Source organism: Hetaerina americana, unplaced genomic scaffold, assembly GCF_022747635.1.
Source record: "Hetaerina americana unplaced genomic scaffold, ioHetAmer1.1.p SCAF_35, whole genome shotgun sequence".
NCBI lineage: Eukaryota > Metazoa > Arthropoda > Insecta > Odonata > Calopterygidae > Hetaerina > Hetaerina americana.
In genome coordinates, this window is record NW_027286930.1 from 2,269,909 (window position 1) to 2,846,624 (window position 576,716).

Below are 576,716 nucleotides of genomic sequence, written 5' to 3' on the forward strand. Positions count from 1 at the left end.
TATCCATTTTTGAAACATTTTTCCCGCATGAATTTTATCATGTTATTCAATATTTTTGCATTGTGAGGTCATTATCTTTTTTTGATTGTATGATCAAACAAATATCTGTAGAGATGTAGATGTAATGATTGTTCATTTATGGCTGGTGAGCTAACACCCTTCACTGCACACCCTTTTGGCAACTAGCAGGGTATTACATAGATGTATATTGTGCTCTGATAAGACCGATACTTTACTGTCAATATTCTATACTTCAGCTTGAAATAGATGAAAATAATTTTTACAAGTGTGTGCTGGTAGAAAGGGACTAAAATATGACAACAAAGTAATGCTGTAAAGCCATAGTTGTAAAATATATTTTATTAATGAAATACTTTTCTGGAAGGCAGTAAATTAGGAATTGCAAAGAAGAAGCACAGGGGCTTTTTCTTGCCATAAGTCCAAAAGTCAAGGAAGAATCAGTCAGCAATGATTGCAATGTAATACAAAAGAAGGATTTCATCATAAAAACATAGGTACAAAATTTTACCTTTCCTGGGCAAAAGGGCAACACAGTTTGAAGGCAAAAACAGTTGCACTTGACAGTTTATCATGTTATAAGCTGTTCTTCAGCAGCATGGCTGACCAACACACAACAAATTTTATTTGAATAGTGATGGCAAATATTATAATTCATCAAGTTTGATTTCATTATCACATAAACTCACACACACACAATCTCTCCTTTCTCACACAAACAACAAATCAATACACAAATGCACACATTTCTTGGCCTTTTGCATATATAAAAACTGTTGAAACATGCAATCGCTCAATGCATAGTTTTTACATAACAAACATTTGTAGCAAACTATTACTTCTATCAATCAAATATGTCTTAGAAGAACTTTACAAAAAAAGGCAGGAGATCAATACAAAATATTTCTTCACTCTTTTTCAACATCTGTCCTTGTTGACTTATCCACATGGTTGTACATTTGTTCTAATCCATTTTACAAAGTACTCTCGTGGAAGATAAAACATATCACAGTTAAGCCAATTCACATGGCTGTCTCCAATGGTTGGCTTTTACTTCTGCTAGATAATGGGAAGTGTTCATGGCCATATTCACTTGGAGTTGGAATGTAATCAAAATTTGTTTCAAGGAGAGCTTCACTCTTCGACCTGGACGGATGTGATGCAGCCTCATTATAGAGATCGCCTGGCACAAACTGACTCACCGGGCGCGGCTGGTCAAGGTCAGTCTCCAGGAGAGCACCTGCATGCCCTCCATCATTCTGCGGTGGCATTCCATAAAAGTAATCTATGTGGGAGTTCATTGGAAGGGTACCAGCAGTTGAACCATATGGCACATTGCCCTCATCTTCATATTGCAATTCCCTGTCTTCATCATCATCCACGGTGGGATCATCATGTTTCATATCCAAAGTAGAATCAGACATAAGACTATAATCCAAGGGTAAAGTGGAAGAGTTGAAGTTGCTGCCAGGTGACTCATTACCAACTGCCACTAACGGAGGAGGGGGTGGAGGTGGTGGGGGTGGGGGAGCCATTACTGGTCTCCTGATGTGATCAGGGTCAAGAGGTACTAGGGTACTTCCGGCAGATGGTATCTGCGGAAGCTCGCGGGATGCAAATGTAGAGTTGTCCCGGAATCCCTCATTTCTGTAGGCGAGGTCGAATGAAGGCCCAATTGATGTTGTTGTGGATGGTGTTGGTGGTACTCCAGATACTGGCCGATCAAATTGGGAGTAACCATAAGGTAGGGCATTTGGATTATGTGCTTCATAGATATCATACGACTGATTGTCTTCAATGGAAGAGTTGAACTGCGATTTGTCCATGGAGTCTATGCTTCCATTCATTTTCTTGTACTCACTCATTTTAGTTGGAGTTGGGCTCGGTCTTGACACCTTAAATGGAAAAATTCTAGTGAAAATGTATTCTTGATGATTTAGCAAAACTCTCTTGAAAATTAAATGTTATCAAAATAGCTTATAACCAACTTTCATTTATAAGAACATGTCTTCGGAACCTTGTCTGCGACTAATTTTATTATTCCAAAATCATAAGTATAAAGCTTTATGTATTCTGGCTGAATCAACACTATGCCAATGATTAAATAGCCAATCTGACATAACATTCAATAATGTATATAAATTTGTCACAGGTATTTATTTGAATTAATATCTGACATTAAATATGCGTAGTAAGCAACAGTAATTCAGCCTTAAAAGTTTAATATGAATTAAAATCTCTGGAGTACTACTAAATAGTCTTCTCTAGTCAGCTTACCAGACATCTCTACTCACAGGAGAATTTATTCTGCTTACTTCATTAGGGAAGTATTATTCACAACAGAACTGCTCATATGTTGCAAGTGTACACTTTATACAGGATTCTTTTGAAATCATCTGAATGAAAAGTATTGAGAATGGCAGCAAAGGGTTATGATATTCAACTTACTGTTGGTTGTTTCCGGCGATAACCTAATTCATTAAATCCCCCATGTGAAGAAGCCAAGGAACGCATTGATGCACGAATGGAGTTTCTTCGCTCAAGCCGCTCAACATGCCTATGGCGTGATTTTGTGTACCAGAATCCTGCCACCAATGCCACCAAGATGATTGATGCAAATACAGCACCAATTACACCAATAGTGACCACATCTCCTGTCCAGCTCAACGGGTCAATGAAAACCTTTGGATCTGAAAAATTATAAAAAAAGACGGGTTAAATAAGTGATTTCCATTTGTTAAAACAGTATTTATTACCAAACACATTAATAGCATTTAATGCTAAAGAATAAGAATAAAATAATTATTGCTACCATTACATGAACAGAGAGAGAGTACAGAATGTTTGATAAAACTTCCTAAATACAATGAAAGCTTGAATATATATTTTTGAGAGGACCGGTGAAAAAATATATTAAAATCAAGATTTATGTAAAATTTTAGTTAAGATTTAAAAATGTTAAAAGGGTATTTTGAAATTAAAAAAATATATTTTCATAAGAATATAATAAAATATAAGCAAATAATATTTTTGCAAACAAAAGTAATAAATTGAAATAGAAAACCCTTCCCCTGAAACTATAGATGTATAAATCATCCATCAATCAAGTGACATCCAGGGTTATTACTTGATAATTTCCATGCAAGGAGGGCAAGATTTTTTATGAAATCTTACAGCATATTTATCTTGGCATAACTTCTCTTTATGACATTGAAATTTAAAAATGAACTATTTTCCTGTTAACATTAAATGATTCTTACTTTTTATGGTAATTTACAAGCAATAGTTCACTGTTAATATTAGAGGTACAAATGTTGGTACAAAATCTTACACTGTCTCATTGATATGATTTTGGGAGGTTGTGCACTAAAAGTTTTAATAAAAAATACATAGTATATTTTTGTGTAGGCTTTGGGAGGAAGGCTAGCAACCAAATGATCCCCTCCCTTCCAATTCTACAACTGAACAAAGAACAGATGGTTTTATGGGAATATATCCAAATGATACCTGTAGTTTTTGGTCATATGACACTGCATATTCATGTACTTCTATCAATTAGCATGTTTTTGATAGTTTAAAATATTATAATATCCTTAGTATAGAACTAAAAAATGAATTCACTCAATGATAGATTGGATTTTCTCACTACCTTGACTGTTTAAAATCCCTATGAGTTTTATTGCAAATTCATTTTCATTCCAATATTAGGTATGCTAAGTATCATATATTTCGGCAAATGTACTGACTTACTTGGCTTATCTTAATCGACACTTACCTTGTTCACATATGAATGGATATAAACGTTCACATTGATCCTCCATAACATTTTGGTAGCCAAACACAGTGCATCTATTGATCATGTCTATATTTTGCACCCACACTTTATCATAATAACTGAAGCGTTCCTGCTGTTCTCTTAAGAAGTGATAAACTGCTACATAATTGCTCATCACATAGGGCATTGAAGCATTATCAGACTAAAATATACGAAAATAAGAACCATAATTAGTATAACATTAACTGTAAACACATAAGGTATAGTAATACAAATGCATACGTACATAGTAAATGAATTTTAAATGTTATTTCAAAATCTGTGAAAGTTAATGAGCTATTTCTGAGATGAAATCACAATTCATGTTCGAAAATATTAATCATACTAATAATGGTTATGCAGTAAACCACTTGATTGAAACAAAGTCTCTGCAGATGCAAAAGCAAATATCACTACACCAGAGGCTACCAAGCATTTGCAATTGAATAATGGAATTTAGGGGAATATTAAAAAGAGCAGATTACACAGACATGGACACTGGTAATGGTTGTAGAATAAAAATATTTATTCACTATGGATTTTTAAAGTATTTGTTTACTTTTGATTGATTCTGCCTTTAATAGTACAATTTCAGTTTCCTCCCCTATATATGAAGAAGAACTATGAGCACAACCTAAAGAATGAAAAACTAAGAAAGTTATAAAAATTGATAAGATTTTGAAAGAGATACCCTAGAAGTATAATTGGGTAGTAGGAGTAATAATTAAAAGTAAACTGAAAAGAGTTTAATTTATGGATAAAAATTTAGTGAGAGAAAAGCACTATAAATCCTGCTCATCTATTTGGCTAGAAAAAAAAATTAAAAAGGATTGATTTATGTTAATTTCCGTTATATTTTATGTTTTTATGACCCCCAGAGAAGTCATGACACAGTATGATAACCACAGTACTATATTGCATTTTATGCTCACATGTAAACTTGTAGTACGTATGTTATGTTTCTGGCATGCTATTAAAGGTATCCACAATATCTGTGTGAATATTTAACACCTTTTAAAACTAATCGTAAATGACTTAAGCAGCATTTTTTTCCTCACCCGACAAAATTCTCTTGCTTCAGTAAAATTCATCGGGACTCCAACATAAATATAACAGGTATCTCCGACAGGATTCCAGCCAGGTGGACATTTTCCACCAAGTAGTGTGAGATTGTTCATGTGGAATGGCTCATAGTCAACCTCTAAAAGGTGTGCTTCATCTCTCCTGTCTTTTATTCTTCCTCCCACAGTTATACTTCCATTGTAACCCCACCAATTATGTTTTGCATCAATGGCTGATTTCCAAACATCGTGACTGCTGCAGAGTAGAGAATTAAATAATTCAGTAAAATGAAATTAAAATATTTCACACATTCTCATCTGAAAATATTTGGCAAGCAACTTTTTAAGATGATTTTACATGGTGTGAATTGCTAATTAAGAGTATTGTTTGTTCAATAAAACATATTGCTGGGTACAAAAGTATATTTTTATTGTTTCAAATAGCTTTTTTAAGTTGGTAAGTAAGATAAAAATGCAACAATTTTAGGGCATGAAAATCATTTGCCTTGACTGGGATTCGAACCCATATCCCTCGATATCCGATCGCAGTATGATGACCATTGAAATGCATCATATTTAAGTCAGTAACATCACTTTTAAATGAAATAATGACAAAAAATTGAGTTCATTTTACCATTCTTATATTTTTATATGAAGAAATAGCTAACAACATATCATAATCACAACTATATATTGCAATAGGTGCCTATGCTATTTTCTAAAGCTTTATGGTTCATGCTACTATAAATGTCTTTCTGGTAGGAACAGGTCAGAGTGATGGCATATGGCAATAAATATGTAGTGCATGTACCCCCCAAAACATACCAGTGAAAAGCCATCTATATCATTTACTATAGGAAAATTTGAATATTAAAAAGATCGTTCAAATGCTAAGCACAAAAATCTGGCTCATGAAGACAGCAACTTCCCTAAAGCTACAGCCAAACAAACTATGGTTTGTGGACTGTGCAGTGGGATACAAAGTCATTGCATGTTAATGATATAATTATACTAGATTCTCTTATCTCACCCCTGTGTAAGTGGATGGTTAGTCAAATAAGCATGAGACCAAATAATCAGAAAGCATATTAAGAACATCATATTAGCCCTCTAAATTGACTGACAAACTATTACATGTTTGGTAATGAGTTAACCATATAATGTTATGAAAATGTTTGCTATTAAAATATACTTGTATGATAAATTACTACGATCACATTAGATTCTATTTCATTTTGGCACCCAAAATACTGTGACCATCATGAATTCATTTTTTTTAACAATGGAGCAGCAAAACAGCTCATGGATTTAGCAAAACATGCAATTTTTTTAATGCTAGTTTAGTTTTTGAGCTGAAATGGAGCACCTCGTCTTCACATTTCCCATCAATATATTACAGCTGAAAGCAGAATTGGGTGGGAGCTGCATCAATTCAAGCCATCCATCAATTATGAGTAACGATGAAAACCTCTAATCTTCTTTTCTAAAAAAAAAGTGTGCCACTTGGAGTGAATAATCAATCAATACTCGGTAAATAATGGGTATGCAGAATTTACAGGATTCCCCCTTTGGAGAAACCAGGAAATAATAAATCATTTTACAGATAAAGATTAGTTGGGCAATGGGGAGGGAAGGGACAAAAGAGCCATACATACCCTCTCTCCCCCTCCCAAATCACTTTCCATGATATGATATTCCCTTTATTTGGTTCCAATGAATTATTTGAAGAACCACAAACTCGAAAGCCGAATAAATTTGATTTAAAAACAATGTTACAGTTACAGTCTGTGATTTTAGCCTTCTCTTCACCCCCCCACCACAACAATGTCAACCCTATATATGCCTCTCGATGTGATGGCTTACTCTATTTTAAATATTGAGCATAAAATTGGGGATGGCACAATGTTGTAGAAAGTAACTATAGTGTTAGGTAAACATGTACTTGCTGATCTAAAAATGCAAGAAAGGACATAAAGAATAAAGCTGGCATTTTCCTATGGAAATCCACTAGACACATTCAAAACAATAATGTTGAAACAATGATAATACACACAGTAATCAGCATTAACTTATGCAAAACAAACAGAGCACCTAAAACAGGAAACCTAATAAGCACACTGGACAGTTGCACAATACAGAGCGACAAAAGCATGCAGACACAGAACACTCATTTAGATTCAAACTGTCTTACCTATTAATACCCGCTCTGTTGTGGTTGATGTGAAAAATAAAATATATATGTACTTTAATGAGTATGCAATTCATATGAATGTTTACTAAAAATTAGAATTATTTTTTCAAGATTTTAGTTACATAAAAAAAATGTTTCTTCGACATTCAACTTTATACTGAAAGTAGTTGCATAATAAACCAAATGAATTATACTCACAGTGATCTATTAACAGTTACTATTTCATAATCATTATCTGGATTCACAAGCACATTGTCAACATAATGCTGACCAGCAGTCCCTGCCACTATTGTTCCTCTTTCATCTCTATCAACTGCATAATTCCTAAGTAATAAAAAAAATATAAATTAAGGTTTCCCATGAAGACAATATTGCACTATAGTAAGAAAAACACCAAATATTAAATAATAAAAAAGGCTAAAGCCTTACTTGATAATGAAAATGATAAATGTTACATAAAATACAAAGGAAATAAATAATAAATTTAAGTAACAGTGAAATTTAACATAAGAATAATTCTTTAACATTTCTTAAAATTCGAAATCTTCATCATTTCCTCCTGTACAACTGCAGGATTAAGAGGCAGTGAACACAAAAACACGTTTAAGAGTCCACAAATTATTAGATTATATTTGAGATATCTATGAGGTCTTGGGAAGAAAATTTTGCTGTGAAGATGGTTTCTGGTTCCTAAATTGTCTCACCAAAAGCCTTCATGAACCGGCAAAATTAAAGAGACATTATAGCCAACCTCAATTCCATCAATAAGTCAAATCATCTAATCCCCCTCCCCCTGAATCAATGCAGAATTTCAGAGTATCTTAATGATATCAATATGTGTTGGAATTCAGAGGTAGGGGGGCAACTACTCCACCTAAGTCCCCTCCCCTCATGCCTACTACACCAATGCTCTGTATCAACCAACCAAGTGTCAACAATTGGTTGGTTTGTGGTTTAGAAGTTATTTCAATAAATGCATAATTTAGTCAATGTGATATAGTATGTTAATGTAGTTGAAATTTATTAAATTTAGATTACTTCACATTAAGAAGCTGAAAAAATCTTTCATTAATTGATAATTTGAATAGTTATCTTTTCACACTTAAGGAGTTGCATATACATGTTAAGTGATCCATTTAAACTATTTCAATCATAAAATATTTAAGAAATAATCAGGTGAAAATCCTGTAACACTTCATGAAGTTAGTATTTTGATCACAGTGAATGAAAATATTTTCATGCTGTAATATTAAAATAATATAATGGCTCTTCACTTACCAATAGAATCCATTGTGAGATGTAGTTTGATAAATTGGAAGACGTACTTTCTCAAAACCAGACACTTCCAAAATGTGCCTTCCAATGTTATTGTGTACATAATTATACGTGAAGTTGGAAACAACCTTTGGAAAGAATAAAATCTGGTTTAGATGCTATTTGATATTATTTTTAATGAAGTATTATTTCTCTTAGCAAAATTATCTACCTGTTTCAAAATTATAACGTTGTCATAGGGGACATAATTTTTGGCAAAATAGTTTCTGAATAAAGTGACTTCTTGATATGGACTGCTACGTCTTCCTTCGATGAGTACTGCTGGCCTATATTTATTTAATCTGAAGAGATTATTGCTTATGTAGCCCTTCAAAGCAGTTGCTGACCCTCTGGAATCTGCTCTGATGCTTAACCCTCCTTGGTTATTTTGTACAAGATTGTTCTGTAAATGAATTCATTAAATAAAAATGTAAGTTATAAGAAATAGCTCTTGGTAATATTTTGCATTGACAAAATTATCTGAAGTTACAAACAATCTGAAATTTCAGATTTGGTCTGATCTGCTGTACCAGATATGCAAGATCAGGCATGTTTAAGTTAGACAATTCATTTATCAATTATGGTTTAGATCAAACATGACAGAGATCAAAGCTGATCAAATTCAAATCAGACATATCAATTTTGACTGAACTTAGGTCAGCGCAAGTGACTTTGGTTGGGTCAAACCTGAGCTAATTCAAATCAAAACTGATAGGTCTGATATCAAATATATCTATAAAGGCATATACATATTTGGTACTTCAGATGCCTTGATATCAGTGATGAAGTTGAGTAGATATGCATTACATAATGTGATAAAATACAGAATGTATTATAATTTTGAAATAAGTTCCTGAAAATGTATACTGGCAATTAAAACCATCTTTACTGACTCATATATAGGAACATATATCTTCAACTACACATTTTTACAGTTCTCAAAACGATCTCATTGTGAAAAAATATGGTTCAAATGAAAAAATGCATCAATAGTCCCAATTTAAGAAGGCCAATTTAGGGCTGCAAAGAATGAGGTGGTTCCTTTCCTTCACCAAATTACTATACAGCAATTACCCATGAGGAGATTGCTACAAAACCATGATAATTCTTTAATTTCATTGGATAATCAATAGAAATTCAAAATAACCAACCAACTTAAAATGGAAAAGAACCCCTTCACTCCATTTGTACATACATTCAGCTACCTACTCAAGGAAAATTATTGGGGACTGTTAAATACTCTGAGGCAATTGATTGGCTGACCAAACAATTGATTGTAGAATATAAAAAACAAACTTGTGCTACATGAAAAGATCCTAATGGGGTGATATAAAAAATCACGACTGACTAAGCCAATATTTGTAAGATAGGAACTGATAGGATAATACAATGGCTGCATCAGCTACATGAGAAATAATGCCATAGCCTTACATTTAGCACGACCCAAAGTGATTGGTTTAAAATTAGGATCATTAACTCAATCCTGGGTTAAAAGTAGTGGTTAAATAAATGATAACTGAAAAATCAGTTTTGTGTGAATTTTTCCTAGTAATGTAATTGGGCACATTCATTTTTTTGAACTCAAAATGAAATGATACATCTATCCTTTTATTGTTTTAGCTAAAGGCTTGTTATACAACAGATCTTCTCAATTATAGCCATTTCATCATACAAAATATAACCCCTAGGGATCTTATGGGCACCAAACTTTTTCATATGCATTTCAATATGGATGGTGTTTGTCTCTCTATACTCTCTGAGTAATTTTGAAAAAAATCATTTGCTCCATCCTAGATGAATTATGAAAATCTTCTCCATAATGAAATAATTAGAATATGACATATATAATGAATCACTGCTCAAGTCTATGTGATATCTCACCAAGTACCAATTTGAAAATGAGCGATAACTTCTGAATTATCAATGAAAAGTTATTGCTTGGGGCATTGGATCTTGGCGATGAAGAGAGTGGTTAATCTAGCCACATCTTACATACCTTGAAGAAAATGCTTTGAGTGTTTTGAATGTCCATAGAGATTGCTCCTGAGCAGGAAGAAAAATTACCATAAAGCTTTAGGCAATTTTTTGAAAATCTGTTCCATTCCATAGTGATCATTGGATTGATCTCTCCTGCACTGGCATAACTCACAGCTCCCATCTGGTTGTTCTCAAATACAGAATATGACACGTTGTGCTGGACATCACGGTCTTAAAAAAAATAAAGTGGTATTCAGTAATACTTAAATTATAAGGAGAGCACACAAGTATGTACCACCATTTTGTATGCCTACAATGTGAAAACAAAAATTGCTCCAGTTTTGATCACAAAATAAAGAAAAATTATAAAAGAACATCTGATTTAACTTACTGAAACCAATGGCAGAGATTGGAAGGGTTACTACTTCTGCTATGAAACCATGACGACTGCTTGCTCCATTTGCAAAAAGTTTAATGCTCAGGCTTGGACCAGATGTTTGAAAAAATCTTTTTTCATTTTTACTTCCAACATTAATCTTACTCAGCAGCTTTGTTGTAATGTTATAAATATCTCCATCATAAAGGCTGATTGTGTCTGGTCTTCCAGGTGCATGGGTGGAATTGAACAAATTGAACTGAAGAAGCCTATAAGATTTTCATTTGAAAAAAAAAAATTCAGTACATATTTATCACATTCATGTCAGGACTCATTCCTTAAAATAATTATGTACGAAAGTTATTATTAAAAAAAACTGACCTGAATCCAAAAGGCTTTACTCTGAGAACACTATTAAATATTTTGACACAATTTACTGGATTGTTGACATATTTATAATACACAAGGACCCTCTCTTCTATTATCACCTCCTTGGTAGGATCACACATATCAATCATACTGAATAGATTGTATGGGTACTGAGCTTCTTTGATAGGTGTAAAAGAGCTCTCATCAGATTCTCTCCCCTCTCCAGTTAGTGATATGGCTGACAAACCAATGCCTAGAACATCCTCAACTCTGAAACCAAGAAGTATACAGATTAAATATCACTTTCATACTGTAATTTGGTTTTTATTGAAGCAGAGGCATTAAACCAAAAACAAAATTGATATTGCAAGCCTTTCAGCCTTGAACACTTTCAGCCACTTAACTTTGTACTGCTTTTATCCCAAAAGACTATCCACTGATGCACTAAATGACAAGCTTTCAATGATTTCAATGTCCTAACCATTGTTCACTAACTCAGTAGCCGTAATTTACCATTCCATAAACTAAACACAGTTCTTTTATTTGTTCCACTCATTTTATTTTCTCTAAAAAATATGTTAGGAGAAGAAAGAAGATATTTGATTAGGTTTTAAGTTTGTCCTAAAAAATGTAATCCAAATCAGATTATCAATGTAATTCTTTCAAAATTGATAGTCTTTAAAAATAAACAGGAACAATTTATTTCAATGTGAAAATGAAACGATGCAGTAGTTCAGGGGGTGGAGTGTTGGCTTACTGACTGAAAGACTTGGGTTAGATTCCCAAGCATGTCTTTGGACACCCTCTGCTTCACCCAAGCTGATTGGGTCCCATTGGGTTCACCCAATTTTTTGGGTCCCATATCTTCCTAGGAAACTAAGTGGCACAGGGAAAGTATATGTTCTCCCTACCCTGATGTATGAATTTACATGCCGTTGAACTTAATACTTGGACCCACACCTATTGAATCAACCTTCGGGTTGATAACTGTGGTTTTTTGGCAGATAAATTCACAAGGATGGATGTGCAAAAGGAACTTCTATATCTGATAACTGTTCATGGCTTGCAAAAGGTAAAGCTCTTAAATTATTTTTTCAACTGAACAGACATTAGTTATAATCTTACCTATTGAAAAGCATCTTCATGGCATCAGTTGGAGAGATTACATTGAATCCATCAGAAGCACATTTAGAAATGTTTACATTAGATATAACAGGAGATTTGCCAATACTCTGTACAGCAGGAGTCTTTTCATTGTGAAGTATTCCAGCTCCAATGATCCTTACAAACTGGAGGACTGACTCATCCTTCTTTATTGTTTGATGAGTCACAACATCATGGACACGGTGCTCATATAGGTTCTGCTCAAAGTCTGGATTTGCAAACCTATATTAGAGAAGAAAATTGGATTCACAATGATTTGGTTTTGACAGAAATATAAAATTCATTGTCAAAAGCATCAGGCCTTACCTTATTCCACCCCAGTAATCTTGATCTTCTGGAAGATTCCTTTCTCCACAATGTATGAAAACAAACTTACTATTCCAAAGGCACCGGTGGATATGCCCATAAAGCTGACCATTCAGTCTAATGGGACACTCTTCCAATTTCCCTTCATTTCCTACCATTAAAGGTAATGAAGATTAGTTTATGCTATTTCTAGAAGAAGACTATATGTAATTGTATAATTTGGATCACTGGGTTGAACAGGTTATCACATTTATGCTACAACATAGACATTTTATGTACTGCCCTTTTCATTAACTCTTGTCTTTAAAAAAATAGAATAAAAATCAAACTATGTAAATGAGGCTTTCCAAAAATATCAATCACCATTTTAAATAAGCAAGGAAGTATCTTGTCAAGAATTTAATATAATTTTAATACCCACTAAAATATTTAACATATTTTGTGACTTACCTGAGCACTGTAAAGGCTCGGGCCATGACCAGATTCTAGACAGTGAATTTGGATGAAATTCAACTCTCTCTCCATGGTAAAAATGAGCATTGAGACCATCGAAGCCCAGTTCACGGCAAACAACTTCAGCATTTCTCTCAGTGAAACGGGAATCACACAAGGGAACCCATTGTCTTGTCGTCTGATTATAATACTCTAGGAATCCTTCTTTCACTGATGCATCTCTGGTGCAATTCTCCTGATTGGTGCAGAGTCTGACTGATGCACTCTCCCCTCTGTAAAATTGAGGGTTTGTCATTGATTTCTGCAGGATGGACTGTTGCTTCAAAGGCCTCATTTCGATCTCATTGTCCCTCATCCCTTGAGCCCGGAGTGTTCCCAGGACCAGAATGCCCACACCAGGAGCGAACTCCATGTGTACTCCAGGTGCAATGGTCAGGGTCTGCATTGGCATCACAGTTATGTCACGCCTTACAATATATGGAGTATCACGAGCGTAGAGAGTCAATGAACTTGGGAGGCTACCACCAAGTTCTCCGTTCTCATCCATATCTGGGCTTGGGGCTTCCCATGGGAGGGAGGTAGAGCCATCTATCTCTGGCTCCACAAGGTAGGGTCGGAATGCAGCAGCCGCATATCCATTCCAATCGTCAAAGTCAAAGATCTTCTCTCGTATCAGTTCAACATCTGCCGTTCCCCACCAATTTTCTGCCATGTTCAAGGCATCATGTATTCTAGACGTCTTCACACCACAGAGTAATTCATAATCCATGGAATTATTTCCCAAGATATTTCTGTTCACCCGAACACGTTGTATGCCATGGAAGCCAACTGCAAATGATGGCGTCATCCTTTCTTGATTTCTTCTTGGCACGCTCATGTCTTTGTACTGATTTCCCTGGACCTCATTTCGGAAGAATACTGCATTTACATGCCCCAAAATTTCTGACTGACTGTCAGCGTTGAACTCCACCATGAATTTTCCAAAGTTATTCTCAATTTTGTTGTAATTTATCTTCATTTTCTTTTCCATCCCCCGCACAGAAATTAAGCCCACCTTACACTTATTTCCATTGAATGTGTTTCTTGTCATATTTAGTTCAGCAAAGTGACCATCAACAATAAATCCAAAATTTTTGTTGTTCCTGAATGTATTATTTGATAGATAAAATGAATGAGTGTAGTTTTCATTATATTGCCAAACATAGGGTAAGCTGATGTCAAATCCTCCATCATTGTTCCTTTCAATTGTGTTATCTTGTAATATCCAGTGAAATAAATTATTGGAGCTTCTCATGTCCCTGAAGGTGTAAATAATTACATTATTATCATACTTTAAATACTGAATAATAACCCAACAAAGGAGTACATGCAATTCAAATAGTCCATGAATGTGTCTTACCTGCTAAAGTGGTAAATTCCCTTGCCATTGTCAGTAATCAAACTACTATTTATCATGAAAGTTATTTCTGAGAGATTGGAATAATGAATGTCCCAAAATGGAGAATAAACATATACTGCATGCTCTTTGTTATGAGATATATCACAATTGACTATGTTTATGGATTCATTGGCCTTCCTCAGGTATATATCACCTATTTCATTAATGTACCTAAAGAATAAATATTTAGCATAAATACGACTGCACATGTGTCGAAACAATAAACATTTTTGGATGAAGATTTCTCTTTTTCTGAATTAATATTTAAAAAAACATTATAAACATATATCTACCTGTTGTAATAAAATGCTTCAAACCCATGTTTGTTTCCTTTTATGCGTGAATCTTTAACAGTCAATATTGGTATTGGTCCAGGTTTGTAGTGATATCGATGTTGAACAGATGGTGGGACTGAAGAGCAAGAATAATTATTCATTTAAAGTTTAAGGAATTATATAGGTAAATGGCAACTGCCAATATATGTCCCATCTTTTGTATAAGTCTTTATTTACCTGGCATTGAGGTGATTGCAAACACTGTGCCACCAACTGATTCAAATCCACTTCTATATTCCATTATAATTCCAAACGAGCTACTCACAGTGGGGAAAATCACAAGATCTCTTTTAACATTCCATACTTCTGACTTTGAATTTAGAGAATGAGTGTCATATATAATTATCTCTTCAGTGCTACGGTTGTGTATTGGGTTGAGTAGCTGAACTCCGATGGCAAAACCAGGTTTACACTACAATGCACAAGAAAGCACCAAGCTCATTAGTTTCTGTATACAGTAAAAAGCCATAATATGACAGCCCATACAAATAACATTGCATATAATTAGCACAGCAAGAACAACATTTATCATCTTACGGGTGAAATGAGAAAAATTAATAAGTTCCTCATTTCTTTCCCAACATTCAGTATGTATTGACTCCATTAATGTTTAAACTCATTAGATAATTTTTATTTTTTTCTTTACTCTGCGAATGATCACTCAAGAAATGAAGCCCGGGATAATTCTGTCATCAGAGTGGCAAAGATTCCAAGATGGTGGCAAAGCACATTAAGTGTACACACATTGCAGGTGAAACCACATTGGTTCCAATTTTACATGACATATACTGATCCAATTACCAGATCTACACTGATGATTTCAGAATCCCGAGACAGCAATTTGAATTTCATTGCTAACTCCAAGTTTCATTTCATTTAATATCATATGTTTATCTGGAGAACAATTCTAATTTGCTTTCTTTTACAAATTGAAAAAAAAACTAAAAATTACATAAACTTGTTTGCCAACTCTTCCAACAGTTTAGATTTGGCTGAAAGAATACCTGATGTGAAGTACATATTTTTATCAAACATGGCAACATAATATTAGAATTCTTACTGGCTCTCAACAACAATTGTGACTGGTCTGATCAGTCACGATTATTTTCATGATGTTTTTATGGAAGCCCACTCGAACTCATTTCTTCGACTCAAATGATCTGCTTCTTCCTTCAAACACATGATCACTTACAAGAGCAATCAAGGGATAAAATAAAAATTCACCTGCAATTAAGTTCCCATTCACTCGTAAATGAGTTAACCCCTGAACTCACTTTGAGGATTATGATCCTTTTACCATGAGTTGCATAATATGAAGGGTTAAGGCCAGCAATAAGTGAAAAGGGGTGGAAAGAGAGGCTGTAAACAACTTCCAACATTAAGGTTGTAATATATAAGACGGTCAATGAGGACCAATAGATTATGAGGTGAACAGAAAATTATATGCTGTTTTGTGCAAAATAAATCTTAAATTAAAAAAATGCAGGGCAATTAACTCCACAGCAATTGAAACTTATTTAAAATACAAAAAAGGGGGAAAATGCACTTGTAAGGGACATTTTGAATGTCCATTAAATGTAAATTGGATGCCCTTTGGTGTTGCTTCGTTTAGGCAATAAATAATTAGATAAATAGGCTACCATTAAGATATCTAGGAGGAGAAAAATTCATATAGGAAGCCATCTTAATGCAATAGACACTAGAAAAAATCCTGGATTCAAAGTTCTCAGAATGAGGAATTTTACATTTTTTAACCATTTTAATTGCAGCTGGAAAATCCATTACTCCTTACTTTTTTGAAAAAGAAGATTTTGACTGTTAAATAGAAGAGGGATTCAAGAACAAAGTCCCACTAATAATATAAATCTATATTAAGGGTAAAGTTGTCCTTTCATCTTCACTTAAAGGCTTACTGTAATTTTGAGGATTTTATCATGTTAAAATAAACCAGACACCTCATTTTTAATGCACTTACCCTGATATGATACATCATTTTAATCTCATCTTGTGTACGAACTCTCTGAGTGATGATGTATTTTGTTTGTTGATCTTCTAGCTCAATTGTAGTTTCAGATTTTGGTATATAAATTGGTGAATAAGGACGATATTGCCAATTTCCTATATCCTTGGATGGTTCAAACCAACCAGCTAACTCTCTTTGTTGCAACAGGGACAAAAATGGGTTATGACTAATTCCTCCTTTTCCATTATCCTCAATTCTTGAGCCTGTAAAGGAAAATTATCAGTGCTTGGTTAATCAAATATAGGTCCCTAATTGCCTTCCAGTTTCAGTACGCTACCCACATGAATACTCACCAGAAATCTGCATTCCTAGTTGTTTTAAACTTATCCCACTACCTCTGTTCCCCTTGAATTCACTGTCAATTACAGTGTTGATTGCTTCTTTAGAGTATATGTCTGAATATACTATTCCCAATCCATCATGTACATTATCCACAACACGTATGTTGTTCAGAGAATGGCGGGAAAAGTCAATTTGCAAAGCTGTTAAAGAAAAAAAAGATGCATAGTAAATTACATTATGGCATGCGTAAAGTATATTCTAATGATAAACTATTTATACACTAGAATAATTGCTTTTGTTAGATTTATCCAATATCAGTGTCAAACAAGTCTTCCCTACCTAATCATAAATTCTGAAAAAATTAATTACCTAACAAAATTTCCTTACATTCATCAACAAAACTAATTAGCAATACTAATGTGTGTCTTGGAGTACAGTCAAAGAAAATATTAACCTGTTCATGATATTAAACAAATAAATCTTTTACTAGTCAACTGCACATACAAACCCATACGATCTGCTTCACTTAATCATATAAAACTATGACATATGATCCCTTGACAATTAGGTTACCTGTTCCTTGACTCAGTATGAATAGATTCACCATTTAAATTTGGCCTTTGTTGACAGTGAACGTTTTCACTGTAAATGGCCTTTCAATTTAACAGCTCTTTCCATGCCCACCATTGATGCTCCTATTCATTTGGTACATAAAATTAAACCTACCTACTTTATAAATTTTGCATGTGTAGCATGGAAGTTATTTGGTGTATATATATTATTAATTTATTTCACATTGATCCAAAACCAGCACTTTGGCCTTTGCATCCGACTTTTAACAATGGTATAACAATAGAAACAATTACAAATAGCCAAGCCCTAGATGGATCCACTTGGGTGGGAATTGAACCCACGACTTCAGAGTTGGCAGGCAAGGGCGTTACCCCACCATCACTGGGGCCGGCAAAGCTCTGAAGCTCACTTCAAAGCTCCATTGTGGTGAAAAATAAATTTGTATATCACTGCATTGACTTACCAGGCTTGAAATAATTTGTAGAATAATCAAGTAGTCCAGCTTTTTCTATTGTTAAGTACTGCAAATCAGAGCGTTCAGCCAATACACTTATCCTAACTCCAGCCCATGTCGGTGAATGGCAACGTAGGCCAACATCATGTTCGTGGGAACAAGAGTTCTCAAATTCTCCTTTCATTTCTGCATTGCATTTTGTAATGTCCATATCTTCTTCTGTGCAGGCAACATTACTGAAATTATTAGGCAATAGGTTACACTAATGATAGTAGGAAAAACAAAAGGGAAACATTCAATCAATATGCAATATTTCATAATTCTGGTAAGCTGATTCAATGACTTAATGATATGTAGGATACCTAGGTGCCTGTTAATGAGTAGGTACACACAACCAAATTTCAACATGGAAGTCCCAGTTGCAATAGTTACTTATTTGAGATATAAATTTCATTTCCTAGAGATAACAGTTAGGTAGGCACGTGAACACATTGCTTAGAAAATGACATTCTCTGCACTTTTCAAATCAAGTTATTCACAACTCTATGGTGCTATAATAATGTATACATAGATTTTGCATAAATTAAAATAATTATCAAAGTATGGAGTGCATATGCATTGGTAAACTATAAACAAACATGTATGAAATTAATCAAATAAAAATTAGAGTTTTTTATTTTAGTTCAAATTTGTTTGCACAATATTATTTCTTGCTGGATTTAAACAACTTAAATAGCAATTTAGGATTTAGGTGAAGCACAAACAAGAAATTAACAATAAGATTATTGTGCAAGACCTGTGTATTGAATTTAAAAGAAACTCATTATACCTTAGAATTATATCTTCAGTAGTTCCAGCTTCTGGTATCTCTGAAGGCTCTAAAAGCCAGTCATCAGGATTGAGAGCAAGCCCTAATTGATGGCAAACCAATGCTGCATTTTTAATGGTCCAACCATAGTTGCACACTGTTCCCCACTGCTGTCCATTTCGCACCTGTCAAAATATGCCCAACAGAATTACTCCTCTTTTCCAAATTAGTACTCCTTTCAGTATGTATGTCACTAGATGCCAAGTCTGACCATATACCATCCAACAATGCATATGAGAACAAAAACACAGAATCCATGGAGGAAATGGCCACATTTTTACAAAGTGTCAAGCTCTGACTATCAAAGAAAAATAGAGAGAGAGAGACTCAAATGGCCAAAAATATATGAGAGTACTAAAATTTTATCACCTTGAAATTGTATAAAATTGCACCACATAAATGTGGGGTTGGTATTTGGATGTATGGAAGTACAAACATTAATAATCTCAAACATGGTATTCAAATTATCACTAGCGTGGGGTGAAAACAAAGTTTTCTGGCCATTTTTTAGATTGATGGAATACAATTATTCATGGCACTTAAGTATTTTTCCAGGTCAGACCTTACCCAAAGAACAAATACAATCACGACATAAAAAAATATTGACATATAAATTATTATTTCCCAGAACTGCTCTAAAACATTCACTCTTCCCTCATGAAATGACAATCTTTCATTATTGTTCATTTATTGTAATCTATTTACAAAAAATACTTACTTGAAGCCTCCCTTCTTCACTTGTCCTCCCGCCAAGCAGTCGAACAGGGGGATCAGCTGTGTCATTGGAGGGCTCTCTCACGTCAAGGGTGAGAAGAATGTCATTGGGGCTGCGACCTCGGGCTTCTAGTTTCCCAGCTACCATCATTCCAGTTGATGGTGCAAAGTTCAGGGTTACTCCTGGACGAATCGTCAACCGTCCACCTGGCCTGATGTTAATGTCCTTTTCCACCAGATACTCACCAGCAGGGAGTGTCTCAATGCCATCCACTTCCCCTCCCACCTTACGCAACCCTTGGGTATAAAATCTCGGGACATACATTTGCTGGGATATAATTGTTTCAGAAGCTGGATTAGATCCATGAAGGAGATAGGGAATGTATTTTATCCTCGCGAGGTCATAGCGATTGGGACGGTGAAAGAGCCTGGAAAATATTTTTCCCTCATTGTCTGACCCAAGCCAATTAAATGTGACATTAAGGACCTGAGACTGGTCACGAAGGTGGGAACCAACTTCATATTCTGATGAGGGATTCTCTATGATGTTTCTGAACACTTCCACATTCGATGAACTGATCACGACTGGTGCTGCCACCTTGCTTCTTGGAAGAAGACCACCATTTGTGCTCTTGAAAGGCTCACGTATTCTGTTATCACGGACAAAGTTCCTAGTAAAGAGCAACTTTTGATCTTCAGCGTAAGGCGAAAGTCCCAAACTGACAGCAAACACTCCTTCATTTTCCATGAATTCATTGTCATTTACCGTTAAATGAGCAGGCAGCACTTCTAAGGTTTCTTCCTCTGGTGGGTTTCTGATTAGTAGGCCTCCATATGAGTGTTGAGTGAAACGGTTATGCTCAATGAATCCTTCCAAGTTCACAGCAGGTGTGAGCTTCACCCCCAACCTCTTGTTTGCCGTGAAAGTATTATGACCGATCTGAAGTATTGTGGGCTTAACTTTCTCTTTCCTACATGCCCATATCTCAATGGCCGTGTCACTGCTATCATTAAAACAACTACTACTGATGTTGATTTTCGTAAAGAGTGGAAAATGCCGGACATTGTGTTTCATTGGTTTGGCATCAATACAGTAGTTTCCAACTAACACGCCAACACCATGGTTTTTGAACACTTCAGTGAGATAAACAACAGTCTCTTGGACGTTTGGCAAATGATCTGACGTTTCATTAAGCCATACAGATATTCCCCTTCCTTTGTTGGAAGAAAGAAAAGAACGAGATATGTTCTGAGACCCTCCAGCATATGTAATATTTATCCCATCAGCCTTGTTAAATGCTATTCTGGACTCTGTCACATTAACATCTGCTGCTCCACCCAAAACGTGAATTCCAGCCACATGTGCATTGTTGGAGACTGAACTAAGGTGAACATGAAGCTGAGATCTCAAATTTTCTGCAGCGATGCCACGTCCATTGTTGTCAGCAATGACTGAAGAAGTGACATTTAAGTCATATGATTTGCCTGAGGAAAAAAGAAGTATGTGAACTTCCTCAATGAATATAGACTTAAAAAACTAAATTTAAAAAAATGGAATTGCCATAAAAAGACTTACTGTAGCTTGATGTGAGCTTCATGAAGGCAACCAAACGAGATTTAGGCTGTGCACTGAAAGATATGAAGATACGATTGCGAGTTGTTGAAATACTCTGAGGCCATGTCCCATTTTTCACTGATACAGAAGCAATAAGTCGATCGCCAGGATTTGAGCCATCAAAAACTTTGATGAGGCCCACATTTCCCTCACCACTCTCTGCTTCAAGTTGAAGAAAATGAAGGGTCAAAATTTGCCCTTCTCGAGCCATGAAATACTAAAATGAAAAAAAAAGTTTTGTCAGACTTTGAAGCTGGCCATGATAGTAATAAAAAACTAAGTAATAAGGAGGAGCAGTAATTTCAAAATAAGTTAACTGTACAGTTAATCTAATAATCTTACCTTGACACAGTTCTTTTCAAAGGGTGCATTTTCATTTTGCTCGACAAAAATGGATATGGGAAATGTTTGACTGTTAGTAGTAGGGAACGTGCAAAAATCATAAACATCCATGCTGTCAATTTTTCTGTCAGGTATTTCATCATGGTGCACATATTTCACACCATCAGCACCATTTTCGGACACAAAGCTGTTTTCAATAAGTGTCAGCCCAGTAGAGCTGTTGACATAGACTCCATATCCTACGAATATTAAGGAAAGGTTTTTTTTATTAATACAGAAATTAATTTAATAAATAATGCAGAAGAAAAATGAGTATTACCAAATACTAAATAAAGATTAACTATTAAATGTGATTATCTAGTTCATAGTGGTGTCCATGATATGGTAGCCTAATGAGAACCCATTTGGCTAATGATTGGAAGTTCTTGGGTTCCAATTCCAGGTGACACCTTGGAACAAAATATCTACAATGCAAACCTGGTGATTTTCTGGTCACCAGAGCATTGCAGGAAACTAAATGGTATCACAAGAAAAGGAGCATACAGTTCTCTCTATATTTTAATTTTACTTTTGGGAGGCTTGATTTGGTTGAGGTGTGATCTGTCTTCACCAATTAAAAGTTATCTCTAGGGTGATTACTGCGTTGTTGATGATGATAATGATAAGAGCGTAAAAATTTGCATAGCAAACATCTTCGCAGGTATGCTCCACATTACAGACTACTCCAGCTCTTTTATCAACTTTGAACTAAAACTATAGCATCACAAAAACAGTTTCAGGCTTAAATAGATGGAATTATTCCATCCTGGGGTTCAGAGGATAGGCAGAGGAATAGTGATGTTTATTGTCCTCTGGTACTCACTACAGCTATGATGTTGAGCCAGGCCAATAAATCATGCAATGAAAAATTTTATCCAGACCATAAGGGGTTTTAAAGAATTGTATGATATTGAACGGGTTGCTTTAAAATCCACAACCCTTATGACTTTAAATAAGTGATTGTATATGAGTGTCTAAACTCCATGATAAATATTGACTCGCAAAATACTGGACGCTCATATTATAAAACTTGTGATGAAATTAAACATGAAATCAGAGCCTGAAAATTCCTATCAATGATAGCAAAGGTAATGCTAATCGATTTACCTCCTTTCATTTTGGGGAAACAATAAAATGAAAGGAGTATAGTAGTGGCTTAGAGCTTATCGTTTGATGCAAATGCAGGCCAATGATATTTTTAGTAATATATTCCCTATTGTGTTTTACCTACCTTGATTGTTCCTGACTGTGCAATTATGTAAATGAACTGGCCCCTCGGGTCTGGTAATATTCAGCCCATTGTAAGCAGAGCATTGAACTGACATTCCGACCATTCTAGGAGGTATTCCAACCACTTCGATGGCAGATGTCACTTTATACAGCACACCTTTCTCTTCTTGCACTGTCATTCCAAATGGTCCCAGAGACCCATCTGATGGACCTTTCAAGCCCCAGCCATTAAGAGAGCCATCCCACATTGAAGACTCAAACTTTCCTGAACCTGCAAACTTTATGTCAACATTCTCCAAGACTGACTTAGATTTGAACACATATAGGGTGTTTTCCTGGACTAGCGGTTTGCTGAAGAGGGGCTTGTCAAAGTGTATACCCCGCCAATGGTGTTGCGCGGCAACTGAGTCTTGGGAGTGGAATGGATGACAAGCAATGCCAAGGTCAGGATGGTAATCTGCAAATGAAGCCATTATAAATCAACATTTTAGACAATATACTGCAAGTATTCGACTAAGGGAAGATATTCCAACTACCTACTAGTATTTTCCATGATTTTTGGCCACATCAGCATCTTAAAACCATAAAAACAAGATATCAAAACAGCATTCATTTTTGTGCAAGAAAGATTAGAAAAAATCAAAGCTTTACTGAGGGCCATGGATAGAGGTTTGAAGATCTCTTCTAATTATGTTTATTTGTCAATTTTTTCAGATCAATTTGTCAAGAAAATACGATAAAATAGGGGTATTCCATGATAAAAAGTTTCCCACTATGCTTTGATCTTCTGACTGTAATGTTGGCAAGTTTAATGGAAAGGTCCATTGTTGTTGGGAAAACCTGAGGATATCATTTGGGAGCAAAATTGTGGAGGAGTGTATCCCAAACACATTTCACATGTTAATATGCAAAAAAATAGGTATTGTGTGAATCTAAAAAAAATGAGTTTATTATTCTGAGTGTCCCTGGCCAATTGTCTGGTATGGCATAGTGTCCGATCGGCTCATGTGTACTCACCACAAGTACCAGAACCCATCTGCCGGCTTCCCCAGTTACACTCGGTGACAGACTTCTCAGTTCCTTTGCAGCTGGGCTCCTGGTAAAGGAGGCGTGGCCTGGAGACTCCCATTTCTTGGTCCAGCCATGACCACCAGAAGCCACCGCTGCCAAAGCCCATTTCGCGACATGCTACGTCAATGTCCACCCTTGTCCAACTGTAAAACATGCAAATACAGGTGGACTTTAGTTTTGAATAGATTTTAACTTAAGGATCCTTACCTGCACTAATCAGCTTAATGACAAAATGCTATGCAATTTGTAACACAGGCAGCCTACTGTAAGTGCAGTATGAGTTGTTTGCAGAAATGTGAGTGAAACCATAATCTCATTTAATGAAACATAACATTATCCCTTAACTCATGTCTCACATTTAGAGATTCCATTTTTTTTTCTTTGGGGGAAATGTGAGATTTCAAAATTATCAACATTTTCGCATAGCCTTCAGCAAGCAAATGTTTACTTTTTTGTCTTTTGTATGAAATTAAAAATTAATGATTTCAGGTTTTGCTTCTTGGAAGCTATATATAACCATAATAAAAAAAAATCAGCATATTTTTCCAAAGAATTGTTTTTCATTTATTTTTGTGGACAAGTACATTGTTTCTTCTGTTATAACGGAGCCAAAATGATAATATTTTAAATTATGAAAATAGTTACTACATTTAACATAAAAATCTATTTGATATACAACTTCACTGGCTTCATACCACCTTTTAAAAATTTCATATCACTCAAGTAATAAAATTCTACTAACTAATAAATTTCCCAACAGCCTTTCGAAAGACAAACCAAATTGCTTGCTCAGCCAGACAGCACCCAGTGGCAATATAGGGTGGATTCCATCTTCATCAATAATTAAAACCTGTGATCCTCTAAAATCAGATTACATATGATCCAGTCCTTCACAACGGATTTGCATAAAAAATGATCTTCCATGATAAAATTGCAAAATAAATTTTTCTGTAATATTTTTAAAACTTACATTCCAAGGAACTGTGGATCAGGTTTGTCCGTTCCATTGGAAATACTTCATGCTTTTTTATATTGTTGTCCCATCCCGTGGTCTCTGAGCGTTCCTTATTCCTTTGCATTCACAAGTATGGGAAACTTCTCATGTTTTAAAAGATAATGGCAAGAAAGCCCTACCATCTAGTATAAAAGATTCAGAAATGAAAACTGAAAATGGTATCTAGAGCCTGATACCTGAAAGACAGGGTATTAGAATTTAATTCGGCACATATGTATTGATTTTGCAAGCATGTGTCATAGTTTCCCTTTTCATTTCTCCTACCTCTCCATTCATAAATGCTCAGCTGAAATAGATGCAATGAAAATCCATCTACCTCATGCTTAATAATTACTAATACTTTTCTCGGTTGTTATGATAATGGAAAAAATAAGGAAGAGAACTGATATTACATTCTTAAGGTAATTTCAAGAATCTTATTTGAAGCACATATATATATTAGAAATTTCCACAGGCGAATTCCGATAGTCTAAGATTTTTTCAATCGACTCACCCATTTTTTTCTGGCCACAGCTGGTGCCATTCATGTTCAATCTGATTCCTAGTGGACCACCTGATATTTTAAAAGTCGAGTGTTCATAAATCAGGCAAAAACAGTGGTCCATAATGGAGGTAAGACAATGACAACAATCGGATAACGCATGACCATTTGAGCACGATATCCCACTGGCCAATAACTCACAATATCCACAAGGAGTAACAAGGGTCCTCATACTATCCGCGTTACACTACAGCCGTAGGGGGTGACGGAAAGGATGAGAAGGGGAGGAGAGGGGAATTAATTGTACGGCATTCATTCAGCGGCCCTCGGGACAAAGGGTTCCTCTATCCCTGCCCGAGAACAAGACGAAACAAAAACACCAGCGACTCAAGAATTCAGATTAGTGTCACATTCAGGGGATAAAAATTTCTACACATATTTGGATCAAATCACTAATTTTTAGGTGCACTCAGGTCATCTCTGAGTAGCTGAAATATTTCTTCGCATCATGAGCTATCGATAGCTTAGGCAAATTTGGTGGCTTTATTGTCTGAAATTAGGATAAATTAGAGGAGTAAACCGCCATTTTGATCAAAAAAAATTAAACTTACCAATTTTATCAAGCGCTTAAAAGAGTATCCATGGGCGAATTTCAATTTTTTTTGCTGGTTCATCTTTTGAGATAATTGACCTTCGCAAAACATTCTTTTTGACAATTTCCAAGTTTGTGGTATTAGATTACCAGGAAATATAATTTAACTTTATTTCCCATATATCCGGAAACAAAGCTATATTCCTTGTATATAAATTTACCATTCTGTAATTTTAACGGGTCTTAAAAAAATCAGTTTAAGTCCTCATTCTGATAGCAGCATTTATGGCCTTCTATCGCAATTTATCAAAGGTATAAATTTAATTTAATTCGAGTAACTGAAACAAGGGAATTCTGTTTCAAGAATATGTAAACTAGAACTGCATAACTTACGTAGCGTTTACAGAGCAATCGTTCTCCTAAACCACAGCATACCCCTCGTATTTTGGCTTATCGCAATCACGAGCATTCAGCAACAATTCAAGAATTAAATAAAAGGAAACAAACGGGGCAGGGTATAGTAAACAGGTAGTAAGACCATCTATGGCAAATTATAAAAACAATTAACAGGGTGGTCAAGCAACCATTTAATTTCAAATTTTATTATTCCATATGGGAATTACTCAGATTTTTAGGAATTAACCGAGCTATGTACTTCGCCAGCGACATAATGAAACCACGACACCCAAAGATAAAAAGCCAAGGCCCACACTGTCATCGAGGGAATGAGAAAAAACGGACAGCTCCTACTTTGCAAATTTTGAGGCAAAACCAATTCAATTACTGAATAAATGAGCTCAATGAATGAAAATTTAGTTGACATTTCTTCTATCTGGGCGTCATTAGAGGTCCGTGTGCTCTTGAGTTACCGACAATCCACTTCTTCCGGTAGGGTACCCAATGGCTGCATTACCAGTATTTATTGAACAACTTCAGAGGCGACTCGAACCCTCAGACATTGATGCTTAAGTCCAATGCCTAGGATGCCAGCAAAATACACATCAGGCAAATACAGCCGTCAAACCATTAGCAAGAGTAACTCACATGCAGTACTTAATCGACCTACAAATAGTAGGTCGATTAAGTACTGCATGCAGTGCTTCTCAGAGCGGTGAACCGTGGCCCAGAGTGGAATCGGGCAGGAAAACGTTAGTCAGCGGATAGTATCCGAGTCGGGCTTGGGGTAGAAGGGGAGGGAAATATTGCCATCCATTATCGACTCAAAATCAACTCTAAATCTTTTGAAAAGCTGAATGACAAAAATATCAACATTTTTAGTTAATCATCTTCCGACTGGTCACAATCAGAATAATTTTTATACTAATTACTTGTACTCTTTTCCATACTATCAATAAATCATCATCGCCCGAGGGTTGCTTTGACTTAATTATGAACACATAGGAATTCCTTCAAAAAGGAGAGAAAAAACCGTTTCTTCACTGATCTCTAACTTTCAAACGGTTTTTCCTCTCACTTTCCGGATCGATAGAAACTTTTAAGTGGTTAACAGCGAAGATAAGTGCAATGTCAAACATCGGTTGGTTTCTCCCTCATATGGTGCCAAAACTAACCTCTTTCATACGACAAAATCACTGACTTCACAGATTTTCCTCGAGTAAAGGAGTGTTATTCAATTAAAACATTTTCTTAATTTAATGAATCAGTTTATACTAAAAAAATAATTCGCTACGGAAAATTAAAACTCCAGCAAATTAAACATAATCATAATTCACCAATAAAGAATTAAATTTATAATTAAGAAGAAATAAATTGTTGCAATTACTACATCGTGGCTCAGTGAGGCCTATACAATGCTGGTCAAGGTTAGTTAGTTCAAAAGATTTCCTGGAAAAAAATGCCCCTTTATTTTGCCAAGCTACCTATTTACAACTCGCGAAGCCGCAAAATAGTCATCCAACCGCAAGGGAGATATGAGTTGCTCCGTTTTAAACAAAGGTTTTTGTCCTACACTCACTACTTCGTACCTACTCTACGGGGAGAAAATAGATATTAACTTGATGGCTACGAAAATGAGACAGTAAAAATATACCTGTAAAGTAGATGATGAGGTATCTCGATCCCTACTTGAGGTGCTTTGTGGAGGGCACTTTGAGTGAGTACGCCGTCCGTCGGATGGGACGTTAAACTGCGGACCCCTTGGCGCCTTTCGTAAAGAGTAGGCTAATGCCGACGCCGGGTTTCTCTCCACCCTTCATCCTTTCCTGTCCATCTCCTATGGCGCAAATGACCTTAGCTGTCGGTCGCCTCCCCTCAAAACTACTACTACCAAGTAGATGATACCTATAATGAATACAGGGTAAACGACGAATGCACTTGAAAGCGAGAGATGTTAAAATCGGTTTCCAGTTTCTACCCCAACACGTTACTTTGTGCCTAGTGCTTATTATTGTCAGTTTTCACTTATACAGTCAAGAAAAACTCCAATAATCAATGGAGTTACACCTCTAACTCATAAGGAGAAACTTACGGATGAGTCAGTCACTCATCAAATTTTCTACTCGAGTTCAATCAGCAGAAATTTGGTCATCGAAAGAAGATGCCAATTTAATGAGTCACGACAGTAATAAATATCAAGAATCCATTTCCCAACAACCTTCCGCGCTGACGCCCAATGCTGACGTCCACGGCCGTTTAAATGACGAAAGCGATAGCAAAATGTGGCGACGCGACACCCAAAAACAATGACGTCACTCTTATCATTTACCTCCCACTACTTCTCCCGAGGCTTCCGTACTCCTCCGTGAGAGGGCCTCCCGGGTACGGGAGGGCCAGGTTGAGGCCAGGAAGGTTGAGTTTGTGGGAGAGTTTCTCTCGCCGCCCTGCTTTTCTTTTTATGGTGCAGTGGCTGAAGGAAAGGTGAAATAGATGAAGGAGAGGTGAGGTGACATGCGTATCTTTCGCGAACTTGAAAATAACCATCGAGAATAAATCTGAGCAGAAATATTTCAAAGATAAGATGCGCGAACATTTCACGAGCAATATGGTACGCTGTGCCGTCTTCAGCCCGTTTTGGGTGCATCGCCCGTATTTTCGCACCTACACGCCAGCTCCTTGTTTGGCACCTGTCTTTAGGTGTGAAAAAACCCATGGGAAATTCTTGCTCCGTAAAATGTGCTTTTTGAAATGGAATTAAGAGACAATGAACTAGAATCCATGAAAAATCGATTTGTGATCCAGACGGAGACAAAGAGCTTTGCATTTGCGGTGACCTTCAAATAGACTGCCACATACAGCAAAGCATAATTGACTAGCTCTTGTCATGGAAACATGTATCGATTCCGTATATAAGTTTCAGTAGGGTTTTCAAGTTTACGTTAGTTATTTATATCCATATGATTATTTCGAGCATGAAAAACTCCTCCAATCTTACATGATCAGTGCATAATATCCTGACCCACTAATGCCGATGTAATTGGCAATCGAGAGAAATAGGAGAGAGAGGAAAACTAAGCAAGAAATGAAGAAAGAGACGTCCAATTATACCATCCTATAATTAGTGTCCCACTCCTTACGGAGGGCAACTGGACGAACTTGCGACTATTCTTCACATCCCATCAACCTAAGGACAGGAGTATATCTACAAAGTCTTAATACTACCGCGAATATCGCATGATTTTGGGATTGGAAAGTTAGAAGCATAATAAGTGAATAGGCACTGAATGCTATTAAGCCTACAGTCCTCCATTCTTCTCCTTCAGAGTTAATCCCCTCAACCCATGATAGTTATTCTCTTTTTTGTTCTCCTTAATTTGTTCTATGTACTTGTGTCTTGGTATTCCCCGCGGGATGTTCACTTCAATTTTACCTTACTATATTATAACTACTCCACTGTGCCTCAAGGTGAGCCCAAACCGTCTAGTTCTTTGCCGTTTCCATATTATCCTTTCTTTTTCTGTCTGTCACTTTGTCTGTCCATTTAATTTTCAGTATTCCCTTCCAACATCATACTTCAAAGGCTTCTATTATTCGCTGGTTCACTTTTTAAATGTTCCATGTCTTTGATCGCTTCATACGAAGGTTTTTGACAAGCTACTTCCCTGTTTGCAACCTCAGGTTCTTTGAGAATATTAAATGAATCTTCTTCATGAAGGGCATCTTAGCGTGATGCCGGTCGACTTATACCATCCCAAGGTATACTGCTGCCCAGGTAGATACGAGTAGATGAAAGACTCCATTGGCTCTACTTTCATTCCTCGAATTACGGCACCTTCATCCAGCTTCTCTCTTTCTCCAGAATGTTTCTAATTTTCTTCTTGTAGATGCTCACATTATATTCCCTAATTACTTGGTCCATAGCATTCAATATTGCTTGCATGTCCTATCGAATTTTTGTAACAACTGCGATGTCATCTGCGAACCGGAACATGTTAATTTCTTCGCCATTCACCTTGATTTCTTTGTTGACCAATTATTTTGCTTCTTTTATTGCCTCATTATACGTTGATATACGAAGGATGAGAGGTCGCATCCCTGTTTAAATCGTTTGTTTATTTGAGCGTCTATTTTTCCCTTCAGTTTCTCATTTGCGTGCTTATTACCAGATTCTTGTAGAGGCAATGGATTATTCTTCTGTCGTTAGAAGCCAGTGCTTCTTTGTTCTATGTTGAACATTTTGCTCCATTCGACGTTGTCTAAAGCCTTCTACAAGTTCACGAATACAATGGATTGTTAACACATCATTTTTTCGGGCAGTGCCAAGAAGGCCCATTGACCCTCTTTTTCCTCGGTTTTTCCATATTCTGAATTATTTTTCATGAGATTTTGATCTTTACTTCAATCCTTCGGCAAATTATCCGAGCAAGAATTTTTGATGCATGAGACATCAGGCTAAATGTTCTGTGTTCTTCGCATTTATCTGTTCATGGTTTCTTCAGTATTGAAATCATCACACTCTTCTTTAAGTCTTCTGGTATTTCTCCACTGCCGTTGCTACCTCTGATTATTTCAAAGAGGGTATCGTCTTGGCCCCGAGTGCCTCGATTATTTCCTCTCTTATTATGCCAACTCTTGAGCCTTGTCGTTCTCGATGTCTTTCACTGCTCTGTCTAATGCGCCTCTCAGCATTTCCGGACCCCAATCGTCTTCTTATATTAAGATTAAGGTCAAATATGTCTTACTATTTCGAAAAAAGTTTCTTTTTCCAGCAGGAACAAAATTCGATTCTATCGCTTCAAAATAACTCTCTTTATTTTTTTACGAATTGTAGGACCACTGTCGCAATCTTTTACACGTAAGATGAAGGGATAAAACGATACCTCCCTGAGAGTCCATGGTTGTGGATTCGTTTTGTCCACTTGTGAGATGACCCTATCTACGTTCGCAGAGATTAGCACATAAACCTTGATACTCAATGTATTATCGCCCTAAGTACTTCCCTGACTGATAAACTCTCCGATATTATATCGAATAAATAATCTGACTTCTTCTTAAACCAGCAGATATGCATGGTTTCTTAGTTAAGAAACCAAACATATTACCACCATCAGCTGATTCATCTTCGCTTTTTCGAAAAAATAACTCAGGAAAAATCAACTACAGAGACCTGCACATAGAAAAAATAACAAATGAGTCCGAAAAATCGACTTCTTCCACTCTCATTTTTTAGCTATATCTCTCATTAAATCTAAAAAAAACCGCCTATCGATCTCTCCAAAATCAGATTTGTAAACACCCTCACCAAACTCTTAATGATATTATAATGATAAACACACACAAGACAAACCGCAAATCAGGGGAATAAATTGAACTGCAGCCACTGAAATGTTTACGGTGTACGTGTGGGGAATAAAGCGGCAGAAGTTTCAAGAGACGAGCTATGAGACGAGAGATGGATGGAAGGAATATCTGTCTCAAATACGCAGATCCAATTCTCTCTTTGCAAAACATTAACAGGATTACAATTAACATTGTGAGATTCGCGGGCCAATACCTGGATTGAGTCTTTCCTCATCATCCTCGGTTCGGCTACTCCTGCCTAAACAACGACTGCCCCCTAAAATCACCTCTCGTCCACTTTCCTAGCATTTTCAATGCTCTGCCATGACAAAGTGAATAATTGAGCTCCTGCCTCTTTATCGATCATTGCCTCCCAGGCTTAATGTAAAAAGTACTCCCCCTCCTCCTTCCCATAACGCTACACAATAACTTTCCCCGTACGATCATTAGTTTAAATGAAGGAAAGACAATTCCTGTATTTTATAAATAAACCCCAATCAAATGTGTCAATGTACCTGATAGTGCCGTACAACAAACAACGATCGGTATACCTTGATTTCCGACCTTTAATTCAATATCGGCGGTAGCCTCCAGAATACGATTGCACGAAAATGCGTAGCTAGAAGAACAAAGCGCTGGTTTTTAAATTATATTGAGGTAATCTCCAAACGAAACAATTTCAGTTTTTTACTGTAGATTGCTGATAAACTTGGCAGGACATACTTAAGTCAGCTATCCCAGGAAAACAGGCTCTTCAACTAGTTCGATAAACTTGCGAATTACTGGAATTATTTGGAAGCATTATCTGGAGAAACTTGAGCTCAATTATTTTCCAGAATACACATAAAGATTCAAGTCAAAGTACGCAGCCACTGTGGGTCCAGTATGTACTGTACTGCGGTTCTTTAAGTTCAGAAAAAAAAGTTATACTACCACCCTGTCTATCGGGTAGGAAGTTCGGAAAACCAATAAGCGCAGACCCTTCGCTTTGAAAGGAAGATGGCTTCTTTCCCTATGTACCAGTTCCCACGAGCTCTCTTAACTCATCACGTTTCTCGTGGTTGTTTGCGTGACATAGCCCAGAGTTTGGTGTCGTTTTAGAAATTCATGGGAGAAAGAAAAGTCAACACTGTTCTTTGGATGAAAGGGAGTGTGAAATTGAAAGGCGGCCAGGGACAGGGAGAGGCACAGGATATTATAGCTGGGTGCCACCGTCGCAGAAGGGCGAGAGATTACGGCGTCAGCACCATTCATCGTTGGCGAACCAAATATAGAACCATTTTCCAGCGCACGTTGGCGAAAATTAAAACCCATTGGGTCTGGTTCACGTTTCAAGTAATCAATAGCCAGGCGATTGCCACACGCTAATTAAGAATGAAATTTCAGGAATATTAATGATTAGATTTTGTGTGAAATAGAGTTTGGAAGGCCATAAAAAGTACTTCCTTCTCCGATGAGGATTTTTAAAGAATAACAAACATTTATCTCAAGTTATTTGACATACTGCACCCCATAGGCAATGATACAAATCATTGAAAACTACTAATCGTGCATTTTTTGCGAGTCAAATCGATACTTTGCGTATGCTCATTATGCAATTGCAAATGCTTATTCAATGGAGGTTGAAAATCATTAATATGAATCGCCAAGAAAAGTATGAGGATTAAAGCTCCATTATTTATTATAAGAAGGAGATAACATTAGAAAAGAGATTTCTATTTTTCTCTCAAAAAGATATTACAGTATTTCAACGGTTGTAAATATAAAAGAGGAAGAGAAACGAATTAAGAGTACGTTACTAACAGATCTCCCACGATCCAATTATTCTCCGTTCAATTTCGATGGCCTTGCCATGATATACTTTTTAAAGTTTTTTGTAATATCGCCGTTCAACAATCTTTGAAAAGGCGAATAACATTAATTCGGCTGATTTGGCAAATAGAATATTTTTCAGCATCGCAGAATGATATACATTGCGTATTGCATTCATTGTTGGAATTCAGCGTATAAACGAAATGAACGTCCATCCATATTTATGGTATCAGATCAGGGAGATTCCTTCAAAATTTTCCATGTGATATCCCGATGATGGGTGCTCTAGAGGATTCACCCACAACACAAATTAGAAGGGTAATTTTGACTTGGGAGACCCCTTTGAAATCTCCTAGAGATGGAGATGACTACAAAATACGGGGCCGTGACTGGCTGAAAACAAACCCAGGAAACTTGGAAGAAAATGGAGAAGAGGATACAGTCATTCTGAAACAACAAGGAATGTACATCGCCAAACAGCATCAATCATTTCACAATTAATAGAAACCTAAAAAATGAATACAAAGCAATTATTTGACAGCGAAAGTCATTTTTTACTCTAATACCGATTTAAAAATGTTGTGTCAGTTATCCTCCATGTACCTTTGTAAATTCGGTGAAATCACGTACAGCGTTTCTAAAGGAAAGGAATACAAAATAAATTCATTCTTCGATCGAATTGCTAAGGTTCATTTCCAATAGAATTTAAAATACTCCTAAATTTACTAAAAAGTCTCTGTCATGTATATTAAATTTCAATGATCTGAGAACTGATCGATTTCCGTAAATTTAATGGAAATAAAAACTTTAAAAGACCTTAACTAAATAGCATGCAGTAGCAAGACAGAACAAAATGCAACGAAAAATAAGTTCCTTCAAGTCTTCAATTAACAGTAACTCGCTATCCTAGAATCCAAGAGAGTGGAATAAAATATAATTGACATACATTGTTGACATATTCGTATTGAGTAATTTGACACGGTAAAGATTCTCACGCTCATTTATTCTCCTTTACCGTGTCTCTGCTCGCCACATGTGGAATTAAGGGTTTGTGGAGTACAGGGCCGAGGTGACAGATGTTCTGTTAAGTGCTCTGGCTGAGAAACCAGATAGATGGCTAGCAAAGTATAGGCATAACTACTATGCATGTAAACGGGTCGATCACATTTCCTTAAACTTTTACGCTGAGAATGGAAGGAGGGTTGGAATGCAGGTGACAGTGGGAAAAGCGGAGGGAAAGGCATTGAGGCTGATGAAAGAATCATTTGCAGACGGAAGGAAACGCGAAAAAATGAATCATTCGAAGGCCGGCGCTGCTGTTTTCCAGATGCTCAAGGCTTCAATAGAACTAAAGTCACCACAAATGAGCTTTTTCAAAGCATTAAAAGCGGCGCCTTTGGTAGATATGCAAAACAAGAGTTGTCATGGCCACAGATGAACTATTTAGATTCTACTCTGATAATTACGGCATCAGCTTATTAACAAATAATTAAAATATAGATCATACGTATATTTCGGGTTTATGCGATTCTTATGCTAGAATTACATTTTCTGCACACTAAACCCACAGATAATAACAACAATAAAACGTCTTTTTGGGGAAAGATTGAGACTGGATAGGTTCTTCTTCTTCCTAATCCCTAACCCTTTACAGATGGGTCGAATAATGGAGTCCCACGATTTCCTTCTGTCACATCTAAGAACAAAGTTAATTTTATTTCCGATAGTTGAATTAAATAAAGAAAATTAAAAAGAGGACTCGGCGAGCTAGAAAATATTTTTAATGATGTTTGATGTGGCTAACGTTTGATCCGTTTGTGGCTAACGTTAGATCCTAATCTTGAAGAGCATAATGATAATTTCACCAGTTGAATGGGCTCAATGTCAAGTAATACGAAAGGGATGGAACGAAGCGTCTGTTGAAGTCCGAAATATAAGAGTTCTGGTTAGGGTTGAGTGACCCTTGGAGTGAGCAAAAGGATGTCCATAGATGTGTTGAATGTGGCTAACGCATCATCACGAGGATCAATGCGAGGAACGGGTTGTAGCAGCTCTTCAAACTATCCTGTCCCATTGCCAATTTCTTCGTTCCCTCATACCTCCTTGCACCGTTAATTTCCATTATTTACTTCTCATAGTTAATCTGTCCCTCCATATTTCCTTCAATAACGGCATTCGGCAAACTATCATGCCTCAGGATGTGCCCGATTAAATTACCTCCATTTCTTTGTAAGTGTTTCGGTTTCACTCATTCATCTTCGGCCCATTGGTTTCTTTCTTTCCCCGCTCTTCGAAGTATTTCTTCATTTGTTACTATTTCAATCCGTTTTATTTTCATCATTCTTCTTTATCACCACATATCTATCGCCTACAATTTTCTTTCCTATCCTGCTCCTATAAGCCAAGGTCTCACATCCGTTGAAAATTAGCCTCTGTAGATAAGTTTTAACGAATCCAAATTACTGCGGGAATGCCGTCACGGTAACTTCAACATAATCATCCGCTAATGCGCATTAAAAGACATCAATTTAAAAGTGCAAACATCATCAACCTTGACCGGGATTCGAACCCGAATTACTCGACATCCGGCCGAGAAATTCACAGTGTAATACGACGCCTCGGTAGCTTAATTACTCGGTCGGATATTAAGGGATCGAGTCCCGGTCAAAGTGAATAATTTTTTTACACTTATAAATCGATGCATTTTTAATGAACCGTACGTGGTTGACGCATGAACATATTTAATGAGATAAAGAAATCGGGGATCTGCCATAGACGGATTTTTTAGATGAAACTACAGTTTCCCAGGAGAGAAATACAAAATAACTTCACTCGCAGATCGAATTCTCACTTCTGAGGTTATATTACACAATGTAAACTAACTGTTCCGAGAACAAACAGAACAATGATGCCCGAAGCGGGTTTCGATACCGCGACCCTTTAATTGCGAGGATTGGCGTGTTACCACCAAGACACCAGGAAGCCTATAATATGGAATTTACTTCCTTATTCAAGTAAAAATGTACACTCTGGGTATCATCCATCTATCAAAGTTTACTTAAAGTCATCAGATCATTTACTTCATGAGATCAGCTGAGCAAACTAAAAGAATGTTCGTTTAACAAAGCTAAAAGCTCCTTCCGCTAGTCATACAGATTACAGCTATCCACACGAAGAGCGTGAGTGCTTGAGAAGTTTCTTTTGTTTTCCCATCAAACACAATTCGAAAAAAATCGAACTCACTTCCTGCTGTTGGTGCACACCGACCGCCACTCATCATTGTGCAAAATCTGCACTCGTCCGACCAAAGGCGTCGGTCCATCGACCAAACGAATCGTTGATCCGGCGGCTGTAGACGGCTTCTGGGGTTCGTCATCGCTCGTCAACACGACCCGCTCTTCCGGTTTACCCTGCAGAAGAAAAAGCGAAAAAAAATTATTTTCGGAGAAACAACCCAGTACAAATTGAATAGCTTATGATTACTTCCGATAAACATTGTAAGTTTAGATTAAAAATACATATTTCCAACGCGTAGATGACAAGAGTTTCAATTTTAACTGAAACCCTATGCGTTCTTTTCTTTTGTCTACAATATTCCTTTGTATAAAGTTATTCCATTTAATGCTGTTACATTATCACGGCTTACATGTAACATGAAAATTGAATATTTAATAAATTGAGTAGCTTCAGGCGTGATGTGGTGGAAGTCGAACATAATGAATAACTGATTGAAGCACTTTTCCACTTGATTATCAAGTGGAAAAGTGCTTCAATCAGTTATTCATTGAATATTTAATTCTAAATGTGAAAACATCACATGCATGTATATTCTTAATGAAAGTGAAATATGCTTAAAATATGGTTAGTAATTTATAAATAATGGAGCACACTGCACTCCTTTGTTACGACTAGTGCCGGAAGTACACTATGAAGCCCAGTTAATATGAAAAATACCATTTTCACACAATGAACACTTTTAATCACCGAATATGGCTGTTGTTTGAATATGGTAGTTGTTTATGGGTCCTATAGCACTACTGGAAGTTTTTAAAGCCTTATTGTCAGCTGTGACAGCGATTGTGAACGATCACATCGTAACTATTCACAACAGCAAACGCAGATATGGCATGTCAACGCCAATATACATCACTGAAGTAAAACCCACGACCTCAAGGTTAGCAGGTGATGTAGGATCATTCAAAACTGACTTTCTATTTCCCTGATTTGACTAGATGGTCCATATTTTCGGGGTTGTAAAGGGAATAGTTTATGTAATTAACAGGAATCTTAACTTTGTATTTAACTACTTTTGAAATATTGACACCAAGGGAGAAATATGCTAACTACTAAAACAGGAGGCTAACCTATTCCTTAAAGGAAAAAAGAAGGCTGGAGTCGTTTCAATTCATTCTCAGAGAATGATTCATCGCACTTCTGGGGTTTTGCCTTAGCAATTTTTTCTTGATTTTTGAGGAAAATATTGCAAAACTTTTTTGACAAATTTATCCCATTGCATTGTCCAGAATAAGTATTTCGAATGGTAATGGATGTTTTTCGCGGCGGTATCACTTTTCTGAGTCTCAAAAAAAGTGAAAGGGGTCTCTTGTCAACGTTGCAAACTCTTCCTTAAGTCAAAATTTAACCGAAATTAACAAATCCAATTAGTACTTGGAACTTTCACAGTCAAGGTTTGAACAGGTATACAAACATTCTACTCAAAAAGTCGGCGAAAGTTGGATGTCTATACTTTTGGAGTCAGGTTTCCAGGCCATTATCGTGCTTCCGAATGATTAGAATGACGGAGAGAGCAAATGCTTAAAAAGACTGGTTTGTTTTTTCATTGAAAAATCTCCATTCCGAGGTCTCAATTGATTGGCAATACCGCTTGGGTTTGCTTTAGGTAATGAAAAATATGAAATATTGTAAGCCAGAATCAAGTGATTTTTTGGGTAACATTTGATAATAAGAGACAATTTTGAGTACAGGATGCTTTGTTTAACGGAATGAATCTAATCAAATGACACGAGTCGACACATGTAAATTATTTCTAAGGATCATTACTTCCTCTCTACCGACATGGAGAAAGCAGTCTCTCCAAAGTCTCAAAAAAACATATTTAGGATGAGTAACCAATATGAAATAAATCGTTTTAGCTTAACACCAAGTTTATTTCATACGTGGTGGCGATGCAAAAACCCAGAACACGGTATCACGATTTGTTGAATACAATGACCATGTTCAGGAACTGGAACACCTGGATGTCGAAATTCAATTACCCAGATACACAAATGCAATCACCCGGATATAGCGATGAAGTGATGCGTTGGCAGCATTAATAGTCTACGTTGTGAAGGACGTAAATGGCAGCGTATTTTTAATTGTGCAAAATTAGGTAATTACAAAATATATTTCACACCATGATTATACAACAAGGACAATTTTTCACTTTCAATGCCAATGCAGTTCTCTGGCATGTGGCCGTACCAAATATTGTGAGATCTGTCGTTGGGGTATTGTCGCCAATTTCATCAATGACACGTACCGCGGAAATAAAACTGTTCGCTACGTTGAATGTTTTGCACTACATTCAGTGAGAACCCATATGCTAGCTTTGACGCTTTCATTATCATATTGTCATTTTCACCAACGCAAAAGACAATGCAACAAAAATTATATAAACAAATGCCCCATGTCTACGTGGATACGCAGCGCACAGAACTGGTTCAACATTAATGATCAGGGTTTACAATCGAAGAAGTTAACATTCTCAGAAAATCCTCATAAAAGGAATAGTATTATTCAGCAATTCCAACCAGATCATGAACACCTTAAATATTATGGATTATGTATGAGAAAATTCGGAAGGAGGCGATGAAAAAAAGGACGATATCAAATATAACAACAACATTAAATAGAAAACCCTAACAAAATCAAATTCAAACATTCTAATACACCAAAAACAGCATTACTTTTACGTTGATTTCATTGCCTGTCTAGTTTTACTGGTTTCCCGGTTTCAATAGTAACGAAGCCTAAGCATTTCCTCGATTTTGCAAATGCATTCATCACTTATAGTGTCCTTAATTCGAACCTTCTCGTTTCTTACTGTGGTTTTGATGTTCCACGGCGCTTGTGAAAATAGTCACATTTACCGTTTCGTTCATAAAACGAAAATAGCCTTGTCATGTTAACACAAGGGTGTAATTGCTGTTCCCTTATCTGATTTTACTGCATCATTAGCAAATATCAAAAGTCATTTACATTCTGAGTCGTACATGAGTGCAATGTCGTGACCTCAAAGAACTTGTTATTATAATCGCTCGTTAAGTTAACAAAAATATTCTAAAATTCACTAGGTCTTCCGTAGCTATAGACATTCAGTACTTATTGAGGATTAGCAACAGTGTGGGAGACAAATCTTACAGATTTTGTCTTTGGATTCACGAATCATTTTGATATTTTTGATTGCCGTTCTAAAATTCTATCATTAATCTTCAATAAGGTGATAGATCATTTTTTTTCTCTTAGTATTTAGTTATTTTTACCCCAGCGCAAACTCAAGATAACACTTTCACAAGCAAATTTTTGAACAGTTGTGGAAATTATGCTTTACATCGGTAAAACGAAAAAAAAATAATTGAGGCCTTATCTGAAATATTATTTGATTTTTCGTGTCCACTGCCACCGCTCTACGCCATTGAAATTCCCAACACAAAATGGTACTCTATATAGATATATTATGCGTGCCGAAAGCCAAAACGGCATAATATTTAACGTGTTCTTCCAAAGCATCCCCAAATGAAAAATAGGACGTAGCTCTTAAGAGGGCGTATTCGCTAGATGATGCATTACTAATAAATAAAAACAGGACATTCAGTTAGAGCGATAACTTTAAAGAGTACGGATTTGGTCATAGCAATAGATCAACGGAATGTGACTTTACTTCTAGACACTATACGAGAAGTAGCTATTAATACTACAACCAGTTAGAGAATCAATTCCTGAATATCCACCATACAACGGAGAGGATTTGTAATTATGCAGAGAATAGTTCATTAAATGGCGGATATAAGGAAATAAGAGACAGAATGGGTGCGGGGCGTCTAATTGCACAGCAGCAAGTGAATAAGATTAATAGACATCGCTCTTATCCGGCGCAAAAAGAATATTACGCTATGAGATCGCCTTATAGAATGACGTGGCCCGATGCAGCGGTTAACCAAAGGAAGCGGTTGACGACCTCAGATAAGGTAGATGAAGTCTCATGACTAAGTTCAACAACTTCCCTAGCCACACCTTACCATACCTATTATTATTCGGAGAAAATTATGACAATTTACTTGGTAAATAACTGCATATCGTTTTCACGCTTTGTTTTCACACCAGTTACGCACTCTTGCGCAATTTAAACTTTAACAAGGCGATTTTTAACTGATCCATTTTCCCCAACCTACAGGTTGTATATACAACCTGTATATGTATACATATCTCTCCTGCCAATATATACGAGTATGCGGACCTAAGGTGCTCAGTATCTAAATATAATGCTTATATCCGAGACACCACAAACTCTTTATTTTCAAGGCTTACCCCATTTTTTCGTCATCAACTTTTCCCAAAAATTTAATGTTTACGTCACTGAGTCAGTTTTTCTAACTTCTTAAAGTACAGTTGAAGAAAACTTAAAACAGCGCGAGCTGAGGACAGGCGCGTGCGAAAAGTTTAAGTATCTGTCAAGTCTACGAATGTAGGACGCAGGGCTTTGAGACGCCATTTGGGATGATGTGCGGGAGTTGCGCTTGATCCTCTGTGCTGCTATAACGAAGGAAGGAAACGGAACGCTCCCGACTAGAGCTGCGGAGCATTCATTGTTTTCATGCCAAGTCGCACGCCACACCACATCACGATGCAGTCCCGCATATATTATTTTTTTAAAAATTAATCCATACCCTCCGGCTGAAGAAAAAAAACAACTTCCCACGTCCCTTTAACTCGCTTTCTCGTGATATAGGTTGAGGCGGTACACTCGTAATTGCTAGCCCACTTTTTGAGTGCAGTTTGGAATGTTCTTGACGCTGATTTTACGCCCTTGGTTTAGCAGGCCATTCATCGAAACATTAGCCGAAAATGAAAAATTGGAGTGATTTTCATCATGAAAAGAATTTGGGACTGGTGACGGATGATTTCAGTTCCTAAATAACAGGTTGCCGTTCAAAAACGATACAACAGGTAAACCAATGATTCAAACCAGAGTAACAACTTCAGCCCTCTGTCCCCCATCTTAAAAATGTTTTTAAGACATAAAGTTTGAAATTATTGATGTGCACTATGAGATATTATGTGTTATTCTACCGTTTAAGTTAGGTTTTGGATGGATACAAGACTGAACACCGCTACATTTCTAAGCCTTGTCTAACAAGACACAATGTGACACCTCACAATATATTAAATTGCACTTCAATTTCGCATATTTTCCATCTCCCTTCCTTCCGTAAAACAATCCCATCACTTTCCTGGCTTGACCTCGCTAGCCTAACGTTCGTCTTGTCCTTCTATTACAGTCCTCAGCATTCTATCGCCATTCAAAATGTTCCGCATCCAACTTTCCTACCTCCTTTGGATTTCTCGCAACAATCATCTCTCCTCCCTCACCATGCTGGTATTTCTTCGCTTGTTTTCCTTTCAGTCCTTTTTATCTTTCCCATGCTTTTCCACGCCCATATTTCAAAGCCTTCAATATACGCCCGTCGTCTTGCTCCAATGACCATGTTTCCGCGTTTTAAAAAACTCGCTCCATATGAAAATTGTCATGCCTCCTATTTACACCCTCACTTCAGGTCCCAATCATCAACTCTATTCTCCTTGCGAAAGTTTCTTCGACTAACGCAATTCCTCTGTTGTCCCCACTACTTTGACCATCTTGGTCCAAACCGTTTCAAAAATGGGTAAACTTTTCTACCTGCCCCAGTTTTTTACCTCCGTTTTTAACGATTAACTTAACCTCCCATTTTTTCGGAAAAGTGCTAAACTTTGTTTTGCTTACAAAATCAACTAATATATACATTTAAATTTATAAATTCAATTTTCTTCACCAAAACCTATCACGTCACTTGCATCGATGACTAACAGTAAATTTGATAGACAAAACTGTTACCACGCGTTAGAAATAAATATTACCGAGTAAGTTTCAGTCATGATATACAAAAACTAATAGGCAATTGTTCAATTAATTCAATTTTTACTCTTCCAATACAATATTTCTTCCCTTTCTCATTACCAAACAGAACTACTACCATTTTTAGAAAATTTATTCCCAATTCCATTTTTTGTTACCCTCTTCGTAAAGCTATCCAGGGTTCCTAGTGAACCTGTTCGGCACTCAGCAGTACATGCTACCTGAAATAGGCTTCAATACATATTAGATCATCAGTGCATACAAGAATAGTTCAATGAAAATTTCCAATCAAGCCATCTATCTCATACATGTATTCATCTCCCGCACGTATCCACATGGGCATGGAGCATTCATGGTTATATTACGCATTCTTTTTCCACACAATGTTTTGTTTCAAACGTCACACAAGGTCCCGATCATTTTTACACGTGCCTTACTATCTTCATGGACCGCTTTTACAGCATTTCATGAGTACATATACATTACATATTCTCACAATCTCCCTTAAATTTCCTCAATTTGCCTTATGGTATTCCTTCTTTTCCAGAAGGCATAATTTGAATTGTAATTACATATTTTATTGCTCACTATTGAAATATTCGCAAAAAACTTACATGCATATGCATGAATGCCAGCTCCTTTCTCCCAACTTAATGAACTGTACTCAACAGTGATATTGGTCAAATCTTTTGTGATCTACGCAGCCAATGGTCATACTTAGTGCACTCTTGACGCAGCGATAGTTGCTTTGGTAAAATGGGTCACGGGTATGAATCACGCACATCTTAGGCTTTACGACAGACGTTACTCCACAACATCTTACTTTCTCAATAATTAGAGAGCAAACTTTGCCTCGTGGAGCTCTTAATCATTAGCCTCTTTAAAAAGAATGTCTGTGCATGAATCGATGCAGTTGGTGAGTTTAATAATGGTCAAGCGAGGTTATACGACTAGAACGAATGTTATCACATCTTATCTTTCCGTCTAAATTTGGCACATCCTTCCATTGAAATCTTAACAGTGTCTTAAGATCCGTTATCTTCGTTCGGGGAGCGAAACCGTAAAGTGTGAAAGAGAGTCTAAAATCGGACAGGGAGTTAAAAATCCAACCGGATGTAAGAGGTGGCATTTAAAGACAAACAAAGGTTAAATTAGGATTGGAATCAAAATCTCTGTTGAGAAGTGGCCCTTCATCGATTCAGTCCAACAAAATATATTTATCTTTCGACTGTCAGCTAAAAATGGAATCTATATTTCCGATTTCAAAATGCACCATTCTCGCCTAGATTATCAATGAATAGGTGTGAGAACATAAGTGGTATCTACATTGATAGGCCCTTATATTGTTCTCCGAAACAATTCCAGGATTGCACTCCTCTTTCACTTCAATAAATGAGTATAAACGTTTCGTGCTATCTCATAAGTGGTCGGGAGCGAAGGTTGAAGTACTTATTTAAACGACCGATCTTTAACGAGCCAAATATTCTCAAAACTCCTGAAAGTTCCGTCAAATCTTTAAAAATGGATGGGGCGGACAGAGACATCCTACATGCTTATTCTTAAGACAAGCAGTGCGTCACTAATAATTACATAATACATAATACACAACTTCATATTACTAATAGTTTCATTTTTTATTCAAAATGATCACGACATTTCTTCCTGAAGATTTTGAGATTTTAATTACACCAGTTCAACTAAATCGCCACTTTTAGGCTTTCAGCACTTAAGTGCACGTGTGCGTTCAGGTTCATTTCCTGAGGCGGAACGCACACGTAGATGAGGATTATGCGTCATGAACACTTTTCTTGGTTATTCGATTGTTCCCGGCTCAACTTTGTGGAAATTCATGTTAATTAAATGAAGAATACAATGTACTTTTTTTGGTTGTATACTTTTTAAGGTAAGTTTTGCATGGACAAACACTTTACGCTATTACAGTTCTTATCCTCGTCTGACAAAGACCCTGACCTTCTACACTACAAAAAAAACCCTTACGATAGATGAAGATAGATATGAGACTTTAACTGGCTGCTGATGGGAATCAGATGATCATTTATCCAGTGAAGTCGTATATAAGGCTGCGAGACGATCGAATTCCAGGTTTCAGTATGATTTAAACTGAGCATCTCCCGAAGCATGAATGTATCGGCATAGCGATTTATTTGGACATTTGATATTAAATAAGAGCTGACCGGAATTTTGATGACATTCTTGCGATCATTCTGTGCTTAATGTCACTAGGACAACAGCGATGTGGGAGATGTATGGCATCGATAGAGACAATATTACTATCCACCCAACTCAGACGTTCTCATCATAATTATTTTTATTTCAAGTTCAAGAGATGGAATACTCCATCATTCAAATTAAAATCGCACGCCACCGCAGGGTCGAGTCGACTCGGTAATTCCAAATCGACTTCGAAACTCCGGATGAACGTCACAGTCGATACACCCCAATACCGCATATGGTTCCCATGCTTCCATTATGTTAGTAAGAGGAGTCGGAAGTGAAGAATATGCACAGTTTTTCGTGCAGGGCCCGAATCACCCTTCGCGTTTATCGCTTCGATTCCCCCGTGCTGGGCAAACGGGAGTAGGTGGGGTGAAATGGGAAGCGGGCTCGAAAAGGTACTACTTTTATAACAAAGCGGAGTGGCGGGGTTTGTTGTCGGGTGTGGGCGTTGGCCATCGACCCCTTGGGATCCGCCCCCTCCCTCACTCCAAATTCACCCCCTCTTTTGACGGCAGGCCGTCACGGGGGAGGGGGGGCGGAAGTCTAGGAAACCCAAGTTCATGGTCGAAAAACCGCGCTGTTCGAAACGGAAGGTCTCCACGGCTACGAAGCGCGTCGGATGTTTGACGCCCCCTTTTTCCCTTCCACTTCCACACCTACGCTTAGCACCAACTCCCCACCCACACCACAGCCCCTCGGGTACCGCAGAACTCAGCCACGGCTAAGAAAAAATCTCACGACGGCCTTAATCGAGTTCGGAATGGGAAGGACCGACCGTGGCGAACCTTTCCATCTGTACGTGCCGCTCAGACTGAAGCGGCTGGTCGGCGGAAAGCGGCGACGTTTTCGATAAAAATGAAACGAGAAGGCGTTCGTTCTCCTAGAAAGGCAAATCACGTCCCCATGAGTGAGTGAAACTTCTGAAAGTTTTATCATTTACCAGCGAGTCCAAAAATACCATGTCAACGACCGCAATACTCGAAGTTGTAATATCGTGTAACCATTATTATGACGGCATAATTTTTCTTCGCAAATGTTAGAACTCTCAATAAAATTTTAAGATTTTACGGTTCGTGGAACTGTGAGCCGATGAATTTGTCATCATTTGTTTCTTAGCTAAGTCAATTGTGGTGTTAGAAGAATACATAAAAAAGGACACTAGTACGTTATTTCTTAATAATTTTGACGGAATTTAGCTTCGTACACCATTCGATCAACACTTTTTTGGTACAAGAATCAGCTTCGCAGACAGACAGTCGAGGAAAGTGGAAATGTTAAGTATCCGTGATGTTATCCAATCGGTATGGGTAAGCGCTTTTATCCGATCAGTATAGTCAATCGGGAAAGCCCATATCGGAACCTGTTACTTAGGAAAATAAAAATGGCACACAGCTTGAATTAGCTTAGAAAGTAATCAGATTTACCGCCACAAACAAGGAAATACATTCATATCTAAAAGTGCAGTCATACCCTTGGTATTGAGCAAGCGCCCAGGACAAGTACCTCAGTGGCTCGCAACCCATTAGTTCTCATATTGCACCACTGACACAGATGAAGAGTACCACTGAAGGAAAAATATGGTAATAGCTTTTCATTCAAACAGACCGCTAAGCCAAGAGGGTACAGTTATGTGGCCCTGGTCCTGTGCGAAGGAATGTTGAAATGAGCAGTGATTTCGCCTCCACTACATAATTGTGAAACATTCATTCGTCAGTTCTATTGAAATTCGTAGTAATACATAGAATATGCACCACATTTACTGAAGGCTACTTGGCATTGTACACAAAATAAATTCATTTGATCGTCCGCGGTTCAACGCTCTGGTATCACTCTTAGCGTAATATTGGGATGAATACTGGAGTTGAGTGTATGATATGGTTATTTAAGTCAAGGGAAGCTCCTGACTATAATCGTAAGGAAAATATTTAAAATTGAAGATGATTTTACCTTCTTAAGAACTGAAGAACTTGAATGATCGCATTTTTTGTATGAAAGGTTACGACATCAAGTTTAACCACGCATTACCTAACTTTTTGCGGAGAATGCATTCGCATAAACAGCCTCGGAAAATGCTTTAAATTATGATCATCCAGCGGCATTATTGCTTAACACTTCTCGGTTAATGAAAATCTTTCTGAATAGGCAATGTGTAAAAAGATATTACAAGATGGGAAAGTTGATCATAAAAAGATATTATTTGGAAGTAACCCCTATTCGCTTGATGAAGAATAATCAAATTAAGAAATGTCAGAATATCGCTTTGCTTGAAGAGTTTCATACATTAAAAACGTGGCTAATTCATGGCGCATACTATTTGAATCACATAAAAACTCAGTTTTTAATGAGATTAATGAGAAAAACTAATTATTCCCTCAGCCAATCTTACTCTTTTTCTCCTTTACCAAAAATGATTGCGTAGGTAGTGAGTGCAATGTGGCCTCAAGAGAACTTGAAATCCTACATTATGAATCTCCGCAGACTAGGCTGATTACATCGCTCACTTAGGAGCGAAACGCTGCATTCCGCCAAAAGGGGCCATGGCGTTGCTAACATTATGAATCAACTGTTACTGTTCCATTTTTAGTCTAAAGAGTGAACTTCTTTCATTTAGATTTCGGGTACAAATACTTGGTTGAGCATGGTTCCAGTTGATGACTACTATACTCTAAAATATTCTCGCTTAATTTTCATTCGAACGGGTCTTTTAAATGTCCGCGAACTCTCAGTGTAAACCGCTATGAGGACTTTCCGCTGGCACGAGGTCATAAACAAAAGCAGGTCTGGGGTGGCAGCGATATCTCGTGTCTTTATCTCACGCCCCTCTCAAACCACTCGCTGTTTGCGGCGGCCGAGTAAAAGAAATACACGGCTCGTGCGCAGAGAAACAGGCGAACGAAGGAATAAAATGAATAAAAAAGATAAGGCGATGACTCTACCCTGCGGTGGATTACCTACTATTATAGGTGCTTCGATTTAGCTTTACTTGATGCTTAAAGAAAAAAGTTATGGATAATTCAATTGTGTGCGTATCCAGTGCGCTCTCACAATAAATTTATCTAACGTAAGGCTTCAAACAGATGGCAATCTCTCACTAAATCGCTTTTCACTTTTTTGTATTTTCCTGGGTACTTTTTTCACTCACAAAAAGAATGTAAAACGAGCGATTAATCACTGAATGAAAGAGGATTTGTTAGCGTACAATCGCGAATAATTTAAGAGAAAAATGATTATTTCTCTTAAAATATTACACGATTATTGCAGACAACAATTCAGAGAAGGCAAAAGTAAGAGAACAAAAGAATTAAAACATTAAAACACATGTATTAAACCATATTGTGAAATAAAATATTTATTATAGAGCGAAGTGGATAGACTCCTCACTCATAAGTGATATGGACCCAGCTTTCCATTTCCTTATCTCCTCACACTGGTTCTCTAACGTTTCTCTTTCAATTACATATAATCTAGTGCACTCTATATTCCTCAAATATGACACCTAAATAGTATTTATGCTTGCCCTACGTGCACTAATCCACTATACGTATATCCGCTACCTTTATTAAAACGTTCTGAATTCCATAATTATCGGATTTCCCAAATGTACGCTAGCAACGTGTGTCATTATTAAATCATATGCTCGTATTGAGTGATCTCAGAGTATTCAGAAAACAATCTAACATGTATTTCCATGAACTGTATAGGATACAGCACCCTTATTATCCCCTGGAATTTTCAAGAATGGCTTTGTTATGATGTCGGCAGGGGGCAATGCTGCGGTCATACAATAGCGTTTTATCGATCTGTTCTTGTTCCGTGCATCAATGAGGTACTTCCACGATACTCCTTTTTCTACCGCAGCCTTTGGGAGCAGGAAAAACTAATCTCAACATGAACATTTATTCCAGTGGATAACTCTTTCCTGAAGCAAAACACAAATATATATATATATATATATATATATATATATATATATATATATATATATATATATATATATATATACATACACATACGACTTCTATTTCTTCCGATGAAGACGGAGCTGAATTCCGTCGAAATGATCAAGAAATAACGTGTGTATATATATATATATATATATATATATATCCATATCATCAACAAAAGAACGACAGAAAAAGTAAAAGACAAAAATTGAAAATAAAATGGTAATAGTGCAAAGTTAAATAATTACTTTTGGATGGATCGCGAATATAAGAAAAATAGAGAGTATAATGGGAGGATTTAAAAAAACGTTTCTCCGCGAACATTAAGTGACAATAATAGTGCTCATCTGAGTCAGACAGCGGACGATTCATTAGTTAGCAGAAATATATGCAAGTAGTTTCGGTCCTACCTATATGCATCTTTTTGGATTACATAACTTCCGTACTACTTCCTTTTGCATGTGAATAGCTGTACCAATTCCCTAGGCGGGCCTCTTCCATGACGATTAACCGCGATCGCTTTTGACGAATAGGCAACCCTAAGTTGTTTACGCAACAGCTATAAATAGCACCACTAAGCTAGTGAAGCATTAAGTTATTCCGTTTTTCATAGATAAATTACAAATATTCGGAATACTCACACTAAATTGAACCTTAATTCTATACTTTCGCTAGCAAAAGTACGTAATTTTCTTTTTATATTAATTTAAATTTGTTTTGTTCACGAGAATTTATTATACTGCTTCTAACTTTTACCCAAGGATCGTAAATCTATTTAGTAATTCGAAGCCCAAACATCCCCAAGAATAATAAGTCTACGGTAAAAATATTTTTATCCCTTGAATACCTAAAAAAATCGCTTTATAAGCTAAAAAGCTTATAAAGCGACTTAGTTGATTGGCGACAGCGAATGACTAACGAGGTTCCGAGTAGAAATCAAAACCACTGTTTTATCCGTCCATATTATGACCAAGAAACTATTTTTCCTCACAATCAAAATATGTTCCTACGATGCTTATAGCCTGCCTTATGCAATAGTGCAATTTTTGTATTGCAAATTGTGCATCACTATGTTTCGTTCTTGATGAAACCATTCGTAATTATTGCTGCATTTCTATTTGAAAATGTCAATAGATTGGAAAGGGCGTCAGATTGTTAAATTTAAAAATAAAAAGTGCACAAGTTATAGCATGATTAACTGTTTTGAGTAATCATTGGCATACTTTTAAGACGGAGAGAATATCTTCAAAATGCAATATAAATTGAAATTTTGGTGAAATACAGTAAGTATACCGATTGATAAAACAGCAATGAATTATTATTATTAAATGAAGATGAATGGCTTTATAGCTAGAAACGGAAAATTACACCTACTGGTCTGGGTCGAAGTATTTTTTTTGCCTAATATTCTCTAGAATTCCGGGGGGTTAAAGACTAAGCTTATATTTTAAGAATTCTACATCACTGAAATAAAAAAGACAAGGAACAATACAACTAGTCAATTAAAAAAATATAATTTCATGACAAGTTTTTTTGAAAAGTGTACCAGAAGTAAAGTATGCCAACGCATTACTACAAAAAAACTTTCTCGGTTAAAAACGACGAAAAATCGATTACGCGTTATATTGAGCGCATAAGAACAAAGAACGAAAAAGTGAGAGAGAGAGACGGAGGGTGAAATTCCCACTGACCTCCCTAAGAAATGATCAATATAATCTCCAACCCATTCCGTGGCAGGCACCTGATACAAGGTATTATCAAAATAGACACACATTAAATGGCACTCGTAATTTTGTTTTAAAAAAATATTTCGGTGGCCTCATGTGTATGTGTGTATATGTATATGTATATATATATGTATATATATATATATATATATATATATATATATATATATATATATATCATGCATATAATGTATGCATGAGTATGTACATACACCTACATTTGGTAGGCATTAAAAACAATACATAAGAGAAAAACATTGAGTCATTTATTTCACAAAAATTCAACGTGTGCATCATAGAAAGCAACAGCAATAATATAAATTATTAACCATTATTGGCAATGAATATGAATTACATTCAGGCAATATTTTTCATTTTGGAGCACAGTATTACAGTTACTACTTGTCCCACTTCTCCAGTGGGTGAACAACGAGGGACAGGTTCGCTTTTATCTGAATACATCAAACTAGCAAGCAGCACACTTTCAGAAGACACCTTTGTCGACTCGTCTTCCCTCAGTCGACCGTTTTAATTGTAGTCCCCTGTGCATCCTCCCCCATCTTCTACTGGTTCCTCAATACTTTTCACAACGGAATTCCGCTAACTAATGGAGATCGTGGGAGAAGACGGGGAGTCCTTCGCACATAACCCCGGCATTCAGCAGAAAACATCATCGCTCGTACGCAAACGCATTGACCAAGAGAGGGGGGGAAAAGGGGACGAAGAAAACGGGAAACCTCCCAACGCCCACGACTCTTGAACGGAAGGACGGACGCAAAAATAAAATGGAAACGACGATAGCGGACAGTGAAGATCGACTTCTTCGAGGTCTCTCGGGGAGCTGCCGGAGGAGGAGAAGGGAGATGAGGAAAAAGAGGAGTGGAGCGACGAAACCGGTTTCGAAGGGAGAGAAAGGAACGCTTATCCGCGAAGGACTCGCTCCTCCGCTCCCTGCAAACGCCGCGGCGAATATAGTATATATTTATACGCAGGAGTTGTATCCGGAGGAAGTCGGGAGGATTGTGCCGCTCCTCTTAATGATGGGAAGGGAGAGAGAATTTTCCCTTTCCAAATTCGATGCGCGTTTACTATCCGATGGAAGTTAAACCGGCTCCGTGACCATTTATATTTTAGAGTTATCCTCTCTCCAAGGTACTGTCGCGCTCCCCTCCTAATTGAATAAAGATATCTTTCACTGCCATCGGCTTATTTTTACTCCGTCTTCCATTATGTCCAGAATCTGAGAAAATGATAAAAAATAAGCAGGTTCATATCCAAATTGTTGTAACGATACGGACTGTAGGAAGACAATCAAACGAGGATGACCCATTATGCCTTTTCGGCAAATTGGCGTTTCAGCTCAGTTCTTTTCCTCAGAAAATTTGCTCCGACGTGCCGCTTAAAGATTTTAGTCTTTAGCCCATGGGAATTATAGATATGGTATAGAGGCTGGTATAGTTCTTAAATAGTTCACTGCCCATGCAACAAGAAAAAGTGATTTGAATTATCCGATTTTAGAGGCTATCGAGTTCAATTAACTTCTCTTAAATACATGTGAATCCCGAGGTACAGGTATATAATTGCAAGTAAATAAGCTGCCTGTAAATAAGCTCCTAATACATGGCATGGTAGTCAGTTCAAAACGATTACGAATATGGATGATGATATTTCAATTGGATTGACTATTATTTGATAGGTAATGATTAGTTCTAAACTTAAATCTATTACGTTTACTCCACTTTATCATTAGATCCATAATATACGTAAACACCTGGGCAAAAAAAATTCGCAATAGGCCAGCAAGAAATTTTTAAAACGGAAATCCATCAATATTCAAAAACTACCGCCACCAAAGAGTAAGTCCTCAATGATGTTAGAGCATTTACAGGCATCGTAAAAATAGTCATAAGCGTAATATAGGGGTGTCCGAATTATAAAATCAGTATTCGAAGCAAATTATTAGAGTTTTAACAGATTTTTCTCGGTAGAAGTATCGGATAAACAATCTAAAATAGATCGTAGGTTGACTTGTGTCTTTCATGTACAGTATATAGTCTGTAGCTCACTGAACATGATTGAGAAATATTATTGTGAACCGATTATCTTGTGGTTTTCCTCAATAGAAAATATATCCTTAAACAATCTAATCCTGAGTGTATTAACTAGATTTATTTGCATTGCAAAAGCGCATTTGATTTGCATGCCCAATCGTCCAATGAAACATCCTCTTTTTAAATTTTATTCTTTCTCTTTGTTCAAATACTTATCATTTCAAGAATTACAACATAATGCAAAACAATAAATATGCGCTAATCAGATAATGGCGCATGCTGCTGATTGCCCCCTCTCAAAACGTATTTCCCTAAAAAAAGACTGACTTTGATTCACTTTATCATAAGGCATTAACAATCACCATTTGTATTCGACCCCTGAATCGTTTAGTCACCAACTGACTAAGAGATCCTAATGGAAACCAATCACACTCTTCTGAATAGCGTATATGCTGCTGAGAATGTATCTTCATTGAATTCCTGAAAATGACTCACCGAAGTAACAAGAAACTCAGTTGATTTTGACTTATTAGTTTCCTCCTCTATCGCTTATCGACGATTTTTCCCTTCATTCTCACCAACAAATTTGACTCTCGTTCAAGCCATTGTTTCATTTTGAGGCACAGCGTTACAGTTACTGCTTGGTCAACTTCTCCAGTGGGCGAAACACGAGAGACTGGCATGTTATCATCTTAATTCATTTAAATGGCAAGCACACTTTCGAAAGATACCTTTGCACCACCACCCCATCTTCTTCTGGTGTCTCGATAATTTTCACAACAGAATGGAACGTCCTAACTTAACTGAGACCTCGCTTTGCGATTATTACTTTTTGAAATTTACATAAATTCTTTTTAATCCTGCCCCTCTATCTCCGGCCTTCTTTTTCTTGTTCCTTATTTTTTTCTTGCACTGCTATTTCTTCGTTTCCAAGCGTACAAAAATCTTAGGCAACTGTAGTGCCAATCACGTCAATGACAAACATCGCGTTTCCAACAACTCCTCCCAGCACAGACAATGAGATCAAGGGGCCTAATTTTTCGAACGAATTCTACACCACGCTACTAGCTCCACGTTCTTTTATCGCTCTTCTAAGAGTTAATGACTTTCTTCTGTCACGCCTTGTTTTCACGGATTCTCCCCTAGCGTCCGTTCGCTCCAGTCCGGCGTTTTCGCTTCGGCGGAGATTCACGGGTCAGCCGTCGCCTAACGTTTTTTTTCGGGAGAGATATGCTCTTTTTATTCTTTCATCTCGCGATGAAGTGTACGTATGGAGGCGACGCTTAAGACAACCGTGCGCACGAGTGGAACGCTTCCAGGCGTTCCGGGCCGCGGGCCCACAGGGGACGCGAAGCGGCGCCAACCGCCGTCGTCTTCCGAGAAGCGGTGTCGAGATCTGCCGATTCCCTGCCCCAACTCGAGTCACTGAAGATACGGTGCATGGCTAGACCATACAACTGTCACAAGAGAAACATTTTTACCTTATCCTTACTTCCGGTAAGTAAACAAGCAAAGTAATAACCAAGGTGGCAGACTCCTTCAAAAGTATACATTCTGATGTACAGGTAGGTATAATTATATATTTCATGTATTGTGCCAGTATATTTTGAAACCTGCAATTTTTTCCTGACGTGTGCGCCAAGTGCTGAATTCAGACCGTCGGTTAAGTGTGCACATGATCGCACATCGTATTGGGATTGATAAGATGACAGTGTACACAATTATCACTGAAAATTTACCGATGCGAATGATCTGCGTTAAACTTACCCCGAAGGTCTTGACGGACAGCAAAGAGCAGAGCCGAGTGTCTGCTCACGAAGACCTGCAACGGCATCGCGAGGATTCGACAACCCCCTTGGAACCAGTACACTATTTCCTATTCCTAAAAGGGAAATCCTCCCTCAAGGACACTACCATGGGACCCTAAATGTCGTCAAAGAAGCTTGCATGCGCACCCTTAAGGACCTTCCGGAATTCGCCTACCAGGAAGCCTTCGAGTCGAGGAAAAGCCGCTGGCAAAAGTTTGTCGACACTTAAGGGACGTAATTTAAAGAATATTGAGGCATTATAGCAATATCCGAAATAAATATATTTCCCCGATACTTTGCATACAAACCAAGCATAATAATATTCTTATTCACTCCTACTGCCTTGAACTCATGTCTTTGAATCCTCGACACTTGTGTATTTCATTGAAATTTATTGCTTTGTGGTGCTGTTTTCGTAATAATCTTTTGAAGTCGTTCTTTCATATTGTTTAAACTGTTTATCCCATTTGATTGGCCATGTGCCATCGTTGAACTAAATAAATTAATAATAAAAATAACAAATAATCGTGGACGCTTTATTACCAGATCAAACAATTAAACAGTAGCTCCGAGATATCATCATGGCATTAATTATTTTCAAGTCTGTGCTTGGTTTAATTGAATTTTGAAGACACTATCCGATAAAATAAATTACAAACAAGCTCATTTGAATGCATGAGGTGATAAAAGTAATGCGAGGGTACACTCGCTAGGGTGGAGGCGATGGACACTAAGGCGGATCAGCTACAAGAGGGTAAGGGTTTAGAATTTAGCTTAATGTTATTCATAAACAAATGGCGTGTATTACACTTGAAGGGAAGTTTTTCTCTCTCGGACGGGACGCGGAGTAAGAACCAACGACAGTTGTAAACAGTAAGCTAATCGCAAGAAGTATCTTCTCATTCTTTTTTATTAGCCCGCCTAGCAATGGATTCTGCCAACTACACTGTCCTCGCACGAGATTATAAAGACAGAAAGATCAATTTTCCTTTTTCTAGTGGCAGTTCAAACACTCTCATTTAATACATCTACTGATTTCTACAAATTTATTCATTACTAAGTACTAATAAATCCATACCAGAGTTGTCACCATTCTAATTTGCCGCAGGGTAACACCTTTTATTTGATCGGAAAACCGGCAAGAAAGTAAATCCCCAAGCGTTTGTCGAATGATCGAGGAAGACAAGCATCATCAATATGATTAGCATTCGCAACGCCCACCTTGGTAGGTTTGGGCGCTTGAACTTGATGACCGCGAACTGCGTGAGAGAAAAATGGATACAAACGTGAATTTTTACACAGAGGCAGATGCGAACACACCTTGGGTGCGAAATCCTTCTCGCTCGTGCGTGAATGGGGCATGGATGGAAATGAAGCTTCTAGGACGGGAGGGGTTAGATCAGAGAGGAACCGAGGGAGAAATACAGACACAATCTTTAATTCACCAAAGGTACCGCAAATCAAAAGCGGAAACTGCAAAAGGGGGAAGATTGGTAGAGGTAGGAGGTTTTACATCCGCAATCACGAAGTGTGTGTGGGACACTGTGGAGAAGCCTAAGTGTCCTTATAAATCTTGGTTTACCATAAATGTACTAAACTATCGATGTATTCCGAAATTAATTCATCATCCAATAAAGCGGAATCTGCCATGGAAATCACTTCATTCGTACAGGCCTGTATGTATTAGCACCGCTTCCCTTCACTGATCCTTACAAAGTTGAGAAACGGCGTTTTCATTCGAAGTAGGTCAAATCACGGGTGCGACAGCAGGAGGTTTTTGGCAGCGAACAGCGAGCCGGGGCAAGGGCTAGGCCAAAGAAAGAATTTTGCTCAACGCTGCACGGAGACGCAGAGAGATAAAAGCAGCAGCAAAGATGACAACGTTTGTCGAGAAATATTTCTGCTTATTATGATAAAAACTCAGCCAATATATAACTATGAATTGATTTCATATTTTTAAAATGTTATGGCTGCTCAATGTTTCCAAGCGGCAGCATGTATTTGCCTAATATTCCCATGTCTCAACTTTTTACCAGAACACATGATCTAAATGATTTAATGGATTTGATGATGGGCTTCGAAGTCCATACCTTGCATGTTCTTACAAACATAAATTTAATGAATGATACATTCAATATTTAACTGCCTTTAAGTTTTTCCGTGAAATCCGGCAGTTTCACAAATCCATGAATATTAAATGGAATAAAATTTAAGCATTTTAAAGTCTGACAAAAATTTGATATAAAATCATAATTTTTATCTGAAATTAATATGACAACCTTTTTGTACTTAATCGACCAGCGTTCGAGGCAGTAAGAGATTCATTAAAAATCACATCTACACCAAAACACGGAAGGGCTGCATGAAAGCCCACGATATCAAGTTCTCTCTTTTGTTTCGAAAGGCAAGAGCTGAAAGATCCCGTAACGCACGCAAGCACGCTAAGAGCGGAATTCTTCCATCCAGTGAACATCTTCCTCGAGATGAGATCAAGAAATCAATCCCCCTGGAAAACCATAACCACACGCAAGAGCCTAGAACTATAGAAGTAGGCGTACAATCCAGTTGCATGTTAGAAACATATGATTTCCGCATACGTACCATTTCGTCAACGTAATAGTATGTATGTTAGTGTCATGACTGATCTCGGATATAAATAGGTTCAACAAGACTTAAAATCTATAACGGCACGAGAAACAAAAAATATTTATCGAGGGAACTTCACTTGTTATAACTAATTTATGTTAGCACTGCAGCCATGCTTTCCTTAGCTGTAGCTTATGCTTAATTTAAGTCTTGACTAGTCTCATAAGCTTAAAGCCTAGCTGATGTGGTGCATGAATACAGATTTCATTTTCTCCCGAGAAGTATGGTGGATAGAAGTTGCTCGAATTATAGAAAAGTTTTCACCGACACCAAACGCGTCAGGAAATATTCATAGCTGACTCTCGACAAACATGCATGGAATTTCTGAACCAAAAAAGGCCTCATTTACTTATATAACCACACAACTTCCGTTTATGCTACTAAAGAAAACTGAAGAAACTTACATGAAAGGACCAAAATGCAAAGAGAACCAAAAGTACAAAGCTAATATATAAGCTAATATATAAGCGTTTTTTCGATAAAGACGTGTGTAAAGGTCGCACCTGTTACGATATCCCATGCAATTCATATTACATGCTATAAACGGTGTAAGGAAGATTTACACAAACTATTTCTCCCCTTAAACCTGCTGCTTGTCTCCAGAACACATGGGAATAGACAGAACTATACAAATGTCCAGGACAAGAAGGCATTAGATGACCGAGGAAGTAAAAAAAAAATAATTTGAAAATCACATGATAAACAACATTAAAAAGAAAACAACTCAAATATTTCTCAAAATCCGAGTTTAGTGACAATGCCATCACTGTTTTGGCCAAAAGACTCAATTTTTCCGTCGCTGCAAGATATCGTCCAGCCGATGGAATGATAAGCGATCGACTTTTCGAACTCGACCTCAAAGGAATTTCCGATGACGATAGACATGAAATCGCCCAAGAACATCGTTTATATCATCAACCACGCCCCAATAAGTTAAGTAAGAACAAAGAAATTACATGTCTTCCAGGATAAAGCAATCGCAACAGTAATTATGCCGTAAGATAGGTACGAAGAAAAATTAGCTAGTCTATTAGAAGACCCTTCATATTGAATAATTCATAAATATCCTAAAAGCACATTAAAAGGCCTGAAGGGAAAGCTTATGAGGAAAAAGGGGTACCATTTTGCCTTTGCTGAGCATACCTTTCCTGGAGGGGACACCGCTATTAAAATTAATGAAAGATTCTATCACCAGAAAGCCTCAACTTCCCTAGATGATCACGGAATCCATTGAGATTTACGTACGACTAAATAACTCCATGGAGAAAAGAAACCATTACTTTGTTTGGAATCTTCAAACTTTTTTAAAACTAACGGTCATTAGACTTGACTGCGATAATGGTCAGGCATATCGTACACATGCATACGTGAATGTCACCTTCCATTCCTTGCCCGATAAATGAGCCCGTCAGAATGTTTGCGATTGTATGCTAATAAAGCTACACAGAATTCAGCGAAACATTTGCTATGTACCATTCATGGAACTATGTGAACAATTAAAAGCACAATGTAATCCATGTGAGAGAAGACATCCTACGGAGAAGAGGAGAAGGAAGGCTTGAGAAATTCATTCGCATATTAAGGAAAACTTACTTGCGGTTCAAATACGTCATCTCACGCAGTAATAAAACATGAGTTTGGTAAAATTTGACTGTCAACAGCAATAGAAAAACAAATCTTAATTAGATTTAAAACTTCCTCCCTATCCATATTTTTTTCCCTTCATCACATGACTTTCCCACGTCTCCGTCTTTGAGTTTAGGCGTATGTTAGCATTGATGTTCTCAGTTCTTCATTCCGGAATGATTATACCAAAGGCTTAAGAGATAATATAATAACAGATGTTTTAAAGATAAAGAAACCATGAGAATTTTCCTAATTTTACTATGGCCTATAAACTAAATCCACCAAATTATTTGCGACCTCATAATTCTTTCCATTCGAGAAAATCATGATCATAGTAAGAAGATAAATAGGTTAAGGTTCGTGACATGACCGGATAGAACGAATTATTTTCTCATGGTTTTGACTATTGTCTAACATTTATTATAGCTAAACGAAGCCTTCCAGCTCCTCCGTCTACCTGTATTTGACAATATGTCTTGCGGCAAGCGCATGCCGTAATTTAAGCCACATTTTAGTACCAATTCGTACATATATTTCTTTGTCTGGCACGAAATATTACTTGCCAAGTATATATGTAGCCTTCCTCTGAATCTGATCCTCTGATCTCCGACACAAGCTTAAAAACAAGTTCAAGCAATCCCGAAGACAATAAATAGTTATAATAGTCCACCACCTTGGCTCCGTATATATTTTTTGCCAAATTTCTCGAAGAAGCTCCTATTTCCCAGCACTCTCTCGTGATTTGTAGCCTTGCTTTATCACCCCGAATCACGGTCGGTTCTCCCTCGCTCCCACACGCTCAACGAGCTATTCTGTTTCTTCAGCCAGGCGTGCCAACCCACCAAACATTTTCTTCAAAAAATATCCCTGCATAACACACGAAGCGAAGGGGAGTGGGAGAGGACCCACCTCTTTTGACCTCCTCGCCCTCTCTGATTCTTTCCTCGCCCACGACCCAACCCGCCTGACTCCGCACATAGTTTCCACGCACACACTGAAACGAAGTGACAGGAAGAGGATGGAGGGAGGAAGGGCTTAATGGAAGAATAAAAAGAAGTGGGAGTAGGTGCACGGGAAGGGATGGAATGGTTTGGGAAGCATTCAATGTGCGGGGGATCACGTGGTAGGAGGAAGGGAAAAGAATGACCACGTGAAATGCAAGAAGAGGCGAGAGAGGTAGGATACTATCCACCCGCTCCCAAACGTCCGGCGACGGTGGTTCGGTGTGAGCGAAGCCCCCAGGTGCTTCGGAGACTTGAACGCTTGCATTGGTTCCTGGAGGGGGCGGCTGAGAGAGGAATGAAGGGGGATGAGAGAGGGGAGCAAAGACCCCGTTGCTCGCCCTTCACGGAGTAACCTTCCCCTACCCCTCCCTCCCCCTCCCTCCCCCTTTCCTTCCCCTCCGTCTACTACTCCTCCCGCGACAGGCTGACTCTTCTTCTACCTGAAACGTCGCGTTCACTCCACTACGCAGTCCACTCACTCCCCCGACCGCTTCCTCACCTCCCTCCCTTTCCTTTTCACCTTTCCACAACCAGAGCATCGCACTTGAAAGTCCTCAGATCGACATTTTTCGTTTCGTTCCGAGTCCGTCCGATTTCCAGACATGAGACTCGGGCTTTAGGAAAAAAATAACTCACTCCTAAGGTATGATGTGAAAAAAAAGGTCCACCTGCACTCTAAGTTTCGGAAATGACGCGGCTGTGACGACTATGAAGTAGGGAAACAGATATGAAAGTTCCTGCATTAGGTGGGCGAATTAAATAGTGCACATTAGGATGGGGTATGATGATGGAGAGTGCGTGACTTTGTATGGAGCGTTGTTTTGTAAGGTGTGATGCTCGGTCATGCGTGATGGTACTGGCTTTGTATCTGCTACGGTTACCTTAATACTCAGTAGCTTAATTTTTATCTTTTTATTGATTAAGAATCTGTTCTTAATTAGATGTTTATATGATTGAGATGTGTTTCGATGTTTCCTATAAGCGCATATTTTTTACCTGATTGGGTCATCTTTTGTGATAGATTACTCGCAAATTTAAGATGCTCACATTATTGTTTCAGGGAAAGTTTGATTGTAATACTAGGGATTTGTATGCCATCTGACACTGTCAATCTGAGCATGTGTATTTTAATAATACTAATGTAATATTGTGAGCTATACTTCGAGCTTCCTGTTCTTATTGATGATGATCACGAATTTTAAAGAGAATGTAGTATTTTCCTCACGACATCACTTATTTAAATTGAAAAGCCTTTTCCACTTCCTAAAAGTCAAACCGAATGCCGAATGTGTATACCGAGAATGCTCTAATTGTGCCTCTTGGTATATTGGGTTACGTACTAAAGGGATCGACAAACTAAGTTTTCTTTGAGCAAATTGTATTTATCTATGAGCGATTTAAAATATAAAGAATAATTGTTTGAATTACCTTCGGTAAGTTTCCAGCAACAATCAGAAAGTAAGACGGTTTAAATAATTTTGGAAAAGTCGAGTCTACGTCGAGGGGATAACGTCATTTAAAAAGTAGGCGATAATATTCTCATGGCATCAAGCCGAGTTTGAACTAAGTAATAAATTCGAATATGCTAAATAACGAAGCTCATGTAAAACAACGGATATTCCATGAAATAATTACTGTCGCGAAATATAAGGGTTGTATTTTTATTACGCCAGGTTCATCGTCTCGCTGTCGGAAAATTTCCTAATTATTGATACAATAATTACTATTAACTATGCGGCAAATCATGAAGTAAAATTACTGATTTCCTATGCATTGCATTTTAACAGGCGTACGCTATTTCAAATTTTCAATTGAATTAAATACTCCGCCCAACTATTTAAAAAATATTAGCATGGAATTAAAAAAACATATTAAAGGGGAATGATTGGCAATCGGGGAAGAATTATGTAACATCTGGAAGGAATAGGGCTCAGAAATGAAATATGAAGAGCTGAAGATCGAAATTGTGTACGGTTAAACATTTAATTCTGCGCCGAAGTGTTTCAGGAGTCTGCAGAGAGGCATATTAGTTCTTAATCTCTCTCTCGAGAGTTGGTCTCGAATCGTTAAGGCTACTTACAACATTTATTGATGACCACCAAATTCGCCTTGGCACCTTGGACTAAGTTATTTTATTTTGTTAATTGAAACGGACAATCCTAATCTCTAGTTTAGTATTTTACTAAGACATTTACTTGTATTGTAATTTCCATTTAATACAATGTCTTATCTGAAGAGTTCGAAGTTTATTTATTTAAATAAGACGTGCATAAATAATTTTTGGGATTATACTGCCATCAGAATGGGAACGAGTTCGGATAAGTTATTAACACAATAATTGAGATTCATGAGTATTTAGATAAGTAGAAATTCGAGCGAACCTCTCTTCATAAACTCCACAACCGTAATATACGAGTGAATATACCCCACGAATAATTGAATATTTTGCAATAAATAGTCACCAAGTAACACTCTGCAAGGTATTTGATCCCTAATTTTCTATTACAGCATAGGCTAATCTGTGCTTCAACTTTCTAGAATCTTTAGGGAGTGGTTAGATTTAATCGTTTACCTAATGTTCTGGTGTAATGCTGGGACCTTTGAATTTAAGGTATCTTCGTTTTTTCATAACGGCTTCATTATTTGAACAACCGTCCCTAAGGCAGTTCTGTAAATTATAATGGAGTACGCTGAAGGCTGAATTTGCCGAAAAAAGACTCAAAACTATCGAATTCATTCGATTGCCCACTTGTTACGATTAAATAAACTTGACGATGAAGAAAAGGAAACCTTCGTCACCGATTTTATTTCTATGAAAATAGTTCTCGAGTCGTTTTCCCTCCTAGAGACTATTCTTCAACACTCTTTTATAAATTCATTGTTTCACTGATTAAATCACGCTTCATCTACAGGCATGAGCTTTCACCATCCTAACCGTACGATCAAGCTTCCGGTAGGGTACTAACTATTATTTTTCTGATGCCATTATTCATTTAAACTTAACGATGGCAGTCATATTGAACGCAAGTGATTTACTGTCCTTGAATGGGAAAATCATTTATCTCCGTGGCGTTCGCTAACACTCCAAAACTGAAGGACCAATTTTCCAATTCTAATCATCCATATGGGTGGGTCAGGAACTTTTGATAGCGGCGGGCTGAATTTCGCTTCATGGACCGATCGCAAGAGAGTTTATTTAGATTATTTCCTTTCTATAGAATATATAATAACAGGAATTAGTTAAAATGTAACTAGCGGGTCCGATTTGAGGGCGAACGTCGGCCACAAAGTTAATATTATGATTCTCGTTACTTAGCGATACTCATCGTCTCGTTTAGTTTCATTATTTCTAGGCAAAAGGTACATAGCTTGGACTCTATAACCATTTTCATAGAATTAAATTTTCACTCGTATAATCTTAATCACCGTTATCTTGTTTTAAGACGCATAATTATTTTGCATATATGCACTCGTAAATAAAAATCAAGGTTTAATCTTAAAGAAAACAGGCGTATTCAACAAAACAGCTTAATATGGTGTGAAGAGTAGAGTAATTAGAAAATAGATTAGAGATAAAATTAAACTGAATCACAAATTATAAATTGGAGAAATATTATACGCTCTATTTTGAATTCAAGTAGCGCTGAAACTATCACACACCTCTCCAGGAACTAAAAGAAGGTCTCGAGGATTAGTAACGGGTCACGTTGAAGCAGGCAAATAACAACACATACAGATATATATTTTTCACATATTTCTATCCTTTTCTCTACGTTTTCTAGTCTTGAGTCACAATTCTAGGGCAAGTCGAGTGATCGTTGGTTTTCCAATCTCTTCCCATGCGATAATATTGGATCATGACTTCTCCAAGGAGCTCCCAGTTTCACCTCCCGACGCAGCACCCCGCCCTCGATCTTTCTCCGCTTCGCCCGAGGCTAGAGATCCCCGCATCTCACTGAACAAAGAGATTCCTAGTTCGTGAACTATTCATTAGTTTCCTAACTTTACGGTTTATACTCCCTTCCCATTTCCTCCCTGCATTCTCACGATTTCGTCTTTCCCTAGGCAGTCACGGGAATACGTCCCACTTGCATTACCATGCAGGTAAGATTACCGTAAATTAAATGGTTATTTCCCGAAGATGGTCGGAAGGGATAGGTCTTGACAATACGATCGACATTCGTGATTCTGCCTTCGTGACTTCTACGATAATCATCTCCCGGTCAAAAAATAACTGCTTTCATACGATCGCTTGGCTGCAACGTTAGCAAAAGTCAACGGGCGTCGAATGTATGAGGAGATAAATGGAGACAATCAGCCTGATTTACCGATTAAAATATCCTCGAAACACACCGCATGATATGTGTCTGTTTAATGCTTGGCTGATATAGGCTGGTCTCGAATCGACATCTGGTGAAAAATATACTCCTGCCAAATGCAAATCAAAGTTATCTATGTTTCATTAATTCAAGATGATAAAGATGTTATTTTTTATTTGCCAGAAGTATCTTTATCGGAAGGTTGGGTGCACGCTATATCCCGAAAAAAACTCATTTTATTATTTTAAAATATGCAGTCCCCAACTCGGAAGTTTGGTTTGAAAAAAATGAGGGGGCTAAGCTCTAATGCATGTGAAATTCACACATCAAGGTGTGGAGACCATTTTTCTGTTTTCCCAGAAAGATCTTACATCCGAAAAAAGGCAGATTGGGAAGAATCAGGCGTCAAATAATTATCCAGATTTAAACCAGGGTCATCCGGTCAGTAGTCGAATGCTTCATCCACAATGTCCGTCATTCGACAACATCAAATCATTGGAAATCTACCCATTTTCGACGGTTTATGGCAACTACGTTTTCCGAATTACGCATCGCGTGGACTCCCGCCTGTTTACCATATAGTTTTTCTTCAGTTCTTCACGCATTCTACCAGGTTCAATGCTACTCGAAAAGTCTTTTCTATTCCTACATTTGCTCCTTTACCGAACCGTCTCCGTTCTACTTCTGCCAACTTTAACACCCCCATATCTCTTAATATTTCCTACATCCAAATTTATCGAATTCACCTGGCAACGTTATCTTTTCTCCTACAATTTCCAAAACGTCGCAGACTATCTTTCTCTCTGTCCAACTTATTTATTCAATTTACCACATATCAAGAACACACCGTGCTATGCTAATCCCCTCAAAGACCAATTTTCCGAGCCACGCAAAGCGACACTCCATGTTAAAATCTTGTAATCATTTAATTATGTCTTTACTAACTGCACACTTCATCAAACCTCCTTCCAAACGTTTCATTGGACAAAGAATCTCTCTTCTCCGAATGTCTTTACTAGTACGCCCATTGACCCCCAACATACTGGCCAAATACGTTACCCGCTCCATTTAATTCCCTCCTACCATAATACTTAACTTCGCTTTCGTCGTTCTTGAAAATCAAATTACATTGTTTTTCTTGCGGCTAATCTTCATACCATGCTTAGAGCGTTGGTTGAGTAAAGCACTCAAGAATAACTGCAATCCCTAGGATGTCTGTAAAACTATTTATTGAACATCTGCAGTCACTTAATCACCTCGTCGGCCACTTTTTTTAGGATACTAACAAGAACTAAATGTTGAACCGTTGCAATTCTCCTGGCTCATGCCTCGCTTTTTATCCGTGAATTTCTACCGTGGCGCCGGAAGATTGTGATAAGGCAGCACCCTACTTTTCAGATTTGGCCACTATGAAGTTTTTCTTGTCCCAAAAAGATCATTGATTTCAGGCTATAAAGGAGATAGAAGAATAACCACTATTCCAAGTAGATCTCCGTGCCATCCAGCAAAAGGCTTGCCAATGATGGAATGTACGTTGGCAGATGCTTATCAACAGCAGAAGGGAGTACTTAGAGGGGAAGAGTCAGGCTAAACTGCAAGTAAAACGACAAGTTAATACTGATAACTACTAATTCTTTCTGTTACTTTGAGCAAACCTCGTCTAAATAAATCTCTTCTTGCCATTTGTTCCTTTAAACTCTGCAGGAATGTGTTCTAGTCGTTCGACTTTACACGTTCATATTTTCAATAGCAATTTTTCTATCTAAGTATCTAGTACTCCTTCCTCATTAAGGTTGCATTCCCATTCTATTTATAATGAGGTAGGCCTAATTTATTTACCATAAAGTTTTCCTACATATTTCTTCCACATGCTTGAATTTCTCCCGACGTAATATAATAATGTTTAGTATTAATAGTTTCTGTCTTATCTCGCAGAGCATCGGCGTTTCTTCCTTTTTACGTCCATTAATTCTCCGACATCCAACTTAAGCATCCTCCTACTCCTACCTTGTGAACTTTAAGTTGCATGTCATCAAACAAATTATGGTTTGATTCCGGATCCGCCCCTGGAAAATTTTGCGCGTTGATGGCATTGTTCCTATATCTACAAGCATGTCTACCTACGATACGTAACTGCCGGACTCTACCATCATTTTCCATGTGTACCGTACACCTATGGCGGCGTTTGAAACGGGTGTTAATAATTTCATTTATTTATGAGTATGATTTTTGGCAGTTGATATTTCTACCGTGTCCCATTCTCAAACCAATTGTTTCTTTATAATTCTTACTATTACTTTTATGCTATTTTTCTGCTTTGTCATTTTCAGATTTTGAGCCCTTACATCAATGCTATTCCTTATTCGGAATATTTTTGTCCGATTAAGGTAAGTAGACTACGACAAGCAGTAATTTCCATTTTAGCATCACTCAAGATAAAAGTCGATACATATCAGACCGAAAACTAATATTCTTGGAAAAATGACCATTGCGAAATTAAAAACCATTTTGAATGAATGCTTTCTGCCTCCGGATCTCCTTGTATTATTTATCTTTTAAAAATGCATATATTCAACAATTTTATATTCTTTCGTCTTTTATTTTCAACATTATATAAATAAAAAAAAATTCTTACAACAATAGTTAGTATGAATAGCTAATCGGATATCGCTGTTCGCTTGTATTTTTTTGAAAGCTCATTGAGGCAAGCTGCGCTTCCATTCCTCCCAGGGTGGCAAACTATGAACTTCTATCTGTCCTTCGGCGGTCTCTCATAAGGGTAACGAAACGCGGGACTTAATAAGCCATCGGAAGAGGAGGTTGCACAACTCTCGCATTTGCATTCATTTCACTCCGCTTAGCGTCACCCACTTTCCCCGGGAAGGGATTCCCCGAGATCATCGTATCCTTGAGACAAAGAGACGTCACCTAAACTCCAGTCGCGCCGGTGAAGCCATGATCAGCTGTTAAGACTCGCAAAGGACTAAGGAGGCGTGCATCGGATATGAGTTGGGTTGACTCATCATGTAACTCGGTCATATCAAGGGCTGCTCTTATCACCAATGCTTGAAACAAAAAATCTGCCAAAAGCCAATATTTATTCCCTATCAAGCCGCTCGCGGTGCTAATCTTATCAATGCGCACTTGCCCCTGCTTCTGCAACACCAGGCGAAATAATCACTAATTCAATACGAGAAAATTGAATGGGAGGAAATTTAGGAGCTAAAAATGAGGCACAAGGGGCGCAAATAGTACTTACGCTTATAGTATTCACACTTACACAGCTAATATTTATTTTAAGTCCCATATTAGATTTGTTGAATGAATGTTTTTTTTTCATTTTACCACCAATTTTATCATTTTAAATCCTAATTAAGCACTATTGAAAACTTACCTTCTACGTTTAGCTAACTGAATTTCTAAATGAAAGAATACAAATTTTCCACAGAGAAAAAAGAGAACGTTAGGTTAGCGTCGAAAGCGCTGAAAGCCAATTTCATTTTAACACCTTTAAAATAGCGTTAAATCAGCCACAATTTTAGTTTCTCGAGAAATGGTGGTCCTTCTTGCCCGCTGTAAAAACCGGCTGGTCCGTGGCGGAGACTTCTTGGGTTCGTTGTTATACGACGTTCGGGCCCGTTTGAACAGTCGCACCCACGAGCGCACATTTTTCACATCCATTGCCCCATCACTGCATGTCAAACTCAATTGACGATGAATGTCAATGTGTGCGTGACACCGCGCAAGTGGAGAAAGCGGATGATTACACGCTGTTCTTGTTGAGCACTAAACGACGCCATTTTGAGAATTTAAAACGCTTTAGTGGCAGCTATACGAAACCTGTACATTGTACGGTGCAGCCATTTATGTCTTGAATTCATGAAGAGTGTCAGTGCATTTTAATCTAAACTGCATATTTCTAGAGGGAAGTCGCGATCGGAAGGAGGATTAGGAGAAGAATTTAGCGCCGGCATTTCCCAATAAAAAAGCTCTCGCCTAATAAGCGCCGATGAAACGCGCGAAATATTAATTATTATCATAAGGGATTGAAAACGGACCAGAAGCAAGTTGAGGACAGCTCCTGAAAAATATTACAATACGCTGTGACAATGTTAAGCACATCTGAACAGAACTGAGGCTTTCAGCGCACACAAATTCCATCTCCAACTATTTAATTCTTACCGTTCGAGTCCGTTCAAATTTGTCGATGTTATTGGAAACAGTTTTTTTGCTCGCGCATAATCATGGCACAAAATTGTGTCAAGGATGTCTCATGTTCTCCCGAACATCAGAAATCGAGTTATTTCTTTAACCAGAAAATTGGACGGAGCATGGTGTCCACATTTCTAAATCCGAGGATGACCTATTTCCCTCTGCAATGCTAAGGCCTTGCTTCAAGGCAACCAAAACGTTCGACAACAGAAAATATCAGTAGGTATAATTATGAAATGGACCCGAATCATTCTATCACATTTTATCGCTATAATAGCCCGCCAAAATCAAAAAGAATGAACAAAAATTTGAAAATTTGTAAAATATCCAAAGCTTATTCACACTAGAAATTCTCTAACGGCATTTTTAAACAGTTAAGCTTGTGATAACCTGCGTAATTTCTCCCCCATAGATTTCTTTATTCCTTGCCGTATGACTATTGATTTAGTGATTTTCAAAGCGATAATTTAGAAGGATGTGGATTTTGGTTGGTGATGTAACTATGTAGTCTTACGTTTTCACGCCGATTATCCGTGTGGGGTGTGAATTGTCCGCACAACTGATCATTATTCATTTACATTAGCTACCATCCAAAAGCGATGGCTAAACTGCCAAAGTGAACATTTTGAACTACGTGCATCATGAATCTTTACCGCAGAATAAGAGCCCATCAGTACAAAAATAAGCGCTTCATTGAATCTTGCCATCCCCGGAGCTATTTCTCCAAGTACATACTTCCTAAAAGAGTTCAATGCGCTGAGATGATTATTGCTCATCAACTATTGACCGAACAACATTCGATATCATGACTGGCTACATAAATATGGACGCAAATGTTTTTAACCAGGACTTCAGGATTTCAAACCAAATGAAGTTAACTATTTTTTTCGACAAAAAGCGTTGAAAATCGGCTTCTGGGATTTGGAATAATAGAATGAACTATAATTTATTTCAAACAGGTTAGATTTTTTCACATAGCTGCGCTAAGTACAATCTTCACGTTCGAAGAGCGAGGAACTGGTAACTTCTCCATGTTTGCAGGTCTCAGCGTGTGACATAAAATCTTTCCTCTTGCTCCGTCCACAAAGGCACACATGCCATTAACGGTCTCCCCCTCCGTGTCTTATCTTAATTTTGACGGAGCCTACACGTTGCGCAAGTTATTCGGAAAAAAATGATCACCATCCGTCCGTTGAATCACTTCTTCGAGCAAACATCAAACCACCACCATGACGGAAAAGTAAGCAACACATAAAATACCATCGCTATCATTGGTGTGTTACATAAATTTTCTTTCGCAATCCAGTTAAAACGGATGAGCTTATCTCACATCGTCTCTATAGAGCGAGCATCGTGAAACTGAGGGATTGAAATAACCAGGGAATCCAGTAAGGAATATATATAGTACTTACTACGAGCGGAATTACAGGTGCCACGCTCAAATAGTCTTGCACAACGCTCAAACTCCTCTAACTTCTGATTCCTGTTTAATGGCTTATTTTGTAGCAGTAAGGTCATAGGTTACCGGAGGCATGCTTTCTACTTCTGGAGAGTAATGAAGATTTCATCGGAACAATACTAGGGTGCATATTCATCCAAAATTGTCCCAAGGAATAATATCGAGGAACCGTCCAGAATTATATCCACGAAAATATCACTTACGTTTCAAAATTAGTCCCATACTGTGTAAACACATGAAGTCACGGTGATCGGAAAGAAGAAAGTGTGACGGATTACGCTTTCAACTTCCTATCTCTTATGTCAATCTTGGTTTTTCACTTAGGGTCAAGTTTCGTCAGAATGATGAAATTTTCGGTACATTTAAGGACGGTAATAACCGAAAAATATAATTAATTTATTCAAGGCAATCTCATTTCTCATCCTTGCATCATCATTTTACCCCGATTCAAGAGATCTCGGTCGAATTTAATTCCTCTACCCTACCTCACAGTCCAAAAATATATAAAATCATTAAGTCTAAGGGATTTTGCATATTCTTTACGCACAGCGCACGGGTAACATGCTAGATTTATTAAAAATTTTCCCGATCGAAATCTGAAACCTTGGAACAAAATTATGAGCAATTAACGAAAGCGACCATCATTTACCAATGAATCGGAGCACGAGTGTGTTCACGAGTGGGTAAAAGTAAATTACGCCTGAAAAAGATTACATTATGAATTGGGTTGCGAGTGGCTTCCTAGGATGAAATCTACCGACGCTGTTTTCACTTAATTAATGGCGTCAGGACTATATTTCATTTCACAAAAATAAACTTGAGTTTCGCCTCTCTAATTCCTGGAAATGGAAAAATATTGATGTAAAATTAAAACGGACATCAGTACTTAAAATTAGTAACTAATCCAAACTTTGATGATACTAATCCTAAGACGGCCAAGTTTAAAACAATACACGATCAACAGCACTCTACTTCGATAAAATGGATGTGGTGAGCGAGATATTTCGTTAAGTCCGGATGCATGGTGGTATGTGTGTACGAGACAAACGTGGAAATGCAACAACGGAAGAACATTTTGGAGACGGCGATTGGGTTTTTAAGGAAATGAAAACCCAAGTGGACACTAAGCGCAACTTAGAAAGTGTCACTGCCTTCGTCGACCAGGTAAACTCAGCTTCAGAGACGTGTTTCCTGGACACATTACCTTCGGTGACTCATCCCAGAGGCATCGTGGGCTCGCTAGCCCCCCCTCCCCCCTATCTCTCTCTCTACCTTGTCATCCTCTCTCACTTAAAGGAGGTGGGTGAGGGTGGGGAAAGGGGAAATGGGCGCTTGCATTAGTGCGACCTGAAGGCGGTGGTGTGGGATGAGTAAGGGTTGTTTATCTTTCCTGGTGTTTTGAGAGACTCCGAGCAGTGGGAGCGGAAAGTGAAGGAAGGCGGCAAGCTGCCTTCTACGCGGCGACGATTCTCGAACAATGTTCCCGGGGTCATTTACGGGACAATAGCTGGTAAAAGCCCACCCTGGTAGGTGCGGTCTCGTCTGAGCGTGAATACGAGCAAATTCCTGTCCTTACTACCGTAACAGGGATCATAATTTCTTAGTGCCCAAGAAATGGGGCGGGCAACAACAACAAAAGTTATCACTGCAGCTAACAGAGATAGCTAGATTTACATGGAATCACATATGCAATGGAAATGTTTTTGACGGGGACACAAAGATTACTTGCGGGAAGCCTGTGATTTCCCCGCCATAAAAAATAAAAAGGCGAAATCAAATCAAACTTGCAACTTAGACAAACGACAAGTTAAATCAAACTTCCCTGGAATTCGTACTGTCCATCACTATGACACGCAAAAGAATCGCCCACTCAATAAAACGCAAGACTGAATACGTATAGGACTAAGGAGAAAACAAAGAGAATTAAGTTATGAAACGGAAAATAAATATTTCCACTGATTACCAAATGACGAAAGTGCCTGGAGATCAATTAATATATAGTGGTATTCATGATGAAATATTGAAGAGCACCCAAAATTTTGCGACGACAGTAATTCGTTCTAAATCCTTAAAAATTTACGCAGGGTAGTTTTCCGTAAGTTTTGTGTCAGTCTTACGCATTTCGTAATATAACTATATTAGGATTTTTTTTGAAAGTTCCAGTAAATGTGCACAGTTAACGTTATTGCCCATTTAAGGAGATGTTCCAATATCTGAGCATCCTCCGCTGAGTCCCATGTCCCGAGTCGAACCTCCGATCTCCTAAGAGTTACCGGTAAAATCCTCCACTCATCTTCCTCTCCACTGTCACCCTCCCCCTCGCTTTCGATACCCTACCGCCTGGCTCCACTTTGCCATTACTTTGGCGTAAATACATTCAAAACGGTATGAAAGCCTGTGCCAAGGGGAAACCGCTTCCTTCTTTAAACGCTCCCACCCTTCGATGCCGATGGGTTACGCGCCTGCGCTAATCTAACACTAATATGACGCAGGAATGAAGTGATTTTTATTTTCCCGATGAATCCAGCAGTAAAATTAAAAATATTGGGGCCCACGAAGAAAACACTTTTATCAACAGAAAATTTAACATTTTCAAACACGCAGACGATTAAAGAAAATTACAATGGCAACATTTCTTAACTTTTAACAAAAGTGTTAGAGCTTGAAAGTGTCATCAGTCAGCAGAATTTCGTTTAGCATCGAAGTGTGATACTGAATCAAAATTATCCGAGGGCTTTAAGGGAAAATTGGAAAGGAAAGGTAGATGCTTCATTAACAATCATGGATAGTATCTCAGGTCTACAGTTCATCTACATCTATAACCTCTGAGCCACCAAAAAGGTGTGTGGCAAGGGGTGCAGCACCAGGAGGAAAGGGTAAGGGATGAGGGGGTTGGGGTTTTTTCAAATGGGTGGGGAAAGGTGGGGGAACTTACAAAAAAACATAGTCCAATGCATGCATGTAATACAACTAAAGGTGCTCGACTGTAGCTTATGAATAACGATTCATTACCGTTACTTAAAAACATGTTTCCAAAAAAACATTACGACCAATGCGACCAGCGGTGATTCAAAGCCACAGGGTAATGTGAAAAAGGTGTAGACAGACAAAATGCCTAAGTCAACGCATGATCTTCACCATTGAAATGCAGGAATATTGATACATTAAGTAAGATTAAAATACAGATTTACGTTGGAACTTTATCAAATTATGCGTACTTATTATTTGCTTGCCATCAGGAATTAGAGAAAACGCTTGATCCTCATCTTTGCGGACCATAAATACTCTAAAAGTAAGGTGAAGTGTAAGGAGATTTCTTTCGTTCTGGACTTAATGGATTTAGTCAGAGTATAGAATGATCCAATCATAAGAATTCCATAATAAATTGTATTCAGAGAACCCACTTAGCGGTACAGATACCATAATCGCAGCAGTAAAACGCCTGCTCCACTAAAATAATTGTTGGCCAACTAGAGGTGAACCCAAATACGAGTTATGAAATGATCCTTTAAACTGACTATTTGAAAGAGGAGTCTTTCACACGTAATGCCACCTCGTTCTCGCAGATTAGAGATCGTTCATCAACACACTACGCTTTCAATAATTTCACCGCTCACCTATTTAAATAATCCGTTGTTCTTTGTTCCAATTTCAACAGCTATCCAACAAAACTTCGTAAAACGGTCATAATGACAATGTGCTTCAACTTCTGTTGACAAATTCAGCGTTATAAATAAATGCAATAATTGGAGATCCTCTTCAGTTGCGTTAACGTCCATTCCAAAATAAGAAGGAGACGTGCTTCACCAGAAAAAATATCCCGAGAATACTTTAAAACTCGATTTAGCATTAGCTTTGTAAATGCAGTTACATACTATATGTTACACATGCAATACAACAGCCACAGGAATAAAACATGACGCGATGGGTATATCTTTATTTTATGTTAATGATATCTGGCGGGATAGGTATTGTTCCTGTAATTCTAATTTACTGGAGTATTTACGAGCTGGATGGGAAAAAGGAAAAATTGGTCAGTAGTGTTTAAGTTAACAGACAATATTTTTCGGAAAGTTGACACTCGGCTTTGATTAGAACAGACCCGCAAACGATAAGCAATGCACTTTCGTCGAGCAGGGAGAACACGCTGCCGGGATATGCCAGCCAGCCATCAGGGGATTGGCAGCGGAATTAATTTCCCGGGCTCCTCTCGAGCGCTGGCGTGTGCTGAGGGGTCGTTATTATCGAGGGCATAAGTCGCGAGGAAGGGGCACAGGGGGCACGTCCACTTAACCCTAGTGGGTCAGGAGCTCGCGCAATGAAGGAGAGATGCTGGGAGAGGGGTAGGAGCTCAGCACAGGAGAGGAATTGGATTAATAGGGAAGGGCGAGGAAAAGAAGGGGGATAGACGAGCAGTGGGACCGAAAAACGGCATCTCGCCGCTGCGGGAGAGATAAGGGGGTTGGTAGGGGGCAGAGGGAAAACTTTGAACCAGCCTTTCCTGACTAGAGTTTCACGGCAGATGTCATGAAGGATGTTACATCCACTCTACGCACCCCGAAGCCCAGCAACGTCAAGGGACGCGATCTGGCGAAGAGTGGAATCCATATATTTTTGGCAATTGGATAGGTAATGATTCTTTTGGGAGGGAACGGAAGTCCTAGGATATTAAATGCCCTGCGGAAAAATTAGTTTCAAAAAATAATTAAAACGGGCGGTACAGAGATAGCATTCACTATTACGTAACAATTAAAAGACCATACAATGAGGGATCGCCTCATTATAACAGAAGACCAATAATTTTAAAGCCTCTTAACCTCCTATCTAGTTCAACAAGCAGCTTTTGTTCGATAAAAGTTTTAATTTTGTTAGATAAAAGCATTAATTAAAATCCATTCCAGTAAACTACCGCACAAATGACGGTAAAAAATTATGACGATAAATTCTATTTTTCCCTTGATACATTTTAAAAAGGAGGCCTTCGCAAGTCTCATTATCTCAGCATCCCAGTAAACATCGATGTGTGATCTATGTTAAATTATCCATCCATGGCAGCAAATTGTGAGACAAGAATTTGAAATATATGCATAATGATTTCTGAAAAAATATTATTAAAGTTTTTCGGGGCAGACTATGGCAGATAGTTCATTCTAAGCATTTATGATTGCATGATTAGCTGCCGTGGTGTCGATTTGACATCCAGATACAAAATAAAGACAATTATTGCATGAAGTCGGCAAAATGATGAGAAAACTTCTGGAATCTTGACATCATTATTATTCACACCTTCAATGATACATTTTATCTACAATGTGAAGAAGAGGAAATTAATCCAGTAATGCCATACACTCAAAACCTCAAGGTCAATGGCTGCAATAGCAGAAGCATGAGAGGGAACTTCGATGAGTTCGTTCGCTAACAGTTGCGATCACTCTACCCACTAGACTACCTAACGGCCTGCATCGAGGGGACCGCGAAAAAATTGGCATCTTTCGGTCACTTAGGAGAACGACGAATACGATCGTCCCAACGAGGATTGGAGAAAGGTGTAAACGATCGTTATGTTAACATTCATTGCCTGACCAGGAACTCCGGTCTCTCAGAGACACGTAAAACTAGCGCAGTCCAAACGAATGTCGGCCATTGAATCCCAAAATAACGAACGTTCCCACTTAACGTCACATCCGTGAATGCCTACATACTTCTGGAAATTATAGTACGACAGATTTGCATTCTCCAATTAAGTTAATCGTCAAAGGTATTAGGCACCGACAAAAATGAGAAAAAACAAGCAGCCATCGAGACGGATTTTCTTGCCATGACAGCTTAGGAGCGCTTGGAAGGAAGTGTGATATGGAGCAATTAATGACGAGCAGAGTATCGTAGCGGAGGTCCTATTTGTTAGCCCATCGTCTGCCGTTCAACCCTCTTCGACCCCACCCAATTTGACTCCACGTTTCCGGAATTCAACGCATTGGCAGCCGCACATAATAGGCTAGCGGAGAGGGCGTGCCTTCGACCGGCGGATGCAGAAATTATTCGTCGAAAACTCCATGAAGGTCTCCCGAAAAACTCCCGCTACAACCGAACCCACTATTTCCGCCCCTCCGAGCGACACCAGCGGCGCGCAACGTCAACATAATTTTACCTGCCCCGTGTTAGAGGAGGATTGCGTGTTCAGACCCACTTTCCTCTCCAGTGACACAAGTCACATCTTCCGTTTTAAAGTCGGCGCATCGCTGGCCGCCTCCCGTGACAAAAGTGTGACGCGCTCGGGTAAACTGGGTCGTCACGCCTAAGTAGTCATTTTCATTGGCGACATTTTCAGAAGGGGGCGCTGGTTGACGTTAATCCTCGAACTAATTATATAAATATGCTTAGATATCAGTAATTATGATACCATCAGTTTAATGAAGGCCTTTTTCCTCACAAATAAAACATACCTGCAGTACAAAACATAGATTACACGAAGTTCTAGTTCATAGTCAAAAACGAGATTTTACAAATTTTCAGTCGTGCTATCATGTTTTTTTCTCGGTCCGTATATATCATGGATTTATGTCCCAGTTCGTCCAATTGGACTTTTCAGATGATACATACTACCTACATACGAGGGTGGTCTGAAGAGTTTCCGACCTCATAAAATTTCAGAAAAAAATTCAGAAAAAGACCACCCTCGTATATTTAGACCACCCTCCCTTGAGTGTTGATGATAGGTACGTCGAGGAAGAATTTTTGGAAAATACCAGTGAAAACTTTTCACTATTGAGGTCGGGTTTGTACGACGCGGAAAAATAGTTAATGAAACAAGATGGGAAGTATGGAAAAAGCAAAATGGATAAAAGGAAAACAAACAAAGAAGTACTAGGCATGGTGAAGAAGGAGAGCGGGTTGTTGGAAGATAACAAAGGAAGCAGGAAAAATTCATGCAGCGCATTTCGATTGGCGGTGGGAATTAGGAGAGTGTAACGGAGGGGAGAACGTTAGACGAGCGAGGTAAGGGAAGGAAAAGGATAAGCATGTTGGATGGAATGAAGGGAGGTAGAATACATGGGGAATGGAAGAAGGGTTTATTGTAGTGAGGGGCGTCCGGTTGAGGTTGAGGCTAAGAATTTTAGAGGTATCAACTTTGTGTCCATCAAAAGCCTAACTTAATCGGCAGACTGCCAAATAATTGAAGTGATTAATTCAGGCAACTTCATACAGAATTAATTACCGAATTCACGAAGGAGAAAGATCTCAATCGTAAATTAACATTATTAAGGAGTTGCGGACAGAGGTGAACTAGTTTTCACAAATGAATTTCGCAAATTGCTCGTGCAATTTCCGTGCTTTTCTTATTATTTTGTTATTCACCGCGGCATAACAATTCATAAAACTATTTCCTATGGTACATAACCATTTATTACCGATAAATATCACATTCCTGCACATTTTAATCATGCGTGTTCATAAATTGTGCAATGCATTTCATCTTAACAAATAAATAAGGCTTGAAAACTTAATGATTGAAAGTTGACTCAATTATTCGTCACTGACACTAAATTCAGAAATAGGACCATTAATCAATTTATTTTAAGAATATGCGACTCGTATTTGTATAATACAACCACACTTGCACAGCGCGTTTTCTAAACGTTTATATGGACTCTCGAAGAAAGTACGAAATTGGGTGTAGTTGTAAATGAAATTGAGTAACTGCGGAAAGCATTAAAAAACAGAAATAGGCATTACAACACCCGCAACCGCTGGAGTTGAGTTTTCAAAATTAAATTATATTTGAAATTTCATGATATAATATTTATATTTTCCTACATTTTTATGAAATTGGAATTTAATTCAAACTAAAATGTCTCTGTTTCTAAGATTCCTATGTGCCCACTAATGTATGCAAATATTTCAAATGCATGCAGTAATTTCAATATTTACTGAAATGTTCATAATGCAAACCGCAATCTTGTAAAATATGTATCGTGGCCAGCAGATTGGAAAAGGTGGGCATCACTGATATTACACGTAAAGGAAAATAGTTGAATTTTCTTACAGCAATCCGCTATCTCTCTCTACTACAATGAATCTTACCAGAACAAATAACACAAGGATTTAAGGGTAAAATATTTAATTCATAAGTTTGACATTTCCATTATCAGTGTCAGGAATGTACTCTTACTCTTAAGAAAAGATGAATTTACTCAAGGGCAAAATTTGAACATTTATAACGTTTTGTACGGTAGTTACGGAGTAGAAGCACACAGTTGAATACCGTTCAAACCAACACAATGCGGCAAACACAAGTCAAGAATCGGCGATCCAAGCATCAAAGAATCACATTAAATTAGAGGATACCACCGCGCAGATTTGAATCAGTTAAGGAGGAAGAAACGGAATAATCACAGCGGTAACAGACCCTGAGAAATGTCTGCGCGCGCCAAGAGAACATCGCTAGGAACCATAATCGCCTTCCCACTCATTAATCAGTATTCGCAACACGGATATTAAAAAAACTCCTAGGGAGCGTTCATAGAAAACTCATAAAACAATGGGATCAAAATTCGTCTTGGAATATCGATGGAGAACCCCTCCACGATCGCAATCGAACAGAAGCAAAGGTGACTGGCGGACACCCGTCGTTTTGCACTCCTTCCACGTTCCATGAATGAAGTCTTCACTCATGGCCAGAGAGTGATTCACCAGGATGACTGGAAAAATAATGACCCGGGGGCATGAGGGACGGGAGAATACGTTGGTTGACAACGGAAGCACTGATCGAGACTGCCTCACGCCCTTAACGTTGGAACGCGCGCAAACTAAAGCAAAGAATAAAAAAATTGGATTGACACTGTGCGTCCTTCAGGCTTACAAAAAATTGAAACGCCAAAAGGCATCATGGAAGAAGGATATGAAACATCTGTGCCAAGTCGCGGGTCCTTTAGCTTCGGATGTGGAGACTATCGAGGCGTAATACAGAACAGCGGCGTCAATGACTATATTCGCAGCTACAAAGGAGAAAAATAGTAAATGCATGCTTTCGACCAGAAGACGCTCGTTGAAACACGGGCGAAACTGTTGTCAGAAAAACAACTTACGCGGTGACATCCCGAGAATGGAGAGTCTTTCAGTAAATGCATGCTCTTCGCTCGTGATCCCCTAAAGGATTCAACCGAAAACTAACAGAGGGACGTAGCAACTCAAACGGAAAAATACATTCAATGGTTATTTACTTTACCATACAGGTATGCCGAGTTGCAATGTTACCATTCGGATGCAGCTTAGAAAATAGACAATAAGATATTACCAAAAAGTAGTTTCTTAATAAAAATAAGTACACCCACTTTCGAGCAATAACTACGACCATAAAATATTTCCATTATCCCCAAAATAGTAACCTTGAATATGTATGTATACATATCGCGTATTTTGAAAAAAATAGCGAAAAAGTCCTCCATGCTAATACAGTTAAGGAAATAATTTTCAATTGCAATATCAAATGAAAATTGGCCACGATATATAATAGAAAAATGTGGAATTTCTCCAGTATATGTTAATGAGATCCTTAAGATTAAAAGTACACATATTTTGAAAATTCATTCCGCTAAACTATTAAATTCGAAGATGAGCGTAATGCTTTCAGAGAGGAGAATAAATGCGAGATTTCACCAACGGTATGACCCCAATAGCAACGACCGCAGAAAAAGCCGAAATAAAATGGTCCATTCATGGTAAACCCCGGCGTTGGAGATCCTTACACACCACGTCCATCAATCTCGGCGCGCTATCGGAAGTGCTAATCTGACCGCTGAACTCAAGCGAAGAGGACGGGATGGTAAGTAAGTATTTTAAATGGCGCAGCTTAAGTCTTGCATGCACTCTTAACACGAAATATTGAGAATGTATCAATGAAAAGAGCAATTTCCGTGTTGTAAATTTAATGCTTAGTAATGTCCCTTTTTAAGCTGAAATTATACGCACGTTATGTGATTCATCTCGGCGGTAAAAATAATTCCGTCATAGAAAGAAGTTGATTATTAACATTAAGGAATTATTTGTTCATAATTTCGGATGAAACACGATTTGAAATTAAAGCGACACTATGCTGTGTTTCATTAAAGCATGAAACGAAAGGAAATTTTGACTCAATGGCAACTGTACTGGCAAATAACATAGCCCAAGATTCAGGACACAAAATAACACCATTCGCGCTTTTCAAGTTAATCCATCTAACAGTCAAATTTCCATTCAGTCTTGTTGACTTGAGGACACCTTATATGACTGAATCTATTCTGTAATACACATGTTAAAGAAGAGGAGAGGTAACGGCTACCAAAAATGTCCGGATCAGGAGTAAAAAAATTAGACCTTAACAAAATTAGACAAGAATACCATCGGTCAAAGCATACATGAAATTATGGGGACGGTTACAGCTTTAGGTGCAGCCCCAACGTTTTAAGTAATAGCTTTCATCTTCATGATTAGCAGCCAGACATTTTTTATTCAGATGTGCTTATGACATTAAACATGTGCGATTTTAAACTCAAGGGTACTACCATATGAAAAACCCAGCGCTTCATAGCACACGCTTTGATGGTCTAGGATGAATTACATCACTCCCCCGTTTATGTTATAGAGCGTTTCGGGGGTATCCGATAAGCATTTCGGGGTGAGGGGCCCCCCAAAAATCTTTCTTAGACTGTGATCCCGTTATGAGAGAACCGCGCTATAACCGATGACTATAAATTTTACAGTAAAAAATTGATTTTCTAGAAATCTGAGAACCATTTTAACGCGTTAATCACGCTACACGCACGCTATAATTTTCCCCTCTTTGAGGAATCCTCGTGTACAAAAGTGTGCAATAATATTTTTCAGGGAATTTTTTATGGCGAGAGCTCGAGGACTATCCGCATACGTGTTACAAACGACGGCGTTATAACCGGGGAGCGGTTTCGAAGCAGGCATCGCCTCTGACAACGAGGCGAAAACTGAGGAGAGGACGTGGGCCCGGAAGGAAAGAGCGAAGGCAATGAACCGTCCCCACGGAGGCGCAGTGGTGCGTAACGGTGTGACGAGGAAGATGAGCATTCGGCAAGGAAATCATTCACCGCTTTAGATTGTGATGCTTATTAATGGAGAGGGAATTTCCGTGACTTTCAATTTTAAACGGCTCCTAATTACTTTTTCATCGGGAGCTTTCTTCCTTTAATGTTCCGCGATTCCCAAAGATAAGAAATGAAAAAGGAGCCTTTGGTAGTCTGTATTGAATTATTATTGTATTAAAAAATGTTGAAATTAGATTTGACGTAGCGGATTCATATTATGGAAACGGCCGAGGAAATTAGAAAAAAAACAATGCATGGGGCCTGCCGGAGGCTACTGAAGGCAAGTCAAAATGGTCTAGAGAATTGAACATCTGATTACAAACTGAATGATTCGATATAAAATCCGAGTCTGGGTAAGCAGAGTAGTTTCGTGACTGGACCAATTACGATAATTAAGATTTCACTTCACAGTAACGACAAAATTCCGTTTTAAATAAAAAATAAACTAAATAAATAAAAAAATGAACTAAACTCGTAAATAAATATTTAAAAATACGAATACAAAAGTTACGCATCTATTTCACTCAGGGGAGAATAGACTGATAAGAGCATTGCAAAATGTATAAATAATGAAAAGGAATATTGATCTAATTAGCTCTAGGCTAAAACACTAAAAAATGGAGAATTAAAGCCTTCCAGGATACTCCATAAGCTCCAACCTCAACTTCTGCGGTGACATTTAACACATAAACCAATAAAAAACTTCGAAATTAAAAATAAATACATTCCTATCATAAAATATAATCCCAAGATTTATCAACATTTTCACTCGTACAATTCGTGGAAGTGAAACTTTCATCTGATCTACAAAAATGGATGCTGATTTACTAAGACCGTTCCCCGTAAAGCTGTGATTTCTCCACAGAAAATCAAAGAAACTTCACCAGTCCCTGAGAAAAGCAACTGATCCTTAAGAGCGAGCAGCGTGGGGAAACTAAAAAGGCCCTCTGAGAGATATGAAATCAGAAAGTGGATACGGAAACAATTAGTCTAGAGAAAAAATAAACCGGCATTCGAAAGCTTCCCAAACACCTTCTCCCTATAGTACTAACGAACAGAAGATGCCCCGGAAAACAAACGTTGACTCTGCATTCGTTTTCCATTTCCTCTCTCCTTTATTTAGACGCCTTACGTTAAATTAAGTGCTTTAACGCATTGCCTGGATTCTGAATACTTGACGATCTAATTAAGACCTTAAATGCCACGGCGATCACCAAGTGATTTTGGAATTAGTGAGAGATTTTACTTCGAAGTGTCCTCACGGAACGATATCTATAACCAGGGTATCCTTTCTTCACCTCAGGCTGCGAATTCTTATTATTAAAATATTCATTACGTACCCTTGATCATCAAAATATAAGTACTGTGATCTTTGGTAAAAAATAAATGGATCTCAGACGATTCTACTTGTTTTCGATGGGATAACGTCCTCACTTGTCCATAGGCTGCTGTTTCAATTATATATGGGTTTAATACCACCTAGAGCTTGGGTATTTCTGTTTGTCGTTATTCTCATGTTAAAAATACCAAATTCAAAGAGCCAAAAGTAGGTTGTTTTCGGACTAGTGACATATAATTAAAATAGCTAAAAAAATGGTTGATCAGTAATGCCCCAAATTAATTAATTCGATCAACATTTCAAAGGTATTAACTTGATTTAAGAACAGCGGATAGCTATTAATTTTCGCTTGTGGGTTTCACTCAATAGTCAAGTCAGAACACAATGGGAAATGACGTATTGAGTTTGACGAGATCGAAACTAAAGCATCGAGAGATTATCCCAAAATTACTCCACCAGATAATATATATTTTCTTAATGGTAATTATACCTGGAAGCCCGTCCTGAAATTTCGGAAGCTCTAAAAAGCGCTGAGCCTTCAAAATGCGGTAGAGTACAAAACAGAATTCCGTGAAGCGAATGGAGAACATTACATTGCCCCCATTCATATGTTTGTCTGGACTGGTCATCTGTTTGTCTGCTGAGATACCTGCTCCACGGTCACGATAGAAACTGTATCTTATCGCACTCAAGTTCCAAAGAGTATCGGATCGATAAGATAACCACAAACATAAAATACTCTTTCCAAGAATATCTATAAATCGATGATACGAAAGTCATATTCTCCAGACATACGGCGGAATGGAAGATGTGTCCTCTTCGAAATATTCTTTCGATGCTACCCGAAACCAAAATTCAACTATATTTCTCAGAAAAAAACATGCTAAAATGTTCTAAGAGAATGCGCGGATTTTTTATCGAATACATTTGGAGATGAATATGGTACCGAAAATGAAAAAAAATTTCTCGCGTTAAAACCTAAACAAACCTAAGATTTGCACAAAGGTAAATTCCCTGTAATTTTCCACTTTTTCATTGCGATGAAATTTGATAAGCTAAGGAAATATATTAGTTATTAACCATTTGGATATACTGCCGAAAAAAACAAGAAATTATAAACGGAAGAATAGTTACTCTGTCTCTCCTATGATATTATTTCACATAATTACCAGCCGTCTTACTATCCCCTCGGTTTTATTTTTTAAATCATGATTATTATCTACAATTTATTTCGTTCTAATTTGCATAAATCGTGAGACGAGATCATTCCGATGTCACATCTCAATTTATAATTTCCCATTAGTTATTTCCAAAGCAATAATGCGATAACCAATATAGGATAATAAAATTTTAAGTGATATTTTTCATGCTCTTGTTACTTAAAACTTAATCAATTATAAAGTTTTTGTTTGTTGACAGAAAAATGTTTTGCTTCTAAGTGCTTTCATCACCAAAGTGATTCCATTAGCTGCCCAGCAAAACAATAGAAAACACTGCACTTAAGGAGTTAAAATTAGAAGGTATCCCTAAAAAAATCAGAAAAAAACTATCGTAACACAGAAACATGGGAACTGAAAGCGAAAGCATTTCAAGCGCTCTTTCACAACTCTTCCGGTGCCCTAAGAATCGTACCCGACAATTCTTTTCACAATTTAACGCAATTACGTCGAGCAAGATATTCCAGTGGTTTTAGACCTCTCAGGTAGGAAAATGCATGAGTACTGACTCAATTAAAACTAAGGGGATACGTCAGTTTATTAGTAGTATTCCCTAAAACCCAGATTGTTCGGGGGTATTACTAGATATATTGTAAAGTTTTATGGTTGAAATTTCTGAAAAGAAAGCACAAGAAAACTACATAATACTACCGAAACACTACAAACATGCTTAAAAACGTTTCTAATTGAGCTGTGAAGGGTAGAGGATCTATCACATAAACAAGGACTTAACAGGAAATTCATCGAGGAAAAAGTTTTATCTAATGTTATTTATAAGGGCACAAAGGTCGGAACGAAACAAGAAAAGTGTCACGCTTCCGTACATAAACTTGATGATAAAGAAATTTAAGAAATATAAAGCAATTTTTAATGCATTTTCAATAAAAAAATAACCTTTGCGTCGATTAAGGTGGTTTAACACTTCAGTTAGTAATTCAACCTATAAATTACTGAATAGGAAATTCCGAGAGCTTGAAGCACTAATATATATATATATATATATATATATATATATATATATATATATATATATATATGTGTGTGTGTGTGTGTGTGTGTGTGCGTGCGTGCGTGTGTGTATATATATATATATATATATATATATATATATATATATATATATATACACACACATATATATATGTTTATGGTTTATATATATATAAACCATAAACACAGTAATCAACCCAAAGGTCGGTTTAGTAGGACTAAGCCCTATACGGCGTGTGAAAATTCACACATCAGGGTAGGGGGGCCAGTTCCTTTCCCTGTGCCGGTTATGGTTTCTCAGGAAGACCTGGTACCCGAAAAATCACATAGCTTGGGTGGAGCTGCAGGTGCCCAGGGTGACTTGCCCGGGAATCGAACTCCGGTCAGTAGTCCAACGCTCTACCCACTGGACTACCGCGGACCCACACACACACACACACACACACATATATATATATATATATATATATATATATGGACCCACACACACACACACACACACACACACATATATATATATGCCAGATAGGTCGAAGGTTAGGAGCCAGACGAAAGGTAGTCCACGCAGCGTCTGTACCTCAGTGAGGCGGCTGCAATAATATATATATGTATATATATATATATATATATATATATATATAAAATATATATATATATATATATATATATAATATATATATATAAGAGTAATACTCTGTTCAATAAATAGGTGAACTGAGGCCATAAAACTTTATTTTGCAAAATTTAGTCTATATCAATGTTGTCCCCTTCACAGTACTCTCCATTCGTTGCTATGCACTTATTCTATCTTCTTTTCCATTATTTAAAGCAGCCTGGAAAAAATTCAATCACCATCTTTGAATATCCTCATTCGCCAGATCTCGCCCCATGCGACTTTAGCTGTTCCCAAAATGCAAAAATGTGATGAGGGCACATCACTGGGAAGATGTGGACAAAATAAAGCAAGAAATAACGAGAAAACTAAAAAGCCTAAGTGCCGAGGACTTCCATGGATGCTTTAAACTGTGAAAAAAAGATGGAATAAGTGCATAGCAACGAATGGAGAGTACTTTGAAGGGGTCAAAGTCGATGTAGACCACATTTTGCAAAATAAAGTTTTTATGATTTCAGTTCGCGTATTTACTGGACATACCTCGTATAGCGAAAGATGATACTTTATGGCATAATGTAATATATAAGGTATTATATAATTAGTATTATGTAATATATAATATAATGTATTATGACATCGAAATTCTTTCGGTAGATCTTCTATTTTTTGCAAGTGGCAAAATTCGTTTGATTCCTCGAGAACTACCGTTCTTTACGCAACGTTGCCATTTATTATCTCTCTCTCTTTTGTTTCGTGCTAATTAACCCATGGGACAATTCCCGCGAATGGATAAACAAGCCCAACATTTTTTTAAGCATAAACTCGAATCGATTTCGTCAGTTTCGTTCTTAACTCGAAAACCACCATGTTTCCCCGTGCAATCACCATCATTCCCTCCTCTTTCCGGCTCCCTTCTATCGAAGATAGCGATCTGCATCGTCCATGGGGATAGCACGGGGGAGGGAGGGGAGTGACGAAGCGGCGGCGTCCACTCGCCCTCTCGTCATGGATATCACATCTTCACCGGATTTTCGTTTCCATCCTCTCGATTGCTCAATCCCCGCCTTTGTCGAACATCCCGCGGACGCAACGTCGCTCGCTTCCCGCTTCCTATGACCGCAATGCACGGAAGGCACCCACGCTACACAAAAATTACTCTTTGACTGACAGCCCAAGGATTACGACGTTGGTCATTGGCAATACGGGCAGTCCGCTAGGATGGAGGGCACTAAACTCCTTTGATGGGCGGGGCGGCGGGAGTAGGGGAGTCAAAGAAAACGCCCATTAAAGTTTAATCGGCTATTGGATGAACTGCGGAATGCGTGGCCAAAGCAGTGCCGTGGCACGCCCTCGTTCCGAGTCTAACTCGGACAGTGTGGTCAGTACTTTCCAGGCGCACGAGCGGAGAATTGTGGACGAAGGTCAAACGACCAGCTAAGGTAGGTCTCGGGAGGTGACGTAGTCGGCACGCGGTCACTGATTGCAGCGAATCATGAATGATATCAGCGGTGGAAACTGTGCCGATTCGGGGGGACTGGGTGGCACATCGCTTTTATCGCGAAACGGTGGCAGTCATACATGTCATATATGTCATATCAGTCGTGGCATTCATCGGTGATTGTACTTTTACTTACCCCACTGCATTATTAGTCAAGGGACGCATGTCTCCGTACTTCTCTTAAGAACTGTCCATTTAAATCTGACGAGCGAGCATATTTCACAATCGTGAGTGGTAAATAGTATTTGGACCACCACGCATCGACGGCCATGGGAGGAGACGCGATAAAGATTTCATGCGGAAAAATCAAAATTTAGAAGAAATAATAGCCGTGTACTAGATTATATTCAAGCCCCCGACCTTTCGTTGGTTTCCCAACATACTAAGCAAGCCTAGCACACTCAATCTCGAAATACATGATGCTGCCATTACCGTTCCTGCTAGCGCACTATTTAGGCTTCAGAGATCAACACAGGAGAGTCAATTGAGCCTTTAGCTTTGATGATTCCAGTACTTGATACAGTGATTCTTGAGCCGTCATTGACGTTCTTCAGAATGAGACTTCGGATAGATTCGAAGAAGTATCAAGGGTAATGAATGGAAAAGGATGAGCAGTGATTGTGCACGCACTTCAACGGCTGGCACCATTCAGAAAATGGTACGAGCCACAAAAGAATGACAGGTTCTTCGAAACCCCAATTATCGGAGATAGTCTTCGGGGGACCTTGTACATACCTAAATATTTACGTTTTCCAGAAAATGTCACGTATAATCTCTAGGTCCTGATGAATGTATCCAAGGCATTAAAAATGAAATGATTTTTGGCAGTTCAAATGAGCGTTAATGTTTTAACATTTATAATTCCGTTGACTTCAACTTTTACACAATTGCAACTATATCAAGATAGAATTCCTGCTGCCAAAATCTTAGGCTATTTTACGATCGGGCAAGAGCGGGTGAAATTGACATTTACCGTGAGAGTTTCCTAATTACCAATATTTTACCTCAATAGAGAGTTATTATTTAATTTAAATTGGAGGAATATCGATTTTTTTAATTGGGGGAAGAATGCAAAGTAAAAGCTCCGAGAAGAATGTACGTAAATAATTTAGAGCAGGAGTGCGACAAAAGATGCGAGGTATCTTACCAACTATGATAGTGGGCCCAAGTTTGGATTTTGAGCAATTGAACAATAAAAGGAACGCACTGGGGAACATGAAAAGTTTGTCGGCCCCTACTACTTAAGGGATATTTAAAGGTTAAGTGCATCGTTCCTAAGTTGAAAAACAGGGCCGTTGAAAAAAGATTGGAAGCGATGGAAATGCGGGGCTACAGAATAATGATGCAAATAAAATAGCTAGATGATCTACCAAATGAATGAGTACCTAATTCGAAGAATGAGTGAAGAGAGAGAGAGAGAGACAGGCGAAATGACGATAAAATCACGAAATTATACGTAAATTATGAAAAAGAAATTACGAGATAAAGAAAACTAATGGGACACATCCAGAGGTAAGTTCCAGTAGGCTGAGGCTTGGTTTACTGAATACCATTATTGAAGGAAACATGGAGAGGAACAATCGTGTAGGAAGGGTAAGGATGAACTACCAGGTATTGGAAAATGTCGGTGCAGTGAGGGAATGAAGGGATTGTCAGGGAAGAGAAAAGACCTAAAGCAAACCAATCTCCGGTTGGATAACCGCTGGTGATGAAGATCGTTCCTAAAACCGGACTGGGAGCAAATACCGGCAATACAATTCCTTACAGTACGAATGCTTATTGCACCAGTTCTAACGTGCATTGACTCAGCCGCGAGGGCGGATACTGAAATCTCGTACATTTTCTGACCCGAGCCGTTTGAAAGTAAGTTCTCCGGGAAGGAGTAACTCTCGGCGATAAAGACCTGCGGCACCCATTGGGAATACTGGCACGAGCCCTTCGCTTTCGAGGCAGAGAATATCAACAGATAAATACATCTTGCACCTGATGAGGACAAACGGGAGACAAAAATCTGACTGTGCGAAGACGCCGGGCACGCGTCGCCACAATACGCACGGGAGGTGTGGAGAGATGCTCCACGCTCGGGGAGTAGTGGGGGACGTGACTCAAAACAGCTGCTTGTCCCCAGTCTTGAACGAGACCGCAATTCTAAGAAACATGGGCGATTCCCGCACCCTTCTTTTCATTCCTCGGCCTCTCTTACTTTCGAATTCTCCCATATCATCACGTGCTTCCGGTGATCAGCCCATCCTCATGTATCTCCCTCTACAAATGTTGCGTGACTAAAGAAAACGAGGCGCCGCACAGTGGTTCGAAAGCCCAGGAAAGCTGGCCATTATATGAAAAAATGTTCCAATCTTAATAAAGTTTGGTACCCTCAGGTTTTGCGGGCCGTAGATTACGAATATGAATTCCGATTCGCCAAAAGTAGTGTAGTAACACGGCGGCTGCCGGAACGCCGGCAGCCGCCGTGTTACGCGTCACGGGAATTCGGATTGCAAGAATGGAGAGATTATTCAGACGTCAAAACGTGATTTGCAATCAATGAGAGTATAGAGCGCGCGCACACAATTATTCTTTTGTGACCTGCTCAATAGAGCCTCAAAAGGCTCACGCAGCAAAACCTAGGACGCAATAATAGCATTTCATGTCCATTCAATTCTCATTTCGTGGGCATTCCGATTTTTTCTATTGTCTTTGAGATGTTGAGTGCAAATTTATCGGAAAATTACAAAAAAAGAAAGGTAATTATTCTACGTACACGAAAATACCTATTCAACATGTATTCTCACGTAAACATCACAACGTACGCGCAGTTCCCAATCGGGGTAGGCATTTTTTCGAAAAGTACATATGCCATGTACTTATTTTCTTTCTTTTAGTCTTTTCTTTACTTTTTTCTGCCCTTTTACTTATCTATTACATGTGGCACAGTTTTTGCATTTTTTGTCGACTCACATGCATACGTTGCCTTGCTGCAATACTAGCAGCACTCAAGGAAAAAGTATTCATACACAAATTCGTTAAGAAATGTTTACGTAATTTCTGACCCATCCTGCAATACTTGAGATGCACAGAGAATCCTGGGAAAAATGCTACACTTTACAATACAAGTATGAGTTAAGTAAACCTAAATACGGACTCAAGAGATGAAAATTTGATTTTTTAAGAAACGACTATAAGACGGCTTAAATAATATTCGAATACCATTCCAAGTCGGGAGAATCGTTCGCGGATTGCGCTATAGATATTCACTACCCCTTGCGAATTTAATTATGAGTCTGTGGTCAAATCGCTCAGATTTCTCAGGGAATGAAATCTTTCTATCCAAACCCGAGGATTGCCATTAATTTCTGACTCTGAAATAATCTCTGAATTCATTTCCTACTAAACACACTGGCGTAAATATAAAAAAAGTTAATGCGTCTTCATTTTATCAATAATATAGCATCAGAACTCTTCACTAAAGAGCGTGATTTTCGTCCATTGTTTTTCACCAGTTTCCGAAAGCTGAAAATTTGCTAAAAGGGTTATTTCTCGAAATGCCTCACTGTGATTAGTAGACGGTAGCCTTCAAAATGATATCCTGTGCGTCGCATAGCAGTGCAATCTCTACCCTGAATATAAGAACCAAGTTAATTACTTTGTGAAATGATAATCGCTGATTCGTTATTTGCAGCCCTCTATGGCAGAATGGTGAACGCTTGAAGGATTGCTACGATAAGGATCCTTAGCGTTCGAATAAATTCCCTTCGTACCGGTTTCTTCAGCACGTGGATTTCGCAGGATTTACAGGGGGAGATTCTGGCGCGCGTTCATGAGATTCCAGTGGATCGAGTGAAGAAATCGCTCTCGAGGCACCACGGACGGATCACGATGCGCTAAGTAAGCGGTTCGAGGAGTGTCCCATGTCACAATAGTTGCGCAAGATAAAATGTCCCTTTTTAAGTGAGGCAAATGCCCATCGTGATCATTTTCACCAGTCCCGTGGTATACCTCCTGGAGACAATTTCTTAAGCAATACGTTGAGTAGTTGTAAGTTTCATGGAAGGCGACCGACAGCTAAGGTCATTGGCGCCATTAGGGATGGATGGGAAAGAAAGGGTTGGAGAGAAACCCGAAGTCGGCATTAGCCTAATCTTGTCGAAAGGCGCCAAAGGGTCCGCAGTTTAACGTTCCATCCGACGGACGTCGTACTCACTCACTAAGTGCCCTCCACAAAGCACCTCAAGTAAGAATCGGGATACCGCTGAAAAATATTTGTTGTATCCAGGAGTAATACGTTAAGATCGAAGAGAAAAAATATAACAGTTCCCTAGCATAAAAACATGCTGACTGGGTAAAAATTCGTATCGCTCCAGTACTCTTTTCTCTTATTTTCTATTTTAAATGTTCTTATCAACTTCAACACCCAGCATTAATTCCAAATTTACATTTTTTTATAATATTCAGCCGTAAATTGAATTCAAATATTTAATGGAGTTACCGATTAATTCATAAAAGTGAATCTTATTCAATATGAAAAATTATTTAACTTAAAGTTTTCCCCGTACTTCAAAATTTCATATTTTTTACTAATACACCTCCAAACATCAAATTAATTGAATACGATTATAAAATTACTTGATGCGAATAAAAATGCCTCATTTATTTTCTGACATATTCCATAGAGCGAAAATTATATCAAAAATAAAAGTAATGAATATGCCTTGGAGCATCACCCATGCATGAGATATTGTGAGACTAAATCATTGTTAATGAGGGGTGTTTACCAAACGACAAGTCAACGGCGAAGAACAGAAAAACCCGCCGAGTATAAAACTCAACGACCGGACACTACCGTTACTGTGATGCTATTAGCACCAAGTAAGTATGTACTCGTATTTTCAGCGCCAGCGCTCAACCGAAACACTAGCTGATTTGAGTTCATTCAACTTCTCTACCTCTTGAAGGGGCTGAACGGAAGCGTTGGAGATAGTTTATCATGCAGCACTAGATTCAAAATCTAGAGTTTTAATGCAATATTATAGCTGGTAAGATGACGAAAAGTAAGGTAAGATATTCGCAAAGGGAGGCGCATTGAAACAGAAAAATTGTATCTGTGACCTTCTGTGAACGTGACGTTCCCATACTCCATCCCTGGCCCAAAATGTCAAGCCGTTTATTCCGCCTTTCACAATCGAAGTACATATTCGTAAGATGAATTGGATGAGGAACCATATAAACATACTTAAACTCGGGGATATTACAGTAAGCTGTAACAAAAACCTCTGTGGGAGATGTAGACGGAAGCACTAAATGACTATGAGCGTTGCAGCTAATGAGAGTCACACCGGCATTCATAATTCCAAGATGAATGCCAGGTTTTTCCCATAAATCAAACGTCCCAGCTTTAGAAGATCCGTAAGCACCATATGTCGTTGGGGGACCCATCTGACACTTTTTTGCAATTTAGTTCATAGCAGGCGAAAACGTTACGCACTGCGTTTACAGAATCACTGATAACAAAAAATTGTGCCATCGTATAAGAAACCATTTCAGGGTTTAATATGTGGCAATACAAATTTCACGTAAAAAGCATCCTGTAATTTCTCTGAGAATTAATTTTATGCGAAGAGTTTCGACACGATACATCATTATCCGCTTATTGCAACGTTAAGCTTCGAATGTACAAAATGAAACCTGTAGAAGATTACAACAATCTCTACCGTCAATAAAACTGCCGTAGGAATATTGCAAATGGCGCTAACGCCAGAGTCAACGTGTTGTTTAACGACACTATGGCCTATGGTTACAATAAACTGGTAATAGAGGTTTCATCATTGTTTGATTCAAATAATGAACAAATAGTAACACGTTTCCCCTACATAGATATTTATTTGAACCACAACCGGTTTCGATGTATTACATCATCCTCGGGTGAAAACTGCCAAAGAAAACTGCAGATTTCACCTGGATATGATGCACTGCATCGAAACCGGTCGTGGTTTAAATGAAATATCTCGTAGAGAAGTGCTACGATATATGCATTGTTATGTTCAAATTCCACGACATCACGCCTGAAATTACCCAATTTGTTCAATTAAAACCATCCTAAAACGCAAACAATGCCCACTATTGTTTAAACAGAGTTCCAGAGAAAATTACTCGCAACACGTGAAAAGCATCGTCTTTAAAAAAATGACAAGTGCTGAGAATATTTCCGCCATCGACTGATTTTGTGTTGGAAGGTGAATAAAGATCTTATCCACGTACCGATAATGATATGAAAGTATTATTACCATCACGTCATTTCCCTTTCGGAAAGGCCAAGTTCAGCCTTCCTTGCTTTCTTCATGAATGCACGAAGCTCGGCGTGACACTTCACGTTCTAAGAGAGCGTGGGATAGCGAAAAGTCACGCAAAAACGTACTATCCCGTACGTGCTCGTCGATGCCGCAGGATACACACACCCCAAAAGGAATAAGACAAGAAACTACGATGTGCTTCAGATAGCGCCGAACTACAGCTGTAGCTTGCCTGCCCATCCATCATTATTTCCCTCTTGAATTTTTCCTACTAGGTCAGACCTAGCGCTAGAGGAGGGCGCTTTCAATGTGATGAAATTGCAAGATTCTCGTGCAGTTCCCGCGCGGAGAAACGGTCGCGAAAATGAAAACGAAGAGTTGGAATACGGCGTCTGCTAAACGTAGAGGTCGCAGGTCGTGGGAAACTGAAAATGAAGATTCCTGATCTGGTCGCAATTGAGCACAAAAGCTAAAGAATGGGGAAATTTCAGGATAAGAGGCAGGATCTTGCCAGGAGAAAACTTTTACTTAACCTAACGACTTCCAGGTCCCACTTTAATTCACTTGGGACTTATTTTACAAGGATTAACAATGGAAAATGTAACAGGAGCCCGTTTCCTGCACCTAACATTCAGTTTACAAATTCTTACACCTCTGCTCGTGGGTAGTCTGTTGATGGTAACTACGGTACAGCGCTGTTATTTGCCTAGAAGCAGGCAAAATGGAAAGTTCATATTCATGAATGTTTTTAGAGGGCACGTTAATCAGATGGTAGCTTCGAAAAATGGATCCCAGACATTAAAAGAAACACGATTTCGGCACTTCCATTTACTGGAAGCAAGACGAAGCTGTAGGAAAAAATAGGATCGATCGAAGGCAGTAAGACAAGAAACGAAGGGCTGCGAGCAACTGAAGATACATTAATAACAATGAAAATCTAAAAAAAAAATCATCAACCACTGCGGATAAATTGTATCTAATAGAGAAATAGGAAAATACGAAAATATGAGAATCAACGAAGGGGACAGGGAAAGAAAATTATACGAAAAACTATAAGCTGCGAAGCAAGAAAAGTAATGGAATATGCAGTTAACAAAAACTTCAACAGAAATTCTTAGGCCTGTTTCCCAATAGGAGGCATAAATCAATGTAATGGACGAATTTCAATAAATGGCATTTGGATACGGGGTAAATGTATAAATTTTATTGGAACTGTAACCGATAAATTCCAAGCGAATAGACCGCCTTATAAAAAAAACAGGATTTCACATACTGCGAGAATTTGAAAAAGCGTAATCCTTCATCATTCCGACTCACTACCCGAACCCGGTATGCTATAAGGCATTCTCATCGATCTGTGGAGGTACAAATGGCTGTACTCAGCCCGTGAAAGGTGCTAATATATCCCAAGGGTCGAGCAAAGATGACGCTACAACGGCCAGAGTAATTTCTGAACAATACCGGTGAGCCTCACCTACTTCTAAATGCGATGTGTGTCAAACACCAAAGGTGGGAAGGGAGAGCCTGACCAATTTTGAGGTGAGAGGGAACGTCACTTCCGAGTAACTTCATCATGACGCAGCCGCTGGCTCGTTAAGATTGCTCAATAAATAGCGGTGAGTCATGAGGCGCCAAGGCGACTCCCTTGGACCGTTCCGGGTAAGTTGAGCGCTCATTCATCAAGGGCTTATACTCTCTCCCATGTAACAGCATCATAATGTTTCCAGGAAAAATATATGTTTTAAAAATTATTTACGCCAGAAATATATTTTTCTAAATTTACATTCAAATTTTAATATAACGTTCGCATCCGCAGTTGAAACCTGAATGCCTTCAGCTTCTCTAATCATTATACCTTGGCATGCTCAAGGAAGGATTATTATCGAAATTTCATTTCTTGGCGAATAAGACTAAGAAGAATATAAATCTGAATAGAATCATAGGAATAAAAATTTGAAACGTTTTCAAAACATTCAACGTATTTAATAGCAACTTGTTGAAGTCCACTCCTTTGAGAAACGCCGCAGTCGTGATTCACTACGATAAATGGTTTGAATCGCAGTTTTGAGAAATTTCGAATGGCCCGTTCGAAATAACATTTGATGGCTCATTGACGCAACAGTAGACTGATTATTTCGTTAATGGCTATTGGTGCATCGTTCATCTCAACTATGACAAGTCGTGCCGATAACGTAGTCCCCATGTCAGAAAAAAGATAAGGTTTCGGTCATTAGAGCCACTACAGAAAGCTGGGTGGGTGTGTTGGGGATGGGATGGACACGAGTTAGGGGACCAGAGGAAAATCAAGGCATCCATAGCGTAAGGACCCATCCAACGGACTGAGTACTTCTCGTAAGGTGTTCCCCATACGGTACCCAACCATGAATCGCAATTCCGATGAAACAATAGACATTAGGTGGGATTTCCGTCCGGATATTTGCCGCCATTCCGCAAGGTAACGTGACCGTCCCCACCCTAAATCATTTTAACAATACTGAACAGAGACAAGGAAAGAACTTGCTTACTTAAGATAACTGACTTACGCACGCTTGCTGATGCTTCCAATTTTGATGTTTGGTGCATGGCTTCAGTCGGCGACGCCTTATAATATTTTGGTTAACAAAGCGTAAATGAATTGTTCCTTTACGTACAGAGCAGGGTAGTGGTTTAAACATTTTTCTTAATGAAGCGTAACTGATTACTTTTCAATATTAATGCTCAATAATTGAAAATAATCGAGAATCTTCGACTACGGACCTCGAACAAAAGCATTTCAAATTCGATTCTCCAGGTTATTGGCACGCCGCAAAATGTTACTACCTCTGACGGGCTGAGAGGAAAGCGAATAGTATCGGGAAAACAATTGGAACTCTCATTTTTAGCACTCGCTGGCTGTTCCTCGAGATTCAGAACAGACACTTACTTTCTATTTCGATTTTTCCAGGCCACCGATGTCCCTTTCGTGCTCATTGAAGATGAACATCCTATAAAGATGATCGACTCGCTACACCTGGGAAGAAAGTGCATCCATCAAAACAGTAAGAGGCAGGGAAACAGGGACCCCCTTTCTTAAAAACGGAAATTTTGGCCATTGCATAACACAGGAAAAGTTATTCAGTGAAATATGTCCGAAACTTTTCTATCGTGGAATTACGAACATTATTCATCACTGAATAATTTTCCAAGAAAGCTTTAGAAAAATCATAACAAAAAATTATCTAACGAAAGGAAAACAAGCTCAGATTGTCATAGCACTTAACTAACCATATCGGAAGTAATTTTGCACGAAGATAACGTCCATGAAAATGGTATACATGCATATACTCGAGAATGTACTGGGATATGTGTAGAAACATAATGATCAGCTCCTCTATATCCCCTCCATAATTTCACTTTTTTGCAATATTTACGTTGGGTTAGGGACTACCTGTAGGAAATGTCCACAAGTTCAGCCGAGTCAGTTCATCTTACGAATGATGATTTTACTTTGATCTATTCCAAGTTATAATTAAAATAATAGTATTTATTGATTTAAATATCGCATTAACCCTTGATTCTAAAAGATGGAATGATGGCAATGGATGAACGAAAAGTATACGAAAATAAATGGGCAGATGTGAACAATGATAGCATTATGTTCATTATAAACTATATAATTCACATATATCATAAATCCACATTTATAGAGAAACAAATTTGATGAAGAATTTTCAATTTCCTATGCCAAAAGATGTTACCTATTCGTGGACGAAATTGTGCTAAAGGTGGGCAATGAAGTGGACGAAAATTTTATTCAATTGAATACCTTGTCTAATAAGTGAAGCTATATGGTAATGCTTCCCAGAGTTAGAAATTTTCGTACCACAAGACGCGAGAAAAAAACATTGGTGTAGTTTTGTGATTAATATTTGTAATACCAAGTTCTTGGTACTTGACTAAATTCATCATTTAACTCGGTATTTCCTTAAGGGTTGTAAGCACAATTTTTGAACATTTATTATCATTTATCATATACCTTACACACCACTGCCGGGCGAATGCAGCTAACTTCATGGCGACTTGTATAATTTGAAATAAACTACATATACACAGCAGAGTTTGCCGCTCTTTCAACACCAATACCATAGGATGTCCATTCAATATCTCTTTTGGATCCATTATGGATTAACAAAATGTAAGTCACATTTTCCTGTCGTGGTTTAAGAATATTAGTGTGAATCGATGCTTAATTTATAATCTCCAATCCATCCCGAAGTTAAAGTGGATGCCCGATTCGTACGAGGGTCAACTTCAGTAATCCGTCGCGATTAACGTGGTGGAGGCTCACATATTTGGAATTACTTCACCAAGCTTCGCGGGAGCATCGGAATCTCCTTTTAGTCGCGATGGGTGTGTCCCCTAGGGAATGGTGAGCATTCGCCCGCATACATAAACAAGCTCCCTCTACAACGCTCCCACGGCAAACGCCCCTCCCCCCCTTCGCCACACCACAGCACCCCGCCCACAATTGCCTCACCCCTCCCCTCCTCAATTCCACTTGTTTGAATTTTAAGAGTCGGTTCGTTGAAAATTTTAAATTCCCATCGGCCGTTGGCGAATAGTCGTCCGGTCGGAATTCCTCCTCCCACTCCTTAAACGCCTGCGTGAACAAACCACTGGGGATCCCAACGTCCCCACGCCCTCGGCCCCTCCCCTTATGATAGGCGATCTACAACCCAACTGAGGAGGGTGCGTAAGAGAAAAAGTAAGAAAGGGTTGGTGGATTCCCCGGGAGGAAGGGTGGTTGAATTCGGACTGGGGAGTGAGGACGGAAGGGAGTAAACGGGGGCAACACCTGTTATCCGACTGACCTTCAGATTTTCAAATTTAAACTCCTATCCATCTTTTGTCCGTTGGGCGCGCTCGAGAAAAAGAAATGTGAGGAACTCGGATGTTTAAAACCTCGAGGGTAAGGGAGGTTTTAAAGGATTTTAAAACAGATAGCACGAGTTTACGCGACATTTAAATACGGCACTGAAAATTCTATCCTCAATAATTTGAGTTTAGAGTGAAGCCCTCGGATACCCACTAATACTAATATGGCATATCCTTGCAAAAAGCGGTAAAGTTCGCACATTTTCATTTTCCCCGACGGCAGCTGAAAAACTTTTGTTGATATGCAGATTAATATAGTTATCCAAATACCTTCGCCAACATAATCATCGCCGAGTTTTTTGCACAATTTTAAGCGATCATAGAATTTATGTATATATTAGTGGAGGGTCGGAGGCAACTCACACATCGTCGTCACTTATCTAATCCCGAGTTATTCTCTAAAGCAGTGAGAAAAAAATTACCCATTTATTCGGCCAAAATTCAGGTCTGACCTTACTTCACACGGCTAAATGAAAAACAAAACATCCCGCCAGCTCTCATCAGGTAAGAGTGCAATGCGAGATCGCACACCCTATTAAGTTAAATTATCAAAGAACTGTTGGAAAGGTGCGCACCATTAGCAAGGCAGTCAGGTAGCTGAGTGATGGAATGCATTAGGGCGTCTCGTATACCGTGTTACATTGCCTATACGATGAAGCATAATAACTCACTGGACGGGTCGATGGCTACCAACATTGCAGATACCTACCTGGATCAGAAGAACGCCTCTAACCGTGAGGCCAACGCCGCGTTGGAAACGAACAGTGACACCAGCGTCTATCCTCAGCTCTCCGGGCTTTTCCACCACGATATCTCCTCGCACCAGATATGGACTTCCATCTTTAGTCAGCCTCTGAGTACTGCTGATAGGACCTCCAGGAAGCACTGTACCGACCACGGAGGGAGCTGCAGACCAAGAGGGTTCTACAGTGGTGGGAGATCCAATAACACCAGGGTAAGAATCCACAGCAAAAGCAGAGGAGACCACTGTCAGAAGATATAGAAATGACACCCAGAGCGTCCTATAGGTTGACTGTCTCCTAAGCGACCTGAAGTCGCAAGTCCTGAAGTTGCTGGCAGGAAACGCTAGGAGAGCTTCCATGCCTCCGACTCCCTTGGACAATACACACAAAACAAATGAACCTAATAAGAGAGTTAATGTGGAAAAATACACCTTCAAAATCAATATGAAAGGGAGCGCTTCATTTAAACAAAAGTATCCTCGTTCACTTCATTTTTGCCACAGGAAATAATTTTCTCCCACAAAATCCTTCCTGGGAACGCTTAAGACGCAGACGAAAGTAATCCAATAGAAATGGTCTTGGACGAGCCTACAGGCGCTAGATCCATCTTTGAAAAATTGAGGATAAATCCTTCCTTCGGATAGTCAGCACTACTTCTACTACTACTACAGGAGATATCAACGCTTGGAAACCTCTCCTCCGGATCATTGAGTATCCTTTCAAACAACGCCGAATATATCCGATGGGTGGTAAAACGCACGTAGTCGCCCGAGAGAACCCCTCGGCGACCGAAAGAGTGTAGGAACAACTTCACTCCCAATGTCGCTCCTGTTGGCGTCCCTCGAGGGCTAACGATACTGACCGCAGCTTTGACTTCAGCGCAACTGACGCGAGACTTCTCCACGGCCCACTCTCTCATTTACCTCATCCCTTCCTGGTGCCTTCCCCTCCACTCCACTCGCTCCGCTCGGAGCTTTCTCCCCGAGCTCGGAACCTGGCTGGGGCGCTATCTGCCGGCGAATTTCTACATCCGATACACCTCACCGCTCGCGACGGTTTCTAAAGGTTTTAGGTCACGTGATCGGAGCGCTAAGTGGAAAGAGGGAGGCAGGTCACCCAGGTATGAACAACCGTGCCACCCCGCCGCCCCCGCCCCTCTCACAAACAGCGACGCCCCAGCGGTAATGCGGGGTGAAAGGTGATTGGTAGAGACCGTCGCCCTTGGTTACGCCTGACTCTGTAAACAGCAGCAGTGCAAAAGCAAGAGGCTATGCTATTTCTTGAAAGCCGTATTTCACAGAAGACATAATGCCTGGCCGTCTAAAATGAATGATAAATAAGAGAGCAAACGAATATACAAAATGGAAACTGAAGAAAAGTCATAATGCATATTGCCCTTCAAAATATTTTGGGCGAGGCAATATATATAGTCGAACGTCCTTCGTAAAAACGCTCCATTGTTCCCAGTTGGATTCCACGCAGGGATTCCTCGAAAGTTAATCAGATTTTCCAACAGCAAAATCAAAGTCAAACACCAGGAATTCTTTTCAACGTCAGCTTTATGCACTAGAAAATTCCCTGCAGATGATTTTTATCCATAGGTAAAATTAGAATTTGCCTGACTGGAATTGAGGAAATATGGAAATGTAACTAGGAAACTATTTAAAAAAACAATATTAAAAATTATCCATCCCCGTAAGGACGGTCTACAAGGGTAGAAGTAATCGAGATTACAATCATGAATATGGAAGCCATTTCATGAATCCAATCATGGAGTGTCAAGTACTTCTCTTTTTCTATTCGAAGAAGTTCTTCACCCTCAATGAAGCCAATATTCGTAATAGGCCGGCCGCCCTGCAGAGGGTCTAGTTTTACATGACCAAAACGCCCAACGCCCTTCACCTTAGTACCTATGTTTTGACATTTATTTAGGATACATTGCTGTTAGGCGATAAGCCTGGTGGCATTGACATGATATAACAAGAGCTATAAACTATGCAGTAGTCAGTCTTAAAACATATCATAGTGTCATTTAGTCATATAGTAGACTTACAAAAAAAATAAAAAATAAGAAAAAACAATATATTGTGATACAGCCATACACCTTCTGCCGTATTGCATTGAACAACCCCATCATATATACCTTTTACATTCACACCTAAATGATTTAATGCTTTAGGGTAAGGGCTTAAAGAGTTCATCAGGCAGCTGGTCCACTCTTTGATTCCCATATTTAGGAACGAAAACTTGGCGGTGTTTGTCTTTTGGGGCATGTATTTGATTTTAAGCGGGTGATCATTCCTGCCGAGATAACATGGCTTAAGACATCAGACAATTAATTCATTTTCACAATAAGTACAAATTATTATCATTCTTAAACGTTGCACTTAAATAATGAATTAATTCAATTTCGAGATTAAGTTTCAAACTACCCACTGAATAAAATAAAGAAAAACAAACTTGAAAAGATGTGATTAGGCACAGTTCATTCGTAACAAAATAATAGACATAATAGCCATTCGGGGACGGCATCATTCCAAAATACTCATTATCGTACATATGATAAATAACTAGTTTCAGCAAGATCGGCAAAGCCCTATTATCTAGGGAGGAAAGGCCATAGTTTTAAGATAGAGCCGCGAAGGCATTTCTCAAATACAGGAAAACATTCCTTTTTTAATCACGGGATTAAAGATTGGAATGCTCTTCCAAAAGTATTCCAGAGCCCTTCCCAAGAAGCTTTGGAACGTTCATGACTCGGCTAAGAAAAAATTGATGCATTATTTTTTATGAAAGTATGCGGTTATGTCTCGATATATATATATATATATATATATATATATATATATATATATATATATATATATATATATATATATATATATACCGGGATCCCAGTCCAGGAAATATTTTTGCATTCGTGATCTGCTGAATTTCGCCTTCCCCACCTCTCCTGTGTTCGTCCTTCATTTTTATATGGAAATTCACTTAATCTATTGCATGTAATAATGTATCAATAGGTCCTTTAAATTAATAATAATACATGGCATTATAAACGCAATGAAAATAATAATTCATAAAAGATAGACTGTACAAACCCTTATTAACTTATTAAGCGGGAAGAGAAATCCCCATCCTGAATCCACATTACAGCCAGTTCAAATTCTTGCAATGAATACAATTGCAAATAACAAGCGGTAAGAATTTCACAAAACTGATCCAGAGGTGAGGAAACGTTTACTGCAAAAATTGATGCACCCTGATGAATATGATTTGAATTGAATGCTATGATGCTCAGAACATTATATACATCTCACTTCTTTAGGGTATTAGCTAGCTAGCTTTCAGCGCTTTTCACTTGTATATTCCGCGATTGAATATCACCATAGAAATGGAAATGACTTTAGCTGCCACCTTCCGGAGAAAAAAGAAAACGTTTTGAATCCACGAAGATCGCGGTGTAAACAAATATCTTTGTGCCCATGTAGTAGCAATCCTTACCAGTGCTAGCACTAATCCAATGTTTTATAGTTAATCTTGCATGAAACTGATAAATAATATGGTTACAATCGATGTAGAAAGTTCCAAATACATAAACACGGTGGGTTCCGACGTTATAAAATAATTTATCTTTACTTAAAAATTGTGAGTGCAACAAATGGTCTTACTTTATAGCCGGCTCAAAATATCTATTTGCAGGCCTTCAAATTCGCTGATCTTAAAAATAAAGGTTATCTTAATTCAAATGAATACAAGAGTGCAGTTATTGCCCTTTTTGGCAAGAAACCATTTAAGGTACGTAGTGTAATCCTATAATTACCAATTGTATGGAGAATTGGTGCAGACTGCCCATCCATTTTACTTGCAAAGATCTAAATTTTGGCTTGTTTCGCTATCATAAAAATAGTCTGATATGAAGTGAAAAATTGTCCCGCAAAATAACCGAAATTTCATCTTGGTCAATAAATGCCTTGCAGGAAAATCATATTCCCGTAGTAATATTCAATCCCCTAGGTTAATAGTCAGCAATAAGTTGTAGTTTTGTCATTAATATCTAATTATGCAATAGGTAAAATAGCAGATATAATCTCTTAATTCATGTCAAAATTTGTAACAAAAATTGCCTGTACTTTTAAAGCAAGGGGAATGATCCTTGTTAAACCAAGTTTCTTTCTTGGTATTGATTTACCTGGAACTTTAACTAGTTAAGGGAATAGGACATGTTTAATCTCCTCAGGATGTTTTTAGTGTCCCTGGCAGTATTTCAAAGTATTTATGGACTCATGCTTTTGCACCATTTCATTTAGATTTGGTTTTAATTATCAATTAAAATTAGGTATTAATGAATGTTTTTTGATAGCATTAGCCATATGAAGCTATCAACAGCGCTTCCACTAACACCCAGCAACTCTTGATGGACAGCTTATAGATAGCACAATTGTACTGGTCACAATTGTAATGTCTTAGGTCACATTACATCCATATATTTTTCAGAGGGGCTTCTTTCTTCTGGAAAATATCACTAAATTGACTACATAGTTATGGTACAATAGAATTTTACAGGTAGGTAAAAGCATCCTATTTCACAATAATGTAGCCAATAGAGGGGATCACAAAACTAGTGACCATAATTCCAAAAACTCTCAGAGGTAATAATTGAAAAATAAAAGATTTGGTTTTCTTGAAAAAATACCCTATAATTTAGAGTGAAATTTCATTTAGGTATGTAGATGGAAATATTTTCCAATGACATTTATTCCACGATCCTAGGGCAAATACTTGGTCATATTTTATAAATTTTAGTGACTGAAATCAGACTATACATTAGCATTTGTCACCCACTTAATATTGCGGTCTGTTATGAGTGGAAACTGCATATGTTAATTGTTTCTTAAACTTTTGCCAAATGGCCAAAAAACTAAAAAACAATTGAACTACAGAGGATTATTGCCCCTACTCAAAGATACCTGGACCATTTGCATCCCCCTGAACAAAGTTAAAAACTGATATTTGAATTGACGGGATGACCTCCCAGATCAGTAATATCACATTACCAGGACTATAGCAGTCAGCAGGACTCAAGACAGAGAGGCATTCTATGTGACATCCTTCATACTTCTAAACCATTATTTAGTATAGGAAAAATATGAGTGCTTAATGTGAAATGAGCTATGAGTACTTAAATAATTGAAAAAATTAATTTTAATTTGAACTCTTATGACATATAATGGTATCATATCTGCATAATACTTAGTGCATATGATGTCATCACAAACTAATATTATTTACATTAGGTCAGTCGTCCTTCAATGACTATACAGCCCAAATCTTATTTCAATACCCATATGCATTCAGTACATATTTCAAGGAGTTTTGAATAATGGTTGTCGCACATACAAGTAACACAGCTAAGAAATTGTAAACCTTAAGTAGGAGAACCATTACTATTATTACTTTAATTAGCATTGAGACCATAGAGTTTCCTTGGTTAGTATAGATTTTTAGGACAAGTATGACTAAAACAGCTAACTATAAACATTTTGATGCAAAAGAAATGAATTAGTGAAAAAAATAATAAATATATTTATCGTTTTAAGGGAGAAAAAGATGCAATATTTGGGTGTGATAGGAGCAGAAAGTTAACAATGAAGGAGTTTACAGATTTAATGCAAAATAAAATGAAACAGAGTGAGAGAGAGCAGCACATTCACGAAGCATTTCTCCTAATTGACAGTGACAGTAAGTTCCCATCAGCAACCTTACAGCTTTCAAGATGGAATAATTTTTTGTATCTACTGAAGTAGAAAACCTCAAGCATACATATGAAAAGTAGTTTTGTGAAATCACCTAAAATATATGACATTGTTAAGAATTTAGAGTTTACAGGCAATGAATTTTTTGCCCTTGTTGGACTGAGCAACTTAATACTCTATTTTGCAAGGTAAAGGCTTTTTGGTGTTGGAAGACTTGAGAAAAGCCCAGAAGAATGCATTTCCTCATCTTAACACCCGAGTTATTGAGAAGGCTTTTGCTGTAGGAGGTATAAATGAAGATGGAAGAATAAGTTACAGAGAGTTTCATAATATGATGTCATATGGTTTAAAAAATTTCATTTAACTTTTACCAATATAGTAAAAATTAATTAACTAGGTGTTATCAAGTTGAATTTTCTATGATTATGCTATATGACAGTAGGAAAAAGAGAAAGTTTGTTAAACAGTTGAGGCTGCAATGCCAATTATACCTCCAAAACTAACAATTAAATCTTGAGAAAAGTACTATTTTCATCTGTTCATTTCTAAAGCATTATGCATTGAGAAAATCGATTATTGAAAATGTTTTAATGTATCCTCTCATAATACATTTAAAAAAAATAGACTACTTCATATATTTGTACAATGAATTGAGGATATTTTGTAATCTTCTCATGATTAATCTTGGGTTCCTTTCAAAATGTGAAATTTTGGCCTCTTTAAGTAATCTTAACACTGTCATAGTTAAAGCTATAAGCAGCTCACTCCAAGTGTATATGCAGTCAAAAATCTAATTTGTAAAACTGAAAAGCCATAAAGGATTTTCCTGGATGGAATCATAAATCACAATTTTCCAGGTTTGTATGATATACCAAATCTTTTTACAATAATTATTCACAGAAATTCTTGGTGGGCAATGTTGTAAAAGAATGAACTTTTATTTTGTAGAAGTTCATCTGGCGTGTCAAATTCCAAGACTTGTCCATTGCCCATCACCAAAACCCTAGAAGGAAAGAAATGGCTTTAAAAATTGACCAAGGTAAATTTGTCAACTAAATAGAGACAAAATTCCAATGGAAAAATTTCCTAATGAAAACATTATGCATTAAGATTTAAGTGATATTCACACTGAATAATTTCAACCAATCATTCAGAATGAAGACCACTTAAACAACGTACAAGTATGCATATATTTTATGACAAGTCCTCATTTAGAAGCCTGATTAAGAGAATCCATAAGTCTTAAAATGAGTGCAATAGGGACATCCAGGCATGGCACATGAACTAAGAAGACTAATTTGCAATGAATTGACATTGGCACACTAACTAGGAAAACTAAATGTCACTCTCTGTTTAAATTTGTCTTTTTTCATGAGGTAACTGAAAGGCCAAAAAGTAACAGGAGATATCTGGCCATAAATTAACCACAACATTGCACAATTATCATCTTTCATTCTATTTCCAAATTTCAAATCTATTTCTGCCTCTTTCAGTTTTACTACAAATCATATAAAAATACCTTATGTTAAAATTTACAAAATTGATGCCCTAGCCCTCATTATGACTTACCGAATATGAGAGTGGCAGGCACTGATTAAAAACCTGCAAATCAGTACACACTAATACATTCTATGGGCAATAGAGCCTAGCTCTCCAACCCCATCATTTACAGTCTCATCACATGGTTTTCTTACAGACAATGTGGTTAGGTTTCACTGGCTGACGGCTCTGGCAAGCAGGATTGTGTTTGCATGGTGCTAAGGACAAATTCTAGTGAGCCAAAGTCAAATAAGGGAGAAGGGGCAGGAAGAAGGCATACTTGCTAACTTTTGAACAAATCATTATGTATTCAAAGAACTGTGGGAGATGGCAAACAGTGACATTAACGGAGTCATCTGCTAATGTACATTAAAAAGCATAAGTTTCAAAGCATAAAAATCATTCGCCGACCAAGGGGAATGATTATCTACATTATGAAATTTATGTATTTTAAATCACTGCATCTTTTCCTTTTTGAAAAGGCTAAGGTAGCCTAATTACAGATGCTATTGGGACAAAAATATTTTAACAAGAGATGATTTTCTCTAGGAGAATGTTTAGAAGATATAATTAGATGAGTATAATATATGCTATGGGAACGTAAAAGCCTCTCCTCTTTTATACTTTTAGTACAATACATGATGTTAATAGATATCTAGGAGCAAATCAACCCACCTATCGGAGTCCAACACAGTTGATACTCTGTGGGCAATAGTCAAAACAGTGCTTTGGCAGAAAGCTGAACGGATTGTACGTTGAATATGGCGATCTGTCTCCTGGTCAACATTAGCTGTAGCCTCATCAATGCACAGAATCTAAACATGTGGTCAAGTGGGAAGAAAAGACAGCTTAGTGTGCACCCAAACAAAAAAATTTGTAACACAAGCTATTTCATGCACAAAAATATAATTAGCACTTCCTCCGCAAACAATGTTTGTTTTGCATGGAAAAGAATTATCACTGATTGAATCAAATTCAAAACAAATTGAATGATTATTCAATTTGTTTTGAAGAGCCAAATAAACCTAAACCTACCAGAGATAAAAATTTTGATTTTTCAATCAAAGTATTTCCCATTGACATTTAGATTATTTTATTTCAGACTTTAAAAAATTATGCATAGTCTTTCATCTAATAATAATTAATCTTCAACCTTCACGGTGATGAAATTTCAAGCATTATTTGCAGTCATATGATAATAACCGTAGTGTATTTAATGGAGAGAGACCGACTGACTCGGAATGTAGAATTTAACTGGGGTTAAAGAAGGATAAAAAATATGTAATCAGGATGAATGGACAATGAAATTAAATCAATTAGCATGAAATCATCAAGCCTTTCTTGGAGTTAAATGTGAATTATAAATATCCTAACTAACAAGAAAGTTGATGCATTTTTCTTGAAGATGCATTGATTGCCTGGCTATGAACTATATGTGAAAATAATCCCAAATTAATATCCATACTAAAAAGAAAGACTCATACTTTTCCACAGATTTTATCATGCGGTACAAAGCGTTTCACCGACTTGCGGCATCATCAGGTACAAATTTGCAAAACAGACAGAGCAAGAATATATACCCTCAGGACAGAGTGGGGGCAGGGAGGGTTGGAAGAATTTGAGAGGGGTGGGGGCTTGCAGGTGCGTTGATGGATTGTTTTGACCATTTCCAGGCTAGTTTCTCGGAGAGGAGTGGGGAGGGGTATGGGAATAATTGCTCATTACAAAGTGTCGTGTTGGGGTTTACCAAGTGCCTTCTAATCTCTAATTGCTCGAGAGCGTCCATTTTTAATCCTTTTGGGAGTGTGTGTAATATCTCTGGGACAAAGTCACTGCTGTGGTTGAATTCTAGTAAATGCTTGGCGAAGAGAGAGTTGTTATTCTGATTAGTGTGACACCTAGCGTGTTCTTTGACTCGTAACTTGATATTCCTGCCGGTCTGACCGACATAAACGCTGTTGCAATCCTCGCATTTCAGTTTATAAATGCCTGATTTGAGAAGGCTATCCTGGGTGTCTTTTCCATTGGCTAGAAGTTTGAAGAGGGTTATGGGTGGGTAGAAGGCTGCTTTGAGTGAGGTGGGTAGGCAGTTGGAAATCCTATATGAAAGATCTCTCAGAAATGGGATCGAGCACCACTTAAAATCTTTTGATACTGCGGGCTGTGATACGAAAATGCTTTTTATGGCCATTACTTTTTGTTTTTTCCGTAGTAATGTGTCAACTAGTTTGGGGTTGAAACCATTGATGGTCGAGGAAGTTGATGGTGCCGTTGATGTCTTTTTCCATGGAAAAAGACGTCAACGGCACCTTTCTTTTTCCATCATCGGCCCTTTTTCTTTTTCCATCAACGCACCTGCGAGCCCCACCCCTCTCAAATCCTTCCAACCCTCCCCGCCCCACTCTGTCCTGAGGGTATATATTCTTGCTCTGTCTGTTTTGCAAATTTGTACCTGATGATGCTGCAAGTCTGTGAAATGCGTTGTACCGTATAATAAAATCTGTGGAAAAGTATGAGTCTTTCTTTTTAGTATGGATATTAAATACTTCCACGAAGTGAAGCCTGAAACAATAGAATATATCCAAATTAATTTGTTAGATAAAAATATTTCCTTAAAACTTAATATTTTCCTTCCAAATAGGTAGCATCACACCCAGTGAAAATTCTGTTCTGGTACCTATCATTTCATGATATAATACATCCCAAGAAATGCACCCACGAGATATATTAACTGACAAGTCCTCGTACTTGAAAGCCAATACCTTTGCATTGTGGAGAAGAGCTCGTGCCAAGCAGAAGAGCTGGCACTGCCCAGCAGAGAAAGTTGCTTCGCTTGAATTCACTTGTGCTGTGAGACCTCCCATCCTACGCACTACAGCCCCTAAATGGCACTTTTGAAGGGCTGCCCACAGCTCAGCATCTGTATAAGTGCTGCCCCCTGGGTCTAAATTTTCCCTCACCGTTCCCGAGAAAAGAAATGGGTCTTGAGGGATGATAGCAATTCTTGACCTGCAGGGAAAATAAGGCACTATTAAATGATCTATAATAAAGGAATGATATATATTAAAGGAACTATAAAATCGTGAACCCTCTTAGTGCTGTGTCCTGGGAGCAGTACTAGCAATAAGTGCAGAACAACTCAATCAAATGTATCATCTGAAGGCAAAAAATTTTTTAAAGTCATAAGATATTCATAAGCAGTTTTTTTATTGTATATCAACTGAATAAGGTAATCTTTATGAATGAATTTTACATTGTCTTACAGAATAACTGTAATTGTTTTTGTCCACTGATCATGAACTTATGTTTATGCTTACATTTGAGCCAATATATCGACCCAGACAACTAAAAGGGTTAACACATACTGTAAAGTAATGAGAATGAGAGGGAATATGTTCTCTTCAGAACAAATAATATGATCAAACATGAAATTGTTTAGTAGCAAATATTTTCTTTGATTATTTATCTTATGTTTATTCAGATAAAATTTAGTAACTGAAAAAAACAGCTTAAGTGAGTATGTGGTAACCCAAAGTTACTGAGAATCAATCCTGGGTCCTTGTCAGTGGAAGAATCTTCTAACCATTAGGCTACCCCGTTATACTACGACAGCAATGATATTTTTATCATGTATTTCATGGGTGAGATACAAATGAATCAATTCAGAGGTAGTGGTGTTTTGAGGTGTGCAAGGTGTAGAATATGTCAACACCTGGAAGTTCATGCATCATTTTCATATGATCTAATGTTATAATCTACAATTTATGATGGACAAAAAAAGCAAGATTGTCAAAGTCATTAAAAATTTATAACCCTCAAATTCAACAAGTGCAACATACCATATTTGACAGCATATAAGATGCACTAAGGGTACACAAGAAAAAAGTTTTAACAACCTACATGGAAGCATGACACCCCACCAACTTAATTTTTGGGTAATTTTTTAAAAAAAACATAATTCCACTTCTTAAGAAGAGCACAAACTGTTTCGCAATGATCAGTTGTGAAAAAATATGACCAAGCTCTCACTCTCACCTCTTCCAACATTGCAGAAACAAGCAACACAATATTAACATCACATAATAGCTATGAGTTTAATTATAACAATCCCAACTAAAAAATTCTTCAATTGAATAGTAAAAATAATATATATAATGTTCTAAATATGACAAAGACAAAATAGGTAGTACTGACAATCTGGGATAAAAATAATATTCAGTATTGAACATTAACCCATAGAGTTTGAACCCTAAATATAATATGCAGGTAATTTTTTAAATTATAACTATGGAAATAAAGTTCTGTCTTATATATTTCAAATATGATACTTCAAAATTTAAGAGGGAGACTGAGATTTCTATTAATTTATAAACACATCACGCATAGAACTCCTACCTGAGATCAGATAGTTTGATGAATGCAATATTTACAGTATCTACAAAAATATCACCCTCAGAAAGCTCTGTGAGTCGAAAAAGTGCAGTAAATAGACTACTTTTTCCAGCTCCAGTGCGACCAACTATACCAATTTTCTCAGCTGGTCTAGTTTGGAATGACACACCTTTGAGTGAAGGAGGTATATTCTCCCTGGAAGAGAAATAATAAAAAAATTAAAAATGTTATTAATCAACTTGCCCATGTTTTCCAAACAGACAACATCGTCAATATATGTACAATATGTCATAGCAATATGACAACTATGAACTGAGATTACCAATTCTCAATAACTCCTCCATGAATATTTAGGAATGGATATTGATGCTGCATCAATAAAACTACTCTAAATTTTCTAACATATCTCAATACTTATCCAAATATTAATTACCATGAAACACCATCTAAAACACCAGCAAGTTTAATTTTAGTATCAAATTTCAAGAACTACTTTGCTCATATGTAGATATGAGGGTAATCCCAGAAGTAACTGACCCAACAAAGAATACACAAAAATTTTGGAAAAAAATGTATTTATTTTTCAACATAATCTCCTTTCAGCTCTATACACTTTTCGAATATTTAGGAATGGATATTGATGCTGCATCAATAAAACTACTCTAAATTTTCTAACATATCTCAATACTTATCCAAATATTAATTACCATGAAACACCATCTAAAACACCAGCAAGTTTAATTTTAGTATCAAATTTCGAGAACTACTTTGCTCACATGTAGATATGAGGGTAATCCCAGAAGTAACTGACCCAACAAAGAATACACAAAAATTTTGGAAAAAAAATGTATTTATTTTTCAACATAATCTCCTTTCAGCTCTATACACTTTTCCCAGTGATGTTCAATTTGTTTGATACCCTTTTTATAACAAGAACTGTCTTGCTCCTGAAAATAGCAATTAACTACCCCAACTAACATCACTTCTTCACAGTCGGAAAATCTTCGACCACCGAGCCATATTTTCAATTTTACGAACAGAAAATAATCCAAGGGGCTAAATCTAGCTAATACCGCGCATGAGGTAGCAATTCAAACTTTTAACTCATGAATTTTGGCCTTAACAATAACGGATTTATGAGCTGGTGCATTGTCTTGATGAAACAACACTTTCTCCTTAGCCAAATGCAGCCGCTTTCGCTTGATTTCTTCGCTCAAAGGTTGCAATAAGTTTGCATAATACTCCCCGTTGATAGTTTTTCCTTTTTCGAGATAGTCAATGAAAATTATCCCAGGCACATCCCAAAAAACCGACGCCATGACCTTGCCTGTAGATGAACCGGTCTTCTCCTTTGGAACCAGTCCTCCCTTTTGAATCCATTGTTTTGATTGTTATTTTGTCTCGGGTGTGAAGTAATAGATCCATGTTTCATCTATGGTTTTGAAACGGCACAAAAATTCTGCTTTATTGCGATGAAATTTTGCTAAACACTCCATAGAAACATCTTCACAACACTAGTTTTGCTTGAGGGTGAGCAAACGCAGCACCCATCTTGCACACAGCTTTCTCATGTCCAAATTTTCAGTTAATATGTGATGTACGGCACTTTTTGAAATGCCTACATTGTCTGCTGACTCACGCACTTTAAGTCCACGAGCATCCAGTATCACTTGTAGATTTTCTTCACTGTTTTTGGAGTTTTCACCTCATTTGGTCTACCAAAGCGATGCTCGTCTTGACAGCTCATACGGCCTCGTTTTAACTCTGCTACCCAATATTTTACTGTTGTAAACAAAGGAGCAGGCTCACCCAGAGTAGAATCCAGTTCAGCTTTTATATTGGTTGAGCTGAGGCCTTTCAAATATAAGTATTGTATCACATGATGATAACTAATTTTCTCCATTTTCTCAAATTCACTAAAAAGGTTGACTATTGATGGCTGCCAAACAAATACTAAACAATGTAGCATCTTCAAACTTGAAACATACGCTGTATAGATTGTATACTTACTAATTCAGTGATATTTTTCAAACAACTACTGCCATCTCTAGGTCAGGCCGTGTACTTCTGGGGCTTCCCATGTATAAAGGAAGGAATGCTAAAATTTTATAATCTAATACAAACATATGATTCTACTTCAATGGTAAAACTGACAGGAAGGAAAATAAACAAGGAAGTGCTTGATATGACATGGAAGGAGAGAGGATTGCTGGAAGAAATCCAAAGGAAGCAGAAAAAATGGATACAAAAGATTATATTTGATGATGGGATGTTGAAAAACGTGATAGAGAGGAGAATGTTAGGCAAACGAGACAGGGAGGAATAGGACAGGGATGTTGGACGGTATGAAGGGAGGAAGGAAATATACAGAGCTGAAGAGGGGCATATTGTAATGGTGGATGCCAGGTAATGTTTTGTTAAGAGAGATAAGAGAATTGTTGCTGTACTTCTATATAGTCTTTGTCCAACCTAAACCTACCCTACAGAGTAGAATGTGAACCCTTAGATGATTAAGGTTCCGCTATATCAGCTTCCTAATTTGCCTTAAAAAGCTCGAGGTACCGATATATCGCCTCTAATTTTAATCTAGTTAAAAAATTGTTATTTAACGAGAATTAAGCATTCACCTGTGTTGAACTGAAAATGATATGTTTGTTTGTTTATTCTTTCAAAATGGGAGTGCATTTTATATATTATTTATTTCACATTAACAAGACTGATTGTAAGTATCTTTTTCCATCTGTCAGACACAGCTAATCAGCCATGAATTGTCATCCAAAATTTTACTTCTCTTTATGTCTGTAGGTTTCACTATCTCTTTCATTCTCTTCCTTTGTTTTGTATAAACTGCTTGCTGTCACTTCTACCATAATATTATCTTTCATAGTCTGATACTTGATGTGAGACAGAAGGCTAGCCGAAATTTTCCTTTCTTTTTTTTGCAAAAAAACAGAAAAATTGAACCAAAACAAAAAATAGGAAAACCTTTAGCAATATTTACCTAACAAGAAACATCATCGCTGGGGGGTTAAATTCTGGATTATGTGCAATTGTGTCAAGTTATTGCCTTGCGTTCCTCATGTACAGAGGAGCCAAGTGCAAAACAGACAAAGCTGAAATACGAGAGCATGGATTGGGATATACTGTGGTAATGAAACTTTTGCAAAGTGAGAATTATATTCAAAGGAGTTATCATGAATTTGTTGACAATTTCTTTGCATGTATTCTACTTGTTCGAAAACTTAACTCTCTTGGAACCAATATAACTGGTACTATGAGACAAAATAGGAAATTTCTTTTAGAAAATTTCAGAAAGAAATTTTTAGTAGGGCAGACATTATACTGTCCGTCGGGACCTGTTATTGCCTGTGGTTTGCAGGAGAAACAATCTCAAAAATGGTCTGTTCCTCTTCTCTTAAATGGAGCAACCACAATAGATGAGGAAATAAAGTGTAATATATGTGGGAATGGTAAAATTATGCAGAAATGAGAATTAATTTGCCATTATAATAAATTTATTGGGGGGATTGACACTTCTGATATGAGGTTATATACTTATATGGATGAAAAAAGAGCGTAAAATACTGAAAGATATAATATACCCTAATCATTACACATATCGCATTATCAGTAATTATCAATTATCCTCAGGTAACTTCCACTCTGAATCCTCAACGTTATGTTCTGTAATCATCAATAAAGTTTATTTATTCATTTATTTTACCTGTACTTGAGCACAACATTATTGAAGATGATGGCTCCTTGAAAGGGCCACACATATGGACAGGCAATGCACTGCCCATCTTTTGTTTCCTCAGGCTGCACAGTGTCAATGTATTGGTATAATCTTTCCACTGCCACCATTTCTCGTTCCGTTTCAACAAAGGCATTAACAACACCACCAAGCAGACCACTTACAGAGAGTGCATAAGAAATGGCCAATCCAACAAGGCCTATGGGAAAAAATACACAGGTTATTAGTTTCTGAAATCACATTCAAATAGGTTAACGGTAAATTTGATAATAATGAAGCAGCAGAAAGTAAATTAAATCTTGCTCCATGCAATGTAATGAAATTGTGTATTAATACACAGCACAACTTCACTTAACGAGCACCTTGCATTTTGAGTAATTTGCTTAATAAGTGACTAAAAGAGGGAGATTCCTGGAATGATTGCATGTTGGCTGCTTCAGTTTGTGTTTAACAATTGCTCTGCTAGCATCTTAGTGTTGTCACTGATCACTAATTTTTCCAAACTTGTGTTCAGACATATTATTTGTGATTTTTTTGAGCAAAGTTTGATAATACTTTGGGCATATCCCTGAAGAATAGCCACACGAAGACAGGCATAAATAAATAAAAAAAAACCAGAAAATGTAAAGTGAAACCATTGAAAAGTAGAGAACGAGGTGTGAGAGTGGCTGATTTAGAATGCACATATAATTGGTCAACATCAACGATTCCCACTATCCTCAAGAAAAAGGACAACATTAAGGAGATAAGTAGATGCTTCAAAGGGAATGACAAGAATTCAGTTACATATTCTCAATGATCTTGAAATATTACTTTTCAAATGGATAAACCACACACAATTGAATGGTGATACAATAAACGAGTACATCCTCTGTGAGAAGGCAAAAGTAATTTTCATTGTCCTCAGTAAGAAAATGTCAGGATCTCAATGACTTCAAGGAAAAAGAAGTATTTCAGGGAACCCACTGGGCGTTCGAGAAATTTTAGAAAAATACTGGCATCCACAGCATTGTGAGGCATGGTGAAACAGTGAACTCTAATTCAAAAGCAGCATAGAACTTCATTGCTGATTTCCAGAAGCTCTTAGATTCTGAGGGTTACCTGCTGCTACTGGTTTTTAATTGTGTCAAGAAGAGTTTTTTCTGTAAAAAGATGCTGGAGTGAACCTACATAACAGCAGAGAAGAATACAATACCCTTGAAAGAATATCCTTTCCTGCTTCCTTCAAATATCTCCTAAAAACCCTCTCTCCTCCCTCACCATGCCTAGTACTTCTTTGTTTGTTTTACTTTCTATCCATTTCACCTTTACCACACCCATTTATCAAAAGGCTCCATTCTATGCCAATCATTTTGTTACAATAACTGTTTCCACGCTGTACAAAACCAACCTCAACATCCAAGTTTTCATTGGTCTTTTCAAAACATTTTCACTCAACATACTGGTCATCAACACTGAAGTAATGGAATATCTATAAAATACAAAGTAACTCCATTCCCTTTTGAGCCATGGGACTTAGACAAATCCATAAGACGAACTGAGATATAAATCCATAATATTTACAGCAGAAACTCAACATATTGAGATGTTGAAATAGTGTAATGTCTGATTTTTTGACATCCCTGTCAACAATTTCCTCCTCCTAGCAAAAGCTTCTTTGCCAAATACAATTTTTCTTATGATGTCCTAACTACCATACTTTGACCAACTTGGTATCAATTTTTGCCTTCCTATTTTTATATTTAACTAACTTTCCTCTTTCTCAAAAGCCTGATTACCTTCATATTGTTTACATTAATTTTCATCTCATATCTATCACACTGATTTTTTAATGCACTCAGTAATGGTTGCAACCCTGTGGCTGAATGGCAAACCAGAGCTTGATCATTGGCAAATTTTCTGTATTCCCCACCAACTTTCATTCTATCTTCAGTTATTTCCATTCCTTTTTTGACAATTCACCCTGTATACACAGAACAGCATGGGTGATAATGGACACCCCTGTCTTATTCCTCTCCCAAAACTGCCCATTTGAACTCTCCATCAGCTAGATGTCCTTGCACAGTCTGAGACATGTACTGGTTGTGGATGAATTGCCGATCTCTTCAATATACTCCTATCTATTCTGATATTTTCATTAATTCTAACCGATTTACTACATCAAACATCTTCTCAAAATGAAATTAACAAATACATTGTTTATACTCAGTGCTCCTTGGTGGTTCTGTTGGTGACCTTATTACTGCTTTGGCATCACCCACACTTCTCCCCCTTCCAGAACCCAAACTTTTAATCTCTCAAAGTAATCATTTGCCTTCCTCTCCATTCTCTTATTGATGATTCTAATTATCACCATAGCTGTGTGTGAAATCAAACTTATTGTTCTATAGCTGTTACATGTTTACAGTACTTTTTCATTTTTTGGGATGGAAAATAATCTAAAGAAATCCTCCAATATGGTTCCTCCCAAAAATGCTATGAATTAGTCAATAAAAATTTTTCCTTCCACTTTTTCTAAAACTCTTAAGCAGCATGATGCCATATTATACTATGATGAAGATATATAATCATAAAAATACTGAAATTAACCTTTTTTGGAGATTATGCATGCATCAACATTCGAAAAAATTTGTCAGTATTACTTGCTTCATATTGGTTATTGGGAGTATCTAGGGTACAGAGATATCAGGGAATTGAGTATTCCATCTTTTGCATTTAATCAAATGAGCATAGGGAATAACATTTCACACAATATTTTTTGGAGTACCATAGACAATGACCATTTTTCTCATGACATCTCCAATGTAACAAGAAGTGACGAGTTTTATGAAAGAGGGCACAGCATTTCAATTCACCCACCTGGATTTGCAACACTAAACTGATGTTGAATGACTGCTATCAACCCAACACCACTGATAATCACCACACCAATAAACTGAATACGCAAGCTTAACCATTGTCCTGCAGCTTGGCTGGCCAGCTGTGCTTTCTGATTGGCTTCAAGATACTCTTCATTTTCAAGTTTAAATCTATAAAAACAAAATATAGCAACAGCTAATTTGACAGGCAGCTAGCAACAATTACCACATTTTATTGCATTCATCCTCTCTTGTAGATAATATAACACAGCCAAACAACCATTGTGATCTACCTGATTATTGGCGATTTTTTTCCTACATTTAATTCATAATTAATTTGAGCCTATCAATCGTCTAATGATTAAAATACTCAATATACTATGATAATATACATTTTATAAATGCATGTATGCTTGTTCTTCCAAATAAATAGCCTCTGCATTTTCACCAGATGCAAAAAAAAAATTTAATGCAAAATTCTGAAAAGCATCATTTTCAAAAAGAATATTTTGTTCCAATAGTTTCATTGAGTAATGAAATATTCCAAGTAATCAAGCACAGTGAATGATGAGAAAATAATGAAATACCTGGACACTGCTCGATAAGCTCGTATTGTTTGTAGCCCTTGCAAAGTTTCATTGAAATGGCTGTATAGTGGTGAAAGAGTTACACTAGAGAGTCGTTTCAATTCTCTTGAGGTCTTCCTGTAGTGATTTTGAAGCCAGTAATATAATGGGATGAGAGGAAGCAAAATCAGTATCAGCCACGGAATCCCATAAACAGTGACTAACACTGCACCTATTTCAAAACAAGGGACAAATTACATTGAAAAATCTTCTCTCATTCACATGATTTCATAATTGCTACATATTTAATGTGACATTATAATTCTATTTTTCAGAAATCTAACACATAATTCATATATTTCAACATAGAATTAATGTATATATTCTACTGTTTCAGCCTTCACTTCATATCATAGAAATATTTATTATCTATACTAAAAAGCCTTAGTACTTTTCCACAGATTTAGACGTGGAAAAAAATATAATTTGTTGAAAAGTACAGTCTTTTTAGTATGGAGAGAATTAATGGATTTGAAAAACAGAATATATGAACCTTGTGATCATATAATAAATTACCAAAAGAAATCATTTGTTATCACATACACCACAAAATCTTGCCTGTTGACCTATATATGTTTCACAAAAAACCAGTGCAAATTTAGGTCACACTTTCTTGATGAGTTTTTTTACAATCATCACAATATAATTTAAAACTAGGTATTCATCATTATGAGCAAGTAATAACTTATGCAACATACTCCAAAACTGAGGAATTATCAAAACTGGCAATGCTCATAATTAAACAGATTGCACCGCGACTGAATAACTTCATCAGATAAAATCGAAAGCACACAAAAACAATATCAAAATCAAACATTTAAGCATATTTATTTGCTTGTTATTACCAACTTCTCTTTTTCTCAACTCATAAAGACATACATATAACAGAATTGCATTTGCTGACTGAACAATCTTACTAATTTAATAAATATAAAGGTATATCTTAAGAATCCTACTGAAGTTTTCTAATATTGTTATGTCAATCCCATTAGCATTTCACCTCATTCTAAAATCCTTCTGTCACATAGGACTGGGTCACTTGGTCAACTAAATGTGGTTTATACCACTTTCAACTTCATTTTTAGCAGAAGGAATGTCTTTTGCCAATTTTGAGCTGTTTAATACCAGGTTAGATAATGAATGATCACATTGAGATTAAGTACCTATATTATCTATGAACTTATGATATGACGTAACTGTTCAGTTAATATTTTCTGTAGGTCAACATAGATATTATGAATCTACACTTTAAGTGAAGCATAGCATAAATTTGGTTCATGGCTTCAGGAGCCATTACTAACTTTGGGGGTAGAAATACCCTGTTTACAGAGCTATCAAGAAAAAGTGACCTGCATATATCATGAAGTACCTCTGCAAAGTGATATCTGCAGAATTTATAAATGGTGAACTGCATGAGCACTACACTGAGATATTAAAAACTCTATTATGATGCATAGTGTTTAATAATCTTCATAAATGCATTCAGTGTGTTTCAATTAAAACTGTGAAATACAAAAATGTTTGCCTGTTATATACTCACTAAAATGAAAAAGGCCCATAGTGGGTAAACACAATAACCCAAAAACAATTGGAAAAACACATGAAAATTAAAACAATGGGCACAGAATTAAATTATACTACCTAAGTTCAACCCAAAAGCTTTATATTTAAATAAGGTAACATATTTTATCCATTAAAATTATAATGCTATAAAATGATGCAATGCTTGATAATAAAATGATTACTATCAAACTGTAGCGTATTAATTCAAGGTTAACCAATAGTTTAGTCTACCAAATTTGCATTTGAATACATGGATAATATCATATAGTAAATATACAAAATATTGACTTATAAATTTGTTATGAACAAGAACAACGATTGAATAATTAATATCCCAGATAAAATACTGACATATATGTAGAAAGCAAATGGTAACTATGGCCATATGAATATTATTGGAAGAATCAACCCCAGCCTTACTTTTACGAATGGGCAAAGGATATGGTGAGGGAAATTAGAGAGAGGGGAAAAAATAAATTCAAATAAAATAAAAATAAAATAAAATGAGAGGGGGGGTTAGAACAGAAAATGATTAAACCAAAATAAGAAAGCAAAAAACACTCTGGCTAAGGTGTACTAGAGAGCACTAACCCTTACCCTTATTAAGCACTCACCAGAAAGGGCTTGTGAGCGTTTTTTCATATCATATTTGGGTTTAATCATTTTCTGTTCTAAGCCCCCTATATCATTTTATTTGAATTATTTATTTTTTTCCCTCTCTAATTTCCCTCACCATATCCTTTGCCCATTTGTAAGAGTACCACTGGGGTTGATTCTTCCCATAACTGAAATATATGTACATGGATTTGATCAAAAGGACCTATTTATGACATAGTTTTTAGAGATTCAAAGAATAAGAACTAAGACTATAAATACTGACTTTAAAGTGCATATAAAATTTGCATGGGGGCACAGTAAATCTTTTTTCCACACTTTACACTTTCATATTTTGATGACACTGACAGCATACAACTAACAAATCATTAAGTTATTCACAACTGAAGTAAAGCTGAGTGGTTAAGTGGAGCACAAAAAAAAATCTTGCTCCTTCATTACAGTGCCAATTGCTCCCAGCGCTAGAACATACCTAAAGCATAACATTTAAAGATGCAGCACACACAAACAAATTCACAAGCACTTAGCAATTGTCTCTACTTACCAACAACACTGAAAAGCTGGGCAAACAGGATGTTCATGATGAAGGGAAGAGAGTCATCAATTGTATATGTGTCTGAAGAGAAGCGGTTGAGGATTCGGCCCAGAGGAGATAGGTCAAAAAATACAACCTTGGCCTGAAATGTAATGATTTTCAATTACTTAGCAAGTTAACATTTGTACACTAGAATCCACTTTCTATTTTACCATTCATATAATGAAAATGAAATTTTTCTCATAAAAAATTGACAGAATCAAGAAACTATTATTTAACCAGTACTATGCACATGAAGTTTAAATAAACGAGTGCATATTTCATAATTTATTGAGGAGAGTGAAGCACTTTCCACTATAGCATCGAAATTAAGCAAACTAATCTCAACAATACTTATCTCTTATTACTTGAAAATAAAATGATAAGAATTTGAGTAAACGCCATAGCCACTATTACTGGATATTTTTTACAGATAAATATTTTCTATTAATCAGGGAATATGCAGAACACTGTATATGACCAATTATTTTTAAATAGACTACTTTCCAAGGTAAAAATATAAAAATTTTTTTAGGACCTAGGATGGAGTTTATGTATTAATACGAGGGTCATCCGGAAAGTAGTACCCGTTCGTGCCGCATGAAGTGCTGACGACGCGAGTAGCCGCTGGACGAGGTCAGATAGCTTCAGTGGCTTGTCTGCCTTCTCTGAGCCAAGTTGCGTGACGCTAGCATTGCCTGTGTTGTTTCTGTGATTGTTTACAATGTTTAAAAAAATTGAGAACGCCGCCAGTTGTGAAGTGAGGGCAGTGATTAAATTCCTCAATGCAAGAAACGTTCGCCCATGTGATATTCATCGCCAATTAAAGGAGGTGTATGGAGACAATGTAATGGACGAGTCGTCTGTTCGGCGGTGGTGTCGCAACTTCAACATGGGGAGGGGGAACACACACGACGATGAGCGTTCGGAGAGACCGTCTGTCATTACAGACCAACTGGTGAGCTCAGTTGACGAATTCGTGAGGAACGATCGGCGCGTCACAATTGATGACATCTGTGAGCATTTTCCCAATGTTTCTCGAACAATTGTTCATGAAATTGTTAAACACCATCTGCATTATGCAAAAATTTGTGCAAGATGGGTCCCTCGCGTATCTCAATGAGCTGGCGGCGAAGGACTATGCAGCAGGAATGCAGAAACTTGTCACACGTTATGACAAATGCCTTAATTTGCTTGGAGATTATGTTGAGAAGTAGTTTAAAGTATCCTCTTTCAAATAAAATTTTTTATGTTTGTTAATATTTACTTTTGTGTCTTTATTTCACGAACGGGTACTACTTTCCGGATGACCCTCGTATGTACATTTTTGAATTTGTTTTGGAGATAATAGGTTTGGATCATAATCATCTCTCCAGAGAACAACTTCAGAATAAAATGTCTCAAATATTGCAGAATCCAATGGTAACTTAGTAACAGGAATATCTGAGAAGAATTATACATATATATAAAATAGGCATAACTGTAATCACATTTTGTTGGCAATGTATCGCTCACCTTAATAACAGTATCCAAAAGGAGAGAATGCATATTCTTAGCAGCACAGATCCCACCGTACGCAAACAAAAATGCACGAAGAAGGGTAAAAACACTGTTGAGAAAAACAATGCTCCCATAAACTGACAAATAGAACTCAGTCTCATCACTATAATACTCTGAAGAATTTGAAGGGCTACTGAACATCACACTATTTCCATGATAACCATTTATTCCATCAAATTCCGAAGCATTTAAATTGGACGAATTAGATGATGCTAAATGTGTTACCCAATACGACAACCACCAATCAGCAGTGTTACGAGTAACTTGCATAAGGAGCATTGACAGAATGATGGACACAGCAAGAATTTGCCCTACAGCAAACCAATAGTTTGCATATATGCTGAGCTTAACGGATCCTGTCTCTTTTTCCTCTCCTTGGCTCAAAATACTGCTCGTTATTGAGAGATCATCTCCATCTCTTCCAATTCTGCTGATTTTTCTTTTGACCGGCAGGTATTCGTCATCTAGAGATTCCATTTGAGCAGTTATTTCATCAATGTCTGACAGGATATCACCAGGTTTACCTACACAGTTGATATCGATAAAATATAAGTTCATTAAAATATTATTCCAGGAAAATGATAGGTTTATAAGGTTCATTACATATGCATTTTCCCTTTCTCTTAAAGTTTTAAAATTTATTTTATACGTATTGCACTTCATAAAATTACAGATGACAAGCGACCAACCATGGTGATGAATCAAGTGATTTATGATACATATTTGTCCATTATTTGCCTATTTGTACTAGTATTTAATTACTATTATACCAAAGACTCTTAAATATTAATTAGCTTAACTTTACAAATGGATTAATAAAATTAAACTCTAATATTGAGTTGAACACAATGGTCTGCCATATCAAGAATATAAATTGGATGGCCAAAAGTGTGTATAATTACATATTATTCAGTCACATAAAAGTCTCGAGTTGCAGGCCACGTGGAGATAACTTCTAGTAAACGTAAGTCAGTTACTTGCAGTGGATTAAACAGCAATATTATACAAAAAGTATTTCTTAGTATTTGATTAACTTTCAAAGTAAATATCACCATTTTATACAAATGAACAATATTTTATGATAAAATTAACAAAATGATCATGTATGAAGCTTATTCACATGAAATATCAATAATTAAAACATGAAAAATGCTAAGAGAGCAGAGTGGAGTCCCAAATCATAATCCAGTGGGTATACACTAATACAATTGGCAGATAAAATTAGACTAATCCAAATCCTTCAATGTACATTCCAGAAGGTAGAGAAAAAGGGAATAAGAGGCTTAACAAAGGAAAAGAGTCATGGAGGTAGCGACAATGCCAACACAGCATACTTTCTACAAAAAACACTTAGAATGTGTGCTACATTATTTATTGTGACATTGAAATGAATAAGATGGAACTTTTATAAAATTGTTTAAATCATATAAACTGCAGAGAACATTACTTTACGCTAAGTTGCTTTCCTTACCTTCTTAAGAAGCCCATGACACACATAAAACATTATCTGGAGATTATTTCTTTCTATGCTGTGTTTTCCCTAAAATTTGGATATTCTTTTGGATATGTACTGATATTTATATGAGACAGGATAAATTGATATTTTGCTGCCTTTCGGAAAGCACTCAATTAATTCAGTATGATAAAAAATAGCAATTGATTTGTGTACATCCTCCTGTATTCTTTTCAACATGAATGCAATACAAATGGCCCATTCAATTCGATGAGATTTTTATAAACAATATTTGTATAAATTTATAGAATACTCTTTAAGTACATATCTTCATATCCATTACACAATCTCACTAATACATAGAGAGAGATTTAATGGATTCATGACATATATCATTATGGAAATGTATGCTCCAAATATGTTTCATTGAGGCCTGAATTTTCCTCGATTCAATTAAGAGTTAATTAAGGAGTGAACATTAAGTTGATTATATAGGTTAATTTTGGTGAAAATTCATGAGGCACTCAAAATGAATAAAAATTGAGTTTCCACAGAAAGAACAGTATTTATTCCACCAGTTTTGTTCCACTGTTGGCAGCATCAGGTAATGTAAAAAAACTATCTTTGTTATGCAGTCACTCTTGAACAGAAGTGAAGGAAAAAGGAAAGTAAGAGAGTTTTAAGGGGTTGTTTTGTACACTACCTGATGATGCTACAGTGTATGGAAAATGGTCAAATCAATGCTGTCCTTCCCATGAAAATGCATGTTTTAAGAAGAGGGCACACTTCAGAGACTTTGTACGGTACCTTTGTTCAACAGATGTCGATCAGAGTGAAAATGAATGATTCCACGCTATATTGTGTTTTAGTAGTTCTCACGAACCGATAACTCTTGTGCCTATTTTATTGATTTCAACAGGATACTCCAAAGAAATTCTTAGTATGAAGCGAATCATCATCATAAAAAGGTAACTTTTTGAAAATGCATACAAGGTTCACTTTGGCATAATATGATGCATGAGAGAAAATACGCATGGATTTCATATCATGTTTTTAGAACCTAGAAGATTGCAGGTAATAAATAGGATGCAAGTGAATTATGTGAAAATATGAAAATACAATCATTCAACTTACTTGGATTTTGACTTACACCAAAGTTTGGATGAATTAATTATGGGAAATTTACTGTGTTGAAGGGAAATGTAATCTCACCTACACGGGCAAACAAAGAATCTTAAATTTTTGGCATGTGGGTGACTGATATAGTAATAAATATAATCTCACACATTGAGCAAATGTTCAAAAATTAAAATTTTCAATCAGGCAAACAACTTACCTTGTGCTATAATTTGTCCATTTTCTAAAACATATACTTTGTCAGCAGTCAAAAAATACTGAACTTGATGGGTGCAAAGAATCTTTGTTTTGTCACGTAGGAGGCCATTGATGCATTTTTGAAAAATATTGTGAGCTACATGGATATCCACTGATGACAGAACATCATCTAGTAGATAAATGGATTTATCCTGAAAATTAAACCAATAACCAATTAAAGATTTAAAATATTTACCCAATTCATAAAACCCAACAAACAATGTGCCTTCTTAAAATTGACGGAATCAACAAATTTACTGGTAATTTAGTTACGACTGCGTAGGTACTTGACAATTTAAATTAGATCAAGGTAATTATGGAGAACCAAATTAGCCTAACATAGAATACATGAAGCTCATTTGTATCATATGTAACGACAACTCAACATAATGATCCCTAGAGAATTTAATATTTTTGCCATACCAAGCTTTCTTTCATAATCAGTATGATGAGGAGACTTGGGACTTATGAGGGGGTATTGTAAACTTTCAATTATTACCAAAAAATAATCAGGATAGACACTTAATTGTTCTTTTCTTTTCTTAAGACTTCTTTACATAGTCATCATCCAGAGTTATACATTTCTCCAAACACTGCTTGACCTTTCAACGTCCTAAGTAAGAAGCTGTAATTTACAAAATTATGTACATAAGGATCAATTAATATGCACAATCAATTTTATCAAGATGTCTCGTTTATTTCCTACCAATAAGAACTTATAAACAATATCTGCCTTATAGAAAATCTTAAATCTGGCAGCATATGAACGTACTTCCAAAAAAAAAAGAAATTTAAAGCAATGCTAATAATTCACAATGGAAACTGCAATTTGAGATTTTGAATAGTATATATCAAAGGTGAATGTGACGATCTCTCAACTAAATGACCTACACAATCTATGTCATAGTTAGTAAAATACTGAGAAATTTGAGTTTATGCATTATTCCAGGTTATATAACATACTATGTTATCATCACTATTGAAAGCAGAATACATGCTGTAATTCAAGACAAGGGTACAGGTATGACTGATTTCTTTACTGGCAATTTTTAAAGTAAGTTCCATTAATGATGTACACCTACCAAAAAGTCCTGAAATGTATGAATTTTGGATACATAGTGACCCCTGTTGAGTTGCATGCTCATTTACACTCAAGATACACTTTTGATCACTTACAAATGAAACAAAAGAAATCAATGCTGGATGATTATTACACCAAGTGTTTTGCATGACAAGAGGAGTCCTAAGAGAAGATACCTTGAGAACACAAACCTGAGTGGGAGGAATGTGCACATTCAAACTGTTCTTTCTTTTTCATTTGATTTTAGATTTTAGTGGACTGATGCAACCTTATTGCAGGAGTAGAATACCCTTAAACTCCCAAGTTGGGGTGAGACTCAGGAGTTACTGTGGTTCACAGACCCGGATGGAAGAAGGTTAATTGGCAAGTCAATGCTTCCTTCATTTAATTATAACTCTTCAAAAATATTTTCATTAAATTCTGCCTTCTTCATCACTTCGTACCAATGAGGAGTAAAATCTTTATCCTTCACTTTGGCAAGCATGAAGTTAAACTTATCCCTTGAGCTAACAAAACCAAAAGATTAATACAAGATAAGGAGTGTGTACAATGTTGATCATCACTTTCGGCCAACTGATTTCATTTTGTTAATTTTATTCTTTATGCACCAACATCCAAATTTACCCAAGCCTAATAGTTGGCATCTACATATATGCTTTGTGTGTAAATATTGCAAATTACAGTTTTCATCAAAACCTGTATATATAGGACCATAAGCATCTAAAATGACGTAAATCTGATGTTGTACACCTCACGAATTTAATAGAAAGCTATTATTATATTGATTACCTGGTACACAGCCCTTGCCAGAGCAATTCTGGCCTTTTGACCACCGCTTAAGGTTTCTCCACCCTCTCCAATCAACGTCATATCTCCTTTGGGAAGCAACTTTAGATCTTCAACAAGAGAGCATGCTTCAACCACAGCCCTTTTAAGATAAAAGTCACTAATTAAAGCAAACAAGGAAGTTATTCTAGTGGTAATGATTTTTTTTAAACAAATTAGGACTGAATCCTGAATAGGAATCATTAGAAAAAATATCAAGAAAATTACCTAAACTAATCTTCAGACCAGGAAGGGTAAGCAGGCCATCAACCTTAGTTTCTTTAAAAATAACACGCTTCAAATGCAATAAAATAATATAAAAACCATGATACTAAAAGAAAATAAAAAATATGCCTAGCCATCACATAAAATATGCATACCCACATTTCTTACAATAATTAAGATTGGTTTATGAACTAAAGATAGTCTAATCTCTAATGACCTTAATTTATTGCTTATTCATACTATATTATTTACTAATAGTCAAGTCACAAAAAAGGTAACTTTTTTGGATCAATAATTAGATGTGTCATGTGGTGCCTGTGCCATAGGCTTTCAGAGGCCTCAGAAGACACAGTCACTAATTCTATCATGACCCTTCAACTCCCAGGGCACAAAAAAGTCAAGATCACTAACCTCCCCTAACTTACGCTTTTTTTCATTAATAACATCATACATCGATAAATATTTTCCAAATCATGTTTACTGCTATATTGAAAATTATTTTACACACAGCTAAAATTTTAAATGGAAAAGAGATTCCAAATGATTTTTAACGCTGTATTCAAAAATATTTTATTAATTGCTCAAGGTTTACTTATAACTGTGAAGTCACCAACAAATCATAAAATTTTAGCTATTTGTCTTCATCCATACTTATTAGCATCTATATTTATGCAATTATGACATTATACTCATTCATGAAAATTTCATACATAAGAAATATACATTATACACATGATACTTACTTGTATTTGACCAGATCATATGTTTTGCCGAAGAGGATGTTATCCTTAATAGAGCCTCTTTGAAGCCATGGCTTCTGGCAAACATAGCCAAAACCTGTGAATAGGCCACAGGGATATTAAATATGTCAATAGTTCCATATTTTAAGATTTCTACTTTTATACATTCATTTTAGAAACTCATATTTGAGTATGACATCATTTACACAAAATATGGTGATTATGTGCATGATTCCCTGCTTCAATCTATTATACAAAGATGCCTCTGTTTGTCAGATTTTCATATAATACTAATAGTATATATACTAAATAATAATAATAATTGCATTAGTGAAAAGAGGGCAGAAGCTAATTGGTTTAAACATCTAGAGAAATACACGTATGAATTGAAAGGAAAGACTTTACAATTGAACAGTCTATTGTACTTGTAAATATGAAAAGGAACTCAGTTTAAGGGTAAATTAAAATAAGTTAGATGGGCTGTCAAAGGCCATCAAAAAATTTAGTTTATCCTAAAATTTATGGATAAAAATGTATCCATAGGGGCAAACAATAAGACAATTGGTGATGACAATTCTTTTTATGAAATAAGGGAATTTAGTTTTATTGGATGGAGAAATTAGTACACTGATTTTATAATGGACCCTCAATAAAGAATAATCATACATTTTATTTGAACAATTTATTATGTAAAAATTAGATTTTACATTGTATCGTTAGCTAACACATAAAAGTATATGTGGTATAAGTTTCATTGATATGACTACAATACTGTATCAGCAGCAGCCATGGCAAGTTGATACATGTTTAATTTGCATATGACTGCATCCAATAATGAAAATACTTTCCGCAAAGGTGTTTCCTTTCACTGGGGAACAGGACAAGGAGCATAGGGCTAAGCCAGGAATCTAAGGACAAGGAACACACTTCAGATTGATTTTCATGAGATAATCATGATTTTGCAGTCAAATGGTTAATCAGCACATAATGATATGACAGCATTCTTTGAGCTTTGAAAAATAATAAGACCATAGCTTTCGCTGCAGAAGCCACCACTTTGGCTATTTTTGGTGTTGTAATGATGGAAATTTGTACATTGAGCTTAGCTGTTTGCTCTCATGACCAAAATAGTGTAACCAAGTTTCATCTACAGTGATAAATTTTGAAAGAAACTCCCCATCTTCTTGTAACATCCTTCAGCAGAGAAAAAGTCTGAACAAGACGGCCCTACTGTTTAGGTATCAGTAGTCTCAGAACCCACCATGCACAAATACAATGTGTAATTTTTCTGTTACCAACATGTGGATGGCCCTTAATGAAATTTCCACTGCATCCAATGGTGAATTAAGCATTATTTCATGAACATCCCTCATAATAGAAGTTTATGTTTACTTCCTCCAGAGCAGTGATTAGAGCCCTGAGTCCACCTTCTTTGAGCTTGATTGTTTCCCATCTTAAAATATTTGAAACCATATTCCACCTATTCTCTATGGAAGAACATCCTCTCCATACAACTTAAGGGGCATTAAACAGGTCTTGACTGACTATTTGTTAATACCGGGTGAATCAACATTACCTGATGTAAATCACCAGAAAATGCTTTAAAAATAATCCGGTAACGTTGACTCACGCTGTAGAAAGCAAAATTTCAATGCAACATATGGCTTGACCTTGGTTGCCTCCATCATTGCTGTACACGAACTGATTATATTTCAATTAGCAATGACTGGCACTGATTTAATGCCGGAATCAAATCAATGCAACTTGTACCATGTATGCATTACACATTAAGATAAAAATGTAACATAAAATTAAATTTTTAATAAGTTAATTTCATGTTTTGAAGACACAGCTGCTTAATGCACACAAACTCGAGAATGGGCTCATAACAAACATACAAAATTGGAAGAGCCTAGAATTCAACTTAGATTAACTAATTTTTACCTACCTAGGTCAAAATATTGAGGTCTACATGTACAATCACGACATACCTAGTTTTGATTTTTACTTATTTTCAACTATACACACCTGAGTCCACTTCAGAGATTGAAATTTTACCACCTTCTTTATCCAACTCTGCTAAAAGGGCTACCAATAAGGTAGATTTTCCGCTACCAACTTGTCCTGTAACACCGATGAACTGCCCCTTAAAAAGAAATCAATCAATATTTTGTTATTTAACTTTTTTTTAATGAAAATAATATTTTTTTTTATCTAAAAAATAAAAATAACAAAAAATAACAACTTAAAGTAGCATTACACAAAATGAAAATATACATTACTACCAAATACCCTCCCTGTATTTGTATGAAAACAAGTCAACTCCAAATAAGGGGTTATTTCTTGCATATCCTTTTCAGTTGTATGTACCAATTAAAAGTTAAAAACCAAGACCACTGATAGTATCCATGATTCAGATGTGGTAAAACTCCCTGCTCACATACGGCTAGGTTCCAACTCATTTTACTGTGGCAATGGTCTAACTCAAGGGAGGTGTGTATTGTCAAAATTTTTCTTAAATGATCAAACTACAATTAGTCACATCAAGACAAGCATGAATTAATGGTTACCATGATTATATGGAGACTATAATTAAGTATTTAAATAAATAATCTGAATATTTCACAGCACACCAGGCCTATTGAACTGGTACCTAACCTTGATTTTTCACACACAGTAGTGATACTAGGGGGGCAATACTGTGCACAGTAGAAGGAAACATCTTAATGTGCATTCTTTGATTTTTTCACTGCCTAGTTCAGAACATATATGATCGCACCTCACTCGGCAACCAGCAGGCAGAGACTGGCTCACATGAAGGCAGACAAAAAAGCAAGCATGCACATAAAGCAGTCTCCTTTCATTGTCCGCAATGGTGCCACCCTTGCATCACTACTGTGCACGAGAAAACTTAGGGTTGGATACATTTTTGGTGGGCCATTTTTTTATAATATGTGAGTGAAAACTTATAGTGGTTTGATTTGAGTCAGCTTAGTCTACTACATAAATTAAATTCTCTTAAAAAACTCTAGAAATTATGGCAGGCCACTTCTCCCTCAACAGTCCTCCACATGGGCAGTTTTTACTTTGGAATGCCTGTGCAAAAGCAGCTGCTACAAACATAATGAAGTAGACCATTTGGTTCATGATTGGTGAAGGAACTTAAAACTCTGAAATAGGCAATCAGCTAATATCTTCGAAAGATTGGTTGCTGCACCTCATAAACCCTCGTGAAGCTTTCATCCAGTTTAATAGAGAATAAAAACAACTTTCAAATTTCATTTGATTGACAGAAAAATGAACACCATATCACTGATTCGTGCATTCTCGCATTCATTTAAAAAGACAATACATATATTGAAGTCATCAAAAGATATGGGTGGAGCTCACGTAATTTGTTCTAAACCCAATGGCATGTGAAATTCACACATCAGGGTTTGGTGACTATATTCTTTCCCTGTACCACTGGCAGTATTCTAGAAAGATCTGATAACCAAAAAATCACCCTGCTTGAGTAGAGCAGTGTGTGCTCAGGGGTGTCAGCCATGATCAAACCTGGGTCTTCCATTCAGTAGCCCAGCACTCTACCCAGGGGATAACCTTGGCCCTATATTACAAAACAATACCAAAATGCTACTTCTATAGATTATAATAACCAATGTATTTTATGGTCTTCCAGACACTGCCATCCATATTGCTCCAAATTTCTAGGGAAATTAATGACTAGCAATCATATCAGTTTTTAATTTTCCCTTGGTCAAGAGTTGTGGTAGAAAGAGAAATAAAAAATATGTAAATCCTGAATTCAATTTAATAAAAGATGTAGTGCCATTTAATGTTGCAGCAACTAGTCTAAAGCAATTCACCATTATACTGAAGCAAACATACAGCACCAGGCATTAAGTTTTACAACCTGCCTCACTTGTAGGCCAAAGGTTGATGGGTAGAAATTATGAATCGAGGTTTTTGCATCAATTAGTAAATATGGACATAAAGGATAAATATAGTAATTTCTTCCACTTACCTTGTGGACCTTCAAAGATAATGGACCCAATTTATAGCTCTCTTCAGTAAGATCACTTGTGTCAGGGCTCTCATCACTAGCAATGGGTTCACTCCCCCATTTAAATACAGCATTTTCTAGAACTATGTCCAATACTGTTTGATTAGGAGGTATCTTGGAGTAATAGTTGGCCAATACAAGGTCAGGGAGCTTCAATGTAAACAATCAAGGCAATGATATAACATACACATGGCATCAGATATAAATACATTTTATTCCATGATTTCCAATTGTATTTTAAATTATCTTCACCTTGAGAAGTTTTCCAACTCTTTCAATTGACACCCATGCCTCAATCAGGCCATTTAGCACCCATGGAAAAGCATTCAAGGGTGAAATGAGCATATTGAGCAAAGCCAGTGTTGTAAAAACCTTAAAAAGTAATGTGGAAAATGTTAAGATTTAGCATTTGACTAAGCATATGTATAGAATAACAAAATACATCGACTAAACTGTTTCCACTGAAGTGAAAGTACATTTACGTACTTCCCTTTAAATTAATCATTCACTCTGATGATAAATTATCATTACTCTGTAAGACTTACCGTGGCAGCAGTCAGCTTGTTTCCCATTAGTGAATATGTGGTAAATGTTAAAATGGAGATGAATACTGGAGTAGTGGCCCAAAAATAGACACACAAAGCATCCAGGTATTTTCTTCCTTTCAGGTACTTCAATTCCAACTGTCGAATTTCTGGTAAAATATAAATATGCTGAATTTATATGCTTCCATAGCTGAGAATAAGATTAAAAACTTTAACCTATAACTTTATTGAAATAAAAGTTTGCACTGCAAACTAATATTGAAATTGTATTAAGTACTAGCAAATGCAAGGACAGGGCCTTCCATATAAATTATGAATTGGAGAGAAACAATAATTAACTATTATGATTTCCACTATAGTATTTTTGTAAATACTATAGTGGAAATCAGAATTGTTAATTATCATTTCTCTCCAATAGGGAAAGTTTCCACAAAGTTAGACCTGAAACTGTATGGTTCATTGAGATCAAAATGCCAGAAAAGAGCAAATAGGGAGGAGGGAGTTCAAAATCATTTGCAATCAGCATGACTGTGATTTTCCTATCATCTGGATTGAATTATATTTTTCTACCTTATTTAGACATGTTGGTGATGTTTATTCATGACAAAATAAAATTGAAAACACAATCTCGAAATATAAATTTTCACACCCCAGAGCAAGAAAGATTCTAGCAGGCTGTAAAGCATCATCATATCCTAAAACTCAAACATGGAAAAATGATTGTGGCTAATGATAATGTTATCTTTTGTGCCAGGAATACAGGATGGTGTAACAGAGTTAATTTTGCTAAATAATGTACAATACCGAACACTAAATAAAAACCTATGAGAACTCGCCATGTGAAGCTCAAATTTCAGTGGAATTTTCTTAATCAGAGAAGTTACTTAACAGAGGGACAGTTATTTCCAGAAAAATTTTACGAGTGATTTTCTTTAAATTCTTAAAAGCAATGGATGCATGCATTTTGCCCAATGAAATTTAACCTGATTCAAGTGATCCAAGAAAACTTACTCATTTCCTTCATTTCCTCCATCCTGTTCTGTCCTTTCCACTTCTTTCACCTATGCCACATAAATCATCACCAAATATGTCAGATCTTCTGTCCCTGAAATTTCAAATGTTCTTTGCCTACAGAGACTATTCAACTAAATTCATCCATCTCTTTCTAGCTCTACCCCATCCTCCTCTCAAACCATTCACTCTTCTCTAATATACCTGCTTCGTTATTTGGTTCTAATCCATTCTACAAACAGCCAGACCATATGAGTGTAATGAGAGTAAATAACCTGTCTCCATGACCAAATGAGTGTAACACACTTCTTTCAGAGCTGTGTGCATCAGTGGATCAATCCAACCCACTTTCTTTTAAGACTCAATCATTCCTCCCCTTACCTTCTCTTTTCTTGTTGCAAACGCTTCTCAAGAACCCCATACCCTCTGCATTTATTCAAAATTTATTTCGATTCAGGCATATTCAAGTTTCAATTTCATGCAATAATATAGGGAGGAGTACACTTTTAACACTAACATATATGTTCCCATAGATATTAATTTCTCGATATATTCCACACGATAACAACAACCTTTCTCCCAACATTCGCACACCACTTACTCTTGTAACCCACCCTACCACCTTGCTTGAACATTCTGCCAGGATATACAAAATTATTCCCTGGTTCAAGTATTTGGCCAGTTAGCCTCACCATGCAATATCTCATATCCTTGTCACACATGACTACTTATATTTTATATGCATATTTTCACTACTGCAAATTTTAGATGTATTTCCCCTCGACTTCATTCCCTGTTGCCTCACTAAAGCTATCCAGAGTTCCTAATTATTGGGTTCCCAGCCAGAAATATTGTTGGCATTCAGGAAAATGGGATCCTTACACCTGCGTTATTACTCTCTAACTCCACAATTATACTCTAAAATATACATTATCACCACTCTTGGTGATACTCTCTCTCCACTTCTTAGATACATTCACTCATTTGTCCTTTTCTTCAAGAACAGGTTCTTTTCTCCTTCAATATAATTCAGCATTATTTTCTGCTGTTATATTCATATTCCTCCAAGACATCTTCCACAGCATTTTTTCTCATTGTACACATCATCTACCTTATCTTCTACCCTACCTTGCCTTTAGCCATTATATTCCTTTCAATCATTCATATTCTATTAATCACTCCTATCCCACATCACTTTCAGGGCATTAACAATTATTCCTCTCAAACTAAAATGTTATATATGCTTCTGCTTTCAATAAACTTTCCCTATCATCCTGATTTGTGAAATTTAATTTATCCTTTAATACACATTCTTACATTTTTTTACTTTGATCTGAATTGTTTTTGTGGTCTAACCTTCCTTGCTATCCACTTCCTTCCCCAGACCTACTTCTGTAATCACCACACAGTTTTACATTCAGGTTTCCCTCAGAACCTCACTAGTGTTTTGAGCCTCTCATCATACACAACAATATCCAAAATATGCCAAAGGGAATTTCCCTTTTATCATGCATACAATAAATACATTTCTACCTAAATCATCATTCAATACAATTCCTTTTTCTATTCATGTAGTTATTGAGTTTTCACCTTTATTATTCACTATATGGCCACTAACGGCCCTGACTTTTTCAGTGGCATCCCTTTTAATGCCAACCAAACCATTCATGTCTCCTAAAACAATAAAAAAGAAAAAATAACTAAAGCAATACTCAACTGTTAATTTTATCAATGAACTGGTTCTCCCACTGGTGAAACTTTAAAACTCTTATTCCACGTAAAACTTCTGTTACTGTTTTTACACGCTGATCTTTATGCTCCATTAATTTTGTACTCAGAAAGCCTACATAAATGAAAAGAAAAGGTTTTTAGTTTATTTAAGCAAGAGCATTACCATATCTGCCAAAGTAAAAGCTGACCAGCATTTATTTAATGGAAATAGAGTAGTAGAATTGGTTTATGAAACATACTGCCATCCACCACTGTTGAAAAAATCAATAAAATTTTTTTCCCCAGATTCATGTTTGAGTCAAAGATGAATTTCATTGCGTGCAAGTTGTTACCGTTCTTATTTTATGATATTTTATACAGCTAATATTGAAGCAGATATGATAAGTATTTCTGAGTGAAACACAAGAAAAACATATTATTTATAAAACCACATCACAACACAGGGAGTTAGTCATTGTTTGGCATAACTCACTTCCAAATGATGAATTTAAATGAAAAGCAAAACTTATGGCAACATTCTTTTTTGATTTATATGCATATAAATAGAAGACTTACAACTCTTTATGATCCCATGCATGTCCATTGAACAGTTTAATGAGAGATTTCAAGTAAACCTATAGGATATTCACCACCTGGCCTGAGCGCTGTGTAAATACAGAAACCCGTTGACACATTACATAATTTAAAGCTAACAGCAGTTCCTGACCAAAAGCATAGGATTGTATTTTTTGGTACAGATATATCAAAATACAATGAAGCCATTAATTTACATTTATGGAGGGAGAAGTGAAACCATACATTAAGTTGAGTTTGAGTGAGAAAGCATTTTATAAGGGCGATTTCATGCTTTAAAAATGAAATATCTCAGATATTGTAACCAAATTAATACAAAGAACAACTCTACGCTTACACAATCAAATGCACAAATAAAAAAGGCCTAAATGTGAAAAATTTAGAGTTTGACTTCCCATATAAGGTTTCGTGTACATTAAATATAAGTATTCCTATAATCATGATAGTGCTTGCAAAATTTCTGGTTGCTACTTAATTTTCAAGTTTTTATTTTAGTTCATCCTTTATAAGCAAAATTAATCAATACTAAAATGAAATAAAACGAAGATAGCTAAGGTTAGTCAACTTTTATTACAAGAAAAAAATATTATAAGATAAAAATTATTTTAAGTGATTTAGCATAATCACTCTGCCTGGATAAACGAAGCATCACTTAGTGCAGTTAAGATTAGAACACCAGCAGGAAACTAATATTATGATTTTTAAAATTAATAAAAAATACCCCATACATAGTAATTTATCAGCAAAAAAATTATAATCAATCACTTTACACATTTGAAACATAAAAACTTAGTTGCAAACAAAATGTAGGAAAAATAAGATATAACCCAGGTCATCAACTCCAAGGCATGGTTAGATTTAACATGAATTTGTGGTTTCAGAAATGTAAATTTCAGGTTTTGTTCACATTGATTTATGTGGAGAGCTGTCTGGACGATAAAAAATTTACATACATAGATTTGAGCATTACATTAATTAGTGGACAATATAGTCATGGTTTCACTACATCTACAATGAAAGTTGAAGCTATTTTCTGGTCCTTTGAACATATAAGGATTGTATTATGTATTGTTCTATGGTGAATAAATCTATCTATTTTTTTCTAACTTTTCCTCAAGACATTGAATACCATTAAGTGCACACACATTACAAAGTTAGGTATCTTTACCTGAAGTAAGGGTATTTCTGCAATTCATTTTCTAAAAAAACTCTGTCCCTACAAATTGAACTTCTGCTAGATCAGTAGTCATCATGAAATATTATGAGATGCATGATATACAAATGAATGCAACATTTTAATCTTGAACTGAGAGACTTGTGATGAATTTTGGTTAACCCTTTGAGTACACAATGCCATTATTAGTTAACTAAATTATGGGCTTCAAGGATACTTGGGGAGTAATAGCCAGGCCTGTACAATTTACAAATGGAATTTACTGCTCTGGTATAAGCATTTTAATCTCTCCATAACATTCTTGTTCCTCAGTAAATGGATTCAGCAAATTAAGGAGAAGGCAGGTTCATTAAATTATGGAAGTTTGTTCCCTAAAGGCAGAATTGGTATCCTCTTGAGTTGGGGAAGAGGAGAATATTAATATGGTCCAGGGATGATATGAGAGTTGAGGTGCATAAGAGACTTTATACACAACACCTGAAACTTAAGTGATGATAAAATAATAATGGAAAATGTTGAACCATACCATTAGGACATTAAAATCAGTTGTATATTTCTTTTTCGTGAGGGGTCTATCAATGAAACCCATGCCACAATGTAATGTTAAGGGAAACGATTTATCATGTGAAGTTTTTATAATAATAATAATAATAATAATACTTTATTCATTTTAAAAATGGTACAACCATATTAAATGTCGTCAATATAAGTATTATTTAACATATAAACATACTTTCTTAAATGTGATGAAAATTGTCACAAAAGAATTCATCCAATGAGTATAGTGGGTGAGCAAGTAACCAGGTATATACCCTATTCTTGAAACTCTGGATACCATCTGATTTCAACTGAGTAGGCAGATAGTTATACAGTCGTATGTTCATATTGTGAAATGTGTTGTAAGTTGATGACAATCTACAATAAGTAGTATTTAGATTCAATTTACCTCTTGTGGAATAGTTATGGAGGTTGGATCTTAATTGGTAAGTTTCTAGATTAACTTTCACATGAATCAGAGCCTTAAAGATATACAAACAAAATACAATCATGATTCTATACCTAATAAAAAAAGGTTTGCAGGAATCACGTGGTGGTATATTAGCAAGAGAGCGAATAGCTCTCTTTTGCAGTAGCAAAATTTGTTTAACATGAGGGGAATGACCCCATAACTCAACACCATAATTCAAATGACATTGAAAGAAGGCATGGTAAAGTGTTAAACGATACTCATTTGAAATGATAAAGTTGAGCTTTCTTAACATATAAACAGCTTTACTAAGTTTATTACAGGTCTGACTGATGTGAGTCTCCCAATTAAGTTTTGTATCAATATAAATTCCTAGTATTTTAGCAGTTTCAATATCAGTTATTTTTGATTTAAGACTGCACACAATATGCTGAGTTTTGTTAGTATTTAATTGTAAATGATTAACATCAAACCATTCCTTAGCCTGTTTTTGGGTAGCGCTAGATCGTAACTTTGCATCTTCTAGATGTTGACACTTTTGCACAAAAGTAGTGTCATCAGCATATAAAACAGATCTAGGTTTCATATTACAGGGCAAATCATTAATCATGATAATGAAAAGTACTGGGCCAAGCACAGAGCCCTGCGGTACACCACATTTTACTTTAAGAGCTGCAGACCGACAGCCATCAAGTTCAACCAATTGGTGGCGATCATCCAAATATGACTTCATTAGTTTCAGTGCAACTCCCTTAATACCATAATATTCTAGCTTTGTTAGTAATATTGAATGATTAACACAGTCGAAGGCCTTACTAAGATCACATAGTGTCACTGAGACTGATTCCTTTTCTTCAAATGCATTAATGACATAATTAACTATGGACTCTACTGCCAAAATTGTAGATTTCCCAGATCGAAAGCCATACTGGGATTTGGAAAAGAGATTATTTAACTCAAAAAAAATTACGTATTTGATCTTTCATAATAGCTTCAAAAATTTTACCAAAAACGGGGACTATGGAAATGGGGCGGTAGTTAGCTAAATCATCTTTATCACCTTTCTTATAGACAGGTACTGTTTTGGAATATTTTAGAGCTGTTGGAAAATCTCCTGTCTCAAAACATAAATTGACTAACATTGCTAATGGTTCCGCAATGAGCACAATAATGTCCTTTATTAGGGAGTTAGAAAGACCATAAATATCCTTACTGTTGGATTTTTTAAATTTTTTAACAGTCGATATAATATCAAGTGGAGTAACAAAATTCCATTAAAAATTTAAATTATTTGGAGGAAGATTTTGCAGCATATTACCAATATTGGCAGCATCAACTTTTCGAGAGAACAAATTGTCTTCAACAGCTTTTAAGAAAAAATTATTTACAGCATCTGGGGTGAAAGGAAGATTTTCTTTTCCATTACCATGACCAACTTCTTGATTGATTACACTCCATACTGCCTTTTGTTTATTTTTTGCATTCAATATAAAATCCTTGTAAGCATTATTTTTTGCACACCTAACTAAATTATAATAATCTCTTTTGTATTTCAAGTAAGCCTATTTGTCATGCCGGCTTCCACTGGTTTTGTAAGAGTGGTAGTAACTAAGTAAATCATTTCTAAGAGCTAATAACTCCCCAGTATACCAGAGATTTTTTTTATTTTTAGTGGGGATAGAGTTTAGAATTTTTTTAGGAAAGCATTGCTCAAAAATGCCTAGGAAATTACCTAAAAAACTTGAAAAACATGTTTGTTCTACAGAGTCTGTGCAAAAACCATGCCAATCGATACAAGATAGAAGCAGTTGGAAACTCTCTAAACCTTCTATTGTTATGGGCCTCACGATTATGGTTTTACCTCTATTTGGATATATCTTTTGAGTTATTTGAGTATTAAAAGTGAAGCTTATACCTTGATGGTCAGATAGGAGATAGTCAATAACACTTATACTGTACAGTTCAGGACCATAATTGGTAATTACGTTATCTAGGCAGGCAGAAAGTCGAGTAGGCTGTTTGTTTGCCCAGTATAAATTATAAGAAAGCAAAAGATTTTCAAGAACCTGACAATCACTAGTTTTTAGTGTATGTCAATGTTGAGATCTCCACAAATTATGATATTGGCTTTCAGAGTCAAGAATAGGGATAGTACTAGTTCCAGTTGATTGCAGAAGTGTTCAAAAACACCATTAGGGGAGCGATACACAGAAGCAATGATCAAATTCATGTCCTTCAATATGATCGCAGATATTTCAAAGTGCAATTCCAGACAGAATTTGTCCAAGTCAATTACCTTGAAGGGCATACCTTTCAAGACATAAATACAGGTACCACCGTTTTTTGCTACAGATCGGCAGTAGAATGATGCCAAGCCAAAATCACTAATGTTATACACATCAAATTCATTTTTTGTAATCCAGTGCTCATTGAGACATAGCATATTGTAGCCACCATGTTTGACTATTGCCTCTATCTCCGTTATCTTATTACGTAGACATCTCACATTTTGGCAAAATAAATTAATGCTATCTAGTCAAAAGGACTTAGGTTTTGATATTCCCGTTTGGAGGCGGGTAACACGTTTCTCTAAGGAACACTTTTCCGTAGTGTTATCGGTGTGGCCCCTTGTTGCTGAGGTGGATGCCGGCGCATCACTAGTTTTCAACTCGGAGTTCGGATTTACCACCGCTGCTGACCCTTCAGGAATATTCTCTGTCTCTTCATGAGTAGGGGTCAGTTTCTGCGGTTTTGGGGGGTAAAATTTCCCAACTTTCACTTCTACTGGCCAAATATCTTCTTTAAGAAGTTGATCCTTAAGGCTAATTGGCGCACAGAATTTAAAAGAACTATAAACTTCACCAACTCTCAAACTTTCACATTTGAAGTCATTCCCAGGAAATATTCCGGACAGATGCTTCACAATGTCATCAGGCGTTGCATTGGACTGGACACGACCAACGTAGAAGAGTGTCTTGCGAGGAACTCCCACAAAATTGCACGTAACAGCAGGCTGCTTACAACTCCCAAAAACCGTATTTCGTTTGCGTTTGTTTCTCTTGTAATTCACCATTTGAAAACCTTCCTCGTCAGTAACGATGGATTTGAAACTCATGGTGTTAAATTTTGCGTTTACATTTTTGGGGCACAAATCGGAGTTGTCACTATTGAGGCCTAATTGTTCGTTGACTTCAGGTTTCAATTCCGTAGACAATGTTACAGCTTCCTTTGCAATTGGCTGCAAGGTAGTACTTTCCGTGGATCCGGTAGATTGGAGAGCTTGTAACTCCATTTTCAAATTTTCAATGTTGGCCGCCATATTGTAAATATTGGGCTTATTTACATGGCATAAAAAACACTTCCAGTAAATGTCATGGCAGTCCGAGAGAGCTTTTAATGTTATATCACTTAAGCCGGAGCATTTATGGTGATATACACATGAGCAAATATCGCAACTAACGACCATATCACGTACTTCGAGTCGTGTTTTACAAGAGCCACATCGTTGTACGGCCAAAGTTGACGCCATCTTGAAACACGATATACCAAGATTTGCAATGCAATGTAGCACTGTTTAACTCTGTACATGCCATTACCAATTCATGGAAAATAAAGAATTGAGGCAATATTTACTGCAATAGAGAGCCATTTATATGCATTAGGGATTCAAGAAAAGAAATGAGCACATGCCTTGTCTCAATGACAACAATCAACCCCCAGGAATCAAATACTTCATAATGGCAAACTAGAAAGCTTGAGACATTCCCTGTTAGTTATTTGATTTGCTATGCAGAAGACTTACCTATTTTTGATGCTATAACCTTATTAATTGGAATCAAAACAATTGAAAAAGCCAAGCCAGCAAGAAATGCTAACCCCACTTGATTGTACAGAAGATAAAGGGTCACAGCAATCTGAAAAAAATGGAATAATATTAGCAAAACATAGATAAAATGAAAAAACTTAATGAGCCTCATTTAGCACAAATATTAACAAAACTGAGAGATCATCTCTCAGTTTTGCCTTTCTGCGATCAATTACTATGACCACTTCCAAAGAAGGAACATCAGAGGAGAGGCCTAGTTCATATATTCTTTCTTTTTAATAAAATATGCAAGCTGCAGAAACCAATTCGCACCTAGTTATCACTAAGAATTAAAAATAGCAAACATGTTTAACTTTTAAAATTCTAAGGTGGTAAACCATTAAAAATGAACAACTTCTATCTTCTTTCTATATTTTCTGGTTTCACTTTAAAGATATCTACGAAACAGACAGATAAATCCTGATTGTATACAATGGTGGATGGTGTTACATTGTGGGATCCCTGATGATGCATAGGAAAGAAAATCTGCTATTCCACACAATTATAAATTTATTATGACTGATTATGATACATGGCCAGATGATCATACACCATATCAAAAAACCAGTCTTAAATAGATAAAATTAAAAATAAATAAATTTATAATTGTGAGAAATAGCAGGGTGTTTTTCTTTCCAACACATCACATCCTTCTTGTACTCTATGCTCCTCTCTATTTAAAATCTCATTGCTGCTATTACTTTTCGCAAGCCTGCAACCAAACTGCATTATTGTCTTAATCTGGAAGTATTCCAAATAAATGCAATAAACTTCACTCGACCCAGTCAATTTACAATGCCTAAGGTGACATGATTCCTGCTATGCCATGTCTTTGAAGAGGAAGAAGAGCATTAACAAGACTTGGGAATGTTCATAATTGATAATTACCTATAACCCAATTTTATTTTCTGGGCTAATTAAAATAAGACATTATGTGCAGCTGACTTTTTGAGGTGCCACATTTTACCTCTATCTAATGAACGTAATATCTTGCAAAGAGGCCTCATTCATCTCAAGGCAGGGCTATATCACCACTTTGGTCATGAGGCAATGTTATCAGGACATCAAACATTAGTTAGAAGTGAAATGGACAGAGAATGAATGTCATAGATTCCAAGAACTCTAACTTCTACATTGCTTACTTAAATACAAATTATTCCTCAAAGCATATAGTAAAAAAATTAAATAAATTGGAGGGCTTGTTTGCTTAACAACCTCAACATCCTAATTGAATTAATTTCTGGGTTCTTCCACTGAAAACATTTTCAGATACTTTGGTTCTTCTTTTTCAATCTTCCACCTCTGAAAATACTAAAAGTAAGTACTTATTTCAAATTTTGACTAGCAGTTTTCCAGTTTATCTTTGGACTGTGCGAAAAAGCACTTTGAAATAGGTTTGCACTTGGTAAGAAATCTTGGCAATAGATTAAACAAATATCAGCAAGCTTCTATTCTAGTTCCTTTCCTCCTCACCATCTCTTCTTTGACTGGAGGTCTGATAGTGTGTATTGTGCATAGGGGTTGGCATCACACTTTCCAGCAATAGAAATGTTTTAGGACCTCTTGCAAGAGTGAGATTTGAGTGTACTGAAATGTGCCATGGGTATGATCACCAATGCAAAAAATGACTCTCAAAACTACTTTGTGCAAAGGCTAAAAATTGTCCTATTTAGCTCAAATGTTGATAAATCATTTCTTTTGACCTAGCACCATCTCAAAATATTTCTCTCAAATTGCTCTATATCATTTTGAAACAAAACAATGGTTTAGGGGACGACCTTGGGTACTAGGGATGGCCCTTTAGCTCCTAACAATGCTTTTATTGGTGATGTAATTGTTCCTGTTAGGATCACCTGTGTCTAATGCAGTGGTATCCAAATTAAAGGGTGACCACAGCATTAGCACATGTACCCTGTGGTTTAACTCTTGAACCGACTTCAAAAAAATACAAACACTATATACAGGACACTAGAGGGAAACTATCTTTATGACTGAACTATCCGATAACAAAAAAATGAGATTTTCTTTGCTATAGTGCTATGGAGCACTTAGGTTGATTCTGAGGGTTCACAATGGCAATTAGGTACTACTGTATTCCTGCATTGCCTGTATTCCTTCCTGCATTCCTGCTCCATTTCTCAAAAAAATATTTGAACAGCCAAAAAGACTAATTTCTTTCCACTATATCTAAAAATCCTCCCATAACCTTAAACCTTGACAGGAAGGATGGGCTTTTGTATTCCGATGGCCCCTAGAGCTGTACTGGCGGGAGTAATAATTATTGCTCCTGGTAGGGTCACCTATGCCAGATAGGCCGAAGGTTAGGAGCAAGACGAAAGGTATTCCACGCAGCATCTGTTCCTCAGTGAGGCGGCTGCAATGGCGTCTGACCCCAGTGGGGTGGCCATTGTGGGATAGTGTCATGTTAAAAACACTATTGAGGAAGGCAACGGGAAACCACCTCAATTATTAATTCCATGTTTTTCATGATGGCAAGTAGAGAGAAAATGAGTCCTGGCAACTACAGGACTTTGCCCAATCAGCCATATGTCGTGCCTGGCAGCAGGAGAAGTAAAGCTTGCCTGGTCAATATCTCATGAAAGCCTAGGAAAGCAATTTTAACAGCAGCAGCACAGAAGATGCAGATGAAGAAGACCGAATGAGTGAGAATAGGAACTAGGAATGTTAGTATAATGTTGAGGAAAGGTAATTTAGAGAGCATAAAGCGAGAGATTGAAAGAGACTACAACATAGGGCAAGCAATGGATTGAATATTACTAATAGCAGTAAAACCAGAACCGATGAATTTGGTCATTGTTCAGGTATACATGCCACCAAGCAACCATAAGGACAAAGAAGTCGATAGGGTATACAATCAACTATAGAACATAATCATGTATGTTCCTGCAGTGAAACATTTGATAGTGATGGGGGATTGAAATGTGATGGCAGATGAAGGAAGAGATGGTGATGAGGTGAGGGAATATGGTTTAGGTGCGAGGAATGACTGCAGGGATAAAGCAAATGAATTCTGCAGAAGGTAGGGGTTACTCATCACCAACACATGGTTTAAACAGCACAAGAGGCATCGGTATACATGGAAAATGCCCGGTGACTCAGAAAGGTATCAGTTAGATTATATTCTGGTCAGGCACAGATTTAGGAAGAGCAAGGTCATGACATATAGCATCTGATTCAAAAAGATAAGGCAGGGGTGTTGGGTTAGGATATGAAATTTAGAAGCATTACCTGGAATGACAAGGAAGGAATATCAGTAGGCTGTAGACAAAATCATGAGTGAATTAGTAGAACTGAGTACTATTGAGAAAAAATGAAAATATATCAAAAAAGGGATATCAAAACTGCATAAGAAACTGTAAATAGGAAAAGAACAAGGAAACTATGGATCATTGATGAGATGGTTAGAAAGATATATTAGAGAAGGAAATGGAAGAATGTGAACACAGAGTCATGCAGAAGGAAGTGGAAAGAGTCAAATAATAAATCGAGACTAGCCACAAATATAGCAAAAGACGTGTGGTGGGAGATGCGGTGCAAGGATATGGAAAGTTTGCAGAGGAAAGATGAAATCGATACACTATAGTAGAAGTTTAAAACACGATCAGAAAGTAAGAAGGGAATATCTGAGTTAACTGTTAGAGATAAGTTGGGTAAGATAATAAGGAATATAAAGAAGAGCTGTATGGCAAAGAACTTAAACCAACAAGCTTCAATAAAGAAAGAGAACGTGACATAGAGGAGGATATCTTAGGTCCAGGCATACTCTACGATGGGATAAAAAGAGCATTTAGGAGATGAGATCAAATAAGGCTGTGGGGTTAGACACCATTCCAGAAGAACTACTTATAGATATTCAATTGTTTCTGGCTCAACCTTGTGGAAATTCATGTTAATGAAATTAAGAATACAAAGTAACTTTCCACTGTTCTTTATTAGCGTACGACCGGTTTCAACGATCAAGCGTCATCATCAGGTACAAAATAAATCAGTCGCAGTACCACTTATATACCAATCATGAGCTCGAAACCGGTCGTACGCTAATAAAGAACAGTGGAAAGTTACTTTGTATTCTTAATTTCATTAACTACTTATAGGTTTGGGAAAATATGGGAGGATGAGTCTATATGGACGGATTCGTAGCATCTATGAGGAAGGAATCTGGCTATAAAACTTTGTACAATCAGTGTCAGTTCCTATTCCAAAAACGGTAAAGGCTACATCATGTGTGGACTACAGAACAAATATTTTTTATATCCCATGCAGCTAAAGTTGTTCTCAGGATCATCAAAAAAAGGATGGGGAGCAGGGATCAAATGATTACTTAGGGGATGAGCAGTTTGGGTTTAGAATGGGGATAGGCATGTGTGATGCCATTGCATTAATTCAGAGGAATACAGAATACAATCAGGACATATTTGCCTGTTTCGTAGATTTCAAAAAGGCGTTTGATTGAGTGAATTGGGAAAAACTATTGAGTATATTGCAGAAAATAGGAATAGATTGGAGAAACAGGAGGCAAACCCGCAACCTGAATATGTCTTAGACTGCTCAGCTGTGAGTGGGGGACTGAGTCCAGATGAGCAGTGCAAGGAAGAAGAGGTGTAACACATGGTTGTCTGTTATCATTGGTGCTGTTCAACTTATATGGGCAGGAAATGATTAAAGAGGCATGGGAAGAACTGGAGATAGGAATGAAAGTTGGCGGGGATTCATAAAATCTGTTAGGTTTGCTAATGAACAAATTCTAGTGTGTCATTCAGCCTAGGGGTTGCACACATTGTTGAGTGAATTGAAATTCAGTACAACAGGTATAAGATGAGAATCAATATAAATAAAACAAAGGTTTTACGGTTTTTGAGAATGAGAAAGGCTAAGCTTAGCATTAAAATAAGAGGACAAAATAGTAGGGATGTAAGGAGAGGAGTTGCACTAGAGAAAGAGGCTTTCACAAGGAGGAGAGAGTAACTTTGAAGGACTTTGAGTAAGGATATTAAGAAAAGGCTTATCAAAACTTTGATATGGAGCGTAGTTATGTACCGCGTGGAAACATAGTCACTGAACCAGGAGGATAGATGTAGACTGGAGGCTTTTGAAATGTGGGGGAGTAGAAAAATATTGAAAGTGAAAGGGGCATAAAGAAAAACAAATGAGAAAGTGCTAGGTATGGGGGGGAGGAGAAGGAATTGCTGGGAGAAATCATGAGGCAGGAAAAATGGTTGAAAAGCATATTGATCCACAGTGGGATGCTGAAGACTGTCATAGAGGGCATAGAGGAATGTTATGATGAGATGAAGGGAGGAAGGTATACAGAGATGCAGAGGAGTTTGCTGTAGAGTAGGATGTTGGGATATGTTTTGCAAGGAGAAACAAAATATTTATTAGGTAGTTCTGTTGATACAAACCTACCTGAACTAGTAGATTACCTATTTATAATATTTGTAAATGATACTTATGAAATGCTGAAGCATGTCAACTACTTACTTTTTGCTCGGCATTTTATGATTAATAAAGAAATTAAATCTACTGATGACTGAAAAACATGGTATGGTCTCCATATTATAATACTCATAATTAATTTCTACAAAAAGTTGAGATAAGTTTTTGCACATTGCTTATTTTAACAAGAGAAATTCAGCTATTTATTTCTGCTATGATTACTGAAGGTAGGTAAACTTAAAAAAATTGGGATTTTGATGCAAGATTGTTGAATTTATATATATGTATAAAATTGTTAATAGCAAGTGTTTATTCTCCTTAAACTTTACTTAGTATCTTATTGAAAGCTCCCAACCACTTCACAACTTCCCGCAATACTTTTATTATCCAGTCATTCAATTCAAATTGCACAAGGAACTTTTCAATTAACATAATTCTGAGATAAGGTAGTATTGGCTTTCAATATACATAATTCTATTGATATCTTTGAGACTAAGTTCACATAGATATGCATGATACCACAATAGCAATCCTCAAAGCAATTAGAGCTGTACTACAATTATAATTTTTGAATGTGATAAAATTATTCATTTACCAGTAGTATTCATTATAAGGGGAGGCAACTGACAGTTAAGGCAACCTCACCATCCCAAACCCTGTCTTAATTGCTTTGACTGGGCTGAGTATTTATTTACCATTACATTTAACTAAATTGGTTTGATATATTTTATTGTTTTTTCTTACAAAGATACCCATTTGTAATGAGCCAAGTTCAGTTTACTATAATGCAAATGGGTCTTGGGCCAGTCACATAAATTATTATTATAGTAACTACTAACTCTGTACAAATTAGAAAAAATTAGCTACAAGCAATGAAAACAAGATACCATTATTATGTAAATAATAACTAACAAGATTCCTCCAAACATTCTCGAAAATTACTGAATTCAACAAGCATAATATAGTGCAAGTCTGATACAGTGCTAAAAGGAGTTTGTCCAGGTGGCCACATAAGCCAGTCTTTTGGTAATTTATCCACTTGCTATTAAAAGAGCAGAGGATGAATCATCTCCTTGAATCATGAATGCTAAGTTGCATTAATTTGATATTATTAAATACCAGCCTATTGCGTACCAGTACCAGTTATTGATATATTGATTAATTAATGATAGTCTTACAACAAATTGTGAACGAACCTCAAATGGAATGCTCCAAAATGCATGAAAGCTGGGGCAGGAGTTCACAATTCTGTCTGTATCAGTGCTCATGAAGTTCACAATTTCACCAACACTGAAAAAATTCATAAAATAATTTGTTCAAAAGTTCCCATTAAAAATATAAGATGCAATATAAATTGAAGCATATGTACATTACACACATTACCTAAACTTTGAAACAGTTGTGTGATTCAATAGCAGAGTTTTCCTATATATTGTAGATATTACTGCAGCTCTTATTTTTAAGCTGACTTCAGCCATAAAGTAATTGAAATGCGCATTGCACAATGCAGCTAAAAGACAAAATTTCAAACATTACTTTTGTCAAAAACATTTTTCCAAACTAGACAGTAGTTTCACTTCATTTCTCACCAATCAAAGTCACAGCCAGAAGTCCAAATGCATACAGGTACCCATTATATATTGGCTCTGCCTTACTTTCAATGAAGTTAACAAGAAGATTTAACAACAAAGGTCCAAAAAAGTTAGCACAGTTAGCAATAAATTTTAATATTCCAATTCCATAAAATTGATAGCCAAAGCATGTATGCAATGCTTTAATTAAGGAAACATTATTTGAGGGGCGGTAGGTGACATTAGGTGGTTCAGTTGTGCCCAATGAATCAGATGTATTATCTTGAATATCAACTTGCTGTCCCAGCAAGGCTTGGTTAAGTTCATAACTAACAACAGCAGATGACATGCTTAGAGGTAAATCAAATAAATCATCTGCACAATTTAATTTATCTTCAAAACCTTTGCGCATCAGAGGATTGACCCAATGAAATGTTAGCTTTGAGAAAAAAGAGCTTTGTTCTTTTGCAACGCCTAAATAACTTGGATCACGCTCATCACTTAATCTACTAAATAAGCTACCAATTCCTGGTGACAACAGTGGTTGGCGATCTGAAAAATATTGTGGAATATTCTGGCCAAGTTCTTCATACCGACTAGAACCCATTTGTTCACTAGGTATTAGAGTAAAAGCATATGATATAAGCAGAGTAACAGATGATATTGAAAATGCTAGGTTTATAGTATACAATAAGCTGTGTCGGTAGTCTAACATTGCATGACTTCTAAGGTTTACACATATCACAGCAAAATTTACCATCCAAACTAATATTGCAACGGAAGGGCCTCTAGGGCTCGCACTTAGCCGAGTTTTTAATGCAAGAACGTATATGAAGTGAATAAGCCAACTAAAACACTGCATGCCATATATCACATAATCAATGAAGGCTAAATTTCCTGGGGTCATTGAAAGAGAAACACTGACATTCAGGATAGGAATAAATGCTAACAGTAAAACTGCAATTGATCTTCCAGTAATAATCAAAAGTTGTTGTGAACTACGGGATACCCATATTCTTTGATTGCCGCTGTAAAATGCTGACACGCAAGCCAGCAAAGCAAGTGATGGAAACTGGAGGCAGACCTTTTGAAAACATAACCCCAAATCTTTTTTATTCGAATCCCAAACAGTAAACTCTGACGTTCCGCAGAGTTCTTTCCATGCCATTCCATTTTCTTCGAATGTCGGTGATTCCATCTGAGTACAGTGTCAGTCAACTTACTTCCTGTGCGTGAGAGGACATTTCACTCAATTGAATATTCGGCATATATTTAAAAGATACATTTAAATTAATCAAAAATTGGACCTTAAATAAATGTAACTACCTCCGATGACAAACCAGCTGACAAGTAGAATTAACATATTTTGATGACACATGTACTATTACCCATTGCGTCAACACTACTTAGTTTGCACATGGAAATTCATGCGAAGGGCATTTTAAAGAAATAGAACTGATTGACAAAAGTGTCATCAAAATGTAATCGCAAACTTTTGTACCTGGCACAACAGAAATAAACATCACACGCCGCAATTTTTTTATGAAAAGAAATAAACTAAGGTGAGCGCAAGAGTGCGCTGCTGGCCCGAGTATTCATTTGAAAGCGCTTTCGTGGTTGACAATTTATTAACCAGTATAAAAATTCATCGAAACCGCCGAAAATGGTTGTCTTAAGACAGTCAAAATTGGGTGATGAGTATTTTGTTACTTTAAAGTAAAAAATTAATAAGTTTATGCGTCCTCAGTGTAGTTTTAGCCCTTTTAGTATTAAGTTATTTGTGTATTTAAATGGTGCATAAAGTTAGAAATACTATTTAATATTTGAACTAAATATAAATTGTTACTCTATTCAAACCTAATTTTAATAGGACGGATGACCTAGTGCTTTCAGCGCGAATATTCTGGGTGCGGGTCTTTGGGGTTTCCTCCTGGTCAAATCGGTCTAACCAGAAGGAAAACACGAGGGAGTCTCAAAACCATGAGGATCAGGGAACCTGCTGTGGTCAATGGACCAGTTGAGCATTCAAAATTTGGCTGTGGAATATAAAATAAAATATCGATAAATTTGCTCCAGCGAAGTTGTAAAAAAAGACAAACATACTTGCAAGAGCAATACTGCCTGAAAATAAAATAGTTATAAATGGGTTAAGTAATACACTATCGTTTAGGGCATAGTTTAAAACAAATCAATGCATACTTTTTAGTTATTTAAAACTTTCTTAGAGAATCAATACATTTCCTGTCATAGGTAGATCATACATAGCCTAATATCAAGTGGATTTAATACCATAGTCATGTGTTGCTGAGGGTAAGGCGTTGGCATGTACTTGGAGAAGTTCTCGTATGATGTGCATGTACATGAGGATTTAGTGCGCTATTTGGGCGATAAGGCCATATTTTAATTTAAAGAAATACGTTACTGGAGTTAGCTGAACTGTATATTTAACGGTAAAAATTAGTCAACTGATGGGCTTCCTCAGCAGATGTAATGATATTCAAACTAAACATAATTTTCTTTGCAATAATGCTAAGACATCAAATATGTCCTTTCTGCACCAACCCCAAATATTTTTCACGTTGAATTGTTGGCTATCAATCAGTGCTGAATACTTTTGGCTAATTTTTTCAGAGCAATATGCCACAGTTGATGTTGTGCTGCAATAGTAAGCAGAATATTATCTTAATAAACATTGTCAGTTCTTCATAAGCTTGTTCAGGATTTTTACATGTATTTATAGAATTAGTGTCATCAGCATACAGGATACAATCTGCAGGTTTGTTACTTGGTAAGTCATTGATCATCAGCAGAAATAACAGAGGACCAAATATAAACCACCAATATTGCTGTAATAGCTACCCATATTGGCAGTGTGCTGCAAAATGTTCCTCCAAATAATTTAAATCTTGAAAGGAATTTTATTGCTCCATTTAACATTATATTGGCCGTAAAAAATTTTTTAAATTCAACAGTAAAGATATCTATTGTCTCTTTCCTTTGTCTAGAACATTATTATATTCATTGCGGAACCATTGGCTATGTTACTCAATTGATGTTTTGAGACGAGATTCTTCAATAGCTCTAAAATGTTGCAAAACAATACCTGTCTTTAAAAAAGGTGATAAAGATGATTTAACTAATTACTGCCCCATTGCCATAGTCGCTGTTTTTGGTAAATTTTTTTAGGCTAAAATGAAAGACCAAATATGTGATATTTTTCTGGCAAATAATTTGTTTTCCAAATATGGAACCCACCAACCCACAGTATGGCTGTTGATCTGAGAGATCTACCTGATGACTGTAGAGTCCAGAGTTAATATGTCATTGATGCATTTGAAAAGAATGAATTAGTCCCTGTAACACTATTTATTCATAGTTAGGCTTTCAACTCTGTTAGCCATTCAATATTACTCTCAAAGTTAAATTATTATGGTGTTAAGGGAGTTGCACTGAAACTAATTCAGTCATATTTGGATGGTTGTCACCAATTGGTTGAACTTGATGGCTGTTGATCTGCAGCTCTTAAAGTAAAATGTGGTGTACCACAGAGCTCTGTGCTTGGCCCAGTATTTTCATCATCATGATTAATGATTTGCCCTGTAATATGAAATCTAATTCAGTTTGATATGCCAATGATACCAATTCTGTATAAAAATGTCTACATCTAGTGAAGGCAAAAGGCATCTGCAAAGGTATGATCTAGTGCTGCTGAAAGACAGGTTAAGGAAATATTTGATGTTAATCATTGACATTTAAATACTAAACAAAACCAGTACATTGTATGTAGTCTTGAATCAAAGATAACTGAAATAGAAACTGCTAAAATGCTAAGAATTTAGATTGATACAAAACCCCACACCAGACAGAACTGTAATAAACTGAGTAAAGCTTTTTATGTGTTAAGAAAGCTCAACTTTCTTATTTCAAATGAGTATTGTTCAACACTTTACCATCCCTTCTTTCAATGTTATTTGAGTTATGGTGTTGAGTCATGGTGTCCCCACATGTTCAACAAATCTTGCTTCTACAAAAGAGAGTTATTTGCTCTCTTGCTAATATACCACCACAGGATTCCTGTAAGCCCTTTTTTGTTAAGTATGGAATCATGACTGTATTTAGTTTATGTATCTTTTAGGTTCTGCTTCATGTAAAAATTAATCACAAAACTTATCAATTCAGATCTCACATCCATAACTACACCACAAGGGGTAAAGCGAATCTAAATACTATTTCTTGTAGACTGTCCTTAACTTACAACTCATTGCATAAGGTGAGCATTCGACTGTACAACTGTCTATCTGCCTACTCAGTTGAAATCGGGCTGTATCCTGAATTCCAAGAATAAGGAATATTAAATGAAGAACACAATTTATATATATAATGGAACATGATAATAAAAAACACAATGTGTATATTTGTATATATATATGGGTCGCGATAGTCCAGGGGTTAGAGCGTTGGACTTTGGACCGGAGGGTCCTGGGTTCAATTCCCGGGCAAGGCACTCTGGGCACCTGCAGCTCCACCCCAGCTTAAGTGATTTTTTGGGAACCAGATCTTCCTGGGAAACCATAACCAGCACAGGGAAAGGAACTGGCCCCCCTACCCTGATGTGTGAATTTCACATGCCGTAAGGGCTTAGTACTGGGTGAACTCTATGATCACCTGCTAAACCGACCTTCAGGTTGATTACTGTGTTTATGGTATATATAACCAGGTATATATATATATATATATATATATATATATATATATATATATATATATATATATATATATATATATATATATATATATATATATATATATATATATATATATATATAAGAACCCAATGTAAATATACATTTTGTTCTTCATTTCATGAACATGAACTTTCACAAAGTTGACCCAGGAACAATTGAATAGGGTGTATATACCTGGTTACCCACTAACTCATTACCTAACCCACTTTACTCATTGGATGAATTCTTTTGTGACAATCTTAATTACATTTAAGATCTTATTTTTATATATAAAGTAATATTTATGTTGACAACTTTAAGATGGTTGCACCATTTATCAAAATGAATAAAGTATTGTTATTATTACTGTATATGTACTGTGTACAACATTATTTTTTTAGTATCCTTAAATGATTCAAGAAAATTTTCTCTGTGCTCAATGTTTAATAATTGACTTTGAAACTGCCTTCTTTCATCATTTTTTGAGTTTCAAAGTGTTTTAAGGTTTTTATGGGCATGGGCATGACAAAATTTTCCATGCTTCTATGAATTCCTCCTGAATCCTAAGTTTATTTTTAAGAATTTTAGTGAAAAAGTGTCACCAGCAGAGCAGAGAAATTTTCATAAAAATATTAATTATAATGAAACACTTGCATATGAATTATCCACCTATTAGGAACAGGATATGCCCTGAAATCTAATAGTTAATTTTATGACCTTTTTAGAAATTTATCACTTCTTAGTAAAGTATAATAGTAAGGGTGGGCTGTTTTCCCAGATGGACCTGTGACATGTTTTTCAAAATGACACTTATATCAACTAATTGATATGGGGATGTGTCAGATATTTTGGCCATCTAATTGGCACTGATTAGAAAACCCCCTGTACCCTTCCAGCCCAGTTAAACCCTATGACCCCACTCCCCAGCACAACCCCTGCTACGGTTTACCAATATTTGCCTGACTAAATGTCTAAGAAACAGATGTTGGGTGAAATACCTTGTGTCTGGTTCCTATCCCTTAATATGTATAGCATAGGTGGTGCAAGCAAGAGCAATCATTCCTGCAGTGATACTACTCTAGGTATTCTCCAAATCCACAATTCTCCACTCAACCACATCAAGTTTCCATCCATGAGAAGGAGAACATCTGATATTCAATCACACCAATAAATTACTTTGGTGATTATTTGGATATCTGTTTGGTGTGGTGCATGTAAGTATATACAGGGTACAGCAGTTAAATCTGGACCAATGAAACTTTTGTTTAAAAGCAAATTTATTTAAAAAATACAGATGAAAATCCTTTTACATACAAGTAGTGGTATCTGACAAGAGTAACATTACTCAATGTAACCCCATTCATCTGCAACGACCGCCTCCAATTTTGTCCAGAATCGATCGCTTGCACTCTTTAAAACATCGTTGTCCATATTTACGAATGCTGCTACGATAGGGGTGTGTAGATATGTGACATTAAGATGCCTCATCTTATTATTAACTCTTTTGACTGTACTGCAAACATACTAGTTGAGGGGGTTCAAGTCCGGGCTATTCGGGGGCCAGAACATGTCAATGTTATCTGAGCGCCAGTTTTGGACTAAATGACTTTCATGAGCTGGTGCACCGTCCTGTTGAAAGACAAATTGTCTCCCCGGGGACATAGTTTCATTACATTCTTCAAAATTTGCAAATCATAAAATTCCTCTGAAATCAGTACCCGAGCGTTTCCTCATATGAGGTTTCCTCGCCAGATTAGCAAAACCTTCTCCAGACTTCTCCGAAGCATTGTACTTAGCCGCAATATTGTAAATAGTTAATCTGGGGTACCCGAAGAATCGCACTACATATTTCACTGAGTGAATGCCCAGCATGAACACTTTCGATAATAGTGGCTCTTTGTACATCGGCACTTGTACATAACATCTTGGCCATTTTGAGGTTATGACTGTTTACTAGGTGCCTATAGCTTTCAATAACGCCAATCGCAACCTCCAGTGGAACTATGATATGTCGGTAAATCCAAATTGAAATTTGTCCGGCAATAACCACCACATCCTGTTTTAAATCTTTAACATTTTTGGAGACAATCAATTATTTCTTGCTTAGAAAAAAGGCATCATGGAGGATGATTTAAATCTTTATTGCAATGAAAAAATTGAACTTATTAAAGAAGAGTTTAGGAGTTTGGAGAAGAAAGACAGGAAGCATTTAAGTATTCTTTGAACTATGTGATTGTAACAAATTGAATATCATTATCGGTTTTAATGGCATTACTTCTGTTTACCTTAATTCACTTGATTTGGATAGTTTCAGCATGACCCTAAAGGATGCGCTAGGTGCATTTATTGATGAAATTTAATTATGAACTCAGAGGTTTTGATGCCATGGCCAAAGTGGTGCTGCTTGTAAGGTCTCACTTAGCAATCCCTGGTGTAACGCCAGGGTTTTCAGGTTCCTTACATATTGATTCATCTTTGTAGGAAACCAGCCTTGCCAGAAAAGAACACTTTTACCATGATAAATTAAGGTGAGAGGGACTTGTAAGCCCTGGAGGAACCTTCATGTCTTGACAGAGACTTTCACAGAAATCTCCAGTGCATTTTCTTTTCCTTAATTATTTGAGAAAGGTGGAGTTGCCTGATATCATGTATTCAATTGTATTGGGACAATAGATGATTGCCGAATCATTGATTTCATGGCTGTAATGATGTTTTACATTTACTACTCATAAAGATTTTAATTCTTTTTTTCAGTCAAGTAAATGTGGGCGATTCCATTTGATAAAAGTATCATAAATGTACATATCCCTGTTGATGAATCAAATTAGGTGCATGCGACTACTGCTTCAACCTGGCATATGTATTTTGGCCAGAAAGCTGGCCTTTCAATGCTGTGTATGTTCCTACCTGTGCATTTATTACACTATCAATTTTTTTTCCATGAACATGCAACTTAATTCCTATCTCTGTACAGTCTTTATTGGTTATGGCTTTGCCACTCTATTTCCTGGAATTAAATAGCAACATGAGCTTTTTATACACATATTTCTACACCACAATGCCCACCTTTCTCAAGTATTATTATTTGGTCCTCATTGCTTTCAGCTCAAACATGATTTTATCTTAAAGTCTCCTGAAATATTAAAATTTCTATAGATCATACATTGGATATACTCTAGAATACATCTTTTACCAAGAACAATACATCAATTTCAACACCCAATGAGATAATTCGCAAAAATAGTGATTTACTAACCAGTATATGAAGGCAATCCAAACCAATTTTTTCTTTACTTCCTAACTTCTCTCATGCTATAGTAACTATATTTTGTACCATATCATAACAGTAATTTTATTGTGTATGTATTATATTACTATACTGCACTAGTGTCCCTTGGTCACATGAATATAAAAGGGATAGTATAAAATTGGAGGGACTCCAATAGTAAACAAAAACCAGTTTTCAACCTGAAGGTCGTTTTGATAGGCATGGGTAGAGCTCACCAGGTACTGAACCCAGCAACATGTGAAATGTACACATCAGGGAAGGGGGGGCTAGATTCTTTCTTGTGTCAGCTATGGTTTCCCAGGGGGATATGGTATTTGAAAAATCACACAACTTGGGTAAATCTGAAGGTACCCAGAGGCATCTCTGGGAATCGAACATGGGTTCTCAAGCCAATAGTCCAAAGTCTTCCGGCTGGACTACCACATCCTCTGGCGAAGTAAATGTTTTGCAAAGACCAATTGTCATGACTTTAAAAATATCTTTAAGTTTATAACATTCAGATTAAACATTTTCTGCTAGTCTGGACAATATTAAAGAACTTCGTTACAATCGGGGTATTACGTTGAAGTAGAAATTCACTGCTTTTACCCCAATCGTTGCTCATATCCTTCAAGTTAATTGCCATTTTATCAATAGTCACATGGATATTACAATGCACATTAAAACGATATATAAGGATGGTTCTACAAAATTTATAAGAGAGTATTTTGACTCTTCAGCATAAGTGCTCTAAAGTGGAGAGGCTAATACAGAATATGAATAAAAAAGCAACAGAAAACAACCTAAGTGTTGGTTTTATATGGGCTAAAGACTACCTATTGTTAATCCCAATAACATGCGAAATGCACACATCAGGGTAGGGAACAGTGCCTTTCCCTGTGCCTCCTATGGTTCCCCAATATGATCTGGCTTCCTGAAAAATCACACAGATTGGGGCAAGCTGAGGGTGCCCAGATGCGTTACACAGAATCAATCCCGGGCCTTCCCGTCAGTCGCCAAACGTTTTACCCACTGGGCTACTAGAGACGTAGATATGCATGTAAAATCAAATACATTAACATTTCTTCTAATTACAATTCTGTGATGGCTGTTCCCCAAAGGTAATATTTAAATTATTTGTGTCAGTTAGGCTCAATTCTAAAACACGTGACGAGGTTTTTATATCATCGAAAAGTGACCATTAGCAGACAACAATAACCGAATGCGAATAAAGCTTTCCCCGAACGAAGTAAGTAATACCAACGCTAGTTTTGCATGCCGCAGCAGCGTAAGGAAGTACCTCTCGCGGTCGAAGTCACAACTAGTTCACTCGTCCACACATTTCGTGCGTCCTAAGGTTCGCGCTAGTCGTGCAAAGCAGGTCGGATTCGGCCTCCTCTCTTAGTTGTTCATAATAAGTTCGTTGTGTGATGTGTCTAATAGTTATCCACAAGTTATTACTCATTTTAGTGATTCTTAGAGGTGAAGGGAAGTCGTTAGCGTTTCTGTAAGTTCTCTTCTTTCGACCCTTTCCAAATAAAGTTTTCAGGAGGGAGGAAGTAGCCTCCTCGCCTTCCCTTCTTTGAAATGGCGAAAGGAAACTGACAGCGAAGTTCGGTATCCCCCGGTGTTCGCAGTGTAAGAACTGGTTAAATTTGTATGAGTTATGTATAATGCATATTGGTTTTGGATGTCGTCGCTGACTGCACGAGAAGGGTGTGAGGTGTGACACCGCTGAGATATTCCATCCTCTGTCGCTCTCCCCCACTCCCCCCTGATTTCCCGTCGAGTTCCTCAGTCGGGATCTTTCACCGTCCGGAGGAAAGAAGATGGTTACCCCACTGCGTCTAGTTTTTCCACTTGTGCTAATGACGGTCGCTAAGTTCGTCTCAGGTTTTGAATCCTTGCAATTTCCGGAGTCTCTTGAAGAGTTGAAGGAATCTAGCCTGATTGAATCATGCCAGGAATTCTGTTATTTGGACGTAAGTACAGTTTAATATTGTAAATATCCTCGTTCAAGTTCATAAATAATCGAACTTTCCGCGCAGGTGTTTATGGGAGTAATTACTTCGTAGACTGCCGTGAGAGTGTCCCACCGGTGGGAATCATGAAAAAAGTTCATGTCAAAAGCATATGGCAACATGACATCTAAAATCTACCGGATGGAAATCTGATTGCACTTGATAGACGCCTCCAGCTAAATCTTATATGTGTAATTTGAAGGGTGCCAGAACTTTCTTGGAAACCATAGGCGAACAGGATAAGGAACTGGCCCCCCTATCTCGATGTTTGAATTTCAAATGCTATGTACAAGGTGAACTCTAACTCACCTATAAAACGTACTTATGGGTCGGGAACTCTTCGTTTGTTCCTCCCAGTTTCAGTTGATGGTAAAATGCTTTCGACTCACGCCTACCTGATTTCTACTGACGCAGCAAAATACTTAATTTATGTGAGTGCCGCGGCAACTGCCTTAAATTTGTGACAAACATGTATAGTAGAATCTGAACAGATCAAAATATCGCTTTCATCCGACGGGTAGCGAGGTTGAAATTTTCACCAATGCCGAGCATACCCTTCCAACATCTGAAGTTTACGACCCTGGTACCGTTCAGTGCCGGATGACTTTGCCGTAGACTCCCCGTAATATAGGTCGTTGAAAAGGTGACACACAGCTTGACACTTGAACAATGTTAATTTAGAAAGGTTTGTCCAACCTTAGTTTTCTTGCATACTTTTGTGACTTATCTCCATATCACTTCACGTGACCTAACTACTTCAAACGCTGTGAAGTGGAACATGTATTTATTCAGGATGTGTCCACCGCCATCGTTTTGATCTTCACTCAAGGAACATTAATCGTATCCCAGTATTATTAATATTATCCCAGTAGCCTTACCTTGAGTATACTGAAAAGACTTTCTCCATCTGAAATTCATCATTTTTTTGTTTCGGTAATAATCGTAAACTATGTTGACAAACCAAAATTGCACCTACACCAATAAAATGTATAAGATTGGTGGTTTCCCCAACCTTGAGACCTACCTCCGTGATATCTCTATGATACCACCACCATTACCATGAAATTTGCGATTGAGATTTATCGAATAACCGGATATGGGCCCAATAATTTGTTCCTTCGACGTATTTGTTAAGGGCTTCATGCAGAATCGGTTGATACAAGAGTACCACGATGAGCGTACGTTAGAGTCAACGTCTCATGTCCCATTCGAGCCCCGGGATGGATTTTTGAGTTGTTATACAAGAGTTAACTGACGCGGACGTCACTTCGATGTGGCAAAACCTAAAATCAAACCGCAAGTAGATTCAAAGCATTACTATTAGATCTATTACTGTGCCACGCGCAGCCACGTTTCTACCGAAAATTGCATATTATTGCATATTTTTAAAATCACCGTTTTTGCCACATAATCGCTAAAGTAATTAACCCAGAGGTTATTGTGATTGGCCGAGGTAGGGCTGACCTCGTATCAACTTTCCGATGTGTGGAATTAACATCTACTCTGTAGTACATCGGTTCCTTTCCCCTCGCCATCTGCAGCCCTAGAAAATGTTATGTGCCGAGAAATGACCACAGTTTGGGGGAAGAAAATCTATTTCTAGGGGCCGGAATTGAACCGGGACTCTCCGATTCGTAGCTGAACGCTCTACCTACGCTTTTACTCTCCCATCGCATTTAGAATAAAAGTAGAATTTCCTGGCCTTATATTCCAATACTCATGCCTAGAACATAAAATGGTTCAAAATGGTATGTAGTGAAAATATTTGCACTTTCCATGGTTAATTAAATCTCACATTAATTCAATTTCTTCATAATGTGCCTTCGTAACTGAATTCTCATGTTCGTCTTGCTTCTTGTCGTGCCAGTTTACTTCAGATCGGTCAGCGCCCCTCTCCCATTGTTTACGCTTCCTTGATACCTCGCTTTCTTTTATTCCAATGCCGCTACTATGATTTCGGCATACGGAATCGATGAATAAGCAGCAGCTGGAGGAAAGCTATAACCATGCTGCGCGCCTATTCTTTTTGTCGTAGACATATCCTTCTCTCTCGAGACCTTTGCATTATTGTTGACATCGAGTCCAACACACAGCCAATATTTTTCCTTCATGTTATTGTGTTTAGAGATAATTTTTCATCTGCTTTTAGTAATTTAGAATAGCTCTAATCAACCTATTACTTTGTTGAGATTTCGCTAGAGAATTTTTTTATATTACATTAATTGTCGCTTGTCCTATCAAAAAACGTACAAGATGCCTTTGGGTTTTCAATAATATTTAAATTTTACAAACGAGTTTCCCCTGGGTTAATGAATCCGTCATAAATCATGTCTATGCATTTTTGTATACACACGGCTTCATTATTTACCAATATGGCTGTTTGTCATGAATAGAAATTCATTCGAGTTTTGGTCTTATTGCAGATCTATCACAGTCGAATCTTCATGGAAATACATGGAAGTCCGTCAGGTTTTTAACAATTAAGTCATCATGAGAGTTGTTTGCTTACATCCAAAACCAAATATATCATCTTAATATCCCGAGATGGAATTAAGTGATGTTGCAAACATCGGGGACGCATCTCAGGCAGAGAGAGAATGACGATACGAATAATACAACAGAAGTCGTCATTCTAGAAAAAACCATTCCGTAACAAATCGATAAGTCCACTATAAAGACAATAAAAATACAATAATTAAAATTTCTTTCATGGCCTAAACCTATTTCCAAAAGCACTTTCCTATACTGATTCCGTACTTTATTTACTTTGCAATTGGAAAATAGTATATGTCTGGTTTTACCAGGTATCATGTTCACAGTATTAAGTGAACTCCAAACCTTTTCCATCAATAAACGAATTTTCTTCAAATTTAACCAAACATAATTATTTCAATTTTAATTAATATAATGTCGATTGCTTGATTGGTAACTGAAGCTTTCCCTCCACTTTTCGAAATTATCACCCTTTAGTGGAATTTATGTGGGATGGGTTTATGGTATGGGGGAACGATGCATTCATAATTTTAACAATACTATAAGAAATTAAGTATGAGGAATTGGGTTCATCTCCACTGCACCAATTTTTATGAGCGTGTGACGCTTTCCGCTTATACGCTGATGCGGATTCTCAGACGTGCTGACTAAGATCCTGTCATCCTCATCATGGCTCGTGACTATAGACCACGATACAGACACGACTTTCCCACTGCGTGACGTAATTCATCGACGTCGACGGAATAATACCCCGACCAGGTTACTGAGGTAGGATCAAGAGTCAAGTATTTTCCGCCGTATATTTCGCAGGGGCATCCCAAGGCAGGCGATGCGGAGGATAATAATGTCTGTCTGTGAGATGCTTGTTTGAAATGATAAATAGACACAGGGAACAGTTCTGGGGCGGAATGTTTAAGGCTGAAACCATTTACCTTGCTTTGTACATGCGCGTGCGGGAGACTGCCTAAGTGCATTCACTAAAAGAACACTTGTTTATCAAGTAGGCTGTTAAAATTTCACTATTTTTTGATTAATTGATCATATTAATTTATGGGGAAGCATTTGAAAACTGGGCGAATAAGAAGGAAACTTTGACTTGACGCACCCCAAGCTCTAACGGCGTTTTCCTGGCCTGAATGAGCACTGCTTTCAATTTCCTTTAACACTGCGGCTTTTAACAAGTTTGCACATCTCCAGTTTTACCTGTCTTATATTCTGTGAACTATTCTAAGTTGCAAATGTATTAATTAATATCTACAAAGGCGACGGCGGTGACTTTTATTTTACGTCCTTTTCGAGTTTTATGCAGGGAAAGACTCCCGAACTCAGTGCCAAATTTATCAGCTCTATATAACATGCATTCTAGCCATTCCCCTTTGGGGACCAAATCGTAGACAGCAGTCATCGTGGAACTTCAGAGCTGATTAAGCCTTATGAAAGGCGTGTGAAATTCACACATCGGGTAATGGGGAAATTTTATTTCCCTGTGCCACTTGCGGTTTTCTTTGAATATCCGGCATCCCAAAAATTACGCATCATGGGTGAAATCGAGGATGCTCAGAGGTATCACCCACAATCGAACCCTGGTTCTCTGGTCGGTAGTCTAGTGGTGTGCCTAATGGACTACCACCTCCCTCTTTCGGGTTATTATTATTGTCTGTAGTCTACCGGCTCATGGTAGGTTTTTCATGAACAACGGCACCACCCACTGTAGCACTCCCAAGCCCTAGTTAATATAACACAAAATATCCTTTAACCCCATGCTTGATGCTACAGTAACTTATTCTTTAGCTCTGCATAATTTTCATCCCCCTTAATTTAATCCAAAATGCCTATTCTTTTACTTCCTCTACCTCGCTTTCCATGATTCTTCCCTCCACCGTCCGTCACTGTCTTCAACATCCCATTGCCTTTCAATGTCTACTCATGGCGTAGAGAGGGGAAAGATATTTCCTGATTCTAGATTTAACCAGGAAACTTATCCCCTTTTGCTAATTTCTTCCCCATTCCTCCATCTTCAATTGCTTCTCTGGCCTGTTGTATTCATAATTTGTTTTATTCGTGCTCTCGAATTTGCGAGACTTCCATTTATTGTCTTTGTTCCTGAGACTTATGTTATTTTCACCGTCCAGTATATTTGACTCACTTTCATTCTGTAGACCACTATTATACAGATACTCAAAATTCACCACATACTCGTACACTGTGATCGCATAGAATCCAAATTCATGCAAAACAGCATCACCATCATTTGTTCTTTATTTCATTCATTCCTTGTGCCATTTTTACCAAATTCCAAAATAGCTATTTTCCTTCGATATCGTGATGATTTTTTTCTGTTTTTCCATTCTGCATTTGGTATTCATTTTGGCTCGTTCTAAATATACGCCATCATCCGAACTTCCTCGCCCCTAACTGTTGTCGTCCATTTTATACCTTCCTCTTTCCTGCAGTCACAGGATATTTTATCATTTCACCAGGCATAACATTTCACTTAGTCGACCACACCTTTACCAAATATGTTTTCAGGATATTTAACTATCATTCCTTGCAAATTCTCCTAAGAATCACTCGAACCTCCGTTGCCGATACATAACCCCAAATCTTTTGGTACGAATTCAACTTAGCTTCAATAGTGCTATTTACATTGTTGTCATGCAACTTTTCAACTTTTATCCCCCACTTGCGTTTGCACTCTAATTTTCCATGCCATCCACGTTCTCCTCGGATATCCTCTTCCAACTATCAATTAGTGGTCTTTTTAGCAATCAGAACCTCTCATTGCCCTTCTTTAATACTGTCAGTCTCTCATGATATGCAGAGACTTGAATAATGATCCTAATACCACCCATCATCATGGATACAAGTGAAATATGTATGGTTAAACCGGTCAATGGAGATCAGTAATCATTTCCAATGATTCCAATCAGGTTTTATCCAATAACATGTACTCGGCGGTCACCAAACGGCCCAACCACTTTTGCGAAGGCATTCATCCCATCACCAACCTAACAACTTAAGTTTCCTAATACTATCATTCTTTCATCAGGGCCACACTTTTTCACAACTTCTTTCAAATTCCCCCATAACACATGCTTCGCGATTTCATTCACCAGTGCGTGACAAGTAAATCATAACCCTTCCAATACTAAGTCACAAGTACCCAGAGAAATCAATGGGACACTAACTGGTGTTTCCTTACACCTATTTCAGCTTCTCGTTCAGAATGGAACATCCGCCCTAACACTGCCGAGTACACTCTCCTCACCTTCTAATCACAATGCCATACCATTTCCATCAATGCCAACATCACGCCCTGGCGCTTAGTTTCGCGTGCTCACTGGACATCCATTCTTCTCTCATTGATTTCATTCACCATCTCTCCTTCCTACCCAACCATACCTGTGACACTCGAAGTGCGAATACAGGTTGGCTACATTCAATCAGCCAGCAACATCGGAGAATTTCTCTATTGTTTCAAAAATGGAAAAGGCGGGGAAAAGAGACGATTTTTAAGCCGGGGGTTAGATGCGTAAATCGGGAATATGATGTGGAAATCGGGATTGCCAACAATGTTCCTTTTTAATTGTTGATATTAGTTCGATTTTGCTATGCGTGCAGGAACTGTCTAAAACCGAATCTAAAGTCTGTCCGAATTCAGTGATATCAGTCACACGCGTAGCCATGACGAATGGCCCACAAAAATATTCGTAATAAGATCCACAACTCTCAGAGAAAGAAAAATCCGGGAATGGGAATCCATTCAATGAGTGGCCACCATGAAGTGAAACAATGCTTTGCTCTTCTCACGATGGGCTAATCGACACTAATTTTGTCGTCCGAGGCATGATTTTTGGATTTTTTAGAAATGAAAGTAGAGTTATACAAGATTATTATACAAGCCTTACAATTCCCGTGCAACGTGAAGCATTCACAGCTCCTGGCTACGTATTTACTGGTCTCTTTTGGTTCAGTTTTCCAGCCACGAGCGAAACTAAAGAATGCATGCTTTCATTATTATAGACAAGTTATTGGTGCCCTTCTATGATCTATTCAGATAGCCTGAGCCCCATCGAGAGAAGTTATATATTGGTGAGCCCTGAGTTTCATATAAAGTATTATGTAACTTTTTGGAATAAACGGGAATACTACAGATGAGATTGATTGTAAATAAAATACTACCATCAGCATCGTGAGGAGGTATTCGATATCATTTGGATGTTCAATTTATATTTATTTTTATATTTTCATTTATACAAATATTTCTATTTTCACTCATATATATAAACATATATTTTTTAAATTTATATATATTTATGTTTTCATATATATATATATATATATATATATATATATATATATATAATATTTTTTTGAAAGTCTCACGGGCGTGAATAATAATTTAGTAGTAGTGAACACAGACAAAAACACAAAAAAAGAAAAGAAACCCACTAGGTTTCCTATTTTCGGTGGTCACAGCCACCTTCCTCAAGGAAGAGAAGGATAGAACTGTCCCTCTCTTCCTTGAGGAAGGTGCCTGTGACCACAAAAAATTCGAAACCTGGTGAGTTTCTTTACTTTTTTTGTGTTTCTGTGTTTTTGTCTGTGTCAACTAGTGCTAATTTTTATAAATTATGTATATAATATATTATACTATATCTATATAATCTATTTTATATATATATAGATATTTTTTTCATTCATATTTATATTTCAAGCATATGCATTAACCTAGTTTTAATCATGGTTCTTGTGGTTCATAGAGGAATTGTTTTCCTGAATTTGGAGTAGGTATTGGCTAGTTTTCCATCGTTGTTACGATTCTATCTCAATTGTCTATTCATGTTGTATTTATTTAGGAAATGTTTTTCATGCGGTTGCACGAAAAGACTTTCTCGATCACTTTTACGTTTTACGACACACCCGCCCCCTCTTCCTTGAGACAAGGCAACCCGTCCATTCCGACTGGTCAACCGCTGCATCTCCGCCCAGGTCGTAAATAACAACTTTTCCTCCCCACTCGAGGCAGACCCATCGCAAGGCAGAAGACGAAGGAATGGAACAGAGAAAAGCACGTGTGCGTCTGAGATCGCGGCCGAGGCACGCTTCTGTTTGAGCCTGGGTCTTAAGCCTCCGCTTACATTTTCCTTCCTGGAAGCCACGAGTCAATTTTTTAAACTGTGGACGGTGAGGTTGTATCGTTTCATCGAGATTATATATTATAGTAGTTCTTTTTTTATAACTTTCAACTGTTCACTCAATCCTCCAATACACTAGCCTCTGTATAGTATACCCCATAAATTCCTAGACTTGATTTAATATATTTTGTGCCTGTATTATTCGCAGTTTGATTCTTGAAGTTTCTTCCATCAATTTGTTTCAGAATTACCTTCGTTACTCTAGCCGATAAGCTTGTCAAGCCTTCTTTCACCGTTGTTTGAAGCTCATTACTTCTTATTCACATCCCAAAATCATTTGCAACTCCATCCGTCATTTCATCCCTCTGCGGTGAAATAGCACTTGCTTATTTCATATGTATTGAAACTAAGTGAAACAAGTTTTTTTCTGCAAGCGGATTTACAGTAAAAAGGTTTCTTTTCATTAGAACCAAAATGCTATACGTATCCTATTACTACTACTTTAAAACTACATTGATCCAAGTACACCTTATCTTTTTCAGTTTAACCGCCCAAGAGTTTTCAGGAACCTTAGTGCAGTTAGAAAAAAAATATGTTTTGCTGCTCTAATGTACTTTTGTTGCTAAAAAGACGGAAAGAAGTTATTGAAGGATACGATAGTGATATCGATACTGTTGATCCAGCGATTGTTTGTGATTATGACGAATTTCCATTGGTATGAAGTTTGAAATAAGGAGTCAAGTGAAGGCACGAGGGCCTACGTCGTTTCAGCCTCAAAGCAATATCTCAACTTATACGTAAAAGCAAAATGGGTTGTCTGCCCCGCAGGAATGATTTTGGTGATCAAATAATTATCCTACAAGAATATTTTAATGTAATCGTTGACTTCTTTGAATTCTCTGGCAACCTCTATGCGAAGTAATTATTTTTAGATAAGTTGATTATAGTTAAATTTTCAGTTCCAATTCTCATTATAGCTTTTTTTTTCTTAGCGTCCATATTAAAAGCACGATTATTTATATTCAGCGAAGAAGAACCGCAATTGGCTTAATAGTTGTGAAATTATAGACTGAAAACGTCACGTCAACCGTTCCGTTACCCAAAAAGGTAAACGTTTTTCCATCATCGGGGTGTTAGAATTACGTTACAATTACTTAATAGTGGATATTTTATTCCCAAGTTTGAACGAGACAAGCTTAAAGATGATGTGCTTGTCATTGGAGTTAGCTGGATCCTCTCAAAGATATAAATACTGAAATTCGAGTCTACATAATTTTGAAAAGTACAGAAAACATCGATAGCTTTCTTTCTTGGGTCCTCTTCTACCATTATTCTTTCTCCTCCGGCAGCTTCCCGGAGCGAGGACGCATGTGCGTAAAACGCGATATTTTTTCCAATTCCCGTTCCCACTTTCGTACCCCAAAGGACGCACGCTTTCTGCAAAAATTTGACGAGCGCTCTCGTAAAATAAATGAGCGACTCCTTTGCGAGTTAAGGTCGTGTTTTAAGACGGGCCCCATCAAGCAAATGGAGTGGGGGAGAGTTTGGGACAGAAGCCCCTGGGGGTTCTCTCCTTCCCTCGTCCCTGCAAACACTGACCACAACAACCTTGCTCCCAATCGCCCATCGCCCCCCGACCACTCTATCCGCGGAGCACCTTAGTCTTCTCCCGTCATGCACTTATACGCTCGTCTACGAGAAGCTGAGGTGAACGAAAATATCATTCAGTAGAGTGGCTCAAGGGGGGCGGCGCTTTTGGTCCACCTAATGGGTGGACCTAAGCCTAGGTAATGGCAATATAAGCGAAATCGAGTACTCCGATAAGCAACTGGCCGCCCTCTCCCTGCTACGTTATGTTGGTGATAACTGAAATTTTTTTAATACTCTTCCCGAGCCGAGTAAAATTGCGGGGACGTAAGCTTTTGGTATTTCATTAAGTGAAAATAAGAATAACGCTGAACCTGATTTTCGTTTGAAATTCTATGCACACGAAAATTGTACATACATGATATTGTATGGTCTCAATATTTTCGGTTTTGTGTGTAAAGGAAGCCATTCGACATTGGTGAAACTCCGATGGAAACGGTGTTGTGGGTAATGCGCGGCTTCGAACAAAATATTTACCTGATCGATGTCCATCAAGAGACCTCAACCAACCTTCATTAAGATGGACCCTCTCCTCGGACTTGGAGGCATACACCGCAAATCGTAAGTCGCCCGAAGCAATTCTTGAATGATATTCGAAAATGGAATCGGTTATTATTCTGTTAAAACGCTTGTAATCACCGTCGGAAAATGGCATCGGTTACGACCGATGCCATTTCTAGCGCCACAGAAGCTTGCAAGAAGAGCGAACTTAATACCTAATGCATGACGTGCCAAGTTGATGGGAAGTTGACAAAAGAAAAAACATTTTCTTTCAATCAATGCCATTGGTTGATATTGGTTCCAAGCAATTGAAAAACGGTAAGTGCGGATTATTAACGTTCACCGCATGAAAATACGTAGAGCTATATGCGAGGTCGGTAAAAAAGTATCGCAAATTTCACATATTCGCGGGTTACGTATATCTGATTTTCGATTTTTTTGTGGCGTTATGTTGGTACTTATAGTATGTCTCTCACTTATGCCGAAAAGTTCGGCCATTTTGAATATTCAGTTAGTTGTTGACAGCTGTTTTGCTTGGACGTGTTTTGGATTATCTTCGATTTTTGCCTGTTCCATCAAAGAATCAGTATCAAATTTTTTGTGAAAAACGAAATTAAGTGCGCGGACACATTCCGAATGTTGACTGTGGCACATGGAGAAGCTACTTTGGTCCGAAGCATCGTTTATCGGTGGTAGAAAATGTTCTCCGAGGGCCGAGAAGATATGAACGATGAAGAGCGTGCCGGACGCCCAAGCACGTCAACAACAGACGAAAACATTGATGAGACGAAGGAAATAGAATTGGCCGATCATCGAATCACCATTAGAGAAGTAAAAATATCGATTAGCTCGTGCCATTCGATTTTTACCAATGATTTGGGCATGATACGTCGCCGCGAAATTTTTACCAAACAGCTCAATTTTGACCAACGGCAGCAACGCATTAACATTGATAATGAGATGTTGGACTCTTTCCGCGATGAGCCAAATTTGCTCCAGAGGGTCATAACTGGTGACGAATCATGAGTTTATGATTATAACGTGGAAACTAAAGCTCAATCATCCCAATGGAAGCTACAGCACAAACCAAGACCGAAAAAAGCGCGCCAAGTTCGGTCGAATGTAAACGTTTTGCTTAGAGTTTTTTTTCGTTTACAGGGGCGTGGTGCGTCATGAGTTCTTGACACAGGATAAAACGGTAAATAAGGAACATTACCTGCAAGTAATGCGTGGAAGAACAAAAATTGGCTTTTGCATCATGACAACACCCGTGCTCACACATCGTTACTGTGCGCGAATTTTTGACCAAAAACAACACTCTAGTGATGCCGCAGCCACCGTATTCCCCAGATCTGGCTCCCAGTGACTTTTTTTGTTCCGGATATTGAAGAGGCTCATGAAACGAGGACGCTACGCTACGATTGGCGAGATAAGGACTGCATCGAAGGAGGAGCTGAACAAGATCAAAGAAATGATTCTTTGAAGTGCCTTGAGGAATGGATAAAACGTTGGCACAAGTGAATAATATCGAATTTGGATTACTTTGAAGGAGACAAAATAGATATTCATGAACAAATAAATAATTTTTGAAAAAAAACACCAAGGTCGCGATACTTTTTACACAGGCCTCGTACATGGGTCCACTGCTCTAGTCCTCATATTTATCTCGTACTTTATGATTAGCACTTCTATATCGTAGATAGCTTGTGGTAGGTAATGCAGTCAGGTATAAAATTATGAGACAAGAAGACTGCATTTACTATTTTGTAAAATGTTATTATTTTCCGTTTATATCCATTTATATTCATTGTAATGTGCTTGGGTAAAACAGTGGAGAAATACTTTGTTGCACACCTCGAACGGGTTTTATTGATCTCGTAGCCTTCTCTTTTGAATTACTACTGCTCATTTTTTTACAACCTCATCTATTCCCTAGATTCTCGAACCATTTTTAAGTTTAAAGTATGCGTTGTTGACGAGAGAGATAACGATCACAGAGCAATGCGTTTCTGATGCTATTTCAGCGATGTCATCATGCCACAGTCTCGGCAGCCCGACACTCAGATGGCATCGGCGATTTCCATAGAATAGCTGCTTACGGCATTTCTCGTAGCTGGTGTTATAATGGCTTTCTTAAACAATTAGTTACGGACGTCATCGTTTGGGAATAACACCCTCGGGCCCGGGAATCTCAACTCGTCGCACAGGGGGTTGGTCTTTACGTTACCGAGACGTCTCATTATTAGACTCATACGAGGGAGGTTCGGAAAGGAAGGGCCGTTTTCTTATATCCAAAAATTGGCGGGTCAAAACAAAGTTTTACGCGTAAGTATGCAGCCCCATCAATTGATTGTTTCTGAATTCACTGAATTTTTTGTGAAGATTCAGTACTCGATTGCCTTTCGGTAAATGAAGAAAATAATGTCCGCAAAAGTCGTACTCCCGCCAGTTGCGAAGTGGTTAGATTTTTGGTACATATTTTGGTTAGATTTTTACGTATAGAAGGATCATCAGCTGCCAAAATTGATTGGCTGTTGTGCTTAGTAGCCTATATTAATAGATGAAGGAAAGGTTAGACAATAGTGTCTAGACTACAAAAACGGCCGCACAAATGTGCATGATGAGGAGCGTAGTTGCAGGCTCAGTATCCAGACTGAAGAAATCGTGCAGCAAGTGGACCAAGAACTGCAATGTGATCGGCGATTAATGATCAGTGCTCTGGCTGATAAATTTCCTCTTGTTGGATGCACCACTGTGAACACGATTGCTACGGAAAAGCTCTCATATCACAAATAATGTGCTAATGGCGTAATGGCGGGTATCGATAATTGATGATTAGCTCAAAGAGCAAAAAATGTTGAGTGGACGAGGGTTTTTGGAATGCTATCTCCGGTTCCAACCTTATTCCTAGCGAATATATCCTCTTTTTGCATTTTAAAAAGTAGCTTGGTGGGCAACACTTTGAAGACGACGAGGAACTCAAGGCCGCCATTGTCAACTTTTTCAATTCTCAGGTGGCTAACTTTTAAGTTGAGAGACTAAAGAAGCTGGTGCAGCGTTGCGAAAAGTGCTTAGAAGTGACCGGCGTTGATGTAGAAAGGTGAAGCAAATTTGTGGGAAGCTAAAACAACCATTCAAAAACTGCGAAGTGGCCCGATCTACACTCAGCACCCCTGATTGCCTTCCTTCACTGTAACTATCTCTTCTCCTACTCAATTTTATCAATTATGCTCCAAAAGTGGAATGTGTATTTATGTTTATGAACCTTGTATTAGAGAAAAATAATTACGCCTTTCACAATACATGAAAGACAGGGAGTTAAAAATATTCCTGTCATTTGAATCAGAACAGTGCGTGTCAAATTAGTGGTGAGGAGAATATCACCAGGAGGAGAGGGATCTTGCATACAAAGAAATATACTTACTGTTCTAAAAATTGTCTAATACGTGTCCTGATCCAGAAGAAAACGAATACTCTTATACGAGGGCATTAGATATTAGGATAGGTTAGTAGCCGTAGTTACGCAAAAAAAAACTTACCAATGCAATAATACCAACTGGTGCTACTTTCTAGTTGAAGTGAGTTTGCGAATAATACAGCAGAAGTGTGGGTGTTATTAGGGAGAAAGGATAGCTTACTGCAATGGATATTATTATTATTATTAGGTAATCTACCGGTTAAGGTAGGTTTTTGGATGGACGTAATTACGAATTAAATAATTTGTGGCCCCTAGCAAAACAAACATCCTACTCTACATCAGGTCCCGCTTCAGCTCTGAGTACTTTCTTCCTCCCTTCATCCCGTCCAACATCCCTATCCTGTTCCTTCCCTTTCCACGTTTGCCTAACATTCTCCCCTCAATTACAGTCTTCAACATCCCGCTGCCGGTCAATACCCCCTTCAGCCACTTTTCCTGTCTCCATTGTATTGCTCCCAACAAACCCCTCTCTTCGCCCACCATACCAAGTACTTCTTCGTTTGTTTTCTTCTCGGTCCATTTCACCTTCTCCATTCTTCTCCACAACCACATTTCAAAAGCCTCCAGTCTCCGTCTGTCCTCCTGCTTCAATGACCACGTTTCCGCGCCGTACATAGCTACGCTCCAAATGAAAGTTTTTACTAGTCTTTTCTTAACATCCTTACTCAACGTCCCCGTCATCAACTCCCTCCTCCTTGTGAAAGCCTCTTTGCCTAGCGCAATTCTTCTCCTTACGTCCTTACTACTTTGACCGTGGTGGTCCAAAACACTACCGAGATACGTAAACTGTTCTACCTGCTCTAGTTTTGCCCTCCTATTTTAATGTTTAGCTTAGCCTTTTTCTTTCTAGAGAATCGCATAACCTTTGTTTTATTAATATTGATTCTCATCCCATACCTGTCGCACTGAATTTACAATTCACTCAGCAATGCTTGCAGCCCCTTGGCTGACTGACAAACTAAAGCTTGGTCATCAGCAAACCTAACTGATTTTACGGATTCCCCGCACACCTTCATTCCTACCTCTAATTCTTCCCATGCCTCTTTGATCATTTCCTCTGCATTCAGGTTGAACAGCAACGGTGATAATGGGCAACCCTGCCTTACACCTCTTCCTAACACTGCCCATCCGGACCCCCCGTTCCCCACCCTCACCTGAGCAGTCTGAGACATGTACAGGTTGCGGATTAGCCTCCTTTCTCTCCAATCTATTCCTATTTTCTGCAATAAACTCATTAGTTTTTCCCAGTTCACTCTATCAAACCCATTTTTGGAATCTACAAAACAGGCAAATACCTCCTGGTTGTGTTCTATATTCCTCTCGATTAATAATCTCAGTACTGCAATGGCATCTCGCGTACCTCTTCCCTTCCTAAATCCAAACTGATCCTCCCCTAAGTAATCATTTGCCCTACTCTCTATCCTTTTGTTTATGATGCTGAGAACAACTTTAGTTCCTTATGATATCACACTTATCGTCCTGTAGTCCTCCCATGATGTAGCCTTTACCTTTTTCGGGATAGGAACTAAAACTGATCTCACAAAGTCTTCCGGCCAAATTCCTTCCTCATAAATACTACGGATCAGCCCATATAGCCTCTTCCTCCCACATTTTCCTAAGCATTTTAAAAGTTCCGCGGGAATGTTATCCACCCCCACGGCCTTATTTAGTTTCATCTCCCTTTATGCCCTTTCTTTCTCATTGTCTAGTATGCCTGGACCTAAGATGTCTTCCTCTACGTCATTTTCTTTTTCAATGTCTCACTTTGTTGGTCTAAGCTCCTTACTATACAGTTCTTCTATATACTCCTTCCATCTCTCTTGGATCTTTCCTGCGTCAACTATTACCTTACCCGCCTTATCTCTAACTGTTAGCATAGCTCTTCCTTTCTTACTTCCCGATAACGATTTAACTTTGCTGTACAGCGCACCGATTTCACCCTTCCTCTGCAGACTCTCCATATCCTCGCAATGCGTCTTCCACCAGGCTTCTTTTGCTTTATTTGTAGCCCGCCTCAATTTATTGTTTAATTCTTTGTACTTCATTTTCCTAACTCTGTATTTACATTCTTCCATTTTCGCCGCTCATCCATCTTTGTAATCATCTCATCTCTAACAAATTTGGTCTTCTTCTCCTACGTCTTCTGTCCTGCTGCTGCTGGTTCTCTCCCTGCAAGGGTTTCGTGGGATGACGACCGCGGAAGCCTTGCCTCCCCCGCTGCCGGGCACGACACACAGCCGATTGGGCCGAGCCCCGTGGTTCCCAGGACTCAAAATCTCTGTATTGTCCATCATATTTTTCTTGGGAATGATAATTGAGGTGGTTTCCCATGGCCTTCCTCAATGGTGTTTTTAACGTGACACCATCACTTACTGGCCGCCCCACTGGGGTCAGACGCCATTGCAGCCGCCTCACTGAGGAACAGACGCTGCGTGGACTACCTTTCGTCTGGCTCCTAACCTTCGACCTATCTGGCATGGGTGACCCTACCAGGAGCAATTATTATTACTCCCGCCAGCACAGCTCTAGGGGTCATCGGAACGCACAAGCCCTTCCACCACGTCAATGTTGTAGTCCTGGGAGGGTGCAATGGATAACTATATGAAAATCGTACAGGAAAAGAAAAATGCAACGGAAATCCCAACAAACTAATAGGAATATTGCTATAGTAAATAATATGAATAGAATGTTTTCTCTTTTTTAAAAAACATTTTCTTCATATAATATACTCTTTCCTTCTTATTGTTCTTTGGAAAAATGAAATCTTAAACCTACCCGTTTTCTATCTCTTTCATCTTGAATTACTCGTCTTATATTCCTTAATAAAATGGAGAATTATAAATCTTCTAAGCGTCTTCAGAACAATGATTTATCAAATATATTTAAAATATTTATTCCAAAAATTAATCTACGTTTTTTGACGTTTCAACTATAAATACTATATACCAACATTATCGTCATACTGATCTGTTTGTCGCAACTTCTTTTGGCCATTTCGTCTGACCTAAGCTGCACAAGATCTGTTTTTATTTTATTAAGCCTGCCTCGAGTGATACCTAATATTAGCTGTGATTCAAGTGAGGTCTAAAAAATGAGAGGTGTAGCCCTATTTTATCTCGTCGTAATGGCTAAATTCCCTCTCGATAAAACTTTACGTGAGTAGCGTCATACAATTCCTGGAGAAGTTTCCTTTCACATATTCAGCATTGGTCCCGAAAGAGCCGATGTTGTGAAACAAAATTTGGGTACTCATCCAAGACGCCTTCAGATCGGCACAATCGACGAAGGGGACACTCACTTGATTTGCGCTCCGTTAGAATTTGATCTATTAATGACTTTTGAAATCGTGTTGGAAATAACGCACTAAATACGAGATGCGTTCAGGAATTTCACCCGGACCTGGGGATATGTAGGGGATAAGTGTTTCCTTCCGACACACTATTCCTCGATTCGCAATTTTAATTCATTGATCCGCTCCTGATATTAACTAGGTACTAATTAAGTAGGTGCCGGTAGTTTTCATCTGAGATCGATTGTTTTCGCTCGGCTGGAATCAACTCACAGACCAGTTGCATTCTTCTTTCACGTTATATCCTGAAAATACATTAAATATCATGAATCATGTAATTTGGATATCTCTGTCTCAATCCTTTGCATGTTACAGTTGTAATATCCATATTACCAATTTGGACCCGCTTGAAATTAGTGATTTTATATCCATTTTTAGTACCCTGCCAACCATCGCTAGGGTATGTAGTAGGGGCTGAATACAGTCTAGACTAATTTTCAAACGAATATTTTTACCCCTTCCGAGGTCGGACGTCATTCTAATGCCTTATCATTCACGGAAAACATGGCATTTTAAATCGACATATTCTACACTTAATCTCTCTAATTATATTGGCATGATGTCGTCTATCGTAGAACAATGGGGGTAATAATACATTTTCAACATCATTGCTAAAGAGGTATCCTTCCAATTAATGCAAGTGTTTTAATCTGTAATGCAACCTTCGCTCCGAGAGTTATACCCAGCTTAGGCTCTCTAATAATTTTGATACGATACTAGGTTTATTATAACTAAGTTCTACAAATGGATAATGGACATTCTTGTCTTACTCCTACTAAACAGGCAACTACATCCTTTACCTTTTTCGGAGTAGGAACTAACACTGATCACAGAAAGTCTTCTGGCCAGATTACTTCCTCAGAGATACTACGAATCAGTCCATATAACCTTTTCCTCCCACATTTTCCTAAACATATCAGTAGTTCTGCAGGAATATTATTCACCCCACTGCCTTATTTAGTTTCATCTCCCTTGAAGCCCTTTCTATCTCATCGTCGAGTATGTCTGGACCAGAGCTATCTTCATGTACGCCATGTTCCTTTTCTATGTCTAACCTTGTTGCCCTAAGTTCTTTACCCTACGGTACTTCTATATATTCCTTCCATTTTCTTGGATCTTTCTTGTGTCAACTATTATCCAACCCGCCTTATCTCTAACTGTTAGCATAGATCTTCCATTCTTACTTCCCAATAGTGGTTTAACCTTGCTGTAGAGCTCACCAATTTCACCCTTCTGCAAACTTTCCATATCGTCGCACTGCGTCTTCCACCATAATTCATTTACTTTATTCGTTATCCGTCTCCATTTATTATTCAATTCTTTGTACTTCATTTTGCCGAACTCTGTGTTTACATTCTTCCATTTTCTTCCCTCATCTATCGTTCTCATCATCTCATCCTTGATCCATGGCTTTCTTGTCCTTTACCCTTTAAAGGTTCCTATAGTTTCTTTTGCGGCTTTCGATATCCCTTTCTTGATACATTCCCATTTTTTTCGATATTACTCACCTCTTTACCTTCCTTCATGATTTTCTCTACAGCCCGTTAGTACTCCTTCCTTGTCAATCTATTCAATGCTTCTACATTCCATTTCCGAGCCCGCCGCCCCTGCCTCATCTTTTTGAACGGACGCTACAATTCATAACAACTAAATTGTGATCATAGTCCGCATCCGCTCCCGGGAAGCTGTGCGAATTTATCACACTGTTCCTGAACCTGTGTCAAACCAGGATATAATCTAGCTGATACCTTTCTGAGTCACCTGGAATTTTCCATGTATACCTGCGTCTTTTGTGGTGTCTAAACCATGTGTTGGTAATGACTAACCCCTGTCTCCTTCAGAACTCGATTGCTTTCTCTCCACGGTCATTCCTCGTGCCTAAAACGTAGTCCCCAACCTCATCACCATCTCTTCCTTCGCCTACCGTCGCATGCCAATCTCCTATCACTACCAAATGTTTCCCTGCAGGAACACACGCGATTATGTCCTCTAACTGATCGTACATCCTATCGACCTCTTCTTCCTTATGGTTGGTCGGTGGCATGTATACCTGAATAATAACTAAGTTCGTCGGTTCTGCTTTTATCTCTACTAGTAGTATTCTATCTGTTACCTGCTCTATGTTGACTACGCTTCTTCCTACCTCTTCATTTCAACCCCTCGTTGGCTCTCGTCCCCACCGCTGTATATTATTCTATACTTATCACTCCAGTAATCCCCGCTATCTTTCCATCTAACCTTGCATAGACCTAAAATATCTATATTTCCCCTTTCCATCTCTCGCTTAACATTCCCCAATTTCCCTGTCCTCATCATTGTCCTAACATTCCACGTTCCTATTCTAACTAATGTGGTCTTCTTCTCCTGCGTCTTCTGTCCTGCTGCTGCTGGTTTTCACTTGCAAGGGTTTCGTGGGATAACGACCGCGGAAGCTTGCCTCCCCCGCTGCCGGGCACGACACACGGCCGATTGGGCCGGGTGCCGGAGTTGCCAGGAGTCAAAATCTCTATTTTGTCCATCATTATGCTCTTGGGAATGATAATTGAGGTGGTTTCCCATGGCCTTCCTCAATGGTGTTTTTAACGTGACACCATCACTCACTGGCCTCCCCACTGGGGTCAGTGGCCTTTGCAGCGGCCTCACCGAGGAACAGATGCTGCGTAGACTACCTTTCGTCTGACTCCTAACCTTCGACCTATCTGGAATGAGTGGCCCTACCAAGAGCAATTATCATTACTCTCGTCAGCACAGCTCTAGGGGTCATCGGAACGCACAAGCCCTTCCACCACGTCAAGGTCGTAGTCCATGGGAGGGGATATGTATATACCTATATACCGGTTGAGGTAGGTTTTGGTTGGACATAGCTACCAAATAAATTATATGTATGTATATATATATATATATATATATATATATATATATATATATATATATATATATATTTCGAACAAATATTCATTCTCATGGAAACAGAAATAATGAAAAGGGATGGTATTGCATGTAAAGGACTAACACAGGAGAGGTGGAGAAGGTGGAATCGCGAAGATCACAAGCGCAACATTATTTCCTGGACTTCACTTGTACACTGGATCATTTCACTTGCCGGGTGGATGCTGAAAGCAAATAAAGTGGAGATATCTGGTGTCAAGGAAATATCTTCGCCCTTGTGATCTGCTCGATTCCGCCAACCTCACCTCTTCTGTTTTTGTCCTTTATTCTGTTCCTATCTCTTTTCCTTGTATCTATTTCAATATGACTTTGAATATATATATATATATATATATATATATATATATATATATATATATATATATATATATATGTATATATATATATTTATTTATTTATATATTTATATTTGCGGGATTTTGTGTTTGAATGTGTATTAGGCCAATGTGGCTCGTCTCTTCTTCTGGCTATGCGTGCCACGAAATGCACTGTTCTTATCCTTTATGATGTTGTATGATTCCTTTACTACTATCCTTCCCTTTGTGTGTCTTTTCTATTCCTCCTTTGGTGGGTGAAACAGCTCCGTAACGCCATCTCTTGGCCAAAAAATCGGGGCACTCGATTGCTCAAAGGATCGCATATCTCAGATTTTTTAACGTTTCCTGGATAGCTCCAGTGGTTAGAGCATCCGCCCGGTAAGTAGTAAGATCCGGAGTTCAAGACCCAGTCTAGGAAATATTTTTACACTTGTGATATTCCTGATTCCGCCTACCCCGCCTCTACTGTGTTCGTCCTTTATATGTGTTCCTATCCCTTTTCCTTATATCTATTTCCATATGAGTGATTATTTGTTCGCAGTTTGGCGAGGTTTCGTGTTTGAATATACGAAAATACAAAAACATAACTAATATACTATATGTAATCGTTACGAAGGTCGGTTTAGTAGGTGATGGTGGAGTTCACCCAGGAACAAGCCTGGAGGCGTGTGAAATTAACACATTATTTTCCAGCAAGATCAGGTTCACGAAAAATCACACTACTTGGATGCAGCTGAGTGTTTCCAGAGCTTGCGAGGAATCGAACTCGGGCCCTCCGTAGTCAGTATTTCAACGCTCTGCTCCTGAACTAACGCGACCCCCACATACGTACGTACAAATTTAAAAATATATACCCTCACACCATGTTCAAAAAGCGCAAGAAATGGAATTAGGGTATTTTTTGTCAAATTCTTATCATGTGTACTGTTGAGTTAGCTTTACACTGAACGACAGAAGTACTTAGCAACGTCCTCTATGAGATCATGTTCAAAGGAATTACTTTTTCTTTCTCCGTCAGTTTATTTGCCTGAATAAGTAATAAATATCGTAGCTTTAATCGTAAATCAGTAACTCCAGATAGAGCACGATGGATTTATTGAAGAAGCTTTTTCATTAAGCTTCTGTCATGTTCCCTTCTTAATTGCTTTGAGGCCTGCCTGTCCTTTTATCAGCATAGGAAAGATAAATATCGGCAGCTGAAATGCGTTCGTCTGTGCCTCAGCGCTTTTTAATCTCGCATTTACATTGGCGCCCGCGATTTGTCGGTCCTTGATTTCATTTAGAACGGGGCTTCATCCCACTGGACGTGTCTCCCCTCTTCACTCCCTCCGAATATCTCGATGTTACTCCTGTGACGGATACCCCCTTCCCTTCGGGATCTCTACGACCGCCAAGGGGGCTACTGATCTGCCTCCTCCCTCCTGTGATGGAAACAGTGTGCCTCTTGCACGAATTTCGTGTCTGGGTCTTCCCTTTATCAAGCGCTGACCCATTTCATGATAAATCGAGAGCCCCGACCTCTTCTTCATGGTGGTCTTTCGCAACTGGCGTCTCTCACATTCGCCATCTTCCTTTCCCTTCTTCTAGTTCTGTGTGTTGTTTGAATTGGGGCATCACAGCACCTACGATGCTTACTGAATGTCCCACAAATATCTTTGGATCGACATAGTAACGGATTTGCACGGTACCCTGTTTATATGTAATAACTAAGCAAATTTGATGGCATTTTACTGCGCAATGTAAATATCAAAATAAAAATAACGTTAGGTAAATAGGTTTTAACAAACAGACGGAATTAGATAATCGGCACATTAAGTAATTATTATATATCTTAAGAAAAGACTGGTTTAACTTTCATCTGAAGCGGAGCTTTGCTCCTCTATTGATCGGATATTTGGTCGTTAAAGCAAGAGGACAACTGTAGACTGGAGGCTTTTGAAATGTGGGTGTGGAGAAGAATGGGGAAGATATAGTGGACAGTAATGAATCTTAGCCACGATATTTCAGGCACGATATTGAAAGAGTGGCTTTAGGGAGAAATTAGACGAAAGCAGGACCAGTAGATGCAGTAGACAGTGAATGACAACACGGTTTTAGATGGGAGAATGCTGGGAGAGCGAGGTAGAGGTAGTAAAAGAATAGGGATATTGGATGGAATTATGGGAAGAATACAAGGTTTGTCCCAAAAGTAGTAGGACTGAGTCAACTAAAAAATATGTATTACCAGAATTGATACATTCCCTCAAAATTCTCCGAAGTAGCACTTTTACGCATCCACATACCGCTGCCACTGGGATTTCCACACTTCGTACGCCTTCTGGAAGGCGGCGCCCGGAATGCTTAGCTCCCTCGTCATGGCCTGTTTTAACTCTTCCACCGAGCCGTGGGGACGTCCTTTCAGCACGAATTTGAGGCGGTGGAAGAGGAAGAAGTCTCGTGGGGCACTGTCTAAAAAATTTGGATTCTCACTCTCATGGTCGAGATGCTCTTGGCAGATCCACGTGCGGGTTTCCTTTAGTTAGTCCGAGAGCACTCGCGACACCAACTTCGCACACGCCTTTCTCATGCCCATGTTTTCGGCCACAAGTCGATACACATAATTTTTAGGGATGCCAGGTTCATCAAAAACTATGCGAATGCTTACTTTGCGATCCCTGTCCAACATCTTCGCCCTTGCAAGGAGTTCCTCATTTTTTGAGGTCGAAAGGGGTTATGAACATTCGGTATCTTCTCTACCCTCCCGAAACAACTTGTACCACTCAAAAACACCCCATCTACCCATGGTATTATCACTATAAGCTGCCTTGAGCATGTCATGAGTCTCTGTCTCGGTTTTGCCCAGCTTCAGGCAAAATTTGATGGCGCAGTGCCATTACAATAAATGGTTCACGACGAAAATCAAAGAGGTCACGTTGTAGAGGTTTCGCAAACGAACGATCAGCACTCCGTTAAGGCTGGGAACCCACTGCCACTGGACTCCAGTCTTTCCTGAGATTCCCGTCCGTCGTACTCAGCCAGAGAAACCGCCGCCCATTCGTCCGTCAATCCGGGAAAAAAATAAGTTTTATTTCTTTTGGGATAGCCTATGTAAAGTATGCAGGGCTTAAGAATGAGTTATTGTAATACGTAGTATGAGGTATACGAATATTTTGTCTGGCGTAAATGACAGCTTATGAGGACAGTATTGTGCACTGTCAGGGTCCGTTAAAAGCTACCCTAACCCAGTAGACTACTGCTAATAGATACTGTGTGACGATCGAAACTCTTCTCCCTCAAATCGGCGTGAATGATCGCAGTGCCTGGTATCGGCGATTCCGGTATTAAGGACATAGCTTGATGTAATTCCTTTCCTCATCGTCGGTGTTTTTTTTAACTCAGAGGCTATATTAATTTGCTGGCTGTGATTATTTTGTTATTTTAATCGAATATTTAATTTCCTCAATGGCGATAATTCCTGTCGTATTACTCTTTTCTTGATATATTAAGTTCATTTTTCTGTTCGAATCGTTTTCCGATATACGTACATGTACATGCACATATACATACGTCCTGTGTGTATATATATATATATATATATATATATATATATATATGTATATATATATATGTGTATATATATATGTATATATATGTATATATATGTATATATATATATATATATATATATATATATATATATATATATATATATATATATATATATCTTGTACTTCTTCCATGTTTTTTACTCATCGTGAGTATTAAAAGTAACATTTCTATATTTAAATACTGAGCTGTTTTTTCCTTTTAGTAGTTTTTTATTTTACGTCGTATTTCTTCAATTTCTTCACATCCCATTGCAAATCATTCTTCTTTTTTTACGGTCCGTATTTTTTTCTCATTGTTTATTTCAATTTGTTGCTCTTGCCTTGATTTTTACGTTCATATTTACACTTGAAATCCTCTTTAAATAGTCAAGGAACGGCATAACGACCATTGAAGTCTTTACTTTGAGAGCTTGAATAGCCTTTACTCCTCTTTATCATCTTCATTTAAGAGGGGAAAGCTGATTTCTTATTGATCGAGAGCTTTCGCAACGATCGTATTACTATATATTCTTTTCTAGATTCGAAACGAAACGTTGAGTTATGTAAAATGCTAGTAGTAGCAGTAGCTCAAGGGGAGGCGACCGACAGCTAAGGTCATTTGCGGTTGGGAAAGGAAGGGTGGAGAGAAACCCGGCATCGGCATTAGCCTACTCTAGTCGAAAGGCGCCAAGGGGCCCGAGTTTAACGTTTCATCCGACGGACGTCGTACTTACTGAAAGTACTCTCTGCAAAGCACCTCATGTAGGGATCGGGACTCCACTGAAAAAATCTGCCATCTCTAGGATTCAAACTCGGGTCATCTGAGCGAGAAGCCACTACCTTAGTCATCGCACCATCTCGATCTCCAAGTTGATTGCTATTGGCGAACAAAAGCGTTGATCATCGTCCTAAATTACTTTAGATGAAGCTCTTACCATCATCACGTATCCTGGTTTGTGTAGCTAGAGAATATTAATTTTCTCACTGACCCAATCCTCGGCTATTTTTTATGCAAATGATTCCTCACCGTCGCTAATAATTTTCTCAGGAATGTGAAAAGTTTCGTCTGGCAGCGGAAAACTATAAATATGATTCAAATTTTCTATTTATACCGCGGACATCGCACGACGGTGTGTTACACCTTCAGTAGTAAAGGCTTCGACGTAAAATTTCACAAGAGGGCCACAGCAAGGCTTAATGGCATCTTAATTTTGTTTCATCTCCAATGGGCATTCTTTCCAAACCATCGCTGAAAGCCAAAGTCTTTACCTTTAAATTTGGAGTTCCAGTTTTCTGCAGCCATCAGAAGTATCAAAATATCATTGACTTGAGGAATCCAAAAGTAGTCTTTTGGATATATTTGACCAGACTGTTTTTCAATAAATCTTTAAGTTACATTTGAGCTCCAATAGACTAACAATCTTTGAAGTACTCACGTTCATCTTGCATTAATTTTATTCACTCTTTCTTCTCTCTTTTCATGCACACTCCTAACATCCATGTACCTATAGAACGTGTAAAATGGCCATGTCCGTCTCTTGTTGGACTGATCTTATATATCCCACGGTGACCGTCACAGATTTGGTTATCTGGGAAATAATTAATATTTTTTTATTATATATATATATATATATATATATATATATATATATATATATATATATATATATAATATAAATATAATAATATATTAAAATTTTCTTGTTGTTAGTAATAAAATATAACCCATTCAAGGTTACCGGCCTTTGCGCTTCCCTTTCAAAAATATAATTCACTGCTGACGGTCAGCGCTTTCTAATTATGTTTTGGCACATTTTCTCCAGCATGCAAAAAATGATAACTAAGCTTAGTAATACTCCAGGCCCACTTTCAGTATTCTTAGCAAGGCAGTATCCTTCTGAAGGGATTGCCTTGATATTCAACTTACCTTTGCCGTTGGCCAACCACGAGATGCTATACGCAGTTTATTAGCTTACAATGACGCAGTCATGTTTTTCATCCTATTCCTCGTCTTTCCCCTCTTCACAATTATTGGCTATCGACAACCTGTCAACCTATAATTTTCTTTTCTTTCAATAACTGTTCGAGCAGAACAGAGAGGACATTATGCGGAGTATTTTTCATAACTCATTCGCACTCTATTCATCGTGAGACCTTCTTTTTGGTGCATGCAAAGATTTGAAAATGATCGTCTCTTTGACCTCTTTTCCATCGACTGCGGACACACATGCATCCTTTTGCGACGGACTTGCTGGTCCTGTGTTCCTAATTGTGTGATACCTTAAGATCTTAATGTATCACACAATGAGTCTATGGTCATCCCTATTTCCTGCAGCTCCTGCTTCTAATCACTTGTGTGCATCATTTTCCCGAAATTTCTTCGATAGCTTGAGTCCCAAAGCAACCGCGAAGAGAGCCTTCCTCATACCTGTATGGGAAAAATAGTAATTCGGAAAACAAAATAAGCGGCTCGCATACTTCGAGTACTCTCCCGAGTAGCATAATAAGCTGTCCCATTTGGTTGGGATAGAGGTCGGGGGAGAGTGGGGATTCGTGGAGTATGGGGGGGGGGGGGGGGCGCGGCCAGCAGTAGAGGGCGAGCAACCCTTGCTCGAGAACTTGCCCATTATACTTTCACGCGGGAACTGAATGAATTGGAAACGCCGACGGGGCCTTGAGACTTGGGGGACAGCTTGCCGACATGTCGCCATCGCGATGGCCATGTGACGAAAGGGCGCTGACAGCCTGCTGTCCAGGCATTGAGTGATCCACTCGCAAACAATGTACCTTGCAAATGAGTGGCGAAAATGGATGCGCGCAAAGTGATTTCCAGCCACTAGTTGAGATGAAAGACGAGAGTCAACATGAGTGCATCTGGTTTAATTTATTTTCCTAAAACTATTACGTCATGTCTCACCTGCGTAGACCCTTTGAGGTCTGGTAAAAAAAAACAAACACATTAATAAAGGTTCAGGGAGGACACCGGAAAGCAAGTATGTAATGACATCCCCTCAGGAGGATATGGAGGGTTGAGGCGGATGTCAACATTAATTCATTACTCGCGGCGTTGAACAATCAGAAATTTTATCAATCAAATCTCCGCTGTAATTGTTATTCGACTCCCGTTAATCTGCGAGATTTATCCAAAATATTTGCAAAGAAATAGAACTTACATTGGCTTTCTCTGTTTGGCCAGTGGATGTCACGGCCATCGGCTAACTCGAAGGACTCGGATTGACGTTTCGATTAAAGGGGAGAACGATTTGATAAGATATAATGCTTTCATTCCATTGCAATGGATGCAATAATCACAGCTGTTAGAGAACTGGTAACCCAATTATTCTACTATCAATAAGCCAGTTTGATCAATGAAATTACCCTAATATCGAAATCAAAATTACCATAAGAAATTTGCGTTTATTTATGTACCCTGCATGCCACTGCTAGGGTGTGTGGCAGGGGGTGAGCACACACCAGAATAATTTTTACCCGAACATGACCCTACCGCGGTAGGATAATGTTATAATCACCTATCGCTCGTGGAAAAAATATCATCTGACATCTACCTTTTATTCACTTAATCTCTCTCCTTTTATTAACATGATCTCTCCTGCTGTAGTGCGATGGGGGTAATAATACATTTTCAACATAACTGATAAGGAGACTCCCTTCCAATTTATGCAAGAGCTTCAATCTGTAATTTAACCTTCGCTTCGTGGGTGATTCCCAGCCTATCTGCTCTAAATTTGGATGCGCTACTAAGTTTGTCATAACGACGTTTTACAAATCTAGCTCCTCTACGCTGCACGCGATCCAAATCGGCAATTAATTCAACTTCGTGAGGATCCCATATACTTGCAGTATATTCTAAATGAGGCCTAAAAAACGATAGATAACATTTCTCTTTGACTTTTTCATCACATTTATCTAGTACTCTTCTATTAAATCCTAATTTTTATTAGCTTGTCCACATATTTTCCGTATGCGTTTCACTCAGGAGAGATCCTGAGTGAGGGCAACACCTAGGTATTTAATTAAGTCTGCACATTCTATTTCGGTGTTCCCACTGCAGTTGGCGTTCGGGAGGGAAATAGTCCTTTTCCAAAAATTTATGACAACCCACTTTTTAAAGTCTAATTCTAATTTCCAAATGTCGCACCAGCTTTGTATAGCATTAAGGTCATCTGATAAAGCTGCTGTGTCCTTAGGATTACGGATATCACGGTAAACCACTGCATCGTCGGCAAATAAATGTATCTAACTAGTGACTACGGAGTCATTGTCGTTAACGTAATGTAGGAATAAAAGAGGTCCGATAACACTTCCCTGGGGAACACCTGGAGTAACTTCTATTCTATTTGACCTAACTCCATCTATTACTACTCTTTGTATCCGACCATTCAACAAGCCTTTATTCCAACCCTGGATATTTTTATCTACGCCATATGCTTCTGGCTTTGCGAGTAGTTTACTATAAGATACTTTGTCGAAGGCTTTCTTGAAATATAGGAATGTCGCGTGCACTGGAGCATTACTCACTCCTGAAGAAAGAATATCATGAACAAAAAGGGCAAGTTATATCTCGCTGGATCTACCTTTTCAGAAACCGTGCTGATTTTTCAATAATAACTTCTGATTATCGAGGTGCATCACGATCGAACTAGCGATTAAATGCACCACAACCTTGCACGAAATGGATGTGAAGGAAATATGTCTGTAATTACTCGGTTCCTCCTTGTTTCCGTTTTTAAATATTGGTGTTATATTAGCCGTTTTCCAATCTCTAGGAATCTTGTGATCTACCAGCGGCTTCTTTAATATTATTTCTAGATACGGTGCAATTTGCGAAACTAGATACTTAAATATTCGAGCGGGTATTTGATCGGGTCTGAAGGATTTATTAGGCTTAATATTTTTCAGCAAACGTTCTATTCCATTATATGCGATTTCAATTTTGGGCATCGGTTGATCGGCACGATTTGGTAAGCTATAGTGGGTATTCTGTGAGATATTAGTGAAGACGCTTTGAAAGAAGACATTCTAATAAGTTAGCCTTTTCCAAAGAGCTGGTTACTCTTTCGCCTTTATCATTTATGTGTGAATTAACAGCTGACTTTTTTCCCTGAACTTCTCTGACGTATGACCAAAATGCTTTTGGATTCTCTTTCAAATTGCAAGGTTTTCTCGGGCGAATGTCAAGAGTAAATTTCGGAAAGCGTTAAGCGAATTCAAAAGGAAAACCTAAGCGGATTTTTGTCCGTGAACGATAGGTGATCATAATAACATTGCTCGTACATGCACATACAATGCTGACCATGAGCAAAACTGTGAAGATATGAATGACGGCAGGGTTCACAAGATATAGTAAGAAAATTTGGATTCGCAGCGGAGTGTTATATATGGTAAGAATTATCAATAGGTTTGAAGCACAGCCATTCTGCAAAACAATTCTTCAACCACGGGCGATGTGCGTTCGGTACCGGGGGCATGCGTTCCATCAATGCTTGCAAACCATTTGCCAAATATATTCTATTGTTTCAGGCTTCACTTCGTGGAAGTATTTAATATCCATTACTAAAAAGAAAGAAAGACTCGTACTTTTCCACAGATTTTTTAGTAATGGACATTTGCCAAATGTTTATTGGCAGTTCTTAATTATATGAATTCCACGATTAGGGTAAGATGCCGCTGCAGTAACTGCTGCGGCATCTCCCGCAGTTTCTGGGAATTTGAATATGGAGAGAGGTCCACCAATTTGAAGCGCATTTCGCGAATTTTAGCCGTGGCGATCGCGGAAGTGAGCGGGTGCGTTGTCCTAGCCAACAGCTTGTCAAGTAATAATGCGTAATACTCTCCCGTCATTGCATAATTTTATGAAGATAAATGATTAACGCAAGTTCGTGCCTATCGCAAAAAACAGTCGCCATCAGCTTCCGGCCGATAGAATCGTCTTCGCCTTTTTCGGAGCGGGTTCATCTTTGGCGGCCCTCTGTTTTGACTGTTCTTTCGTCTCAGGTGTGTAGTCGTAAATTCAAGTTTCATTTTATTGTCCACAGGCCATACATATCATGTAGGTATAGATTTGATCAAATTCAAGGAAAAGTACAGAATACGGGTATGTGTAGGCACCATCAACATGCTTAAAAAAGAGTATACCTGTATACATTAAAGTGTGTAATAAGAACATAGTGGGTCGCGGTAGTCCAGTGGGTAGAGCGTTGGATTGTTGACCGGAGGGTCCCGGGTTCGATTCCCGGGCAAGGCACTCTGGGCACATACAGCTCCACCCAAGCTTAGTGATTTTTCGGGTACCAGGTCTTCCTGGGAAACCATAACCGGCACAGGGAAAGGAACTGGCCCCCCTACCCTGATGTGTGGATTTTCACACGCCGTAGAGGGCTTAGTACTGGGTGATCTCTACCATCACCTACTAAACCGACCTTCGGGTTGATTACTGTGTTTATGGTTTATGGTTAATAAGAACATAATGTATTATAAGTGTTTGAAATTTAGAAATTCATTCCATGAATAATAACCTTTAATTTAGAAGGAGGTTCAATTTGAAACTGCATAATTTATCACTCGTTTTCAATGAGTGTGGTAATTTGTTATAAATTCTTACAACAATAATCATCGGGCTTTTGAATGAAATTGCTGATTTATGGTAACTTGTGTGGATGTTGTGATGACTTCTAGTTAAAACTGAAGTGAATAAAAGTGAATACCCTCCCATGGACTACAACCTTGACGGAGTGGAAGGGCTTGTGTGGGAGTAAAAATGATTGCTCCTGGTAGGGTCACTCATGCCAGATAGGTCGAAGGTTAGGAGTCAGACGAAAGGTAGTCCACGCAGCGTCTGTTCCTCAGTGAGGCCGCTGCAAAGGCTGACTGACCCCAGTGGGGAGGCCAGTGAGTGATGGTGTCTCGTTAAAAACACTCTTGAGGAAGGCAACGGGAAACCACCTCAATTATCATTCCCAAGAAAAATATGATGGACTATACAGAGATTTTGAGTCCTGGCAACTATGGGGCTCGGCCCAATCGGCCGTGTGTCGTGCCCGGCAGCGGGGGAGGCAAGGCTTCCGCGGTCGTCATCCCACGAAACCCTTGCAAGGGAAAACCAGCAGCAGCAGGACAGAAGACGCAGGAGAAGAAGACCAAATTTGTTAGAAAAGGAACGTGGAATGTTAGGACAATGATGAGAACAGGGAAATTCGAAAATGTTAAACGAGGGATCGAAAGAGAAAATATAGATATTTTAGCCTTATGCGAGGTGAGATGGAAGGACAGCAGTGATTACGGGAGTGATAATTATAGAGTAGTACACAGCGGTGGGGACGAAAACCAACGAGGCATTGCCATGATTTAAATAAAGAAGTAGGAAGAAGCGTGGTCAACATAGGACAAGCAACGGATAGAATATTACTAGTTGAGATAAAAGCAGAACCGACGACCTTGGTTATTATTCAGGTATACATGCCACCGACCAACCATACGGAGGAAGAGGTCGATAGGATATACGATCAATTAGAGGACGTAATCGCAGGTGTTCCTTCAGGGAAACATTTGATAGCAATGGGGGATTAGAATACGACGGTAGGCGAAGGAAGCGGTGGTCATGAGGTGGGGGACTACGGTTTAGGCACGAGGAATGACCGTGGGGAAAAAGCAATCACGTTCTGCAGGAGACAGGGGTTAGTTATTACCAACTCTTGGTTTATGTTGTATATGTGTAATCAAGTTGCTGTTGTTTTGTACAAGGTTGGTAACATTGTCTCTTTTGGGCTGGCTTGAGCGATGTTTGTATGTGTTTGCTTTTGTTTTTGTAGAATAAAAGTAGGAAGTCGTTTTTTTAAACGTCACTTCCGGCCCCACGTTAAGTTGAACATGTCGTCTCAATAATTGCTAAAGATCCTAAATCCTGTTTCGTCACCACGCTGCAAGAAGATCACAACAGGTTATGGGCCCAGAATGTGGAAATAGGAGTGTGAGATCAGTTTGCATGAGATAATTAGGTTCAATTAAACTGATTCCGGCCTTGTAGTCAACCGAGCTGTACTCGTAAATTGTTGCCTCGTGTTTGGATGACAAGTACAATGGAATCAAATGTCATCAACAACATCACGTACGGAGGTTCATTGCCTCAAATTGATAAATTGCGAGGATCGGTGAATTACGAGCAGTGGAAAATGGACGTGGAAATGTACTTGCTTCACGAAGACCTTTGGGACTACGTGGAGAGTGAAGTAGCAATGGACGCGTCAGCTCATGAACGAAAGCAGTCACAGCGAGCAAGGGCGAAAATATATTTGCTACTAGAACAAGGACCGAAAATGGAAGTCATGGAGTGCAAGACGGCCAAAGGTATGTGGGACAAGCTGCAGCACACCTATGAAGATAAGGGTGTGAACAGGCATGTCGCCCTTATAGACCAGCTGTTCGACATCAATTTGGGAACGTGCACAAATATGGAGGACTATGTTCAACGTTTCACAACAGTCGATGCGAAACTAAAAAGCATTGGCAAGAAGATTGACGACGAGCTGCTCGCGGTTTTGATGCTGCGGGGCCTGACGGTTGAGTACAGACCGTTTCGAATGGCTCTAGAGAATACAGTCACAGGGGTCATCAAGTCTGACCTAGTGAAGCAGAGGCTACTGCAGGAAGGGTACAAACGGGCCACAGATTCCAAGGAGCAGCAGGTTGTATTCTATGCCAAGCGGAACCAGAGGCATCAGGGAGAGTGCTCATCGTCCTCGGAGCAGAGTTCGAGTACGTCCGGGGCCAGAGGTAAGCAGAACAAGAAGTCCACCTTCGATCCGAGAAAGGCCAGGTGCTTTAAGTGCGGAGTGATCGGGCACATCAAGAGCGATTGTCCCGAGGAAGGGGCAAAGGTGTCGTGCGGGAACAGCAAATCAAGTGGGGGTGCCAAGAAAGGGAATCCAGTTGCCTGGTTGACAGCCCTTCGTTGTGAAGTGGGGAGTCATAAATGGTACATTGATTCTGGGGCGAATTCCCATATGGCAAGAACTACGGAGTACTTTTCAGATTTTCGACCAGATGCAAGTGACGAAGTAACAGTTGCTAACCATGACAAAATCAAAGTGTCAGGTATTGGTAGTGCATCAATGGATTTGATTCAGGGAAGTACTGCCACCATATCAAATGTTAATTATGTGCCAGATCTTTCAACTAATTTGTTGTCTGTAAATAGGTTAGTGCAAAAGGGTACTGCTGTTTTATTTGATTCATCTGGGTGCAAACTATTTGATGCTGAAACTTTACATGTAAAGGGAGTCATTCAAGCCTCGGGAACAGAGGAGAATGGGTTGTACAGTCTAGATTTAAAACAGTGTACCTCAGGTGACAATGTTTTCAGGGAGGGTGCTGTGGGATTAGCTGCAACTACTGAAGGGAATCATTCTCAGCTATTATGGCACAGAAGGTTAGCGCACTTGGGGCATAAAAATATGCAGACATTAAGGGGGCGTGCCAGTGGTCTGGATTATCCATGTAATAAGCCTCTTCAACCGTGTGTGGCATGTGTAGAAGGAAAGCTTGTTAAAAAACCTTTCACTGTGGGACCGAGAACGGAAAGGGTGAGTGAAAAGCTGAGTTTGGTGCACTCAGACCTGTGTGGTCCAATGGACCCTCCTGGCAATAGGGGAGAACTGTACATGCTCACATTTATTGATGATTGCACTAGAAAAATTTTTGCCTTCTTCATTAAAGGCAAGGAAACACATGTTATCCTAGAATGTTTCGTAACCTTTAAGGCTAGGGTAGAAAATGAAACGGGGAACAGGATTAAGTGTTTGCGGACGGATAATGGTAGTGAGTACATGGGGCGGGCTCTGCAAGAAGAGCTTAGAGCAAAGGGAATAAAACATGAGACAACGATACCATATAATCCTGAGCAGAATGGGCTAGCTGAAAGGGCAAATCGCGTCATTATAGAGAGGGCTAGATGCATGTTATCCGAGTGCAAGTTACCTAAGAGCTATTGGGTTGAAGCATGTAAAACAGCTGTGTATTTAAAGAATAGAGTACCAGCTAAGGGAATTGGGAATGAATTACCTGAGGAGAGATGGACAGGTCATAAGGTTGACCTTAGTCATTTGAGGGTGTTTGGTTGTATTGCCTATGCTCATGTGGCCAAGGCCATGAGAAAAAAGCTAGATGCCACATCCAAACGGTATTACTTTGTCGGATATTGTGAGGAATCCAAAGGTTATCTCCTGGCGAATCCTGAAAACATTGGACGAGTAACAAAAGCGAGGGATGTAGTGTTTTTTGAGGACAGTTTCAGGGAAGAGCATTTAACTGGGAAAACATTGAGGAATACAATTATTCTGCCTGAACTTTTAGGGGGGGGCGTGTGTTTCACCTCCCAGCCCCAGACAGAGGTCAGCATAAATGATCAGGCTGAAACTAATGAAAACACTAGCACAAGTAGTGAGGGTAATAATGATACCTCAAACATTGAGACTGAAGGAAGTGGTCGTGTCTATTGTGGGCAAAATTCAAGCTCAGGTGATGATAGCCAGAGGGAGGAGAGTATTGATCCGGGAGAAAGTAGGTATCCTGTTAGGAATAGAATACCAAAGGAATTTCCAGATCATGTTTTATTTTTGGCATCAATTAATTCAGCCTGTAATCAACCAATGTCTTTGTACTGTGATCCTCAGACTGTTCAAGAAGCTTTGTCTTCAAATGGGGATGAATGGAGGAAGGCCATGCAGGAAGAATGGGAAGCTTTAGCAAGGAAGGGCGTCCTTTCTTTAGCTGATTTGCCTGAAAACAAAAAAGTTGTAAAATGTAAATGGGTTTTCAAGCGAAAGGTGAATGCAGCTGGGGAAATAGAGCGTTTCAAGGCAAGGCTGGTAGCAAAGGGTTATTCCCAGGAGTATGGTATTGATTACCATGAAACATTCTCTCCTGTAGTAAGTTATTCTGCCTTGAGATTGTTGATTGCATTGTCTGTGGAGCTAGATTTAAATATCACTCATCTAGATGTGACTGCAGCCTTCTTGAATGGTGATCTTAAAGAGTCAATTTACATTGAGCAGCCTGAAGGTTTTGTAATTGAAGGGGCGGAGAGTAAGGTGTATTTGCTGCATAAGGCAATATATGGTTTAAAACAAGCATCCAAGGCATGGTATGACAAATGTCGGAGTATTTTTAAAGGTCTTGGTTTCAAGAATTTGACAACAGAATCATGTATTTATGTTAAGGGTATTGGACTTGATATTTGTGTAATAGCTGTATATGTGGATGATTTTTTGGTGTTTTGTAAGAATGGTGACACTGTGAACAAGTTAGTTTCATCATTAAAAAAAACATTTTGAGCTGAAAAATCTTGGAGAGGCCAAAAGTATTCTAGGGATGAGGTTAACTAGAACCAGTGAGGGAATTGAACTGGATCAGGAAGAGTACATCAAAAGCATGCTGGTTAAGTATAACATGTCTGATGCTTGTGCAGCCTCTACACCCATGGAAGTTGGGTTGGATGTAGCTCCTGGAGATCCAGATAAATGTCCTGATGTACCTTATCAAGGATTAATTGGTTGTTTAATGTACGCAATGACCTGTACTAGGCCTGACATTGCTTTTGCTGTTTCAAAATTAAGTAAGTTTAATAATAGCTTTAATATGGAACATTGGAAGTTGGCAAAAAGGGTTTTGAGATATTTAAAGGGCACATCAACGTATCGCCTTGCCTACTCAAAATCTGGTGGGTTCCTTGAGGGCTATGCTGATGCAGATTTTGCCAGTGATAAGATTGATAGACTATCTCGTACAGGGTATGTTTTTAAATTTGCTAAAGGGGCTGTAGCATGGGAAAGTAAAAAACAATCCTGTGTGGCTTTATCCACAACGGAAGCAGAGTATGTCAGCCTAACTGCTTGTACCAAGAAAGCTATTATATTGTGTCGAATCCTGAGGGAAATTTTGAAACAGGATTGCAGAAAAATATTTGGCACAGAATCTGTGTGCATGTATAATGACAATCAGTCAGCAGTTAAGAATGCCAATTGTGTTGATGTAAAGGAAAGATCTAAGCATATAGATGTAAGGTTCCATTTTGTAAAAACAGCTGTGACAGATGGTAAAGTGTTTGTGAAATTTAAGTCAACACATGAGATGCCTGCAGATATGCTAACTAAAAGTTTATCTAAGAAAAAACATTTTAACTGCATGAAGGATGTGAATGTCTGGGGCAACTAGATTAAGTGAGGGTGTTGTATATGTGTAATCAAGTTGCTGTTGTTTTGTACAAGGTTGGTAACATTGTCTCTTTTGGGCTGGCTTGAGCGATGTTTGTATGTGTTTGCTTTTGTTTTTGGAGAATAAAAGTAGGAAGTCGTTTTTTTTAAACGTCACTTCCGGCCCCACGTTAAGTTGAACATGTCGTCTCAATAATTGCTAAAGATCCTAAATCCTGTTTCGTCACCACGCTGCAAGAAGATCACAACAGTTTAGACACCACGAAAGGCGTAGGTATACACGGAAAATGCTAGGTGACTCAGAAAGGTTTCATTAAAATTAAATTCTGGTTAGGTATAGTTTTAGGGACAGTGTGATCAATTCGCACAGCTTCCCGGGAGCGGATGCGGACTATGATCACAATTTAGTTGTTATGAAATGTAGCGTCCGTTCAAAAAGATGAGGCAGGGGCGGCGGGCTCGGAAATGGAATGTAGAAGCATTGAATAGATTGACAAGGAAGGAGTACCAACGGGCTGTAGAGAAAATCATGAAGGAAGGTAAAGAGGTGAGTAATATCGAAAAAAATGGGAATGTATCAAGAAAGGGATATCGAAAGCCGCAAAAGAAACTATAGGAACCTTTAAAGGGTAAAGGACAAGAAAGCCATGGATCAAGGATGAGATGATGAGAACGATAGATGAGGGAAGAAAATGGAAGAATGTAAACACAGAGTTCGGCAAAATGAAGTACAAAGAATTTCATAATAAATTGAGATGGGTAACGAATAAAGTAAATGAATTATTTGTTGTCTCAGGCGTAACTTTGTGGAATTTGCATAACATATTGAAATGTAATGAAATAATTGACTTTGTAATTCCACACACTTTATTTAAAAACACACGACCCAGGTTTCGACGTTGAACGTCATCATCAGGTGGTCCTCATAGAATCAGTTTCAGTTTTAAAGGTTTTTATTTCCGTCTTGCAGAGTACAGATTGTAAGGAGAGTATACACAATATATAAACATAACAATAACAACACGGAAACCCCGTTATAGGATAATGATCCTCTTCGGGGTGGAAAAGAAATAAATAAGGACAGGCTACAAAGAGGGTAGCGTTTGCGGAAAAACCTTTCTTTTCTTTTCTACGGGAGCGGTATCGGCCCGGCATTCGCCCAAGGGCGGAGGGAAACCCGCAAAACCTCCGCCAGACCACCGGAGAAGAGAGAGCGAAGACAGACGGTATAAGAACAACAGAAACAGAAACAACATCAATAGAATATAGATAAATTAACAAAATTTTGAAACATAATACTGTTTTTGTTGCACTGGAAGGTTCACTGGGATCTCACTTTTAGGATCACTTCACTTGACTAGTTTTTTCGGATCACTTCACTTCACTTTTCAGATCACTTCTTTGATCTACGGCGAGGGGGGGGAAATAGTGGGAGGTCCGGGTCCGGAAGCAGACATGTGGGTGTTGGTAGCTCCGTTCTGACGCGGTATGTAGGCAAGTTGATATCCGGATAATAGCTGGGGAAGGTGGAGTGGATGATCCGTGCCGGTGACTGTAGCTTAATCACTGGCCTGCGACGTAGCAGGCCTCCCATGTTGCCCATGATGGTCGTGAGCAGCTCCACGTTGTAATCCGCGAGTCGGGCCGCGGCTCTGCATCGGGCGCGGCACAACCTGTGGAGTATGGGTTCAACATCAGCACGGTCATATATGTATTCGCTGGGGGTGTCGTGCGGGAGGAGGAGGAGCCGTCGTAGAATTCTGCGCTCAAAGGACGCATATCTTTCAATGCCCTTGCCCATAGGCAGCACCGCGAGAGCGGCGCACTCCAGTACAGGCCTGATGAAGGCCTTGTACAAAAGCACCCCGCAGCCCTCGGATACTCCGTGACCGTTAGCCCGGACGGCACGCAGAAGGTTTGCGCGACGGCTGCACCTTGCCCTCACGGTATCTATGTGCTGTCTCAAGGCGAGGTGTCTGTCAATATGGACGCCAAGGTAGGTTACGGATTTGGAAGGGAGGATAGCTCTGTTCCACAGAGAGATGGAGGGTGGTGATATGCCGGACTGACGGGTATCGTTGCTCCCGGCGAACACCATGAAAACGGATTTTAGGGGGTTTGGCCGCAGGCGCCATCTCCGGAACCATCCCTCTAGGGTCGAAGTGGCACGCTGGAGATGTTTCACGGCCGTTTCAACCCGCTGTGCTTGTAACCATAGCGCCGTATCGTCGGCATATTGGGCCTCATAGAAGCACGCTGGCTATATATACCTTCTGATCATAGGAGGGGGGGGTTGGTCAGAGAGGGAGGTCGGAGGGGTAAAAAGGTTACAATGTAGCTGGGAAGAAAAGAGAATTACATTTTTGATTTAGAAGAGTGGTAGGTCTAGGAGTGGGGAGTGGGAGGGATACAAAATTTCGTTGGCAAGATCATCTTTCCAACGGACACATTTCAAAATTTCTAACTGCTCCAAAGCATCGAGCCTTTGACCTTTTTCTTCAAAATGAATAATTTTTGTCACAAAGTCACTTTTGTGATCACTTTCGATGAGGTGTTTTGCAAAGAGGGATGTTATGTTCTTATTTTTTACACATGTTTGGTGTTCTTTAATCCTTTCTTTAAATTTCCGTCCTGTTTGTCCAATATACTTTGTGCTACAATCCGAGCACTTTAACTCATACACTCCACTCCTCTCGTTTTCGGGGACTTTGTCTTTAGTGTGAGAGATCAGGTTCTTAAGGCATGAACGACTGTAAAAGGCACATTTAATTTTTTCTTTAGGTAAACTTTTAATTACTTTTTGAGAAATAGTCCCAAGATATAGTATTCTCCGCCATTTGGCAGTGGGATCTTTTACATGTTCGGGGTTGTAAATGTGGCTTAAGGCTATTTTTGTAAGTTTATTCCGGTAAAGTTTATTTATTAGATCTTCTGAATACCCATTGTTTACTGCTAACGTTTTAATTACATTAAGTTCCTTATTTACATTGAATTTTGACATAGGGATAGCGGTCAAACGGTGGATCATTGCATGAAATGCCGAAAGCTTTTGGGTGAAGCAATGCCTTGAAGAGGAATTAATTAATTGGTCTGTATACATTTCTTTCCTAAAAATGGAATACTGTAACCCATCTTTGTCTTTAGAAATGGATAGGTCGAGGAAATTCAGGGAACCTTTTTCCTCTTTTTCACACGTGAATTGTACATTAGAATTGATAGAATTTAGATGTGCTAGAAACTGATCTAGTTGCCTATCAGAACCTGTCCACACACAGAAGACATCGTCTACATATCTTAACCAACAAAATACATTATTAATGAGAGGACCTCTCATATAAACTTTACCGGAATAAACTTACAAAAATAGCCTTAAGCCACATTTACAACCCCGAACATGTAAAAGATCCCACTGCCAAATGGCGGAGAATACTATATCTTGGGACTATTTCTCAAAAAGTAATTAAAAGTTTACCTAAAGAAAAAATTAAATGTGCCTTTTACAGTCGTTCATGCCTTAAGAACCTGATCTCTCACACTAAAGACAAAGTCCCCGAAAACGAGAGGAGTGGAGTGTATGAGTTAAAGTGCTCGGATTGTAGCACAAAGTATATTGGACAAACAGGACGGAAATTTAAAGAAAGGATTAAAGAACACCAAACATGTGTAAAAAATAAGAACATAACATCCCTCTTTGCAAAACACCTCATCGAAAGTGATCACAAAAGTGACTTTGTGACAAAAATTATTCATTTTGAAGAAAAAGGTCAAAGGCTCGATGCTTTGGAGCAGTTAGAAATTTTGAAATGTGTCCGTTGGAAAGATGATCTTGCCAACGAAATTTTGTATCCCTCCCACTCCCCACTCCTAGACCTACCACTCTTCTAAATCAAAAATGTAATTCTCTTTTCTTCCCAGCTACATTGTAACCTTTTTACCCCTCCGACCTCCCTCTCTGACCAACCCCCCCCTCCTATGATCAGAAGGTATATATAGCCAGCGTGCTTCTATGAGGACCACCTGGACGACGACCAACCACCATTGAAAAGGAAAAGGAGTTGATTGGACCTTCCTTCATCGACGGGCTAAGAAGCCGCAAACACAGCAGCTGAATGATTAAATCATCGGGCAGCTGCAAGCCAAGCGTCAAGAGGGAACGTTTTGGCAAAAAAGAAGACGAGGAGGACCACCTGATGATGACGTTCAACGTCGAAACCTGGGTCGTGTGTTTTTAAATAAAGTGTGTGGAATTACAAAGTCAATTATTTCATTACATTTAAATGAATTATGGCGGAAGACGCAGTGCGACGATATGGAAAGTTTGCAGAAGGGTGAAATTGGTGAGCTCTACAGCAAGGTTAAACCACTATTGGGAAGTAAGAATGGAAGATCTATGCTAACAGTTAGAGATAAGGCGGGTTGGATAATAGTTGACACAGAAAAGATCCAAGAAAGATGGCAGGATTATATAGGAGTACTGTATGTAAAGACCTTCAACTAGACATAGAAAAGGGACATGACGTAGATGAAGGTAGCTCACATCCAGATATACTCGATGATGAGACAGAAAGGGCATTAAAAGAAATATGGAACTATATAAGGCCATGGGGTGGATAACGTTCCTGCAGAACTACGCAAATGTTAAGGAAAAAATGGGAGGAAGAGGCTATATAGGCTGATTCGTAGTATCTCTGAGGAAGGTATCTGGCCGAAAAACTTTGTGAGATCAGTGTCAGTTCCTATTCCAAAAAAGGTAAAGACTACATCATGTGAGGCCTCCAGAACAATTATTTTTCATATCCCATGTAGCTAAAGTTCTCAGGATCATCAACAAAGGGTTAGAGAGTAGGGCAAATGATTACTTTGGGAATGATCAGTTTGGGTGTAGGATGGGGATAGGCATGCACTACTGCCATTGCACTAATCAAGAGAGATATAGAATACAATCAGGACTTATTTGCCTGTTTAGTAGATTCCAAAAATGGGTTTGATAGAGTGAATTGGGAAAAACTATTAAGTATATTGCAGAAAACAGGCATAGATTGGAGAGACAGGAGGCAAACCCGCAACCTGAATATGTCTTAGACTGCTCAGCTGTGAGTGGGGGACTGAGTCCAGATTGGCAGTGCAAGGAAGAAGAGGTGTAAGGTATGGTTGTCCGTTCTCATTGGTGCTCTTCAACTTATATGAGCAGGAAATGATTAAAGAGGCCTGGGAAGAACTGGAGAAAGGAATGAAAGTCGGCAGGGAATTCATGAAATCAGTCAGGTTTGCTAATGACCAAGTTCTAGTGTGTCAGTCAGCCAAGGGATTGCACGGATTACTGAGTGAATTGGAAATTCACTGTAATAGATATGGGATGAGAATCAATATAAATAAAACAAAGGTTTTGTGGTTCTTGAGAATGGGAAAGGCTAAGCTTAGCATTAAAATAGGAGGACAAAAACTAGAGCAGGTGGAACAGTTCATGTATCTTTGAAGTGTTTTGGACCAAAATGAATATGATAGTAGGGACATAAGGAGAAGAGTTGCACTAGACAAAGAGGCTTGACAAGGAGGAGGGAGTTGATGACTGGGACGTTGAGTATGGATGTTAAGAAAAGACTCGTAAAAGCTTTGATATGGAGTGTAGCTATGTATGGCGTGGAAACGTGGTCATTGAAGGAGGAGGATTGACATAGAATGGAGGCTTTTGAAATGTGGGTTTGCAGAAGGGTGGAGAAGGTGAAGTGGACCGAGAAGAAAACAAATGAGGAAGTACTTGGTATGGTGGGTGAAGAGAGGGGTTTGTTGGGAGAAATCCTATGGAGGTAGGCAAAATAGATGAAGGGTGTATTGATCAGCAGTGGGATGTTGAAGACTGTAATAGAGGGGAGAACGTTAGGCAAACGAGCAAAGGGACTGAATAGGATACGGATGTTGGATGGGATGAAAGGAGGAGGGAAGTATAAGATGAAGAGGGGTTCGTTGTAGAGTAGGATGTTGGGATATCTTTTGCAAAGAGAAACAAAATATTTATTAGGTAGTTGTGTCCATCCAAAACCTACCTTAACTGGTAGATTGCTATATAATAATAACGGAGAATATCACTATTTTCGTGAAAGAGATGGATATTATTTTTTATGAAGAATGACTTGGAAAATATATACATTGATGGAATCGTTAGAACATTTAATTTTTTGAGTAAGGGCCTAAATGGTGTCCTATAAGGAGCAACAAGAGCATGTCTAATAACTTATTTTTGATATAAGAAAACCTTGGACAACATGCATACAGATGATCCCCAGAACACTTTTCCATTTGATGCCCTGGTGAAAGAGTTAGAATAATAGAAGAGTTTTAATACCTCTAGAGATAGGGTATTGCAGGAACCGAATAGTTCTAGGTTCTCACAAATAATTATTTCATTGATAAGATTTAAATGAATATCCTCTTGCAATATTGCCTAATTACATGCAAGGACCTGTATCTTTTTGCAATTTAATTTAAGTCTGTTGTCACAACACCAGTTTCAAACTTAGCACCTAGTGAATGGATAGCTTATGCATGCTCAATTCTTCAATCAATATATGGTAAGGGCACTCTTATGATATGCCTATAGCCTCTGTTATCTCTCTAACTTTACTTCAATAGCCATCTAGTACCATTTGGTGAAATTTTCTGATTTTATCGGTGCTTGTCGCAGTTTTGGTCAACCGGAATGCTCACCATCAGCCAAGCTACATCTAAATTCAGCTGCCCAAAATTTCACAGTCGTAAATGACGCTGCAAAGTCCTTATACTTGCAATGACCAAGAAATATGGAGATCTAATTTTAAAGCATATATGAAGCTGTGCAGTTTAGTTATGGGTTGAAATAAACTGCTTAAGCCATAATTATGAAATGAAAGCCAAATTTCATTTATTTTAATGCATTTCATCAAGAATTTCTTCTTCATTCTCCTATATCTTTCACAAGGTGACAATTAGCCTGTTTCAGTCAATTTTGAATTTTTTTTGTTTAGTGTATTGTATATAGTTTTGTAATAGTGAATTTCATTCCTACATGTCTCATAACTGCACTTTTAAATGAAAACAAAACAGTTAAAAGTAATGTGAAGAAATCTTGGTGTGTAAATTCATCTCACAGCTATATCTGAATTACCTCTACACAATATTCTCTTACTGTTCACATTACTCAAAAATCGACTCCCATTTAGTATTTTTTTTAGTTTTCTGCTGGTCCTTCCAGCTTCATTGAAACTGTGCACACCATTCAATTCAATTACAACAAAAGTTAAGATGTCAATGATCCTAACTCATTCATGATTCAATTGAACTTATTAAAGACCACTTTAGAGCTTTCATAATCTCCTTTTGTGACACATTAGAGACATCTGTAATATGCAGTATGAGGTGCTGTTTTGTGGGCAAATTCAGTGTGCCCCTGAACCCAATGTCAGCAGGAAATGACCCAATTGAAGGAATTTCTTTAATGGCCATAACTGACTATTCCTGCTTTAGGTAAGGAGTTAACCTTCTATTGAGCCCTGAAGTTTAATGTCAACATCCTAACAGACTGGAGTTTAAGTTTTGAATTAAATGATGATTTGTGTACACATTTTTATTGATAAAATCTTATCTAAACATTGTCAGAATCCTAGGAAGAGGCTATCATATAATGAAATATTACAAATATGATCAAAATGAACAAAACAGAGCTTATCATCAAAAGATTCAAGGAAGAAATAGAATACTGGAAAACACAACTAGAGTAAAGAACAAAAACTACAAGGAAAAGATGATGTCACCATTTTCTTAAATGAAATGCTTTAAAGTTGATGAACTCTCTTTGCTGTAAGCAAAAAGATGAAAATAAGATATGCATTTGTTTCCTTTTTTTATGTACTATGTCATCTAAACTAAGAGAACACTTCTACTATGAATGGTTTTTTTGATGTGGCAAGACTGGCAAGTAACTCTGTCATGACCTATTCTTCATCTTAGGAAGAGCTAGGGCAACTATTGCTTTCAGCTACTAAAACATCAATATGTACGTGTACCATATGTACATGTATATGTATACACACCCTATTCATATATTCATCATATCCATGATTATGCCATTCTGATGAAGCTTTTTTTTCATAATGCATATGGTGCATAAAGTAATATTATTTTGCCAAATACACAGATAATTCACGTCTTTGATATTAAATGACCATGAAACACAAGTAACAAAAAGTATCCCTGCAATACGTAGGCATTTAACAGTACTGTGAGGGTTAGCCAGCCATCTAGACAAAAGAGGTTGCAAACTCCGATTGCACATTAGTTATTACTCACTCACTAAAAAGTACCTATATTTAAACATAGTTGTGTTTGACCAATTTAGTTAAATGTAGGCATAAGATTTTTTAATTTCATATTATCAGGTGGGTGCTGAATTGAAGAAGAGTTATTCATCCAAGTTAAAAGGCTGTACTATTCATGGAGGTTATGATTACTGCTCTACTAAAAGAATTCATCAGGTAGGCATTATTTATGTATTTTTAGTTCATGTAAACTGTTTCAATGATATGTTTTTTGAAATGGCAGTTGTTTTCTTACCTTCCTCTAAAAATATTTTGAGATTTATACAAAAGGTATGGGATTGTGTTTTGAGTCATTACATCCGGAAGGACCTCAGTGAATGGCCAAAGTTGGATATATGGTCAAAGAAGGTGTCAGAGAGGAGTGCCAACTCACAGGGCTTGGTACCTCCCTGAAGAATTTGTTACACCTGCCAACCTCAAGGCCTTAGTTATACTCTTCTTCACTTGCCTTTCATCCAACACGATATTGTGCACCTTTTCGATGGTTTCCAGTGTGGTTGCAGTTTTTTGCCATCCTTCACATGGGTCATCTTTGAGGGATGTGCGGCCACGTTTAAATTCAGCTGTCCACTTTTCAAAGGTTGATATTGAAGGAGCAGAGTCCCTGTAAGCTTTGGTCAACTTGGGATGAATTGCCTTGGGGGTTAATCCATCCAAAACGAAGAACTTATTGACTGCACAAAATTCAAGTTTTTCCATTTTAAAGAAAAACACAAAAAACACCTGCTGCAACTATGCATGTAAGCAAACAACTTGAGAGAACAAGTTTAAACTTTTCTTTGCATAAGTCACTGCATGATCGATGGACACAAGCTACAGTTAATATTCCCAGATATTTAAAAAGAGGTCAACAATTTGCATGACAAAGTTAATTACATGAGTCTTACTATTTTTTTCTGCATGAAAAATACTTGATACAATGAGGATGATGTATCAGAGTATAATTCTGTAAGGAGTTACTGAGTAAAATGAGGGGTAAAATAACATTTTTAGGGCATCTAAATATACAGTGTTTTTAAAACTGACATCTGGTAGTTAACAGAATTAATTCTGTTACATACCTGGGAGCCACAGGTGCCTCCTGTATGTTGGTCCCACTGAAGATGCTGGTTGACATGTAACAATAAAATTTTAAAATTTTATATTACCATGATACCACACATCTTACTTTGAAAGTCAAAACTGTTAGTCACATACTACCTTGGAGAAAACAATATCATATGTCCATTACTAAAAAAGAAATAAAGACTCGTACTTTTCCACAGATTTTATTATATAATACTCGTACTTTTCCACAGATTTATAATAAAATCTGTGGAAAAACTACGAGTCTTTCTTTCTTTTTTAGTAATGGATATTAAATACTTCCACGAAGTGAAGCCTGAAACAATAGAATAATATCATATGTGTTTCTCCATTGTTAAGGATCATGCCATTACTGTTATATTAGTCATACATTTATCCCCAGTCCACCAGAAACCAGTCAGTTATTCAACAAATTTCAGCCATTCATGATGCTCACATCATCAGCATTCATTGCCCACTTATTGCAGTTAACTATCAAATTAATGGACAGATTATTAATAAATATTTAAAAAAAGTATTGGGCCTAGCACAGACCCTTAAGGTACTCCTGTGATCACCAAGATTGGAGATCAGAGGAAAATATTTCCATCTTTGTAGAAGACAACCTTCTGTTGTCGGTTTGATAAGTATGTCTTGAACCACCTCAGGACTATTCCTCTTTTGCTATCCACCTGGCATCTTGTCAGCAGTATTTTGTGATCGACCATGTCAAAAGCTTTGCTTAAGTCAATGTTGATTCCCATTAGTTTGTTTTTATATTTTATTTTACAGTTTACCTGGAGGTGCATGGATTCTGCATTTTATTCAGAGTATGCAGGAATGGAAAGTTATAACAATGGAGGCCAGACCAATTGCTCACTTGTTTGCTTGGTAATATTACTGAAAAGTGTGCTGTGACCTTTATAAAATGGAAAATATGTGTGTGCAGTACTATGTACAGTATTCATAATGTCTTTTGATTGATTTGAACTGTATTAATATATATTACCTGTCCATTTTAGATGAGTTCTTTGCCATGCTCAATGGATTGTGATTGCATTTATAATGCAGCTAATAGAAAAAGAAGTATGCACTCAGCTAACAGAAAAAGAGGTATGCATTTTCAAGATCCATTCTCTGTCATTAAACACATTTAATATTGATTATTAAAATGTAAATGTTACCTTTTCTATCACATTTTGGTTCAAGAGAATAATTGGTTTATATGTAGTGCACAATTTTAAGTCAAATTTAGTTAAACTGCATGTTCACTTGATAATTCAAGGATTTTAGGTTTGTCCATTGCCTTGCTCAAGGTCTGTAGATGGGCATTATGTCTATGGAAATTAGTTTTGCAGAGACATGAAGAGTTTACCCAAATTCTACCTATCCTAAGAAAAGATGAAGGCTTGTGAATATATCATCAAAATTATGAACTGTTAGTGAGATCTACTAAAAATAAAAACAAAACCAAGCCCATTGTGGGGTTGCTGGAAATTATATTAGCGCGGCCGGTGCTAGGAAATACCAATAAATCACATTTAAAGCATTTGAATAAACAGCAGATTTTTTCTGTTTACTCTGCATAACAAACCAAGGTCAATGCGGTAAGATATAAGCCATGGGTGCATCGTGCACAAGAGGGATGAACGCTCAGCTGGGGTTGAGGCGTGACTGGTTCCGCATGGGTCAAGAAGCCTCCTCGTCGGAATCGCACAAACAAATGAACTGCCACACCCATCCTAAAGAATCAGTATTTCATGCAACATAATTTATTTTCCTCTTGTGATTATTTTGTCAGAATTGCTCTCTGTAATCAACTTTAAATATTCTAGCTTAGAATTAATGGATTGCCTCTGTTTATATGTCAATACAATAGTGTACATGATATAATACATTAACCATCATCCATCATTGATCATTTTGAAATTTATATTTTATATACTCTCATTTTTCAAATTTTTTGAAAGATTTAATCAGTCTAAGGCTTGTTTCACTATCATAGCTTGCATTCATCCCACAGAGTCAGTACCCAGTAAGATAAATTAAATTTATGTGATACTCAATTTTAGTTTTATTGGTTGATCCTCAACCTCCACCCACCAATTAGATATGTTTGAATGTACATTCTCTAGACAACTGTGGAATTCAGAAGCAAAATTTTTTATCTACCTGGTACCCAAAGAGTGCTAGAATCACAAAAGCATCCAAAAACATAGGGTGGCTCACTCTTGCCAGTTGTGGATGCATTAGAGATTTAACTAAATGATGAGGGAAATATTCTGATTCTTGAATATGCATGGTATGTTTTGACACCTACTGTAGTCAAATATCTTCTTGGAAATGTAATTGGATCCATCTGTTGCTATAAGGGTGAAGATGGCTTTGATTATGATTCATGGAAGTGAATTGGGAGAAAAAAATTTCCAAAGTACATAGTAACCCCAGAAAGCACACAAATTAAAGTGCAAACTTATTATCTATGCAACTATGAAAAGCGTGGTGGAAAACCAAAGACCCCCACTAGTAAGATATTCATATTTTGTGTAAAACTGAGAGTTATTTCAACTCTTATTTTGCACCTCAGTTTTGGCATTTTTAAATCTGTTGGGCTGATGTTCCTCAACGCTCATTTAACACCATATGGTGCTTATCTAATCTTGCTATCACAAAATGACCATTTTATCCACCATAGGTGCATTACATTTCATACATCTATCCTATCTGTTAACATGTTGGATAGAGATAAAAATTCATTAAGACTTAAATAAGAGCTAATAATTTTCCTTTCATTTATAGCAATTCTTAATGCCTCTTAATTATGCAATAGAATGTATAAAAGATAATTTCTTTTAATTCAAATTTTTTTTGTCAATACAATACCTATAGAGTAGCACAACAATACATTAGAATGACCTGTGGTATTTAGATTGCATTTAAGCTTCATCTGTCAAGGTATTAAGGAGGATATTATTCCACAGAAGAGAAACACTTTGGGGCAATTGTTAGACCTTTATTATTTTTTGTAGAAACTTTGCTATTTTTTACTCATGGCTGTGATTGATGCTTGATAGATGGATAGATGATGTATCTTAGACAGTCAACTTGTTGTAATAATAATAATTGTTGTTTTTATTAAAGATTAACCTTCATTTAAGTAAAGTGTTATACATTCAATGACCATGGATAAACGTAAAAAGTGAATGTTTCCGTTTAGTCAGGATTATAGTCCTTATTATCTGGAATAGGAGACGAGAAATGAATTCTAACATTCCAGAGGTCAGTTATGGCTAACCTTTGGGATAATTTGCGGTATATTACTAATCTTTAGAGTAAAACTTTTTCAGAATAACTTTGACAATTATTCTCAGCTTTGCTAATTTATGGTGAATGATAATTTTTTTGCTTTAATGCAGCCCATTGAACACATTACCACCTAGATGGGATAAATTATGGACATCTGATAGAGGATTGAAAGTTATGATGCAAGATTAGGTAGCTTAGAGTAATGAAAACCGGCAATGAAGAAACATTACTGTAAGTCACTGCAAAAAGGAGAAATGACACATAATAAAATTAAAAAATGCTATGGCTGTGAAGAAATTAGTTGTTCCCTGTGACTGACTGATTTGAGACTCAGTAGAGGTTGTGAAATATCCACATGACTTCAACATTAATACTATTTACAACCCTCCTCCTTTAAGCAAATTGTGTCCAAACTTAGTGATGGCAGAAAGGAAAGAAATTGTATTTGTATTTTAGTAAAAGCAACAAGAGATATCAAAAAGTATCACCAAGGAGTGAATTAACTAAAACAGAAGATATAAGACAGCTGAATAAGTAGTAAAAATCATTTCTCTGATGAAGATATCTTTTGGAATGTGAGATGAATAGCTAAAACCTTTTATGCAGCAACACTCTTCAGCTCCCTCAGCTGATAAATAGCAATGATTTTATTTCTGTTTTGCATCTCAAATCATTTTTTAAGCAATTATCCCAGTCCTGTTTGGTTCATTAGGCTCTGTGACTCACACCTTTAATTTGCATATTGCATAGCCTAATTTTCATTTATGAATGTCTTATAGCATACAACTCAAAAATCTTATCTCACATTCTTTGGAATGAAAAGTACTATCAACTGGTATGACTAATAGTTGATGAAATCATCCATTGTAGGGTAAAATCATTGATTCTTACCGTGACAGTGATATTGTCTTCATGTTTCATTTGTTACTGGAGTGTTGTTACTGGTGTATTACCAATGACCTCTGATTTGAATCTGATGGTTTGAGGTCAGTGACCTCTGACTTTACTCCAAACAGATCTGGCATTGCAACAACCTTGGCATATAACTGATGTTAAGCTTCACTGTCAAGATGTGAAACTTGTAAAGCAGGAGGTGATTGCATATGTGTCCTGGACGATTGGATCTACTTTATTCAGTGAAATAGGTCCAACCAATCCTTATGGCATGTTTCCTCAACGCTATGCTGTTCAGATTCAGCTTGAAAACTCTGATATCTGGAAAGAAGTGGGTGAGGTAAGTTGATCCTCTTTGTTATTTTCACTTCATCTTTAAAAATAATTTGAAACTGAAATAAATGCAAGTCCTTTAAAAAATATTTGTGGAATCTATGCTTATTTGCATTGCTTTGAACAGCGTAATGTAATATCTTACTTTTCCCTTTTTGCGAGACATTGTCCTGAATCCATTTCAGACTAGGAATTGCATGCTTAGAGAGTATTTTCGTAGCAGCATCTGAATCTTAGGGCTCACAGTTCAAATCCAGGTGATGCCTCTGGATGTCCTCATTTCATTGAAGCTGAGTGACATTCTGGAAACCAGAAACGACTATCAGCACAGGGATAGAAATTATCCTCACCCCCTATCTTATTGTTTGAATTTCAAAATCTGTAGGACATAGCACAAGATGAGCTCTACTCTCACCTAAAAAGCCAGCCTTAAGGTTATTTACTGCAAATGGCTAGTACATTTGTTATTTTATCTCCTCTCATTGCCACTTTGAGATCATCTGGGCACCTTCTTGAAGTTATTTGGAGTGCTTGATACAGATAATTCTTACTATTGGACAAAACTTCATTCTTCCTTTTCATCTTCTCCATCATTTTGTTTTTGTCTAATTGTTTTGGAGGTAAAAGATTGCTGTCAGGTAATTATGTTTCATTGGTTAATTTCAATTGTGAGGTACCATGCATATTGCTCAACTTCATGGTTGCACATCCTTTGTCAAGAACTGGAGTAATTTTGTTATTTTCTAGTTTTTTAGTACCTTCTTCTCTGCCATCGGAATCTTTCATAATGTTTCTGAAAGTTAGCTTATGCGCAGTAAGAGGCTCCTGAGTCCACTACTCGCATATTTTTATATTCCCTATTCTCCCTTAATTTCTCAGGAATGGAACATTTTTCCAATACCTCTTCTTTTGAACCCTCTCAATGCGTCAATTTCAATGGATTTCTGTTGTTTTTTCTCTTTCCTTTTTGTACATTTTAAAATATACAGGGTTTAGAGTCCAGGGCTATACATTTTGCATATTTTCAGGCAATATGATTTTGAGTGTTACCTACCAGCAATAAAGCTGAAATTCCTAATGCTATTACTCCATAAATTAGTCTCATTTTTTATTCTATCAGCCCTAATGTTTTATGTGTTCTACAACAAAGTAAATACATTAATTTAACGCATAAAACTGACTCCATAGCTGTTAGTAAATCATTACTATTCTTCTGAGAATTCATATTCTTACAAATGAATCTCAGTTTTCAGGGGTGCATATTATCATGAAAATAGATGTAAAATTATCATTCATCTAATGATTATACTTATATAACGATGTATTTTTGAGGGACTATAACCTGTGATATAAACTTGTGGGTCATAACCTCAGTACAGTAAGTTCATCTTGTCAGTCATGGGAAATATTGTCACTCTTAAGAATCAAAACCTCAAATTCAAAAGAATTTTTCACTCAGTTTGTATTTCTAATCCTGTAAACAAAGTGGCAGCAATTGTTTCAGTAACAGAGCAGCCAATTTAAATATAGACCTGCAGTTTAACAGTCAATGATTTTGTGCAGCCTTTAAATGAAGTCTCATCAAGTTTTAATTAGAAAGAGTTTTTTCTCCAGCTCTTAAGTCAGCAGGACATTGAGCTTTCATATTTCATGTAACTTTGAGCCACATTCTAACAGAAATTATTGAAGTTTAATGAACCATCTAAAGAATGCATTTTTCCCTTCAATTTGGAGTTTAGGAATTTTCATTGCTTCTAATTTTTGTTCTCATGAAATTGCATTTCCAGACAAACATGACAATTATTAAGATAGATCAACTTAGTCCTAATGTATCATTTCAAGTTCGTGTAAGAGGCCTCGATAGTGCTGGAGGTAAAATAGGAGAAGATGCTGTGAGCCCATGGATACGGACAACAGAAGGTAACCCTTTACTCACATTTGATAGTATATAGACTCTAACTCTTATTATTATGCATGTATAATGACTAGATAGATATATATTTAAATCTGTTACAAAGTTTTTACTAATATTTTACTCAAATATGAAGGTGAGTAGTCCATTAGATTACATGTCAATCTACTTTAGAGTTTTGATAATCAGTGGTTAAGGAGGAGAAGATGCCAGCAGTTCATCAAAATGGAGGATAATACATGTAAAGTAAAACTCCCTTCATTGATTTTTAATGCTAGGAAAAAAAGTGTATACTGTGGGGAATTTTAAATTATGATACTGCTGACTGTGGACACCTTGATTCTTTCAAGTTATCAAGACTAATTTTCAAATTCATATTCACCATTATTTTGCAGTGAAATTGAGGTGATTTTCCATTACTTTCATCAATAAGGATTTTCCTTGGCACCGTCATTTTGAATGGCCTCCACACTGAAGTAAGATGCCTTTGCAGCCACCTCACTGAGAAACAGTACTGACTGACTTTGTTTGACTTATACTTTTGGACTCCTTTTCATGGGTGATGATACTAGGAGGGCCAATTTATCACTGCTTCTATCAATACAACCTCAGGGGTCACCAGAACACACAAGCCTTCTCACGTCAAGTTTGTAGTCCATGGCAAAGGGATACATTCTAATGACTCATTAGTTGGCGCCCATATATTTGGAGCCAGTTTCTATGAAATTTGAATAGAACTAGCTTGAATTTTGGCATTTATGGAAAACTGCAGTCCAAGGGAGCGTATTGGCATTTGAGATGAACTTTTTTTTTCAAAAAAGTTTTCTTTCAAAATTGGTCCATCACTTAGCATATAGCATGTATTCATAATTCCAACCTTAAATTTTCTTAGGGAATTAGCCAACCTATTACCACTTGAATTCAAGAATAAAAAGATAGAGAAGAAAAGAGGAAATTGCAGTGCTGTTAATAGGCAATCTTCATCATACAAGGTATGACTGTTAAATGATTGCATTACTGATTATGGGGAAATAAAGCAGGGTGAGTGGGAAGAGGCAAGGGAAAATGGGAGGTTAGGGAGAGGCGATGGAGGGAGGGGTGAAATTGGTTAGGTTAGGTGTGTGAGGATAGCTGAAAGAGCAGAGAAGGCAGTGGGTCCAAAGTCAGAATTTAACCTTTGGACCAATTTGTGGGTGAAGATACACAAATAGGAATCCAGGAGGAGGTGGTCTAGGAGGAATAGGGTGGTCTTTTCAAATCATGTAAGTTCGTGGGAGACATAGAATAGTTGGTGTCAATTCGGTGCTTCACAATGGTGGATTTTTTTGGTCTACATTCAATAAAGTGTGCTGAATATTTTTTTGACTCAATAAGGAGTTGGCATTTTGATTTTCCTATTTATTTATAAAAATCAGGTTGTGGATTCAGAATATACTAAATTTTTCAGGGGTAGGGGTAAAATTCTTTGCATGGAAAAAAAATTTCATTCATAGTTTCTGGGGAAATATATGAATCTTTTATAGTGTTTGAACATTGATCATTGATTGATTTTTTTTCATTTATAGCCATTGGCAATGCACATAATTAATCTAATCTTCACTTCTGCTGAAATAAATTTTTGTAACACTGGATATTTATCGAGTTTTGAACTCTGCATTGCTACTATAATGTGACCAATATGTTCTACTTCTGCTGATAATTTTAATTAATATTGTATGTTTTGGAGGGCTCATACTTTTAACTTTTTTTTCCAGCACATCAGAAGCCAAAAGCTGTCAAAAAGATCTGGGTGGATAAAATATTTCCTAGGAGAGTCAGAGGCAAAAAACAGGGAAAATATCCAAAATATGAATGGAAATTAAGTGTGGCTCTGTCTTGGGAGCCCAGTGAAGGTTATTGTTTCATTTAAATTCTAATTAATGCTTTTTATTAATGACTGAATAAAAAAATAGTAATTAGTTAACCTGTATCTTTTTTTATTCAACCTCTATGATTTATTGGTTTGATATTTCATTGCTTGGTATACATTATTTGCAGATATACTATGCAGTTATGATTTGGCATGGTTTTATCCCAGGGGCGATGATATGAAAGAAATAAGACTGGTAATTAATAACTATTCTCCTAAATATATCTCTTCCTTTTGGCTAAGTACTTAATTGGATGTTAGTGGCTAACTATGTTTGAATCAAAGCAGCTATAATATGAGAGAAATCAGGAATATTGGGGACCTAATATAAAATTACTCATATTTTGATGCTTTGGAATAAAATTTTCTAAAAAATAACCCTTTTGGCACAGGTCAAAGGGTATGACCACTGGAAGTTTCACAGAATTAATTATGTGATTCTGCTATGCATATAATGCATGTTATATGGTGTAATGGTATAATAACACCTTGCATGATGATCCCCAATAATGAATAGCCTTCACTTTAGAATACAGTCAAAAAAATTCAGGAATTAGTCTGCACTCACGCCACTTGGAATTTCTCAGTACTTTATTACAAATTTGAATGTTTGTTGATTCAAAGTGCAATGAGGTAAAATGTAATGAATAACATTTTGAACCATCCAGCTTGTTACAGATATGTCTTGCTGTATTGCTATGATATGAGTTTATATATTTCCCTATCATTGATGCAGTAGCCTGATCTATTTGAACGTGAGTGAGTACAATGTATGAGTAGTGAGGAAAGTAGAAAAAATGTCTCATTTCATACAGACTTGGGGAAGCTGTAAAGATTAACAAAACGTAATTAAATTCAATGCATTTTTCACATTATGCATCATGCAGTGCATGTTAAAACTTTCTTTAACCATCTTTTGTTGTACATTCACATTCCCCTATTTTCACCATCGGTCCTCAAGGGCAGGGACCTCAAGTTGCAGGACTTATTTTGAGTAACTGATGTTGTCCACTTCTTGCTCTACAGAACTGCATGACCTGGATTGATGGTGGTCTATGTTCATTTTTGTCCCCTCCTATGTAATATGCGAGCTTCTGTAGTGACTAGAATTGAGTCTTGATTTAAAGCGAGTTTAGTGATAATGCATATGTATGTGCATGCTGGGTTTGGTTCTTTTTAGGGGCCACCTCTTATTAGATTTTTGAGGATTTTTAATTGGATTAATTTTCTCTTCCTCTGCCCCTTAAAAATCCATCATCTCCCTTAACCCTTGCCCATTCCTCGTGGTGCTTTTATCCCCTGCCACGCAACTTTTCAGTGGATTGTGGGGTATTTTTATAGACATAAATGTATTGCTGAGATAAATTAAAAGTTAAAACCCAATAGAATTAGTTTAAGTTAAATTAGAATTGACTTTTGATCCTTTAGTCAAGTTTATGAATATATTTTTACCCATGTCAAGAATTCATGCAACATAAAAATGTATGCCCATTGCTCCAAGAAAAAATGATTATTACAAACATTGATGAGCAGTTACATTTCTGTGGTTAATGTAGAATTATCATATTGATTAAACAAGTTGAATATTCTATTCAAGTCAAATAGACCTCCAACAGCATCATAAATTGAAGCACTCAAATTTCATATTTTGTGGGTATAACAATTTTCTCTTACTTTCTAAACATATTCACCCAGCATCAATGCCTCAGAGTGGGTCCTTGGTCCATCTATTGAAAATCACTCAGTTGTCTCCTGAGTATAAATGAAGCATTTTGCTCATTAAAGTTTGCATAATCCTTACCTTTTCACTTTTTTGGTAGTTTTATAAGGGAAGCAACTGACAGCTGAGGTCATTTGTAGAATGGAAGGTTATTTGATAAAGGTGGAATTTTCAGGGAATGGGGGAAGGGTATAGAGAAAACCAGTATTGGCACTAGCTTAATCTTGACAAAAGCCATCAGGGTTCAGGAATAAATATCGCGTCCAAGGGATGGTGATGCCCTCAACATTGTACCCCAAGTAGGGATTGAAGAACTGCTGAAAACTCCACTACTAGGATTTGAACCCTCGAACATTGGGTGGAAAGTCAATACACAAGCCACCTTTTTCCTCATCCTACTCTTCATCTCTTTCCACTTTGCAATCACAGGCTGTTGAAAGTCTGGTCACTAGATTCTACTCCTACTGTTCAGCAATGATACCAAATCCATTTCATCCTTTGAGGATCATACCACTGACAAGCACCACAACAAGGTGACTCAGTCAGAGAAAGAGGGGAAGGCTCAAAGGTTTAGAGCATTCAGTGCATGATCAAGACTCTTTGGGTCTAGAAAAGAGAAGGGTCAAGTGAAGGGAGTGGGGAAGAAGTGAGTGGAATCTAGAAGAAAGAGCTTTCAACTTGGGGAAGTGCATTGCTATCTGGAGGAAATTAGGTGAGAGGGAAACAATGTTACTAAGTCTCCATGAGGATTAAGGATCATGCTGGTTACTTACTCTTTGGTATTGGTGAATTTTCAGTTAGTCTTTGCATTTTTGAAAGTAGCATTCAAAACTTGCCAGTGATGTAATGCTCTACTGTAAACTCTGACCTCCTCTGTAAATTGAGTAATATTCAGCATTCAATTTTTTTAATAATTGAATTTTTCCCCTGTCGAAAGTGCTTCTTCTCCGTCACATAGTTCATTTTTATGTTACCCTTCAGGTATAACTGGTGACCCATTTTTTGATTTAATCAATAATTTGTTAAGAAACGGCAGAGAATATCAAATTGGGTAATATTTCTATTGTCAGTATCTTAATACTAAAATTTCCTGGTTTGATGGGAAAGTACTATCAATATCTCTGAATTGCAGATGGGAAAATAAGACTTTCATATCTTTAATTTTCATGAAACTTACGTTATCTGGTGCCAATGATTCACATTCTAGTAATTTTTGTGAGGTGGCTGTAATATGGCTCTTCACATAATATGTACTAGTCATTTGAATCTTAATTTAATACATAACATAAAATAAGGCCATTCAAGTATTAAAAATTAAATACATTTCTATGGTAGTTTGGAAATTTTTTTTGAAGTTTAATGTTTATTATATTTTTCTTTGACAGCCAAGTGCTAATTTTCAAGCATTGCTTAAGGAAATACAATATTCTACAACCTATTCCTTGAAGATTGTAGCTGTGTATCCTCAGAGAGACAAAGATGAGAAGTTAGAAGGAGAGAGTGAAGCAACATTTCTAAAGTTTAATACTTCATCCTGCAGAGAGATGTGGAACAATAGTTTGATATTATGCCGTAAGAAAATCTTTAATCATGATCAACTCTCTCCAATCAAAATGAGGAAATCTATACAATAAGTTATTAGGAAATATTTAATTATTTCTTTGAATTTCTATTTCACAGCTCCCCCAGCTCCAGAAAATATCAAATATGAACTCATCCCAAAAGGTGATGAGAATGGACTCTCAATTTATGACTTGAAGATATTTTGGTCATTACCTCATTATGTCACAATGAGTAATGAACAGATGACCTTTACATTTAATGTTACCCAACAGGGAACAAGTCAAATATCTGCCTATGATAATTCAACTGCTCACAACAACAGTCTCATTGGTGCTTTGAAAGAATATAATTTGATAAAGGAGTTTGGTATACATGAATGTCAAGTGTCTGCTGTAAGTTTACTAATTATCATTTTCATTAACCTCTAAATACATATCTAACTTAGGTTTGCTGTTAAGTAATATAAGTGGACAGTAATTGACCATTGTATTATCTAGGCAAATAAATGTGGAAAGGCACATGCATAATCAAACCACACAGATTCCCAAATTTTTACTGCATATCTATTCAAAATAAAGTTACATTGCCTATTTTGTCTGGTCCATCATGTGTGACTGCTTGCTGATTTTTACAAGCTTTTTCTTCTCTATAGTATTAATTTCAGTCAAAATTGAGTATATTGATGCATTCTCATTTCACTGTTCTACTTAGCCAGCATGTTTAAGATCCAGGTCAGGATAGACTAAAGAGAAGTAATGGGTCTTTTGTCTAGGTCTCAACTAAGGAAAGAGCCCTGCAACTAATCTTGCAAATTAGAACTCAGTATCCCCCTTCTAAGGAGATACCTCAAAACTATCAGTTTATTTAGCCAACAGTCCTATGCCTGGCTGTGAATCATAGACTTAACATATTATTCACATTTCCCTTCACTTTGTTAGTAGTCTGTCGTTAAAGGAAGAGTGAATTTATTTGAATTAGCCCCACTAAAATGGTTGGGCATCTATATGCTCCTATGTCTTATATGCCATCAGATATGGTAGTATCTTTTTATTGTAATTGCGTATTCATAATAGGATAAAAGTTCTTTTTAATTTCACGTTATATCAAACAGTTTGTGTCAAAATATTTGTATCAACCAGTATATTTGTGTCAACCCCAAACCTATTACATAGAGCTGCAATCAAGTTTATAATTTACCAATCTTAGCAAAAGAAGAGACAAGCCATATTCATCAATGCTTATCGTGATTAAAAAATGATAAAAGGAGGTATTTTTATGCTTGACCTTCCCGGACAGTTTTTACACTGAGCTTTGGAGAGAAATGTTTGGAAATGGAAACTCTAATAATAATTAAGAGATATGCGTATTTCTATGTAGTTATACTCTCTGAAATGGTTTTTACTTGTAACAAAACAAAATAATCCTGTATAGCCTCTGACAAAGTGGTATTGTGAGGCTTCAAATGTGAGAATCAGTTTGTACTTTCACAAAAATGGTCAAAAGTCTCTTTTATAGAAATAGTTCAAACCTGAAATTCTGCTCTCTTATTATGGCTTATGGTGTCAAATGCCTTTGAGGAGACAAAGAAGATGAAGTAGGGGTGCTATGTTATTCACGCAAGGAAAATAAATATGGTGAATGGTTGTTAGTAAAGCTGATTAGGGGTGATTAATGTCTTTATGGAAAACAGATTCATACTTTTACATGAGATAGTTTTGGGCTACATAGTTACTATTTCTCCATTGTAATATGATAATGGTTATCCTGGAAATAAATAAAGGTGCTTCATATATTACACTTGAAATCAATCTAATTCTGAATGAATTTGTCAATTTTTCAGCTCTTTGCTCTGATACTTTTTTGTTGAAAATTCTTTTCCTTGTGCCTCTCAAAGAATGATTACATATTTGCTTGAATTTTGCTATGAGCTGGAAACCATCCACCATCAAAAATACTTGAATTATCTGGAAGCGCAATGAAGTCTGAGCACAATAGACCATTTGCAACTAGACATTCAGAGTGGTCAAGGGTTGATTCCTCATCGGTATCCAATGGCAGAATATGACACTAAAGTGAGGGCACATTTTCATATGAAATGAAACATTTCATTTCTCTGTCATTATCTGAATGTGGCTCCAACTTAAAAACCAATAGAAAGACTGAACCGTTCATCTCGATATGTGAGAATCTTATCACCAAATATCATACAGATTCTTTCTTGTGATTGATGCGACAAACTTCTTGCCAGTCAGTCATTTGACACTTCATTTCTAAAATTAAAATAGAAATACATCCCTACATCTTTATTTTTCAATCTTGTCAGTGGTTTTTGAAGGCATGAACTTTCTGTTTCAATGATTTCCATTTAATGCAGTTTTTGGCAGAGAACTTGACAAATCTGAAAAATAGGCATCCATTGACAAAATTAAAGTAATAGCAATAATACTTTATTCATTTTGAAAAATGTTACAACCATCTTAAATTTGTCAATATAAATATTACTTAATATATAAATATAGTAAGTTCTTAAATTTGATGAATATTGTCACAAAAGAATTCATCCAATGAGTAATTTGGGTGCGCAAATAACCAAGTATATACCCTATTCTTCGAACTCTGGACACAGTCCAATTTCAACTGAGTAGGCAGATAGTTATAAGTTGTATGTTCACATTATGGAATGCATTGTAAGTTCATGACAATCTACAATAGGTCATAATTAGATTCACTTTACCATGTTAGACCTTAATTGGTAAGTTTCTAGATTAACTTTCACCTGAATCAGAGCCTTCAAGATACATAAACTAAATACAATCATGAGGTTTTGAAAACTTCATCTAAATCTAATGAAATATTAGCATGTTTGGCTTCTGATTGTGCTATTCTCTAAGGCACTGGAAATATTTCAGAATAATAATAAATGTAGCGTAAATATTCATACACATATATTATCTGAAATTACCAACATCAGCCTGTTGGTTTGATTGAAAGGTGATGACATAGGACACCACAAGGGAAACCCAAGACTGTGAAATTCACCCATTCAGGGTAAGGGGATGAGTGTTACCTTTTTTGCCTGTAGTGCCAAAAAAATCTGGTACACAGAAAATCACACAGCTTAGTTACAGCTGGAGGAATTTAGAAGTATGATATAGGTTTGACCATGAGACCCTATTGCAAATTGCCCACTAGATTAACACCCTGATACCATTATAGCAATGTAAAGCTTTGTGGTGGGAAATACAAATGCAATTAGCTGATGGTAAGTTATGGGATTGTTCACTTATTAGTGATCTTTCTACAAGGTAAATCAGAGTACAGGAAATAAGGAAAACAAAAGCTTAGAATAATTATAGGTATTTATGTCTCACGGTCAGGAGTGAAATGTGAAGTTCTTCTTACCACATCTATATTTCAGGATGGATATGAAATAACCATCCCTTCAATTGTGCTCACATCACGTCTGACTGTTACCATGACTTTTGAATCTGTGGGTGGAGCCACACAGATGGTTTTCTACATTGATTACCCTGAATCACATACAACTCCTAAAAGAGACATGGCAGCAGTAGATTCAAAAAATGAGAAGTTGATTGCCGCTGTGATATTTGTGACCTTGCTTACTATGATTTTATTTCTATTGTTCGTGGTAATTAAAAAACGTAGAAAGCAGCGTTGTGATAAGAAGACTAAATATTTTGAGGTAAGATATAAAAGTAATTAAAATCATGTAATTCTCATTCTATCATGCCAACTTTTTGAGTAAAAGAATTTTGTTGTTTTGTTTTGCATTGTTATAATGTACTAGTTAAAGTTAATTGAAAGGTTTATTTATTGATGATTCTTCTTTGATAAAAAATGCACAATTTTTCATTTATTACTGTGATTGGTACTGGAATGAGTGCTGCAATAAAAACAGGACCAGGAGTAAGGTAGAAGTGTACAGTGTCTGTCCATCCAATCTTACCTTAAAACAGTAGACTACGAAAATAAAATTTAATAATGGGTCCAAGTTAGAATTTATGACTTATAAGTTGGTAATTGTGTATTACTTAGAATTCATTTTCAGTTTGTTCCAAGATTGATGTTGTTTGGAGGGGACAGAAAGCTGTCCCAAAAATCCAGCTTGCCAGCTCATGGAAATACAATAGATGTATGGTGAAATATTTAATTAAGGTGCATCATACCCAACTGGACAGGAAGTTGATGAGTTTATGGAAATATTTCATATACTCACATGCAAAAGGTCAAAATTCATGAATTTTCGTGTCTTCAATAATTGGTTAAGTATTCAGTAAGCATGTCAGTTACTACCAATTTATTTTCCCCTAACATTTTCAACTATTGTATATCACAAAATTCAATACATTCAATATATATTGTGGAACCAAATACGTTGTTCAGAATAATTTTTGGGAAATCAATGTGTTATTGGGTTCACTTCACAAAGTTGATGGTATCAAGCATGGCAATGGAAGCGATATACTCAATGGAATTGCCTTATAATGATAAATTATTTTGTATTACTTAAGGAATCTTAATTATGCGTGATCTGGGTTCCATTCCAGTTTGATATTCAGTTTTTGCGTATTAGATATGCATTTAATTCAGTTCCTAGAAATAAATTCAACAGACTTGGTAATTAAGTCAATTTCTTAATCCCAACTTCATTATAAAGCAATACCACCTGTTGATAAATGCAATGGTGAAAGAGGATATAGATTTGAGTATTTTTACTATTCCTTCAAAATAAAATGTTGGTCTCCCCATCTCCAGAGCTTTACACTTTCAATGCAAAAACTGACACTGGATCTGGAGCTCCCACCTTTTCAGGTAAATGTTCACAAAAAATGCTTAGTAGATATTAAATGTGGTAAGGATAAGAAGAGTTTCAAAATAAGTAGTTTCATTGTTTGTATCCTCATTATTCTAAAATATTAATGCAGTTACTATCAGATAAATTTATTTTTTGAAATTTTATCAATTACTCTCAAGTTAAATTACTGATTAAATTAATTACGTTGACAAAACTACAGCATAGGTGATGAGGATAGTAAGCCCATATTTTTTATTCAATAATATCAATCACCAAAATTAGAAAATTTCTTTTACGGTAGCACTTTTTAATCTTGGAGCTTAAGGTGACATAAATCAAGCTAAGGCTTGAGAAATCATTCACCTTGACCTGGATCCTGGTCAGGGTGAATTATTTTTGCACTTTGAAATTGTGGCAGTGTCAGCAAATATTATTAAATATGAACATAATATCATGGTATTTCATGGAATTTTAAATTTCTAATTGATAGCCCCAATTTACAGTGGTGAAGAGCTGAGCTCAATGTAGAAGGTGAGAGAGCATCCTTAGTGGGGGGTGATAAAGTACATTTGATAGGTTTTTAAGGAATGAGGGAAGAATGAAATGAATCCTGGCATTGAGGACAGTCCTTAAGCCCATTGTGGTCTCACCTCCCAGCAACCTCCCTTAACAAACTGTGTCAAGCTGGAAGGTGTGAATGATTTTTACCCTTTGAAATCATTGCATTATGATGCACATCAGGGGATGACTGTGCTGAAGTCGCCATTGTGGAATCTCCCATTGTTTCTTTGAATTTGTATTTGTTGACATTCATTTCTAGGCAGACAGCAGAGTGAAAAGTGGGGAAGATGATGAAGATGGAGGGATGCTTCCTGAACTAACATTAAGCAGTCATCTGGAAGTGACCAGCAGTGATCCAAACGCGGAGACGGATGATGAGAATGAGGTAGATGAATATGAAATCTCTCTCAACCAATTGGTCATAAGAGAGTTGCTTGGTGAGGGAGCCTTTGGAGTTGTCTATAAAGGATATTACAAGTCAAATAATCATTTAAGCATTGTTGACAAAAGAAACTTTGCAAATCTGTCAGGCCCACTTCCTTCATCATGGGAAGCTGTAGCAGTGAAAATGCTTCGAGGTAAGCTTTCTTTAATGAGTGAAATTTTTGTACAGTTGATATATATGTATCAATCCAGTTCCTACAGCATGAAACAATTACAGCCACAGATTCTGGTGTGAAATGTAGGGGTTTTCAAGGGTTTCATAGATCCCATGCTAAGAAGTTTTGTTCCCCTGAAAATATTTTTAAAAATCGTATTGTTCTTTATTGATCATTTTTACAAAGTGTTGATATTATGAAGAAGTTTTAGAAGTAAATAAGCTTTTGCAAGAAGGGTGTAATTGATGACTGGAGTGTTTAGCAAGGAGATTAAAAAAAGACTGGAAGATTAAGAAAGCTTCTGTATGGATGTGGTTTTCTACTTCTCAGAAACATGGTCATTCAAGTAAGATTAAAGGATTTTGAGATGTGGGTGTGGAGAAGGATAGAAAAGGTAAATTGGATGAATAGGAAATCAAAAAGGTGCTAGGCAAGGTGGTGGAGGAGAGAATTTAGGAGAATTCCAAAGAGTACAGGAAAACTGAATTCGGAGTATTTTGATTGGCAATTCGACACTGAAGACTGCGATAGGGAGAAGGATGTTCTGTGAAAGGAAGGGGGTAGAATGTATGCAAAATTGAAGAATAGTTAAATTTAGTAGGAGGTGTTATGTTTTATTTCATTAGGTGAGGTTAAGAAATGTAGGAGTGCATCGTCTCCACTCATCCAAAAACCTAGGTAAAAATGGTAGACTACCAATAATATTAATAATACTTTATTCATTTTGAAAAATGGTATAATCATATTAAATGTCGTTAAGTCGGCAGTCAGCCATTTAATACTTTATTTCTAAAATAAAAATAGAAATACATCCCTACATCTTTATTTTTCAATCTTGTCAGTGGTTTTTGAAGGCATGAACTTTCTGTTTCAATGATTTCCATTTAATGCAGTTTTTGGCAGAGAACTTGACAAATCTGAAAAATAGGCATCCATTGACAAAATTAAAGTAATAGCAATAATACTTACTTAATATATAAATATAGTAAGTTCTTAAATTTGATGAATATTGTCACAAAAGAATTCATCCAATGAGTAATTTGGGTGTGCAAATAACCAAGTATATACCCTATTCTTCGAACTCTGGACACAGTCCAATTTCAACTGAGTAGGCAGATAGTTATAAGTTGTATGTTCACATTATGGAATGTGTTGTAAGTTCATGACAATCTACAATAAGTCATAATTAGATTCACTTTACCCTGTGAGATCTTAATTGGTAAGTTTCTAGATTAACTTTCACCCAAATCAGAGCCTTAAAGATACATAAACTAAATACAGTCATGATTCTGTAGCTAATAAAAAAAGGTTTGCAGGAATCACGTGGTGGTTTATTAGCCAGAGCTCTCTTTTGTTGCAGCAAAATTTGTTTAACATGTGGGGAATGACCCCATAATTCAACACCATAATTCAGATGACATTAAAAGAAGGCATGGTAAAGTATTAAACGATACTCATTTGAAATGAGAAAGTTGAGCTATATTAACATGTAAACAGCTTTACTCAGTTTATTACAGATCTGACTGATTTGGGTCTCCCAGTTAGGTTTTGTATCAATTGAAATTCCCAGTATTTTTGCAGTGTCAATATCAGTTATTTTTGATTTAAGACTGTGTGCAATATGCTGAGTTTTGTTAGTATTTAAATGTTAATGATTAATATCAAACCATTCCCTAGCCTGTCTTTGTTTAGCGCTAGATCGTACCTTGCATCTTCTAGATGTTGACATTTTTGCACAAAAGTAGTCTCATCAGTATATAAAACAGATGTACGTTTCATATTACTGGACAAATCATTAATCATGATGATGAAAAGTACTGGGCCAAGCACAGAGTCCTGTGGTACACCACATTTTACTTTAAGAGCTATGGCTCGACAGTAATCAAGTTCAACCAATTGGTGCCGATCATCCAAGTATGACTTAATTAGTTTCCGTGTAACTCCCTTAACACCATAATAATCTAACTTTGATAGTTATATTGAATAGTTAACACAGTCGAAAGCCTTACTATGTTTGAAAAGTGTCACAGGGACTAATTCATTCTTTTCAAATGCATCAATGACATATTAACTCTGGACTCTACAGTCATAATGTAGATTTCTCAGATCAATGACCATATTGTGATTTGGAAAACAAATTATTTGCCTGAAAAAATCAAATATTTGATCTTCTATTTCAGCCCCAAAATGTTACCATAAACAGGGACTATGGGAATGGGGTGGTAAATAGTTAAATCATCTTTATCACCTTTCTTATAGACAGGTATTGTTTTGCAACATTTTAGAGCTATTGAAAAATCTCTAGTCTGAAAACATCCATTTAGTAACATAGCCAATGGATCCACAATGAACATAATAATGTTCTTGACAAAGGAAATAGACTATAGATATCCTTACTGTTGAATTTTAAAAAATTTTTACAGCCGATATAATGTTAAATGGAGTAATAAAATTCCATTCAAGATTTAAATTATTTGGAGGAAAATTTTGCAGCACACTGCCAATATTAGTAGCATCAACTTTATAAGAGAGCAAATTGTCTTCAACGGCTTTTAAGAAAAAATTGTTTACAGTTTCTGGGGTAAAAAGAAGATTTTCTTTTGCATTACCATGACCAACTTCTTGAATGATTACTCCCCATGTGGCATATTTTTAATTTTTCGTATTCGATGTAAAATCCTTGTAAGCTTAATTTTTTGCACACCTAACTGAGTTATAATAATCTCTTTTGTATTTCAAGTAAGCCTCTTTGTTATGCAGGCTTCCACTGGTTTTGTAAAAGTGGTAGTAACTAAGTAAATCATTTATAAGAGCTAATAACTCCCCAGTATACCAGAGGTTAGTTTTAGTGGGCAAAGAGTTTAATATTTTTTTAGGAAAGCAATGCTCAAAAATGTCAAGGAAATTACCTAAAAACTTGGACAACTAAGTTGCTCAACAGAGCCTGTGCAAATACCACATCAATTGATACAAGAGAGAAACAGTTTGAAACTCTCTTAGCCTTATATTGTTATGGGCCTAATGATTATGGTTTTACCTCTATTTGGATATATCTTTTGATTTATTTGAGTATTAAAAGTGAAGCTTATACCTTCATGGTCAGATAGTAGATAGTCAATAACACTTATACAATACAGTTCAGGACCACAATGGGTAATAACACCATCTAGGCAGGTAGAAAATCGAATAGGCTGTTTGTTTTCTCAGTATAAATTACAAGAAAGCAAAAGATGTTCAAGAACCTGACAATCGCTAGTTTTTAATGCTACTTCAATGCTGAGATCTCCACAAATTATGATATTGGCTTTCAAAACAAAAATGGATATTACTAGTTCCATTTGATCACATAAATGTTCAAATACACCATTAGGAGAGTGACACACAGAAGCAATGATCAGATTCAGGTCCTTCAACATGATTGCAGATATTTCAAAGTGCAATTCCAGACAGAATTTGCCCAAGTCAATTACTTTGAAGGGTATACCTTTCAAGACATAAATACAGGTACCACCATTTTTTGCCACAGGTTAGCAATATAATGATGCCAAGCTAAAAGCACCAATGCTATTCACATCAACTTCATTTTTGGTAATTCAATGTTCATTGAGACATAGTACATTATAGCCACCATGTTTGACAACTGCCTCTATCTCTGATATCTTATTTTGTAGGCATTTCACATTTTGGCAGAATAATTAATGCCAATACCTATTCAGGACTTAGGTTTTGATATTCCTGGTTGGAGGCAAGTAACAGGCTTAGTGTTGTCGTTGTGGGCCCTTGTTGCTGAGGTGAATACCGGCACATCACAGTTTTTCAATTCGGAGTTCCCCCAAATTATTACCACAGCTGAACCTTCTGAAATATTCTCTGTCTCTTCATGAGTAGGAGTCAGTTTTCATGGTTTGGAGGGGTAATAATAATATATAAATGCTGTATAGATACATTAAACATTATCAAGTATAACTTGATATCTTTGAATTCCCCCGGTTACAATTCAGAATCTAATAAATTTGTTGATTTTTCTGAATATATTTGAGGTAGAAGGAATTTTAATTTTTGATTTATATATATTGATATACATTAGACTTTTTAATATATCCATTATTGTTATGCTAATATGAAAAACATGCACTAAAATCCTGTAGACCTTTTCTCGATTCTAGAATTATTATACTCTTACTTTTTGACTTAATACCAAATGCATCTGCGAATGCTTTTGAATTATTATTATCGGTAGTCTACCATTTATACTAGGTTATAGATGGACACAATGGATCTCACTACACTCTTAGCTTCATCTAACAAGAGAACTTGACAATCAGTACTTCTTTAAATTGTTCTTGTGAGTCTTTTTGAATATTTATTCATAATTTATTCTGAATTTTGTGTTTCTCTTCTAGTTAATCTCATGCAATGGTCCAGGGACTCCCAAATTTTCTTATTTACTACTTCTAAGCATTAAGAGATCTCCTTACTACTGCATATGAGTAGCCACTCCAAGGTGTGATGGACCATGATAATTTAACTAAACAGATTTTTCATTGATCAGAGAAGGTGTTTGGAGAACAATTTAAAAATATAGGAAAAATAACTGATGAAGTTCTAGGCATGGTAAGGCATGAGAGAAGGTTGTTGGGAGAAATTTGAAGGATTCAGGACAAGTGCATGCTGGAGATAATGAGAGGCTGAAAGTGATCGCAGAGCTAAGAAGCTAGGAAAGAGACAAAGAGGGAGGAAAGGACAAGGAATTTTGATGGAAATATGGGAGTTAGAAATTATGTAGAGAAGATGAATTGTTTTAGTATCTAGTATGGGATTTAAGAGTATTTTGTGTAATATTAATCAGGGCTTAGGATTGCACTACATGTGTAGTGCCAGGGTGTATCAAAAACCTACCCTCACTTAGTAACTACCACCTATAAATAGCAATTTTCAGTCTCCGAATAAGGCATAGGTGAACTGATCATGTTTCAACTTACCATGGCTGCCGCTGATGCAAAACTGGAGTTAAATCAATGACATTGGCACAATTTATGCATTACATGTTGAGCTAACAATTCATCATTAAGTTTCATTTTTGCATATTTAACTAGGCAAAGGAAAAAATTATCATTCGTCACTCGTTCTCTTATTGGAAAAAGTTCTGGTTTAGACTTATATCATGGCTATGTTCATACATTTTGTACTTTTCAGTGGGTGCTTCAGTTGAAGAAGAGAAGCAACTGATTCATGAAATGGAGACCTTAAAATTTCTGGGAAAATCCAGTCACCCTAATGTTGTCTCCCTAATTGGCTGTCATACAAGGAAAATAAAAAATAAAACACCTGTCTTAAATTTATCACTACCCCCAGATATTCCAGAAAGTAATTTTTGTACCTCAAAACCTCTCCTTTTACTAATTGTGGAACACTGTGCTCTTGGTGATCTACATAATTTTCTACAGAAGGTAAGGATAAAATATTGTTGAAAAGCTAATTTTGAGCATTCACAGTTAACACTTTCACAATATCATTTATTCAATTTTTGAATAAATTTGGGAGGTTTTATTTAGCACATAACAATTATGTAGACAATGTAAAATATCTAATTTTTGGTGAAATATGACTGGAGTTTTCATAATTTTATACTATGTGATTTCAAGGTATATTTTCCCTTCTTTTTGTAAAAAAATTACCACAGGTGTGGCAAGAAAGCGGACCCTTGGGATTCATGAAAGGACAAAGTAACATTGATGTATCTGAAGAAAAATTAGATCAAATAATAGAGCAAAATGAAATGAAGTGCATCAATGGAATATATGAAAATAAAGATTGTCAAAGGCCCTTAAAATATGCAATATTGAACCACTCCTCATCATCAAAAGAGGACGTTAATTTTAAGTGTAATTCAATAGTTGTAACGAACCACTCTTATGGAATTCCACCAGGTAGGTGAAGTTGTGATATTGTAAAATTGATCAAGCATCTTCTGTATCAGATGCCTAACATAATTATATTTCATAATATGTAATAACGTTGACCTTTTTTTGGTTTCTATTCAATTATCAATTTTGATTGTATCATTATTCACCCAACAAAATTATGAAATTTGAATTTATGGTTGTCTACATTATCCTTACAGATTTGAATGACAATAGCCCTGACTGTGGTGAATCAATTGATGCAAAAGATTTGACACCAGCATATCTTCTATCCTATGCAAGGCAGATAGTAATGGGAATGGTAAGAACTGAACGGTTATACTTATTGAGGGTATGATGATATTTCAACCATCTTGTATTCATTTTTTAAAAACTGAATTTAGGTTAACTTTCTTCCACTATTAAAAATGCACCACCTTAAAATGTATAATGAGATTTCACCAATGCTGTACCAACACTGTAATATAGTTCGAGTATTGGCAAATACTCTTAACTATATTACAAATATAATTTAAGTTTTTAAAATAATGGTATTCTACTGGGTTTGATTAGATTAGGATTCCAAATTTTACACATTTCTGTATTTCTAAACCCTGGCTAAAAATAAATTATCTTAGCCAGCAAAATATACTTAAGTCCCAAAATAGATTTCACAATAATTCATTCTATTATGGGGGGGTATAATTGCATTTAAATTTGATTTTTATGAGATATATTGAGAAACAAAACTATTCAGATTAGTCAGAAATTTTCTACAAGTTGAGTTTATGATACCAAGTTAAAAACATATTTTCTAGAATGAAGAAACCTATTTGCTTTTTAAGTTGGTCTTTCCTGAAATACATTCTACTTCTTCAGGTTTTTAGCTGATTAACAAACAATGTGTTTAGTGATGCTTTCAATAACTTATGTTTTCTTTCTACATAAAATATCTTTGTAGCAAATCCACTTGCTTAAAAATAGCAAGGACCCATTTTTTGCAATTACAAGCTAATTGTTTCAAATATTGCTGAGCGCATTGGAAAGTCGTGTAAAGGTATTGGTTGATAATTAATGCAAACAAAACAGAGGTTATGTAGTAGTCTAGAAAAAAGCTAACCAATATATTACAGTAAGAGTTCATAAACTAGAGCAGGTGGAAAAATTTGCCTATTTTGGAAGTGTCTTGACCAAAATGTTTTAAGTAGTAGGGACTTTGAGTGAATGAGACTGATAAAATAAGTGACTATGAGGGATGCAGAGAGAGTTCTTCTAGAAGAATTACATCAGATAAAGAAACTTTCTCAATGAGGAGGAATTAATAATAGGGACTATACATGAGGATATGAAGGAGAAGCTTGCTAATACTTTGATATGGATAATTTTTTTATGGTGCAGAAATATGGTCGTTGAAGCAAAATAATAGACGTGGATTGGAGGCTTTTGAAATGCGAGTTTAGAGAAGGATGTAAAAGGAGTCATGACAGAAAGGAAAACATATGAGGAAGTGCTTAGAATGGTGGGGGAGGAGAGGGGATTATTGGGAGAAATCCAAAGAAGGCAGGAAAGACAGATGCAGAGAGAGGGTTTTTGATTGGCATGAGGATGTTGAAAATTGTGATACAGGGGAAAATGTTAGGCAAATGAGGAAGGGCAGGAATAGGATAAGCATTATGGATGGAAGGAAGTATGTCGAATTGAAAAGGAGCTTAATATAGGGTCAGATGTCAGGCTGTGTTTTGTTAGGAAAGTTAATAAATTTATCTCTGTGACATTGTAAAGTCTCTGTCCATCCAAAACTTACCTTAGTAAACCAGTTTGATAGGAAAATGATCAGAATCAATGTAAATAAAACGAAGGTTATGAAATTTTGGGTAAGTGAAAGCAAAGTTAAACATAAAAATATGAGGGCCAAAACTAGAGTGGTAAGAAAAGTTAACCTATCTAGGTAATACTTTGGACCAAAATGGTCAAAGTAATATGGACATAAGAAGATACGTCATTGGCAAATAATATTTCACAAGTAGGGAATTGGCACAATGAAATAGCCAGAGAAAACTTAATTATGGATTGTAGTTTTTCATGGCTCAGAAATTTTATTGTTGAAGTAAGTTGATAGGCATGGATTGGAGGCTTTTGAAAAGTGGGAGTGGAGAAAGATGGAGAAGGTGGAGTGGACAGAGAGGAAAAAAATGAGGAAGTCCCATGCATGGTGGGTGAGGTGAATTGATTGCTGACAGAAATCCAAAGAAGGCAGGAAAGGTGGCTACTGAGCATTTTAAATGGTTATGGAGTACTGTAGACAGTAATAGAGGGGAGAATGTTAGACGGGTGAGGTAAGGGAAGGAAAAAGACAGGCATATTAGATGGTTAAAAATTTAAAAGGAATTTAAAAACAGTTCGTTGTTGTGTTGGATATCAGTTTGTGCCTTTTTAGGTGATGCTTAGAAATGTAGCAGCATTCAGTATACTAGTATGTCCATCCATAACTTACCTCAATAGAATACCAAATAATCATAATAATAATCTCCTTCGTGTTTGATCAAATATCAGAGGTGCAGAGAAATTGTATTAACATTGTTTTACTTTGATGAATCCTTTTCTTCCGGTCATTGAACATCTTTTTCTCTGTAACAATAAAGGCATCTTACTTGATTCTTACTTCTTTCTAATACATATTCGATAGACTGATGGACCATCTTTTTTGGCTAACATCAATGAATATTGGCAGTAATTTTTTATGCATCCAAATTATTAGTATATTTATGCTAGTTTTTCACAGTATTTGAGTCAAGACAAGATTATCTTCAAGTCATACATATCATCATACATTACTGAGAGAGGGAGTATATATTTTAAATTTTCAAATTACAAATGCGAAGCTTAGATTAAGGATTTTTTCAACTCTGGGTGACTTGAGCATTCTTAGATAAATGATGATTGAGTTTGAATTAGAATTTATGTTTATGTATTAAGTAATATTCATATCAACGATGTTCAATATGGTTGTACCATTTATCAAAATGAATAAAGTATAATAATAATTTTTATGAAAGCCAATGGTACACAAGTAATAATTGTGTAGCTGATAGAAAAAATAATCTATACTGCTTATTTTAGCTAAATAACAAAACACAGTTCACCAGAGAAACTTTGAAAGTTTGAGTTTGGATTTTTTCGGTCCATGTTAACTGACAATTTTGCTCTGCAAAACCAAATATAAATAACTTGCATATTCATGATTGTAGTAAAAGGCCACAAGTATTGTTATTTTATGAATAATCAAAAATAATAAGACAAATAATTTTGTTAATGTCAATTTCAGGAATTTTTAGCGGGACATAAAGTTGTGCATCGTGATCTTGCAGCCCGAAATATACTTCTCTGTGGAGATGGATGTACAGTAAAAATATCTGATTTTGGAATGAGTCGAGATGTATACTTACAAAATGTATACCATAAATCATCTGCTCATGGAAAACTCCCAATAAAGTGGATAGCACCTGAGGCACTTCTACATAGAATTTACACGACTTACAGTGATGTGTAAGACATAATTTTTTGCCCTTCAAAATGTTCTTTCACAAGAGTTAAACAGTGATAGCTACAGATAGTATGTTCCAAAGATATGCCAACATATAAAATTATGAAATGATCTTTTAGAGCACTATATTATTTTTATTAAAGCTCAGATAGAATTACCAACCTGTAGAATGTTAAATATAATGTTTGGTCATTGAAGTGGTGAAGAGAAAAATGTAGAATATAACAATTCAGTTTTGTTTCTTATGTTGGTGGACTCAGTTCATTGTCGTAACATGTGTTTCTTAGAGTTAAAATAGGTTTTATCAACTTTTAAAATGTGATATTTTACAGCCAAAACGTCACTATGTATAGTTTACTGTTTCCATCAACAAGATATACACATGTACTTTGATATATCTCCTGATAACACTAGGGATGAATTGTATGACAAATCACACCATGAAAGAGTATTTATTTAACTGTGCAGTCTTCTCTCCATCAAATCACTATTTTGCACCCTTTCACATCTACATCTACTTAATACCCCGCAAGCCATCACAAGGTTATGTGGCAGGGGGTGGTCAGTCACCAACCATTCTAACATACTTTCACCCTATTTCCTCATGCACCTGGCACCCTGCAATCCACCAGAAACTGTGGAAAGGAGATGACTAAACACCAATCATGCAACATGCCTACATATATTACAAGTATTACATGGTTACCAGCTATTCCTATGCCTACACAAAGAGGACAAGAAAATACATTAAAAGAGAGCAGGCACACATGCGATTCAGACACTAATTACCAGTTTTTATTCTACATATTCTGGTGGGACAACTCACAAATACAAAAGATATTATATACATTCACCTACACCCCACCTGGCATAAGGGCATATGGTGGGGGGGGGGGTAGGATGCCAGACTCGGAGAGTGTTTTGTGGGATTTAAATCTTATATACCCGTATTTTCAACAGCACGTACCTGTTACTCTCGGTGTTCCCCCTTTTATTGTTGGCACTAATAGTGCTGAACCATTGAAATGAAATAGAAGTGTGATAAATTTGCATGCTGCATCATCATATTCATCATTTCACAACTAGTATTATCTCAGAAAAGTATACTCCTTTGGGAATCAAATATGGTGTTATCTAAGGTTTAGTCCTATGTCCTTTACTTTTTGTTATTTTGAAGAATGAACTGTATTTTTACAAGGTTGAATGTAAACCATTTTTCTATGCAAATGATGCTTCCTACCTAATATCTTCAAATGATATACTTATATAATATCTGCATAACGTATCCGTCCAAATGAAATTAGCTCCCTTCTCAGTTGAGGACATGAACACTGGTGTGCCAACAGTAATTTCCATTCAAATAGTACTAAAACTACAGTCTGCATTTTTGCACTAAAAACAAAAACTTATAGCATTCTACTAACTTCAAATGGGATAAATATAAAACATCTAGAGACCACTAATGACTAGGGTTTAACCATTAGTAATAATCTATAATGGAAAGAAGCAGATTAATAATGTTACCAATAAAGTAGTAGTAGTAGCTTTAAGGGAGGTGGCCAACAACAGAGGCCAAAATTCATCCCTTTCTCACATTTGGTATCATAATTTGGTGAAACTCTTCTCAATGTAAGAGTTTTTTCTCTCATCAGAAACAAGCCATGAAAGCAATCGCTGAAGTTTCAATTAGAGAACACAGTAAACCATTTTTCAAATCTTTGAAAATCTTAACTTTACCCTGCATCTATATTTTGCAATGCTCCTCCTTTGTCATGGAAAATTTTAATATCCTCCCTCCTAACAGCTCTTTTCACTCCCATAACACTCAAGATAATGTTGATGTAAACCTATAAGGTTTAATTCCAGTCTCACCAAAAATGGACCGCATTACACTTGTAATTGCATTTACAATCAGCTTCCTCTACGACTGAAAGGTGTAACTGCCATGAGGAAGTTAAAAAGACAAAAATTTTTATCCCAGAGAATACATTTTACAGCACTTCTGAATATCTTAACTATTAATTTTATGTAAGAGTATGTTGTACGTTTTATTTGTTTTGATGCCCTCCAATGTCTGCATGACCTAATGGAATAAAGAATATATGATAATTATCAACTTCATCTTGTTTAAAGCCATAAATAAATACAATTGAGCATCATAAGGTGATACAATGCATTATTTCTAGAAATAAATATGCTCTACTTCTTGGCTCATCATCAGCCTGATGAAGTCCAAAAGACATACTAATTCAGTCTGCCGCATCATTACTGTAATGATTTAACCATTCAGGTATCTCAGATACCCTCATGGAGAAGGGTCCTCTTTAAGAAACTCATTCTATATTCTACAACATACTTTCTGAATTTTCTGAGATTGTGTCAAAAAAATTTCCTCTTTGATTCTAACATCCAAAGTGCAATGAGTGATGATGAAACCTGGAATGATTGGAAAAGATGATTACCAAGGAAATATGTCAAAGCATCAAAATCCCTTGTGCAAGTAGAACAGTGAAGTACCTTGAATGTGCTTAACATGATGAATGGAAGAAGACTATTTCCTTCCTTCAAGTTAGCCTAAAAATTTTTATGGGAGAATCATCATTATTAGTCTACTGATCACAGGTAATTTATTGATGAGCCTATCAAAAGTTGGAGAAAAATGTAATAGCAGTACCATAAAGTAGTGCGTCATATATCATCATGTATGTATGAATGTTTCAAAAATGTGTGACAGACATAGTTACCTATATGATATATAATATAAGTGGGATATGTATGCCAAATATATAGGAGTACCCCCCAGACACACAAGTGGTATATGGTGCTCTATTTCATGTGAAATGTTATGGCGTATTCTTCTCTTTTACTTAATTTCGCTGCATGTATTAGTACAGGAAGTCATGGAAAGAAACTAGATACTCAGTGTCAATGGACAGGTCATCAATTGCCAGTCAGAAAAGGATGTATTATTTGATGAAATTATGACAGATCATGTGACATACATGGTATGGATAAAAAGTATCAGGAACAATTTTTTCCGGACGTGACTGTACGTTGCAGTGCATTCACATTGCACAGGCTTGGTGGTGGGGGGTCTGACCCCTAATACGTGCCAAGCACCAATCGTCTGCGAGTGTTTGTTCAGGCTAGATTGTGTTTTTAGTGGGCCCCTGTCAAGTGACTTGGTGCAACTGCAAAATGCAGCGAACAATTGAACAATGGTATGCCATCAAATTTTGTGTTGGACTCGGAAAATCATGTATGGAGACAGGCATGATTTTCCAAGTGTTCAAGGATGAAAGCATGTCACAAACTGCAGTTTTTAAGTGGCACAAACCTTCACAGATGGCCGAGCAAGTATGGAGGATGAGCCCTCGCTGGATGGTCATCTACATCAAGAACCAACCACAACATGCAGCGTGTGCGTGCAGTGCTGAATTCAGACTAATGGTTAAGTGAAGGTATGATCCCAGATCATATTGGCATTGATAAGATTACAGTAAACACCATTATCACTGAAAATTTGGCAATGCAAAAGATCTGCACTAATCTCATCCCAAAGGTCTTGAAGTACAACCAAAAGCAGTTGAGTGTCTGCTTGCGGAGACCTTCTGTAACACGACATGGCAATTCCTCAACCCCCTTACAGTCCCAACTTGCCATCAGCAGGCTATTTCCTACTCCGAAAAGAAAAATTCTCCCTCAAAGGACACCACTATGGGACCCTAAGTGCCTTCAAAGAAGCTTGCATGCATACCCTTAAGGATCTTCCAGAACCCTAGTACCAGGGAGTCTTTGAGTCATGGAAAAGCCACTGGAAAAAGTGTGTTGAAATTCAAGGGATGTGATTTGAAGAATTTTGAGGTATTGTAGCCATGTCTGAAATAAATCTAGTTTTACAAAACTTTTCATACAAACCTTGTATAATGAAATAATGCGAGCATAAGTCAACCCGCTACATATTTGTTATTTCGGATCAGAAGTAAATACTTATATTCATTGTAAGGTGGGTAATAAACAAGTCAACCAATGATTGTTTCTATTGATAAGCAATCAATCACCAATTTCTAACCCTTTTTTACATAGATACGAGTATATATTGACTTGTAATTTGACTTCCATTAGCTGCTTCTTCCAAATGTAGATTTTGTAGATAATGAATATAAAGGATGATGCATTTTCAGTGCAGCATTTATGTGGCCCCTTTAAGTCTTTCATTCAGGAATTAATACAAACTTCGTAGCATTAAGAATTTAATGAAGAGCTGTGTCAAATCAACAATTGGATTGATGAATGCTAATGATAATAGTAATTGGTGAATCATCAAAAACAAATTCACTTACCTTCTAACATTATTACTGGACCACAGAATCAGCTGAGCTCTGAACAAATGTGTCATGATTATAATAGATTATTTTTGGGCTACCTTAACAGACTTGTGCACTCTCATCATATTCAAGGTATTAGTTCATTATTTGTGCATGCAATGATTGCTTTTTTGTTCTCTTTCTGACAGATGGTCATTTGGAATATTACTATGGGAGATTATAACTTTGGGTGGGACTCCTTATCCTGGAATTGAGATGAATGAAGTTTTTAAACTCTTACAATCTGGCTACCGAATGGAAAGGCCACCAAACTGTAGCCCTGAACTGTAAGTTATTTTTTATCATTTATCAATACAAAGAAATTATCATCATCCTATGTTGACAAAGAATAGGAGTGAAATCAGAAATATATTATCGATTTGAGGAACATGCACAACTATGAAAGTGATATAAAATGTACAGCAATTTTCCATGTGAAATACATATTTTTTTTCATGATAATTTTAAAAATATTCAGGGTGCCTATGGTGACAAACATGCCATGTTTTTTGTCAGCTTATAGCAGATATTTGTAAATGCAGTTTTAGTCAAACCTTTATATATGAATCCATTTAACTTTTAAATGCTTATAAAAATATAAATTAATAAAATAATTTATAGAATAAATTTAATTATGTCAACCATGATTATTTAGAAATATTATCCTTCATATTTTTTTTCAAATCTTTGCTCAGAATCACTGGAAGAACTGCATTATTTTAGCGTGGGTTCATTGACTTTGGTTGTAATGAAATTTTAAGTTAATATATGGTCATATGCTTGGTGTCTCACACTGATTTATCCTCTCCTGATGACATCTGGTGACTGTGCTATAGTCATCACAACAGCTAGGGTGGTCATGAGGATATGAGACATAAATCAATAGCCCTGGGACTTCAATATATCCATAAAATCACAGATAATCCAACAAAAGCACATGCTAAATAATTTCATTTACCATGTACACAGCAAACTAAACTTTAACATATGTTTTCCACAGATTGCATGGTAGTCTCTCCCATTCAATGTCTTTGTTCCTTACATCACTAAAAAGGGCTGCTTTTAGATTAATGCTTAATAAATAAATTATTTTCAAAGAACCAAAGCCTGCTTTAAAGTTATGCACACCTGTACAATTTATCTAATTTGGTTTCGCTTAACTTATGATATTATATTAGGATATTGGAAACTAGATTTGATAATCATAATTGCATGCAATACTTTTATTATGCTCAAAAATAACTACGAGCTATTTTGCATTTTAATAGCTGTTCAGCATCTTCAATTTATTTACTTTTGGGTACATTTTCATTTTAGATATAAGTTGATGTGTTGGTGCTGGCAAGAAAGGCCTTCAGATCGTCCAAGTTTCCCGGAACTACGAAGCCATTTTGAAAACCTACTTGAACAAAATTCAGCATCTACATACTTGACCTTGCCTAATTATGCTGTTAATATGGATAGCAATCAGCTTGATTCTCAATTATCATCAGATTGTGAAAATAATGACATCAGTAAAGATTTTGAAAGTCGTGTTTCACTTACTGTCCATCACTCACAAGAGACATTCCATGAAAACAATGAGCAACCAATAAAAAAATCTTTGTCTAATCCCACTATCAGGTAAGCACCTAAATGGTCATATTTCAATTTATAATTGAGGTCTTATATTAGCAGAGGAAAATAAAAAGGCTGGGTTAAGAACAATACATAAAAGGGAGTAAGCAAAGTAGAGGACAACTGTAAGTGGCAAATAATGCATATCTACATCTTAAATTCTTAATTAATACCACTACTTTCCTTGGCAAGTCTTTCATCAACATTTAGTTAACTAGTTGCCATTCCTTGTTAATTTTGTATCTATTCATTTCTATACAAGTTCCATTACACAACTCCTTTATCTACGAAAATATATTACATAGTAAAAACAAAAAGTTGAGGATGATACTTTCCTGTTATAATGATGCTACATGCACTAATAAGATATTGAACACAATGTGAACTTAAGCTAAGCAGAAATGCTCTCAGTGCCTAGAAAATGTCTGATTCTCTTTCCAAAGATATGACATTGTTTGAAAATCGAATAAATATAATAAATATACAATTAAAAGCTGTTAGAGAATGAGATAAGCATGGATACAAATATATATGATCGTCTTCCTCTTTCAGCTGTTTTCTTCTACTTTGCTAATGGTCACATGTACATGTAAATAATTTTTTTATTATAGTATTTAATAATCAATTCTTCCCTCCAGGTGTCTCCTAGTCATAGGTTTCCTGCTAGTAAATGAAATAAAAAGCATATAATTTATCAATCTTAAGGCTAAAAGTAGAATGCTATTTTCCTGCTAAATATTCAATACTTTTAGCAAGAAGTGTTAAATATACTGTCATACCTTGTCTCATCCAAGGGACAGGCTTTCAAAATTCTTTCATCTGTGCACATTTGCATGAAAAAAGATAATTTAAACATGCAGGCAATAACAATTCATTCTATGTATGTGGGTCATTTAATAAGTCCTTAGGAAAAAAAGAACAAATTTTATCGGGCACATTTTTTTTATTTTTCAACATAATCTCCCTTAACAAATTGAGTAGCTTCAGGCGTGATTTGGTGGAAGTCGAACATAATGAATAACTGATCAAAGCACTTTTCCACTTGATAATTTTTTTAAATAAAAAAAGTAAATAAAAAAATTATCAAATGGAAAAGTGCTTCAATCAGTTATTCACAATCTCCTTTCAGCTTGAAATAATTTTTATAGAAGTACTCAAACTTTTTTAAGTTATCCAATATGTAAGATTTTGGGAGGTTCTAGACATATGGTTTATTGTATTGGTATTTTAGCCAAGTGCTTTACCTATAAGTGATTATTGATAAATCATTCATTCAACTTTTGGTCAAGGGTTCTGATTTGTTATTGTAACCCTTTACAAATTTAAAAAACTTTCATTCCTAGGGATGAAGAAAATGAGTCAGACAGTGATCGGATGCCATTTCAGAAAAATATATCAGCTGGGAAAACCACTGATCACCATAAGAATATCTCAGGCTGCCTGGATGGGTGAAAGTTATGACTTGAATTTTGCCAATTTACAAGACACCGACAGTATGTTGGCCAATACTTTGTACCTGATAACCTGACATAGAGAAATGGAATACTTTGACTTGTGCTGTTAAAGGCACCTCAAAGCAAATAAGTAGTATGAAACATCAGAATTTATGCCTTCAACAAGGTGTACGAACTGTGTATATTCTGGTTAGTCCAGTACTCAAAAGCATGCTGCCACCTTCATGTACATGGAAAATTAAATGCTGTGAGATTTCTTGCTTTTAAGGTATTGGCAGTATTTAATAAAGAGCATTAGCTGTTTAGTGTGACAACATACTGGATTAAAAATATTCCTGCCCATAGAAATGTTTGCCACTGGAAAAATAAAAGTGGCACCGTATTTTATGCTCCTGTCACTTGGTTGAATTAAGCTGTATTAGAAGACAAATGGAAAGATGTCAAAATATAATATTTACATGAAATTTTTCATAAATATGTTGATATATACAGAAGCATTGATCAGGCATCTGTATGTAGTAAGTTACCGTTTTTGTTGTCCATCTTGAAAACTTATTACATACTTTTTGATGCACACATTAAAATTATTTATTTTTCCCAAAATGAAAAGGCCATAATTTCTTAACATTTGCTTTGTCATGTACACTTGTTTTTAATGGTGATAATAAATCATTGAATATAATTATATAATTAGTTATTTTCAAACCTCAGGTTTTGCGAGTTTGTGACCATGAATTTTGGGTTGTCACAATTATGACCTTTAGCCATGCAACAATGAGTTATAGCAACAAGACAATTTTGTTCATTCTTTCACTCTTCTCCATATCCAAATATTTCTATATTCTTTGAACTTGATGCATCAGAACAAAGATCAACTACTCCAACCCACACTCATGAAAAGACAATTTGTCAATGCTTAATGCTCAGTGAGTTATACATGAAAAATTTTGCAGTCTAAATTCACAGAGAAGTGATATGAACAAAATAGACCAAATTTCTGTCTGTTGATGATACTGTTCGGGTGTATTAAAAAATTTAAATTCACAAAACTGAGAAGTTGCTCAAATTTACAGTGCAATGCAATTGCTTAGGACTGCCCTATACAATAACCTTCATTTGTTTACATTGATTGTCTTTCCATGCCTAACGCACTGACATTCCAAATCACTCAGCAATGCTTGCATTGGCCCATAAAGGGGGTAAATCAGCAAACCTAGCTGAATCAATGAATTTTCCCCTAGCATCCCTATCTCCAATTCGTCCGATGCTACTTTAACTCTTTCTTCTGTGTATACATTGCACATCACATATCATAATGGGCACCCCTCCTCTTACTCCTCTTCCTAACACTGCTCAAGTAGACTCTCCATTCGCCACTTGCACCTGAGCAGTCTGAGACATGCATCGGTTGCAGATAGGTTGGCTATCCCTCCAATCTACTCCTATTTTCTGCAATACATTTATTAATTCTTCTCAATTCACTATATCAAACACCTTCTCAAAATATATCAAACAAATACATCCTCATTGTATTCTACACTCTATTCTATTAGTGACCCTGTGAAATTAGTGATTGGAATGTATGACATCATCTCTCCTTCCTCGACCCTAACTGATCATCCCCCAAGTAATCATTTCCTCTCCATCCTCATAGTGATGATCCTGAGTACCACTCCAGCTGCATATGAAATCAAACTTATTGTTCTATAGTCCTCACATATGGATACCTTTCCCAATTTTGGGATCGAAACTAACATTGATTAGATGAAATCTTCTGAAGAAATTCCTCCTTCATAAATTCTAATAATTATTCCATACAAACTCTTTTCCTAAACTCATAAATATTTTTTTGTTTTTTTTTGTTGTTCATAAATTGGGAACAGGAAATGGTTAAATGGATATTCATCTACTCCACAGTCTTAATGATTTCAATTCCCTTTCATTCTTGTCATGAAGTATGCCTGGGCCTAAGCCATCCTCATCTACATGTATGTCATATTCTTTCCGTTTTCAAGCTTGCTGGTCTGATGCTTTTACCATATAATTCCTCTATATATTCTCTCTTGAATCTTTTTTGGTTCAATTAATATTTTCCTGACTTATCTTTGATTGTATGCTTGGATTTTGCCTTCTCACTTCCTGATAGTGGTTTCACCTTCTTGTTCAGTGCACAAATTTAGCCCTTCCTTCATAAACTTTCCATATCCTCACACAGGGTCTTCACTGATCTTCTTCCACCATTTTAGTTTCCAATCTCCATATCTGTTTCAACTCTTTTACTTTCTTCTACGTAATGCTGTGTTTACATTCTCCCATTTCCTTTCTCATCTCTCTCTCTTATTGCCATGCCCATAATCCATGGTTTCCTTATCCTTTTCCTACAAATTCGTTTGTGGCTTTTGGTATCCCTTTTTCGATATATTCCCATTGCTCATCTATTATACCTATCTCCCTTTCCTCACTCATAATTTTCTTTACAACCACCAGATACTTCTTTCTTTTCATCATTGTAAGTGATTCTACATTCTATATCCTAAACTGTCTTCCCTTTTTTATCCTCTGGTATCTGATGGTACATTTCATTAGCTCAAAATTATGACCTAAATCTGCATACCTTCCCAGAAAACCGTGAAAATTAACCATACTGTTCCTAAATATGTGCTTTACTATAATATGTGTAGTCTGATACATCTCTGAGTCTCCAAACATCTATTGAGGTGTTAAATTCAAGTGATCATTATGATTAAACCCTGTCCCCTGAAGATCTCTATTGCTTCCTCCCAACAGTCATTCCTTGTTCCTAAGCCAGTCCCCTACCTCACTACCATCTCTTCCTTTGTCTACCAAGATGTTGCAATCTTCTATTTAATTATACATATTTTCTGAAGACTTCTTCCTCCTTATGATTACTTGGTGGTATGTAGAACCAATGATAAAGTTTGTTGCTTCAGCTTTTATTTCTACTAATAATATTCTATCACAAATGACTATTGCAGTCATCAGTGTAGGAGGGATTAATTATAGTCAACTCACTCAATGTTTCAACATCAGTGACTTGACTATTGGTTTCTTTTCATGTTTCCATTTTCCTCATTGAAAGAATACTTGGAACAGTGCTAACTTGGTACAGGAAAATTAGAACAGTATTTTCATACAGTTTATTTTATTTGCTGAACATTAAAATAGTAATTCTTATTGCATAACATTTTCCCACCTGCAAGGTAATTATCAAGAGTTAGATAAATTACTTAATTGGCCCATAATTTTTGTTTTGGTTGCATCAAAATTCATCAGACTGGCGATTGGATATGCTTTTCTTCGATGATTTAGCTATGGCATTCTCTCCCGAGAATAAACTCTCCTTTCTAGCAGATACTATTTGACCTTTCACATAAGGGAAGGGAGGGAAGTCTCCACAATGGTTGCCATAATCATGTCTGTACTCTTAGGAAAGGAGATTGAATTTAATTCAAGGAAATATTGTCTTTCAAGAACAACGGTAGGGACTGGACAAGGGGTAGAAGGTGGCAGTCAGCAGAAGATAAGTGCTTCCCGTTGTGGAGTTGCGGGAAGAAAGAAGAGGCCAGCCAGAATTTTTGACACTTGTGATTCACTGGCATAATTAAAAACTGAGGGTGCTATCAGCCAATTTGTAGGGTTGGCTCCATCTTCCTAGCGATGCAGACTGCTGGATTGGGGTGATTTGTTACAGGAAAGGTGGTGGAAGGTCTTGGGAAAACAATGCAACCCACATCAGTTGGTTGCAGGTCATTACAGTGTATGAATCACCACTAGACTGTACCCCTGTTTGAGGGTTGTATCATGAATTCTTGATTCCACGTTCCATGGAGCAAATTTTGGGCTAATCTCAGAAAATAGGTTCAGGAGTTGAAGTAAAGTCTCAAAGATGGTTTTCTGCAGACACATGATAGAGAGGAGGTTTCAGACTAGGAACGCCATGGATGTCCATCAACCACAGTGCAACGAAATTGTGCAAAAAGTGAAAGACATACTCAATTTCAATCAATGTCTGACTAACAGAATGTTAGCCAAAGAGTACAATATTTCAAAAACCACACTGCATTTCATTCTTATTTAGCCATGAGAGAGGTGTGTGCCAAGATGGTTCCCAAGATGATGTTGGTAGATCAGAACTCGTGACCAAGTACATAACTATTTCGGAATGCTGGATAATATCAGAGGGGCTGTGATGAGGTCTCATAAATGAGGTTCCCATTAATGCCTTCCAAGAAGCATATAGCAGAGATGTTGGTATTGGTGCGTCGATGCAAAAGGATGCTTTTTTTGAAAAATTTTAGTAGTTTGTACTTCAATCTGTCATAAATATTTTTCCTGGATTTATTCTATTTACTTTTGGGGCATATCCTGTTACTCAGTGAGCAGGTTAACTTCGCGAAAAATTTTACTAGTTGATCTCCTCTGGGGAAATGGCTTGTTTTGATGAAATATAAATTTGAAAAAAAAATCCCTGGTGAATATCTTATTTGTAGCATTCTTGCACCATTCTGACATAGTAATAATAATTACAGTGATTAATTTATCACCAATCAAATAGAAAATAATAAACATAATTAATTTACAAAATTCATTTATTAAGGCTCATAAGAACCAAAAATGCATTTTTATATCAACAAATATGGTAAAAATCACTGAACCAAATACTACAAGGGAGATTTTAACATTACACACAAATTAGAATTTATTGTTGTAAACTGGGATTTAAATTGCCTAAACGTGATCGACTCTATACTTTTTGTTGGTGTGGATACCATCATTCCTATGCAAGCTTAGAAGTAGTTTTTCCTCTATGGCATTTACGGCTGCTAATGTCAACACCAAAGTATCATGTTTCAACATGCTGTATACATTCAGGCCTATTGAATAAAAATTTTATTACTTATACCGATTGCAAACAATTAATACTTATACCAATTGCAGACAAAATGATTTCAATTCAAATTTAAATAATTCATGCTTACCATAGGGTGGCATTAAATTAATATGAGGAATAGCATCAGTTGCCAAAGTAATATTCTTAGGCATTAAGTCAGACCTGAAAAAAACAAAACTTTCTTGTAATTAACATCGCCAATCAGTACAGGTTGAAAGAAGAAAGAGGCCCCAAAACTTAGCCAAGATGTGGCAAACATCTATTAATAAGCAGATTACAAGACTTGCGGAGGAGAGGCTTTTTAAAAAATTATGAAACATGATTAACAGGGTTAAAAAGCCTGTCTTTTTACTCACCTGATATCGACAAACCCTTTAAGCCTTTTGATTCATTAAGTGTTATTCATACAATGTTTTGTTTAAAAGTGCCAAATTCATCATGTCTCTCTCCCTCAGAAATGATTAATGGAACCTGATGGCCACATTCTATTATTGCTAAATCCTCCCATTACAAATAAGAATATGTACAGGCTGTGGTGCTTAAATCCAGACAAGCATGCGTTTCTTCGAATGAGATTTCCTCGCTGGGTTAGTGAAACCCTCCCCAGACTTCTCCAAAGCATTATATTTAGCCACAGTACCAGAAGAATCGAACTATTTCCAAATATAATGCCCAGTGCAAACACTTTCGATAATAGCAGCTCTTTGATTGTACTCGTACATGTACGTAATATCTTGGCCATTTTGAGGTTATGATGGTTCACTAGATGCCTATAGCTTTCAAGAACGCCAATCACAACCTCCAGTAGAACTACGATATGGTCTGGATTTAAGCACCACACCCTGTTTGTTTCAACTTGCAAATCTCAATATTTAAAAAAATCAAATGATTAATGAATAATTATGATAAACTAAAGTTCTGCCCTATTTTCTATTTGCTTTTGAGGAAAGATGAAATTTCCTGCTTTTAGAGAGGCATCCAATAACCAAAATCAAAATTGCTGTCTGGGTTATTTAGTAAGTGCCTGTCTGGTAACCTGGTCCCTGGGAAATCTCGTAGCAAGGTAGGAGTCTACCACTTACTCCTTGTGAGGATCCTACAGACACAAGGGCTGCTAGAGGCATCTGGAGAGCCAGCAAAAAAGTTTTTGTGCATTAGGTGAAAGTTATAGAACAAAAATCCTAAATCATTACACCTAAGAAATTTTAATGACTACTGCATTTTTCATCTATAGGTACTTAAAGAGTTCCTGAATGCATTGGTGAATGCCACTGATGCTGCCAACTGGAGAAGTTTCAAACAATGGATTGGAGAGAAACCTACTCATTCACTATGCAGGTGTGCCCAGGTCCCATTGTTCAGTTGTGTGGCCAGAAACCAACCTAGCTAAGAATCCAAAAACCACACTTGCAAAATATATGAGGTACCATTTTAAGAACCAGAAACACTGCTTGGTGTATCCAGAGTGTCAACAGTGATGGTAGATGAAGTTTTAGCCATTAAATCAAGTGAAATGAAATGTGAAAAAAATCGTGTACAATTTAAAAATAATTGTTTCCATTCATGGATCTTTAAATTAGTTACTAGCCTGTTCACCTAGTCACTTGATGATTGGGAATTACTTACTCATCAACTATTAGCACAGCTGGGCCCCAGTTTCTACTTTCCACCAAGTCTTCAATATATTTAGGATCATCAGTTGGTATGTCGAGGGAATCAACTATGTGTATGTCATCCTATAAATAACATATTAAAAGGACATTAACACATGTTAAGTAACATATTAAGGTGCACTTTTAAGAAAATAGCTATACTTAATAATAATAATACTTGCAACCAAATCGGGTTTTACATCATTCAAAAATCTGAATCTTGGATTAGTCATTATTGGTAAAAAAAAAGGCAAGACAAGAGGAGAAACTTCTTGGGAAAGTAGAGATAGTGATAAAATGGGAAGTACATATATTGGACTACGAATGCCTGTGACATTGTATTTACAGCATTTTGTTACATCTGTAAGAGATATCACATCTGTATCTGAGATAGTAGTTTCTAAAACTAGAGGTTTGAAGTTATGCTAGCCTAGATTTGTAGCTATGTTATCAATAACAGTTTTTGAGTGAGATGACCCCATGATGATGATTTCCCCAAAGTGATTTTGCATACACCATTGAGTTTGTCTTTTTGAAAATGATCGGTTTCCATTCAAAGAAGGTTGGTTATTTCGGTGAAACTTTACACTTCATCACTATGTCATGCTTCATGACGACTCAGGCAATTTTATCTGAAGCTCTGATAATGTATAGCACAGCACAGTATTAGCACAAGCCTTTGCTTCACATTGGTTCTCACAGGTAGCCTCAGCAGCCATATATAGGACTATATCACTTTTCATTTCTTCCTTCTGGGTGGTCTATAGGAAGATGTCCCGGCTGCATAGGTTCTGAATGAATTCTTTAATTAGGTGCTGTTTCTCTACAGCAAAGGAGTTTGGATCAGAAATATTATCAGCTCTATGGTACAGGGTTCAAATGACATTTATGCCTTCAGTGAAAGTAGTAAAAGGTGGAACTTAAATACCAACCAGTGCGGTTTTTTTCCCCGTAAACTGAGTGTTCCTTGACACTGTCCTGTTACTTCATGATGAGTCCATCAAGTAAATCAAGTCATCTCTTCTACTTCAATCACGAATTGAATTGAGGCATTCTGGTTGCTTATGTGCTGAAGAAATTTTTCAGTTCTTCCTTCCCACGAGGTCATAAGGAAAACGTACTGTTTATGTATTTAATAAAAAGTTTGCACTTCTTTTCAAATAAATCCGGAGGCTTCCCTGTAAAGTCTTCCATGCACAAGTTAGCAATGAGCAGGGAGATCCCATGATCACTCCTTGGTTTGCTTGCAAAACCTTCATTCTGCAAAAAAATGGTGTAATTTCTGAGACAAAACTCCATCATGCCTGTAATATCCTGAGGGAGTTCCCTTTCTGCGAGAGATCTGTTGATCTTGCTGGTATCTTCAATAGGGAATTGGTGAATGATGAAACAAGTCAAAGCCAATGAGAGGACCTTCTGTAATAATTATGGTTTTCTCTGTAATCCTAATAAAGAGGGCTGAGTTCTTCTAGTGGGATGGAGATCAGCCCCAGAATGGTTGGAGAAACTGGGCCAGGTAACTTATCAGCCTATGCCAGGGAGGCAATGGCACAAAACAATGATATAGTGGGATCCCATCCTTGTGTATTTTCAGCAAGCCATTGAGTTACATAGATTTAGGTGAAGAATGGAGTATCCGCTGAAGTTTGTAAATCCGTTTGTCTCATTGCACTTGTAATATTGGGTTTTAGAGGTCTTACCTTCCGTAAAATCAGGATGCCTTTATTCCAGATGTCATTAGTCACTGGTATCTGCAGCTAACAGATATCTCTTCCACTCCAGTAACAATCTGTTCCAGCTGACATTGGCAAGCGCCATAACAATTTTTAACCCCTTGAATAGGACACAGATGGCAGCTTGCTGATATGATTTTATTTTTGGTTCATAAATATACTATCCTTTTCAGGGCCAACTTTTGATCAAGAAAGTTGGCATCTCTCCAATTTTTCAGATTTCTTGATCCGTATTTTTCTTTGTTGGGAATAACATCATCTCAGCAGTTTCCAAGAAATGGGTTTCACAACTAATAACCATATATTTTAAGGAGAATCTAGACTGAATTTTGCTATCACCCCTGACTTGAAATGCCATCACCCAAATCCTATACTCATATGTCAAAGCTGGCAAGAATTTCCAATCTGACCATTGACCCAACTACAAAATTTCAAAATTTGCTTACACACTTGAATGTATCAAATAAAAATTTTAAAGGATTGAAGAAAATCATCCATCAAATAAAGTTGGTGAGGATGCAATAAAAACTAACGAACCTGAGCTAGTTTCACTGACAAGGTGGTTGTGAGCCCCAAAACTCTCAAATAATAGGGCAACATGAAGAAGTGAGTGGTTGGTGAGCGTGGCCCATGAGCTCTCCCACCACCCTTCCAAAGAGGTGAACGGATGCTTCCATGACGTGCTTTTCCTAGACCCTTCTGGGGCCATGGCTTTCTGCCTCCTCCTCTAACTTCTGCCCTCGTCTTTGTATGTGCAAAGCTCTGAAACGAATATACCCAGGAATTAATTTCAATTTATTGTATTTTGTAATTGTAATCCAGAGCAGCATTAATACACACATGCCCCAAGACACAATTGCAGAACAACGACCGTCAATGGTGCCCTGAACATTAAATAAGGGTAAAATTTGGATATGAAAAAGGCACAACAGACTTGAAGAATAATTGCGATGTAGATGAGTTTTAAATCTTTCCCGTTCAGTAAATTTGATATTCCCGATGCGTATATACTTCATGGACATATCAATAATGATTCCCAAATATTATTTTGGCAAAATATTATTAACAGCTGCCGCATGGCGTCATTAAATAACTTTGATTGGGGTATTTCGAATAGTCATATTTTAAGTAATATAATTGTAATAATACATAAAGTAATGTAATTGTAAAAGTAATTTCCTTTAAGCATGAGGAAAGCAACAAAATATTGTCTTCACCGCCAGAGACACATTCATGAACCACCCGTGATCTCTTATAATATTGTCAGTAAGTAATCGTCCCATACACGAAGTATTAAACTCTATATCGACCACATTTTGCAAAGGAAAACAACTATTATACTAACCACAAATCGGTACTTTATCTGCCACAATACATTCCTATGAATAATATCAATCCTCGGATGAACACCAAATATATCAGGATGCAAGTCCACAATTGCTAATTTTTCTTCCTCCAATTTATTGAAATTCTCTACCCAAGCTTGCCGCGGCTTTTGGTACAAGGGAGGATACTGGAGTTCCCTAGGCGGTATAATTGGTGCATCACTCTTCGCTTCTAAAAAATTAATGAAATTAATGTATTTTACAAGGAAAATACACAGGAAAGTGACTAAGAATATCACAGACAAATGATTTTTACCTAATGTTACCTCCACTTCTTTCGGTGACAAGGTGCTGCAGAGCTACGGAAAAATAACAATTGCTTAATCGATTATAAAAATAGCTATGATTAAATAAAAACGTCCAATTACCTTTCTAACATTGTTACAAGGGCACATAAATCTTCTAAATGAAGCTGAGAATAACATATTTAAATGAAGAGATACAGACAAGGCGAATATCACATCTAACTTGTTTTAAACTAAACATTGATGTAGCGCGGCAGCGCAAATTATGAATTCGTCCGTCAATGTGACGATGTACTTCAACGTTAAATCAATTAATCAATCATGACTGAAATGAAACGTGAAAGGTACGCACATATCATTGACCTTGCTTCTTGGCCAAACTGTTCGAGCTCAATTTAAAAGGGGAAATGTATCACCATATGACGCAGTCGTTTCTTCCACCAAAGAAAATTCTCATCATTTTACATTATCATTATGTCTACAGGCGTCCATTGTTCGATACATATTTCTTTAGATGTGTCAGCAGTCTGGTACATTGTATACATTCAATCATACAGAACGTCGTGTATTAATTGAACCTCGAATGAGCTGGAGAAATAGTGTCTTACCAGACAAGGAATCTGACGAATAATAAAATATACATTTTACTTTCCGTTGGTCAATTGCAAACATGGATTACTGTCAGACGATACTACATAAGAATAAAAAAATAAAATTCCAGTGTTAGTTTGCATAAATTATCATACAAGTATAAGTATGCCGTCAGCCAACTCAGACAGTACTAACATTTCTCTACCAAGTCAGTTTTCAGGTGTTTTTTGAAGCTTGAATAAGAGATATTTTTAACGATAGAATACCCAATTCAAATCGCCATTGTCACACCCCTGCTGGCTTTTTGGTCAGTGTCTATAACAAATTATTATAAACGGGAGGGGATTGGGATGGTGTGGTAGCTAACGTACAAGCTTTCCACCGACACGGCCCAGGTTCAAATCTCAGAGGCAACAATAATTTTTCAGTGATATCCTGATCCCTACTTCGGATGCCTTGTGGAAAAAACTTTGCTTGAGTGCGACGTCCGTCGGGTGGGACGTTAAATTGCGGACCCTTTGGCACCTAATGATTTCTCTCCACCCTTCCTTTCCCAACCACCAATGACCTTATCAGTTGGTCGCCTCCCTTAAAAACTACTACTTAAATTGGATAATAATATTGATAACCTTTCCAATGGACCTTGGATTGGTGGAGAGGCTTGTAAATTCTCATGACCCCTAGAGCTATATTTGTGGGAACAATGATAATTGCTCCTAGTAGAGTTCTCCATGTCATATAGTTTAAAATGAAGGAGACATAAAAGGTTGTCCTCTCAGAATCTGTTCCTCAATGAGGTCTCTTTTGTTTTCCTCTTGAGTATATTTAACTTGCAATGGATATTTTCATGTGGACTGTTATTCTTGGATCTGAAAATAAGAGCAATGACATATTTCTGGTAGAAATATATACTGGATAGGAAGTGATTTAGTATAATTCATTATTGATTTACCATGATTTTGACTGGGATTATTGAAAAAGTATTTCCAAACATTTTGAAGTTTAAGAATGCACAGTTATAACTTGGCTGAAAGTTCCTAGCTTATGCAAAGATACCAATTTTTGGGCAGTTCGATTCTATTATGAGAAACTATAGTGAAAAGGATGTGTGGATAAATATGACCTTTGGCAACCCTGACTACTTCCTAGTCTGTAGCCTCTTGCCCTCCTTTCCCCAACAGAGGAGAAAGGTAGCCTTCCCCCCATACTTCCTCCCCTATCAGCACTTTGATCTTGGCTCCCAGTCTTCTCATGCATCACAGTGTCACAATCTTTCAACGTGGCTTGTATTTGTTTGTAAAGAATGAGAATTTCCCATGATTCAATGAAGCTTTTGGACATGAAGGTCTGCCAACTTCAGGAATCCAAAACTGAACTCAGAATGAGGCTTCCTCAGGATTGGCAGGATAAAGTCCAAGAAGAGAATAGTATTTCATGACAGAAGAAGAATTACAATTCTCATCATTTAGTGAGATGAGCAATATCTTGCCAGCATTAATGACACTGATTTATTATATATCATCACAAACAAAGGCACAGATCCAGATTCAGTTGAATTTTCTGACAGTACAAATTGATAATCAGATTGAAGAAATTAAGGTTCGTGTGGAAGGAATGAAATATATGGAGACTGGAGATTTAGGTTGATGACTGGGAGAAGGTTGGCATCAAGCAAGGAATACAAGCCAGTTGAATGCACCCTGAGCATTATAACACTGATGTGGGTCTATGGGCAACAACAAAAACATGTGTCCCACGCCAAAGGAAGAATTTGTCTTAGACTTCATATGCTGTCAAGAATAAAGAGCCAGAGGAAGCAGAATACTGATGGAAGAGTGAGTCCATGCAGTGTAATGGATGGATACTTTTATTTGAGCAACTTCCCTAGGAGTGCATGAGTAGACCAAAACTTGAAGGAGAAGTTTTCAAACGCACCCATGAATCAAGATAGGAGGGTGAAAAGTGCCACTTCAAGGGCAAACCTGGCCCTGAAGGAATTGCAACTGAGATCACCAAGTCCACCCTACAAGGAATCTGGGAAATTTGATGTTTTGCGCGATGAGATGGAAGGGGGAAAAGGAGAAGTCCAAACCCTCATGGAGCAGCCCTGGTGGCTGTACAATGAAGAGGACACCCATGTACAGGGTGCATGTAAGCAGGGAAAAGGTAAGAATGAGGTGAAACATGCTGAGGAAGAAAATATGGCAATTCAGTTAACAAGCTGTAATCAGCCAGCCAGCCAAAATAAAAGTTGCTCTCACCAGGGAAGATGGTAACATGCAAGATTCATATGTAGCCCTCTGTTAATCCAAAATTGGAGCAGTAACCCAACATGGGGCCTTGTGGAGTCAGGATGTCTCAGGTTAAAGCTGAAGTATATGCTGACTTAGTCTTCCCAACAAATTTTTTGATGTCACCACATGACAAGTAGTAAGATTGATGGGAAAAATAAAGAGCAGGCATCTGAGTTGATTGGGCCTTCTGAAGTAGCTTCATGGCCAGGTCATAGGGTGTGCATGTTGAAGACCTACCCTCTGTAGAATGTTCATACAGCAGAGTAGAAGCTGCTGAAGTGATCATTGAAAAATGCCAGGTGACAGTTGAGGCAGAACCTATAAAGGGGATGATGACATGTCAAAGAGAAGATATAATCACAGGCCTAGTGAAAAAAGTTTTGAGTTATTGTGGGCATGATTTATGTAGCATAGGTTAAGCTCATGACCTAAAATACTTTTACTATAATATTTCTTTTGTTTATTAATATTTAGTCGGACCAAAGAGTACTAGGTTAAATATATTAAGGATATACGGAGAAGAATTGCATTAGGAAAAGAACCTTTCTCAAGGAAGAGGGAATTGACGACAGGGACATTGAGTAAGGATATTAAGAAAAGGCTTGTCAAAACTTTGATAAGGAGTGTAGCTATGTAAAGCGTGGCAACATGGTCACTGAAGCAGGATCATGGATGTAGATTAGAGCCTTTTGAAATGTGGGTGTGGAGGAGGTGAAGTGGACAGAGAGGAAAACAAATGAGGAAGGGCTGGTTATGGTGGGGCAGGAGAAGGAATTGTTGGGAGAAATCATAAGGAGGTAGGAGAAATGGATGAAAGCATATTGATTGGCAATGGAATGTTGAAGACTATGATAGAGGGGAGAATGTTTAGCAAACAAGGAAAGGGCAGGAAAAGGATAGGGATGTTGGACAGGATGAAGGAATCATGCAGGGATGAAGAGAAACTTGTTATAGAGAAGGATATTGGGCTTTATCTTGTTATGAGAACCAAAAAATGTATTATGTAGTTGTGTCCATCCAAAACCTACTTCAAACAGTAGATTACCTATCACAATGATGTTCTGCAGAAGTTTTCCTCAAAGATTGTTAGTATACATTAATAAGATCTAAAAAAAAGTGCAATAAAACTTCGATATGGGTATAAAATGATAGTGGGAATAATTCATAAGCACCTTAATTTATTAAAGTAATCATAAATTACTGAAGGACTCTGTCCCCATCGTCTTAGCTTCAACATTGTTTTGATCTGCAAATATTTTTTCTCAATCTGCCTTGAAAATATGACAGAAAAATTATTATATATGATAAAATATCCAATTTAATTTTAGTCACCTGTAGGTCCAGTGAATATAACCCTATATTTATGAAAGGAGTTGGCAATTGACAAGGACGTACGTAAGAAGGTGAAGTTGGAACTCATTCTTTTGACACATTCTTCTAAGACACTCGTGTTACCCGATACTCTATTACTACTACAAATATCTATAGAAAACATTAACAGAGCCATTCAAAGCGTCTACACAACACAGAAGAGAGAACATTGATAGAAATGTAATGAACAATTAAAATGAAGGAATGCCACATCATTAAAGTAATTTGCCTTAAGAGGTAATCGGATTCGGATTTGCGTCTCAGGACTGAAACTAATTGAGCTACCGACGCGTCCCGGAATTCAGGCAATTTAGGTACGAGTCACGGTCAAGGCTAATGAATTTTACACAGTTAAATGCCTGAAGTTCGATGCACCAAATGGATGACCAAACGTTACGTAAAAACAAACTGTCCCAGTATCTTCCATAGTCCTTTAAAGGGGTAGCTTCCGCTGATGATCCCTGGGGTCAATTCCATTCCTGACGCCTAACATAGGATTATTTATCCCAAAAATCTTAGAATTACAGCAACAGACAGAATTAAATTTTCTTAGGCATTCCACATCAAATCTCTAATACAAACGTAAGGCTACTTTATGGCAGGGAGTTCTTCAGCTTTCAATTTAATATAATAGCTGAGATTGATGAGAGGACTATTTCAATAAAATTTTAAATAACCTCGAATACGTTAGCGCATCGAGATACGGTGCAAAACAGGCGGGGAACGACAAACAAAAAAGTAACGAATAATAGCTTCCGGTCCATAATACTATAACCTTTTGTTTCTGTAACGGATGGTTTGCCGGGACAGGTAATCGAGTTTCAAATGGGGCACGGGTCCTTGAAACCCGAGCAATTTTAAAAATAAATCATTTTTGATCAAGAAGACTAAGTGATTAGTGCTATCAATATAAATGACACGATTTTAAGATTTGAATTGGGGCCTTAATTCATTCCTGGGATATTTTTAAAGTAACTTTGTTCGTCACAATGTCGAAGTTCAGACGTGAAGATACAAACTTCGTCGATGAGACAATTTTAGGAACTCCAGTGCCACAGGCAACTTCCACTGTTAATAATAACGGGGACAGATATCAGAGGTAAGGGTTTCATTTGGGACATTTGGTATTCCATAGTGTGGAAAGGATAGCTGTGTGATGTTTTTCGAGTTTTGCATTCTACTAATTGCCATTTCAGTATCATGGATGTGCCTGCAAATCAAAAAGTGCAGAGAAATTCGACCAGTAGACTTACTGGAACCATTGAACATTTAAAATCATTTTCCGAAGCCTTAGCTTCTGTCGGAAGAACCACTGACGGCAAAAATCATTCTCTAATGAGTGTTACTGATGCCTCCTTTGGCCAGAGGGTGCCATCAAAAGAGTCTCTTGGAGTCCTCGATATTGATGCTTTATTAGGTGAGTGCGAAGGTATTATTGTATGCTCTATTACGTGAGTAGGAAGGTATCATGCTTCAGTGTTGGTTAGTGTGATTTCATTACATTGCATAATGACAAAATCTGGTAGTATTTGTCCGCAACTCTCACTTCGTATCCTGTTGTTCGATAAACTTTCCTCTCATTAACTCCACAATTGAAAGATTCGACTTAAGATTAAATAATTACGTAAAGTTTGTGATTTTCGGTTTTTAGCTTTTCAATTGCTTATAGTTCGATGCTATCCATGAACAAGATGAGTCACGCCACTGGCGCTCTCATATTGCTTAGAATAGTGCCATATTTAAGTGGCATCAAAGTTGTAGTAAATTTTAAGTTCTTATCTTACTGCAGTAACTGTTATAATTTACTCGGGTACCTAATTAATCAGTTAGTAGGACCCCAGGAAACAGTCCAGCGATAAAATTCCAGTTAAAAAACCTACCGAAGCCATTTCACGGCTTTATTCCTCTCTATTGAACGTTATGTTACATACATTGATTACCTCAATCGTATTACAATTAGAACTAATAGTTTAAAAGTTATTGATAGAATTGGAATTGTGCTTTACAAGTTACTGGAATCAAATATTTAAGAGAGACAATCAACAGATAGGAAGGGTAGAACACTTTTGAACTGACAGCATAATACCTTATGATGATGACCGAGAATCATTTTCCACTCTATAGTACTGGTTATAACCTGAGTCATTGGATATTTGAAATCCAATTCTTTTACGTTTTATTTTACAATTGCTTTTTTTATATTTTTATTTTATATGCTATGGGGGTAATTACGTAATCATTTTATCCCCTGTATGGACCTCTGATTTTGAATTAAGAAATATTTCATCAATTGATTTGAGATATTTCTTGACTCATAATACTATGAGGTCAATGAATAATTGGTGATTAACTACCCTTATATTACTCACACCTTCACAGTATTTGTATCAGCAATACTGCTAATTGTTTTTGTCTTTCTCATTTTTTCAAGGTATTCAACCGAGTTAAGGTAGGTTTTTAATGTGGATCTTAAGGGCTATATACTACTATCTAACATGAGAACTTCCACTTGCCCTATATTATTTCTTTTCTCATTTCCTCCTAACTCCTGCCTGCCTTCATGCTGTCTAAAATGCCTCCTCTCTTCCTTCCTATACCCAACTTACCCTGCATTTGCCCATTCATCATGTCATTTAACATTCCACTACCTTTCCTTATTTCCTCCACCCATTTTCTCTGCCTTTTTTTTATTTCTCCTTGCAACTTACTCCCTTTGTTCACTTTAAATAAAACGTATGTATTGTCTTTCTCTCTTTTCAACTTTTCTCTATTCATTGCCACACTTGGATCTCAGAAGCCTTGAATCTACGGTCCATCCATATTTATCTTGAGAAAGATGGTTGAGGTGGTTTCCTGTTGCCTTTCTAAATAGTGATTTTAATATGACACCAGCAGTATAAATGATTCCTCCATTTGAGCCGCTTTGGGCCACCTATCTGATAAATGGGCATTGCATGGACTACCCTTTGCCTAGCATTTGCCTTTTGACCAATCCAGTGTACAATAGTTGACCCTACTAGAAGCAATCATCATTGCCCTTACCAGTGCAGCCCAGCCCTAAGGGTCAACAGAACACTCAATCCTTTCCATCATGTCAAGGTTGTAGACAAGAAGGTGGTAAAAGGGATACTGCATTAAAAGACATCATAGCCACCTCATGACTCACATTATGTAGTTACATTATGTCTCCACGAAACAGAAAAGAGGGTCCTCGAGTACAGATAATTTTTTAAATTTTATTTTTGAAGATTTGGCCCCATCCTTTAAGTGACAAGATATGTAATACAACAAGTAGTGGAGGTACTAAAATGTTACATTCTCAGTAATGGGAAAGCAAAGCATTACAGATGTAAGCACTGCCTCGTTGAGGACAATTTATAGGAGATATTACTGTTAACTCTTGGAGTATTTTACTTTTTTAGTAAAGGTTTTGTCTAGAATGAGCAGATTCATGAAAGTTGTTTTCTTGAGTGGGCAGTAAAAAGTTTGGAGGACTTGAGTGCATGCAAATTCCATTGTTGATAGCAGTGTTTACATAAAATCCAAAAGGCATTTTTGTTATATTTGGCCTGAACATAACATTTAAATATTTATGCGGTACATAACCGAGGAAGCATATTTGCCAGTAGTGCCCTTCATATACCATAAGGAGTTGAAGCGGTTGAAAGTGGAAGGATTCCTGATTAATGTAAAGCAATGCTATAAATTATTAAATATCTAATATTTTAACAGGAAATGAAGTTCTGGATAACTCCCAAGAGATAATTGAGCAGCTGTACAGGAGTCAGCGACAGAATAAGTTACAAGCCAAAAGTTATGGTAAAAAGATCTTTTAAATTATATTTTTACAGAAGTATTACAATTTTCAAAGTGAATAATTTCTGTTATATCTATCTTTTAGGTCAGGGTGAATCCAATGGAAAAGTTCCGCAATCGGCTGAAGTTAACAGCCAAAGTTCTGTATCATCAAAGGTAGGGAAAAATTATTGGAATCAGTCTTAGCATAATTATGCATTGATAGTGCATTTTTCCTACCCTCAAATAATATTATTTAATGATCTTATTAAGAGTACCCTTTCATTTTACAAATTTCTTCCTCATAAATGCACCCAATGTTTTCCAAAACCCTTAGTTGCTTCTGCAGAGGTTTTCAGGGGGTTTTACTACTATTTTCTGCCCCTTCTGATGCGAGTAATTTGTGTGTGGCTAAACTGAGATGAACTTGCACTTTAAAATGGCATTTATTGTATTTTGTAAATTATTCATTAAAATTTTATTTACCTATATGAAGTACCATTTGAAAATGATCCTGTACTTTGAACCATTCCATCCTTCTATTGTGTAAGCTCTTTATATTTAATTTTTTGTATTTATCTTAGGTTTGTGATGCAATACCAAGTCAAGAAGAAAATGATTTATCAACTCTTGGTGTGCCATCTTTCCTGCTGAAACCGGACAATACAAGGAGCGAGGCTGGCAGCTTTTCTGATGTATCTTCAGTTGACTTCTCTAAAGACTCATTTTGTGGTGAAGTTAGTGGAGAAATCGCTGCCATTATGGGCAAAGATTACCATTCATCTTTTGATTCTGGAAGGGTAAGGACTATATCATCTAATTTAGCATGTCAAAAAAACTTCATTATGTTGAATTAATGAGTGAGTTAGTCTCTCTGTTTCTTCTGGGTTCTCACCATGTGCTGCAGTTTGTGACCTTTTGGTCAGTGTATTCTGGTCAAAAGTATGAGACTTTGATAATGATCACCTTTGTGTAGGCCAACCCACCCAGTTTCTTTTTTGTATATGCCTCTATCATAATTGCTGAATTCCCAAAAGTGCCCAATTACACTTATGTGTCTAGGGTTCGAGTATGTGTCCCTCGATTCATGAAATTCGGGGTGGGTAAATCTGATTTCTTTCTGTGGCTAGCTCAATATTTGTACCAATTAATGTTAAAAATGTTCAATTCCAAATTACATTTATTTGAGAATTCTGTTCAATTTGTTTAAAGGACTCTTATTATCTCTCAATGTTTATCCTCATCTTATTTTCGTATATCATCCATTAAGGATATTATGTGGATGGTCATCAAATCTACTCAAGACTCTGCTGAACTTAAGTGTTAGTCAGTTGGTTTTTTACTAGTTTTATCCTAAGTTTGAATTAATGCTCATACAATTTTTATACTGTTCAGTTATGCCATTTTGTGCTAGTTAGGGATATTTTTTCTCTCTTCTTTTCTTTCTTCTGACAAATGTCATGCTGAATATTTATTGTCTTCCCTGTTATAAGTATTACATGATCTATTCATTTCTTTGCAGATATCTTTTGAGCCATGTGAGGTATCAGCTCGCTCCACATCTCTTGGGATGTCTGGTTCGGACTCAAAATTGTCAGATTCTAGTTCTAGATGCATCAGGTGAGTATTTTCAATGGAGATGTCTTCATTCAATTAAATTTGACCAGCAGAAACTGGCATGGCATGTTAACATACATGCACTTAAATTCTTTTTTTTTAGCGCAGTCTTAAGATTATCACACTTTGTATTTTATTTTTAATGAAAACATTGATATTAGGCACAGGGTGGATAGATCTTTCAATTGTAATAGTAGCAAATAGAATATAATTAGTTTTTAAATTTAAAACTCTTGGCTTGTTTGAAAATGTCCCAATGGCTAATTATCATACAAGTAGCTGTCAGCACTTGTTTTAACATAATAATTGTTGATACATAATCATGCATGACTTCGTATACAGGCACTAAACTGTATATGCCCAATGAACAGAACTATGGCTTACGCTTTATAAATTTAATTGTGAAGTTGCATATGAAAATCCTGTATTTATCGTTCCATGCCTCTAACATTAAATATCTGTGATTGATAATTTTTATGTAATCAGTTTAAACTGAAAAGGGCATGATAGGTCTTTGAAGGGGAAAGGAAAAGAAATGGGATGAGGAAAAACTGGAAGTAATCATGAATGAATTTCTGAGCTCTCATGCACATTATACAAGTCTGATCTGAAAGCTATCCAACCTGTGGCTGGGAAAAATATATTACTTATATGACGGCGTTGAAATCCTTATCCCCTTAAAATGAGGCCCCTTTCACCTCCAAACCCTTAGTCAACCAATCCTTCCTTTGCTGAAAACACTTCTGAAAGGCTTCTTTTTGAATGGTGTTCACCTCTGCTATCACCATTTGCATTATCTCTTCCGTAATCTCAAAACAACCAGAAGTTGCTAGCAGCCATGTCCGGGGAGTAGGGTGGTTGGTGAACGACTGGAATTCCGTTTCACCAAAAAAAACTATCAGATACAGGGCAGTATCTTTGCTCAACTTGTTCCATCAGCTTAAGAGAGATTGAATAGCAATGAACATGTATGACAGCACCTCACTTGGAGTCCAGCAGGCAGTGACTGTATCATGTAATAGTAGGAAAAAATTCAAACATGTGCATTAAGCAGTCTCCTTCCACTGTGCACAGTGATGACAAAAGAATCATATTATAATTCACTTACTGTAGAAAGATTTGTGTGAAAAGCATTTTTAATATAAAATTCTCCATTACAAAATCAAATATATATCATAATTTTTTATTTTCAAAACTACATGAAAATACTTGTGAAAGTATAAAAATGTGCACTTATTCATGAGATAGCGATATCCTGAATGGTATGAATTGTTTTGAAGCTCATTGTGATTCTGTCCCCTACTCTTTAATCCCTTTATTCTTTGCCATGGTTTGGTGTGTTATGATAAACATTAAAATCAATACATATTGATGGAATATATTTCAAATTTATCATTTCTGCAATTTTCAAATGGATATGCCTGTGTTCGTCCCTCTTTCTGGATTAGTCTCCGTAGGGTCATCAGGTCTACTGAGTGTCTTTTCTCAATGTTCTTGGCCATTCTGAGGCCTTTGGAGGCATGATAAAGGTCTGATTTCTATGTTGTGACAGAAAACCTTCTCCTTGAACTAATTTCACACATACTGCTCTGTTATGGCATTCCCCTTAGTTGCTGTCAGAGGTATGCATTTTTACATACACACTCTTAGATTCCTCAGACTTCTAACATTCCTTGGTAATTTCTTTGATTGCATTCACCCTGTTCTGTCAAACCATTTATCCCTCTATCATTGTATTGAGCAAACAGCTCTAATCCTTTTCCTCAATTTGACTGAACCAGAAAGGCTCACTTCTTTCATGTTTGCAAATTACCAGTGCATTTGATCCACATTCTTTCATTACTCTCTCATTCCGCAACGTTTCTTACTTTTTTTCTGCAAACTTTCCTCAGCATATTGCAGTTAGCTGAAATTTCGGTCATTCAACGCAAAAAATCTATACTTAAATTATCTTATATAAAGACCAAGTTTCAGAACTATAAACCAGTGTATCAAATAGGAGTTGTCATTATCTTTAAAAAGTCTTTTTGAGGTCCCTGCATTATATCTCTGTGTAAATGCTTCTTCAGCTGTTGAAGTGCATCTCCTAATACCCTAACGACTGCACTAGCTGCAGTGGTCTGAAATACCTCCAAAATAGTGAAGAAGTGAAGTGAAAAAGTGAATTATGACTGATCTTCTCTAATTGGATGGTCTGCGGTCTATTCACATTGGATAAAGAAAATTATCTTTTAAAGTAGTAAAGAAGAAGTACTATGAACTTTAAACACCTATGTATTTCCTTTTTACTGTAATAGTTTTTGTAAATTTTGTGCCGTGCATTGATATTTTGCAAATTTTATATTATTACAGTTGGAATGACATGGAGAATGGAGATATGAATGAATTTTTTATATCAGGTCAGTTTCAGTTTTTAATACCATTATGAAATAAGGCAATATTTCAGCAGGTTGCTTCAGGATGAGAGGGTAATTCCAAAATTAGGTCTTTGATTATCTTATAAATCATAAGAAACATCTGTTTTCAATAATTGATGTACAGTTTAAAGTTTGAATATCTCTATTTTTCTAGAAATTTTCTGTTTCGGTTAATGTATTTTTGTATATGTCAGGGCATTATTATTTTTTATGGGTGATGAAACCTGGGTGTTCCACTTCACAACAGGGACCAAACAGAAATAAATTGAGTGGCAACATTCTCTTTGCCCAAGCTGCGAACATTCAAGCAAACACAATCTGCTAGCAAAATCATGGCAGATGTGTTTTGGGATTGAGACCTAGTATTGTTGGTCGTCTTCATGGCTCCAAGGACCACAATAAATGCTGACGGGTAATGTGAGACACCTAAACAACTCACACAGGTGATTCAGATCCATAAAAGGAGAAACATTGAGAAAGGGCGTAAGCCTTCTTCATGATAACTCTTGCCCTCAAGTCACCAGTGAAATTGTCGCTCACATGCAGCAGTTTGGATGGCTCATCCTCACCCACCCACTATAGTTCAGACTTGGTACTCACTGATTACCACAGGCTTCTTTAGTCAAAAGAAAATTTGTCCAGAAGGTGCTTCAGTGATGATGATGATGTGAAAGATGAAGTCATACACTCCCTCAACACCTACAAAAGTGCATCTACCAAAATGAAAATTATAAAGGAAAATAGAGGAATGTTTAAGCTTTAAATTGATGTAGAAATTATTTAAAATGTTTCTTTTTATTTCTAAAAAAATGATCAATTTTGGGATTACCCTCAAGTGTTGCACTTGCCTTCTTGGTAATAATACAGTAATGGGTAAACATGATCCAATCATAGAGCTATGCATACCTGTTGAGGGTTGTGATAAAATACTTCATCACTTTGGGATTTTATATGAATTTTCCTCATGCTTTCTGTGATCTGATTAATCCTTGAAAGACTGGTATTTTCTACAATGGACAATGGATTTTGAAAAAATGACTACTTTCATTAAGTTATAGTCTCTCCTGTTCCTAAGACAAAGTATTTATTCCTGAGTAGTATTCGTAGAAGGTGTGAAATACAGTATGACTGGTGGATTGTATATTACAGAAAATATTGTGGCATAAATTTGATACAATTGGTAAGAGTTATTCTGGTTCTACAATGTTGTAAAAATCCTAGATTTAAATCATTTCATAGGAAGTGTCATATTAATTATATACCTTTTGAAGGTGCAGAATGTAGTACCCCTAAATTTGAAATATTGGAGTTTCACTGAGGACATGAATAGCCCTGATTTTATTTCCATTCTCTGAGAAATCGGATGGTAAAAGTAGCCATGTTTGTAATGGAATTACAATTCTTTTCACTAAATTTTTTCTGGAATGTAATGTATTTATTGGTAAGCTTAGGTTTTACTGAAGTTATAAATATTATTTACTATAAGTTAGTCCTGTATCCTATAACATCCACACCACAAATTGAAAAGCTTCAGGCATGATGTGGTGGAAGTCAAACAGAAAACTGGTCTTAAAAAAATGTTATCAAGTGGAAAAGTGCCACGGTCAGTAATTCATCATCCACAACACAATGCAGTTATCAACTTAGTCATTGTTTTGATAGACAAGGGTAGAGCTCGCACAGTACTAAGTCCAAGGCTTATGAAATTTATACCCCAGGGTATGGGGGTCAGTTCATTTCCCTCTGCCACCTGAATTTTTCCCAGGAATATCTTGTATTTGAAAAATCACTCAGCCTGGGTGAAGCTGATGGTGCCCATTGGCATCCCTTGGAATTAAACTCAGCTCCTTCAGTCAGTAGCTTAGTACTCTACTCACTTGACTGAAACATCCCTTTCCTACAAAATATTTGATTTTGTATGGTTATTAATGTAAATTGATCTAATTATATAAATTAGCATGTTTTATTATCAATGAATTTGATGTTTTAATCATTGTACAAACCCTGTACCAAAGGGAATAAGTATTATGTGAGGACCAGGATAAATTTAAGGGCCATCAGGGGGGGGGGGGGGAGAAAGAACTTTGAAGCATTGTACTTTTGGATTTAAAGTTAATACTTTCAACAGATGAAGAGGGAATGCTGAAACAACTGGAGAAAGATGAGAAATCTTTTGTTGCTGACTATTTGCCTCCAATCAATCCAGATATGATACCAGATCCTAATTCTTCAAGGCTTTCAGCTTTTTCTGACGTGCACGATGAAGAGAAAATTATGGTCAGGTATGAGGTGTTGATATAATTTTTAAATGTGTTATTTGTTATCAAAAGGTTCATTTAAGAGGTATCTTAGAGTGAGTGATTTCAGTACTGTTGGTAATAGTCAACTCAGGGTAAGTTGAATTGAATCTCAGCAGCATACTGTGGAGATGGATTAGGTCCATCTTGGATAAAAAGGGATGCAGTGCTGAATCAGAGGGGAGAGAGATATGAACAGGAATACTGAGGGGAAAGATAAAAAGGGATGGAGAGATTCTATTAATGATTTACCTGTTGTCTCTGATTGTGTACTTAATTTTGTTGTTGCTTGGTGACAGTCTTTCATATTCTGGTACAGCATACATATTTCATTCTGTCCATGTTGAATTCCATATCCTTGTGTGTGCAGCTATCTTTACAGCATTTCTTTTGCCTTAATCCTGCGAGTGTCATGTGTAATTGTTTGATTCTGGGCAAAAATTGCAAGGCCTATTTGAATGAGAGTTGCAGAATTGCAAAAGTTGCAGATTATGCCTGTAAAACTTTATTATTCATAATAATTTTCTGACAGTTAATAAAACTCGTGCATTGAAGTGCAAAAGAGAATAAAGCATAAAAATAAGAATTGTTATTTACACTTAGAGCCATCAAAAAAAGTCTTGGGCGATGCTGACTTTTTTGGGAAAGTTCATCAGCGTCGTTCAGCATAAAAGGTTGATAGTTTCTCATGTCTGTTTATTATTTAATTCTTTGTACTTTTCCATAAGTCTGTTAATTTTCTTCTATTTCCTTCTCTTAACTTTCTCCTTGATCATCTCGTCTTTAATAAATGGCATCCTAAATCTCCTATCAAGCATTTTCATAATTTTATTTGCAACTTTTATTACTCTTTTCAATGTATTTAATATTATAACTCTAATATGTTATATCCATCCCTTTGCCCTCTTTCAAGTTTTTATCCACTGTTCTGATATTCCTTTTTTTATCTCAGTCAAAACTTGAACATTTTGTTTAATTATACTGCTTCCTTCTTGTATTTTCTTCAATTTGAAATTACAATTATTGATCCGCGAGTTATGATCTGAATTCTCAGCCATTCCTGGGGAATGTGTGAACTGTGCGTTTTCTATGTGTAGCTATGCTCAAATATTGTAGAAATGTGTTGGTAGTTATTATCAGATTTATTCTCCTGTAAGATTCAATTTTTTCTTCCTAAAGTGCTCTCTTTTACATTTACTTCAATAGCAAGTAAAGCAGCTTGAGGATACGTACCATATCTAGGAATTGGAGAGTAAAATGTCTCTCTCATATTTTATCAACCCACATAATTGTCTGAATAATTACCCTTCATTTCTCGAGATTACTCTTGTCTGTCATATTTTCCTTTCCTTGCTTAGCCATTCACCTCTAATGAAATAAATTCATGTGCTTTGGGCCATACTGTATGTAGTTTGTTAAACTCAAAGAGGACATCCTTCTCAATTATTTTGGTTTCTTATAATATGTGGTTACTAATGTTGATCTAATGCAAGGATACATTATTACACAAATGTTTTTTGCATACTATTTTGACCAGAACTATGAATAACAGAATATCTTTCCTGTCATAAACGTTGGTAAATTGAAGGTTTGAAAAAAGAAAATATTTGCTGGTCTTTATTATATGTAAGTAATATGCTATTGTTGCTATAAATTTTAATCTCTTGAGGAACAAAAGACTGATGAAATCCATGCAGTGGAATGTCTTTTGCAGGTCCTTAAAGATTTGTAAAAATATTTTCGTTAAATTCGCCTAGCCTAATAGTATTACAGTAAAGAAAAATTTATTTTTGTTGCCAGGCCATCTTGGATTGGATTAGAAGGCGGAAGTGATGATCCCATTAATATATCAATTGGACAGTATTTTCGCATGAAAACTGAAGTTTTACCTAGTAGCAGCACCGGACATCTCACACCAGATCAGAGGGTAAGTTTAAAAAAATACAACAAAACATAATTTAAATGATAGGAAAATTGGAGAAAAATATGTATAAAGAAATATAAATGATAATAAATTTTTAGGCATTTTTAAAATAGTGAAGGTAGTCCAACAGTTATTCCTCTGTGGGGATTATTTATGCTTACAGAAATAGCATTGTGAGCAATGGGCATTAATGAGATAATTATTTTGAGAAATGATGTAATTTTCTGATTGGACAGTCATATGTGAATTCTCACCAACCATTGAGTTGCCAGCTAATGTAAAGACTGCAAAATTCTAATTTGAACACCCATGATGTGCATAGTTTTGGCACCGTTTCCTATTTCAATGTATTGGCAAAATCCAAATGGACCCTCATGAGTGACAGTTGGAAGAAGGGGCGAGGTGATGACGTTTGATGTAGCATTAAGAATTTTGGGAATGATTGCCGAGGACACACATCATTTTATTTATTTTGATAGCTTCAGGAATAAAATGGTAAACTGGGTATTTGCTAATAGTAAAACTAGGCTGGGATAAAATTGAACTAGGTTAAACCTGCTACTACTTAAAGGGCTTAATCTTCATTTTTATATCCTGGGAAGTAGTGGTGTATAAAGCTTTGATTTTTACAGAATAACTGCTGGATGTGTAATGTCTCCCACCCTGTCATATCTTGGTTCATGATGTTGAGTTAATCAGATATAAGGGTGTAGGGAATGTGAACTCACTGATATTTTTTGATTCTATTTATTTTTAGTGATAGATGTGTATAATTCAGTTTCCTACAGTGCGTTGGAGTAAACAATGACTAAATGGATAAACTGTCAAATTTCAATCACCTGTAGTGGGAGAGGGATATGATCATCACTTTATCAGTTCCATAAATGATACAATGTAAGCTTGAAACACTCGATCATATTTCAGCTGTGATTGAGAAAAAGTTAATATTTTGATTAGAATTTTAAAAGGAAAGTTTTTTTCTAACAACAAGCACCACCAGTTAGCTAAATACTGTTCTACAGATGTTTATAAAATAATTTTAGGGAACTCACTTTAAATAAGGGCTTAGTAATGTTTTTATTACTTTTTGGTGTATGGGTAATTTGTTTGTAATTATTTTTCAGCCAAATTTTGGAATGAAAATTACCAGCCCCAGGAGAAAAGAAAAAGGCATTCCATTAGTCTCAGATTCATTTAATGAATCATCTAGGGAATCAACTTGTGAATCTCAACAAAAATTAAATGTCACTCAAGGTGAAACATTTTTTTAGCTGTTACCCATCCAGTATTTCCAGAACCAGATAATTGCCTTATTTTATGTTGTTATTTTGTTCTTGAAATAATTTATTTTTAGCAGTTAATTTAATCAATGTAATTTGGTTGACAAAATGTTTTATAGTTGATAAAGTAATAATATTTAATTTCTGAAGCTTTTTCTATTTCAAAATGTTGAACCCTTGCAGTGATAACTCCAAAAGAATCTCCCATGCCTCCTAGAAATGAAGTGGACATCAATGAATCATCCCCGGAAAGTATCAGTCCTACGTCTGTGTCCATTCCAAGTTTATCCTACATCGATAAAATTCTTCAAGAAATAGATTCAAATGACTCGCCCAATACAATGGCAAATAAGTTTCTCGGGTATTCATCGCCTTCAAATTCACAAAATTTGGATAATGCTAACGAGCACTTGGCTGATAACAGGGCCAAGAACAATATAATAGAAAAAAATTTAGATGATAATATGCACCTGAAAGACTTAAAAAAAAGTGGATTGCAGACTCCGAAAATACTTGTGACTAAGAGCACAGGCCAAGGTTCTGGGCGAGGTATTTCATATGCAAGGAGTACATCTACCAGAAAGAATCTTGATGAATCGAAAGATGTCAGAAGCATGAAACACGAGATACCTGATTTGGTCAAGAAACTAAACTCTCTAGAAAGGAGAGGCCAGAAAGATAAAAATGCCCTTAAGAATGTATCAAGTTTAGTGGATAAGTTGAAGAGCAATGTGGCTGGTCCTTTAGACTGCTCAGCCCTTTATGAAACTTTGAATAATGACCTTGTTATTGAAGGACCTCTTGACTGTGAAACGACTGTCAGCTTCTCAGAAACACAAAGAGGAGCCCTAATGGCCCAAGGTAATGTTGAAGTATTTCTATTTGGTTTTACTTTTTTAAGCATATATATTTGGATATATTTCCAATGAATGACTGAATAAAATGTGGGTTCTGCATTTGTCATTGTACCCCTAACACAAATGTATAATTCTGTTCCCTCCTTCACAGAATGCAATGGAGGCAAATGCTGGATTGAGATTCCTGAGGAAATTTTGATAGCAGGGGATGAAAATGAGCTGCAGCAGCAGCTTTGTGTTGGTCTTGGCTTTTCTGCATTTGTTCCTCTTGTGAACCTCACGAACAACTGGCTAATGTACCAGGTGTCACCTTTAAAGGATTCAAATGGGGAAGATATTGTATTTCAGCAGCTGCCAATCAAGACCCTTCTAGCCCCAGGAAGTAATGCAGAGTTTGAGGTAATTTAAGTGAAAACAGTTTATTACTTAAGCACTGTAGGTATAGCAGCAATCAGATTAAATTTTGATTTCTGGCCAGAAAAAACATTGTTGTTTATCTTAGTGGTGAGAGAATCTTGGATTAAATGAATTTACAACTTGGTATATTAAAATTTTATTAAAGCATTTGGTTTAATGTTACTGTTCATGATGAATGTTGATATTTTAGTACACTCCAATAACAAATTATTTTCTTCCCTGTGGGGAGACTCATTTAATATTTTTAATAAGATATGACCAATGAATAGAGAAGTTGTGAAGTCCTGGGTACAACATGGCATTTTGCCAATCACTCTGACCCTCCCTTAATTTAACCCAAATTACTTCCTAATGAGAGTACATTAGATCAACTTAAATGTCCACCAATTTGTATGAATTTCAGGTGAAAGGCTTGAAAGTGTGCTTTCACCTATTGCGTCACTTTTGTTGGATAGGTAGTAAAGTGGAAGTGGAATAACCAGCCCCCAAAAACTTGTACCATTAATTGGAAACTGTTACATATTGGGAGTCATGAAGGGGACTTTAGTGTTAGCAACAATTTATAATATTTTAAAGAGTTATTTTGTAGATGAAAGTTTTGTGAAATAATGCTGAAATTTTATTGTATAATTTTATTTTTCATGGTCATGGTTTCATTAAAATATAAAGTTATCTAAGTCTATATTGCTTGATGAGTGAGCTTAAGACTATGTTGCTTGATGGTGTTGCATCTCAACAAAACCATGGTTATGGAAAATAAAATTACTTGTAGAAATTACTGTGTTATTTTACTTTTCCTATGAAAATTGACAGTTTTTCTCCAAGTAATGCTCAAAACTTTCTTTTATTTCCAATTACAACTATTTGCATCATGGACATCTTCAAACCTGGGAAATAAACTTATAGCATAAATACTCTAAAAATATTATCTAATGCATTTGGAAAATTATTTTCTTAGGAGCATTTTATTTAGACACATTTTGATTTCTTAGCATTTCTATGGCTGTAAAACTGCAGTACACAACGTGCTGTCATACTACTTGATTGTATCCTTCTGCATTGGCTTGTTAATCACTGATCGTTGGTATTTGGTAGAAAAAATCAAATAGAATTTACCTTTATTGCATGGAAAAGTTGACACTTCCCCACAACAGCAGTGATGCAACATTTGAACCCACTTAAACTTTGTACCATCTCACATGCTGTTTGTTATTAGTTTTCGCTTTAAAAAGATCTGTACGTACTTGTTTAGCTGATTAATTATTCTCATATTTTTCTTTGCATCGTTTCTCTATTTTTTTATTTCAACAACTTTCTCCTGCAAAATGTGAGATTTGTTCCTTCAAGTTACTTTAATTTTTTACTTAGCCTTCTTACTTATTGATAAAATCAATATTTTATTTTATTTTGGTTTAATTAAATCCTATGCCTCTCACACTATTATTTTTTATGTGCTTAGGTATAAGTCTATTACTAAACAGAAAATTGAAGCAAAAACTTTTGCAAATTTGTCTCATAGAAGGTTTATCGATCAGTTAATGCAAATGTAATTGGCTTGTATGGCATGTACCCTGGACATTACTTTTTATAAATAAATTATGGTGAAAATATATCAATGCTTTCAATATAACTGGACTATTCTTGATACTATTTATCTCTGGTTGTATACAACAAAGTACTGAATTTTTCCAAGACAATGATGATTAACCCTAGTAAAGAAAAATAAATTCTAAAAACCTTTCCAAAATTTTGTTTAAATGAATGTTAATAAATCCAATTTTTGGTGTGACATGTATAGATTTGTCAATCGTAAAAAAGTAATTTATCTCACATCATAGAGAGTTCCTTTTTAATATATCTTTATAAATAATTTTATTAATTGATATTAATTTCATATTGTTCTTTTCAGGTCATCATTGCACCGAGACATGCTGGAAAGCATTCAGTTTCATTAAAGGTTGAAGTGACAAACTTCATGGCTGAAGGGGATGCTCCTAACCAGACATATTGCACCAAACTTACACTTCACAGTAGTATCCCTAAGGTGTGTTTTGCTAAGTATTAATATAATAATAATAATAATACTTTATTCATTTTAAAAATGGTACAACCATATTAAATGTCGTCAATCATAATATTACTTAATATATAAACATAAGTTCTTAAATGTGATGAAGATTGTCACAAAAGAATTCATCCAATGAGTAAAGTGGGTGAGCAAGTAACCAGGTATATACCCTATTCTTGAAACTCTGGATACCATCTGATTTCAACTGAGTAGGCAGATAGTTATACAGTCGTATGTTCATATTGTGAAATGTGTTGTAAGTTGATGACAATCTACAATAAGTAGTATTTAGATTCGATTTACCTCTTGTGGAATAGTTATGGATGTTGGATCTTAATTGGTAAGTTTCTAGATTAACTTTCACATGAATCAGAGCCTTAAAGATATACAAACAAAATACAGTCATGATTCTATACCTAATAAAAAAAGGTTTGCAGGAATCACGTGGTGGTATATTAGCAAGAGAGCGAATAGCTCTCTTTTGCAGTAGCAAAATTTGTTTAACATGAGGGGAATGACCCCATAACTCAACACCATAATTCAAATGACATTGAAAGAAGGCATGGTAAAGTGTTAAACGATACTCATTTGAAATGATAAAGTTGAGCTTTCTTAACATATAAACAGCTTTACTAAGTTTATTACAGGTCTGACTGATGTGAGTCTCCCAATTAAGTTTTGTATCAATATAAATTCCTAGTATTTTAGCAGTTTCAATATTAGTTGTTTTTGATTTAAGACTGCACACAATATGCTGAGTTTTGTTAGTATTTAATTGTAAATGATTAACATCAAACCATTCCTTAGCCTGTTTTTGGGTAGGGCTAGATCGTAACTTTGCATCTTCTGGATGTTGACACTTTTGTACAAAAGTAGTGTCATCAGCATATAAAACAGATCTAGGTTTCATATTACAGGGCAAATCATTAATCATGATAATGAAAAGTACTGGGCCAAGCACAGAGCCCTGTGGTACACCACATTTTACTTTAAGAGCTGCAGACCGACAGCCATCAAGTTCAACCAATTGGTGGCGATCATCCAAATATGACTTCATTAGTTTCAGTGCAACTCCCTTAATACCATAATATTCTAGCTTTGTTAGTAATATTGAATGATTAACACAGTCGAAGGCCTTACTAAGATCACATAGTGTCACTGAGACTGATTCCTTTTCTTCAAATGCATTAATGACATAATTAACTATGGACTCTACTGCCAAAATTGTAGATTTCCCAGATCGAAAGCCGTACTGGGATTTGGAAAAGAGATTATTTAACTCAAAAAAATTACATATTTGATCTTTCATAATAGCTTCAAAAATTTTACCAAAAACGGGGTCTATGGAAATGGGGCGGTAGTTAGCTAAATCATCTTTATCACCTTTCTTATAGACAGGTACTGTTTTGGAATATTTTAGAGCCGTTGGAAAATCTCCTGTCTCAAAACATAAATTGACTAACATTGCTAATGGTTCCGCAATGAGCACAATAATGTCCTTTATTAGGGAGTTAGAAAGACCATAAATATCCTTACTGTTGGATTTTTTAAATTTTTTAACAGTCGATATAATATCAAGTGGAGTAACAAAATTCCATTTAAAATTTAAATTATTCGGAGGAAGATTTTGCAGCATATTACCAATATTGGCAGCATCAACTTTTCGAGAGAACAAATTGTCTTCAACAGCTTTTAAGAAAAAATTATTTACAGCATCTGGGGTGAAAGGAAGATTTTCTTTTCCATTACCATGACCAACTTCTTGATTGATTACACTCCATGCTGCCTTTTGTTTATTTTTTGCATTCAATATAAAATCCTTGTAAGCATTATTTTTTGCACACCTAACTAAATTATAATAATCTCTTTTGTATTTCAAGTAGGCCTCTTTGTCATGCCGGCTTCCACTGGTTTTGTAAGAGTGATAGTAACTAAGTAAATCATTTCTAAGAGCTATAAGTTGGTAGTTAAATTTTTATTGGCACCTTTTGGAATTATGTTGACTAGTGTTGTATATAAAAATTGATATTCATTGTGAAAATAATAAAACCTTAAATTTAGGGGATTTTCATGTGCAACAAATAATAGGGCCTGGTTTTGGTAAAATGTTTGAGTGAGGTAAAATAAATTAATTTTAATATCTTCTCTCCAAAAGGCTTTACCTTGGTACCTTAATATCCTCATCTCTTTATCCTATCCTTTTACCTCCTCCTCCTACTCTCCATTCCTTTCTAGTGCTTTCACCTACTGTTAGATGTTCCTACTAGCTAGAATGATCTGCAGATGTAGATGAAAGAGCTTATATAAATAAAATATTTTGACTAATTTTTGTCAGCCTATCAACCAACTTATCATGATTGTTCATTTGTAGGTCGTTCTAATAAGTGATGGTATGAATGAACTTAAGGATAGAGAAACTTTAAATTTTGGAGTTCTTCCAGAGGAATGTTCCAAAATACTGTCATTACACTTGTTAAATGCTGGAAAATCTGATATACCAGTGCGAATAGTCATTGAAGAGGTGAGTGAATTTTTAAAATTAAATTTGCATATTTTATCATATTGACTGGGTAACTAGTTAATACCTTGGATCAAACTTGGGATTTATTCCAGTTGGTTTCAAATATAATTTTTAATGATGAAATTTTTGCAGATGCCTGAAGCTTATCAACCTTTTGGTATTTGCAATGCCTCAAGATTGCCCATAAGCAGTGATAGTATTCTAAGCAATGTAGATACAGATAAACTGCATCAGTGTGGTATTAATTTTGAGAAAAAGGATCTACTGTCCTGTGATCTCAGTGGGAGTGGTTCAAATTCCATGGTTACAATTTGTCTGTATTTTCGGCCACCCAGGATTGGAGTGAATTCCCTAAATGGTAAGTTTTCTTTGGGATAAGATTAATAAGGGTCTAGTGTTGAAATTTAGAGTTTGTTGGTGCCTTAATCTTTTTGTTTCTCTGTACATAAGTGCTGTCATTAATTCTTAGAATTTTCATTTTGAAAGTGTTTACATGGGTGCATTTTCACCTGCTCTAAATTACTTAATGAAGTCAGTTTCATTATTTGCAAGTAAATGATTCATTGTTATCCCTAAATGGTTATAACTTTTACTGAAAGGTTCTTGTGAGTTCTTATCATTTGAGGTTATTCCTATTTTTATTTGTTCAAAATCCTTTTATTAGTTACTCTATCTCATTTTTGATCAGATCAATTTTTTCTTCAGTGGCTCAATCCTATGAAATGTTGGCTTTAGTCTGTACTTGCATGAGGTAGTTTTTATAAAGAACCTTCGGATTTTTTTCACATAGTTTATATTAATGGGATAATTTAGAAAGTAAAAAATTTGAAATGTTTCATGCTTCAGAAGTTCAACAGTGCACTATATTTTTCTTTTGCAGTTAGTAACGAAGTAACTAGACTCTCAGCCAGGTTGAGAGTTGAGTTGGATGTGCCTTTAAACTGTGTGTCAGAATTTACTGTTCTCAAGGAAGTTATACTTACTGGCCAATTTGGAGTGACCAAATTAGAAGTGGGTATAGGAAGTGATCCATTAATCCTCAATTCAAAGGAAAGAAATGCCCAGGGAGCCATTGGAAGAGGTGCGGTGCCAAAACACAAACAAAATATTTTCCCACCAGTGACTCAACGCATTCCCATCGGCAATCAAGGAGCTATCCCATTGCATGTGACTGCCTACATTTCTCAGGCAAATGATGAAAAAAATAAGGTAAGAATGATTACTTTTGAAGCTTTGTTAACTAAAAGTACTCACATGGATATATTTCTATGAATTTTTAACTAAAATATCAAAAATTTAAGATATTGACATTTCAAATTTATTCTTGAATTGAAACAACTAATCGACGTTTATTACATCACATTGCATTCACTCCTGAAGAATTTTTAATGAACAGCTTTAAAATATTGGGTTCCTTAAAAAATTAATTTAATTGTGTTGAAGTTCAGTGTGATGAAATTTGTTTCTTTTGGAGCTGGTCATTTCATTTGATTTTGTTTAAAAAAGTGGTATATATGTGTATAAATTTCAGAGCATGGTGGTTATAAATTTGATATGTTAAATGTATTCTGACATAGCTGTTAGAATTGGTCCTGCATTCTTAGAAAAACGAATCTCCTTGGTCCCTGCACTCAATAAACAAACCACTTGTACTCCCCCTTAATCCCTCTCTCCTATCTCTGTTCTGGAATTACTATTCTAATTTTCAAATTAATCTATTGGCACACTCCCCTTCCTGCATATTTCTAGCTACGTGCTATTATTATTTGGTTGTCTACGGTTTAATCTAGGTTTTGGATGGACACAGACTGAGCACTTATGAATTTCTGAGCTTTACCTAACATGACCACCTGATACCCCAGAGAATAAACTCGACTTGGCGTTGGTTCTTCTCTTCATTCTATCTAAAATGGGTATCATTTTTCTCCCTTTATCTCACTTGCCTTACTTTATCCCAGTCTTAAAAATTACATCCCCAAGGAAAATGCTGTTTGTCCACTTTTCCTGCCTGCTCTGGATATCTCCCAGAAGCCCCATCTTCTCCCCCTTGTCTATTACTTCTTCCTTTGTTTTCCTTTCCATTTAACTTTTACCGTCCTTCATGCCTACAGCTCAAACTCCTCTGAGTGATACCTTTCATTTTGCCTCAACAACCAAGATTCCATATCGTACAAATTCACACTCTGCCTCAATTTTTTTGTCTTTTCTCTACATTCTTGCCCAACATCCTACCTCAATGTCCTTACCATCAACTCCCTCTTTGTGAAGCATTCTTTGCCTAATGCAATTCTTCTCCATATGCCCCTCTTGTTGTGATAATCTTGGTCCAAAGCACCTCTAGGATCTGTTAACTGTTCTAACTGCTCTAGTCCACGGCTTGCATGTAAATAGTTATATTGTTATAAATAGTTATATAGATTGGTTGGTTACCAATTTTACTGTTTAATTGTCTATGATTACACTTCGGACAAAAAATATCCTTTGCATTATGCCCCCAGGAAACTTGTGTGCATATGTATAAAATAAGTTCCTGTGAGAAAAGTAGTTCTAATGTGCAAAGGTTTAAAATTACAGTGATGGAAATGTGGAGGTGGCAGTCCACAAAAGGAATTCAGTAAAGATATCTTGTGGTGTATACATGTAGGTATAGTGTTAAGACTCAAGCCACAGTAAAGTTGTAGTGCTGATCATCTTAATGTGCCAAATTGAAATGCAGCCAGCGATTATAACCATGATGTTTCTGAAATGATTCATATTTGTTAAAAGAAAATGTAGTGCAGGTTGCAATCAGGGACTGCATCTAAATTTTATAATATAATCGGCAATTAAACATTTTTTCAAAGTAAAATGTTATGAAACATGATTACCAAAGGGCATGTTGTTGGATGGCTTTCGTGCTGCATCCTGAGGTGCAGTTGTTTGTTGGTTTATGGTATATGTGTTTGTATGAGAGTTGGATGAAGGGATTTCTGCATGTGTGTGTGCACTGCTGTGGGTGTAGTTTTCCATGTTGTTTTTGCATGTGGTATTGTTCTCTTTTACGGGTGGTGGCCTAACACCCCCCACCACCACCCTTGCAGCAGCTTGCGGGCTATTATGTAGATGTAGATGAAGGTCATTTTCTAATCAATAATCATGTGGGGAAAACTAAAATCAATGCTATATGATAATTAATTTTAGAATTGCTCCTATCCCATTTTTAGCCACCACCATACTAAAGTATAACTGTATTTTACATTTATTTACTATTAGTTTGTTTTACATAGTGTATCATGAGATTTTACTGCCATTTGTACATTGCTTATAATGCTACGCTTCATTCTGGCTGCAGGTTGATGATGAGATGACTGTAATTCCAGACAGTATTGACCTTAGACCTGGAGAACGATCTTCTTTGAGTGTGTCCTATCAGCCTGGGACAAAGATAGATTATGAATGCAACAGGTGTGTCTTTGTTAGTATTTCATATTTTTTATTGTTATTCCACAATAAGTAAGCAAGTGTTCGATCCACTGGCTAACTACTGATGAATTCAAGAAGTGAACGGTATCAGAGTAAGGGGGCACTGAATTGTGCCAGTTCAGAAATTGCGGTTGACTGGATGATTTAGAGAATATTTCATAAAATTCTGTTAAGTTGAAAATCCTTAAGAGTGAAAGGTAGATTTTGGGAGCATTCATCATTGAAAAATGGGGCAGTTGCACTATGAATTATAAAGAAGGAAGGATTGCGGGGGTAATTAGAAAAGTTCTTGGAATGGAATAGAAATAAATGACTTACCTCTGGGTAACTTTTTATTTTTAAATTCAGTCACCCTGTACACTAATGCACTTGGTCCAGCAATTTTCCAATTTCTTGATCCTATCTCGAAAATTAGATTTCTTCAGGCCTGCAAAATACCTGTGTACTTCAGCTGTCAGTTTTTTGTGTCCCTTTGTTGTTTTCTGGCCCTTTTTCGCTTATCTTTTGCTGTAGTAGGTCCAGATTGTTAGTGTAGTATTGTCCAGTAATCGTTTGACCAGTGAGAAGAGAATTTATCAATAGAATTCCTTTTGCATCCCAAAACACTGAAGCCATCACCTTTGCGGCCAATCATATTGCCTTTGCTTTCATTGGTGATGATGGATCAACATATTTCCACTAGTCTGTTTCTGGAATGTAGTATAGTGGACCCAAGTTTCATCTATGGTCATAAACCAGAATATTTTCTTGGTTTTTCTTAAAATGGGTCAAATGTTGTTTGTAAATTTCCATTCTGATACATTTTTAATCCTGCGCCAAGAGTGTGGCACCCATCCAGCAGATAATTTTCTCATGTCCAATTACACTGTTAAAGTGTGATATGCCTGTTTACATGACATTTTTAGTCACTCACTTTTTTAGTCAGCGACTATATCATTCATTTTAAAAACTATCAGTATTTCTTCCAGAATGGTAAGTACTATTTATGAAAAGATAGGAGTAATAGCATTCTATTGGTATCAACATTTCAGTAGAAACAATTTACTAACAGTATTGAATTATGATTCACAGCTAATTTTTGGGCTCTATTTTAAAAGAAGCTCAGTATAGCACTGAAGAGCATTCTTTTAGAAGTGAATGCCTTACTTAAAGCTTGTATGAGAGGGGGATTGCTATGGTTTGGTGGCTACCATACTGGCTTCCCACCCAGAGGACCGGGTTCAAATCCTGGAAATGGCAGATCTTTTTCTGTGATATCCGGAGCCCTACTTAGATGCTTTGTGATGAGCCCTTTGAGTGAGTACACCATCAATTGGATGGGGTGTCAAACTGGAGACCCCTTTGCGCCTTTTGTTAAGAGTAGGCTAATGCCAATGCTGGGTTTCTCTCCACCTTTCCTGTCTTCTAATCCATTCCTAATAGTACAAATGACATCAGCTGTCGGTCGTCTCTCCTAAATCTACTACTACTATTTGTTTGAGCCATTGATATACTATGAGTCACATTGAGAATAAATATATATTTATAATTTGGGCACATAGGCTCCTATGTATGTATGTACTTATTACTTACTTATGTGTTTATATGGATTTATATTTCATAAATTTCATCAAATATAAAAAGTTATCTTGAGAGTAAGACCCCTAGTAAATCATCCAACCTCTTAAATATTGGCCATTAGATGTACCTTTAGACAAATGTATGCCCTAATGGAAACTGGGGCAGCCTCATTGACTGGTGAGCTCAAAGTATATGTGCACCTGTATAGCAATTTGATTACGTATGAAAATTAAACAACTTTGAGTTAAAAAATTATCTCTCAACAGGATCCTGGTCCTCAAATTGAATCCAAATGGGCCAATATTCAGTTATAACTTAAAAGGTGTGTGTGTTCCTACAAAGTATAGACATTCTTGGGTGGAAGAGGATGTTATTCAAGCAGTTCAGCCAGCTGAAACTAGGTTGGAGCAAGTTCCTGTTTCACTGGACTCAGCACCTCAAATAATCCAAGCGACACGCACCACACTTGTGTGGGGAAGTGTGCCTCTCAATGCAGATTACTTGAAGTCATCCTTCCACTTAAGAAACCCCACTGCAGTGTTAGAAAAAGTGTCATTGGCTGTCACGGGAAGTGAAGATTATAAGGTGTTTTTGCTTACATTTTCTCGATTGCATGAAATGAAACATTATTGTTGTTTACTTCTATTGTAATATAACTGAGTCTTAAGTATATGTATTTAATGGCATTCCTTTACATTTCATAAATTTCAGTTGTTGAATCATGAGTCTGAGGTGGTTAGAAAAACATCATTTGATTTAGCTCCCAAGCAATCTCAAGTGGTCAGAGTGTTCTTTCGACCAAAAAGGTTAGGACCATCAGTTGGGAAATTAGAGATAACAATCTTTGATGGACGAGAACCTAGTAGGAAAATTGCATCTAAAATGGTAAGCAGCATGCTCACAGAGTGATTTCCTTAATACTTTGCATGCAATTGTGCCATTACCTGAAGATATTATAGAATTTTTTGGGTTAAAATGGTAATACTCTTTCCAAGAGTCTTTAGACTTTCATCGATGAATTTGATCGATCAATAATTTCTGACGTCCAAAAAGTCACCATTGCAGTTATAAATAGTGTGTCATATCTGATAAACTCAATCTAAATATTGAGTATTTCATGGAAATTGACTTCACATTTTTCACCTCTTCAAATATTTAGGTGTTCAATGTGTAGAAATATTTCTGTTGATAAGTGAGGAAATATGCTAATTTAAACATAAGTAGCCATGTTTTGCTGTATTTGAGATGAAAGCAATGGTTGGAGAAAGACTTCATTTGACATCACCTGATTTCAAATGAAAGTTCTTCAAGACATTCTTTTGAGAAGGCCTTCTTTTATTTTATTTACATTCAATTTTGTTTTGATATCTCAAAGCATCACTGGAAAGTGATGTGAAAGTATCATAGTTCAGCATCTTCCAACCATTCCCAGCATCCAAACATCCATTACTTTACTGAGTTATCTCCTTTCAGGATGAGAATGTGGCTGCATAAAGACTTTTGGAAAGCGAAGGGCACTTCTAAAGGAAGTTGTAAAATCTTTGCCATTGCATTTGAAATGGTATGTTTTGGTGTTCTGATTTAGATGGCATAATTGTATTTCATTACTATTTACGGAGACAGAGACAAGAAATGTATTGTGAATACTGATAACGTCGATTTAATTTTTTCAACCACTTGAATTTTAGTCTTTTAATTAGGGAATAGGTAAAGATTTGGGAATGTAAATGATTGTCTAATCGATGGATTTATCATTCACATTCAATACTTTCACTTAATCATATAAAATTTATGTGTAGGCACACAACCAGACTGTGGACTGTTTGCCAATACAAGCCAAATTCCCAACACATTTGGAAAACATTCTAAAATGAGCTGATATTGAATTGGATGAAAGACAGTTTATAGTTTTTAGAGAAATGTATAAAATTAACGATGTCACAGTTAAAAAACTCATATAGTCACCCTGATAGTTAATTGATTTGGTTCAACAGATATGTATAACAGAGGTCATTAATATTCTGGACAAACTTTTTTTCAGATGAGTCTCTATGGCCATGGGGGTTGCTCTAAAATTGAAGTAATTGCATTGCCCAAGGATATGGCTGGCCGGCCATGGTTGAACTTGGGTCTTATTTTCTCACATCCATTGGGTACAGGTGCTCTTGATTTTGGTACTCCATTGAAGGTCAATACCTCACGGTCAGCTTCACCATCCCAGTCTGCTCCATCTTTGAAAAGTAGATTACTCATCCACAATGCTGGCTCACTGGCTGCCTTTGTAAAAATAATTCCTTTGGCCCTAGGTAAGAAATTGTTTGAATAAAATGTAATAACCTTTTGGACTCTTTTATTGCCTGCTTTATAAAGAATTCATTTTTTCAAAGTAATTATTATATTGTGATTATGTAGGCTCAAACAATAATCTTAGTTCTATATTTTTTAAATGGCTGACAAAAGAGGTAAATGTCAATGGGGATGTGCACTTAGTGATCTATAAAGCAGCTCAGGGATTAATAATTTACAAGCTGGTTAAATATGTGTATTTTTCTAATGTTGTACTTTTGATCTTTTTTGGTGCCGATGGTGGCATTTTCTCTTAGAATAAACGGAAGCGCAAAGATGTCACAATTTATGATAAGTCTAGTATAATAATAATAATACATTTATTTGTCCGGAGATTTGTGTGTGTGTATGTATATATATACACACATATACATATACATACATACATACATAATACACTAGTATAATTACATATTAATTGTTTAAGCTGGAAATGACGCATAGCGACAATGCAAGGTATTCATTTACAGAATAGAACATATTATTTTTTAAAAGGTTAAACAGCTTTTTCTTGAAAACAGGTACTTTTGTTTCATATTTGATTTCATGGGGAAGTTTATTGAATAACTTTAAGCCCATTGCTTTGGGCCCATGGGCAGTATTGTGTGTCCTGACAAATGGTTGGTGCAGGTCATTGCAGGTTCTTGTATAGTGACTAGGGTAATTGTGGTTGGACTTGTACTGGGAAATATTACCCTTTGCATGTAAGATGACATTAAATATATATATGCAAGGTACTGGTAATAAACCAAGTCTTTTGAAGGGAGGTTTACATGGTGCATTGCAAGGAGCATTGCTCATAATACGTATAATCCTCTTTTGGATTTTGAAGATTATGCCCACATGGGGAGAGGAACCCCAGAAGAGGATACTGAAAGTAACACGAGAATAAAATTCACCATAATAAATGGATAGAAGGACCTCTAAATTTACAGAATATCTAATATTTCTAATGAGGAAGCATAGGGAGCTTAACTTGCTACGTAATTTGAAAATATGTTCCTCCCAAGACATGTTTTTATGCAGGATTACTCCCAGGAATTGGGTACTGGAATTTTGGGGAATGCTCACACCTTCTACATCTACTGAGATTGCAGATGAAACTTTCTTTTTATTATTAAAATAAATCAGGCTGGACTTATTTATATTGGGTTTTAGAAAGTTATGAAGACACCATTCATTGAAAATCTGAGCTACTTCGGCTGCTCTTTCTGTCAAACTGTCCAGTCATATGACAATTATGCATGGCAAGGGTTATTAAACATATCACATGTGAATGTCGTTACTCTCTGTTTGTCAAATTGCTGCTTGCTCGAGATAGAGTAGTGTACTAGGGTCTTGCTGAAAGTAGCAAGGCATGGATGCTTGTGAGATAATCTCAGCATTGTTTTATGCAAAATCTCCTAATCTTTGCACACAAATTACACCAAGTAAGAGAATTCAATCAACAGACTGCACTGGGAGAGAGAGAGAAATAGATGGAGGAGAGGAAGAGTAGTGCTCACCTGCTGTTGTTTCACTAAATCTGCCATCCTACAGCTGTTAATGTGGGCAAGGTTGTAGGAAGACTAGAGGGAAGTAACATATCATTAATGATGTGACAAGTGGTATAGAGCCAAATTAAATTTGTTAAGTTGCACAAAATAAAAGTTTCCACTATTCCATACTTTGGCATTATGTCCTACTTGTTCCTCTTTGATCATTCTCTGCTATTTTCCGCTTAAATCATAATCTTCTCACTAATAATATTCAATTTTGTGTGTTAATGTGTGTATATTTATGTAGTTCAAACAAATATTTTTTTCATAGTTTTAAAATAAAAAGTGTTTGTTTAGGCATTGTATATTTTTAGCAGTTTGTTAAACAAGTGTTATATATTATACTCATTTGACTTAGTATGGCAATTTGATACTTTTATATCAGGGCTAACAAAGAATATTTTAACCTCTATTTCATTTATCTACTTGATCCTAAAGGAGTTGAGCCCGAGAGCCTTTCCAATCTTGAGGAAGGAAGGGAGCATTTTGTTACAGTCCGTCCAGATGTCTTCCAACTTGAGCCACTCACTGGAATCAATGTGTGGGTTAGCTATATCCATGGTCTAAATGGCAATGCATCTGCAAATGACAGTGCCAGAGAATCATGTCATAAAGGTGAAAGAGCATTAGAGGAGGTGGCAAAGCTGCTAATCTTGTCGGGAGAGGTTGTAACCAGGGCTCGTTTAAGGAAGTAAGTGTTGAATTTTTATACCAGCAGTTCATTTTTGCTGCATCAAGTTGAAAAGTTTTGGTGCAAATGAAAATATTGTGATTTAGCACTGGTGGGACCACTTTAACTGAACTTATGTTTAAATATATTAGATAAATATAAGTTTTAAAGGATGCAGAATAAAGCACTAAATAACACAGATTCCTTATGTACATGTAGAATACAATACAATTTGCATTGCAAGTGAAAGTAGCAATGTGAAATTTTACAGTGTTTGTGTGTTCGTAGAATAGTGGGACTGTTGTGACAAACCTTCATCCCACTGATTATGAAATTAAATGTTTTGATTCTGTGTGCAAGGTAATTTAAAATTACTTCTTTGAATTTGATCAATTTCTTTGGTGTGAGAGAATAATATTTGAGGCCAATTCAATTGGGGATATTCCTTCAATCTAAGGAGAAATTTAAAAGAATCTATCCCCGTTCACCCTTGGTATTAGTTTACAAGGTTTACATTGCTCACACAGATAGATAACTGCCACTCTACTGTGTCATGGTCTGCAAATGTGGTGAATTTCTGCGTCATAGTATTTTCTTGATTTTTAACCATTTAAGTCTTGCAATGAAATGATAATATTGCAAAGTTATTTTTCTGTGCCATAAAGAGTTTCTATCATCAGGATATATGTATATTGTATTCACAAAAACTCACCCGATAGCATGTGCTGGTTTGGGGTTTGCCAAGAATGATTTCATGCTGCTGATAATTTTCACTAGAAAATCGGCAATAATGCCCTAATTAAAGTCATGCTATTTTTAAAGTACCCACTGAAATATTGTTGTACATTTTTGTGATAGCTGATGATATTGGCAATAGGTCATTCATGAAAATGTAGTGGAATCACCTTATCAGTGGTCAGGTCTTCTGCAGTGTTCTATTGGAGCAATTTGAATCAATAATTATATTGTGATTATATTCTTATGAGAAATAACTCACCAAAGTATACCAAGACTGAAGCAGCAAAAATGTTTCTTAACCTGTATTGTCTTTTCTGTAATTGACTTTCTACTACTAAACAATGTTTTAAGATAATTTCATGGGATTTGTAAAATATTAATTCCCTAAATACATGTGTTCTTATCTCGGGACTTGTGGTGAAGGTCTTTTCATTGAATGTAATGTCATGGGCTAAATGAGCATCCAACAGTGGAGCTATATTATTAAGTAAGATGCTTTTAAAAGGTAAACATTCACAGCAATCTGTTGATACTTTGATGGTATTAAGGTGTGACTGAATATGGTGCATCATGTGACTAATTGTAATTTATATTTTGGTATTGTGTGTTGATTTTTGCATGCAGCTTAAATTGTTCGCAGGATCATCAACAAAAGGATGGATAGATGGCAAATGATAACTTAGGGGATGATCAGTTTGGGTTCAGGAAAGGAAGAGGCATCAGCGATGAGTTGCAGTAATGAGATAACTGATAGAATGGAATACAGAATGCAATCAGGATGTATTTGCCTGTTTTGTAGATTTAGAAAACACATTTGATAGAGTTAATTGGGAAAAACTGATGACTATATAGGAGAAAATAGGAATAGATTGGAGAGAGAGGAGGCTCATTTACAACATATACATGTCTCAGACTGCTCGAATAGGAGTGGGGGATGGAGAGTCCAAGTAGGCAGTGTTAAGAAAAGGAGTAAGGCAGGGTTGTCTGTTATCACCGGTGCTGTTCAACATATATGTGGAGGAAATGATTGTAGAGGCAAGGAAAGAACTTAAGATACAAATGAAAATTGGCATTTATAAAATCAGTTCGGTTTGCTGATGATCAAGATCTAGTTTGTCGCTCAGCCAAAGGGTTGCAAGAATGGCTGAGTGAATTGGAAATTCAGTGCGACAGATATGGGATGAGAATCAATACAAATAAAACAATCAATAAAAATGAAAATGTCTACTTCTTATTCCCTATGATAAATTGTTTGAATGTATATTTGAAGAGCAAGCAAGCCCTGCTTTTATTTTAATAAGGGATCACTCACCTGCTTTGTCTACTACCTTTCTTCCCTGCTTTTGTTTGATATGGCTTCTCCTACTACAGTGTATGTAATTCTGTAGCAATGGCTATCTTTTCATTACCTCAGGCAGTCTTAACAAGTCTGTATTTCCTCTCTCTCTTACACCTACATGATGTTTTCCATCTTCCCTGTCCTCTCCATGATTTTTGTATTGAAAGTCCCTTTTATAAGGGTGGTGTGTATTCACAGTCTCTTCTTTTCTTCTTCTGTCAATTTGGCTCTGCAAGAATTTCCCATGATAACTGTGGAGACCTAGCCTCCACCTTGGCCAGGAATGTCTCCTATCCCAATGGACTGAGTCCTGAAGTTGCCTGGACTGATTATCATATTTGTATCATCATAATTTTTTGGAGCAAGTAACTGGGGTGCTTTACAGTTCCTTTGCCTCTGGGGTATATTTATGAACATACCCATGCCTTGTCCGCAGTTATTTATCAACAAAGACACTCATCAGGGTTGCGATGGAAAAGTGCCACACCAGCCTCTGAATTGACCACATGATTGCATTTGCATTCTCTTCTGGGAGGAAACACAGCACTCATCTTGCTTAGATTTGTTTCACCCCCAAATTTTCATGCAAAATTGAAAACTTGTACTTTTTGATATGCCTCTGGCCTCAACTATTTTGTGTACTTTGATTTGTCAATCAGTGAATACTACTAAGTGGATTGTGTGAGTCATTTCATACGGAGTCACTTCCACTGGATCTCCCAAGTAATGTTCATCATTGGTGGATTTACAGCCACTTTAAACTCTTTTAACCAATTCTTAACATTCACTAACACAGGAGTAGACTAACATAGGAGCAGTTGTGCCTTGAACTTCACCCAAGTTGGCTTTGATCTTGTGCAGTGATAAGTCATTAAATAGAAATGTTTGATCAATGCATGAAACATTTTTTTCCATTTTGTAAACAAAAGAGAGTTGCTTCAGTTAATAAAGAAAATGAAGCTATGCAATGGTTACAACTGAAACTTCAACTATTCTCTAGTAAGAGAAGAGGCTTATTAAAAGCCTTTTTGATACTACGAGCACCATCTCCTGGATTTTCCAAGGGATTAATGAACAACCCACGTATCTAATATGATGTGGGTAATGAGATTTTGTTCTCCTTATACCACCAGATGCATTCAGAAAAAAATGATTGAAAAGTTTCAAAGTGTTGGAAATAGTTAATAGCGTTTTAAAAAAAGGTCTGGTAATTTTTTGTTCATACTTTCAACTTTGAGCTGTTGGTAACAAATTTAATGAATTCTTATAATTTTCTTGAAAGGATATATAAGACTGCTGAGATTATCCATGTGAACAAGGACATAGGCCAGTTCCTAAATCTTAATGGATTATCATTAAGCTTTATTGGTGTGGCAACGAATGAAGGGAGAGTGACCGAACTTGAAGAATATCCTGATGGTGATGAAGGCGAAAAACAAATCTCAGCTTTATGTGACCCTGCCACCAAATATGCTGTAGATTCCCTGATGCAAAATATGAAATCAACTGAGGTAAATAGAAAATATGTGACCAGTTCATGTCATGATGAATGTACAGTTGTTGAACTTGAAGGAGCATTGGATGAATCATGCTTGCATCCACTATAATGCAAAAATTGTATAATAAACTTAGAACCCATTGTAAAAAATAGCTTTAGCTCTTTTTGGACTGCAATGAAGTTTTTTGTGGGAATTATATGGAAAAAGTACTTTAGTGTAATTAGATGTTGTTAATGATTGCATAAAATATTTTGCATGGAGCACCTATTAACTGGAGACACTTACTTATGTACTATTTTTTGTGCACATTTTATTTGTCATCATTCCAAATACCTATCAACAAATTTTTTGCATTTTTAAAATAAAATGAAATGTGCCTAGTGATAAATGCAATGCTTCATTTAGTGTTTTTTAAGTGTATAATTTCTCAATGACTCCATTTGTATTTCCATTTTTCCCTTTTGTATTTCTAACTATATTGGGACATTCTTTCAGGTGCTACTTGCTGTAGAAAAAGAAATTGGTGCAAAACAGTTGGATAATGATGCCAATGCCACTTTGGTTGTTCAAAATGGAGGCAATGAAGTGTTCCATGCACTCATGGATGACAAGGATGCCAGTCCTTGCCCAATTAGAAGCACTTATTTCCTGAATCCTGAGAATTTTGCAAGCAACTCTGAGCTTTGGTTAGTTGAAAATATTTGTTGGTGTTCTTTGGCTTTAGCAGAAAGTACTTGTGGCTGGTAGTTCTCATTTCTTTGGCTGTTAGATTGAAGTATTAAGAGCTCCTCTATCATATGGCTCATGTGACACTTTAGTTCCAAAAATTATCCAATAAAATGGCATTGAATATTTCTGCAAACCATGGTATAGGTATGCATGTATTTAATGTTAGTGTCAATTATCACAATTTCATTTGAAGGATTTTGAAATTTTAAATAGCTTGGTTATCTCAACTAATTATTCATTACTGCTAAGTGATATAATGTTCTTGTATGTTATAGGGATCTGAAGGTAGCATGGATATCCAAATTCATAAGTATTCAGAACTTCTCAGTTTTGGTAATTCCATCGTCAATCAGCCATTATTTGATATTAGGGATGAGGGGCGGGAGCAAATATACAATATGATTGAGTTGACCCTAAATAATTTTAGGAAAAACCAAGTTTTGTTATACTCTAGTGGAATATACTGTTGATACTTTTTTTTCAAAATTTCTATTCAGGAAACAAATACTATGACTATTCATCTAGTGTTTCCCTGTTCTTTGTGTATACTGAACAGTTCAGCCTTAAGAATGTTCTACAATGGGTTCTAAGTCTCAAGTCTTGTAGCTGAAGATCTGCAAATCTTGCGAATTCTGAAAATGGGAATTGATTGACACTGCTTGGCTTGAACAGAGTGGGTATTATTATCTAATCTCATAAGATAAAATACAACCATCTTCTACAAAGACAAGGGCACAAGTGTAGATTGGAGACTTGGATGGGACAAAGAATGGAGAGGACAATTTGTGCATAAAGTAAGATAAATGCTGAAGGTTTAAGTATGATGGGAAAATTGCTGCCGGAAGTTCAAAAAAGAGAGAAGTAGGCGTAAGAAATATAGAAAGGTTGTGGGATGTCAATGTCATGATGGAAGTGAGAGCATTAAGTAAATGGGGTATAGAAAGGTTGCTAATGGGCTTTTTAGACAGCATGAAGGTAAGTAGAAGTCACAGGGAATGTAGAAGGAAATAATGTAAGGCAACCAAGAGGAAGTCGTTGCTATATGCAAAAGAAAATGGTCAATATGAATCATCCAAAAACCCACCTTTAATAAGTAGAATACCTTGAATGTTGTGTGCTCAGGTTGCTTGTTTACTTTCTTATTGTTTGTACCTTTTTTCTATTTGTCAGCATAAGTTGACTTGACTTTTTGCAATTTTCAGTGGCAATATCTGGTCCATCGATCCAGAAGGAACAGTTTGCCTAGGAGCAGGTCATGGCACAACAGCAACTGTGACTCTTCGCAGCCATACTAGTGCCATCATAACTTTTGAGATAAGGCTTGGTTTGGTAGAGATAGATGGCAGCATTAAATGGTTTCCGCCTTCATACAGGCAGACCCAAGCGACAAGCAGTTTATTGGTGGTTGATCCATGCCAGGGTCAACTGTCGCCATTTGGTTGTGCACAGCTCAAGATTTACCTACAAAAGGATTCAAGAGCTCCATTGCTTAATGGGATCATGCAGGTGGGTAATTCAAACTGAATTCTTTGGTCTTAAATACAAATACTGATTATTAATGATTAATACATAATGTATTAATATGAAAAGGAAAAGAAAACGTAAATCATCAGTACAATTTTGAAAATGGGAGCTATGATCTCACTTTCTGTAGGCTGTCATGTTTGGGAACCATGGGAAGAGCATCGTGAATGTAATAATTTGATCCATTTTTGGTTCTGTATCAAATTGGTATAAATAAATTTGGATAGAATTTAATTTAGAAAATTTTTAGTTCTCCAAGCATTTTAGAAATAATAAAAAATAATCAAGAAAAACCAAACTGAACTGTTTTTTCATAGAGAGATAAAACTTTTTCCCTCAGTGAGAATTTCATTTGTTGAAACAAAGTACCAGATAGGATTTCAAGGTGAAAGGGAATTTCAGTGGAGGACAGAGCCATCATACTCAAATTGTGAATAGCTTGTTTTTTTCTTGTTAGCTTCTTTGTCATTTAGGTTTACCATAAGTCATCACTAGAACTCTTTCATATTTAAATGCTCTCATTGAGAATAGGAACATGGTAAATTCAATGGTTTCAAGCTCTACTTTGTGAAAATTCATGGTCGCTGAAGAAGTGAACTTAGTACTTTTTTGAACTAAATTTAAAGTGAAAAAATATTAAGGTTACTTATTCAATGAGCAACAGGTTAGTGTAGCTGTTAAAATGCTTTACTACTGACTGGAGAGCCCAGGTTTGATCCTCTGGACATCCTCATCTTCACCCTGGCCATGTGATTTTTCTGATTCTAGGTCTTCCTGGGAAACCAAAGGAAATACATGGGAAGGAACTACTCCTCCCAGCCCTGTTTTATGAATTTCGCATGCCTTTTAAGGCTTATTGTAGGATGAGCTCTATGGTCACCTATCACATCACCTTCGAGTTGATTAATGGAGACTGTGCCCAATCTCTGTTATCCAATTACTCATTTATGCGCAATGAAAGATGCATCATGTCAGGCTTTACGATACTTCTCCGCATAAAGGGGGAAAGGAAGTACTATAAATTCTCTTTTACACTTTTTTTATTTGCAGATCCACAGTTTTCACATATCCTCGGGGGACAATAAATATTTCTGAGTCTATTTGTGTGTCTTGAGAAGCTAGGAAAAGGGTGGAGATGTGCATGACCAATACAAAGTTGGGCATTGGAGATGAGGCCGAGGTTCGGACCTTAAATGGAGGAAAATTTCCCTGATCCTTGGTGAGAGATAGGGAGTGGTTTCCTCAAATCTCCAATTCTCAACTTCTCAATGATTTTTCACACCCGCATCCATTTTGCTCAACTTTCTTCTGGGTGAATACAAAGCAAATAAAAAATCCTAATTGTCACCTGAGATTGACGTGTGTGGAAAGCTACTTAAAAAATTTGGCAATGTAAAAACAATATGAAGTGAAATTTATAGTGGCTTCTTTCTTTCTCCCTAAAATTTTCCTGCTAATGTATTTTTAGATTTATAAATTGAAAAAACTGTCGTGCTTTTCCAATCATAGCAAAAAATCAACTGCTGAAGTTCTCACAAAATATCTTTGTACAATATCACCTTTTAGGATATTGTGCGTTAACGTAAAACTAGCTGTTGACGGTAAGGAGACATTTTTTGAATGAACCATACTATATTTTATGTGAGGATAGAATTTACAAGGAAATGGGTAGGATTGCACTTTTCCACTTATCATGAAAAGTTTTATTTATAATCCATGTTTTGGCTCACTAATGTGGTAAACCAAAAAAAATGGTGTCGATATTTCCATTTTCGTTAACATATACAAGGTCTGTTCCAAAATTAGTGGGACTGAGTCTGTTAAAAAAATTTATTCCCAGAATTGATAATCACTCAAAAGTCCTGGAAGTAGCACCCTTGTGCGTCCATGCTCAGCTACCAGCAGGTTTCCATGTCACCTATGCCTTCTGGAAGGTGGTGCCCAGAATCCTGCTAAGCTCCCTCGACATGGCCAGTTGTAGTGCTTCCTCCGAGCCATAGTGACAGCATTTCAGCACAGCAAGGGGGAGGTTAAGAGGAAGAAGTCTGGTGGGGTAGCGTTAGGGGCTGTAGGGTGGCTTAGACATGGTTGAGAATATCTTGGGAGATCCGCAAGTGAGTTTCCGTTTGTTCATCTGACAGCTTTAGTGGTATCAACTTCACTCACTCATTCTTACTCATGCCCATGTTTTCAGTCGCAAGTTGATGCACATCACTTTTAGGAATGCCAAGTTCATCAGAAACCTTGGGAACATTTGATCTGCCATCCCTATCCAACAAAGCCCTTACTCTTACAAAATTTTCATCACTTTTGAGGTCTAAACGTTCGGCATGTTCCACATTTTCTCTACCATCCTGAAACAACTTGTGCCACTCAAAAATGCCCAATCTACCTATGGCATTATCACAATAAGCTGCCTTGAGCATGTCATGAGTCTCTTTCCTGATTTTACCCAGTTTCACGCAAAATTTGATGGAGTAGCGCTGTTTCAATAACCGGTTCATGATGGATCAGAGCAAGGTCACATTGTAGAGTTTTCGCAAATGAATGATACTCACTCTGCAAAGGCTGGAAGCCATTGCCACTGGCCTCCAGTCTTTTCTGAGACTTCACTCCTCGAACCCAGCCAGAGAAACCCCCGCCCATCCATCGGTTAATCTAGGAAAAAATGTTCTTCTACTTTTGGAACTAACCATATGCCTGGTACATCCCATGTTAGGGAGATATGGGGCATGAAGGGAAGGAATGGCAAAAGAAGAAAAAAGGGGAAAGGCAGGGAAATCCTTGCATAATTTTCAGGGATGCTGGGACTTCCTCGCCATATCCCACTGTTTGTCATCTCATTGCCATATTATATTTCAAGGAAATGTTTCATTTTACCTCTGTTTTTTTCAGGTTTACAGTGAAAATGATTCTTTGAAAGTGAAAATAAAAATCAAGGGAAAAAACTCGCAGATTATGCAAGAAAGGTAAGGAGATAATTTACTAAAGCATAGTGTAAACAGAAAGCTACAAAAATGAAGTGAAATTGTTTGATAGATTAATAATAGTCTGACATCATTGGACATTCCATTCCTATAGTAATCATTTTGATTTGCTATAATGTGTTTAGAACTATCATAATTGAAACTTTAAATGGTGGGAACTGTTTAGAAATACAGTAAAATATTGCTGAAACTGAAGAAAAAGAGCAAATGTATTTCTTCATATGGAGGTACAATAAATTCATTATTAGAACTTATAATTTTAAAAGGTCCCAATTCCTTCATTCCATTGCCTGTGTAATGGTTAAGAAATAATTTGAAAAAAAATTATGTACATTTACATTATGTACCTGTATAATATAAGTGAAAAAAGAGTTATTTAATTGTTTTCAATGGAAGTAAAATTTACTGAAATATTAGTAGGATTGGAACAGCAACACCAACAGCAGAAGTTAAGTATCAGGGTCAGATTAGTCTCTAGACACCTAATATGGGGCATGATAACGATAACAAATTTTAATTTTTGAGCCATTATGTGGCAAAACATTCTTTTTCTTCTTTCAATTCTTATAAAAGTTAGATTCAACTTTCCATGGGACCACCTATATAAATTAACATTTTGGAATTGAAGGAGTTCTGGGTTGTTTGAAATAATTAAAAGCATGGAATCCAAAATGTCAGAAAGGTAATATGTAGAGTTATTTTGGTAAGTATTTTCTCTTTTTATATTTATATGTATGTCAAAACTGAAAGAAAGGGCAGTAATATGCTTAAGACATGTAAATTTAACTCCATATTATTGTGGGCTATAATTTCCTAAACAGATTTGGATTTTGAAAAATAATTAGAATTATGAAAATGGTTCTCATGGGCTAAGAACATAGCCCACATATCCCTGAATGTTGAGTTAATATCTCCATTGATTACAAGGTATTATTCTTCTTAAATGAAAATTGTTGAGGGTTATTTGAACTAGGAAACTTTGGATCGTGAAACTCAAGGACTTCATGTGAATAAGAGAAAAGGCCATTATTAGAGCCAGGGTTAAAGATTCTGGAACAAAGTCTGCCTATAAATATTGCTTTTGCATATGTTTTGTCGAATAACTACATGTTATGTATTATTGAAATTTCAGTTAATATTTCATTTTTGTTCTTTTTTCCAGACTTCAGGAAAACTCGATTGACAAAACAATCATGAACAGAGCCTTTGTAATGAATAATGCTACTAATGGAGGTTTGATGAATCATGACATTGGAGGGGAAAAAGCTGTAGTTTTAAGAAAAGAGTCAGCCAATTCTGAAGTGTCTTTATCTCAGAAACTTGATGAAAGAAGAAGGAATTCTCTTTATGTTGATACAAGTGCATTAACATTCCCGGTTACCAAAGTTGGGTCTAAGTCTTATCAAAAATTAGTCCTAAAAAATCCTACAAATGAGCATTATACGGTAAGGAGTGAATCAAACTTATTTCTTTTTTAAATATACATTTAAATTCTGTAGGATGTTGCACAGGTTTTTATATTTAAAATTGAATGTTGTCTAAAAATCTTTTCCGACATTAGCAGCAGGAATAGTTAGAAATAAACAGATAAATGTTGATTTTTGTATCAAATGATATAATTACCCAATTATTATTGTTTGTTTAGTAATTAATACAACATATTTCTGCATTTATTTCCATCAATCCTGACTTGGGACACCAAGATTTTTGCAAATTTTGAAATTAGACAAAAACTAATAGTGAAATTGCATAATCTTTTTCAAAATTTCTATGCATATTATGCATACATACATCAAGTACTTGTAATAAGTGTTACATAAACAGAATGGCAATTTGATGTGCCCTGGTATTCCAAAATTCTTGAACAGGGCAACCAACTTGTTAAGGATAGAATTGGAACTCATGTTAATCGTGCATAACCCTATCTAAATAGTACCATTAATTATATTAACTGATGAAGTAAATATTTCCATAACTGCAAATATGACAAACATAGAATTGCATTTGGTCTGCATAATGCAGTGGATTTATTATTATTGTTGTTCTTATATTGCTGCTTAAAGTAGGTTTTGGATGGACACAGACTGATCTTTATTTCATTTCTTTGCTTCATCTTACAAGGCACAACCTGATACCCCACATTATGTTAAACTGTTCTTCAATTCTAAATACTTAATATCTCCCTCCATTCTGTCCAGCATTCCTATCTTTCCCTTCTCAACCTTACTTGACTGACGTTCTCCCCTCTTATCAGTGATGAACATTTAATTGTGAATCAGGTGTTCTACATTCACCTTACCTGCCTTCTTTAGATGTCTCTCCACAATCCTCTTCCCTCCCTATCATGTGGGGTACTTTTTCTTTTGTTTTCCTTTCCATCCATGTAACCTTTTCATGTCTTCTTTACACGTGCATCTCAAATTGGGTATTGATATTTCATACTGCTGAAATAGTTTTTTATTCAATGCAATTGGTTGCTGTTTTCCATATTTTGTCCTGATAGTAACTATTTTAAGTAATAAAATTGTGAATTTTTATTTCATTAATTCTTTACCCTAGTTTAAATTCACACCAAGGTTTTTACAGACCATAATGTTGAGGGAATTCATGTGGATGATCTGGAAAATCGGTATTTGAAATTTTATGTTACAAAGTTCATTGTCTATCATTTTGAGATCCACTTGAATGATGTGACTCATTGTAATGCATAATGTAATGTATGTATTTATAATGAAAAAATGTATTGCTGTGCTTCCTCACAGGCCTTACCCTATTTGATCCTGCATTGGGAGAGACAGAATTTAGTTTACACAAATGTAGGCAGTTTCATGCTTATCATGAAAATAATGACCTTTAAGATTTACTGCATTGATATTTTTATATTTTGTTTTAGCAGTTTTATTTTTTGTTCTTTTCTATGGCTTTGCCTGTTAGTGAATTTTATTACTCAGAGGAAATGTTTCATTATGCTTCAAGGTTATCTAGTTGTCAAGTACTGGTTCTCTTGTTCTTGCATGTGGTTTTCAAGTTTCTGGTTGATCAGTGGGAAATATAAACTCTTAAATGGGGCTGAAATGTTGTTAACTTTCCCAGTGTTGGAAATCTAGTCCTGGTGTTTCATTTCGGTGAAACAATGCATGGTTTGATTTTCCTTGTTGCTTTGAGAAAGCTCCACTACCAGTGACAAGTGAGAATCTATGTTGTACTTGCTCCACTTATTTAGTGAGAAAGATGTTGTACTTCCTCCACTTATTCACATAGCGTGTTATGTCATGCACCGATTATCTAAATTAGACCACCAACCATTCCTTGCCATTTCTGGCTCCCGAATTCTGTAAATAAATTAAATTCTGAAAATTCTGTAAATATTTTGCTAGTTAAACAGTGAATGCACTGCATATCTAGTATTCACTTTATAACTACTGTCAGCATTTTTAAATAAATAGGCTTTTGAGATGAAAGTTGTTTTATATTGTTTTTATGGCCAATCAGATGCTGTACTTGCATTCCAGCAGTTTTGGAAAGAAAAGTAATTTTACCGTTGAATTGTTACCCCGTCTTTATATCAGGCTCCCTGCAGTTTCCATTTGACCCATAAATGAGACCTACCTACATGACCAGATAAACGGTAGTATCTTGTGAAAGATGGTATGAGATTTTTCAGATGGTAGCATGATGCTATTTATGTTGTCAGTATTGAGAATCGTCTCATGTGAGATTTTGATCAAATTAATCTATGTGATGTGTTTTTGGAAGATTCATAACACTGGTATAATAAAGCCCATATTTGTGTGAAAGTTTTATTATACTTTTAATTTGGAAAATTTTTAAGCATTAAAATAATTTATGCTAGTTTTTATTCCTAATTAAGGGTAAATTTTATAATTTCAGGTACACATTTTTCCAGTGGCAATACCATTCGTAGCACCCAATGAGACCCGGACTTTAAGAGATCATTTCTATTTAGCCATGAAGATTGGTTTCTGCCCTCAGTCACCAGGATCCTTTGAGCAGACTATAACTATAAAAGTTGCATCTCTCATGTCATCACGTCAGATGCAAAGTATAGCTGTAACGTTGACAGGGAAATCTGTGCTCTGAAAAGGCAGAAATTTTAATTTTACTCAAAGGTGCTCAGTGAATACATATTTTTCTATGGACTTGATGTTAATGAAGGTCTTATGGTTCTTTCAATGATATTTTTAAGTGTTTATATTGTGTGATATTTATGCGTACTGAACCAGAACTAACCTGAAGTGAAATGTTTATAATTTTATAACATGTATATAAGGTTTTTAATAAATGTTTTAGTGAATTTTCTAAGCAATATACTTTCATTTTTTTAATTTTTTTACGTGAGTCATAGGAATCAATTGTGAATTATTTTGGTAACCTATGATTTTTAGGTGTAATTTTGGTATATTTGGTGGATTATGATAGCACTGGTGTTGTTTTCACTGTGACTTAGTTTTAACATTCTAATTTCTGGAAAATGAATATATATTTAGTAATAAAATAATACATTGCATCAATTTCAGTGTGTAAAAATCATTTGCCTTGACTGGGATCCCTCAATGTCAGGCCGAAAGCTTTAGCCTATTAAGCTATCAAGGCATCCTCTTACACTCCAATATTTTATGCCTGGCCAAGGTGAATGATTTTTACTCTCTGAAACTGTTGCATTATAATGCATATCAGTGAATGACTCTGTCAAAAGTTACTGCTGCGGCACTGCCTGCAAATTCTTGGAATTTGGTTAGAAAATAATAGTTTTTCAATGATAAAAATATTTTATTTATTTAGCAATATCCATGGGTAAATCTCTCCAGCAAGATACCTAATGCAAATGCAAAGCAGTTTGAAAAAATACATGCAATTAATATGCCTTGGGTAGTGAAAAAAAAATTTTAATGCTGGAAATAGATACGATATTAATAGAGGGATGGAATTGTTTTTACGATTTCAACAGCAACTTTGAGCTAAAAAAGTTGAATATTTATTTAAATGTATTACTGACTAATGAAAGTGACAAATTGGTAAGTTGTCCATATGTTTGAAGGCATACCATTTACAAAAAAATGTTGAAAGATTACAATGAGAAGCTACACAAATGAACTCGAGGCATGATATGGGTATAAGAGCATATTAGTCAATTTGAAATCAATTATGATCATATTTAAGGAATAAACAGTGATTTCAGAAAAGAGAATGTTACGATAAGTACCTAATCATTATACGTTTGGATTAAAACAAATTAGCCAAAATAGGGAGGATTTGATATGGGTTGAACTGAACCACCTCAGCTGCTCAGTTATGTTCCACATAGCTGATTATTATCTTCTATGGGTTTATAAAGAACCTCAAAGCAGAGAATACTGTCATCATCATCTTATAACCTGCAGTTATTCTTACAGTCAATGCTCATGCAGAGATGCACTATATGCTTATCAACTGGAACATAGGTTTTTACTAGAGGAAGTAGAATTCAGTTTACACTGGGTTCCACAGCATTTGAAATTAAGGTTAGGGGATCTTGTTCATTTCCATGTGCCACCTGTATTTTCTGAAACTGTTCTGACCCCAGAACGGATTCCTGCACTAGACTAGGATTTAGTGTTTATACATATAGTAAACCATAGGCTCACCTAGAAATAATAATACTTTATCGTTTTGTCGGTCAAGTAAATGGCATAGAACATGGTCGAGTAAGTTAAAGGAATATAATAATACACAAGAAACATTGCCACGTGGTACAAAATATCACACAAAAGAAAATATTCTATTTACAACTTGTCAACCAAGAATTCATCCATGCTATAGTAACACTTGGGAGTACTAACTTATTAAGTTAAATTTTAAAAGCAGTCACAGTAGATTTGTTTGTTTCTTAGAAAAGGCGAATGGTTGATTTTTCAAATGAAGTGTGATTAAACAAATATCTTTTATGAACTGAACAACAGTATAATAATGCATTTTATTTACCCAAGCTTTATATTACAAAATACCAGGTGGATGGTGCACGTATATGATAGAAGGAACATCAAAATTTAGTATAATGTATATGGATTCAATTATGATTCAAAATCTGTTACTAACGATAAAATTAAATGAAGCATTCAATCAAATGAAATGTAGCATGCAAACAAATATCATCATTAATCATGGAGCATGAAGTTAAACTAGACAAAGAGCATTGCTATAACCTAAAAGTAGTACTCTATGATCAGGAATATTGTTGAGATATTCATCAACAGAGTAGAGCATGTTACGTTGTAGGTTCTTTTTATGTTCGAATGACGTAGTTGTCTCCGTATCCTTCATACTTCTTGGTAATTTGTTATGTAAGCCGATGCTCATTTCCTTGGGCCCTAATTTTAATGCTGTAGTTCTAATGTTGCCATAATAGCTGTCTTTCTATAGTGTAGTGATGGTGATAACCAGACTATGACACTTACCCGTAAATCTCGGCGCCACCAACACCCAGAATCCGACTGCGGTAATTATTAACTATTGCATAGGCTTTTCGATGAGATTCAGAAAACGAAAACCCAATTGAGTAAAGAATGCCACTTTTCACGTTCCATAAAGTGCGCCCTCATACTCAGATTTGTTGCTAGTGACACCATCGGTGGCCCTGCAAAATTTAATAAAGATGTAATAACTTCTTTTGTAATGGCAGCCCTGCTCTTGCATCAGCTGTTTGAAGAATGAAAGAAGACATGGTTTACATGGGATCTACGTTAGATTAACACTCGTGTAATTAGTACTTTATTCTCCTATGTTAAAATCACATGACGCTAGAGCAGGTCCATGAAAGTCACCTGCCATGTAAGTAGTGATTTTTTTTCTTTTATTATCTTTTTAGAGGCTGACATAATTGCCTTTCTAACTGCAGGAAAACTTAGTACAGAGATGAAATTTTGCTGCTTCATCGTTGAAGTCAAATTTTCATAAGTTTTGGTTGATCGAAGGCTTAATGATTCTTCAAGGTTGAAAATAGATTTAAAGTTCTCTCGCGAATGCATTTCACAGTAAACTGTTAGTATTAACATATAATGGTCCATTTTGGGCTTTTGTCATAAAGCGTTGTTTTAAAATTGGATATTAATCTGGAAACAAATTAACGTAAACTGGAATAGAATTAGTATTTATTTGAAGAGAAGTAATTTATGGCCTAGTTTCGCCGCATACGGATGTTGAACTCCGATTGATAAGTTCCGATGTTTTGGTGTCTTTGTTGAGCAGAGTAGAAAATTGTTATTATTACGTGTAAATGAATAATAAACCTATAATGCGATTCAAGAGATGCATTCATTATTTTCATCGCTAATTCATTTCTATCCCGTGATATAAATGGGAGAACCATGCTTTTGGGGTAGTGTTGATTTATAAGTAACCAGGCCATCCATGGCAGATTATGTGATATTAATAAAATTAATGAAAATGTTCCCCTTGAAAAGAATACTTCAATTAAAAATAATGATGCTCATATATTGAACAATTTGAATAGTTTGCAAATGTTTGTAGGATCCATTTTACGCAAGGTTTTAATATTGATTATATTTATTCCCTTGATATAGTTAACCGTAGGGTACAGGCATAGATGCATTAACTTAGAATTCTAGTTATGTATTATCGCAATATTAAAAAACGAATTACAATTTGAATGAGGTGTGTGAGTTGTTTATTTTGTGATAAGGGTTAACCTTGTCATTCCTTAAGTTTTACATGGAGTTATCGTTTACCAAATACGGATTCCGAGTGTTTGAATTGGGTGCCTTGGCTTCTCCTTCAATGTATATTGGCGATTATGACGTCCTATTTCAAAGGTTCGATTATTCCGTGCAGTGAAATTTTATTTCATTGTTTTCATGCAGTTTCTATGCAGGTGTAAGGATGCTAGTGGCATTCGTATAATGTTGGCATCGTTAAATTCAGTCTTAGCAGCCCTCAGACTTAGGACCTGTAATACCAGTTCCAGAAAAAATAGTTGAAAGGGAGGATATTTAAATCAATTTGCTATTTTTAACTTATGATGAGTTGTGGCAGCGACCGAGACTTTTTTACATATTTCAAATCTATGCAAAGTATTCAGCGTTATTTTATTGTATCTGTCTCATGAAATGCGTGTAAGCATACTGTCATTTTTTAAGCAAATATGAGTTGCCTGTTAGGCAACTTAAAATTCTTTACAGGTGTACTGTTAGTGGTAGTTTTTAATTAACTTTAATTCCTTTTAATTTCAGTTTATCAACCGTAAATTTCATCCTCAGCAAGTTACCTAACATTCAAAAATTGACAGAAAGATGTTCAGCTTTGAAGGGGATTTTCGGAGGCGGCCTCAGCAGGATTTATCAGGTGCAACTCGTAAGGAAAAACGGGAAGCTCTCTTACAACGTGCCCAGAGTGAGCGTTTAAAGAGAGAGGTGAGAGGAAAATTTCTATGCAATTGAATTAATCTTAATTGTAAGCCCTTGGTACCATGAACTCTAAGAACCTTTGAGTAAAAGTCATCTAATTATTTTTATTGCATATCTGCTACGTAAATCACATTGAAGAGAAGCCAGTGAAACTAATGCATCTGCTGAGCAAAATTAGATTCCTGTCAACATGCACCCCCAAAAATTTATGATTTCTTAATTTACCATTTATTTCAGTGAATATTTCATTGCATATTGACTAAAATTTTTAGTGGGCAACTCATGCTTAGGGCCTTGTGAATACAAATGAAAGCCATTCAAAATTAAATATGTGCTGTTGCCAATGAAATAGCTTACATATGCAGGATTGATAAATATCCACCAGTGTTCAAGAAGTGAGTTATTGAGAACTGAATGGTGATGAGTTATAAATGGAGTTCTCTCCGAAATCCAATATGTAACTTTTATTTTGACTTGGGTGGATTTGATGAAGTAACTTAGATGTCCCCAGAATGAGTGTATATTGTTTACAAGGTTGTGAAATATACTTAATATTTTTTGCTGAACAAGGCATATATTTGCCATTCAAAGAAACAAAGAATTATTGGATTGATATCTAGATTTTCTCCCAAATAAAGGATTGGGAAGCTCATGCAGGATAAAAGTATTACATTTCAGTTTTCGGATGTTAAGACATTAGAACTTAGTGTGCACAAGCATGTGATTGCTTGCAGTAATGACTACATTTATTCATAGTACGTTGTACCTCCCAGGTCTCTATGAATCCAAAATATTAGTCCATCTTGAAGGGAAAATTAATTTTTAGTGTTTCAATCACAACTTTGAATGTAAATTTCACCTAATAGTATTGCAAGTGGCATTACTTAAACATTCATTTTGTTTTTTTATGTGACATTTTTTGATCAATGAATCCTGAATTTTTCCTGTTTTTTTCAATGCAGGAATCTCGCCGCCAGCATAACAGTGCCATACTTATTCAGGCATTCTACAGAGGACACAGAACAAGATGCTTCCTTGAGGCAAGGCTGAGAGAAGAATTTGATTGTAAGATTAGAGAGGGTAATCTATCTCAGTGGACAGTTGAAGACCTTGTGAAACCCATAAGGTGTCTACTGACATTTTATAATGATTCTTTGGATGCCCAAAGGCTGGTAAGTTAACGTATATTTGCATATTGTCCCCAACATTCCATGACCAATCAGGATATTCTGCACCTACCTTTCATAATTCCTTTGGATTTCTCACAACAATCCACTCTCATCCACCACCATGTCTGGCACATCTTTGTTCGTTCCATCCATTTTACCTTTTCCATCCTTCTCCCCGCCCTCATCTCAAAAGCCTCCAATCTACACCTATCATCTGACTTCAATGACTAAATTTCCATGTCTCACAAACTCACTCCATATCAAACTTTTCATGCCACACACTTCATAGCAAAGTTTTTTCGTATCATTTCTGGACAACCTTAATCAATGTCCCTGTTATCAACTCCCTCCTCCAAGTGAAAGCTGCTTTGTAAATGGAATCAGATAAGTCAAAGACTAGTTGATTGCTATGAATTATGTGAATAGTTTGAAGAAAAACACCAATTGTATTAAGTAATCTTTCTGTCATTAAACAAAGGCATGTTATTGAAAAATATTGTAAACTATTATTTGCTGAAATTGCGGCATCAGAAACCAAAGTGCCCCTGGCATATCATAACCACAATTTCAAATTAATTTCCAGTTCTTAAAAATAATACAGATTTTTTTGTCTGCCTTCTGAGCTGCTGCTGAAGAGTCCTATTTGTTTTGTCAGTATATATCCCTTAGATTTTATTGGGTCCTTGACTTATGAAACAAGTACAATAAATGAATTACATACATGATTGAAATGGTTTTTCTTCTGATGTAGCTGAGACTGAGTAAAGTAGGCTATGAAAGCAAAACCAGATAAGATCTATTGCTCTATAAATGAATTAGCCTCTCCTCTTTTGAAGGACACATTCCTAGTAAGATCCCTTTTCTCACTCTGAAGCCCACTTGCTCTACAATTATTATTGTATTCAAACTGTTTACAGTAGGTTTTGGCTGAACACAAGACTATACAATGGTACATTCCTATGCCTATAAAACATAACCTGGCATCCTGCACTACAATTAACACTTCTTCAATTCTCCATACTTCCTTTCATTCCATCATAACGTTTATATCACCGATATTTCTGAGAGGAACACTCTTGATAATCCGCAATATAGTAATCAAATCATAATGGATGATCATGCAGACAAAACATTATATTTTAGTAGAGTACTGAATGTACTGAATCAAATGCTACTCAAGGTTGTTTTTTTTATCAATAGTATAGTGAAAGCAACCCTTCCAGCTTTCATTTAATTAACTATAGTTGATTTTACTTAAGAAAGTTGCCATAAATTATTTTTTTATTTATTTTTCTATAGTTGAAACTACATATCATAATTGAAAATTTTATTTTACAGGCATGCATATCACAACTATTGATTAGGCTTTCCAAAGTTGTTATAAAACTATCAGTGAAAGGGAGCCAAATTCCAGTTAATGCTGCACCCTCTGGTTGTGTGGATACTTCCAAATCTTCCTCAACTGCATTGCTTAATGAGGGCATATTATGGTCATGGCGAATTCGGAGACTTCTCCATATATGTCTCTGCCGTGCACTTTCAATTGCTACAGTTACCACAGTAACAATAGAAGATGACGGTGTGGCTAGTGGTGGCGCGGCTGGAATGGCACTTCCCCTTAGAATATTTGAAGTGTTTACATTTAAAGAAGGCTTGGAGGATGTTTTAGAGGAAGGTAGTGCATCCCTGGTCGTCCGTCATTTGTTTCAAACATATCAGTTCCTTATACGGAAAGGTAAGTTTCAGTGATAATTTTTTCATGTCTTGGTCCAGGCTTTCTTATGAGCCTGAATGAATTCTTCAAATTTTGTGGTGAACACAGGTATTTGTTCCCTAAATAGATATTTATTTAAATTTACCGCAACAATCAGCATTTTTAGCTGATGAAATTTATGAGGAAACTATATTGTTTTGATTTTATTAACACACTTATTGTTTTACAATGAGGTGAATCTGGGGCTCTCTTGTGTGAATTAAATTTGTAAATTGAGGTTGAAATATGCTTGGTTGGTTCTGCAAAAAATTATTTATGCTAGAATAAAATTTAAGGTAGGGGATTCTTAAATGAGGACTTCATTGTGCCATTTGGCTTAATTTGTTTGTTTGAATGTGGCACAGTTAGTTATTGTAACTACAGTTGACTTTGGTTATATTTACTGATATCAGTATTTCCCTTGTATCAACCAGCCTAGTGTATTGGTAAAAAATAGTGGAGAACTGAGCATTTGAATTACAAGTGAGGACATGAGGAGGGGGAGGTCTTGAATCTCTTGTTTTGAAAGGCAAAGTATTTTTAATAAAGTAAGAATATTTTTGACCACAATTAGCATTCATCATAGTCAGATACTTGCTACATGTCATGGGAATATATTTGTTATGCCCGTATTGCTCCAGATATATCTCCACAATGTTGCTCTTTTCATTGCATAGGTTGAAATGATTTTTATTATTTGGTAGTATACTGTTTAAAGCAGGTTTTGGAAACAGATGAACACACCTAGATTTCTTAGCTTCTCCTTACGAAACACAACCTGACACCCGAAGATAAAATAAACCCTTTTACTATTCCACTTACTTCCTACCCCGTTTCATTCCATAACACCCAACTTCCTTCCCCTCTTCATTCCACCCAACTTTTGTATCCTCTTCCTCCTCCAACCTTAACTGCCTAATGTCCTCCTCTCTTATCACAGTCTATTGATTGAAGTGATTAAGTAAGTTGATTTGGAACCAAAGGAAAGACTAGTGTATTGTTATAATTATAATGGACTGGGGAAATGATCATATGACTCATTTAGAATCTTGGGCATACTTTTATAAAGATAGTGTTTATCAGCCCGGGAATATGTTTTAGCAATGGTACGAAGAAATCACCTTTAAATGTATATCTTTATTTAAAGTTAAACTTTATGCTTGGAGGGTAACTGTTTTTCTGGAAGGATTTTGGTAATGTGATAAAATTTGCATGGTCTCTTTTATTGGTTACGACGGTATTGTAAATAAAGAAAAGTACAGTAGAACTCATGAAGGCTTCATGGAATACAAATCATTGTGGATATGATTAATTGATTATGATTGAAACAATGTAATTATTGACAATAACAGTTTTTATTCTGATTTCCTTGAATTTTATGCTTTGTGAATAAATGAGGTCCAAATTTCATGTAGGTTCAATTTCATATGGAAATATACATTTAGTTTTTGAAGTTGAGATACATATAACTAAAATCACATGTTTTTTAGTTAATAACTATCCTCTAAACATGAGGGAAGCTATGGTATCTGTTTTGCTATTAAATACTCAAATGTTTGGGTGACATTTTTTTTAATAGTTCTCACGACTGACTCCTACTATTTCACTGATGGTCAATAATTTTTGATTGCCCTTGTCTTGAATCTGTTTAGTGATTTATGATTCCTAGCATTGTACAGGATGTTGATTGACTATGGTGTATGGGGACTTGTAATCATCAACACAAGTTTTGTCATTGTTAATCTAGAAAAGTTGCTCTTAAGTGTTACTGTGGCATGTAACCTGATTACAATGAGCCACTTTAACTTCTCTCAGGTTTCAGAAATGATTTTATTGAGTTTGAAATATAAGTCATGGTCAAAATAACAGACTTCCTTCTTCTTCTGCCAAACACAAGTTAAAATCAAATAGCAAAGAAATTCTGACAATTCCATTAGTCATTCTATCTCAGTTCCCCTGGATAATGAAACCCACAGACTTCTATGTGAGAAAATTTCCAATGTGATATGGTGTTCTTGTTTTAGAAAAAAATCATATTTTCAGAATTTTCTGGCCAATACTTTTTGGGTTCTAAGAAAAAACTTTTAAGGCCTAAAATTTGCCTCATCAATCATTTTAACACCAGGCAAGTTATATACAGTATTTCCTCACCAAAAATGTTTCTGAGCCAGTTGGTCATTCTCTGCTGATTTTCCTCTGATCAATCACAAAAATATAGTGGTTTGTCCTGTATGCCCCTATGAAATTGACCTGAGAAATGATCATTTACTTTTTAATACAGTCATAGTTAAAAATACACAAATTGTGGCTTTCACTAAAGTTGAGCTTTTTATGCCTTGTACAAATTGCATTCAGTGATTGACCTGAATCCCTTGCAGGTTATTCTCAATACCAAAGCAAAATCCTAGCTGATTTTTACTTCAGGGCTTGTCTGAAAAAATTACAAAATCCTGGTTTTTTTTTAGGTCTCATTTTATCATTTCTATCATCACTTGTTAAGGTTGTCCGCAGGAAATAATTGCTAGCAATGTGCTCTTTAAGAGCACTAGGCTGCTAAATTTTCAATCCCATTTCTTTCATGGGCATGTTCAAAGGAAAAAATTGAGCATTTTGCCTGAACATTTGGGTAATATCACACATTCAGAATTTTTGTAACCTTATTTTTATGTTAAACTCATAAGAGAATAATAGGAATTATTTTCATGAATTTATTTTGATAACTAATCATTATACAACTATGTGGGGCATGATGTAATTGGTATTGCCAGGTATTGCAATTAGCGTTCTCTCATTCACAGGCTACTTTGAACAGCTACGCTGGCTTATAGAGCAGAGAACCCCGCCACTCATGGGAGTTTCACCTCGCCCACCTACTCATCTGGCTGCATGTCTTGTCGATCTCCTTGCAAGACCTCTACTTCTTCTTTCTTCCTTAAAAGAGCCTGATCATATCCAGTAAGATTGCCATAATCATGATATTTTTACCTAGATCATAAAACTGAAACATAAGTTTTTGCAATGATTGTTACAGATTTCAAAATAAATTAATTTTTGTTCTCTATCATTAGCAAGTTTTCACCTTCTTTTTTTCTGGCAAAATGCCATGGGCCATTATTTAACTCAAGTAATTGGCTAACTAAGTGTGGTAAATGCATGTAAATATATCATAATAGGAAATCAACATTAATGTTGTAACTTGGAATATATACTGGGAAGAAAGGTTACACTTATTGCTTCTAGCTTAATAAGAAGTCCCCTATCCATTAAATCACTTTCTTATCAGTTCCACGAGAAGCATATAATAGAAAGAGCCATCTGTATTCGACTTGATGTCTTTTTGGATTCCATTTTGGTTTCTTTTCTACAATTTATGATAGTCATTTGCATAATTAATAGTGGTCTATGTTTTAGGATTTTACAGTAACATTGAAAGATTATAGAAGTGAATGTTGTTGATCTGTCTGTGTCCAGATTATTTTATCATATTCTTATTAGATAAGGGTAATATTAGATATTTCCCAGTCTGAAGTAGTGAACCATAAATTGCCCGGGGAGATTTATCTACTGTATATTTTGAGCACTTGTGAAGAAATGTTTTTTGGGCTTTGGAAATTTATCTTTAAACTTTAACCGAGTAATAAAAAAATGTATAATTTTCTAAGTACCACTGTCAATATTTAATGATTTAACCAAAATTGGACTCCTAGAGTATGCTCTACTATTATTGTAGTCATAATATTTTTAAAATGATTTTTGTTTATAATTCATGTTTATTTGCATGAATTAATTGAGAATTACCATTATGAAAGCCATAGCAATATTTTAATAAGTAATATTTAGTTTTCAATGCATTTATTTGCATGAACTCATTGAGGATTGTGAAATCATGTAAAGAGAAGGAGATTCAGTTGCCTTATCATATTTGTATATGTTACCATATTTTTCTTGGAATCCAAATGCAAATTGGGATTTACTTGAGAACACACATCTTTGTGTTTATAAACTCACCTGGAAAGTTTTTCATTATTCATGTCTTATATTATTTAACTATATGTCATGAAAACCTTAAACTTTTTATTAAAATCCCTGATTGGAACATGCGAAAGTATTTGCAAAACAAGGTATGTTGTCATTGGAACTACCTACTATGGGAAAGTTACTCTACATCAGGTCTGATGATGATGACGTCCAGCTTGGAAACCTAGGTCGTGTTCAAAATAAAAAGTATGTGGAATAATAAAATTACTTCTTTCATTTCAATATGTTATGTAAATTCTATAAAGTTATGCCAGAGACAGCAAATCCTGTTTAGGGATGTTACTGTTCATATAGCATTTGATTAGTAAATTTTTATCGTACTAAGAGCAACATTCTTTTAATTTGCAGGTATTCTGTTCTACGTTTATTTGCTCGACACATTCTGAGTCCCCTTCCCTCTGAAGCCATTCGACTGTTTGTTCTTCCATATCTGTCCTCATTGTCTACATTCCCTTTTGTGACTCTCCTGGAGGCACTACAGCCCAACCCATACCCTGCAGATGATGGGAGTGGCCTGATTGATCTGGATGATGAAGATTCTGAGGATGACTCCTATCAGGTTAATGGTAAAGGCTCGGGCCCAAGGCTGAACCTTTACAGGCGTCATTGCTTCTCATTTGTTCGAGATGAATATTCCCAGAAGAGAGTGCATGTACCTCACACCACATGGCTTTTGCATTCATTGCTTACTCTTGAAGGAAGACAGTATGGTAAGTTGATCATTGTAAAAATTACACACTTAATAGGCAGTGTTTTGGTGTGCAGTAAGTCTATTAAAACACTATGACCTAGCCTAATGGAAAGTGAAGTGAGTTTCAAATTATATGGGTTGTAAGTTAAAATACATTGAAAAATCATAATCGACTGTGATGATAAATTAAGTGATTTAAATTGTAGACATTGGTGTAAGTGGGGTTCTGGAAGTAGAGTATCTACAGTAGATTCCATGGACTCCCATTAAATGCCATGATATCCAGCCTGGAAAGCATCACCCTAAAGTAAATATAGTGCCTAAAATACCCAAAGGATGGTCATCATTCAGTAGAAGTCCAAATTAGGAGTGTTGTTCGTTATTGTTTTAACCCATGCCATGGGTGAAATATTTGGGGCCAGTAGTGTTAAAGTTGACATATTTTGTGAGATATTAGGGAACCTTTGAAGTATATGTGTTTTTAATGTTATAATATAGGATTTCTGTCTTCTGGATAAGTAGTCCATCTTCCAGAAAGCCAGCACAGCTTGAATGGACCAAAAATTTCATCTTTGTGATGATGAAAATTTAAAAAAAATTCTAAGTGGGAACCCATATCCACTAGGGATATGAGTTTGTACATCTGAGGTTGCCATAATCATGTGGGTCTGTTTGTATCCAATTGATACACTTGATCTAAGGCAGGGGTCCCCAAAGTGGTCGGTATAGACCCTTAGTCGATATAACTTTGAGAAGGGTCAATTAAGAGTAGATGAAAAAAAGCTCAATAAAAGTCACTTATATAATTCAAGATGTGATCAAAAAAAAGACAGGACGGATTTTATAATTTGTTTATTTTGACAGATATAGCTTAATCAAACTTGTTGCCTCAAAGTACATGCTTTGGCTGACGACCCACCTTTGCCAACTTTTCTTCCAGCTCTCGAGCCCTGCCTGGTAAGCTACCTTAGGGATCCTCTTTAGGTCCGCCATACTATTAGTTTTAATATCTGCAATAGAGTCGAATCGGCACTTTTGCAAGGTTGATTTTGACTTTGGAAATCTGATTGAGCCGCATCTGGAGAGTAGGATGGCTGCGGGAAGCTCCGGTTCTGGCAAAAAACTCTGTAAAATCAGTGTACCCACGGGAAAAATTTTGATGCGATGCATGTCATGCCCAAAATGTCTGTCAAAATTGTCTGACAGGATCCAAAACTAATGTTCACTCCCTCGGCTATCTCCCTAACAGTTAAACTGTGATTTGCCCTCACCAAATCGTTTGCCAGTTTGACATGGTTGGCATCTGTCGAAGTGGAAGGCCACCCCATTCACAAATCTTCATCTGTCGAGGTTCAGCCCGATTTAAGACAACTGTACCCCTCAAAACACAGGCTTTGATTCTTAGCTTCATTAACAAAGACTTGCTGAATCATTCCAAATGTCTCCATAGCACTTTTGGCAAGTTGGAAACAAAATTACAATACGGAACGAAACACCTCTCATTTTAGTCATTAGATTTGTCACTAGATGGAACACTTGTCTCTCGTTTCGATCCATTGAACGATTTGCTCAGAATAAAATCAGTCTTCTTTTGATCACACCTTGTAAATAGCTAATATGAGTGCTCTGTGTCTTACATTTTGTTATGCCATCTTTCAGCTTATGATTGTTTAACTAATGAGTACATTTTTATTAATATTTTTAATTAAAGTCAGATAAAGCATAATAGACTCCCTAAGTTACATTATAAAATACCACAAAAATAGTATTCTTCAAATTTCATCTGAAATGAATCTTTTTCCAACTTTTCATTCAATATTTATCTCAAATCACATACGTTTTATTTTTGCTCATTTAATTATAATTGCATGATAGTAAAGTGGGGGGGACCCATAAAGCATAAAGAAAATATTAAATGGGTTGATGTTCCAAGAAGTTAGGGGACCCCCAGTCTATAATCTGGTGGTCATATGTATTTGTAAACTTGTATGTGAACTTTGTTTTTTTCCCTTTGTCTTCGATTCCTCATCTGTTCCAGGCTTAAACAGGGATGCCATGGGAGGTGCCACGTTGAACTATCTCAGGATACTGGCTTGCCTGACGACATGGATTAGCAAAGGGTGTAGAAGAAGAAGTCAAATGAGAGAGAGTGCATCATCTGGTCAGCCACATTCCAATTCCCCCCTTTACTCTGGTTCAACCGAGGAGGATGATGAAGAGGATGGTGAAAGTGAGGATGAGGAGGACCCTTCTAGGGCCTCTAAAGTGGCAAGAGAGGAGAGGCAGGTTAGTACAACAGTGGTCATTCTCATTCCTTAACATGTCGTTAAGTCAAAAATTATCTTGAAAAATACTTCCTTCGGCCACCAATTAATTAGACATTGGTATGTTGGAGGAATTAAGTCATATTATACATATTTACCCAGACTTGTTTAGTGACCTATTTATTTAAACATTCAGGGAGGTCAAATGTGTACAAATTTCAAAGTATGATCCAGAATAAAGCATCTCATAAGGTCAACCCTGCTGATGTCCATTGTTATTATTATTGTTGACTTTTTGTCAGTTTTTCAGTCTTATGCACACAATTTTCCTTGTGTTGTATCTATGTGCCATTTTCACTTACCAATTGAACATCCTAGATTGTTTTGTTTTCCTGAAATTTGCAAATAAAACAAAAAACTTGTAAAAACTTAGTTGGAGTATAATGTGTGTAAGGATCCTGTATTTGAGTTGGAAAGATATTCTTCTTCTTTCAACAAGCACAGTAAATTAAGTTTTAAAATTTCAGTGAGCAAAATTATATTCTTGAATATTTAGTCAAGAAAAATGTAGCTGAGAAACTGAGAAATTTTTGGTCATTGATAGTTAAATGTAGTTTGCTACTATGAAAATCTTTTTGCCTGAACTTTTTTGGAGTAAAACTTGACATAAAAGTAATGGAATTCACTAGTTAGCTCGTGCCTATCTCTGGAGATAACAGCTTCGAATCCTGGTTTGGATAAATTTCTATTTTGAAAAATAGAATGAAATAATTCTCATTAGCATGAAAAGTCTCAATATTAAGTAAGCTTCTTCCAATGCCACTACTCTCAATGATGAAATTCTTGGTTTTTTAAAATATGTGGGTCATTCAATAACTCCTTAGAAAATCCAAGAAATATCTTTTGCAGTATCAGAAAAAGTTTACTTTTATTAAGCTTACCCTGCTGTTAAAGTTTCAGCTATGGCCATATCATGGTTTCAATGTCATAGTTGATTGAAGCAACAAACTTTTGTTAATTCTAAAAAAGGGAAAGAATGAGTTTTGTGCAGTGAATGAAGACTTCCAATTAAAAGGCATAAAACCGAAAGAGGTGAAAGCTGTCAAAGAGTTGACAAGTTATTAAGTTGGATGAAGTTCATGGTAAACTTGCTCCTGTGTGACTGTTTACAATTGTGTTAATGAGTTTAAATGTGGTCATACATCCACAAGTGATGAACATTTTTTGGGACCCCCAGCAGAAGTGACTTCCTCCAAAACGATTGTCTAAATCCTTATTATGATTTTGAGTGATCAACTAATCAAAGTTCACGAAAGATTTGAGGCCACAGCCATATTGTAAGAGGCGTTGTTTACAATTTTGCCCAAAACTGTGGGTGTGAAATAAACCTTGGTAAGGTGGGTGCCATATTTGCTCTCATTGGAGATGGAAATGGAGATGAAAATCTGATGGAGCAAAATCAGGAGAATAAAGCAGTGTAGCAAAAGTTTGTATCTAAGTTAATTTATTTTTGTCATGGCAATAACACATGTGTGAGCGTGCATTGTCTGGATATAAGATGACTTTCTTCCTTGTCAAACCTAGTCTTTTTTGTGTATCTTTTGCTGTAGTTGGTCCTGGAGATTGGTGCAGTATTTTCCAGTGGAAATATTAGCAGAAACCCTTTTGCATCCCAAAAAACTGAAGCCATTGCCTCTCTGGCCAACCGTATTACCATTGCATTCTTTGGTGGTGGTGAATCAACATGTTTCCCCTGCCTTGACTGCTGTGTTGTCTCTGGGATATAGTAGTGGACCCAAGCTACATGCGTGTTTACAAACCGTCTCAGAAAATCATGTTGGTTGCTCTTAAAACATTTTTCGGAAATTCCCATTCTGATACGTTTGTGATCTTGCATCAAGAGTCATGACACCAATCCAGCTGATAATTTTCTCGTATCCAATTCCACTGTTAAAATGTGATATGCCCATTCAGATGACATCCATTCAGCTTCAGTGATTTATCAAACTTTCAGTCAGCGATCCTCCATTACCATTTAATGGAGTTTTGCAATATTCTGGGTTAGTGGCACACTTTGGCCGACTATTACAAGGATCAGCATCAAAACTGTCCCGAACAAACTTAAATTTATTTGTCCTCTTGGCAACAGTTGAATATGAAGGAGCAGAGTCCACCAGAGTGTTCAGAAAGTCAGCTTGAATTTCCTTTGTTTTCATACCTTTCTTTACAAAGTATTTTATCCCTGCTCGAATCTCAATTTTTTCCATCTTCACAAATCACTAGACGGGAGCAACAACAGACAGGTGTCTGCACCACAGATCTTCTCCCTGAGTACTGATGAGCGTTATATGTTTCCTCGTAAAGGATTACCTATTATTATGCGGGGAAACTCATTGCGCTAGTGCTTTCATCTGGTGGTGATTCTGAGAACCTTTCAGACTACCCTCGTATGCCTTATCTTTCCTACTACTTGCTGCACATTGGGGTTCATAGCCTCTAGAAAAATCTTCTCTAATGTTCTACACAGGGTTATATTCCAGCGGTTATAGTTCTGGGTTACTGACCCAAGTGCCCAGATCTATGCTGCCTCCAGGCACCCTTAGCATCTTCATCACAAGGCCCATGAAAATATCTTTTTTCTGCCTTTACCCTCATGAAATTTCTGGCATGAATTTTGAATTTTTCCATCTTAGTTTTTTGTGCTACTGATTTCTTTGCCCCAAAGCATTGGCTGTACTGAGATGATTTTTTTCATTCATACAGGCAATAGAAGAATGTATAGTTATGCTGAATGATCCTGGACGTGTAAATAATCTTCTTGCTGCAGTGGAGCATAGTAAAGATCCTGGAGTATTAAATGCTCTTTGTCGGCTATGCCATAACCTGTTACTTTCAAGACATTTAGCTGTTCATCAATTCAGGTGCTCTCTTAATTATGTTTGTTTACTGTAGCTGGTAACTTAATGCTTTGATTTACCAGTAATTTTTATTGAATATGTGTAGGTAAAATGATGTTTTCCCTAACAAACAAAAATATTAATTTTCCAAATTGTATATTATGAAGATATGAAATATATGGAGAGAGCCAATCATATAGACTTCGTTTTAGTTGGCATTTATTTTGTGTACACTGTCAGTAAAATCCATTCTTAAGTTGGTGAGTTGATTCATGCTGGCAGACCTGTTGGAATAGCAATCACGTTGGGTGTTTTTATGTGACACTGCAGTGTAAAACGATTCAAAGACAAGTGAATTGCCTTCTTTGAATGAATGGCTCAGAGTGATTTGGTTAGAATCAAACAGTTGCATTGTTGTTAGTGGAACAGAATTATTAATTTATGTAGATGTGAGTGATTAATGTATATTAAATAAACCATGTAGTGAAGCCTGAAGTAGTTGTATTCATTCACCTTCAGATTGTTTATTTTTTCTTTCACATTCACAGACTCCTGTACATGTTAGCCTTTAAGCCATCCTTTCTACGTAGCCTGTGGTCTGCAATCCTGAATGCATCACAAGTTTCGCCCCTGTTTGGGCCTACATCTGAATCAGTATCCCATAAGAGTTCATCATCATCATTCAACTCCTTTCAACCCTCAAACTCTCGCCTCAACCTTCTACGTCTGATCTCAAGGGGCGTGGAAACATCTCCTGAGGAGACAGGACGCATCGTGCCATTATTGGCTGTTTTCTCTACACTCTTCACCCTGTTGATTGTTACTCTTCATGATGGTGAATTCTATGGAGATGACAGCCTTCCAGGTCAGTTTACTCAAATACTTTACATTACTAGTTTACTTTAACATTGCTAGATTTGAATTTACGTTGTTAATGTGTATACTAGTTGGATGAACATGTCAAGATTTTGACATTTACCTTTGTAAATGAATTGTGCAACCAAATCTTTGGGTCTTAATTATTATTAGCTTTAGCAGAATGAAATCAAAATATACTAATGATTTTGAAGGTTAAAATGGTCAAAATATTTTGCCTCCATCTGCTTCAATGGCTTAAGCCAAAGCACACCGGTGAAAGAAAGTGGTTTCTCCAGCATACTTAAATTTTACCATCCGATGTATAAATGTATGCACTCAGTATGAAATATGTTAACTTTTTGCTATTTTTCAAATATTCATAATATTAAAAACAATATTGAAGGTATTAGTTTATTTTTTTTATGTAATATTGTTTAGTAGTACTTTTTAGATGATTGTTTCCTTGGGAAAACTTTTCTCCTGACTTATTCATAAGTTATTACTTATTTAAGTAAAATTTATTTGTCAATCACTTCTCTCTCCTCTTTAACCAGTTTCGATAAACTCCCTGACTTCACCAAAAACATTGTCTCATTGTTAGCTATTTTAGCTGTTTATACTGGACCAGAATTGTTGTCAACTGTGAAATCCACTATTTATACTGTTTATTCAAACTTAGTGCATTTCTTTAGATTTTTAGGCCTGATATTTATTGCTGCCATTTAACTTGAGCAGTTTAATTGAGTATAATTCTATAGAACTGTGATTTTACTATACTGTTTTATATGAATTATATCAATATTAGGAAGTCGATTAAGTTAGGTTTTGGGTGCTCACACATGGAACACTACTACATTAATTAGTCCCACCTTAGACAACACTACCTGAAACCTGACCCTGCAATAGACTCTTCTTTGATTCCTCATACTTCTTTCCTCCCTTCACTCCATCCAATGTGTTATTCCTTTTTTCTCCCTTCCTCATTTGCCTATTCTACCTGCTACCACAGTCTTCAGTATTCCATCCTAAATGAAAATGTTCTTTGTCCATCTTTCCAGCCTTTTTTGAATTTCTCTCAACAAACCTCCCCCTCCCCCGCAATGCACAGTGCTTCTTGATTTGTTTTCCTTCTCATTTATTCTACCTGTTTCATACTTCTTTGCTCTCACATTTCTAAAGCCTTCAATCCTATAACTGCCGTCTTGCTTCCATGACTAAGTTCCTGCGCAATACAATATCAAGCTTCATATCAAAGTTTTCACTAATATTTTTTTAGTATCCTTACTCCATGTAATAATGTATTATTTATTATTGTAGTGTAGGTATTGTTACTTATGAATTCTTTATTATAGATTCCAATAGGCAAACATACAGGTTTCTTGTTTTAAAGTGATACCAAACAAGGCATTGGAGAGCCTACATGAATTGAAAAGTATTCTGCTTCCCACACTCAAAAAACACATACATAATTTCTTGTATGAATTAATTACTTTCAAATAATAAAACAATTTTTCATCTAATGGGTATTGAAAATTTCATGTGAATATTCCAGTTACTTGTGTGTTCATTAATAAACAAGGTGATCATAGTTAATTTTCTCTCAAAAAGCCCATTTAAAATATTTTCTCAAATGCATTGTAATTATGTTGTAATGTAGAGAATCTTGCATTTATGTTATTATTCCATTGATTTGTGCTGATATTTATTATTTTGTGTTATAGGTGGATCATCTACATCTCAAACTTCGATTACACAAGAGCAGTCAGCCTTGTCAGGGAATTCTCAATTGGCCCAAGCTTCTCAACAACCTCAGCAAAAAATAATACAAACATCATCTTCTCTTAATGCTTCCATTTCTTCACAGGTTATGCCCTTTTCGCTCCCCGAGTTGGCTTCCCTCAGCCTCTCACTGAAGGTAAGAATGAACAGTATGCCAGGGAGGCCATCCAGCCTTGAATCCTTAGAAATGGGAAAGAAAACCTTGGAAAAATCCTGAAAACCTGGAAGTGTCTAGAATTAATGCTATTTTACAAGAAAATAATTTTCAGCAAAATAAAAAATGATTAATTAAATATGAATAACTAATTTAGTAATTGTTTTAACAAATCTTTGTGTATTGCGTGTTCTACAAGAAGTTCTAGAATTGTGCCTCACATTTGGGTATGAGGGTGAACCCACAAATGAGTCCTAACTTGAAAGAAGTAGAAAAACATCTATTTTCTATGCATATTTTGTGTTCAGCTAATGAAATCTCTTCAATTAACTCTACTTAATGTCATTTCTCTGATTAACTATGTTAAACCAACTTATTTTTCAATGGTAAATGTCACTCCATGTGCAGCTCAATTTTTAATTAGCCTTATACAGAAGTAAGAGTATGGGAAGCCAAAGTTTGCACCATGTACTCAACCTAAAGGAATTCAAAATATATATTTACATGGGTAATTCAACAAGTTATTTGAAAATACATGAGATATAATCAGAAAAGGGTTGCTTTGTAGAAAACCTTATCTCTTACTATATTGCCATTAAAGTTTAAGCTATATCCATCAAGCAGTTTCATTTTCTTATTTGATTGATTCTACAAAGTTTAGTTTATGTAGAGAAATGGAAAATTTCAGTTTTGTGCGGTGATTAAAACTTCTATGTACTGAAAGTTCACACCAAAAGAGGTCAGAGACGGGTTAGATGAAGGTAATGGCACATATGCTCCTGTGTTTGTGACTGGCTTGGTGTAAAATGATTCTAGTTGGAATGAGGAGATAATCAACAACACAAATACCTATTGTGAGGAAATTTTATGGTGAAAAAGAAAAAAAATATGCCCAAAATAATTTGTTTCTCTGGTTTTTCCTAAGTACTTTTTGAATGAGCCATGTGATTGCATTTAAACATAATTTCAAATTTGTTCAAATGATATGGTTGGATATGATCAGTAAAGTTCAATATGTTACCTATATTTTGCAAACCATTGAATTGCACCCATGGGATGACTCTGGATGAGGAATAAGTTTTTAGATTTAGATTGAAATGAGAAATCTTCTGTATTCAAAAGGGAGACAGATAATTTTAAAACACTATTTTGAGAGGTTTGATAGTGCAGTGGACCTAAAAGTTGAAACATATTACTTGCTGTGAGACTTATAGCACTGTATCTCCTTATGTTTGAGTACTTATTATCATTTTGGGACAATCTGCATATGAAGCACCTCAATATTAAATTTTGACATGCAAACATGTATATATTAATTTTGCAGAAAAGGATATCAATCTTATCGAATGTGGCATACTCTTGTAAATTTATTATAAAATACATTTAGCTCTTTGTTGCAAAATTTCTGCTTTCATTTCTTGCAACTGCTAATCTTCAAAAGATCCCCCCCCTGAAATGACAACTTAAAGATCCAAAGTGCATTGAGTGCTACCTTAAATTCAGGCCAGTATTTTAAGTATGAAATTGTTGAAGCTGAGATAGGTAATGCTGTAGAATTATCATAGGAATGTCATGCTAAGTTCTACTAGTGTTAAAACGATGGTTAGTTGAGTGATTGATTAATTTTTATTGGTTCCCGAAAGACATGTTTGAGACAGGTTTGGAAAAGGTCACATTGCTTGCAAGTATTCCAGAAACACATAAATACAAATGTAATTGGAGTTTGAATACAAATGATAAAAAAAAAACAAAAAAAGAAACTGTAGACAGGAGCGGTAACAGTGTACACAACAATAAAATTATTTATCCACTGAGAGAAACATTAATTCATCCACTGTGTAGAATTGATGTTGGCACTGGAACTGATAAAGTTAGGATGTAAATGACAGCAAATTTTCTATTTCCTTCAAAAACTTTTTAAGGTAAGGTCTACAACTACATTCCCTGGGAAGTTTACCTAGGATTCTCATTGCCCATTATTGCAACCTAAAGGGGCGCATGTAATGATGAGTGCCCCCTCATGGCAATCCATATTTCAATCGACTTTGAATGAATACATATTAAACTGAGAGAGCTTTCCCATTGTCAACAAGGTCACAATCATCCTTGGGAGGTAACAATGTATTGCAACTTTAGAGCTTATTTTATCAACATGAGTTTCCCAGAATAATCTCATGAGTATGCACGGTTAGAAGTATTGTAGAAGGGCATAGATGTTTCAGATAACTTATGGTAAATAATTTCTCGTGATGATGGAATTAGCTGAAGCTAATTGTACTGATGTACTTATTTACAAAATTGTCATTATTCTGGTCGTTTTTTGTTAAGGATGCATGCCTGGGTCTAGTGGAGCTTGCGTTCCCTGAATCGCGTCCTGGAGTCCATGATGACTACCGGACAGCCTTGCGGGGACAGCCTCAAACTGAGTGGGCATACGGAACTGATGGTATCGGCCAACTATCAGCTCAGGGAAGTTTTCACAATCAAAAGAGGAGACTGCATCATCAGAAGACCAAATGGAGGAAGAGGCGCTCTAGGCATGTCTGGTCACACTTATTTAAGGTGAGTCCTTTTTAAGGGAGCTGTTAAAATGAGGTCATGAGGCGGGAGAGATACAGAAAGGGAAAGGAGGATATAGAACATTGGATGACACAAAGGGAGGTATAGAGTATGTGTAATTGAAGAACAGTTTAATGTGCATGTAATTAAGGGTGTAACCTGTAAAATGGAAGTGAGGAATGTAGTGGTGTGCAGTCTATACCCATCCAAAACCTACTCTTAATGGTAAAAATACCAATTATTATTATTATCTTCATCCTATGGTAATTGTGTTAGATATGTAAATTAATTGATGGTTAATTTATTTTATTATTTCTCTCATTCCTTGAAGGTTTGCGTCAGTTTATTGAGGCAACTTCATACTAGAGATGCAAGGAGGCCATTTTGCCCTGATGGTCACTGGATATCAAGGCAAGTAGCAATTCTGCAAACTGAAGGTGGAGCATCCAAAGGACAGCCAGGTTCTTCATCTGCTGTCATTACACCCATGCCTTCATCAGATATAACATTAAGGCGGAGAAGTCGTCCCTATAGGCCTTTTCAAGGACTGCGGGCATTGACTCAAGAGGAGATGGGTAAGATTTATTTTTTCTCATATTGCCTACATGGATTGAATGACCTGCATTTTTTGTCTAGTTGAGACATAAGAGGATGGGAAGGGAAGTCAGTGAAAACAAAGTATGTTGGCTGAGATGAATCTAACATTCTTATTTAGCCCATTAAAATCATTTTAACCAGTTGTGCTCTGAAATGTTCATAATATTTTTTTGAATGGTAGTGCTCGAAACTGGAAAAAGTTGTGAAATTTTGTGACACTCATGTATTCCACAACATTAGTTTGATAATGCTAGTGGTCTACCAAGACACGGTTGAGTGAAAACAGAATTTGAGCTGGAAAAAAATTGAAATTGAACCTTCGAACCTATTGGGATTTCTAATCTTGAATTACTTGAATTGTTTAGTACAAACTATGAGGTTTATTTTTTAGCTTCCAGGAAAATTTCAGTGGTGAAAATTTTTTGAGAAATTCACTTTTTGAAGTTACTGAAAATTTTGTTCTTTTTTTTTGTTTCCTGATTACAAATTTCAAGATGGTACCTTAAATTCTCCAAAAAATTGTCTTACCTAAGATACAAGACTTATTTCTTGAAAAATAATTTTAGTTCAATTTTTGTATAGTTTCAATTTTAGTTTAAATAAAAATAAAAATTGAAGGTATGCTTCACTTGGACAATGTTCTCAACATCACTTCATTTTGATGATATTCAAAATCACCTCCAATTTTCTTTTCATTGCAAATGTTTTCCTGTGATGTAAAATTATAAACAAGTCAACTCCACAATTAATACAGTGAAACTCCTTGTGTTACTTGTATATATTTTTGTTAGTGGTCCTCAATAATTTATAGTGAATGAGATCATTAAATTAAAAAGATCTGAACAAGCATCACCCTGGTATAAATACGAGGGTCATCCGGAAAGTAGTACCCGTTCGTGCCGCATGAAGTGCTGACGACGCGAGTAGCCGCTGGACGAGGTCAGATAGCTTCAGTGGCTTGTCTGCCTTCTCTGAGCCAAGTTGCGTGACGCTAGCATTGCCTGTGTTGTTTCTGTGATTGTTTACAATGTTTAAAAAAATTGAGAACGCCGCCAGTTGTGAAGTGAGGGCAGTGATTAAATTCCTCAATGCAAGAAACGTTCGCCCATGTGATATTCATCGCCAATTAAAGGAGGTGTATGGAGACAATGTAATGGACGAGTCGTCTGTTCGGCGGTGGTGTCGCAACTTCAACATGGGGAGGGGGAACACACACGACGATGAGCGTTCGGGGAGACCGTCTGTCATTACAGACCAACTGGTGAGCTCAGTTGACGAATTCGTGAGGAACGATCGGCGCGTCACAATTGATGACATCTGTGAGCATTTTCCCAATGTTTCTCGAACAATTGTTCATGAAATTGTTAAACACCATCTGCATTATGCAAAAATTTGTGCAAGATGGGTCCCTCGCGTATCTCAATGAGCTGGCGGCGAAGGACTATGCAGCAGGAATACAGAAACTTGTCACACGTTATGACAAATGCCTTAATTTGCTTGGAGATTATGTTGAGAAGTAGTTTAAAGTATCCTCTTTCAAATAAAATTTTTTATGTTTGTTAATATTTACTTTTGTGTCTTTATTTCACGAACGGGTACTACTTTCCGGATGACCCTCGTATTAATGGTGATCTGATTGAAAGCCAATAATTATGGTGACTTGCATGCCGAGGCAATTTAACTTGGAATAAATTGGGCTTTCTGCCCATAAGAAGGACTCTTTAGTCTGACCTGGTTGTGCAATCTTGCTTCTGCTTTTATATTTTTTTTAGGAGAAATTCCTTGATAGTATAAATATTTGAACTTTGCATTATGCAAGTGCTTAATGTTTTAATGTCATGGAAAAAGTTAAAGTAATTGCAAGTGAAGGAAATAGATCATGGCTTTCAATTCCTTTTGTTCATCGTAGATTTTTTTAAGTTAGCCCTGGAAAACATGGAATTAATGAAAATGGCCACATGTGACCATTATATTTTAATCCCACCCCATATTTTTAACCCCATATATGGTATAGGGTTGAAATAATGAATTTTTTACGGTGCCTAATTTGATAATCAAAGTTGTATTTGTATTCAAGGATATTTACTTGTAATGAAAACTAATTAATTAATTGAATAAAAAGTGTCTCATAATTTGTATTACTGTATGATCAAGTTATTTCAGGAAAATATGGGTACTTTCACTAAATGGGTTTGACTCTTGACGCGGAAAATTAACTTATGAAAACTGATTATGAAAAGATATCAATTAACATTATTTCTCAGACTACACAAGTTCTTTGAAATTCTTGATAAATTGGTCTGGTTAATTGACATTTGCCCTTTTCTGATTTATTTTATGTCCATGTTACAACAGAGGAGGGACCACCTTTGTCAACTCGAGAGATTCGTACTGCAACCATTTTACGAGAGGTGCCCTTTGTGGTGGCATTTCAGGAGCGTGTGTTGGCCTTCCAAGGACTTATCCTGAGGGATAAGATGGAAAGACAGGGTGAAGCTTCATACTTCTTGCAGGGACCATCCATTCATATTACTCTTAGACGTGCCTACCTCTATGAGGATGCTTATGAAAAGCTTTCTCCTGAAAATGGTGAGTGTTTTATTTGCTAGGTAGAGTTGCTTTTTACTCCAATTAAACTCCATCATATTAGTGTTTCTTGTAATGAAAACAAGCATGTAAAAGATAGCCAAAAGCGTTTTGTGTCCGCAGCAAATCCAGAATTTGATAATTGGGGTGATGTGACAGTGGGTGAACTTCTTTCTTCCAATTGTTATAGATGTTCAAGTATTATAGAATACTTAACTTGGGTAGTGAGCAAGTAGAATCCTTCATCTACCTGTGCAACAATATAACTTGGGATGGAAGAAGTTCAACTGACATCAAGTGAAGTAATTTTGGTGGCAAAATATTTTACTGTCTGCATGAAATGTCCCATGTGAAGTGGTAGGGGTTCACTCAAGGGTGGCTCTCAAGTCTTTGAATTGCTGCCTAATGTATAAAGTGGCTTATTGGGAACCCTTTAATTTTCATAATAAATGCATACTTTCAATGAATTTTGCATGGTAAAAAAAGTGAGTAGAATAAGAAACTTTTGCCCTCCAGAATGCTAAAGACCTGGTAGTTAAAATATTTTAGGGAGAAGGGTAAAGGAAATAGTTTAATATAACATGCATTAAATTGATTCAAAACATTCAAGGCCAAGGGGTGCAAAAGTCATAGATGGACTTAACTTGTAAACAGTCACTTATCTTGTACCTGTATTGGAAAACATAGTGGCACTTGACTGTTGAAGGCTGTGATCAAGGGTGGAATGTTGAATAGAGAAAGTGGAGGAAAGAAAAGGTTTGGCTTATTGAATGGAATGAAGGGAGGCAGGAAGTATGAGGATTTGAATAATGGCTTATTGTAATGAGACCTAGAAATTTTATAGAACTAAGGTATTGGTTCGATCAAAATCCTACCTTGAGTGGTAAATTACCCCAAAAAAAGATTGAGTACTTAAGTGTAATTGACACTGCATGTATAGTATTTGTATCAGTTTCTTATCACATTATTGGATACTTTAACAGTGGCTAACTATTCCTATTTTCAGAACCAGACCTGAGGTTGAAGATGAGGGTACAATTGGTGAATGCAGTTGGGATGAGTGAGGCTGGCGTTGATGGTGGTGGTGTATTTAGGGAGTTCCTATCAGAGCTGATCAAAACTACATTTGACCCAAACCGAGGGTTCTTTAGGTTGACCCGTTATAATACCTTATATCCCTCACCCGGAGCACCTCTCATATTTGGCCAGGATTTTCCACGTCATTACTATTTTGCTGGACGAATACTTGGCAAAGTAAGACTAATCTAAGGCTTTGACAATAACTCATTTATTAATTTCCTATTACAGTAGGCACTCTCTTATACAGTCTCACAGTAGCATCCCAATACTTAAGCTACTCTAATTTTTTAAAGAATGAATCCTAAAAATTATGCACGAGGAGAATCCTGAAAATAAAGATCCGAAGGTTCAAAAATTAATTTTCCAACAAAAAATTAACAATTAGTTTTACTTCTCCTTAGAACAAACAGGATAGGCATATTTTTTACTCAAATATCGTTTATAGCTGTGAAATGGTGTTTTGAAAGTGTTTTTTGATAAGCACACTCACTGACCCGAGGTCCAATCTTACAGTGAATGAATAAGAGAGGTCTACTATACTCTGTATCGTGGGTTTAGTACTTAAAAATTATTCATCAAACATCGCAGTTGAATGATGAGATGTATCTGCCCAATAAATTCTGAAATCAGTCAGAAATTTAAATATTCTTTGATAGCTTGCTTTTTTTAAGCATTCCTCAACCAATGTGGTAATTTAAAAATAAAAAAAACTATAATATCAGTAATCAATCCGAAGGTAGGTTTGGTAGGTGATGATAGAGTTCACCCAGTACTAAGCCCGACGGCATTTGAAATTGACACATTAGGGTAGGGGGGGCCAGTTCCTTTCCCTGTGCCAGTTATGGTTTCCCAGGAAGTGTAACCCATCAAATCTCATAGCTTGGGTGGAGGTAAGGGTGCCCAGAGAGGCTTACCTGGGAATGGAACTCAGGCCCTCTGGTCAGTAGTCCAATGCTCTACCCCTGGACTACCACGACCCTAAGACAAAAATTGCAAGTTATTCAATCCATGTAGGCTATATGAGAAAAAATAAATCTTGCCTAATTTTACAATTTCAGTTAAAAATTAATTTGCAATAAGGACTGTGTTCAGATGTTAGAATATGCTGGGAAGTGATGCTATTCATTTTGAAGTCAGCTGTTCCATCTCTATGAAATACCCAACTGGAGTTTACATAACTTTCATTTAAAGAATTCCATGACCAATGATATGAGAGATTTAATATATTTTTTTAATTACCTTCATTAATTAATGTCATGAAATTCTTGGAAAGTAACTGATTATTTCTTCTGATCATTATTGGTTGTATTTGCGTTAAAAAAGTTGAATATCTTTCATATAATACTTTATGGAAATGTGCCATATTATATTTAACTGTAAAATTAAAATTACAAATCCAGAGTTCATTATATATTATGCTACATCTAAGAAGGAAACATATGTAACTTATGTCCAGCCAATATTTAAGGTGGTATCTTATTTCTTCAAAAGTGTTAAGTTAAGTTGGTAGGTACATTTCAGTTAATCAAAAGAAAATATAAATTAGTTAACCTTAAATGTGTAATGAGTAAAGCCATGAAATGTTCAAGTGACATTTTATTCCTAAATTGGCAGAAGTGATGAAAAAATCGACCAAATTTATTTCATGGATGTGATTTCTCATGTTTTCATTTATCACTTGAATTGCAGGCATTGTATGAAAATCTTCTGGTGGAGCTGCCATTGGCTGACTTTTTCTTGTCAAAGATTGTTGGTAGGCATTCTAATGTGGATGTTCACCATTTGGCATCAATGGACCCTCTTATGCATCGGAACTTGATTTATCTGAAGAGTTATGATGGTGATATCGCTGACCTTAATTTGGATTTCACTGTCATAAATGAGGAGTTGGGTGAAACCAGGGTGAGAGCCTATTGTGTATTGTTCAATGTTTATATACTTGTATAATTATCTGAATATAGGTTCTGGGCTCAATATCTGCATGGCATAACCTTTATGCATTGATTTTAACATCATGAAACATTGCCTCTACTTTGACATAGATTGATGAGTTAAAGTCAGGCGGAGCCAATATTCCTGTGACTGCAGCCAACAGGATAGAATATATTCATCTCATGGCAGACTACAAGTTGAACAGACAAATTAGGGTACAGTGTAGTGCATTTAAACAGGTAAGTTAATGTAGGGATAGTAAATTCATGGGAAGCCATAATATATGAGTTTTCACATTGTTGGGGAATTTCAGATATACATTTAAATAATTAATATTTTGTATTATTGTTAATTTACGGGTCTCAAATACTATATCTTTGAATCAGCCAAAACCTTTTTTTTTCTAATATAATCAGTAATTTCAGGCTTGACTTTGTGGAACTTATCTATTACATAAAGAAAAGGTGTAACTTTGTTAATTCCACTTAAAGTTTTAATCTTACGAGCTGGGTTTCATTACATAGTGTCACATGAAAAAAAAAGTGCTGAATGGAAAATTTCAACTTTGTTCATTCTACTTAATCTGTGAATCCTAACACCCAGGTTTCGATAAATAGTATCATCTTCAGGTCATGGTTTCAATAAATATTCTCTCCTGAAAAAAGGACTAAAATATTAAAACATTAAGTGGAATTAACAATGTTGAAATTTTTCTTTCCATACATTTTTCTAATTAGAATATATTTGCCTTAGAAATAGCTTAGTCTGAGTGAAATTTTGCTATGATCTTTGACTTAGCAATTGCTTGACATGTGGCGAGAATTCTTTTCATCAATGGGTCAAGTTACAGTCATAATCTATTTAAAAGGTTTTATGCATCATATATTTTTTTTTTAATGTTGGAATTATTGATTTCAGGGTCTTGCAAATGTGATTCCTCTCGAATGGCTGCAAATGTTTGACACCAGAGAACTGCAGGTATTAATATCTGGTGCTCCAATTCCTGTGGACGTAGAAGACTTGAGGAGAAATACTGCATATGCTGGTGGCTATTCCCCTGAGCACCCCACAATTCGTGCATTTTGGACAGTTGTTGAACAATTTGATGACCTGCAGCGACGTCTGTTGCTTAAGTTTGTCACTAGTTGTTCCAGACCACCCCTTCTTGGGTTTAAGGTTTGTAAATGTCATATACACTAACTTATGGTAATACTCCAGTACATGTATTCCAAAATTTCGGTCATAACACTTATTTTTGACCAATTTAATGAAAAATATGGCCCTGCTATTCTTTACAGCATAATATAGTAAAATATATTACTTCCAACCAACTAATTTACTCAACATACTTTGGCTCAATATATTGCATCCAATCAACAATTATGAACCACATACTAGGATACACTTTTTACTGCTAAATTAGTGTACGATGGGATTTCACGTTATAGTTCTGTGGAATTTGAAAGTGTGCCACTCCATTCCTTTTTGCTGAAGAGCGAAGTGTTCTACAAATTCTGAAATCTTCAGGTTTGATTTGAATTCATGGCACAAAATTATCAACATAAAATTCACTTCCGTGGATTTTTTTTTAAATGAGAAAACCATGCAAAGGGGCGAGGAAGCAAGTCAGACTGTGTGTTTGGTCAAATTTCATTGCCCATGGATGAAAAAGGTTGTTTTTAAACAGATAAAAATTTCACCATTAACAAAGGAAACTAGAGTAAACTATATTATCCGTGCTTATGGATGACTGATGTTATGATAAGTGATAGTACTGTGTACTGTGATAGTGATAGGAAGTGATGAGTGATAGTGCCATTGGACTGTAAAACACACAGAGCTAGAAGAGAAAAGGAGGAAAAGGTTTTACTTATCTTTTAATCTCTTAGATCTCATCCATAGCTTGATATTTTCCAAAAATATACATGTATATGTACCAAAAATGGGCACCAAACCTAGGAATGTACACTTCTTGACATCACAGCCTGCTGTCTAAGGACCAAAGGTCAGGGGCACAAATATTTAAGTTCTTGTAAGTGACCTTTATTTTATTTAGACTGGTATTTGACTATGAATCAGATTAATGAATGATAGCATTTTTTCTGATCATTATGGTAATCTTCTTGTTTCCACCTAATAAATTGCATGGATGGCATTCTTATGATCAGGGTCCAGACTTCAATATCCTTTTCTTCATATCTGTTGTTTCTGTTAACTCCAATTTAATCAGATATCAGAGCATTTAAAAATATTAACAGTGATGGGCAAAGTTGTTCAAATTTGGAAATTTAGAAATCACTATCCTTAAAAAACTATTCACCATTACTATGGGCATATTTTTGATATGAGGTCTGGTTCAAATGTTTATATTTCACAATTAGGAGATATTAAAAAAAAAAAATTATCTTCAGCAGAAACCTTGAAAATTCAAATTACTGTAATTCCAGTAATATGATGAGTCTTACAAAAGGTTTTATTAAGTGTTGGTCTAATTTGGTCTTAGTGATCCAGAAACTTATTAAAATCTGATGAGTGAAGTTCGATTATTGACTGATTTGAGCTTGGTGTGTTTTTTCTCTATTTGGTGAGTTTTTTGAGCTCATTTAGCCATTTATGAAGTTGTCTTAACGACTAAATGATGAAATTATCTTAAACCAAAAATTTGACAATTAATAAGCCCAATGGCACATGAAATTTGCTCAAGGTGCGAGGACCAGTTCTTCTCCTTATGCCACCTGTGATTTTCTAACCTTTGAATTGGTTAGTGTGGTTTCCAACCAGAATATAAAGGTCTACCTTCAAAGAATATTTACAGAATTAAATTGTGTGCATACCTTTAATGCAACACATGATTTTGTATGAGATGTATATGTACTTACATTTTCCAAGTATTATAGAATATAATATATTTATTTGTCCAGCAGACACAGTTTACGTAATTGAGAATACATGACAGGTGTACAGAATGTGTCAATGGGATATAGATCACATAATTCCCTAATAGAAATAAAAATACTGGTATAATAGGAAAATAATATACACTTAAGTTTTACATAAATATTCATTTGCACTATAATAACACTCATCAACCAGATATGCAAATAGATTGTCCTTGAATAGGGAAATTCTTGTCTCAGTTTAAAAAATAATTTTTTGCTCATAAATGTTGGTCCTTTTGCTACCATGGACAGGTTTGATGTTTTCACATGTATATCTTTACATCTTCTGGTATTGTGAGGATGCTAAATGTTATTCATTTTAAAGTTGCTCCTATTTTTCTTAGCATAAGTCCCTGCATGATAGATATATATGCAAGGCACAGTTAATATTTCCAGAGATACAAGGTGTGTTCCAAAAGTAAGAGGACATTTTTACCCAGATAGACATGGATAGGTGGCGGTTTCTCTGGCTGGGTTTGAGGAGAGGAGTCTCAGGAAAGGCTGAAGAGTGGCGGCAATTGGCTCCCAGCCTTTGTGGAGTGAGGATTGTTAATTTGCAAAACCTCTATGACGTGACCTCATTCCGATCTGTCATGAACTGGTTATGGGAACAGTGCTACTCCGTCATAATTTGCAGGAAACTGGGTAAAACTAAGAAAGAAACTCATGACATGCTCTAGGCAGCTTATGGTGATGACACCACCATGGGTAGATTGGGTGTTTTTGAGTGACACAAGTGTTTCGGGAGGGTAGAAGAATTGTTGAAAATGCTGAACTTTCAGGACACCCTTCAACCTCAAAAAGTGATGGAAATCTTGCAAGAGTGAAGGTTTGTTAGACTGGGATCGCAGATTGTGTTTGTATGGTTTTTGATGAATTTGGCATCCTTGAAAGTGATGTGCATCAACTTACGACCTAAAAAATGGGTATGAGAAAGTGTGTGCAAAGTTGGTGCTCAAGTGCTCTTGGATGAACAACAGGGAACTCACAAGTGGATCTGGAAAGAGCTTCTCAACTTTGTGAGTGAGGATCCAAGTTTTGATGTTGCTCCACCAGACTTCATCTTCCCCCGACTCAAATCCATGCTGAAAGGATGTCACCACGGCTTGGTGGAAGCATTACAACAGGCTATAACGAGGGAGCTTACCAGCATTCTGGGCGCCTCCCTTTTAAAAGGCACACAAGGTGTGGAAAATCCATTGGCAGCGGTGTATAGATGCACAAGGGTGCTACTTCAAAGACTTTTGAGTGAATGTATCAATTCTGGCAGTAAATTTTTTTTAATCAACTCAGTCCTACTACTTATGGGACAGACCTTGTATGCATTCTCATATTAATTTGGCATCCATGCAAATTTTTATATGCATTGTTCTTTTATTTTTGATGCTCTGTGGAACATTTTATGTACCCACATAACTCATAGGCACTAATGAATATTTTCTTTCTCTTTTGGAAAACTAAAGGAATTAGATCCCCCATTTTGTGTTCAGCATGCTGGCATTGCTAGTGATAGACTGCCCACTGCCAGCACATGCATGAATCTTTTGAAGCTCCCTGAGTTCCCAGATGAAGAAACTCTCCAAAGTAGGTTGTTGTATGCCATTCAAGCTGGTGCAGGCTTTGAGCTGAGCTAGTCTTCTGCTCTCTTTGGCTTGGACCCATTGAAAATAATCTGTCCAGGATGGGAGTTAAGTGGTGGAGGAGATGTGGTGAGTGAGTGTTCATACAATGGAGTTTTTTCCTCTGTGATTCAAATGCCCTAAGAGTGTTGATTGCAGTGAAATCGAATTTTGAGGTTGTTTGCTTCCATGCTGCTATTTTTGATCTCTCGAAAGGCATTATCCTTTATTAGTTTTTAGAGAGCGAATTGTACTGACTTTCATTTTATGCTCATAAAAGTATGTGATGTAGGTGTATGCTGTGGGATGAATCATTCCTGGTGAAATCCTTCATTGAACCTGATAGTTGAAGAAATGGACTTGTTGAATAGTTATCTATTTTATCTAACAACCACTGCTGGTTAATTTTTAATATTTAGCAAATGAGTATGTTGTGCATTTTTATAAATTTCAAGTTTTGGACAGTGAAAGACTTGACACTATTGTTATAATTATTTTGAGTCTTCAATTCCAATGCAATCATTTGTATAATATAATCATTGTATGTAACTACTGTTTATGTCTATCCTTTGAGTGAACAAAAAAAAACATCCCTTTTGCCTGATCGATATACAGAGGATGTTATGAATTTGACCATGCCAGTGAGAGCCATGAAAATGAGTCAAACTTGATAGGCTTTGTGGAATGTGTTGTGAATTAAAACTAGTCAGTCAGGGGTTTGAAACTTGACACTGTTTTGTAATCATTGTTTTCACTCACTATCTGCAGATGAGCTTATTCATGGCTTTGAGTTTTATCATAACAACTATGGATCTATTGGTGCTTGGAGAAGTATTATCAATTGAGGGAACTGAAATAACATGAAAGATGAAATTGAAACTTGATGGTGAATGAATTGTAAACTCACATGACTGTGCAAGCCACAGCAGTTAAATAAAACTTTCTAAATGCTTACTTTAGTATCAATTATGATATTGATGTTTTTCTATTGTTTCAGAACCTAAAATTTGCTTGCATGTTTTTTTGTGATTTGGTAGTTAATAACAGATTAGTTAAACTGGTAAAATATTAAATTCAATTGATAATGATATCATTGGTGTCACAGCTGAATACAAGACAATTATGCTTTCTCTGAGTAAAGTTTTGTTGTTGTTTTAGCTATCAAATAATGAAGGCCCTTAATAATTTGGTCTGATATAGCCATTGTTTAAACCCAGACTTTCCAATCTTATTTTTTTTTAAAGATACTAATTACTAACACAGGTGTTCCTCCTTTGGCCTCAGTTATAAAGGTAATAATTATTTAGCAATTTAATTTTGTCATTCAATCAGAAACATTGACATAGAAACAGATCAATGAAATTATATGTAAGTGCACACACTTATATGTGCATATCTTCATACATACCCTTTCTGCCATTCCCTTGACAGGAAATTGCATCATGCACAAATGGGGGCTGTTCAACAAAGAGTGATCATAAACAGTTTCATTCAAGTGATTTACGATACAACAATGTAATTTTGTTGCATTGTTAGCTTAATGTATATTGTGTATGTGGTGCAAGTTTCATTGATTTGATTCCAGTATTGTATCAGCAGCAGCTGTTGCAAGTTGAAACATGCTCATTTCTCCTATGCATGTTACTGTTGATGAAAAAATGCCTACCGCAAAGGTGTTTCTTCTCATTTTAAAGCAGGAAAAAGTTTTATCAAGCTAGGTGAAGTCTATAGGGAGGATGAGAACACACTTCAGATTGATATTTGCAAGATTATCATGATTTTGCAGAAAACACTATGCACAAACACATCCCTTGTGAAATGTTTCTGTAACCAACTAGTGGATAGGATGCTCCCCAGTGAATTTTTCAATATTTATGATAGTGCTCTTAATGGCATATGACAGTCTTCTCTCAGAATTGCTGCAGCGATTTTAATGTTTTCTATTGTATGATCAGTGACCTGTCTACCTTCCTTTGAAATTGATTTTCTAGCCTCTTAAAATATTTTGAACATTTTTTTAACTGTGCTACTAGGAAAAAGAGACTCTCTATAAGAACCCTGGCGTATTATTTAGACCTCAACAGGCAGTTCAATCAGGTAAAAGCAAAATTTCAATGTAGCATGTTATCTCCATTAGTGCTGTAGATGAAATGAATGTTTCCACTTGAAATAGCTGCCGGTAATGCAATACTGGGCCTAATCAATGAAGCTTTAACCATTGCAATAATATAATTAACAACATTATGACAATATTTCATTAAATTTTTGTGCAATAAATAATGCAAATAAAAACTTGTTCTATTTATTTAATAGCTCATTTGTAGAAGAGCAGGTTTGTCAAAGCAATACAAAAAGGATGATGTTTCAATTAAGTTAGATCATTGAATCAATCTTAAACTGACTAATAGCTCTCATTTTAATCTCAGATACTTGATCTTAATCTTGTACATGAACGATGACGTAAATATTTTGGGGAAGTTTACTGTAATTGTTTTGTGGAGCTTTTTGGGAGATAACAAATATTATGAAGTTGAAGTCATTAGCTGGGAAAAGTTCTTGCAACAATAGTGCAATATATTACAAAATTTTATGGAATGGTTAATATTTTTACATATGAAAAAAGTGAAAAATTCCAAGAAACTGTGGGACATGCTGCAGCAGTAACTTCTAATGAAGTCATCTGCCAATATGGAGATAATTTTAACTGGCTAAAGCACTCTGTTGGACGTCGAGGGATCTGGGTTGGAATCCTGGTCCAGGCAAACAATTTTTACACTCTGTAATTGTTACGTTGAAATGAAAAAAATTGGCCAGCTTGGGGCTCAGTAAAGAAGGTTATGCCAGGTTTTTCATTTTTTATTCCTGCATTCATATATCACTAGTATGAAAACGCAATGATTTACAAATTTTGCATTTTTTCTGTTTTGAGGTTCTGCAGTGTTCAGCAGAATTCTCATTCTCAATGAAAACATTTCTTAAGTTAAAAATTATATTTTGAGTACCAACTGGCCAACATAGGTAATAAATTTTTTCAGTGAGTATATATTGAAAATTTAATCAGCCAACAAGGATAGGTGACAAAGAATGTCCTGAATTAAAAATAATTTTATAATAGTTGTAAATTTTACATTTATCCTAGCTTTGTGACAAATTATAAAAACTGAAGTGATGGATTGAATGGACAACTTGACTCTTCAATTTCACAAATAGCAGTGGTAGTTATTAGGTGGATAAACTGACAACTGCCATTTCTTGTATTATGGATAGGTGGATGATTTGGTAGCAACAGGATTTTCTGGGAATCAGGGAAGAGTGTAGGGAGACCTGGAATCTGCATTAGCATGCTTATAATATATGAAAGTTGCCAAGGGGTCCGCAGTTTAAATGCCCCATCCAATGGATGGTGCATACAGCATGAAGTGTTCTCTTCATCGCACCCCTAGGAGGCATTGGAATACCGCAGGAAAATCCTGCCACCATCAGGATTTGAACCTGGGCCTTCAGGGTGGGAAACTAGTACATTGGTCACTGCACCCAACTGTTCCCTGATGCAAACTCAGTGAAGTGAGTTGGTGATGAGCCAAAGGCAAGTAAACAGCAGGCTAGATAGCAGCATATCATCAATGAAATCCATAACAATGATTGAAGCAAAACAATTTATTACCATGCAATTTAGTGCAACAACTTTTGCCTTTTATGGTCGTCATGAAAAAAAACTTCATCTGATGAAAACCTAATTTGCTGTGAACTCTTTCCATGATCACTTGCTCTTTTCTTGAGGGAGGCAACCCCTTCTTTGTTCTCAGTGTTGCACCATTTATTACAATGTGCTGACTCTGTATATGCACATTAAAAGGAATTGTTAACTTGCTTGTAGCTATGAGAAACTGACCCAAATCTTTGACTGTCTTCCACTTAACCACATCCCTCTATTTCTCGGAGTGGTTATCATTTCTTGCCAAGGGCAGTTTCTTACATCAAAGAGCACTGAATTAGATTAATGGAATATGTTGTATGGCAAAATTGTATTAATTAGATGCAAATAATGAATAAGAAGAAAGATTTCACTATTGGAAAATTGAATGTTTATTTTTAAGTGAATTGAAAAAGGCCGTAGTCTTTGTAGGCATCCAGTGGTATGTTGATGACAGATAGGGTGTCGGGGACAGACTTTCTAGGACTAGGATAGCATTTCCATTTGTTTGGTTGTAATATTTGTCCAAGAATTTCACTCAGTGATTTAATGTCTTTAGTTTCTAAATTTATTAGCCAAACCTTAGGCACTCTTCTGAAGTTTAATGTGAGAATTTTAGTTTAATGTGAGAATTTTGGTGGAATTTTTTTAGAAGGTGATGCATCCCATGAATTTTTCTTAATCATCTTCATGCAAAAATGAAAATGTGTGCATTGAATTGCACTATGTGCATACAAATAATAGCTGCTGTTTATAACTGGTTCATTTTTTTAATAAAAAATGCAGGTGCAATTTAATGATACTGATGTTAGAGTGATTTGTACATCAGTGCTGACAAATATTCCTGTTCATTGGCAAAAAAGATCTTCCAGCATTCATACTCCACAACTTTTGTTAATTTTAATCATTAATACCGGTAGGTATGCTTTTTTGAATACACTAATTTTATTGAGTGCCACTTCGGCCTAAAAAGGTATTTATAAATGGCATATATCTGCTCATTCTTATGGATGAGCAGCTTAATGTAGATTGGGGTGTCAAAGGGTAGCTGGCTAAATCTAACCCAGGAATGTAGCAATTTTTACGTAAGGGTTAAGCTTCCCAAGTCCTTGGCATGACCACTACGAATTTTGAAGTAATTGAAAATATTTTATCAACTCATTATCTATTTTTTTATAACTGACACTATAGAAATTTGGAACTTGAATACCATGCATAACATCCTTAAAGAAGTGTTATTTTAGGATTACTCCAGCTGAGTTATCTTTACCAGAAAGTAAGTTCCTCCAAAATAATATGTACCATACCCAGAAGTCCAGGAAAGGAGATTGAAGGAGGGGATGTTGAGTTGGAGACCATTCTAAATACTGGAATGGACAGTGTGGTTTCAGAGTAGTTCAAGCTTTACCCACAATGTGAAATAAATACATTCTCAGAGTGAAGTATCTTCATATGTGTTATTGAGTCGAAAATGATCCAACCATCATTCAAGGGGTATTTTATCATTGTGAAATAAAAAAATACCCAGAATAATGAAACCTGGTGGTTTTATTAGTATCAAAGAAGAATATTAATAGGAGTATGAACCCAATGTATAAAATACAAGATGACAGTAATCTAAAATTGGAATCACAACAATGTTGGGTCAAATGGTATTAAAGTGTTAAAGGTGGATCTTTGATGTGATGCCTAATGTTTATAGCGTGAAATAAAAAAATACCCAGAATAATGAAACCTGGTGGTTTTATTAGTATCAAAGAAGAATATTAATAGGAGTATGAACCCAATGTATAAAATACAAGATGACAGTAATCTAAAATTGGAATCACAACAATGTTGGGTCAAATGGTATTAAAGTGTTAAAGGTGGATCTTTGATGTGATGCCTAATGTTTATAGCGTGCACAGGGAAGAGGTATCGTTTAGGTACAGTAATTTGTGGAACATTTTTCCTTGGAAAGTTTTAGCAATACTGATTTCCTTTCTAGTAATATACCAATTATTTTAGTAATTCATTCTGAGCATGTTTGCTAATAAAGTACACAATAAAAAAATAAATTGGCTCCAGAGAATTATTACAGTTAAATTTGATGAATAAGCAGTATACTATGAGGATTACGGGATCATAGGTTCAATTTCTTCAAAAAACTTGTGTAAGTTTTTACTCCCCTCCTTAAGCAGTTTCCACTTAGTCGATTCAAGTCTACCAGACTTAGCCTTAGACAATTATGAGATGTTAATGATGACAGGCCATTGACCCCGAGTTATGCCTACAGCTCAATGCCACATCATAGCACCCCCTGTATCCAAATCCCTTCACCTTACTCCTCTTGCCTCACCCTCACCATGTGAGTCCTTATGTTTCATAGACAAATAAGGCAAAGATAATTTTAAGTTTGTGCAAAGTCTGAAGGGCATTTCATGGCATGAGTATGTATCAAATTTATATGGAATTAGTGATATCTCATGAAGGAAGATGTAGATTTCAGCTAGATTGTGTGTTCAGTATTGGTTTGAATCTAGCATTTAAGTGATTGCCAAGAAAATGAATGAAAGAGAATTTCATGTGTTGATCAAACATTATTTTAAGAAAGAAAAATTGCTTCAGGCAACTGAAGAGAAACTCAATTGATATCATTGTGAATCTGTGCCTTCAATTATAATGGCTCATGAATGGTTTCAACGCTCTAAGAGTGGCCATATGAGCACCAGTGAGAGTGAACATTCTAGATTCCCAGTCAATGTCACTACTCTGGAAACCGTTGATATGAAATGGTCATTGAAGATAAAAGAGTGAAGGTGTATGAGTATGATAATGCTGCAGACATCTTGAATTAATGGGTCTTTAATGTTTTGCATCAACATTTGGATATTAGAAAGCTATCCACAGCATGGGTTCTGTGAACCCTCACAGTTGACCAAAAATGGAATCTTGGGGCATGTTCCTTGGCCGATTTGCATCTGTTTCAGTGAAATCTGCAAGACTTATGACATCGTAGCACCAATGTGTATGAAGCATGGATATACCACTGCATGTCTGAAACCAAGGAACATTCCAAGCTATGAGCTGAGAGTGATGAGTCAGCACCAAGGAAGGTGAAAACTGTACCTTAGGCTGAAAAGATTATGGTGACTCGTTTGGAATTCACGATCACTTATCTTCATTTGCTAGATGGTAAAGGATCAAGTCCTTTTCATCAAGACAATCCTCTCACTTTTTCATTACCAGCTCATCCCTCTGCAGATATGGCGATTAAAATGGTGGAATTATGATTCCAAATGATTCTCCACCCCTACTCTTCTACATATTTGGCTCCCTTGGTCTTCTACCTATTCTAAGAAGAAATGACGGGTAAATTTCGCTTCATTGTGGAGATGTTTGTGGAAACAATACCTATTTTGATGTGATGTCACAATCAAATTATTTGGAAGGGATGTACAAACTGAAGCAGCTTTGGATGCAATTTAAAAGCTTTGAAGGTGACTGATGCTGAAAAGGAAAAATGGTTTATCTCAAAAAAATTAAGAAGTTTTCATTTTTACATGAACTTTTTGGATCAACGTCAAATAATTGCTGGCTTAAGAAATAATCCAGCACCACTACCACTCCTTGCTAAAAGTGCAAAAATATTCCCCATGTCAATTAATTACTGGAAGTGGTACCTGAGCCTCTAATCCTAGCTTGCCAGCTCAAAGGTCATTCAAACCTCAGTAGATTGAAATCAACATTCTAATTCCCCTCAGACTACACTGGAACCCCCTCCCATGTCCAAGCACTTAAATGTAGGCTTTTAGCAGGGTGATTCTTTCCTTTGTTTGGTGTGAAGAGGGGCAGTTTGAGTATAGCTGAGATTATGAAATTTTGCAGTCATTGTTGAAAACCTTAAAAGGTCCAGTATGAGGTACTTGGGACAAAGATAAGTAATAAGAAATTCAAAGTAAATAATAAGAAATTAGGAAGGCATATTAAACATCTCATCAAAATGGGACGGTCTTCTAATTATTATCAAAGAGAAAATGTAGTGAAATATGTCGGAAGTGAAGAGGTATGTCTTACAGTTTTCATTACATAATCATGTACTATTAAATGTTGCTATCCCTGTAATAATTTGTGTATTATGTAATGTATTCCTTGAACATTTGAAGTCAATTTTGAATAATTGCATGAAAGAGATGATTTTATTAATGTGCTACATCACAATTAGCATATTCCAGCCAGTTCCTGCAGACTGAATTTCATTGAAATTACATGCTGGGCATAACTAGAAATTACAAAGCATCCATCATTAAAATGAGCTTGTTTCTGTTTATAAATATGAAGAAACTGGGGGAGATGCCGTAACAGTAACATTTAACAGAGTCATCCGCTAATGTGAATTTCAATGCAACAATTTCAAATGTAACAATCATTCGCCTTGACCGGGATTTCAGATTTTAAGACGATGCCTCAATAGCTTAACTGGCTAAAGCACTCAAGCGGACATTGAGGGATCTGGGATTGCATCCCGGTCAGGGCAAATGATTTTTACACTCTGAAATTGTTGCATTGAAATGCACATTAGGAGATGACTCCGTTAAAAGTTACTGTTGCAGCATCTCCCGCAGTTTCTTTGGAATTTGTCAAGGTATAAACAGCCCAAGTGTTTAAAAGTTGGCTTTAACCTTGTGGACTGTGGTGCGTCACACACGACTACGAATGCATGTGACATTATCTGTACGATATTTCATCACAGAATCTTGTTCCTTTAAAGCCCCCAAAATTTCAGAGTTTAAGAGGATGCCTCGATAGCTTAACTGTCTAAAGCAATCAACCGGAGGTTGAGAGATCCAGGTTCGTATTCTGGTCAAGGCAAATGATTTTTACACTGAAATCGTTGCATTGCATGTAATTACTGAAATGTTTTTATTACCCGACATATATTATTTCGTTAACATCAATAGCTGGACACTATGTAGACATCCCGAGAGATTAAATGCATGCATTTTTTTATGAAGGACATTTTAATTCCACAGCTAAATCATCTCTCTGGCTCGTTTACTTTCTCATAGTTAATTGGCTATGAAAAAAAATTGACTCAGTCATTTCAGAAGTAAAATGCTTTTGATTCAGGTACAATTCATGTATCTTGATTTCAAAGGGTGTTGTATGGAATTTATAATGTGAAGGAACTACTTTGCAGTAGATTTAGTAGCATGACATGAACAGAATTCCCTTTCTAGCAAGTGATTCACGCCACTAAGTATCAGAAAATAGGTCAGCGTTTTGTGAAGGATTCATCAATTGAAGAAATATAAACCAGGCAAGACAAATCTTATCTATCTACGAATACATATTTCCTCCAGGATATTGTTTGTGGACCCTCTCTTTTCTATGAAATGCTGACACTTTATTTTAGGTAGTATAAATATCCATTTAAGGCAATTATCAAAAAGGCTCTGGTAATTGACCTTTTACCTTGCATAAAATTTGTATAGATATGTATCAACTAACAATAATAATGAAATGTTAATATGTACGGTAATATCCATTCATTTAATATATATTTCTTTGCAGGGAATCCAGGAAAGCTGGTGAATGAAGCCGTGAATAAAATCTGAAATGACTGTAGCCGTTTTAACAAGGGATTAAGAAAAAATTGTTACCAATATGTCTGAGATCATGCCTGAGATAATATTCCTCATTTTTAAAGCTCAGTTTGTGTCTATGCATAACTTGCCAAAGCATCAGTGAACACCTGTGAAAACAATATAAATGTGATGTGCATACTGTTTGTGTACCAGTTGTGTCTGTTGGTTCTTTTTTTGTTGTTAATGATACTTGTCTGGTTGAATCATGATTACCATAATATTGTATTAATAAATTGAAATAGACTTAATTTATGAATTTTTAACTGTCCCACAGTGAAGGTATGGAGTGGCATGAAATCAAAATGTGGCTAGTCATCTTTTGTGCATCCTTTTGTTCAGGACGACTTATAAAGAAAAATATGGCTGGGAAAGGAATGTCTTCAGACTATGAATTCGGATTGGTCCACATACTATTGGAAGGATAACAGATCAGCTGTTCAAATCTATGGGTGTCAGAGTTGGGGAAAGGCTTTTCCCCATGGAAAAAGATAAAGAGAATATACATTGTTTATTTTAGGAAACCAACAACTCATCTTCATCATTTCCAAAGGGATATACTCTTGCCCTGCTATGAAAATTGTTGGTGATTACATGGATGTATCTGCACTTTCTAGCAGTTAAGTGTTCTTTTTCTTGTCAATATGTGTCACATTTCAGGTTAAAACATTTTCTATATCTACTCATGCTCAAGCAGTTAAAGGATTGAGGAAGAAGATGTTTATTAAAAAACATAAAAACAATTCTAAATCCTTCATTCTGCTGGCTACTAATCATAGGTGCAGCAAAGGTGTCACCAGACAGTCACCATGCACAAGAAAATTGAACTTAATATGGTTCCTGGCCAAAGGGCATGAAATGGTTGGGTGGTTGAAAGATGGGAGAAAATTCTGATTTACTTGTGAAACTGGCTGGCTCCAACCAAGACCTAAACAATCCATCATAACCAATCATACTGGTGACCTCTCCAACAAAGAAGTTAGGGATTGAAACTTCAAGTAGCCAGCCATCACCCAATGTGACATGGAATATGTGATAAAGGTAAGCTGAACTTCTTACTTAAAGACCAAGGTCTGGATTAATGGCAGGTGAGGTTAAATTTACCTCAGTTTCATTTACACATTCATTTCACCACAATTCTCAAAGAACATACAAAAATAAAAGTTTTGAATAGTCTTACAGTGGGCCGATATAAAAAAAGAACAGTTGTTTCCTTTACTACTGCTTGTGATACTGCTTCTTTCAAATCTAGGTTTAAACATGTCGAGTTGAACTTTTTATAACATTTAATAAGGAATTTTTTTTCCGATGAAATGTGTAATTAGTTATAATATCTATGAACAATAATAATAGAAAATTTTACTAAATACCTCATTTTACAATGAGGCAAGAATTTACTGTGTAGCAACATTTTGATTCCCACATTTTAGGTTAAACTTGTTTCATTTGGAATTTTTCACTTGGTTTTACTCATTGTATAAAGCTAAAGTTCAAGTACAAGTGGCCTCTTAATTTATAAATACCTCCAGAGCATATGTCTTTTAACTATAGGGAATGTTTTTTCATAATTTTGTTAGCAATTGATCATAATTTTTGTACCCTTAGAAAATCACTGAGTTAAAACACATTAAATTATAAGCCCGCATACATATTTACAATATTGATTGCTAGAATGAGAAATAAATAATGCATCCTTCGAAATGTAAGTATATATCATATTTAAAAGTAATTGTCATGGAGATAGGTTTTCAGGGGCCCTGACTAGTACATATCCTTGTCGACTTTTAAGGATTGAAGTTTAAGTTAAGGAATTTAGCAGGGAACAAGGAAATACATTAGGGCATTGCTTTGGTGATGAGAAATTCCCTAATGTATTTCCTTGTTCTCTGCTAATATATTCTAATCCTTTTCATGCTGCTCTAAAAGTCCTCTCCCTTCCTTCATATATTTTATGGGGAAAATTGAAGAAGGGAATTAATCATGGAATTTTATTGGATGAAAAGTTTTGAAAGATATAAATTGATAGAAAAAAGATTGAAATATTTTGGTCAATGTAAATTAAACCATCCCTCCGATATAGATAAGTAAATATTGCCAGAAAATGGCACCCAATACACACTTTATTCAATTTACACAATCATCCTTGAAACCTATTCATAGAGGATACTACTCTATCCAATAAATACGTGAGTTGAGGCCATAAAAACTTTATTTTGGATAATTTAGTATACATCGATTTTGTTCCCTTCAAAGTTCTCTCCATTCATTGCTATGCACTTATTCCATCTTCTTTTCCACTGTTTAAAGCTCACTTAGAAGTCCTCGGCAGTTAGGCCTTTTAGTTTTCTCATCATTTTTTGCTTTATTATGTCCATATCTAACCAGTGATGTCCCGTCATCACATTTTTGCAATTAGGGAATAGGAAAAAGTTGCAGGGGGCAAGATCTAGCAAATAAGGAGGATGATTAAGGAAGGTGATCAAATTTTTTGCCAGAAACTGGTGAACAATCAATGCTGAATGTGCAGGTGCATTGTCACGGTGAAGGATCCATCCATGATGTTCGGTTAAAATAGTGTGCACTGTTGATTTTCCTAAATTCAGTTCATCCGCTATCATTCGAACAGTGTTTCGACAATCAGTAAGGACAAGGATCAATTTTGTCGTCAACACAGGTGGTTGAAGGTCGTCCCGGCCTTGCATCTTCCGAGGCGTCTTGTTGGCCATCTTTAAAATGCCTTATCCACTTGAAAACGGATTTCTTTTTTGGAGCATTAGCACCATAAACAGCTGTCAATATTGCATTCATTTCTTGATAACTTTTACCACACTTCACCGAAAACCTTGATATCGATTCGTTGCTCAGTGTTTTCATCAATTTCCATTTTTGACAAAGAGTAAAAATAAGGACAACAGAAACTAACATAACTGGCTCCATACGCACAGCATGAAGATCTGCCAATTGGGTCTCAGGCAACTAGTGGGTGAGGCTATAGTCTGTGTCATGGCCGCCAGATTGCACCAGTTTGTGCATTTATTACACAGACCACATATTGAACATCACTTGCAATAGAACTTTCAATCAGCACCAGCTAAATTAGCTATATATTATTTTCTTAGGAAGTATATGTTAAAAGATCCCTTGAGAAACCTACCTTCATGTTTTATTCAAACAATTTAAGCCTTAATCATAATATTTAAGTGATGCCTACTCACCTAACTTGCCTTTTAGGGGTGGTATAACCTAGAATAAATCATATATATGGAACAAAATAGCCAAGTTTTGATGACTTGTGATGAACAACAACACAAAATATTTTAGTGTAAGGCTATGCAAGGATTCACAAATAAATTCATAATGGTTTATTTATCCTCATCATTCATAGTGAAAAATATTTCTTCATATACCATTAGGAATTATAATTAAAATTTGATGAAACTGCATTATCTATGCTAGAATACCAAATCATTATTAATCAATATCATAAAAAATTATTTATTATGGGTCACTAAATTTTTTGCATTGATACACAAGTATATTTGGCATGCAATCAAACCAAAAATTCATTTTCTAACATTATGAGCAAATCAGTCTGGCGATTGGCACTGCACAGATTGCCATCATTGTTGAAGTATTATTTGTTGCTGTTAAGGATCTGTCACTCTGCCAACAAATAATGTGTATGCTGGATTATTCTTTATCAGGAAAAGCAAGAATGGCTGGTTGGCATAAAATGTGAGGTCATCTGTGTTAACCAGACTCAGTGTGTTTACCAGCACAGCTAGAAAAAGAAGGGAGTACAGTTACAGAAACACTTACTTATAATGACAAATTATTTTCCATTTAATACAAAATTACAATAAAAAGCATTCTAGAAGTGAATGAGAGTGACCATTAATAAAGATCAATATCTTCCATGTGTCCTCTCATGGGTCTGTATTAATGGGACAGTAGTTTTACCTGAGTAGCAATCAAAGTCTTCAGACGAAAGGGTTTTTACATGTGACCTGAAGACGCTTACTGTAAAAGTTGTCTGCAATATATACCTGTACAGAGGCATAACTGGAGGATATGTCTTCAACAGCATTACCCGAAAAGCCTTTACAAGGAATCATCCTTAAATATTGTGAATACATATTTTAATTACAAACCTGATGCAGCAGCTGCTGTGCTTCCTTCTTCATTGACTTCAATCTCTGCTTTGTGTAATACTTTGTTGACAAATAGCCTGTCATTGGATATTCTGCTGAAGTCGGCAGCAGGGCTAAATATAGTTCGTACTCCCAACTGAAAAATATAATCCTTATTATCACTAAACAAATGTCATAGCCATAAAGCAGCGTTTATTTGAATTCGTGTCCTTAGTAGCATGTATATGCATTTAACTGTCAGATTTTTATGTTAATTCATCTAGAGCTAAGAGTAATTCCATTACTCCCTGTGCTTTTCAATGTATACGTAGAGGAAATAGTAAATTTGTGCTATTAATTTTGATGCAATGACTAAAATTCATTCACTCTACTGAGTCACTGAAACTATTCAGGATTCTCTGTTGATCTTCTGGTGTCTCAGCCAGCAATAGAGCATTGTTTGTAAAATGACATTTTCACGTTTTATCCAATCATTACATATATCTAAGCTATGCATCTATCCATCACATTTGTGTAAAAAACATAGGTTCATTTTTGTAGCAAAATCAAGTTAAATACATGTTGGTGGAAAAGAGGTAGTACTTCCTATCCTAACAAAAACAGTGTACAACTTGCTGAAACCTCAAACACCGAATTTAAAATTACTTGTGCTCACCATATGCCAATGTTTTATACAAACACACACAGATATATATATATATATGGATGCCTCGGTAGCTTAAGTGGCTAAAGCACTCGACCAGATATTGAGGGATCTGGGTTCGAATCCCAGTCAAGGCGAATGATTTTTACACTCTGAAATTGTTGCATTGAAATGCACATTAGCGGATGACTCCGTTAAAAGTTACTGTGGCGGCATCTCCCGCAGTTCCTTTGGTATATATATATATATATATATATATATATATATATACACTAGCTGACCCGGTGAACTTTGTACCGCCTAACAATCAATGAACAATTAAGTTACACCATTTATAAAACAAGAACCACTGTACCAATTTACTCATATTTGACCTGTTATGACACTATAAGGAAAAAAATTCAATAAAACTACAAAAGTAAGTATTACAATGGCTTGTCAGAAAGACTTTTTCTTTATTAAATCTATACATATATACATTCGGGTTTATCCTCTTCAGTCAAGCACCTTCTGATATGCAAAATTTTTGTTTTGCTATCAGGCACAAGAAAAAATAAACTGGATGATTTACCAGCACGTGAACATGCCACATATAATTGGCCATCAGAAAATTAAGGGTTTGCTGGATTCAGACCACAAACACTCAACGATTGGCCTTGTGATTTGTTAATTGTCATCGCGAATGCAACACGAATTTGAAATTGAATTCATTCATTTATATATATATATATATATATATATATATATATATATATATATATGTTCTGTAGTCCTCACTAAGTCTTCTGGCCAGATTCCTTCCTCATAGTTACTATGAATCAGCCCGAATAGACTCTTCCTCCCACATTTTCTTATATATTTCAGTAGTTCCGCGATAATATTATCTACCCCCACGACCTTATATAGTTTCATCTTTCTTGATACCCTTTCTAACGCTGAGTAAATCTGGACCTGAGCTATCTTCATCTACGTCATGTTCCTTTCCTATGTCTAACATTGTTGCCCTTAGTTCTTTACCATACAGAGCTTCTATATATTCCTTCTATCTTTCTTGGATCTTTCCTGTGTCAACTATTATCCAACCTGCCGTTGCTTAGTATGTATACCTGAACAATGACCAAGTTCATCGGTTCTGCTTTTATCTTCACAAGTCATATTCTATCCTATGCTTGTTCTTTTGTTTGACTATACTTCTTCCTACCTCTTTATTTAGTATTGTTGCAACCCCTCATTGCCTCTCGTCCCCGCCACTGTATATTATTCTATAATTTCACTCCAGTAATCCCTGCTATCCTTCTATCTCACCTTGTATAGACCTAAAATATCTATATTTCCCCTTTCCATCTCTCACTTAAAAATTTCTATTTCCCTTTCCTCATCATTGTCCTTACATTCCAAGTTCCTATTCAGACTAAATTGGTCTCCTTCTTCTGCATCTTTTGCCCTGCTGCTGTTGGTTTTCCCTTGCAAGGGTTTCGTGGGATGATGGCCGCAGAAGCCTTGCCTCCTCCGCAGCCGGGCATGACACACAGCCAATTGGGCTGAGCCCTGTAGTTGCAAGGACTATAGGTTTCCTTAGAAATTTATAAGAATATGTGTATAGAGATTCAAATTAAATAATATGTTGGGGAGGACATTGTATGAATTCACATTAAGTGTGAATAAATGCCAAAAGGTTATTTACTCTGAAGCGACTGCCTCATATCTATATGCAATATGACTTAGAAATCGCTAACTTAGCACTGGATATTTATTTATGTGTGTGTATGTGTGGTACTATTTGATGTCATTTTCAAAAAAAAAGCTACCTTACCCTTTTCAGTGATTCATCCAAACGGAGCTCCGTAGAAATTTTGAACCTTGGCAATCCTAGGACAACACTTTTTTGAGTTTTTGTGTTAATAATTTTATCAATATTTTCTTTGGTAAGACGTCTGCTAAGGCTGTTGATTCCTTCTTCATCTGTAGGCATAACTAGCACCATTGAGAATTCTTTATTCTGGAAAGAGTTTTTTTTGGATTATTAAAATTTATGCTGTACCTACATTATGATATATTATGAACAAAAATGTATTCTTCAATTCATTCAATGCGGTTGGAATATACACTACATGTATGAAAAAGTTAGACAAATGAATTTATGTGCAAAAATAATCACCCATAATCATTTAAAAAACCAGTGAGATTCCCATATTATTTCAATTAGAAGGCTAATAATTTAGAGTAAAGAATATTAAATTATTTGTAGAAATTATAAGGCAAATGTAACCACAATATTGGTTGGCACTTCAAACATACACTGCTTTTTACATCGTAATTTTGCCATAGTTTTCTCCGAATTGATGACACTTGAGCCCATTTCGTAGTACCAACTTTATCTTATTAAATAAATGCTAAAAATATGCTGGATATAGGTAACAATACAATAATATTGCGATTAATATCGGAGAAATTTAAAGAAAATAGTACGGTTTGGTTTTAACTGTGGGCATGAAGAGATAACCATGTTCAAACCTGAAACTCTATTCATTACCAAATACTCTATTGCATTAGATACCCTTTTCAAACCACCCTCCAAATGCATCAAAAAGCAAAAAATGAATTGTATTCGCAAACAGTTTTCTGTAAATGATAGAAAAAATTTATTTTTATCCTGATGATACAGATGTATATGCTTTTACTTTTTTTACTTTGATAAGCAAAATGAGGGGATACAAATCCATCTTAGTGGATGGGTTGGGCCAAAGGAAATCTAGTAACCTATGGGTACTTACATCAAATGGTATATGAACCCATTTTGCACGCATGCTTGCATCACTTCCAGCCAAAAACCTGTTTATTTGCTTCATCATTGGTACTTTCTTTGTTTGTTCGGGGCCTGATAAATATATTTTAGATCCTGAAATGTTAGGGTCAGTGGAAAATTCTTCAAGAGTAGTACGGTTTATGTTGAATTTCTTCTCCCATATTCCACGGAAGTAGATTGCATTGGTGAGGATTAGCTTAGTATCTTTGGATATAGATCCTGAAAAATAAAAATTTTCACAGTGAGATTTGGTAATAATTCGAAGGCAGCTTCTTTATTTTACACTAAGAGGAACCATCACAATGCTAGTAGTTCATTTTAATGCTTATGTTGTAGGCAAGTGTTAAGGTTCATGGGAAGAATCAATTAACTACATGTAATTAAAAACATGTAAATTAACTACAGGTACATTTCAGAAACATTCGCTGATAAAACTTGTTCATATTTTCTATGGAAATATTATGGCTGAGTTTAAGAATTTTATCAAGCGATTTTAATCACAGTTCATTTTCAGACTAATTTTATGCGGAATTAATATGCAATGATTATAAAACTGAACATCCCAGAAAGAATCTAATTTTGTGCACAAAACTCAACATAAAGAAATATCTCTATCTACATAGGTACCACGTGATTAACCAAAAAGGCGCATGACAGGGGATGCAAGAACGAGGTGGAATGGGTCAGGGAGAGAAAGGGAATTCCTCCAGAATGATAGACAAAATCCATGATATGATTTTGAGTGATCGCCCAATCAATGTTCACAAAATAGGTGAGGGTGGAGGCATATCATACTGTGTGGGTGGTTTGCCAATTTTCTGTCACAGTCCTGACAAGTTTCTGCATTAACATATAACTGAGGATGAAATATGGATACACAACTGCATTCCAGACACAAAGGAGCAGTCTAAAATGTGGGTTTCTATATATTTTATCCGGCTGCAAAGATTGTGAAACCAGCCGACATGGTAATGGCTATGGTGTACGTGGAATCATCAACATCAAATACTTGCAATAAGGACAAACGATAAATGGAGAGTATTATGCATCATTACCCCACCAGTTAAAAGAAAAATTAAAGGAAAAACATCCCTAGGTGTACCGTTAAATAAAATTGGGGATACCCACTCCAATGCACATTCATGAAATGAAATATCATTTGAATTTGAAGCCTGAAAGTATTACTTTCAGTAAATACCATATATCTCTGGGTAGAAGAGAATACCAGCTAAAAACAACTTGCATATCATGGAATTGTCAATTTCAGAGTAATTTTCTTACATATGTTAACTGCCCTATATTTATTAAATTAATTCATATCCTTGTGCACACTCCTATTTCTTTTGGTTGGGTTAGAGGGGAAAATATAGTCAAGGCTAAAAATGTACTTTTTGAATCACCAGTTCATACATCTCTAACATTGCTAAAAAAGTTTTGTACTTACTATTGTCACGTTATTTATTAATGGATGATCTTAATGTTGGTGCTTTCACTAATTTTTTTCTTAACCCTTATTCTGTATCACTGCCCTCTGTAAATCCTAGGTCATGTTCTCTGATGGCAGCTATTGCTCACAATGTAAGCAATCACTTGATGAAGACGCCATACTATTGCATCATTTTTATTATCTGATTTGGTGTATTTAGACTAGTGATCTTTAAATATACATATTCCATTCGCTAAGTTGATGCTATTAGAGTAGGTATTGTTGTGTGTCATTTATGATGTACACTCTAAGAGTATTGGTCAACAATGAAAACAATAGAATCCATTGTTGAATTATTTAAATTGTTTTTAAATGCAGGAATAGGAAATAAATGGCAAAAATATTAGTTAAATCACTGAAAAAGGGCCATCAAACTTTAGTGATTGGAACTTGAAATATAATTTTAATTAGGTAGTATAAATCAATTGATTTAGAATTTCACAATGATTATTTTCTTACATTTTAAGAGTGGATACCTAAGATGATCATTTTCATTTAAAGTACGTATACATGAATAGTGGGTTGCGGTAGTCCAGAGGTAGAGCTTGGACTACTGAGTGAAGGGTCCTGCGTTCAGTTCCCGGGCAAGTCTCTGGGCATCTTCAGGTCTACCCAAGCTGTGTGATTTTTTGGTTGTCAGATCATCCTGAGACACCATAACTGGCACCGGGAAAGGAACTGACCCCCCTTCCCTGATGTGTGAATTTCACACTCCGTCAGGCTTAGTACTGGGTGAACTCTACCATCACCTACCAAACTGACTTTCGGGTTGATTACTGTGTGTATGGTTTTTATACATTAATGGTAATTGTTACTTTGGAATTGTTTTACTTTTCCAGAAACATACCACATAAAAGAGACATGAAAGAGAAACATTATTCTTTTAATATTAATCACAAGGCAAAATTGAAGCCAAGAAAAATGATATGAAAAATGTCCTCTTAGAAATAGTGTAACGAAAATGTTACCAACTATATGAATAGTGATTTTTTGTATGGGTCATCAATTATTTCCTCATAATTGATCCAATAAGTTCATTATAATTCAGTGTAAATGTTTACATGTATTTTTCCAAAGTTTTACTGCTGATTTGTGGGTATCCTTTTGACAGAAATTTTATTTCATTTGTGATTTTCATTATTTTAAATTTCCAAATGAATTATTAACATCTTATATGTTTGGCTTGGATATGGAAGTAGTCTATGTTGAGAGTTTAAGCCATTTGATACTAAAATTATTAACTTCAATCAATTGGGCTACATTATAGGCTTTAAACAAATAAAAAGAGACAAAAGCTCATTTTACAGGTTGTGTCATAATTGGGTATTCAGATCAACTGGTGGAATTAATAAGTTCATTTCAAACAAAACACACTGCAACTCAACATAAACATAATTCAAAACATACAAAACCTCTTTTTTACTCTGTATTTACCTGGGTGGACCAAGTTGTTAATTTTTCCTTTTGTGGCAGAAGAAACCCAATCATTTATAGTCTGCGCGGTTGCTGCACTATTTTGGAAGTCCAGTTTTTGAGCTCCAGTGAAGAAGAATTGGGAGACATAGTCAATATAACTTTGGAGGAGGTCTAAATTTTTTGAAAAATAAATATGACTTCCAAATTCTAAGACATTTTTTGAATCACCTCTCTGAAAAATATAATAGGCAGTCAATGATTATCGAAGACATACATGATCAATGATTAGTGTGTGGCATATATTTGTGAATGGCAAAATTAATTTTTACTATGTGTACACAGCATTATTTAAACCAGCCAATAGTTTCCAAAAGTTAAAATTGATAATGTAAGACCCAAGGTTCCTAGTCAACTTTCTTTTGTTCAATCTGCACTAAACACCATATTCATTCAAGCAAGAGAATAGGACAATACATTGTTACCTTTCAAGTAAATGAAATCATACCGTCAGGATGGGAAATAATAGCATTTGTTATGCCACTACAACTTTATCAGATAACTCAGATAGGTACCCGGACGAACACATGACATATATTTAGCATATATTTAATATATTACTGGTTATTACCTGAATTGGAACCCAGTATTCTTTATTCAGGACCCAATTGATTTACTACCAGTTATTTATTCACCAATATTTGCCCATAAGGTCCAATGGGAAGTGTGTAGCTTGTATAAGTATGGATGCCATTCAACTCTCATTCCATCCATTCTCATCAATTGAAATTCATTCAGCTTCCTTCTTGAGGACCTTGACTGCCCTACTGTTACCTTCATGAGGCTATGGGTGGGAAATGATTCTTCAATCTTCTCATCAGCTAAGAAGCAGCTTAACCAGACAAAGCCCATGTCTAATCCAATGGAAATGAGCTCTTTTGAGCTAAAAATCGAGGATAATTGCTGGAAGATGCCAATGATAATCTTTTAAAAATATTGAAATGAAATAAGTAACTTTGCAAAGTGACTTACAGACTGCAATTCTCAATTTTAAAAATAAAGGCTGCAGATTCAATGCTTTGGAGCAATTAAAAATTTTAAAATGTGTCTGTTGCAAGGATGAACTTACTAACAAAATTTTGTATCCTTCCCACTTCTCCCACCTAAATCTACCACTCTTTCATGCCCAGAGCTCCACACAAGGGGTATCCCCCTCCCAAACAAACCATCATTTACAGCCAATAATTGACACCAAAGGTTGTGCTTCCTTTTCCTTCCCATCTATATTTCAACCTTTTTACCCCTCCACCCTCCCTTCCCCTCCCACTCTGACCAACCCCCCTACCCCGCTGTGAAAGTATATAAACAAAGTTGTCTGCTGTGAGGACCACCTGATGATGAGGTCCAAAGATGAAACCTAGGTCATGTTTTAAATAAAGAGTGCATGGAATTACAAAGTTACTTTTCATTTCAATTTGCTGTGTAGATTCCATGAAGTTGCGACGCAGACAACAAATTTCCAAACCTATTTTCATCAATATACAGATGCTACCCATTCCATGCACAAATTAACATTTTATCCAGTCTGCTATGCTCAAAGTCTCAGTTGAATATTCTTTCTATTAATTCTATTGTACATAATCACTAAACCAGAAACAAAAGTTTACTCAACTAGAAATTCATTCGAAAGCAGAATAAAACTTTCATCCCTAGAAATGTAGCCAAGATTTTAATAGATTACCAGGATATCTAAATTGTATCATGTGGTGAATGAGAATGTAGACAGAAAACTTTGAATGATCTTCTTTTATGGCATAAAAATCATAACTGCATTATTGTATCCAATTATTCTCATATCTAAATAATTGACTATGATTGTTTACCTGCCTCATCTCAAAATTGCTCCTTTATTATGCACAAAATTATTTCTGCAAAAGATGTACTGACACTGACATGTCTTGTGTTTACTCAATATTTTTCACTGGAAAAGTAAAGAGGAATGATATTTGTTATCAAATCTAACATTTATCATGAAACAACTCTGTATGAATATTGTATTTAAATAGAATATTTTTACAACATAAACTCTGAAGAGCAGTTTTATTAATATGAATGGCTAACGATATTATAAGCTAATATGATTCACCTTAAGTTTTGGTAAAAATTATAAAACAAATCCTATGGGGATAATAATACTAAGTTTGCTCTGAGGTCTATTCGTTTGCACCTAGTAATTTTTCTTTTTTGGGGAATACTAGTTCATCTCAAAACTCTGTGCGCCATTGATGGATTTAGTGCCTGAATATTTCATGGATGAGACTTAGTAATTTTATGCATAGTTCACCTTGAAAGAAATATATACATTATGCAACTTCATAAATTATTCCCTTATGAAGTTTTCTTACCCTTTGTTTAAGGTCTGTGATGATGGGACTGTAAACTTGTTGTCCAAATCTCGTGGATTGTGCAGGATAATTCAAAGCTTGCCGCAGCTCCTGATTAGAGTCGCCAATGACACCAACTTCCAGCATGGCAAGGAGGGTGCTCATCGAGATTGGTGAGAGAATGAAATTTCCATTCTGGCTCTGTAGTGTGTCCTGTAGAAAAATGGTGATTATTATGCGATACTTCGTTGCATGCAAGTCTAATTGAAATAAATCTAAATCTATCATCATCCATACTTAAAGAATAGGAATAATGCTAATATGAAGATTAATGAATAGACAGATATTTCATACAAATCCATGTACATATGAAACAGACTCTGGGAGTGAGCCAATGTCTTTCACTATTATTGACAAAGAATGAATTACCTTTAACAAGCTGTAAGAAAAACCATTTACAGAGTCGGTTGCTGGACTTTGCGAGTTGGCTCCTATGCTTAGGAGCAACAACACCAATGATGCAGATCCTGAGACAAAAAGAGAATAAAAAATATGGAAAATGAGTTCAAATGAATCATGATAAATTTAAATGATATAACATGAATAGTTTGAATAAATTATTAATGAAGGTACTCGACAATGGATCAATATAAAATTGTTTATCAAAATATTTTAGGGTCTTCCACAAAACTCATGAGCAATCACTTGATTATTATTTAATACTCTTAACAATCAGTAACAATACCATCTCATTCCCCACTATCATGCCTAGCACTTCTTTGTTTCCCTTTCTTACCTTCTTCATTTTTCATCCTTCCCCACACCGTCTCCAAAGCTTCCAATCTACACCTATCATTTGGCTTCAATGACCAAGTCGCCATTCCATACAAAATCAAGTTCTATGTAAAACTTTTTCACTTATCTTCTTTTGATATTCTTATTCGACATCCCTGATGCTCATTAGTATAAAAACTTTGAAAGACAAATGGATTTTCCAAAATCAGGATATGATATACCATCAGTAGCAATGCAGGAAATAATCATCTATTGAAAAATTCAGTTTGACATATACATCTATATCATAATGACACAGATTATAATCACTTATTCTGTCCCCTATCTGGGTTTACTGTATTTCAAATCCAGCATTTTGCTGAATTGACTTTTAACTTTTGTACTCATAAAAAATACATATATTTGAGTACTACATTTACATTGCATGCACTACTGGTTAACACACTGTTGGTATGCATGTATATACAAGCCTACAGGGTCAAAATAGTGTTTGTTAAATATTTTTGAGCCAAAATGAAGTGAAAAATATTTTTGACATCAATTTACATGCCTTAATGTACAAGCTAAGAATTTGATACTTGACATTCTCATAGTTCATAATTTACTTATTGTCTTGTATTGGAGTGAGATTGAGACTATAAGGACCATTCTTCCACCTAACCCCTATGGATAACATTGAAGACAATTTCAAACACCCATGTTTTACAGGGTCCGTACGATAAGTATTGTGACTGGTTCACTGTAGCCTCAACGGAGTGGTGTATGGGGGTCCGACCGGTCGGCTTGGTAGAGGGGTCCCCCACCACTCAGGCACCCTTAAGTCCAGTTGCCTCCAGCCATGCGATGAGACAGGAGGTGGATTTTTGTGACATGTGAATGTTTGTGGTGTCGTTGTGCCAGCATGGAGTGCACCGTCTAGCAACGCTTTGCATTGAAGTTTTGCATTAAACTCTAGAAATCCGCATCAGAGACCCTTGAGCTCATTTAACAGGCTTATGCGGATGATGCCTTAAGCGGCACAAGAGTTTTTGAGTGGCACAAAATGTTTAAGGAAGGCCGGGAGCTTGTCGAAGACAAGCTCTGCATTGGACGCCGGACGACTGCTTGAACCGATGCTCAGGTGGTCAAAGTGAAAAAAGTTTTGGACTCTGACAGGCGTTTTACCATCGTACTTATCAGTGAGGACCCCAGTATTTCAGTCGGAGCCGTCCACCCCATTGTAACAGAGGATCTTGTGATGAGGAAAGTGCGTGCGAAGCTGGTGCCGAAGGTCTTGAGCAAGGAACAAAAACTCATGGGTGGAAATTTTGCAAGAAATTTGTACTGCGTCCAGGAAGATGAAGATTTTCTCAACAACATTATTACCTCAAAGGATAGCTCAAAATTAGCTGAAAGGATATCGGTTCGACTTGATCGAGGCGGTTCAAGTGGCAACGACAAAGGCTCACTACAGTATTCCAGAAACCGACTTCCAGCGGGCTTTTGACGAATGGCAAACGTGGACATTTTGACCTATAGGTGGAGGAAAAACCCACCTAAGCTAGAATCAAACCTGTGGCCTCTGGGAGGCAAGGACCTTACCCGAATGACTTGAGGCCGGCAAAGGTGGCAAAATCAGGGGTAATGGTTAATCTAAGATAAAAAGGGCCTTTAATTTTTCTCATTTCAAAACAATGAAGATGAAATATTTACTTCATTCAGGATGAATGGGAAATACCATGATGTCTTGGGTATTGCAAATATGAAAAGGTGACATCAGTTGGGTATCGTATATTTGTGAAACTCGACGATTTCATTATGTCAAATACAACCATAATGATGGAATATATACCTAGCACATCCTTAATGATAAGAACATATATTCTGAACAAGTAGTTTCATGAAGCTTGGTAGTCCAGTGGCATTTCTTTTTCCGAAAATCGCCCGATAAATGTAAACTAGAATAATTTGGAGAGCCACCCGTTACTTTTCTTATTCGTCTCATTTCATTAGCATTACTTTTATCATTTTTTCAATAATCTTAACCATCTTTTGATCCCCGGCGCTTGCTCAAGTGACAAATCGTTCGTGCGACAACGGACCTACTTAAGAATTCTACTGCGATCAAGTAGAGGCGCCGGAAAATTTTCCTGGCCGAGGAGATGGATTACGGAAGTGGGGGAACGAAGTTCTTCCTCATATGCAGTAAACCACCCCTGTCTGATGTCTTCCGCATTGTCGGTCCGACACGGGTCGGAACCTTGGCGGAAGGCCACGGATAATATTGCGTATTTTAGTGTACCAAGCAATGTAACAATAAGCGGCTCCATTTAAAAATATTCAAGGTATGAGAATCTTATAACGGAAAATTATAAACATTCTTCTATCGCAGAAACAAGTTTGCGATATCTTTAAAATGACTTTATTGGGATGCGCGAAATAAAATGAGGCGGGACTATTGGAAGAATATCAGTCGCGTTGCGTCTAAGGCTGCACAGATTACGAAATTCGTATTCTCATGGACGGAAAAAAGTTGTGAAAACCATGGTCTGTTAATTTTACAAATACTATGGAAATGTATGTAGACAATATCATGTGCATTATGAAATTATAAGTTATCGATAATTAAGCCTTATGCTGAGATTCCGAAAAGTTACACCAATTTGCATTTGAATAAATCCCTGGCTTTTCTTTAAAAATAGGATCCTTCTTCCTTTAAAGGAGTGCTCATAAGATTTTCGCGCGACAAATATACGCATGGTGGCGAACTGGTCACAGTTTAACTGAAGCTTTATTTTAAGGTTGACGTCACCCGGTATCCGCGGTAGAACATTATGGAGAAAAGGAGAAGTATTGATTGATGAGAAAGCTTGGTTTTTTTCGCCCTCTCCAACCCAGATTTCAAACAGCCGAATTTCGCGATTAATTGCGCTGCAGTAATACAATAACACATGCAAGAACCCAAAGCGAATATTGAGGGAGAACTAATTGTTGACTATTCACTGTATTATTTTGAGGAACCTGCAATACCAAAAATGTTTATTTGGGAGTGTTTGTATATATATATATATATATATATATATGTATATGTATATATATATATATATATATATATATATATATATATATATATATATATATATATACAAATATGAGTACACTGGAATCCCAGCCCCTTTTGGCCATCCCGTTCAAATTTCTCATCTGCTGATGTCATGGTGCTGAATTCGGACCACGCCGATGGTCATCGGCAAGAGGAAGAAGACTGCCATAGCAAATGAAATTTTCCTGTTGAAATGCGTCTCAGTAAACGGCGTTTCTCACGGTGGGTGGGCAAGCCTTGACTCAAGAGTTATCTCGCATCTGCCCCATGACGGCATGCGCATATAGCACCCTTCCTCCCGCCGGTTCCGTCGCCCCAGTTACTCGCAAGACCTATCTTTAATCAGACACCGTCAATCCTTCAAATACATTCGCTATTCTCCGTCACAGTAGGCAGGTAAGGTTAGAGTACAATAATGGCCATTCTAGACGGCATGAAGAGCGGTAGAAAGTGCGTGCATCCGGTTGGAGGATGATTTAGCCAATTGAAAGTGGTAATTACGTTAAGCAGTACTTAAGGAGTTCTAAGTATATCATAAAACTACGATATTATGTTTTAGAGCGCATCAAAACATACCTCCGAATACCTCTTTCGTTATGGTGGGTTCAAACAGTAATTGATAACCATAAATTCGAACTATTGATTCATCCCGTCGGTGGGTTTTGTGTAGTAAACAAGTAATTCATGTTGCTTATGGGTAAAACAAGTTATGAATCTACATTGAGGGGACTGGACACGAAGAAGTGAGCAATGCGGAATGAAAAGGTAGCAATAATGTTAGAGTAGAAGGTCTGTCCCAAAGGTAGTAGGACTGATTTTTTCCTGGACAGACGGACCGGCGGCAGTTTCTAAGGCTAGGTTCGTGGGAGGGGAGTCTCAGGGGTGAGTGCTCAGGGAGTACTAAATCACTTCTTAAAAAGCTGAACCATTGAACCTGACCCTTCCCAATTTTAATTTTTACTCAAGCCTTCCTATTTATAGTGTCTCATTACCTCCGTTTTTTATAGATTTCCACATTGATGCTGTAATATGCTAAGCAATGATTGCAATCCTTCAGCTGAGTGGCTCACTAAATTCCACAAATCTAACTAATTTCATGAGTTCCCCAACTACCTTCAGCCAATGCATCGCTTACTATTTCTTTCGGTGTTGAAAAGCATGAATGATAATGAACATCCCTCCCTTACTCCCCTGCCTGACACACGACTATCACCCTTTGTGCTGTATAATACATGTACAGGTTTCGGATAAGTCGCTTATCCGAATCAACTCCTCTTTCCTATAATATAATATGTTTTTAATTGCCCAAAAGTTATTTGACATCTTAAAATCTATGTATGAAGCAAACAGATTCATCCTTGCTATGCCGTGTTCCTTCCTTGTTAGTGGCCTCGTTGCTGCTATAGTAATAGGTTTACCCATTTCCTGTCTAAATTCGGAGAGGCAATGAGGGATAATAATTTATTCAGCCGTGTTCGGAGTAACGAGGTGGAAAAGTTTAATATAAAATGAAAAAAATTTGCTCTGTGTACTTATTTATTGTAATATGTATATGGACGCGGACTTCAGCGCCTAGATGTGATTGGTAAACGTCGCGTATTATAATGCCTGTCGATACGTCAAATAGGTACAAACTTCGTTATTAATATTAAGAGGGATTTTAGTAAGTTTAAAAAAAGATTCAATGACGGAGAAGATGTCAGGTGAATGGCCTCTTCAGTGTGGCGTATTCTTTTTTTGTCTTTCCTGGTCGAACACCTGGAGCCTTTACAACGATTGATTGTTTGGTCACTGATTTTCAGCCTCACCCTCCCACTCGGAGTTCCCTGCATTTTTTTAAATTTCAATCAATATTTCTCAGCGCATATGATTAAATTGGCTTTTTATTGACACTCTTCGTGTTTATAGCGCAAAAAAATTGTGACGGTACGTTCCGTGGCATGTTTTACTTCCCGTTATTCCTCTCTCTCATTTCACACTTTTCTGAAAATTTCCCCTTATTTCAAATTTTATTTAGCAGTAAATCGTGACGCACATGATTGACTGCCACTTTCCACTGCTATGCAGTTGAATCTCATCTCAACAATAGCACGGTGATGGGCGTTCCCGAAGCCGGAACCTGCTCAAATGAAACCTGTTGGTGAATCCGGTGAAGTTCAAGGCTACGTCCTGCATGCAGCACTGTTGTGAATTTCATAGCTAAGAAGATTTTCTTATCATAGAATGTTAGCAACAGCACACGAATCATGTTTCTTTATTCCTAGTGGGATGAATTATATTTCAAACGTCAAAAATGGGATACAGGCGCGGAATGAAGTTATAAAAAGAGGTTTGGACAAATGCTTTCGTATTCCAGAAAATCATATGTGCCGCTCCAATATACCTTTAAAGTTGTTGGAACTTCACTTTGGGAAGTTCTGGAACGGAATCTGCCGGAACAAGCAAAAAGAAATATCCTGATGCATGTAAATGAGAAATTGCATGGCAACGATTTTTCGCTAATGTTTATTTCCTCGTATCTAGTGATATAGTGTAATTATAATTATGTCATTTATAATTTGTGTCCTCCGCCTTATCATATTAAGTTTCCGCCTTAATTTACGACGGGGATCATTGACTTCACCGAATCATCTCGCCAACATAGGTACGTACAGGTATACGGATATTTCATTCTTTTTTAAACGAGCTTGCCTGAGCCTAGCGTTAGACCGATTGGGTATATTTTGATCGATTATACATTATTACGTGAAAAATATGTAGTATTCTTCATTAAAAATTAGTTAAAGAATCACCTATTAAACCGACCTACGGGTTGATAACAGCGTTTATGGTTTTTATTGTCATTTTGCTCGTAGGAAACAAGTAGCGTGGGAATCAACATTTCAACGAGACGGAAGAAGACATGGGGGTAACTTACCGATGGGCTCACTCATCCTCGTATCTTTTTCAAGTTTAACCGGATATAAGCAGGGGCTAGTCTCATCAACCATTACTTAAAAAGTACTATCAAACACGCAGTTTGCTTCCTACCATTCACGGAAATCTAACGGTGGACTTCGGCTGCTTCTTTTATCTAACACATTTTCATAATTAGCTACGACTTTTTTTTATATATTACGCGTTTCGCTCCTTTTACTGTGGGCTTTATCATTCATATTATGATGCTACCAGCAAGAGAAGCGAAACGTCTAGTATATAAAAGTCGCGGATAATTACGAAAATCGTAAACGAAAAGTGTAGTACGTTTGCTGTGAAATCGAAATAATCGAACAGAAAAAATGAATTTTACAGATTTTAGATGCAATATTAATAATTCACTGATCATTTATTCGAAAAGTACGTTCCAGTTTTTGAGTAATTGCTCATAAGTCAGTGCTAATTGGACAAGTGATATTTCCTGCTTCGACGACCGTACTGACATGAAATGATTCTCATGTCCAAATCGGATCTCGGGAATTTAAGTTCGGTATTTAAGTATTCCCACATCCTTACCTGTAACATTAAACAATTCCCTCGCTTTATCCCCATTTCCATCTGCACAGCAGTTACCAACATTCCCACTTCCTGTCAACCTCGTCGGTTTTTCATTGCCGCGTTATCGTAAACACTGTAAAAAGGCTAAAGATATAAGGAATTTTCATTTGGTTTGATGACAATGGAAGTATTGCGTGGGATATTAATGATGATAAATTAACTGGAAATGATTTAGCTATGTAACAGTCCAATGTTTACGGAAAATGAGCATGTCTCTGCTGCGTGTTTGAGAACCGGAGATAATGAAGATGAGTCCAGATGATTTCAAATGGGTTTACTTTTTATGCAACCAATGGAATAATATTTGAGACTGTTTTTTATGTTCTTATGTGAAATTATTTGTGATTTCAAATAAACTGCGAATATATTACCATTATTATTCCTCTTTGATTTGTATAGCCATTGTTTACAATCGACCAATTGGGTTTAGTATTTGATTTTCACAATAGATGTATCTACAATATTGGGCCAAATTCCCACAAGCCAGTGGATTCCTGTTAAGATTCTGTTATTACGAATGTTCCTTATTGCCTAGTCGTGACCTGCTCTAAAGAAAATGCCAGAGGGCAAGGAAAAATTCCAGGAATTTCATGTCGCATCAGAACAATTATCATGTCATAAGTCAAAAAATATGAAGACATCACATTTGCGAAGGGTTTCACAAATTGTTTATTGGGGATGAACACTTGCTCTTATTGACGAAAATAATACGTGACAAATTACAAATCCCTTAAATTCTCTAAAACTAGTCTGGGTAAATGAAAATTTAGGAATATGCCAATTACAATATCTCATATTTTGGATAGATAATCGCCATCTAAATTTCAAAACAAAAACAAAGCAGCAAGTGTGATCATCGTATGAATGATGTTTTCCTGAAAGTATTCCTCTAATGAAATCATCATCGTTTGGTCACGATCGGAAACAAATACATTTAGGATATAATACAAGAAATGACATTCATCAACTAAAACTGGCGGGGTTGGTTCGTTATTTTGATTTGTCATCAACTGACTAACTTATCACGTGACAACTTACCTGAAATCATTGTCGTGTCTGCCTAGGGCGATTCGTCCACTGTACTTCCCGAAGGCAGAGATCCTTCTGGCTGGACCTCTCAGAAGTCCTTACCGTTTTATCGCCCACCGTCTTTAAACCCAGAGGAAAAACAACAATGCAACTTTCCGTAGCCAGCACCTGGCTCCCTCTACCAGGAAAGTAGCTTATGTTTCAAATTGTAGGTGGGGTTCAGGACTGGCCTCAACGTCAAACACCACGTGATCACACTTTCTCCCCACTCTTCTCAATCATATTTTCCTGTTATTCTGGGAATAATACGAATCCCCGTGCCACCGCACTGATATTCCGTTTGCATTTTGTTGCAAAGCGTTGGTTGTCTAAGGCAAGCCCAGAATTCTGCACTTTCATTAAGTTTCGGGTCGCAAAAATCACACCGTGTGCTGATTCCTCTTATTGTGCATTGCGGGCGAGAGAAAAGGAGGATAGGTATCTAGCGGTTGGCGCTCTTCGGCCAGTGACCTTGAGGTGAACCTCAAGGATAACGAGACACCTTTTTTTTCCCTACCCACCACATTAGCGCATCATTTCCAGCCTTTAGTCTTTTTAACTCAAGGGCACGTATGTGTTCGGAAAATTGCTGGTGAAATAAATGAATGTCCTTAAAGTGGAGGGATGGTTCCCAAGAAAATAATTTAGCGATGACTTCATAGGACGCCTCTTCTCCCGGCCCGGCTTATTTTTGCATGGCCATCGTAAGACACCTACGGCTGATTACGGCACTTACTGCTGAGCTTCACATAGAACTATAGACCCCATGTGAGCTATAATGAAAGTCCTTCGAAGAAACAGAAAACACATGTTAAACCGTTTTTTTTAAGTGCACTATCTGAATTACCAATTTCGCGCGTATAATGAAGTTATTCTGAAACGGATTCCATATCAAGGATTCGTTGAAAACGCGAATTATGAAATAATTGAAAGGAAAAAGGTGACGATATTTCTTTAAGTGTGTGATAATTAATCGAGCATAAGCCAAAATTATCAAAACACGTCACCCTTAACAAAATTTTCAGTTGAACTTTATGATGTATCCCGTACATTATAGAATTCATCCGACACGAAGATAAGAGGAATGATTTCACGTCTCCATCGCAATATCGAAGTTATCTTAGCTGGCTTTATCACCTTAGATGAGTCTATATTTAAGGGGCAAGGCTTATATTATAAATTTAGAAGAGATTACTGTCATGCGTGTGATTTATCGGCACGCATTAAACGATACGAATTTAACGGATGCATACCAACAATCGTTTTCTTTCTCAGAAAATTAGACAAATGCAATGGTTATAATCATATTTTGATGGATTATTTAAGGTACATAGACTAATCTGGTGGAAAGTAATTTTAATGTGCCGTTCGATATCCCCATTACCAGCATGACCATTTTGCAAGCTCTTATTAAAACCCGTTAGAAGTGCTGAATAAAATCCTGAAGTGTATTATTTGAATTCCTTGATCACATTCCCAAGGACTATGGAATGCAAAAGTAACATCAACCCTGCTTAATGTAAACAAGTAAAGATTACTGTTGAAGAAGCTTTTGATGAATATTGGTACTGTGATCTTTTCATGTGGAATTAAACATCAAATTTAAGGAGATACGATTGAATAAATTATTTTTTAAGTTGCAGCTGCAATTTGTCTCTATATACCTCACAATTTTCCCTTTCATGCAAATAAAACAAAAATCCTCAAGTTGAATTTCAGCAACTTCCTCTCATTTACCAATATATTCAGTGTTACTCTTTCCTTGCATTCCCCTTTTACCTCTTGTTAAATTCATATATATGTGTTACTGAGACAATATGGCTTGTCTTGAGAGTATTTTCAGCCTATATTTACCCCAAACTTTCTTGGTCTACCCTTTCTCCCTTTCATTATACTCTTCTCTGGACTACGTGGAGGTTGTTTTAGTTCTTATCATTTCTCACATGATCCCAGTGTTGTTGAATATTTTTTAGAGGTATCTCAATCCCTACTCGAGGTGCTTTGTGGAGGGCACCTTGAGTGAGTATGCCGTCCGACAGATGGGACGTTAAGCTGCGGACCTCTTGGTGCCTTTTGTAAAGAGTAGGCTAATACCACCGCTGGGTTTCTCTCCACCCTTCATCCTTTCCTGTCTATTCCCTATGGCACAAATGACCTCAGCTGTCAGTCATCTCCACTAAATACTACTACTACTACTATTTCTCACATGACCAAGTTATCCATGCATATTTCTTTCATATTTATCTATGGTTTGTAAAACCCATCTATAATCTTTTGTGAGACCCTCATTCCTCTCCTTTTGATATGAAAAATAATCCTTAAGTATCTCATCCCCACCTCATTCAGTCCATATTTTTGCTTGCCCTGGAATAAAAGTGTCATTCCCCTACTATAATATGAGGATATCACTTTTACATGGCTTTTATTGTTGCATAAGACACTTTTGAAAGGTAGTATATTATTTAAGGAAACTTTTGAATGGAGGCAAACTTGCTACGATTAACAAGACACAATCTAACACAACTAAATTCATAATTCCCCAAGCATCACTAAAATTTGTGTTTTTGATATTATTTTCTCCATTCCACCTCATTCAAGTTCCGGTTTTATTCAGGCTAACTGCCTTCTCATGCTTTTTTCTTGTAGCTTTTGTACTTTTACTCTCAATCGATTTTGCTCTCTAGCCTTCTTCACTGCCCACTTTCTTCCGAGATCTTTTTATTAGACTACCGAACAGTAGTCTGTTCCTCATACAACCCCTCAAAATATTATTGTGTCCTTCACTAATATTCTAAATCTTTTGTCATGAGCAGAAGATTAATCTGATGTCCACTTTTCCATGGACATGAATGAGTAGATTTATGATCAAACTATTCGCCTATGATAAATAATCCTTTTTCCATCCACACAATTAACACATTTTCACCATTTTAATTGGATCTCTAGATCATCAAGTGACCCTACCACTTGTGCCTTTAATGGAAATCCAAACAGTCATGTCTTTGTAAACTATTATCTCTTTATGATCACGCTCATTTAAAACTTGCTTGTTACTCATCCTTCATATTTTCAGTATTACTTTCACTGGTGCATAAAAAAACTTCAATAATGACTCTATAAATATGAATTTTCATATGAATGAATAAATATCTAGGGTAATTGGCACATATCCTTAAATATCTCTTATTTCTCTCATTCAGAACAAATCATACATACTGATTGATTGCTATGTACACTGATCATCTACTCCTAACAGCAGTGGAAAACCAGTTCCATTAAATAACAAAGTTTCAGGCGTAACATGGTGGAAATCCGTCATGATGAAAGAAGACACTTTGCTTTTCTCCATAGATTATTTTTATTATGACCTATGTTTCGTTACAACATAAATGGTGCACGCACAACAAAAGATGTTATGCCGTAATGAAATATTGGTTGTAATAAAAATACTGTCCCTGGAAAAACAAAGTGTCTTCCTTCATCACCAGTTTCATTCTATTAAAATACATCACACCACTTGCAAATCTTTTCACCTACTCTGGACATTCATCTCATAGTAATTGCATTTATTAAGTCCTGTGAATTTCCACGCACACATCTCAAATTCCAGGGACCAACAGTCAATATAACATTGTCATGGCCATCTCTTGATGAGCTAATCATATATGATCAATGTAGTCCATCATCACTTTAATTAGCAGGATTTTGTTTGACTGTTGTAATGAAAGATAGGGTGTGCAAGGTTGCTATTGTTTGTAGTATTCATATCATGTGCTGTATTCCTTGCTAATAGTTATGTCACTGGTCAGTTTTGGCTCATATACCAGAATGATAATTATTAATTGCAGTTTACCAGATTAGTGTAGATTTTTCATATACCCTGGCACTTCAAAAATGTGCTTGCGAGCCCTCATTAACGCGACAAAAAATCCTTAAATCCCATACTATTACAATAACTCACTCTTTAACTCTGCATACTTGCTATCTCCCGTCACTTCATCCAAAATTCTTATTCTTTTTCTCTCTTAACATTCTCATTCCCAATAATTCCCTCAATGGCCCCAGGAAGGGACCATTAGGTCTTAATTTCACCCAAATAAAGACCTCTATCTGTCTATCAATTACCATCTTCAGTACCTCATTGCTTCACAGTATCTCCAGCATCTACATGTCCTGCCTTTGAATTTCAACCTACAGCCATCTCTCTTCCCTAACCATTTCCAGAACTTTATTTGTTTTCCTTGCTGTCCATTTTATTTTTTCCCATTCCACTCCACACTCATATCTCAAAAACCTCCATCTATACTTCACTCACACTCACACTCGCAGACTCACAACCGAGTTTCTGAGCCATACAAAAAACTTCCCCACATTAAAGTTTTCACAATTCTTTTCATTACATCTTTACTTGATTCACTGGCATATCAGTGGACAAAACCTTATACCCAAGGTGGTATAAAAAAATCTTTAGATTTCTGGATTATGATGAAAATCCAAAGAAACTATCCAAGATTAACCTACCTGGAGTGGGGGCTTTCATGCTTTTGGCAAAATGAATTATATTTCACTCCTATAGCCAGTTTCTCAAAGGTATACTATAAGTCAATTTACCAGGCATAGCAATTTGCACACACCAAGTCAGATTACAGAGATAAATTCTACAGAATTTGTTGTCAGCATAAATTAAAGAGCATGTAAATTAGGATATAGGATAGGATTTTTATACATTATTTAAGATTGTTTTCAGAAGACTTTTAAATCAACTCAAGAGCTTTGAGAAATGGGGACCTTGTTTAGCATTTAAATAACCATGTTTTGGATAGATTGCACCCCTAATTCAAACCACCCTTTCTAAAATAATATTATGACTACCTATTCTAACTATCAGCAGTGGGCTACATAACATCATCTGAATGTTTTTCTTAAAAAGTTACAGCTTCTCCTCTTTGGGAGGGCATATGATGATGCATTTCAAATAGCTAATTTGATATTTTTACATACTTTCTATTGAGGCATGGGCCTACCTGCTTGAAAATTTCAAGTCCTATCATTTCAAATTTTGTCAACTTGCCTTAATATGCTCCAATGGTTTACTCTAAACTGTTAATTTAAAAACTACCAGCTGTTAAAGAAGAGTCAGCGGGGAAGGAGAACGAACTAAGTCTGGAAAAGACAGGTTTCTTGACAGACAAGAAAAGTAAGTTTCTTGAATGCCAGCTAACCAAACAATCTTCCGGCAAAGGGAAGGCCTAAAATATTCCTCTAAGACCAAATATGCTTGATTGCCAAATTTCTGGAACTGGTAGATCTTATAAGAATTCTTTTCACATTCACTTGAAAAATTGAACAAGATTAAAGTTATGTAATTAATGCTTAACTAGTGAAACGACTGCAGCATGTTGGACGTAGTGAAGAATGTTCCAAAAGAAGGATATTTCATGCTTGATTAGTTTAATCCAGAAGCATTTAGAACTGACCCAGAAGACTTCAAATATAACCAATTAGTGTTGAACATGGGATGTTGCCTTGGATGAAAATTTACCCAATGGAATACTAAACAAACATCTAAAAATAACACCATACTATGATATACTCATTTCACTTTCACTGTAAATGAAAAAATTCCTTCTACAAGATAAAAGTCAAAGAATTTAATGGCAAGAACATTTTCTCCTTCTGCACACTGAAAATACATGTACATGCACCAAGTGTTTCAGGCTGTGGAGGCTCTTAGGAGGTAAAAAGTTTTTCCCAAAACTTACTTAGCAGGTAACAAGGATGATGTTTAAATCATGTTGAAAGGAAGCTACAAAGAATCAATACACATAAAATGCTATCAAGCTATGTCAGAAGTTTTAGCTCAGGATACCATGCAAGTCCAAGCTGTAAGAGGGCATGGAAAGAGGGGACACATGAGAATATTCTTTCAAGAATAAGCCCTTTAATCAGAATGAGACATTTTCTTCCTGACTCAGTCACCTACACCATCATGAGAGGATAAAAGGATGTACTTGATCAGTTAAAATTTTTATACAGTCATGAATGTTAAAATGGGCGTTATTCTGAATTCTCAGTTAAAATAATCTCAGGGAATCATAATTGGAAATATATTTCACAGAATAACACAGTTAAAGATTTACACAATTTGAACTCATCATTAGTAACTTATGAGACATATGTGCACCCATGAATTGGGTCTGAATTTCATCTGCAAATAATTGTTGTTATAATAATAGGTTTTGGCACATAAATAGGTTGAGAAAAAATAGGCAACTCATATTCTAGCACATTTAGTGATTCCAATAGTTGGATCAATACATATACATTATACACAAAAGAGAGTGTTTCAGAAGTGTTAACTTTTTTCAATGCTATTTGATATCTTGCATTACAAAGCATTAGGAATGCTATGAAGGAGTTGTAATATTTTGACACAGCAAATGCCAACACCAATTTTCTTTGGGATAAACATTAAAAGTTCTTTGCCAAGTAAAAGACTAATAAACAGGAATTAAATGTACTTCTGAAGCTAGAAGTTGCTACCATAAACAGTCAGTCAAATATGATCCATAGAAACATCTGCTGCTTTGTGAACTTGGGTTTTGAATAAAACCAATTCAAAATGCAACTTCATTCTCCGCACTTGGAACATAAAACAAATCAATCACTTTTCTTTTGACATTGTTAAAACACGTATAAGTCAGAGTTCACTTTGGCAATGTCCACATTAATGAAAAGTTAATGGTCATCTCGAGTGTTTCCAGGGCAATGGGTTTCCAGATCTTCTTTCCCTTCAAATTTTGTACCACACCATGTGCAGAAGAAATAGGTCTTCCTTAAGTATTCAGTTAGAACTTCAAGCTTTTCTTCTGGCTGTAGGTTAAAAGCATAAGCACTGTAGACAAATGAGAACTTAACACCATTAAATCATTAAGTATGATTAGTAAACAAACCTGTAATTCATCTTCATCGTCTTTTTCTTCCTTGATTTTTTCCCTCTTGGAAGACTTGGAGCATCCTCCTCTATGTCTTTTCCGGTCGATATTTTTTTCTTTATTACTGAACCTAGGTGGAGTACTCTCATTTTCATCAAATTCTTCATCTGTTTCCTTATCAAAATCTTCCTCTTCTGATTCACTAGAAGACTCTTCATCCACATTGATTTTTATTTCAGGCCAAAACCACTTCTCAATTGGGGTTTCATAGCCCTGGAAGGAAAAATATACGTATGCTCTTAATGAAATACTCAGAAAATACCAAAACTACCTGTACATACCTTAATGCTGGTAAAGTGAGGCAGAGAGTTAATGAGAATAGGTATTTTGGATGAAATTAAGTGAGGTAGAAAGTACTCAGAGCTAAGGAATAAATTAGTGTAATATTTAGTATGGAGTTCATAGCTTTTTGGGTCATGGTAGTAAGGGCTTCAGAGTACAGTACCATGTAGCTCCTGGGCCGATCAAAAACCTACCTAGCTGGTAAACTACCATGTACTGATAATATGATTTATTTAAAAAAAGCTATTTTCAGTCATAAAATACCAAACAATATTCTTCATCTACATCTACTTAAAACCCCGCAAGCACGCCGCAAGGGTGTGTGGCGAGGGGTGTTAGGACACCACCCGTAATTTAGAAAAGAAAAAAAAACCGCAAATTCATACATCCACAAAAAAACATGGCATACATTCGTGCAAGAACACTCATACTCCACACACATGCAAACCCTCAAACTACCAACTAACATACACCTGAAAGTATATCTAACATCTCTACAGTGTTTAATTTTGTTCCGACATGTAAATTCAATATTTTTAATATTTCTAAAGTGACTTTGGTTTCTTACTATTATGATTTCTGATTGTTCGGGGAAAGAATGAGTATTTGTACCTATCTGTCCTGGAATCTATCTCCCTTAGTTTATCTTTGTGGTCGGATCTACCTAAGTAGTGTGGGGCCACTATAATTCCTTCAGTGTCATAGTTAAACTCGTTTGTTCTGAACCTTTCTAAAAGTCTAAGCCTCGCTTGTTCTCTCCGCACTTCAAGTGGTTCCCAGCCTAAATCCCCTAAGAGAACTGTCACACTTGTGTTCTCATCATAACAATTTTTAACGAATCTAGTGGATTTTCTCTGGACTTCATCTAATTCTTTTTGCCAAATTTTCTCCCAAGGATCCCAAATACTTGCGGCATATTCCAAATGATGTCTAACTAGAGCAAAATAACACCTCTCTTTAACTTTTTCATTACATTTCCCCACCACCCATTTTATGAAGCCAAGTTTCTTTAAAGCTGATCCGCATATTGTCCTGATATGTGCTCCCCATGAAAGGCGTGGTGTTAGAACAACCCCCAAATATTTAACTTGATTGGCCGCAGTCAGTACTGTACCCTCTATTTCATAGTTTATATCCTGTTCGTCGCTTCCTTTGTTCCCAAATTTCAAAACTGCACATTTATCTATATTAAGTGTTAATCCCCATTTATTGCACCATTCCGAGATATTGTCTAAGTCTCTAGAGAATAGCTCACGATCTAGTTGCCACCTTACTTCCCTGTATACCATTGTGTCGTCAGCAAATAACCTCAGATTGTTACTAACGTGTGTGCTTAAGTCATTAATGTATATCAAGAACAGAAGAGGCCCTATTACACTTCCCTGGGGGACGCTCGAAGTTACATCTCTATCCGTGGGGATCGAGATGGTGCGGGGGCTAACGTACTGGCTTCCCACCCAGAGGGCCCGGATACAAATCCTGGCGGTGTTGCATATTTTTCAGAGGTATCTCGATCCCTACTTAAGGTGCTTTTTGGAGGGCACTTTGAGTGAGTACGCTGTCTGTCAGATGGGACGTTAAGCTGTTGACCCCTTGGCGCCTTTCGTTAAGAGTAGGCTAATGCCGGGTTTCTCTCCACCCTTCATCCTTTTCTGTCCATCCCCTATGGCACAAATGAACTCAGCTGTCGGTCGCCTCCCCTAAATACTACTACCATCTCTATCCGTTGAGCACAGCCCATCTATGACTACTATTTGTTTGCAATTTGACAAGAAGTCTCTAATCCAATTAATTATTTTCTCATTGATTCCATAGTATTTAAGTTTATGTAACAGTTAATTGTGCGGGTCTATGTCGCTTTCTTATCTTCATGTCAAATCAAATATTTGGATTGCTTGTTCCCAATAATTTTAAATCCTTAACAGTATTTTTCTATTACCTACCAATATGAATTCTAATTAACTAACTTGAATTTATAATTACTGAACTGAGCCACGGTGATTTTACATTCAGCAAGGATAAATGTGTCATTAGTAAGCTAAATTGATCATGCATTTGCCACATGCATAATGTAATTTCTACAGTCCTACTAATTAATATGATCATTTGGTAAAGTTTACTTCAATCAGCAAGTGTTGTTTTACTTTCTTTAATTCAAGAAACTGAGTTAATTTATGGAAAGTCTTATAAAAAGGAACAAACTCATCAGAGCGTAAGCTACTCTTCATACTATGAATAAGGTGGCTGGGAGCATAAAAATATTTAGTCATAAGTGAGTGTTTTTTTATATGTATCAATCGTCGAGCGTACATTTTTCCTGCAAGTATATGTATATATATATTTTGCGAAACATCAAATAAGAATAAAGGAAGTTGCAAAATAAACTAATCTGTAGAATAGTATTGTACGTGAAGTTCTGGAATTTACAAGATATGAATTATATATACGGATAAATTGAAGAAAGTAGAAATGAAATTTGATTAAGGACCAAATTAGGATAACATTTACCTTATAAAAAGGATAAGATGTGAGATTAGGACTTAATCAGAAAACTAGGAAAGTATGGGCCAGATTCAAATCCATAGAGGTGAGAAATCACTTGCACAATTAGAATGGTGAAACAATTGAAGATAAAGTGGATAAAAGCATTTGCAACAGCTTTGCACTTGAAAACAACCAGTACAAAAATATTTGTTACAGAAAAATGTTGAAGAAAATGTGGAGGGAGACAAATATGATGAAGAAATTTAGCATATCATGTGGCGTGGCTTTCTGCTAGGGCCTAAAAATTAATGGTTATGCCAAATTTCATCCATTATTCGAAAAAAATAGAGAATGTAAAAATGATCCACAGAAGAATGAAATGCAAAGCCGTGAAATGAATTATTGGGAAACATAGACACTGAGAAAAAGGAACTACATAAGAAAAGCTAATTTAGTCCTTCAGCTTTGCACAGAAACGAAAATTAACCAAGAAACTCTAATAAGAGCATGAATATGAATAAAACATTCACTATGCTGATTGGAACAGAATTCTATCTATTCCAAAGGACCAAAAAGTATCCTATACAGACTAAATTGTGACCCAAACCCTGTATACAACCCTTTTGCTGTAATTAAATGTGGATTTACGGTGTCATCTTAATGCTAAATTACCACATTCAAGACTAAAATCTTTCAAATGAATTTACATATAGATAGACAGTACATAGTTCAGGTTTCACAAGGCAAAATATCGTCATCATACTTTTCATAATTCCCTTTTACATAACACCACATTTTACTAGCAGACACGATACAAAACTATAGATAATGCATTCAATATTTTATAAATATTTACTTCCTAATCATTGATTTTACAAATACATCACTGCTGAAATGATTTTACCGAAAAAACAAAGTTTATGCTGAATTGCTCTCTTGTTTGTGAAAAGTGTGAATATAACTTGAATCAATCATCAATTAGGGATGTAGTTCAGTAATTTCTTTCCAGAGGTCAGGATTTCTTTGTATAGCATTTAATTCTTTCTAAATGGAGATAACAAAGACCTTGGATCTTAGATCATCACCGGCAAAAAGCAATTCATCAGCCTTTGAACCCATGTAATTAACAATAACAGAATATAAGTAGTGAGGAAGGAGCCAATTACAACATTTTTCAGCTAAGCATAATGTCTGAATTTTTAACAAAAGGATTCCATTTTATGTGTTGTCATGAAATCTAGGGCTTATAAAATATCAATTTGATGAAAAGTAACAGTTACAATGCAATGAATATGGAAAAACTACATGATTGACCTGCACAACTTGACCATAGGAAAAACTTAAACCAGATATTAGTCCATGATAGCATGAAAGAACACAGACATCCTAGGTTAGAATCCTCTCCTAGTCATACAATGGTTCCAGCATTGGAGGCCCTTTGTAAGAGAGCCACCAGATGTTGAACTCATTTAGACCAGTAGTGAACAATATAACCAGAAAGAAGAGCTTAAGTGAGAAAGACTTTCTACTTTGAACACAAAAATTCCTTGAGATTAAAAATGCAACTCATCAGAAGAATTCTTCCTCAAGAGATATAATTTTGATATGTTGGAAAGGCTCATGTGTTTTGTCAATCCCCAGAAATGTATGTTGGAAGCAATGAAGTTTATTCTCAGCTGGGCCATGCACATCAGATAGATCAAAGGATAGGAACCAAACAAAAAGTTGTGACTGCAGTATCTACTCCTCAGTGAGGTATCTGACCCCAGTGGGGTGGCCACTTAAGTGATAGCATCACATTAAAAATGAAACTGAGTTAGACAAAAATTCAAGCAACAGTGATTATATTCTCGATATGCTATGCTGGCCTAAAATTGAGTAATGAAGACTAGCAACTACAGGACTAAGCCTGGTGAAGAGGGCATTCTGCCAGGCAGTGGGGGAAGAAAAGAGAGGAAGGTCAAGGTTTCGGAAGTTTAACACAAAATTCTGATGCAACAACGCTAGCAGTAGCAGAGAAGAAAACACTACAGTGGACTATAACTTCTTGAGAATAAATACATGGAAAATTCTAAGAAACTGCGGGAGATGCCACAACAGTAACTTTTTGAGGGAGTCATCCACTAATATGCATTTCAATGCATCAGAGTGAAAGAGGATAGCTTAACTGGCTAAAGCACTCGGCCAGCCATTGAGGGATCTGGGTTCGTATCCCGGTCAAGGCGAATTATTTTTACACTCTTAAATTGTCGCATTGAAATATATGGAATGTTCTGGTTTTTTAGACAGGAAAATTAGCTGGGGACTGACTACTTGAGCGATGGGGTCAATTTAATTAATGGCAGAGAGGAGAAAAATTGAAGTAAGGCATTCAAAATACTTGGCATAGAATTATATAGGTAGTAGTAGCAATAAACTCAGAACAGCCAGGTGATTGGCTAATATAAAATTTTCGACCAAATGATGGGAGACAGAAGGTATACAGCACTGTAAAATAAAACATTGTAAGATAGATAGGGCCTTACACTGTGAGGCAGTGCTTTGGAAGATAGAGACATTTTCAGGAGTTTTCAGGGTGTACCAAGACTTGTCTTCAAACAGTTTACATTATTTATAATGATAAAATAAACTTCCATATAGAGTTCATGAAGGCATGATCATGGGCAGCAATTAAGACAAGAAAATTGAAAGCAATGTATCGTGGTGATAAAGGACAATGATGAAGATGAAAATACGTAATTGGGAACAACCAAAAAGATTTGCAAAACAAAGAGTGAAGTAGGAAATACAGGGAAACTAATAATTTTAGGCATAGAGTATTAAAGACTGGATGCCTATATAGTAACCTCTTTGATTGGGAGGATGTCTTAAGATGCATGCCCATGGTGATGCTGAAATGGGGAGTGTCTAAAGAAGTGCCACACAAAATTATTTTTATCTCCTGGGGGCATGCATCAATATATGCGGTCTTTCAGATCTAGGTTGTGCATGGTTTTGCCATATACTGTAATTTTTTTCAACCCGATGGTGTAAGCAGTAGACGCAGTGGAGTTCTTTACTTTTGTAAAAGTTTTGTGGTATTGTCGAAACAAAGGGACGCTTTATGGTACTTTTTCTCTCACGTACCCTCAGTCACTTTTCTTATAGTAGTAAATTAAGTTTTGGTGTGTATATTTGGTGGATGGAGGTCATTTTTTGGTGTGCCTTAGCAGTTCTTTCATTCAAATAGCTACAGACGTATTTGAGCATTTGAATTTTCTTTGATTTCCTCTCTTTTTTTAGTGTAAATTAGAGCCTAGAGTACCTTTTGTATTGGCTGCTACATTATTCTGAGTTTTGTTTCTTCCGTGTAGCAGAAAGACATGTGTTACCCATTACTAGAAGTTCCTAACTTGTGATTCCCTGGTCTTGAATTATTTGACCCTGGATATGCTCTTCATTCATTCTTTGCCTCCATCATTGCACTTTCTGTCAGTGTATAGTTTTTGAGTTTTGGAAACCTTTTAGGCTGTGTGTTTCTATTTCATCTAATTTTCCATCTCTGTACAGCTCATAGTTTTTAGAACTCTTTAAGTATTTTTTGCTTCTTTCATAGAATTTGGTAGAGGGAAGGAAAATCATTTGAGTCACCGTTTGGATCTTATTTATCAATTACTAAATAAATACGGAGGATCAATTTCCAAAGTGCTGAGAAAGAGCTCTAAATTAGACCCTGCATTGCGATTATTAGGTAGGTATTTCCCAGACCTAAATTCACCAACTAGAATTGAAAAACATTCACACAAGAGATGTGTAGTGTGTTTGTCACATAAGCAGAGGAGGGTAACAATATACTGCTGCAAAGAGTGCAATGCTCCACTCTGTGCAGCTCCGTGTTGCCACGCATACCACTCTCAAGTGCAATAGTAGGATAGAAATGAAAGTGTACACATATTGTAAATAAACATTAGAACAAACTACAGTCATTGGTGTTTGATAAAGAAGAAATTGCCATATTGGTAAGGTACCATTTTTTTCAATTTCATTGCATATAAAAATAATAAAATTAGCAAATTTTTGTTAAAAAATATTGTTCTTACAAATAAACAAATAGTGCATTTTTTTTACATTTGTATCAATAACAATATATTCCAATAAAAAAATAAAATATTTATCCATAGATTAAATACCCCCACCAGGAGGGTGACTAGTAAAAAATTTGTCCCCATCAAAGGGGTTAATACACAACTGTTAGCTCTTGAGAAGAGTGGAAGAAAGTGAATGGGAAGGCTTCTGATGCTAAGCATAAAACATTTAAGAGAAGAAAAAGAACAGTATTGAGTGATACATTGATGGGAAATCCAAATGAGATTAGCAGAAAATGAACTTCATGCTTAAAGACTGATGATTTTGAATAATATCATAGAAGTGTGAGGCTGAGGTATTATAAATGTATATTATCCGACTTACATTAACTTCATCCAAATGATGGCAAGCTTTCTGACTAACCCGCAGGTCGCCCTCTGCCTGCCTTTTCCTGGCCTCAGCAGCTATACGAAGACGATAATCCTTGGTGCCAATCTCAGCTTCTTCCTTCCTCTTCATCCTCCACCTCTGAACTGCATGACTCTTGGCCTCTGCAACCTCTTTCAATGCGGTCTCCCTTCCTAAACCTCCTCTCCCACTTTTTACTTCAATGGGGACTGGCTCAACCAATCCTTTACCTGAAATCACCATTCAAAAAATAAATATCAGCTATAGTAATTTTTCTTTGTAATTTGCTCTTTTTATCTTGTAAAATAGTTTGAAAAACAATTTTATTAAGTCAACAACATCTGCATGATGGAAATAAATGAGCGTATCACCTATATTTATTTTTTTTATTTACACAATTACGTTGCAATTAGGCAAATTTCCTGGTGGCAACGGTCAGGTAAGGTCAAAGATAACTACTAACAACAAAAATAATTACATACGAACACATAAAAACAGATAAGAGACAAAATATTTTTACATAATGACACTTCCACATCACATACAAACAAACTTCCACATCACTTACAAAATGCCGTCCACATCACATACAAACAATATTTTCAAAACTACAGTGAAGTTTATTACCCAGTGGCTACTTTACATTTAAACTTAAAACTTCTAAAATTGGATGGAAAGGGCTCAAACAAACCTCCAGGCAGCTGGTTCCAATCAATAATGGTTCTATTTAAAAAAGAGTATTTTTTCTTATTGGTTTTTTGAGTCCTTATTTTTATTTTGTGGCTATGGTCGTTTTTTTCCTTAAAGTTAGGCTTTTCTATCCCTTGCCATAAATCTTCCCACGCTTCGTCCTTTTTAACTATTCTATGCATCGCGCCTAACCTGCTCCTTTTTCTTCTATTTTTCAAACTCTCCCATTTCAGTACATCTAACATATCCGTGACACTATCTGTTCTTTTGTACCTTCCGAGTACATAGCTTGCTGCCTTTCTTTGAACTTTTTCTATCTTTTTAATATGTCCCACCTCATATGGATCCCATACTATGGAGGAGTATTCTAGGATAGGGATAACCAGTGCCTTATATGCTTTTTCTTTTGTGGCTACGCTACTTCCTTTTAAATTTCTCATCACCCAATGCAATACTTTAAATGCCTTCCGTGTCAAATTTTCTACTTGGACCCCCCACCCAAGATCCCTAGTTAAATAAATGCCTAAATATTTGCATTGGCTAGTACATGGGATTCTTTCTCCGAAGAGAGTGTAAATTTCCTTTTCTGCATTCTTTTTATTTGAAAATTTAATATGCTTACTTTTACTTATATTAATGCCCATATTATTATTTGTAACCCAGTCACCAAGGCGATCGATATCATTTTGTAATATTACGTGGTCATTTAAATGTTCTATCCGTCTGTATATAATGCAGTCATCAGCAAAGAGTCTTATTTGGGAATGTAAGTTGTTTGGTAGATCGTTTACGTAAATTAGGAAGAGTAATGGCCCAAGAACACTACCTTGTGGAAACCACCAAAACCATGACATAAAAATCAGTCCACTTCCGAAGCATTACTCTGCAGCAAACCCATCTAGCATAATAAAATAACAATATTTATAAGGACTGGACCTTAAAAAAATACAGAGTGATGACTGACCTACTAGGATCTGGTGAATGAATAGAAAGTGCTTATCTTCTTATTACCTGTACATGTGTGCAGGCTTTAAATGAACAATGATAAAAGACTTCACCAACAAGAAGCTTTATTAATTTATAGACATTTTAAATTGACTGTTTGAGATTTGAATTTGATCAATTTTTGACATTCAAGTATCACTTGATATTCTTTTAGAAGTGATTCTTTAGAAGTTTTTTACCAACCTATGCACGAGGGTACATAAAGTTGCAACTCCTGACCGATACACATATTGGATAGTCCCTTTTGTAAGTCTTATCATTGAATTTTTGCCACTTAGGTCACACAGAACTAAGATTACTCTGCATAAAAATATACAAAATTTACATACACTAGATTGGCCTTCCAGCAAATGGTATTGGAGTATGAGTACTTGTGCAACAAATAAATATTGCCCATGTATTTTCAAGCAATAATATAAGGGTAATTTGAAAATTTCTTGGAATGGAATAGAAATTAATGACTTATTTCACAGAAACTTTTTTATTCTTCAATGTAGTCTCCCTGTACACTAATGTACCTGGTCCAGCAATGTTCCAATGTCTTGATCCGATCTCACAAATGCTTGAAGAGAACCTCCGTCCACCAAGGAAAATTTAGAGCTCTGGGAAGAGCTGGAAATCTGAAGTAGCCAAATCAAAGCAGCGTGACAACAGTTTGTATCTTAGTGGATGTATTTTTGCCATGGCAACGACACGTGTGTAGGTGTGCATTGTCTTGATGAAAGATGACTTTCTTTCTTGCCAGACCTGGCCTTTTTTTGTGTATCTTTTGCTTTAAATGGTCCAGGAGGTTTTTTTAGTATTGTCCAGTACTTGTTTGTCCTGTGCAAATATCAGAAGAATCCCTTTCGCATCCCAAAAAACTGAAGCCATCGCCTTTCCGGCTGACCGTATTACCCTTGCTTTCTTTGGTGGTGGTAAATCAACATGCTTCCCCTGCCTTGACTGCTGTGTTGTCTCTGGGCTATAGTAGTGGAACCAAGCTTCATCTGTGTTCACAAAATGGCACAGAAAATCTTGTTGGTTGCTCTTTAAACATTGTTCGGAAATTCTTATTCTGATATGTTTGTGATCTTACTTTGAGAGCCGTGACACCCATCCAGCAGATAATTTTCTCATATCCAATTCCACTGTTAAAATGTGATATGCCCATTCAGATGACATCCATACAGCTTCAGTGATTTATCACACTTTCAGTCAGTGAGCCTCCATGACCATTTTATGCAGTTTTGCAATATTCTGGGTTAGTGGCACATTTTGGCCGACCATTACAAGGATCATCATAAAAGCTATCCTGACCATACTTAAATTCGTTCCTCCTCTTGGCAACAGTTGAATATGAAGGAGCAGAGCCCACCAGAGTATTCTGAAAGCCAGCTTGATCTTCCTTTGCTTTCATACCTTTCTTTATGAAGTATTTTAGCACTGCTCGAATCTCAATTTTTTCCATCTTCACAAATCACTAGATGGGAACAAAAACTGAGAGGCATCCGTACCACAGGTCTCTTCCTAGAGTACTGACACATTACATGTTTACTTTTAAAGGAGATTAACTATTACTGCGCCGTAAACTTGTTATGCTAGCGCTGTGATCTGGTGGTGATTTTGAGAACCTTCCTAACCACTCATATAATACTATAATTGGCAAATTCCTACTTGGGAGATATTTGGCTACCTGTAATTAGCTTTCAGTGGTCAAGAAGCTCTTTCCAAAACTTTTCTTCAAATTAGCGAAATTATTGGGGACAATAACAGGATTTTTATTTCCAAGAACACTGCTCTTTCATCTTATTTTAAATAAATAATCACATGGGAAATTAAAATTTTATAGGAAAATTATTTTCATATGCACGCAAAATTTTTGAAGAAAACAATAAAATCTCTCTTAAAGAATGAATTCTAATACAAAAGAATTACATAGCACAGACTCCTACTAAGAGGCAATGATAAAACAGGTACATCAAAAAATGAAAAATAAGTGAAATTAAACCTGGGATATAGAGAAACCAGAATTAGTTAATGCATGGAAATTATTTATCAACTAGCATTCTTACATCCACTTCAGTCACAACACGCAGGCATGATTTTTGGTTATGTAGCCTAATAATATTAAGGTAAAGTGTTCCAAAGAGTAAATTTTGCATTGTTCTGCTACACCTAAACTCACCAAGGTTATTAAGCATAAAAGAGTACCTATTCAGTTTATACAAAAAACAATAAAACCTATGAAAATTAAGCTCTTCTGCCTAATAAAATAACAATTTAAATAAAACTTCCTATGGCCAAAATAAATTAGCATCATTTGTCCAAAAGGAAAACTATAAATTGATGTGATAGTTTCTGGGAGAAGGAATTCCATGAAAGTAACCAACCACTACCTCTCAACCAGAATACCCTACTGTACAGGCTTGCAGCAATGTTACTTCCTCGCCAGGGAACAACTAGAGATGCACACACTCAACCCAAATTGGGATCCTTCACAGGGTTGAAGAGACTCTGCTAAGAATGTCTGAGTTATGACCACATAAACACTATCAATGACTGCTTACAGGATTTATTTCTGTGCCTGGAACAAACACAGAGTAGACACACTCACACATTCAAAGAGGGCCTCAATACTGGGGAATATTACTGAAATTGAGCAAAGTCAAGGTATAGCAATAAATGAGGAAAGAAGAGGGTGTGCATTGGATATGTGTATTTTGGCCACAAGGTGGCCCTTCTCAGGGAACTAAAGGAAATAAGCACTTGCAACAGAAGGTTGTAAGTGTGAAGAGTCCACTTACAACCTACTGCCGCAATTTGGGTTGAGTGTTTGTCAGTAGTTGGTCACTGGGGAGGAAGTAACATACCAGAAAACCTCCACAGAAGGGTATTCCGGTTGAGGGGTTATGGTCGGTCACTGCCGTGAAATTCCTTTTCCCACAAAACAATCACAGAAATTCATAGTTTTCCTATTGGATGCATTATACTAATTTATTATGGCGATGGGAGATTTTCTTTAAATTTGCAATCCAAAAACAATAGTTGAAACATTAAAAATATGGGGATCAGGAGAGTGCAGTGACTAATGCACTAGCTTCCCACCCAAAGGACCTGGGTTCAAATCCTGTAGGCAGCAGATATCTTTCAGTAATATCCCAATGCCTACTTGAGGTGCTTTGAGGAGGGCACTTTGAGTGAGTACACCGTCCGTCTCAAGGTCCGCTAAGCTGTGGAGCCCTTGGCAACTTCCGTTAAAAGTAGGCTAATGCCAATGCCTGGTTTTTCTTCACCCTTTCCTGTCCTTCCCTAATGGTGCAAATGACCTCAGCTGTCAGTAGCCTCTCCTAAATACTACTACTAAAAAAAGTATCCTAAATCATTCTGAATAAATAATGAATGTTATCTTCTAGAAATCATTCAAAATTTTTTTTGTTTTGCCGGACTTAACCACCTTTCTACCCTCTTTTATTTCCAGTTCAAGCCCTTCCCATGCCACCTGTAGCATCCTCAGCATTTATACTGAAAGGTATTTGTGATCATGGGCAACCCATCTAAAATTTCTATTGCTTCTTTCATCAGCCACAATAATTTCTAATCCCTGAAGCATACTCCCAAACATCTCTCTCACCCTTCCCTTTGCCTACCACTGAAATCCAATTCCCAAATACCTTTAGGTGCTTCCTTCCCAGCATGTTTACAATTAGTTATTCTAATTGATCATACAAAATATCAACATCTTCCTCTAATTGACCAAATGCCAGTGTGTACACACAGATTACTACCAGACTGGTCAGGTCTACTCTTATCTCTATGATAATATTCTATCATTCTCCTGCTCTATTTGCCAGCCTCCTCCCTACTTGTTTATTTAGTAATAAGGCCACTTCATATCAACTCTGCTCCCCTTGCATTATAAATTACTGTTTGACTCCGCTTGCCTCTTCATTTCATTTCTCCTAAACCTAACACATCTATACCTACTTTCTCTTTTCATCTCTCTTGAATTTTCTAGCTTCCCTGTTCTCACGATTGTCCGAAAATTCATTGTCCCAATTCTAACCTCTGCAGTCTTTTCTGTGTTTACTTTTCCACTCCTTTCAGCTAGGTTGGGCAAGGATTTTCCATGATGACTGACAAAGTCATACCTCCTGCCGAACACAATACCTGGCCAGTGGGCCAAGACCCATAGTTGACAGGATTCATTTTCTCTTCATTTCCCTTCCACTGCATCATGGTTGGTGTCAATGGGAGGGTTATGCAGTCACTAGGCTATTTAAAGAAAATAATTTAATGTATTTGGAAGCACTAAAAATTTCAATTTAAACCCTGGATCCTCATAATACGCATTTTCACTTGTCTGCAAAAATTATTAATGACATCAACATAAATTCAATATTAAAGGAGGCAGTGTTTACAATGCCTACAATAAATACAGATATATTCATACATGCACACACAGAAACACATTGATCACACAAACCTGAAGTTTGTACCACATTGAAAATATTGAAATATTTCACAAAAATTGTACTCTACTTATGCTTACAACAAAAATTGGTCATTTATACATAGCATTGATTTTGTAATATTGATCATGAGATATGATTTGTAAACAGAAAGTCATTAACATAACACTGTACTAGTAGTAGGCATAAATAATCTTAGGAATTCTTAATTTAAATAGAACTCTCGATCAGTATTGAAATACCTGATTTGCCTAAAGCATCCCCTGGTTTGTATCCCATCTTTTGCAACAAAGCAAAGCCCTTGTTGTCAGTAGAAATTGCTTCCCGTAACCCTTCTTCCCTGCGTTCGACTTCTTTCTGTCCATGAGGTTTGTAACGTTTCTTATTTTTTTCGTCTGTCTCTGCTTTTCTTTTTTCTATATCAACCCGCCTCCGCTTACTTCTGTCGAAGATCAGGCCAGGGCGGATGTCGGTATTCTTTCCAGCTTCTAGACTAGAAAGAACAAAACATAACTGCGATTTTTTAAGTGTTCATTCAAATTTCTTACTTATTCGCCGTGACACAATTAGAACTACAATATCAAACCATTTTAACAAACACCAGGCAATGAATGAATTCTGAATTCAAGTCCCAAGGGATATAACCTACCACTTTGCTAAAAAATCATCCGACATATAATCATATTCATCATCTGAGGACATGATAAAACAACAGTAGAGTCTTTAAAATTAGGAAAGACTCAACAGTAGTACAATAGCAAAATAATACTATGACGAAGACCGTCGTTCCTATATAATATTTGTAAACATTTTGAACTGGTATCGATCGCAGAAGTCGAAGAATCGGGAGGCGTAATATGAATATCGTTAGTCCTTTATTTACCGGACCGCGCGTGGCGTATGAAATAACCTGGGGTAGAATTTCAGTTATACAAGAAAACATACTTAAATAAACGGCATTTTTAGGCATCCCGTTGGATTTGAAAACCTAAAACTGAGGATTTATCACTAAACACTAAAGGTATTTGAATATATTACAGTATTTATGTTATATTTGTCTGAAACAAAACGTATTTTGAATTGAATCATGGAATCAGCATTATAACAAACTTTTACTTATCAATCGTTGTGCAAGTGCAAAGGGTAACAAATTTTGAAATAATAGATATAGGGACTGCTTTTTCCCCCAAGGATCCATGTAGCAACTTGTTCGATACAATTCTTAGTGTAATCTATCAAAACCAGTTCCAATTTCATACCATGCCTACTGGGGCTTGTATCTGACCGCAACTTTCAAGTTATATGCCAATTGGGTGATTTTCAAAGTCTTTATTTAAACGCAGGGGAGAATTTTTCATGGGAATATCAAAGTTCAATCAATTAACTGAATATTTTTCTATCATCGCCATTGTGTCCTATTTCTTTGTGTTTTTGACCTTAAATGCATGATTTAGCCTAAACATATAGTAATCTAGAATATTATAATTAGATGATAAAAGATACTCTATATGTTGATGTAATTTTATATTTTTTACTCCTCTAACTTTAAACGTTACCAAATTAATACTTCGTTCGATTTAGAAGAAATTCGTTGGTGTTCATGAATTTTAGTTTGAAAAATAATGTAAGCGTTTATCAACTGGTGTCGCCTCTGCATTAATATCACAACATGACTCAGCCGATATAATCTACGCTTAAGCAGATTTTACCGATGAATAAAATTCCCACCAAGGCATGATCATGTGTTGATTTGTTGTGTAAAACCGACATTTTAAGGTCAAATGTATTCACAGGGCTCATTTATTTTAATCTTCCGTTAAATTATGAAGATATCATTTTATCAATCCCTGTATTTAATATTTCAGCGGTGGAAAATGAAACTATCGGATTTCGTGTACTATGAATTGGACAGTGATGAGGGAATTGTTCAGCTTAGCCATTCGTGCGTCCACTTCAACTGCCTCTATGGCCTCCAGGAATTCCTATGAAATCTCATTCGGTTGTCGATCGAATTTTCGTCGAGTCACTTTAGTTTCACCAGTGCATTAGTCTGACGTCGCTCTGGCGAACGGGTGCTTTAAGTTCTCCTGCGAGAGGAATTCTGACTGATAGGTAAGCCCAACCTTAACATAACACATAACACTCGGTGTCATTTGTGGCAGGGCTGTCGGAACTCGAAATTAAAGTTGTAGCTAGCTGCCACCGTGATTTTTCGCTAGTGGACGGATAAGTATCGTTGACCTCTCCTTGAATTAAGAGTTCTGCCGTGCTTATGCCCACACCCCAAGAAATGTGTTTCCGATAGGCCAGCTGAATGATTCCTCTTGAATTTTCAAATCAGTCATATTTTCACTAATTGTAATACCGTTTATTGCCCAATCGCCTATCGAATCAAATTTAAATGTTATTTTACGTGTCCTGTGGTCTATATTGCACGTCAAGTAAAAATCCCTTAATTGTAATTACCATTATTGAACGTGCAATCTATATTGCTATTCGACCCGTTATCGACGATTCATAACCAAATGACGGAGTGGTCCAACCTGATGAAGCTCGATTGGCTACGCTCTCGTCGCTTACTCTTTATGTCGCTGGTGCGGAGCACATTACGCTGGGCAAACGAGGTGCCCCACTCGTGCAGTTTTGGATCAGCGTAATCGAGCTGCTTAGTGTTCAATTCCTAGTCCTGTCGTATCAGTATCCCTGGGTGATCTTATTCGAAGTTTCAATCTACTTATCTATACACTTCAGCTCTCTTCACCCCCCTCATGGAATTGCGTTCTGGTGGCATATCGTATAGCGACAGCTGTCATTGCTTAAGTACTAGTGCGCTGCCTGCAACTCTTTAACAATTATTCGACGCCCTCCAAATTATCTCTGCAGAATGAAAAACATTTTTTTCAATAGTCTGATTTTAGGTAGAGAATACGCCTGTTTGAACTCTCGGGGTAAGTCCAATTGCTTCTTGCTAATGGTCAAAAGCAGTATACGGTCTGCTGCCTCTTGGCCAGAGTCCAATATATCTTAAATCATAGATGTGAGTTCTACCCTTAACGTTCGCTATTCATTCGCGGAACTAACCGACAAAAGTCATGGGGTCGCTGAAGGTCGACGTTGAAAAAGATTTTTTTTGTTTCGTTCTAATTTTTCCATAGTTCGCCTTTGGCTCAGTCACCGTTACCTCGCCTGACAAAGCTGTAAAATAGGTTCTCTCAAACCGTGCGTGCATTCCTTTTATTTTGCAGCGTTATTTTATTTTCACTCTGCCTGGGAAGTCTCGGTACTTCAGCGGTTATACGTAAATATTAAAACTCACGTTTTCGCACCCAAAAGAGGCACTTCACTATAAAATTCACGTTTAAGAAATAAATTTGACTATCTTTATACCCTCGACTTTCTATAGAAATCGTGCGGAAATAGGAAATACCATGTCTTTCTATTATGGAAATGCTAGAAGGAATTCTTTAATAATGTTTGGCTCAAGATATGAGGCGTGGTGACGGCAGAAAAGTGCTCCTTGGATTCAGTCTTCGTCATAATTTTCATGCAAACCAAGTTTAAAAGACGGACTGGCACCTTGGGAAATTTGGTTCATCATTATTCCCAACAGGAACCTACATACTTTCTGTTAAATGCTAAAAAAATAATATGACATTTTAAATATAAAAGATATATACGAATGTTTAGGCTATTCATTCTTCAGTTTAACATTTTCTAACATTAAAATCTTATCTTGTGTTGTAAACCTTACCTGAATTTATGGTCGTCCCTAATAATCATAATTAATTCTTCATTGATGAGGTAATAGTTAGAATCTGCCCTCTACTTTCGAACTTATATTTAGGATGAATTTTTGAATGTCGTCTGTAGGTCTCAGACTGCTGGCATAATCAAAAGTTTATTCGTTGGACTTGTTTTAATCCGTACGTATTTCATTAGTAGAGGCCTTTGGGAACCGTTACTTCCGAGCTTTCATTACAGGAACGACGTAACGTTAATGCCTACTTGCCTCATACTGTTTCCTGTATTTGCGTTCTCCATCTACTGGCAAGTCCTATCCGTGCGTATGTCGTGCCTATATCCGTGAACTTTGGTAATCAAACGTTCGCCATACATCCTTCATCCTTGATAATTAAAACCTGATCTTATATGGTGGGGCACTGACGGAATTTTTCTACGCAATGCTGGTTCTTGAAAATCTTGGGTGTATGTACTCATGAGCCTATATATTCTAAATTCGATATGTCTCGTAATTTTGAGCTTACAGTTGGCGAATTATTCTTATCAATTATGAAAGAATGTATTTTATTAAAACAAGATAAAACGTATGTCTTCATGTCGATAGTTGTGGAAACAATGTCAACACTATACTATGCCGCGAATTTTTTCCATCTTTAAGTCATTTTAGCTTGCAGTAACAATATTAACGCAATGCATAATACATGTAAATAATTTTGTACAGTGAACGCATTTATGCATAAATAGTGTGAATAGTGAGACAAAAAAGTTTCGATAAAATCTCTCCGCAGTGACGGATAGGTTCGAAATATTATTTCACACTGGAGTAAGCTTTTAAATCTTAACTTCAAATAACAAATATCAAAGGAGTTCAATCAACGGAGGAGAAAACAGTGTTCCTGAGGTCTTAAAAAAATGACAACTCATTTTAGTTTTTTTTCTCGAGGCGGAGCGAGCTAGGAAAAGAGAAATAAAGTGAGCTGGGGGTTGGACCATTGAGAAAACACCCCTTAGGGTTGGAACAATCAGTCAATATGTACTCTTGACCAGCGGCCGGAAATCAAATGCAGAAGGGGATTGCGGTCCGAGCATTTTTCCGTCACTGATAAGCCTTGGGGGTCGACCTTCAAGAGTGGAAAAGTTTAGGGCGGAGATAAGGTGGAGGCCAGAGCGAAGGATGAGACTTGTAAGACATCATTCCTTCTTGCCTCTTGAATCCAGAAACGTCCCCCCTTTTCCCCTCGGAGGTACCCTTAGGCAATGCGAGGGTCCCCCAGGGTATTGAATCCCACAAAAATAAGGGAGGGAAGATGAAGGGGCATCTTATTACTTATTTTTTTTCAAATTGCTTCCAATTGACCGTGACGGATATCTTCGGTGGTTGTTAAACTTTCCCTGCATCCCTAAACAGTGTGTACCTAAGAGGCATGACAGGCGATAAGGCAGCTCAAACAAGAAGGTAATCGTGTGTCACATTATTTTTAACGAAAAACAAACTCTTGAGGTCCAGCTCCATGTATTTTCATGTTTGACGAGAAATCGACGTCAATTTTTCAGTAGGAAAGGTAGAGGGGTCACTCGATGATGCAGTGACTGAGTAGCCCTTGCTTGCGTACACATGGGACAACCATAAAATCCTGGATGTGGAGATGGTTGTGAGACTTTTCGTTCGATAAGTATCGAGTGCAATGGCGTCCCCTGCTATCGTATTTCTGCGTAAAGCTTGATCTACTCCTCGGGCCGAACGGGACGAGGTGTTACATTTGACAGCAATGAAATTTCACGCGTAATTTTCTGGTCTAAAAGTACTATAATTGACTACCTATGGATTGCATACTGTTGCAAATCAATTTATTTACATTCTATCCAAATTATGGCCCCTTCGACGAATTTTTGGTGCACCACCTAAGTGTTAACACTTAACATTTATCCTCTACCTCTGTATTTATTATTCAACAATTTAAACTATTTTATTACTCTTAGGTGAAAATTTTCATTGTATTTAATTTATCACTGGCATCATTGTAAATTATTATCTGTATTTGTTCATAAATATTTTGTCGCTATTTAATCGTGTTCACTCCTTATGTATGCAATGGAAATATCTTATCTTTTGATTTGTTGACCTTGTTATCCTGTATTCTGTTTCATAGGACAAGTCCTTTGAAACTATATTAGTCAATTCTAATTACTTATTTTCATTCTTCATTCCGCCCAATATGCCTATACTTTTCTTCCGCCTTCCTCGTTTTCCTAACGTTCTCCCCTCCATCAAAGTCTTCAACATCCCCTCGCCAATCAAAATACTCTGTCCCCACCTCTCATGCATCCTATGGATTTTTCATAGCAGGCTTCTCTCCTCCCCCACCATGCTTAGTATTTCTTCGCTGGTTTTTCCTTCCTTCTCGTTTATCCTTTCCATCCTTCTTCACACCAACATCTCAAAAACCTCCACTCTTCACCTATCATCTTGCTTCAACGTTTTCGCGCCGAGCAAATCACGCTCCATATTAAAGTTTCCATTGATCTTTTCTTAACGTACCCATCTCCTCACTCAATGGCCCTGTCATCAACTCCCTCCTCTTTGTGTAAGCTTCTTTGCCTAACGCATTTATTCTTCTTACGTCCCTACTACTTGGACTAAAACTCCTACGACTACGACCCTACGACGTTTGTGCCCTCTAATTTTAATTTTTAACTTAGCCTTCCTCCTTGAAAACCACGTAACCATGCTTTGCTTACGTTGATTCTCATCCTATAAATGCCACCCTGATTTTTTAATTCACTCAGCAATGGTTGCAACCCTGTAGCCCCAGAACAACAACCTGATTATTATTATGCTATACGGTGAATGGAAATCATAAATAAACTAGTGGTTCATCATAAATGAATACCTATTTAAGAACTTGATATTTGATGTTGAGCTTTGACAAAATTGTCCATGGTTTTCGCGATTCGCATCGAATGAGAGCAAGAAATTCTAGGCGGAAAATTAAAAACATGCATCGAATATGCACCGTTTTGAACATGATATTTTTTATTAATTCAAGATGGCCGCATCATTGAACATGGACGAGCTCCTGCATGAGCCTGCGTCTCCGCTGCCTCCGTCCAATTCCTCGTCTTCCACTCCGACCGCCATCCCAACATCCGAGTGGCCCTTTTATGAGAGCCGACGCCAGTCCTCGTCGGCGCCGTCCACCCCAGAGCTGAGTAGGAAAGCGCGCGGGTATCACGAGGAGACGAAAGGCCTCCCGACTCCTCCACATTCCGGGAGTAAAAGCCGAAGACGCCACCGGGCATACAGAATTCAATGGAAAAACGTCAATAGGGGAGAAGCCGATGACGAGGGAGACTCTTCTTCTCTCGGACCGGAGGCAGCTGGCTTCGTCCCCTCGCCTAGATTGCAGCGTCGTAAAGAAGGTCACGGCAGGCGCTCTAGGTGGGTACCCCAAAAATCGTAGCAGCGACTCCATAGCAGTAGTTCGATTCATCAACCCTGAGAAATATCACTCCATTATTGTTATCCAATTACCAAAGTCGGAGATTTCTGCAAATAGAATAATTGATTTTAGAATTATTCGGACGACTATGGTAATCTGCAATAATAACGAACATACCATAAAATTACATTATATTTGAATTAATTGACATAGAAACCCTATACGCTTCAATAAAATTAATGTTGAAACAAAGCTTCCAGGTCTCATACGGAATCCCAAGGGGCTATTCTTAAATTACGTGAGGATTTTGAGGAGAGAGGAATGTTGCATTTCAATAAATTTCCTTACAGGGAGGGGGAGAGGGTTCGGGAATCTAACATACGTAGAAAATAAAAAGCAGGTCAATTATCTCAGTTAAGTCAAACTAATTACATTAAATTGTGACTATTAACCTGTCATTAATTTAGTATTAACATTGGATATTATCAACAAGTGACCCCGGAGACGCTGTGCTATCTTACGTAAGGCTTATTATTGGATTATTCCACCAATGCTTATGAAGAAAGAATTTAAATTATCCTTGTTCAATGAAGAACCCAATTGGAACTGTCGCTTCAGAATTATTTAAAGGATCTATTCAGAGAGTTTCAAAATATTTGTTTCATTTCACTTTATGCATTCCGTTACCACTAAAATAAAAAGTAATTCAGAGAAGTGTACTTTTTTTTAAGTACATAGACGTAATTGATCAGCAAAATATTAAGCATCGGAAAACAATTTCGCATACTTGCACATACCTTTTATTCTTTTTAGAAAAAGGGACTTGTTTGATGTATTAACGATAGTGATAGTTTCATGGGATGTGGGAGGGAGGGGTCTAACAGATCCTTACGAAGTAGGGAAGCGGGTAAGAAGCCGAAAATAGCCTTTCGTAATTTAAGGACGGTCCTATACTTGACTAAATCTTTAACTCGTGACCTTGACCTTGAGCTAGTAGGTTGATCAGAGGGAGGGTGTGCTGATTGGCCGGCCGAAGACTTAATAATTAATCTTTGGAGTATAAAAAGAAATAAGATCGAATGTATGCTGATTGCACTTCAGGAACTGTATTCGTAATTAATTAGATTTGTATAATTCCATCATTTTATTTGGTCGCCTATCTTTAAGGGGAGGTTTTGGATGGATACAAATTAAACACCCCTATATTTCTTCGCCTCGCCAAAAACCCACCCTGACCAGATTACAGTAAATCCTTCTTTAATTCCGTATAAATTCTACCGCCATTAATTCCATCCAACTTGCCTAACCTATTCCTCGTTTGCATAACGTTATATTTGTGTACAGATTCTATCATCATTCAAAATTAAATAGAAATGGACAATAAAGACCAAGAAAAAATATAACCATATACCAACCTGTGAATTCGCAATCAAACATTCATACCCATTTCAGTAAACAATTTTGACACTCATAGCCGAGCTCTTTTCAGAACAAAAGCAACTCTGAGGTAAATTTGAGATAAATTTTAATTCATCTATTTACGCCAATGGATATTTGACTTAGTACTAATATTTACATTTTATGAATTTTTCATTTTAAAATATCATCATTACATTCACAGTGGTAAACGTTTTGCTCGAGTTTGAAATCAATGGTGCCCGCCGTTTTTGTGTGATAATCATGTATCCATTATTCATACGAGCTATTTAAAAAAAAACTAGGTCGGGGCATAACGAGAACAGTCATCCTCCGAAGCAGGCTGTGCAGTACGGAAGAACTGTCGCCACTCAGACTCCCCCTTCCAATTTGTTCTACACCTGCAGGAACTGTCGTCTTCCCCGAAGACTAACTGCGGAGCGCGCGGGGTCACCCCGTCATTCATCGCAATCTCGGCTAGGTAAGTTCGAATTCCCAACTTATGGTAGTTCATTATTTTGATCTTGTAATATTGCATTGCGGGGTTTGAATAATTTTTGTCTCTTTTATTTGCTTGCAAGCACCTCGAATGTCTAACTGTGGGTAAATTTTTCAATGTTTACTGGATCAACTCATATATGTAAGGGTTGCGGATCGATTTCCGGGCAAGTTTCTCATTAGAGAGAAGAACTCGGTGTGATTGATTTCATGAAGTGATTAGAAAACACGGTCAATCGAATAAAATTAAATACTGAAAGTACACGAAATATTGCAAGATGTTATATTGGACATTTTATTTCATTTTAACGCTGCGCATAAATTCTTTAAATTACTTCTCAATAAAATAAATAAAATACTCACCCATATGAGATACGGTGGTTCTTTTTATCATGGAAGAGTTTAGTTCATTTACCCGCCAAGTTTCTGAATTCTAGAATCAGATTTTGTGTTGTTAGAGTGACGAAATGCGTGTGGAAGGACTCAAATGTAACACCTGCAGCTTCGTTTTCTTCCCCTTAGTCATTTCTTCCGTCCGAATTGATACCAAGTTTTTTTCAATACTGGGAAATTGAAACCATTTAATATCGGAGAAATCGTTAGTAATTTTTTAGGGTGGCCTGGACGCAGTCTTAAATAGCAGCATCAAGTAGTCTTGTATCGTTCGTTTTCTGACCTAGAACTGTGATAATGCGATCGCAAGGAAAAACCCATTTCAACGATACATACATATCAGAGAGTATTTAACTATGAATTCACATTAATGCGTGTAGTTAACATTGATTATCTTTTTCAAATAGGATTTATACTCCAAGATATAATAATTTGTGACCAATATTTGGATTAAAGCATTCATTAATTCATAGTTACCAATCACTGATATTTAAATAACTTAAATAGATTTTTACATTTCAAGTAAAGTTTATTTGAATCCAACTTCTGAGAGAGACCATTCAGTGTAGTTTTAGGGAGTGTCTCTAACACGGACAGGGGTGAATGTCAGAAGTTCATCTGAACCCCCCTTCCTTCCTTTGGCGCTAGAAAAATCGGGAGAGTTGGATGTTTTTTTATAGAAAACTATAAATTTGATTTATCAAAGCAGCGAAGGGAGGACAGACGTGTACGACCCACGTGACGTGTTGATGGGATGCGGACGCTAGTAAGGCGACGCTCCTGGACAGATCAGTCCAGTGGTTTGGAAGTTCGAAAGAGATATAAAATTCTCTCCGGGTATTTTTATGTAGGGGAGGGATGGACTGGCTTCGAAGACGATTCAATAAACTGGACCCAAGTTCTCAGCTCACTGATTTTCCCCCAGCCGAAATATGATCCTCTGTTTATCCCCCTCTCTTCGGTCTCCCGTTTCTATCTTTTGTGGAATATCTAGGCTTTGTTCTGCGGACACACTATTCTGGAATTTTATTGCTTCACGCGACCAATTGATATTAGAGCTACGCTGAATATGAAATTTTATTTGTTTTCTACCTACCGATTTTTTAAAATTTTTTTTAAGGTGAGCCAAGCGTCAGATGTTTTTATTCATCACACGTACTTCCATAGCTGTGTATTACGGCTGGACGTATTTTCGGAGCAATTTTTATCGCGCGCCCATTCAATGCAGTCACGCCGCTGCGGGGTGTCGGATTTTATTTTTTGCACCGCATCTATTCAGTGCATTTTATTGCGTTCGAGTAGGTACACAAAAAGGATGGTATCCAAACCTCTCTTGTACCGTGAATTATTGCCGGGATTGACCTAGGATCATGAAGAGAGGTTTACCTTTAAATTTCCTCGGTCGACGTGGCTTGATGCGGTCAACGAGCTCCCACACCCTTGCTTTTTTCCATGATTATTCTGCTTGACCAGATTAATTTCTAAGTTTCTTTAAACTATTTTCTCCTATTCCAATTTCTCCTGCCTTTATTACCAGAGACGCCTCTCTTCTTATTATTGTGTATTGGAAGAAATATCTCAAATAAAATATTGTGCTCAAAATGCGTTGAATTCTAAATGTAAAGATTTATTATCAAAATTCATTTTAGACAAGAATCAAGGAAAGATTTTGGCAGAACACGAAAATGCGATTTATATTTTAGGAGTTCTCGTAGTAAAACATCGCCATCTCAGAATAATAACGTCCTGACTGGCTGCACCGCTAAATTTTTGTCGAAAGAAAATACAACTGTTGTTCCATTTATCGTCTTTTGTGTTCTTATTGTTCACTTAACTCCATCAAAATGTAACAATTTGCATAGGCCACGAAGAGCAGTATATATATATTTCTTTTTGGGCGTTCGTCAATACCCCTGTGTTCCGTGAAATTACTTTTTTTATTTAATGAAGGTAATTTTGGCACCTCTGTTTTTTTACAGTTCAAGCTAAAGGCCCCTCTCCAATGTAGGACTAACCCATGACCGTATCCCGAGTCCGCCTACGGACGGTCGGTAGGCAGATTCATCACACAATTCGCCCATAGTACTGTATCACACTCTATGCTTAACGCATGCGATGTACTGGGTTTTCGATGAAATTACTGTACTTCTTACGAACTCTAACACTAATTTGCTCACTTTGGAAAAAAATGCTCCGCTCATTGCTTTAATTCTGTAAGAAATTTTATTAAGCGCGGGTGATATTTTCTGAACCAGTTCTCCGAACGAATGTCATTAGAATGTTCTTTCAAAGTTTGTTCATTTACATTGATTTTATTAGCATTGATCCGTTCCGCTATTTTAACGTTACTATCCCGCACTATTTCTTGCAGTTTAACCAAAGGGCCCGGGTAATTATTTGATACTGAGAAAATAGCAAGATTGTATTTGGGCTAATGAGCAGTTTTATTCTCGAGGAAATTTTCCAACTATATTTTGTGTCGACTCACTGAAATTTTCTTCGCCCACAGACGTGCTTTGTAAAACTTTAAGAAGAGGACTGCACCCGACACGTCCTTACGCTTTATCTCTTTTGTGTATTTCATTTACACTAAAACTGTTACTCTCTCACTGCCATCTTTGGGGATTAAGTATAAGCGGACCAATCTCACTTCCTTCCCTTGGCCGAAGTTTTCTCCCTTCTCTCTATACGGATAACTTCCACCGCCCACCCCTCCTGGACCCTGAATATAAGCGGACCCCGCGCTCCCTCTCACTCACTCCGTCCCCTTTCAACCCCTCTCCCGGTTTCTTTGGACATCCCCAAATCTCTCCGAGAGGGAAAGATGTTCCACGCCGATTACTGACATCCCTTTCGAAATCCAGGGAAAAACCTCCGCGACCCCTTCTCCTCGACCTCGACTCCCCTTCTTCTCCGCCGCCACCCTCTATTCATCCCCCTCCAAGGGCTCAACTCCGGCTCCCATATCCCAATCACGTCGTCGATACACAATTTTGTACGCCGTGGAATCGTTTGGGGGAAGGAGGTGGGTGTACGTACGAAGGCGACGATCGTGGTGTATTCCATCAGCGGGGGGGATTGACGGGTAACCCGATTTGCGTCCTCTCCCAAGTTTTCTCATGGATCTACCCCCTCCCCTCCCAAAACGATTCCTTATTCGTAAAATGCCATCTCGACTCCTCTTTCTTTCCTTCCGAGGCCTTACCCCGCTCCCGCTTTCATCCCTGTCTTTCATGGTAACTCTTTTCGTGTCCTCTTCGTCTGCGAGCCCGTGAGGGCCGAGTTCCCGAGGCCGGCCGGGTCGTCACGGTTATCAATGCTCCCCTCTCCGCACTTTTATTGGCGCTTTGCGTCGGGAGGGTGTCACCCAAGGGAAGGCTCCCTCCTTTTTCGGGCGGTCGCTGCCCACTTGGAATGGATGTCCCTTTTTGAAGAGTGTCCCCTCCCTCCACCGCAGGACGACGTCGTTTTCCGAAGGGAAAGGGGGGAAAGTTCCATGAGTGAACGAGGATGGAGTCGCTGTATTCTGGGAAAAAGGGGTACCATTTCCTCTCTCTCTCTATTCATCCCCCCACGCAAAAAAAAACCCAAACGCATTTCTAATGAGAAATGGCTCCATAAAAAAATCCCGTTTTCCCAAAAAAAGGGCAATTTCAATTTTATCCGCTCCCTTGAGATTTTCTAGGGAGCATGTAGCGTAAATTTCCACAAAGTTGTATTTTTATGCATTTTTCGCATCGTTTGGAAATATGTCCGTAAATCATCTCCAAACAAGGTTCATCCACGGGGCATAGTGCACGTTTCTTAGCCTATATCTTAATATTTTGTAGTCATTTATTCATTCCTCGGATACCTAAAATGCATACAGTATCTCTCTATTTATATTGAATTTAAGGAACGTACAGGGAATGGTGTGTGTGTGTGTTGTAATAATCCTTAGTGGAGTATTTTCCCTCTTGCTTCGAGTAAAAATAAACGGTTGCATATCTGCTCGTTGTGCTTTTTTTTAAGAGAGGCAACTAAATGAATATTTGTACAATTGTTAAGGCTGCATCTATTTAAACCTACCCTAAATAGTAGAATACCAATGATAATAATAATAATCTGCTGGTTATTGCATGCTAAGTTCGTTCAACCAAAGCTGGTGACAGTTATTAGGCATTCTAGATGGCAGATTTCGCAATTAATACAAGTTAATGTGATGGTTTCCTTTCGTTGCTTTTGTTTTTGGAATTCGTGCTTTGCTTCGTTCAGGCGACTTAAAACTAAAGCCCCACATTGAAACTCTGGGCAGTGCGTTTTTTTTATTATACCGGTTAAGGTAGTTTTTGGACGCACACAGCCTATAAATCTGTACAATCATAGATTTACTTGCCTCCCCTGGCAAAACATAAGCTGACATCCTACATTATAGTAAGCCTCTCTTCAATTCCGCACTTCACTACTTTCCTCCCTTCATTCTGTCCAACATCCCAGTTCTATTCCAGCCCCTTCCTCGTATCTCTAACATGCTCCCCTCTATCACAGTCTTCAACATCCAATTGGCAATCAAAATGCTATGCATCCATCTTTCCTCCCTCCTTTGGATTTATCCCAGCAATCCCCTCTCCTCCACCATGCCTAACATTTCCTCGTTTATTTTTTAAACATATTTACTCTACATCCGTGTCATTGATTCCATCCTCCTTGTAAAAGCTTCTTTGCATAACGCACGGCCTTATCTTATGCCCCCACCACTTTGATCATCTTGGTCCAAAACACAATTGTGGTTTAACTCTCAAATATTTACAAAATGTGTTCTTTTATTTTTACATTGAAAATTCAATGCCTTTTTAAACTATATAAATTTATTTGGGGTAATTGTTGATCTGAATCACTAAATAGTAGAATTATATCGTTTACTACTTCCCCCTAAATTTTAATCAAATGAAGTTTTGTAATTGACATCACCATTACTCTTTTAGACTTTATTTAATGTAATTGAGGCTTATTTGGTGCCATATGTCGTGTAGAAACAGATTGTAAATACTCACTTCCCACTAGGGCAGGTTGGTTGAATTGGAGAGCAATGAAAACTATGATTTGTTTAAAAAGTAAAGATATTCAGATAGACGACTGTTTATTTCAGAATCGGCCTAGGGTGGCAAGTAAGGTAAGCGGTGAAGGGGAACTAATGTAAAATCTTGCTTCTTCGTTCTTTCCACCTATCGCACTCTTGAGTATAACTTTCCGAACTTAATGAGCCCATTTTTTAGCATGCAAGGAAGCAAAAAATAGCTGTTTTTCCTTGTACTAGATTGCTAGCTCGAGAGGTTGGGTAAAAATCCTAGCTTTGGTGAACTTTAATTTGTATATCTACTCGGGTTTTATGTTGGGAAGACTTCATGTGCATTATTCTGATGGGCATTGAACTTCTTACCCCTTTGACGCTTTCCTTGACGAATTTGCAAATTTCGACCCCTGGTTTCTTCCCACTCTTCTTTCGCTTCCTAAAAATGCCAGCTACTTCCAAATAGTCATATCAACCCTGCCATAGTGACGCAAATGACCTCAACTGGTGGTCGCCTCCGAGAAGGAAGTTCTCTTAGACTGCTTAAGGTCATTTTAACATTAATTTATTCCTCATCTCACCCTTTGTAAGGAATCGTAAGATATGAAAACCTCCTAACCCATATTAGGTAATTATCATCGCTATTATTAATATCAAGAAGTCTTTTTTTCTACAAAAATGAAAAAAAGAGTATTTTTGTTTGGCGAAAGCATCATTCGCGATTAGTGAACTCCTAGATTACGTGTTTGTTCAAACGGAGAAAACAATACTTAGGAAGTTTTTAAAATTTTTATCTTATTGATATTAAAAAAATACCCACAGCAACGAAACAAACATTTCTAAGCTCATTTAATAGGCTAATAAATGTTCAAATAATTATATACAATGAAAATATTTACGTGTGGCTTATCCCTTTTTAAGCGGTGTAGAGGTAACTCCTCCATCCGTCATATTCCGTAAGGAAACGTATTCAAATGGCACACCCCCACCTCCCCTCAAAGGCCTTACATAATTAAAGGACGGCTTCTGTTATTATTCTACATCTACAGAAGACTCCGCAAGTCGCCGCAAGGGCGTGTGGTGGGGGGTGTTAGGCTACCACCCTTAAAAGGGAACAAAACCACATTCAAAGCCAATATATACATGGGAACCCATACCCACAGTGGCGAATACATTCATGCAAAAATCCTTCCATTTTACTCGCATGCAAATACATATACTACCATCTAACAAATAACTGAACCTTAGGATCCAGTAAGAAATTTATCCAACAACTTACAAGTTAGAATTTGAAAAGCAAGAAGGCGAAATTCCACCACCGCTTGAACATGCAACATACAACGGTCTCCTCCCCAAGGAGATAGGCTGGGATTGTGACACAACGCTGCAGGCAGTGGGAGTGTCCCCCCACAGAGTGAAACGAGGGATGGAAAGGGAATCTTAAAAGCAGAAAAGGTAGAGTAAGCAATAATGTGAAGAGCACTACATTATTTAATGGGATTCTAATGCGGTCATACGGAAGGAAGGGTTTTGACAACTAAACACACGAGGTTAGTAAAAGCGCAAGCAATTGAGTAGAACTAATTATTACCTAGATACTGAGAGTGGCAAGTGGAATTTTGGCTGTCTCTAAGCCTACAGTTGCTATCCAGTATTGTTCGTGGGAAGGAGGAGTCCTTGAATCTATTAGTTCTGGCACCTATTTCCCGAATTGTTATGCATGATCCAGGCGACAAATGTATGCTGGTGTATTATTAGTATTTATTGCAATGCAAAATGGTAATCAGCTAGGTGGCAAGGTACATTAAAACCATTCAATAATTTGAAACAAGCCAGGTAAATGCTAAATCAAAACACTATAAATGAAAATTAATTCAGTCCAGGCGTTTGGCCATTCTCTTCTTGAAGCTCCTGGCGTCTACAAAAAAAGTTTGAAAGCATCTTCAAGTAATTTGTTTCAATCACTCAACCGTTATTTAGGAATGAGTGCTTAATGCCTATGTCACTCCTTTGATAGAGCCATTTTAGTTTTCACGTATGGTCTCCCCTTCCGTGTGACGTATCCTAATGCTCATTCCACATGTACAATTTAAGCATTTCTCCCAAACTTCCAAATGTTCTTCACTTCTTTAAGCCGTCCCATCAATGTTGTTTCTACAACCACGAAAAGATCTGTTCGCAAGGTAATTGCGTCTCCTGCCATTTTGATTTAACCGATCCTAGTTGGTTGAATTTTGCAAAATAAAGTAGCGATCATTATTCTCCAGAAAATATGTCATTCGTTACTAACAGTAATTCTTCCCTCTCCATTTTTCTACATCCAAATCTATTTGGCGAGGTTGGTACGGTTTTTGCATAATAGTATCCCATCACCCAGTTAGGAGGAGGAAAATTCAATAAACTGTTTACAAGGGCAGTGCGCGATGTACGGTTCGCACTGAATGAAACCAGCTCGTGTGAGTTCCAATCTGAGATACTCGGATCGATTTGTAGGATATTAGTCAGACTGATTGAGTGGGTCAGCTGCGTTCTGACCCGATGTGTGTACGTTTCGACACATAGTTAGTTATTTATTAGCAGCTGACTTTGTAAGAGCATGGTTGTCCGAACAGTCAATATAATCCTGCAGGATGTAGCTGGGAATTCAACTCTCATCTATAGGTTTCGATGAACTATCATTTGCTGAACGCACTGTGATTCAATATGTACAGCTTCTGTTGATGCTGAGTTCCGCGACGCTATTCGTCAAGTTTTGGTAACGAGAAACAAGGGAAGGGGAGGATGTAGGCATCCGTGACGTCACTTTGAGGATAAGGGAGAATATAAAGGATAATATTGTTCTACCGTACAAATTGTTTACGTTTTCAGTAAAAAATTTCATTTCGTGGGAGCCAGTTATATTTCTAAGATGCATATTTCCAGCTGTGAAGAAATTGATACCCTACTTCCCCCACATTTCTCCCTAAGTGTCTTTTATAAATCAAACTCATGAATTTTTTTGAAATTCAAAACCTTTTAATTTTCATTTAAATTTTACCCAAAGTTACTAATTAGCAATTAGCAATGCAATATGATATACTCTCACGAGATGCGTACTCGTAGAGTGCCACTAAATCACCGAGATCTTATGGCAGGAGAGCATTTCAAAAGTTATCCATCAGTATGCCAGATGGTAACCATTCTAAATTTGCAATCGATATATCTTTTCAGTAAAATTTAGGTTTGAAGCACTAAAGAAATACATACACGAACATGAGAGATTCTCAGAGAAAACGAATAAGGCCTCTTATGTGGAGAGTAGCGCCACCACGATGAAGCGTGACTGGAGCCGGAAACAGGAAAAAAAGTAGCAATATGTCATTTGTACCGGAAGTGTAGTCTACTTTAATGTATATATGTAGCACAAACGTTCTCTTCGAGTACTAGTGGCAATCTTTGCCCCTATGGTTTGCCGTAGTGCACCCCCTCTCTAATAATTAGTTTTTCATAAAATCGATGCAGCTTTCCGACCTTTTAAGTCTCCCCTTCTATCCCGTATACGATTCCAAGGGCGTGAATTTTTCGACCGACTTGAATAATCGAGCACTCGGGGAGAGTTCATTCATCAAAGATGCCTTCTGGATTTTATCTTATTTAGAGTCGATGTACTTTCACGGTTGTCCAGCCGGCTTCCCCCACCCGCAGTCGTGGCAGTTCGTAATGGTCCTCTCTTGAGCGTTCACGTGGCGTGGAGCGAATTTCCTCAGCGGCCGGTTCACCATTGGCACCAATAATAATACTCTGGCTTATAATCCAGTAATCTCCTCGGTTGGTTGGTTCCTCATCCACACGCCTTTCTCGCCGTATTGGAGGGGGGATTTTCGATGGAAACTATTCAGGGTGAAGGACTCAGTCGCTCCCCTCTTCATTCCCTCGAACTCGTTATTTGATTAATTGGAGTCGATCGCAGTTCCCTAATTTACCCGCGGGGGAACCACTGACCGCACTTGCGACTATTTATAACTTCGAGCTGATGGCACAACAAGGGAAGAATGCGTAAAAATATTGCGTTCAAAGAACAATTTAATTGGATTGGAATCAATTTCAATTTATAGTCAATTAAATCTATATTTAAATCAATTGGAATACATTTTTACATCAATGCGCCATCTTATTGGGGAAAATTCGACCGTTTATTTGATGCATGTGTGACGCCAGTCCACTTTACTTGGGCGGTGTTAGTCACTTTCAGCCCCGTTTAATTTGCCCCGAGAACCAGGCGACGTTTTTGCTTCTCCTGAACAATTAGAATTTTTTACTCTCACTGTTTTTCACCCAGTTATTCATTCCAATAGAGACGAACGGTGACAAAACGAAACCTCTTCAAGCTTGCGAAAATCTCTGCGTCTGAAAAAGTTTTACCAAAATCCAAATAAATGCTTATTTCACCAAAATGTACGTGCTTCTAAAAGTTGGCATCAGGAACTGTTACGTTGATGCGGCGAATCAAGTTGCCTATACAGAGCAATAACTTCGTTTAATGGGCATCGAATTTTATTTATATCTTCCCAAGTGCTAGAAATATTACTTTAGAAAAGTAGAAAAATCCTTATTTACTCGTTATCGACTCATTTTTCCATACTTACGTAATTAGAATTTTGACCTTTCTAACGATAATAATTTCCTCACCTACATCCATGCAATTTCAAAGTCATAAATCTCTGCATTGAGTCAGAATCCTGTTTACCAGATCGGACGATGTATTTCAGTTGAGCGGATTGGGATTGCGAAATTATGACATATTTGAATATTCTGGGAATGTTTTGCTTTGGTGACCTCAAGACTTGTTCATGATAGTTTTGAACCTCGTTGAGAACGAAGAGGAAAGCGTCGGACATAATCAAGGCAATGGACAAGGTCTGTTGAAGAGAAGTGCAATTAGGTCCGCCTCGAGGTCTCTTGGAACCTTGGACGAGTAGGTCCGTGTTCGTCCCGTCGGACACGGTGGCAGGCGCGCGTGAGGGTACGGAGGGGCAGCGCCCTGGTCGCATACCACACTTAATGCCTCCTGCCCTTACCACCCTCAGTTCTTAGTCAGGAGATAAGCCCAAATCGCCCTCATGGTGGAAAACAGTTTCCAAATCTTATTCGAGTTGCGATACCATTTGCTAGGAACATAGTCGCCCGTGACCCAAATAAATGTAACAAATGGCTTTTTAATAGGACGATAGAAAGAAAAGAAATATAAAAATTCCCATATTTTTATAGTTAATATTTGATATTTGAAAATAATGATATTATCCAAACTTTAAGACTCCGATTAAAAAATTCAAATATAATTAAAAATAAAAAAAATTTAGTTTGCTGTTTCAGCCGCATTTGATAATGACTCCGCAGCGAAACCCTTCGCGACCCGGTTTAGGGTGGGAAACCCATGGGTTTGGAACTTGTGTGGTGGGGTCTTTCCTATGTCTACGCTTGTTTTCTTCAATCCTGGTTGTACGCACGGATGTTTGGACGAATCACCACGCACTAAGAGGAAGGATTGGACGCAGATGACAGAATCAGGATTTGACTACTCATCGAAAAATAATATGGACGGGGGTTGCGAATACTAAGTATCACTCTCTGCTTACTTCGCTTAAATTAAACTTATTGCACATTATCACTCCCGTGCTGATTTACTCCTTTTTCGGAGGACATTTTACACAATATTATGATAGATATGTCAATCTTCTTTTAGCCAACTCTGTTTTCAGCAAAAAATATGTTGTAAAACTGGAGCCGTATCGTATAATATCTGTGATGCGAGTTGAGCTGGTGTAGAGTTGGGTTTTCAAAACTATAAACTCTGCACTATAATTCTCCAATGCGGATTCGTTCCATTCCATTTATGTCCTGTTTTCTTTCGTTTAGAAAGATGCCCGGGCATGAGAGCCCTTAAACCTATTCGCAAAGAATTCATGATGCTTATTTTTGCTGAAGTGAAAGATCATCTCCCGTGAAAATTGATTCCTCAGAAATAGGAATTCGGAAAGTCGAGGTATTGACATCTTTCCATTTTTTATTCCCCCACGCTCGAAAATGTCCAAAATTTCTAACGATCCTTTCAAGCGGTGAGTTTTGCACTTTTGATCACCGTACCAAACACGGGTAGTGAGGAAAAAAAAACCTCCTCCGTTATTTACGAGGGATATACGTTATATTACGTCCATACCATCCTGTCACCGGCGTTTATATTAGCTTGCATCCCAATAAGCAATAAAACCCCATAATAATGCCTTTGAAGTAGGCTCGAATCGCTAGGAGCCAATTTTACGTCCTCCTTTTTTTTTGTCAACACGTCGTAATTGGCGCGCGGTGTTTGGAGGTGGATATGAGAATTTGAATTGGGTTTTATGGGTGATTCCATTGCATTCCGAGGTGCGTTCGCTTCACGTGGGCAAACTGGAGCCGAACAAAAGACGCGTGAGTTACGAGGGTACCGGGGAGATCAGCTGCGTCCCCCGGTCTCTCATCCTCTTTCCCCGAGCTCTACTCCTCTGATGGTTCCCGTCTTAAAAGTCCTTCTTAGCCTCCCCTAACCCCCCCCCCCTTATATTTTATTGGATATTTTTAAGTGCCGCCTCGGCAGTTGAATATGGGCGTAGATGACGAGGGGTGCAGCGCGTGGGATTTTTATTTTTCCCTTTTAACACGTCTTCTCGGATGCTGTTTCTCCTTTATTAGAGGGCCAATGGGAGTCCTCTCACCCATGGGCAGGAAGTCTTGTGGGGGGAAGTTCTTGGCTGTCGACTTGGACATGGATTTTTTTTTCATTTCGAAGAGAAGGTGATTTCAGAGCAAACATGCAGGAAGTTGCGCATTCAATATGAGGCGGGAGATCCAAATTTTGCTGTGGTTGATGATACGCATTTACTTTTGCTTTTTACCATTTCACAATATATTCGGGAAATTTTCTCCGACATCTTCGAGAAGATATTCATTTATATTGTTTACACGTACGAGCAAGCTTTTGCACAATGATATGCATATTCATAAACAGATATTAATTTTTGAAGTGCACAATTATATCGTAGTTCAACTTATAGAGTTGATGGGTATGAAACATAAAATGGTTGCCGATCAGCGCGAAAGTGATTCCTTCTAAGATAAATTGCCAATGTATACAGCCTGCATAATGCATCAGTATGCTGTCCTGCGGTGATGAACTTTTCTGACTCCCTGTTTCTCCTTGCGATTAATGCCATCAGACATTTGCATATTCATTGTCTCCGCTTAAAGGTTTCCTATTGCTGTCCTGATATTAGACCGTCGGCCATGGGCCTAAACCCCATTTTTGCGCAATCGAGTTTTTCTAAGCGTCCTAATGCTGAAGGAAAAAGAAAAAATAATGTCACTTTTCTTCAGATTTGATAAACTTTGATTTGCTTCCGTTCGTGAAATTCTTTGGCACTGTTTTGCTTCCATCACTTACAGAGTACACAGTCAAGCATCATTCTAAGGAATCAATTTGCGCTAAATCATCCCACATAAACTTATGATTATTTTAGTTTTTATGTACCGAACTATTAGTGATTAATTGAATATTTTTGTCTCTGAAAAAATACTTTCCTCATTGAGGTCTATCACAATAAAAAAAAGCTAAACGCTACACTTACCATAAAGCTTATTAGATATGAACAACACTCCAAAATATCATTTGTTAATTCAAAGTAATCGCCTCCAAAATTTGTCAAAGGTTTACGCCAGCCAGGCCAGCTGAGAAATGATAAATGCTAATGTTGTTAGGATTAGAGATAAAGAAAATTTACGAATGATTGAGAGGAGTGAATAGATGAAACTCGTATTCATACTGCAGCAGAATTATGTCTTAAGAATGATTAAAATATCGGCGGAGGAGAAAGATTTCCATTTTATAAAATAATCATAGAGTTTTTGAGCGTTTCGTAATTTTTTTGCACTTTTGAGATGAGTTACATGGTGTGCTGGCAATACTAGAGGTCGCTAGAAGTAACAGTCTTTCACCCAGTTAACCCGCTATGAGTTAAGTTTGTTCAATCCAAGAGTTTAAACTGCGATTAAGGTACATTGGTAAAACATTTTTAAAGGAATGCTATCTTGCATTATCAAGAGTCTCATATTCTATTTACGTAGGATTTAAATGAGAAACGTCGGTCGCACCCATGAGAATATTATTTGGAAGTTTTCCATGATTTGATTCTCACTACTCCCATTAGAGAATTTATGCTATAAAAACTCATTTAAAAATGGTCGATAAAAGAAATTATTACTCGAGATTAGGAATACTATGAAAAAATGGGTTTGTCTAAGGTTTAGCATAAAGAAATACCCCGGCCGAAATTTGCATTTCTCTTAAAATATCGTATTTTAAAAAAATGACAGTTATTTCATTTTGACTTTTCTTTGCCATTTATTTTCTCTTTTTTAGCATATATGCCCTTGGTTCGAGGCAAATTCCTTTACTTGGCTAAGTATTGATGAAAAAACTTCTATTCGTTTTGCGACATTATTTTATTCAGTTAGTGCACATAAAGTTGCAAATATTTTCCGGGCAAAATTGTTTCCGACTTATGTCATCCCCTTATTCCAAGAAGGGAGGAAGATGCGGGGAGTCGGTTGTGATTCTCATGGCCGGCAGATGCATCGTCAGGGCGAGGTACCTACGTAAACGTCGGGGAAAGAAGTGAAGCTATCTGTGGGCCATGAATGAAAGCATTTTTCTCTCCTATCCAACTCTCTCGCCCCCTTTCCAGCCTTCCTGATCTCCGGGGCAGTAATAAATAAAAATTCCGCCATATTTTCGCTCCCGGAGAAGGCCATTAAAACGAGGCACTGTTTGGCACTCGACGCCACAAGGACGGTGAGTAAATCATTTCCTAACGTACGCAAAACGGATTTGAAGATAGGAAGGGGAGGTTTGTGTCGGACTTATGATCTCGCAGCGAGAGACATGAGACTGGGGGGTTAAGGAAGGGGCTGGGAGGAGCTATAAAATAAAAACCCTGTGAATTGTAGTGTTGGGGGAGGGTGGGGGAGAGGGGAGAGAGAGAAGAAGGTGGTTGAGTGTCGGAGGGGACCTCTAACCTCGTCCCCCCTCTTCCCTTTAGGTCGAGTTTTGAGACCATCGACACCATCGTACCGTAGGTGACGATGGGCTCACCGGATGACAAAAGGGTGCGCTACCAGTGCATTTGCATCGGAGGACGACCCAGGTCACGACAGGCGATCACGTGATCCGAAAGGGGTGGACAGTGGGTAATGCGGTTGATCCCACGCTGCGAGGCAAGGTCAAGCGGGGCGTTATACCAAATGGATAGGCGGATGGGACGAGGGTGGAATTGGCGTCACGAGAAGTGCACGGTCCAAGAGAGACTCGGTAGCGTCTCTCTCAAGCGTTTCAGGTCGTTGAGCAACTAATGCACCGAGTGAATACCTTCGCCGTGTGCTTACAAGCTGGGGGGGGGGGTTGATGTAATGGCGGTTGTGATCATCGTACATGTTTCAAAGTTCAAACCTAAGGATCGAGTGTATTCGCCAGAACATTATTCAATTGCATTTTGTACTCACATACTGATGCCTATGGGATAAAATGTATGATTTTATATATTTTTACGGAATTACGGTATCCAAATTGGATCTCACTCAAATACTCATCTGAAATAGGAGGTTAAAAACTAGAGCAGGTGGAAAAGTTTACGTATCTCGGAAGTGTTTTGGACCAAATTGGTCCAAGTTGTGGGGACGTAAGGAGAAGAATTGCACTAGGCAATGAGGCTTACACAATGAGAAGGGAATCGACAGCAGGGACGTTGAGCACGCATGCTAAGAAAAGACTCGTCAAAACTTTGATATGGAGCGTAGTTATGTACGGCGAGGAAACATAGTTCCTGAAGCGGGATGACAGATATAAATTGGAGACTTTTGAAATGTGGGTGTTAAGAAGAATGGAGAGGGTGAAGTGGAAAGAAAGGAAAAAGAATGAGGCAATGGTATGGTGAAAGGGGAGAAGAGAAGATTGTTCGAAGAAATCGTAAGGAGGCGGGAAAAATGGATGAGGGCATATTTGTCGACCGTGGGATGTTAAGACTGTGATAGAGCGAAAACTGTTAGGCAAACGAGGAAAGGGAAGATATAGGAATGGGATGTTGGACGGGATGAAAGGAGGAAGTAAGTATACAGAGATGAAGAGTGGCCTGTTGTAGAGTAAAATGCTGGGCTGTGGTTTGTTAGGAGAAAAAATTATTTATTCGTTATTTGTTTCCATCCGAAATCTACCTTAACCGGTTGAATACCCAAATAAAAAAATAACCGGTTAAGCTAAGTTTTGGATGGGCCCAAAAACCAAATATTTCTCTTGTCTCTCCAAAGAAAACACAACCCAACATCTTACTCTACAACAGGCCCCTCTTCATCTGCGTATTCTCCTTTCATCCCGTCCAACATCCCTGTTTCGTTCGTATTCGGTTTTTTCTAAGAGAGGTTATTTTTCCAAGATTTTATACGTGTTATAACTTCGCAATTTTATTGCATTTAATAAGCAGTGAGTCTTTTGCGTACTGTATTATTGCTCGTGAGTGATGAGGTCTATAGTTTTAGATCCATCTCGGAGTTTTGCCTTAAAGTAAAAGTTCTTCAGTTGAAATGTCAGTTTTCAGCATTACTTTTTGCAGAATAAAATGCGACATTCTGTTCAGTGAAGAATCAACTTTTGGTTTGTTTGGGTAAGGAGATTCGACAAAAATTCATCGCTAAGCATCTAGGATTTTGATATCTATACATTTTGTATATGTTTTCATTGGTATAGGTTTAATGTACGATGCTTATTTATGGTTCATTTTGAAAAGAATTCCGACAAATTTACAAAAATGAATATTATGTAACCGAAAATATATGTTTGCGTGATGCATGGGTCTGGCTGAGTGTATATCTGGGAAATTTATTATATGAATTTCATATTTTAATTTTATTAATTAATGATGGTAAGTTTCTAATGCTATTTATTTTGTAATTTAGTCTGTAACACTAACACAATGATATGTTGAATTGATTGAAACTAAAATTTGAATATGCATTTTTTGTCCTGCTCATGGAAGAAATGATTATTTTATCGAGGGTAATTACTATTTTTTCAATGAAAGTCTTTCATTTAGAATTGGCTTTGTTCTAATTTCAGTGAATTGATAAGGAGTATCGGGACCATTTTATGCATGCATTTACTTAATAATAACTAGAGTGGAAGTAATTGAATAAATATAGAGTAATTAATCGTTAATATTGAGAAATTTCAAACTGATATCTTGTTCTCATCTCAAGAATTTAAGATTAATATTACACCAGTTCGCTAGATATCGGTTTCAAATCGTGCCCAAAAGGCAGGCATGTTACGATTCAGAAATGGAGCTGCAAAATGTGTAAAAAATTAAGAGCTCCAAAATTCACCAATTGTGACGCGTGAACAAAGCCGTTACGCGTCGGCTAGCGTAATACATTGCAATAGATTTTGAAATGTATTAAGAGAAATGTTGAATCATATTTGTGCAAATCAACTCTAACTTACAATATTTCTTGCATTTGCATACCAATTGGTAGACAAACGAACTTCTCTATAAAAAGCAAATTATCTTCCATTCAGATATTTCTTCCTTTTATAATAATTTTATTAGTGTCCTTACTTATTCAAAATGCTTCTTGAAGGGACTTTTCCTTCAATCCCATCAGTTACAATCACGTGCAACTATCATGTTATTTCAAGTTGTGCGCATTCCATCCGAATTTTCTCTTCTGCAATCTCCATTCCCTCTTCTTCCCTGCATACTTCCTCATTTCTCAAGAACTCATTTGGTCTTCCGTATCAACATCCAATTTGTTTAAACATTTCTTCCACATAATCCTCTTTCATCTTCTTTTATAATATTCCACGAGTCGGATTTAAAAAGTTCCACTACTATTGAACCTTTTCACGCATTGGTACTGCTTCCTTGTTTGCTTCTTTCCTTGCTGCACCATACATTGTTTGGGATAGAAGTTACCACTAACTCTTCATTCCGTGGCAAATGGTAATTAGTGGGGGGTGGAAATTCATCTATATCAAGTTGTTTGTAGATAAATGAATGTTCAATATTCTCTTCTCGAAGCGCAGTCTCTGCCTTCGTCTTCTCTCTTTCGCAAACTAGATTTATAGATTCTTTCCGGTTGATTTTCACGCTGTATATTCTTAATAAATTTATGCCGCTGTTCCCAAAGTAGCCCTCTCGATTTCTTTCAAAATGATCTCATGATAAAATGTATGGCGAAATATTTAAATAAATACGAAACATCACAAATTTACTGTGAAATTATTGTAAAATTTCAGAAAATGTCTCTCTCGAGTTATTTAAGAATGTCGTGTGTACCGAAAGCAAATACTCTACAGAACACGTACGGCATTTACTTTATAGGCTGCGTGTACTAGAGGCTTGATAGATTTTGAGGTAAATGGAAACTTTAATTTTGCTCTCGTGGGGAAGTCAAATCACATTTTCTATGGAGAATTATGCTACGAAAAAGTATAAGACATCGAACCAGTGGTATAAGCCTTTTGTGAAAGTAGTTACCGTGAATTTTCTCTTAATTTTTATTAAATCATGTTATCCTTGCTTTATTGAAGTCTTATAACCGAAAATGAACATATCCAATGGTTCAGTTTGATTTCCAAAGGTGGACGAAGTCGCTTTGATTGCCGAATTAGATCGTGTGCAACGAAAAGGAGCTAGGTTTATAAAGCGTTTTGAAAAATGCAGGAGAGTATATAGATTATTAGAGGGGATGGACTGGGTTAAATAAGAGATTAAATGTTTTGCATGAATTGGAAGCATTTCTTCAGCGAGACTGTTGAAAATGTACTATTAGCCCCATCGAACTACTGCAGGAGAGCCCACGAAAATTAAATTAGAGATATGAATTGTAATATAGATAGATTGGAGATTTCATTTTTTTCAAGAGCGATCAGAATAATTGCAAACCACTGTGTTAGTGGAAAAATAGTCTTTTACTTCTTAGTAGCCTAGAATGATGTGATTGTTTTATCTGACCCTTATTTTATTGTCGTTCGCGGTAGCTCAGGGCAAGTCCCTTTGGAAACCCTCAGCTGCGTGCCGAGCCGCGTGATTCACCCGAGCTGCGTGATTTTTTCGGGTCCCAGATCTTCCTGGGAAACCTTAACAGGCCCAGGGTTGTGTACCCCATTACCCTTATGCATGAATTTCACGTGCTATCGGGCTTAGTACTGGGTGTGCACATGAACTATCAAATCGACTTTCGGGGTGCTTACTGCATTTATGGTTTTATTGTTAGTAGAAACCCGTATCACATGCGCAGAAAAGTATTTTAAACTTAGATATTGTTGGGCATGCAACTGTACTTAACATTTCCTCCAGTAATGGATATATTTTACATCGGTATTGGAAACTACGTTCAAGCAAAACCTAATTTTGTTGTTGCATGCCTGGGGTGGAATTACTTCCTGCCATACACCCAAGGGTTGTTTTTCAGGGTGCCATGTTGATTTAAATGCGATTAAAAAAATTCAAGCGCTCATATATAATAAGCATAATCTTGTCGTGAACAAATGTTTTCCGAATTCATAACTAGAATATTCATACGTGTGGATACTTGCGCTAAGCCTCCAGTAAAAACTATGTCATTTTTTGGAAGTAACCGGGCAATATTAATCTGACCTAGCAATGTATTGCTGCAATATTTGTTCTTATACTATACTCCCCTTCTAGATTTTCCTTGTATTTACTTATCTCGGCTTTTTTTTAGCATTTACTGCTAACTATAAAACTCATTTCTATGCCATTTTGTGAACTTGGGCTCCCAAAAATGAGTTTTGATAGTGTTATTATTGCGTAGAAATTTCACGCAGGCTTTTTTTAGAATGCATCCGGGATATACTTACTATAGCTGCAATATATCTAGCAGACGGATTATCCCACTGCCGTTTTACTTTCCAATGATATAGGTAGAAAAGTTAAAGTAATAATTCTTTTCATCCTGTTTGTAAGGCCTTGAGTTTATTTGATCAAGTGGCCAGCTGTTAATTCTCATCCGATTGATTTATAACTAAGGTCTTTTTTTCACATAATTTATATTTTCAATTCTGATTTTATCTTTGTGAAAGTGAGTAGACCTAAGGAACTTCCGTTAATCATAAAATGGTATTTTCAAATGAGTGTACCTATAATATTATTCTTTTTGTACTTCTTGAAGTTTTATCCCGGGAGGCTTTGTTAAATGTTTATTTTGGCGAATTTTTTTCTGACCGGAAGGACTAGGCAATAAGGCTATATGAGAATGGTGCACCTTTCTTCAACTTCACTAGTGGAGATTTTATTAGCAGGAGCTTTAAAAAAAGGAGACTCTTAAAATGCTATACTCGTGAATGGTTCCTTGCCGGCGCGTAAAATATTTATTAGTAACGATTCTGCCATTGTGAATCCTTAGATTTTATTTCCCTTTCTGGGTTGTAAACCTGATACACGTCAACGCTCTTAACGGTGTTCTTTGCAGTCAATGGCAAGCTGCACCAAAGCCTCTGTGATGGAATTGCATTGCTTATGAACGCATTTTGGAAGGAAGCGAATTGATGGTTAACCTTCAAAATTTTGACTTGCGTTCAAAATGTAATATCTGAAACGTTTCATTTTAATTGTACCTGAGATTGTTAATGGCGCAAAATAGTTTGTGTAAGACACAGAATATTTTATTGCATCGATAAAGTTCAAGTAGTTTTAACTGGGATTTAGGATATATTTTTAAAAGGTAATAGATGGTCCCACTCTTACCCTTTAAAATATATATCCTAAATAACTGTTAAAACTGCTTAAACTTTATCCATGCAATAACATAATCTGCGTTTTACACAAACTTTTGATTAAACTAGGGGCATTATTAATGCTAATTTTATATCTAATCAATATCATTCATATCAGGAGCTGTCATATTGTGGGAAAAAAAGAGCAAAGAATTGTCTTATCTTCGTCGTGAAGTGAATTAGATTCAAGTAATATTGGTGGTGTTCATTCCATGAAATTACTGTATGCTGCTACATTTCTTCAAAGAATACGCTAACCCTGAAACTCTACGACCGTTGAAATTCTTCATTAGAAATATGAAAGAGTATGGGAAAATTTTAAGCACAGAAAATGTATGAAGAAAGGCGAATATATTGGTTGGATACCACGGGAAAAGGATGTTAAACTTACTTCGGTACAGGCAACGAGAAGTAGTCTATAACCTCTTTATTTGAAAAAAAATCCAAAATGGGAGTTATGAATTGTAGGGAAAATGATATTTTGATAATTTCCCGTAATTATTATTATTATTTGAACTTTTATAAAAATTAATGATCCCCTTCGTTTCTTATTGACGAGTCTACGGACGCTCGTGCACTGACCGATCTCGATGTCCGCGAGGTTCAACGCTCGGGTTTTCGACGGCCGTCGCCATCGAAACGGCTGTCTCGGGAAAATATACGAATCTCGAATTACGAGGAATTACTCCATTATTTTAGAACTTAGAATCGATTATAATTTTCAATTTTCTCATGCAACGAAGAATCCTACCGAGAAAGAATATAATTTTATGAGTATACATTAATTGGTATACGTGATAAAATAAATAAAACTTTTGAAGAAGCATTGAAATAGTAAATATTGGGAACTCCAATTCTGGACTGGTAAAATATCGATTATGTTCAGGAAAAACTGGGAAATCGTTGATTTGCATTCTACCTGAATAGTGGACAACGCGAAAACGTGAATGATTTTACGAATGTCAGCCACGAGCGACATTTCCACGAACAGGAATTGTCAAGGTAAAATATTAAAAAAAGAGGTGTTTTACAGTACTTCATGCCTACGGAGCATTTGTCGGAGTTTCAGTTTAAATGATCACTGCTACAAATTCTTATATGTGGAACAACACCTTCTGCAATCGGATTTTGTCATCATCTTGCCTGACTTTGGAGACTCGCATCGTATTCCAGTAAATGTTTTCAACGGCGGTCATAGTCCACATATTTTCTTTTGCTTCACTTATTTTCTTCCAAAGGAGCCGCAGTTTTTTCATCTCTCTGGGTCGGATGTCGTAACTCTTGCAACCCTTTTCTATCACCGTCGTATTCGAATGAAAGGGTGCACGCGACCGGGAGACTCCCTTCTGCTTCCCCCAGCTCACCTCCCGCTCCGCCGAGAACCGTATTGGACCGTTTTGCCACCACATAAAAGAGTACATGCGCAGCCGCGCTACTTCATCGCGCTTAAACTACCGCAAAGTAATCTTGAAAAATATCATCCGATTGAAAAATTGAAAAAGGAAATAAAAATTTCGGATCAACCCCATATCGTGACATTCTATCTCACCCTCCGGAAAGGGGTTCCCAAAAGGTCAAATGTTTGAAGTTTTCGGATCATTGCTCTTCTCAAACCGGAAAAAAGGCCGTCGGGTTTTCTTTTTTCTTTTAGCCTCAGTCTGATCACAAAATGAAAAATTACGACTCTTCTTTGCTTTCCATCCTTTCCATTCTAACTTAATGTTATTTATCTCCTTTGTTCTCTTTCCCTATTCTCGTTATTTCGCTCTTCCTTCATATGCCTCTTCTTTATTCTGCCTTATTAATCCAATTCACCTTTTTATTTAAGAATAAACGGGCTAGTTACCTTACATGATCAGACCTTTGCAGTTTTCCAGTTCAAGCCACTTATTAGGAATTCCTTCTTTATACTTGTTGATGGCTTCATAAATTTTTCCATTTACATTTAAATCCAAAGATTTGGCAAAGAGTTTAACTAAATACATGTCATTTTACATTTCTTTCAGATCAAGTTCTGTTAATATTTGGTCCGCTGTGAGCGGTTACTGCATATTTTAGGCTATACGAAATCAATGTGTTTTCTATACATGCGAATAGGATCCGATACATCAAAGTATCATGATCACCGGGAATCCATATTCGAAAAATATATTTTAAATATATTTGGTCATAATTTTCTAAGATTAAAATTGTCAAAAGGCTCCTACATCGACGGTTTATGGGTTTTCCTATAAATCTTCTCTCAAACAACATAGGAATACAGAGGAAATCGCCATCGTGGACTATTTTTACTTGGCGAATTCCCAAAAAAACCCCTTCTTTCAGAAGAAAGTTATTTTTCGTCACAGAGATATATGTTTACGAGTGTACTTACACTCGTAATGCACTTATCGTATTATATTTTTTTAGGTCTAAGAGGTTTCTTTTTACTTTGCTTGTTAACAGTAATTGTTAATTTTTCACAGTCTTGAGTCTATTCTCTTGTCAAGTCAAAGGCAATGTTTGTCAATCTTCATTCTTTTTCAAATGTATAATCTTACGTCGTGTTACCGTTCCGTTTCCTGTGTTAGGAAGAGTACCCCTTTTGAATTTCGTCCATTTCATACCCCATCTTCGATTTATAGCACTGCTTTTCCTCAACTCCTTTTTATTTCGTCCACAGTCCGTTTCGTCGTTGCCCTCCCCTCCCATCCCATCGCGTGCCTTGCATTTCACTCACTCCACTACCGTATGTGTTCCTGCCTTCCATTAGGCAGCCTCGACAAAAGCTTGAAATGCTCGCCGGTCGGTAGCGAGGACAGACCGGGTTTGGAAAGTATAAAATGAAATGTGAAAAAATTAAATTGGATCGGCCAATTTCATCCTGCACTTCCCCATCGCGGGCGCCGCCGACTGATTTCCGTCTTTTTCGACTGCCAGAGCGAAACTCACCCTTCTTCCTCCTTGTAATGCTTGCGTCAAGGGAGGGATGTCGGTGTTAGGGTTCCGGGAGAGGTCGTGCCATCCTCGCTCTCTCTCTCTCTCTCCCTCCCTGTCGAGATTTCGAGCGAATAGTTTCACACTCCAGTGGTTCCATATCTCTTTTCATCGTGCGTGGAATGATTTTCCATCAGCCTATCCCTCGTCCCCCTTCTTCAGCCGCGCCCTTTCCCCCCCGCGCGCACTTTGCCGCTTGCCCCTTCTCTTTGTGGTTCCCCCGCACACACCCCGACCGTGCCCTCCCTGCCGATACTCCATCCTCCATGCCTCCCGACCTGTCCCTCCCTCTCACTCGTGCGCCCACTCTCAGCTTTCCTTGCACTTAATTCTATTCTGTCAACCTATGTGTTCACCGTCTACAGATACCCCGGTACCTTAACTATATTTAGTTATTTTAAATTTCAAGTTTAGGTACTCAACTGACTATCTCGCCTCGGTTAACCTAAGTAACGAACCTTGTTCTTGTTGTTTTCACACATATGAAAAACGTTAAACTATCCTCTGGTAAAAATTAACGGGGTTTGATATTGGAGCCGACAGTGTAGGTCGGGAGGGTCGTAGTTATCTACAGTCTCTAAAGTCTCTTTGCTTCCTTAATGCTAAATTTTAATATGTTTGATTTGTTTTACCAAGACATATAAACCTGCAAAGAATATGCATAGGGAGAAAATGGGATCCTCATAAAATAAGAATGGGAACTTACGTGAAACGTAAAATTTTAAAACGATGTTAATGATTCATTTCACTATCATCCGCTTGCAATTGCCTTAAGTCCTGTATAAAGTTGACCTTTTTTTTCTTAAGTCACCAGCCCTTATCCTTCAGCGTATGTTTCGCGAGATGTTACTCGGTTAGTTTTATTTTGTAAGATGAATATTATGAGTTACAACTACGAATATTGAATTTTCTTAATGTACGACAAGATTCTTGTTACCTTCAGATTTGATGCCATATCGGAGTTTTATCGCTGTGCCCACCATTAATAATACTTGTTTTCATGGCAATCAACTTTCCTTTATCTCTCAGTATCTCCTAAATCCACTTTTTCCGCCTTCTTGGAATTTCTCGCAGAGTAGTAGTCGGCGGAATAAAAGCAGTTCTTAGGGGAGCCGGACTAAGTTAATTTGTGCCATAAAGAATTAGGGGTAATTTTGTAGAGGGAGCATTTTTAGGTGCCAGCCGAATTGGATCGGTAATCATGAACAAGCGAGGGTTCGTAAACGTATGAATCATTGTGTCCGATTTTTAAAAGATCAACACTGATTAATTTGTACGTTGCGAAGCTTTTTTATGTGATAAATTTAGTGAATGTCGCATGGAATATATTGTTTTTATTTTCGTACGAACGTAGGATTATTATGTACTTACTTTTGGAATAAATTATGTTTTTGGCCTAAGCATCTTTTTTACAGCAACCTTCTAGGTATATGAAATTCCTCTTGGAAAGTTCTCGCACTCGAGGGAGTAAAATCCGTTTTCCTTAGGAGCTGCCGACTGGTTTTCGATGGACTTGGGGACAAAGCGCTGCTACAATTCTAAGCTTGACACAAAATACCCAAATATACCATATAACGATGAAATATTTTTCAATCTCACTTACTTTATACCTCCCTTTATGGCATCCAAAAGTGCCAAATCTTTTCCTTCTCCTACCTCACTTGCTCAACATTTTTCCCTTTATCAAACTTTCTGTTGTATCTCAGTATCTTCTGAAGCCACTTTTTCCTCATCCTTGGAATTCCACCCAGAAAGTTTCTCTTTTCCTCCATTAATCTTCCTCTTTCACTTCCCTCTGTGTTTTTTACCGACCGCATTACATATCCATTTTCCTTCACATCAACATCTCAACATCCTCTTATCTACTTGATTTCCCTCTACAAATAAAATTCGGATCATTGCCCTCGGTGATTGCTCGGTCAAGCTCGATCTTACGTATGCCCGACTGACTTGTTCAGTTACCAAACTGCTTTCATTCCTACAGCCAACCCTTATCAACGCTAAGCAATTTCTCCGCTTGTACGTTAAAAATCATGGATGAAAATGAACAGCAATGATTTACTCCTCCTTAGATAATCGCCCATTCTGATTCTTTGCCTGTCACCCTAACCTGTTCAGTCTGAGACATGCAAATGTTTTGGATAAGTCTCCTATCCTCCTTTCCCTCCTCTTCTCTGCAATACCCTCATTAATGTCTCCCAATGCACTTTATATAGTACCCTCACGAAATATATAACTCAAACAAATACTTCCTGGTTTTATTCTGCATATGCTCTTTTCTTCGATGTCTAAAAGGGATCACGGGTACCCTTCGTCTTTCTAAATGCCAACTGATCTTACAATAAGTATTAAATTGCCCTTTTTCCATCTTTTTGTTTATTCTCCTTTGTAATATCTTTGCTTATTATTACTTGTATAAAACTGATGAAGGATGCCTTATGAACATGAACTATAGTACATTTGAAACCGAAATGCTGCTGATTTTTCACAGGAAGTGAAGTAATTTTACAGTTTGATAAGTTTGAATATTGCACACTATCCTACAATGCTTTTGTTAGACAGTCAGCCAATCGGCTTAAATAATTGCTGAGCGCAATATAAATAGGAGGACATAAAACTAGTGCAGGTGGGATGTTGGATGGAACTAGTGCAGGTGGGATGAACCCACCGTGGTAGTACTTTGAACCAAGATGGTCATATTAGTAAGGACATCTGAAAAACAATTGCGTTAGACCTAGACGCTGTCACAGGGAGGAGGAAATTGATGTTAGGGACGTTGAGTAAGAATATTACGAAAAGATTGGTAAAACTTGGATGTGGAGCATACTATTATTCGATGCCGGAACTTGGTCGTGTATCTGTATGATAGGTCTACATTGGAGGCTTTTGTGAGATGTGGTTGTGGAGAAGGATAGAAAGGGTGAAATTAACAGAAAGAAAAACCAGCGAAGAAGTACTAGACATGGTGGGGAAGGGGAGAGGATTGTTGGGACATTTTCTAAGAAGGCAGGAAAGGTGAATGCAGTGCAATTTAATTGAAGATAAAATGTTGAGAGAAGTGGGGAGAACGGTCGGCAAGCGATGTAGAGAAAGGAAAAGTGTAGGCATGTTGGAGGGATTGGAAAAGGTAGAATGTACGCGGAATTGAAGGACAGTTTAATGTAGTGTGGGGTGCCAGGTTGTCGTCTAGCTAGAAGAAGCCAAGAAATGCAGCGGTGTTCATATGTGTCCATTCAAAACCTACCTTATGCGGTACACTTCCAACAGTAAAACTTTTACTGTATTATCGTGGATAGACATGGAAAGTGTCGTCAATTGGATGCTTTTATAGGAAAAAATTGTAGGTGGGTTTATTTTAGTTGGCTACATGTACAGATAATCCAACACTCAGTTATTGGTTTCATTACATGCTTAAGGCGTGAAGTTTGGGATAAGACTAATTGCTAAAGTAAAAATTAATGACATTTTTCAGAAATATTAAGGTCAACTTAAATATTTAGGTGGGTGAGAATGCATTAATACACGTGGAACTGATCGACTGTTTAAGTATTCCTTTGGAGAAAAATAAGCATAGTAGTTCTTACATGGAAAAGGACTACACTCTTCGAAAGAAATATTTTAAAAGAGGTTAAAGTTGAATACAGGAACGTTTTTAAGGCATAATAAAGAACAGAAAATGGAGCCCCCCTAGAGTTTCTTAAATTAATCTAGGGCCTGCCCAAAGTCGTAGGTGCACGCCCAGATGCGTGAATGACCACTTGAATTCCGCCGATGCAACGAATTAATTTTGCAATTGATCGTAAGCTAATTGCCATTAATATTTCTTCATTTTATGAGAGTCCGGACAAGTAGTATTGAGCATTTCAGCCATTAATTTTTAAAATTTGAAGAAGGTGCGTAAAAATCCATCCTAGGTCGGCCGAGGAAGAGAAAGATAGATGGACGGATTCGGACGGATTGTGGAACCTACCTCTCACTGACTTGTACTTTTATAATCATAGAAAGTGTTGTTTTAATCATATTTCCTTCCCGAATCTCATTTTTGTTGTTCAAACTTCTCGTTTCTCGTAATATTAATCGACATTTTTATTAAAATCATTCATCATCGGGTTTATTTATTCATGTCCTCGGAACAGTGTACTTTTGGAATTATATGTGTTCATCGTTTTGCAAAATTGTTGCGAAGTAAATATATAGGTACATTTATTGGAGGATATAGAGGGAAAAAGAATGCTATTTGCAATCCATTAGATTCTAGATTCACGGAAAACTAAGTTTTGTAAGCACTAAAATGTGATGCGATAATTATTTAAAGACATGTCTTGAAAGGAGTGCGAATTGATGCAAAATATCGTGGTTTATCTATGTGTTATGCATCACACGTCTTCATTGCCACTGAATGAGGGGAACTAAGCAAAACTGCTTAGTTTTGTGAAAATGGAAATTATTTCATTGTCGTGAGGTCATGGGTATTTTATTCATATCCGAAATGTTTGAGGGCAAGTGAATTCAATTCCACCTCTGTAATCTTCCGTTTAGTGTACTATTAATCAAGGATCATTACTAAACAGTTGCCTGACCCACACGACCTTTGCTGAATCGAGTTGCCTCTGAGGACTCATTGCACCCATCTGTATACACTATTTTACTTGTTCCTTTCAATGAATGAATTGAACTCATGCTTATTATTCAATCGAATTGGGCGCTTACCTATGAAACGCACGTCTCATGCGATGAATAATACTGTGGTTATTTATTTCGAAAACTTTGAATGCTATACCACGGACTGACGTATTATTGATCCTTTAGAACTTAATATAACCCTGAATGATTTAATTCCTTTTTATGTAACAATTTCAGAGTGTAAAAATCATTCGCCTTGACTGGGATCCCAGTCAAGGCGAATGATTTTTACACTCTGAAATTGTTGCATTGAAATGCACATTAGCGGATGACTCCGTTAAAAGTTACTGTTGCGGCATCTCCCGCAGTTTCTTTGGAATTTGTCCTTTTTATGTGTTATTATTTTAAAACTATGTTATAAAATTTAAAGTCACATATTTGATGGCGTTAAGAGGTGGATCTGTTTTGCTTTAGAAGAATGAACTTCACTTTTTCTGGTGTGATTTGAGTGTAAATAGCTGAGGTGGAAATAACTATACGTTTTTTGGGCATAAGATCATTTTTAAGGCAGTGAATGTCTCGCCAGAAGCGAGTTGAAAAAAAATATCTTTGATTCTCTTATTAATATCGCGGCAGTTTACTACTATTCAAGCAAGCTCTTGGAAATGCTCAATAAGCTTCAACCTGCCAGTACACTCCTATGCCGTATTTCGACAGGTGCACGAGATAAAATTCGAGCAAGACTACAAAAAGTCCTTCCCGGTCGTAAACTGTAAGATTCAATGAGGTACAGCGGCTCAAGCTGATGCGAATTAGCCCATTTACCAAGAACACATTCTATTTGCTTTCGTCATCGGATTATTATCATAATTTGGCATCGGGGCCGGTCTTCATCACACTCTTAAACCCAGGAAGCGGTCGTATATTACACGATCACACTCGTCATTCTAAGAGGTAGGGGATAAGGGGAACGACTTAGAAGAGCCACGAACCAAATGTGCTCGCGAGCTCCTACTGGACCATCTGCGTCACCCACCACCCGGAATCCAGGCGAAATTGTCTCCCGTTTCGACGCGATTTCGTCGACCGTCTACCACCAAGCCCGCATGCCGCGAACACCGGCTGCAGAAGCCCCGAACTAATACGGCTTAAAAACTCGTAAAATTTTACCGCCGAACACATTTTAGCGGGGACTTGCATAATCCACCCTTTAGGATTTTTTTTATAGTTACGGGAGGGAAGGGATCGGTCGGGTCGTGCGTACATGATGGGCCCGTAATACATACGCAGGGCACCTCAACTCCATTCCTCCCTCCCGACTGCCCATATTAGCAGGGGTTTCGGCTGGTATCCGTCACTACCACCTCTCTAAGATGCACCCACCTCTTTAAAAAAGTTAGCCTCCCTCTCATATTGACCAAATGCGCCTCCTCCTCAAAGCCGATTAACTCCTTTTAAAAACTTTCCGTTGGGTGCGCTTTTCGTGTCTTTTTTTATTGATACCTCGACCTCTCTCTCCCCCTTTTTTACGCGACTGTCTTTTTTTTCGACCCTGGAACCCTTGGGGTTTCATTCGAAGTGACGTCACATGTGTCGATCGAAAGTGTTCCGCGACAATGGGTTGACAATGCCCATCATCCCTCACGTTGGTTTAAAATGTGGGTGAATATCTTCCGTCTCGATGGACTCGGGGGAGTGCGGAAAGGATGATTCCCTGCCGGGTCCCCTCTTGTTTCCCCGTCATATTTGTGCCTCGGTCTTTCATTGCTGTCTTTGCCCCTTTTTGGCCTCGTCGAAACTTCGGAATAGGAATTGCGCAATTTTCCAAACTTTATTCCTAGATGGAAGTTTCACGGTACCGCAAGTTGACTGTGAAAACTGTCTCGTTTTGCCATTTGTTAAATATTTCTGCTGTACAGGGAACCTTTACGGAAACTTTCAACCGGAAGGGACATGCCGAATTCCTTTTATTAATTTTAAAATTTTCAAGGGATGTCTGTGTGACAGAAGGTATTACGCTCAACCGAGGCAAAGAGGGGGATCGGTATAATAAATAATGGGATGAATGTAGGTTTAAGCTTATAGGCACTTTTATTTATTTGAATTTTGTTAATTGTTATAAATATGGTAGTTTTCGTAGCCTAAAAAATATCTCTATTTACTGAAAAAGGAATTTCTAGAGATATAAAAAATCGATGACTTAAGTATCGAGTATTTATTATTTCAGTTACAAGTGATCATCACATGTGGCTGCATATTTTATTTCGGCATAAATATATAAATGAGATTCAATTGAAATATTATGATGAATTGAAATGTTATGATAATTGTATTATGTTGTATAAAATTTAATTTAAATATCAATTAAAATCCAAGATATATCGAAATTTTGACTTAAGTATCGAGTATTTATTATTTCAGTTACAAGTGATCATCACATGTTGCTGCATATTTTATTTCGGCATAAATATATAAATGAGATTCAATTGAAATATTATGATGAATTGAAATGTTATGATAATTGTATTATGTTGTATAAAATTTAATTTAAATATCAATTAAAATCCAAGATATATCGAAATTTTGTGGTTTTTACGTTCCCTTATATGCTTATAGGAATTTCAATAAAATGCTAGTCACTTGCGCCTTAGGTTTACGTGAAATTAATGCCATTGGCTGGTGTCAACTTAGTTTCATTTGTACCAACGGATTACAATTAATTAAATTGGTAGATTATTCTTATGTTCCAAAAACTCTCAATTTTAATCACATTTCAAACTCTAATGCTAAAGCCATAAATGAAATATAACATTCCTAAATGTTAGACATTTACTATTTTTCTCTTTGCCATAGATGTTATTCATGAATTTTACTTTTTATGAATTCATTGTTATCGACATTTCCCACTATCCGGTCTACATTTACAGACGGGGGTTCTGTGTTTAACTAGCGATTGTAATTCTTCCAGACAAGGTGGCAACATGTGAACACAGGCACAAAAATGGTTTTCTTGCACGTTTTCGTCGTCAACAAGATCTTTCTTTGTCATGCAATCATGGATCATTTGACCAAGGTCAAATGATTCGTGCTACCTTCAGGAATCGGGCTAAGTTGGCTTCACGAAGCAAATTGGAATAGCAATGATACACTTTTGGTTATCTATTGAATAAATAGCGATAATAAGCAGGTTTTGTGAAGATACGTAATCGCACTCCAGTCAGCTCGATAGATAGTTTGTATGTACTTTGCTGTTGGACAACAATCGCTGGTGAAAATCTCGGTTGTGGCGTGGATATAGTTCAGGACGAGATTGTTTAATCATGATTTTCTCCCCTCGTAATGTATAATCAACATAAAAATCAATTTCCCTGAAGCACTGATGTAGGTTACAAGCGACAAATTACAAAGGCAATTTATGAAAATGGAAGTCTTGGCATAATACTATTGGTGTTAATAGTTTTGAGGAATAAGTGTTAATTTGATTCATTTCATTCACGGTAATCAGCCTTTGAAGGTAAGGTTTTGACGGCCCCTGACGGCTATCGTCTTTTTAAATATCGTGAGAATTTCCTTTGTTTGCCCTATTATTATATCATTTGCCACTCTGCTCTGGGCTGTTGGTGTAAACGGACGTGTCTGAGCGAGCTCTGGCTTAAATCTTCCCTACCCATCAACGATACAGTTGTGTTGTGGCTATAACCGACCACTGAATGTTCTGTAGCTGTTGAGATAAGTGTTTCACAATTTATTGCATTAATATTTTATTCTTTTACAGTGTTAACTGCATATCAGTCGTTTCTCAATCGTGTGTGCGAAATATTAGCTGTTTGGCGGGAGGAGAGTTAACGTTTTGTTTTACTTTGTACTCACATTATCCGACCGCGGTAGGGTCATATTCGTGTCAAAATTAGCATGATGTGTATTCAACCCCTGCCACACACCCAAGCGGTGGCTTGCAGGGTACTAAAATATAAAAAAATATCAAATATGATGTAGATGTTATGACAAAAATAAAAAGAGAAAGCGTCACTAGAGAAATGTATGTAAGTTGGTTTGAAAATTTCTACATTCAGAGAAACGCGCGTGCATTATCCAGGAGAGTTGTGACCAACATTTTGGGGACTACTTTGTTATTGTAGAAATAAAACTAAATGCGTTTTGGTTTGAGTAAATAATCGTATTTGAGAAATATGCCGTCGTTGCGCGAAGCTTGAAACTTTCAGGCTTTCACACAATGCAGAACGAAATCTAACGTTTGGAAAGTTTTCCGGATGCGTGTTTGAAATCCGCGAATAAAAGAAATCCGGAAGGAAAACATATTTCCCTTTTCGACAAATCCAATAATCTAGAGTGGAGTGCATCGGTGAAAAAAAAACTTCCGAAATATTCCACTTCTCTTCCCTCACTCGTTTTCGACAAAGGCTAGACACATCCATCGCGGTGTCAGGGTTCACAGCCATCATTGCCCCTGATTGCCTCCTCTCCCCCCCTCCTGTTTCCACCCCAAGCATCCTTCGCACTCATGGCCCACCCTCCGTTTCAACTCAATTCCCATAACTTAGGGTACCCCTCACCCCCGTCTTTTCCGACTTGGGAGATCTCCCCGTCCGACCCTCCCTTCCCTTCACGCTCTTCCGGGCTATGGGCACGCCGCGTTAGAGAGCTTCCCGGACACAAGAGTGGTAGGGTGACACATTGACGAGTTTAAAGAAATGAAAATTGAAGGGGGTTTTATTTTGAGAACCCTCGGAAAGAGGGAAGGATGTAGGGAGCGGGGGTGGTCGGGACAAAGAGGCGACGCCGGGAAATCACTGGTCGCGTTTAGCGGGTGGAAAACGTGGCGGACATGGGCCGCAGTGTGGCAGGTTGAAGTCTTCACGGGTGGCGAGGTTGGGTAGATGACACATTTCGGAACCGAGGCGACTTATTAATTTAATCAAAATCCGGAGATTCAGCCGAGCGTTGCCTCGCATGACTCTGCTTCGCTTTGGATTTCCGCCCTCCACTTACTGCCTCCCCTAGGTCCGTGCATTGGACACTTATTGTTCCCTTCATCCACGTTCCTGGAGATCTGATGATTTTCCTAAGAGCTGTCATCGGATTCAACGGACAAAAATATTCATAAATATTATATTTTATCTTCAAGTGCTGCTTTTTTATACTTCACTGGTTCGGTTTTGCTGGCTGTTTTTGTCTTACTATATTATTACAATGAAAGCTTTATATTTAAACTCCCCAAGTATAATACTATATACCCTTATTCTTAAATGTTTGATAAGCGTTCCGCATATAAAAAGTTAAGGAATGAAATGGAGAATCTTGGTGGCAGGGAAAAGGTTTTGACACATAAATAAATATTTAATTATGTATATTTACCATTTGTTTATTCATTGAGGGGTGTCACTCTGTCGGTGATCTGCATAAATAATCGCTAGAAGACGCACTTACTAGCTATACGCCCTAGTTGCTGATTGACTGAGGGTCTCGAAGTCCTTCTATTTATTATAATGGACAAACTACTGCAAGTCTGGAACTTCCGCAAACTATTACTTAGAGATTTATATATCATCCTAAAACAGTTTTTTAAATAATTTTTTGGCCGATATATTTTGTTTGCCGGTTAAAATATTTGTTCTCACCAAATTTTTACTAAAATGTTCCCTTAAAAAAAATTTTTGCCTGAATAAGCAATAATTAAAATTTTAATTCCCTTCTCTCCAATCGCGACCTCTGACTCCTTCACTTACCCCTCTATTTCCTCTCATTTTAAATGTTCCCCTTCCGCCCCTCATAAATTGCCCTCCACCTAATCTGGACCTCCTTTTCCCCAACCCTTCCTCAGATTTCCCCTCCCATCTGTCACCCACCCATCCTTCTCATGCCTTCCGAGCCCCTTTCTACCCTTTTCGTTGGATGCGCTTGATGGGAGGGGGACAGATGGTTGACAAGCGCGTGGCAACCGGGGTTATTGTTGGCGGACACGCGGGGAAGAGTTGCGACGCCGGACACACTCACGGAGCAATGGATCGCGAGGTGGGGAGAGAGGGATGTGTGCCATTTGAGAGGGACAACTTTCTCAACTGCGTTCGTCCTAATATTGACGTGAGGGGGGGGGGTAAGGGGAATGTGCAGGAAATGTTGAGGTTTCGCTGAAACTCTGGGGAGAGATAACGTGGTAAGAGAGATGAGCGAAGGGGTGGTGGGTGGAAGGAGGGAGATAGATTGAGAGTTTAAAAGGGAAGGTTACTGCATTGTAGATAAGTGCATGTGGACATTCATTGTGTGTATATATATATATATATATATATATATATATATACACATATATATACATATATATATATACATATATATATTTACATATATATACATATATATACATATATATATATATATATACATATATATATATACATATATATACATAAATATATATACATATATATATATACTAGTAAGTAGTATAAGTGAGTAAGTAGTACTAAGTATATAGTAAGTAAGTAGTATACTACCTTGATCAAAAATTTCCCGGAATTTATTCAGAAAATTAAAAATACAAGTTTATTCATCTAAATCTATATTGTCCCCTTCAAAGTAATCCCCATCGACTGCAACACACTTATGCCAGCGCTTGATCCAATCCTCGAAACATTTTTTATATTCGGTTTTCGGTATGTCCATCAGTGCTTCCTGCGATTTTTCCATTACTTCCTCTCGGCTGCTAAAACGCGTTCCCCGTAATGGTTTTTTAACTCGATTGAACAGAAAGAAGTCACAGGGAGCCAAATCAGGTGAATTCGGTGGCTGTTGGATGGTATTTGTTGCATTTTTCGTCAAAAAATTACGAATAATGATAGCACTGTGCGACGGTGCGTTATCATGGTGCAAAATCCACGAGTTTTCTGCCCACATTTCTGGTCTCTTTCGGCGAATTGCTTCACGCAAACGTCTCATAACGCCCAAATAATACTCTTTGTTTACTGTCTGGCCTTCTGGCAAAAATTCATGATGCACTACACCGTTGTAATCCATGAAAACCGTCAGCATTGCCTTCTTTTTTGACTGAAAACGACGTGGTTTTTTTGGTCTCGGCTCATTTGGTGAACGCCATTCACTTGCCTGATGTCTGGATTGCGTGTCGTACTCATAAACCCACGTCTCGTCTCCAGTAATGATCCTTTTGATGAATGTGGGATCGGATTCAGCCTCGCAAATCATGTCTTTTGCGACGTCAACACGGTCTCTTTTTTGCATGAAATTGAGGTCTTTTGGCACCAACTTTGCTGCTACACGACGGAAACCCAAATCATTAACCACAATGTCTTGGGCGGATCCATAGGCAATGTTCAAGTCCTCGGCTATTTCTCTGATGGTTAATTTGCGGTTATTGACCAACATTTCTTTTACTTTATCAATTTTTTCACCGACTTTCGATGTCGATGGTCTGCCACTGCGTTCATCATCTTCGATTGACTCACGACCACTTCTGAACCGCTCGTGCCACTGGTAAACGACCGTTTTTTTTAGAGAATCGTTGCCGAAACACTTTTCCAACATTTCCAACGTCCGTGCGCCACTAAATCCGTTTTTTACGCAAAATTTAATACAAGTTCGTTGTTGCAAATTTAAATCCATTTCTGCAATTGTAAAAAATCGCCAACACACACAGAGATAGATGTACTCTTGGCTACGTAACTTTTGCAAATGTCAAGTTATGACACTAAGATTTAAAGGGAATATCAACAACAGATGTACCAATTTAACAAAAAAAACAGAACTCAAATCGGAACGATGGGAGCGCCACACGGTGGTTATTCCGGTAACCTTTTGATCAATGTAGTATATATACATATATATATATACATATATATATATACACATATATACATATACTAGCTGAATACCCGGCTTTGCACGGGTTAGGGAGAAACACTAATATAAATATACTACATAAATAAAAACAACAAATTATAAAGTACAATAATACACTACTTCATACAAATTTAAGAATCTTTTTTATTTAACACCTGTTTATAAACTACATTTTTTGTTTCATATCCAGGAGAAAGAATGTATAAATTTTTAGGCGAACCTACTCTGGAGCAAGCAACATAAAGTTGCCCGTGGCTAAAACAGGGCGATCTTAGATCAACACCACAAAACTTTGAAGACTGTCCCTGTGATTTATTAATGGTAATTGAAAAAGCTAGCCGGACTGGAAACTGTAATCTTTTAAAGTTGAAGGGAAGATCAGTTGGGATTAGATGTATCCGTGGAATAAAAATTATTTGACCTTTTCCTTTTCCAGTTAAAATGACTGCCTCGATTATATTTTTCATTAATTTTGTCACACACAATCTTGTCCCATTGCAGAGTTTTGGTGGATCTAAATTTCGCAATAAAATGATTGGAGATCCTACTTTAAGTATAAGGCGATGTTATGGCAATCCAGCTGGATCAAGTGAATTTAGGAATTCCGTTGGATAATTGACGGCTTCGTCAGCATCCACTACGGTATCAACCGATTTCTATTCAATCACGTCTCCTGGCAGCATGGCTAGTATCTTCTTGTTAATTTCATTAACATCATCGTTCTTAGGAGCAAGAATGGCTCTTTCTCGCAACCATTCTAAATTTTAATTATTTTGATTAACGTTAGGATAGACTGCTTGTATCATATCGCGGACAGTTTTCACCGATACACATAAATCTGATGACAATTTTATCATACCAGATGCTTCAATAACTAATCTATCTTCTCCAATCTCCAAAAGTTTATTTGCAAAATTTTGAGCATTCCCATCTCTTAAGAGGATTCGTATGTTTTGTTTAAGGCTAATTTCTTGGACATGATTCCATAGAACAGAATGTTTTAAACAGGCATAAATTTCATCGGCTGGAGTCGATTTTGGAATGACAGGCAGAGCTTGACGGAAGTCTCCACACAGGAGTACCAGAGCTCCTCCCATTAAACTGCAGTTTCCTCTAAGATCTTGAAGTGTTGCGTTGAGGGCCTCAAGAGATTTTTTATGAGCCATCGTACACTCATCCCATACTATCAATTTACATTCTATAAGAAATTGTGCCTGGCCGCTTGTTTTATTTATATGACATGTGGGATTTTCTTGTCGGGAAATATTAAGTGGCAACTTAAGGGCAGAGTGGGCTGTTCTTCCTCCTTCCATTAATGTCGCTGCAATACCTGAAGATGCAACGGCTAGAGCAATTTCTCCATGAACCCTGATTTCAGCGAGAACTAAATTAATTTAAAATGTTTTTCCCGTGCCACCAGCAGCATCAAGAAAAATGATACCTCCTTCTTGTTTATCTACTTGATCCATTATTGTTTCGTACGCGAATTTCTGATCTTCATTGAGAAGTGGCTTTTTATCCGCGATGTATGCTTCTAAGTCTAAGACGTTGTAGCTAGTTTCACGTATATAATCTGGATAAAATACACCCTGTTGATCTTGTACAGGTGCAAAAAGACCCGAGTTCCACTAAAGTCTTGTTAACCATGGTGATACACTTTTCCTCAAAAATAATCAAAGTTTTATTAAAAATGTCGGAGTTAAACGTAATATCCAATGTAGGATTTTCACTTCGAACTTTAGCCAGTATATCCTCACTCATTGATTCTTTATATTTTTCCCATATTGTTTTTGGGTTAGATGGATTACAGGAGGTTATTATGATGGCAAACAAAATTCGGATTTGTCCTGGAAGAGAAATCAAACTGGCCTCTCGCAATGAGTCATCCCAGTGTTGATCTCCTTCTAGCAACCCTAAATTCTGGCAAGCTTCTCTGAATGTCTCACATATTCTCCGTTTACCGTTCTTAATTCTGCAAATGAGCGAGGTCCTCTAATGGTATGTAGATGCATTCTTAAAAAATAACATTCGGCGTTTTTAGGATGGACTGTGTAGACTCGGCCCAATGCGTCACATGAATAAATATTATTCTCAGGATCAAAGTTGCCCATTTTTCTTCTACAAAAGACTTTCCTTGATGTATTCCACGTAAAATATCTCGGCAATTCTGAATACAATAGTGTTCTTGCAAAAGTATCCTGCTGGCATAGTTGGAAAAATGCTGTTTCTATGACAGCAAAAATGTAAACAAATTACATACATACAAACAAACACTCTCCTTTATATATATATATATATATATATATATATATATATATATATATATATATATATATATATATATATATATATATATAGCGTGTGGATGGAGGAGTTAAAAAAAGTGTGGCGTTTTGGAACACTAGTGATGAGGGGCGATTTGAAAGTGCTAGGGGAGTGGACCTGCTCGGGATTTTTCAAGACTCGCTTAAACTTAAATGCACGGGTGGAATAGTACTCGTAGGAGGGGAACAGTTTACAATGCGCGGAGATGGGGTCACTGGGGTCATTTGTCGGAATGAGGGAGGGATTAGAAGGGACAGAAGGGTGGATTTAGGCGTTTAGGGATGAGGTGAAAGGATATTCTCGCGACTGAAGTTTTCCTTTGCCACCCCCAGAGATGTGATGTGAAGGTCGACCCTTATGTTGGCGATGACGCACCGTGACATGTTATAGGTTTGATACCGGTCGCTGAGGAGGATGGATTTGACAGGTTGAAAGTGTGGCGGATGTGGGGAAACAAGGGGATGAATATTTTTATTGTCGGGTGCGATTTAGAGTAAAGAGTATTGAAGTTGAATCCATGCTGGTTTCCGGGAATTACCGTCGCGTAGGTTAGTCGGATGACAACTGTTGAATTGAAGTTGTTCTATGGTAGAATTGATCCTGGAATTTGATTAAAACGGCCTTGATTAGCGGATTATTCACGTAGGAGTTAGAGATAAAATCAGTGGTAGTGAATTGATTTGATTAAATCCTCGTGGTATCTGAATGCCTGTATTCCTCAGCCCGGTCAAAAATCACAATTGGAAAGGAAATTCAACCCTGGTTGAAATATGTATGTTAAATTTTCTTTGATAGGCACGCATTTAAATTTTTCGAAAACATGTAAATTACATGCATGAATATTTTATTATTTAAACGGTGGATTATTTTATGACTAGATTTAAAAATTCTGAAGGTGCTTTGTGTGCAGTCATTACCTATATAACAATAGAGCTGAAGCTATTTATTGCCCTCCTATATAATGGTTTGGAAAATCATATTAAACGCAATCTATATGTATGAATTTTCCGAAATTGATACGCACACGTATTATTTTTTCTTACCAATAGATTTCTTCTGAATGTATATTGCCATGCCTTTAAATTTATTTACTCGTAGTTTACGGCAACGTTTATTCTATGCTAATTATTTTATTCATCACCGGCATTTAAAATACAGATGATATATGGAAGGCTTTTAATCAATTGATTTTTATATATTTTTTGCATATTTTTGTTAACAATTTGTCAGTCTTTTCCAAAAAAAGATAAACCAACATCTTCGACCAGTGAACAATATGTGTTCTTCACCCATTATTTCTTTTTTTACATGCCGATAAAACATAGTAGTTTTTGTGCAGGATAGAATTGGTCTTCAATTAACAAATTGGAAATAAAATGGAAACCCTGAATTTAACTCCTTCTTGTCATGTGATTCAGCCGTCTGCGTGGTGATATAGTTCGGTCTTCAAGGCCAAGATATGAAACGCCCATTAGATGATTTGAAATAATCAGTTTTATGAAGCTGTTTAAGTTTCGTGTATACTTCAGTTGCCGTTAACTCAAAAAGCAACCAAAATTGGCTTGCGGTTTCTCTAAGCGGGAGAGATACATCCTTTGGTGATGGTACTTGCCTATTTAATTAGTGTGATCACTATTTAAAAAAAAAATTGATCTTTGTCAGTGAAATGGGAGATGTTTCGTTGATTTTTGGGTGGGGAGGTAGATTCTTTGGAATCGTCAATTGTTATTCCTAAGAGCGATTTACCCTACCAACTTTATAATCTCTTAACTTTCATACCAGTTCCTTCATCTTTCTGTAATTTTCTTGACTCACACCCAGCATGTTGTTCTTCTGTCCCCCTGTCATTGTTTCAGTCAGGAATTTATTCTGGTAAGAGATTGCTCAATAAATGTTCTTATTCGCAATGATTTCAATAATAATTTTTTCTTCACTCTACAGAGGCCTTTTTCATTCTTGATTTCGTTTTGTTTGATCTTCCTCGCTCTTTTTTAACATTAAGTATCTATTGGTTCACATCTAATAGGGGTAACTTTTATGACCCAAAATTGAAGTGATGAAAGAAGACTCTTCGCTTTTCACCATAACATTTTTTATAATGACCTAGGTTTCGTTACAGGTGAAGATGTTAAGCTGTAACAAAACCAAGGTCGTAATAAAAAGGATTCTATGTAGAACAGCAATGTGTCTTCTTTCATCATGAAGGATTTCCACCATGTTACACCTGAAACTGTGTGAAAATGGAAGAATTAAGGGAAAAAACTTGAAATAACCATTAGAATTTTTAATTCATTCATTTTGTGAAATGTACGTATTTCACGGAATTGTTTAGAATTGGCGAATTTCATCGTGCAGAAGGCTGCGTTTTATGAATACAACGAGGTGATTTCAAAACCTAACGGGTGACCACTTTCAAAGATCCGCGTCGTATCCAAATATTGAATAACTTTTCTGTCTGGGGGGATTGGAATGGTACGATGGCTAACATACTGGCTTCCCACCCAGTGGGCCCGGGCTTGATTCCCAGAGGCGTAGGATATCAGTAGTATCCTGATCCCTACTTGAGGAGCTTTATAGAGGGCACTTTGAGTGAGTACGCCATCCGTCGGATGAGACGTTACGCTACGCCATAATGGTGCAAATGACCTCAGCTGTCGGTCACCTCCCACAAATCCTACTACTACGTTTTCTTTTAGTACACGTAGTCTAAAATTTATCTTATAGTTAAGATTATTTTGAATGAATCTGCATGAAAAGAGATTTTATCACCTCTACGACTCATTATCTTTAGAAATAGGGCGGAAAAATATTTCTTTCCTTTGAAAATAACATTCTCTCCTTTCAAGTCAGTTCTGTATATGTTTTTATTGATTGTATAGACTCGACGATGATTTTATTACTTTTAAGTTGTTCGTCAAGGGAAACTGTTTTGGAATCAACAAAACATTATTATAAACACAGCCGAATATTCAGTCCATTGTATTTATTTTCTAACTCTGGCAACAACTGCCTGGAAATATTCCCATCTCGGGAGCTAGACAGCGTTATGCAAAACTTTGTCTTATTTTTGGTGCTATTTCGTGGCATATGAATTAATGGGCCACTGGGTGGATTGTCTCTTGACAGGGTCAATGGTTTGAAAACGGGGAAGTGGTCAAGAAACTATTACTAATACAACTGAGTCCTCCAATACGCATTATTCCCAAAACGTCAGTTTCATTGCTACCCGTGCACGTGGAAACCACCGCAGGTACAGCTACACTACTGATTATGTTGTAAATATGTGTCTCGGTTATTGAAGAAAAGTGAGGCTTGAAAAAACAAATCTCGTTTCATTTTTACAGTACTACTGATTTTTTGCCTACGTCTGTCTCGATAATCTCAAAATTGACCTCATACTATATGTATTTTGGTTTAGACTAGAATCGGCGTTTATTCAAAACATCACGTGCAAGAAATATTTTAATACATGAATTTACGTAATATCTGATGACAAATGTTTATGCTGTCCGTAAAAGAAGGTAATGCAACAAATTTCAGACACCACGTTTAATACATTTTCTATCCTTCTTACGTGTTTTCATTTTAAGGCATATCTAGATAGAAGGAAATCATTATATTTAGGTAATCTACCGGTTTAGGTAGGTTTTGGATGGACACAACTCACAACTACCAAATAAATATTTTGTTTCTCCTAACAAAACACAACCCAATAATCTATTCTATAACAGGCCCTTCTTCATCTCTGTGTACACGTACTTCCTTCCTCCTTTCATCTCGTCCAACATCCCTATCCTACCCCTGCCCTTTCCTCTTTTGCCTAACATTCTCCCCTCTATCACAGTCTTCAACATTTCACTGCCGAGGTATATGCTTTTCACTCATTTTTCCTGCCTCCAAATGATTTCTCCCCTCTCCTCGATCACCATACCTAGCACTTCCTCATTCGTTTTCCCTTCTTTCCACTTCACCTGCTCCATCCTTCTCCACACCAACCTTTCAAAAGCCTCCAATCTACGACTGTCATCCCGCTTCAGGGACCGGGTCCGCGCCGTACAGAACTACGCTCCATACCAAAGCTTTAACAAGCCTTTTCGCTTTGTCCATGACACGCATCTCTGACACCAATTCCCCTTCTCCTTCTGAAATCCACTTTGCCTAGTGTAATTCTTCTCCTTATGTCCCTATTTCTTTGACCATTTTAGTCCAAAATACTTCCGAGATTCGTAAGCTTTTCCACTTGCTCTAGTTTTTGCCCTCCTATTTTAATTTTAGGTTTAACCTTTCTCTTTCTGGAAAACCGCAAAACCTTTGATGATCCTGAGAACCACTTTAGCTGCGTGATAAATCAAACTTATCATTCTGTAGTCCTCGCATGGTGTAGCCTTTCCCTTTATTGGAATAGGAAATGACACTGATTTCACAAAGTCTTACGGCCAGGGTCCTTTCTCATAGATGCTAAGAATCAGTTAGTATAAACTCTTTCTCCCACATTTTCCTAAACCTTTTAGTACTGCAGGAATGTTGTCTACCCCCACGGCCTTTTTGACTTCATCTCCCTCAATGCTCTTTCTATCTCATCATCGATTATGGATGGACCTAAGCCATCTTCCTCTAAGTCATGTTCTCTTTCTATGTCTAACGTTGTTGGCCTTAGTTCTTCACAGTTCCTCTATATATTCATTCCATTTCTCTTGAATATTTTCTGATTCCACTATTTGCCTACCCGACCTATTCCTTACTGTTAACACAAATCGCCCCTTCTTACTAACTGATTGTGTTTTAACCTTCTTTAGCGCACCAATTTCACTCTTCTTCTGCCAACTTTCCATGCCCTCGCCCTGCTCCTACCACCACGCTTCTTTTGCTCTACTTTTTACCTGTCTCAATTTATTATTTGACTCATTGCACTTCCTTCTATCTATCCCTGTGTTTACATTTTTTCATTTCTTTCTCTCCCCTATCTTTCTAATCATCTCCTTCGTGATCTATGGTTTCCCTATCCTTTTCCCGTCAACAGTACCTATAGTTTAGTTTGCGGCTTTCGATATCCCTTTTTAAATATATTTCCATTTTTCCTTGATAGTACTCAGCTCTTTTCACTCACTCATGATTTTCCCTACTGCCTGCTAATACTTCTTCTTTGTCATTCCAGTTAATGCTTCTACATTCCATGTCTTAACCCGCTGCCCCCGCCTTATCTTTTTGAGTCGGACGCTGCACTTCATGACTACTAAATTCTACATCTACATCTACATAATACCCCGCAAGCCGCCGCAAGGGCGTGTGGCGGGGGGTGTTAGGTCACCAACCGTAAAAACGAAAAATACCACATGCAAAAAACAACACGGAAAATTACACCCCAGCAGCGCACACACTCATGCAAAACTCCCTCCATCCAATACTCATGCAAACACATACACCGCAAAACAACAAAAAACTGCACCCCAGGATACAGCACGAAAGCCATCCTAAAACACGCAAGCCAGGACACAACAAGCAAGAATGTGAAACATCACTACCACATGAAAATGCACCACAAAACACTCAACCCCCCAAAGAGACAGTAAAAGGAAGGGAATTCGACCCAACGTTGCAGGTAGCAGGAATTTCCCCCCGCCGGGAGGGAAGAGTGACTGAAAGGGAAACTTAAAAACAGATGAACAGAACACGAATGATGTCATGCGGAAAGTATGGGTTATTATAACAAAACACATAAGGTTAGTGGAGGAGCATGCATTTAAGTAGAACTAATTATTTTTTAGACACTGAGGGTGGCAAGTGGAATTTTTACTATCTATAATCCTACAGTTGCTATCCCGTATTGTCCGTGGGAAGAAGGAGTCCTTGAGTCAGCTAGTCCTGGCATCTATTTCCCGTGTCATCCGCGAACATCCTAATTTTGAACCACTTGAAGTGCGGAGAGAACAAGCGAGGCTTAGACTTTTAGAAAGGTTCAGAACAAACGAGTTTAAATATGACACTGAAGGAATTATAATGGCCCCACACTACTTAGGTAGATCAGACCACAAAGATAAACTAAGGGAGATAGATTCCAAGACAGATAGGTACAAATACTCATTCTTTCCCCGAACAATCAGTAATCATAATAGCAAGAAACCGAAGTCACTTTAGAAATATTAAAAACTTTGAATTTACAAGTCGGAACAAAATTAAACACTATAGAGATGTTAGGTATACTTTCAGGTGCATGTGTATGTTAGTTGGTAGTTTGAGTGTTTGCATGTGTGTGGGGTGTAAGTGTTCATGCATGAATGTATGCCATGTTTTTTTTTATATATGATTTTGTCGTTATTGCATGCGATTTTTTTTTATTATTTTTCTTTTCTAAATTATGGGTGGTGTCCTAGCACCCCCCGCCACACGCCCTTGCGGCGGCTTGCGGGGTATTGAGTAGATGTAGATGTAGAATTTTACTTTTCACTTCGCGGTTCAGATCGTTAACAAAAATCAAGAAAAGTAACGGCCCGATCACACTTCCCTGAGGTACCCCCGACGTGACTCGAACGCTGTCGGAACTAGCGCCATCAAGGACTACCCTCTGTTCCCGCTCTGAAAGAAAATCTTTAACCCAACTTATAGCGCCCTTGTTTATACCCGCGACCTTTAATTTATGAATGAGTTTACCATGTGGGACCTTATCAAATGCCTTTTGAAAATCTAAGAAGATTGCATCCACTTGCCTACCTCTCTCACCAGATACAAGTAAATCATGTGTAAATAATCCTAATTGGGTTTCGCAGGAGCGGGTTTTCCTGAATCCGTGTTGATTGTCACTTAAAAAGTTAATATCGTTAAGGTGTCTCATTATTGAACTGACAATTATGTGCTCTAAGATTTTACAACAGATAGAAGTGAGAGATATAGGTCTGTAATTACTGGGATCCTCCCTGTCACCACTTTTAAAAATAGGCGTTATTTGCGCGGTTTTCCAAATCTTAGGTACTTTGCACTCTGTGAGGGATTTGTTAAATATAAATTCAAGGTACGGGGCAATGTTTGGAGCTAAATGTTTTATCACCCTAGCTGGTATATTTTCGGGACCCGGGGATTTGTTGGGTTTAATCTCATTAAGTAATTTTAGAATTCCTTGTTGGTCCACTGTTATTTTTTCCATGGGTGGAGTATGTATTGTTTCTTGGAGATATGCGGTGGCAACATCATTCGAGAAAACGCTTTGGAAGAATGAATTTAAGATGTTAGCTTTAACCTCGCTGTCTGTATGAATTACATTGCTACAATCCCTTAAGCAAGCCACGGTTTGTTTACTCCCATTTACTTCCCTAACATATGACCAGAAAGCTTTGGGGTCAGTGTCCAAGTGCTCGCAAAGTACCTTGCGTTTAAAGTCCAGTAAAGCGCTACGTAATTGTTTTTTGGTTTCAATTTTAGAGGATCTATATGTGTCCCATAATTGTGTATTCTCAGGAGATGATGTGTTCACGCCTGCCCTCTTTACCCTAGAGTGTAGCATTCTCTGCTTTCGAAGGGCTTTTCTAACGTCTTTATTGTACCACCTGGGGTCGCGATTTGCTTTAACGTATTTTATAGGTATGAAATCTACGATTCCTTTTTGCATGATATTGACAAATTCTGTCCAAGTTTCTTCCACGTTGACATGACTTAAGCGGGTTTTGAACTCGGGTAGTGAAGAGTTTAATTGATTGGCAAAAGATTCAAAGTCTGCTTTATGGTAATTATAAATTTTTCTTTTTGGTTTAACAATCTTTTTTATTGCTATGTCCAAATGGACATTAATTGCTTTATGGTCACTCAAGCCCTCATCAGTTGATACACTAATAATACGTTCCGGCGTGTTTGTAAGAAATAGATCCAATATGTTCTTTCCACGGGTGGGCATGCGTACTGCTTGATGGAGGGAGTTTCTTTGAAGCAATTTTATCATGGAATTGCAAGATTCGCGATCGCGGGTCCCAGATTTAACGATATTGCTGTCCCAATCTATACCAGGGAGGTTAAAGTCGCCACCAATTATGTTTATGCTGTTATTATATTTACGCGTAAACTTGTGAATTTGATCGTTGAGGGTGTGAAGTGTTTTCAAATCTGAGTCTGGAGGTCTGTAGAAAGAGCATAAATTTATGTTGGGTTGATTGGTCCGTAGTAAGGTGCACCAAACACTTTCTATGTTATTATTTTCAAATGAAACTTGCCTGCTTTCAAAATGACTTTTAACTGCCACGAAAACCCCCCCTCCGGGTCTTGTATCTCTATCGTGTCGGTAAACTTTGAAATCTATTGGGAAAATTTCTTGGTCATTAATATCATTGCACAGCCAACTCTCTGTGCCTAATACTATATCAGCGGAATGAGTTTGGATTATGTGTTCTAGATCCGCTGATTTGTTCTTGAGGCTTCTGCAATTTATAACAAGTATAGTTAAATTATTTTGATGTTGAATAACGTCCTTATTAGTGCCTGACTGTAATTTAGGACGCATTTGTGGGGAAGTGCGTGTCACATGTCTTTCTAATTCAATGCCAGTGTTGTCAATGACTTTTATATTTTTATTAATAATATTATACGCGCTATCCCCAGATGTTGTTGACCCACTAAGTGACCTGCCCTCTGTCCTAAAAAAGGCCTACAGTGGTCGAGTATCCTATCCGCTACCTTACTCGCCGCTTCCGCCGTGTAATGGACCCCAGATCGGTTAAGGGGAGTCCTGCAAGATCGGAGGGTTGGTCTGAGGTCGACGAAGGAGGCTCCTATGTCCGAGCAGAATCTCGATAGTCTCTGGTTTATGCCTTCCACTCGGCTCCAAACCAGAGACCCGCGATCCTCCCTCGGAACGATGCTGCAGACCGTTAGTCCCAGCCGAACCCCCTCGACGCCCTGGACGCGCTTCACCTCGGAGCTCAGTTCCGTAAGGGAACGGAGGACCTCCTCGGATCCACGGTCCGTGACGTCGTTGGTGCCCACATGGGCCACGACCTGCAGCCTAGAGCACTTTGTGTCTTTGACCGCCGCCTCGATCGCCTTCGTCACCTGAGGGACTCCTCCGCCTGGTATACACCAGGCGGTCACCCGTTGATCGGCGCCTACGCGGCGCGCCCTTTCCCTCAATGGGACCATTACACGACGGACATTCGAGCTACGAAAAGGAATAGGAACACATATAAAGGACGAACACAATAAATTGTGATCATAGTCCACACTCCAGAACTCAATTGCTTTCAATGCAACAATTTCAGAGTGTAAAAATCATTCGCCTTGACTGGGACTCGAACCCAGATCCCTCAATATCCGGTCGAGTGCTTTTGCCACTTAAGCTACCGAGGCGTCCTCTTAAACTCTGAAATTTTGGGGCTTTTAAAGCTTTTACTGTTGCGGAATCTCCCGCAGTTTCTTTGGAATTTCTCAATTGCTTTCTCCCAAACATACATTACGTACATTCCTCGTACCTAAACCCTAGTTTCCCACCTAAACATCTCTTCTTTAGCCTACCGTCGCTTTCCAATCCCCCATTACTAGAAAATGTTTCCCTGCAGGAGCACACGCGATTATGTCCTCTGAGTTATCTCTTCTTAACTATCGACTCTTTATGATTGCTTTGTGGCATGTACACCTAAAAAATGATCAAGTTCGTCGGTTCTGCTTTTACCTCTACCAGTAATTACCTCAGGGAAGTGTGATCGGGCCGTTACTTTTCTTGATTTTTGTTAACGATCTGAACCGCGAAGTGAAAAGTAAAATTAGGATGTTCGCGGATGACACGGTGATCTATCGGGAGATATCTGGGGATGAGGATCGTTTTATTCTAGCGCAGGATTTAGATTGCATTACTAAATGGTGTTCTAACTGGGGATTGACACTAAATTATAATAAATGTTCGGTGGTAAATTTCTTTAAAAGATCAACCGGATCTGCTTATAAATTAGCTGGAGGTGACCTAGCTGTAGTTGATACGGTAAAATACCTAGGTGTCACATTCACAAAAGACTTAACTTGGGGGACTTACATACGTAAAGTCTGTGGTCAAGCATATAAAAAATTGGGATTCATTAGACGCGTTGTCGGCAAAAGTGACTCGAAGGTCAAGGAACGTTGTTACCACGCTCTTGTAAGGCCTCATTTAGAATACGCATGCAGCGTGTGGGATCCGAGTGAAAAAGGTCTCATTCGGGAAATTGAGAAGGTTCAACGCCGGGCAGCCCGTTTTGTAAAAAATTCCTACGATAAAACGCAAAGCGTCACCGAAATGCTCATGGATTTGGGGTGGGAATCATTGGCTGAGAGACGATGCAATGCAAGATTAAAATTATTAAATAAATTTAGATCCGCTTGTTTCAGCACCGAGGTCTCGCAAATTATTCGTACTCCTACATACATTGGTCGCTTGGATCATGCATATAAAATTCGGGAAATAAATGCCAGAACTAGCCGACTCAAGGACTCCTTCTTCCCACGGACACTACGGGATAGCAACTGCAGGGTTATAGATAGCAAAAATTCCACTTGCCACCCTCAGCGTCTAAAAAATAATTAGTTGTATTTAAATGCATGCTCTTCCACTAACCTTATGTGTTTTGCTATAATAACCCATTCTTTCCGAATGACCTCTGACCCCTGAGATGTAATATTCTATCCGATGCTTGCTCTATGCTGACCACGCTTCTTCCTATCTTTTTATTCAATATTATGGCACCCCTCGCTGGATCTCGTCCCCTCCGCTGTATATTACAACTATCAGCCATTAATCCCAGCTATCCTTCCATCTAACTTCGCATAGACCTAAAATGTCTATAGTGCCTCTTTCCATCTCTCGGTTAATACTCTCTAATTTACCTGCCCTCAACATTTTCCTAACATTCCAAGTTCCTATTCTAACTAATTCGGTCCTCTTCATCTGCGTCTTCTGTGCTGCTGCTGTCGGTTTTGCTTTGCAAGGTTTTCGTGAGATGACGACCGCGGAAGCCTTGCCTATCACCCTGCCTGGCACGACACACGGCCAATTGGGCCTAGTACCACCCTACTTGGACCTCGTTCAGCACCGAGGTCTCGCAAATTATTCGTACTCCTACATACATTAGTCGCTTGGATCATGCATATAAAATTCGGGAAATAGATGCCAGAACTAGCCGACTCAAGGACTCCTTCTTCCCACGGACACTACGGGATAGCAACTGCAGGGTTATAGATAGCAAAAATTCCACTTGCCACCCTCAGCGTCTAAAAAATAATTAGTTGTATTTAAATGCATGCTCTTCCACTAACCTTATGTGTTTTGCTATAATAACCCATTCTTTCCGAATGACCTCATTCATGTTCTGTTCATCTGTTTTTAAGTTTCCCTTTCAATCCCTCGTCCCTCTCCGCGGGGGCAAATTCCTGCTACCTGCAACGTTGGGTCGCATTCCCTGCCAATTAGAGACTCTTTGGGGGTAGAGTGTTTCGTGGTGCATTTTCATGTGGTAGTGATGTTTCAATTTCTTGCTTGTTGTGTCCTGGCTTCCGTGTTGTAGAATGTCTTTCGTGCTGCATCATGGGGTGCAGTTTTTTAGTTGTTTTGCGGTATATGTGTTTGCATGAGTATTGGATGAAGGGATTTTTGCATGAGTGTGTGCGCTGCTGTGGGTGTAATTTTCCGTGTTGTTTTTTTTTGCATGTGGTATTTTTCTTTTTTACGGTTGGTGACCTAACACCCCCCGCCACACGCCCTTGCGGCGGCTTGCGGGGTATTATGTAGATGTAGATGTAGTACCATAGTTGGCTGGACTCATTTTCTCTGTACTGTTCATCATGAAAATCATGGGATTATTTATTGAGGTGGTTTCCCGTTGCCTTCCTCAATAGCGTTTTTAATGTGCCACCATTACTCAATGACCGCCCCACTGGGGACAGATGCCTTTGGAGCGGTCTCACTGAGGGACAGGCGCTACGTGGACTATCTTTCGTCTGGCTCCTAACCTTCGGCCTATTTGGCATGGATGACTCTAGCAGGAGCAATTATCATTGATCCCATTAGCACGGCTGTAGGGGTCATTGGAAGGCACAAGCCTCGTTAAGGTTTTAGTTCATGGGAGGGAATATCTTATATATATATATATATATATATATATATATATATATATATATATATATATATATATATATATATATATATATATATATACACACACACACATACACACACCCACACACACACACATACATATACCATTGAAGGGATAAAAGTAAATATAAAAGCATGTTAGAAATTAGAACGTGCTTTGGGATACCTTGTCTTTCCAAATAATAAGTGGAATAAATCGAGGTAGAATTTTATTGCAGATCAAAGTAAAAATTACTAAAACTCTTCAAAACAGTACCCTTGTACATCAACACATTGATGTCTGCGCCTCTGTCACGCATCTGGTACGCTTCCAGGAAGGCCTCGATGAGAATCTCGTTCAGGCACGTCGCCACGTCCTCTTTGTCATAATCCAATGGTCAAAAATGGTACTCAAAACGTTTATGTATGGGTCGAACTCAAAGACCCGTCTCGTTTCCAGTAAAACACCTATTCTAAAAAACCCGGGTTGCTTTCACAGCTGTTCAAGAGACCCAAGGCAAGATTGTCACACAATGTCTTCCGACAGCACCTTGGGGACCACCTTGGCACGCCTTTCTCATGGCTTTTTCTTTTGTAAGAATGCAGTGCTCTGTGGTTTTCTGCATATTGCACTCTTATAACATCCTTATACTTGGGGGCCAATCAGAATTGAGCATGCGTCCCATTGTTGCACATTTTTATCACACTTGAGTTGTTGATGAATGTCCAGGGCATTCCTCATCGTCAACCTCCTCGTTATCATCCCATAACATTCTGTGCAAGCGGAAAACTATCACTTGGAACATTTATCTATCTCCATAATCATCCTTAACCATGGTCATGTTCTCTGAACCCGATTTCCAGAGCTTAACACAACATTTTAACCCGTATCATTGCTCCATGGAAAGTGACATCGTGAATTCGTGACGTGATACTCGAACATGGGTCTAGTCTAGCAGAGATCCGCTTACCGTAACAACCCACAGACACTTTCCCGAGACCTCTCACCATTTTCCCCGCCACAAATCGTCCCACTCCATCGTCGCCCGCTTCGCTAGAAAAAATCATTTTACCTACTTTTTGGGGCAGACCAAGTAGTTCAACGACGACGGGAAATATCTATGAAAGCAGTATATTTAATTGATTTGATTATATTATTATGAAGTCACTTCTAATTAAGTGCTGGGCAATCATTACCCATTCTTAACTGCTTCAAACTACTTGCTGATGAAAACTTTTGGTAAGCAAATGGAACTCTTCAATTTTATTTAAATTATCGACTGGATGAAAGGGGTTAAGAAGTCTAAAGTTATATTTACCTGTTTTGTTTTTTACCGATATGTAAGTTTAGTCAAGATTTATGTCGGCCTTTTAAAAAAATTATTATCTTCCTCCTGTTACCTGTGGATATTTCAAGGAACCTGCGACTTTTGCCAATCCTATCAGATAACGAGCGTTTTACAATCTTTCTTTTTCGAGTGTACCCTTTGTCCTCGTCCCTTTGGCTCATCTCCCGAGCCCTTCGTCTTACCGCATCCACCGCTACCCCCATCCTCCTCCCCATACCCGCGCTCACCTTCTCCCTATCGGCAAACCCCCTTTCTCTTCCCGAGGCCATCCTGTTCCATCGTCACCGAACGCATAGCGCTCCACTAAACGGCAGGTCTACATTTATTTGACTATCAGTCTCACGAGTGCAAACAGTTGAGCATCGCTTCCGGGCGCTCGGTAAGGGGTGATAGGGAGGGAGAATGGGGAAGGTGAGGCGGGAGAGAGGGTGACCGGCGTTGTACTCGCTTTGAAAGGGGGTGGGAATCGAGTCTAGGACGGGGTCTGGTGTTGAGTTAATCGCCACAGTAGCGCTTGTGTTTCCGCCTGCCTTGCACTGTTGCGCCGCGTCGTCCGTATGAGGTGGTGGATGAAGAGGAGGAGGGCACTGCTGCAAATGTCTTGCGCTGTTTACCGACCATGATTGACCCGAAACCGTAGTCACGCGGCCGTGACGACAGCGCTCACCGCCCCTTCACCATGTGGGTGCGTTTGTTGGTTATTGGTTTCATGGTGATCGCTGCCGAGGGAGGGAGGGGAGGAACAAATTTCCCGACGGCTATGAATATGGATGAAAAACGTTTGGCGATCGCAGTGCGAGGCGCTCTCGGCTCGGCTTTTGCTGGGAAGGGGAGGGAGGGGAGTAGTATAGGTTGGTTGGTTGGTCCCTCATCGACAATTAAATTTTTGTTTGTCCGTAGCGAGGGAGGGGAGGATAGGGCGTAGCGAAGTGGTGGGTGAGGGCACGTGAAAACCGGCGAAAAAATTGTTCGGGAGATGAGGGTGGTGGTCATCGAGCTGAAATTAACAACGGTCGACTTCGCACGGTCCAGGAAAATAAAAAAATGATTGAACACTGGCGAAGCTTGATGAGTGCCTGTATGTATTTGAAAACGAATGTAAATATCAGTTTTCCTAGTGGTCTTAATTGAAGTGTGTTAAGGATGGTTGCTCTCGATGGTTGTAAATGTTTCCATTAAGAAGTTCGAAAGGGGGAATGATGTTTAAAAATATCAAAGGAATTTTAATAAATTTTTATGAATTGCAAAGGTAATGTGAACGCAATGAAGTATTGCGTAAGTCTATAAACATTATTGTAGAGCTACAAATGAGGACGTTGACCATGTTTGAGACACTGAGTAAATGAAAACCACTTTATTAGCATAGTTAATACATTTTGGCATGCGAAAGAAACATATTTCAATTTGAATTAGAGCTTTTACTTCATCTTTGGTGGTTCATTGCATCTTTTTAAATTCGGTTGATTAGTTACGGTGAGGATTTTTCCTTGATATTTCTATATCGTAACATACATCTCTTTAACGAAAAAAGCTGTGCATGGCAAAAGTTTTCCCTATTTACCAATGTGAGTTTTTAATGCACCCACTGTAAAAATTATATTCCGAAAACGTTGCCATATCTCTAGACATGTGGAAATTAAAACCATTGTTCTAGGATCTGAGTCTAGTTATTTTAGGCAAATAATGGAAATTAGGTCCAAAATCAAAATTGGTCTATGAAGGTTTGCTGGGATTTTTTTCCGAGTCCTTTAAGATATATCGACTTTTATTCAAGAATGGCTCATGCTTAAAGGCGCAATGGGTCTTGCTACCATTTAGTGATTGCATTTCACACAAGGACGCGGGTTACACCAAGTTGTAGAATTTTTACATTTTGCTCCCCAGGAGGAACCATCTTATGCGGCCTCTCTATGCGTATTAAGGCTATTCATGATGCCTTAAAATTTCATAAACGATTGAAATTGTCGTAAAAATGTGAAAAATGGAATTAAAATGACTTTGAATAACTATTCTCCGTAATTCATTTTTTTCTTAACGCACAAGTTTAGATTCTTTGAATTCCCTGTAGACCATGTGCAAACAATTCAGACCATTAGCAAAAATTGAACGCTCCAATGTAATCAGAAACTCGATTCCGCTGAGTCGATTGATCTCCCTCCCTTATACCCGTGGACACGGGAATCTCCAATCATGTATGCTTTGCTTTCCCGGGGAACAATTTGCGTCCTCAATCGGCTTGATTGCTTCGTCCGCATGAAAAGTGAACTCAAATTTAACGCCGCGTTTGGCATCACCGTGACTCTTCAAATCCCTTGATTCAATCTTGACCACATCACTTCTCTGTGACCTTCTAGCTCTTGGAAAGAATGCGTTCATTCACTAAATTTTGATGCCCTGACGGCATATTGATTCATAAAATTTATTCACCATAGTTTTTATTAGTAGGTGTTCGTTCCCTTGTAAATGAGGCAACCTCTAGAGGATAGAAACTTGATAAATTTCCATGGATTAAAAAATATCACATAAACCTATGTTTGCAAGGCAAATTAAAATTTAAAGCGCCGATTTATTTTACTTGTTAACTAGAATTATTTTGATTGTAATTATTAAAATTATGCTCACAGTCAGCGTGTGGTATGGAATGGGATTAGTGTGTTATCATGGATTGAGAATCAATATCAATAAAACAATGGTTGGAGATTTACTAGGAAGATTAACAATAAGCTAAACATTAAACTTGAAGGACTTATACTGGTGGAACAGAAGAATAATTGGGTAACGCCAATATTTCACAAGGAGGAGGAAGTTTAAGATAGACTTCGGTAACAAGTTAGGAAAGAGTTGACGGAAGCTTTGATTTGGATGGTAGTTTTTTACAACTGTTTGAAGACGATAATGAACTTCAGAGGCAGCCGTTGTCAACTGTTTCGATTCCCAGGTAGTGAAATGCTGTGTAGGAACTTGCAGAATTATGAAAAGTGTTCAGAAGTGAAAGGTGTTTGTGTAGAAAGGTGAATCAGGTTTTATGAAAACTAAAACCGCCAATAAAAAACTTTGTCCAATGAATATTATTTTTATGACCAAATTGTCAAATTTTTGGCATTGCCATAAAATTTTCTGTATATCGTCGTTAAAAACATAGTCCATCGAGGGGGCTTATTATCACAGAGATATTTATTTTTTATTCCCTAAGTTTTGTTCTCTTCTCTTTAATAATGCGCTCCCTAGACGCAAAATAATCTTTTCATGGGAGAAAAAATAATAAAACAAAGTGTACGCATAAAACAGGAAAATCAATCAAATACAAACAAAGATGAAATGAATGTGAATTTATCCTAACTATAATTATATGCTTTCAAATGAAACCTTAAAATTTGAATTTTCGATTGAAATAGCTTTAAATAGATTACTTAGAAGCCAGTCTATAATTATCAGGGGACGAAATATAATGCATACATGCTAATATTCCCGTCAATTGCCATCAAACTTTTTAGACCGCAAATTAATTTCTTCTCCCAGTGCTGAAACATCATTACTCGAACAGGATATAATATAAGTCCCACATAGCGTCGGCAGGTAAAATAGTCACCAAATTAAAGAGCTTGTCAAACTAAGATTCAAAGATTTGTTTTTCCGTCTCGCACGATTCACAACCTAGGCAATAAAATAGAAACCCAAGAAAAAATGTATACATTTCTTCCTCCTTTGCTCTTAAGTTGTTGATTTCCTTACGCTATTTATCGCATACCGTTGTTCCGGCTTGCTGCGGATTATGTACCCGTAGCTGGAGTTTTATTGTTGACTGACAAAAGGCTTTTCCGATTTGAGCGTGCTTGTCCTTCCAACTTCAAGTGGGTTGTTTTATTTCTCCTTTTTTTTCTAATTGTATTTATTTGAGTATCATGAGGGTGGAGTAAAATTTATTCAGGCTAAGTGTTCGCGCGTAGAATATTTTCAGAGTTCTTCAGAAGACAGATGGGAGTATAGTACAGGGTGAGACAGATTGGACTTTCTGATTTGACGGGTAAATTGTAAAAAAAACAACCAAGATAATTAAAAAAGATTTTTATTTCAGAAAAGTACATTTAATGCCATTTTTTTCATCAGGCTTTAAAAATTATTTCATCCAGGTAACGACCTTGATGAGCGATGTTGAAAAGTTCAAAAGAGTTTTCAAAAACTCTTCTCAGCATTTCTTGCGTTATTCCAGCGATGACATCTGTAATCTCCTCCTTAAGAGCTTTCAAGGTCCTTGGTCGAACCTTGTAAATCTCAGCTTTGAGATATCTCAAACGAAAAAAGTTGGGCTCAAATCCGGGGAGCGAGGAGGCCATGGAACATCCCCTCGAAAGGAGATCAGGTGGCCGGGAAATTGTTCTTGCAGAATTTGGCGTGAACGACTGGCGGTATGAGCCGTGGCACCATCCTGTTGAAATAAAAAGGCCTCTGTGTCATAGTCCTTGCTATGCTCTTCCACATTGGTGGTAAAGAGTTTTCCAGTATCTAACAACAGCGCACAGATTTCACAGTAACAGTTGAACCTCAGGATTCAAAAGTAAGGCCCAATAATGCCTATGGAGGACACAGGACACCACACTGTCACTTTGGGACTATGAAGAGGTCTTGGGTGAAGTTCGCAAGGGTTGTTAGTTTTCCAGTAACGAAAGTGTTGCTTATTTACTGAGCCGGAGAGGTGAAACTGCTCTTCATTGCTAGACTACAGCGCCCTCTGCGTCGCCACCACACTATCATTGTTCTTAAAGAACGTGTCTACGGAAAAAGTCTTGATTTCAGGCCACTGCATGGTAATTAATAAAAATGGCGTTGTTTTTTTCAGCTAACACCACTACTCCCACTGCGTTAATTTATCTGCGCGCTCTTTTGTGATTTTTTAAAACTAGAAAGTCCAATCTACTTCCACCTGTATAATAGAATTTGAAGAACATTCATTCTTTTTTTATTTTAGTTGTGAAATTGGAAAATTATGGTCTGATCGTAATCTTTTTTGAAATAAATGGTTATGGAAATCAAAACGTCATAGTCATCATCTACATCCATGTCATATCCTTTGAATCAGCCAACGGGCGTGTGGCGTGGGGTGGTGGTAGGACACCATTCATACTTTCGTAATAGGCTTTAAGATTAAAATTGATGACTTCAATCGGATTCGTCGATACACTTAACCTTGATTTATTTTAATTGCAAATTAAACGAAGGAATTTTCATCTTAATCTTTCAATCCTGGAGCATGATCAACTTTTAAATGGGGATACTTAAATCTGCTGTTTTAGAGTGAGTTCTTATAAACCTCTCATCATAGATGAACTCGAATGTCCTCTACCTCTTTAATTTAAAGCTAATATCCATGGTATTTTATTAAACAATAGGAGCGTTTTTTGAAACAATAGGAATCATAATTTTATTTATGCCTATGTATATGTTTCGGAATCTCTTCTCCATTGTTACTCCACTTGAATTGGCTTTAAAGGAATGAAAGGGTAAATATTGAGATCATTCACAGGAAGGGAATGGAAATGTTTGTTAATAAACAAAACACAGTTGTTGTGAGAAGTATTTGCGTTAGTCAGTGCATTTAAGCAGTCAAGTTGCTTCACATTTCGGAGAAAAATTAGGATGGTTCTTTATTGCTTGAGTAACCTTAATTCGAGCGTAAAGAGTACAGTGAGAATTCCGTTTTAATTTAAATACAGGAAAAGATTCGTAGTAAACTGTAATCGTCGGAGAAAGAAACTAAATTTTGTATTATCCAAATAATAATAATCGTAATAATTCGCATTTTTGGCAGTGCATAAGGTGTGTGAATTTCACACATCAAGGTAGGGAGGCCAGTCTGTGTGCCAACAATCGTTTTCCAGGAAGATCTGATACTTGTTTGACTAAAAATGTTGGGTAAAACAGGCTGTGCAGAGACGTCACCCGAAATCGAACCCAAGCCCTTCGGTCATTAGCTTAGTCCCAACCCACTTGGTTTTAACTCACTGGACGACCACGTCATCTTAATCCATTACATGTAAACTAAAAACTATATTTCAACATGAAATGCACGTTTATCCTTCGCAACTCAATAGTTATAGTCAATGTATATGTTGATCCAGTTATCCTTGATGTGCTCTTTGTTGGCCAATAACAGACATAACTAAAGTGCCCTTCGGATAGCACAATCTGTCGGTTGAGGACTACTGATATTTAGTACAAAAGAGTTCATTCTTATCGGAAGTTTTTATGAGTTTTTGAAGTCAAACTCCAAAAATCACCACTTGCCTGTGATTGAAGATAAGAAAACATTAGCCATCGAGAATGCGAACATGAAAAAAATTCGTTCCAATAAGCATCATAAAATATATTTGGAAAAAATAGGTCTATTTGGTTGTTGTCCGATGTGGAAGGGGTTTAATTTAGGTGTGTGTGTGTGTGTGAGAGTTCAGGGGCATAAAGGAAGGAATGGAACGGAAACAATTGAAAAAATAAAAAAAATAATGATGCCTCGAGGCAGCGTGGGGGTGACTTCAACGCTCGAATTATTCGCTGGAAAGTGGGCTGAACTGATCCGGGGTCTCCCTGCCCGGCCGTCGAGTCCAATTGCTGCTCCTCTACCGCTCACGAATACCCCACGCCCTCTCATTTCTCCCTTCTCATCCCAAGCGTCTGATTCATTCGGGATGACCCTGGGTTCAGCTCACAACTGCATTTGTGTGCCTCTGAGATTTTAACGATTTTTTTGTGGACGCGGAGTTTTTGTGTACCGTATATTCACCCCACCCATCTCTTTCCGTCCCTCATCGCTCGTTCGGCTACCCTACACCTCCCCTTCCGCCAGAAACAGGGCCCTAATACCTGTTATTTTGCGAGTCAGAAAAACCCTCGATTTATCGTGGGCTCCATACTTCTTCCATTCTTCTCCTCGGTACTTCCGCTTGATATGCCCTCTCATTTCTTCAGGATTTTACTTCACCCATAATCTCCATCACTTAAAGCGAGGGTATCTCATTTTAACATTTTTCTCTAATTCTATTCGGTTACGTTTGATAATGGTACTAATTTATTCTGTGTAAAAGAGTTCTATTATATTAAACATTATATTTCAAATATATGTGGCATATGATTTCGAGAGCGTTCGCAGAAATAGTCCTTGAATTAACGTTATTAAGACCACCTTAATTTGCTTTTTGGAACACATTGATTACCTTTTCATTTTTAAAAGTTGGTTCAAATATTATAATGATTCTAACTTCGGTTGAAGTTTAATTGACAGAATAGTCGAGATAAAATGGGGAACTTGTATATCATCTGCATGCAAAATGTGTATTCGATACACTTTTGAACAATGGATTGATGTTAACAATAATTCACGACCATTTGTTTACCTAATGTTCATTAAATTAATGAGTTTTTCTGCAAATAATGTTTGTTTGTTGCTTCTTATTTACTGAATTTTATCATGCATATATTTAGCTCTATAGGTTTACTGGAGGCTTCAACCCTTTTTATAACATTGAAACTCAATTGGCGTACGTTCAGTCAGCAGTTAGAATGAATTGTAAACAGCTTGTATCAAGCATTACGTAGTTAAACTGATTCCCACTTGGCTATATTTCTTTCATTTTTATATATTTCTAAATATTTTTTAAGGGCAGGTTCTAACCACAGGTTAGAGTTAATTAAAATCTTTCCCTAAATTTCAGCGTTGCCTTGCACCATATTTTAATTTTATTATTAGAGCTTAAAATTGTTTTCGTATCCCTTATCGAGCGGGAAATAGCCCTTTTCTCCGTGACCATGTACTGCTTTGTGAGATTTGTGATTTCTTGTGTGTCTACGCTCCAAGGTATAATCGGGAGAACCCTTTAGGCTATATTCACGAATGTTGCGCCTGGAACCTAAATATCTCGTTGACTGCTCGCTCGCGGCTACAAACTTATTTTTCCTCCTTTTGATTCTCAGAAGGCCATCCCAAATCGACTTCCTGAGGTCAGGGATCGGGCAGAAGGGTTGATTATGCGTGACGATCACGTATTCGTGAAGGTGGGAAAAAGAATATCTTCTCTCCCTCTGTGGGGTTACATAAAGAGCTGAGGCTCAAACGCCCCGAGCGGTGGTCATTGGGCAAAAAGACGAGCGGAATGAGCATCGTTTTAAGAAAAGGGTGAGCTTACTCGATTAACGCAAGGTAAAATAATGGTCGAGGAATATTTCCAACTTGAGTTTTCAAATGGCCATAATTGCAGGTTAAGATGAAATCTCATTTTCTCTATTTCAATCCTTTTTTTGTTCTTATATCGAGAATCGTGTGAACTAAGCTTAAAAGAACGATTTAGTTCCAGTTCTCTTATGCAAATATAATGGGCTAAAATAGTGTGTCATTGTCTGTCTGCATTTTGTTACAGTGTTTGGCTGAATTGTATCAAAAACCTTCATGAAGATTAGATCAGTCATCCCAGTAGGTTTCAAGACTGACATACATGGAATCGGTTCAAATAACATCGTTAAATGGTCATGAATATAACGGTTACCATTCATTGTTTACTTACTGAAATATTTCCTATATCTTTAATCGTGATGTACATTGAGAATTAGCACTCTCAACAATCTTATCGGAAGATATGAATCTCAGATAATATAACAAGGTATTTCTCCTATGTTAACTGCCAACTGTTATGTTTATGGTCATATTTTGTAGACATCCCTCTTTGTTATCAGTCAATTAGGCGTGAAAATATCGTGCCAGATACAGGTTAGATTTGCACATTTCGTTAATGTAAGTAGGTTGCGTTGATCATGTAGATACTTTGCGTTGTTGCAAAATGTTGTCGTAGTGCCAAAATTAGTGTAGTATGAGTGCTAATAAAAAATTTTCTCCATGTTGAATTGCATATTAATAAGGTGCAGGTGCTCGTATATGGTTAAAATCTCAGTGAATATAAAAAATGACCTATCATTTGCCAAATAAAACACATACGAAATTTGTTACCTTGGGATGCTAATTTTTTAATGCTTCAACTATTATAAGAGTCTAATACATACACCATTAATCCATCAGAAGATTGGTTGGCTATAGTCAGCTTATTCCGATTCAATGTTGATTTTCTTACACTCTGCTAGTTCTTCCGTCTGTCATCCCTCTTTAATTAATTTATGTATTTATTCCTTGGTCTTTCTTCTGAGGTTTTCCATTTCTTCCTTTCCATAATGCTCTTAAGGAATCAATTCTATTAATTTCCGTATAATTACATTTTCTCTTTATTCTCTGAATACACGTACTTCTTTATTCCCATTTTTATCTGTCGATTTAACTTTCATCATGCGCTTTAACATTATTTTTTGATAGATATTTTTTGATTTATTTCCTCGGGAGTACAGGAGTTCCAAAGAATATTTTGCCCGACTTCCTGTTCTGACATCTTTTCTATCGCAGTAGTTAGTTCTTCCTTCTCAGCTTTCGACTTTTTAAAAAATGTTTTCAAGTCCCTGTTATATTTACAAAATACTTGAGTCGTTGAGTTCAATAGTTCTAGGGAAATCCGTCTCAAATTGCAATATGACTGCGATATCACGTATGAAATCGGATAATAATAATAAAAACATTCCCTGTTCACTTAAATTTATTTATTTCGATTTTTTGGGCTTCTTGTAGTATTTCTTCCTATTTCATGATGAAATGCAGTAAAGAGCGGTGACATCTTTACCCTCTTTTCTTCAATTTAAGTTCTCTTTTTCTTTCATTTCTGGCGAATACTTACGTGAGTTGTTGGTATATAATTCATATCAACAACTAATGTCAAATTTCTGTTTGTTGAAAGCTAAAAAGAACCGTTTTTAATGACAGTCATTCAAGTACATCATGGAAATTTAGCTGGAATGCTACATTTCTCAAACTTAGTGCCATTAAAATTAATTATTATTCTTGGAGAAACCTAGAATCATAAAGATGTAAAAAAATATAAAAATCACGGATTACTAAGTTTTCTAATTAAGAAATTCAATGTATTAAAGTAGGTACGTTGCATAATGGGAAGAACGTTGTTTCAGGCTTTTATGATTTTAGTTGTGTACTGGCAATCGTGTATGATTTTTATTATTTATCATAATTATCTTCTTATATATTATTAAGTAACACCTTGCAGTTGTCATTGGAGGACTTATGTTTTGAAAACATTTTCCTAGGAATTTTGAATTAGTTATATTCAATCATAGGGATGGTTTTTATTACTTGCTCTTTCATGAATATTGGAGCTACTGCTGTTTTTAAGTGGAAGTTTGTAATACACATGATCAATGGGGAAATATCCAGTAGTGCAAAAAGAAATCGATTCCTTCTCAGTTTAAAACAAACAATTGAATTAAGTCTTATACTTTCGGTTTAAAAAATACTAACCACGCAAACATAGGTAAATTACTGGTTACCAAATAATGACAAAATATTTAACTAAATTAATATTAAATGGTGTAGTTTCGTGTGTGGTATGGTGGAATTCGAATTGATCGTGGAATAAATTTTTAACTAAATGAAAATTACTCTTATTTGGCCATTAATTGAATTAATATCGCAGTCAAAGATGGTCCAAATCATCAAGCTGTCCACAGAAGGTTTAAAATATACTACGGAAATTGTGCATTATGCCTATTGTTAAATGATTAATTCAAGTCTCTGGAATTTACTCTCCAAGTATAGCTCATTATTCGTACAGTCATATTTTCCGGTCAACGCAGCATCATATCATTTTTCACTTACTGCGAAATTACTCGCTTGACAATTCAATGTTAACAAATACAAGGCAATATTTAAATAAAATAATGGATACCTCCTCAGGAAATTTATCATATGATTAAGTTATCCAGAATTATTTCACTAATATTTACGGTCCAGATCAGGTAAATATAATTTATTTAGTACTCAATACTTCAAAAGAATGATTTCTACGCTGTGAACTTGTCGCGTTTGTGTGCTCGTCAGCGGTTGACTCCGCTAGAGTAAAGGTTACGACATTTCCTGCAGTAATTGAAAAACAAGTATACTACGAGGGTCATCCGGAAAGTAGTACCCGTTCGTGAAATAAAGACACAAAAGTAAATATTAACAAGCATAAAAATTTTTATTTGAAAGAGGATACTTTAAACTACTTCTCAACATAATCTCCAAGCAAATTAAGGCATTTGTCATAACGTGTGACAAGTTTCTGTATTCCTGCTGCATAGTCCTTCGCCGCCAGCTCATTGAGATACGCGAGGGACCCATCTTGCACAAATTTTTGCATAATGCAGATGGTGTTTAACAATTTCATGAACAATTGTTCGAGAAACATTGGGAAAATGCTCACAGATGTCATCAATTGTGACGCGCCGATCGTTCCTCACGAATTCGTCAACTGAGCTCACCAGTTGGTCTGTAATGACAGACGGTCTCCCCGAACGCTCATCGTCGTGTGTGTTCCCCCTCCCCAGGTTGAAGTTGCGACACCACCGCCGAACAGACGACTCGTCCATTACATTGTCTCCATACACCTCCTTTAATTGGCGATGAATATCACATGGGCGAACGTTTCTTGCATTGAGGAATTTAATCACTGCCCTCACTTCACAACTGGCGGCGTTCTCAATTTTTTTAAACATTGTAAACAATCACAGAAACAACACAGGCATTGCTAGCGTCACGCAACTTGGCTCAGAGAAGGCAGACAAGCCACTGAAGCTATCTGACCTCGTCCAGCGGCTACTCGCGTCGTCAGCACTTCATGCGGCACGAACGGGTACTACTTTCCGGATGACCCTCGTATGTTATGTTTACATGTTTATACTCGCATTTGGTATATTAGGGAATAAAATCCTAATTTTATTGGGTGGAATGAGTCCAACGCTCTTACCTCGTCTTAGTGCGGTGACTGCATGAATTTGGAATTAGTTTTGCAAATTAATTTAATCCGTCGACCGGATCTAGTCCTTACCGCTAATGGTGTATTAATCATATTTTAGAGTAACTCAGCGTTTCATTAATCCATGAAACTATTTATTTATTGAAAAAATATATTTTTTATAATGGTAATATTTTATTTTTATTTTCTGACCGTTTCTGCCGATAATATTAACGAACGTCCTGGACATATTTTTCGTAGTACAACTGAAATATATGCAAGTTTCCTTTTGTCATCAATTAATGCAGATTGAAATCACTTGAAAAATATGTTGCATATAAAATCTGCAGTTTTAAAGAGATATAAAAATGTAAATCTGCTTCTCAATAAATCGGGTACACATATGAACGTTTAGGAATTACCAGATGTTGGTATGTGGTAGGCGCTTAAGTCAGCGAATCACGTGCCGGGGAAATTACGCCCAAAACGTGTGTACTTATGCATGGGCGGAGTTGAACAATAAACTTGAAACAGCCTGAAACTCTTGAAGTGACTATATGGCGGCAGAATATGCTTGGGGGAAGGGGAGAACGAACTCAACTCGAGGCAAAGTAGGTGAAATAATAATCTCTACCGCCTGAGCCGAGGATTTCTAACAGGTCTCATCATTAGAATATCTCAAAAGAGTAGGAAAGAAAAACGAGGAGAGAACGAGTGAATGCTTGGAATTTTGAATATGTATAGGTAATAATTGGCAATATATGTAGGTATACCTGTATACCTTGATCTAGAAGGCAGAACATGGAATAAATGAAATCGAAAATAAATTTTATCCAATTCATAGACATGATCACCTCTGCCTATGATAATAGCAGCCACTGGGTGATAAAATTCATTGTAGTTATTAAAATATTGTTTGCATGTGATGTGGACGGCATTTTGTGTGTGATGTGGAAGTTCGTTTGAATGTGATGTGGAAGTGTCATTGTATGTAAAAATATTTTGTCTCTTATCTGTTTTTATAGTGCGTTTATGTATGTAATTTTCGTTGTAAGAGTTATCTTTGACCAAACTTGACCGTTGGAATCCAGGAAAATCGCCTAATTGCAACGTAATTGTGTAAATAAAATAAATAAAAAAATATAAACATAATGCCATGAATAAGCTATGCTTATCTCTCGAAGGCATGGAAATATTCTCTAACGGCACTGTGTGCCACTCTTTTTTTTAAAGTTGCCTTGGCACGTAAACATTTTTATTTCTTTCGACAGCCTTATGCGGGGAATACTTTTAGGAATCTCATTTATGTCTTTCAAAAGAGCATATACCCTTCCTCAGTCCCCATGGTGAAAGACTTGCGGGGACGAGCCTAAGTAGGTTCTCGCATAAAAATCCGTCATGCAGAATCCACCACTCTTTTACTCCCACCCTTCAGCGTGCAACACCATCCCCTACTTCTATTGCTGCCTGTACTACTACTCGAAGTAGAAGAAGCGTTATGTTGTAAGAATTGAATTATATCTTTATGCGACCTCTTAAAATTTCATGACACGTGACGGCTATGGTTTTGTCGGCATCCTCGGACTTGGGCCCGGAGGATTGTCTCAATAAAAGGGGCAAGTCCTTTCTTTCGAATCTTCCTTCTCCCGTGTCCGATTTGCACCCTTGTCACTCACACGACTTTGCGAAGGCATTTCGGACCGACGTCCACTCCCTATTCAGATTTGACCGTTTCCTTATCCGCTTTGCTTCGCCGTCGCGGGTTGGGGCGGGAGGGGGGAAGGAGGAAAATATGGTATTAAAAAAAATGCTCGTTCTCCCCATTTTTTTAAAGCCATTGGAAACGTCTCCCGGCCGTGAATCTCCCATCGTGAAAGTCGTAAAAAAATCTGCGGTATCCGGGTTCCGTAAAAGCGAAATTTTAGGCATGACCATGGCTTACTAGCTTCTCATGTTTTAGGATCACATTCTCGTCCTCGGTGGTCTTTCCCACTCTTATGTCAAGGGTTTCATCCTCTTTTCCGCGTTCTCTGGTATAACTCGAATAAAGTGTTGGACTCATATAAAGTGGTGATATAACCCATGGTGGCGGACTACCAAGCTCAGAAGCTCATTGGTCAGCGGTATTTATAGTAATCTAATTGGTGATATGAAATATGGAAGCTCTCTATGAAATGTGCAGATACCCGAGGATGACGCCGATGCGTTGAAACTAGTTGCACTGAATAAAATTGAGTGGAAATATACATTGGTATTTGTACTTCAGTGATATTGAAACTCTCGTTGAAAGCTATTTACAATTTTTTACTTATTACTTCATCATTAATAAACGAATTATGTAAATAACCTAGCCGTTTTACGAATGGGGCATATCATCCCGCCCTTGAGTTGAAAGACCCTAGTCATGCGTCCAGGTTTGAGCTAGGGTCACGCGGGGTGGATCTCAATTATAGTTTTTGAATCTCGAGTGCACTATGACGCGCAAAATCCAACGTTGATAGAATTTATACTTACCTGAATGGAGATGGAAATTCATCCCGCTGTTTCTTTCATAAGGGTCAACGATTCGCTCTGAGGTTAGGAAAACCGAAAACAGTCGGAAAACAGTTGATTCTACAATAGACTAACCCCCACCCCTGTGCAGATGATTCCTAAGCATACTTAAGATTTATCCATTTATTTCCCCTCTTTTCTCATGATTATTAATTTTTGTATTAATTCATCGGCGTCTTATAATGTTACTAATAATCATGCGACAATAGGTCTTGGATAAATTATTTTTATTTTTTAACATAATCTCCTTTTAGGCTTTGCCCAATGATGTTTCAGTTTGTGAAGCCCCTCCAAAGCGACCATGTGATTGTTCAAACTCAGCAAAAATAGGCATTTGTTTTTGCAGTTACCTCCTCGCGTGAATAAACTCTCCTTTTTACGAGTTATTCCTTCATTTTGGAGAAAAGGTAGTAGTCACAGGGAGTCAAATCTGGAAGATAGACGGATGGGGAAGGACTTGGAATCATAAATCCATCAATTTAAGGACCACAACTGGAGAGGTGGGAGTTATTAGGTTAAGGTGAAGGAGGAGGACTTTTTTGTGAACCTATCGTGAAAGTTTCGTTTGCAAATCCCAAAAAACCGTCACCATTCCCAGCTGAAGGAACGGTCTTTACCTTCTTTGGTACATACTTCCCTTCCATAGTAGTCAGCTCATTACCTAAACTGTTCCTTGGTTTCAGGCCTGTATTTTTGTATCCACATTTCGTCCACTGTGGCAAAACGGGGCCTTTAGTACTGCGGATTTCGCGAAACAGGTGCAACCTGGCCTTAAATATTTTACACGATTCCTTTTTAGTCAATTGTGAGCAGCACTCATATTTCTGATATTTGCCATAAAAAAAGAGTGTTTGATCCACACACGAAATTCTCTTTCATTCCTTGTCTACGTATAACTCAATCCATTTGCTCGATTCAAACGAATGCTAAATACAAAATAATATACTTATCTGGCTGAAACCCGGAGTGTATTATTTCTTTAAGTGATGCTACTAACTAAAAATAACTTATATGTGAACCAGTGGTACCATATACCTTTGACTTTACACTGACTCTTCATAACACAGACTACACAGACTCATAAAGTGTCGTTAAGTCTCTCTTGGCCGTGAGTCTTCGTTTTAAATTTGCTTTAATTAGGGTCGCCAATGGCTCTATAGTAGAAGATGGAATTGATTTTGTTCGATGTTTCTCAAATATTTTATTTGTTTTTAATTATGGAGTGCTAGTCTTGAGTTAATTAAAATAATAGAATTGCATAATTCTCCGTTTTGATAAATCTAGGAATGATTACGTAGGAAAAGATCGCCCAAATAATTTATGGATTTAAAGTGATGTGCGAACTTGAGTTAAATAAATTAAGTTAAATAGAACGTGAAGTTAAGTTATGTTTCATTTCTAAGGAGGACTTATTCCCGTCTGCATGTAATTAATTTATAATTTACAAAAAATCGTAAAAACAGACATTCGTAGAGGCTGTAATAATCGGAGCTGAAATTGCATTAGAAATCGAGTAGCACACTCATGAAACTTATTACTATCTAGTGACTGTAACGAGCACTACTCTTAAAGAAAGGCATGAAAGATTTTAAATAGGCTCTTTACGCGACGATTGTTTATGTGATCCCTAATGCGTGAATTATACCCAAGGGTACAGATCATTCCAATATTATTTTCCTATTCTCCCTAGTCTTTCACTGTTACACTTCTCCACTCGACTCAATGGCATCTATCAGCATTCTCACCCCATTTTTCCCTTCAGACTCTTAGGGAAGAGACCCCCAACCCCCCTTCTCCAGTTCCACCTTATTCTTTCCCATGTACGCGACAAAGGGACCACTTTATGTATATGCGCGTTTGTATAAATATATGTATATGCATTTAGAATCTCCGTCATTTATCTCTTCCCACTCCCTATCGACTGAATCATTCTTCCATCCAGCAAGTTTTTGGTAGCCTGCTCCCCCGACCCACCTCCAATACTCAGGTCGTCCATCCTCACTCTCCAACTCTTTTCTTTAACGCATTTTCAGAAGAACCTCTTGGCGCACCGTTTCATTCGGCGCGCAGCAAAAACCCATTCCCTCTTCAAGCCCCACCTCCCGTCCTAAAAACCTCCCCCCCCCTAAGTCCTCCTTGAAGGATATCCGTTCTCTCTAGTCACTCGTAAATAAAAAAGAGCCCATGTTGTCAGGCCATTAGGTACAAACCTCCCTCTCCCGTTCTTTTCTTATTCTCGGTCCCCTCCCTCGAAATTTTCATTTGAGCTATTGGAATCGGATCGTTTTTCCTTATGTCCCAATCTCACCAATCCTATTTCTCACGCTCTTTCTTCGCCTTTTGATTTCGATACGTTTTTCAACTCCCTGTCAATTGATTTCGACTGTCTTATCTCCGTTATTTTATCGCATTTTCGCAACCAGTCATCTTTCTGCCAGAAAACATATACGTAAATAAAGATGACGTTTTTACAAACGTCAATCCGTCAATCTGGTTTTTATATTTCTCTCTCTAGTAAAGTTAGATTTATTTTTTAATGTGTCCTTCGAAAAATCTCTGGTGCACTTAAGCAAGTTTCAATATGAATACAATTTAATGGATGAACTGAAAAATATTTGTAAAGAGTGGACTTTCATATTGCTACATAGAGGGAAAACCATAGGATGAGCGAGTATTTTAAGGAAATTATGCTTCTATATTCTTCAAGAGAACTGTAGTTGCAAATTTCAGAGCAGTAGTTAAGGTAGTATAGAAATAGTTCTGTATAGTACGGAAAAAATAGTCGAATATCTAATGTCTCATTAGGGCTGTACAAAATCATATTCAGTCTGAAAACAACAAAAAGTAGGTGTAAAAAAACTTGAGAAGTTTTAATGAAGTCTAAATGAATTCAGTTTTTAGTTATCCGTCAATGAAATCGTATAATTTTATCTCATTCATTCTTTTTTTTCGTTTACTATCGTGGGAAGAACGCTCGTCGCCGCCAGCCCACTCGCTCGTTGATGGATCCATTTTTATACCGGCCTTCATCTCATAAAGAACACGTTATTTTTCCGTAATTCAGCACTTAGTCCGGTGATTGTTCGGGGAATAGTCGAATCGTGTTTCTTTTACCATTTTGATTCCTAATTTCTTTTTTTCCACTCAACTTCTCATTCCGCAGTTCGATTCATTCCATGGCCCGTAAGGAATGGATCAATTTTATCGTACCTCTCTAACATTTTCATGCTCAACTGGAATTCTGGATTGTCTTGAAATGCCCTCCCTATTTCAAAACTATGACAAAGAATTTGACGGTGTTTCTTTTTTATTGGAGATTGACGGGAAAGTTTAATTTAGTTCTAGTGATGCTTTGCAGTCAAGTTCTATGTTAACGGTGATGACATTAATGGCGTATTGACATACCTGATTTTTTATAGTTACAATAACAACGAATAGTGTGATTTTAGGTCCCTTGACGGCTGAGGAAACGTTAAATCAACTCTCTAAAACGTATTAAGCAATAAATAATTTAGCATTCATATCCAAGGCAAAGATCCCGTGACCTTTGTGCGACATGAATTTGCTGGAGAGCGCACTACACATCAGAATAACCCCTCCCAATAATAGACTCCCACCAATTATTTACGTGAACACCCTAGAACAAAATAACAACGCGGTTGGGGTAAGTTTGTGGGAACAATGGACCCCCATCTTTGTATTTCCATTCGGTCCAATGCTTCCCTTCTCTCGCGATCAGTTTCTTCCGAGCCTTTTGAGGAAGGGGAAGGCATAAGTGCTCCGCGCGTCATAACACACCCTACATGACGAGACCCCCCTCCCCCCCTTCGCCTCAGTTTTTCATCTTCTGCCGTTTTCCTCCCCGTCTTCTCCCGTCTCACTTTTCCCTTCAGTTCTTTAGTTTAAGTATTAGAAATCTTTTAGTGAATGAGGTTTCCTCCCCTCCTCTTGCTCCATTTTTCAAGTCGACAAAACATCTACCGTCCATTCATTCCCTCACTCCCCATTAAGCTTTTTGGTTTAGAGCGCATTCTACACCCTTTGCTAGAGTTTTGAAGGGATCCATGGCAGTGCGAATTGCAGGGTGGTTCCATTCGAGTAGTGGTTTCAATTCACAGACGCCTGTCGTCCCAAGGGGTGGTATATGTACCTCTCGGGAATGTGAAGGCCTATAGTTTGTTTAATATTCATGCACTTGGATTTTCCACAGACCTCTTAAACTTGTAGTTGCGGTGAACATGTCTCAGGATTGTTAATGGTTTTTTTCTTTTCTGTAATCATATGAAGTTTACAATTAGAAATTTAAACCATCCATGGCGGTGCAACAGAAGTGGATGAAAAGAGATGTTAAGCCATTTGAAATAGGATAGGATAGCCATAGGTAAATAGAGAGGAGCAGTTAGAGAATAGAGAAAACTAAATGGTATTACGGAAACAATGAGACTCTTGTTTTTGTAAAAATTGTGCTTTCCGATTCTAAGAGCTTTAGCGGCAGAGGGTATAACATTTCCTAAATAACACATCTTACGTCATCCGAACCTACCATTCTTTGGTTACCAGACCAGCGTGCTACCGACCTTGCTACCACGGCCGGTGGGAGAATTTTTTCCCCAATATTAGAATTAAATTAGTGGTCTCTTCAATTACTATGATAGTCGCGCATTGCTGAGCGGATTAAAGGTTATCGTTAGAGACGGATACTTTACCTCTATGGTCTTACCTAGTGTTACTTATATCTTCACATTTATTTAACCTCTTTACAAGATGAAGCTCTTTAATCCTTGTGTGCGGGTGCTGGAAGTGCCTTTATAGTTGTTGTAGTGCTGAAAAAGTTATTTGTAAACCAAAAGTGACGCACAATTTTCTCTCATACGCAATCTGACCTAGAACTCGGATACTTTTTCCCGCTAGTACCATTAAAAAACCATATTCATCCCTTGTTAGTAACTGTCACAGACAGGGACGCTCGATATGTTCTCATGAGTTTTGATTCGTGTTCAGAAAACAGGCTCATATTAAATCCCTAAAGTTAATGGTCTCATAACCCTATGCACAATTCGAATTCTCATTTTCTGGCGTTGAAATTTTTTAATTGATTGAAATCATCATGGAAAGGGTTATTTAGATAAAAAGATATAATTATATAAAGAATAAAAGCTAAAAATACTAGAGCTCAACTATTGGTTCAAATGTTTTGAGTACTAACATTATAATTTTATTTGATTATGGGTATTCTACAGGTTAAGGTAGGTTTTGGATGGACACGGCGTATACAATTGTACAAAAATACATTTACTAGCCTCTGCTAACAAAAGAAACAACCTGACCTCTGACACTACAATAAGTTCCTCTTGTATTTCGCAAACTTCCTTCCATCTTTCATTACGTCCAGTATGCCTATGCCCTTCCTCGTTTGTCCAACCATCTCCACCTATTACAGTATTCAACATCCCACTGCCAATAAAAATGCTTTGCCCTCATTGTTCCTGCCTCCTTTGGCTTTCTCCTATCAATCATCTCTCCTCCCCAGCCATGACCAGCACTTTCTCGTTTGTTTTCCTTTCATTAGTCTTCACACCCACATTTCAAAAGCCTCCAATCCATAACTATCATTTAGTTTCATTCGCCTTGTTTCCGGGCTGTACGGAACCATGCTCAATATCAAAGTTTTGACGTATGTATAATGTTAAATAAGTTCAAATAAATTAGTACTCCTCGGCTACTCTAAATACAATATTGAGCTTGATTTCACTGAATTTAATGAATAACTTGGGGTTTTTATTTGGATATTTTAGAAAAACAAAATATCATTTTGGACTCGGTGGAGTCTGCCATCTTAGTCCATTAATTTTTTTCTTCTCTTTCATACCTTCCATAACCTTTGTCTTCAGTTACTACGTATTCCTGTTGTCTTTCCTTTCCTCTCCCAACAGTCCAGCTTCTCCCAGCTCCTCTATCCACCTCCACCCCTCTACGCTACCCTCTCCTAAAGTGCCGCCGATCCACCCTTCCTTCTTTACTTCCCTTCTCCTCTCGCAGAAAGCTCTTCATTCTGTTCCTCACATGATTATTGTTATTACGTCGATAACCCGAGCGGTGGGAAGTATCTGCCGGGAGTTCCCTTCTTTTCTCTCACAACGGAGCTTCCCATGCCCACCCCCCCCCCGATCCTGCCCATTCCCGACCACCTCTTTCCCCCACTCCACTAAACGCACCCCGTTTTTCCTATCGTTTCTCTCCTCACCCCCCTCCCCGCCCCCCAAAACTCTTATAAACCACCTCCCTCCCTCCGCTCACCGTCTCGCTGCTGCTATCCGTCCATCACTACCGCTGCTCCTCGACGGATAGACTCACCTCCTTCCCTCCTCGGCTTTTCCCCCCTTTCAGTGTCTGGGTGTGGGGCACGGGCAAAGGGCGGTGGTGGCGGTCGTCTTCCTCCGATCCCGCCCTCATTCCCCTGTTTCCCCCCACCCAGTAAGTGCGTGGGAGCAGAGGAGGCAGGCTTTGATGGCCACTTCGGATGTGATACATAAACTGCCGGAGGGAGAGCCTTCGGGTCTTTTTCCGACCGCCCCCCACCCGCCACCCTCAGGACTCTCATCCTCCTGAAAGAAGGGGTTCTTTGGGAGTGAATGTGGTAGGAAAGGGAAGAGGTGTGCTGGAAAGGGCTTTATTTTATCTTAATTTTTTTTAAGATGAGGGACTAATGCTTTGGAGGCATTCGTAGAGAAATGGGATGAGCGACTTGTGCTTGATTTTTTTGTGCGTTACCTCTTTAACCCAAATTCACATGCTATATCAATGTAATTCCAGAATTATTTTTGTTTCGCTCCTTTTTATTTTTCTTTTACTCCTGAGTCGCAACCGAAAATTGGTGGGCGTAATAGGAATTTGGATCATGATCGCTCTCTCTTTGTTTCACCCATCAACTATGTATGTACACCTTTGAAATATCTCTCCGTCATAAATACATATAAACAACATCAGTATAAATGAAATTTATTTGCGATTTATTCAGCTGTTTGAAATATTTGTTGAAGTTGAAATTGGAGATAGAGATTTTAATATAGTACATTTGAAGCGATAAATAGATTAAAGACCTATCAGTAAACAATAATAGATTGTGAAATTCGTGGTTCTTCGCTTTTTGAGTATTGATAGCGTAAAAATTTGTGCAAATAAATGATAAACTACATATATGTGCACCTTATTACTTTAAAGAAAGTAAGTTCGTGAATTTAGAGTGAAAAATATTTTATATTTTGAAAGTCCGTTGGACTGGATAAAACGTATTGTGGAATACGCTAAGAGCCTGTTGCTAATGAAAGGGAAGATCACGAATGTTTGGCGATATTCAATGGCACGATTACATTTTTATTTACGTACATTTGTAGTGAACAATGCCAGTCACATTATGGATGTTTTATGCACTTGTTTTGCTGTAAATTATGCTTTTTATTCAACATTTAACTTTAATTTTTGTTCAACCGAACAAACTTTAACTGAAAGGTTTTTTTTATCAGTGAAGAAATCACTAATCGAATAATCGGAGTACGTCATGTGTTACCTTGAAGGGAGATGAGGACAGTTCCTTGCAGCTCATTGCTATATTATTATTTGCAAATTCTGATCCGCGTTATATTCTGCCAATGACATTTTTCCCCCGTGTCGTCCGCCGGCGTTTCTCTCAGCCATTTCATTCTTCATCATTCACTCATTTCCTTCCTCTTCAATATCTTATACCGAGCACGATATTTCCCTTCCCACGCTTTTTTATTCCCTTTTATATTCTTTCCGCCTTCTCCTTCGTCTCTTCCATCCCCATTCCAACTCAACCCCCGAGCAATACTGCCCGCCCACCCTCCTTTTGGCGTAGCACAACAACCTTCCATTGGGCGAGGGCGATCGCGGAGTTTTTCGTCTATGGCGTTATGGGGCGCATCCTCGTAAATTGTTGAGGCGGAAGTCGGGCAATGCCGACGAGCTTGGGAGAGAGTGGAACGGTGCGAGCAGTAGTATATGGAGTCTGTCGCATCTAGCACCGACGAGTCTGCCTAAATTGCACCCCTGAAGCACAGAATGAAAAGGATCTCCGTGCTTTTTTCCCCTTCCCCCTCTCCTTCTCTTAAGTCTCCCCTTCCCTCTTTTCTCTTCCCCCCTCACCCCTCCCTTCCCCATCGCCCTGCCTTCGGACCTGCGTTCGGGATGATTTTTCGTGCCCCGTAAAGCACACCATGCGCCCGCTTTATTTGCGACGACGCCGTCGTCCGCCATCCCGCTCCTTCCCGCATGGTAGACGCAAATGACGCTGCGATCTTTGTGCGTACGATCGCGTCCCATTTTGTTTCGAATCGTTGGTCGCGTTTGGTGCATTCTCGTATGTGTATGAGCTCTCTCGTTCGCGGGAGACGTCGGTCGCTCCCGGTGACATCATCGGTAAGAGCCAACGTCGCAAATCGATCAGCCATAACCTCCTCTCTCTTTGCCTATTTCCCCGTCGGTAGTTATTCTGGCGGCCATCAGCCGGATGTGTAGATGCGTGTCCAGTAATATAAAAGAAACCGGAGTGGATCGGTTGGGAATCGTGCGCTGACCTATCGGATTGTTTTTCTGTGCGTGCGAGGGGGATTGTTTACGATTTGGTGTCGCTGGTTGCTTTGGTTCATCTCATCCCCTTAAGGTCTCCCTGGGAACTGCATTTTCTAGAAGAGGAGATACTGGTGTTTATTTGCGGGCTGTGTATCAAAGAGACCGTCTCACAAAATTTACCGGTCTCACCGGATCAAGTCTAGTCACTGGAGGGGAAATTCTGAATGAAATTATGCGAAATCTTTCTATTCATCTCCTGATCTCTATTGCTCCACAAAGCAATTATCGTCAGCTTACTCTCGAATATTTAAGGGCTTGCAAATTTTGAGTGTTTAATTGTTATAGGGTGTTTTAAATTGTTAAAGGGGCACTCAAGCGTTGTCATTTAGTTTTATTAAACACTTTTCAGATAAGCTATTTGCAATATATCATAAGCTATTCGGGTTAGGGTTTGTTTATGTGCTAGTGTAAACTGCTCGGTTGAATATACAGTATCCTACTTCTGCATCCTAGTTTGGTCAAGGCTCATGTATAAGAAATTGGGGATGAAAGAAACAGTTGAAGGCATAAATGGGTTTTTAATTATGAATTTAGGTAGTTAATGAAAGTAAAAAGTATTGAAGTAAATGATTAAAGCTTAGAAGGCTTCCCATATGTAATGGGCATTGCATACTTATATCAACTAATTCGTCTTTGCTCCTTCGAACAAAATTATATTTCTAGTTTCTACGTACTTGTGTGCGAATTTCTATGCCATGAAGTTTTCATATGCCTTAAGGAAAAAGTTAATCTAAAATTTTTTTAAGGTTTACTTTTAAAATTTTTATTTTACGAGAATTATTCAGTGCAGTGCTACGGGTTCATCCCATTCAAAATCTAATAGAACTGTAAGTGATTCGATAAACAGTGCTTATAGTGCAAACAATTGTAATTATACAAATTAATGAGTGAAAAATTATTAAGGATTCAGTTTCAGTGTATTCTTAAATTAATTTATACGATTAGTATTTATGCATGGTAGCCGATGTAATCTATCAGCTTTCTCGTCAGTATTCCAATTTCTGCTCTTAAACTCTTTTCACATAATTTACAACATTTCCGTGGTAAATTATCGGTAATTTGCTTAATTGAAAATCACACACGTATTGCATGCTATAAGGATGTTACCATATCTTCCAATGTAAACTGATCATCATAGGATGGCCCCGTGTAAGATTGTCGTTCATTAAATGGTAGGAATTAAGGATCCTTTAAATTTGTCTTAAAGATGTCGAACGTTCTTTTGAACGCTAATATTTACAACTTAAAATTTCCTGTTGTGATAAGCACTTGATACCTTTTTAATACCCTTGCCTTACCATCTAAATACGACTTATATCATGAGATACTAACTATTTAATTAAGTATATCACCAATCTGTAATTACATACCAATAAGCCGAAGGTCTGTATGCACTTATAACAAAGCAAGTTTTCATTTATTGTGGGCGGTCGTTGTTCAGTCGCCGAGGTGTATGCTCTGATATTTGCCCTTGACCTAAATTTGACCTGATGGGGAATTCCGATGTAGTTAACTAAGTACGATACCGAGCCCACGTGTTGTTGACCCATCGTCCTGTGTTCCGCGAACTGGGGCAGCTGTGAGGATAACAGATCGGAATGCCGTGTGTGCCCCAAGGCAACTCGGGAATTGGCCCCCAGGGAACGAGGGCGGGCAATGGGAAGGGTACAAGATAGAGTAGGGTCTACATGCTAATATTCTATAAACTAATTATTGAAAAGACACAAATGCCTTTATTTTAAAAAATATTTTCCCCCCAATGTGACGCTTTCTATTTTATCAAGTTGGCATTTGTAATATATTAATACACCATACTTCATCAAGTATTTTAATAATTATGCTATGTAATTTTATTTACGTTTTATCCATTTATATTTTACGACAGAGTAAGTGATTCTATTAGTCAGTAAATGGTTTGGTTTCTAAGTGAAAGTATGAGGACTGTAGGCATTACGTTTTTAATGCGTGGTATCTGATGTTGTTTGATATACTATATATATACATATATATATATACATATATATATACACATATATACATATACTAGCTGAATACCCGGCTTTGCACGGGTTAGGGAGAAACACTAATATAAATATACTACATAAATAAAAACAACAAATTATAAAGTACAATAATACACTACTTCATACAAATTTAAGAATCTTTTTTATTTAACACCTGTTTATAAACTACATTTTTTGTTTCATATCCAGGAGAAAGAATGTATAAATTTTTAGGCGAACCTACTCTGGAGCAAGCAACATAAAGTTGCCCGTGGCTAAAACAGGGCGATCTTAGATCAACACCACAAAACTTTGAAGACTGTCCCTGTGATTTATTAATGGTAATTGAAAAAGCTAGCCGGACTGGAAACTGTAATCTTTTAAAGTTGAAGGGAAGATCAGTTGGGATTAGATGTATCCGTGGAATAAAAATTATTTGACCTTTTCCTTTTCCAGTTAAAATGACTGCCTCGATTATATTTTTCATTAATTTTGTCACACACAATCTTGTCCCATTGCAGAGTTTTGGTGGATCTAAATTTCGCAATAAAATGATTGGAGATCCTACTTTAAGTATAAGGCGATGTTATGGCAATCCAGCTGGATCAAGTGAATTTAGGAATTCCGTTGGATAATTGACGGCTTCGTCAGCATCCACTACGGTATCAACCGATTTCTATTCAATCACGTCTCCTGGCAGCATGGCTAGTATCTTCTTGTTAATTTCATTAACATCATCGTTCTTAGGAGCAAGAATGGCTCTTTCTCGCAACCATTCTAAATTTTAATTATTTTGATTAACGTTAGGATAGACTGCTTGTATCATATCGCGGACAGTTTTCACCGATACACATAAATCTGATGACAATTTTATCATACCAGATGCTTCAATAACTAATCTATCTTCTCCAATCTCCAAAAGTTTATTTGCAAAATTTTGAGCATTCCCATCTCTTAAGAGGATTCGTATGTTTTGTTTAAGGCTAATTTCTTGGACATGATTCCATAGAACAGAATGTTTTAAACAGGCATAAATTTCATCGGCTGGAGTCGATTTTGGAATGACAGGCAGAGCTTGACGGAAGTCTCCACACAGGAGTACCAGAGCTCCTCCCATTAAACTGCAGTTTCCTCTAAGATCTTGAAGTGTTGCGTTGAGGGCCTCAAGAGATTTTTTATGAGCCATCGTACACTCATCCCATACTATCAATTTACATTCTATAAGAAATTGTGCCTGGCCGCTTGTTTTATTTATATGACATGTGGGATTTTCTTGTCGGGAAATATTAAGTGGCAACTTAAGGGCAGAGTGGGCTGTTCTTCCTCCTTCCATTAATGTCGCTGCAATACCTGAAGATGCAACGGCTAGAGCAATTTCTCCATGAACCCTGATTTCAGCGAGAACTAAATTAATTTAAAATGTTTTTCCCGTGCCACCAGCAGCATCAAGAAAAATGATACCTCCTTCTTGTTTATCTACTTGATCCATTATTGTTTCGTACGCGAATTTCTGATCTTCATTGAGAAGTGGCTTTTTATCCGCGATGTATGCTTCTAAGTCTAAGACGTTGTAGACATTTTGCGAGATGAAACTCGTGGAATTTTTTACTTAACGGTTTAATTAAATTTTATCTTGGATAGATATTACGTCGCATAATTATTCTTGGAAAAATATATGAAGCTTTAATGTAATTTTGTGTGCACGTATTAAGTAATAATGATGGTTCTATCTGTATTTGTTTTGCAAACATCAAGTGTAAAAATCTGTGTGCAAATTTTTATAATGACATAACGTTGCATACGTAGCTTATGAAATATCGAGACTTTTTTCGGTAAAAATTCTTGTAGAACTCGATTGTGTTTTACCGAACGACCTCTATGAATAAAAAAAACTTTTAAGATTTGACCTTTAAAAATAATCTAGCATAATGATGGATGTTGATTATCAGGCTGGGTTGCCTTGGATTGTATCCCTCTGTCAAACTCCTTGAAGATAGTAATTTAAAATAGCGTATTACTTAAGCGTTGTATTGCCATTTGTATTGCGTAATCGCTTTAATATGACCAAAGCAGTAGAAGCTTATTTTTGAAACAGATAATGTTAGTTATTAGGTTAATTATTCTTTACACCATTATTATACTAATATTACTAATATTTATACTCGTCACAAGTATATCTTTGAATAGGTCCTAACATTTTTATTAGAATGTACTGATGAAAAACTCTAGTTCTCTTGCTGATTATGTGAGGTTACGATTATAATTATGCAGTAGCACTCATTTAAAATGTGTTGATGCTATCCGCTTCATGCCTACTAATTTGGGGAACACATCTCTGTTCCATGGGGTATGGTATTTATCTAAGTCATAAAATGCTGTCATTACATTTCAACATTTATTTTATTTCATTAAGGACGGAGTTGATGCGATAGCTTTTGTTTGTTAAAAAGTCTGGAGGTATTTCTTTCTGGAGATATTGCGCTGAAGAGGTTCGAAATAATCACTGTAAATTTCCTTGATTAAAGGACGAAGTTTGAACAGTATTTCATAGTCATTAAATAGACCAAAAAGCAGCCTTCACATTACATTACGACTCATAATATTAGCGAACATGTTAAAGAGGATTAAAGCACTAAATAGTTCTTGTCGCGATTATGATACAAGGCTGCATTTCGAATTGGCCCATTGGGTACATAAGATTTGGCACATGAAGCAGCCATGGATTTGTATCTCCATTCAATGTAACCATGGGATTTTGTGAAAATTGTGAGTCAATCTGTAGAAACCCAAGGTCAGCACGTCGTCCGTACGCTTGTCTTTTGGTGGATTCATCATCACTTAGCAAGAAGAGCCACACGGATAAGGCACGACTGATTTTCGTGACTTGTCGTTTTGGTGACTTTAGTGAGCGCAAGTTTTTATATTCGTAGAAATAATCGGATTGAGGTGCGTATGCAATTTGTGTGCAAGCCTTGTTCGGTTGGCACGGATATTCCGAACGGTCGCATTTAAATTCAAAGGGGAATATTGCCCTTACAATGACTGCATGACTATCCTCGAGAGAAGATGAATTGAGAAGCGTGTTCTCAGAAATTCGCGATAATCAACCGGTATTGCTCCAATGGGCAAATGCGTGTTGGTGTGGTGGACAAGTTAAGTAGTAGTTGGGTGTAAAAGCCCCGTGTACAGGACGAGTGAATTTCACGCGCCAGGGTGTAGGCGGGGGAAGTCGGTGCGTGAGGAAGAGACGGGCGGAGGGGGGGTGAAAGGTTGGTGGCGGAGGGAGGTAGATAAATTGGTGGTGTATTCCCGCCCGAAAACGCGTCAACGTTTCAAAGAACGGAAAGGGGGGGGCGTGGGGGCCCGCCGCACGTGCATTCTTTCCCCAGCCCGCCTTCCAATCTGGAGAGAGGAGAGACCTCGGTGCCAATTTATACCGCCCAACCGCATGCGTGTCCGTCCGAACGGAACAATGAGGAATGGGTGTCCACGCCTATCGCTTCCCGTAAGTCTCCCACACGGCCCACGTGTTCGCGTCAACGTTGGCAGGTGCGAGGGCGGTAGACGGAAAGGAGGGACGCCGAAAACCGTTTATTAGTGGGATGCTAATGACCCTAGCCCCGCCGTCCACACGGAACGATTGTCTCCTATGCGGTGTGCACGGCTCATCATCGGCGCGCGACTTCAATCTGCCTCGCAAAGGGCGCGCGAGGTGATTTTTCTCCCTCCATCGTCGGCCTTCAATAAGCATCCCCGCCTCTTTCCGTCGGTCGCGTGTGATTTGTCCATGTTTGCTTGTTGCGATGGTTATTAATTTGACGCGAAATGATGTGGGCGGGGGATGTTAAGAATATCATGGGAAAAAACGAGCGACGATTTATCGTCGGAAAATATTCAGTGTTTTTTCACGTCTTTACAATGACGTGACCCACCCTGAGAAGTAAGTATTAAAACCGATTTTTGCGAAGTTTGAGACAATATAATCATCCCACTTGTGGAAACTTCGAAATGAGGCTTAGTTTTGTATGGTTCGAAATCTTTGCTGTTAAGTGGATAGGATAACAGTAGATTGGAGGCTTTTGGGGAAAATGGGATAAATTAAATGGATAGATAGGGGAACAAACGATATACTTTAAGGCGAGTTAGGGGAAGAGGGTTGTCGATTGGGAGAAACTTGAAGCTAGGACAAGTGGGTGCAGGAGATACTGAGAGGTAATGAGTTGCTGAAAATGGTAATAGAGGGTAAACTACTGGGAACACGATTTAAAGGGAGGAAGATAATATGCATTTGGATAGAATTAACGGAGGCAGAAAGTATGCAGACCAAAGAATGTGTTATTATTAAATGAAGAATAGGATTGGATTATAGCTTTGTGTCATGTAACTTAGGGCTTAGGATTAGAGTAATGCAGTGCCAAGGCCCGTCAAAAACTATCCTAACTCGGTAGGGCTATTGCTTATTCATTCATCGAAATCAAAATTATAATATCTAAGTAGTTAGAAGTGAATATACGTCGATTAAGTTTCCGATTTTCATCGATCTCCTTATCTTAACTCCCATACGTGAGGCTCGGTTTCAGTCGATCTATCCATTCATCCGTATAAATTATCCGTTGATTCTGGATCCCAGTGGTTTATAGATGTCCAGTGTTTCAATGTTTGTCCATGATAATGACACATTACATGAAAAAATCCGTGACATTTTTCATTTAAGGACAGAGTTGTTTTTCATTTTGGATAGAACTTATTTCGCATAATTATCCTTGAGAAACTGTGCACAGCCTCTATGTAACTTTTGGGCATGGGCTAATATGAACCACTTATTATTTTAGTTTTCATAGTTTTGGCATTCTGGCATATAGAATTTCTGATTTTGGTCAGCTCGGAGAAATTTTATGAAAAGGCTGAAGAATGAGATACACCTTAAACTTTCAAAAAAATTCTCATTGGAAGCCAAATAATCGGTGACATTTTCATTAAAAGGGAATAATACTAGATCAATACTCTTAATAAAGGTATCACCATACTTATGCCAGTGCTGCAATGGATATAGTTTTTTTCCATTTCCAGTAATTAATGAGTATATTAGAACTGGAGCATTGAAAGTACAAAGGAAATCCAGTATCCACACCAGAATTATTACTCCCAACATTTTGGTCGGATACGCGTGTTCATACCCGAGCGGTTGGAGTGTAGGTGCTTCTTGGAGGTAAACCTCTACAAAAGGAGACCGAAGATTGGGAAAACCGGATAATTTCAGGGAATTGTTTAGACGGAGACATTTGAAGAAAATTCAGGGAATTGTTCTTTTTCCTCTGGAATTTGCGTTTGAACCATAGTACAGGCAGTCGTATCTCTGGCGCCGATCAACGCGTCTATTCCATACTAAATGATGTTTTTCCTAATTTTACCTTGTAATGATGACCGAGTGAATTTCGAGAGCAGTACTTTATAGTACTTTATACGGGCAAATAATGAGACCACTACTTAAATGCATATATCTACTATTTCATACTAATTAAATACAACTACGTTTATTATCGTCTGAAATTCTTTCTTGAAAAAAATTAAATTAATATTAAATCAAAATAAATGCCATAATGAGAATATTCAACGGTATAATTTTTAGTACGTATTGTTCAAAATCGTCAATAATAAATCTTGCCGTTTCATTATTGACATTTTTCTAAAAATGTAAAGTTACCACGCTGAGTTAGCATGGAGACTAAAAGAAATAGTTTTCTTGTTTCTAAGATGTACTTTTCTGATGTAGTTAACGTAATTTTGTTCTGATTACATATACATCGTCCTCTGTTTTCTAAATTTTGTCGCAATAATGTATCAATGCAAACGTATACAGGCGTAAGTTGCTAATTATCCAGGAATGTGAACAGTTCATCAAGTTTAATGAATTAAAAGGAATTTTTGACCCTATGAATGTATTACTTCCGTCCAGCATTGCTGCAGGAGTGACTGAATTGAACTCGAGCCAGCTGTCCGACAATCGGAATAAATCCGTCGTCTAAGGTGTTAAAATCTATTCAATATGCCATCCATCGTATTATTGGCCGCACTCAACGTTTAGCAAAGGTCAAACAAGCGTGGAAAAGAATATTCTAAAAACATTCTTCTCCTCATGTTACTTGGCATTTGGAGGGAATGAACTAACCTCTACTCTTATCGCTCGGACCCATTAACGGTTCGGTCGGGTCGAAAAGTAATTGTACGAAGCAGGCAAGCCCGAGAAATCGGTTGAATCGGTCGGTGGAGTCATATTCCATATAAAATTAGGGGAAATAAAATTTTAGAAAATAAAATTTCATTTTCAAAAAATTGAGAAAATTTGAGGAAATCGATAATTAAAGTGGCATGGTGAAACTCTTACATGGGCTTGGCGTGGTGAATTGTCCACAGTTTGGGTTGCGTTGGAATCACTGGATTTTGATGTTGCAACTTATCGGAAGAGTCCATCCAGTAAATGACTAGCAAAATCGCCAGAAATTTTGTTGTACAAACCATTCGTGTGTTAGTGAAATGACTCATTGCTCGCTCTGATGGACTTAGTTCTGAAAGCTAACTCTCACTTCTGGATGGAGACATTTTAAAACGGTACCTTATAACTCAAATTAATATTTTATATTGTTCTGTAGTGTTTGATAATGAAAAGAAAGGTGATAATGAAAACCAATCCATCTAATCAAAAACCAACCATCCACCTATTGGATATGAAATAATCAGAGGAGAATATTTTAAAGCTAGATAATAATTAATGACAAACTCAGTAGTGGTAATTAAATTACTATATTCAATTTTCCCCTCCTTCGAGAATATTTCGAAGTCATCATTTTATATCCTGAAATTTGTAAATGTGGAAAAAAATTGCCACCTGTAGGCCTTCCTCCTATTTGGACACGGGATAAAGTTCTCCCTTCACTTCCCATTTCGGTAATTTGTCAAGATTTATTGAGACAACAGGAATCATGGTTGATAGAAATATGAATGGTTTCAACATCCGATTTGCGTCGCTGAACCCTATTCTTATTTTTTTCGCTTCATTGACCAAGGTTTCGTAATAAAAGAATGCCCACTGGAAATTTAACCAAGCGGACGGAAAGAATTGATTTCACACTTCCACCAATTCGGTGTTGGGGTATAAACATGGGGTCATTTCATCCTTATGCGACTTGCGATGTGGTCCGGAGCTATCAGCTGGGAAGCTGGTGCCATCAATCTTGAATGTTTTCAAAATCATGCTGACAATAGCATCGGCATACCACCACGACGCGAATCCTGCTGTCAAGGTGATGTTTGACTACGTCTCTTGTATGGAAGGTTCATAGCAAACTTGGCAGGAACAATGCGAAATGTACCACAAAAGTTTTCCTGTGGAACTGGCACGTATTCGTGGCACTCAATCGTTCGCAATAGGTTGAATTCTACCTCATATTAAAGATGAGTTAATGGTGATAATTAAATATCCAATGTTAAGCATGCCTTCATTGATATCGTCTATATTAAAAATCACGATTGCTGTGAGGTGTATTAGTCATGAAATATTTTATGGTTTTTATGGTTATTTAACTATTTAGGGAGACTAATTTCTGTCTTAATAATCGTCTCTCAAGAATTTCCCAGCTCTGGGAGTCACTTTAAATGTGGGTTATCAACGTTTATCCATAAATAGTGGCGGGTACCCCAAGTCAAAAATTCTTATGTGACTACAGTACTAAGCTTACAGTAGGGAGTTTAGAAGACCTTCGCAGTGAGAAAACCATTGGCATATTGGCCAGGTAAAATTCTAAGGAAAGTTAAGATTAGCTGAGTAGCCTACTTGTTTTAATTTGATATTGTATATACGTCCCTCTGCATGGACTATGACCTTGATGTGTTGGAATGGTTTGTGCGTTCCGATGACCCCTACAGCTATGCTGGCGGGAGCAATGATAATTGCTCCTGGCAGGGTCACCCATGTCGGATGAGTCGAAGGGTCTGAGCCAGACGAAAGGAGTCCGCGCAGAGTCTGTTCCTGAGCTGGCTGCCAGAGCAACTGTCCCTAGTAAAAATATGCTTAAATAAATACAGACGTAACACTGCCAATTTGATTAGGCAGTGGGAACCATTTATTTGAAAAATGAGAGGAGGAATAATGGCACGACGGAGAATTCATGTGGCATAAACTGAACGGACTGATATGAATTTCTATCCACTTCCGAGCTATTTTAGATTTTTACTCCTCCTTCATTCAGAATGCGTCGTAATTGTCATTAATATTCCTAATTGGTGTTATTAAAAAGTAAAGCTTCCCAAGGTAACATAATGTCGAAGGATATTTAGAAATGAAGAAAGAGTACTAAAAATATGAGGCGGGTTAATTGAAAACCAAGCTAAAATTCAAAGTTATTTATTCCACTTGAAAAAGAAAAAAATCCAGGGAATGAAGAAATAATGAACATAGTTGAAAGAGATTAAACTGAGATGTTGATTGTTTTTTATGCACGATTTCGATGGAAAATAGTGATAATAGTCTTACGCCGATTCAAGCGCCGAGCCTTATGATTATGTCCCATATTTTATCCTTGGCTTTCGGACGAAAACCTTTATTCGCACGTCTCGTTTTCATGTGACAAATACACATTTCTTTTATTTCTCTTCGTCACACACCTTTTTCTAATGAGATTACGATAACAATAGTGAGCTTAAAGACGTTCCGTATGCATTGTAAACATTACAAATGTGGAATGCACGACACTTAAAGTTTATTTTAGTCTAATTGAATTAAGAAATTTACACAAAATACTATGATAAGGTCGTATTTAGGAACAAAATAATCTCATGGAGGCTGAAACATGAAATTCAAGTAGTTGTAGTAGTATATAGGGGAGGCAACCGACAGCCGAGGTCATTTGCACCATAGGTGATGGACAGGAAAGGATAAAGAGTGGAGAGAAACCCGGCGCCGGCATTAGCCTACTCTTTACGAAAGGCGCCAAGGGGTCCGCTGCTTAATGTCCCATCCGACGGACGGCGTACTCACTCAAAGTGCCCTCCACAAAGCACCTCAAGTAAGGATCGGGATACCTCTGAAAAATATTCAACACCGCTGGGATTTGAACCCGAGCCCTCTGGGTAGGATACCAGTACGATAGCCACCGCATCAATCCCGATCCCCATGAAGTTCAAGTTCCAGCTTTAGTTCATGTCCATGGCTATGGGAAAATTGCGTGTGTTTCGTATTTTAATCAGTGAAAGGGAATTGATACGCTCGAAAAATGTTCGTTTTTCCCATTTGTTTGTAAAATGCTAATCGCTATAAAACTGGGTCACTTTCTTGAGATTGTGGATTTTTTCCAAAGTTCTCCGATGCACAGAAACCTACCCAGAACATTTCATGTCTCTAGGTCTATTAGAAATGTGTCTATTATTCAATTTTGAGTGTGTGTGTGTATATATATATATATATATATATATATATATATATATATATATATATATATATATATATATATATATATATATATATATATATATATAAATAAACCATAAACACAGTAATCAACCGAAGGTCAATTTGGTAGTTGATGGTTGAGTTCACCCAGTACTAAGCCCGACGGCGTGTTAAATTCACACATCAGGGTGGGGGGCCAGTTCCTTTCCCTGTGCCGGTTATGGTTTCCGAGGAAGATCTGGTACCCGAAAAGTCACATAGCTTGAGTGGAGCTGCAGGTGCCCAGAGGATGAGCTAGGGAATCGAACCCGGGCCCTCCGGTCAGTAGTCCAACGCTCTACCCCCTGGACTACCGCGACCCATATATTATATATATATATATATATATATATATATATATATATATATATATATATATTGGTAGTTGTGTCCATCCAAAAACCTACCTTAACCGGTAGATTGCCTTAAAAAAATATATATATGTACATATATATATACATGTATATATATATATATATATATATATACGAGGGTCATCCGGAAAGTAGTACCCGTTCGTGAAATAAAGACACAAAAGTAAATATTAACAAACATAAAAAATTTTATTTGAAAGAGGATACTTTAAACTACTTCTCAACATAATCTCCAAGCAAATTAAGGCATTTGTCATAACGTGTGACAAGTTTCTGTATTCCTGCTGCATAGTCCTTCGCCGCCAGCTCATTGAGATACGCGAGGGACTCATCTTGCACAAATTTTTGCATAATGCAGATGGTGTTTAACAATTTCATGAACAATTGTTCGAGAAACATTGTGAAAATGCTCACAGATGTCATCAATTGTGACGCGCCGATCGTTCCTCACGAATTCGTCAACTGAGCTCACCAGTTGGTCTGTAATGACAGACGGTCTCCCCGAACGCTCATCGTCGTGTGTGTTCCCCCTCCCCATGTTGAAGTTGCGACACCACCGCCGAACAGACGACTCGTCCATTACATTGTCTCCATACACCTCCTTTAATTGGCGATGAATATCACATGGGCGAACGTTTCTTGCATTGAGGAATTTAATCACTGCCCTCACTTCACAACTGGCGGCGTTCTCAATTTTTTTAAACATTGTAAACAATCACAGAAACAACACAGGCAATGCTAGCGTCACGCAACTTGGCTCAGAGAAGGCAGACAAGCCACTGAAGCTATCTGACCTCGTCCAGCGGCTACTCGCGTCGTCAGCACTTCATGCGGCACGAACGGGTACTACTTTCCGGATGACCCTCGTATATATATATAAAATACACACACCCACACACAAAATATGTATGCATATTTTTTAAAATTATTTTTCATGCACATTGGCACATTTAACTTCTTATATTTTTTCGAAGCAATATGTAATTTTGGCAAAGCGTACCACTTAATCCTTTTGTCTAGAAGACTACTTGGCTCCTTTTTCCAAAATTCTTCCCGAGATCTTCGCAACGGATGATGGGAATATGTCGTGACTAAGGCCCATGCATCGCGTGAAACGGTCCATGTATATATCGCATCCCACACGGGCGAAGGCGTCCCAACGCACGCCTTGACATGGCTTCGTGCTCGAGGAAAACAAGGGAATGTCATCGCCGCCGTCTTTGATCGACTCGCTTCCGTTGCTTCGAATGCCCCCCTTCCTCTGGGCTCTCTCCTGCCTTGTGTTCATCATTTGTCATAATGGATTGGAAAAATGGACGCTCTTTGGACAAGGGGAACTCCCATGCACACCGGAGCGTTGTATTGATCTCGCATCGCGTGATCATCCCTCCCACCTATTCTTTTGCTCGACTCAAATATGTCATATTTCTTTGAAAGCCGTCAGAGGGGTAAGTGGTTCCTCGAAAATTGTGTACAGAAACATTAAGTGGCACATTAATCTTTCTACAAAAGTGGCTATCCTAAGGGTAATGACTTAACGAATTTCGTCAAGAGATATTGTTCCCTTTGCAGAGTAAAGGGACTGCGATAGCGACGCACGAGAATCCGGAAGCCTAATTTTCGAAGCTTCGAAGATCAAAGACGGAGGTAAATTCATTAGAAATGGGAGAATTCCCTGTCATCAAATTAAGACGTCTCTTGTCTAAACTAACAAAGTTTACTGAAGGTCAAGGTCGTTGTTTGCTTTGGTTGTTATTTCTTTCAAATATACTCATCAGTATATAAATCCCAAGGATGGTTTACTGCAGGCATTTTGTTAATACCTTCACCCTCCTGCTAGCTTTTCTGTTTTTCAGAACATGTCCTATGTGCGTGTCTTCCTCGCGGAATCTTCCCTTCAATTTTCCCAACTATAATGTTTCTATCAAATATATTGTTTGACAAAATACAATTTTGACCGATATTTATGTTGAGATGTTCTAATTTAATAGGTTTAGACAGGTGCTGATATTATTAGATCTTGTTATGGAAAGCTTTGAAGATTCAATTTTGCAATAGATAAAATTTTCTGTTGAAATATAAATTAAAATTTTACTTTGGAAATTTGGAAAGTATAATCTAAATTCCAATTGATCTCGGGAAATCCGACCATAGCGGATGATGAGGAAAATATATTACTGGTGTCAACATTAAAAGCATGAGACATTACTGCCGCTGAATCATCCTTAGTGATAAGTGCTGCCGATCTAGCTCTATCCTTAAAAATTCTTCCAAATAAAGCGAGTCAAACTGCTTTTCGCCGCATCTCTAATATCATCTATCGCCAGATTTTATCTTTTTTAGTCTCATTTATGTTCCTTGGCGTTTTATCCTTTTGCGTGACTAGCAATTTCATATTTCCTTAATATATTCATGGGGGATCGAGATGGTGCGGGGGCTAACGTACTGGCTTCCCACCATGAGGGCGCGGGTTCAAATCCCGGCGGTGTTGAATATTTTTCAGAGGTATCTCGATCCCTACTTGAGGTGTTTTGTGGAGGGCACTTTGAGTGAGTACGCCGTCCGTCGGATGGGACGTTAAACTGCGGACCCCTTGGCGCCTTTCGTAAAGAGTAGGCTAATGCCGACGCCGGGTTTCTCTCCACCCTTCATCCTTTCCTATCCATCCCCTATGGCGCAAATGACCTTAGCTGTCGGTCGCCTCCCCTCAAAACTACTACTACTACTTAATATATTCATTTAATCATTCATTATTAGTAGTTATTTTTTATTGTTTACATTCCTTTATATAAATATGATGTTTACCCTCCAATTTATTTGAAATTTATTGTGTAATTTTTCTTAGTTTGGTGATGATATCTATTACCCTTATATTGTTTTTTAGTATTCAAAAAGTCACTCTCATTTTTCTATCGGTTTGTTAGGTTTTCCCACCCCCATACCCATGTGGGTGTTTTCCTTGCTGGTTTTTCATTAAGGATATTAGTTCACAGTCCTTAAGTTTTTCCAACAAATGTATATATTTTCCCATTTTACCCGATTATTGTCCATGTAACTTCATTTGATTTCTTAAATTATATCTTATTTTCCCTTATAATCACTTTCAACATTTCTGCACACTTGATTGTAATAATTGTTGACGTTAGTTAGCATGTACCATAAATAACGAGGGACTAGGTGAAAGGAGAGACTATCTAGTCTAGCTCTTACCCCAATAAAAACGTTTTATTATCATTTCCAATCCTATTCATTGGGACTGAAACTCCCTTTTTAAGCTACGAGGGTAAAATGAAAAGTAATCCACACACTCTGTAGAGCGCGAAAAAAAACAAATAGCAAGATCGGGCTAAAAGTAAATTACAGTACAATTCTTAAGTTTCAAAAACCTATGTTAATTTTCAGCATAGTTACCGTTAAGGCTAACACATTTCTCCCAACGTTTAACAAGTTTTTTTATTCTGTCATTGAAAAACTCTTCAAACTTTTCTCGAATCCAGGACTTGACAGCTGCCTTCAGCTCATAGTCCGAGGTGTAGTGATTACCCTTTAGGTGTCTCTTGAGTTGGGAAAAAAATAAAAATCAAGGGGGAATAAGGAGGTTCAATTTTCAGGTTTCGCAGGGCATCTCCAATCGCGCGCGAGGTGTGTGGACGAGCGTTGTCATGCTGCAAGATTATTGGCGTCAGGCTGCTTTTAACACGACTAACTCGCCGTCGGAGGTGTTTTAGAGTCTGTATAGTATACTGAGAAGAATTTACCTTTGCCCGTCGTTCCAGAAAATCGGTCAAATAAACTCGGTGAGCATCCCAATACAAATCCGCTGTTGTTTGATCCACAATTATGGCTTTTCCAGGCTCGCAACCACGAAGTTTTACTGCTCATCGATTTACAGTAAACCTATCAATAGTATTGTTACCATAAACAGCCTTTAAACGACGATGAATTGTAGTAGGAGTCAATTTTTTAGCGGTTAAAAATTTCATAACAGCACGCCGTTTAACTCGCGTTGACATAGCACTAGAATACGTCTCCCTACTCCCACTTCTCGAAATACACTGGATGAATGAAACGACCTCAAACCTGCGCATGAATGTTGAGGGAAAATGTTACTTCCACATGTCACCAGGAGTGCTTCTGAAGGTCATTTTGTTGTGTGGTGTATAAGCATGTGTGCATTATTTTTCAGCCTACCCTCGTTTTAGTCTGGAAAATTTTACACTTGATATTGCCATGTAGTGTGTTTAAATTAAAATTGTATAAGTAAAAGGAAGCCAATCAAGCATAAAGTGGAGTTGAGTAGTTACGAAAATTGCTGTTTTTGAGTATATGATATGCCGTACGCTGCATAAGATGAAGATAAGACCATACTTTTGCAATCAATATGTAAGTGAATATTGGGTCGCTTTGCTCTTTAAATGTATTTTCTATCTTCTTATTTCGATTTCAGATTTCGATATATTGAGATTCATTATTGTCAACTAAACTAAAGTGCGATGACAAAATGGAAACTTGAATTTACTTTATCAATTTACTCTCGTAATGAGATCTAAAAATTGATGATGATTAAGTGAATATATTCTTCTATGACTCAATCTTATTGAATGCTAACTCAAATCTTGGGCTTTAATTCCTAGCTTCAAAGTGCACATTCCTTTCGAGAGTATTAGGACTAGGTAAAAGTTTTTTTTTCATTTAAAGGTACAGCGACAGTTTCCAACGCGTTCTTATGTCTATTATAACTTAGTTTTAGTTCTTTTTCCTGGGGTACGTGTAACGTTTTGCAACTAAAGTCATGGGCAAATAGGATTTAAAATGAGTGAAAAAGTGTATTTTAAGAATTTCGGGCCAGTTTTATCACCGTTTTTCTTCAATTCAAAATTTAGGTTCAATGTTTAACCAGCTAGATATTATAGATTTTTGGAAACATTAAATTATGGTGTCACCAGAATGTGCAGAATTGATTAAGACTGGTGCCATGTATACTTTATGCTGTTAGGAAACGAGAGCAGTCACTATGTAGCACTACGATGTGATATTTAGTTAAAGAGTACAACAAAGGCAGACGGTTTCCCATTAGAGAGATTAAAGGCGTCTTGAAATATTTTCCCGAATACGGCGGAGATTTTTAAATTCTTTCCTTCTTTATGCAAATTAATCTTTCTTTCGTGCAGGGATTATTCTTTCCATTCTAATTTCAATAGTCTTTCATTCGTTCCGTTCCTAGGAATTCCCTCGCCGAGGCCATTAAAAATAATTGACTTTCAAGATGTAATCATCGTGAATGCAGCGCGGTCGTTGGAATGACCGAGGGAGGAAAGGCGACGGAGAGAAAAAGAGAGAGAGAATGAGAAGAGTATTTTCCTTCTTTCTCGAAAAAATCCGCAAAACCCAAATCATTATCTGGCCGTGAATAATTTATTCGACCGTTGTTGTCTCCGTTCTCCCTTCCCTCGCTCTTCCTCCTTGCCCCCCCCCCTTCCTCTCATTTCGAACCTCTGCGTACACGGCGACGCTCACTCCACATCTTTTCTCAGCCCTCGCGGTCTCGTAAATACACGCTCAATTTTTCTCTCTTCGGAAAAAAAATATATTTTTTTTAACCTTCCGTGCGATCGGCCGGGAAGCACGTGTAATGAAAGGGGCACGCGTGCACTCAGGTCCTGTGTTTTAATTTATTTTTTTTCCTCCCCTCGTGAAGGGGAAGACATCCCCTGTCACACCCATACCCGCATACACACATGCAGAAGACTCCGTGTGGAAGGGGGCTGAGGGTTGAGTCCGGGATTGTGGTGGGTGGTGAGGTGGGGAGGGTGCACAGTTCAGTTGAAGGAAGGGGGTTGTGTGTGCGCGCGAATTAAACGCGTTCCCTTTTCAGGATAATGCGGAGTAATTGTGCCCTCGGGCAGTTTTGGCCGTGGAGTACTCGGGAGCTGGGATGAGAGGGTTGGGGTTTCGAGAGGTTGGTAAGGGACTTGAGTGGAGGGAAACGAAAGACAAAGAAGGGATAGTGAGGCAAGAGGGAGATTGATTTTTATTTTTGAGGAAGACAGCATCCTACGTTATGTAGCGAAAGACTTTGCCTTGGATGTCTTCGTTATCGATGGCTATGTTGCATTTGTAATGCCCCATTTAATTTCCATTTGAAACCATGCAGATAAGATTGAATTTTATATGATTTTTTTAAATAATCTCATGATTCTGACTACCGATTAATTTTGAGTATAATATTTACCTTTGTAAAAAGTGACTCCCTAAATTGTTTTAAATCACTTTTCCTTTTAAATTGTGGTATCTGTAAATGCTTAATTTTTAATTGGCATGTCGGTAGTGATAATTTATCAATTATTCTGTTAATAAAAAATGTATTTCATGCACAATATTGAGTATAGTTGGTCGAATCGAATATTTTTTTAATCCCCCGCCATACAAATTTCTTTGTCTCGGTTTTCTATGGCTCACTATTTTTTATTTGTTATCTTATGGTGGTTTGTGAGCCCCCCTCTTTTAAGTCATTTCATATATTTCTTCATCATCCGTGATAAATCACTCAATGGCTTTCCTTATATCCATTTTGCACAGGGGTATTGTTCCCCTTGGGAAATGAAAGACATTGGAAGAAGTATGAGATTAAAGGAATCTGATGTGAGCATTTTCACTAAAAAATAGGCATCAATGTTTCTCTCAAAGAGCAAATCAACATTTCTTGTAGTCTACGCGTACATTATTACTGTAATAAGGGTATTTTGAATTCGTTTTTACACAACTTGTCGGTGATTCTCGCCCTACATATCATTGGGATCACCTGAACAGGCTATTTTTCATGACATTTTTTTAGCATTATTATTCTATCCGATAATGATATTGACGTTATAGAACGTCTAAAATATTATTAATTAATGATGATACCTAATCGACTTAACTTGATTTATGTTTATGAAAATCATTTGCGTAGATGCTCATAATTATCCAAAACTGAAGATCCTTGAAGGTGATAAATTGCTTTGTGAACCAATTCTGGCCACGGTACACTCCCCGAGCGATGATGATTATATATATAGTCAGGTGATAAGGTCTGAGAAGTTACCAAGGACTTTGATATGGCGTACGTCATTGCTACTTCTGGACAGATCATCGCCAGGGAAGTTGATCAAATCATGGAGCCAAATTGCGGAATAATATATCGGTGGGAGATGGATGAGTTCAGGCTCTTTTCATGGTTTCGTGGTGGCAGCTCAGGTAGAATAGGGGTCCAACTTCTTCTTTCGGAAACATATATATATTCACTGCACATTTACAGGACGGCATCCATGCGAGGTCACAGGAGCGTGGGATGGAAACCTTTTCACTCAATCCCCCCCAACTCCCCTAAACCCTTTGGTTCTCCTGCCCCGAGGGCAGTGGTTTTACGAAGCCTGGTGTCTGCGCTCGGTGCGTGTGGGTGGGTGGTTTTGAGTTGGAGGATATTGAGTGGGGTTGTGCGGCATGAGATGGTGCCTGCGGGCGATATCCCGAGAGTATGGGGCTAGTGGGTTGCCAAATTAGAGAGGATGCTGATGGTTGATGCAGGAGGGGGATAGGGAAGTGAGCGGGGAGAGGGTTTAGGAAGGGATGAGGTGGGGATGGGACAAAGGGGTGAGGGAGTAAAAGGGTCAGGAGAGGGAAAGGGCGGAGTGATTATAGAGTCGACTACTAGAGCAGTAATTTTTCTTCCCGGAGGGTAATAATGGGCGCCTTTGGAGCGACAAAACGTTTAATCCACTTTTAATTTTTCCGAGTTCCCCTCTCTCCATTGATTGCTTCCTTTACACCAGAGTACGTAGGGCCGTTGGTTTGGGAATTATCATTGCCAAGTAGGATCTATGTACGTTACACGGAACTTGTAAACGCGTAATTGTTGCAGAAATACGGCAAACAGCTAAGGTGGTCGAGTGTGGGTGTTACCCCGGATTGGTGATTGATCACAAGGGCTGGCATCGCGACAACCGAGGGATGTGTTTGAGACAACCTATCCGGAACACTTTTCCGCAGAAATTAAAGGTTCTCCTTTGATAGGAGTAATAAATCACGGTCGTTTTATTTGAAAATTCCCGATTCTCAGATGTTATGAACGAAAGGCCTTCCTACGTTCCATTACTGGAAACTGGTTACTTCCAGGTAGCGTTATTCATTGACATACCTTCCCAGGTGAACTCTTCCAAGATTGCTTCTAATATTTCGGAACCTTGATGCGACTAAGAAACACTTTAAGATGAATTCAAAGAACTACTGGAAATTTCACAGCAGCGAAGCACTTTTTGTTGATTTCTCATGTAATTCTATTGTCTCGTCTTTCTTGAGATGAAGGCAATTGTGTGTCGACAATGTCGGCAATCAGCATCGACATTCGATTTATAAAATTTTACGTATCTTGACATCAACTCTGAGCCATAAAGGAGTTGATCCTCGGTTTCAACGAATACCGTTCTGCATGGAAAGTATTAAATATGTTGAACAGAATTATTTCTGCTTGCCTTCTGATAAATGTCTCAATCAATGATTATAGTTAAGGATACAACATAAATGTATCATTGCGATAAAGCAATCAGTATCGGGGTTATTTTCATTACAAAACCTGATAAAGTCTAGATATTATAATAAATTTACGATCTTTGATCTAACGACTGATCATATTCAGTCAACTAGCTCACCTTTTCTCATACTGACTACAACTCCCCTCTACTCGTTAAATTGTCACCCACTCCTCCGCACCCTCAGTCTCCCCTTTCAGTTCGTCAATAATGCCTCCGTGTTCGGTTCCTCTTGCTCCCCATTACCAGTGCACCCTTCCACTTCATTCCTAGGAGGGCTTCTTCGGACTCTCCACACTCTGATGTGAAATCATCCGGCCCGCTCTTAATTAACATATCCCGGCAGAAAGGGGAGCATGCGCTCGACTTGGAAGGAAGGGAGACGTAGGAAAGAGTGGGAAAGGGGGAGGTGTTTGCGAGTTAGTTTTGCACTGGTTTTTCTTCTAATTCGAGAAAGAAGATTAAAAGAAAGATAAAATTAGAGCTGAATTTTGTTCCACGGGAAGGAGGAAAACACGGGGTCGGAGTTTTTATTCGTCGGTCTGGGTTTTGATGAGACTGTTTTGAGGTGGATGAAGGGGTAGTTTGTTTTTTCATTCGGGAAAAGTCGACAGGTGCCAGTGATTGCAAGGTGCCTCAGGATTCCCTGGCTTTGAAGTACCCTCTAATCCCTTGAGAGAGAGAGGGAGGGAAGGAAGGGGAGAGCGATAGGGATAAGGGGTTTTCCGCTTCATCGTCCGGCACCACAAGACCCTTTAATTCTCTAATTTTCTTTCTTGGAGACGCCTCTCTTCTTCCTTTCTTTGCATTAAGCGCCTCAATGGATTTAAGAAAGGGAGAGAATCTACTCACCCCTTCTTAATTTTCACCTTAATTATATTTCTGTGTGATGAATTCGCTGAACTATGTATTTTTTCCTTCCACTTCCTTGAACGGAAATAATTAGTTCTACTTCGGGCGAATAAATTTGTTTTTCTAAGGTGACATGAGAAAAAACCCAACCCCTCTCCCTGGTGCTAACTACTACTAGAGGTGACAGATTGTGTTGACGTTTGGCATACTCGGGATTCCGACCTGCTGAATATTTTATTTACATTTCTGACGTGGTTTGGACGAGACTCGGGGTATTTTGCTGTCCGCTATTTTGGGTATTAATGCTAACAAAATATCAGTTGGATTGTTACTTTATTATTGGTTTAATGAAAGGAATAAATTAGCCATGCGATCTGTTTTATATTTCGTATTCCAATTACAAAAATTTTCATATATTTGATTTTTTTACTTTTTTCACTGGTTCCAACTAAAAAAGAGAGGATTTTAATTACACTTTATTATTTTGTCTACACGTGTTCTATTAAGGAAGTTCGATATGATTGCAGGAGTCAATGTATAACTCCAGGTCAAGTTTTAATGACGAGTGATGAAATTAATGTAACACCCATTCATGTACTGTTTTTAATAACTCAGACGTCATAATTAATTTTTAAAAATGCTATTAACTTTATTTTATACTAATTTTGAGGCGCCAAATTTCGGCACAATGAAATTTCAGCTTTTTTTCTCCCTCTATCAATATAATTGAAACAAAGGCGAGTAGATACTGTTATGTTGCCATTGTTACAACTATTATATAATTGCGTAAATTATGTTGGTTTTTAGTGAGCGCGATTACCATCTATTTCTGCACATTTAATCCATCATTATTCTGGTGTTTGTCCTCCACTGCTATTAGATCATGGGCGAATACCTTGGTTTTTCTATGTAAATGTCTATACAACTACCTTGGTAAGATCCCATTGAGATCCATTTGATTGAGTACACTAATCATTGCAAATGGAGGTGACGTAAAAGCAAATTAACATGCATCTGACATCTCGGTGTAACTTCTTTAAGATTTTTTCGAAAAAACTTGATATTCAATACCATATTAGCGGATCACTCCGTTAAAAGTTACTCGTACTGTTGCGGTATCTCCCGCAGTTTCTTGGAATATGGTCTTTAAGTAATTATCATTCAAAAGGTTAGACTCTGGGTACACTAAAATATAGCATCAGTATCCTAATATAATTCCCTCGGGCGTTAGGCACAAACCTTAAAGTTTAAACCCTAAATTTGACCCTTTCATTTTATTGTGAAACTGGATTGATTTACTTAAGTAATGGGCAATCCAGGATAATCTTCCTCCTTTGGATATGGCAGAAAATCACGCCTCGGAGCAAATTAATTCCCTCTAATAAAATATAATAAGCACGTAACAATGCTAACTCCGTCCATTGTGTAGTGTGAGGATGCGCGTCAAGTGATTAGGCCTAATCTGGCTTATTCTTCACAACTTTTAGAGTTCTCTCCTTCCCACTTGCTTGAATGATTTTGCGGATAAATAGTCGTCGAGACGAAATCGGTAGGTGGTCTGGGATGCCTTTCTGTGTGTCTTGCATTCCCGTTGTCCCCCGTCACCACCGCGCGCACGTCCTTAGTGGGAGGTGAACGACGTCCGTTGCCCGGCGACGGAGTGTGGCATCCGCGACAATACCCAAATGAGGTGGGCGGGACCAGGAAAAAATCCTTCCTACACACTTCTCTGGGAAGGTCGTTATGCGCGGAAACTCGCCATTTCAGCTCTTCCTTTTTTTAAAGTTTTATTTTCTATTTCTCTCTCCCCAAGAAAACAATTCATTTGCGCGTCACTCTTTCATTAGCATCCCCAGTTCCTTTAATTTCGTGTTTGCCCTGTAGGGGCCAGTATACTCCGACCGTTCACTTTCTCAAAAGAATGGAAGGAGACAAAAGAACGGGAGGAGTTTGTGGATATTTGAGGGTACGGAGCATTTGTTCTTCGCGCACGCGCGTGCCTAAGTGTATGTAGTTTTTTTTTCAAATTTGCAATTGCCATCTAATGATAAGAGTCTAATTTGTTCACGTGTGAAAGCATAAGCAACCAGATAGCCTAGATCGGCGATACTCATTCACTTACAGTCCAGATGTCCAATTTCCGAACAGATATTTTATTGCCCTTCCCTTTTTTATTGTATGTTTCATAAAAAATCGGAAACTTGTTAATATACGAGGAATAATGCCTTGCGTATGTGATTTTATGTTCGAATAGATGAAATGTAATTAAGACTCTTTGTAAATCGGTAAAAATAATATTTCCGAAAAAGGATCGCACTCCGATAGGGTAAACCGCTCACCATAATAAAAATTATTGATCCTAAAAATGTTGTTCGCACGATCTAATAAACATTAGTATATATAGTGTTATATAATAATTCATGTTCAAAGGAATCCGTAAGTAGCATCTAGGAATGTGCAATGTGATTATAAAGGCTTAGCAAATTTCGTGTCTTCTTCCTGTAATACATATTATATAAACAAATACGCGATTGTAAATCCTTCACTAGTTGTAATGCGTTTAACTGTAACGAATCAAGCTGTAAGCCATGAACAACCAATGAAGGATTTACTGGTAATTGTATTTGTTTATAGTGTGCAAAATTAAACTCTGAAAAATTCACTTTGGCTTTTAAAGTTAATTTTGCTTTATTTTACACCATAGATATCCATGTTTGATTCATGCAAGTTTAATTTAATTAATTGAACTTACGAATCCTAATTTTGAAACTGTTATAAACGGATTAAACATGAGAGAAATTACATACCCAATGGGAAATGGAATAAGGCGCACGCGATACATACCTGGGGTTACAATCGGAAATCGCCTTCCTTTCAGATATTAAAAACCCATTGGTAGTTTTAGCGTATTTGAACCCTACCTCACCAGAGTTGCTAAACCTGGAAAAAACAAAGGAAACTTACCGATTCAAGATTCCAAGTATTTTCCAACTAGGCAAACATTTAAACTCGGAGCGATCATCGCTCGATTGTTTACGATCGGTTCCCACATTTTCGGGCCCCTCACATCGTTGCGTCGCTCTATTCAATTGACCCAAGTTCGATCCCTCAGCGGAACGGCCACGCCCACGACGCTTGGGGGCGGGACCCACCGGAGCGGCGATCCCATTGTAACCGTCCCCACTGATCGGGGCGTTAGTGAAGCTGGGGTCGTGTGGCTGGAAGGGCAGACCTGACGGGAAGGGAGGGATCACTTCGAGGGAGTATTGAGAGAGAATAGGGACGTGCTGTGTGTTTTCGACCGATTTGTGGTTATTAGGGGGACAGAGAAAAAGATCTGATAAGTGGAAAGATAAGTGTAAGCTGGTGCGTTTATTACGATGCGTAGACCTCTATTTGCGAAGTCTATTTGGCAAGGAATGAGAATTGACGTTGGGAAAATGACCTGCTCTAAGATCAATTTTCAGTATTTACTCTAGTTATGAAACAAATCGAGGAAAGGTGATACAAAAAACCCTTTGTATCCTCCATTATCAAAAGGGTCAATACATTTCAATGTCATTACTGTCCACTTGAGCCAAGTCACGGATCGGAAAACGGACTGAGTTCAAATCGACGAACTCTAGGAAAAGGTCTTAAATTTCGCAGTCCAAAAGAAAATTCGATATGGGCCATTAATGCAATGCGAAATCAATTTTCGTCCATCATGTCAAATGGAGGTCTATAGACAAATTTACGGTATTCAACTCGTGTTAGATAGCGTCATGAGTAGCAGCAGTAATAGTAATTGGGGCAGGCGACTGACAACTAAGATAATTTGCGCCATCGCACCGATAGGTGGGTAATTAGGGATATTTAGGGATTGTAGGAAGGGTGGAGAGGGTGAAAACCGGTATTGACCTTGACCTTTTCTAATAATGAAAAGCGTCAAGGGTCACACGATTTAACGTCCTATCCGGCAGACGGCGTACTCCATTTGAAGTTCTCTTCACATAGCAACCCAAGAAGGGAAAAGGATACCACTAAAAAAACCTGTGACCTACAGGATTCTAACCAAAGCCCTAGGAGTGAAAAGCCAGTACATTAGCCACCGTACTATGTCGATCCCCGATAGGCCTAGTCCAGAGGTGATAGGACTTACTTTCACAAACCTAATTACGTCTAGAAATGATAAAATGTGTGAGTGGGTGCGTAAAATGTACAACTTCTCGTAACCACTTAAGCCTTCATGGTATGAAATGTGAATAGAAGATCATAAACTATGATCCAAGAAGATGAAATAGTATTGAGGTCTGGTTACACAGGACAATTTTTTTAACAAATAACAAAATATGTTTAAGGGTTTTAAAAATTTTATTCTTATAATTAAGGAGTGTCCATCATTTCATTTCGTGAAAATCGCGGACGTTTCGTGGCCTGGAAGCAACCCCTTCGTCAGCACTCACTAAAGGTTTGCGCGGCTATGCTCTGGTTTTTAATAGGCCGTCGTTATCATCAGTGTTCACTGACTCATGTAGTTTGGGATTGAAGCAATATGTTTCTCAATTATTCGGTTGGCTAGCCTTTTCTTAATTTCATGAATATTCTTAGCTCTTACGCCTACGATTCTGTGCATCTATCTTTATAGTTATTCCCGTTCAATTTTATTTCCTCATTTGTCTTTAACGAAGTAGCTTGGCGCAAAATAGATTCGACGACATTCTTTCTTCTAGACGTTAATGTTCTACGTAGGCGTATTTATCAACACCATTCGTTAAACTTCAATCGCCATAGAGAGCATTTCGATAGTCATCAAATTCGTATAGTGACACATTGCATTTGCTTCCAGTTTTTATTTCTCTGCCGCCTCAAATTTTTGGGAAAATATTCGTGTGAAGTTTTCTATTGTGTTAAAGAGCATCTACTGATTAAAATTGGTGAAAAACATATACATCTCTCAAGCAACGTAAACGAAACGCACTATCAGAAATATTGCAAATTTTGTTAATGATTACAATCAGTCAATATTTTTATGATCATCTTACAAAACTTTTTTGGAAATACTTTTTCTCTAATTAGCTTATTATTTAATGAATAAAAAATGGTAACCCCAATAGGATCTCAATTAATCTGGATGTGAAGCTGATTTGAATTTGGTTGATTTTACTTTTAAATTAACTGTGTAATGTAACTTATTTGCCAAATATCCGGCCCAGACATGTGAATGCCGTTTTATCTCTTTATTTATAGTTTTTAATACATTTTCCCGGAATACTAAGTAGACTACGGAAAACCCCCCACTTCCGTTAATTTTTTTTACTTATATTCCAATGCATGATTGAATCAATACTTGTGTATGTATGGAGGCTCTTGGAACTGCAAAGGTGGTTAGTCTGTATTGCCATCCAAAACCTACCTTAAACGGTAGACTACCAAATAATAAAAATGTTGTGTCAGGAGGTTTATAAGAGCTAGTGAACATTTGAAGACCTAGAAATATTTTTATATTATTTTTTATATACATTGAAAAGGGTCGCCTTAGTCCAAGGGTAGAGCGTTGAACTACTGGCCGGAGGGCGCATGTTCGTTTCCCGAGCAAGCCTCTCTCCACCCTCAGCTCCCTTACCTCCAGCTCCATCCTAGCTGCACCCTCAGCTTCACCCTAGCTGTGTGATATTTCGAGCACCAGATCTTCCAGGGAAACCATAACCGGCACAGGGAAAGGAACTGGCCCCCCTACCCTGATGTGTGGGTTTCACACTCCGTCGGACTTGGCACCGGGTGAACTCTACCATCACCTGCCAAATCGACCTTCGGGTTGATTACTGTGTCTATGGTTTTATGGCTATGGTTGAAAGATATTATTACTTTGCTCAGGGTATCAACTTTTAACGCAGTAAATCTTCGGCATTAATTCGTATTCATAAAGTGTAGGACTAAGTAAATCGCGGAGTATCAAGAAGGTAGCCTTTTGGTAAGAAATTGGAGAGGTTTTGTTGGGAAGAAATAAAGAAACATAAGCAGGTTTGGAACATTTTGGTGACCATTTGACCTAATGGAGTGCTAGGGTGGAGTGTTAGTTTGAAAAACGGAGTCAACGAGGGAGTGGTAGAAGGCAGTCCGTTTGTAAGTAAAAAGCGATTTGAACTTTCACAAATTTGTATTTTCCCTCTACTTCCGCCATTAAGAATTATTTAGCATTATTCTTGCAACTTTCTTCATTACAATTAGTAAATCATTATCATCAAAATTTGAATACGAGGATTGGAATGCGGTCCTACATCCTCCCCCTTTTTAATGCCAAGCGCCATACTTCCTGATAGCAGCTCTTCCGTTCGACATTAGTCAATGATTAGTAAGTGTATGTATATTGTTCAATTCCAAATGGTGCGGTTCGTTCTTTGACCGCGGATTTTTTGATTAATTTCCATATTAGCACCAAGAGACTTTTATGCTAGAATAACCCTGCTATTTATAATTTCCAGTAGGTTGAAAAGGGAAAACTTGAAAAATGTACGAACCACAAACATTAAAGTTTGGGAAAATTAATAAGAACAGTTAAAAAAGTTCGGATATTTCAAATTTCATTTCATGATCGTTAGGGCTTAGAAGTACAATAGTGTGTGGTCCTAATGTCGAACAGCAGAGTCTAATGCCTACCCTCAGACGATTGAGGACAACTAATAATAATTCATGAACTTTAATGTGGTTTCGAAGAAAATTAACTGGAAATAACGACATTGATGGATCCTTATTTGGATCCCTAGCATAGATGATAAATTTATGGATATTAGCAGTGAACTATTTAGATGTAATGAAATAATTGACTTTGTAATTCCACACACTGGTGGAAAAGTGTGTGGAATTACAAAGTCAATTATTTCATTACATTTCAATATGTTATGCAAATTCCACAAAGTTACGCCTGAGACAACAAAAAAAAACTATTTAGATATTAATTGGACGGAATGATAAGCTTTTTTGTGCACACGTTGAGTTCTCTTTATCTTCTTTCATATATGCTTTTGGAACTCTCCATTATACACGCGAAATGACGCAACGGTAGAATTGATTCTTGCGGAGAGTGCGACACAGGCACAGCTGGCGAGAGACAGTATTTAAAGTTTATCTAATATACGTATACTCACATTTTCATATCCATAAGTTGTCGTTAATTCAAACTAGTAGGTCCTATGTTAACCTTTTTGTAACTTAACTTAGGTTTTAAATTCAGTCGTGACGCATTGGCTTGAGGAAACTGAAATGTGTAGAATGACTCAAAGTTTTCCGCTGTATTTGTTAATAATCCACCTTTTGCCGTAATTGGTATTGCCACAGTTGTCAACCCGATGGTTGGATCGATCGTTGAGGGTAGAGTCCATCCAATACTAAGCCTAAAGAGCCGTAAGAATTAATTTCTATGGAAATCCGATCGTGGTTACAAAAAGATATGTGTTGTGGTGATTCGAATGATAGACTGGGCCATTCTTCAGCTTCTAGAACTGTATTATTTCCTTATTGGTTTTGTGTATCAATTCCTAAAATTCTTTACATTTGAAATTTTTGGCAATTAAATCCTGCTTTTTTTAAATAAATGCACGCCAGTCAGCAAAAAATGACTCTTATATCCGTTTGACTGTATATGACTTAGTGCTGAATTTTTTTATCGAACCATCGATGTGACTTTAATGCCCCTTTGTGTCCTGTAAATGTGGACGATGCCTGTTTGGTTTCTAATGGAAGTGCGCTGAAAAAAACCGCTGGCGCAGAAGAGATGAATGCCGCGTTAATTGGATAAAACGACCGCACAGGGGGGAAATCTCTATGTTGTTCTGAAGGGAATAATGAGGAGAGAGGATATCCGTTAGGCTGAAAGCAGCGGTGGTTGGTTGTGTTTCTGTGGGAAAAGGATTCCGGCCGTGTCACCGAGAGTCAACGTCATAGCGCCACCGCTCGTCGGTCTAGCTGAGCACTCTTGGAAGAGCAAACTCGGGGAAACGCATCGTTGCTCAAGGGAATATTTTTCCTGGCAGAATGTCACCCGAAGTTAGTAGCTCCGTGTTGCGGTGATGGAATTGCTCATCGAATATTCGACAGAGTATCTTTTTTTACACTTTATAATACAATCTTTCAAAATGATACAAAGCCTTAAGTAAAACAAAAGATAGGGGGGTAAATATCCTGTTTTTGGAATATATTATGTCATTATTGAAAATGAAATAATTTTTCTTTGGAGGCACGAATCAGGAGTGAAACAGAACAACGTTTTCAAGAACCATCGTTCGTGATTAAATTATAATTTGCCACAGTAAGATAAATGCTGCAAGCACTTTGACAAGGATTGAATTGTTCAACGAAAAACTGGAATTGATAAGTAAAGTTTTGTTCTGCGTAGTGATAACTTCTCATTCAATGTAACAAAAGATCTCAAACCAATTGGTTCAGCGTGGTTAGCATAAATTACACCTTACCTATTTTCTCTGACTTTTTTTGAAATACCATATTTCCATAATGATCTGTAATCAGGAGCGTAGAAATCTTCGACTACTCCATCTCTGACTTTAGTAAATTAAATAATTTTAATTTAATAAATAAGAGTAAATTTTATTTTTTTAACTTTTGGCTATCTCTATAGATAAAACAGTATTAGATATAAGTCCTATTCGTATTAAACTACTGACTAAATTTCAATATTTATTTGGGTCCTGGAAATTTTGGAACATTTGAATCAGGTCTACTAAGGAACACAGGACGAAAGATAAATCATCGACTGATACTGGTGACCAGTGCCAACAGCAATGCTGGAAGCCCTCTTATCGTCTCTGTGAGTTAGCTTCAGCTAAGGCGGTGTCATCGCACATGTTCCTTGTGAAGGGAACAATGGGCGTTTTTCAATTTTTCGTTAGTAAGGGTACGGCATTAAGCGTTTAGTTTCCGACGCTTGCCGGTCACGCTCCTTCGGTTCGAAATTACTCGCGCACTCCCGTCACCGTCGCCAGTTAGTCTTTTACTAGGTGGGTGTAGCGTCGGTGGGAAAATGGGGCCGCTTGGAGGAAATGGCGGGTGGCTCCGTAATAGACTGCACACTCCAGGATATGAGGAAAGGAATATTGTTTTAAATGGGTCCCATTTATCCGTATCGTAATGCGATATGTCGTAGGGGAAAGTTGATTGAAAATAAATTCTGAGAATCGGAGGTGAGCCAAAAAGATATTTTTTCCAGCCATACAATTCTGGCGAAAGAGGTGTTTTCATTGTTTTTCCCGAATTATAACTCAAAATAACGTTTTGAAATTGATATTCCATGGCCATTGAATGTTTGCAAAACCTTTACCTTACTCTAATAATTTGTATAATTGATGGCTATCATATTTTATTCCAATAATTTGTTGTGTTTTCACATTGGCAGGCGCTTTCCAGGTATCTGTCTCCTATACCTAAATTTCGATTAACCTGCCGTGACCAACTCAAATTTTGTATTGTTTATTCATCATGTCAGATATTCAATTAACACTATAAAAGGGCTTCATTGTTTTTATTCTTTTTGAAGAAGACTTGTAGTAACAGCGATGTGATGTAATGTGAATGATGGCCTTTAATATCCGCGGTAATACCATGATTGCTTTGAATAAATAATATTAATAATTTATTTTTTTTTGTGTCGGTAAATAAGTAAATTAAAAATGTATATATATATAAATATATATATATATATATATATATATATATATATATATATATAATATATATATATATATATATATATATATATATATATATATAGATAAGTGGCTGAAGGGGGTATTGATCGGCAGCGGGATGCTGAAGACTGTAATTGAGGGGAGAATGTTAGACAAATGAGGAAAGGGAAGGAACAGGATAGGGATGTTGGACGGGATGAAGGGAGGAAGAAAGTACTCAGAGCTGAAGAGGGACCTGATGTAGAGTAGGATGTTGTGTTTTGCTAGGGGCCACAAATTATTTAATTAGTAATTACGTCCATCCAAAAACCTACCTTAACCGGTAGATTACCTAATAATAATAATAATATATGTATATATAATATATATATATATATATATATATATATATATATATATATATATATATATATATATATATGAACACTCAAATTTAATTTGTTTGTGAACTATGCTATTTTTAACTTATTAATCCACAATCCTAATAATTTCATATTAATTTTATTTTGATGATACTTTGTGCAATTCGAACTACCAATATAATTAAACACTCAGGACATTGATTTTATTGTTTTTACTGAAGTAATTTTAAGTAAATCGACTCCATCTCTTTGAATACCCGCATTATATAGACAGGTAAAATTGAATTTTGAGTATGAAAGCCATGATCCATGTGAATATCGTCCTTATATTTTACTGTTATCATAGTTAGAAGTAACAACTTTGTTTCATTTGTATTATGATCCTTTATGTATTAGCTCCATCAATGCCCAATATTGATGCTCTATCTTGAATAGTTGATACATCTTTTGGCTCATATGGCCTTCAGTAAATGAGGAGTTGAATTCATTAGCATCGTGCAGATTTTAGTTATCTTACGCCAAAGTGAACGACCTATTTGATTTAGTACTTATGTTTTCGGAAAACTTGTTATGACATTTATGACACTCCAGCAATGAATTAAAATGGAACTCGGTCACCGTATGCCGAATATCATCCGTTTTAAAAAGTTGTAGGTTTCATCACGAATGGTTATATCTGATTAATTGGACTACTTTGGCCTTAACAATACTACTGTTATCTCACGCCACTCAATAGCCAGAACATCATCATCCTACTTCGTAGTTGGAGTCATTCGTTTTTAACTCGTGAGAGCCGTCCTACATCGTCTTACTTTCCACCAATTAAAATAATTTTTTTAATTAGAAGTGATCCCCGTAAAATGTTTAGCTTCTTAACTTCAGCTCGATGAATCGCTTGAATGCCTCCGGAATGGACTTAACTCATCCCTTCTGTCTCTGTCAAATCGAAAGACCCCTAAAATCCCGCTCTGGACGTCAGCCCGGATAATGATCCAAATACTATCGGTAGTTTTACATTGAAGCATGGAAAAAAGTACCCGTAATTATTTGATGCTCGATCGACGCGCACGCTCCTGAATTTAATTTTCATTACGAGACTCTTGGAGAAGGACAAATTCGCTGAGCAATCATGATTTCGTTTGCCTTACCTCAAAACACAATTTTCCCGTCTTACTCTATCCCCCCACCCTCCGTAAATATCACCGCATTTACGAAAATATATATGTACCCGGGGACAATGAGCACGCGGACGATTACTGCGACCGCGGCGACTCTCCGCAGGCGGAGGTCGACCATCCGTGGCATCAGCTCGATTTTTTTCCGAACATGGTCATTGAGAACATAAAGGGGGAATCGTCGGGATGGAGGGACGGTGAGAAGAGGAGGATAGGGTGGTGGGTGGAGGGTTTATTATTAAACGGGAAAAAGGGGGAGGGGGAGGGTTCATAGCATAGGGTACCGCACACATAGAGAGAGAGAGAGAGTGAGTGGGTGTGATCGCTAGGGGATATGCTCGACCCAAAGAGCGTTCTCGAGCACGTACCTCTTGTACTCGAGAGGCGTCATGATTTTTTTTTTAACTTTCGGATCAAGAGTGGTTCTTTATTTTAATTACTCTCGTTGCATAGTTTAGTTTCTCTCCCCCCATTTCGCTCCCTTCTCGATTTCGAGTTATCTTTTATTAAATGATCTGCTTTAGTCCTAAAGCGATTAACTTTAAGGTTCTACCTGGTGGCTCCCGAGACCAATAATGTTCATGAATAAATATGATAGGGGACACAGTCTACTATTTTATGATTATTGATCAATCAATAATCATGTGGTCAATGATTATTCTTGTCGTTTACATTTTGAGTTGCGCAATATTATTTAAACACATCCTGTCGCGTACAGTAACCCGATGTGCAACAAGCGCTGGGATTACGTCACTTTCTGAAAGAGTTATAAAATTAAGGGACATGTGCTTTTTTCTTATCCCTAGATTAGAAATGCATGGGAAATAATCAGGCGATAGTCATGGAATTACCGTGGAAGCCTTATGACCTGACTGATAATATGAAAAAATACATAAGCACACAGTATCATTGATGAATTTTAGATTTAGTTAAAATTACAAAGAAAGTCCTTTGTGTATACTGAAATAAATAAAACTATATATATTTATCTTGAAGGAAAGTCTCACAGACGTGAATAATTATTTAAACGGAGAAGCGAGATAGCGCTAGCGAACATTTACACAGAGAAACACATACAAATGAAACTCACCCGTATTCTCAATTTTCGGTGGCCGTGTTAGTTACTTATGAGTATTTACGAGCCCCTCGTGTATGTATATATATGTGTGTGTGTATATATATATATATATATATATATATATATATATATATATATATATGTATATGTATATGTATATATATATGTATATATATATGTATATATATGTATATATATATATATATATTTGTGTATGACTTGCCTGTGTCAACAATTTACGCTTATTTATTTAAGGATACAATATAAACTTAAACAGAAATATTTCGATAATAACATGACCCTCAAGCTATCATATGTTCATTCTGAATATTTTGGATAGTTGTTTAATTTTGCTTTCAGGCTACTTAGTTGGAATTAGATATTAATTATTTATCTGATATTTTTTTGACGAGTTGAAAATTGCCAATCAGTTGGGCTAAAGTGGCATGGGTTTTTTTTATCAAGGCTCTCTTCATCCTAGTTATTCCTCTAAATTTTATGCTCTCTAATTTAGTTAATCCTAGTTTGTTCACGCATGTATCTTTTTTGCTACGCTTCATTGTCTAATAAAAAATATATGTTATAAGGACCCATTTCGATACCTAATCTCCAAATCTGTGCCCCTTATTCAATAATCCACTCTGTGACGCTCTCTTTCCTCTTTGGGGCTTATTGTCTTTTCACCTCGGGCCCATCTGACTCTTTCGATTCGTATGAATCCATATTTTAGACTCACCTACTCCTATCTACTTAATAATCTCCTATGCGACTCTAGTACCGGAGAAAATCGGCGTGAATCAGTCTTCTACGCGTCGCTGGTCCCGCATTGTGGGGAGATAAGCCGCTAAGAGTGGGGTCTCGCTCTGTCTGCCGTCCACCACCTGCCCTCACCCCTACCTCCCCGTCAAGCCACCCCAACCCCTTATGTTCCACCCTATTCTCTGATGCCCGTGTTTGGCGTATGCCCTCGACTCTCCGCACTCACCCTTCACTCCGGGCTATCTATTCCTCTCTCGCCTCTCACCCAGTCTTTCCTTATGCTCCAATCCTCTCGCTTTCTCTGTAGCGAATGGTCGTTCTTCTCTTCTGACAAGTACCACCTCTATCTCTTGATGTAACTCCATACCTGTTACTCGGTTTGAATAGCTAGAGGTATCTCGCATCATGTGTAATACCGTATTTTGAATACTCCAATTTAATTCATACTGAGAGTTATTTCACATCATCCTTCTCCGACGAGCCGTCCATTGAATGCCTGATCCAGACCATTCTGCAATTGCAGCTTACCCTTGATTCAAGATTCCCAAAGAAGGATCCGTGAAGTGATATTCTGCGGCCTTCGATGTCATAAGTAAAAATAATTGTGCAAATTAGTGTAGGATACAAAATGTTCTGCCGACACTGGATTCGATTTTCAAAATACAATTGATCTGAGACGACTATTTAAGGTACCCTATGCGAGGAGGCACTTTTCGTTTATTATTTACTCATTCAATATGCCAAAGAGTATCATTAGTGTGAAGTTCCAACTTTCACTTTAAATGAAATCGTTCTCAGAATACTAGATGAACTTTTTTTTACCAAGTTTGAATAAGTTAAAGCAATCCCCAAACGAACATATCGTATTTATTCGTTTCAAGATTACGACAATCGTTTATTGCGTTTAATGAATGCACATAATTTTCTCCAATTTTCACCAACTTAATAGTATTTTAGACTATTCCTGGGCTTTAAAAAGTTATACACACGTAGATGGTGGCTCCTTGAACTTGCTGGTGACAGGTGCCTCAATTTTTGTTTTTAACAATTTGGGACGTAGCTACATCGCTTTAGTTTCAAAATTATTATGCGATCGTATTCATATCAATTGGTTTGCCTATCCTTGCAGTTGGCTGAATGTTTCTTCTACTCGTAATTTGAAAGATTTTGTTTTGAGGACTCAAATAATTATGCCAGAAAGTGAATTATAATTGTGAGGCAGCTGAAAAATATTTTATGTGTCATTATGTATTTATGTCAATCTCGGGATTCATTTATCCAATAAAACGTCTTGAGTTTGTTTTAGACAACGTGTTTTTCATAATTACCCCCTACGTGGAATGGTTTTTGACTGAATATCTGAATATTAAAAAACGGTAAATTAGATGTTGATTATGAAATATGCTTCGTTCCTCATTGATGACTTAATGATTTCATTGTGTGCGGCTATTTTTCTCTTGAAAAGAAAATACATTAAGAAACCGTGCTATTTTTTACTTTTCTTGAAGTCGTTATTTGAATGATGGAAAATGAAACCTTGCCTGAGTGGCTCCATTATGAAGATTTTAGGGATTTGAGAGAGCTTTTCCAGGTTGAGATGTCACGTCTGAACGTACGTATTGCTATGGTTTATCATTTAATCTATTCGAGTTAACTGCGAACATACTATAAGGGGGGCTATTGTTTTTTTGGAATATTTTCCCATCCTCCAATCCATTATAATAATTAGAGTGGTACACGTGATTTCCATTTGCATCCCTATTCCTTTTACCTTTTCCGCCCTTTCATTCCTGCAAAACCTCCAAACCCTCACCCAATCAGAACCAACTCTCCCTCTTTCCGAAACATACATACGCCCGCCTAAATTTCTGGCTTAACTGCAGCGCCACGGATACACATCGCCCCTGGGCGCCCAGAGTGCTCAGGCACACGCACACGCCAACTTGGCCCAAGGCGTTGTTGAAGTCACTTCGTCCGGGCTTCCATTCCCTCCGTCAACCTTCCCACTCAGGCATCCCTTGGGTTCCTTTCTTCGCCCGATTCTACGACGCATCGTCAGTTCCATATGCGTGGAATTAAGTTACGATCGAGTGGACACCTGACGAGCACAACGAGAGAAGGCCTTCCTGTTTATTGTTGCCAGAGATGTGAACCCTCGAACGCCCTCGAGGTGTCTTTTTTTGCCAGGAAATATCGTAGGTTAGCGAGCAAACCTTGGAGCCAAATGGAAGGGTGGGAATAGTCTTTCAATATATGAAGATACTTCGGAGGAGCACGCAAGTTTTCTGTAGTGCAGAAAGTGCGGTGAAGTGTTATTTTTCTTGGTTGGCACAGTGTTCTCTTTATATTCAGTTTTATCCGAAGAAACACCATCATCCTCAAGGAGCTTTTTTTGCATGGTAAGAGAAGTTGCAGTGACTCTTGGAATGTCGAGTTCGGTGACGAAAAACGTGCCTGCAATGTAGCTTAAAAGATCCCAAAAGTTTCCACACCTGTTTCATTGCAACTCTCGTGTTTATAATCAATGTATTCGGAACTTAACTCAATAATTTTTTATTTTCTCATACAGTATTGAATGGGTCTTTATCTTGTAAACTACCGTTAAAGGTAGGTTTTAGATGGACACAGAATTAACTCCGCTACATTTCTCATCCTCGCCTAACAAGATCCCCGACACTAAAACAAACTGTTCTACAATACATTCTACATCCCTTCATTCCATCCGGCATGGATTGTCATTCAGTGGGTTAGGTATTGTTAAAAGTCAGAACAGTGGGAACAATAATTATTTATTACAAAGTGGCCCTCTGGTAGGTTGCTAAGTTTATTTTTACACTCCAGTTATTGGTGATATTTATCGCACTTGCCAAACAACCGATTTGTAAAATTTCATTGAATTTCATGTGGCTTATTTTCGTTGCAAAATATAATTCCTCATCACATATTTGTTTTTTGAAATAGAAAAGGGTAGGCTGCATTTAGATTTCCTTTAATTTTCTTCACCAATGGAAGAATAATTACTTTGTTTAAATTGTTTGATGCACAATATTTTGCCTTATTAGCAACAGAATTGATAGTATGCATTCGGTAATAATATATTGTCTTATTTAAATTCATAGTTAGATATAGAAAATTTTATCTAGAGTAGTGGATCCATCGTTTTACTTTTAATTTAAAAACGAAAATTATCATTACATATTTTAAAATATATTCAATTTGTTGAGAAAAATTATTTCGTTTTATATCTATGCCAAATATGGAATTTCAATCAGTGGTTTTTTCGCCCAGTAGATTTCTCTAAACTTTTTTGATGAAATACTGAGAGGCAGCGGGAACCTGAAAACGGTAATAGAGTGGAATATGGTTGAAAATAAAGGTATGGGGAGAAATATAATCTGAATTTTGGATGGAATCAAGGCAGGTAAAAATGAGTCAACAAATGAGGCAGTACGAATATAAAGTTTAAGGTCTATGATTATTTTATGTTATTTAGGACCTAGAAGTATCGTAGTGCATTGCTTCAGTGTCTATCAAAAATATACTCTAAGCCGGTAGATCAGTACTAGTAAAAACAATGCCTGAAAATATTTGAAATTTGAATAGTAATATTACATTTTTTAGCAATTTAAAATATTTAGCGTGGATAGGTATGAAGATATTATTATGATTAGGTATGTAGGCTTTCGAGACGTCTTTTTGGCCCGTATATCGAAGTGATTTGCAATGGTGTATTGATTTACCGGTAAACGGGCCAAATCACTTCGATCTGAAGTCGCTTTCAGGAGAGGAAGCTAAACTACTATTTTGTCCTGAAACAACGTGCGAGACGGCAATCCCGGAAGAAGTATAAATCCGCCCATTTTTATTAATGTGTTTTCAGTGCTGCTTCATCGATTACGTCTTTAAATGTCAGACTTAACGTGTGCGGAGCATGTAAGCAAAAGATGTGAAACAAAAGAATTTGCTATGTCAAATCATGATTTGGACGAGGAAAATTCATGCTTTTCGGCCGGGCGGTCCTCTGATATACAAAAATGGGGGGGGGTATTTATCCAGCAAAGAGAGGGCGTGGTGTTTGGGGTGGGTGAGCCTTGTCTCGACTCTCCCACGCAACCGAAGCGATGTCAATCGAATGCGGGCGAGTGGATGGATCAGAACGCTTGAACGGATGATCGGCCGTGTTTTTTATTATCTTTCTGGGGAAGGCCCTGGAGGGGTTTTTTAAAAGGTAAGGCATGTCGGGGGGAGGGGAGAAGAGTATTCATGTTAAAGATTTGCGTGGAGTCGGGCAAGGAATAAAAGGCCTAAGGCCTAAGATTGACGTGGTTCAACTACATGAACGGTATTCCACGGAAACCGTCAAAGGTAACTGTGGGCACAAGTTTTATAGCACAAACAATGAGGAGATAAATTAAAACAGAAGCTTAAGAATTTAGGATATCGAATGAGTTTTTGTCTCGCATGAGATTTCCGATGCAATCGATGAAGTTTGTTGGTTTAATAATTTGTTTGGAGAAATGCTTCATTAATTATTTCTAAATAATAGGGATTTTCTACCTCTTACCCATGCCGCCGATTACTCAATTTTATCGTCCTTTCTATTTTATGCTTTATGACTCTAAACGGATTATTCGTTTTTTTATTGACCCCCTCCTCGAATAGTTTGAAAGAAATGCGTCTGGAATTTCTTAAAAAATTATGACGGAGGCCGTACTGAAGAAGACGGAAATGAAAGATAATAACACTTGTATATGGATAGACTGTAAATATCAATAAAAATAAAGAAGAGTAGTTGGAGGGCATTGCACGCACTAAAAAAGGAGAGAATCGGAAGAAAAATATGCCGTGGACTAGGTCGCAATATTTGTATAAGAGGGGGTGCAGATTTGTTTGATATCCCGTCCCTTATACGGTTAGTTGCGCCCATGGTTTGCCCCCCATCGACGATGCTTACAGAAGACGGTTCAATACTTATCTACATATATTATGGGTAGGAAGTGAGCGAAACAAATGGCTTGCCTATACAAACACCCAAAAACACGTATTTACCTGCACGTGCTCTGGGAAGTTTGATTTTTTGATGGTTTGAGGAGAAGAGAAAAAGACGTCACGTGTGCCTACTGGGCCTAGACTGGGTTCGTTGAGTTATACTTGCTTTTGGGGAGGGGTGGCTGGTGGAGAGGGGTGTCAAACGTGGATTTGATGGAGCGTTAACTGTTGCTGCAGCGTCCCCTCCCCGTCCACTCAACTAAGCCATCCTTACGGGCAATGCAGCGCTGCCTTCTTGCATTCAAGAAACTTAAATTTGATGGCTGTTTTGTCATGGGAAGGTTTCGTATGCCTAGTAACAAGTTGTAAGCATTTAGATGTCAAGGGAAGTTCAATTTGCTGCGTCAAATAACTATAAAAAGATTAACGGGGCTGAAACTTCTATAATAAAAATACGTTTAAACGTATTATTTATTTGAGCTGCCTCTGATGGGCTAAATTTTACCTCAATCACTGAATAGTCAAACTTTATAATATTTGAATCTAATTTCATATCGCTAAAATTTATCAATGTCGCACTTGGCCTTTTAAGCACGAATCGTGTTAAATTGACCGATTATTTATTTTATGTAAACCTTCAAGTGTTTCAAACTTTGTTTTATAAACTAAGACGGTTGTTAAAACTTCTGCATTGTGCATTGTAACTGTAGATATGGAATTTGCCAGTTTTCTCTCGCAATTTTTTGATGGTACTAATTTATCTTTGAAACTATCCTAAGGGTCTCTCGTTTATTTAATTAATATATCAGCCTGCGCTCATAAAATTACGTAATAAATTAGTAAAGGAGCTTGGAAAATAATTTACGATTCTCTCGTATTTTATGAGCCATCAATGGTCAAACCAAGTTGAGAATTTTCACTGGATGATGTCTTATGGTTATTACAATACTTTTTCATTAATATTATTTTGACTTCGAGAACAAAGATGAATGAAATATGATAAACCTAAAAGCAAAAGTTTAAATAATTGGAAGATATCTTGAGACCTTAGTTTCGGGTGGTTTGCAAGCTGACTTCATGAGGGAAGTCCGCTTTCTTGACACCTGCGTGAGATAATAATGAGATTTGCCTTGACATAATGCTCCATCTCCGGGCATAATGATGAGTGTTGACCAATACCCAGTCCTCCGTTTGACCCGGTGACCCAGAGAGAAGAAGAGGCCTTGGACATAGACGAGGGTCGGCTCAAAGAGAACACGTGTTTGCTTTAACTCAGGCTTTAGTGGTGAGATCCATACACTGAACCACGGGATAACGTTGACCTCATTAGTGCCGAGGCAGGAGGAAGGATAGCATGGAGAGTAAGGAGACTGCGCTGAGAGAGGTACTCCAAACGGTTCTTTGGAAATGTTGACCCTAGGGTACGCACACACGTCACTCAAGCGAGTGGCTTTCATTGTGGCTTTAAATCATCCGCTTTTCGCCAACCATTCATTTCCACTTTTAACCCTTTCATACTGGCGGGGAAACAAAAAAAATTGTCAACAGGAGTGCATCGTTCAGAATTGCCGGACGGAAAGCCTTTCCAATCCAACAAGCGCCTTAACAGCTATGCCGATCTTTCCGGCTAAAATGGTCTCGGAGTCATTGCTGTGGAGTGTTGAATTATTTTCCTGCGATGGTGACCACAGTTTCCTGCTGATCTCTGGCCGAGAGCACCTCGAGCTATGGGGCGTGCGTTCGTTCATCTAGCGTGCGTTCATCGATTTCGCATGATCACGTGCAAAGTTCTTTATTTCCCCAGTTCAAGTGGAAAGACTAGAAAGTTAATTTTTAAAATGCATTCCCAACAAAAAAACTTCCGCATAGCTTCCCATTGTTTCTTGTTGGCCTGTCATATATTTTCGTGTAGACTGAACGCAGTACGGAATGCCTATTAGAGGGAATGTTTCGTGTAATTCCTATTCTAATTGTAATTTTGATTTGGTTTTATTTATGTACAGTTTTATTTATGAATTAGTCACAAAGTTTAAAGTTGGGTATTTTTAATGTATCATCAGTATCCGGCTCATGATGTCTTCGATTGACTAGGATATAATTAAAACGTTAATCAAAGAAATAACAATACAGTTTGGACGGTTTATAACAGCTATGTATTATGCTATTTTTATCACGTGCACTTTCTTTTATTTGCCCTACATAATTTCCTTTTTCAGTTCTCCATCATTTCTAGCTACCCTCATGTCATCCACATACTCTACTTCCTATTTCTCGCTTATTTAACAGTCTCCCTCCTATTACAGCATTTCACATCATACTTCCTCTCCGTACATCTTCTTATTCCTTTTTCGGGATCATGTCGCAACTTCCTCTCGCATCCGGTCATATTGAAAACTTCATCGTTGACCTTTCTCTCCGTTTAACTTATTTTCTCAATTCTTCTTCAGACCCACGTCCGAAAATCCTCCAGTATACGCTCCTCCTCTTGTTTCCAAGACCAGGTTTCTGATCCATACAGTTCTACGATCCATATTCCAGTGTTTGCTGCCCTTTTCCTTACTTCTTTACTTAGCGGCCAGTTAACACTCTCTTTTCTTGCAAGCTTCTCCTAATTCCCCATAGCTTCTTCTAATGTTTATCATCAAATGTCTCCGTTCATATGCCCTGTTTTCTCCAAAATACTGCCTAAATACTCTCTTGCCTAATACTACTCATTTCGATTTTCCCCCCGTTACCCTTATTTGTTCCGTCTGATTCATATTCAGATACAGTTTGAGTGAGTCTCCTTTCTCTCCAGTCTACTGTCACATACGTACAATATTTTCCACAATACTTACCGTCAGATTTGTCCATTCTGCTATACCGAACGATAACTCACAATCCATCTAACACTCAAAGACATTGTGTTTATGCTCGATTTTTCTTTCTATTACTGTTCACATTACGAAATAGAGCCATGCATTCCACTTCCTTTTCTATATATGTATATATCATATCATGAAATTATCTTTCAAGTGTTTTACTTGAGTAGTTATACGATCTGTTTTTAATAAAGAGAGCGCAACTGTTTAATTGCCAGCTGGTGGTATATACCGCCATAATAACGAATATTTTGCGGATCGAGATGGTGCAGGGGCTAACGTACTGGCTTCCCACCCAGAGGGCCCGGGTTCATCCCGGAGGTGTTGAATATTTTTCAGAGGTATCTCGATCCCATCTTGAGGTGTTTTGTGGAGGGCACATTGAGTGAGTACGCCGTCCGTCGGATGGGACGTTAAGCTGCGGACCCCTTGGCGCCTTTCGTAAAGAGTAGGCTAATGCCGGTGCCGGGTTTCTCTCCACCCTTCATCCTTTTCTGTCCATCCATTATGGCGCAAATGACCTCAGCTGTCGGTCGCCTCCCCTAAATACTACTACGAAAGTTGAATGTTTGAAGGTAGTGGTGGGTAGGGGAGCAAGTTTTATTTAAGTTGAGGTACAAGATATTTTCCTGTTCAGCCATTTTCACTCAGGAATAAGAGCAAAGGAATAATAATCCACTGATGTTCTACAGATTGAACTGGTAGGAAAAAAGTGTATTGCATTATATGGTATCTGCATTAATACAAAATTTTCTATATTCATATGAAAAAATAGTGGCGAGATATTGTGGGCATGCATATATTTTTACAATTACGAGTCATGATTAATTTAAATCTAAATAATGATGTTTTTATTCAATATCATGATTAAAATATGATATTTAAATTGAGAGAATAACCCTAAATCTATTTTACGGTTATTTTTGATTTGGTTGACTTGAAGGAAGTGATTTTAGTGTTTGGTTGTATTTTTTCGAAAAAATGAAGGAGATTTGTCTTTTTAAAAATGAAGATAATATTCTTTTGAAAATGGTGGGATTGTTATTTTTTTGCACCAATTACTTAATAAAACTCGAACTACTAAGAGGTGATATTAAACTGCCGAAAAGAGCTTCTAGTGTTAAAGAATTAACTTACCGATAATTAGAGAAATGGGAAATATGGTTTATAGACAGACGACGGCGAAATCAGAAAGAATGCGATTTTTATAGATGCAATGGTGTAACAAAGTTGAAAGAGAGAACTCGAAAAGAGCAAGTGCAAAGGTTGAAAAAAAATGAGCGTAGTGCTCTTCGATTCTCTGACTGGAGATTGAAGATCGTTGTGGTTTTCGGCAAGATGCGTAGTTCGGGTTGAATGCATTGCGAAAGGTTTGGAGGATTGATTTCCGACAGAAATGAGGGGATGGCGCATGGGACGGAAGCGTAGGGGTACGAAGAATCGGATGGTATGGGGAGCTAGGGGCACCACTGAGGAGACAATAGACGGATAATGAGCGCAGGGGCATAAAAATAAAAGGCCGACGCGATTCAGACATCAAAAGAACCATGAACCACTCGAGAGGAGCGCCATCAAAGTGGTTGCGGCAGAAAAGGGAAACTAATGGTACTTCAAATATCCGTCACAGTGACCATTATCGGGCTCATAGAATTCATTTCTTCTTGAACCCTGATGGGACAATTCCAGGATTGATCGATTTTTGCTTTTTTTGTGTTCGCCCGAGAGGTAGCTCAGAGAAGAAAAGAAAGGATTATTTTTGTGTGCGTGCATCTGAACAGAAGGGTTGATTACACCACAGTTGTTTTATTTTTACTACTGCGTAAGAGCGCCTCATAGGCCTATCCTTGATCAAAAGTTTCCTAATCGGTGAATAATGTATTGGCTCTCGAATGTTTTTTTTTACCCAAGAGGAGTAAAAGATAGCAGGGAGCTCACTCGCACTCGATACTGACAAAAAAAAATGCTTCAGCGTAACACAAAGAACAACCGGCCTCTTATATGTGTGACATTTGGTAGGCATTGCTATCGTATTGTTTGGAATTGTCACATATGGCTTCTAAAAAGCTATATTCATTGCATTTGTTTCAATGTCGTTAGGTCTAGATTGCAGTTTGCCATTATTCTGATAACATTGTAATGGATTTTGCGTATTGTGCATAATTTGTTCCTGTTCAATATCTTGACCTAACTATACCATTTTTAAGAATACATTATTTTGGGTTATTTATCAAATGCTGGATACTTTGTGGTTGAGTACCAAGGTCCCAAGTGGCCATGGGCTGTCAGTAAATATTATTGATATAACTGAGGATGGCTTTTAAAGGTACAGTATGGTAGGTACGAACATTGTTGCATTTCGTCTGTCTCGAGGGCCTCCAAGTTTGTATTATATTAATGGTAGTTTACCGGTCCCGGTACGTTCTGGGAGAGGTACACAGACTACCTCCGCAACCCATTTAAGACTTGGCTAACAATACAATAAACATCATAACCCCTTAGACGGCGATAAACTAATCTTCCATGTAGTATACATTCTGTTCCCTTGAATCGGTCGAACATGGCCATTTTTTTCCTTCTCCTACTTCGCTTATTCAATAGTACCCCCTCTATCACAGTCTTCTACATTTCATAGCGACTCAAAATGTCCTAAATTCACGTTTTCTGACTTCATTCCTTCCTTTTCCCGTACAATTTGTTCTCCCAGCACTTCGTTTCTTTTTCTTTCCATCCATTTGACCTTTTTCCAATATTCTCCTCGTCCACATCTCTACGGCAATCGAAAAAATATTTTATTTTTTGTAAAAAAATCTCAATTTTGCATTTCGTGATTTACAGAAATATCTGTATTCCTCTAAAAAAAATATTGGAATAGCTAATTTGACCATTCGCTTGTAATCGGATATCGTGAACCCGAGAAGCTGGAAGTCCCCCTCGATTCTCACCCACATGGACCATTTTAGTTTCTTTCCAGCACGTTAATCAATCAGACTCGACTATTGGTTACTGGTCCGACTAATGAGAAAAATCTTCACAAGGTAAAGTAACCTTTTCCGGCGCATGAGTTCATTTCTCCTCGAGCGGTATTCGTGGTGACAGTCTGTTGAAAGTTCCAATTTTCCATCGTCAATATTTTGATTTAGAATGGAAACTGGGTGCACTTGATTCAGGCGGCTAATGTTAGCATGCGTGCAGTCACGGAACTCGCGGGGCCCTGTTAACGTCACGTCGGATTATCCAGGGAGCGACCGCAGGGGTCGAGTTGGGAGGGGGAATCCAGTGCACCGCCGACCACCCTAGTCAGCGCTCTTGCAACCACTCCTCCCCCACTCGTCGGTCACCCTTCCCCCCTTTTGCTCGTGCGCTCACTCACTTAACCCTCACTCTTCGGCAACCCCTCCCCCGGTTCTCTTTTCCACCCCCACTATCCCTCACTGTCGGCTTACTTCTTCCAATCTCTCCAACTCGTTCACGAATTCACTTCCCTCGATGAAAATTTTAATTAGATTGAACATATAATATTTTATCCGTTTATGCAAATAATTCACAAATGGTTTGCATGCCTATCTCTTTTTATGCATTCTGCTAAACGTAAAACTCGAGCATAATTAAGTGGTAACATAGTAAAGGAACGATGGGAATGTCGGTTTTTTAGTAACGTCCAAATTTCAATTGGAAAGCTCATAATTATTTAATCGGTTCGTGCGATTAGAGATAGGGAGGTTGTTCAAAAACACCACTTTAGACAACGAGGAAGAATACCAGAGGAATAATTGTTGCCGCATTACTTTAGCGATAGGCTCTAACAGTGAACTGTGTTTGCACTTTTCTCCCTTCATAACGCACTCCACACAGCCAGGATAAGGATTTAAAATCCCGCCGTATCTTTGGTCGTTTGCGCCGAGTACCGTAAACCAGCAATTACACAACACTTCCTCTGATGGATGCGAACTTATTTGTAGCCTGAATTAAATAATGCACAAAAATTATTGTTTGTTTTTTCTCTGTGTTCATCTTATCTTCGAAATGGAACGCTCTTCGGCGACGCACAACGCACACATTCTGAAGACGACAGCCGAGCTGTCGAAACGTCAAATAACATATTCTGAGTGTCCTTTCTTTGTGTCTCTATATTCTACAAATCTACATCCGTGTATATATATATATATATATATATATATATATATATATATATACACAGTATTCAACCCGAAGGTCGGTTTGGTAGGTGATGGTAGAGTTCGCCCAATACTAAGCCTGACGGCGTGTAAAATACACATTAGGGTAGGGGGGCCAGTTCCTTTCCCTGACACGCACACACACACATATGTATATAAATCATTGTAAATGTCTCAAGAAGTTATTTACTTACATTTCCGAATGCTGGAAATGCACAAACTTTCATACAAAAATGTGGTCGTGCACCTTTCTTCAATATTTAGCACAACATATTGCATTAACAATACTGTAGCTAAATCGTCTCCTAATCCTTATAAGCTAATCCCTTAGAGACAATTTGGCTATTCCGGGGTCAAATTTAGTTGAATATGATATTTTTGAAGTAAATGGTATTATTTTATAGTTAAAATATTGATCGGAGGCCAGATTGGCGCGGTGAACATTCTTCTGGAATACCAAACTGAGGGTTGCAGGATTTTTCACTCCAAATGGAGACTGTCCATAAAATGGGACGTCAAACTATGGACCATTTGGTGCCTTTCGTTAAGAGTAAACTATTGCCAGCGACCGGTTTCTATCCACCCTTTTTTCCCCAGTCCATATCCTACAAATCCTCTTTCTATAATATTTTACCCATTCCTTCTGGAATGCTTATTCATGATTTCCTATTTCTTTCTTTGTAAATATATATATATATATATATATATATATATATAATAATGGGCTGACACAACATAACACAAATAGAAAAGAATAGACACATATAAAAGAACACTTACACGGTAAATTGTTCGAGCTTTCGGCCCTCTCAGGGGCCTTCTTCAAGAGAGACTCTCTTGAAGAAGGCCCCTGAGAGGGCCGAAAGCTCGAACAATTTACCGTGTAAGTGTTCTTTTATATGTGTCTATTCTTTTCTATTTGTGTTATGTTGTGTCAGCCCATTATTGTGCCGCTCGTATGAGTTTTTCCGGACAATCGTTATATATATATATATATATATATATATATATATATATATATATATATATATATATGAGAAACATTCCCTCCAGCGTTACGAATGGAACCGGGCATCAAATAGCTATTAATTTTCGGTATAACTTAAGAAAGGAACTTCAACTTTAGTATTTATGTGTTATTTCAGTTTAAAAATGGAATATATTTATAATTTTTGTGAACGTGATGCGTTAGTGTTACAGAAAAACGGTCTGAGCACTTCGCGCTTGAACTTGGATGCTATTTTTGTCACGAGATATGTCAGTAGTTTAACAGTATTAAAAAAAAAACATTTATTTTTTTGTGGAATTTACAGACGGAAATGCTATTAGTTGAATGTTAAACATCATTAATTGTATTAATCCTCCTTTAGCTATACATTGCAAATAGCTTAAGGCACTAACCCGTTATATATCCACGCTAATCCCCCGTTCTTATTGAGAGCTCATCCCACTATTCTTTTTCCTTTCATCTCCATCATCCCTTGCTCTTTTCTACCACCCTCTTAGCGTGTGAGGTAATGTGATGCGCCCCAGGGCTATCCCTCCATGTTGGCCCGTCCCGGAATGTCAACACTAATTACGTTTGATTTAAAAGCGATTCTGTTTTGTCTCTTCCATAGAGCGGGAGTCATGAAAAACAAAACCAGAGGCTGGACTGAATCTCGGTTCGTTGGTTAACGAAAAGATTGGGGTCGTTAAAAGAGTTTTTTTCTCCTTTGAATTTTTTTGTTTCCGTAACATGTAACCCAGTTCATCATCTCCCGTTCACTCGGTGCAGGACAACGATCCCTTTTTTCGAAGGGGCAACCGAAAGATCTGTCCAGGCGCGTTCCAGCCTAGCATGTTAATGGCATTATTTCTAGGGCGTTGAGTGAGGGATGCTTGAAGGGTAATTAATATTATCTTTCGCAATGGGCGCCTGTTATTCTCGCTCTTCCTTGTTTAAATTTCGGAAGGAGAAAGGAAATGAAAACATCCCAAACTCGGGCCACTTCGTAACAGTGCTCCGCTTGCGTAATTAAATTTTCCTTCCTTCCTGTTGACTGCGCGGCTGAGGGGCTAATGTAACGTTTCAATCATCGCTGTAATTTGACTACTTCTAATAGACTCCATTTTTGTATATGGTCTTTTACCAAAACCATTTCCGTATTTATAACTTTTCTGAACGGGCTCGATTGTGTGGTCTCTCGTGTTTGCGAGGACGCGGCATGATCTGGATCGATGGTTGCTTCACTATTTGTCCGCATATAGCAGACTCTTATTTCTTCCATTCATTGCATTAGATAACGTTGCTGGGACATGAATAATGAGGTGTACTGATATGTTTATTGCCTTGTTCCTTTTTCGTGGTGTGTTCAATGTTTCCTTGGCTTTTAGAGTAATTTGTTAAATTGCTTTCTGTCTTGTATAATGATGACTATTAAATTAATAGCGTTTAACTTATTCTCGTTGTATTTTCATTAATTCTAATACGTGTTCAGCGTTCTATGGAAGTGCGCATTGGAAATTGGAATTTTTTCAAAATTACCACAGCTACATAATTAAATTGCACCACTACAGTTTTTTATCACTTTAAAAAATTTTGCTATGGCTAATTAAATGATTAATATTCTTATTATTATATATACTACCTTGATCAAAAAGTTCCCGGAATAACCACCGTGTGGCGCTCCCATCGTTCCGATTTGAGTTCTGTTTTTTTTGTTAAATTGGTACATCTGTTGTTGATATTCCCTTTAAATCTTAGTGTCATAACTTGACATTTGCAAAAGTTACGTAGCCAAGAGTACATCTATCTCTGTGTGTGTTGGCGATTTTTTACAATTGCAGAAATGGATTTAAATTTGCAACAACGAACTTGTATTAAATTTTGCGTAAAAAACGGATTTAGTGGCGCACGGACGTTGGAAATGTTGGAAAAGTGTTTCGGCAACGATTCTCTAAAAAAAACGGTCGTTTACCAGTGGCACGAGCGGTTCAGAAGTGGTCGTGAGTCAATCGAAGATGATGAACGCAGTGGCAGACCATCGACATCGAAAGTCGGTGAAAAAATTGATAAAGTAAAAGAAATGTTGGTCAATAACCGCAAATTAACCATCAGAGAAATAGCGGAGGACTTGAACATTGCCTATGGATTCGCCCAAGACATTGTGGTTAATGATTTGGGTTTCCGTCGTGTAGCAGCAAAGTTGGTGCCAAAAGACCTCAATTTCATGCAAAAAAGAGACCGTGTTGACGTCGCAAAAGACATGATTTGCGAGGCTGAATCCGATCCCACATTCATCAAAAGGATCATTACTGGAGACGAGACGTGGGTTTATGAGTACGACACGCAATCCAGACATCAGGCAAGTGAATGGCGTTCACCAAATGAGCCGAGACCAAAAAAACCACGTCGTTTTCAGTCAAAAAAGAAGCCAATGCTGACGGTTTTCATGGATTACAACGGTGTAGTGCATCATGAATTTTTGCCAGAAGGCCAGGCAGTAAACAAAGAGTATTATTTGGGCGTTATGAGACGTTTGCGTGAAGCAATTCGCCGAAAGAGACCAGAAATGTGGGCAGAAAACTCGTGGATTTTGCACCATGATAACGCACCGTCGCACAGTGCTATCATTATTCGTAATTCTTTGACGAAAAATGCAACAAATACCATCCAACAGCCACCGAATTCACCTGATTTGGCTCCCTGTGACTTCTTTCTGTTCAATCAAGTTAAAAAACCATTACGGGGAACGCGTTTTAGCAGCCGAGAGGAAGTAATGGAAAAATCGCAGGAAGCACTGATGGACATACCGAAAACCGAATATAAAAAATGTTTCGAGGATTGGATCAAGCGCTGGCATAAGTGTGTTGCAGTCGATGGGGATTACTTTGAAGGGGACAATATAGATTTAGATGAATAAACTTGTATTTTTAATTTTCTGAATAAATTCCGGGAAATTTTTGATCAAGGTAGTATTCCTGAAAAAAATATCTTAAACGAAATTCCTTTCATAATTCATACTATTTTACGAGGTGATTATTGACTCTTTTGGTGCTATTCTTGAGCTATCCCTGTTACAATCAAAATTTCTCTTCTCCAATTGTTGATGACACATTTATGCGCATGAACTAAGTTAGGACTTGCTTATTTTTTATCCTTATCAATGCAACAATTTCAGAGTGTAAAAATCATTCGCCTTGACTGGGATTCGAACCCAGATCCCTAAATATACGGTCGAGTGCTTTATGCGGGATCTGGGTTCGAATCCCAGTCAAGGCGAATGATTTTTACACTCTGAAATTGTTGCATTGAATTGCACATTAACGGAGGCTCTGTTAAAAGTTACTGTTGCGGCATCTCCCGCAGTTTCTTTGGATTTTTTTAATCCTTATTTTAATTTAGCTTGTTAATTTTTTTCCCTTTGAAGGATTACTATACATTCTTTCTTTTTTGCAGGTGAGTACTTCTCTCCCCAAGTTTACAATCTACGTGACAACACGAGTAAGTACGCTGTATGTTTTCTATATAGGTATATAATTATTCACTCCGCCCGATTAGTTTTTTCTACCATACTGAAAGCGAAACCATCTAACGAAGTGTCATTCTTCAATCATAGGCTATTTTAAAGTTATAATTATATATCGGTTATAAAATTTCGGGGAAATGTAACCATGGTGGGGAACTTACTTTGCCCATCCTGTTACGAACTGCCCTCATTGAATAGCAGCAGTGTGACCGACAGAAGACTTCCATTCTCGAATAAGTAGGAATAGTTGATGCGTGAGCATTGCATGATTGATCGTGTCGTTCGTCATTAGACGCTCTCCTTAATTGAGATGGGTGCCCTCCTCGTCAGCGGGATGGGAGAACTGGTATTTAAATTGATGAATGCTGAAAGAAACGGGCGCAAACCCGTGAGGCTTTTAAGAGGACAGCTTTTATCTTCACTAGCGATGCTGTGAAATACAGTATTCTGAGTCGCAGCAGTCGTGCCAAAGCGTTAAACGAAAAATCCGCAAATCACACTATTAGCGATATCGCCTATCCGCCTATAAGTTGGGAATTGTAGAGCACAAGTTTGATATCAACCATTACGAATAAAATTATTTCATACAGGGGGTGAACTTTGATAATGCATTTCAATTTCGATTTGCTCATTTTTTGACGAAATCCCTGTTCTCAGATTAGTTAATGTTTGAGTTCATAGAAAATATTGTCCTGTAACTAAACCGAAAGTGTTCGATAAATATAAATTTCCCTTAATATTGAAAATGTATACGAGGTCCTTTTCTAGTAAAAAAAATAATTTCTTCTTATTCGTGCTAAAATTGAAATCGATTTTTTATTTCAGATGTGGCGCAGCAAAAGTATTTTTATAGTAGTCTAGGGTATACTTTACTACAATCTCTCTCTAGCTTAGGCTTTCTTCTTTTCTTATTTTCATTCAAAAGGTCTATTCTTTTACTTTTTCTTCTTCGATTTCCCAGCATTGTCCACTATTGAATTCTTCACCATCCCATTGTCTCTCAGTTTCTCCTGAATCCATTTCTCTTGCCTTTTTCGATTTTTTTCCAGCAGCCGCCGTCTTTCTGCCCCTATTTTTTCAAAAACCTCATTGCCGGTTTTCCTTTTCGCCCGTTTTATTTTTCCAAATCTTCTCCATATACCCATGTCTCAATGACCCCCAATCTACCCATTTCCTCCTGTCTTAATGCCGAAGTTTCTAAACTATACAAAACCTGGCTCCATATTAAACTATTCGTTAGTATTTCCCTAATGTCTTCACTTAAGGCTCATTTATTCAACTCCTAAATAGGTATATGTAGAATGGCAATAGAAAGTTCTTGCCTTCCTCTCCGAATGCATTTTTGCGTCTTCTTCCTGACAAAGCCTGATCTGGTGAAATCATACGAACGTCTCTTATGTGGTCCACATTCTACCACATAATACCACTATTATTCTAATATCAGTAATGGGTAATGTTATATAAATTTTCAATATTCTCATTCCTAAGTCTATCTCATCTGGAAGTGAATGTTTGGTATAATTATCTTTGGGGACTTATCATTATTATTATTAAGAGACTATCGGTTTATGATAGGTTACTGATGACCCCTGGAACTTCAGTTGTTATATTTCTAAGGGCTAACTAGCATGAGACTAAATATCCTTTCACCCCGTTTTACAGAAACTTATTCTTTACCTCTGCATACCTCCTAACTCCCTGAATTCCATACAGAATGCATAATCGGTCATTATATTCACTATCGCTGAATTTAATTACATTTTGTGTACTAAACCTCTTTTCGATAATTATCAATTTTATTTTATGTTTTCCTCGTGTTTTTAGCGTGGCAGTATCCCATTTCCTGAACCTCTCTAGGCTTTCTTAATTCCGTTAGGAATGAAAATATACTAATTTAATGCGTTTATTCTTTGCCCTTTCCTTTTTTGCTTTCGTTGAGAAATTTATATTAATATTTCTTTCTAATTATGTTATTACCTATTCGTATCTTCCGTTCCATGGACGTATGTTCTACGTCTCTGCTCTTATGATACTTCATTTGTCCGTTTCCTTGTCATCTCGTCTGCGTGGTTATCTTATGATCTGTTCTGTTCCGGGGTTATCTATCAGTTCTTTCAACCGGGGTCTTTTTTTATGGTCTCGCTCCATCTTCCTCCTTTATCCGGGGCTGGGGACAGGCGCGGAACTGTGAGCTATTACGACCCACCCACAGCATATGGGGTTAGTATCTTAAAAAAAATTCTAATTCTTCTTGCCCTGCGGAACAGCCATATTTTTTTGTTTTTCTTTTGATGCGAATTGGATTCAATTTCGTTTAACTTTAATATTTAAGCAGTTTACTTTTCTCATGTTTTCTCCAAGGAATGGATCATAAATCGTCTTGTTTACTGAATCCCCGCTACCGAGTCTTGCGTCCCGGCGTGCACGTGGCCGTCTGCCATCGTCCATTTAGTTTTCCTAGTGGACACAGCTATTTTTTTGCTTATCATGCAAGATTTCGTCCGTTTAGATACACAAAAATAAGGCTTTGACGATTTATGATCTACTTTCCTCCTCTTCTTGCACTCTGCGGCAGCAGCAGGGTCGCGGAAAAGTTTCTTCTCTTTTACTCCTGTAATGATATTAATAATGACATGTTCTTGTTAAGTTCTCTCGAACGAAAGCCCGGGAATCATTTAGTGCTACAGAACTTAGCATGGATCGGACCTTTTATGGAATGTCTATATTAGTCAATATTAGGGGGCTCCTAGCGATTACTAAATAAAATGCTGTTTTAAAAATTCGGATAAAATTCATTGAATTGGCCTTTAAATGTATGTCTACTGATATATCATATCAGGAGTTGATCATGGGAATTAAATTCTGAAAAGAAAGCCCAGAGAGAGGCTTCTTCTTTCACGATCGGTTATATTGAGTGCTTTCCGTGATTAAGATATCTGTTTTATAGTTAGCATCTTCACTAATTTAACATGGCCATTTGATGAAGAAAGTGCTTTTTCATTATAAAATAATTATTAATTAATTTTTAACCATTATTCTACTGGGATGTTTTAACTTGCATAGGCTCACCATTACACATTTATAATACTGCCTCTATCTACAGGCGTAGTACTTTTTGGAGTTAAAGAAGTATGTTTTTTCATTAGCATAATGAAATTTCAAACCCTTTTGTAAGTAGTTATTATGATAAAAAATCTTATACCTTGGACTGAAGGCTCAGTTAAATAGGACTTCGGGTTTTTTAATGTCATTTTGGACCTTTGAAAAAGTCCATTGTAGCAGTATGTGAGCGTTTAGTTTTGCAGGAAAGAAATCTCTCCTCCATGGTTCTAGAGAATTAGCCTTTATGGACAGGAGAGTGCATTTTTACTTCGTAAGCGGCCAGATGCGTCTCTGTGGCTCTGTCTCAGTCCCCTTCCTCTCTTCGCGAACGGATTTGATTGCGGTGACGTTGTCAATCCTTTTGATCAGCCGTTTTGTGTCTTGCATTTTGGAGGACATCGGAGAGCATGCATTTGAGTGAGATGATATCTCAAAAACCAATCTTGGGGCAAGAATATCTTTGTGCACTTGACGAGAAGTGACTGCCGGTACCGCTTTTTGAAGGGGTGGTTGTGGACACGCGTTTACTTTAGAGCACCAGTCCCACTAGTTGGTTTTCTGATGAAATATAATCTCCAGATGAGAAAATACTTAAACTGAGAGTATTTTAAGAAGAATAATGGAAATTTGAAGATAAATTGTCGTAAATATTTACGAAAACGTGACAGAATGAAAATTCCAGAAGATAGCCGCTTGAGTTTCGTGCCGTTGTTCATTACGTGGCCGCTGCATGATATTATGCTCAAGAAAGATAATCGTTACTGTTAACGAGAGTATTTTCTGTAACGCGGGAAGGATATTCACGTCGGCATTGCCTAGAAAGAAGAACGCCTTGTCGCTCATTTTCGACGACATCTTGTAAACTAAAGAAAATAGTGCGTGAATAATCTCTGCATGCATGAATATTAATAGCAAAGTTACATAACTACAGGTTGATTGAATTTTTCATTAATTACTGTGGTTTAAATAAAAATTACGATGATTATTCATTAAGATTTATTGTTGTTTAGTATTTTATCGTTAGCCTTAGCTTATAATCCTGCACCTTCATGAAGTATATGTTATTGCTATGATTCATCATCCCTATTTAATGCCAGGCATGTTGTCACCTCTCGTCCTTTGCTGAAAACTTTCAACTTCGAGATCAATCTCCCCTCAGGGGACTTCTTCCACCCTACCGAGCTCTCGAACTTCTTCCCCCTCTATACAATGACCAAGGCTCCATTTGGCTCACTCTCTTCTGTCGGGAGGAGCTCTCGAAATATAAAAGACCGAAAACAAGAGGAGTCAGATACTCTTCAGCTCCAGTTATTGTTATTCCTCTCTTCCTGTCATCGGTATGGGTACTCACGAACTACTCTCATGGTACTGAAGTACACTATCTATTCCGTATTTGTGCATAAAATACAGGGATAAAATATCAAGTTGTACTTAGTGAGAAATGTTAAAAATTACGAAGAAATTTGACCATGAAAACAAATTAGTTGGTATTTGTCGATACTCATCTTAAAGACTGAACAGGGGTGGAGGGTTTACATCTTGAGGGATTAGATGTATGTATTCAAGAAGGATAGAATTGTGCTATTTAACTTGATTTTTATTTCATATTTGGACCGATATGGGAACTGTAAATTAAGAACTCTATTAGCGCCATTAGTTTTATCTAATTATAACTCACTAGTTAAAGTAATTATTAACTAAATTACTAACTAAAATAATTATTTTTAGTTCCATAATTAGCCTCATGCGAGCTGTGCTGAAAGTGTTGCCGACATGTGATTTTCGATCATTGATTATTTTCGTCTTCAGGGATTTAGCTTCAAACTGTCGAGTGTCATTAGAATGGAATCTAAAATTTAGCTATCAACAACTTAAACATTGTCTCATAAATGAGATCGATTGCATATTCCGATAATAAGTACTCGATTAGACAAAAGGTAAACATGAGCAACCATTTTAATTCCTTGATCATTTGCACATTTTTTCCACAACCATACCTTTCGAAATATTTTGTTATATTTGTAACTATGGCTTCAGAATTATATTCCTAGAATTAGTCCTTTCCTAGCTTGCCACACCAGCGAAAAAGTTTTCCCTCGTGGTCCTTTTTTTTGTATTCTTTGTTTCTATTTTCTGGTGTTAGTAGTGTGTGCCTGTGCACGTATCATGTATGTGTATGTATATACATATATTGTATATACATGTATTGTATATATTTATATGTATGTGTGTAAATATATATGTGTATATGTATGTATATATATATATATATATATATATATATATATATATGCATATATATATAATTACTGTATATAATTATATATATATATATATCTTGAAGAAAAATCTTACGGATGTGAATATAATGTAAACGGAGAGGCGAGATAGCGCTAGCAAACAAAAACGTACAGATACGCATACAAATACATTCTCAATTTCTGTTGGCCAAACCATATTCCTGAAGGGGGAACATATATAGGTAAATTTTTTCCTGCTATATTACATCCTTGGGATATATTCCTATGAAGTCTTGTCTCAGGTGCTCAGCGATTTGAACAAATTCCTCCGCAACTTTTGATTGCTAACCCAATTTTTATCTTTGCCTTCGGTGCCTCATTTAGTACTCTTATGACATTATAATGTAAAATTCTGTAAAATGACTTTGGAGTTCGGGAATATGACCAATGAAATGCGAATAAAAGTGTAGTTTTGGGTAACACTCGGCTTTGAGGAATTTCGGTATGGGTCGGTCTGAGAGTCTGTGAGAGTTGTCCACTCGATGGAAGAGCACTTACGTTATATGTTGTGTGGCAAGACCATTGTCTTCTCTTCTTCCTCCGTCATTATGGTCATATTTCTAAGATGGAACTTGGGGGAAAAGATAGTGGGGAAGAGGAGAAGGAAACCCCTTCACAAGCCCCTCTCTTCTCCTCTCCCACTCATTCTAATCCTCTCTTCCCCCCCCCTCCGCATGAGGGGGAGCAACACTTCTAAGACAGAGAAACCAACCACCTCCAGTGGCCGATGGAGTATTTCACCCGATCCATGGCTCTCCCACCCCTCTTTCCTTGTTCGATTCCTCTCGTCTTTCTCCCCCACCTCTTTGCTCTTTCCTCCCTCCTCCTTATTCTTCAGCCGGTTGTCAAGAGGTGGTTGAGTGTGGGGGGAGGGAAGTGTTTCGGAGACGGAACGGAATGAGGGATGGGGAATGGGTATGGATTCATTCCAATTTGGGATGATATTTGGTTCTACGCGGTAAGAGGATTTTGGAGAGGGTGTAATCCTCGTCGCTGGGCACTCCCGGCGTTAGAAATTTCGATTAATTTTTTTCCTTTCTCTCTCTCTCTCTCTCTCTCTATCTATCTCCCCAAGTACCGAATCGCGGCGCGTGGATTCGTGGAAGTTTCTCTCGGATGCGTTATTAGTGGCGTGGGTGGCTCCACAGTCATGCGGGTAGAGAATTTCGGAGGAGCAATACTGAGGGGAGTGAGGGGGGGGGAATGTAATTGGAATGGAATTAATTCCCATGCTGCCACGGCGTTTCCAATGTAATAGGAGAAAAGAGAAGATTCGTTCCATTGAATGAAATGAAGTTTCACATTATTTTAGGCTAACCCTTACCGAAAACTTTAAATCCATTATCTACTGACTACGGACAGGCTACGGGTCTTCCAGTGAGCACTAGTAAAAGTAAGAGTTGGTAAATAGTTTTCGCAGCCAGCAGGAAAATATTCCTTGGCTATTAAAGTTCATAAAAGCAATTGCAGAATATTGTCGCATATTACCGTATTTGATGACGTTTTTCACTGCTGAATTTAATCGATCCTTTGAAATGACTAAGAAAAACGAAAATAAACCTACAGAATCAATGATAGAACTATTACTGGAAGATATTTTTACAGCCCTAAGTACTAGACTAGTAGTTCAGTTTCAAGAGTGTAGACTTGTATTCGCTGCTTTGAAAAATTCTACCCTTGTTATCTAAAAATGAAGTCCGTGTCATTGTTTGTTGAATTTATATTCCTTCTTTAATTGTTAATACATACGCGCGTAAAGTAAAGTGATTTCTTGTTATCTTGTAATCCCAAAAACGATAGGAGATTGCTCCTCGAAAGAGCATTTACTTCTTAATAAGGAATAAGATGGATGAAATGTCTTGAGAAAGACAACATTTCCCGAAAGGCTGAGGAAGAAGAGCAATTAACGAGAGGGTTTTCGGCTGGGCGTGGGTGCGGGTGATAAAGCGAGAGGAGGACATGTCGCCCTTCAAAGATTTTTGGGGAAAAAGGGAAAGGATTCGTCGTGCTGGACGCAAAAGGCACCTCTCGAAAGAGAATGGCTTGGCTAATGAAATTTGGCGATAAACATTTTTTTCCCCCTCAGCCGTCAGGAAAGTGTCGTCTTCGGTCTAATGAATGACCCTCACCGCGGGTTTGCGCTCCATAGGTACCGTCACAAACTTATCTGGGAGATCGCGTGGAATCTAGTCTGGGAGGCATTCCTGCCCAAAGGCAGTATCTCCCTTTCCCATTATTCATTTCTTGTCGAGAGTACACTCTGAAGTCTCTTCCATAACTATCTGGAAGTAATTAAGAATAAAACTTTTTCCTAGACCTTTTGCCATTCGGTTAATCGAGATTTTGAAGGCTTTTGATGTGCGATGTGGTTCTAGATGGTTCGTATAATTTATCTTTTGGTTAGGATGATGAGAGTAAATCGTAGGGTTTTGATTTGTGAGTCTGGAGAAAGGTTGCAAGAATAAGACGCGTCGAAAGAAATACAAAGAAGTGTCATAAGCAAATGGCCGTGGTAGAAAAGAAACGTGGGACATTTGAAGAAGGCAGACAAATTGAATGGTACAAATATGTATATAGAGTAAATAGGACGCCAAGGAGAGATTATGAAGCGGCGGGAAGTACGTTTAGAAAACAGGGAAGAGGAAAAAGAGAAGACATTTTCTCATGATGAATGGAGATAAAAACTAAGAGAAACTGAAGAAAGAAATGAGTAGAACTCAAGGCGTTCATACATGTATTATGTTGAAGTGCTGTAGAAGCCAGTGATCTCATGTCAATATTTTAGCGCCTCATTGTACGGAGTAGTCATTTTGCAAAAAATTGGATAAAATGTGTACATTCTTAAAAAAATTATAATAATTCTAGAACTAATATATGTGACCTTATTGAACAGGCGATGGTAACGTTCTTTCAAGAATCGGTTGTCGTAGGGGGGTACCTTATCTCCGAGGTAGCATTTGCCACCATCTAGCGCATGATGTATATGCTCTTGATACTGGAATGTATATTCAAATGCAAAGAACTTAACGAGCTAAATAAGTACACATAGATAGGACCAATTCGCTGGTTATATTATTTAAAATAAATTATTTTGTTTTCTTAAATGTTGCAAGCAAAATTAGTGGTAGGCCATAAGATATCACAAGCATATTTGTACCTGCCCTTGTTTATGTAGTAATTATAAATTAGTAAGTGAATAACATTCAAACCTGCGATTCGGCATTATCTTAATTATTTTATTAGGAACTCTGCTATACAAATACGGCATACACTCTCTCATAAGATGTTTGATCCCCTCGTATGCGGAAAAAAATTAGAATGCTCTGTACATTAATACATACCTGACTTGTTCTTTTTTGACTGGCGCTAATCTAATCACTCTGATTACTCTGAGGCAGCTTTTTCTTTTCCAGATATTTAAAAAAATGTATAATGAATATTTTAAAATTTCTTAATTTCTTATTTCTTACACATTCCCGATGGTGGCAATTACTTTTAGCGTGTTGTGTGAGCTAAATTACAGGAAATACTATATCCTCTTAATTCTTAAATTGCATCTCCCATTGGTTGAGAGGTTTTTACATATTGTTAGTTTCTGAAGCATTATAATTCCTTTTTTCTGCGTGTATTTTTGAGAGTTTCCAAGTTCAAGGATAAATTTTGCGCTCCATCGTTAAAAATTAATTACTTTATGTTATAAGATAGATTGAGGCTATCTCTATCTCTATAAATAGGGCAACGAAGAAATTCGAACTCAACGGTAGCGCAAAAAAAACAGTATACTGACTTGTAAGATAAAAAAACGTTACAAAAATTTCAGGAGTATGCCAACTACAAATTGTGTCATAAACATTTATCAACTGCTCGCAATATTACTTTGAACCTAAGAAAACGCGTAATTTAATTTTTGGATATTTGATGGAAAATCACGGCGAAACGGGAGAAGATAAGGCCGTATCCATCCTGTGACGCTAGGGTTAGTTTCGAGTAAGTATCTTAATGCCTACAAAACCGACCTGTGATATTAAGACTGCGAAGGGGGTCCAAAAATAACAGGAATGTTGTTATAGATTCTTTAGTTCTCAATATATTTACATTAAATTTTGTTCACCTTCAAAGTATTCCCCATTGACCAAAATGCACTTCTACAAACGATGCTTCGATTCTTCGAAACGTTTCTGAAATTCATTTGTCGGGATGTCCTTTAGGCCTTCTGGCGAGTTTTGTTTTACTTCCTCCACAGTGTCAAAACGCTTTTCTTTCACGTCCCTTTTGAGTCTGGGGAACAAAAAGAAGTCACGGGGAGCTAAATCCGGTGAATAGGGGGGGGGTGGACAATTGACGTCATACTGTTTTTTGTCAAAAACTGCATCACAGAGAGAGCGGTATGAGCCGGCGCGTTGTCATGATGGAAGAACCAGTCGCCTGTGTGCCAAAGATCTGCTCTTTTCTTCCGGATACTCTCCCTCAATCTCCTCGAAACCTCCAGGTAAAACTTCTGGTTGACAGTTTGACCCGGGGGAACGAACTTCGAGTGCACAATACTTCTGCAATCGAAGAAACAAATGAGCATTGTCTTGATTTTTGATTTCACTTGGCGAGCTTTTTTTGGACGAGGAGAGCCAGCCGTCTTCCATTAGCTTGATTGCTGCTTCGTTTCAGGATCGTATCCATAGCACCACGATTCATAACCAGTAATCCCTTGGAAAAAAAATCAGGGTCCTCTTCGAGCTGATTTTGAAGCCCAAAACATGCCTGAACTCGACGCTCCCTTTGCTGGTTAGTGAGATGGCGAGGGACAAATTTGGCTGCAACCCTTTTCATAATTAAATCTTCAGATAGAATCCTCTGAATTGAACTCCATGGCACTTCAGACATCTCACAGAGTTGATCAGTGGTTCTGCGACGGTCTTCACGAATGAGGGCATTGATTTTGTCGACGTTTCCGTCAGTTCTTGATGTTGAAGGGCGGCCTGAACGGGGCTGGTCTTCAATTGACATTTCACCATTTTTAAAACGTGTAAACCACTCGTAGACTCTGGTTTTGATTAAGGCAGCTTCCCCATAAGCAGTCTAGAGCATCACAATAGTTTCCGCGGCCGATTTCCCCAACAGGAAACAGAATTTCACTGCAGCGCGTTGCTCTTGATAATCCGCCATCACGTTTTTCGCCGAAATGAAAAAGGTTGTTTCAGTGTAACAGCTCCCACGGACGGACCGGCCGAATAAAGGCTTCCCCCACTCTCGCTCCTCACCGCAGCCCGATTCCCGTTACTTTTGGGTCCCCACTCGTAGTCCTCTTAATGCATGTGTACATAGATGGTATCCTATCATAATGGGAAAAATGAGCATGGTTGGTGATACAGGAGCATAAAAGAAAAGATTTATCAAATATATGGTTTTGCTGAATTACATTGAAGATGATATGGGCTAAGTGCTATGAAATCCCTGCAAAGGTGGGGCGACTAATTAATTATTCTTAATCCAAGGTAATAAGCATCCTGGAGGTAATTATAGAGTGATAAATAGATAGGATAGATGAATAAACTGTTCCACCTGATTTCGATTTTGCCCTCCTACTTTAAATTTGACTCTCTGAGCTTTCCTGGTTTAGCTTTTCTATTTCTAGAAAATCGCATGATCTTTATTTTGTTGACATTATTCTCATCCCATAACTACTACAATGACTTAACAAAGCGGTGAGCAATGCTTGCTACCCCTTAGCTGGCAGGAAAACTGAAGTTAATTATTCGCAAACCTAATTAATTTTATTAATTCCCCACTGAATTTCCTCCATTCTTTACATGCCTCAGTAAACAGATACACGTTGTGTAATTCGGGTGATAATGATAATACACCTGTCTTAACCCCCTTCCTTACACTGACCATCCCAACTCACCATCTGGCACTCACACCCAAGCAATCTTAGACAAGTCCAGGTTGCGGACTTGTCACCTATCTTTGCAATCTACTATTTTATGCAATATATTCCTAATTTCTACCCAGTTTACTCTATCGAATACTTCTAGGAATCTACGAAACGAACAAATACGTTCTTACTAATTGTACCTTGTGATCCTCTCAATTAGTGGTCTCCTTACAGCTATGCCAAATATTTTTCGATGCATTACGATATATTTTCCATCGTCGCCTAAATATTTATTCGAATCATTGCGATGACATCTGTAATTTGGAGAAAAAAATTGAAAGTCGCACGAAACCATTCAATTCACTGCACCATCGTAAACCTTCCACTTGAACACATCATGCCATAGTTCTCTGTCATACATCACCAAAGATATTGATTGTAATTCACTTCCACTCTCAAAATTTTTGCGACCATGAATTTAACCTCTTCTTTCCAGCCGTTGCTGAATTATAAAAGGGAACATATTTCTCATTTGACTTTATTTCACCCCTCTTCTTTGACTCATCAGTCTACCGCGATCATTCTATCATCCTGTCAATACATTTTTCCCCTCCGCCAACCAATTTTTTCGCACCCTCCCACACTTCTTTTTTTTCCATTCATCTTTCATCCCTCGCCCATCCATGCAGCCACAAGTCATTACAATGTCTTTTACCTTTTTCACCCCACCTAATTTCATCAAGGCTCGCTCACCCCCTCCCCATCAAGTTCCCGTTACATTCTCAGTAACCTCTTTTTCCGATGTACGTACATAGATAGAGAGGACGAGGCGAAAAAAAATAATGCACGACGGGGACGAATAGAAAGATTGAAAAAAATAAATGGGTAGCGTGAAAAATCAGGCGTTCCGCGGGAAAATTAATCGTTTCGAATAACTAATGAATCCATCACTTGGATGGCTGGTGGTAGTAAGTGGGAGTGAGGGGGAGGTTTTGAGGGAGATTTGGAATGGGGGGATGTTACAAAAGGGTGGAGGCGGGCTAACGGAGGGATGGAAACGGATGGAGAAGAGAGAGGGGAGTTTGACGACGCTCAAGAGAAGAGGAAATGAAGGGTATGGAGATAGAGGGGGTTGTAGGCAAGCGAAGGGAGGAGAAGATGGGGAGGCTGAGGGGTGATGGAGGATGGGGTAGGCTGGGTGGGACACTCGGGGGACGGTGTGGTTTTTTTTGACGTTGCGAAAGATGGCCAGTATGAGCCGGCTAATGACTTTTTTTTGGTAGTGGGGGAAGGTCCCTTACTGAAGGGTTGGTTGGGTTGTGCTTTGAATTTTTGGCGACATATTTCGTAGGAAATGGTGCTGTATTTTTTGTGCCTATATAAAAGTCTTTTAGGGAAAGGCACATGCATATATGTGTGTGTGTATTTTCAAGCTATATCAAAGAACAAAAAATGCTGACGTATCTTTTTTTCTATATTTTTCTCTGGGAGAGGTTAGGTAGAACAGGAAACGGAGAAGCTTTTATTTAAACGTTGTCCTCCCAGTTTTTCATTCATATTTTTTAACCAGGTGGTCATTTGACTTTTCTCATGAAGCCTAATGGCTTGCTGGGGAAATTGAAGTTGGCTCAGTTAAGTTTGCCTAGTTGAAGAAAAATGGATTTTCAATTGCAAAGACTTAGAAGTGCTTCTTTTTTTTGTCTGTTTAAGTAATTGTGAAAGATCACTCGAGTCTAATAATTTCTCGTCTTCGTCTTCTGACGCTTTTGCTTGATTGATTGTGTCGTTTTAGGTATTACAATTTTGCACACGCACAGTGCACATTTTCATTCCGTTCTCCTCTAATAAAGATGGCCAAAAACTCTCTGCTTAAGAATACTATTTTTATGATTTATATTTTCGTGATTTAGTTACTGTAAACAGGAAAACAAGACTATTCATCTAATATTGAACCCTTGGTAGTTATTCATAGGTCCTTTTGCCATAGTGGGATAAAACTGTGCAACTTGCGAGGCTCATATAAAAAACTGTTATATGATAATTTCAGAGGTACGTTTGACACTAACTATAGATTTTTCGGTTTGTTGCATAAAGGGGAAAAGAATAATTGCAGATGTACAGGTAACTTGGAAGTTGTACTGAGAAAAAAGATCATGTATTTTGTCTCCTTTGGTAATCAATGTATCACGAGGGGTTTTAACTTAATATCCGCATTTTATTGCCTGTCTATGTGCTTAGATTTAGGTGAGACCTTGGTATCTTTCCTTCCCCAAAATCCATTAGCCCACTGCATGCCATCGTCCCTAAAAATCACCTGAACAGTGTAAAGTCGGTTTTCGTTTCAAATATTGGAACGAATGCCATTTTCAAGCTCTATAGACAATGATTATTTACTATTATTCCACCATTTTTTCCTATTTCAGGATACACGTAACTTTTATCACACGTTTCCTATTTTCAAAGCCAAATAAAACGCAGTAAAAACACAATGGAGCTTCTTAACATAGATACAAGATAATTCGGTTTTAAATATTCATCATCATTACAAATGCTGTGATTAGGGATGCATATCCGTTACGTACTATAGATGTGTGTATAGGCAGTCAGTACCTGGGAATAGTTCTACCCACGCAATTTCTACCACGTAGTTTTTAAGAGAGAGATATCTCTCTCTCCCTCTGTTGGGAGAACTTTTTCCATGAAACTTTTCAAATTTTGTCTTCTAAGATGCCTTCTATTTATTCATTACCTGGTTCCTCATACTTTTTGATATAATTCATTTTTCAGTGTATATATCCTGGGAAAGGGAGATCATTTCTACGTATTGTTATGCTTATCGGGAGGACGAATTTTAAAAAAGTGCGCACATCCATTTGTGGCTCTTCATTTCACCACCTTTATCGTATATAGACTCCAGTATTTGTACTTCTGTTGTTTGAAAATCTAATTGTTGTTAGGGCATTATTCTCCCTAACCGCCAGCGTATAATTGTGCGTCTTAGATATTTCATATGATTAAATCACATGAAATGGTTATAACTGATATATTATCAGTTGGAAATATACGCATAAAATACGCATTACGAAAGTCATCAAATGTTAATGCATGTACAAGATGTTACCTCTGTACCTTTTGAGGCAAACGAAATGAATTAGCAAGACCGCTTCCAAAACGCTAAGCTCATTGGATATTTGCCCGGAAGAAATATTGTCATGCCAACGTGATGGCTAATTTCCTTCACAACTTTCACATTTCTAATCAATTCTAAGAAGGTTAAGACAGACAGACCTGTAGATGCTCTTTGATTTCCTTTCACAGACATGGAATATGTCCCATTTCATTTATTCTTGAATTTTTTTATTTTCGCTTTCTTAACGAAATAATTATTTTGTTAACATTTACTTTATAGGAAGAAAGCATGAAAATACCCATGGAATCTGATTCTTCAGGTAGCCAATAATATGTGGCGTATTTAAAAAATTAGGTATATTAAATTGACAATTAGTTGATATGCTGGAAAAGGGTACGATGATTTGAAATATCCTTACTGATACCGTACAAATGCAACAAAAGGTTTTATGAAACTAGGTGGCGGAGAAATTTATTTTCTGCAAAACTGCGATCATAAAACTTCAATTTTAGGTTGAAGAAGGTTTTATTAAATATTAAATGGATTCATATCACGGTTTTATGATCGAAAATTATGTTAAATTTCATCAATATAATGATTTTTTACATCAACAAAAGGACAACAAACACAATGTTGTCTTATAGTTTACAAAAAAGGAAAAAATATTGTCTTAATTAAAGAAGAATACATGGGCAATATTACATTGTGTTTTTAATAATTTATAGATTATTGATTTTCTATATTGTGACCGTGTTACACGACGAATTACATATTTTAGCTTTTCAGTGAAAATGAGGGCTTTTTTATTCTTTAAATACAGATATTACACGTTGCTCAACACGTCTGTGACATTATTTGAATTATTCGTTGCATATTATTATTTACTTGCTATTATTGATTCCTTAGTTACTTATTTTAATTTGCATTTACCTTTTATAGCATAATATTTTACACAAATACACCTTTGAAACCTTTTAAAGTGCTTTCAACAATTTTTCCTCGATATTTTTCGTATTAGCTACACTTTTCATCCTTGCCAACTACGTCACACTATTTTAAATGCTCTACACGTAGCAAGATTTCCATTACCACCCCTTTCAAAGCATAATGACCTGGACCAACCTAGGTGGAAAATATTTTTTCGTGTAATTGTTCCTTTTTTAAGAAAAAATTAAAATTTACTGGGTTGATTTCATCGAAAAACGAAAGAGCCGAGCATAGGAAATAAAGATCAGCGTTCAGTATCCACGCAAGGATTGGAAAAATAAAAGGATCTGGTTGAAGTACCAATAATGCATAACTTGAATATGAGACTCTTTTGAAATAATTATAGGGATCATTTATAAAGAACAATTAATTGATTTGAAGTATTTTATGGTCTTCATTACGTAGTTTTGTTTGTAGGCCGATTGTAGTGTATTTTCGGGTTTTGGAATGCGCCCTTAATAATCCCTCAACTCATTCATAATCTCCCATTTTCTCTTGTCACGCCCATCACTTCCGTCATCACTACTCCCGTGTCTCATCCGTATTTCTTTACTGTCGTCTCCGCCCTTCCTCGAGCTCCGTAATATTCCCGCTCCCCTTCTGCCCTCACCCATCTCCCCTTTCGCTCGTATCCAGGGGACTATTTGGGCTCCATTTTACACGCTGCACTCAGGGATTTGCCTAAGTGAATTACGATTGGAAAATCGATGGCCTGCCCGTGCGATGCATACTCGCGTATAATTGTGTGGCGGTTTAAGGGCTTCCAATTTGCGTGCGCGCAATCTGGTCGACGTTGGGCCCAGGGCCATTTTATCATTAGTTTATCCGGCGGCATCAGCTGCTGCTTTTGCAACGATTTGAACTTTTTTCGAAATTTGGAGCGATAGCTTTTGTAAATGACGTTACGATCAATTTCGTTGAGTCTGCGGTGAATTGTTTCTGATTGGTGTCGACGTGCGCTCGGTATTCCCCGTAAAAAATATGGCTTATGGACTAAATAAATTTTTCCGATACTTAATTGCTTAGAAGTTATTTAATATTGGGCGGTAATGCATGAAAATTAGGATTTTGTTGGTAATTTAATAGTCTCATTAATCCGTTTATATTATTACGTGACATTTCATCGAGTTATTGGATTATCGTCATCAGTTGGTGGAGATAATGGAATCTCATTTATCAAAGTAAATTTTCGATTTCAGAGTTGGATGGAACCAAGTTTAAAGTTATAGCCTTGGAGTATAATTAATTAACCATACTGTTGTGGATTGGAAGCGTTATTTATAATTTTGCAGGACTGTAAGAAGCGTGTAGTGTGTAGTCTATAGAATATACCCAAAAATATTGCCATCAGTGCAATATCGTCGATTTATGTATACATTATGTTGCTCGAAGCTATCCTGAATATTGATAAATTGACTGAAATCTTTCAAATTGATTCGCCAGACCTTATTTTGTGGAGTGGCACATTTTGGACAACGAAAGAACCGCAGGGTGCGTTCCAAAAGTAATGCAATTTTTTTAACGTAATTTTATGGACAGATTTGCACAAGCACTTAAAATTCTTCAAAGTACTGTCTTTGGGACTCAACACATTTTTTTCAGCGACTGCCATGACCGGTACGCGCCCTGGAAGGCGTCTTCGGGGACCTCTCGCAAGGTTTTCGTCACGGTTGATTGGATCTCTTCTATGGACCAAAAAGTTATCTTTTCAGGACTGCCTGTATCCGGGGGAACAAAAAAAAGTCTGCTGGGGCGATGTGAGGACTATAAGGGGGTGGGGCAGCGTTTGCACCTGGTGTTTGGCCAGGAACTCGCGGACTCGCAGCGCGCTATGGCTAGATTGCCCATGTATTCTCATTTGCTAGGCGCGTTGTCGTGATGAAGTTTCCAGGTAGCGGAGTTGTCTTTTCTCGTCCTGATGGCCCTTTTTCGGAGTCTTTCCAGCACAGCCACGTAATAGGCAGCATTAACTGTCTGTCCTTGAGGAACAAACTCTTTATGGAGCACTCCTTGACTGTGTCGGAAAAGACAATGAGCATTTTTTTCACATTTGATTTGCTCATTCTTGCCTATTTGGGCTTGGGAGACAGGTCGGTATTCCACACAGAGCTTTGGCATTCTATTTCTGCGTCCTACTAAAAAAACCCAGGTTTCATCACCAGTGATGAAGTCCAAATAATCAGCTTAATTTTCAATACGTTGTAAAAGTTCACTTGAAATTTCCGCTCGGTTGTTCTTTCGTGACACGGTCGGTGCGCAGAGGTTTACAATAACTGACGTGTCATCGCTTTCACAACTTGGAGAGCATTGAGACTGGTTCCGTTGCAAAGCTAAGCCTCCTCCCACCTAATCCAAGTAGTTAGATTCCACTCCAATCAAGAGGAGCAGCGAGGGAAATTCAATTGCATTACTTTTGTTATGCACCCTGTTTACATGTTCTGGGAAATTTTTACATTTTAATATATTATTTTGCCCTTCTTATACCCAAATTTTTCTCCCACAAGTAGGTCTTACGAATGATACAAATAAGTATTAGCATAAAATGATACTATATGCTAACATGGAAATTCTGACAATGAACAGATTTGTAAATTATTTTATTGTGAGATATTGTGGAATCGGAGAAGATTTTGAAGCTATTAGATAATGTGAGATATCATCATTCCTCATCTGCTTAATAGATTTAGTTTGATAGCAGGTTGTAGAAACTTTTTAGTAATTGATCTTGGTTCATTTACTTGACTCAATTACAGTTGACGGGTGCTGATTTGGAGGTATATTGGCCACGCTAAATTTTTGTGATCATTACGGAAGTATTATGACACACCTCTCCCTCTTCCGTGCGATATGAGGTTCATAATACTAAAGAGCGTCCTGAGTACATTCGGTGCTATAAGTGAGGTTTTCTTGTAAACGTAGAAACACATTTTAGGGTATTGGATGTCAACTTAGCTACACGTGTACTGCGCTTGCTCACACAAAGAAGATCGAAATTTTTGGAAGCTGCATAACGAAAATTTGTTCAAAAACAAACCATTCGAATTTCATCATGGCTAGAATTTTGGCCCGATTATTACCAATGTTAAATAGCACCATTGGCAAACGTCTTTTATTGAGCATATGAACGTCGTGGCCGCTTAGTGAACCTTTTGCAGGAAACTGGAATCCGGTTGAATCTTGTTTATAGCATTATAATCTGTAAACGCTGTTACTGCGTGCATATTAAGGAATAAAAAGGATCGGGATAGGATAACTTACAGTGCTTTCATTTTCACAAAAGATAATCAAGAAATTCTTGTTGTGCTGATAATATCTCTAATTAAAAAATCACGGGAAAGAAAATACACGACTCGTTATAAACCACATTTTTTTTATTCTGGATAAATGGACATTTATGGGTGTAGAGCTTGGAGCTTTGAAGGCTTTGAGCTTTAGATTTATTTTTGAGATATTAGAGAGTTGGGAATATAATATTTTGTGATAATTTGGAATATTGTCAAAGATTGATTGATAAGCTATGGAACCTAATGGTATTCATGTATTTCTTGACCGATATAGTTCTATCATACTTTTCACTATTTTCACTGCTAGTACTTGTTCTTACTATATTTCTAGATCAATATAGTTCTATTATACTTTTCACTGTTTTCACTGCTAGTACTTGGTAAACCACGTATGAAGTTGTTACGCATAGTATAGTATGATTTTAATGAATATTATGAACTTCAAATGCTCATTAAAATAATGCTTATTCGTTGTGTAGTACGCAAATGCAACATTATGAAATACTGAGCACATATACGGATAACTCTTCTTTGATCCAAACCAAATTTAGTAGATAGAAGGGATTTTGGGGTTAATAAGCCGGACTGCGAGTAATGTGGGAATTTTTCGGCCATTGATGATGAATACCACATACTCATCCGGCGAACCGATCTGGCGAGAGTTCTCTGTTCAACATACATTCCAGGGAGAGCTTTTCATAATAGGTGAGCCTTATGTCATGTCGTTTGAGCTTTGTGATAAAAGACCCGGCGGCATTCTGTGAAGGAAAAGAGACACAAAAGAGTTCCGAAGATGGAGGGAAGGCTTGGAGGGGGGGGGGGAGGGATTGATTAGTGAAGTACGCGGGAGTGAAGGGATAGGGGGAGGGTGTGGGAAGACGAGCGAGATGACGGAAGGTGCGGCGTGGGAATGGAGGACTTCGAATGAAACGGGGGTGCGGAAGAGACAGGAAGCATGAGGGAGGAATACGACAAGTGAAGGATGGAAAAACCTCCCCCGCCGCCACAGATAAGAGCACGGGAAAGAGAGTGGGGCGGGGTGGGAGGAAGGGAAAGGGTTGCCACTGGGATTACACAGGGAGGAGACGGAGGGCGGGCAAGTTCAAGGGAGAGGGGGAGAGGATAAGGGCGGGAAAGGGCAGCTCCTGATTGGCAGGAATGGAGATGAGTTCAGAGTGGCGGTTTCTGTGTGTGGGTGTGCCATTGTTAAACAGAGAGGGAGGGGACTTTCCCTATCTCCCTCTCGTAACCACCTTTCCTCATTTTTTTGCCCCTCCTCTCCGCTCTCACTAACCCCCGGTTAACATTTCTAGATTAGGTTTCGTCGTTGGACTTTTCATCCTCTCCCCTTACTTCCCGTCTCACTTTTGTCGCCAAAAAGCCATCTCCTTACCCCCTTCCCTCCACCGACGACAGCCCTTAAGTCATTTCTCACCTTCAACCCTCGCCTCCAACCCTACCACTCCCCTTTCTATTTCCCCGTCTCGGAGTTTCGGATTCTCACGAATCTCTCTCTCTTTTTCCTCTATTCTCTCTTTTCATCTCACGGTCCTGTTTTTCGCTGCTCTTTTGAATATAAATGCCGATTCGTCAAATGTTCATTCCCCTTACCATGCACCATATCTCCCCCGAAAAGAGTTCAGAGGGGGATGCTCTCTCCCTCTGCAGTTGCTTTAAGCTTCCCTTTTTTCATTCTAAATTGTTCATCGTATATTAATCACTAATTATCGTATATTTTACTTATAATTGATTTGACCTCATTTTACCATCTGAATCCTTGGTACATATAATGTTTCCGTGAGGATAGAGATGGTGCTATAGTCAGTGAATAGTCTTCCCACCCCGGGGGTCCGGGTTCGGATCCCAGTGATGGTTAGGATTTTTAGTTGTTTCCCGATCTCTACTTTGGGGCCTAAGTGGAGAGTACTTCAAGTGGAGTTGGACGGGACGTTGAAACTTTGCAAGAGTTTGCTAATGCCGACGCCTGGTTTCTCTCCGGTTTTCCTCAACTCCCTGAGCATCATATGCCTACCAAATAACTCACTTATTCGTAATAGCTCAAATGACCTTAGCTGTCGAGCGCCTCCCATATAAATAATATGCTTTTCCCTTGTCCACTTCAAATAATCCCATATAATTATTGAGGGTATTATGTAATATAAGTATAGTATTGGTATAGTATATTGGTATATAATCTGTCTCTAAGCATATTTTTTAACTCCTTAGAGGTGATGATAATTTTACTTACCATTCTTTAAAATTGTATTTATATTTAATTACCCAACTAGCACTGTTCATTTTAATTTCTTCTTGAATTCCAATTTTCGTCTAAAATTAAATAAACACCATGGAATAATTATTCTCTTAAATTTATCAGTCGTTTTCGTTACTAGCTTGAACCCTCGGGGATAAGTATGAGAATATGCGAGAAACATGGTGCTCAAGACTCCGTGCGTTTGAAAGTTGCGGCACAGTGAATCGTCTATGAGAAAGAATTAAAATGAACGTATAGGTTACCTCATTGGTTAGTTGTAGGTATTGACGGCAGTTGATTATTGAGGACAGAGTGTTACCGGATCAGATATCTTTATCCATTCACTGCCTCGTGGTTTTAAAAACAAAACAGTGTTAAAAGAATTTATTCTTCTTCCTTACTGGAGGTCAAGGATATTTAAAGATAGTATTGATAGCTATAAACACATAATTAGAAAAGTTAGTTCAGGGACACTTGATTGATATCGAAGTTTTAGGATAAGGCGTGGTGATGAGGTGGAGGAAGTGCAGCAATACAATCATGAGGGAGAAATTGATAATTTAATACGAAGATATTTTGTTGTTTCTTGAAAATCGACTGCATGATAACCATTAATATGCCATTGAAGCATCATATCGATTTATCATAAACATTTATATGAGTTTAAGACGCAAGTTAGAGTAGCATATTTTAACTAGTTTAGTAGCATATTTAGGGCAGGTTTTATTCTCTTTTACGGGTGGTGACCTTACACCCCCCGCCACAAACCCCAGCGGCGACATGCGGGGTATTATGTAGATGTAGTATATAGAGAATCTATATGGGCTCAGGGCAATCATCGCATATTGTATTAAAGAACGTCTCGTTCTATGTAAGTATTGTTTAATTGTATTCTATGGTTTTTGGCGCTAGGTATGGGCTTGAGAATAGGTGTCTGATATGTCTCCTCATTTTAAGAATATATGCAGAAAAAGGGTTAAGAGACGCGTGGTAAGAACAGGAACAAGGAGTAAATGTAGGTGATTAGTTACTGAATTCAGTTCGGTTAATAAATAAAGCTGTTAAGGTGGTACTTAGAATCGCCAATAGAAGATGGAGAGGAGGGAAAATGATTACTTAGGGGATGATGTATTTGGATTCAGAAAGGGTAGAGGTACGCCATATGGCATAGCAGTAATGAGGGCACTTATAGAGACAGTTTTGTATTTTACACGAAGGCATAGGATAGTGTAAACTGAGTAGAAATAATGAATTTATTGCAGAAAATAGGAGTAAAATGGAGGGATAAACGACCAATGCGCAATATACGTGCGTACAGTAACGCCTGTAGCAAAGACTACTGAGGTCCGAGTTAGGATTGAGAGTTGGGATGGGGTGTTAGGAAGAGGGATTAGGCGGGTGTTCGTGCTTTTCAATGTACATTTATATGTGGAAATAATGCTTAAAAAGACATGGGATGAACTGGAGATAGGAATTAAAATTGGTGAATAATTCATAAAAACCAGTTGAGTTTTGCGGATTATTAAGCTTTAGTTTGCCAGTCAGCCAAGGGGTTGCAAATTCTGCTGGGTTCATTGAAAGGTCATTGCGATAAGTAAGAGATGAGGATTTATTTTAACTGAACAAAGGTTTGCGGTTTTCGAAAAAGAGGAAAGCTAAGTTAAATATTAAAATAGGAGTCCATAAAGTTGAGGAGGTGGAACCGTTTACCTAGAGACACGATCAGAAAAATTAGGTTTGGTTAAGATTCTTTCACAAGGAAAATGGATTGATGACAGGGACATTGAATAAGGGTGTTAAGAAGAAATTATTGAAAAGTTGGCTATGGATCGTTTTTATTACGGCGCTTAAACAAGATATCCTCGAAACAAGATGATAGGAGTATGGATTGTTTGCATTTGAAATGTGGGTGTTAGGATAGAAGAGGTGAAATATAAAGAAAGGAAAACAAGGGGAGAAGTATTAGGCATGGTGGATTAGGAGAGAGGATTGTTTGGAGAAATCCAAGGTGGGCAAGAAAGATGGATGCTGAGCATCTTGATTGGCAATGGAAGAATGTGATGGAAAGGAGACCGTTGAGCAGGCGAGGAAGGGGTAAAAAAGATTTGAATATAAAGCAGAATGAAGGGAGGTATAAAGAATTAAAAAAGATTTATTTTAATGTCAGGTGTCAGGTTATGTTTCGTTAGGAGAGGCCAAAAATACATCGATTTTCTTTCTTTGTCCATTCCAAACCAACCTTAAATGGCAGAATACTTTTTAATAATAATTAGAGGAAACTAAAATATTTTGATTAATTAAATGAAGAATACAATGTATCTTTCCACTGAACTTTATTCACGTATAACTAGTTTCAACGCTCAAGCGTCATCATCAGGTACCTTCATTTAATGAACATGAATTTCCAAAAAGTTGAGCCAAGAACAATTAAATAGAAAATATTTTGAATGGGTAATTTCAATTTAGAATAGTTTGAAAAATAATAGTACAGGTTGGAAAGTTTACTTATTGGGAAGTATGTGAATCAAAAAGCGATAGATGCTGGAAATAAAAAGATGCTATTCTAAAAATATTTTTGTTTCTCGACTATTTTGTGGATAAAAAAACAAATATTAACCTTAGTTTATAATTTTCGAGTTTAATGTGACGTATGATTGGCAATGCGGTCTTTTTATTGACCAAAGATTAAGACACATGGGAACCTTTGAGATATGGCCTTAGAGAAAGGCAGGATGTTCCAAAAGGCTTAGGAGAAGCGAAGAATAAGCATTTCAGAACGTTTTTGGGTTTCTTTAATTATCTGGTGAATATAAAACGCAGTAGCATAGGAGAAAATCTGGTACAGGAGCTATGTAAATGGTTTTGTGCAATTTGTATTTGCACATCTCCATTTTCGATAACATTTATCTATTGTCGGATGGATCGCTAAGATAAACGTTATTCTTCATAAACGTAATGTCTCCATACAATTTCGGTGATTAATGATTTACCATGCGAAATCAATATTTAGAAATAATTTACTCGGTGAAAAAATTTAATGCAGTAGTAAAATTCAGGAATCAAAGTGACATATAAGAATTAAATTTTATTTCTCTTTTGTCAAGTGCCCGTCTTGTGACCCCGGTTTTCGGTTAGCCTCAACTCCCTTTGAGGGTTAAATCTTTCCACGTTAACCGAGCCGCTGATGCGTCTCTTATCTCTACAAACTCTGAAACTGCCTCCCTCATATACAATCCATCCTCCTTTCCCCTTTGTAATACCCTTTTCTGCTACTCCTGTCGCACTCATTACTCACGAGGAAGCCTCCTATTGTTGGCCCGGCCACCTTCTCTCCCAGCGATTCCCCCCCTCTCCCCTTCCTCTTTCTCCTTCTCTCCAACATCCCATCTCCCCTTTCAGGCTATCGTTCGCTTATTTTTCCTCCCCTTCCCTTAAACCCTCCCCATTCCAGTCCTACCGTGTCCCTCCCCTCTTCATTAATTCCTCCGATTCATCAATGTCCGAGGACGGATTTGAATGCGAGGATATCACTCACTCATTCCTCTTCGTCTTTCACCCCCACTCGGCCACGGTTGGCCGCGAGAGAGTGAGAAATGTATATTCAGTGCTTAAGCCACCCGCGTTTCTCCTCTTCCTGTGATTGCAGTGAATGCGTGATGCTCTCGCACATACCGCAGCTTCATATTTCTGGCCTCCCCTTGACAAATCCTCCCACAGCTTGATTCCGTGGCGCACGGAAAAATATCGTCGCGCAGAGTGGGCAGTGACTCTCGAGTTTATCAATTCGGGCGGTAAGATTGATGGATGTCATTTGGAATTCGTATGGTGCGACAGACAGCTTGGGGTTATTGTGAAGTGTGCACTTTATATTTGCATGCATGTTTTACTCTCCAATTTTCGAGGGAATGCTAAAATGTCTCCTTGCTTTAACCATTTCTCCGTTATCAGGAAACGCTTATTATCTGCTCATCAGTTCTGATTATTGCGCTAATTTTGAATGAAATCGTGTAGGTTTCATTTTTTTTATCAATTCATTTATCTACTTCAAGTCTTGAATTCATTGTATTTTTCAGAGGTATCTCGATCCCTACTTGAGGTGCTTTGTGGAGGGCACTTTGAGTGAGTACGCCGTCCGTCGGATGGGACGTTAAACTGCGGACCCCTTGGCGCCTTTCGTAAAGAGTAGGCTAATGCTGACGCCGGGTTTCTCTCCACCCTTCATCCTTTCCTGTCCATCCCCTATGGCGCAAATGACCTTAGCTGTCGGTCGCCTCCCCTAAAAACTACTACTACTACTTGAATTCATTGTTTTCCCTCCACAAGTGGATGGCCAATAAGTATATTTACTGGATTGTTTTTCCCACGGACATACCAAAATAGGTACCGACGGCACATCAGACATTTTCCAGGATTCTTTCATTATTGGGGGTTATATAAAATTATTATTTTTATGAATTTCAAAAGCCGTGATACAATTTAATTGGATAGTAATGTGTATTGTAAATTGAAGTCATAGCCTGGTACGGCATATTTTAAATACATAAATGAACATTTTTGCTGCATTTTAAATCTTTTATATGGAATTAAAGACGGGTTTATTAAGTTGCTTGTTTATTAAGGTGACATATTCTTTGGGAAGTATGATGGGAAACTTTTTGAAAAATTTTATACGCATATATTTTTTTCAATAATTTTGCCCACGCGCTCTAGCCAACGATCTCGTAATTCCATCCGAATACTTATAGGGTGGAAAGGAGGGTGAAATGCGATCCAAAGCGCTCGAAAGGACCGGAGGGGTTAGGAATAAATGGATATTTCGACTCCAGCTGGGGGATGACCAGAGTGGGAGAAGGTGGGGACGAGTTGGGTTAAGTGCTACATTGGTGGAACCACTTCGAATGGGATGACGGCGACTGCAAAGGGATACCTGCTGGGCTCGTAATTCGCTTATCCGCATCTCGTTGCACCACCATTTCCTCTTAACCATTTCAACCTTTCCCACTTTCCTTTCCCTCTCAACTCCGCTCACTTTTCCTTATGCCTAATTCGATGACTGCCTTATTCCTCCCTGGATAAAAATTTCACATTCTAATTCGGGGTGGTAATGTCTCAGTGACTGATTACTCCTGTGTACTCACCTCGTTATTCCGGCCAATTTATTTACTATCGCTTTAATGTAATTATTATTATTACACTGTGACGTCTGTCTTTTAATGTCAAGCTATAATTTTCACATAGATGTGGGAATTTCTTTCGAGCAATGCTTGAGAATAAGTGAAATTAAGTTTACTATAGCTATAAAAATAACTAAAATGTTTCCAGTGGTAAGGAAAAAGTATATACCTACATTATGGAAAGATTTAACTCGCATGTGTCGCAAAAAGTAGAGAACAGGCATAGCTGTTCAAGACACTCGAACGTAGAATAATATTAAGTGTTAAGGTCCGGACGATTTAAGATATTATTGGCACAATGGACATATTTACGCAAAATACAAATTAGCAGTGAACAACAAATCCTACATGTTAGGTGTACTACGTAGATACGTTTGCTAACTAAATTGGCGATATTCATAATCTATATTTTTTATACTGGTTGATTATGCATTTCATTCCTTGATGTTGGAATGTAGGTTTAGCCAATGAAAGTCATTGAGTCATTTCGTTTACGCTACGTTTTGATTACCTTATTGGTTTTCATTTAGTGCTATGGGAAATGCATGCCATTAATACTAATTCATATTATTTTGTTATCTGAAGATTCGTTTGCCAGAGTCGTCCAATCTCTTCTCAACTACCATCTTTTTATAACAGCTAATTATTTATCTATTCCAGGTTATCTGCTTTTCCACCTCATTGCGCAATCGTATGTACTCCTCATGATTTCCTTTCTCCATTCCGTGTTGCTAATAAAATACATAAATGTATTAAATACGCGACTGGTACTTGTGATCCATGGGAGAAACTTTTAATTTGGGTATTGAAAGAAAACAGCTAAATTTGTAAAAAAAAATCCACGAGAAATGAGTAAGCTTAAGGGATATGTTGGAGGAATCAAGTTGAATGCCCCAAAAGAAAGTCAGGCAGACAGAGTACTTTACAAAGAGAGCAAGCTGGGCTAAAATGAAGGCACTGTACACCTGAGATTTCGTGCGACACAGAGGGAATTAGTGTGGACTCAAATTGTATTAATAGATTCGACCGCCGAGATAAAATAAGTGAGCTATATATTGTCGCCGACAAATCCAAGTAGTACTTGTTCTTCTGTCGAGCGATACGCAATCATAACAAAATTGAACTTAGTCGCCGAAATACATTAATTTAAAGAGAAGCATTTAATGCTTTATAAAAACATACTATGTATACCATGATCTATTAACCATGTGCGTATGTGTATGAGTGTTTTCGTATATGAGCAAAGTCGTATTAAAATTTATTTGAACTAATATTTGTGCACAAACGGCTGATGCCCTAGCACCCTCGGAAACACCTTCTTGTGGTGGCTTACGAGGTATTGTTGCGTAGATGGTGTACCAGCACTAGAAAATTTTGGCGCAAGGAGTTATGAGGGAATGAAGAGATTGGTAGAAGCTATGAGGCCTGCTACAAACTAATCCTCGGATTGATAAACCATGATGATGATATCTTGCCCACGGTTTTACAGTCTTTCAGCTTATTTCAGGTCGTTAATCCGATAAGTACTTTAAGACGTGAGGAATTACAAATCTTCTCCTACGGTATGCACACATTTCCGATTTTAGGATATCCCCTCAGTCTCTTTGTTCTATAGCTTTTCTCTTGGTTTTCTGTTTGTTCGGGAGGGTAACATGAGGTTTAAATATAAGTCCACCTCCCTCGCGGAAAGAGCAAAAAAATATCCGTAATGCGATTTCAAAGTTAAATAAATGAGGGGCCTTGTTAATAGGAGAGGAGGGAAGTTCTTCGAGAAACGCAGACAGTTGTTGGAGTCGGTATGAGTGGAAGGCGGTCGGGGGTCGTTGTGAGACTGCGCTAATTCTTTACGCCACCGCAGCAGGACATACCATAAATCGTCAGGGAAGTGTTCGCTTATAGAACACGGCGAGAAAGAGGGAATTCTTGACATGCGCATTGCGCGGCGAGAAATTGTGGCGTACATACGAGGAAGGGGAGTACGCAATCGGGGCAGGGAAATAAGGAAGTACTTCGATAAATTAAGGCATGCGTAGAGGTGTCGCTTCGGCCCAGAGATGGAACGTGCACTGAAATCAGGGGTATTAAGGCAGGAATGAAAGATTCGTGGCTCAAGAATATGAACGCTCATATTAATGCGGCGTGTGAATGATCCAAACCAGAGCACACCTTCCCAAAATTCGTAGGGGGCGTGAAATCAACAATTAAGGGGGCCATTACCTTTGCCACCCGAGGTTTCCGAGTAAGATCTGGTACGCAAAAAAATCTCGCAGTATGGTGTTTGAAGTAATCAATTGGATGTAAATCCGGGATTTTTGGGTCTGTAGATGAACTAGTCTGCCACGTAAACTGTCATAAATATTAAGTATTACCTATTGTTATTGAGAAATTGTACATGGCATATGGTCCATGCTTGAAGTAGTCAAAAGGATGCGCTTGACTACTATTTTGGTGATTTGTGAAAGATTTGTTCCACGCTGAAGGGGATATAAAGAGAGCAGTAAACTTAAAACTCAGGCCACGTTGGGTTAGCTGTTTCTTATAAGGGATGCTGTTCGCCGTTGTACATCAATGGTGAATCCGTGCCCACCTGATAATCTGGCTCACGAAGTCGTTGGCATTCACGCAGGACTGTAAATTGTGAACACTCGAAATATGGAAGGCATACTTTTTGTTACGCATTATTTTCACCGCTTAACAACGATGATTAATAGGCTCAGTTTATTCAGTTTATTCATTAGTATAACCATTTTGTCATTCGGGATTGTTATAATTTTGATGAGGTTTTCTATTTGATTATATTAATTTGATATATTTAGGAAATTATGTGGTGTGAACGTGGATATATTTGCACAAAATATCCGGAACTACTCACAGGCAACCCTTGTTTGCAGGAAATATAATTTATTGATTTATACCCAAAGTTTGCAATGCTAATCGAAAAATGGACGATAAATATGAATAAAAAAGTTTCATAGAATTGAGGTGCTTCTCTCTTTTAGTGCCAGTTGAAAAAAATGAAAAGTTCATTGTTTTGGTGAACACATTTACATTTTGCATAGTTCCTCGTTCATTTCCTTGTATTTTAATCATATTTTTCTTAGGAAAATCTTAGTGGGTAAGAAAAGGATTGAGAGAGAAAATTGACTTTTCCAGTATTTAGAAAAAAACTCCCAAGAATCGAAGTCAGTAAGCGTAAGTTCCGTTATGCGGCGTAGTGATTCGGAGTATAGCCGATTTTTTTCCTTTGTCCGTGACTCATGACTCCCGAAGGTCTACGTGCTTCGGACGATGAGTCATCAGAATCGATCGTTTGATTTTGTGCACGGGAGGCCGGGGAGGGAGGTCTGCACGACGCCCCCTCCCCCCTACTGCGAGGAGTAAGCGCAACCCGTTCTACATCTGCATTTAAATAATGTTTGCACTCGTGATACTGGAACCCGTTCAGAAGGGTGGCCTTGTAATCAAGCACAAGCAGTTTACTTTTCGACTGTCAGGCTGATCGAATTTCAATATGCTTATTATAGTAGCCGACGCTTGTACGAAGTGAACAAACTGACGTTTTTGAAATATGAGCTCTGAAAATTAGGAATCTTTACTTTTCGAAAGTCCATTGTTATATTATTGAGAAGAGAACGGTGAAAAAATCGCTATGTGAAAAACATCCTCATTCCACCACATCTCGCCTAAATTTGGAAAAAGTCCCTGATTTACTTTAAATGGAAAAAAATGATTTATTATAAACAATATATAGTATGTTTGAATTCTAAACTTTTTTCTAGCCTCTATTTTGTATTACGATATATTGGTTAATCCATGCCCATGCTTCATTGCATTGTTGGTGTTGCAAGATTGTTACGGTAATTAATGATACATTTTACATAGTTTTTCGCACATAACGTCTCCTAGTACCGTAATGAAATACTCAGACATTATAATTTGTTTTAATCTTGCTACGTTAATTTTCACTGCCGTGTTATGTTCAAAGACTCAATTTTATTAATATGGTGAAATTTCTACGATGTTAATTATTGCCTATTTTTTTATCGCAAACTTGAGTCGTTATTTCGTGTATTTTTCCAAATTAAAAAAAGTAATAATATATAAGAATTGTATTAAAATATATGAGGTAATTAGAATTTTTTCTGCTCTTTATTTTTTAGTTGTTCATTTAACTTTCTAACTAAAGAGCCTGCTGATTGAGACGTCTTAAAACGACAATAGTTGCACTAAACTTCTAACTCGTATATAGGTACATCTCCTTCAATTGTGCATTTCCAATGGAAAAAAGGGATGAGTCATTTCGATTCCGATCCATATAAACAGTTGAGTGAAGGAATCGCGCAACCTTGTAGTTCTCTGGGAGCCAATCTATTTAAGAAATAAACCACGACACTGTTTTGAATCAACGCGATTTCATTACCAAGCAGGCGCCACTCTCCAAAAACGAAGTGAAAGACAAACTCAAGTTTCGTCTTAATTCATTTCTGGCCGTGTGGCCCCAATCTCACTGCAGGCGACGTGCAGGTCCAATACAGGAGAGATATATGTTGGAGTGAGAAGTTTTCAGAGGGGGAGGGTAGGATGCGTGGAATGGAAAGACCACCGAGGCGAAATGCGTCGCTTTAGGAGCAGGGTTGGTGCAAGGCCCATAAGGGGAAAGGGTGAAAAAAAGAAGAACTATGCCGCGCACCCCCTTAACCCTCATTCCTTACCAGTCTCAGATTCCGAAGTACGTACTGTTTCTCCCAATATATCGTCCCTTGACGTGGTTTTGGCTCACTTCTCGTCCTGCTCCTAGGGGTCGGAACGCTGAAGATCGAGAGGGGGGGAGGTGATGGAACTGTCGTTAAGGGCGCATCTAGTAGGCGTTTATGGCTAACGTTTTTGGGTTGTGCGACAGAATTTTTAGTGTATAAGAGAAATGCTTTGATTGACTTAGAGCATCTCAGCATAATACTCCTGTGGATTAGGCATTGGAGTGCTAATAGTGGGGCCTTCATTGTCAGGTTTTCATGACTCGAGAGCAACCAAATATAGGTTAGGGTTTCACATAGAGCCCATTTCATATTTTTACTCAGAGTTAAGGAAAAAACTCCGCTGATCGAAGGATGTGTGACAAGCCGATCAATTCAACTAGATTTTTAATCATTTAATTCAATATTATCAATGATTGCCAAATATGTTTGACTACCTGTTGCAAAAGGTTTATAGCATAAAGTATTAATAAAAGCTTGCTTCTCACTATAATTTCCGAGTATCACGTGGTCTACCTGTACCTCTTAGCGAGGGCCTTTTCAATATAATTATTTATTATGTCAATCAGTTGAGGGTCTCATGAAATATCTGCTTCTCTGAAGACTTTAATGAGCAATACTGTTTGGGCTATATGCTCAAAACGACCTCTTGACCCTTATGGTGTACAGTCCGTTCAATAATTATTCTCGTGAATATTCCCATTAATACACATATGCTGGTTGTGTGGGTTAATAGGCTCACATGAATGCCTATATTATCCACAAAATATGAGGAAAGGACATTTTAAACACGATGCTCTTCTTAAAAGTAGTGAAAATTTCTTCGCTGAAAGAAAAGTTGAAAATATATAATCGTGTCTTTCACGGCAGGTTGCTTATGGTAGTTGCTGGTTCTTGAAATAAATTGCGTTTTGAGGATATGGAAAAGCTTCCACCGGCTTGTGGTAAGGGTCTCAATCTGGCTAAAAGACAAATTAAATCCAATAGAAATGAAAAACTGTATTTTCTGGATTTGATATTTTTTTACGTCTATTCCTCCTTATTTACCCGTTTCGCGATGCATTGGATCAATTTCTTCCCTTCATTGCTAGTTTCTCCTCCCTTTTTCTCGCCTTCCATTCAGTCCAGTCCTCATTTCTCTTCATCTCGAGAATAGTCGATAGTTATTGATCTATAGCCAGGGTAAGGTTTGGGAAATTCGCGCTTGATAGAATCGTCGGTCAATTCGTTACCCCTGGCGACAAGTCGGGTGACAAATGGTCTCGTGTTTACGTGACCGGGGAATCCCTGCTTTTTCTCTTTTATTTCTTTCAAGGGGAGCGGACCATCGGTGGAAATTGGGGGAAAGGAGTAGGTGCTCTTCTCCCTCTCCACTTCCCGGTTATATATGGAGATAACCTCTGACTCTTCAGTAATTTCTTTTGGTGCGTTTGACATGTTCGTTAAGTGAACCCCAATGAGATTGTGACATTTAAGATATACGTGTGTTGTATTTCCAGTCGTGCCCGGCTTTTCGTAGTGTTTTGTAACATCCACCTTTAAGTGGGAGGCCAAATATTCCCTCTTTAAGCAGTACTTAGTGCGGAAAAATGACCAATTTTTCGATTTACGATTAAAGTAGTTATTAGAAAAGATTATTGCGCGGTAAAAAGATGACATAAACATTCCTGATGTTTGATTGAATACCTTTGGTATCGTTGTCGACTTAGTTAAGCAAAACAATGCAACAATTTGAGTAAAAAAATCATTCGCCTTGACCGGGTGATTTTTACACTGAAATTGTTGCATTTTAATGCTCATATTGTGGATGACTCCGTTAAAAGTTACTGTCGCGGCATCTCCCGCAGTTTCTTGTAAGTTAGTCACAGATCATTAGAGTTAATTTTTTGGTTAGAAGAATTTATTTTTCCAACAGATAAATACATACTTGGTTTTCGCGTAATGCATCATTAAAATGTTAAAGGCATTATAGCTCACGTTAGCCACATCTTGCGTGTATGCTCCTTAAGCAAAACAGTTCACAATGGCCGATCAATTATTGTCATTAATTGTGATTATTGCATAGATTCATTTTATTCTTCAAAAGAGGAACGAAATTAAGTTGTCATTTTTCGGTTTAATCAAGAATGCTATGATATTAATTATTTTTCCGGTGAATAAATTATTTTAAAAATTTATTGCTCCTCATTTCCTTAAAAAATTGAGCAAATGGCAATTGAAAGAAGCCATCATATATGATAAAGTGGTTTGTATTTTTTTGGAAGTTTAATGAAAGATTTACAGTTTTAATGTGTTAAGTGTAGAAATAATACATTGCGCTTCATACTACATTGTCATCTAATTAATACCCTGAAAGCCGCCACAAGGGCGTGTAGCGGGGGGCGTTAGGACACCACCCATAATTAAGAAAGAAAAAACCGAACTAACAACCAACTAACATACACATGCACCTGCAAATGTACCTGATGTCTTTGCATTGTATTATTTTGTTCCGACATGTAAATTAAATATATTTTATATTTCTAAAGTGACTTCGGTTTCTTAATATTATGATTTCTGATTGTTCGGGGAAAGAATGATTATTTGTATCTATCTGTGCTGGAATCTATATCCCTTATCTTATCTTTGTAGTATGTTCTACCTAAGTAGTGTGGGGCCATTATAATTCCTTTATTGTTATCGTTAAACTCGTTTGTTCTGAGCCTTTCTAAAAGTCTAAGTCTCGCTTGTTCTCTTCGTATTTCAACTGGTTCCCAGCCTAAATCCCCTAAGAGACCTGTCACACTTGTGTTCTTATCATAACAATTTTGAACGATCTAGCAGATTTTCTCTGGACTTTATCTAATTCTTTTTGCCAAATTTTCTCCCAAGGATCCCAAATACTTGCGACATATTCCAAATGAGGTCTAACTAGAGCAAAATAACACATCTCTTTTACTTTTTCATTACATTTACCCACCCCCCGTTTAATGAAGCCGAGTCTCATTAAAGCGGATCCGAATATTGTCCTGATATGTGCTCCCCATGAAATTTTCCCCAAAATTATTATTCTCTTTAATTTACGAGTCGAGTTTTGATCTAGTTGTGGGAAGTAGGAACGAGAGGAGAGTAAATGGTATGTTTGGGAGCAGTGGGTAACATCACTTCCAGTACACGCACTAGTTTTGGCGTTTCATTTGACGGATAGCAGCACATGAGATCCACAGCAGTAATATCACGTTCCGCCACGAGCTTAAAGCAGATCTAATGCACCTCCAAAGGACAGTGTTATTTGCATTTTACTGCCCCCAAATTGAATATTGTTCTGCTGATAAAAACGTAGTTTATGTATATCTGGTGGCTCATCTGCATCACCGACGAACGCCTACTTTAATCTTCCGAAGATTATTCACTCAGTGTCTTTAAAACTTGAAGTCAAGAGTGTCTTTATCAAGGTAGCGGACGAGGAAGTCTGTGTTGCTAAATTTAAATCCACAGTGCCTTTTTCGCCACACCCTCGTATCTCACACTATAATGTAACGTCTCCCTGTACAAATTCCATTCTGGTATTTATAAGGAGGGATGGAAAGATTCCGCGTCCCAATGGATGCATGTCCGGAGAAGTGGGTTGCTGGGAAAACCAATTGCCATCACTTGGATCCTTTCTCAAAGGATTCCTTCCCTACATCTCCCCCTCCGGGATTCTTCTTCCCCACCATGAATTTTGGCTTCGGAAGTCTTTGCGGCCCAGAACCCATTCCGATGCCACCGTTCGTTAGCTGAGAGCAAACCATCATGCGCTCGACACAAATTTGGACCGCTGAACATCCTTGAAGGTTTAGGAAGCCAGAGCACGGGGCAATTTCTCTAACGAGAAGGGGAAACTTAAAAGATTTCCAGACCGGCTTGGCAGGAAGTGTCTCGTCCTCCAAGAGTAGCCAGAATACATCCTTGCTTAACATCGTCGTATAACATAAGGAATTTGAAAATTATTTAAACAGGATCGGTAAACGAAGAATTATTATTGGTTTTAATCTAATATTATGCAGCTTGTAACTTCTCGTGAATGAATGTAAAGAATAGCTTACGTAGGTCATCACAGATGAAAATAACAGAAGAGCGAGTTTAGTCGACACCGAATTTTAATTCACGAATTGTGAAAAAGCAATTTATTTAAATGTGAGTAATTTTCGACATTATGCATTATTATTCAATTAAATTTCAAATACACCTACTTCTCTCCAAATTCATTAACTTATTTCGCAATACTTTCCCACGTAAAACCACCGCTGTCTTCTGTTGTCCTTTCCTCATTGTAACTATTACATTTTATATGTAAATATATGTTAAGGATATAGCTTCATTATTAGTTTATTAACTATTATTTTTCTGTATAATTGCACGAGAATATTTTTATGAGTGACGGAAAGTATTAATATTCTTTATTCAATCAATTCAAGGCAGTCTACCTATTTAAAGGTCAACTGTGGACGATTCCTAACATATATCATGAGGACATCCCCTTTCTTTGCCCTTTTTTATATATTTTAGCTCTGTTTTACAGGATTATTTTTGTGATGACGGCCTTAATTCCTACGCTGTCGGGTACGCCATCCGACCCAGTGGTCCAGAGCCCCGTAGTTACCAAGATTCATATTCTACTTGAGTCGGTCTATTTAACATGGGAATGACAATTGAGTTGGTTTCTTCCTCAATTCCCGTTGCCTTCTTCAATATTGCTTTTAACGTGGCACCATTAATATATGGTCGCTCCCCTAAGGCCTTTGCAGCCTTTACTGAGGAGCATAAGTTGCGAGGACTACCTTTTCCTCTGACTCCTACGCTTCGGCCCATCTGGCATGAGCGACCCGACCCAGAGCAATTATTACTGCTCCCGTCCGCAGTTCGCAGTTATCAGAGGGCGCGCTTATTAGAACCCACAGCACCTTCCCCCACGTCATGGTTATAGTCCATGGAGTGGGCGAGAACAATAATGAATTAAAAAAATATAATTTGAAGTACGTATGTGTACTTCAACTGGAGCTGGGCTGATTTTGGAGAGAGGTGAAACAATCCACTATTGTAAATGTGTGGATGAAAATGTATGACGAGGTTGAGTTCCACCCTTCCACTACGTCGATCCGCTAGTTGACGAGGGGGTATCCTTATTTGTACATAATATTGCTTGCACTTTTGTATGTTTAAATTATTGGAGGAGATATCAGTCGTGCTTGTTTCTGGTTTTTGCTTCTTTCTCAGCCATTTTGATATACTTAGATCAACTACTCCGTAGAAAGACTTAGCAGTTTTGAACATAAGTGGGGGAAAGTGCCTACATGTTGTACACTCTTCCTTGATTTGGTTCACTGCAGAACGTTGAAATAAATTTCGATTAATTTCATATTATGTATTCACGTAAATAATTTTTTCGGATAGTATTACTACATTTTCGTGCATGAATGTACATGCAACCCTATTAAACATAATACATTCAATCATGACGCAAAATGAATTTGAGAACCTGTTGTGAGGATGAAATACTGTATTTTACCATTGTTATTTGTTGGGCGTTTTCCTGGCACTTTCCATGCCAATGCTCATTGTGATTACAGCCATAATTCTCAAGCAGTTTGACCTTTTACTTCTTAGATCCCCTTCTGAGCTATTATTTATGAATTCACAAGCCTTAAAATTTCCCTTTTTAGTTACACTGTGCAGATGGCTATTTCACTTTGGCATTACTCCTAGTGATTATTATTTCCTGATTCGAGTACAGGCACTTGTTTGAACAATATTTATTTCTTTTATTTATCTTCATTTTGAATTAGTCCGAAAACAGCACTTCGGCCTTTGAACAATGATATAACAATTTGACAATTACACTCACCCAAAATTTTATTCAAATAAAATAATATTGCAGTATAGGATGTTTTTCAATACGTTTCAATGAGCATGCTGTGCATAGAGGTATGGATTAGTTCCATTACTAATCGAAGAAGCGAGTCTGTGGGTATATTTACCTTGCCTCTCTTTTCCGATCACATTTCAGGTTCGACAAATATCTTCTCTAGGAGGTCCTGGACAAATAAACATCCACACGAACCCTCTACCTTGAGATTAAGCTCCACTCTCAAGTTAATCGAGTGGACATGACAATCATTTTTATGTAATGATTATAGAAAAAGTAAAACGCTTCCCGCCCCTCAACTTAGGAACGTTTGTAAATTAGCCCATCCTCGCATCGGACCAAATCAAGATTATTTATTGGAAGGTTTTCGAAGGCTAATGATAATGAAGTGGGGAGATACGAGGAGTGAGATGATGGATGGATTAAATAGAGAAATGATGACTCATGGGACTAGATCACTTGTTGAAGAATCCTTCGACGATTGTCGGCAGTAGGAGCAGTTAGGTGCTCGTGTTTCTACCACCGTGTCCGAGTGGGACGAGATAACGGGTGGTCACCGCGTTGTGGATGTGGTTTGGTCGTTGCAACGCCATTTGGATGGCAATATGATTTTCATCAGGCAAAGAATGGTAACCGAATGACTGAACAGCAGATCGCGGTGGAGTGAGGTGCAAAGGAAAAAAATGAGAGGTAGTGGCGGTGACCGGAAGAGAATAGGGTTAACTCTGTGAAGCTGAATGGAAGAAGAGGGAGACCAGTAGGTTGAAATCTAAATCGAGCTTTTTTCGGATTTTCGGGTGAAATGCACTCAAAGGGGGTCAAGGGGATGGTCGGGAGACTATTTAAAAGATGTAAGTCAACTGAATATACGGAGTAATTGGTTTCCATTAAATTTTTGGCGACGCTGGATTTTTCCAGTATATATTTTTCACCGCAGGGTTCGAGTCCGAGTCCCGGGTACGCATCTGGGTACCCTCAGCATCACCCAAGCTGTGTGATTTTTCAGAATTAGCGTTAGGTCAACTCTACCATTACTCTTCGGGTACTAGATCTTCCTAGGAAACAATAAGCAGCCTAGGGAAAGGATCTGACCCCCCTACCCTGGGTGAATATCACACGCCGTTGTGCTTAGTGTTGGGTGAGCTCTGCCAATATCTATTAAACCGAACTTTGAGATGATAATTGCATTTGTGTTTTTTTTAATTTTTCTTGGATCTGATAAGGTATTAACGCTCTGTTGATAAAAGAACACAAGCAACATACCTTTACGTAAAACCAGAACTCGGCTTCAGACATTTTTATGAGCTAATATTCGATCTGCATTTTCTTCTATTAATGTCTTCCTTGCTATTTAAGACATTTTTCGGCAGACAATTCCAGTGCACATCATTGAACTGGGTTTCTCTTAGTTTATGTCGTTTACACAGAAAACATTGCCATAAAATATAGGAGTCATCCTACCAGCCATAATTGCGAGTTTGAAAACGAGTTAATACGTTATTAAGGTCACGTAGTTATTATAGTTCACAGCAGCTGGGTTATCGACAGTAGATTTTATTTTTATTATTTATAAGAAACTTCAAACTTAAAATTGACTCGCGTAGTACTTCCTTAAATGACACAATTTAAATTAGTAATGCCACGCCGCAGGGCGATTTTGCGGTCGCCTTTTTGAATTCAAATTGAATCACTGTGACAACAAAGGTTTCCTTTTGATCTAACTCCCATCTATTTCGTCCGGATGGATGACCCTACCAAGAGAAATCATTACCCTTTTCAGTGTAGCTATTGCGTAAGAAAGAAATGATAAGCCCCGATTTTTTCTTTTCTGGGAAAGACAAATGATTACAGGTAGCAGTCTTCGTTGCGTTGGCCGGAATGAAGTTTTCAAAAAACCGGAAGTAGGTTCAGCCAAACGCCCAGTCTGTCATTAAAACAATTTGTCCGTTAAGCATTTCCTTCCCGTCAACGGTAGTCGCAATTTTTTGGTTTTCTATCGCGATCGCATGTGGGCGCCGCTTTGGGCGGGACGCTCGTTCTCTCGCGTAAACCTCAAATGCACTCGAGTCCCCGCCACCGTGACGTCATGCAAACACGTGCAGATCGCGCGGCGCTTCGGCCCGACTACTTATCGGCGCATGCCATCTATATGTCTCCGTCGCCACCCCGCGTATGCGTCGTTTTTACAACCTGTTATTTCGGTTAGGATCGTAAAAAGAACGCCTCCTCTCGTTTTTTCTCCCCCCCACCCTCGAAAAAATAACATAAATAGAAGGAAGAGATCATCACCGGGGGGTGGGGAGTCGCTTCCAACTTCAAAATCGTAACTGTCACAGAGATAATGATCGGCGTCGCTTCACGGCCATGCTGTCTGACTCTGTGAACGGTTGTGCAGCAAAACCCTTCCGATTCGATGACACTTTTTTTACTGGTTATAGAAACCTCTGCGAGTGAGCGCTAAAAATGAAAAAAGTCCCGCGGAAGAGAAGGCATGTAATTTATGATGTAATATGCAATTTCACGTGTGTAGAAACGTCATTGCATGTCTCTTGCAATGCATCAGCGAGTTTGACGTCCTTTGGTTATTGATATCACCGAAGTTATTCGCGAGATGCGTTTTAAACCGCCATAATTCCTTCGAATTAGTGCCTCTCCAACGGCCGAAGTTCATATTCAACTTGAGAAATGTTGCACTAGGCGTCAGTAATCTTTTCACGTATCTCTTTATCTCTCCGTGTAGTTTGTATGAGGCGTATCTACTGTAGTCATATGAGAAAAATATAGAAAATAGAACTATTCTATACTATTTTAACGTTAATTTCAATTGTGGAATTGATTTTCATCAAAATGTTTCATTGATTTGGGCAGAAAGTGAACACCCCTAAACTGTCCGTATATCTTTATCCATAGGTATATTGTTTTATGCTCTTTATGGATATAATCGGTCATCAGTTTTAGGTTTTGTGTATATCCTCTCTAAGTTTGGTCATAAATAGGCAATAAAAATTCAATAATGAATATGTTATGGAAATTAGAGTTGTTAGTACTAGTTTCTTTTTAAGTCTTTAATTTATTGCTTTTTGATCAAGTTAGACGATAGAAAATGCTTGCTATTTTCACAGGACGTATTTTGAACAAGAGTGCACTTATGCTGCGCGGAATTAATTGGAACGTATCGCATTATAACCGTGACTTCAAGAAAGTTTTTCACCTTAATATAGGTTCTTAAGGAGGTAAAGAGGAGAATGTATTCATTTGAGTTCAATTTTGTTTAACCTTATCGCTTATAAATTACTCATTTGAGCTTTAAAAAACCAATGTTCTTTAGAGCGTAAATGTTGTCACGTTCCCATCCATATCTTCCCAGTGGTAATAGGTGCATTCATATTAGAATAGTGGCATTCATATTAGAATAATGGCCAGTTTTCATCAGCTTATAGACGCAATTTTACGGGAAACTTGATGAATGTTCTTAGTTCATTCATTACTTAAATAGCATCACTTAAGCATAAGGTATTAAGGTGCGACGTTACAGATCCACCAAAGTTGACTGAAATTGATTAGTTTTTGGTCAGAGTCCGATGTAATGCATTCCTTATGCGTGGCCTCAAATGTGTGCCACTGAGGAGTTTCAAGTATTGGCTACATGAAAACGAATATTCGAGTGGTTTTTTAAGAGTAAACATCCCGTGGTCTGACTTAGGATTACAATGTATTTCAGAAAAGTTTAGACTCACAATTTGAACACATTCTTTCGATTCCGACTAGGAATTAGTCCTATGAACGGTTTTAGTTAAATGTGTTCTCATAAGTGGTTTCTAACCCAGAGCCTGCGCTGAAAGAGTCTGGAAAGTGCTCTCTGTACACGGACGAGCTTGAATTTTCCATTGAATGTGCGTCAACATAATACCCCGCAAGCCGCTGCAAGGGCGTGTGGCGGGGGTGTTAGGTCATCGCCCGTAAAAGAGAATAAAACCACATGGGAAAGCAACATATTTATTCTAAACTACACCCATAGTGGCGTACACATTCATGCAAAAACCTTTTTAACATACACGCATGTAAATACAACAATATCAACTAATAAACACATGCTCCTAAGAACATAGAAAAAATGTATCTAATAATGTGCGAAATAGGATATGAAAAGTAAGGAGGCAAAATTTCACTACCGCTTGGACATGCAACTTACAATGGTCTCCGTTCAGTAGGACACAGGTAGGGAATGTGACCCAAGGCTGCAGGCAGAGGGAGACCCCCCCCCTACAGAGAGAGACGAGGGATGTAGTGCATAGTATATGTCTCTAAACGTGGTGAAAAAATGAAATTTTAAGTAACGCTCGTCATATGCCTTTTAATTCTCACAAATATGAATAGAAACACATATTATTCTAATTTCAGATATGATAACGAGAATTTCAAAGCTATGAGCCTAAAAGCGTTAAATTTAGAGTTGATAGTTGCTTAGGATATATCTGCCGTATTTTAAATAAATTCATTTTTCATTGAAAGTAGTGAAACATTCTTGGTTGGTTTATATATCATTTGCTTCATATGCTAATAGGTATGAAAAGGTTTTCAAAATTAGTGCTTATTGGTGAAACATTCTTTGCCAAAGCGTTTCTTTTGTGGTGTATAAAGGTGTACTTCGCGATTCCGTCAATACTCATTTAATTTGAGTTTGCAGTTAACCCGCGCTTGATTTTGTCATTTGTGTGTTTTTGAGTATGATAAGTTTTGAATTATATAGTGTTAATCCTTTGAATATGCTCTTTTATTTTCGCTTGGAAATCAGGTCTCGGAGCGATATTCTCGCTTTTAGTCACTATTTTTCAGCTTAGCCGCCAAGAGTATCTTATTTTATCATTCATTCCTCAAATTATTCTTTTGTGTGGTTTTCCTTTTGTTGTTGACCTACTGGGTACACATTTTTCATAAGGCTGAGTATTTTTTATCAGTATATACTTGTTGCATTTGTATTTGATCTACTCCTGGAGAGGTTATCAGTTGAGAAATTTAAGTTTATTACCCCTGGAAATCGCTATTTAAACCTTATTCTTAAAGACACATTTTGAACACTAATTAGCCAAACAGTAAAGCTTGATAAAGAGTAAAGAGAACCATTCTATATTCCGAAAAATGGCTGCTTCCCTATGGCTATCATATCTCTGAAGGACCGCACAGGTTTTTCATATTCTCTGCAATGTCTCTATACTAGCTTACCAAGTGCTGCTTCGGTGACTCCGTGGACCACGGTGACCCTCTATTAGGGAAGCCAGTCCTTGGCCCTTGAAATCAAGCTCCAGAGAATATTCACTGTGGTCTAGAAGTTTTATTTTTGCGGCGGGAAAACTTTCTTCATTCTTTGTAAATTTGACTGGACTGATAACGTCCTTGGACCGACACACTGCGGTGGGGAAACACCGAGTTTAAGCGCTTGAGATATTTATTTGAAACGTGATACCCGATGATAAGAACAAGTGTAAACGTTTTGAAAGTGACGGACATCTGCGTGAAAATAGAATACTTTGCAATTAATGTCATCAAGATGTGTCAGTAGGACTTCTGGTAGACAGATTCACGAATTTGAAACTTTCCTTGCCACTCGGAACTGGTATACTGAATGAAAAAATCGAAAATTATCTATTATCTGTGAGGTATACGTAAACCTGATGCTAAGAACTGTCTCCCTCTCACATCGATGGGACCCACTGGGAACCATTACAAGCCGGCAGAGAAATTATTTTCAGCCACCCAATGGCTGCTGCAGTTTGGGAACTCTCATGCTTAATGGTCTGAAGTATTCGTCATTGGTGTGTTGTTGTTACTGATGGGTTTCGCTTCGAACGGAGTGGTTTTTGAGTCTTCAGTTCTCTTTTTAGCGGGCATCTAGTGTAGCGGAGTGGGTTCCCGCTGCATCATGGTTACGTAGAAAAGTCTTTTCGGCATCCTTTTCACCGGAAAAATCATATGATTAATAATATTGGGTTAAAGATATCCCCAACTTCTTTTCTCTGTACTCCATTTCTATTTACCTGCGTCTTAGGCAGCTCGCAATCTAGTGTAAGCGATTTACGTGGTCAAAACGTTTGATCGTCCGTGCCTGAACTTGAACGGGTCTAGTTCCATAGGAATGAATCAGTGAATTGCGCGCGGTAATTACGTAATATATCCTTGATATTTATAGACTAAATTACACCATCATAGAGATGAATATTTCATTAGTTCATTCATTGGAATAACGAAGAAAATTGGGACTGAAATGTCTTATCGTCCGTTTACTAACATTGAATTTTGTAACCATGCTGGAAAAGTTATAATTTCGAGCGACTTGACGGATAAATAAAACTTATGACGGCTTTTTTTTAACAATAAGCCGTGAGGTCGAGTTGACATCATGTTTTTGTTTAGCATTAAAACATAAAATTAGAAAATGTTGCCAGTATATTAATAGAGTCATCGCTCAGTTACTTTCTTGTAATGTCATTACAGAGTCATGTTTACATAAGTAATCAGGAGAGAATCCGAGGGAGCAATCTATCATATCTCCCAGCATCACTACGTACTCAGATATTTGGTTCAAATCCGGAATTTAAAAAAGGAATCTCTTGAGACTACCTAGGGACCATTCGTATAAGTCTTCCCCGAAGCTTATATCATTAGACATTTATTCTAGTCATAACTCTTCCCATGAAGTTTGAAATCTTCATGGTAAGTTTTCAAACTTTTTAGTCTCAAAACTTTTCAATTAGTTGATAGATCTCAACAGGAGATAAAAGGAGATAAATCGCAGGCAAAGAAATGTCAAATAGCTAAAAAAAAAGATCGAAGAATTTGAGATACTACTGCTTGAGAATTTTTCATTTTAATCAATTGAATATTATCAAAATATTTCGTCGACCTATTGTCAATTGAAATTTTACGAATATTCCAGTCTTTTTCCGATTTTTATTGACCTTGGTAGTTTGTCTCAGCCATTTGGTCCCAAAAGTCTTTTTTTTCACCGTGACTGGTAATTCCGAGACCTGAAAATAGAAAGAATCCATGATCATTCTGTTCCTGAAAATTCTTGTCTTAATATAATATGGAGCCGGAACGTGTTCCTGAGGGCATTACAAGGATTTCTTTGACATTTAAATTCTTTTCCGTATGCATAGACATCTGCGTCGTCGCAAATGGTGTAATTGTGTACCGACACTCGCTTACTCTGACAATGAATTCCTCCAATTGAATCCTTCCGTCACGACTTCCACAGTGCCTACTCGCGTCGACGGTGTCCCTCTTATCCCACTACCCCATATAATCTTCCGCCACCTTCCCCGGCCGTCGTTGCCAGGCAAGTCTTAAATATTGATCTCTCGCCTAGCAACCATCTATCTCCGTGCCTCTTGCTCCTCTCTTGTCCCTCCCTTCGCTCAGCAGTGATTCGGCTTGCGATGTTAAATCCTTACTCCGTTTTAAGAAGTTACTCTGGTCGTTTTCAAAACTGGGAAAAGGTTGGGCTTGAAGACACATATCGTGTTATTTCTTGTAATTATCCTCATGCAAATATGCAATTAACTTCATTGTTCGTTATGAGAAATTTTCATACCGTCGTCAATAATTCGTGTGAAATTTTTTTTTCATTTTAATAATTAAATTACTTCTTTGTGAACAAATATTATTTTTTGTCTCATATTTTTCCTCCTACCCTTCAAATTCTTTTGTAAAAGTCGATCTCAATATTACGTAGTGTAACTTTCAATTAACAGAGCGGTAGGTTTTTTTAAATATAATTTTCCACAATTCTTTGAAATTTAAGAATTGAGGTACTTTTAGACCAAAACACTAATACAACCATTAAATGTTTGTAAATTTAGCGTTGAAGAATGTTTACAATTGATGTGTCTCATGAGTAACCGTACACCTACACATATAAATTTACGCATCTTTGAAAGACGTTTCCATTCTCGTTCATCAGCCCCATGCCCATTAAGCATGTTACTCATAGTTTCGTGTAATTTATTCATATTAATCATTGCCATCGTATTCTTTCTTGTTTTTTTCAAAATTTCGGAAAATATTTCAAAATTTCAAAAAGTTCACATCTACGAGCATACAACCAGAACCATCCATCGTTGGGGCTTGGATCGCTATTTAAATTACCCGTAAAATTTTTTCTCAATTAAAATATTTTCCCGACACTGATCGATGTTTTCATAATAGGGCTGCTAAAAACCTTTGTTCAGAACAAGTACGCTACAATTAATCATTGGGAATGACCTAGCAGATGGTATCATTGGGAATGACCTAGCAGATGGTGATGCTGTGATGGTTCACTTTCGTAAGTGCTAAAAATCGTTCAAACTATTATCAGCAATTGTTTCTTATTACCCATGAGGATAGGGAAAGGGGATAGTGACAACGCAGCTCAAACAATTCTGCATATTTAAGCGGTTTATCAAAACATTATAGCCACCCAATTCTTATCCACCATGAACATGTGAAGAATTTGTTAATCTATGATGTCAAATATACACAATCTTTTATCTTAGATATGATCATGATTTCAGCTCCGAGTTCAGAATTTCGTTTTACCTATAAGTAAAAGAGATGTGTGATCATAAGTTTCGGTAGCCACGAGGGATTCAATGCCTCCTTTACGTTCGTTACATGTCACTGCGCAAAAAAGTATTGCCGGCCAGAAGCATCTCCATTCCCCAGCAGCCTCCAGTGGCTCTCCAAGATCGTTTTTTTATCACTCGGTCCAATGAAAGCCTCTTAATTTCTTTTTCCGATGCCATAATCATCACTCCCTTTCTTCCACTTTACTACTTATCCTTCGTTCTCTCTCCGAGACGATCCAATGCGCTATCAAAGCAGAGAATGAGAGCTAGCTTGGGATGAGGACCGCTGGGCGAATGGACGGATTGATGCGCAATACTTCATCAGTTTATATCCTTCTTCACTCCCCGGCCTCCTCCCTCGCCTTATTCCTTCCCCTTTCCCTCTCGTGCACCACTCGACACAGCCCACTAACCCTCGCTGCACCCGAAGGCATCCTCGTCTCCCTCGGGAGAATAACCCATCCCTTTTCCACATCTCCTCCCGCCCACCCCTGCTATCAAACCACCCTCACAATAAATGCCTATTCCTTAGTTTATTAGGTCATCAAAGGCTTTTCCCATTTCGATAGGTCTCCGCTTTTCTTCCTTTTTCTTCATCCGCTATAATTCTTGCCCATTGTATCCTCTTTTTGAACACATTCTACTCTCTTCATTCAACTCACTTCTCTCTCTTCAACTTCAGAGTTATTTTGGAATTTTCCTATTATCTCATTATGCTAAAAACCAAAGAAGACATACTTTCCGACCAATCTTCCCTCTGAATATTAATCACTATCACATATGATTTGTCCCAGCTTAGGTACGTGCTACACGTTCGTTTCTCACTTTTGCCTAAAATTTTGAAATATATATTTCATGAAATATGAATTCAATATCTGATTTTGTTTATTGAAGCCTTTCTATTTTTTTGATGAATTACTACTTATTTTCGTTATTTTTCTAATTTTATTCCTATGTTTTCATATCAGTGAATGCTTCAAAATGAGAGCAGTTTATTACACAAGATTTCTAGCGTCAAGAAATCCAGGAAAGTCCAGGAAAAGTGTTGCAATTAAATTTTTACTTTCTTCACTAACCCTGAGATTTTTATGGAGCAATACTTACTGTACCTGAAATTTATTGTACATTTTATGATCTTTATGAGACCCAGTCGCGTACTCTTATCCAAATATGTGGTATACCTGTATTCGCTAGCATTGTGGGAATAGAAATGTATTGCAGCCATTACAGTTAGACGATAATTCTGAAATAATTATTCATCATTTGTGCTCCACGGGGTTAGTATTCATCTGACTCTCGCCTCCCGTTGGCTTATTGAATGAATGGCTCGTGATGATATGTTTTCCATTTAAATTCTTTGGCTTTCAGTTGTAAGGCTCGCGAATGATAAATTCATAGATGTCGTGAGACAGACAAGTATACCAGACACAAAGTACCGCTCCTGGAAGAAGTGTATTGTGTGAGAAAGGAAATTTTCCAATGAGTGGCAATATAATTTGATTTCTTAGGATTTTGGATCATGTATATTTTGTGTTACTGTGGTCATGTCTTCCTTGGTTTTCCACTGGATCATGGTTTCGGCTGCCCTCCCCAGGCAACTATGTATGACCTGGTGAAAATCTGTGATGACTCCACCGCTATTGTGCGTCGGGAAAACACCAAATCTTACATTTATGATATTTTCGTGACAAAGCGTGAAGTTCAATTGAGAGTGTAACCACCCTGTCAAGCCGAGTAGCAAAGGCAATATAATTAGGATATGATGCACAACAATCATTTCACTTACGATATGTGTGTCTAGTAGGTCCATATAGAATATGATTGTTAGAATGTGAAAAGAAGTATTTAATTTGGATATTACTTGTTTTTATATTTAGATAACCGAAATATCTCTGAGTACCAAATTTCATTGTTTTCGTAATGTTAACATAGCGTTCATGATGAACATATTATGGGGCAAAATTAATAAGCTGTTGTTTTTGATGAATATGTAATTATTGTCATTCACAAACAAACTTTCCTATATTACAGTCACAGATAAAATAATAACAAAACTTCTCTTAATATTTGAATTATTTAAAGGGAAAAGAAAAATCACAATTAAAAGTGCGCACTAAACATTAAGTTGGACGAGCGAAAAACGTTTTTTATGCAGGTCAGTGTTTCAAACCAAAGTAGTTTTCAGTAACTTCCAAAATTTTGAAATACTATATATATAAATAGCAATATTTAAATTACTCAAGGTGCCAAAAATCCCAAGCATCATTTACTTTGTTTTCCATTTCTTCTTTCTCGCTTCTGAGGCCTTCCTTCTACAAAGTCCTATAATTCTCTTTCAACAACCTGCTCCTCTGATTGCCCCTCCCCATCTTCCGTGCTTCACGCTTTCTGTCGTCTACCCCCCCCCCCCAGATTCCTTTATTTTCCAGATCCAATGTGCTTTATTGCATCGTCGTTTTTAATTCGGTCTGCAATCGGATAGGGAGGGCGAGAGAGTTGACCTCTTATTTTGTCTAATTCAGCGCCATGGATTTTATTATTCACTTTCGCTCAATTGTTCCGAGCGGTACCAAATAATACCGTTGAAATCCTTTAACGTGGAGATAAAAAGAAAAAATCTTTATCCCCTTATGCATGCCTCTGATCATGATGACTTCAGTGGACGACGCCCTCTTGGAGGTCCTCAATGGAGGAGATTCGAATTTTTTGAAGCTCCAATTATATTTTTTAAATTTAAGGATGCTGATTTGCTCCATTCGATCCCTTCGTAGCTAAACTTTCTGTTGGTGTTGTTATGATTTTTTAAATCTGTTTTATCGTAATTGTCTAAGATGACTACTAATGGCAGTGCAGCTTACTAAAAACATGTAGGAGTAAAAAGATTATATTTAGAAGTTTTTGGGAAGAAAAAAATATGCTTGAAATAAATCCAAAACAAGAATAAAAACGAAATTATGCTCGTGCATTCAACCAAAAAACCGAGACGTTTGTCATCGCTCATGAATATAATTTCCGGGATTTTTTATCAAATAAAAGATTATAAATTAATGTTTTGGACTCGTGAAATTTATTATGTGAATGAGGAACTTTTAAAGTTGCGAACATTTTGTTTTTAACATGCAATAGAAAATTTACGAAATATTTTACAATAACAATGGTGTACTTTTATTGTAAAATTTGAGGCTGAATTAAAAGTATTTGTATGAGAAGATAGCCTGATGAAGGGAAAATCCGCATACTTATTAGAAACACTCCGCGATGGCACATTAAAATTCCGTATGTTTACATCAATAAAGTATTTTATGATAAACACTTAGTCCAACGGTGATTTCCACATTTTTCGGGCTGCGTCCGCGTATGTCGTTTAAATGTACAAAAGTTCATCCTTGACCGGAGGACGCCAGCAGGATAGCTGGCGAAACTGTTGTACATTTAAACGACATACGCGGACGCAGCCCGAAAAATGTGGAAATCACCTACTCATCGCCGCGGAAACCTTCGAACGAACACTTAGTCCAACGACCATTCTCTCTCTCTCTCTCTCTCTCTCTCTCTCTCTCTATATATATATATATATATATATATATATTATAGATGGAAGGAATATATAGAAGAACTATGGGATGGGGAGCAAAGCGAGTGATTACAAAGGAGATGATCAATTTGGGCTCGGGAATGGAAGAGGCATGCAGAATGCCATAGCAGTAATGAGGTTATTCATCGAGAGAAATATAGAATACAACCAGGAGGTATTTATCTGTTTCGTAGATTTCGAAAAATCGTTTGATAGAGTGAATTGGGAAAAACAAATGAGTATATTGAAGAAAATAGGAATAGATTGGAGGGAAAGGAGGCTCATCCGCAACCGGCACATGTTTCAGACTGCACAGATGCGAGTGAGGAACGTGGAGTCCGGATGGGAAGTGTTAGGAAGAGGTGTAAGGCAGTGTTGCCCATTATCACCGTTGCTGATCAACCTGTATGTAGAGGAAATGATTAAGGAGGCATGGGAAGAGCTGGAGGTAGGAATGAAAGTGGGCGGGGAATTCGTAAAATCAGTTAGGTTTGCTGATGACCAAGCTTTAGTTTGTCAGTCAGCCAAGGGGTTGCAAGCATTGCTGAGTGAATTGGAAATTGGGTGCGACAGATATGGGATGAGAATCAATATTAATAAAACAAAGGTTATGCGATTTTCTAGAAAGAAAAAGGCTAAGCTTAACATTAAAATTGGAGGGCAAAATCTAGAGCAGGTAGAGCAGTTTACGTATCTCGGTAGTGTTTTGGACCAAAACGGTCAAAGTAGTTGGGACGTTGGAGTTGGGAGAAGAATTGCGCTAGTCAAAGAGGCTTTCACAAGGAGGGAGGGATTTGATGACAGGGACGTTGAGTAAGGATCTTAGGAGAAGACTCGTAAAAACTTTGATATGGAATGTAGCTATGTACGGCGCGGAAACGTGGTCATTGAAGCAGGAGGATAGACGTAGATTGTAGGTTTTTGAAATGAGGGTGTAGAGAAGAATGGAGGAGGTGATATGGACAGAGAAGAAAACAAATGAGGAAGTATTTGGTATGTTGGGCGAAGAGAGGGGTTTGTTGGGAGAATCCTATGGAGGCAGGAAAAGTGGATGAGGGGGGTATTGACCGGCAGCGGGATTTGAAGACTGTAATTGAGGGGAGAATGTTAGGCAAACGAGGAAAGGGAAGGAACAGGATAGGGATGTTGGACGGGATGAAGGGAGGAAGAAAGTACTCAGAGCTGAAGAGGATGTAGAGTAGGATTCTGTGTTTTGTTAGGGGTCACAAATTATTTAATTAGTAATCATGTCCATCCAAAAACCTACCTTAACCGGTAGATTACCTAATAAAAAAATCATTACTGATCTGTGGATAAGCAAAAGGACCATAGCTATTCCATAAAAATGGAACAAAAGGCAATACATATTTGGGCCACCAACCTAGGTACTTAGTTTTTTATACGTGTAATCACCAGGATAAATGAAAGTTTTGAGACAAGATATCAGGCATGTCGGTTGTGTCCCGGAGTACTGTAATGGGTATTGATCATCCTGTTTCCTTGCTCAGACGGTCGGTGATTTCAACATTAATTACAGCGTAATACTCATAAGGCAGGGTAACGAATCGAAAAATCACAGGCATGTTACCGCTTAAGCCCCAACGAGGCTAGATAGCAGCATACTGTTCAATGACTTAAACATCGAATGTATCGAATTGTTTTGCTCTGCGGGCCAGAATGAACAGTACCCGAGGTTAACTAAGCTACATTCATGTATATGACATATTTAAAAAAAATGTATAAATGAAGCATTAATTTGTCTTGTAATAAGGGGGGATATTATGCAATTATGTCCATTCAAAAATACCTCAACCGTCAGATTACCTAATAATAAATAATATATATATATAATATTTGGCTGTAATAATTTTCTCAATTTCAAGTAGTCATTCGGGCGACTTTTAACACTATGTATTACAGGCAATTTAAATTATATATACATTTTAGAGTTGAAAATCAATCAAAGTGACTCGAGCGTACGTAAACGTCGGTAATTCGGTTTGCTGAAGGAATGCATACGAAGACCCCTTTATCTGCGGAAACTTACTAAATCCGAGGGGGGAAATTCCCTTACTTGGTTTTTTTTTGCTTTTGAGATGTTACTGAAGCTTTTGTGATATTTACACCTTGATACATATCCCGACTTGTTTTTTTCATTATCCCAAAGACCGGGCATCCTGCATTTTACATAATAGACATGCCCGAAGCAAGAGGAGGAGGCGAGAGGAGGCCATGACCGCGAATTTACTTGCGGGCGATCGGATGGATGTTACCCATCCGATAAATTTGGATAGTAGCAATAATATCAATAATTAAAACCTTCGGTAACTGACTGAGAAATAATTATAATGCTCCAGGAAAGGGCAAATATCTTTATTTATTAATCCATGAATGGCAAGCCTGAAGTCCGTCCGCATTATTTTACGTTTCTCAATGCTTTTACATAGTGTTTTAGGGAATTGTGTCATTAGGATAGACGCCGGTATGACATTTTATTTAGGATTTTAAATAACTTCATACTGCATGCTAATTTGTTTTCAACTCTAATACATTTAAAGTGGATAAATTAATACGTATATTTGATCACGGAATGCTAAAATGTATATCTTGCTTGAAGAAATTAACTGCGTTCTCTGAAAATGATTGCCTTGAATCTAGCTCATGAAAATCTTGCTGTTTTTTCCATTTAGGTTTGTCACTGCGGATAAATATTTTCTTGCTTTTTCCTTATTACACTTGCTTGAATTCCTGCCCAATATATCTTCTTTATGATTCCTTTTCGCACTCCTCTCAATCGTTATGCTTGGGACTGTTTCCATATTCTCCGATTTTTCTAAAAACCGGCATGAAGAAATTCCTACTCCTCTTTCCTGTCTATCTTCTCTCCTAAATTTTATCGTTTTGATTTTTCCCAACCTAGCGATGTCCTACAGGCTCGCTTTCCTCAGGTCCTTCAAATTTTGAAATATTGATTTAATGGAAATTTAATTTAATTCTATTGGAATTAAACAAAATTCAATTTCATTTGATTCAATTGTATTGTATTGGCTGTATTAAATATAAATTGTAATGAATTATTTTTTATCCATAACTAATATCTGAGATCTCTCCATCTAATATCTTGGATTTCAATATTTATACTTTTCAATTTAACATTTAATTTTAAATTATAAGTTGTCAATAAATCAAATAAGATAATATGCCGCAAAAATGTTAATTTATGCCTTGCTCGTAGAAATAAACTACATTCTCCGGAAAATATTGCTTCTTTGAAATCATAAATATTGGAATGTTTTTCAATTGATACTTGCTGTAACCATAGTTAATCAACGCGGAGGTTGGTTTGATAGGTGATGACAGAGCTCCTTTAGTATTAAGCCCAATAGCATGTGAAATTCCCACATCTGGATACGGACCCAATATCTTTCCGTGTGACGCTTCCCAGGAAGATCTAGTATCTAAAAATCGCACAGCTTGGGTGGATATGAGAGTGCTCAGAGGCATCATCCGGGAACACACCTGTGCCCTCCGGTTGGTAGCCCAGCATCCTACCAACTGTACTAACATGTTTTTTGCTAAAGTTAAAAGTTTTTTTTCGTATGTGAAATACAAGTAATAAAATACCATAAATCACTGAGAAACGAAACATCTTAAACTTCTTATTTACTAATAACAGCGTCGGAAATAAATCTTTATTAAGTGGAAAATTGTAATAGTTTTTTTCTCTGTTATTATGAAACAGTTCCACCAAATCACAACTGAATCTGTAATTAATATTCTCATTTACTCTTCAAATACTGTAGTTATTTCGCTCACCTTTTCGCTTCTGAAGACTTAATGTTGACTTGATATAGCTTAGTAACTTAGATGAAGAAAAATAAAAGCCAATTAAAATCACTATCTTAAGCCGTTCTATACGGCATTCAAATTCAAATTTTTTCTCAAGGATGAAATATTTGTAAATGAATTCATATTAGGCAGTTGATTTACAGTAGACTAAACCATAACGTAGGGCCATGGCATCAAGCCCTAGATGAGATTTTTATTAACTTAACACACCCTTTTAGTCTCCATGAACAATCTTATGTTGAACATAGGGAAAATGTTCTTCGATATGTTCCTCACATTTTTTTCGATGAATGAAGTAAAAGTTTTTTCTTACTGCTCTGTGATTATGGCCGGCCTTTTTGCACTATTGTTGACCACGCTTTACCAATTGCCTCTTTAATTCGTAATGTTTCCAAACTAAAAACCATCTCCAGGGCCCATTTCAACCATCCGGCTTCATTCTCCCAATGCCATGGCGATATGAAATAAGTTTAAGGCTTTGTGGACGACTTCATTTTGTTATCATAGCCAGAGAGAAATATGGCCGAACTTAAGATCCGAGACGTGGCAATCATCTCTTTCAATAATGCAAATGGCGTTTTCAGTTGTATTCCATTTCAGTTTCGCATTTCTCGTCATATCCAAGCACATTATAAAAGTTGAGCCTAGTACAGAAGTGTGCTCACGCTCACTCTCCGAGATGCCTTAAATGCCATTTCCGTGCTACGGTGTCTGTCTACTGTTCGCGCTTTTGCAGTAATGCGGGGCCCTTAAAGAGTAAATGCATAAACTGTCACTTGTGTGCCTCCGCCCACGCTTCCCCCCCCCCCCTCGAAAAGGCGGTGCGCAATGACGAATCTTCCTCCTACTCCTCCTCCTAAAACTCACTCTTAAAATGGCCAATAAATGGGATCAGAGTACAGACACCAAAATGACACAAAACCGTTTGTTCCTTTGATTGCCCGAGTTAATTCGCGCGTTAAAACACTTCACGTCCCACCGAATTGCACTGCGCCTCCCCACCCATATTCTTCACCCCCTTCTCCTTTGACTTCCTCTACCCCTTAAAACGCTCCGACGCATCGTCCCAGTTCATTTATGCCGTGTGAGGATTCGGCGTTAAGTTCCGGATCGCTGGCCTCTGCAAGCCGTAAATGCACTCTCCCGAATGCGCGTGCTGTTCCATGACTAGCGTTATCCCAGCCACCCCGAAAATGTCTTGCTTCGCATTACTTGAGGCCCTCGCTCCAGAACATGACTGATGTCTTCTAGTTCCACCAAGGTCCCTGGTCCACGGTTACTTCCCAATTTGATTCATTGATATCCATACCTATACGAAATATCCACTGTCACCCCATAACATGAATTCCACTTTGAGGAACGATAAGCGAAAGTTGTTTTTTTCTATCCGAGTTATCGTAGTCTTACGCATAAAAAGAAGCAAGTTACCGTTCAAAATTGTTGGAGTGAAGTGAGTGTTTAAGCAAACGATTAACGCATTCAAGGTTGTCATTATGACTGAACTAACTTACATACATTAACAAGCAAATATTTCCATCAGGTCTGACAAATTAATAATTACAAATTACTATTGACATTTATGAAAAACCTAAAATAAGGCTCAAAACCTTCAAATGCTGATGAGTAACTTCATAAATAGCTACAAAATGCAATAAAAATAAATATAATAATGTAATATTTCTAAATAAATAAGTTTCAAATGAAATACGTAGACTTAACCGACATTATATGACATATACGAGTATGCTATGCTATAATGGTTCGGAATGATTTTAGCTATTAGACAAGCAGTACACGGTATACTCTTTCTTAGAGAGAATAGTAGTTATAACTGTTTTGCCAAGATTCAGTTTCAGGATTATAAAATTTTAATAATTTGAACTAGTATTCTTTTATCAGATGAATTTTATACAAAAATAAAATACACGGGATACGTAGTTATGATATAACTCCTTTTAATATTTTTGTGAATTATTCACGAAGTGTAGAAGACTTCTTTGTAAATAAAACTATTGGAGTATCGGCTACATACTTGAATATTGGCATCCTTAAGGGTTCATTTCATATGTAGTTGAGGAAAAGTGATAATTTTGAAAATTATATTTAGTGTGAATTTAATACGGGAAGATGACTACTACTACGGTGCATTTCCAAATGACGCCTCATATAGCGCAAATTTATGATACAATTTGTATTAGAAATTTTAGGAACCTCCTTAGAAATTTATTAATGAAATTTTAAAGCCATATTGTACCCTTAATTATAGTCGATTGAAGAATTTTGGCGATGAAACAATTAAGCAGGAAGTATCAAATTATACCTAATTATTACTTGGATACAAATTAGGTTCTATTGCTTTCCACTATTATCGGATTGGTGTTCATAATGGTAATTTTTAGGAATGAGCGAGACATACAAATCGATTATAGGGACCAAAATCTTTAGAATGTGAGTTCATAGTGAAATAGTGATAGCAAAAATATAGAAAATGTTAATAAAGCCTTAATTACCGAGGTTACTCTAAAATCTAAACTAACCCGTTGTGCATCCACACATCTACTTAAATATAATTATATCACAATAATTATATCAACATGTATATGAATATATCAGCCACAAGTCTGATATTAATATAGAATCCTTAGATACTTATTTGTATAAAATATGAAGATTTTTATGAACTATCTGAATTGAAAGACACACATTCGTCGGGTACAGTGGTTCTTTTTTGTTTGCTTGCACTTTGTTTTGCGCACCCTTCTTCTTTTAAACCATGTATACGTCATGATATGCACACTCAACAGATTAGTAATTACAGTGCAACAATTTAAGAGTGTACAAATCATTCGCCTTGACCTGGATTCCAACCCGGATCCCTCAATGTCCGGCCGAGTGTTTCAGCCAGTCTAGTAATCTATCGAGGCGTCCTCTTAACGATAGCTTAACTGGATAAAGCCTCGGCCGAACATCGCGGGATACGAATCCCGATCAAGGCGAAAGATTTTTACGATTGACGATTTTAAAGCTACTGCTGTGGCATCTCCCGCAGTTCCTTTGAATTTGAATTAATAATTCATTTTCTTATTCCTCAAAAATGTCGGAATATGGTTTATTTTTTCGGAAGCGCTTTATGTTGTCTATATTGTCTATATAAGAAGTAATTCCTCACTGTCCAAGACATCACTCAAGAGTACTTAAAGTACTCATCTCTTTTTTGTTACCTTCAGAGGAAGATGTTATGTTTTAAAATGTTTATGCCTCGCATAATTAGGGTATTTTACACCGGTTTAATAAAATCTCTTGGGGTAACGTAGGAGCTTTCTGCTCAATAGTTTGATGCATCTGATTCATATCTTGGCGCGCCAAAGAGTGACATCAAACCAAACCATTTTCATATCTTCTGCCTAACCCACCACTTACGACAGTTTCGTAATAAGGCAGATTACACAAATGCTCTACATCCAGCAGTAAGTATCCTCATCCTCGCAGCAGGAATTCATGTCAATATCTTTTTGGCTGTAGCCTGAAAGCAATGAAATTCGAGATAATATTTCATGCTTTGGTGGGAGTGAGAGCATAAAAAGATATACGATTACCATGAATCCAAAAGCTGTTCGAATGCTTTTGTTATTACTTATTTAACAGCCAAGCATTCCATTTCGACCAAATAGCACGGTAGTATTGAAAGATTGGGAAGTGATTTCTTTCACCCCCGAAGATTTGAATGCGAAGGAAAACTTTGCCCGCTAACCAGGACGACACTTCATATGGGACTATGCGTACTATGCAAATGGCGGAAACCCTTTTTGCTCTTTGATGCCAGCAATTTCCGATTCGTCGAGGAGCGTGAATCGAATCGATCCTTAAGGAAATCAAGTCACTGGTTGTTTTAATGCATAGGAGTAACCACAGTTACTTCGCCAACGATATTTATTATCTTCGCTCTTCGTTTCCGATATGTATGAAAATATCCATCCGCCGTTTTGATAGCAAGGCCCCCTTTACCATCTTGATCTCGCGTCAAGCAGAACTTGTATATATGGGCGAAACAAATCTATACTAGCCCATATCTTATTTACTTTTTTTATTATTCCAACTAAAGGATATCCCCCTTCTCACTTGTCCCAAGTAAAAAAATAATAGCCCTGGCACCCTCTTTTATTGTTTCTTCGTTTTTTTTAATGCCTCTGCCTACTATTCCCCTCACACTTCACCCGTCATAGTGCAGAATGTATATATACATATATATATGTGTGTGTGGGCGTTATTTTTAACGTTGAGCGGCTACAAATACGATATATAGTTATTCCGCCACGTCAAGCTGATGTTCACTCGATCTGTTCAAGAACTCGAGGAATAGGGATGTGGGCAGGTTCTCTTACCTTTTCGTTACTGAGCTGTCTTATTTTGTGTGTTATTTTAGTCGATTTGCACAAACGTGAGGCAGGTTAACTTTTAAATTTTTTTTAGGATTTTTATTTCTCAATTTTCTTCCGAACGTTTTACTCATTGACGTTGAACTGGAGGACTGTCGACAAATGGGAGAAGACATTGCAGTAAATAATCATTTCGTCCGCGGCATGACACCCTACGAGTCGATCATGTTGTTTTTGGTGGAAGAGATGTCATGGACTACGATGTTTAGCCTTTGTTGTATGCCATCCTTTTTATTGGTAACATTTGATTTTATTTACACGTCTTCTTCGACCCCAAAAATTAACCAGGAATATCCGTCATCTGATGTTCGAAAAGAAATTCTAAAATAAACTTTCCATTCCAACCGCTGAATTTCATTTTAACATGCACGGAATATTAGGAAGTCGGATGCGATAGCACTCAACATAAATCATATTGGACTGGCATATTATTGCATGCGAAGATTTTCATTCCTCGTCGTTTGCAGAGGATCACTTTCTTAATAGGTTACCTATTCTAAAAACATCCCTATTTATTATTAAGTATTGGACTACACTTCAGCCGAAAAAATGTGTCATTCCAAAATATGACAAATTTCATGTCTGCCTCTACGTTTAGCATAGAAGAGGGGACGAATTGACGATATAATTAAGAAGAATTATCATTATATTAATTTCTATCTTTTATCATATAAATTTGTGAATGGAGCATATTACTTTATCCAACATTTTTCCTAAATGAAAACCATAAACACAGTAATCAACACAAAGGTCGGTTTGGTGGATGATTGTAGAGTTCACCTAGTGCTCGTACTAAGCCAGGCGGCGTGTGAAATTCACACATAGTATCGTAGTAGAAACTCACTGGGATACCCTACCGGGAGTCCCTGTGAGAATCCCTGTGCTGGTTATGGTTTCCCAGGAAGATCTGGTACACGATAAATCACATAGCTCGGGTAAAATTGAGGGTGCTCAGAGGATATTGTCCGGGAATCGAACACTGAACCTCCAGTCAGTGGTCCAACGCTCTACCCCTGGGTTACCGTACCCACGATACCATAATAAACATCTTATGCTCATTTTTGTTCTTTCTTACAATCACGTGGTGGCACATTGCAATAAAATAACGCTGCACATTTGATAAAATCTTAGCTTTTGTTTGTTTTCGCATTTTATTAACCTTTGTTTTCTTTGACGCTAAGGTATTTCAAAGCATTATTCTATTCTATTCAAAATATTATTCTACTCTACTCATATTCTATGGTATGGCTGGGAGCATCTATATCCCTTGCATATCACTAATTGGCCTCAACCCCTAACCTAATTCCATTAATATAACTCGTTCCATCCTCCCATTAGTGATAGATATAGGGATCCCACCTTTCACCCTCCCAATATCTTTTCCGATTCTATCAAGTTAGAAGTCACAATCGCCTCGTAAGTCAATGCATCACTTCTCCTCCCAGGCGCCCCTCTTCGCGAACCCTTAGGGTTGGGCCCCACTGTATTTATTCTCGTCTCCTCCCTCGTCATACCCAGCCAGCTTCGCCCGCTCGCGCCTCCTCCTCCACTTCCCTATTGCTTTATCTTTTATCGCGCTATGCAGCGCTCTCCTTTTATGCGCCTGGAGTAATTCAGTTCCGCCGTTTGTCCGCGCGGTAGCGTTTAATTGCGACAGGGAAGGAATGGGGAGGGAGGAAGAGGTGGGGAGAGGGGTTTACCGTTTACGGCTGATGGCTTGCTCTTTACGGCTCCATTTCCCTTTTTTCCTTGCTTTATTATATGCCCGTCTCTACCCCCCCCACCTCCCCCTCCCTCCCCCTTTTACCCATCTCTCATCCTCACACATTTGTCTCTTTCTCCTCCCAATTGTCTCCATAGCAACCTGTCCTCGTTCACATTGGGCTTCTCTTTCCACCGAAGAAGTTTTGGATTATATTTGTGAATGAGATTTTTGACAGGTTTCGATTACTCGTTTTATCTATTTCCCGCAAATTCCGCAAACTTGGATTCCCTTGTCTGCACATAATTTATATTAAAGTCATCAGTCGGATGTAAGATTTTAATGGAATCAGAAAAATGTCAGTGTCGTGGTTTTCTGAAAAAATAGCACTTATGAAGTCATTCTCTTTCATTTTGTTGAAAGATTTATTCGTTTCCTCGTACTTACTGGAACGTGGCTAATTTTTTCTTTTCCTTTCATCGTTCATCCAGCATTCTCTCTTTTAATACAGCCTTCACAATTCTATTTCATTCCGATGTCTATCAATCATTTTTTCTTCGTCCTCCGAACCTGCGCCGTCTAATTTCTCCCTTCCCATGTTTCGACCTCCGTTCTCTTCGATTTGATGTCTTTACCGTTTTCCACGCTCGAATCAAAAACCTCCACTCAAACTCAGTGCTCTCGACCAAGTTTCTAAAACATGAAACTAATGCGCCATGTAAAAATATTTTCCAGTCTTTGCTTTATGTCTTTTCATGTTGCCATGCAATGGACCATCTTATATTTGTAAACGGTCCTTCAGCTAACATTTTCTAGTCATAACTCTTTTTCAACTCCGCTCGCCTATTGAACCATTTTCATATAAACTACCCAACTAAGTGCCATCTCATACTACATTAGTTGAGTAGATGTGTCCATTTCATAAAAATGTTTTTCTTTCAATGAGTCCCTTGAAAATATGAGGGAACTTTCTGATTTATATTAATTACCTATGCCGAGGCTGTTTTATTTTTTTGATACACAAATAGTGTGAGTTATCGAAGAATAAGATGATTGAGTCAAGTAAGAAAAAACTATGTGATAATAATTTATTTTTGGTTTATAGTGAGTTAATTGATTTCCAGTTGATACGAAATCTCAATTCATTTCTTATATGAGTTCAAACCTTTCATTTCAACTGTATGGCGAAATAGCTACTGCGCCATGAAAGTTTCAAAATAAAAATTATTGAGTTCCATCATATTTTACTAAATTTAGCCTAAATTTAATTGAAATAAAATTTTAATTAGAATAAAAATTTTTACTGTCGAGGCTGCTTTAATGAAGATAAGGATATATCTGTCCTATATATTGCAAAGGAAACACTTGGTTTTTCCACATAAAATATTTATTCACGACCTAGGTTTCGACGCTCAGCGTCATCTTCAGGTGAAATACAGGCCAAAATCTTTCTTTATATAACAGAAGGAATGGGGAGGTGGGGGGGGGTGTGTATGGATGTAAGAAAGGAAGAGGCGATGGTGGGGGAGGGAAAGGAGCGGGATTGGGGTATTACTGAGAAGGAGGAGTCAAGGAAGGTTAGTCTCCGGGGGGGGGAGGGGGGGGGGGAGGTTAAGGAAGCATGGTAGGGAAAGGGTTGCCTGGCGGGGGTCCGCCTTGGGGTTAGTGGAGATAGGACAAAGAGCAGGCTTCCCTTCCTAGGACAGTTGTCTCTCTCGGTCGCTAAAGTGTTACCAAAAAAACGGATAAAGCCAGCCTTTTACAATAGACGCAACTTGCGAAACATCCTCGCAAATAACAAAGACGAAATCCCAATATCGGAAAGGAGCGGAGTGTACAAGCTAACCTGTGAATGCTCCGCCGTCTACGTAGGCCAGACGGGAAGGAAGTTCCGTGAACGTGTGAAGGAGCACCAGGCCTGCCTGAAGAACGGTAATGGAAAATCTCAATTTGCCAAGCATTTGATTGACCAGAACCATAAGAGTGATTTCAGCGTGGAGTTTCTCCATTTCGAAAGAAAAGGCCCCCGGTTGGACATTTTGGAAAATATGGAGATATTGGAAAGAGCAAATTCTTCCTGTAATATAGTGAACGACGTGCTATGTAACTCCCGGTCACCCCTCCTCAACCTTAAACTCCCAAACTCTTTGTCCTATCTCCACTAACCCCAAGGCGGACCCCCGCCAGGCAACCCTTTCCCTACCATGCTTCCTTAACCTCCCCCCCCCTCCCCCCCCCCGGAGACTAACCTTCCTTGACTCCTCCTTCTCAGTAATACCCCAATCCCGCTCCTTTCCCTCCCCCACCATCGCCTCTTCCTTTCTTACATCCATACACACCCCCCCCCCACCTCCCCATTCCTTCTGTTATATAAAGAAAGATTTTGGCCTGTATTTCACCTGAAGATGACGCTGAGCGTCGAAACCTAGGTCGTGAATAAATATTTTATGTGGAAAAACCAAGTGTTTCCTTTGCAATATGTATCGTTTCCACAAAGTGACGCCTGAAGCTATCTCCTCTGTCCTATATATTGTACTAAACTTTGATTAATCCCAGTCCTGAATACTCGAGCTCTTTGGCAATATTGTGCTGTTTTTCACCGATTTCCTTTAAACAAAGGTATCTTTTATACCTTCATAGTTTTTGTGCATAATTCACGAATTATGGTAATATATATATATATATATCCTCTTCAACGACAGAAGTTAAAATTATTTTTGATTTAATTTTAAGACGTTCTCTATAGATGTCAATCCGGAGATGATAGTGCTTTAACTTGAGGAGATTCACTGTTCGAATCAATCTTAATTGACTTGGAAGAAAACAAAAACAAAAGCAATATTCTTAATAACTTATTTCCATCGTTAATTACTGCAACCCTCCCCATTATTACAATCATGACTCAGTCAAAGGACTGTGCATTCTGTTGGCTCCCATAGCGGTGCTGATGGGAGCAATGGGTCGAAGTCGAAGGGTAGCAGTTAGACGCAAGGTAAACCAAGCAGCATTTGTTCCCCGGTGAGTTGTCTGCAAAGGTGTCTGATGCCAAAGAGACGGCCATTGACGGTTTCACGTTAAAAACACTTGAAAAGGGGACCGGGAAACAACCTCAATGATTTAGCCCACACATTTATGAGGGACACAATTAATCTACATCTACATCTACTCAATACCCCGCAAGCCGCCGCAAGGGCGTGTGGCGGGGGGTGCTAGGACACCACCCATAATTTAGAAAAGAAAAATAATAAAAAAAAAATCGCATGCAATAACGACAAAATCATATATATAAAAAAAAAAAAAACATGGCATACATTCATGCATGAACACTTACACCCCACACACATGCAAACACTCAAACTACCAACTAACATACACATGCACCTGAAAGTATACCTAACATCTCTATAGTGTTTAATTTTGTTCCGACTTGTAAATTCAAAGTTTTTAATATTTCTAAAGTGACTTCGGTTTCTTGCTATTATGATTACTGATTGTTCGGGGAAAGAATGAGTATTTGTACCTATCTGTCTTGGAATCTATCTCCCTTAGTTTATCTTTGTGGTCTGATCTACCTAAGTAGTGTGGGGCCATTATAATTCCTTCAGTGTCATATTTAAACTCGTTTGTTCTGAACCTTTCTAAAAGTCTAAGCCTCGCTTGTTCTCTCCGCACTTCAAGTGGTTCCCAGCCTAAATCCCCTAAGAGACCTGTCACACTTGTGTTTTTATCATAACAATTTTTAACAAATCTAGCGGATTTTCTCTGGACTTTATCTAATTCTTTTTGCCAAATTTTCTCCCACGGATCCCAAATACTTGCGGCATATTCCAAATGAGGTCTAACTAGAGCAAAATAACACCTCTCTTTAACTTTTTCATTACATTTCCCCACCACCCGTTTTATGAAGCCAAGTTTCTTTAAAGCTGATCCGCATATTGTCCTGATATGTGCTCCCCATGAAAGGCGTGGTGTTAGAACAACCCCCAAATATTTAACTTGATTTGCCGTAGTCAATACTGAACCCTCTATTTTGTAGTTTATATCCTGTTCCTCGCTTCCTTTATTCCAAAATTTCAAAACTGCACATTTATCTATATTAAGTGTTAATCCCCATTTATTGCACCATCCCGAGATATTGTCTAAGTCTCTAGAGAGTAGCTCGCGATCTAGTTGGCTCCTTATTTCCCTGTATATCACCGTGTCGTCAGCAAATAACCTTAGATTGCTACTAACGTGTGTGCTTAAGTCATTTATGTATATTAAGAACAGAAGAGGCCCTATTACACTTCCCTGGGGGACGCCCGAAGTAACATCTCTCTCCGTTGAGCACAACCCATCTATGACTACTATTTGTTTGCGGTTTGACAAGAAGTCCCTAATCCAATTAATTATTTTCTCATTGATCCCATAGTATTTAAGTTTGTGTAACAATTTATTGTGTGGGACTTTGTCGAAGGCTTTTTTGAAATCCAGGAATACTGCATCAACTTGGGTGTTGTTTTCTCCCGATCTAAGTATATCGTGAATGAAGAGACCAAGTTGTGTTTCGCAAGATCTGCTTTTCCTAAATCCGTGCTGGTTGTGGATTAGTATTTTCCTACTATCAAGAAATTTCATAATGTTAGTGACAATAACGTGTTCCAATATTTTACAAGAGATCGATGTTAAAGAAATGGGTCGGTAATTGGTTGGTTTATCCCTATCGCCGCCTTTATAGATGGGAGTTATATGGGCTAGCTTCCAGTCGCGAGGCACTGAGCCTTCTTCTATCGATTTTAGAAAAACAATATGTAAAAATGGGGCAATGTCGTCAGCTAATTCCTTTAATATTCTAGCAGGTATTTCTTCCGGACCAGGTGCCTTGTGTGCTTTGATACTACGGAGCAGATGTACTATTCCCTGCTTGGTCAGTGTAAGATCGCTCATGTGTTCCCCGGGTGGGTGTGGAGGATCGTTTGGTGCGTTTGTGTTTTTGTTGTAGACGCTCTGGAAAAAATGGTTTAAAATATTTGCCTTTTTCACGCTATCTGTAATGATTTC

At 37.3% G+C, this 576,716-nt stretch overlaps 8 protein-coding genes across 13 annotated transcripts; 3 read left to right on the forward strand and 5 right to left on the reverse strand.

Annotated features, from left to right (window-relative positions):
- Window positions 1-386: 386 nt before the first annotated feature.
- Window positions 387-99,015, reverse strand: bark (protein bark beetle). The gene is made up of 28 exons (XM_071589258.1): window positions 98,536-99,015; window positions 36,907-37,073; window positions 23,974-24,170; window positions 22,958-23,413; window positions 21,688-21,926; window positions 21,307-21,562; window positions 19,735-21,215; window positions 18,978-19,141; window positions 18,158-18,384; window positions 17,133-17,321; window positions 16,792-17,042; window positions 14,994-15,228; window positions 14,775-14,892; window positions 14,443-14,652; window positions 13,041-14,341; window positions 12,591-12,741; window positions 12,246-12,506; window positions 11,133-11,390; window positions 10,767-11,020; window positions 10,395-10,606; window positions 8,571-8,801; window positions 8,363-8,487; window positions 7,283-7,408; window positions 7,085-7,099; window positions 4,891-5,149; window positions 3,794-3,995; window positions 2,467-2,708; window positions 387-1,913 (listed from the first exon to the last, which is right to left on the reverse strand). The coding sequence occupies exons 1-28, from the start codon at window positions 98,926-98,928 to the stop codon at window positions 1,041-1,043; spliced, it is 9,093 nt and encodes a 3,030-aa protein (XP_071445359.1). The 5' UTR covers window positions 98,929-99,015; the 3' UTR covers window positions 387-1,040.
- Window positions 99,016-103,753: 4,738 nt separating this feature from the next.
- Window positions 103,754-149,953, reverse strand: LOC139691429 (ATP-binding cassette sub-family C member 10). Its single transcript, XM_071589241.1, has 22 exons — window positions 149,785-149,953; window positions 148,477-149,684; window positions 148,271-148,397; window positions 148,084-148,177; window positions 141,368-141,479; window positions 134,838-134,963; window positions 132,110-132,258; window positions 131,817-131,936; window positions 131,526-131,714; window positions 129,530-129,647; window positions 127,505-127,598; window positions 126,501-126,639; window positions 124,593-124,782; window positions 121,759-122,327; window positions 120,214-120,346; window positions 117,453-117,663; window positions 116,867-117,036; window positions 113,978-114,206; window positions 110,257-110,448; window positions 108,624-108,870; window positions 106,537-106,676; window positions 103,754-105,325 (listed from the first exon to the last, which is right to left on the reverse strand). Exons 2-22 carry the CDS (start codon window positions 149,654-149,656, stop codon window positions 105,217-105,219), a joined length of 4,638 nt encoding a protein of 1,545 aa, XP_071445342.1. The 5' UTR covers window positions 149,657-149,684; window positions 149,785-149,953; the 3' UTR covers window positions 103,754-105,216.
- Window positions 149,954-157,825: 7,872 nt separating this feature from the next.
- Window positions 157,826-238,659, forward strand: LOC139691430 (tyrosine-protein kinase receptor torso-like). Of its 3 annotated transcripts, XM_071589243.1 has the most exons (19): window positions 157,826-158,432; window positions 202,548-202,643; window positions 204,345-204,443; window positions 204,575-204,665; window positions 207,875-208,092; window positions 209,873-210,005; window positions 211,752-211,889; window positions 212,035-212,102; window positions 215,012-215,198; window positions 215,307-215,581; window positions 218,608-218,892; window positions 220,826-221,144; window positions 226,362-226,615; window positions 226,849-227,095; window positions 227,290-227,390; window positions 230,394-230,614; window positions 235,129-235,266; window positions 236,297-236,602; window positions 237,940-238,659. In XM_071589243.1, the coding sequence occupies exons 1-19, from the start codon at window positions 158,280-158,282 to the stop codon at window positions 238,046-238,048; spliced, it is 3,438 nt and encodes a 1,145-aa protein (XP_071445344.1). In that variant the 5' UTR covers window positions 157,826-158,279; the 3' UTR covers window positions 238,049-238,659. The 3 variants fall into 3 exon arrangements, with proteins under 3 accessions (XP_071445344.1, XP_071445345.1, XP_071445346.1); XM_071589244.1 differs by lacking the exon at window positions 235,129-235,266; XM_071589245.1 differs by lacking the exons at window positions 157,826-158,432; window positions 204,345-204,443; window positions 204,575-204,665.
- A 3,983-nt stretch (window positions 238,660-242,642) lies between these two features.
- Window positions 242,643-248,259, reverse strand: mRpL4 (mitochondrial ribosomal protein L4). The gene is made up of 7 exons (XM_071589260.1): window positions 248,101-248,259; window positions 247,989-248,031; window positions 247,693-247,904; window positions 246,885-247,109; window positions 244,589-244,698; window positions 243,051-243,124; window positions 242,643-242,945 (listed from the first exon to the last, which is right to left on the reverse strand). The coding sequence occupies exons 1-7, from the start codon at window positions 248,155-248,157 to the stop codon at window positions 242,800-242,802; spliced, it is 867 nt and encodes a 288-aa protein (XP_071445361.1). The 5' UTR covers window positions 248,158-248,259; the 3' UTR covers window positions 242,643-242,799.
- A 5,341-nt stretch (window positions 248,260-253,600) lies between these two features.
- Window positions 253,601-294,015, forward strand: spd-2 (spindle defective 2). Its single transcript, XM_071589252.1, has 26 exons — window positions 253,601-253,650; window positions 255,966-256,052; window positions 256,135-256,205; window positions 256,613-256,828; window positions 257,551-257,648; window positions 259,998-260,044; window positions 262,191-262,344; window positions 264,160-264,286; window positions 265,408-265,537; window positions 265,747-266,424; window positions 266,572-266,819; window positions 268,747-268,881; window positions 271,277-271,426; window positions 271,559-271,784; window positions 272,307-272,635; window positions 274,758-274,870; window positions 276,715-277,033; window positions 277,160-277,333; window positions 278,490-278,754; window positions 280,771-281,023; window positions 284,362-284,590; window positions 285,074-285,264; window positions 286,510-286,813; window positions 289,727-289,800; window positions 290,981-291,263; window positions 293,710-294,015. Exons 4-26 carry the CDS (start codon window positions 256,790-256,792, stop codon window positions 293,917-293,919), a joined length of 4,776 nt encoding a protein of 1,591 aa, XP_071445353.1. The 5' UTR covers window positions 253,601-253,650; window positions 255,966-256,052; window positions 256,135-256,205; window positions 256,613-256,789; the 3' UTR covers window positions 293,920-294,015.
- A 2,474-nt stretch (window positions 294,016-296,489) lies between these two features.
- On the forward strand, window positions 296,490-336,681 carry LOC139691422 (ubiquitin-protein ligase E3C). 4 transcript variants are annotated; one of them, XR_011701594.1, is made up of 19 exons: window positions 296,490-296,646; window positions 298,065-298,244; window positions 299,201-299,410; window positions 300,746-301,142; window positions 303,959-304,115; window positions 305,547-305,908; window positions 307,928-308,175; window positions 310,917-311,074; window positions 311,599-311,915; window positions 313,630-313,823; window positions 316,170-316,403; window positions 316,732-316,975; window positions 319,353-319,586; window positions 320,590-320,837; window positions 322,353-322,565; window positions 322,706-322,834; window positions 323,514-323,771; window positions 326,998-327,243; window positions 336,401-336,681. XR_011701594.1 is itself a non-coding variant. In XM_071589232.1 (18 exons), the coding sequence occupies exons 2-18, from the start codon at window positions 298,125-298,127 to the stop codon at window positions 327,166-327,168; spliced, it is 3,894 nt and encodes a 1,297-aa protein (XP_071445333.1). In that variant the 5' UTR covers window positions 296,490-296,646; window positions 298,065-298,124; the 3' UTR covers window positions 327,169-328,105. The 4 variants fall into 4 exon arrangements, 1 of the variants encoding a protein (XP_071445333.1); XR_011701593.1 differs by lacking the exon at window positions 336,401-336,681 and adding an exon at window positions 328,585-329,420; XR_011701595.1 differs by lacking the exon at window positions 336,401-336,681 and adding an exon at window positions 327,446-328,105.
- Window positions 336,682-338,662: 1,981 nt separating this feature from the next.
- LOC139691452 (serine protease inhibitor 42Dd-like) lies at window positions 338,663-358,253 on the reverse strand. Its single transcript, XM_071589270.1, has 8 exons — window positions 357,804-358,253; window positions 349,784-349,881; window positions 349,376-349,567; window positions 346,992-347,205; window positions 344,040-344,290; window positions 343,079-343,264; window positions 340,623-340,758; window positions 338,663-340,252 (listed from the first exon to the last, which is right to left on the reverse strand). Exons 1-8 carry the CDS (start codon window positions 357,811-357,813, stop codon window positions 340,119-340,121), a joined length of 1,221 nt encoding a protein of 406 aa, XP_071445371.1. The 5' UTR covers window positions 357,814-358,253; the 3' UTR covers window positions 338,663-340,118.
- Window positions 358,254-363,500: 5,247 nt separating this feature from the next.
- Window positions 363,501-379,024, reverse strand: LOC139691427 (G patch domain-containing protein 11). Its single transcript, XM_071589238.1, has 5 exons — window positions 378,863-379,024; window positions 378,456-378,706; window positions 372,044-372,297; window positions 364,787-365,041; window positions 363,501-364,706 (listed from the first exon to the last, which is right to left on the reverse strand). The coding sequence occupies exons 1-5, from the start codon at window positions 378,913-378,915 to the stop codon at window positions 364,572-364,574; spliced, it is 948 nt and encodes a 315-aa protein (XP_071445339.1). The 5' UTR covers window positions 378,916-379,024; the 3' UTR covers window positions 363,501-364,571.
- Between the last annotated feature and the right edge of the window lie 197,692 nt (window positions 379,025-576,716).

Coding starts and splice junctions, on each gene's coding strand:
- LOC139691430 (XM_071589243.1), top strand. CDS start 158,280: ATGGTTACCCCACTGCGTCTAGTTTTTCCACTTGTGCTAATGACGGTC. Junction 158,433..202,547: donor AGGAATTCTGTTATTTGGAC/GTAAGTACAGTT, acceptor TCATATTATCAG/GTGGGTGCTGAATTGAAGAA. Junction 212,103..215,011: donor ATATGAAAGAAATAAGACTG/GTAATTAATAAC, acceptor TTTCTTTGACAG/CCAAGTGCTAATTTTCAAGC.
- LOC139691422 (XM_071589232.1), top strand. CDS start 298,125: ATGTTCAGCTTTGAAGGGGATTTTCGGAGGCGGCCTCAGCAGGATTTA. Junction 299,411..300,745: donor CTTTGGATGCCCAAAGGCTG/GTAAGTTAACGT, acceptor TTTATTTTACAG/GCATGCATATCACAACTATT. Junction 308,176..310,916: donor TGGCAAGAGAGGAGAGGCAG/GTTAGTACAACA, acceptor TCATTCATACAG/GCAATAGAAGAATGTATAGT.
- mRpL4 (XM_071589260.1), bottom strand. CDS start 248,157: ATGTTATTCTCAGCTTCATTTAGAAGATTTATGTGCCCTTGTAACAAT. Junction 244,699..246,884: donor TGTCAGTGAAACTAGCTCAG/GTTCGTTAGTTT, acceptor TGTTATTTATAG/GATGACATACACATAGTTGA. Junction 243,125..244,588: donor GCTGTGCTAATAGTTGATGA/GTAAGTAATTCC, acceptor TGTTTTTTTCAG/GTCTGACTTAATGCCTAAGA.
- LOC139691452 (XM_071589270.1), bottom strand. Junction 344,291..346,991: donor TAACAACTTGGTCCACCCAG/GTAAATACAGAG, acceptor TTTATTTTTCAG/GATCTATATCCAAAGATACT. Junction 340,759..343,078: donor TGGATGAATCACTGAAAAGG/GTAAGGTAGCTT, acceptor TATATTTTTCAG/TTGGGAGTACGAACTATATT.
- LOC139691427 (XM_071589238.1), bottom strand. CDS start 378,915: ATGTCCTCAGATGATGAATATGATTATATGTCGGATGATTTTTTAGCA. Junction 372,298..378,455: donor GGATGCTTTAGGCAAATCAG/GTATTTCAATAC, acceptor TGGTGATTTCAG/GTAAAGGATTGGTTGAGCCA. Junction 365,042..372,043: donor ATCATTTGGATGAAGTTAAT/GTAAGTCGGATA, acceptor TTTTCCTTCCAG/GGCTATGAAACCCCAATTGA.
- bark (XM_071589258.1), bottom strand. CDS start 98,928: ATGGAAGCTCTCCTAGCGTTTCCTGCCAGCAACTTCAGGACTTGCGAC. Junction 15,229..16,791: donor AAATGATGTATCATATCAGG/GTAAGTGCATTA, acceptor TGTGCATTGTAG/TGTAAACCTGGTTTTGCCAT. Junction 10,607..10,766: donor AATCTCTGCCATTGGTTTCA/GTAAGTTAAATC, acceptor ATTTTTTTTAAG/ACCGTGATGTCCAGCACAAC.
- LOC139691429 (XM_071589241.1), bottom strand. CDS start 149,656: ATGGAATCACCGACATTCGAAGAAAATGGAATGGCATGGAAAGAACTC. Junction 134,964..141,367: donor GGTTATAGCATCAAAAATAG/GTAAGTCTTCTG, acceptor TCATTTATGTAG/GCTTTCTGAGTACAAAATTA. Junction 122,328..124,592: donor TGGACAAATTATAGCACAAG/GTAAGTTGTTTG, acceptor TCAACTGTGTAG/GTAAACCTGGTGATATCCTG.
- spd-2 (XM_071589252.1), top strand. CDS start 256,790: ATGGGCAAAGATTACCATTCATCTTTTGATTCTGGAAGG. Junction 271,427..271,558: donor TGCGAATAGTCATTGAAGAG/GTGAGTGAATTT, acceptor AAATTTTTGCAG/ATGCCTGAAGCTTATCAACC. Junction 291,264..293,709: donor CTACAAATGAGCATTATACG/GTAAGGAGTGAA, acceptor TTATAATTTCAG/GTACACATTTTTCCAGTGGC.